Genomic DNA, 482898 nt, shown 5'->3' with positions numbered 1-482898 from the left:
AATGACCCGATGTATGATCCATATGGGTCCCAATCCTAAAAAATATACCTTATTGATGATTAGATGGTAAAAAAGACTGAGAAGAAGTGTACTAATATTAAGTAAATACTAATATTCAAGGGCATGGGAAACTGTTCAAAATATATTGTTGGGGGAAAAGCGTTGTTAAACAGTATAATTCTACAGTATTTTTTTTTTTTTGGTAAAAAGAATAAAGTGAACCTAAAATGAATACAATGTTATATGCCAGTTATATCTCAGTTAAAAAAAAGATATACATACATGCTAGAAAAAAAGACCAGGAGAAGATAAGCCAATATATAATGGTCTGATTCCAAAGTAGAGATTTTGGTGATTCTTATTTTTCTCTTTATACTGTTTGGCATTTTCGAATTTTTTTCCAATAAACCTGTATGAATCTTATTTATTTAGAGAAATTTAAACAATACAGAAAAGAATGTTACAAAGAGCAATAACTCACATACATCCTCACTGCCCAGAGTTAAAATGGTTAATATTTTGTTATACTTAATTCCTGTCTTTATTTTTAAGAAACAAAGAGGAACAGTAAAGTCCTCTTTATGTATGTCTATCATGATCATTAAAAACACTTAAATTAGAGAGAACTTGCCCTGCCTGGGATGGCCAGGGTGGGGCTGAGGGAGGGCAGGAGGGAAGCACTCAAGGCCTGTTAACTTCCTTCCACCTTCAACCAAGGGTTTGGCTCCAAATGCCTATTTCCAGGACAGAGGCGGCCTGGGTACAAGGGTGCCAGATTGGCCTGGCGCTTCCCCTGGAACATACAGTGGCAGGCAGGGCTGAAGAGGAGGGTCCCAGCCGAGCACTTCCCTCCTGAGGTCAGTTGGTGCCCAGCTAGTGTTTACAAAGAGGGTGCGGCCCCAGTCGCCCAGCTCTGAGGCCTTTGCTCTCAGGGGAGCTGGCCCACAGCAGGCCACAAGCAAAGGGTGGCAAAACCACTGTCTCCTGAGAAGCTCAGAGGCTGGGAGGATGCTGGGAAATGAGGGCCTGCAGCTAGGTGTTCAAGTGGTCAGTGGAGGTAAGGAGGTCCAGGAGGAGGAGGAAAAAAGGGAAGAGGCAGGAGCACTCACATTTACTAGACCTTCTGTGGGTATAGTTATCACCTCCATGTTATAGAAGAGGAAACTGAGGCTCAGAAGTGTTGGGTCACTTGCCCCAGGTCTCACAGCTCCTATCAGTCTGGACTGAGACTCAGATGACCCCAAGGCTCATGCTCCTGCAGCCACACCAGGCTATGGCATGGGGCTGTCAGGAGGGAGCCATTCTGAGTGACTCAGAGCCTGGAGCAAGGCTTGGGGTCATTTGGAGGTTGACTTCCAGGAGGCGGTGGGATCTGGAGATGAGGTTTCTGAGGCAGCCTGTCCTTACTCAGTATGAGTCCACAAAGGCATCAGCCACCGTCTGGCTCGGAGGCTCAGAGAGGCTGGTCAAGTCTGAACTGATTCTGGAGAAGGAGTTTCCCAGTGTCCTTTCTTCTTGACTTTACAGAGAGTGAAAGCCTCCAGGCCCATAGCCAGCCCTTCAGGAAAACATCAGAGCATCTCCCCAGAACTGGGAGGGGGATGAGAGTGGAGCCACCCAGCCCTTCCCACTCACCTGCCAAATGAACATCCCTTCACTGTCCTCTCCTGGGCCAAGGTGGGGGTCAGGCTGGTGTGTCCACACGTGTCTGTGTGTATGTGGTCACCCCCCCCCCCCCGCCAGGCATCAGTAGCAACCTCCTGGTGGACCACCATTTTCAAGCCTGCAGCATCTGGCAAACATCACAAAGGTGGAACAGGCCTGGAGGCCCAGGCCGAGTCATGGATGAGCTCTGTGAGCGATCCATTTCCCAGTGGGCCTCCTACTTCCTTGACTCAAATGCCAGGACCAGTGCCCTCTTGATGCCAGAGCCATGGGCCGAGAGAGACACGTTAACTCCTCCTTGGGAGGCTGCAGTCTTCTACCAGGTGGAGTTGGTTGAAATTTTGGCTCTGCTGAATTCTGGCTCTGTGATCTTGGCAGTTCCTTAACCTCTCTGAGGCTCAGTGCCTTTATCAAATGGGGATGCTTTTGTTGATGATGATGATGACGACACACACATACCTCCTCTTCTAGTGGCTGGAGGATTAAACCCGAGAGGACACAGAAAGTGTCTATGTGTTTCACACAGAGCCTGGCATATAGCAAACACCCAGTGGAGGCACCTGATGCTTGCATGGTCCTCTGCCTCTCCCACCCCCAGCCCTTTGTTGGCATCCGGCCTTTACTTGGAAGCGGCAGGGGAGGGACAAAACCTCCATCCCCTTCTCAGGCATTGAATATTCCCCTGCTAGGACCGTAGCAGCTACAGTGTCCAAGGACCAGCTGGAGGAAGAACTGTGACTGAGTCTGAGGTGTCAGGGAAATGGGTGCCAGTCCTCCAAGGGGGGAGATCAGCAGGTGGCCCCTGGATGCAGAACCCCAAATCCTGCTGCTTTCCAGCTTGACTGCCCCACACAGGGCCCCACCTTATCTCTTCTGCTCCGGCTCTCTGAAGACCCTCACAGACAGGTCACCAATTCCTCTAGTGCTGCCCAGGTTATTATTATTATTAACAACAGTTATGACCGCTGCTCCCAGTTACTGACCACTGGCTCTGCGCCAGGCATGGCACTAGGTGTTATTTCGTTGTCATGACAACCCAAGGGGGGTACTCTATTTCCCCCAAAATATAGAGGAGGACACTGAGGTCCAGAAGGATTAGGTGACTTGGCCACACAGGGAGGAAGTGGCCCAGCTGAGATTGTATTGAGGCTGGGAGAACATGAGGGGCAGAATGGATCTTGTTGGGCAGGAAGACATCCTGTAGACTCAGACCTGCCAGTTGCCAGGGTTCTTGGTCTGGGGTCTGTGAGGTCCTGCTGGAGGCTGCTCCATTCTGTTCATGGTCACCTTACCTGGCACCCAAGGGGCACCCTAGAGGCCTGGCTGTAGGATGGAGCTTCTGCCCACCCTCATGCTTGGGAGTTTCCTGTCTGCTATGGTCTGAATGTTTGTGTCTCCTCCAAGTTCATATGTCGAAATCCTATGCCCGCTGTGATGGTTTTAGGAGGTGGGGCCTTTGGGAGTTGCTCATGAGGATGGAGCCTCATGAATGGGATTAGCGTTCTTAGAAGAGACCCCACAGAGCTCCCTGGCCCCTTCTGGAAGACGGCTCTCACCAGAATCCGACCATGCTGGCACCCTGATCTGGGATGTCCGGCTTCCAGAAATGAAAGAAATAAACTTCTGTATTTTATTAGCCACCCAGTTTATGGTATTTTGTGATAGCGGCTCGAACAGACTAAGACATCACCGCTCTGCCCAGGGAGATCCTGACTGCCCTAGTTGGGTCCAGTAGACCCTAACTGACGGAGCTGGCCACACTCCTTGTACTTGACTCTGACTGCCTGCTGGTCTTTGCCAGTCTTGTCCTTCACTCCAGTGACTGTGTTTCTGTCTGGTCTTAACTTCCTCCCCATCGGCACTGACCTCACAGGTCTGGGGTCTCACCGTGCCTTTCCCCCAGGCCCGCCTAAGTTATAAAACCAGAGAAGATGCTGTCAAATTACAAAGGTCTCCCAGCAAGCATCTGGTTAAGAACCTGAGGTCAAATCCCGCTCTGTCACTCCAAGCAAGCCATTTCACCTCTCTAAGCCTTAATTCACTTATCTATAAAATGGGGCCAGCAATGATGCATCCTACAGAGCCCCTGTGAAGAGAAAATGAGCTAATATATGGGCTCAGCACATGGTGAGTGTCCTATAGATGGTAACTTCAAAAGGCATGGGAAGAAAGGATTGGAGTTGCTGCTGAAGCACCTCTGGACCTTCAAGGTCCTGGCTGACCAGGGTCCATTCACTGGTCATTTTCCCGGAGGTCTAATTTTCCCACGTTCCAGTTGGCTGAGTAATGAGGCTGCCCTTTCCCCAGTCTGCACGAGTGGAGTTCTCATGCTGAAAGAAGAAATTGTGTTGCCTGGAACTGGCATGTGCCCTGTTTTGGGCACCACTGATGGCAGTCTGGATGGCTCAGCGATGGGCACAAGGAACTCGAGTGTCCTTGCTGCAGGATCTACTGTATGTCTGAGCACTGCGAGGCCATTACCTGCCTGTTTCTCAGCAGAGTCAGCCTCTGATTTCTTCTGGAAGGACAAGGCTGTGATAGTCCAGGCCCTCCTCTGGGCTTTCTCTTCTGTGCTGTGGGGCAAGAGGTCTAGTAGCCACTCAAAAACTTCCTTGTGTTCAGCATAGTGTTACAGAATCTTGGGACTCCAGAGCTTGAGAAGGCTTCAACCAGAACCCTAGACAGACCGTAAGGGAGTGGGGGCAGGAGCCCAGAGGGGCCTCTTGGTAGACTGTACATTGTTAGTGCTAGAAAGGTCCTCAGTGTGGACACAGAATGACACAGAGAGCCTCAGGCAGAGCCATGGGACATTAGAGCTGGAGGTGACTCGGCATGTTTCTGCTGGAAGATAGGCTAGAGTGCGTTTAATTCAACTTTCTGATTTTATAACTGGGTCTGTGAAGAATTTTCTAGAGATGAGGTCCATGCGACTGCTTTAGGTGTTTAGGTTGGGGCAGAGAGAAAGACAAATGTTTATAGTTTATCTGTGAGGTTGTCATTTCAGGTAAGAGAAGAAAAATAGTGACTGGGCATTTATCCCACCAATATTTATAGACCTCTTCTGTGCTAGGCCCAAGAGGAGTGAAACACTGTAAGGTTAGAAGTGGCAGAAAAGTAATGTGAGCTGGTTTCAACAAAAGGACATTTATTGGCTCACAAAACTGGAAGCCCAGAGGGAGAGTGGGTGTTATGGACTGGATTGTGACCGCCTCCCAAATTCATATGTTGAAGCCTTAACCTCAATGGGACTATATTTGGAGACAGGGATAATTAAGGTTAAAAGAGGTCACAGGATGGAACCCTAATGCGATTGGACTGGTGTCTTTCTAAGAAGAGGAAGAGACACCAGACTGCTCTCTCTCTCTGCAAGTACACAGAGAGGAGGCCATGTGAGGACACAATGACAAGGTAGCTGTCTGCAAGCCAGGAAGAGAGGCCTCACCAGAAACCAACCCTGGACTTTTAGCCCTCTAGAATGATGAGAAAGTAAATTTCTATTGTTTAAGCCCACCAGTCTGTGGTGTTTTGTTATGACGACCCAAGCAGACAAGACAGTGGATCTCAGAGTTGTTTAGTCCAGGAACTCTGACTCCATTTCCCTGCAGTTCTCTCAGCTCTGCCCTCCTTGTTTGTAGCCCATGTATTAGGCTGGTAGCAGGAGCACTGCGATAGTTCCAGGCCCGGCAATGTGCAGAGGAAGAGAAAGAGAGAAGGTTGCTCCACGATGTTCCGTCATAAAAACAAGAGAGATCTTTCCCAGAAACCCCCATTAAACCTTTCCTTGTATCTCACTGGCCCTTAGGTCACAGGCCTAAAAGACTCCAAACAGAAGTGTAAGCAAAATAGAAGTTTATGTCTCTTTCATGTCATAGAAGAGTTAGCAAAAAAAGCCATCCAACACTGATAGGTGGGCTCCACCATCCTCCAAATGTGGCTTCCCTCTCTAGGTCCAGGGAGACTGTTCCAGTTTCTATTACCTCTAAGAAAGGGGGAAGGGCAGGGGAAGGGTAAGGGAGCACATGCACATTCTTTGCGAAGGCACAGCTTAGAAGTGGTACAATCGTGTCTGCTCACAGTCCGTTGGTGAGAACTTAGACTTATGGCTACATCAAGCTGCAAGGAAGGCTGGGAAATGTAGTCCTTACCAGGCCGCTATCCGCTTGGCCCCAAACTGGGAGTAATGTTACTAAAGGAGGGGAGAGTGGATATTAGGGAACCAGAGAAGTCTCTACCTCACACTGATTAGTTCAGGCCCAGGTTCCCGAACCAATTCTTGAGAAGGGTGGTGGGCCCACCCCTGGAGCTGGGCAAGGGGTCAGCTTCCCTTGAGGCATATGGGCTTGCTTAAGCCTCTGTACTCTGGGTCTGTTTGTTATGGCAACTTAGCTTGTCTGCTAAATAATACACTGTGCCTTGTATACTTCTCAGGAAGCTGGAAGGGGGATGAATGGGTCTTGGGTAATCAACTAGCAGGCTCCACTACATTACCTGCCTTTGAGGCCCTCTGACTCCAGGAGAGGGACGGATTTAAGTAGGTCACTATGGGTCAACATAACAAATGGTAAACTAGCAGCAATATATAAAACCCAATAAAAACAGAGGGAAGAATTAAGAGAAGACTTTTCTAAGAAGGGATAACGAATATCATGAGTTCATTTTGTCTGGGTCTTAAAGGATATGTGGGAATTCCCCCAAATGATTTTGGTTGGGAAAGAGCCTTTCAGACAAAGAGAACAGCAACATCACAGAGGCATGAAGGCCTACAGGGTGTGGCTAGTGGTCTGGTGTGGCTAGGGAGTGGGAGGGCAGGAGTGACCTTGGGAGCAGTTAACAAAGGGCACCTGAGAGCCAGGGGGAGGCAGCAGCCCATCTGACAAGCCCCTGGAAGCCATGCAGGGTTTTTAAGCCAGCAGAGACATGGGCAGATCTGTGTCTTTCTCTGAGGTAGAGACTGGAGGATGACTCGTTAGGAAGCTATTTCACAAATTCGGCTGAGTAATGAAGAGAGCCTGCATCAGGGCTGTGGTGGTGGGAAAGGAGACAAGGAGATAGTTTGCAGAGAGATTTTGGTGGCAGAACTGACAGAACTTGGTAACTGGGTGACTGAGGGGGGTTGAGCAAGGACAAGGCAGAGGGGGGAGTTAAATATGATCCTAAGTTTATTTGCTTGTGCTAGAAATCTGGAGAAGGAGTACAAGGAAAGCAAGTTTTGGGGGTGAGAGGAGAAAACAACTACCCACTGTCCTCAGCCTGGTCCATGACAGACTTCTCTGGGTCCCTCGAATGTATGACGTTCTCTCTTAACTCAGCGCTTCTGAACACTGTGCTTACTCCATGGAACACTGCCGCACCCTCAAATCTCTAGCTGGCTAATTCCTCATTTCCTCTAAGAGCCTTTCTTGACAACCTCCTCCAACCTAGGTGAGAAACCCACTTCGATTTTCTTATAGTACCCCAGGCTTTTTCTTTACGAGCCTCTCACTCAGGCTTGTTTAATCACGCAGTCACTTCCATAAGGGACCACGTCTGTCTTGCTTGCAGCTTCATTCTCAACACCTTGTCCAGTGCCTGGGCACTTGTGCTGGGTTTGAGGTATTCAACAGTTGTCAATGGAAATAGGAATTGGCCAATAGTTTCTATCAGGGCCCATTCAGATGTAATGCAAAGCAATGAGGCCACCATGGGGACAGGTGACGTGACCCTTTAATAGGCCTGGATCACTCTAGACCAGTGGTTTTCAACCAGGGGTGATTCTCTCAGCCAAGGACATTTGGCATGTCTGGAGGCATTTCGGGTAGTCCTGACTTGTGTAAGTGTGTGTGTGTACTACTGCGTCCAGTGGGTAGAGGCCAGGGATGTTGCTAAACACCCTACACAATGCACAAGATAGCTCCCCACAACAAAGGAGTATCCAAGCCGACATGCCAGTAGTGCCCAAGTTGAGAAACCCTGCTCTAGAGATGGGTGAGCCAACCGGATGGCCAAGTGACCATTTGGAGTACTGGCTTCTATGGCCCAACTGAGGAAGAGCAAGAGAAGCTTAGTGGCTGTCACAAGAAATATGGACTTGTGATGTGCAGCCAGGAACCACCTTGGATTTGTCTCAGTCAAAGGTCCAACACCTTGGGCAGTTTCTCCTTAACTCAACTCCCGGCTGGAAGCCCAGGAGGCCCAGCCTGGCACTCGCCTCTCTCTGACTCACTCCACTGGGTTTCTCTTGCTCTTTGGTGGAAGCGGCCACCGCACACTCTTCCCACCCCATCTGCCTCGCCGATTATTTTCAGCTTGGCTTGCAGAGGCCCAACGCTGCAATTACACCCCAACCTCAATGGCTCCTTCTGAAAATAACATTTGGGTCGAAGAAAACCTCAGTCTGGTGGGCTGGATTTTATACTAAACAGTTAAAGAGTGGGTGTGGGCATGGGGGTGGGGATGGGGACAAGGGAGTGGCAGGATGGTACAATTAAGAGAAGAATCTGGAAGAAGGGGAAGGAAAAGGAAGGGAAGAGAGGGAAGGAGTGGCGGCAAGGGCTGCTGTAGAAAAAAAAAATATCTACGGGGCAGGGGTCAGCCATCTTTTAGAAGTCTTATGCCAAGTCTTCATTTAAGTCCCTAATTGAAGGTTTTGTTTGCTGAAATAACTCACCCCTACCCCCAATCATTGAGGCCTGGGAAATTCATGTCTGCCTGGGGCCAGATGAATTAGTCTATGGGCATACCAATCTTTGTCCTAGCTAGTGACCAGATTTTCCGACCCCAAAATAGGAGCCACATGGTTTGACACAGGATTTTGTTCTCTTTCCAGGCGAGCATGGCAGCCTGGGAAATGTAGTTTCAATGCTGATAGGTGGAATTTCTAAGCAGTTCCATGGTCAGTGGAGGAGAGAAGACAGGACCTGCAAAGTAGGGATTCCCAGGGAAATCAGAGAATTATGGGTTACTTTAGTTCAGAGAAGAGAAAAAAACACTAAGAAAAGAGAAACTTTGTCCCACCTAGGGGGCGGGGGAATAAGGAGAGAAAGACCTGGAAGCGCATTTTGGATTCCAAAGGAAGCAGACAGAGAGAAGGTTGTATGAGGTGAGATTTGGGAAAATAGGCAAACGAGTCCCACACGTTAGTTAAAAGCTCAGTTCTGCAGTCAGCCAGACTTGGGTTCAAATCCGGAGTATGCTAACCACCTGGGGGATCTCGGCAGTAACTTAGCCTCTTTTTAGGCCGGCAGTATAGGTCTAGAGCGAGGCTAGTAGAGTTTGCATCCTGGCTCTGTGACCTTAAGCAAGTTACCTAACCTCTCTGTGGCTCACTTTTCTCCTCTGTAAAATGTAAACAACACTCACCTTCTAAGGTGTCCTAAGGACTTAGAATCTTAGAACAGTGCCTGGGACATTGGCAATCACTCAGCATGTGTTAGCTATTGTTATTACCTCTGGAGTTTTTCTTCAAATGTAGTAGACAAGACACATTTTAGCTAACACATACTTTTTTTATTTGACTAGTTATGAGTTTATTTTCAAGTGTATTAAAATATATGACTAGCACATCAAAGCTGTGGTTTCACTAATGTTGTTGCTTCAGGCAAGGCTATGTAGAAAAAGGAAATCGATTTAAAGTTAATTTTAAAATTAGGAAAGTTAATAAAATAAAAGTCAATTTAAAATATATAATATAGGAGGAATGTGGGTATGGAAGAAAAGCATGCAGGCAATACCTAAATGGCTCAAAAATTTGGAAAAAAATCCACGATGCCATGTTCCTTTTTGCTTATAAAACCTTCTAAGGCACATGGGTGGAGAAATGAAGGAGGAAAGATACTAATCTAGATGCTATCAAAACTTTGCCTCTTTTCCCCTCTGTAACCACTGTTCTTCCCTCATTGAGAATTCAGTAGAAGGGCCCAGGCAAGCGAGACCTGACGCCCTAGTGAGCTTTGGAACCCCGAAAGCATTGTGGACTGGGGGGCTCGGGGAAGAGAGGCCGAGCTCTGGAAACCGAAAGCCAACTCCCCAACTTCGCTCTCCTGTCGCGTTTAGGGCGATTCGGGCCTCTCTGATTTTTTTGGATCACTGGGTCAATCAGTCAGCCAATGCCTCGGGAGAAGTTTAATTAAGCTCAGATCGCCGGCGCGAGCTGCCAAAGGTCTCCCTGCCCGCCCCGCCCCCAGCACATCTGGTGAAAAGCTTCTCCCCCTCCCGGCAGGACGGGCCGCAGCCCGCGCATGCGCATCGGCAGGACGCCCAGCGCCCCACGGCCGGCTCGGCTCCCAGAACAGCGTTGCAAACTGTTGCATCAGACAGCAAGCAGCCGGCCGGGCCGCCAGGGTTTCTAGGAAGATAGGAAAGGTTTGAGATCTTCTGTGGTCGCTTGGGAGCGTTGGCGGCCACTCAAGGTGTTTACACACCAGTAACACGATCCACTGAAATCGCACGCTTGCGCCAGTCGGGGTGGGGACTGAGCCACAGGTGAAATTCGCTGAACTCCGCTGCTGCTGCTGCTGCTCCCACCCCAAGGCCCCAGGCTGGACCAACCGAACTGGGATTCGCTGTGCTTTACTAAGAGCATGGGCCTTGAAGGAATGAGCGGGGTTTGATTTCTCTTCCCAAGAACAAGAATGCCCCGGAGGAATTTCTCACTCTGTGAAAGTGCAAAACTAATTTCCCCGGATAAGCGCTGTTGCCGATTCCCAAAAGGGCTTGGAAAGATCCCAGTAGGAATGTTTAGTGGTTTCCAAATCTCTTCACCCAGCAGCTGAACACGCAGACACTGACCATCAGAAACTTGGTGGGTGGACACACGTCCTCCTTCACAGATAGGCCTTCTTTTGGTACATCTCAGTCCCCATGTTATGAAGACTTTGGACATTAGCCAGAGGATGCACAATCATGAACTCAATGCAGATACAGCACACATATACAGGTTCTCTAGACCCAAACAGCTCTGCAACTCAGGTAATGGAAAAGTCTTCCTTACTCTCCCTCAGTCTTCTGGTCTCTGAGCCACTCCTTCCTCAAGGGGAGAGAAAATAATACTGTATCTAGAAGGGGTGGGCCAGTCTTGGGGGTGGGATATTCAAGAAGAATGAGTACTGATTTAGAATCTACTTTCTAGAGAGATTTCCAAGGACGTAATCTGAATCCTACAGTTCAATCCTCTCTCTCTCTCTCTCTCTCTCTCTCTCTCTCTCTTGTTTTTTTTTGGGGGGGGGCAGTGGAGGAATGGATTAAAACCAAGCTCATTCAGTATTAATGGATTTTCCAAAAAGACAAAAACTGGCAATTTACCTTATGCATTCTGTCTTTGCTAGGGTGTTGATGGTGGAAATCTATTCCATTTGAATAATCTTGAAAGCTAAAACAGGCCTAGTGTTCTTCCTTGCCCTCATTATTATGAATCACTCAGTCCCAAGATTCAATAGAAAAATGACCCAAAAGACTCATAAGCATTATCCCACACATCCTTTTGCCAGATAGTCACTGTTGTTTGTTTAAGCCAACATTTTCCTTTGGACAGTGGGGTATTATGGCACTATGGGATTTTTCACCATAGTAGATGCTTCATAAATATGGCCTGAGCTATTTTGGTCAATAGTGATCGTATAAATGGAAGAAATGACTACTAGAAAAGGAAGGAGCGACTACTAGAAAAGGAAGGAGCATGGGCTAGTGCTGGAGCTGGAGCATTTCTGAGCCCTGCTTCTGAAGGTATATCAGGACCCAAACCTTCAACCAAATAGGTGTCACCACAGTGGCGTCTGTGGTCACAGAGTGTGATCTCAGGGAGCTGCCAGAAGCTGCCAGAATGTCAGATACGTCTAAGCAACAGTCCTCACCTGGAGAAGCAAGTCATTTACTATTATGGGGCCTCTCCAGGCATAGAAGTTGGAGCCAGGAGGTCAGAAGCCAGGTGGGAATGGGAGAAAGTAACCTTCTGAGCTCATGTTAGGTTCTCTGCTGTACTGCTAGGATCTACACATCGTGGGCCCTCAATACATGTTTGTAGAATGAATGCACTGAAAGAATGAGGGAAGCAGCAGAGAGAGGAAAGGTCAAAGAGGTCTAAGAATTTTGCAAGAAGCAGCCTGGGATGTTCAGGACTCTCTGGTGTTGGGTAAGAGGGGAATCCTTGTAGTTCAAAGACGTAGGGTGAGAGAGTCACAACTGTTAAGTGGCAGGTCTCAAGAAGTTCCTTCTGCTTTGGTTTCCCAGCTTGGAAGACCTCCAGTTAGTGATTCCAGAGCTGGCCAGTCAATCTCTTCAACCAAGCCTAGTGACATCATCAATTATTGCTTCACCTCGACAGAATTCCCGGAGCAAACTTCTGGAAAAGTAAGGGGTCTGAGGGAGGGTGTGTGACAGATCCAGAGGACAGGAAAATCCCCCAGAAGCCATCCTTTAAAGCCATAAGCAAAGTGGTGGCCCAGATGACTAGATGATGCAGACAGACACTAAAAATGTGATTCGTTTTCCACATTCTGGGGGCACTCATAAATTCTCAACACTATACCCAGCCTAAACCCAGACAAACCTCCTGTTCTAAAGGCTTATGATCTAAATTCCTTGTGGAAAGTCTGTCTTTGAAATGTTTAAGGCACCTCATTTAATCCTCATTTTCACTTCAAGTCAGGTACCTCCTCCCTGAGAAACCCACCACATTTGAAGTTTGTAGCTGGCCTTCCTACTGTTTTTGCTATTTATGTGCCAATTTAAAGGGTGGAGAGAGCCACATTAGTTTAAAAATAAAACACAAATAGCAAAATGAGCCTTGGTTAAAGTAAAAACCACAGAAGGGATTTTTTTTTTTCCCTCTCATACTTTTCAGATTTTCCTAGAACCACCTTTATTTCCTCAGAGCCCAGACATAGAAAGTGAGTGGGCCTCTCCAGATGCTCTTCCAAGGGAAAGCTGAACGCCTCATTCCTATTCTCCTCTCATTGCACCTTGAGGATTTGTTTTCCTATTTTAGACAATTGAGTCTCAGACTGGGGCTCAGAAAGCTATTGAAGCCCTTGCTACACATATGGTATTTTTGAGCACTCTTAGATTTTGGTTTGTTTCTGCATGGTTTGTATCTTGCCTCTTTTGTTCAGCTGTATCACCTTGTACATTCTGGGTGATGGGTGATGGGAACATCACTTTAAAGTCAGATACTCCTGGTAGATTCCCAGCATTGCTACTTACCAGTCTTGTGACCTTACCTGTCAAATGAGAATAATGATGCACACCTCTCAGGGCTGTAATGAGGATTAAGGAGTCAAGACACAGAGAAGACTCAGCACAAAACAAGCGCTTAATACACTGTAGCTATTATAAAAAAAAAGATCCTTTTATCTCTTCGCTCCTTCCTTAACCAATCCTCTCCTATTTTGGAGAAGGAAAGAAAGTCAGTCATCTTTTCCAGTGGATGATTTTTGTCAATTTTTGCATCACCAAAGGGTCTATCAGAAGGGGAGACAAGGCTGAGTTGACTTGTAAACACCTGGGCCTTTTAATGCGATGGGATCAGTGTTCTTGCCTCTCAAGAGGTGACCAAACCAGCAGTGCAGGGACAGGGGAAACACTGAAGGCCGATGGTTGGGTGGTAGGAGCATAGAAGATGGGGAAGAGTGATCAGGAAAAGCAGGCCCAGGGCTAAGGCGAGGGGCCAGATGGGGTGTCAGCTACCCGCTTTGGGGTTCTGAGTCTAGCTCCTGCAGGCCGAGGCCCGCCCACCCCGGGGTCTGGTAACCGTGGGACCCGAGGCGCATGCGGCAGCGCCCTCTGCCGGCCTCGCGGGGCAAGCCGCCCGCCCGGCAGTTCTGCGGGTGGGACCCGGGATCCCTCTCGCTGCCTCCGCCCCCGCTCCATCCCTTCAGAGGACCTCGCGGCCCGGTCCCCGACCGGATTTCGGGAGAAGCGTCCCTATCTGACGCCTGTGGGCTGAGCAGAGACGATGCTCGGAAACATCCAATTCATCCGGGATCGGAGGCCGCGGGAACCCACCCAAAACCCGCAGAGGCTGCGCCTCTGGGACCCGGGGCCAAAGCCTGCTGGGCTGTCGGATCGCCTTTGGCCAAGACCACGGGTTCTGCGGACAGAGAGGAGCCCTGGGTTCGCTTTCTGCCTCATCCATTTTCCAGCTAGGTGACCTTGGGCAAGGTACTTAAATTTCCATGAGCCTTAATTTCCTCATCTTTAAGATGGAGAAAATGATCCCGACTTTAGTGGGTTGACATGACGATTACGTGGGATCAGACAGCCTGGGTTGGAATTCTGGCACTGACTTCAGCTAGCTGTGTGCCTGGGGCAAGTTACTTAACCTCTCTGTGCCCCGGTTCCCTGCAAAATAGGGATAATAACGGTACTTACCTCCGAGGGTTGTTGCCTGCAAAGCGCTGAACACAGTGCCTGGCACAGAGTAAGCGCTCAATAAATGGTGGCTATTGTGGTTGTCGTTATTATTGTTCTTAAGACCGCTGAGCACACGAGCAGAACTCTAGCTGGCGGCTATTATTAGTCTTTCCTGGGTCCGGCTATTTCTTTCCGGGCATTGTTAAAATCTTTTACCAGGCGCTCGCGTCCTAATCAGTAGCCGAAGGACAGCCTGCCTTCCCGAGTTTGGAAAATCGAGGTTCCCCTGGAGGAGGGCCAAGAACGCGGCCGCGGGCTGCAAGGACCGGGACCTCCCGGGAGTGTGCCTGCGCAACGCCGCCTCCGCCCGTGCCTCCATTAGCGCGCGTCAGAGCCGCAGTGACGTCGCCAGGTCCGCGGGCGGGGGGGGGGGAGGCGCGGCCTGGACACGCGGGAGCCTGGGGTGACTGGGATGGCCGTGGTGGCCCGGCCGCGCGAGTGCCCTGCCGCCCCCGGGGGCTGCGGCCGAGGCAGCCAGAGGAGCTGCGGGAAGGCCCTGGCCGGGGTTGGCTCTCCCGCGCCTGCGGGCGCTGGGCGCGCCGGGGCTCCGCCTGCATCCCCCGCGCCCCGGGCCCGCCCAGCCCCGCGCGGGGCTGACCTCCTGGCAGCCGCTCAGCGTCTGCGTGGTCTTTCCCCTCCTGTCCTCTCTTCCCCGCACCCGCCCCAATCTCATTCCTTCTCGTCCCCAGCGACACGCTCAGTTTCTTCCTCCACCTTCCTTCTGGACCAACTCATTTGCTGTGAGTGGTTATTAACCACCCACAGGAGGCGCCTCCCACTCCAGGCTCCATCTGCAGCCCTCGGCGCGCCCATTTCTTCGCTGGCCTGGCCGGACAGTTCCACTTGGCTTGCCGTGCACGCATCTCCAACTCGCCGCGTCTGGTCCATCTCAGTGATGGCAGTACCATCATCCTAGACGCCTCGCCCCTCTAAACACCTCTCCAGGCACTCTCCATTTCTTCATTCTAATTCCAGCCAGCCTGGTTTAGGGGTCCCTCTCCCATTGGCTATTAACATATTCCCCTCAAGGATCTCCCTGCTGCGCTCCCGCCTCCTTCAAATCCATCCAACACGCACCGCCAGAGCGATTACCTGCAATCATGCCTGGCCATGCCTTTCTCTGCTTAAGGCTGCCCAGCCTGGGACCCCAAGCCCTCTCTGTCTTCATGGACACTCTCCTCTGCCATTTTCTATCTGATGCCTTTCAGAGCTAGCCCTGGGTGTTGCACCACGCTGGGACCACACGATTCAAGGTCTAACGTATCTTTACTGCTGTTGGGCCCTATCAAGGGAATTTACTCCTCACTCCCCCTCCTGCCCCAGCTGGCTTCCTCTTACTCATTCCCCAAAGCTCAAGATGTGATTCACCTCTTCAAGACTGCCTTCCCTGTTCTGCTATCTGGCTGAGCGAAGTGTCTCTGGACCCCCAAACTTTCTATCCCTGCTGCTTTAGTTGTATTTGGCATAAAGGCCTGACCTTTCAGGATGGCCTCTGAGGCCCTGCCTCGTCTGTGCACTGCCCCCCACCTTCACCCACAACTCCAGCCTCTTCCTCCCTGGCTCTGGCTGCAGTGAGGGTCTCAGTTCCCAGCCTCTGTGTTCACCTTCCCATGCCAGTGGCTTTGTACAGCCTGTTCTCTCTGTCTGTACCTTTCTGCCCTTTCTCAGCTACTCAACTTTTGGCTCTCATCCTAAGTAAGCATCATTTCCTCAGACTTCCTCCCCTGACCCTCCCTCACCCACCCCCAATTCAGTTGAATTCTCCTTTGATGGATCAAAGCATACAAAAACACCTACAGAGAATAATATTCTTAACACCTGTTTATTCTGTACCCCTTCCCTGGCACCCCCCTCCTTGCCAAAGCTTAACATTTGCCGTATTTTCTTCAAATCTTTTTTTAAGGACATAAAACTTCACAGATCCAGGTAGAGTCCTCTGAACTCATTTCTGTCCCTCCCCTAAGGTACCTGCTCTCTTGCATTTGGGGTTTATCATTCTCATTTATGATTTTGAATTTTTTTACTACATATGTTTGTGCCTATAAACACTTCATAGAATTGTTTGGCATGTTTGTAAACTTTGAAGAAATGGCATTTACTGGATATATCATTGTGTAACTTGTTTTTTTCACTCAGCATTATGACTATGAAATGTAGCCACACATGTAGTTCTAGATCATACATTTTCACTGCTGATTAGGGTCCTATTGGATGAGTTCACCACACTTTACCCATCTCCTTCTGGAGGACATTCAGCTTATTTTCAATTTTTTTTCATTAGAAACAATGCTACAATTAATATTTTTTATACCCATCCCTTTGTGTGAAAGTGAGCCACCCAGGTAGATTCTTGGGTGTGGAATCGCTGGCCTCAGGTCGTGTAAATTGGCAGCTTTACTGGGCATGGCTGAACAGTTTTTCAAAGCGGTTGTACCAGTTTACACTTCGATAGCAATATATGAGTTCCCATGCTTGGCTTCCTCAACAACACTTGGTAATGTCAGGCTTTAAAACTTTTGCCAAGCTGGTGGGTGTGAAATGGTATTCCAGTGTTTTAATTTGCAATTCCCTGTTTACAAGAGAGACTGAGCATACTTTCATGTGTTTACTGGCTATTTGCCTTTCATCTTTTTTAAATTGCCTCTTGGTTTATTTGACAGTGCTTCTATTGGATTATCTCTTATTATGTGTAGGAGTTCTTTATATATTCTGGGTACTAATTCTTTGTCAGGCTGTAGCCCATCTGGTATCTTCTACTCCACTCAAGCACAGTTTTAAATCTGTGTGATTGATTAATGGCTGACTTTCCCACTAGACTATAAGCTCCATGAGAAGAGGGACCAACCCCCGAAAGGCATGCAGTATCTAACACATACCGGGACTTAATAATAAATATTTCTGTACTGAGGTGTATTGACATTATTTGTCTTTTCACATGCTCATCACTTCACCCCTCATCCTCAGTGACCCACAAGGCTGTAAACTCCTTGAGAGCAGGAATCTGGAGCTATTTTATTCATTTTTCATGTCTCCATCTTTGTATCTATCACAACATAATACCTCTGGCACAGAATATATATCCAGTCATTTTTGCTTAATTTCCTTTGAGCTTTCTCTTTCTCTTCTTTCCTTTCTCCTTAACCCATCTTCTATCCCTAAGCCCAGTTATATTATCTATAAAATGAAGGAATATGAAAACCTTCTCAGCTGTTTGTGAGAATCACACGATACAATGTATTCGAGGAAGTAGAGCAGTGCTTAGCACACAGTTAGCGCTCAATAAGTGGTGACTTTCATTATTCCCAGAACAATCATTTTGGTGACTAAAGATACACTCTATTTAATTTTAACAGCAGAGTTCTTTCAGAGAGAGAATAAAACTGAACTTCCTGAAGATCTGGTGAGCGGTTTTTTTCCCCTCCCTTTATTGGCATTTGACCCACTATATAAGGCTCAGTCCCAACACGATCTCTGAAAAGCATCAAATATCATTCTTCTCCCTTTCTTTTATAAATTCCAGACATATCAAAGGCATATGAACCATACATAGAATTCAAACCTTTAAGTGGAAACATATAAAGGCCAATTCCACATCTTTGGCCAGAAGTCAGAGAGCAGAAAAAAGGTCTGTCAGTGATACCAGAAGTGGGATTTAGTGGTTGCAGCCAGGGACAAAAGCAGAATTCTTACATCTGTTTCCTACATCTGCCATTGATTGTGTGACCTTTGATCTATTTATAAAATGAAGATAATAATTCTTGCTTTTTCTGGAGGTTGAACTTCATTAATTACTCATTTTAAAATGCTTTGAGATCCTCAACATGAAAGGCAGTTTGGCTATATTTTTTTTTTTTTTTTTTTTTTTTTTTTTTTTTATATTTTTTTTTAAATTTATTTATTTTTATTTATTTATGGCTGTGTTGGGTCTTCGTTTCTGTGCGAGGGCTTTCTCTAGTTGTGGCAAGCGGGGGCCACTCTTCATTGCGGTGCGCGGGCCTCTCACTATCACGGCCTCTCTTGTTGTGGAGCACAGGCTCCAGACGCGCAGGCTCAGTAGTTGTGGCTCACGGGCCCAGTTGCTCCGCGGCATGTGGGATCCTCCCAGACCAGGGCTCGAACCCGTGTCCCCTGCATTGGCAGGCAGATTCTCAACCACTGCGCCACCAGGGAAGCCCAGTTTGGCTATATTTAAACAGCGCTCCCAAGAGGTAAATGGCCCAGCAACATCTGTCCAAGCAGCTCGGGAATCTGATCTCCATTTTACCAGAAAGTGAGGCCCGGGAAGGCAGATTGTTGGTCCAGAGTTGTAAGTTGCCGACAGACACGGGGAAACCCCCTTCTTCTCCAGCCCCAAGCTCGCAGGAATGAGAAATCTCAGGGCAGCCTTATTTGATCAAGATGTAATGCTACTCGGAGGCCCGTCATCTCTAGGGTTTCATCGCCACATGAGGAAAGCAGGTGGCCGCACTGGGCCCACTGCAACGTGAGCCCACCGGCGAGAACAATTAGAGCCACGGTGACCGTGGGCAGCGGCCTCTCCCCAGAAGGCTCAGAGGAACTTTGCTGAGGGATGTAACAGGAAAAGGTGGGCTGAACCCAGAAAGCAGCGTAGGCAGGGCCCCTCTGGAGGCTGACTTTCTCCTCAACTCAGAGATCTGGGAAAGGGACCTGAAAGAAAACAACGGAGAGGGCTGAGATCCTTGTCTGACAGCTCTGCGTGGTAGCATCCGAGGGTTGAAGTGGCCCCTACCGCGGCTGTTAGAACTAGCGACAACTGTGCGGTGGTTTGAGGAGAGACCCCTGGAGCCAGAAGATCAGGCTTTAAAATCCAGCTGCAAACTTACCAGCCGTGCAATTTTGTCTCTGAGCCTCAGCGCCCCAACTAGGGGTAGGGATAATAATACACCAACTTGTCAGGGTTGTTAGGAAGATTAAACAAGACAAGGCACGTGACAGTGTGCCACTTGTGGAAGGGATTCAATCACTACTCATGAGAAAGATGAAAACACTACAAACTCATTTATGACTGAGCAGAGTTCTCTCCCTTTCCTTACAGAAGTTTTCCCCTCTTTATTCTTAAGCTAGTACTTGTACATGATTTAAACAAACAAACAAACAACCAGAAAACCAAAACTACAACATTACGAAAGAGGATTCAGTGAAAAGTGAGTGTCTCATTGAAACCTCTTTTTTTTTTTTCTTTTCTTTTTCTTTTTTTTTATGGCTGCGCAGCTTGCAGGATTTTAGTTCCCTGACGAGGGATCAAACCCATGCCCCCTGCAGTGGAAGCACAGAGTCCTAGCCACTGGACCACCAGGGAATTCCCTTATTTGAACCTCATTGCCCATTTCTCCTCCCCTGGTGGCAATAAATATTATCAGGTTCTGGTGTATCTTTCCAGAGATAGTGTATGCACATATAAGGATCTGCCTGGATTTTGAACTTTGCCTTTTGTTTTTTTACTAAACAATGTATATATATATATTTTTTGGCCGCGCCAAGTGGAACTTCCCTGACCAGGGATTGAAGCCGTGTCCCCTGCATTGGAAGTGAGGAGTCTTAACCACTGGACCACCAGAGAAGTCCTAAACAATCTATCTTGAAACTAATTCACTATCAGTATATATAGGGCTACCTTATTCTTTTTAAGGCTACATAGTATTACACTTCATTTATTCAGCCAGTCCTCTACAGTTAGACATTTAGCCTGTGTTAGTTTTATTTATTTATTACCACCAATTTAGTGGCTTAACAACAGCACAAATCTATTATCTTACAGTTTTGTACATCAGAAGTCTGAAATGAGTCTTGCTGGGCTAAAATCAAAGTGTTGGCAGGATTTCCTTCCCTTTGGAGACTCTAGGTGAGAATCTGTTTCCTTGTCCATTCTAGCTTCCAGACGCATCTAGACACTTCTAGACCTGCATTCCTTGGCTGTGTCCCCTTCCTTCATCTTCAAAGCCAGCAACCATTGGTAGAGTTTTTCTCAAGTCCCATTATTCTGACTGTCCTTTTATGCTTCCCTCTTTCACTTTTAAGGACTCTTATGATTGCATTGAGCCCACCTGGATAATCCAGGATAATCTCCCTATTTTGAGGTCAGCTGTTTAGCAATCTTAATTCCATCTGCAACTTTAATTCCCCTTTGCCATGCATATTCACAGGTTCTGGGGATTATGATGTGGACATTTTGGGGGGGCATTATTCTGCTAACCCCAAGGTTATTGCCTGTCTTTTACTATTACAAACAGAACTAATGAATGTCCTTGTATAAATGTCACTTCCTACCTGTGAGATCAAGTCTGAGAAGCAGTGTCTGTGTGAAAGGGCATGCATTTAAAAATTTTTGGAAGGTATTGTCAAATTTTGCTCTAAAGGGATTGTACGAATTTGCACACCTACCACTAATGTACCAGTGCAATTAAAAAAATTAGTTGCCTTTATTATTTTAGAGCAGTCTTAGGTTTACAGAAAAATTGATCAGAAAGTACAGTTCTCATATACCTCCTTCCCATAGTTCCCCCTCTTATATACATGTTATATTACTGTGCTACTTTGTTATAATTGATGAACTGATGTTGATACATACATTATTATTAACTGAAATTCCTAGTTTACACTAGGATTCACTCTTGGCATCCTACGTTCTATGGGTTTTGACAAATGTATAATGACATGTACTCACAATTATAGTGTCATACACGATAGTTTCACAGCCCTAAAAATCCCCTCTGTTCTGCTTATTCATCCCTCTCTCTTTCCCACCCTAAACTCCTAGCAAAGACTGATATTTTTATTGTCTCCATAGTTTTGCCTTTTCCAGAATGTCATATAGTTTGAATCATATAATATGTAACCTTTTCAGATTGGCTTCTCTCACCTAGCAATGTACATTTAAGATCCCTTCATGTCTTTTTGTGGATTGATAGCTCTTTTTTTTTTTTTTAATTAATTAATTAATTTATTTATTTTTGGCTGTGTTGGGTCTTCGTTTCTGTGCGAGGGCTTTCTCCAGTTGTGGCAAGCGGGGGCCACTCTTCATCGCGGTGCGCAGGCCTCTCACTATCGCGGCCTCTCTTGTTGCGGAGCACAGGCTCCAGACGCGCAGGCTCAGTAGTTGTGGCTCACGGGCCTAGTTGCTCCGCGGCATGTGGGATCCTCCCAAACCAGGGCTCGAACCCGTGTCCCCTGCACTAGCAGGCAGACTCTCAACCACTGCGCCACCAGGGAAGCCCTCTTTTTTTTTTTAATCGCTAAATAATAGTCCATTGTATGGAGGTACCACATTTTGTATAGCCATCACCTATTGAAGGACATCTTGGTTGCTTCCAAGATTTGGCAATTCTGAATAAAGCTGCTATAAACATCCTTGTGCAGGTTTTTGTGTGGACATAAGTTTTTCAACTGTGCCAATTTTTTCACACCTTTGAATACGCAGTATTTTAGCAAACTTCTTCATCTTGGCTAACCTGATAGAGGACAGTGGTATCTAGTCATTGTTTTAATGTACATTTCTTTAATGAAGAGTGAAATTTGACATCTTTTTATATTTATATTTTAATTTTTGGCAATGGTCTGCTCATGTTTATTCTTCTAGTGGCTTGCTTTCTTTTTTTTAAGTGAGTGGTACAATCTTTTTATATAACAAGGAAATTGGAAATTTGTTTTATATTTTTATAAATATTTTGTCCAGTTTATGATGTTTTTTGATTTTTTTCCATGTTGAAATTTAAAATATTTATAAGTCAAATTTATACCTTTTGTTTTCTTTTGAGGCCTTTGCGGTTTGTGTCTTGACTTTCCCACTTTGAGACTGTAAAAAATTCTCCTGATTAATTCTCATGTTTTTATGGTTTTAATCTTTACATTTAAGTCTTGGATACATCTGGGTATACTTAGTTGAAAGGAGCAAGGTAAGGTTCCAAGTGCTGCCCTCCCCTCAGCCCACCCCCCCATTGTTAACCCATCAAGGAATGTTGTTCCAGTATCATTTTCAGAAGAATCCATCTTTTCTCTTATTGGAAATGCCACCTTGATTATATATTAAATTCTAGTGGGTAATTGTATCTTTTCTAGTCTTTTGAGCTATTTTGCTTACCAAAGTTTTCCACTATTTTTTAAATTAATTAATTAATTAATTTTATTTTTAAAATTTATTTTTGGCTGCGTTGGGTCTTTGTTGCTGTGTGCAGGCTTTCTCTAGTTGCAGTGAGTGGGGGCCACTTCGTTGCGGTGCGAGGGTTTCTCACTGCAGTGGCTTCTCTTGTTGCAGAGCACGGGCTCTAGGCATGCGGGCTTCAGTAGTTGTGGCATGCGGGCTTCAGTAGTTGTGGATCAAAGGCTCTAGGGCACAGGCTCAGTAGTTGTGGTTCGTGGGCTCTAGAGCGCAGGCTCAGTAGTTGTGGCGCACGGGCTTAGTTGCTCCGCGGCATGTGGGATATTCCCAGACCAGGGCTTGAACCCGTGTCCCCTGCATTAGCAGGTGGATTCTTAACCACTGCGCCACCAGGGAAGCCCCTTCCACTATTTTTTTAATAACCTATTTACTGGGATATAATTCACGTACTATAAAATTCACCCCTTTAATTATACCATTCAGTGTTTTTAGTATATTCACCGAGTTGTATAGCCAACACTGCTCTCTAATCTCACAACATTTTCATCCCCCCACAATGAAACCTTGTACTCATTAGCAGTCACTCTCTACTCCTTCCTGCCCCTAGCTCCTGGCAATCACTAATCTTCTTTTGGTTTCTATGGGTTTGTCTATTCTGGACATTTCATATAAATAGAATTATCTGGTATGTGGCATTTTATGATTGACTTCTTGCACTTAGCACAATGTTTTCAAGGTTCATTCATGTTGAGGCATGTATCAGTACTTCATTCCTTTTTTTTTTTTTTTGCTGTGGACCATTGTCAAAGTCTTTATTGAACTTGCTACAATATTGCTTCTGTTTCATGTTTTTGGTGTTTTGGCCACGAGGCATGCGGGATCCTAGCTCCCTGACCAGGGATCAAACCCTCACCCCCTGTATTGGAAGGCGAAGTTCCAACCACTGGACCGCCAGGGAAGTCCCCTTCATTTATTTTTTATTGGCATATAATATTCCATTGTATGGCTCTACCACATTCTATTTACCCATTCATCAATTGATGTACATTTGGATTGTTTCCACTTTTCGGCTATTATAAATAAGGCTGCTATGAACATTTGTGTACAAGTTTTTGTGTAGATATATGTTTTCAATTCTCTTGGGCATACATAGAGGAGTGGAATTGCTGGGTCACATGGTAACTCTGTGTTTAACATTGTGAAGAACTGCCAGAATGTTTTCCAGAGTGGCTGCATTATTTTCATTCTTAACAGCACTGTATGTGGGTTCCAATTTCTCCACATCCTCACCAATACTTGTTAATGTTTGTCTTTTTGATCTTAGCTATCCTTGTGATTGTGAAGTGGTATCTGATTGTGGTTTTGATTTGCATTTCCCTAATGACTAATAGTGTAGGACAACTTTTCCTGTGCCTATTAAACATTGTATATCTTGTTTAGATACATTTCTATGTAAATTCTTTGCCCATTAAAAAATTTAGTTATTTAACTTTTTTATTGAGTTGTAAGAGCTCTTTATATATTCTGTCTCTTATCAGATATATGATTTGCAAATATTTTCTCCCATTCTGTGAGTTGTATTTTCACTTTCTTAATGGTGTCCTTTGAAGCACAAAAGTTTTTAATTTTGATGAGGTCCAATTTATCTATCTTTCCCTTTTGTTGTTTTAGTGTCATATCTAAGAAACTACATTATATTTTAATGTTTGGCAAAGAGTCTATCCTCACTTCCCGCCCCCCCCCCCGCCCCCCTGGACTATTCTTGCATGCTTATTTTTTTTCATGTGAACTTTAGAATCAACTCATGTTGTTCCAAAAGCAATTCTTTCAGTATGTTTTAAAAATTGGAATCACTGTAAATATGAATGATTTGTGAGAACTGACATCTTTACAACAGTACCTCTTCCTATTCAAAAACAGGATATGTCTTTACATTTATTCAGACTATTAAGTCCTTCAGTAGCATTCTAAAGCATTCTTCTTATAGATTTAGCACATTTAAAATAGTTGTGTTTTTTGCTGTTGCTCATATGAATGGAATCTTTTCTTATATTTTCTAACTGGTTGCTGATTGCATGTAAGAAAGCTACTCACTTTTGTATATCAGTCATATAACCAGTCATCTTATTTTATTGATATTGAATGATTTTATTGATAATGACCGAGTTATGTTTTCTAGATATACAGTCATATCATCTAAAAATAATGATAATTTTGCTTTCTCCTTTCCTGTTTTTATACTTCTTACTTCTCTCTGTTTTCTAATTGTATGGGCCAGCACTTCTAGAACAGTGTTAATAACGATGGTGTTAGTGGAAATCTTTACTCTGCTCCTGACCCTACAGGAAATGCTTCTAGGTACAGACTTTGCAGAGAGGCAGCTGTCAGTGTCTCTTTCTGAGTCTTTCTTTTACTGTGTTCTCTCTGTCAGGTTTCACAGTGTTATGCTAGCTTTCATAAAAAGAATTTGGAAGTTTTCCTGCTTTCTCTTTGCTCTGGAACAATTTAAATAGCAGGTAGAATTCACCCATGAAACCGTCTGGACTTGACACTTTTTGTGGGTATAGCTCTTTGAAAACATCCTCAATTTATTCTGTGGTATTTCGTATGTTTCAGGTTTTTTGGAGTATACATTTTAAAACTCTTCTAAATTAGTTGTAATATTTTCTATTTCCTAGAAAATTATCTATTCAACTCAGGGCTTTCAACATTTTGGCTTAGGTTGACCAAGGTAAATGCTTATGATTTTATTAATTAGTTTGGTATCTGTAGTGGTTTCCCAACTCTCATTTCTTATTTTGGGTATTTGATCTTTAAAAAACTGGTGGGAGATCTTCCACTACGAGGCTGCCTGTTTATATGGCCAGTCTGAGGCTGAGGGTTCCCGAGAGTGAAATCTCCCAATGACCAGCCAACTTGGTTTTGTTTGAGATGATGTAAGACAGACACTCCTTCGTGTACATGGCTTTTGCTGTGATCAGTTGAGTGTTTGGCACGTGCCAGACCCTGTGCTAAACTCTTTATGTGTATTTTCTCATTTAATTTTCACACCATCCCACAATATAGGTAATATGGCATTATTCCCATTTTATCGACAAGGAAACAGAGACTCAGAGAGATTAAATAACTCGCCCAAGGTCCCACAGCTGGTGGCCGGTAAAGCTGGGACTCTGACCAGGTCTGTCCACCTCAGGACTCATTCTAAGTAAAGGGCCTTCTTCCGCAGCCCCTACTCCCACTCTGCACCTGCCTTTTACCTCACCTGGTGTCAGCAGCACAGGAATGGCAGCAGTTTGTGGACTTCTAACTCAGGCCTGTGTTTTCTGGACTTCTGAGGTGCCTCATAGTGTGACCCCCACTCCATCTCTTAGATAATTTTTGAGGGCTGGCTCTGGGCCAGCCACGGTGCTAGGCGCTGGGAAAACGGCTCTTATAATCTGGTGTGGAGGGATCTGTGTCACCGGTTAAGTAAGATTCTCATTTAAATGGCAGAAACAAACCAAACCAAAACAAAACAAAAAACCAACCATCAAATCATTGTGCCTTGAGGTACAATTGTAGAGAGAGCCCAGGACTAGTTTGAATCATACATGTCTGACCCTTAATAGCTGTGTGACCATGACATGCCACTTTATGCCGCTGGGCCTCCGTTTCCACATCTATAAAATGTGGATAACATCACACATTTTTCACATTCTAGGGATGCATCTTACAGTTGATGGTGTCTCTCAAGGATACTTGGCAGTGTTGGTTTTTATTTTTTTTAAATTTTCTTATTGTTACATAAAATAGTGGTGTGTCCTATTGATGATCTTAGATCTGATGACATATGATAGTAATCACATGGTTGCTGTGAGAGTGAAATGAGATCATATAAAGTGGAAAACCCCATACAAATTCAGGTAAAGCAGTGCAAGAAGCACTGGCGGCAATTCTAATCCCAAATCTGTTATCACTATCTTGCTGGATGACCGCAGGCAAATTACCCCTGTTGTGTGGTCCCCACATTTCCTTCTCTGGACTTCCTTCTCAGCAAAATGAGAGATTTATTTAATTCATTAATTCAGCCAACATGTCCTGAGCACATTTTCTGGGCCAGGCACGGTGCCCCTCGGGGAGGACTTGGCTCAGCAGAGTGAGGGAACAAGACTTTCCTTGTGCACAGTGCTCTGGTAAAGGTAGAGACGGGAAGGGTGAGCTGATCTCATGCGGTTCTAGCTTTAATTTCTGTCCTTCTGGAACTAGGAGGAGGGCCAGATAGGACAGGTGTGTTTGGGGATGCCAAGTGGTATAGGGGTTAATGTACAGCCTATGGAGCTGAACAGTCTTGGACCAGCTCTGTCACTTTCTAGCTGTGTGACCTTCGGCCAATGACTTAACCTCTCTGAGCCTCAGGAGCCTTAACTGTAAAATGAGAGTGACAAGAGTTGCTGTCTCCCAGGGTTGTTATGAGTATTGAATGAAATGCAGTATGTAGAGCGCTCAGCTCAGTGCAGACCAGTAACCAAGCAATTAATGAATGGTAACCTGCCTTCCTCCCTGCTGCTCTCCCTCTTTCCTTCCTTCTTTCTCCTTCCTGTTCTTCCTTTTCTACCTCTCCCTCCTTGCCCCCCTCCTTCTCCCCCATTTACCTGCTGTTTTTGAGAAACAAAAACTTACTGTGCAGGAATCCCCTGTCCAAACCTTCCCACTTTGTATTTGGAGGTCAGCACAGAAAAAATGACTCTGCTGCATAGATTGGCCTCTCCCATTGCTGGCCTTTGCAGTGACTTCTATCCTTGCTGGAAGTTTCTGATATCTGTCTGCCATGACTGCCCAGCAGCCAAAGGGTCTCAAGCAGGATGTTTTCCTCTGTGAGGCAGGGTGGACACAGAGCCCAAGGCCTAGGGACTTTTCAAGGGCCTGGGGAAAAGTTTGAGATCTGAAAAAAGTTATTGGCACCAAAATAGGAAACGGAAACTGTAAAATCAAGAAGTGTTTAATTAAAAATCTACAAAATGTAACATTGTGTTCACTCATTAATTGTTAAAATTTAGTGTTTCTTTATATATATATTTTAATAATTTTGTTTATTTGGGGACTCTTTTTTTCTTTTTTTAAAGAGATTGGAGTTTATTTATTTATTTTTGGCTGTGTTGGGTCTTCGTTTCTGTGCGAGGGCTTTCTCCAGTTGTGGCAAGCGGGGACCACTCTTCATCGCGGTGCGCGGGCCTCCCACCATCGCGGCCTCTCTTGTTGCGGAGCACAGGCTCCAGACGCGCAGGCTCAGTAGTTGTGGCTCACGGGCCTAGTTGCTCCGCGGCATGTGGGATCTTCCCAGACCAGGACTCGAACCCGTGTCCCCTGCGTTGGCAGGCAGATTCTCAACCACTGCGCCACCAGGGAAGCCCCGTGTTTCTTTATATTTGAAAACAATTTATAGGTTGGATTTTACTCACTTTGTAAGAGTTCCCCAATATGCACGATAGTTACTGAGAAATTATTGCCAATTGTAAATTAAGTGAGTTGTTCACCAGTTGTAAATTAAATGAGTAGGTTTAGCCAAATTCAGTAGCAAAAGTATTAAAAACCCTTTCAAAAATTTTACCGGTAAAATTGTTAATATGGAATATTTTAGGTATTTTATACAATACAAGGCCTCTCTAGGGCCTGGGAAAGTCTTTAAAATGCGTTATGCTGTACATGGGAGGCCATTAACCCTCTTTTTAGTTCTCCTATATTTTTCCCTAGGATAGCTGATTATTCTAACCTTTTGTAAGACATCTGATGTTTAGAATTTGTAATAATTTTTTGAAAATGTTCACAATGTAATAAAAAATTGCAGGATATTAATCTATAGATCAGTTAGAGCTCAAGTTAAAAAAAATTCATACATGCATTAAAAAAAAAGACTAGAAAGAAATATACTAGAACGTTAACAGACTCTCTCGGTAGAAAAACGTGCATAATTAGCTTTTCTTTTTTATAGTTTTCAGACTTTCCAAATTTTCTACAATGAAAATGCATTACAATCAGAAAAACAATTTTTGGTAGTTAAAAAAATTTTTTTTCTTACTACAAAAGTAATTTATGCTCATTATAGAAAAATCACAAAATACATACAAGCATAAGGAAGGAAAAGAAACATGCAAATTCCACCCACCCAGAGACAACCACTGGGTCCTTCCAGACCTTTTTTATGCATACATAAACATTTATATTTTTATCACAAAACGGGATCATTCTGTACATAGTACTGTTTTGAAAACTGCTTCTTTCCCTCACAGTGTATATTGAGAACATTTTTTTTTAATGTCAACAGCACATTTCTACAAGATTATTATAATGGCAGCATACCACCACATTTTAAGGAGGAACCATAATTTACTTAACCTCTAATTATTAGACATGAATGCTACTTCCCAGTTTTCTCTATTACAAATGGTACTGTAATGAAAATATTTTAAAGCACCTAAGAATCCTTCATTTTCACAAGGAAATCATAAAACACTACCTGACATTTATTTTTTGAATGATGCCAGGCTCTGAGGATCCAAAGGTGTTTAAAGGTAGTGATTCCTGCTGTGAAGGAGTTTCCAGTTTGGCAGGAGACAGTGGCAGGAGCCATGAGCTCTGCCTGAGAAAGCCAGGAAAGGCTTCTCTGGGAGGGTCACACTGAGCTGAGACTTGACTGAGTGGGAGTTCACCAGGAACACAGGGTAGGGGGAGCAGGGAGACCTTCACAGGCACAGAGAACAGGACAGGAGAAAAAGGGAAAGTAGCATTTAATCTAGAGCCTGGGATGTGCTGGCCACTTTCACGTTTTCTCATTTAACCCTCACATCAACACTGCAAAGGTACCGCTATGATTCCTACTTTCCAGCCAAAGAAACTGAGGGTACTGGGCTTGTTTACCTAGAGATAGAGCCAGGATTTAGACACAGGTCTCACTTACTCTAAAATCCAAGCTCTTTCTTTTCTTTTCTCTGATGATAGCAGAGGCAGTCCTGTGCTCCCAAGGAAGGTAATCCCTGGCCATTTTAAGGCCTGTGCTACCCCCCGATGTAAAGAAGTACTTAAGTTCCAACCCACTTTGGTCTTTTCCTAACAGAGCTTGAAAGAGAAGTGGGAGCATCCAGCCGCCATCTTGGGTGCTGTGTTTTGCCACCGCTTGACTAAGCTGTCCTCTCTCCACTATATCTTGGCACAAAGAGCAAACTTAGGCTCAGAGTGGTGTGTTCTGGGGATGGTGAGACATTCAGTGGAGCAGGAGTGTGGGAGCTGGGGCTGGGATTGGGGAGAAGTGGAGGGTAAGCCGAAGAGGTGGGCCATGCTAAGGCCCATGTTCCTGATGTTTGCTAGGGAATGGCATGGTTAAACCGTTCCTTAGGAAGAAGAGCCAGACCGCTCGAGAGAGGATGGTTTGGCCTCCAGGGAGCTGGTGTTGGAGAAAATATGACATGGACCAAAAATAACAATAGTTAACATTTTTTGATTGCCAGGCGCTGTTCTAAGCATTTCAAATATTTTAATTCTCTTAATTCTTGCTATTGTTATCCTTGTTTTCCAGGTGAGAAAACTGAAGCCCAGAGAGGTTAAGTAACTTGTCTAAGGGCACACAGTAAGTGGAAAAGCTAAGATTTAGACTGAGGCAGCCTACTCTTAACCTTTAATCTAGTTTAGCCCTTGCAAAGCTGAATGAAGCCACCTGTTAGCTCCAGGAAGACAGGGGAGGGGAGAGCGGGGGTGGGCCTTTGTAAGTCTGATCACCAGCGCAGAGCCCAATTTCTGAAACATAATGCACTGTCAATAAATATGATTTATTAATATTTATTATCATAATAGTATAATTAAAGAACACTATATTAATGTATATTATAATTGTATATAATATTATAATAATATTAATGATTAAATGTGGATGAGATTTACCTGAATTAAAACAGTGGCATGGGGGTGGAAGGGAAGAATGTTTCTGAATTAGAATTGCAGGATTTGGTGACAAGACATGGGGTGAGGAGTGGAAGGGGAGGATTCTGGGTGGATGACTTGGTTTCCAGGTTGGCGAGCAGGAGGATGGTGGTGTCATTAATGAGGCTCCGTGAGAAGGGGGTTGTGGAAGAGCGCTGTGCTTGGGCCATATTAACTCGAGGGGCCCGTGGACTTTAGCCTTGGCCCTGAAGAGCACCTCCCGTGGGAAATATATAAAGCTTGTTCTTCTGGTTTTGATAGCAAAATTAACAGGTTTACAAACTTCTCACATGCTAATTAAGAAACTAATTAAAACCCATCAGTTCTAAAAGGCATATGGTTTACTTAAGGTTGATCCAAGATTGATGTTTGCTAAAAACAATGTTTTAATAACTCATAAAATGAATTGGCTCTAATAATACTAGCATGGTGTTCTAATTTACTGGTTATGTTTCACATGTGTTTTTTTCCATTTGGAAGAAATTAAATGAGATAGCCTAGATAAAAATGCCTAATGCCTCATGATCATTTAAAATTAGTTTCCTTGTCCTTGAGCTCCACAGCAACTCTGTGCAGTAGGTAAGGTCTTTATCCCCCTTTTACTGATGAGGAAACAGGCATAATTAAGAGAAGTTAAGGGACAAACATAAGAAGCTTCTGCAAGGAAGTAGAAAAGTCAGAACTCATACGTAGCTCCCCCACTATTACTGTAAAATAAATTATCCCCAAACTTAGCAGCTTAAAATAGTAAATATTTATCTCACACAGTCGCTGACAGTCTGGAACCTGGGAGTGGCTTAGCTGGTGGTCTGGCTCAGGGTCTCTCATGAGGTTGCTGTCAAGCTGTTGGCTGGGACCTCAAGGTCTGAAAGCTTGACGGGGGCTGGAGGTTCCACTTCCAAGCTCACTCATGTGGCTTTTGGCAGGAGGCCTCAGTTCTTCTCTATAGGGATGCTCATGACATAGCTTTACCCAGATTGAGGGATCTGAGAGAGAGAGAGAGAGAGGAGAAGAAGAAGAAGAAAAGTGAGAAAAAGCAACTAAGATGGAATTCTTTATAACCTAATCTCAGAAGTGACATTCCATCAATTCTGGCATATTCTACTCCTTAGAAGTGAGTTACTAGGTCAGTCTACACTCTAGGGGAGGGGACTTCACAAGGGTGTGAAAGCCACGAGGAAGGGATCATTGGGGACCATGTTAGAAGCTGCCTACCAAGGGCACCTTTTCCACTGGATACAATATCTTGTCGTTTTCATCTTTGCAGCTACTCCCCCCACCACTCCCCCAATATGTTATGAACTTCATAAAGTTGCAATGTGACCAGTTTGGAGTGATGCATATTTTCTGTAGACAACAGCATTGAACTACTTAGCAAATCAGGAAGTGGAAAATGGTTATAAAGGGATCCAATTACTTTCACTGCCAAGCCAGTGTAAAATGTGACATGTGAAAATTGGTGAAAAATTAATTAGACAATTAAACTTATTTCTACTTAAATACATTTAGGTGTTAATTGGTGGTCTGACTTGAGGTTTATTTTAAGGTGGATTTGTTATCTTGACTCTGTCCTTTAAGAAATGATCTCTGTTTAAATGCCAGGAAGCCTCCTGGTCTTGCTGAGAAACAATGTCTAGTTCATTGTCACGGTTCTTCTCCAGATGGGACTGATCAGGGTCAGAATGGCCCAGAAGGCAAAAAGGCATTTGCTTTGGAAACCCCATCAGGAGGAAAATCTTTCCACTGCCTGAGGGGCTTTTCTGGGAAGGCCGAATGGCAGTGGGAAAGGCATTGGATTATAAGTGGAAAATACAGGGACTCCTTACATCTCTCTGCTGTGACTTTGGGCAAGACTTTGCCTGGGTTTCGTTTTCTATATCTGTAAAATGAGGTGGTGAGAATAGATAATGTCTGAAGTCGATTCACCCATAAAAGTCCATGATTGTCAAGTACAGTGTTCTCGCTACGGGAGGGATCCCCTGCAAGGATTTTCTTTAAAAAATTATTCTTAGTGTGATCTCTTCGCTAGGATTTGTTTCATAGAGTATCCATCTGTTCCTGTTAAACATAGTAGGTTGAAAGCATGTTTACATGCATGCTGTTTTAAAATCCCATCGAAGTGATAAGGACGAAGGGCAAGGGCAAAGGGGACACCAGTGGACAGGAGAGGGAGGGAAGGAGCAGATATTGCAGAGCCTGCAGGGGGAGATGCTCACGAGAAGACAAAAAGCTTGCCCTGCAGAATCCCAGAAAGGCCCAGGAATTCCACGGAATCACTGAAGGTGGAGTGAGGGGAATTAAGTGAAAGCCTGGATGACTGATTGGTGACTTTGCCTTCCCCTGACACTTCCACCCTCCTTCACCACCTCCAGGCAGGAGACCGGAAGATTCTTCTCTGGAAAGACTAAGCAATCCCAGAGGAAGGAGCTCCCCAAAGAAAAAGTCAATGTGCCTCCTGGTCACCTAACAGTGACTGCCACCATTGACAAGCCCAGTCACACTGGCAGCTGCCCGTCAGCTTTTAGTGTCTCCTTCTCAATGTGACCGCTCAGCCAAAGATCACCAGACATGTGAGGAAAGCCTCCTGACAGGAGAGAGAGACCAAAAAAGGTGGACAAAAGAAACTGAAAAGAAAAAGAGACAATGCAAGGAACAAAACAAAAGTGTAATAATTTTCCCCCGATAGACGAGAAGACACTCATCCCAATTTCTGCTCAAATGTCACTTCATCAGAGAGACTTCCGCTGGCCACTCTGTCCAAAACAGTATCTCCCATTACTCTCCACCTCCTCATTCTGCCTAATTTCAGAAAGAAAGAACAGAAATAAGTAATATGAAAAAATCTCCCCAGAACCAAAAGACACATTTCCAGTTTGGCAGGGTCCGCTAGGTGCCAAACACAATGGGCAGAAGACTCCACTAGAGCACATCTCGGTGAAATTTCAGAACCTCAGAGGTAAAGAAAAGATCCTAAAAGCTTCCCGAGAGACCCAAGAAAGTGGGCTTTTACAAAGGATCAGCAATCAGAATGGCCTCAAACGGCTCAATAAAAACATCAGAAGCTAGAAGAAAATAGAGCAACGTATCAAAATCCTGAGGGAAAGTGATTCCAGCCTATAATTCTGTATTGAATTCAATGATCAATTAAGTGTCGAGGGGAAGTAAAGACATTTCAGACATGCAGGCTTATCTTTCTTGGAATAAACCAAGAAGGAGGGTGACATAGGGTTCAGGGGGTCCATATCAGGACAGTGGCAAAGGAAGCTTCTGCGGTGATGGGAAATGGAAGCAACCAGTCCAAAGGGAAGGAGAAAAACCGAAGGTTCCAGGAGGGAGGTCTGCGAGAAAAAAGAGAAGGGGGAGGTGACCTGATTGCATGGTGTCTGGAAATGTTAAAAGGCTGGTGGAAGGTGTAAGAAAAGTCATTGTTAGATATCCAGAATACTAAGCAAATGGGAAAGAAAAAAAAAAAAGAGCTAATTACTAATTTCAGGGTAAACAAAAATTTGTCCAAGAAAAGAAGCATATCTTGGTACGCTAGTTCGAGTGAATAAATATCATAATAAAGCAAACATTAGGTGTTAACTTAAGCAAGAGTTATAACTACTTTGAGCAGAAGAGGGGAACAGGTCATGCTTTAGAAGACCTCACTCATCATGCTGGCCAAGGGATGACGGAGAAACACACAAATCGAGACATAGCCTCTATGCTTTTTCTTTAGATATATGAAGGTCAATACCAGAAAGAAATGTACAGAAGAGTGATGGTGGTTGCCTCTGGGACTAAAAGGAGCTGTTTTTTGTTAAAAGTGTATTTAGTACAATCTGACTTCTTAAACTCGGAGCAATCATGATATTGAGAAAAATAAGCATGAAGTTTAAAGACTGTATCCCATGTATAGACAGTTCAGATTTACCCCTTCATCAACAGCCAGTGTGAACAGAAGAAAATCATGGCCAGAGGTAAGACCTGGCTCATGCTTACACTGCTCCCTGAGTGTGATTTGAGGAGGCCTGGAAAGGTTGTCCTGCTTGCAAATCCCTATTGGTGATGGATGTCCCACAATTCTGTAGTGACCATGGGGAAAGAGAGTAATGGGCTGGAGTGAAAGGATTATGGGTTCAAATTTAGTTTCTGCCGCATATTAGCCAAGCAGTGTTAGGAAAATAACAAATCTCACACATTCCCTGAGCACCCATCAGGACTTCTGTTAGATATTGGGGATACACATCTCTGTCCTCGAGGAGTTTAAGGATGGAGATGAGTTAGTTTCCTCACGGATAAGATGGGAATTCATCTACTGTGTGTGTGAGCCTGGCATTGAGCCTAGCCGCTGGGCAGAAACAGCAGTGCTGGGGGCCGTGACCCGCAGAACACACAGAAGACTGCGGGATAAAGAGAGGCCGGGAACGCAGCATCATGGGGCAAAGACCCCAAATCAAAGCACTTGTGCTTGTGGGAGGGGGAGGGGGCAGAACAGTGATGCCTGTTCCATCCAACCCTGGCTGAGCTGTACCATTATATTTCCTTCTTTAGAGCTTCCTTCTTAGGACTATCTTCAGAGAGCTGGGATTTTAGGATTTTAGAGGTGAGAGCCCTACAAAATATCTAGGCCACTTATTCCTGCACTTTGGCAATTCATAAATCGTTTCACTGCAGTCCTGTGAATCCGTGGGTGGGGACCAACACTGAGCGGAGGCCTGCTTCAGGCACCCTTTTACTAACCCACTCCTTCATGTTGCAGGTGAGGAGCTCGAGCACAAGTCAGCTGTGGAGATGACAGCAGAGCCGGACCGAGAGCCGGCCTCCGGGCTTCGTCCTCGGCTGTGGTTGCGTCACATGTGTACCCTCAGGTGAGCAGTCAAGAGTGGGGTCACGGACTAGCTCTCGCCGCCGTGAAAGGAGAGAGGAAAACTTGAGGAGAATGACTTCCCATTGAGGCTAGAGCCCTCTCTCACACCTTCCCAACACCCCCAAACTGACTGCAAGATAACTCTGCACCCCCTGACTGGGTCTCCGCCTTCGACCTCCTCCTCAGCCTCTCCTCTCTAAGACCCGCTGTGGGAGTCTTCATTCTCCGACCCTTGTAGCATTGGAGGCATTTAACATTGTTGGCCATTCTCCCCCTTGAGCCCCCTGGTATTTGGCACCAGTGTCTGTTGGTTCCCCAACTGGCCCCTAAGCAGGCCTTTCTCCTTCACTCATTCCTCTTCTGCCTGCAAATGTCGGTTTTCCTTAGAGTTTATTCTTCATCCTCCAGTGATCTCACTCATTACCACTGACATACATTCCCCAGCTTTTATCCTAGTGTCGTTCTCTCCTCCAAGCTCCAGACTCATGTTGTTAATGGGTGTGTTGACATCTCCACCTGGAACTCTGGAAGGCACCCCAAGTAACATGTTGCAAACAGGAAGCTTTGTTTTTCCTTCTAAACCTGCTCCTTCCCTTTTCCCTGTCTTGCCTAATACTATCACCCTCCATTCAGCCTCCACTTTGGAGTCAAACTTGACACTTCTTGCTTCTTTCCTGCCAGTTTCACACCAGTCACAAATCCAACCCATCCTTTCTTAGAAATGTCTTTCTAATCTTAAAAGTCTTGTAAACCCACCCACCTTCACTGCCTGGCTGTGTTGTTTCTTTTTTTCGCTAGTGCAATATTTTCCTCATTGGTCTCCACTCTCTCACCTCTCTTCAGCCCAGCCTCTTTATCATCCAAAACACAAACCTGAGTGTGCTACTTTCTTTCTGATGAAACCTCTGCTAGAATAAAAATAAAAACAGCAAGGAGACTTTTTAAAATGTAATCCTCAGTGCTGATGAGGATGTTGCGAAACAGGCAATCTCATTTATTGCTAATAGAAATGCAATTTGTTGAATCATTTTAGAATGCTGTGTAAGAATACATCATAAGAGCTTAAATATATTGTCTTTGGCCCAGTGATTCCATTTCTGAGAAGCTAAGGAAATAACCCCAGCTATGAAAAAGTTTCATGCACAAAGATATTTATTACATCATTATTTATATAAAGAAAAACGGGAAATAACCTAACTATATTACAATGGAAGTACTCTATGATACTGGATGGCCTATTATACAGCCATTTAAAATGACATTTACTCATAGAGGACTACCCTGGTGGTCCAGTGGTTAAGATGCCATGCTTCCACTGCTGGGGGCGCGGGTTTGATCCCTGGTCAGGGAACTGGGATCCTGCATGCCACACAGCAGGGCCACACACACAAAGAAAGACATTTACTCATAGAAAAATAAGACAAAATAAGATACACTAAAATATTAGTAATGATTACTTCTAACTGGTGGGATTATGGATGATTTTAATCTTCTTCTTTATAATTTTCTATATTTTCCGAACTTTCTACCATAAATAACTATTATAATTACATAAGAAATTTATTTTTAAGTAATGCTTAGAATAAGTTTATGGTAACTGACAAAAAAAGCAGCATACCAAATTGTACATAAAACATAATCTTGATACAAACACGAATAAGAGCATAATGAAATACAACAAACTTTCATCCCAATTGCTTCTAAGTGACAGCACCATGTGGGATTTTTTTGTTGATTTCACCTTCCTGATTTTCCAGCTGTAGTGGAAAAAGAGTGAACGTTTGTGTGCATAGGTACACACACACACACACACACACACACACACACACACACACAATATTAAGGAACTCTTCATTGCCCACAGGATTTAATTCACATCCCTTAGCATGGCCTACCTGCTACAGGGACACCACATGACATTTTAAAAAATTGAGCTATAATTCACACCATAAAATCCTCCCTCTCCGTACCTACAACTCAGTGGTTTTTCATACATTCACAAAGTTGTGCAGCCATCACCACTAGCTAATTCCGGAATATTTCATCACCCCCTCAAAAAAACCGTGTACCAATTAGACGTTACTCCCCATTTCCCCCTTTCAAAACCCAGTTGCTGTGAATCACTAATCTACTTTCAGTTTCTATTAATTTATTCTGGGCATTTCATACAAATAGAATCATACACTATGTGGCCTTCTGTGTCTGGTTCTCTCACTTAGCATAATGTTTTGGGATTCATCCATGTTGTGGCTTATATCAGTACTTCGTTCTTTCTTACTGCCAAAGAATATCCGTTGTATGGCTATACCACATTTTGCTGTACATTTATCAATTGATGGGCATTTGAGTTGTTTTCACTTTTTGGCTGTTGTGATTCATGCTGCTTTGAACATTCATGTACAAGTTTTTGTGTGGACATATGTTTTCAGTTCTCTTTCTCATATAGGAATGGAATTGCCAGGTCATATGGTAACTCAATGTTTAACTTTTTGAGGGACTATTTTCCAAAACACCTACACCATTTTACATTCCTACCGGCAATGTATGAGGGTTTCAGTTTCTCCACATCCTCGCCAACACTTGTTAATGTCTGTCTTTTTTATTATAGCCATTCTAGTGGGTATAAAGTGGCATCTCATTGTGGTTTTTTAAAATTAATTAATTAATTAATTTGGTTGCGCTGGGTCTTAGTAGCAGCAGGCGGGCTCCTTAGTTGTGGCATGAGAACTCTTAGTTGCAGCATGCATGTGGGATCTGGTTCCCTGACCCGGGATCGAACCTAGGCCACCTGCATTGGGAGTGCGGAGTCTTAACCACTGAACCACCAGCGAAGTCCCATCATTGTGTTTTGATTTGCATTTATTTCCCTAATGACTAATGGTGTTGGGCATCTTTTCATGTGCTTATTGGCCATTAGTATATATTCTTTGGAGAAATATCTATTTAAATCTTTTGCCCATTTAAAAATTAGGTCATTTGTCTTCTCATTGTTGAGTTGTAAATATTCTTTGTATTTTCTAGACACTAGTTCCTTATCAGACATATAATTTGCAAATACTTTCTCCCATTCTGTGGGTTGTTTTTTAACTTTCTTGATGGTTTCCTTTGAAGCATAAAAGTTTAAATTTGATGAAGTCCAATTTATCTATTTTTTCTCTTGTTTTGTGCTTTTGGTGACATAGCTAATTTATTATTTAGGATTTTAGACTTCCTGGCCTAATCCAAGGTCATGAAGATTTACACCTAGGTTTTCTTCTGAGAGCTTCATCATTTTAACACTTACATTTAGGTCTTTGATCCAATTTGAATTACCCTTGGTATGTGGTGGGAGGTGGGAGTCCAACTACATCCTTTTCCATGTGGATATTCAGTTGTCCCAGCACCATTCGTTAGAAATACTATTCTTTTCTCATTGAATTATTTTAGCACGCTCACTGCAAACCAATTGACCATAAATATAAGGGTCAGGTGACATTTTTAGCTCAATTTCTAGCTTCATCAGACTTCTCAATTTGCCAAGCTTTTCCCATCCCTGATACCTTTGGAAAAACTGGTCCTTCACCTGACTTCCATTTGTCTTGGTTGCTGACCATCTTCATTCTCTTGATGTTATCTGAACCCACAGCCATCCCCTCTTCTCCTGGCAGTCAGATTCAGGGCTCTTGGAGTATTTTGCTCAGACCTCTCTCATTACTCTATCCACATTATATCAAAGTTATTTATTCATGAGTCTGCCTAGATAGATATACTTTAACATATCCAAGAGCTGCAATCACGTCTTCTTTTTCTCTGAAGCACGTAGCACAGCACCTGGCACCTAACAGGGATTTCATAAATGTTGAGTGACCATTGACTGAAATTTCTGAAAATTAGGACTGTAGTGAAGACTTCAATGCGAAGAGAAAAGGACAAATTATTGGATCAATGCCTCCCATCCTGTCTCTTTCTCCAATCCTAGAGAACAGTATTTGTTCATTTATTCAAGAAGTTTTTATTGAGTACCTATTATGTACCAGGCATTGAGCTAGAAGCTGAAGATAACATGGTGGACACAAACAGACATGACCCCTACCCTTAATGGAAAGTACAGTGTAGTGGGTGAAATCGACATCAATCGAAGAATCATATAAACGTGAAAAATATGAGCTCCTGTCATGAGACCATGTCTTGTTCTCTCTACCTACCTCCTGCTCGTGTGTTTATTGACAGTTAGGCCACCTGGCTCCCTGACTTCCTCTGTACCTCTCCTCCTGCCATTGTCCATGGTGACTGTAGGATCCACATAGACAACCATCCATCCCCCTGCCTCTCGTTTCTTGATGCCTCAATGCCACGACCCCCATCGTCTACCTCAGCCACAGAGTCACACACAGACCTGGCCACAACCACAGTCCTTCTGGAGTTTCCGTTCTAACCATCCTAGTCAGACCATCACCACACATCACCCCAGCTCAGTTATCCTGGGACTCCCGTTCCCACAATTCTCTGATCCTACTGAGATCTTCAATGCCTCGACCACTTTTTTCACTGTCCTTACCAGCCCTGACCCAGGCCCTTCCTTTCCTCCTCACCCAACCTGGACTCCATGGCCTAGTATTATGGTTGCTCCGTAACATCCTTGCTCTGCTGTTTCCACCTGCCAAAACCCCCACCCTGGTTAAACCCAACAGAGCACCTCCTTTGCACCTGTATCTGGGCACAGGAACGTGGCTGGAGAAAACACCCACAACAGCCAGGACAAGTTTCATTTTACATTTAAGTCTGCAAATAAGTGGACTGCCTCAGCACTGCCCAGCGATCCTGTGGCAGTGCCCAGTCACTCTGCCACTCTCCAAGATGCCTCCTTGTCCCTTCTCCTCTTTTCTCCAGCTTCACCGCCCTTCTCTTGCCTGGCTCTCAGCTGATGATCTCATCTTCCTATTCATGGGGAAAACAGGCCATCAGAATGCTCATTCCCCACCACAAACTTACCAACCTCCAGCATCCATACATGTTTGCTCTGTCCTCTCTCCTGTTGCAAATTACAAATCATCCCTGTGCCTGTGTAATGCCAAGCTCTCCACCTGGGCCCTGGACCACATTCTTCCTCACCTGCTCAAGGACTGACTGCAATTATCTCCTCTCTCATGAATCGCCACTGTTACCCTAGCTCCTGGAGCCTTCCTTTCAGCATACAAATATGCTGTAATACTTCCCATCTTAACACAAATAAAAAACAAACTGGAAACACCCTCCACAGAGCTCATGTGCTTCCCTGGCTATTTCTCTGCTCCTATTTCTCTGCTCCTCGTTTTGAGCAAAATTCCTCAAAGACTTGTCTGCATGCCCTCCAGCCTCATTTAGTACTTTCCCAATTTGCTGTCTCAACCCTAGCCACACTGGCCTTCTGCTGTTCTTTGGGCTTACCAAGTTCATTCCTGCCCCAGGGCCTTTGCACTTGCTCTTCCTTCTGTCTGGAGTCGTCTTTCCACACACCTTTGCATGGTTTGCTCCCTCATTTCACTGAGGTCTCTGTTTAAATGTCATCTGCTCAAAAAGGCTTTCTCTGCTACCCTTTTGGAAACCATTACCCCTACCCTTGATGCCACACCTATCCTAACCCAGCTTAATTTTCCTCATAGCACTGATCACTGCCTAGCATTCTATTACACATGTATGTGTTTATTTGATTATTGTCTCTTCTTCTGTTAGAATGGAAGCAACCCAGGGCCTTCTTTTGTTCACCATTACATTTCCGGCCTACAGAATACCATCTGACACATAGTAGGCACTCAATAAGTATGAATTAATGAATGGATGGATGGCTGTACACGATTCTATGAGATTGTGGAAGGGAAGGATTCACCCAGTAAGGAGAGGTGGACAAAGCTTCTTTGAGAAAGTGTGCTTACACTGATATTGGGACAAAAAGAAAGGGTTAATCAGGTGAGGGAGGGAGGGATAAAAGTTCTAGACAAAAGGAGTATGCAAAGGTCCTGGAGCTGGAAGGAGTGTGGTGAATTTAAGCTGAGAGAAGGCCTGCTTGGGGGCACAGGGAATGAGAGGGAGCGGGTGTGCGGCGGGCAGGAGACCAGGCCATGCAGGGCCTGGAGGGCTGTGGTACTGCTCTGGCTTCTGTCCTAAGAGCAGTGGGAGGCCTTGGATGAAAGGCACAATGTGATTAGATTTGCATTTGAAAAGATCCCCCTGATCCACTTATTATTGCTAATAATGATGATATGATGATGATGATAAACGCTTGCATCTGTATCGTAAAAGGTCTTTTTCAAAGTATTTTCACGTCCTCTACCCTAGCCTCAGCTTCTTGAATCCATCAATAAAAGCTCCCGGACTTGAGGATACAGAGTTCTCCTGTTACAGGGATCATGTTTTCTGAATCCCAAATCAGGGCACATGGTCTGACAAAGGACTCCCCCCTTCACCTTCTTTATTTTTAGAGTATCCAGAAAGCTGTACATTCCAATCACATTTAATTCCACATTTAACAAACTGCCTCAATTAAGAAAAAATATGCCCAGCCATTGAGACTGTTTCAGAAAGCTAGGAGAAAATTATTACTGTAAGTGGGCACCCCCTCCCCCCAGCCAGCCCCGTCCTCACCAAAGCATGATCACACTTTTAGAGTGACATGTGTCCTAACATTGTTGGGCCACGAGTTCAGTACATTATGACAATTTTCAGAGTCAACCAAATTTATTCTCCCTCCTCCCCTGAAAAAAAGCAAGTGCTCCTGTGAGTCCAGAGTCTTCCTCTCGTTTTAGGGATGGACAGGAAAGCAGAGGGAAGGATGAGGCCTGAACCTCTTGGGAGTCAAGGGATCGAGGGGTCATTTCCTTCTGAGCAGAAAGTCCCTTCAGCGAGGTATCCCAGGCTAATTTGCTTCTGTCTGTTGCTGTTGTGTACTTTGAATGATGAGGAACCCACCGAATTTATGACTGGGAGACAGCCCTGGGGAAGGCAGGAGTGGATAGTGAGTAGGACCGGGGGCAGATGAGGATGAACAAAGATTATCTATTTAACAGATACTAGGCATAAATGTGCCCGTACACGCACAAATACATACAAGGACACTAAAATCAAGTCCTTTTCTCAGTTTGGCCAGGAGATGGGCAAAGGGACTTAGTGTGATCTTGTAAATAGACCAGCGGGCGTTAAGGGGTCCTTCCAGAAGTCTCCTGGAGAAAAGCAAGAAGAAAGGGTGACTTTCTGGGCGATGACTGTGGAGACCAGTCAGAAAGGAGAAGGTGGAGCGAACTCTAGGGACCCGGGAATTTATGGCAATCAGCTGTCAGAACTGAGAACATCAATGAGTCACGTTCGTTCCCTTTGGTATTAGTAATTGGCATCATTTCACTGGGAAATAAAAGGCTGAGACGTGATTTTATAACTGCTTTTAAGTAGGGAGAAGGTTTTCCTTTGGAAGATGGTCATGAGCTGTTTTCCACCCTTAGGAGGAGGAAACAGCTCATCCCCAAGCTGGTTGTAGATTTCAAGAGCTTTTCAGCTTAAATATAAGAACTGCCTGACCCTGGGGCTGGCTCTCAGTGATGACTCAGGAAGATCCCAGAGTGCCCTGAGCTCTGAGTACAGAGGCTTGGAGCTGGAGATCCCTTGGGAGGTGTGTCGTCCTGCTCCCCAAAGCCTCCTCCTCCTCCAAGTGTGTGTGGGGGCAGCTGTGGGTGGGGCTACCCAGCACCTGCCCAGAGCCCTTAGCTCTCTGGAGGGGTCCTCAGATGGTGAACCCAGCCACTTTCCGGGAAGGGCAATCTCCTGTCCTCTTGGGGTGCAGTGGTTGAGTTCTCCGTCGAAATTGTGAAGACAAAAGGACCGTGTCCTCTCCGGTGCCATTTGACAGGAGGAGAAGTATGACAGAAGGGAGTCAAAGTGGGAAGAGACAACAGTCTTAACTGATTGTTGTTAACATATTTTGCAGAAGCAGGTGACCACGTAAACGCATTGCTGAGGGGAGCTCCTGAAGTTCCATTAGCTTCAGGGTAAATCTGCCTTTGGTGCCCAACACTGTACGTTCATGCTCTCACCGAATCTCCACAATATTCCTATGAGATAAATATTGTTCTTTTGCAATTTTCCAGAAGAGACCGAGACTTGGGGAAGTTAAGAACTTGTCACACAGCTAGGGTGTGGTGGGTGGCCCGGATTTGAAGCAGGTCAGCCCGACTCCAGAAGTGCCTCTCTAACCACTGCTCTCCACTGCCTCCTCTTACTCTCCAGGAGCTTCTAGTTTCCCAGAGAAGCCAAGCACATATAAGTAGTCCCCTCACTTCCTTCCAGTGAGTCACTTCATCAAAAACAGGGCGTTAACTAGGAGGAGGTAAAGAGAGACAAGTGTTCCAGACGAAAGGATCGTGCAAAGGTCCTGGGGCTGGAGGGAGTGTAGCGGATTGGACAAGCTGAGAGAAAGGCTGCATGGGGCACAGGGAATAAGAGGGAGCTGGTGTGAGGCAGGCAGGTCTCAGGTGTCAGCATTCCTCCTATGTAGAATAGCTACACCCCAACCCTGTTCTAATTTTCTCCACTGCACTTTTTTTTTCTTTTTGGCACACCATGTGGCATGCGGGATCTTAGTTCCCCGACCAGGGATTGAACCATGTGCCCCTTGCAGTGGAAGCGCAGAGTCCTAACCACTGGGCAGACAGGGAATTCCCTCCATTGCACTTTTGATCAACTGATACACTCTACGTTTATTTTCTGTCCCCCTGACTTCTTCTAGAATGTGAGCTTCATGAAAGCAGGGACCACATTTGTTTTGTTTATTTCTGTGTGCCCAGTGCCTAGGACACTGTCTGGCAGTGTAGAAGACATTCAATATATTTATTGAATTAACCAATGAAGTAATTAGTTAGTTATAGTACCAGCCTGTTTTTGGTAAATGCCTGAAGAATTTACAGCCATCAGGTGTTATAGCAGTTAGAAGACCAAAAACATTTCAAACCAGCGGATTATCAGAGAGGTTTCCAAAAGGAGGTCTGCCTATGAAGGATGGCTAAGCTAATATATATATTTAGGAGGCAATGGTAGGGGGAAGGGATAGGATGGTAACGGTCCAGCAGGCTGCTTGGCATGCCTCCCAGCCTCCGCCAGCCTCCTTGGATGTGGGCCTCTGTGCTATATTCACACATCATCTAAGTGGGTTGTGAAACACAGACACTAGCTACCAAGGGATGCTATGGTTTCTCCTTCCTTGGAGATCTTTAAAAATAGGAATAAGAGATCAACTGTCCTAAATTCTTTAGGAAGGGAAGCACTGGCATTGTTGGCTCCTACAGTGTATCAGGCAGTTTAACTTTGTCATCTGATACAAGCATGTCAAGAACCTGTGAGGCTGGCACTATTATTATTATCCCCATTTTATAGATGAGGAAACTGAGGCTCAGGGAAGGTAAGTCCAAGGTCACACACCTGGTACAAGATGCGAATCTCTGACTGCAGAGGCTGCAGTCTTCCCACTACCCTCAGGCCCTGAGGCGCTCTCTTCTAGGCTGTCTTTTCAGGGCTTACACATTCTGTATTAGAATAGCACATGGTGCTACTTACGGTTGACTTGTGATAATTGTGATGGCAAAAGAGACTCCTGTCACGTGACTGAATGCTATTGATTTTAGGCAGCATTTCTTTGAGGCAGGAGCTTGGACCAGACAACCCATTCATGCCTCCCCTTCAGTGCTGTTCTAGTTACAAAGAGTGCTGTGAGTACCAGTAACAGCTTGGTAGTCTAGGGGAATATGGATTAATCACTGAATTAAACACTGGGTTCCCCATGTGGAGGTGTAGTTACATTAGTGCAGTGATGTATTGCCACACCCTGTAGGTAGAGAGACATGGAAGTAAGTGTGTAAGAATTTTACAGGGAAGAAGAAGATGGCAGGGAAAGTGAAAGTCCGGACTTGGAAGGCACATGAACTTGACCCCTTATGCATGTCCTTTGAGAAGTGGCATGAGGCTTTGACATCAGACAGCCCTGGGTTCAAATCCTTGCTCTGCCATTTCCTAGCTGGGCAGTCTGGGGCGAGTCAGATAACATTTCTCTGATAGTCATCATTCTTTAGTTGTACGATAGAAACCAACTTGGGCTGCCATGAGCAGGGAAGGGTCACAGAATGGACAGAAAAGTCCCAGCCCCTGACCTCAGAAAGGGCCAATGGCTGACCTCTTCAGAGTGTCCAGCAGCGCTAGCCTGAGCATTACTCCATGCAGGCCGAGGATTACAGGAGAGCCCTGTGTCCCGCACCTCTGGGCAGGAGGGCAGGGTACATTGGCTGTCAGTTTCATCAGTGAGGGAGGGGAGTTCCCTGAAGCAGAATCAGGGCAGAAACTTTGGATAGTCACTACTGCTTCTGAGCCTCAGTTTATTCACCTGTAAAATGGGGATAATGATACCTGCCTTGCAAAGGTTTATTATAAGGATTCAAGTTAATATAAGTGAACTGGCTTGCACAAAAAACTTCCAGTAAACAGTAGTTATTGTTATAATATAGTCAAATCTTTATTATCCCTTTTGCAGATGGTCTTTGGTAACTTATTTATTTGTCAATTCCAGGGTGCATCTTTTTAAAAAAAGGAACATATCCCTCCATAGCTAAAATAATATCAATATCATAGTTAAAACAATTAACAATAATTCCTTTATATCATCTAATATGTCAAAATTTTTTTGCAGTACTTAAATCTAGCCTGACGACTGCCTGTCCCAGCATGGTCTCTCTGTGGGCTAATGGAAGACAAGCTTATCGTAATATTCGCCTGAGCCAAACAGAATTGGAAAGGTACATTTGTTAGAGGAAAAAAAAATGATGGACTGTATTTCAAGACTAAATAGAGTTGATCTGGGATTTCCCTCTGTTTTGGTGTATTCAGGTCACCACTCCCCCTCATTAGTACCGGCTGTATTTAACACTGCCACAGTTAATGAAAGCTTTAGTAGTTAAACACGTACACGAAATTCCCTATTACTCCAAGGTGCGTGTCTCAGTCTTCTGGTGTGATTCAACAAACATTTATTGAGTGCCTACTATATGCAAGAGATTTCTCATTATAACCATTCTTGTGGAGTTCTTGAGCCAAACCTAAGTTTTTTTTGTTTTTTTTTCTAGTAAATTTTATACATCAGAAGCCAGATTTGGCTGTCTAAAGTGGGAGAGAAGGAGAATTACTTGTCTATGAATTTTAAGATCTACTAAAAGGAGCCCTCCTGGTTCCCTTGGGGACAAACATTTCATAATATAAATGTTTAAAAATCAACCAAGATTTTTTTTAAAAAAAGGTTAGCCTGTTTGTTTCTTCTCACCCAGTGACGCGTTTTCTACCAAAGCAAAGAAAGGTCTTCTGCTAAATCTAGGAAACCACAGCCTTTGTGGTTTTGTTGAAGCAGGGAAAGACAGCAATTCCCAACCTGGAGTCTTCCCCAAAGACTGCTGTTTCCAGTTCCTTGAGCCAGAAATTGCTGCTTTCAAGACAGCAAAAGGAGAAAGAAAAGTTCTGAGCCAGGGTTAAAAAGGTACAGAATATAGTGTTTTATAAGACCAGATGTGAGCAATGATGTGGGGAAAATGGGCCCTCTTAGAAGCTGCTGGCGGGAGTGTAAATAGATACAACCTTTCTGGAGGGCAATTTGGAAGTACTATCAAAAGCCTTAAAAGTGATCGTACTCTTGGAATTGATCCCAAGGCAATAACTAGGGCTATACTCAAAGATTTATCCATAGGAACAGTCATTGCAATATTGTTTAGAATAGTGGAAAATTGGAAATAATCTAAATGTCCAATCATAGGGGACTGACTTAGGTTGGTTCAGTAACTTATAGGGCATCCGTCCATGATGGAATATTGCTCAGGCATTAGAAATAATATTGTATCCTGGGATAAACCATAATGGAAAAGAATATAAAAAAGAATGTATATACATATATGTATAACTGAGTCACTTTGCTGTACAGCAGAAATTAACATGACATTATAAATCAACTATACTTCAATAAAAAAAAGAAATAATATTGTAGAACTGGAGCTCCCAGGATCCATTGTTCAGGGAATCTGAAATTATATGCAAAATTTTGTGTGTGTGTGTGTGCACATTTGGGGTGAAAGGGAGAATTCTTATGGATTCTCAAATAGGTGCATGACCCAAGAGAGTAAAAAAAGCACCATTGTAGAAAATATTTAAAACAGAAAGATGTTGACAACATATTATTAAGTGAATGGATGAAGGATAGGTTAAAAACAAATATAATATGATCTTATTTTTTAAAAAAAAAGTTTGTGTGTGTGTAGGAAAAAGATTAAAATGTTATCCACCAAAATGATAATCATGGTTATCTCAGAATGGTAGGATTATAGGTGATTTTTTCTTTTTTTTGTTGTTGAATTTTCTAAAATTGTTACTATGAGTATACATTACTATTCTATTTTTTAAAAGCACTTTTTAAAAAACATAAGAGTATGGACCCTACAATCTAGAACTACAGTGTCTGGGTCCTGACTTACCAGCTGAAATGTCTACAGTAAGCTTCTTAACTTCTCTAGGCCTCAGTTTCTCCATCTGTAAAATGGGGATGATAATAGTTCATATTAATAATTGTAAAACACCAGGGCCTGGCCTGAGGTAAGTGCTCAGTGAAGGTTGGTTATTGTTAACAAAACAAAAGTGAGGCAGTGTGGTATGTGCATGAGCTTTGGAGATGCATAGACTTGGGTTTGAACTCAGGTTCACGGCTCTTTAGCTAGTGATCCCCTTATATGAGCCTTACTTTTCCCATCTGTAAAATAGACACAATAATATCTACCTTGAAATCAGCTAGGCTGATTTCAACACTAGAGAAATACATGTGCCTAATGTATAGTAAGGGCTCAAAAAATGATAGGAATGTTCCAACTAAAGTAGAGTGTATCCTTTGGGAATTGACAATCAATGTTTAAAGAACTAATCCTTTTGCTTTTTTTTTCACACCTTAACACAAATGACTCCTCATTTACCTCATGCTAAAAGCACTGCAATGAAGAGGCTGGCCTAGCACAGGGCTTCAAAAACTAACATTCCACCTGTCTAGTTAATATTGCCACTGTGATTACTAATAAGTGTTACCTCTGGAGTTATTATCATTTTTTAAAGGCTGGCATTATTTTTCTTTCTTTTTTTAAACTGAAGTGTAGTTGTCTTACAGTATTATATTAGTTTCAGGTGTACAACATAGTGATTTGATATTTTTATAGATTCGCATCATACAAAGTTATTACAATATTATTGACTATATTTCCTGTGCTGTACATTATGTCCCTGTTACTTATTTATTTTGGAGTTATTATTATGTACTGGTCCTGGGGTGAATCATTCTTGTTTTTCTCTGTTCCTACTCCATTATCTCCTATTTCCAGAACTGAGCTACTGACGACAAGAAAATATTGCTTATATATAAAAGAGGAGTTATTAGAGTTGACTAGAGCTTGGCCATCCTCTTCTTTCAATTTCCTTGTGTGTCCTGAACCCCACCTCCACAAATTATCTAACTAAGATATTACCTTGCTGAGGACCATCATCTCTTCTGAAATTTTATGGGATTTTGGTATTTGCTAAATATTTAATATGTGCTTGACACTGTGTGAAGTCATTGTCATATGTCGTCTTGTCTAGGCTATAGGCTGAATCTTCACTTGCCCTCATACTCCACATCCAATCCACTGGCAATTCTGTTGGCTCTTCTTTCAAGGTAAATCCATAATCCAACTACTTCTCCATACCTCCACAGCTACTACTTTTGCCAAACCACCCTTGATTCTTACCTGAATTAAAAAAAAAATAGACTTGATTTTTTAGGGCATTTTTACATTCACAGCAAAATTGAGTGGAAGATTCAGAGGTGTCCCCTATACCCTCTGCCTGCCCCTAGCCTCCCGCATTATTAACATCCCTCACCAGAGGGGTACATTTGTGACAATCAGTGAACCTACAATGATACATCATTATCACCCCAAATCCATAGTCTATATTAGAGTTCACTCTTGGTGGTGTATATTCTGTGGATTTTGACAAATGTGTAATGACATGTATGCCATTAGAATATCATACAGAATAATTTCACTGCCCTAAAAAAAATCCTCTGTGCTCCGCCTATTCATCCCTTCCTCCTCCAACTCCTGGCAATCACTGATCATTTTGTTTTCTCCATAGTTTTGCCTTTTCCAGAATGTCATGTAGTTGGATTCATATAGTATGTAGATTTTTCAAGTTGGCTTCTCTCACTTAGTAATATGCATTTAAAGTTCCTCCATGTCTTTTCATGGCTTGATAGAGCATTTCTTTTTAGTGCTAAATAATATTCCATTGTCTGAATGTATCACAGTTTATCCACTCACCTACTGAAGAGCATCTTGGTTGTTTCCAAGTTTTGGCAATTTTGGATAAAGCTGCTCTAAACATCTGTGTGCAGGTTTTTGTGTGAACGTTTTCAACTCCTTTGGGTAAATACCAAGGACCATGATTGTTGGACCATATGTTAAGAGTATGTTTAGCTTTTTAAGAAACTGCCAAACTATCTTCCAGAGTGGCTGAACCATTTTGCATTCCCACCAGCAATGAATGAGAGTTCCAGTTGCTCCACATCCTCAGCAGCATTTGCTGTTGTCAGTATTCTGGATTTTGGCCATTTTAATAGATGTGCAATGGAATCTTATTATTGTTTTAATTTGCATTTCTTTTCTTTTTTATTTATTTAATTAATTTATTTTTGGCTGTGTTGGGTCTTCGTTGCCGCACACGGGCTTTCTCTAGTTGCGATGAGCGGGGGCTACTCTTTGTTGCTGTGTGCGGGCTTCTCATTGTGGTGGCTTCTCTTGTTGTGGAGCACGGGCTCTAGGCACGCTAGCTTCAGTAGTTGTGGCACATGGGCTCAGTAGTTGTGGCTCATGGGCTCTAGAGCGCAGGCTCAGTAACTGTGGTGCACAGGCTTAGTTGCTCCACAGCATGTGGGATCTTCCCAGACCAGGGCTCGAACCCGTGTCCCCTGCATTGGCAGGTGGATTCTTTTTTTTTTTTTTTAATTATTTATTTTATTTATTTACTTTTGGCTGCATTGGGTCTTTGTTGCTGCGCATAGGCTTTTCTCTAGTTGCAGCGAGCAGGGGCTACTCTTTGTTGCGGTGCACGGGCTTCTCATTGCGGTGGCTTCTCTTGCTGCGGAGCACAGGCTCTAGGCACGTGGGCTTCAGTAGTTGTGGCACGTGGGCTCAGTAGTTGTGGCTCGCGGGCTCTAGAGTGCAGGCTCAGTAGTTGTGGCACACGGGCTTAGTTGCTCTGCGGCATGTGGGATCTTCCCGGACCAGGGCTCGAACCCATGTCCTCTGCATTGGCAGGCGGATTCTTAACCACTGTGCCACCAGGGAAGCCCCTGGCAGGTGGATTCTTAACCACTGCACCACCAGGGAAGCCCTTGCATTTCTGTAATGACATATAATATGGATATTGTTTTCATGTGGTCATTGCCCTTCATATGTATCTTTTTTGGGGAGATGTCTGTCAAAGTCTTTGGTCTGTTTTTTAATCTGGTTGTTCATCTTTTTATTGTTGAGTTTTAAGAGCTCTTTGTATATTTTGGATAACAGTCTTTATCAGATACATGTTTTGCAAATATTTTCTCCCAGTGTGTGACTTGTCTTCTCATTCTCTTCACAGTGTCTTTCACAGAGCAGAAGCTTTTAATTTTAATGAAGTCTAGCTAATCAATTATTTCTTTCATGATCATGCCTTTGGTGTTGTATCTAAAAAATCATTGCCAAAGCCAAGATTATCAAGGTTTTCTCCTTTGTTATCTTCTAGGAGTTTTATAGTTTTGCACCTTTTACATTTAGATCTATGATTCATTCTTTCAAGTGTCCTTAGCTACTTATGATCCATTTTGAGATTATCTTTGTGAAAGGTGTAAGGTCTGTGTCTAGATTTTTTTTATTTTTGCATGTGGATGTCCAGTTGTACCAGCATCATTTGTTGAAAAGACTATCTTTTCTCCATTGTGTTGCCTTTGCTCCTTTGTCAAAGAGCAGTTGACTACATTTATGTTGGTCTACTTTTTGGCTCTCGATTCTGTTCTCATATATGTACCTCATATAAATCTTGTACATATTATGTTTGATTTATACCTAATGATTTCATTTTGTGTGGTGCTAACATAAATGGTACTGTATTTATTTATTTATTTTTATTTGGCTGTGTTGGGTTTCAGTTGTGGCACGCGGGATCTTTGTTGCGGCATGTGGGATCTTTCATTGTGGCAAGTGGGCTTCTCTCTAGTTGTGGTGTGCAGGCTCCAGAGCGCGTGGGCTCAGCAGTTGTGGTGCATGGGCTTAGTTGCCCTGTGGCATGTGGGATCTTAGTTCCCTGACCAGGGATTGAACCCGTGTCCCCTGCATTGGAAGGTGAATTCTTAACCACTGGACCACCAGGGAAGTCCCAATGGTATTGTATTTTTAATTTCAAATTCTGCTTGTTCATTGCTATTATATTGGAAAGTTATTGACTTTTGTATATTAACCTTGTATCCTGCAAACTTGCTATAATCCTTTTTTAGTTCCAGGAGTTTTTTGGTTGAATCTTTCCAATTCTCTTTATAGACAATCTTGTCATATATGAACAAAAAGAGTTTTATTTCTTCCTTCCCAATCTGTGTACCTTTTATTTCCTTTTCTTGTCTTATTGCATTAGTTAGGACTTCCAAGAGGATGTTGAAAAGGAATGGTGAGAAGGGATATCCTTGCCTTGTTCCTGATCTTAGTGGGAAAGCTTCCAGTTTCGTACCGTTTATGTATAATATTAACTGTAATTTTTTGCAGATGTTCTTTACCAAATTGAGGAAATTCCCCTCTATTTCTAGTTTGCTGAGAGTTTTTATCATGAATGAGTGTTTCATTGTGTCAAATACTTTTTCCTCATCTATTGATATGGTTATGTGATTTTTTCTTCTTTGGCTTGATGTGATGGATTACATTAACTGATTTTCAAATGTTGAACCAGCCTCCCAAACTTGGGGTGAATCCCACTTGGTCATGGTGTATAATTCTTTCTATACATTGTTGGATTAGCTTTGCTAATATTTTGTTGAGGATTTTTGCACCTATGTTCATGAGAGATACTGGTCTGTAGTTTTCTTATAATGTCTTTGTCTGGTTTTGATATTAGGGTACTGGTAATGCTAGCCTCAAAGAATGAGTTAGGAAGTATTCCCTCTGCTTCTATACTTTGAAAGAGACTGTACAGAATTAGTATAATTTCTTCCTTAAATTTTTAGTAGAATTCACCAGTGAACCCATCTGGGCCTAGTGCTTTCTGTTTTGGAGGATTATTAATTATTGATTCAATTTCTCTAATTTACATAGACCTATTCAGATCGTCTATTTCTTCTTGTATGACTTTTGGCAGACTGTGTCTTTTAAATAATTGGGTCATTTCATCTAGGTTATCAAATTTGTGAGCATAGAGTTGTTCATACTATTCCTTGATTATTCTCTTAATGTCCATGGGATCTGTAGTAATGTTGTCTCTTTCATTTCTTTTTTTAAAAAATTATTTATTTATTTATTTATTTATTTTTTGCTGCATTGGGTCTTTGTTACTGCGCGCGGGCTTTCTCTAGTTGCAGCGAGCGGGGGCTACTCCTTGTTGTGGTGCACGGGCTTCTTATTGCGGTGGCTTCTCTTGTTGCGGAGCACGGGCTCTAGGCACGCGGGCTTCAGTAGTTGTGGCATGCAGGCTCAGTAGTTGCAGCTCACGGGCTCTAGAGCGCAGGCTCAGTAGTTGTGGAGCATGGGCTTAGTTGCTCTGTGGCATGTGGGATCTTCCCAGACCAGGGATCGAACCTGTGTCCCCTGCCTTGGCAGGCAGATTCTTAACCACTGCGCCACCAGGGAAGCCTTCTTTCATTTCTGACATTAGTAATTTATGTCCTCTTTCTTTTTTACTTAGCCCGGTAAAGGCTTATCAATTTTATGTATCTTTTCAAAGAACCAACTTTTGGTTTTGTTGGGTTTTTTTTCTATTGATTACCTATTTCAATTGCATTGATTTCTGCTCTAATTTTTATAGTTTCTTTTCTTCTGCTTACTTTGGATTTAATTTCTCTTCTCCTTCTAGTTTCCTAAGGTGAATGTTCAGATGACTGACTTTTAGATTTTTCTTTTTGTAATATACACATTCAACGCTATCAATTTCCTTCTAATCACTGCTTTTGCTGTATCCCACACATTTTAATAAGTTGTGTTTTCATTTTTATTGAGTAAAATATTTAAAATTTTTTCTTGAAATTTCTTCTTTGATTTATGTGTCATTTAGAAGTGTGTTGTTTAATCTCCAAGTATTTGGGGCTTTTCCAGTTATCTTTCTGTTATTGATTTCTAGTTTAATTCTGCTGTAGTCTAAAAGCAGACATTGTATGATTTCTATTCTTTTAAATTTAATGTGTGTTTTATGGCCCAGAATGTGGTCCATCTTGGTGAATGTTCCATGTGGAATTGAGAAGAATATGCATTCTGCTGTTGTTGGATGAAGCAGCCTATAGATGTAAATTGTATCTGGTTGATTGATGGTCCTATTGAATTCAACTATGTCCTTACTGATTCTCTACCTGCTGGATCTGTTTATTTCTGATAGAGAGGTGTTGGAGTCTCCAACTATAATAGTGGGTTCATCTTTTTCTCCTTGCAGTTCTGTCACTTTCTGCTTCTCATGTTTTGACACTCTATTGTTAGGAGCCTATACATTAAGGATTGATATGTCTTCCTGGAGAATTGGCCTCTTTATCATTATGTAATACTCCTCTTTATCTCTGATAACTTTCCTTGCTCTGAAGTCTTTTCTGTCTGAATTAATACAGCTACTCCTGCTTTCTTTTGATTAGTGTTAACATGATATATCTTTCTCCATCCATTTACTTTTACTCTGTGTTTGTCTTTCTATTTAAAGTAGGTTTCTTGTAGACAACCTGTAGTTGTGTCTTGTTTTTTTTTTTTTTTTAAGATTTATTTATTTATTGATTGATTACTATGTTGGGTCTTCGTTTCTGTGCTAGGGCTTCCTGTAGTTGCGGCAAGAGGGGGCTACTCTTCATCGCGGTGCGCAGGCCTCTCACTATTGTGGCCTCTTTTGTTGCGGAGCACAGGCTCCAGATGCGCAGGCTCAGTAGTTGTGGCTCACGGGCCTAGTTGCTCCGTGGCATGTGGGATCTTCCCAGACCAGGGCGCGAACCCGTGTCCCCTGCATTAGCAGGCAGATTCTCAACCACTGCGCCACCAGGGAAGCCCTGTTTTTTTGATCCACTCTGACAATCTCTGTTTTTTAATTGGTTTATTTAGACCACTGATGTTTAAATTCTAAAGTGATTATTGGTATAGTTGGATTAATAGCTACCATATTTGTTACCGTTTGCTATTCATTGCCCTTGTTCTTTATTCCTGTTTTTGTCTTCTACTCCTTTTCTTCCTTTTGTGGTTTTAACTGAGCATTTTATGTGATTCCATTTTCTCTCCTTTCTTAACATATCAGTTATAATTCCTTTTTTATTCTTTTTAGTCATTACACCAGAGTTTGCAATATATATTTACAGCTAATCCAATTCCACTTTCAAATAACACTATACGACTTCATGGGTAGTGCAAGTACCTTATAATAACAAAATAATCCTATTTCCCCCTTCCTGTCCCTTGTATCATTGCTATCATTCCTTTCACTTATAAGTAAGCATGTGCGCACACACACACACACACGCGTATTGAATACATGGTTACTATTATTATTATTATTATTTAAATTATATATTTATTTATTTATTTATTTATGGCTGCATTGGGTCTTCGTTGCTGCACGTGGGCTTTCTCTAGTTGCGGCAAGCGGGGGCTACTCTTCGTTATGGTGCGTGGGCTTCTCATTGCGGTGGCTTCTCTTGTAGTGAAGCACAGGCTCTAGGTGCACGGGCTTCAGTAGTTGTGGCATGTGGGCTTCAGTAGTTGTGGCTCATGGGCTCTAGAGCGCAGGCTCAGTAGTTGTGGCACACGGACCCAGTTGCTCAGCGGCATGTGGGATCCTCCCAGACCAGGGCTCGAACCCACATCCCCTTCATTGGCAGGCGGACTCCCAACCACTGCGCCACCAAGGAAGTCCCCATGGTTACTATTATTATTTTGAACAGTTCTCTGTTAGCTCAATTAAGAATAATAAAACTAAAAGTTTTTATTATAACTTCACTTGTTCCTTCTCCGTTGCTCTTCTTTTCTTTATGTAAATGAAAGTTTTTGACCTATATAATTTTCCTTCTCTCTGAAGAACTTTTAGCATTTCTTTCAAGGCAAGGCTACTAGCAACAAACTCACTCATTTTTTGTTTGTCTGAGAAAGTCTTTATTTCTTCTTTACTTTTTTATTTATTTATTTATTTATTTATGGCTGTGTTGGGTCTTCGTTTCTGTGCGAGGGCTTTCTCTAGTTGTGGCAAGCGGGGGCCACTCTTCATCGCGGTGCACGGGCCTCTCACTATCACAGCCTCTCTTGTTGCGGAGCACAGGCTCCAGACACACAGGCTCAGTAATTGTGGCTCATGGGCCCAGTTGCTCCACGGCATGTGGGATCTTCCCAGACCAGGGCTCGAACCCATGTCCCCTGCATTGGCAGGCAGATTCTCAACCACTGTGCCACCAGGGAAGCCCTCTACTTTTGAAGGATAATTTCACAGGGGACAGAATTTGACGTTGGTGGTTTCTTTCTCCCAGCACTTTAAATATTTCACCCTGCTCTCTACTTACTTGTATGGTTTCTTAAGAGAAGTCAGATGTATTTCTTTTTTTTAAAATTAATTAATTAATTAATTAATTTATGGCTGTGTTGGGTCTTCGTTTCTGTGTGAGGGCTTCCTCTGGTTGTGGCGAGCGGGGGCCACTCTTCATCGCGGTGCGCGGGCCTCTCATTATCGCAGCCTCTCTTGTTGCGGAGCACAGGCTCCAGATGCGCAGGCTCAGTAATTGTGGCTCACGGGCCTAGTTGCTCTGTGGCATGTGGGATCTTCCCAGACCAGGGCTCGAACCCGTGTCCCCTGCACTGGCAGGAGGATTCTCAGCCACTGCGCCACGGGGGAAGCCCTCTTCTGGCTTCTTTTAAGATTTTTTCCTTTATCTTTGATTTTCTGCATTTTGAATATATGTCTAGGTGTAGTTTTTTTTTTGGAGGCGGGGTGCATTTATCCTGCTTGGTGTCCTCTGAACTTCTTGGATCTTGGTGTCTGACATTAATTTGGGGAAATTCTCGGTCATTTATGCTTCAGATATTTCTTCTGTTTCTTTCTCTCTTTTTTTCTCCTTCTGGTATTCCCATTAAGTGTATGTTATACCTTTTGTAGTTGTCCCACAGTTCTCGGTATTCTTGGGTATTCTGTTCTGTTTTTTTTTTTTTCAGTCTTTTTTCTCTTTACTTTTCAATTTTGGAAGTTTCTATTGAGATAGCCACAGGCTCAGTGACTCTTTCCTCAGCCATGTGCAGTCTATTAATGAGCCCATCAATGGCATTCTTCATTTCCGTTACTGTGTTTTTGACCTCTGGCATTTCTTTTTGAGTCATTCTTTTTATTTATTTATTTATTTATTTATGGCTGCATTGGGTCTTTGTTGCTGTGTGTGGGCTTTCTCTAGTTGTGGCGAGATGGGGCTTCTTTTTGTTGTGCGTGGGCTTCTCATTGCGGTGGCTTCTCTTGTTGGGGAGCATGGGCTCTAGGCTTGCGGGCTTCAGTAGTTGTGGTACGTGGGCTCAGTAGTTGTGGCTCGTGGGCTCTAGAGCACAGGCTCAGTAGCTGTGGCACACGGGCTTAGTTGCTCCGTGGCACGTGGGATCTTCCCAGCCCAGGGATCGAATCCATGTCTCCTGCACTGGCAGGTGGATTCTAAACCACTGCACCACCAGGGAAGTCCATTCTTATAACTCCCATCTCTCTGTTTACATTACCCATCTGTTCTTGCATGCTGTCTACTTCATCCATTAGAACCCGTAGCATATTAATCATAGTTGTCTTGAATTCCCAGTGTGATAATTCCATCATCTCTGCCATCTCTGAGTCCAGTTTTGATGTGTGTTCTGTCTCTTCAAGACAAGTGTTTTTTTGCCTTTTGATATGCCTTATAATTTTTTCTTATCAGAAGGACATGCTATACTGGGTAAAAGGAACTGCAGTAAATAGGCCTTTAGTAATGTAGGGTAAGGTATTGGGGGAAGGAAGCATTCTGTAGTCCCATGATGAGGTTGCAGTCTTCCAGTGAGTCTACCCCTGGACTGTGTATTTCACAAGTGCTTCTCAGCCTCTCCCCCCACACCCCACCCCCAGCTCAGATGGGAGAGGATGAGGAGAGAGGGCTGGAGCTGGGTATTTCCCTTTCTCCATGTGGATTATGCTCTGGAAACTGCCCAATAGTTTAGACTCTTGTAAAATAGTTTCTCTTGAGGGCAAGCCTTGTTAAGAAGAACAGAATGCTCTGGTATATTTCAAAATGGTTCCTTTTCTTTTACCCAAGCCAGAAGCTGGCGGGGTTTTTCTCCAATATTCACCATGAGAACATGATTGAGTCCCTGGAGGTAAAACTCACAAACGTGTGGGCACCTCTCCATGACTGGGTCTCCTGGAGGTTTTAACTCTCAGACTTGGGCACGCTGAGCCTCAAGAAGTTTGTCAATTACAGTTCAGGTTTTCCTGCCCGGGCACTGCTTCCCACAGATGTTTCTGCTCGTGGTCTCTGCTCTAAGTGGTGATTCTATATATTGGCCTGGCTGTCTGTCCAAATTTGTGGGGGCAGCAGTTTGCCTTGAGACCTCACTTCTCTGATGAATCTAAACTGTTTTTTTCAGTTTTTCAGCCTTTTACTTGTTGTTAGGACAAAGTGATAACTCCCAAGCTCCTTACAGCTAGACCAGAAACTAGAAGTCTCACCTGGATTTTTGCTATAGCCTCCTAACTGGTTTCCCTCTTCTGCCCTCACTTAAACATAGCAGCTCAAATAAGACTTTAAAATGTACATCAGAATATGTTACTTTCCTGTTCAAAACCCTTCAGTGGCTCCCCATCTCCTTCAGAGTAAAAGCCAAAGTACTGTACCTACCAGCCCTAGGCATCTGCCCTGTCTTCAACACTTTGCCCTAATCTCCATCTTCTCTCCAGCTATAAGGTCTCCTCCGGCCATCCTGGCTGCCTTGTTGTTCCTTGAACTTTCCATGTGCGCTCTCACCACCAGACCTTTGCACTTGCTGTTCCCTCTGCTTGGAATAATCTTCCCCCAGACACCTGCCTAGCACAGTCCTTTGCTTCTCTCAACTCTTGGTTCAAATGTCACCATCACATCAAGTGTCACCACTGGGTTGTCACCTAATCACGCTATAGATTATAGTAACTCTTCGCCAGTCACCCCAGTGGCTTCCTTCTCTGCTTTATTTTTTCCATAGCATTTATCACTATCTGATATACCATATATTTTACCTTTTTTGGTTCTTTATTTACTTTCTTCTCCCACTAGAAAGTAAAGGCCATGAGGGCAGCAGGGGTTTGTCATCTATATTGTTCACCCTTGTATCATCAGTGCCTAAAATAATACCTGGCATATAATAAGTCCTCAATAAATATTTGTTTAATGGATTATTACTGTACTCACATAGATGAGGCAAGGGATGGGAGTAGAGTTCAAACTCAGGTCTTCATGACTCAAATCTCGTGTTCTGAACGAATATGCTACATTGCCACTGTGTTGAATATTGAATATCTGATGCGTTCTTGCAAATGGCTATTTCCTACACTCTGGCAGTTTTCTATTTCTTGGCTCTCGCTGGAGTTGATTTTTCTGAGTTAATAAGAACTCTCTATGAACTGCATCCTAATATTTCCACAAGATCATTGCATTGCAAAATAGGCTGAAATAAGACTGCCCACTGCATTACCTGCAGAGCTCTCTCTCCTTCATCTCGCTTCACTGCAGCCTGTCTGCCAGCTAAGGTCAGAACTGCACTGCTTCTGGCCAAATGCAATCTTAGGTTAAGTAGTCAATATGACGTGATCTGCAAAGTAAATAAGAAAAATCCAAACGACCAATAACAGTCCCTCAAGTTTGCATGTTTAACAGCCTTCGAAGTGCCTTCAAGCACACTATCATTTTTTTTTTGTAAATTTATTTATTTATTTATTAATGGCTGCGTTGGGTCTTCGTTGCTGCATGCCGGCTTTCTCTAGTTGCAGCGAGTCGGAGCTACTCTTTGTTGTGGTGCATGTGCATCTTATTGTGTTGGCTTCTCTTGTTGCAGAGCATGGGCTCTAGGGCATGCGGGCTTCAGTAGCTGTGGCGCATGGGCTTAGTTGCTCTGTGGCATGTGGGACCTTCCCGGACCAGGGCTCAAACCCGTGTCTCCTGGAGTGGCAGGTGGATTCTTAACCATTGTGCCACCAGGGAAGCCGCACTATCTATTTTGATGCTTATAATGACCTGCTGGATAGATCACTGCCTACCCCATTGCTTAGATGAAGAAAGAGAGGTCACAATTAGTAGCAGTGCTGGGACTAGAATATGGGTCTTCTGATCCAAAAAGCCCCAATTCTCCTGAAACTGAGCTTCCTTTCACTGATTTCAATCCTGCCTATCACGAGCTTTAGTTTACAGTTCTGCCAACTTTTCATACACAGCACGCGGAATCTTGGTAGACAAGTAAATTGTGCAAGTGGGGAGAGACTGGGGGTGTTTTGAACACATGTAGTTTTTGGTTGCCCAACATTCTGCTCCCTTCTTTTGATAAGAGCCCCAATTTCTGTTTTGGACAATTGCTTCTGCTCCAGTCTCAGTTGCGTTGTCAATCAAGGTGGCAAAGGAGAGGGCATTTTACTCAAGCCAAGCCAATCAGATTCAAGGACTTGGGCTCTTAACCAAAATGGCAGAAGGACAGCGTGACATTGTGCAAGAAGCAGCCCTAACAGGATGGTTGATTAGCTTCTATTCCAGGATGTCGTGGCTGTCATTGTTCCCAACTCTTCCAGCCTCATTCTCAGCTGTCTCTTGATTCTGTGAACTGGCCCCACCCTCCCAATACATCCCCTTGCTTAAGTTAGCCAAAGTTTGTTTCTGTTGCTTGCAACCAAAGACTCCTGCCTGGAGTAGGGAAGAATCACAGGGAGGCTAGCCTCCTTCAGCAACACTGGAGCCCTTTTCTGTCAAGATGAGCTGGGGTGAGTGAATGGTCTGTGGTGCTCTTCTTGGTCAGTGGGTCAGTGTGTGCCGGCCTGCTGCCTTCTTTCTTGGGACCTCACAACCTGGATAGATGTGGGACCTGGTAAGGCTCTTAAGAAAATGAAGGGTCAGGTTGAGGAGGATGTGTGTGGAATGGGGCTTTGGGATACCCCTCAAGGACTGGAGAAGGAGAGAACAAGGAAACTCAGGGTGTCTTTACACAGCTGCAGGAGTTGTCCAAGCAGGAAGAATGAGATCCACCTTGGGAAACACCTTTTGCTTTGCTAAGCAAGTTTTGTGAAAGCTGGGCTTCAGTGTCACTCTCAGGCCCCAATTCTCATATTTTAGATGAATGGCAAAGTTATTAGACAATTATGATGGAATGGGGAGTGGTGCTGGTAGGTGAAAGGGAGATTCATTGCTGCCACCCTCAACATACAGAGAACAGAGACTTTTCTCCCAGGTGCCTTCTCCCCACTTGCTGCTTCTCCACTGGTTCTGATACCCACCACACTCCTCCTCTGCTGTGGACAAAGTGTCTGGATATACCACTTCTATCTGATGACAGAGAGCTCTGAGTCCATGTGACTGTATGACTAACTGGATCTGACAGAACCCATCTTGTGATGGGCAACTCTGGATGCAAGATCACTTAATGTCCCATAATCAGATGCTCTGTGTCTACCAGGGCTCAGCAGAACAGTGGTTGCCGGTTTTTGAAGGGGATATACAATTCTCTGTTACAGATGGCATGGCCTTGTTCCGGAACCCCAGGGGTCTAGGTTGTGATTCTTCTTGGGGCTTGCCACAAACTCCACACAGTGTCTTGTCCCGCCATAGATGCCTTGAATACCACGGAGGCAATTGCACCACAGCCTTCACCTGCTGCAGAGCCCTTTCGTGCTCTGGGCCCCACTGAAAGCTGACAGTCTTCCTTGTCACTAAGTAAATTGGTCAGAGCAATGTCCTCAAGTGTAGAACATGTTGTCTCTAGCACCTGAAAAGGCCTGCCAGGTTGTGGGAAGCAGACTCAAAGATGGTCCCCAATGATCCCCGCCCCCGGCACTCACTCCCTTGTGTACTCTCCTCTACTGGTGTATGGAGCAGACCCTGTGGCTTGCTTCTAATGCATAGAAAATGGCAGATATGATGGGATGGCCCTTCCAAGATTAGCATCCAAAAAGGCTGTGGGTTCTGTCTCGGGAGACCCTCTGGTTCTCTCTCTGTCTCTGTCTCCGATCACCAGCTGCTGTGTTATAAGGACACTCAGGATACATGGCAAGGTCCCAAGGCCTATCTGCAATTGCAGGAATGAGCTTAGAAAAGGATCTTCTAGGGCCTGCCAAAGCCATGAGAGTGATCTTGGAAGCAGATGCTCCAGTCTTAGCTGAACCTCGAGATGACTGCAGCCCTGACCAATATCTTGATTTTCAGCCTCATGAGAGTCTCAGGGTCCCATTCTTTCCGATCAGATCCCCAGATCTTTCCAATCAGCTCTGCTAGTGTTGAGAATTCAATCTTCTTATAATTAAGTTCTGGACCTGATCCTCTGCCCTCTGGTACAGGAGCTAAGAGTCTCTTTATATGCTACCTTATATATGCTACCCTCAAGCTTTTACACTTTGCCTTATATTGGTGATTAATCATTCTGGGCCTTTCGTTGTCTTTCTTCAGTGAATCAATCCACTGCCCCTCCCCTAACCCCCAGCAACAGCCATCTCATTCTACAGTCTTTACAAATAGTTCTTACCAGAAGCTCTCAAACACTTGATAAGCTGTACCCCCAGTGCATTAATGTCCAGCTGTGTCCCATCCCAGGTCATCACCAGTGAAAATTTCAGCAGTTGCACCCTAACCACATGCCCGGTGCTCTCACTGTTGACCTACCATTAGTAATGAGGTCCTCGGTGCCAGTCAGCCAGCAAGTGATCCTGTTCCAAAGTCTCATTTTGGGGACTGCTTTCTTAGACCAACCATTGTAGGTCAGGTTTCCTGGGAAACAGACTCTGAAGCAGATATTTGCATGCGTGTAGTCTATTGAGGAGTAGTTTTGGGAACAACACCTGTGAGGGGAAGGAAAGGAAGCTGGACTGGGCAGAGAGAGAAGCTGGGCTCTGGTGCAGTCACAACGGAGGCTCAGTGGACTTTATGGGGAGATCAGAAGCTGGAATGGCCCTTTACAGTTGTCCAGTTAAGGCAAAGAGGCCAGGCGTTTGTACCCACTGTTGACCCCTCACTGGATGCAGGCTGCCCCAGAGAGAGGGCATCATCTTGGGTGGTGCAGCTTCCTTTGATTAAGGGCAATTCCTGGAAGGGACTCAGCGTGAGCAGTCGGCAGCCCGGAGAATACGTATCTCAGCCTTGAGGGGGGACCTGTGTGGCGCATCACCACATCCACTCCAGAGGGTGCTGTTTCTAGCCTCCTTTTACAGATGAGCAAAACTGAGGCACAGCCAGGAAATAACAGAGCCAGAGCCCATGCCCTTAACCTCCATGCTCTGTGCCTTTTTTGAAGGAGGAAGAGGGAGAGAATCCTTCTCCCATTCCTGGGATCACGGCCAGGTCAAGGAACAAGTTAGAAACATAAAATTTGCTTTTGATATTCCCCAATCTCCATTTTGATGCCCTTCTCTCACCTCTTAGAGTGTCTTCCCCACGCCCTGAAGTCACGAGAAGAACATTCCAGGCTTGGGAGTGGAAGAAATGGTGTTGCCTGGGTGGGTGTAGGCATGACCAGTATGGAGCAATTAATAGGCTAATTTGGTTGCAAAAAAAAAAAAAGTTTGTAAAGGCAGATAGAGAAGGATAAAGTGGGAGAGCGAGGCTAAATTCGAACTAGAGGTCTTGATAGTCAAGCTAAGGAATTTGTACACAGTGGCAAAGGAGTGGAGGGTTCTGAGCAGAGCGGGTGGGTGAGAATGATGTGTGCAAAGGGTTGTCTGAGGAAGATTTAATGTGTCCCTGGGGCCAAGGATGAACTGGCAGAAACAAAGACTAGAGGAATGGAAATCTGTTACGAGGCTGTTGCCAACAGTCCAAGAGGGCAGAGGAAGCAGAGAGAAAGAGAGAGAGAAGGGAAAAGAAAGAGTGGTGGGACAGGCATTATGAAGGCAGCATGTCAGGAATCTATGTATATATTAAAGACAATCTTAGAAGGTATCAACAACAGGACTTCAAGGATGCTAATTAAGCAAAGGGTCCTATAGCAAAGCTCCATAAAGATGAAACCTCTCAAGGGCTTTCCACGGAAAAGGCCACAGAAATTGTTTTGCCACAGTAAAAGTCTGAGTATCCACATGGCAACTAACCCTAAGAGTACAGGAGGCACATGGGCACACGCGTGTATTTGTCGATCTAGGTAAAGATTTTATTTAACAACACTGATAGGGTGCTTGCTGTGTGCTAGGTGCTGTTCTTTTTATGAATATATACTCACTGAATCATTTGTTGTCATTACAATTCTGTGTTGGTGCTATTATTATCTCCATTTACAGATGATAAAACTGAGGTACAGGGAGGTTAAGTAATTTGCCCAAACTTACCCAGTAAGTGGAGGAATCTGGATTCAAACCCAGACAATGCCTCCACATTCCGTTATGTTAACCACTGTACTCTGCTCATGACACTTTGGGATTAACCATGATAAAAATTAAAGTGGGGATAAAAAAGATAATCACCAACTTACTGATATGTCCAACGGGGCTTTAAAAATTCCCATGATTTCTCATTTTTATTTTAAAGGTGACTGCTTCCCCACTTTTATCCTGTGACCTCATCTTACCTTCTCCCTCAGATCTTTAATTCATAAATACCTTTGGGGAAGCCACGCCCATTACCATGTCTCAGGTTAGATCATGAGTCAGAACAGGCTGAACTAATCTCGTGTATCGGCAGTGACAGAAATGGTATAGCATCCTTAGCTTAATTGCAATAGTCATTTATTCTTTCATTAGGTGCTTCATTCAGTTGTACAGGAAACAACTATCCAATACTTATTCTGTACAGGCACTGGGCTGAATATTATAAACATGAAGATGAATAAGGCTTGGCCCCTACCCTTGAGGGGCTGTAGTCTTCTTCTATTGCCTCCCCAAGACCCCTAACCCAGAATTCTAAGAGCAACCAACAGTCAGGGATGCAGAAGAACATTCCATGGTTGTTGGAAACAGTTAGGGGGTGGGAGTTTGGTGGATGGGTATAAGGAAACTGGAGCAGTTATTCTATAATGGGAAATGATAGCCAGTTCAACACCTTGTCTGGATACCCTTCTTTTCAGCCTGAAAAAATGCTTATCAGCTATTTTTTCCACACTCTTGGAAGAAGATCAGGCGGCCCTATTTTACTGATATTTTTATATATCAATGGCTTGCGCAATGTGGCTAGAACTCTCTGTCCTCCAATTTCATCAACTTCATTTCTATCTTTTAAAAAATGTTTGATAGATAAAAGAATATATACAATGTATATCTAAGTACAAAGCATAATAATGAACATTTGTAAACCACCCAACTTAATAACATTTCCAATTCTGTTAGCTACTGCGAACTCCCTAATCCAACCCTCTGCCTACTCCCCAGAGATAACTTCTGGCCTGAATTTTGTGTTTATTGTTCCTTTGATTTTTAGGGTAGTCCTATCACATGCATGGATCCCTAAACAATATTGTGTTTACTTTTGCTTGATTTTTTAGCTTTTTAAAAATAGTTTTGTTCAGTATAGAATCAACTGTGACTTGCTTTGTCCACTCCACATTGTATTTCTAAGATTCATCCAAACTGCTCCATGTGGCTGTACTTCATTTTCACAGCTGTTTATTAATTCATTCAATAAACATTGATTGAGCCCCAGTAATATTGTATTAGGTGAATATATCACAATTTATTCATTTAGCTTCCTATTGATGGATGTTTGGGTTGTTTTCCTTTTTTTTTTTTAACGAATAAATGCTGCTGGAACATTCTCTTACATGGCTCCTGACACACATGTGCAAGAATTTCTCAAGAGCACTGGCTTTCCTACTGGGATTCATGATTTGTAGTGGCCTGTGAAATCAATTTAGTAGATTCAACCAGGATTTAAAAAAAATATGAAACAGAGCAGTAACTACCTTAGTGCATTTCCTGTGGAAATGGTTAAGTATTGTTTTGTGAAACTTTTGTTTCAGTTATGTTTATGTGTCCTGGGCTGTGATGTGAAGAGTTTTTCTTATCATGGGTCTTAGAAAAGTCTGGAAGCCCTTGCTCCAGGGTGGTGCTTCTTGAACTATCTGTGGGTAGATTTAGAAAAATTTCCAATCTGTCACAGATTATTTTTGTAAAATACCATAAAAATGAATTACTTGGAAAATGAGATTATTAAAAATTCAAAGACATACAAACAGAAAGCCCAGTTTTAAATGTTATATTCAACAGACATAAATTATATTTCAATAAATATAGTAGGGCAATTATTCACAATAGACAAAGGGCAGAAGCAACCCAGGTGTCCATCAATGGATGAATGATAAATAGAAGGTGGTATATAGATTCAATGGAATATTATTCAGCCTTAAAAAGGAAAGCATTTCTGACACATGCTACAATGTGGGTGAAACTTGAGGACGTTATGCTAAAGAGAAATAGGGCAGTCACAAAAGGACAAATACCGTATGATATTCCACTCGTATGAGATGCCTAGAGCAGTCAAATTCATAGAGCCAGAAAAAATGGTTGCCAGGAGTTGGGGGTGCAGGAGGAATAGGGAGTTATTGTTTAGTGGGTATGGAATTTTAGTTTGGAAAGATGAAAAAAAAAGTTCTAGATATGGATGGTGGTGATGGTTGCACAACAGTGTGAACATACTTTTAATGCCACTGAACTGTACACTTAAAAATGATTAAAATGGTCAAATTTTATGTTATGTATATTTTACCATGATAAAAAGTCTAAAAAATTAAAAATAAATATAGTATGGCAGTGTCAAGTTGCTATCAAATTTTCTTAATCCTTACTGTCAATTTTTGTACTTGTCTCAAGGTGGCTGGCTTGTATCAGATCATTCCTTCACATACTGGCACCAGTCTGTGGACTGTACTTTGAGTGGCAATGTTCCAGGGTATAAACCTAAGAACAGATAAGCTGACATACAGGCTACACACATGCTCACCTTTACAAGATAATCCCAAATTGTTTTCTAAAGAGGGAAATAATTTCCACTCCCACCAGCAGGTGTATTAAGAGTTTCCTGTGTGCCTCATCCTTGCCAATGCTTAGTATTGTCAGAATTCTTAATGTTTGCCAATCTGGTAAGTATAAAATAGTATCTCATTTTGGTCTTAATTTGCATTTCCCTGATTATTAAGAAATTCGAGCATCTTTTTATGTTTATTGACAAGTTGTGTTTTTTCTTATTGAAATTCCTGTTTAAGTCTTTTGCTCATTTTTTTTCTATTGAGTTGTTGGTATTATGATTATTGATTGGTAGGAGTTTTAGCCAACAAATATTTATTGAGTACCTGCTATGTGCCAGGCACTTTTCTATATGCTGGGAATAAGGCAGTGAACAAAATAGATCAAAATTCCTTGTCTCATTTAGGAGTTTATAGTCTACTGAGGAGGGGGGTGGAAGGCAATCAAATCATTTAGTTACATGTATAGTATGTATGGTAATGATAAATGTTATAGCTAAAAATAAGGCAGGAAAGGGCAATAGGCAGGGAGTGGTGGTGAACTTGCAATTTTTTAAACAGGGGACAGGGAAGGTTTTATGAAAAACATGACATTTGAGCAAGGTTCTGAAGGAGACCAGGAAAGGAACGTGCAGACAGCTATAGGAAAATTTTCTTATGTATTCACTTGTCAGTTATATGCATTACAGATATCTTGTCCTACTTTGTGGCTTGCCTTCTCACTTTCTTTAAGATACAGTTTGATGAAAGACGTTCTTATTTTTAATATAGTCTAATATATCAATCTTTTATTTTGCAGTTGGTACATTTTGTACCTTGTATAAGAAATCCTTCTCTCTCCTGATATGATAAATTGTTCTATATTTTCTTCTAAAAATTTTAAAGTGTTGCCTTGTACATTTTGCTTTTTTTTAAAGACTTTTAAAAAAATTATTTATTTATTTATTTATTTTGTCTGTGCTGGGTCTTAGTTGTGGCACACGGGATCTTTTTTTTTAGTTGCAGTGTGTGGACTTCTTAGCTGCGGCATGCGAACTCTTAGTTGCAGCATGCATATGGGATCTAGTTCCCTGACCAGGTGTTGAACCCAGGCCCCCTGCACTGGGAGTGTGGAGTCTTGGACCACCAGGGAAGTCCCTACATTTTGCTTTTAATTCATGCAGAATTTACTTTTGGATATAGTGTGAGGTAGGAATCCATCTTTTTTTCCCCCATGTAAATTACAAATTGTGTACCATATACTGGATAATCTCTCCTTTCTCTGGTGGTCTGCTGTGCCATCTCTGTCATAAATCTGGATTCCATATACGTGTAGTTCTGCTTTGGGGCATTCTATTCAATTCCATCGGTCAATTTATCTGTCCCTGTACGTATATCATACTATATTACTTACTAGGGCTTTGTAGTATGTTTTATATATAGTAGAGAAAGTCCTTACACCTTATTCTTTTTTTCAGGAATGTCTTGGCTTCTTTTAGGACTCTTCCCTTCCATATAAATTTTAGAATTAGTTTGTCAAATTACTTAAAAAGCCCTCTTGAGAAAAGGACTTGAGTTGAGTTGACTCTATAGATCAATTTGAAGAGAGTTGATGTTATTTTCATATTATGACTTTTTATCCATGAATGTGGCTCATCTCTCCATTTACTTGTCTTATGTAATGTCTTTCAATAAAGTTAATTTTTTTCTTTTTAAAGGTCTTCCACACCTTACATCATGTTTATTCCTAAGTACCTTAATTTTGGTTGCTATAAAAACTGACATCTTTTAAAATTAAGCTTTCTGTTTATTGGTGGAGGGTAGAAATGCAATCAATTTATATTATTCACCCACCTTGTTAAACTTTTAAAAATTAATTCTAGCAATTTCTAGTCTGTTGTGTTTTCTAAATAAGCAATTATATTATCTATAAAGATATCAGTCTTATTTCTTCCTTTCCAAAACTTATACATTTTATTTCTTTTTTATTATTACACTGGATAGGACTTCAAGTACAATGCTGGAAAGAAGAGTTGATGGGGACATTTTTGTCTTGTTCCTGATTTTAAAGCAATGCTTCAAATCTTTCACCTTGAAGAATGATGTTTGCTGTAATTATTTGATAAAAGCTCTTTATCAGGTAGGACATTTCATTATGAATTGGTGGTAAATTTTAGCAAATATTTTTTTCTACACTTGTTTTGATAACCATATGGTTTTTCTCCTTTATCCATTAATATGGTGAATTATATTAATAGCTTTTCTAATGTTAAATCACTATTGTATTCCTAGGATCAACCCAACTTGACCACAATACATTATCTTTTTTATACACTGCTGAATTCAATTTCTAGGATTTTTGCATCTAGGTGAAGAAATGAGATTGGCCTCTAATTTTCTTGACCAATTTAATTTCTTTATATTCCTCCAACAGATTTGTCACTGTAGCTAAGCACAGGTCAATTATCTCCAATTTAGAAGGCCCTTCCTACCACTGCTGGCTACTAAATAGCCTTTCCATTCTGGCTTTCTCTCCTAACATCAATGCATTGATGCCTGGGTACCAGCCACAGTAGAGACCAAACACCCCCCTGGAGGTCAGTGGCAGGCCTGAAGAAGCCAAACCCTTGGAGGTCTGGCTGATTGTCAATCCACATCCCTGCTCTCCTACTCAAAACTCACTTTGTCTAAGAAGCTCTTCTCGATTACCAGCCTCTGATCTACTTTGAGGGCAGGGACCATGTGTTTTCCGTCTTTGTATCCCCAGGGTCCAGCAGAGTGTGTGCACACAGAAGTTGCTCATAAATGTTTGGGAAACTGAGTTTACCCGCGCCCATTCTGAGCGCTTCCTGGCTCAGGTGACCCTGATTTAAATTTTTTTTTTTTTTCAAAATAGTCTTGAGCTTTTTTTGCACGCATTACAGGCATAGGCTCTGTCTCACAAGACAGACAGTGGTTATTTTGTAGATGAGAATTGTGTCTACTGAGGAATTTCTTTTGACTTTCCAACTGCAGAGTCTGCCCTTCACTGACCCAGAGTCTTGTCCATCTGTGTTTTCATCCACATCCTTCCTCACAGACTGGAAACTCTAGGTAGGCTTCGTTCTTTAAGGTTTCCAGGAGGGCATGTCCTCCGTGCTTTCATGCCATAACTTTGCCCATGACCTTTTCCTAGCCTGCCCTCTCTCCAACCCCTCTTCTCCAAATGAACTCCTTCACTGTTTTTTCCCTTGTACTCAAAGGTCAAATCCTCAGTGAAGCCCCTCCCTACTCTCCTCCTTCCCTTCCTCTCCCCTTGGAGTCATTCTTTCATCCTCTGTGCTCTTCAGATGTTGGATACACGTGCCTGTTGGAAAAAACAACAACAACAACAAAACCCACTTTCTTTTAAACCCTGAAATACTTCAGTGTATATTTCCTAAGATCAGGATATTCTCTTACAGAGCTTACAGTACAGTCGTCAAAATCAGGATATTTATCGTGGATACAAATACATCTTCGAATCCACAGTTCATTTTAAAATTTCATCCATTATCCCTTTCTTTAACTTGATTGTAACAATTGTCACATTGTTTTATAGATGTTTGTTCACATTTTTCTGTATCCTGTGTGATCACATGCACACAATCACACCCCAAGGGTCTGGGCTTGTATCTTTTATCTTTGATTCCAGTAAGGTGACTTGTAAGGAAGTTTTGTCTTGTGTGTGTTTAATTAATTACCGCAGTTATATGACTTGTCTTTGGTTCCTCTAGTCTTCCCAGTCTGGCCCTCCCCTCCTCACTCTGGCTTGTGCTTCCTCATTCTATGGGCCCACGCCCTCCTCGTCTCTCCATCTTTCTCTCTGTCTCTGTCTCTCTCTCTCAAAAACCCTTACACTAACGTCATTCTGAGCCTTCATCTATACTAAGTAGTAAATGACTCATGGTGGCTTGCAGTGTCCTTCTTCCCAGCGGTAGATACTGAGGGACAAAAAAAATAAAATGAATAGTACGCCTCTCCTGTCCTCAATGACCTGCATTTCTAGTGTCCTGTGTATTTTGGTTTCTTCCCCAAAGGCCAGCACCGTGGCTTGCCCACCGCTGATGCTTGCTGGCTCCTGGTTTGGTGAATGGATGTAAGCATGAAAAGATGGCTCCCGAGATGGAGAGCCCGGGGTCCAGCACTCTCTAGCCAGGCCACTTGGCCACATAATCGATGGCTGGACCTGATGTTCCAAACCAGGGTTATTATATTACTTCTCTTTAGCTTATTGAAAGCCAACAGGCTGTTCTGAGAAGCATGTCAGACTAAAAACTTGGAGTGCTCGTTTTATGAGGGAAAAAAAAAATCACTAAGAGACTGAGGAGAGAAATTGAAAAAGGACTGAAATTCACCTCTTGGGGGTTGTCACTATTTTAAAATGCTTGACTTTGTAACTGGTGTCATTTATCCCTTAAACTCTTGGAGCTCCGTGGGGGAGAAAATACTGCAGAATTTGTAGACAGATTACCCTGCCCTCAGTAAGCTTGTGATTTATGCCATGGGCCTTACTTAGCTCCTAGCTTGCCCCCGCCGTGTCCCATTGCTCACTGTGTCTTTCCATTCTTCGCATTGTTCTTATGTTTATTTAATTGCACTGTTGATGACAAACCTTTGTGGAGCGCCAATAATATGCACGACAATGTAAGAAACGGGGGAATTAGGTCCCAGAGGGCTTATAATACAAACTTGACTAGGTTTCTCTGTTTTTCCGTCTCTCCGTTGCTTTTTGTTTTTTCCTTGGTGTTCAGTGCGTTCACAAGAGGCACCACCCTTCACCTGCTCCCCCCACACCTCTAAGTACTAGCCTCTTCCCAAACCCACATTTGCCCCTTTGGCTTTCTGTCCTGCCTGCACCCTCTTCCTCAGTGAGGCGTTTCTGGACAAGAACTCATTCTTCACAGGTTGGGCCAAATGGTTTTATCGCAGTGGAAAGGAGGCAGAATCCCTGGAAAAGACTGAGGTCACGTCTCAGCCCAGAGGGACGCTGTTCCCTCCTGTGCCTTATCTGATGCTTTGTCCAATCTCGTTGGTGTCTCAACCCCCCTGGGGTTCTGGCTGCTTCCCTCTCCCCCCCCCCCCCCACCGAGGTGATTTTTCACAGTGAGTCCACGTGTCCCTGACTTTCAGCTTCTAGCTCTTTCTCAATTCTAGCCATTGTTTCACTTTTAAATGTACATTAAATAGCCCATCTTTCTTTGATTCTTTTCACCTTGCTGGTGTTTGTAGATGGAATGAACGTCCTTGATTTATGAGTTAGCCAAGCTGTGCGTAATTATTTCTTCATCTTTACTCATGGATTCTTCCATCCCTTAATCACTCTTGTTTTTCCCTAAACTGTCACTTTCTCTACATTTGTCTGGTAATGGGGCAGCTGCTTCCGTGTCCAGTTCCTGTTCTCAGCGTCTGAAGAGGGCAGTTAATGTGCTCAGGACCCGCCCCTGCTCCTTCGCATTATGAATCAGCTTGTTGCTGATTGTTCAGCACTTAACACTTTCATAATTTCACCCACTGTGTTTATTGAAAGTGCATCCACCATGGAATAGCATCGTTCACCTCCCTCTCCCTTTCTCTCTCTCTCACTTGTGGATGGAAGGGTTGTTCCTGATCTGTGAATGTATTTACTCACTGTTGCTTCTGAATAAGGCCCTACACCTACTTCAATTTTAGATGCTTTTCTGAATCTCCGATTGTGTTGGGAAATCTGGAATAGACATGAGGTGGAGGAGGGGACTCTGGATCTAGTTTCATGCAGGCTGGGTTGAAATCCCAGCCTTCCCTCTCCCCCTTCCTAGCTGAGTGACCTTGGGCAAGTCCCTTAACCGCTAGAAGCCCTGCTTTCCTGATCCATCAGATGGAAATACTATCACCCGCTCCCCAGTGTTACTGTAAGGATGAGACGAAATGACTCATTTGAGCACAGCACGGGGCAGGTACTCAGTTTATATGCATTTTTTTTTCTGTTCATGCACTTGGCTCCTTCTCCAGGTGATTCCCAGACTTCAGGGGTTTGTAGACTAGGAAAATCTCAAAATACATTTTGATGAGCATGAAGTTGGCAAACTTTTTCTTTGGCCAACTTTTTCTTTTGCCGAGAAAGAACGGTATAAAAAAAACCAACACAACTGACCTCCATCTCTTGTCACTAAATTTCATAAAAGAATATTTGAAAACAAAAAATAAAGAGGACATCATTTAAGAATTAAAAATGGAATACATGTAGCTTACGAAAACCTCTCTGCATTGTTCTTATTTATCTTATCTCACTAGGGATGGGTGGAAACTTGGTTCACAGATCAGCATTTGGGAACTCTTGCCCTCACTGACAACTGAGAAGGGCTTTCCAGATGCGCCTTTCCTTGCTGTGGACACCTTGCCCTGAGGTGGGGACGGGGTAGGCGGAGGGTGAGGGAGCAGCGCGTTTTTCCGTGTTAAGTTTAAAGAACTGCTGAGGTGTGATTTCTGAGTCCGGGGACCTGGGGACGATTAGAGAGCAAATGTGAGAAGCTGATGTGCACAGTATAAAGTATGTGAAGAGAGCAGAAGCAGAACGCTTCATGTCTGAGTTCCAGGTAAAATAACGGCTGTATCTGCATTTGAGTTTTTTGTTTGTTTTTTTGTAAGACACAAGCAAACAATCAAAACTTGCCACGTCCGTCTGTAGCTGAAGGGTGTTTGGGCTCATGATGATTTCACTCTGACCCTCTTCCGAATCACTTGTGGTTTTTCAGACACACACACCCACAAGTATACTTTGGGGTTGAAACATTCCATATCTGGTCTAGGTGCAGAGGTGAATTGTTTTTGGGAAGTTTGAGCTAACTCTGCTCATCTGGTTTCGCTTAGGGGAGTGTGGAAAAATCCTTGTTCCTTCCTAGGAGAAAAAAATCACACAATACACAGATACACACAAACACACGCATCATCTAGGATCTTTTAAAGTCAGGTTAACTCATACCTGGGTGGGGAACATTGGCTAGATAGGAAATCTTAGTGGACAACAATTGATCTGGTGTCTGGAAGCAGGCACAGAGCAGGCCTACACCGTGTCTGTGTCCTGTGGGAGCATAGCGCCCTGGGCTGGAAGACTGCACTGGAGCCCTTGCAGAGAAAGAATCACGAACACCTACTGTGTGCTGGGTACTCTGCAAAGCACCTCATTTATGTTGTCTTGTCTGACCCTCACATAACCCTTGGAGCTAAGCATTGTTAGAAGGCCCATTTTACAGATGAGAAAACTGAGGCTTACACAACTTTGGGCAAAAGTTGTCCAAAGTCACACCAGAGCTGGTCAGTGCTAGAGCTGAGATACACATGCAGGCCTTTCTGACTGACATTTCAACTACCAGGATGTTTAGCTCCTAAAATCTTAGGTCTGACAGACTTGAACTGATTTGAACCATCCCTTCTGGGGTGGCATTTGGAAAAGGAGACATTGCACACACATACGCACACACACACACAATTTTAAAAACTCTGAAGCACTCCTAAAACACATAGTGTTTCCCCCTTTCTTTAAAAAGGCAACCTAGGAAACTTTCTGGAGAAGAATTTAAGCCTTAGAATGTTTATGCTCTTTGACCCAGAAATTGCCCGGCTAGGAATTTATCTGGTAACTAGTATGTTCCAGGCTTCTCCAGCCCATGGGTCCAAAGGACTATGCTCAAGTGTTCCCTCCTCAGAGGGGCCCTGCCCACCCAACCTGAGGTGGCTCCCCCCCTCCCCTCACCCTTCCTTGTCTTCTTCAAAGCACTCCCTCCAGCTGAAATGACAGGATGTAACTATCAGAGAAGGTGAGTCCCATGATAGCAGGGACTTTTCTGCTTTGCCCCTGCTTTATCCCCAGTGACTAAATCAGCATCTGACTCATTGAAGGCTCTCAACAAAGATTCACGAAGGAATGAATGAGCTTACGTTACATAAATCCCTCAGATCTCAAACTCTGCTTGACTGGCAGCGGATCTAGTCTTTCACAAATGTCTCGCTCTTCCACACAGCTAAAGTTCCCCTTGAAGTTTCCGTAAGTCCTGGCCCTGGTCATCACTCACCACCTCTGTCAGTGGGTGGAGGGGGACACCCAGGCATGTCCCTTGAGACCAGAGTCCACAAACCCTGGTCTCCTGTTGTATCACTGCACCTGCTGTCCTCCCTGGCCCCAAACGCTGCCTCCTCTTAGAGGTATCACGCCGCTGCTGGGTGACTAGGGGCTCACCCATTGGTGAGGCAATTTTAGGCCTGCAGACCTCTGCCCATTTGCACAGGCACTGAGGCAGCCCCGCTTTCATCAAGTTCTGTTTGGGGGTGTCCTGTAGCAAAGTTGCCTAAGCCCCAATGTGTTCTAGTCCTTTCCCTGCACCCCAGCAAACAGACGTGTCACAAAGCACCTCCAGCCTCAGGGCTACTGGGTACGGTGGGTCCACTCTATGTGTCTAGAACCTGCGTTCTCTCCAAGCCCAGGCCCTGATTCAGCATGAGGGATCCCTGAGGAGTGGGGAGAGGCACATTTCAGAATCAGAATGAGGGCTTCCTTGGTGGCGCAGTGGTTAAGAATCCGCCTGCCAAGGCACGGGACACGGGTTCGAGCCCTGGTCTGGGAAGATCTCACATGCTGTGGAGCAGCTAAGCCCGTGCGCCACAACTACTGAGTCTGCGCTCTAGAGCCCACGAGCCACAACTACTGAAGCCTGTGCGCCTAGAGCCCGTGCTCCGCAACAAGAGAAGCCACCGCAATGAGAAGCCCGTGCACCGCAATGAAGAGTAGGCCCCGCTCACTGCAACTAGAGAAAGCCCGCTAGTGGCAACGAAGACCCAACACAGCCAAAAATAAACAAATAAAATAAATAAATTTATTTAAAAAAAAAAAAGAATCAGGATGAGCATCTCTGGGTGACAAAGGGTGGGTGAGAGAGACAGAAGAAGCCCTACCCCCTTCCCTGAGAAGGTCTCCTTGCCTACTCCCCTCTCCTCTGGGTTCTTTTTCTGCAATCTGGACTCAGTTTTGTTGTTGTTTTCTTTCAATCAACTTTATCAAGGTGTGATTTGCATACCAAAAAATGCACCCATTTTAAGTGCCTTAACAACTGTATAAACTTGTGTAACCACTACTACATAGAATATTCCCATCACCCCCAAAAGTTCCCTTGAGTCCTTTGCAGTCAATCTCCCCCATCCCAGGCACTGGTTTGTTTTCTGTTCCTGTAGTTTTACCTGTTCTAGAATTCCATACAGATGGAATCACATTGAAGGTACTCTTTCGTGTCTTCTTTCACTCAACATATTTTTAAGATATTTCTGGAAATGTTGTTATACAGAGCAATGGTTTATTTATTTTCATTGCTGAGTTGTATTCCATTGTCTGGATAGACCTCAGTTTGTTTATACATTCACCTGTTGATGGACATTTAGACTGTCCCTGTTTTTGGCTTTTACAAATAAAGCTGCTATGACTATTTAGTATTAGTGATTTGGTGGACATGTTTTTATTTCTCTTGGATAAATATCTAGGACTGGAATTTTCAGTGATATGGAAAGTGTATATTTAATTTTATAGAAACTGCCAAACTATTTTTCAAAGTGGCTACGCAGAGGAAGGTTTGGTCTAAATCCTTTCACTGGTCTTGTCTAAGTTCCAGCCTCTGCCCTCTTATAACTCAAATGAAATATCAGATAAATATACCTATGTATATATTCTCAAGGATGTTCATTGCAGTCTTGTTTAGAAATACAAAAAAAAAACACCAAAACTGGAAAACATCCAAGTGTCAAAAAATAGTAGACTGCTGATTCTTGGAGTGGGGCAAGAAAAATATTAGTACAAGATAAACCTGTAGCATCTTGTAGTGCCAGAAAGTAAGGAAGTGCTCAGAGAAACAAACAAAGACTAAACCCACAATGACGAATGTCAAAGAAATGCAGGAGCCAAATGAAAGAGCTCCCAATGGCTAAAAGTGGAACAATTTGAGGAACAAAACAAAGTAATATTGGATTATAACCCAAAGTATAAAATAAATACCCATGAGTCCATACTGATGTTGATGATTGAAAAAATAAAAAGTGAAGGAGAAGAGACATATCTCCCATGCAGAAGAATTTCAAACAATTTATGTAGATACCCTGCCCACAAGGAGGGGGATTAACTCCTCACTCCAGAGTGTGGGCTTCACATAGTGACTTTTTTCCAAAAAGTACAGTATGGAAAAGGGGGGAAAGGGAGTAACTTGACAGAGGAGAAACATGACAAACAGTACCCCACCCAGGTGATCAAGGTCAACATCACTGGTGATAAGTCATGTTGATAGTATGTACCCTTGATGGGATGTGCTGAAAATGGCAGTTACTTCTGTGGTCTTCTTCCCCAAAACATAACCCCTGTCTAATCATGAGAAAAACATCAGACAAATATCCCAATTGAGAAGCATTCTACAAAAGACCTGGCTAGTATTCCTCAAGACTGTCAAGGTCATCAGAAACAAGGAAAGTCTGAGAAACTGTCACAGTCAAGAGGAGCCGAAATAGCCATGACAACTAAATGTAATGTGGGATCCTGTATGGGATCCTGGAACAGAAAAAGGACATTAGGTAAAAAAGCAAGGAAATTTGAACAAAATATGGATTTTAGTTAATAATGATGTATCAATGTACATTCATTAATTTTAACAAATGTACCATATTAATGTAAGATGTTAATAATAGGGGAGACTGTTATTTGGTTGGGTGTGAGGTATATGTCTCTCTGTACTAAGTTCACAATTTTTCTGTAAATCTAAAACTGTTTAAAGATGAAAAGTTTATTTAATCTCCCCCCCAAATTGTGGACTGCTTAAATAAATTATAGGAGCTTCATAAAATGGAGTGTACTACATCCGTTGAAGTGGATGCAATAGATATTTGTGTGTGGCTATAGAAAGATAGTTTCAAAACATTGTTAGGGTGAGAAAAAGTCAGTAACGGAACAGTATGTATGCCACAATCTCATTTTACAAATACATTCACATGGGAAACGTGTAGGGGGCTAAGTCAACAAGCTAAGAGAGGTTATCTCTAGGTGGTAGCATTTCCAATTGTTTAATTTATCTTTCTTTTTGCTTACTTGTATTTTTCTCATTTGTCTATGATGGCTCAGTGTAAAAATATGATGTCACAGTCAGAATCCTAAAATGACCTCCAGTGACCTTTGTATAATCCCTTCCCCTGGAGTGTGGGTGGGTGTGCAAATATGTCAGCTGCCGCTCCTTTGGTAGGTTACATATATGGCAGAGGTGAGGGGGTTTTTGCAGATGTAATTCAAATTCCTAATCAGTTGACTTTGAGTTAATCAAATGGGAGATTATCCTGCGTGGGACTGACCTAAGCAGGTGAACCCTTTAAAAGAGGACATAGACCTTCCCTGAGATCAGAGAAGATCCTGCTGGTCTTGAAGAGGCAAGCTGCAAGGAAGTGAATTCTACCAACAAGCGCACAGCTTGGAGGAGGACCCTGAGCCTCAGATGAGACCCCAGCCCTGGCCACCACCTGCACTGTAGCCCCGGAGACCCTGAGCAGAGGACTCAGCTAAGCCATGCTCAACCACGGAAACGTTGAGATCATAAGTTGATGTTGTCCAAGCCACTAAATTTGTGATAATTTGTCACGCAGCAATAGAAAACTAATAGAGATGGTAAAAAAAAAAAAAAACAACAATAAACAAAGGAAAAGGCAATTTAGGACAAATAGAATGAGACAGCTTCAATTCCAAACAAACTCAAAATGCCATTCTTATCCAGCTTTTGGGCTTGTTTGCTGGGCTCTTCATACCTCCTCACTCTAAAGTCTTTCAAACAATGTAGGTAAAGTTGTTCGTATTTTATGCCAATGGATTAATCATACCAAATGCTACGGATAAGAGGACAAATACTGGGCTTCCCTGGTGGCGAAGTGGTTGAGAATCTGCCTGCCAATGCAGGGGACACGGGTTCGAGCCCTGGTCTGGGAAGATCCCACACGCCGCGGAGCAATTAGGCCCGTGAGCCACAACTACTGAGCCTGCGCGTCTGGAGCTTGTGCTTTGCAACAGGAGAGCCGCGGCAGTGAGAGGCCCGCGCACCGCGATGAAGAGTGGCCCCCACTCGCCGCAACTAGAGAAAGCCCTCGCACAGAAACGAAGACCCAACACAGCCAAAATAAATAAATAAATAAATAGAGTTCCCTTAAAAAAAAAAAAAGAGGACAAATACTTTTAAACTATATGTAGCTGTCATCCAGTAAACTCAAGCAAATCGGAAATAACTCAGCTGTAAAGGATGAAGGCAGAGACAGCTACTAGAGTGTCTGTTCCTCCCACCCACCTCCCCCCATGGAAAAAATCTCTTTTTAAAAATAACATATAATCGTTATTTTAAAAATCTAACAATAGAGACAAAATGAAAGGACATCTTTCTAGGAAAGTCAGTTTTAAGATTAAGAAATCTTTGAAAGAAGGGTGTGTGAGGAAGGACTATTTTATGTGAAAGAGGGAAAAGGCTCAAGTTCCTGCACAGGTGCTGTGCCCTGGTCCCAGGCAGCCCCCATAAAAGCTGCCATCACTGTCATCATTATTAAACACGCACACAAGCCCTTTTATGTCCCATACATCGTCTTGTTTGTTAAGTGCCTGTAGGGAAGAGGTGGGAGTTTGTGAGAAACAAAGTGAGAAGCTGGTGGTCTCAGAGGTGAAAGCTGACATCCATGGGGCTTTCCCACACCACGTTCAGGTCACACTTGCCCTGGGACCCAGGCAGGCCCTGGTTCCAGACCAGGCTGGCTGGGAGGATGCTGTCATAGGAGTCATTACACTGCTCGAGTGTCCTTTTGACTTTAGAAGGAGCAGAAAAGGAGGCTACCTTTGAGGTGTGATTTCAAAGTTAGGGATAAAACTCTGGGCTCAAAATTATTTCAATGACTACCTTTCACTGTGCTAGTGGTTCACCGTTGAAGATTCACTTGGGGGGATTTTGAAGGGTTTTCTGTTTTCAAGAAGCCCTTCATGAACACAGATATCCCTGGGAGACCTTTTTAAAGGGAAGCTAAACCTCGGAAAAGATTAGATAGAACCAATTGATAGTAAGAATGGCTGAAAAGTGGAAAGAAAGAGAAAGCGGCCAAATTCTTGGAAAAGGTGGTGGAGAGCAGCCTCTGCCTGTTTCACTGCCTTGTGTAAATAAGAGGCGTGTGTGTGTGTGTGTGTGTGTGTGTGTGTGTGTGTGTGTGTGTGTCCACTCCCCCTTCCTGCATCCATTTCAGACACTGCTGAGGATTGTGATGCACTTGCTTGCTGGCCTTGAGCATCCTTCTCAACACAGCTCCCCAAGGTGTCTCTACCAGTTGGCTGGGGCAGGCTGGTGAGACGAGGACTCGCTGACATGAACTCAGGTCCTGGGTAAGCCTTGGATGTTTGGGATAAGACTTGAAGAGGTCAAGGTGCAGGACAGTAAATGAGTTTTGGGATGCCAGGATTAGTGTAGTAATAATATTATTAACCACCTGAATGTTGTTTGTGATATAATATCATCTCATGTAATCCTCATAAAACCCAGTGAACGCTCCCAATCAACAAACAGATAAGAAAAGGCTCCGCTAGTACATATTGGTGCCAGAATTTCCATCTGAGGCTTCTATCACTGAGCTCATATTTTTTCTTTCTTTTTTTTTTTTTTAAATTTTATTTATTTATTTATTTATGGCTGCGTTGGGTCTTCGTTTCTGTGCGAGGGCTTCCTCCAGTTGCGGCGAGCGGGGGCCACTCTTCATCGCGGTGCGCGGGCCTCTCATTATTGCGGCCTCTCTTGTTGCGGAGCACAGGCTCCAGATGAGCAGGCTCAGTAATTGTGGCTCACGGGCCTAGTCTCTCCGCGGCATGTGGGATCTTCCCAGACCAGGGCTCGAACCCGTGTCCCCTGCATTGGCAGGCAGACTCTCAACCACTGCGCCACCAGGGAAGCCCTGCGCTCATATTTTTTCTACCACCCCTCCAGAGCCTGGCTCTGCTGTCACAGATCTAATGGGGGTAATAGAATAAGAGCACAGAAGTAAAGAGGGAAACCTTTCCAATCTGGCTTTCACTCTCATCATTTATCCCTGAGACAACATGGCTAAACTCACCACCAATAATCCCCATGTTCCTGAATTTCATGGGCATTAAAACATAAAAACTTAAACAATTCACCAATACATTTTTGTTTGAAAAATGCAAACCATTCCAAAGTATACAGAGTAAAAGCGAGTCTTCCTTTACTGATCCTTACTAACGCTAAACCACTTTTTAGGTTAATCATTGTTAACAGTTTGCTAGATATTCTTCCAGATATATGTCTATGTATTTATACCCATATCAATCTAAATACACAAGTATACAGGTTTATAAATGTATACCAATAAGAGTTTATTATATCTATTGTTCTACAACTTACTTTTTCACTTCAACCTGTCTTGGGGGGCTTTCTACTTAAGTGTCTATAAATTTACATTATTCTTTTACCCTGCTGCCCAGTAGTCAATAATATATGCCATTGTTTTCTTTCTACCAAATGACATTTATGTTATTAGCAGTTTTTCAGTTTTACAAACAATGCTGCAGTGAACAGTATTGTAATCACAACCTCTTGTATATGAGTGAGCATTTCCCGAGTATAGATACATAGAAGAGAAATTGCTGGGTTAAAGAGTGTACGCAGTTTATATTTTTATAGATGCTGTCAAGACAACCCCCAAAGTTGGTACCATTACATTTCTACCAACAAGATGTGAGAGTAACCCTTCCCCATCTTTGCCCACACTGAATATTATTAATCTTGAAAATCTTAACCATCTGGTGGTTGAACAGTGATATCTTATTGTTTTAATTTATATTTTCTGATTAGTAGTGAGATTGAGCAATAGGCACTTTTAAAATCTTAATCTCTCAGCAATTGTTGATACTCTCTGCTTAAAATACTCCCTTTCCCTGGCTTCTGTGACAATCCACACCACACTGCCCTGGCTTTGCCTCTACACCTCTGGTCATACTCTTTCAGTCTCCATTCCTGACTTCTCCTTCTCCACCTGGCTTTAAAAATTGATGTTCCTCAAGGTTTGGTCTTAGTCACCTCTCCCCTGTTCCCCCAAACATGCAGATCTCTTAATTGACATTCTCTCCCCAGACAATCTCATTCAGGCCATTTCTGCCTTAAACTTCATCTATACACCAATGACTCTCAGATTTGATCTCCATCCTCTCCTCTCCTGTTGCTCTAGATCTATCTACAGTATTCCACATCTCTACTTGGATGCCTCAGGTACATGTTAAACTCACCATTCCTAACATGAACTGAAGAGCTTATTCACCCAAACGAGACCTTCTTTAGGATTCCCAACTCAGTGACTATCTCACCAACTTCTAGTTGCCCAACAAGAACCGAAGGACTCATTCTTGATGGCTTCCTTGCCATGATCCCAGTATTCAGTTCATCCCAAGTCCTATTGGCTCTTTGTCCTGAATATCTCTGGAGAGTGTCCGTTTCTTTCCTTCTCCACATGCCCCATCTCCCCAGAACTTGTGCAATGGCTTCCTAAGTGGCTGAATCCATGCTTGGTCTTGGCCAGCCTATTCTCTACAATATAACCAAAGTGATTTTCAAAAAGCAAATCCAATCATGTCATTCCCCTACACAAAAATACAGCCACCAACTTGTTAAACACAAAGTTGTTTATAATTGTTGAAAGAAAGGAAGGAAAAAGAAAGAGAGAAAGGAAGCAATAACTTAAATATTCAACAATAACAGATTGGTTAAACACATTTAGTTCATCCATCTGACAGGACATGTAGATATAAAAAAAAAGTGTAGTCCTAATAAATCAACTGCAGTTCAATTTAAAAAAAAAGAAAAAAGTGTAGTTCTATCAACTATAAAGGATCAGATAATCGCTATTATTTAAAAATTTAAAGCAGTGGTGACTGATAGAAATATAACATGAGCCTCATATATACTCAAAAATTTTCTGGTAACCACATAAAAAAGTAAAAAGAAACAGGTAAGATTAATTTTAATAATATATTTTATTTAATCCAATATATCAAAGATATTATCATTTCAACATATAAAAATTATTAATGGGATCTTTTAAATTATTTTTTCACACTGTCTTTGAACTCTAGTGTGTATTTTATACTTACAGCACATCTCAATTCAGATGCTAAATTTTCATCAGAAATACTGATCTCGGAAGATTTAGGTTTCATGAAATTTACAGTTGAAAAGTAGAGTCACATACCCACATTGTTCCAAACATACTTAAACAATTTCCAGTAACTGAATTGAGGATCCGTTTTTAAATTTAAATGTACGTTAACTTAAATTAAATTAGAAATTTAGGTCCTCATTTGGAGTAACCACATTTCAAGTGCTCAGTTGCCCACATGGCTAGTAGCCACTGTATTGGGTAAAGCAGTTCTAAAGTAAAGTAAGGACTGCAAGTTCCCTAATTCATTTTTAAACATTGCAAACTTTATTATAAAAATCCTTCAAGGGATAAAAATATTATAGCCCAACCTCTCTTGGGAGTAAATGCTAAATAAAATATTAGCAAATTGAATCAAGCAATATTTAAAAATAATCATAACTAAATAGGGTTTATTTAAGGAATGCAAGAATGGTCCTTGCTTAGCTTTCCTGTTGGCATAAAAGATCCTGTTCAAAATTGGCATAAAAAATAAAATGCAAATAAACTTAATGAAAATGGGTATTTATAAAGAAACTATAAAACCTTGCTAAAGGACATGAAAGAAGGCTTGAAAAATGGAGAGGCACACTCCATGATCCTGAAAGGAAAGACTAAACATTAGCAAAGGTGTGAAGTCTTCTAAAATTAATCTGTAGTTTTAATGTAATCCCAAAGTGCCAAGAGAGAACATTTGTTGGAAGGGGGAGGGGACTAGTTAAACTAATTCTAAAGTTTATTTAGAAGAATAAACAAATGGAGAATAGCCAAGAAAATAATGAGAAAAGGATAATTTGTTCTAACTGATATAAAAAGACCTATAAAACTATAGTGATTAAAAACATTGTGGTACCAGTGCAGGAAAAGACAGATAATGGAGATAGGCCCATGAATATAGGGGAATTTCATATATAACAAAGATGGTATTTCAATGTGGTGGGGAAAGTAATTACTATTTAATAAAAGTTATTGGTATCACTGAATATCCTTAGGGGAAAAAATAAAAGTTATGTCAAACCACACCCCAAAATAAACTCCAGATAATTTAAAGATGTGGAAATTAAGAAAATTAAACAAACAAAAACCTTGAAAGTTCAAGAAGATAATACTGGAGCACATTTTAAAAGAATTTGTGGGGTGAGCAGAGCCTTTGGTAATATGGCACTAAACCACAAGTGATGGAGGAAATGATTGACAGGTTTGACTATTTTGGCAGACACCACTGGTTACCAATGAGATGTAAATAAAAATCTGCTGGGGACTACTGGGAAAGATTTTCCTTCCCGATGAGAAGACAGACCTGAGAGATGAAAAAAAAATTGTCCTTATACTCTTCCTTCCTAATTGGTGCGTGAGGATGTAGTATTTGGAGTGTAGTAGCCATCTCATTTTACAAGGGGAGACACTGTCAACACATTATAGATGGCAAATTTGAAAGATGTAAAGGGACTGATGACATCTCTGAACCATCAAACCAATTCTGGGACAACTTACCTCTGGATTTCAGGTTAATTAAATAGTTAATATTTTATAAATGGTTTAAACCGCTGTTACTTGACTTTTCTGTTCCCTAGGATGGATATAAACATATAAAAATAAAAACATCCTATGGCACAAGACGCAATGAACTGAGAAAACAATTTCAACATTGATGTCAAGGTTAATAGCCTTAATAAAGGTGACTACTTAATAAAAATCCTCTACTCACCAGAAAGAAAAAAAGAGAATACTTTAAGAAAATAAAATGGGCAAAAAGCATAAACAGATAATTTGTAAATTAAATTCAACTGACAAAGATATAAAAATACACTCAACCTCACCAATAATCAAAGACTTACAGATTGAAATCACAATAAAATATCATTTTTGGCCATCATACTGGCAAAGATTAAAAAAGAGTGATAATGGCTAATGCTGGAGATGGTGTGGAGAATCATCTTATCTCTTACTTGTTGGAGAAATGTAAATTGGTACAATTTTCTACAGAGTCATTTATTAATATGAATCAAATTTTAAAAGATGCATCCTATTTTTCTCAGCAATTTTCCTTTTAGGAATTGTTTTAAGGGAATAATCAGACTTGTGACAAAGATATATATACAGTGATATTTAGTGCAGTATGCCTTAGAATAGAAAAAGAAAAAATGGAAATAATTCAAATGTTTCCAACAACAGGTGATTAGTTAAATAAATTATGAGCATTCATTGAATGGAATGGAATTCTATGTAGCCATTAAGAAGGATGATGCATTACTATATGTGTTAACATGGAAAGATATTCATGATCTAGTGATAAGTAGGAAAAAGCAGGTTACAAAACACTATGTGTTATGATTCTGTTTATGTAAATGTATGTTTATACATATGTATATACATACATATAAATAAAAACTTGAAGGATTTCTTTTTTAATAATAGTGATTATCTTTAGGAAGTGGAATTCTGAGGGAACATTTATTTCTCTGTATTGGTTGAATATTTTATACATCAGAAGAAGCAAAATTGATTCCAGTTTAGGAAATAAAATGTTTATTAAATGTTTATATAAAATGTTTCCAGAATAATTTGCAATGATATGAAAAGAAACATATGATATATTGCTAAGTTTAAAAATAGAATACAAGTCAATGTTATAGTAGGGTTATTTTAAGAGTGGAGCTAATTTTATTGAAAATTACCTGGAAAGTTGTACACCAAAATGTTAACAGTAGTTATCTCTTGGGAGGGGTGTCGGGGGCCGGGGTGGGGGGGAGATGGGATTGAATGATTTTTATTTTATTGGTGATACTTCCCTGTTTAAAAATATTTTTAAAAGATAGTTGTTACTCTTAAAAAACAAAAGAAAGAAAGAAGGAAGCTGGGAGGGGGAGGAGGGGTGGACAAACCAAGACTAACTTGGACCAAGCCCTCTTGGAGGACAGCTAGGATCCTGAGAAGCCTTCAAGATGGGTTGATTTGATGGCTTTAAATACAACCCCTGACATGTATTTAAATTTTTTGGTGTTTTGTCTCCCAGCTGGAGACGTCTAACATCCTGGGATCTGCAGAGGGTGAGCCCAGGAAGAGGATAGTGGACACTGACACATTGTGGAGTGTCTCCGTCCAGCCCATAAGGGTCCCTTTTCTTCTGCCTCCTTAAGGGGCCCTGGTGGTATCACAGTGGACTGTGCCAGGGTGACCCTCTGGCCCAAGTGGAGCAGAGCAGCCTCGCCTAGACATTCAGAACTGGGCCTGAGAGCTGGCCTGGGCCTGGCTGGCCACTTGGGGTGGCTACACAGAGCAGAGCACAACTCTTAGTTGAGGCCTTAGAGCTCACTTCTATTTCCTGAGGCTCCTGGTACATTAAGAAATAAAGAAACAAGGTTACAAAAATGATGGTATATTTCTAATGTCTATATTAAACAAATTAATCCTTTTAACACCAAAAAATATAGTGCCACAAAAATGATCTGTTCACAAGATAATTACAGGATTTATTAAAAATATTAATTCATGGTGCACTACAGGCAGTGTGGTCCGGAGCCAAAAACGCCTGTGTCAACCTCCCGCTCCCCTCCCGCCACATGCCCCCGAGGCTGTGAACTCCATGCACGGGAGGAAACCCAAGTGCAACTGGCAGCAGGCAGACGTGGGGAGCCGCTGCTCCAGCTTCCCAACCCTTGCCAGGGCTCGAGTCCAGGTCCTTCTGAGGCCCGCTGATCTAGCCCCCTGAGACACTCATCCTTCCAACGAGGTCCCTCGTTCACTAACTCTGCCTGACGGTGGATATCTTTCTATCACGGGCAATCAAAAGAACTTCAGAACATCTTGCCCACATCCCAGATTCTTATTTTTCACTTGCGATGAATTCGCCTCCCAGGGAGAAAGGGAATTTTCAGCTTCCGTGGCCCTAGTCGGCAGTGAGTTCATGCATATTCTCCCAAGGTGGAGGAGGATTGTTTAAAAGATGCTGAGTGGCAGGGAGAAGAATGTCACCTCAACATCCCTCCACCAAGCTGGGAGAGGTTTGGCTGAGTCTCAAGGGCACAGGTTCAGACAAGGGCAGGCTTGGCTTCCTTACTGTGAGCCGGAGTCGTTTTCCTAGTGGTGAAAAATGTTGGGGAGCCTTGGGGCCCTGCTTGAAGACCTCTCCTAGAGTGGCTTGGTCCTAAAACTGGTTTCCGAAGTAGGGTGAAGAAGGTGAGGCAAGGTATATGTCCTCTAAGGGGTTGACTTGGTTCTGTGGAAAAATAGAACAGTAGAAGCTGGTTACCCTTAGCGATCTTATTTCTCCGTGGTTCCCATGGTGCCTAGCAGTGAGCCTTAAATAAAACAGACCCGCAGTAGCTGTTTGTGGTCCCCAGTGCTGCTGGCCACAGAAAACCTTTGTCCTTTGCTCTTTGCTCAGGCAGCCCCAGGAGAACGTTCCAGGACTCACCTCCTCCCCTCCCACTGCAAACTGGAATTCATTCATTTAGTCAACAAATATTTCCTGAGCACCTACTCTGTGCTAAGCTCTGTCTAGGGGCTGGGAATACAGGGGTGATGAGCCAGACAGTCGTGGCCCTCTCTTGGAACGTTTACATCTTTCCATATGACCTTTCACCACCACCCTCAAATATACGTGAGATGAAAACACTCACAAAAAGAATCATGTCTCATTTCTCTAGATCCACCAAAGACTACCAAACTTGTGGTTTGAGAGAGAGAGAGAGAGAAAGAGAGAGAGAGAGAAGCACTCACTAGAGAGAAAACTCCTAGTTTTGTGGTAGTCTCCTAGAACAAGGGGCCCATTTTTGTCAGTCCTTGTTCAAAAATCCCATGTCCCCCACTCAATGCACATACATATGTTACTCTCACAGTTTACATTCATAACATGTCCAGCTGGAGAGTGGCGAGGTCTGCCTCCCACATTACACAGAACGGATTGGCAGCTGGGACTGAAGGCGATAGAAATAAGCTATTGATCAAGGGTTATAAAAGTACTGCCACTGGTATCCTGTGATGCTTGCCAGCTGAGGGCAGCAGTAAAGTGCTACACAAATGCAATAACATTTATAACCCGAGGGCAAGTGCTTTTTACATGAAAATAAAAAACTGATCCCCTGTTTAAGTCTTTCCCCCTCCTTGGGCTGGGTTGGCCTTTGACAAGTGCATGGACAGACGCCTAAGCAGGGCCACTCTGGATGGGCTGGCCTCTTACTCTCTGGGTAGGTGACATGGGTTCTCTTTTTCCCCATGCCAGTGCCTTCTGGTGGTCTTTGGAGTAACCTGCACTTTTAAAGCTTCTCTGGCAGGCAGGAAGAAGAAGCCATGTCCCTCCATCCTGAAAGGCCCAATAACGCCTTGGCCCCATGGCCTGCCTTGGTTTGCTTTGTGGATGTTGCCTGGTCCTGTTGGGAGCTGAACTTTTCACTTGAATGGATGCTGGAAATCACTCTTTAGAGCTTCATTCTGTGACATTTGTAAAAAGGAGAAGTCCTATTTTAGGGAGAAATAAATGGAGAAGAGAGATGGCTCTGGAGGTACTGCGGAATAGTGAATGCGTCATAATGACTGGACCTGAGCAACTCAGCTTTTTCTTCCAAAACTCACCAGACCAGCGCTTCCTAACGTGTTCACAGGAACATCAGTCCTGTAAGATGCTTAATAAACAACTGGGCTATATAATCAAATAAATTGGGAAAATACTTCCTCTTGGAGATTCTTATTGGGTCTTTGCAATTTAAAGGCTCTGAGAAGTCCTGCACTAAGGAAACAGTGTAACTTTGCTTAACAGCATTTCCTGGGTTTAGTTGATTGCCACACTGTCCTCTCACTTAAAATTTCTTTGATCTTTTCTCGTTTTATTACCTAATGCCTATGAACAACACACTTTGGGAAATGCTGCCAAGGTACTTACGAAAGGATATGATATTTTGCCTGTTGTATATTGTATGCCTACCATGTGCAAGACACTTTACATGGATTATTTCTAACCACCAAAACAACTCTGCAAGTAGTATTATGCCTATTTCACAGATGAGAAAAATGAGGCTGAGAGTGCATAAATAACCTGCCAAGGCCCTTCAGCTAAATAATAACTTAACCAAGATTCTCACTTAGGCCGTTCTGACTCCAAACTCCACATTTCCTATTATACCATGTGTCTTCCTACTTGGGATAGAGACTTACTTACATCACTTTTTGCCAAAGAGTAGGTGAGTTGCTCTTCTTCAGAGACCCTTGTCTCAGAATTCATTCATTCTTTTTAAAGCCTTGCCTGATTTATCTCTTAGCCTAGCAGTACCCTATATCTCCTTCCTCCTGGCTTGTGGGAATTCCCATTAGAAAGCAGAACCTGAATCTAAGTAGCCATGGGCAGGAATCCCAGTTTTGCCATTTACTATTTATGTGACTTTAGGCAATTTACTCAACCCCTCTCTACCTCAATTTTCTTACCTATAAAATTTTAAGTATGTACAAAACATCTGGCCCAGAATGCTTAGTAAATGGCTGCTGTTATTTTTACTGTTAATGATTAACAGTAAGTCTTCAAAGAGGGAAAAAAAAAAAAACTCATCAAGAAAATTTTAGGGGTCCCTGTTTTAAATCCCCGAACTATCCTGGTATGATAAGATACAGATATTTTTGTGTTGAAGATGAAAAAACAGAAATCTGTTAAGCCAGCGGCTTTTTCAATGTACAGCTAGCAAATAGCAGAACTAGGACTTAGATTCCAAGTTCACAGAAATTTAAGACACTTCGATGTGTCAAATAGCTAAATGTACCTGAGAAGGCAGAGAAATTCAGATTTAAAAATTTGGGAGCTATTTCCAATTGAAATCCAATCAGCAATGAGGATAAAATTTCTCTGAAATTTAAGTTGGGTAAAATGAAAAATGAGAAACTTTAATTTTAAAAGTTAGATCTAAAATTAGATTGGAAGCAGGGCCCATGTGTATTACCCACTACCATATCTTGTTTGTTTGTTTACTTTTTCTTGTTATTCATAATTACTCAGGCCAAATCATTTTCCCTTAAAACAACATTTTTGTAAATTGACTTAGGTCCCCATAACAGATGAACATAAAATCTCCACATTAATGTTGTCATACTCTCAGTTGGTTTTGCGCTGTGATCTTTTTGGTTTTGCCTAGGCTGCTGAGGCGAGGATGCTCCAGGATGAAATGAGCTGTCTTTAGGCAAAGTTAGTCACAAAGCTTAGGTTCGAGCATTTCAGCGTGGAATGAGTCTGTTCCCATCAGCCCACTGATGTTTATCATAGGAAATGTAGTCTTCATCCAGATTGGAATTGGAATGAGTTTTTCTTTTCTGTTAGATGAACAGCGACAACACAATGTACTTGGAAAAACAAGTTTGTGCTTATGCTAATTGAGGAAGTAGTATTAAAGTGTTTGTGGCTCTGAGACTCATAACCCCTGTACCTTCGTGGAGTCAAAAGTCCCCAAGTGGCTATTGGAAAATGCTTCTTGTCTTTTAATTCTCGCTCTCAATAAGTTAGGAGCAAATATTGCTGTTTCTGGTCCCTACTTCTCTGTGTTATCTCCCTATCCACCAGTGAATTCTTAGCCCAAAGTTGCTAACCCACTACTACCTCTAGTTTCATTCACCCACCCAGATGCTGGGATGGTAGAAGTAGTGTTATTTTAAATTAAAATTAAAATTTAATGAATTACTCTGTCTTTCATTTACAGCACTAGTTTTCAGTAAACTCAGTCTTTTGCAATTTCTATCTCATCAGTTCTCTGCAGGCAAAGAGAGGAACATGAGCGGTATGGCGTGTCCATTTTACAGATGGGAACAACAGAGGACTGTACCCCAAAGCTGGGAACAACTTCTCTCCCATCTCATCAACATCATAGTGTGGAAGAGATTTGGCTTATTCATGCAACAAAGTGTAAAACACAAATGTTCAACCACTGTTTAGCCCTGGGGGAGTAATAAAGCTTTCATCAATAGGCATCTATAGACATAATGCTTTGAGTCCAAAGTTTTTGAGTTCTGCGAGCCTTAAAAACATTTATTATTTGTATAGTTTTCTTAGCATTGCCACCCATGGGGAAATACTATCCCATTTTAGAGATGAAGCTAAAAGGAAAGTACACTGGCTGGACATAAAAGGAGAGAATAAAGTCTAGGCCTTCTGCTTTTCCACTCCCACCACTTTGGGGTATGGTTCTCTGTGTGTCTAGCTCGGATGCACACAGATGTTGAGTTTAACACTAATGGGTATCATGTTCATCCAGAGATCATGACCTCAGTATATAAATTATTCAGCAATTAGGTTGATGTGACTATTTATAGGTCATAAATCAGTTATAAACTCAGAAATATGAGAACAGGTCCCTAAATAGGCAATTGTTACCTATCAAGGGCTTAATTTAAATATGCAAGGTTGAAGCCAAGCAAATTACATATCTGATACCCTATGTGTTGGGCTTTGGGAGAAGTGGATAGGATAGGTGCATTAATTATAACAAGGGATGAGGGGTAAGTCCTGCTATGACAAAATGGATTTCTATCTTGAGCAAGCTCCAAATAGTTGGTAATGGCTGATGCACTGTGTTGAGAAGGATTCTGAGGCCAAGTTCAGACCTCTGGAAACCCACAGGCCACAGATTTGCCATCCCTGACTTGGGTATTTCATACTCTTTATCCATCAGTGACAGATGTTTCCTCAAAATGAGCACACTGGGTCACATTTATTCACCAAAATTGTCCTGCTGAATCTTATACTCTGATGCATCTCCTACAACCAATCAAGGAAAAAGAAACCAAATTGCCTCCTTTCAAAGACCCTTAGAGAGATGATAAGCCATTTGCAAGATTGAGATAACGAAGAAGAAATAAGGACACTCTAAGGTCCAGCTGTGACAAATCAGGCTGCTGGCTGGATTTGGGGTAACTCCTTGTTGCCGTCATTCAGAGGGGCAGATTTCTCTGCCGTGTCTGGGTTCTGAGACTCAGACTGCCTCCTTTCTTTTCTTCTTTAGTAGTATATCTTTCTCTATTCAGGATCCAAGTCGATTCAAGTGCATCCTTCCATCGTATTTCAGTGTGAAGGAATGCCAGGCCAGATACATTTGAGGTCATTCCTAAACTCTAAGTTGCTCCAGTCTCCTAGCCATGGATAAAGCCCTAAATGAGTCCCCTTCCTTCAGTGGACAGGGCTTTCAAGGATCTGACCCCTGGGATTATGATTCCTGCGGCTGCTTCTTCTCTCGTTCCTCTCTATAGGCCCACATCAAACAAACAATCACTCCTAGACCTTACTCTGGTTTCTGAAAAATCAGGTCATGTCCTGTTTGGATGCCAGGCACACCCCTGTGGCTTTCTGTTCAGAACCGCACTATCTTTACAGCTCCTTGGTTCAGCACCCTGCCTGCCAACTCCAGGTACTCTGCTTTGTCTCAGGCTTAATTCTGCAGACTTTCCCATAGACCAACCCTCCCTGCTGGTCCTGGGGCTCAGTGATAGCACCCCTTAACTGTTTTGATCCAACTCCCCTTCTGTGCAAAATTTCCCTTTTTTTCTTTTTCTTTTTTTTTAATTAGTCAAGGCTCTGTTTTTTTTTCTGTTTTTTTTTTTTTAAATTTATTTATTTCATTTATTTTTGGCTGTGTTGGGTCTTCGTTTCTGTGCAAGGGCTTTCTCTAGTTGTGGCAAGGGGGGGCCACTCTTCATCACGGCGCGCGGGCCTCTCGCTATCGCGGCCTCTCTTGTTGCGGAGCACAGGCTCCAGATGCGCAGGCTCAGTAGTTGTGGCTCACGGGCCCAGTTGCTCCGTGGCATGTGGGATCTTCCCAGACCAGGGCTCGAACCCGTGTCCCCTGCATTAGCAGGCAGATTCTCAACCACTGCGCCACCAGGGAAGCCCTCCCTTTTTTTCTGAAAGAATTCTTGAGATCTCTGTAACTTCTTTCCTATTGTCCCAAGGGGCATCATCCTAAATAGATAATAATTTACATTTATTGAGAGCTTATGTGCCGGAGCTCATCCAAACCTTTACCAGCGTTATTTCATTTAATCCTAATAACAATTCTATTCTTATCCCCATTTAACAGATGAGAAGACTGAGGAACTTGAAGTTAATTGTCCAGAATCATATAGCAAGTGGTAAATGGTGATATGACTTTGGCCATCTGATCCAACTGATCATTTTGCAAAACTGCCATGTGATAATTCAAAATCACATTTGGACAGCAAAGGCAGTTGCTATCTCCTCTGGGAAATCTCCACTGTTTTCTTTCAAATTTATGATAACCTTTTTCATTACACCCCTAATGATAAAACACATGTTTATGACAGAATTCTCAGACCTTTAAAAACACCCAATGATTACATAGGTGTGTTCATTTTGTGAAAATTCCTGATGTGATTTGTACTCTTCTCTGTATGAATGTTATACTTTAATTAAACAGTTTATATAAAAGATACCCTCAGACACCTCCCTGCACCCCCATTTTAGGACTGCAACACAATTTGCCAGTGCTTTTGGGGAAGGTGAATTTTGCAGCAGCACATAGTCAGATTTCAATATTCAGGATGGACGTACATTGTGCTAGCTGGGCATGCTATGCCTGACCCCATGTGTTTTCTGTGATACAGAGGTTGTAGAAAACTTATTAGAACATTATTTCAATAAGGGGAGGAGAACCTTATGTCATTGCAACAAACTTGTGCCCTAACTGATTTAACTTGGAAGATGAAAGGTTGCACACTACAATTTAATGCTGCTTTCACTTGTTTGGAATTTGGGTTGTAACATATTTATAACAGGGTTTCACTTGTATAGATGTATTAATTAGTTCTTCAGATTTCCAGGTTTCAGTGTTCACATAAAAGAAATAACAATAAAGTACGTATTTGTGCAATGTGATGCAGTTTACCAAACACCAATAATAATATTTATCCAGCACATGTAACTTATTTAACCTCTGTGACAGCTCTATGAAGTCATATGATTATTTCTATATTTTGCACACAAGGAAACTGTGGCTTACAATAGTGCATCATCTACCCAAGGTCAACCCAGGACTGTATGATTTCAATGTTCCTAATTCCTCAAGAATAAGCCCTGCTACTTCTCATGAACAGCTTGGACATTCACAACAACCCAGTGGATTAAGTATTATTGTTTTACCCATTTTGGACAAGGAAATAGGCCCAGAGAGATAAAGTGATTAGCTAGACATTTGCAGAGCCCAGACCCAAGCTCAGGTTTTCACACTCCAAATCTGGGAATGCCTTCCACTAGATAACGTCCTTGCTCAAGGCCCACAATACAATTTATTTATGTTGATAATAGATAAACTAAAGGCACAAATAACAAGATGATAAAGTTCTTTCCACATCCCCAGTCTTGGAGGATCTCCCTGTGATACTCTTAGCAGCTCAGCAGCTTTAGGGCAGACATTTCTACAGCTCTAATTGAAACCATTTTAGTTTTTACCGACGGATCCAGCCTAGGCCCCCTGATCCACCTCCGTTACTTTTTGGAAAAGGAATTGGGATTTGCAGAGTCACACACGTGGAGGGCAGAGTCACACATATGCAAATACACACCTACATCTATCCGCGGTGTTTAGTGGTTATCAACCCTGACCACCTGAAATCCCCCATCCCCTACCTTCCCATCCCCCACCTGGTGCAATTTTACCCTCCTCCTCCCTGCCCCATACACACCTAAGGGACTTGTGGCAATGTCTGGAGATATTTTTGGTTGTCACAACCGTGGGGGGAGGGTGCTACTGGCATCTAGTGGGTAGAGACCAGGGACACTGCTAAATATCCTACAAAGCCCCCACGACAAAAACTTATCTGGCCCCAAATGTCAACAGCGCGACGTTGAAGAGCCCTGGTCTAGTCAATGCTACTAAACACGTACACCTGAAGTTGCTTAGGATTAAATTGACCTTGGTGATTATGACAAAGTAGGGAAATTGAAAAGTACTCTCGAGGGACTTCCCTGGTGGTCCGGTGGTTAAGAATCCGCCTTCTAATGCAGGGGACGTGGGTTTGATCCCTGGCTGGGGAACTAAGGTCCCACGTGCTGCGAGGCAGCTAAGTCCGCGAGCCGCAATTAGGGAGCTTGGTGCCGCAACTACAGAGCCCACACGCTCTGGAGCTGGTGTGCAGCCACTGCTGGGCCCGCGCACCACAACGAGAGAGTAAGCCCTCGCGCTGAAACAAGAAGCCTGAGTGCCACAAATAAGACCCAACGCAGCCCAAAATAAAATAAATAAAAAAGAAAGTACTCTCGAGAGGGTTGACTGCCTATCCACCAGTATTTATTTAGTTACCAGTTATATCTGACCCATTTCCAATGATGATTTCAGCTTACCACAAAAGCACACACAAGACAGTTAAAGAGATTTTTAAAAGATCAGAAACCATTGAGACAGAGGGGAGAAAGAACATACATTCAACTTCTGCTAGTCACTGGGGATTTTCTGTCATAATTCTTTAAAAATCACACTGATATGTCTCCTCTCCTTATTTAAATATTTTGTTGGTACCAGCCAGGTTTTCATTTATTCCAGCCCAATAAGAATTGGAAAAAAAACTCCAATAGTTACTTCCCTGCCTCAGTGAAGAGGCAGGACCCTCAGGTTTTCAGACAGTGTTCAAATCTTCTTTAGAGTGACCTTTTAAGAGATAATTGGGTTAGTTTTCAGCCTGGAGTAGAAAAAAGGACAGTGTGAAGGACAGGTGGCGGGTGGGGGGGAACTGGATGAGAAAGCTGTTCCAGTGGTTGTTTGGGGGGCGGGGTTCATTACGTTGTTTGAAATACTGTCAAATTCCAGAATATCAGAGACAATCATATACAAATACAGGTACAAAAACCTTAATATCTAGGGTATGGCATGTACTATGTTACTATAAAACTATAAAATAAGAAAATGCAGAAGAAACTTCTTTATTCTCTAAAATATAATGCTTCCCTATGATACTACAATATATAATGCCTCTGTTTTATTTCTCCTGTATTTACAGTATCTCTGCATTAGACTGATAGTCCTTATAGGGAGATAGCTGTTTTGTTATTTTGAATGACATTTTACATTCTCTAATAGAATCCCGATATTAATTAAATATTTTCTGTCCAACAAAAGTTATTTAGGTTCCTACCTCCTAACCTACACACACACACGCACACACACACACACACACACACACACACGGTAAACGTAAAAAATAGAAACCATAAAAATACAAGAAGAAAATTGTAGGTATTTTTCTAATCTTGGACTTTGGATGACCTCTTGAAGCATGGAACAGAAGGCAGGAATATATAGGAAAACACTGACAGATTTGACTGCTTATATAAAAATTAAAAACTGTACTCCAATATTTAATAAAATTCAAAATTTGAGATTTACACCTTTGCTCAACAGGGTTTTGATGACTACTAAATGGCTTTTGGAGGGTAACTAGGTGGTAGGAGAACACACTCTAAGTCATTGTGCACCTGCTATTATTATTACGTCGTTCATGTCTGAAAGTTGAACAATTTACTTCAAAGGAGATTCTGATGGTGAACTTTCAATTCTCAGCTTATTTCTGCGATCTTCACTAACTTATACTAACTGTTTCTTTTTTCTTTACCATTTATGCCAGTTAGCCTTTTCAAAAATCCTACAGAGTATTATATTTATTTTATGTATGAGAAACACCAGGGTTCAGAAGGCCTAAATGTTTGCCTAAGGCCACACAGCTAGTGAGTGTCCACGTCGGGCACACTACGAGCTTGAGAAAGACCCACAGAAATATATCACAACCTTGAGTCACCCCGAGACTCCTTGGACGCCATATGCCACATCTGCACTGACAAGGTATTGGGACTCCACATGTTCACCTTCTCTAGTTACATTAACTCAGAAAATAAATTTGAAGGCACAGGAAAAGATATGTTATGTGGTTCCGTGTGCCAGACACTGTGCTAAGCACTTTCTGTGAATTATTTCATCCAGTTTTCTCAACAGCCCTACAAAGTAGGTATTAATAGCTGCATTTTACAAGATAGGAAACCTAAGGCTCTGAAAGGTTAAGTAATTTGCCTAAAGTGCCTTAGTTGAGAAGGAGTGATACTTCTTGGGTGTGGGAATCCACGGCTGCTTGGTTCCACTGCTCTTCACCATCTTAGAGTGAGGAAGAGTATGTGAATGCAAACGTGGTCCAACAATGAATCACAAGCTAGAGAATTCTTTTTCATAGAGTTTGATAGTTACATGAGTATTAGACAATTATTTGGTTAAACTATTTTAATTAAGTGTAAATATCTAAAACATGAGTTTGCATGACACTGATTTCTGACTGCTATTCAAACATCTTAGTAACCAAGCACCTTCCCGTACAAGAAGTTCAGGGGCTTTCATCATCAAAAGCTGGGTTGATAAACGACAGCCCATGGGCCCAATCCTGCCTACCCCCTGGTTTTTTGAGGCCCACGAGCTAAGAATGTTTTAACATTTCTTTTAATGGGTGAAAAAAGAGGAATATTTTCTGACACATGAAAAGTACATAGAATTCAAATGTCAGGGCCCATAAATAAAGGCTTTATTAGCACACAGCCAGGCTCATTTGTTTATATATTTTCTATGGCTGCTTCTGTGTTACTACTGCATAGAGTTGAGAAGTTGTGAGAGAGACTGTATGGTCTGCAAAGTCTAGATATTTCCTATCCAGGTTTCTACAGAAAAAAGTTTGCTGACTCCTGTTCTATAGCATTTACATATTCAGGCACAATTTGAATTTCTGAATTTTTTCTATGAAATTTTGAAACATTTTAAAGTTTTTTTCTTTCTTTTTTTTTTCCCCCAGCAAGAACACTAAAGTAGTCTTGCTCTGAAAAAATTTTGACAGCCTGGGCTGATTTGAAATGACACCATTAGATTATGGTCCAGTGCCTAGTGGGTCCTGCTTGAAAGGCCTCCACCTTTACTCATCTTTTAGATACACTAGCGTTACCTCTAGATTGTAAAGCTGCATCTTACTACCTGACCAGTCCTTCTTTTATTCATACTGACTGTGTTATGGGTTTAGTTTCACAACATTATGAGTTCATCCATCCAGGCTTCTTCTTCTTTTTTTTTTTTTTCAACCAGGCTTCTTGAATCATTTATAGGGATTTTCATTTTCGATCTCAAACTCTTACACACTTTCTCTGCTGTGAATTTTTTTAAAATGTAAAGCTCAGGGTACTAAATGGCCTACACATATAAAATAAAGCCCGTACTTTTATTTATTTTTTAGCTTTAAGAAATCAAAATTTTAAAAAATTGCTTTCTCTTGAGAAATGAAACTTAATTTTGCAGGTCACAGAAGTAAGAAAATGCCTGCATGTCCAAGGATCTCAAAGCACCTCTGGTGGGACTACATAACAAGGTAAAGAACGTCTATTTATTTTTAAATACTGTTTTTTTCTTGGAGGAATTAGTATTTAATGGAAAAGATGTGACTAGTAACAAATAGAGCCCAAGGCTATTTCTGGTTCTGTCATTGACTCACTTTGACTTTGGGCAGATCATCTCACCACTGTTGCTCTTTATCTGCAAAAACTGGACTTCATGTCTATGGGAGTTGCATGGCTAATCAATGCCTGGAAAATGCGTAGTGGCAGATGCTACAAAAGTGCTGAGCCTTAAAAACAAAACCACCCCCACCCCCCATTTGTATTCAGTTGAGGTTCGGGCTTATTGTTATTTAACATTCGGAGGCCAACAGTACGTTAAGTCCAGCGTGCTGCACAGAACAGATAATATCACTGTCCAGCAGGGATTTTTTTTTTTTTAATCTAAGATTTTGGACTTTTTTTTTTTTCTTTATTGTGGTTGGGGGTTGTTTTAGAATCTACTAGTATTTCCATACAAAAACATTCAGCTCTAAGTTGAAAACTATCGATTTGAAAATCTAAATAACCCCCCTGCAGGGGAAAAAATAAATAAATAAATAAATAAAAAGCCCTCCCCGCCCCGCCAAGAAATCTCTCAAAACAAGAATTCTTCTGATGTTTTTTTCCTCCCTGCAGTTCTCCATGTTACAGTCCTTGGAGGTAGAATAGGCATAAAATACTTTCACTAATAAAATATGACAAACCGCCGGATTATACGTGGCTGATTCCCAGCGACTGCCCTGCTACACAAAGCAGAAAAGTAAATGCCATCATCCCCCTTAGAACAAAAGAACTTAGGAATAAAAAACATGGAGAGGGGGGAGAAAGCAGTAATAAATAAAGGTGAGCGAAGGATCCCGTCCCCCGCCCCTCCCCGAAGCGAGTGTGGGACTAAGTACGGCTAATAAAGTGGTTCAAGGGTAGTTATTTGGAAAGGGGGCGGGGTGGCGAGGGGAGGGAGCGGGCGAGCGGCGGCCGGGGATTGCATGTTGCATTCGACTTGAGGTTGCATCTTTCTCCTGTTGCCTGGACCACGCTCTCCCATTGCAGTGCTTCCCCATCGCTTCTCTCCGTCCCTGCCCTCGCGGCTTTATTTCCCCCCTTCCAACTGCTGTTGCACTGGAGGGAGTTGGGGCCGCTCCGGAGCCCCTGTGCAGCTCCTGCGACGGGAGGGGGAGTTGGGCTCGGGCCGCTGAGTTGGGGGGGCCGCAGCGGGCTCCGGCCTCGCCTCGGCTGCAGCTACACGGGTGTCGAGCTGCAGCGCTGCACGGGCCCATCATTGCGGCGGCCCCGGAGTTTGGCCGCCGCCGCTCCTTGTTCAGCCCCATCACCGCCGCCGCCGCTGCACTGGAGTTTGGCTGCTGCTGCCCTACTTCACTCTAGTTTAGTTTCACTCACTTTACATCCGGGTTTTTTCCCTAGGCAATGGGGACCGCAGCACACCCCGTTCCTTAGGCAAAGTGAAATAAATTCGCCGCACCGACACGTCAAGTAGTCCGCCCGCCCGAGCGCCGCCGCGGGCCCCCACCGCCCCTCCCGCCGCCGCCCCGTCGCCCCCGGGGGGGACCGTGCGCCCCGGAAACCATGGGAGGAGGCGCGGGGGCCCGGGCCGGCCGCCGTACAACTCCGCCCGGCGGCCCCCTCCCTCCCCGCCGTGCCCCTCTACCCCGGCGCCTCCTCTCCCCCCGCCCTCGTCCCCGCTTTCCCAGCCCCAGTCCCTCTCGCCCGGCTCTCGGGAGCGGCGGGGACGCGCACGGCGGCGGCGGGCCGGCGGGGCCGCGCGGCGGGCTCCCGCGCGGGCGAGTGTGTCTGGGCCTGGGCGGAGGGATCCCCGGGCTGAGGCGGCGGAGGTGCTGCGGCCCGGGGCCGGGTGGTGAATGGGCTGGTGGTGCTCGCTGCTGCTGCTGAGAGGAGGAGGAGGAGGATGAAGAGTTGGGCTTGTTTGTCTCCCACAGTTTCTCTCCTGCTGCTCTGATTTTCCCCCCACATTCCGGCCCGGGGCCTGTGTGTCTCTCCTGGAGGAGGAGGAGGATCCAGTTCCTCCCCCCACCCCCTCCTCCCCACCCCCCCTTGCCTGGGGAAGAGGAGGAAAGAAACAGCCCAGAGAGAGAGGGAGAGAGAGAGAGAGTGAGTGAGAGAGAGAGGGGGAGAAGAGGAGAGGAGGAGGAGGAGGAGGAGGGAGAAGGGAACAACCTACCATCTTAACACACTAATATCTAAAAAGTGCGAGAGGCCCAGAGCAGCAGCAGAAGCAGCAGCAGCAGCTCCAGCTTCTTCCCTCCCTCCCCATGAAGAAGAGTTCCCTCCTCCTCCTCCTCCTGCTTCTCCTGCTCAGAGTTCCTGCCTCCAGCTGCCAGGGGGGACAGCCAGCCAGCAGCAGGAGGGTGCAGTATCCCAGCTTTTCCATTCTCTCTTCTCCTCACTCTCCTCTCTTTTTTTTTCTGGAGTAGCTCTATTTCCCCTCCCTCCCCCCTTCCCCTTCCCCCTCCCCCCTCCCTCCTTCTCTCTCTCTCTCTCTCTCTCTCTGTCTCTCTCTCTCTCTCTGTCTTGTCTCTGGTGTTTGTCTCTGGGAGGTACAGGGGCTGCTTGCTTGGAGTTTGTTTTTGGGGGGGAGGGAGGGGGAGGGGAGGGGTGTGTGGGAGGGAGGAGGGAAAAGGGGGTGTTCTCGGCAGGACCCCCTCAGTCAACTTGAGATTTGAGCAATAACTTCCCCTTCGGGGCGCCCCCCTGCGTGCCCTTCCTATTCCTCCCCCCATAAAAAAAAGACAATGGAAAAACCTTGTCTCCCCCTTCCTCCCCTCTGCCCTCCACCCCTCCCCAGGATAAATTGGAAGTAAGTTTATGAGCAGCCTCGGGAGCCTGGGCGCTGAGTGCTGGGCCGGAGCGGGTGACAGAGGCGGCGCACCGGGGGTGGCGGGGAGGGGGCGTCACATTGTCCCGGCGGGGGGCCGGGGAGGGGGCCGCCGGTGGGGGCGGGGGGCGGGGGGCGCGGAGCCTCGTCCGCCCCCTTGGGCTCTCCCTCCGCCCAGGGATGGTCGCCGGGGCTCTTTCACTACCCCCTCCCCCCAGGATGATGTCGGGGGGAAGTTTTTATTATGGTTATTTATTTAATTTTTTTTTTTTTTTGAAAACCATCTTGTTTGGTGACTGAGGGATCTGGTTTAAAAAAAAAAAAAGCTGCGGCTGCTGACGCTGCCGGGCCCGAGTGTGTGTGTGTGTGTGTGTGTGTGTGTGTATGTGTGTATGTGTGTGTTGGTGCATTTGTCTTGGGTGGCCGGAGCAGCGTTGGGGAAATTCCGCTTATTCTTCTTCTTCTGCAACTTGTTATTCCGGAGAGTGTGCCAGCACCCCTCACCCCGGGGCCGGTCCTCCCGCACTCGCCCCCGCATCCCGCGGCCGCGGGGCGCCCCCGGGACCCTGCGCCGGCCGGGGCCGCCAGGCCGCTCCAAGAGGGGCCGCAGCCGCCCCTCCCCCGCCCGCGCCCCCGCCGGGGGGAGGGGCGCGCGGAGTGGGACTCTTTCCGTTTGGTCCAGCCCCGTCGTGCACGCAGTTCCCAACACTTCTCGTCATCCTCTCTTTGGTCTCTTTATTCTGCTGAGCGGTGCTGTTAGGATTTCTTTTTTTCCCCTGACCACGTTCGCGATGGTGGGTAGCAGCAAGGTGGCCCTGGCAGGGGAGGGGTTGATGTCGAGATTGGGCACCGGGGGAAGAATGTCTCCTTTCAACTTTGTGACTTGCACCCCCGGAGAAGGCCACACGCCGGTTGTGGGGTGCAGATGTGCTGAGAGTGATTTCTAAGTAGTTGAGTTGTTGAGATGAGGGTTACGGCTGCTAATGGTAGGCAGGTTTTGTTTTTATTGGTGAATCTGGTGTCATCATATTCCGGTCATATGTTGAAATATTCTTTGTTTAGGTCTTGAAGTAGAGGATCTTACTTTTCACGTACACATTGTGTTGTTTTTAAATGATGTCTCTGCAAGTATGGCTTTCTAGAATTTCAAATGTGAGTTAAGGTCCGGGCGTATGCGGGCCTCAGCACTGGCCTTGACAGTGAACTTTGTGACTGTGTTTTGGATTTCAAAGATTTGCCCCATAACTGGAGTGCGAGCTGTGCATTTTTGTTAATAGTAGGTGTTAGGAATGTAGATGCTTGAGGTGGGGACGTTAGAGAAGGAAGAACATTTATATATTAATAATTGATAGCTGAATATTAGAAACAGATTAATTTGGGCTGATGAAATTTTTTTTTTTTTTTAAGCAGTTATGCACTCTAGGAAACCTTTTCATAGGCACACTTTTTAGGGGTTCTTTAGGGCACAGAGCTTGAATATCTCCTTTTAGACAGGTTACTCACCAACATCTGTAGCTTCATTGAGGGCCTGATAAGGGGACTGAAACTGGGGCTATGACATCTAAGTGTACTTTTCAGTGTTTATGTTGTTTGTTTACATCTGATGTTCACTCACGTTTGGGCAGTGGAAATAAATAGGTCAGATTTTCTTTTGGTTTTTGAAGACTAGCCCTCTCCCCCTCGTCCCCCCCTTTTTTTTAAGTTTCACAATTTACTTGGTTTCACAGCATTGTAGGAAACTGTTACTACATTTTTACTGGAAATACTATTATTCATTTTGATTTTGGTAAGTTCTTTTCTATTCTTTTTTTCTGTCTCTGTATATGGAATCTACATTGTGGGCTCAAAACTGGCTTATTAAGGGCCGTTTAAAATGTCTGAAGAATGCATTTTAAAATCTCAGGACACATCTTTTGATGGCAAAGAGGAAATTTTTGTGTGCAGTTATGCTCATGTTTATGAAAAAAATTTCTGCACTTAAAACTTTTGTAGATATACAACTATCCTTAAATGAAGAGCATAGTAATAGTGCAGAAAATTCGCAAAACACAAACTTTTGGCTAACATGTTAAAAATATTCCAGGTGTTTTTCTTTATGTCATACTTTTGCTTGTCTTAGCATAATAGTGTTTGCAGTATGACTGGCATTGCTTGGATGGTCTTAATAGTCTTTTGCTTGAGTGCTTCTGAAGGCTTTTTAACATAGTTTTTAGCTAATTTTGCAAGCTTTATTTAAACATGTTGCACTTTGAACTCAGGCAGGTCTTTATGGAACTGGAAAAGTAATAAATTAAGACTCCTGCCTATGCCAGATTTTATTTTTAAGAGGTATAAGTGATGGATGGGGCCCTATTTCTTTTAGCTGTGAAGGGTCCATCCTTTTTCCCATTCAATCATCTGGAAAGAGCTGCGTCAGAAATACTCTTCTTCTGCTTACATGAAGAACTCTAAATGCTATCCAGCAGGAGGTGCTGCAGCAAGATAAAGGAAATCTATGAGTTTTGAGGGTCTTGCTACTTATTACAGCTCTACTTAGCATCAACTAAGCAACAGGATTAACACCTTAAAGTTCCAGAAAGATTTTGAGTAAGTCCATTGAAAAATTCCATTTGCCATTTGAAACAAATTTTTGACTGCTTTTTACCTGCTTACAATATTACACAAAGTAGATTGCTTATTGTGGATAGCTTAAGGTTGCTGCCCTGAGGTACAGAGTGCTGTTAGAATTATTTTAGTTTGAAGAGGAGTTATTCTTATATTGGTGAGTGGGGTGTTGAACACATTTTTAAAAATTATGTGCAATGGATGACTATAAACAAAAGTAGTTGGTATGACTTGGGACTTTAGGCTTTATGATCATCCCTGTAATGTTAATACAAGTGGGATATAGAGTACTTGAACTATTGGAAAGGGAGATATTGTATGGAAAAATTTTTAGACTTTTTATGTTTTTTTCCTCCAATCCATGGCCAGTGATCCTAATAGATAAATTCTTAGGTGCTCAGCGTTATAAATACATATGGTTGATGTATTTGAGTTGGCCTCCAAAAACTGAGATTCTTGAGCTAGAAGTAAAGTTCTGTCTGTGGGTATGGGTCATTGCTGATATGTCCCTTAGTAACACCTAACAATAACTGCATAAAGATGAAAGTATTTTTGTAGCATTTATAGCACATGTCCTTTGAAAGTCTGTTAGTGTTAGGTGAATTGATTTATCACTGGAAATATCATGCTACTGTGGTGGCTTGTAAAGTTTTATGTCAAAGTTTAAAAACTTGGGATTGTGTAGAAAATTTGATGAATCTGCTTTGAATTTTGTTTGTTTTTTAGGAATAATACTGTACTTTTTTCTCAATAAGATCAAATGAGATAATACATGTGAAAGTTCTTTGTAAATTGTCAGAAACCATGCAGATGTTAAGTTGTTGAGATAGGTGGCTAATTAATACATGGACAGAAGCTTCTGTCTTTAAAATACTAACTTTCTCCATATCATTTGGGAAATGAGTGCATTAAAAGTGCACCCAGAACACTTTATGAATTTTTTTTTAAATACTGCTGTGGTTACCAAAAAGCTCTTTGTTACAGTTTTGAAGCTTTGTTTAAAAAATGCTGCCTAGGCAGTTTCCCTTAATTCAAAAAAAAGATCATTTTTCCTTTTGTAGATCCTGTGAAATGTGTATCCCCTGGTTAAAGTTTTTGTTCATTTCACCATTGATGTGATAGTAGTTGATTTTAGTGATTATTTAAGTTCCCGGATTCTTCTATAGACTCTTATTAACACACAGAGTAACAGATGTCACAGTTAATATTTCGATTGTTTTGACTGATCCTGCTAACTTTCTGAAAAATTCTTACTTACTAAACCTTTCAAACTTGTTTCAAAGTGAAAAAGACATACTTGTATGCATTAGTATTAGGTACGTGTGTGTATCATTTTTGTTTTTCTAATTTAGAGGGATGTGTGAGGAAATGACTACTCAAATCTAGAGGAGTGCACTGAAATATTTTTTGTGTAAAAATAACCCAGAAGTTTAAAACTCAGAACTTTGAGTTCTGGCCTTCTTAATAGACTCTGCTCACCTATTTGGACTAAGGTAAAATGACATATAGATAATTGGGAGTCCCTATGTTTATGAGCATATCAAAAGATAGAGTACCCTAAATTTTAGAATTGACTGCTCTTTATGAAATAACCTCAATTAGAAATGAAATGTAGAAACTTGCTTCGGTGAAGGGTGAGAAAAACATTTAACTGTTTAGATAAAAATGAAACCTCTCAGGGTAATATTAACGTTTTCATTCTGCAGACAGTGAATGCTAAAGCTTTTTTTGAGGAAATACATTAAGGTTATATTAATGTGCTTTTAAATTTTGTATCCTTAGTATTTTATTGCCAAAGTCTTTTGTATTTAATTAGTATTGAAAGGGAGAAAAGGAAGGGATTAAAGTTTTAGGTCTCTAACCTTTGACAGAATTCCTTTATATCTATATTCAGAGCTGATTTCTTGAAACATGTTTGAATTTTCATATTAATTTGTCATGGGAAATATTAATGATGTATGTTGACTTCTCAGAACTTTTGTACGTGGGCTTTTTTTGTAGGCCCTAAGTATTCTTTAGGAGCTTAGCGGTGTATTTTGATCACTTTAACTTTACCAGGTGTGTATTTTTGCTGCTTTGAGGTGTTTTGTTTTGTTTTATTTTTGAAGAGGTAATATATTAACACTGCATTAAAAGTATTGTAGATAATTATTTCTTAAATAGCATATGTTTCCTTCTTTGTATATTTGTATATATATGTGGCCATACTGTTTTGTAAGCTTTCATATCATCTTATTTGTGTATTGAATTTCTGAACAGTTATCTTTTGTGAGAATGCTGAAATAGACCTTTAAGAATAACTTTTATATTGCTTGTCTATCCATTAAGTCTTAAACTGGGATGGTGGTGAACTCTTCCCTTTTAGAGATAATATGTGAGTTTCAGTCATCCTTTGGGCTTTTCTAAGGCAACTTTCTTACACTGGACACTTGTTTGGCAGTTTGAATGCCTCTACGCTTCTCTCCCTCCAATACACTGCAAACTGTACACCCCCCACCCCCTTGCTAAATAAAAAATAGTGAGCGGGTCTCGGCTGAAGGAAACTATTCTTTCCTATATTTTGGAATCATCTATGGAAATGATTTTCTGCTTTTTAAAGTAGACAAAAAAGTGAACCGGTAATTTGGAAATAGGAAAGGGATGGGGCCTAACAGGTTGATGATCTAGGCTTTATTTTGACTCTGTTTGTGGGCCTAGGGGAGAAAAATAACTTAAACACAGAAGCCAGAAAGATGGGTTTTGTTTTATTGTTTTGGCTGCATTGAGAATACAAACTGTCAGTACTTGAGGAGAAGGAGCAGCAGAAAGGAATTGATTTTTTTCTGCTGCAGATCCAAGTATTGTTAACCATGTGCATCTCTAAAGCAGCATACTTACGTATTAAACAGTAGTTGATTCTTTTACTCAATTAACAGTCAGAACCCTAAACTTTTTTTTTTTTAATTTTAAATAAGTACCCAAAACTTCAGAGTTAATGACAATAATTTCCTGATAAAAGTGGGTGATAGTAACCATGGCAACTGCTATCTCTGGCCTTATGGACAGTATGTTGTATTGATGAAGCTTCAGATCCTATAGTAGCCTGTCACTTTTATGGTGAAATGTAGTAGCTTGTGTTGCAGGTGATTTTTAGCTGGATTATGTTAAATTTGTGTGCCAGCTTATCTTTCCTTGTTAGGAATTTCTTGGACTGTATTCCACAGCATGTTTGTGAAGGTACTGTTGCCTGAAAATAACCCACCACCTGTGTCAGGCCTCCTGATGCAGATTGCACTTAGTTCTTTCCCAGCCTCCTCCTTCAGTCTTGCAGAAAATAGGGGTGTGTGTAGAAACTATATACATAAATTACAGCTCAAAGTTGTCTACTTGGGTTTGGACATGTTATTGATAGCTTAAAAAAAAATTTTTTTTTTTGGAAGACGTCAGTGGATGAGAGAAATGGAATTTTTTTCCCCTGAATGTTCTTTTCACACATGTGTGTGTGAAATGAAGGGTGAGGAGTGGAGGGGGTAAATATTGAGTAAGGACTTGACAAAAGAGGAACTTAAGTATTATTCGTTTTTTTTGTTGTTGTGTGTGTGTGTGATGGTGGTTTGTGTATAACTGTAAGAATACATTTCCTAATGGGCAGTATTAAAGTATGGGAAATGTTTTCTTATGAGAATTTCCTTCAAGAAAAATTATTTATAAAAATATAACTTGAAAGACTGTTAAGAGAAAAGCTGGTAAAACAAAACTTTTTTGGGGGGTGGGGAATAGAAAGCTTTGAAACTGATCAGACTTTTAAAAATTGTTTTAAAAATTGTATCTTTAAATATAATTTAAAAATTGTAACGCATCTTTTTGCTTTTTAAGGATTTCTTTTATATGCTTATCCTGTATAAGGTTTTTCTAATGTGAACATGTTGATCTAAATGTTAATTGATACTTTTTCCAGTATATGCTAAAGAATCTGTGCTAGGGCAGAGAACAACCAAATTTTATCTGGATTTGACTAGGCCCTGATAGTAAAATCTAGTCAGATTGTGCTAGATAGTTCAATTTCTTGAAACTTACTGTGATAGGGGGAAGTGGTTTACTTACTACAAGTCCCAAGATGCATTGCGGTTTTTGCCTAACTCCAGAATAGAGCATTGCATGCTGGGACCTGTAGTTGATTTAAACAGCACAGGGAACCCTTCTCTCCTGTCTACTCCATTTTATACACAGCTTCCCAAGCCTTTAAGAACTTTCTGCTAAGTAAAGTTTGATTGTTAATATCATGGTTATTATGCTGCTGATATTCTAAAGTGAGTCTTCAGGAACACTCTAGTGTATTAGTTTACCTTAGATGAGTTTGCTGTTTTTTTAAATCAGTTGCTGTAAGATTTACATGTAAAATAGCGTACGTATGTATATATAGTCAAAACTTGACTTCGCAATTGTAAATTTTTTTTGTCTGTGATGATATAGGTCCCTATAATTACAGCATTAACTGATTGCTAGTGTGGGCATTAGAATTAGAAGACTGTTATTGTGGGGCCGGATATGTATGCTGTTCTCTTTTCTTTGAACGGGGACAATTATTCAGTAAAGTTGGACAGAAGGGTTTTTTTGGTGCCAGTATTTAAGCTCAGAGTTTTTTATTCTTCTGTAATGATTGTCAACATCTTGAATCTCAGTATTCTTTAAATGGAAGACAGAGTCCTGAAAATAAATGTGATTTTAGTGTAAATTTAATACTCAAAGGTATAGGCTGGAAGGTAGAGAAAAAGGGAAGGTTTCTTAAATAATTTGTGTATATTTTCATTTGTAAACTTAAAATTTTTGTCCTTTTGAGGGTTCTAATACTTCCACTTTATTAACTACTGTCAGTGTTGTTGCGGGGATTAAACGTTAAAAATCTGTGAAAGTGCTTAGCACAGTTCCTGGCCCATAATAAAGGCTCAGTAAATGTTTATAGAGTTAGCAATAGTAGTAGTAGTAGTGGTTATTGTTATTTTAAAAAATATTATGCTTTACATTTTTCCCTCTCTTTTTACATTGTTACTTGATCAGAAACCCAGGATGTTCTAACAAGGCCTTGAGATTTTTGGCCTATGGTAATGATGTGGCAATCCCCTAGAATTTTTTGCTGTACTTAAAATGTCTTTGCACCTCAGTTTCTCCCTCAGTGATAGATGCCCGAAGTCAGACAACCAGCCAGTAGCAGAATTTTCACCAGGATTCAGCTCTGCCTATTCAGTACTCTTTGCCACTGTGCCATGGCCTTTGGTTGACTTTGGAAAGTTCAAAAGATAATGAAAATTTCTTTTGTTAATAATGTTTGCACTGTTAGAACATCCAAACTAGTTGATTAATGAAAATAAGATGCTGCAAGAATTCCTCGTGTCACAGTGTATGTAACCTTGGAAAAATTCTGTTGTCTTTAGAAGCATGAACCAGTCTATCACCACAGTTCACAGTGTTACAGGATTGATGTATTGGAGGCCAGTGAGCAGCCCCAGAAAGAAAATGTAGTTTCAGGTCTGTGGGTTGTACTTAAAATGTTAGGTTCAAAGAAATCATAAGTCTTTATATTATTTTTCTCTTTTAGGACACTAACTTCTTTTAGGCTCTTGAGATTGTTCAAGGATATTTTTATCTGCATGGCTTTTAGCTTTTTGAGAAGGGAAAGGGACACCTGAGAATACTGAAAAATGTAAGCATAATTTGTGGTTTGTATGCCTTAGTTTGAGTGTATGTAGAATCAGGGAAGTGTCTTTCTTATCTGCTTGGCCAGTCTATATTCTAGCAGAGTTCCTCAGATGTTATTGCTGAGGGCTGCTGTGTTTATTTAAGAAAACTCTGCCTTTAGTAGTAATTATTTAAGTACTTGTTTATACAACAACCCATTCCACTATAATAATACTAACCTTTTTTTCCTCACAAACGTGAACTGGAACTTGTTAATGTTTGTATACTAGACATGAGATAGATTCTTTAGCTGTGTCATAAATTTATGGTATCTGGTCTGATATTCTTCCACATTATGAATGGTTTTATTTATTTTATGTTAACTCGTCTTTTCAAGATGTAATATTAAAATGAAATTAATCAGTGGTTACAAAGATGTTAAATTCAAAGGGCTAAATGTAAGGGAGAAAATGGTCTCTGGTATTAATTGGCCAGTACAGGAAGTTTGGATGAATTCTGTTCTGCATTTTATAGTGTGCACACCTGTGTGATTCCTGAAATACTATAGTTAGGAATAAGGAGAGGAAACAAGGAGAGTAAAACTGAGCAGCCATGTGTAATTATCTGTAGAGTTCTTTGACACACCTAAATTACTGAGCACAGTTTTCTGTCTTTTTTTAAATGAAATGTCTGAGACCAATGTAAATGAAATGGTTGTGATGGTGTCAGAGGACCTGGCTTTAAGACCAGTCCTGTCACTAGCTGTGTATTTGAGAAATTCATCCTAGCTGGGCTTTAGTTTTCTCAGTACTGTAGTAAAATGGGAATAGTGGTAAAAGCCTGCTTCACTATGCTGCTAAAAGGTTTAGATGAGATAATACTCATGAATGTATTTATAGACTAAAGAAGTATCAATACATATAAATTGAATTTTTAATCACTAATAGATGGCTGGATTTTAAGATATTTGTCTATATTGTGTTAACAATGTTAATATTTTTAAAAATTTAAATATATGAGTTAGAATCATAATTGGTGATCTAGATCCCCCCACCCTCCCACCATGGCCAACAGACAAGTTCTTAACATGTGTTTACAGTGTAGTTCTTGACAACATGCGCTGATGCCTTTGTGTGTATATATAATATATATAAAAATATCACAAATGTACTGGTGTGTTACAGTAATGAAAAGTTTCAATTATGGGCTTTTATGTTGAAAAATATTTTTATGTGTTAATATACAAACTTACACAAATATACATATTTGTTCTTAGAGAAATGGCATGGTATAAGACTTAAAATATTTGGCAAGTTGTGAACAGTTTTTGTATTTTAAAGTTATCTGTTATATTAATAATAATAATTAACATTTGCTGAGTGTTTATTATGTTTAGTACTAAGCCTTTTTACATACAGGATCTCATTTAATTTTAATCCTCACAGCAATATTCTGAGGATTTACTGTTATTATTCTACTCCCATTTGACAGATGAGGAAATGAAGGCTTCCCTGGGATAACATAGGTAGCAAATCATACAATCTTACCTCAAGCCCAGGTTTGATTCCAGAGCCCCTCCTCTTAAGTGTCTATAATGCTGTACTAAATTGTGCAATTCCCACAGAAACCTAGCAAGTGAATTACTAAAGAGGTTTTTCAATCTACTGAAATGGCCACAACTTTGACATATCATTTTAAGAATGTTTCATCTGATTTTGGTTGGGTTAGGTTGAATGTTTTGGAAGTAGTAAGCACTGGAATGGATTGGAAATGAAGGCATTTGGGATAGTGTATGTCCTGTCCATCATTGTATGCCCATTGCCAAGCACAGCGCCTACTGTGGAGTGGGGTCTAATACCTATTTCTTAAAGGTTGGAATTTGGGCATGGGAGCATGATAGGTTATTTTATACATTTTTTAAGTAGGTGCAGATAGTTTACATTGGCTATTTCAATTAGTCCTTATTTAACTATCAACATTTTAGAGCGTTTGATGGTAAGTGTCCTTTCTTTTAATATTTAATGTTATTTTAATACTTTAAAAATATTAAAAGGCAGAGCATCGGAGTTATAAAAGTAATACTTGCAATATAGATATGTGTAAAGTAGAAGACTAAAGTTATCCCATTCTCACCTACTTAAAAATTTTCCTGTGCATTTAACTATGTATAATGTATATGAATTTTCAAAATAAGTAGAATTATACCATAATACTCTCTTGAAGTTTACTTTTTTCAGGTGGCTATTTAAAAAACTTGCTTGTTTTTGAACATAAGGCTCAGGTGGGAAATGGGGGTGAGGTTGGAAGGAGAGAGGTGGGTAAGATTTGTACATTAATATTATAAACCTAATGCCCTAGACTGATTATTGCTTATGGGGCAAAAAGCATTTTAAGTTCTTTTTACTTGCACCTAATGCCTTAGAAATGGCCATTGTTATTTAAAAAATTTTAAAGTCTCAACTGATGTAAAATGACAGCATTGGTTTCTGTGCTGCACAAGTAATTTAGAAAGTATCATTTCAGAAATAAATTCTGCTAGTTTATTCTGGTAGTTATTTATAAAGAGATCAGTTGTGGTTTCAGATAACTTTTTTTTTTAAACTGGTAGTCTCTCTTCCTGGTTGTTAGGAGGGATTCATTCAACATTTTCACAGTAAAGTAGAGTTTTAAAACCAAGAAAATGCTTGTGCTGTTTTAATTAATAGCGGCTCAAACCAGTACTGCTTAATGGGCATCCAGATATCCTGCCCAGGAATTAGTTCTTCATATGAGTAGTGTTGGTGGAACTCACCTTCATCCCTATCCCTCCTTACTCAGCCACCTTCAAATGCTATACTGGTAACCCGGCATTTTTTAAAGCAGTAAAAAAAAAGGAAAAAAAAAAGGTAAATTATTGGAAGTGCCGATAATTTATTGAGTGCCAATAATTCATTTTTATGGTGTTATATATATTAAAAAAAAGCATACTCAAGACCTTATAATCTGCATTAAATATCTTTTGATTCTGGCTTTGAGAGTTTTGAGTTGTTGATAAGGTTGTTATTCATAATTCACCTTTGTAATTTTTAAATTAAAAAATTTTATTTCATAGGTAATAAGTTTTTCATTATAGAAGTTTAAAAAAATTCTTTATAATTCTAGAATGCGCTCCTATCTAAGGTGATTTATACTTCTTTAGACCCGTATTTAGTGAAGTGCTAAAGCATGACCTTAAAATTCTAAGAATTGGATCTGGTAGGGTGTAGCAGTTAACTAGTTTTAACAAGCCATGTTAAGGTTATTTCTTGTTGGTAGCATTCATGTGTGCTTTTCATTTTGTGTGGCTCAGACCATGCCCTAGACAGTATTTTATTATTTCTCATGATAATTTTATAAGTGTACAAAGGGCTCAGTTCATGTCATGGACGGCAAAACTGAGGCAGAGAGAAGAATTTGAGTAAGTTAACAGCGTAGCCTAATTTTCCGACCTTCTTATTCTGGTTTTGGTCTTCTTAACCTGTAGTATCCAAACTTTTAAATATTATGGTCCCCAGTAAATGTATACTTAGATATAATTTACTGAACCTAGTGTTTTGTGTATGTTATAAAACATACAGGAAATTAGAAATTTTTAAAAGGATGAGATTTAAAAATATAATTTGTGTTTCTTCCCACGGTCCTCTTCTTTCCCCCGGGTGGGCACACCCACTTGGAGACTAGCAGTCGAGATAGACTATTCTTCTGCAGAAGAGGTAGCCATGGGGACACCTGGAGGACCGTTGGTACAAGGTGTGGGGCTTTTAAGTTGGAGCGATCTTTTACAGCTTTTTAATTTTAAAGAAACAGCCTTTCTTTCTGTGAAGGCTGAATGGTCGAGAGTAAAGGCCTTGAGAGAGGTTAGCTTAAAAGACAAAAATATAGACCTTATTTGTTTTCTTCAGAGTTGTCCAAAGGGAAAAGGCTGGCCTACCCTGACAGCTCCTGCTCCCACTATGGAGATGGCAGTGGCTTTTTCTGTTGTTGTCAGGCAGTTTATAGAACGCAGGATAGCTTGGTAAGCGTCTTCTCTGTGCCTGATATGACGTAACATTGTGGAGTATGCAGCATGCATGTTAAGTACAAGTGGTTGTATTTGGCTTGTTGCTGCAGCATTTTTGAGGCTGTCTTAAAAAGCGATTATCACTCGATAGAGTTGGATATGTGCAAATTATTGAAATCATCATTTCATGAAGACCAAACTTTGTAACTTGAATTATCCTGTTTAGTATTTGTTTACTCCCCCCCCCCCCCCCGCCCCCCAGAGCAGAATTCTTTTTCTGAAAGGAACAGATGCCGTTAGCTTATCAGGACCTGATACTAAAAAGCCCACAAAAATCTTTGTGCTGCTTATTTTCTTTATTTAATCTATATGCAAAGCATATTGTAATTATTGCTGTTAGAGGGTTTTAAGGTGATGGTTCCTCCCCACCCTTTTTGTGCTCAGGGGAGATAGATCAGGAATGCCAAATTGACAACTTGGTATAAAGAAATAATGACCACTGAAATAAAACAGGAGTTCAAATAAAAAGCAAACCAGATACAAATGTAGAATGAAAATATCTTTTAGTAAAATGTTAGCATGCTGTACTTGGAACAGATGCCACATTAATTCAAAAGAGAGCCCAGAAAATGTGGCAACTTTACGATGTCAATGGAGGGAGCTGCAGTAGTTCCTGTTCTCATTGTGTCAGGTTCTTAGTACCTCCAGGTCCAGTCCTGTTTTTCTGTCTATTTATTTTCTGTACATATCACATGTTAATATACAAATATTAAATCCATGCTTAATATTTTTGTTTGTTATTAGTTAAATACATTGTCATATTAATAGATATTAGTATAAAAGCCCAATAACTTGTAATCCAACAGTAATTATTCTTGTTTTAAATATGCATATCAACATTTGTAGAATCTGAGGCAAAAATGGGCTTTTCTACGCACCCTTCAAGGCACATTTATGATAATAAGGTAGTCTAAGAATTGAGACTTTCAAAGAGGCTTACTGCTTTTTGAATGTGGAATTTGGACAAGTTACAAAATTATGAGAATTTTGCATTTTTTTCTCATTTAAATTTGTAGTTATCATTGGACATTTGTTATGATTTTTAAGTAGCTTAGATTCATTCATTCCTTTTGCTGTGTTTTTTATGGTGTTTGGGAAGAAGAAGAAAGGGTGATGGAAGGGTACTATGCACTTGGGTACTTCCAGAGTGACATTCATTTTATAGAAGATTGCACAGGGACATCTCTGAATTGCCTGTAACTTGCAGTGCATGGTTAGTGTGTCTGGGTGTGGAGGGAGATGGGCTGGGGGCTCTTAACCTGATTTACAGTGTGCCACTTCCTGAGCAGTGCAGTGATCTAATCACTAGGGGCATATCTTCTGTGCCTGTAAAGAAGTCGGGTGCGCATGCTTAGAAAAGCACTACTAGTCTTCTCTCAGTCAAAGCATGAAGGCTTACAATTTACTCATTTTGTGAAAAGGTTAAAAGTTTTGTTTTTATGCCATTCAAGACAAGGGAAGTTTTTAGCATGGCAGTAGAGCACAGTGGTTAAGAGTATGGGCCAGTCTGCATAGGCTCAAATCCTGGCTTTGCTCTGTGCAATCTGCATTTGTATTAGCTCTGTGACAGTGGCCAAATCACTTCACCTGCTGTGCCTCTGCTTCAGTTTCTTCATCTGTAAAGTAAGAATACCTAATAGTACCCTTTTTCTGAGGTGGTTACGAGGAATAAATAAGTGCCTGACATGTAGTAAGCACTAAATAAATGGTAGCTATTGTTAGCTATTATTACTTAAACTTAATTCTAGATTCTTCTCTTCTCAAGGCTTGAGACAAATGTTGCATAGTGGGGAAAGAGCCTGAGCTTGGAGGTCTGACCTCTGGTTTGGAATCTTAGTGCAACCACTTAAAGTTGAGTGTGTGACCTTGGACTAATTATTTAAGCTCTTTTCAAAAAAGATGTCTCCTGTACATGCTGTATAACAAGCATTGTAATGTTCACTTGGACTTCATTTTCCTTACTGATGACATAGGGATGATAATACTAACCTCTTTGGACTGATATGAAGATAAAATGGGGAAGTCTTAGGACACTTTATAAGCAGTAGCTGCTATTATCATTGCTATTGTTACAGTCCCTCTAAAAGTTTATGGGAAAAGACTAAATATGGAACAGCTTAGGTAGAGAGGAGAGTTTTCTTCCTGAAACGTCATTAGAAAAGGTATGGATGGGAAAAGTGATTTGATGAGTTCTTGTTTGTGAAAACTGCTGAGAGAAATATTGAATACATGGGAGGGTGTCATTTATTACAGAGACTTTAGAAAGTATTTTCAGGGCACTTTATATTTATTAAAACTCTTAGCGATAAAAGATTATTTTGCACCAAGATACTGGTGTTTACAGTAGGTCACTTAGCACCAAGGCAGTTGTTGATAAGGCATTATAACTCACAAGTTCAAAATACTAATCAGCTGGTCAGTCCATTGGGTCTGTGGCTCAGGACAAATTGCTTGTGTTTGTTTAACCCTTGAGAACATATGCTTGGTGTAAGAACTAATGGAAACAAATGTAGAACCCCAGAGATATAAAAGTGGCATACAAATGCTTTCTAGCAATGATGGACACAGTTTATTTGCCTTGTGATTTTGAGCATTTTTCCTTTGTGAAATTTCCTCTCATCTGGTGCCTAGTCTTTTCTTACAGTAATTGTTATTTTCTTTCTATATTTAATCATCATATGTTACCTATATTGAGCCTAGAAACTGGGCCTGAGAGCAGGTTGATTGTGAGAAAAGCCACACTTTAAGTCACTGCCTTACAGTGATCTCAGAATTAAGATTTTTTTGGTAAAGAATTTGAGTTTTTAATATATTTTGAGGTTTTTTTTTAAATGTATTTTTGAGTTTTCAATGTATTCATTAGTATGTAGGTATCTGTAAGTGTATCTATAGGTATGTATGTATCTATCTGGTAAGTGAAACCAGTCATTGAGGGAAGGGGAATGATCATTAAGTATGAAATATAATTAATCTTATTCATTTACTGTCAATTTAGATCTGAAACTTTTTTGATCTTTGGTCTGTATAGTTTTTTTCCTGAGATTCAACAAGTGTGTTTGAATATAGTATATGTTACCACTAGTGAGCATTTGAGTTAAAAATAGAATAATAGCTTCCATTAACTTTTTGTTCTCATTTACCCAGCTGCACCATTTGATAAAGGCCTAGTAGGTAGATAGAAGTATTTAGTATATTTTATTTTATTTTTTAATAAATTTATTTATTTTTGGCTGTTGGCTTTGTTGCTGCGTGCGGGCTTTCTCTAGTTGTGGCGAGCAGGGGCTACTCTTTGTTGTGGTGCGCGGGCTTCTCATTGTGGTGGCTTCTCTTGTTGCAGAGCACGGGCTCTAGGTGCACAGGCTTCAGTAGTTGTGGTACACGGGCTTCAGTAGTTGTGGCGCACAGGCTTAGTTGCTCCACGGCATGTGGGATCTTCCTGGACCAGGGCTTGAACCCGCGTCCCCTGTGTTGGCAGGCAGATTCTTAACCACTGTGCCACCAGGGAAGTCCTACTATATTTTATTTTGTCTGTGTTCCTAAAACATTGTTTCTGCTTTCTGAGCAGAAATTCCAACAAGTTTGTTTTGATAAAGTGCTGTACTTTAGCTCAACCAATATTTTAAAAAATAAAGCAATTTTAATTTTTTCAATTAAAAAATTATACTACTACTTTACAATAGCTAGAGTAAGTAAAGCTTTGTAGTTTTAGAATTAGCATAGCATGTGTACTGTGTTTTCTTTATTTCAGCCTGTATGCAGGGCCTATAAAAGTTGCTTCTCTTGGGTGAATGGAATTGTAAACAGTTTAGAAGTGTATTTCATTTTAACAAATATAGGAGTTAGAAGTGGACCCTATAGCCTCTTTGGGATTGATTTAAAGAATTACACAATTTTGAAAATCATTTTGTCCCTGCCTGATTTGTAAAAGGTGGGCTACTTATGACAGGGCTGAACTCCTGTTACACTTGTGCAGGAACCTGTCCAGTTCATGATGCATTAGTTACTTTGTAGAGAGATGCTGCCATCGACCCTCCATTGCTTTTCCTCTCCCCTCTTCTTTACAATCTTTTATGTCTGTACCGTGCCTATGCTATTCCCTGTCTGCTGTTCATCACTCCCTCCAAAGCAACCACCATCTTACTCTATTTCTCTTCAAAACAAAACATCACTGTAATTATTAGTTTTTAAACAGAGAGAGCTGTTATCAATACCTTAAGGCATAACAGTTTGTGGACCTCTCCATTTTGGGCCTTCAGCCAGGAGTTGGATAATAGCTTAAAATCACTTCCAAAGTAACTGAGTATTTGTGAAACATTTCATGTCTGGACTAAGGGAGAGAATAGAAAAAGACCTTTTTACCTCAAAAGTTGCTGTATTTTCTGGTAGGGGGTGAGATGGGATCATAGAGGGGGAGGGGGAAACCTTGTTACTTAACTAAGATAAAGGAAATAGGAAGCATTAATTTGTTAGATTGCCCTTTGTAGTCCTATGGGCCTAATTGGAGAAAGAAAATGGAAATGTTGGTGTTGCTCATTCTGAAAGTATTTTGATTTATTAGTAGAGAGAGGGCTAGTAGAACTTTCTTTAGTTTGTAAAATACAAAATATGGTTATGATACCTTGTTATTAGGCATTGATTGCTTTCATTTCATTGTTGGTATTTGCATAATAGCAGACCTATTGTGCAAGTAGCAACACATTTCAGATTTTTTCGTAGTGATTTTGAACTGTTAACTGAATTGTTTTGGTAAGAAAAGTAAAAATTGGAAATCAGTTGTAGTTACATGTAATGGCTATGTTGGTTTTAAATTTAGTGGCTTCTAAGATCTGTATCAGGCATTTAATCCATTATTCACTTACACATAGAGAAAAACATATTTGAGACAAGAGCTTTAACTTTATAGGATTTTAAACAAACTCTTTTTATGGAAATTTAAAAACACAGAAGTAGAGTGGATAATATTAACAAACCCCACGTACCTGTTAACCGAACTTCAACAATTATCAGTATTTTGCCAAACTTTACGGTATGTGAAACATAACAAGGAAAGTAATTTTATGTTTTTAGAACACGTATTACAAGTAGATATCTTGGTATACTCAAAGGAAAAGTATGTGTGCCAGAATGTTAACTCTTCATACACTGTAAATTTAATACTGGTAATCATCTTTTATGATAATGTTGCTTTCATTTGTTTTTTGACTTATTGAAGATATCTGAGCCACCATCAACTTGATGGAGAACCATGTCTGCTGGAAAGATTTTAGTTTTCTTCCCTATCTTTAGAAACTCAAGATTATTAGTTTTGAATTTACTATTCTTATTAGTTGCATTTAATTTATGTGCACTTGCCTCTCTGCAGTGTTTGTGTGGACCACCGGTAATGATCATTTCTAGAGTATGTCAGGCAATATTTAAGTCAACTTAAAGTTGGAAATCACTAAACCCTGTTCTGTACTTTATCCTGCATATTCTATTTCTATTTTACCCAAATGTATATATTGATTGTGTATTCCCTAATACACATTATAACTTGTGAAAGTTTGTTGAGGAGGGAATTTTGACTGTCTGCTATCCCTGGACCTGGTAACAGTTTTTAGGATGTTAGAACTTAAGCTATTGTTTGTTTCTCTTTAGAGAAGTAGTAAGTTGTGCGTGTGTCTACAGTTGTGGGTCCTGTTCATTAGTAGTTACTACAAGGTGATGGTAGCCTTATTTCTAAATTTCCTTGCTTTTATTAGTTTATATTAGACCCATAGGGGTAATTATTCCACGCTGATGCATGAGAAAGTATACATAGTCATTGGTGGTTGTGCATCTAAACCCCTGTACAGTGCATTGGAAAGATATCTTTTAACATTATGATGCTGTTTGGCATACTTGGTGAAAGGAGTGTACTTATTTAACAGGACTCTTAATAAGCTCCCTCTATACCAAAGATATCTTTTAAAAAATTATACTTACGAAGACTTTGTAGTATTCCCCAGTAGAGTTCATCTAGAGCAGCAAAACCTTTCTAAAATAAAACTTATTCCTTTAACCGGTATTCATTTAAGTGGGTTTCTCTGTACTTGGTTTCCATGGAAATAGCGAATAGCTAACGTTATTTATAAGGTAGAAGTAAAATAGGGTGCCTAATGGGACCCCATGCTGCTCTGATGAAGAGACTTAGGAAAAAAATCCATGCTCATGGGATTTTTTTTTTAAACAAGGTTAATGGAAGCCCTGATTTCAGTCTTCTGTTACAGAACATATTTTTGGTTTTAAAGGCTAGCATTAATATCAAGCAAACTTCTTTTCTGGTCTGTATTGCTTTCACTTTCAAGTTTTAGGACCACTTACTTATCAGCATGATTGAGGCTTTATGCTGCAGACTCATGTTTCTCTGTGGTTTTTGTTTCAAAAGTTAAAATCCCCAGCATATTGTAGCTGTTTCAATTTCTCACTGACATTTCAAAGTACAGATAAAAAGCTAAATGTTCATCAATGATAGCAGTGATGGTAAAGAATCAATATGTTGGACTACATAGATTTTTTTTTTTTAATGTGAATGTTATGGAACCATTTAGTTTTCAGGCCTTAAGTCAGGGTTCTTCTTCATTAGTGTTGTAGAGCTAAACCTATGTAGTTAGAGAGAAAATATTCTAATTTTCTGTGGGAGATAGAAATGGGGAAAATCTTAATTTCTCTTTCTTTAAAAAGTGGATTGTTGCCAAAGCCTTTTAATTGAAATAAATGTTAGTTCTTTTAGTCTTTGAATGTGGATTTGGGATAAACCTTGGCTTTTTCCTCACTGCTACGGTAAGGCCTACTCTTAGTTTTCTAGGCTTACAGCAAAGCCTTGCGTTTCTTAAGCCCCTTCATGTGAAAGAATATCATTCCCTTTGTGTTTGTGATTGGTGTGTGTGTACGTGTGTGTGTGTGTGTGTGTCTCACTAATTTTTTTATAGCCTGAAAGGCACCTGCTCATTTTTTAGCCTGGTGGGTACAGCGGTGCTATATATATATATATATTTTTAAAATAAATTTATTTATTTATTTATTTATTTATTTATTTATTTATTTATGGTTGCGTTGGGTCTTCGTTGCTACGTGCGGGCTTTCTCTAGTTTTTTTTTTTATCATTTGGTTTTTATTCTTCAATTTGTTAATATGGTGTATCACATTGATTGATTTGCATATATCGAAGGATCCTTGCATCCCTGGGATAAATCCCACTTGATCATAGTGTATAATCCTTTTAATGTGTTGTTGGATTCTGTTTTCTAGTATTTTGTTGAGGATTTTTGCATCTATATTCATCAGTGATATTGGTCTGTAATTTTCTTTTTTTGTAGTATCTTTGTCTGGTTTTGGTATCAGGGTGACGGTGGCCTCATAGAATGAGTTTGGGAGTGTTCCTTCCTCTGCAAATTTTTGGAAGAGTTTGAGAAGGATGAGTGTTAGCTCTTCTCTAAATGTTTGATAGAATTCACCTGTGAAGCCATCTGGTCCTGGACTTTTGTTTGTTGGAAGATTTTTAATCACATTTTCAATTTCAGTGCTTGTGATTGGTCTGTTCATATTTTCTGTTTCTTCCTGGTTCAGTCTTGGAAGGTTATACCGTTCTAAGAATTTGTCCATTTCTTCCAGGTTGTCCATTTTATTGGCTTAGAGTTGCTTGTAGTAGTCTCTTAGGATGCTTTGTATTTCTGCGGTGTCTGTTGTAACTTCTCCTTTTTCATTTCTAATTTTATTGATTTGAGTCCTCTCCCTCTTTTTTTTGATGAGTCTGGCTAATGGCTTATCAATTTTGTTTATCTTCTCAAAGAACCAGCTTTTATTTTATTGATCTTTGCTATTGTTTTCTTTGTTTCTATTTCATTTATGTCTGCTCTGATCTTTATGACTTCTTTCCTTCTGCCAACTTTGGGTTTTGTTTGTTCTTCTTTCTCTAGCTCCTTTAGGTGTAAGGTTAGATTGTTTACTAGAGATTTTTCTTGTTTCTTGAGGTAGGCTTGTATAGCTATAAACTTCCCTCTTAGAACTGCTTTTGCTGCATCCCAGAGGTTTTGGATTATCGTCTTTTCATTGTCATTTGTCTCTAGGTATTTTTTGATTTCTTCTTTGATTTCTTCAGTGATCTCTTGGTTATTTAGTAACATATTGTTTAGCCTCCATGTGTTCGTGTTTTTTATGTTTTTTTCCCTGTAATTCATTCCTAATCTCATAGCGTTGTGGTCAGAAAAGATGCTTGATATGATTTCAATTTTCTTAAATTTACTGAGGCTTGATTTGTGACCCAAGATGTGATCTCTCCTGGAGAATGTTCCGTGCGCACTTGAGAAGAAAGTGTAATCTGCTGTTTTTGGATGGAATGTCCTATAAATATCAATTACATCTGTCTGGTCTATTGTGTCATTTAAAGCTTGTGTTTCCTTATTAATATTCTGTCTGGATGATCTGTCCATTGGTGTAAGTGAGGTGTTAAAGTCCCCCACTATTATTGTGTTACTGTCGACTTCCTCTTTTATAGCTGTTAGCAGTTGCCTCATGTATGGAGGTGCTCCTATGTTGGTTGCATATATATTTATAATTGTTATATCTTCTTCTTGGATTGATCCCTTGATCATTATGTAGTTTCCTTCCTTGTCTCTTGTAACATTCTTTATTTTAAAGTCTATTTTATCTGATATGAGTATAGCTACTCCAGCTTTCTTTTGATTTCCATTTGCATGGAATATCTTTTTCCATCCCCTCACTCTCAGTCTGTATGTGTCCCTAGGTCTGAAGTGGGTCTCTTGTAGACAGCATATATATGGGTCTTGTTTTTGTATCCATTCAGCAAGCCTGTGTCTTTTGGTTGGAGCATTTAATCCATTCACGTTTAAGGTAATTATTGATATGTATGTTCCTATGACCATTTTCTTAATTGTTTTGGATTTTGTTTTTGTAGGTCCTTTTCTTCTCTTGTGTTTCCCACTTAGAGAAGTTCCTTTAGCATTTGTTGTGGAGCTGGTTTGGTGGTGCTGAATTCTCTTAGCTTTTGCTTGTCTGTAAAGCTTTTGATTTCTCCATCGAATCTGAATGAGATCCTTGCCAGGTAGAGTAATCTTGGTTGTAGGTTCTTCCCTTTCATCACTTTAAATATATCATGCCAGTCCCTTCTGGCTTGTAGAGTTTCTGCCAAGAAATCAGCTGTTAACCTTATGGGAGTTCCCTTGTATGTTATTTGACGTTTTTCCCTTGCTGCTTTCAATAATTTTTCTTTGTCTTTAATTTTTGCCAATTTGATTACTATGTGTCTCGGCATGTTTCTCCTTGGGTTTATCCTGTATGGGACTTGCTGTGCTTCCTGGACTTGGGTGGCTATTTCCTTTCCCATGTTAGGGAAGTTTTCGACTATAATCTCTTCAAATATTTTCTCTGGTCCTTTCTCTCTCTCTTCTCCTTCTGGGGCCCCTATAATGCAAATGTTGTTGTGTTTAATGTTGTCCCAGAGGTCTTTTAGGCTGTCTCCATTTCTTTTCATTCTTTTTTCTTTAGTCTGTTCCGCAGCAGTGAATTCCACCATTCTGTCTTCCAGGTCACTTATCCGTTCTTCTGCCTCAGTTATTCTGCTATTGATTCCTTCTGTTGTATTTTTCATTTCAGTTATTGTATTGTTCATCTCTGTTTGTTTGTTCTTTAATTCTTCTAGGTCTTTGTTAAACATTTCTTGCATCTTCTCGATCTTTGCCTCCATTGTTTTTCCGAGGTCCTGGATCATCTTCACTATCATTATTCTGAATTCTTTTTCTGGAAGGTTGCCTATCTCTACTTCATTTAGTTGTTTTTCTGGGGTTTTATCTTGGTCCTTCATCTGGTACCTAGCCCTCTGCCTTTTCATCATGTCTGTCTTTCTGTGACTGTGGTTTTTGTTCCACAGGCTGCAGGATTGTAGTTTTTCTTGCTTCTGCTCTCTGCCCTGTGGTCAGTTGCAGTGAGCGGGGGCTACTCTTTGTTGTGGTGCGCAAGCTTCTCATTGCAGTGGCTTTTCTTTGTTGTGGAGTATGGACTCTAGGCACCCAGGCTTCAGTAGTTGTGGCACGTGGGCTCAGTAGTTGTGGCTCACGGGCTCAGTAGTTGGGCCGTGGGCTCTAGAGCACAGGCTCAGTAGTTGCGGCACATGGGCTTAGTTGCTCCGTGGCATGTGGGATCTTCCTGGACCAAGGCTCAAGCCCGTGTCCCCTGCATTGGCAGGTGGATTCTTAACCACTGCACCACCAGGGAAGTCCCAGCAGTGTTATATTGAGAAGTGAGGCAGTATGGAACACAGTAAGGTGCTATAATTTTTATTTAGTTCGTTTTGGTCATCCTTGGCAGCTTGTGATTGTTATCCGTTTGTCTGGAAGTGCTTTGTGATTGTTCCTGGCTATCAGTGCAGCAGGAGTTTTCTTCTGTGTTTTAAAGGCAAGGATTGTAGTGTACTTAAGGCTCCATCAGGGGAGGAGTTTTTGTTTTGTTGTGGGGTGTGTGTGTGTGTTTCTTTGGACAAGCTTCTGCTACAGTTGGGTTTTCTGTGCTCTGGTTTAAAAATTTTTAGTTGTTTTAATCCTGTTGAATTTTTGTGTGAGGTATTTTATCTCCAGCAGTTCACTAGTTTTTTTCTGTGCTTATTGGTGCTATTTTTTAAAATTTCCTTTATGTGGTAATTGTTCTTTTAGTTTAGCTTTTTCTCATATATTTTTAAAATTAGGTGTTTACCAATGACCTTCCTTAGTGACTTTTACTTGAATTATCTTTGTGCTTTGGAGACATAGGAATTGGGGTCTATTATCCCATCTCTGAGAGAACAAGTCCCAGTAGTTGCAGTTAGTGCAACAGAAAGGGTTTTTCACAGATGCACTGCTGGGCATTGATCCTCCTCCTTGGTGCCTATGGTTTACACCCAGAACTCCCATTAGTGTTAATAGGAGGCACTTGCTTAAATCCCTATACACCAAGATAAATCCAAACTCTTTTGTAATGCTGTATAGATACCTCAGTTGTTTTTTTTGTTGATGGTAAGAGTTTTGGTCCTGAGGTTAACTGATTATTAAGATAAGAGTTTGAGTTGTCTTGGGATATGGGGTGATTTACTAAGTCTGATCTGTAATTAAGAAGGTTATGTTATGATGATTAGACTCAGAAAACATTTATACCTTTGTGAACTGTGGAAGCTTGTGAATAAGAATTTTTGTACTTTATAACATGATGAAGCAAGATTTCTTCTTTCCATTTATTTTTCTTAATACTTATCCACTACAAAATAAATGATTTTACAAGTTTTTGTACATATTGTAAGAACTTAGTAAAAATTATTTTTTTTATTTGTAAGCCTTTCCACAATTACTCTCTAGCATTTTAAGTCAGCTAATGCTGCTCACATTTTTCAAGCATATAGAAGCTAATAATCTGCACTGTCTTAGAGCATGGACATTGCAATCACTGGTCAAGGATTAGATAATCACTGTTTACTATGCTTATCTGAATTTTTGGATTTTTGTTACTTTATTTGTGTATAGTCTAATGGAAGGATTCCTAGATTGAGAGCAGTAAATTTGGGTTTTAGACTGGGCTTTGCCTCTTACAATCTTTATAGCTTGTGGCTAGACATCTAGACTTTTTGGACCACTGTTCTTGAAATGAAGGTGTGGATCTGGCACTCTGGGGTGTCCATTCTAGCTTTAGGCTATTTGAAGACCCACTTTCCCAGGTACCAAAGGAAATAGAGGACTGTAAGGCAATGGTTCCTAATCCTGGCTATCCATCAGAATCTTCTGGGGGAACTTTAAATAAAATATAGATACCTGGGCTCCAAATCAAGCATAATGATTTCAGAATCTTTAAGGGTAGGGCATGTGAATCTATGTATTTTTTGAAGTTTTAGAGTTATCCTGATTCTAAGTTTGAGAACTACTGGTGCAAGACATTATTTCTATTCTACTTGTGTGTGTGTGTCTAGTTAGGGAAAAATGACAGGTAAGAGTGTGAGACAGTATGTGGTTAAATTCTAAGATGAATGAGAGAGATGATAAACAGTTTGAGAATTCAAAGAAGGGAGAACTGGGAGTTGGGAAGGTCTCCATTAATCAGTGAGTCTTTATCTGGACCCTAATGACTGGGTGGGATTTGGATAGGCAGAGAAAAGGTAAAAAAGGGTATTCTTGGTATAAGAAAGAGCATCCCCCAAGTGAAAGTTTGGGGAGGAGAACAATTCTGATGAATGTTTTAGTCCTTTAGTATTCTACTCTTGCAACTGCTATAGATTTCCTAAACATTTGAGGGAGTGAGCCGTGAAGATATTTGATGGGAGAGAGTGTTCCAGAAGAGCCCTGAGAAGGGAACTTGTTTGGAGTTTCAGAAGTACAAAACAGAGGCCAGTGGCTGGAGCAGATTGAGCAATGGGGAGAGGGAAGGAGATGAGGTCTGAGAGTAACAGAGGCTCAAATCACTTAGAGCCTTGTGGGCCATTGTAAAGGACTTCTGCTTTTTCTCTGAGTATCATGGGAAGCCATTGGAGGATTTTGAGCAGAGGAGTAGTAACTAGCTCTGTCTTGGATTTTAAAAAGGTCACTCTGGCTACTGAGAGGATAGACTTTGGGGGACAAAGATAGTAGTGGGGAGGCCAATTAGGAGGCTATTGCAGTAATACAGGTGAAAGATGATGGTGACTTGGACCAAGGAAGTGGTAGTATATTTGAGACAAGTGGTCAAAGTCCATGTATTTTGAAGGCAGAGGCAAGATGGTCAGTTACAGGATTGGATGTAGGGTGTGGGAAAGAGAGGAGTCAATGATGACTTTAAGGTTTTGGCCTGAAGGGATAGAGTTGCCATTTATTGAAATGGGGATGACTCTGGGGAGGAGGTTGGGGGACAGGTAGTCAAGAGTTTAGTTTTGGACTTGTTGAGCTTGAGGAGCCAATTTGACAGGTGTTGAACGGGCAGTTTGATATATGAGTTTGGAAATCAGGGGAAAGGTCTGGGCTAGGTACAAATTTGGGAGTCACCAGTACAGATCCTTTTATAGCTATGAGACTAGATGAGATTACCTAATGGGAAGAGTTCCAAGAACCGAGCCTTGGGGCAGTTCAACATTTTGAGGTCTTGAGAGATGAGAAGGAACTAGCGAAAGAAACCCAGAAGAGTGGCTAGAGAGATTAGGAAAAAAATTGAGGGTGAGTGGTGTCCTGGGAGTCAAGAGAAGAAAGGAATTCAAGAAGGAAGAATGGTCAACTGGGTGAAATAATACTGTTCGAACAGAGAAATGAGGGCTGAGACTTTACTGTTGGGTTTAGCAACAGGGAGGTCACTGGTAATCTTTACAACATTGAAGGAGGCAAAAGCCCTAATGGAGTGGGTGCAGTAGAGAATGAGAGGAGAGGAACTAGGGACAGTGACTTTGGTTAACTGTTTCAGGGAGTTTTGCTATAAATGGGAGTGTAGATATGGGACAATAGCTAGAGAAGTATATGGAGTCATGGGAGGCTTTTTTTTTAGACAAAGGAAACAAAATGATCCAGTAATGAGGGAAAAATTGATGCTTCTTGAGAGTGAGGGGAGAAGTGCTAGAGTGATGCCCATGAGAGGGTAAGGTTAAGAGGGATGGGGGCAAGAGGGATGATTATGATACTGAGGCCTAAAGGACTAAATCTCATTTAGCAGGATTCTGCTTTTTCTTCTGAGCATTTTTTGCATTTAAATTTATTTCAAACTTACTATATTCTGTTGGAATTAGGAAAGGCAGATAAAAAGCAGTAAAACTTACTGTATATAAAATTAGTGTATCAACTTGGTGTAGTAGAAGAGATTGAATCTTCTGCGTACGGTGACATTTTAAAGTGTCTTTGAATGACAATTATCTGTGCTATTCTAGTCCCTTATCAAAATTTATGATTGAGCACAGACTATAAACTTAATTGCTCAAAATTTGTAATGGGGTGGATTTTAGCCTAATTTAAAACATGATCTAGTGTTGAACTTTTTCTCTGCAAAATTTGTTTATTGTTTAATGTATAGTCTTCATACACAAAGGTTTTAGATGTTTTACAAAAAGTACTTACAAAGTAGTTATTAATCACCTTTGATTTATTGATGATATTTTAAATTTTACAACCACATCAGAAATCTGAATGATTCATTTCTTTACCAGCTCTAATTAAAGCAGCTACTTGTGAAGTTCTGGAGAGGAGGTGAACAATCTTCAGTTTGCAAAAAATCACGTGAAGTTATGTTAGCAAGATGGTATTCCTCTCTAAAAGCAAAAATAATTTCATTTACTCCAGTTTATGTGTTTTGAATGTATTTTTCAAGAACAAGTCTATATTTTAAAAATTTAAGCAAATAAGGCAAAAATTTTGAACTACCTTAGCTACTAGTGTGAAATGTGAGAAACAAATTAAGTGGACTTTGAATCAGCTTAACATGAGGAAATCAAACTTGTATTTCAGTCTTATTATTTTGCATATGGATAGTGTAAAACGTACAAATTTATATGTAAATCTTTTTTGCTGCTAACTCATTTTTATTAAATTACAGAAATAAAATCTTTTTTTTTTTAATCAGTATCCGAACGGTAGTCAATAATCAGTCTTTAGGAGGAACACTTTGGTAGTTCTGATGCACAGTGTTTAAGAATCACCAGTCTAAAAATAATTTACTCTTTTTTGGGTATCTGAACCTCTGCGAATCTTATTTAAGTTGTGGATCCTCTTCCCAGAATTCTCATACATTCAAAATTTAGCATATAGTATCATGGAGTTGGCAAACCCCTCTGAAGCCTATTCATGGGGATCCCTTAGGCATAAAGGATCTCAGGTTTTAAAACCTGCCCTAGATAGCTTACTTATGTGATTTTTCTTTAAAACTTTATATGAAGATTTTCCCAAAAATATTTGGTCAGTATTTATTGTGGTTTTATTTCTTAGGAGAGTAACTGCTACAGCTGTTTAAGAGGAAGTGAGGTCTAGTGGAAAGGCCAGTTCAGTCAAAGGAATCTCAGGGTCTGTAGACTTTTCTCCAGCTTTACTACCAGCTAACTGTGTAACCTTCCAGGAAGTCAGTTAACCTCTCAGGCTTTGATTTCCAATGTGATTTCTGCAGTCCCTGCAAGCAGTTTTATGAGTAGTTTCATGATATCATGGTAAAATTCCTTGTCAATTAGGGATTGACTCTGCTGTTTATTTTTGGAGAAAATGCCCCAGAGATAAGGTGCATCCGTTGTCCCTCTTTACTGAATATGATTTTCAGAAGAGTTTATTTGACTATACTTTCTCAAATGCCATATGAGTAAAAGTTAAAATCCCAACCCCATCCTGATCATTTTGAGTTTCAGCATATTTTATATATTCTGGGTATAAGCCATTGTTGTTATATGTATTGCAGTTATAATCTCCAGTTCTGTGGATTGCTTTTTCATTCTCGTAAGGGTTTTTTTTTTTTTTTTTTGGGTGAACAGAAGTTCTTAATTTTAATTTGATCCAATTTATCTGTCTTTTCCTTTTCATTATATTTTAAAATGACAATATTTTACTTCCTAATCAACTGTTTTTATCCAAAGTCATTCATTTAACAAATAATGCTGTGGGAGATCGATGCATAATTATCCCCAGCATGAAAGAGCTAATAAGAAATGCCTAATAGGGAAAATAAGCCTGCAACAGAGAGTTAAGAGTCCACTCAGTGAATTCATTCATTTAACAAATATTTACTGAGCATTTACTTCATGTTTTTGTTTTTTTGTTTGTTTGTTTCGGCTGCACCGTGCAGCTTGTGGGATCTTAGTTCCCCGACCAGGGATCGAACCTGTGCCCCCTGCAGTGGAAGCATGGAGTCCAAACCATTATTAGACCACCAGGGAATTCCCAAGAACCCACTTTTTAATAACCACATCATTCTACAGATTTTTGCATCATTTTTCTTTTGGTTGGGAGTCATTCTAATCTTGGTGATTAAAATTGCCATTTATATGGACTTTAGAACTTTAAAAAGTGCTGCTGCTAAAAGAAAGGCAGGATAAAACAGCAAATTGAATTTCTTTTGGAAATGAATGTTAACTGCATGAATCGGGGCCCTTTAAAATTATTTTACTGTATGTTTGGTATGACTGTACATGATTAAATAAAAATTTATAATTTGGATGACATGAAGATTTTTTGAAATATCCCTTAAGGAAATGAGAATTTACATTACACTATTGGAGTAACATAAGTCAACAAATGTACTATGTTTAAAGCATAAGGATGATTCAGGTTTGGAACATGGTATGTAGAGTTTAAATAATTTAATACTGAAATACTAAGGGAAAAGTTTTAATTTTTGCTTCCTAAATTTTTTTTTTTAACTAAAAAAGAAGTTCGGGGCAAGGAAGAGTTAAAAATAAATAAACAATATAGCCTGACATGACTTTTCTGACCTTGAAATTAACTTAATGGAGCATAGTTAATCTTAAAAAAAAAAAACACACAATTGATAAAAGCATCACTGAGCATTGGATTGAGATCCCAAAACCTTGATTTTCTTTCTGGCTCAATCACTGATTAACTATGTGGCATAGGGAAAGTCACTTTTGTGTTACGTGGTTTACAGTTTCAGGTGGTGAGACTTTAAGATTGTGAATGAAAAGTTAAATTATGACTATACATATAAAATGCTGTGACTTTTAAGCCTTATATAAAACAAATCCATTTCAAGATTAATTGAAAAAAAGGCCTTTTAAGTAGACCAAACTAAGGGCCAGTGATGTTAGCCTAATTTGTAACATAAAGCAGCAAACAGTGAAAGTTCATTTGTTGGGGATGAGGGTTGTATTTCTGTGTTACTTAGATGAGGTGAATTTCATTTCTGTGTCTTTTAGGAAAGGGAAACCGTCAACTACTTACTTTTTCTTGTCTTGAAAAAGCTGTGGAAAAGTGAAAAAACTGGAAAATTAGAGATCTAACTGCCCTTGAATTCTTTCCTTGCTGTAAAAACTACCTATCTCTTTCTTTTTTTTTTTTTCTTTTGGTTTTAAAGCTTTGGACATTTTTGTGTGTGTGTGTGTGTTTTTGTTGTTGGTGTTAAAAACAGCTTTTGATGACATGTCATAAATCTGTGTTTGTAGTCTAATTCCATTTTCCCCTTCTTCTGTTGTAGGGAGCAAGAGAGCTGAAGGAGAGCCAGTTTCCCCAAAATTGGTAAGTACTTTTTTCAGGCAACCATAGTGTGCCTGATGCTAGTTGATTAATAATTCAAATGTTCGGTGAAATTTTTTTTTTTTTTTTTTTTTGCAAAAAAGCTCTCTCCCAGAAATGAGAATGAGGCTTTGCTGTTTGTACTGAGTGAAAGTGAATTTTTGTCTAATTTCACATAGCCATATCTCAAATGCATTTGTGTTTCTAATAATACTGCTAGGCTTGCATGTTCCTGCATTCAGTAACGTCTTAAAATGTAACGGTCCCCTTTGCGAAAAATGTCCTTAATGCAGTGGTTAGGGCTAAAAATCAAAAAAATCAGGAAATTCAAACGTTAAGGTTCCCATTGTGTTTTGTATTACTTAATATGCGTTAAATTTGATGGCCTTAGTATATGTGCAAAATGGCTAGGTTAATGTAACTATGGGAACCTTGACTTGAAATTTGGGACTCTTAAGCATGTATATTATTAAATTTAATGTTGAGTTGGCTTCATGTCTGATATTGCATTTTCAGTGTGTGTTTTGTATAATTCTTGAAGAGGAAAAAAAAAGAGAGAGAAATGTAGCAGTGTGGGGCATAGAGGCAAACACATTTTTTTCCTAGTATCAACTTTAATGTCTACTTTAACAGCTTATAAATCATCACACTTAATCATTTCTTTGAATGTCTAATTCAGATTACACAGGGCAGTCCAGTGTCTAAAGACCAAACAAATATTAATCTTATTTGGAGAGCATGTATTATGATTAAAAAATTAAATTCAAACAAGATAACTGGAATAGGGTAGTCCCCTAATGCAAGGCTACTCTTTTTTTTCTGTTTTAATTCTCTCTCATAGTAATTAATTTAGTGGGTGGAGTAGATATTTGGTTAAAGCTTCTTTTCATAATTATGGTCCTTGAGGTATCGCTTAACCTTTTGGGGATTGGGCTTTGAACGTGAAAGGGAGGCATTTGAACCAGTTAATCTTACATTTTACTACCATTTTATTCTACTTGCCTTTCTCTCATGGAACCACTTAAAATAAATAATCAAGACCCTATAGCCCTTTACTCTGAGATGTGATGGAATCATAGATTCTTAAAGAAGAAGGGACGTTAAGGGCCTTCTCTTTCAGCTTTTTACCAGGTGTGGCAATTTCTTCTCTTATGTCCCTGGCAGATTGTTATTTGGTTACATACTGAATACTACATTTAAAAAAAATGTAGCTCATATTTTCTGTAATGTATTCCGAGGAACTCTAGTTCCACAGAAATTAATAAATATTATTGGGGTGGGGCGGGGGTGGGGAAAATGTTCTGTGGTCAAATAATTTGGAAAATGCTGCTTTAAACAAAGTTAAACAGGTTTCTTTACTGCAGGACTTCTCAGAACCTTTAATATGCTAATGTGCATTGTGAATCTCCAAGAGGGGGATATGATATGCAGCATTCTTGAATACTTCTATTGACAGGGAGCCCACTACCTCATAAGGTAACCCATTCCTTTTTTGTACAGCTCTAATCCTTAGCTCTTCCTTACATTGATCTGAAATCTCTTCTCCCATAACTTCCACTTCTCTTAAGTACTTATTGGTTATACTAAGACCACCACACCCTCTTATGTTATCCTTTGTGTAGTCAATATATATATATGATTCTGGCCAGGCTTGTCTGGACTATTTTTTATCATTAAATAGCATTCTGGTAAATGTGGCAACCATTTCTAAAATCTCAACCTCATTGTCACTATGCTCCTATACTACTCTTCAGACTCCTTCATTTTGAATTTCTGTGAGTTTTTAAATATACTTCATCTTTCTTGTTGTTGGGTATGGTTGGGAAGATTTTAGTACAGATGCTTGATTTCTGTAAAGAAAGGTGAGAACTAGAAGAGCGTATATGTGCCTACCAGGCCTGGGCCCAGGAAGCTGAGGTAGAACCTGTATGTTAGAGTGAACACTGGTGGTAGGGAGAGGGGCAGGACACTGCAGCAGACCTGTGTAGGAGAGGGTGCTGTGGGGAAACCCTGACTCGACCGAAAATACCGCACCCTTGTGTTGGAATGGTATGACCTGCATAGGTGTTCCTTTTCTTTAGTGAGGACCTGACCCCCTTGCCCCCAAAAAAGCCAGAGAAAAGAAAAATACGTATTTTATACTCAAAGACATCCATACATTCAGATACCATAAACCTAATTGTGTGTGTGTGTGTGTGTGTGTGTGTGTGTGTGTGTGTGTATAAATTTATTTTAGTGGTTAGGAAACATCAGTCTTACCAGCTGAGGTGACTTTTGTCAACACCTGTAATACCAGGATTTGAGCATAGTAACCTTGCCAGATTCAGAGGGTGGCCTCTAAAATCAAGCTCTTTGTGCAGCAGCGTTTTCTGTTGATCTGTGGAGTGTCACCAAAGAAATATCACCGTGAAAATAAGAAAAACGTTACATTGTTTTTTAATGTCATTTTTATTGATTCAAGTTAGTAAATGTTAGTTTTCAATAAGAGCTATTAAAATATTGTTTTTATTTTTGGCGTTTGTGATCGTTTTTAGCACTAGTTAAAAGTTAAAGATATATTTTATCTCCTAGCACATTAGATACATAGTAAGCAATAAGTATTTAGTACAAATTGAAACCTGATGTTTTAGTATTAGGCATCTGTCAAGTAAGGATACATAGATCTGTCGAGGCTTTCTACTTTTTCATATTTTAAAAAATTAATTAAACCTACTCTAAACACAATTTTGAGAGTATAGATCAAAAGTGGGGTCTTAACACCGAGTAGATATATGGTATAGAGAACACTGAGCTGTTCATTTTTAAGGAATTCAGTCTGGGGGTACAATGTATTACAGACTTACTGTTAGTTAAAGAAACTTGGTTGGGGACTTCCCTGGTGGTCCAGTGGTAAAGAATCCGCCTTCCAGTGCAGGGGACGCAGGTTGGATCCCTGGTTGGGAAACTAAATATCCCGTATGCCGCGGGGCAACTAAGCCCGTGCGCCACAACTACTGAGCTCGCGCGCCTCAGTGAGAGAGCCTGCATACCGAAAACTACAGCGCCCACGTGCTCTGGAGCCTGCGCACCACAACTAGAGAGAAGCCCACGCGCCACAGTGAAAGATCCCACATGACTCAACGAAAATCCTGCATGCTGCAACTAAGACCTGACGCAGAGAAAGAGAGAGAGAGGGAGGGAGAGAGGGAGGGAGGGAGGGAGGGAAGGAGGGAGGAAGGAAGAATTAAAAAAAAAAGAAACTTGGTTGGTGAGTTGTTTTGATTGGAAAAAGCTTTATATCAATTCAGGAACAGAGCAGTGATTTTTGGTAATAAATTCAGAGTTAGAGCATTACTACATTATTAGAATCATAATGAAAGACCTAGAGGTCACATATCTCCAAGCAGAACTGTAACCAGATAAAATAGTTAGAAGCCCCTTTCTTAGAGAATTTGAAAATAAGAAAGCCTACAGTCTTTCCAGCAATATGCTATGTTGAGAAGTTGATATAAAAGTTTGTGTATGAATAAGAGTTAAATTAAGTATGTTAAGAATAGCATAGAATTTTACAGTTTACAAAGGGCTTTTCATATAACTTCACCTAATTTAAACCTCATAGCAATTTTATGAAATAGGTGATACTGTTTCCATTTTCCTGATTTATAAGCAAACAAACCTAAAGCTGAGAGTGGTTGTACAGTGAGTAAGTGGAATCAGGTTCTTTTTTGGTTTTTTTTGAGACAGTGAATGTTCTTTCTAGACATTACATCTGCCTTTTTTTAGTGGGATTTGATTATTTTGTTTGTTAGGTTTGTGGAGTTTTTATTTATGTTTTTGGGTTTTTGTTATTTGAAGCTGGGAGGTCATTAGGTGTCCCAGTCGTTTGACATGTACAGTTTTCAATATAATGAACGTTGGTATTTTGTGTTAGGCACTTGTCTTCTCTGGTGATAGTATTTAGAGCTGATGGGTGGTGAAAGGCATTGTACCTCAATAAACTGTTTTAGGAGTCTGTTCATATTTATGTTGCAGCAGCTGATATTTATAACTTACTAGAATTGGTCAAAATATGTTAAATCATCTTTTTATAAATTTAGCAAATAATACCTTCTTTATAATGCTATAAACTGCCTCCAAATGGTCATCACATGGTGGCTGCATGAGTTGTCTAAGCCCCCCAAATATTTTTTAAAAGGATTCAACATGTGCTTGCCTTGTTTTTGTAGGCTATGAATATATATGTATACAACTTGTTCCTTTAGGCAGAAACCAGTCTCTTAAAATTGCTATTCAGAAAGAGACTTTTATGAAGAAGAAAGATATCAAATGAATCTTCTAATCCTTCATAAGTTTTTTTATAATAAGTCACTACCTTTTTTAACCCTTCAGTTTTATCTTGAAATAAAATGAGTAATTGGCATTTAGAATCCTTGCCAAATAAAATTTTGTGCCTTTGTGTGTCTCTAATAAGCAGACAACAATCTGATGAAGGATGTAAAAGCTGTCACCTCCTCAATAACTTGAGTTGCAGGCTTCTTATCCTGTGAGGCACTCTTTGACATTTAGAGCCTCCCAGTTAAACCCTGGTTTTACTTATTCTTTTCCTGAACATTTTGTTTCATCAGTATAAAATTTTCTGATGTTTTCTAGCAATTCTAAGTTAATTTTTTGTTATTTAAAAATAAGTACGTATTTTCCATGGAAAAATGTGTAAATATTGATAACTCTGAAAAGAAGAAAGTAAATAACCCTGAGTGCTACTGCTCAGAGATAACTAATAGCAAATTATGAAAGTGCCACCTGACCTAAACTCTAGACAGCTCAGAGTATTACTGTTTTTACAAATCTTTGTCAGTTTGATTGACAAAAATGTGTCTTCTTAAATTTACATTTCTATGACTCTCTTGAAGATAGATGTTTTTCATGTTGGTCATTCTTATTTCTTCTGTGAGTTGCTTTTTCATAATTAAAAAAATTAATTTGTAATTAATTTGTAAGCACTCTGTAACTGTACAAATTATGTTAACCCTTTGTTGTGTCTATTGTTAAGTTCTCCATGTTTTTAACCTGCTGTTTGTTTCCAGAGTTTATGAGTTGAGTTCAGCTTTGATATTATATGTTGCTACCAGTAAGGTAAAATATGGCCTTTCTGTTGTTGAAAATACCCTTCAAGGTGATTCTTAATTTGAGAAAAATTATAAGGAATCATTTTTGGACACATTTTTCTGATAGCCTTAAAACTGATTTAAGTACTGTTTGCAGGAAGAACTCTAATGCATACATAAGTCAGGAATTTGAGTAGGGAGATTACTTTAATATTTAAAATTACAGTGACTGTATAGTTTTAACATTTGCTTTAGTGTATAGAATAAACTTACGTGACAACAAAAGCCTTGGTCTAAATCAGTAACTTAATGATTCTGATATTTATGTAGTTCCAAAGATTTTTTAAGGTAATAAATATCTGAAAAGCCTGGGTTTGTTCATCAAAATCACACTTTCCAAATTATCTCCCCTAAACATACTACATCTATGAAAATTTTTGGTTGACAATATCATTGTACAATAATAATGTGGAGGCTTTTCTAGCCTCCACAAATATAAGTTTGAAGGTATTTTACATTTTTGAAATTTATTATTTTTTAAAAAAAGGTTAGAGTATTTTGATATTACATAACATAGTATACAAGCCCTAGGGGAGAGATTGCCAATGATGTTTTAAGCCTAGTGAGATTCAACAAATATAATGAAGATTAATATTCACCCGATTACAGCCTGAAGTTAGTGATTTCACTATAACTCTGTTAAATCAGTTTTTAAAGAAGTTTTAAGAAAACTTAGGACTTTATCCATAGATACATAATTTTTAGAAAGTATAAAGATTATGAATCTCATTGAATTGGCATAAGGAGTAGCAGTTCTAACTTCCTGATTGTTCCCTTCCTCAGTTTGTAAGAATGCTGAAAAGCTGCTCTAACTACAAGTTTTATAGGTACAAGGAAGAAAGGAGAAAGAAGTAAAGTTTAAATTTATTCAAGTAAACTTTTGCTTCAGGGAGAGTACCTAAAATCATGTCTAAGGCCACGTTCAAGAAAAAAGAAAAAAAATGAAAAGAGAAATTAGCCATTGAGTTAATTTAAATTGCAGTAGTGATGAGCAGAGCAGAATAGGAAGGTTCACATTCACAAATCTAGACTTTTGACATTGTCTCCACCTGCATTTCTACGTGCAGCCAAAGAGATGCACCGGCAGGCTTGAAAAGAAGATGGTGTTCATTGTAAAGCTGGAAAAGTCTGTTCTATTGCTAGACCCACCTCATTTGTTGTGCACGATAGAATTATTTTTTAACATCCCTGTCATAACTTTGTGGAAAGCAGAGTTACATTGCAATGTGTTTGTGTTAAGTATTAATTTGTTAAATGTAAACCTTTAAACTATACCAGAATTGCCCCTGTTTTGAGTTTCTTTATTTTTTAAATGGAGTGAGTGAGAGTCCATCCAAATTGTGAGAGTACTCTGGCCTTCTTTAACCTCCGAGAGATCCTGAACTCTCCAGTTCACTCTGTGTGATGGTTAAAAATGTATGATCATGTTGTTATGTGTCTCTTTCTAAGAACAGCATGTCCTGGATGGTTGTCCTCTCCCCCTCTAGACTCCCAACGCATCCAGGACAGAAGAGGTCTTGTTCAGCTCTGTATCCTCAGAAAGTAGTATCTAGCGTGGTGCTGAGCGCCTAGTAAGTGCTTAGCTGTTTTCATGACCAGATTAAGCACATTTTTTTTTCATTTCTTACGTATTTGAAGTGTTTTCGAGAGAAATGCTCAGAGAATAAAACCCAGCAAGTTTTGGTACCAATTCAGAAAAAACTACTCATTTTGGAAAGAAATCTGTTTGGGGAAATTTTTTGCCCTGTGTTTAGTCGACGAAATATTTCGACTAATGTAATTTATTTTATCTAACGTATATTTCCTTTATACCCAACATAATGATCCAAAACATTTTATGATCTCTACAGCTGCAGTAAGAAGAGGAGTTTGTTATTTTAAACAGAGGCTGAAGAAACTATAGAATTAGCAGACATAAGAAGAAGTGGAGAAGGTAGAGAATGGAGTTGCAGACTCTACAGGAGGCTCTTAAAGTGGAAATTCAGGTTCACCAGGTATGTTTCATTCATGGCTTCTCCCACATCATGTCATTGGTAATGGCTAAATTAGTAAACAGGCTATCTCTGATTTTTAGTAGAGCTTTTAATCGTTTTTCAGTCACTTGTCCAAGAGTCATGTTATTTGCCTTTTATTACTACTCAACAAACTCATTGGTAATATTTTCGAGAACTTTAATAAAATATTCCTGACTTCTCTTCCAGACAAAACTAAAAATATTCTTTTCCATATAGCGAAGGTGTTAAAAAAAACCTCTGTTTTTTTTCTGTTCTTTGGTTCATCTGAGGGACTTTGTTCGTGTGACTTAACTTGCATGTTTTATTTGTTTATTTTTCAAAATTTATTTTATTGAAGTATAGTTGATTTACAGTGTTGTGTTAATTTCTGCTGTACATCAAAGTGATTCAGTTATGCATATATATACACATTCTTTTTCATATTCTCTTTCATTATGGTTTATCATAGGATACTGAATATAGTTCCCTGTGTTAACTTGCATATTTTAAATAACAAAGCATATTTAAATTGACTACCATGTATACTGAAGTTTTTACTCATATGTGATTTTTGGACATACCAATTTTATAAAAATTATAATTACGAAAAAACTTAATGTTTATTGTTTAAAAATCTAATTTAAATTTTAAAATTACATTTATTGACTCAAAAGGGATATAATATTCTTCCTAAAGTTATCACTCTCAATATTCACATTAATTATTTTCCTGTATATTTAACTATTTTTTTAGCATAAAATTAATAGCTTTTATATTCATCCTTAATTATTATATAGCATTTTGTTTGTATGGTAATAAACATTTATTTATGTTTATCAGTGTTGGTTGATAGTATTTTAACATATAAAGTATGTAAGATATTTCACTCCAGTTATATTTGGAATCCTTTCCTATTAAAAAAAGTTTAAGTATTTTTTTTTTTAATTTTTATTTATTTATTTATTTATTATTTTTGGCTGTGTTGGGTCTTCGTTTCTGTGCGAGGGCTTTCTCTAGTTGCGGCAAGTGGGGGCCACCCTTCATCGCGGTGCGCGGGCCTCTCACTATCGCGGCCTCTCTTGTTGCGGAGCACAGGCTCCAGACGCGCAGGCTCAGTAGTTGTGGCTCACGGGCCTAGTTGCTCCGCGGCATGTGGGATTTTCCCAGACCAGGGCTCGAACCCGTGTCCCCTGCATTGGCAGGCAGATTCTTAACCACTGCGCCACCAGGGAAGCCCAGTTTAAGTATTAATAGTAGGGACTTCCCGGGTGGTCCAGTGGCTAAGACTCCACGTTTCCACTGCAGGGGGCACGGGTTTGATCCCTGGTCAGGGAACTAAGATCCCGCATGCTGCGCGGTGTGGCCAAAAAAAAAAAAAAAAAAAAGTTTTAACAGTAAATCCAAGTGACATGCCTTGCTTGTAAATCTGATGCTGTTATTCTGATTGGATACATGGTAACCTACATGATCACTGATCATGACAAGTTCAGGGATGCTAGAAATGACATCAAAGTAAGCACTGGCTATTAGGCTGAGGCCAAAGTCAGATTGTACATTTGACTAAATATTGGGGCAGAAGCCACCCCTTCATCATTTCCACTTAGGGAAACTAGGGCTGAAAATGAGCTTACTGTATAGAAGGTGTGTCCTGAAACTACCTGGTATTGCTGTGGTAGAAGTATACTTTTGTTCTTTATGGACCGAGATGATTTAAAAAGTAGTGACGTACACGTGGTTGATATTGAATAAATGTTTACATAATAATGGCCTGTGATGGGCATCTCATCTTTTTTGGGAAATTGCCTTTTTGATTATTCTTATGCAGATTTTTTTAACTTTTGGAGTATTTTTACTCTACATGGAACAGAGAATAGTATAAAGCAGAGGTTAGCAGACTTTTTGCAAAGGGCCAGAGGGTAAAGTATTTTATACTATGGGCATCATTTATGGCCTCTGTCACAACAACTCTGCTCTGCTGCTGTACACACAGAGCAGCCATAGACAGTGTATAAATGGATGGGTGTGACTGTGTCCCAGTAAAACTTTATTTACAAAGGCAGGGTGCCTGTGGGCTGTAGTTTGCCAGCCCTTGGCTTAAACTATATTCTCATGAAAAATTGCTGCGTTCTTACAATAGAAAGTAACTTCACTTTGATAACACACAACGTCACCTTGAAGTCACTAGGGATTTGGATGGTCTAGTTAAGTTGCCCAGCTTGTTCTGTCCTGCCTCTAATGGTCTGAAATGCAGCTTGCTTGATTATAGGTAGAAAAGTTGGCTTATTTATTTCCTCCAGAGGTAGAGACTTACTTTGGTTATCAGTTTTTAAATTTCAGTGTCGTGGAGGAAAACCTTTTTCAGCTTTAAAAAGGCAACTTTAGTATAGTACTCCACTCTCTGGTGACAAAAGCAGAAAGGAAAATGAAGGACTTTTTTCATTGAAGAATGTGGCTAGCCTTTAGGCTGCATTAGTAAAAATGTATATGTATAAAACCTTATGTTTCTATTTCATTGAGTTCTTCAAATGTGTGTTATTACTATTTTGTAGATTAAGACCAGGATATAGAAGAGTTACCACTGTCATATATGAAGTAGAGTATAGTAACATATACCTTGCGTATTTGGAGGTCATATGGTTGGCAATCTCAGCTATCCAGAATGTATACCTTAGCACCTGAAGTAAGGTTTTTGACAAGCTAGAATAAATGTTAGAAGTCACACAAGATTATACATTTTACTCAAGGGGGATTTCTTAGGCTATTCACTCATCTTAGAATTACTTCACTGAGTGTATCACAAAGCAGCTCAGAAGTAGCAAATTGGAATTCGGGTTCAGGGGCTCTTAGAGGGAGGCATAGTAATAGTAGCAAGATTTGCTAGCTGACTGCTTGGCATTAAGGAGTAGACTGAAAAACTCAAATGCAGGCACAAGAACTCTTTAGAACACAGCAGTTTGGGGCCTTTATTGTAAGGACCTTTTTGTATTGTTTGCAGAATAGTACATTGAGGTAATCGTGCCTCTAAGTGTCATTAAATGCTGCTTTTTTTCTATTTAATAAGGCAGATAAGTATATAATATATTTTAGAAAGGTTGTATTTTACGACTAAAAACTATTATTTATTTATTTATGACTGTGCTGGGTCTTCGTTGTGGCGTGTGGGTTCTTCATCGCGGCATGCGGGCTTCTCTAGTTGTGGCGTGTGGGCTCCAGAGTGCGCGGGTTCAGTAGTGCGGTGTGCAGGCTTAGTTGCCCTGCAGCTTGTGGGATCTTAGTTCCCTGACCAAGGATCAAACCCATGTTCCCTGCATTGGAAGGCGGATTCTTAACCACTGGACTACCAGCGAAATCCCTACGACTAAAAACTTTAAAAATGTCTTGTCACCCAAAGAGAGGGACAGATTTTTCAGTTATATGAAAAATTCACTTGGAGAACAGCTTATTCCTAGATACTTTTAGGACTCAGCCTTCTGATATTTCCTTTATGCTTCAAATTCTTCTGTCCCTGGTTATTGTTACCTTTGGGCAGCGATGCTTTTGGAAGTTGGGTTAGGTCAGTTGACATACATTTTTCTTTGTTTTTCATTTTTTGGACTTGTGTTTTCCCTAGTAAAGGCCTTTCTTATTCAGTACTCTGGTAGTACTCTCCTTCCCACAGGAACCCAGGTAGGTAGAATTTTGCATTACTGTTCCTTCACTTCCTTACTCTCAAATACTGAGTATCACTGCTCCACTGAGTACATCCCCCCTCCCCCCACACAGAGGACAGTGGCAGAGTCACATCTGACACTAGGCTCCTTCTGTGAACCAAACCAGCAGACTCGCCAAATCTGTTTGCTGTATACAAACAGGCCTGTTTTTGTATGGGAGCACCTTGTTTCCAGGACTTACTTGGGACTCTAGACAATGACAACCTTTTAAAGGGATGTTTGGCTTTTGGAGCATTCAGCTTATTTAAATTGTCTTTTACAAGCTCCCCTCCCCCAGCCCATCTCCAGATTTGTTTAAAGGCAGGAAGCTCTTCATTTCAAATATAAAGCGATAGTTTGAATTTTTTTTTTTATTATTAAGAGGAGTGTTTCATTAACTTTTTATATAGATCACAGAAGCTTTTGGTCTGTTCTGATTGTGGTATTGCTCATTTTTTTGTGTGGACTTAAAACTCTAGATTTTGGGGGCTAAGGCTGATTAGCCGTAGTGAGTTTATATGTAAGACTGATGGCTCTTTTTCTCTTTTTATTATCAGAAACTGGTTGCTCAAATGAAACAGGATCCACAGGTAAAATACTACTTTTATTCACTTAATTTTTAAATTAAAATAATTTAAAATAAAGTGACCATAAAATATTAAAATACAGACAATACTTAGGTTTTAGAAACTATCTCATCTGTAACAGCAATTTTTTTTAGTACATTGGTCTTCATGTTATAAGAATTAAGAAAACTCCAGTCATTCTATTATAATATAGCTATTATTTCATCTTTGTTACTGTTATTTTGCTTTTATTTTATGTTAATTGCTTTGAATATTTTGGGAAAAAAATTGAGAGTTAATACTCTTTCATATAGCTTAAATTTCATTTCCACAAGCCCACTTACTCAAAATCAGAGTTTGCAGGGCTTTCTGTAATCTCAGAATTATTGAATATGGCCCAGAAACATTTTTATTTTCTCCTTGTTTATAGTATAGAACATTTAAATACTTAATCTCACTATGTTCAGAATAGAATTTTAGAATAATTTTTTAAAAGCATTTTTAAAAATTTCATTTTTGAAAGAACCCTTAGAGAGGGTTTTAAAGAACCTTATATAGTAATTCATCAGGTGTTACCTTTTCTTTAAAGTCTCATAGGGGTTTTTGGCTCAGCCATTTTATTTTCTATCCCTGAAGAGAAATCTTCCTAAAAATTTATCTTGTCTTTAATTAGTATATTTATAGTTCAGGCAGTGTCTCTTTTGCAGCAGTTAGACAGTGGGTCATAAGTATGGAGAGTATTTATCAGACATTCTCAGGATTTCTCCCTTGCATTTATTTACTCATAATCTGTTCACAGAACACCTAGACCCATTGATGGTGGGGTGTCTGTGTGTGTATATGTATATTTGTATATGTACACACACATTTTTTTTTTTAGCTTGTTAAACATACCATACATGCCTCATTGTAAAATTAAGTAAAATAGCTTCTTGGATTAAAGAATGGTACTGAGGCAGATTGATTTTTGGAAGTGGGAAATAATATTCATTTCTACAAATTTAGCCCCCAGTGGCTTAACTATTGTGTTTTTAACACAAACCATTGATTCTGAGAGCTGGCAGTGATATCCACTTAACTCCTGTTTGACAGTCCAACTTCTTTGAGAAACTTCTCCATTTTAATTTTTTTAATATATATTATAATTTAAATTAGGTTTAGGCAACCAAGAGTCAGTAGACCTTAGATGAATAGATTCTTTTATATTTAATATGGTAACTTATGTTATCAGCAACTGAAATATTGTTAGAAAACTTCAGCATTTCTGATATAGCTGGCAGTCATGTAACAGAGCAGTCTTAATGTGAAGAATCTGAGGGGGCAGTAAGTTGCTGGACAGTCTTGTGGGTGATCTCATTAGAGAGGTCTTATATCACATGCTGTCACAAAAAAGACCACATGGAGTAAACGTGAAGGGGAGGTTGTATGCCCCCACCCTGTCAGAAGACCAGGCAGGATGAATTGAAAGAATTGCATGTGAAAGGACGAAGGAAAAGTAGTCTCTCATTGGGGTGCTATTCAATCTGCTAGTGATCCTGTTACATTAAGCTTTTGAAAACTTTTAATTTTGGATTTTTCTCTCATCTGAGTAAAAGACAGGCATGCTCAGTGTATCTCATTTAAAATAGTATTCTTTTCTGATTCCTAACATTTTAGAACTGAGAAGTTGCCCTGGCAGTCAGTATGTTAATTTGAATGATGTAGTGTTTAAGGCAGTTGCAGCACTGACAGCTTTTCAAATCTAGGCTAAAATAACAAATGTACTCTACTAAATAAGAGAGAGGGCAAGCAGAGAAAAACCTTTTTTTTACTGATAATGCCGTTCAGCATGCAGTGTGTTCATACTTACAACTGATTAGTGGAGCTTTAGGTTTTCTGTCAACTGTTACTTCTTATGAAGAATAACTATTTTAGTAGAAAGGAGTAGTATTACAGTACAAAATGCTGAAATATAAAACTTCTTGCAATTGCAAAGGAGCTTACCCCTTTTCTAGTGTTAGCAACCTACATTTAGGATCTATGCACTAGGTGGTGGTAATATGACTACAATTTAATGCATGACAAATATGATTGGCTAAATGCTTAAGATTGCTTCATCGTTTGTAATACAGTTTGCATAAAGTCATCTTGCTACTCTTCTGTTAACAAATGAAATATCTTCCTCACAGATATTTTTTCTTTCCAATCAGAATGCTGATTTAAAGAAACAGCTTCATGAACTTCAAGCCAAAATCACAGCTTTGAGTGAGAAACAGGTAGGGGAAAAAGGAGGGGGGGGCATATTTTTAACATTGTGTTCTAAAGATATGTCTGCTCGAGGCTTCTAGGAGAACTGCTATTTTTCCTCATGTGTGAAAATAAGTGTGGGCAGCCAGACTCAGTTTTAATTTTGTTTGAGATCTGTTTATCTATTTTTATTTTTGGTTGAAATCAGTCTCTAGAGTATCCCATGGGTATATGTTACTGGCAAATATCTAAAAGCAGGGTGGCAGGCTGCTGTTAACTGTGTTAATTAAACTCTATAGTTTACCCATAGAGGATAGGGGCAGAGAAAGTTAGTGGGAGTATGTGATCCAGAATCTTATAGTTGCTGGATGTGCCTTGTTACCTGTTTTAAAGGCTTGAGATGACATTTAACTTAACGTGGAGTGGTTGTAAGTAGATTGCTCTAAGTGTAGATCTCCCATTCTGATGATTGTCATTCCTTTATGTTAATCTTTGTTAGATATTGACCTACTATTATGTGAAAAAACTTTGGTGGAGCCTTGTTAGATATATTCTATATAGGACAAAAAAAGAACATTTTGCTTTTTTTCCCAGGGACATCTGGAAAGTGTTCTTTGGAATTTCTTGTATAATGACCTCCACTTCGCCAATTCAGGCAGCTCCTGCCACCAGGTGGAGTGTGACAATTGATAGAGCTATAAGTAAACGTCTGTGGAAATCTGACAAAACATTTGTTTTCTTGTTCCTTCCCTGCCACTCTCCCTTTGGTTAAAAGGGGTGGTTTTGGAGTAGATGAATGTGTGAACCAAAATGATGAGGTGATTTGCAATTGATAGTTCATGCTAGTGATATCTTATTGAAGATTTTTAGCTATATAGTTCTCAGTTATTGATTTTTGTGTGTTTTTTTTTAAACTTTTATTTAGTGAAATAATAGCAATGAGAGTAATTTATTCCTGGAGATTCCTGATTGTGTTTATATTATGTATTGTATTGTGTTTTCATTTAACTAAGGGGAGAAATAAATTTTGAGAACTATGGTGAATAGATAATGAATCATTAATGTTTCAGAATAGAATCTTTTTCCAAGCTTAGTGAACAATTGCTTTTTTCTCCCCTCTCCTATTCTAATGCTTCTGCATTCCCCCATCTTGTCTTCTTCAGAAATAAGAGGTATTTTAGATTATGGAATTGCCAAACTAAAATTGGGAGGAGGTAACATGGTAGAGAACAATTTATAAGGAAAAATATAAACAGAGTTTGTTAGACGTATTTGGCTCTGAAAGTGATTCATTTCTCTAAAGTCAAAATGATGTGTGTTAGTGAAAATGTTCTAGCTTTAAAATTCTGTTAGCACTGAGCCTCCTTAAAATTTCAGGGTTAGTTTGACAAGATGCCAATGAATGAGTCACTTTTGCTGAAAAATTCACGTGTTCTAGCAGGGAAGGAAGGTGAGAACTGATTAGTGGAGTAGGGGATAGGGGATGTTGTCACAAAGTTAAGACAACCTAAGGCTACATTTGGGGAAAATGGGGCAATTGTAAAAAATGTACATTTATTTGAAATTTTTATGAGAACTGATGTAAAGATTTGGTTTATTTCTGTAACTTCTTATTCTTTTATTTTTTTTTCTGCTAGGGACCTCACTTAATAGAACATTGCAACCATTTATGTTTAGTAAGACGTTTCATCAAGTGGCAAACTCTGTCATCTGAACTAAGTTTGGATTTTAGAACCTAGAATTTTAAACAATGGGTGTAGCATCAGGAGAATGTTAGGTATACAAAGTAAAGAAAGCTAGTGTCAGAAACTAAAATGCAGTCTTGCAGTTTTTAAAGTATTTGCTTAACTGTTGAAACAACCTTTTTGATAGAAAAGAATACGTATCATTTTTAGGTAGGATAGTACTTGACGGAAGCACAGCTATAAAATTCAAAAGCTGGTCCTTCCTCAGACCTGTTTCCAACATGAAACACTGATACTTTGTTTAAAATAGTTTTATTTTAGAACAAACTCCTAATGCTGTATGCCCAGCTTTTTGTTTTTCCTTCTCAAAAGATCTGCTTAGCCTCTGGCAAAACTTACTGATTTTCCTTCTACTTTAATAACTGAAATCTGAATTACCTTACTCGCATGACTAATAATTTAATATTAAGTTTTTGGTTGTGAGAAAAAATTTAAATACAGAAAAGTTCAAAGAATGTCATATTCAAGAATTAACAGCTATTAACCCTTTGTCATATTTGTTTCCGTTCTTTTTCTATATGCATTTTTCTATAATCATTTTTCCAAATCCACTTGAAAACTTAATTATGGAAATAATAAAAGCATATGTTCTCTTATTATGCTTTATTAAAAAATAAAACATTGCAGATAGTAACTAATTCTAACAGTAGGCACTTATTAGTTCTTATTTGTTATTGCTACTTCAGTCTTTGATACTTATTCTGTTTCTTCCTCAAGACTAATTACAAAATGGTGCACTCCATTTCGGAAAATATAGTCTTTATTAAGCATCCTTGATGGCTAAAACTCAGTGAATTTCAATGAATTCTTGTTAGATAGTTCCAGTGCTTTCAACCTGTAATTTGAGATTTCTGAACAGAAGCTCCCCGTGGCGGTTTTTGAAGTCATCTTCTTGACCCACAGGGCTTTAATTTGTGGTTGACAGGTTGTTTTCTAAATGTTAAAAAAAATATATATATTTATTTATTTGGCTGCATCGGGTCCTAGTTGCGGCATGCAGGATCTTTAGTTGCGGCTAGTGGGATCTAGTTCCCTGACCAGGGCTCGAACCCGGGCCCCCTGCATTGGGAGCATGGAGTCTTAGCTACTGGACCACCAGGGAAGTCCTTGTGGTTGACAGTTTTAACCCAGACTTGATTAAGCTAAATAAATTATATGTTATATAGCCATTAAAAATCATGGTTTCAAAAATGTTTTAATGACATAGGAATGCACTTATGGTAAAATAAATGAAAAAGCACATGCAACTTCATATGCATTACAATCCCATTTTTGTGTGTTGTGTGTATATATGTGTGTAGGCGTATAAGTGTATAAAAACAGCGTCAGTATAAAATGTTGCGAAGTGATGATTTACAGGTAGTTTATTTTTTCTTTATATTCTTATGTATATTTGCTACATTCTCCACAATAAATACGTTTCCTTTTTATAATCAGAAATAGACAAGAAACAATTATTTAAAAAAAAATTTAACACCAAAGTCTTGTCTTTTCCAGGGAGGATTAGCATTTAAAAATCTAATGACATTCTCCTTATGGTTTATGAACCACTCTAATCAGAGAATCCAGCTATTTTAAACACTAGTAGTACTGAAGTGTGGAAGCAACTATTAATTTCTTTAATAGCATGTGTTCTCATTCTGCACCCCTCCCCTCTCATTTTTGACATGTATGTGTGGTCTTTTGCTTGTCACGATGGATATTCTAATATTGGAGCCAATGCAGTTAGTTGCTTTAGTGCTCTGCTTTCATTCTAATTCATTCATTGTAGAAGCAATCTTAACATCCCAGTTTGTTGCTTATTCCTACTGAGATTCAGGCTTAAGCCATAGTAGTTTCATCTTTGATTTCCCCCTTCTTGAGGGGTTTGCCACCCCACCTCCCTTCACCTGGTGCTCTCCTGGCCAGGCATCAGGTAGGTTGCAGCTTAAAAGTTACTTCCTCAGAGGACCTATCCCTGAAACCCCTTCCTCCTGTCAAAACCAGCAGTTTCTATTATAATCTCTCATTGAACCCTTCATCTTTCCTTCATAGCTGTGCCATTTAGGATTAGGTTCAGCTGTGGATGTCTGAAAACCCAAAATGAAAATGACTTAAACAAGGTAGAATTTTATCTGTCTCATGTGAAAGCTCTGTAGGTGTAATAAGGCTGGTGACAGTGGTTCCACAGTGCCAGGGAACCCAGGCTCCTCCTATTCTATTGCTCTGCCATTCTCAGCATGAAGCTTCCACATCATAGTCCAAAATAGCTGCTCCATCTGGTAAGAAGGGGGAAAGCAAGTCCTTTATTTTTAAGGATGTTTACTGGAAGTTGCATGCCTCACTTCCAATTAGATCCCATTGGTCAGAACTTGGTCGCATGGCCCCAAGTAGGAGCAGGGAAGGCTGGGAAGTATAGTTCATTCCAGGTGGCCATGGGCCGATAAAATTCAGTGACTCTAGTACTGAGCAAGAAGGGGGAAATAAATACTGGGGATAATTAGCAATTTCTACCACAATATTTTATCACAATTTGTAATTACATATATATGATTATTATTTTTTAATATCTGTCTTCCTCACTAGACTGTTAGTTTCAAGAAGTCAGGGAACATACTTATTTACTTCTTTATTCCAAGTATAGTATTTAGCATAAAATAATATTTAGCACAGAAAATCATTTGTACTTCTTAAAAGAATTATTTTATCTACCTGATCTTTTTCTCTACTTGTAGATATTTTTTAAACAGTGCATCTTGCTTTTTATACTTTTTAAACTTAAATATTATGAACATTATCATACATTTTTGTGTGTTCTTTAAGAACGTAATTCTTTTTTTTTCTTCAATTTTATTTAATTTAAGTAATTAATTTATTTTTGCTGCACTGGGTCTTAGTTGCGGCATGCGGGATCTTCATTGCGGCATGTGGGATCTTTTAGTTGCGGCATGCGGGCTCTTAATTGTGGCATGCGAACTGTTAGTTGTGGCATGCATGCGGGATCTAGTTCCCCGACCAGAGATCGCACCCGGGTCCCCTGCATTGGGAGCGTGGAGTCTTAACCCCCTGGACCACCAGGGAAGTCCCAAGAACATAATTTTTAATAGCTTTAAATATTTAATAGTCTGGCTAGATCATAACTTATTTCACTATTCAGTCTATTGTTTGATGATAGAATGTTTTCAGTTTTCTGTTGTTTATAAATGTTGCTATGATAAATTCACCCTAAATATGTGAATCTGTTCTCTCTAATTGCCCCAGGATACATTCTCAGGTGTGAGATTATTGGGTGTATTGGTCAGCTATTGCCATAACAGTTCTGCATAACAAACCAGTGTTTTATTGAGTTACAACACTAAGGGTTTATTTTCACACTGGGTCTAGATCCTCCTCATCTAGGCTGGGCTTGGCCAGGCACATCTACTTCAGTTTGTGGGTTGGTTGGCCTGCCTCAGGCTGTAGGTTGGGTTAGATCTCCTCTAAATGTGTTTTTCTGAGGCCTATCATGAAGGGGCAGCAGCTACCTGGGGCATAGTCATATCATGGTTTATCACCAGAGTGTAAGAAATAAGCCAAACTACCAGAACATGTTTTAAGCCTCTGCTGGCATCAAGTCTCATTAGCCAAAACAAACCATGTGGCCAAGCCTTGCAAAATTACATGACAAAGGGTGTGAATGTATAATTTTATGACAGAGAGAATATGAAGAGTTGAAAGCAATAATCCATCTACCATTCTTGGTCAAAGTGTATAAAAAAACTTTTACAATATTTAAAAAAAAAACTTTTATTACTTATTTCTAAATAGTCTCCAGAAAAGGCTGTATCAGATTAACAGCATATATGAGAGTAACAAGTCTTCCCCAAGAGATACCTTGGCGGCGGGGGGACTGGCGGGGAAGCACTTTGCTAATTTGGAAGATGGATTAATATGTATCTGATGCTTACCTGAAGGTATATTTTTCATGCCATTTGTCCATGGTACAAATATTCCATAGTATTCCATAGAATTACCTTTTGATTTTGGGTTTTGTTTTTCTGTCACCCTTTCCTCTATTTTTCTTAATCCTTTTGAGAGAGGTAGACCCCGTCATAGTCTTTGGTCTTTGCTCCTGGTTTGCTTTTCTGAGTCTGTGTTTAAAAATCATAGCCTCTATTCCTTACAGATTGCTCAACCTAATACAAGATGAAATACTTTTCTGGGTTTAATAAATAGTTGCCGTTCATGGAAACATTCTCATTTAACATTTGAACATATTTTAGTAAAATGGCTTCTGAAGCCTTTGGGAGAGAAGTTTCTGTTCCTGCCATAACTAATTATGTTTCTGATACATAGAACAACATAATTTAAGCTAAGTAGGTGACTTGAACAGTGGACTGGCTGTGGGGCGGGGGGGCGGGGGGACACTGAGTGTTTGATTCTGTTCCTTACTCTGTCACAGACCTGTTGATAGATTTTGAGTTATTAAGTAATTTAATACGTCCGTTTCCTTAGTTATGAAATGTTTGAATAATGCCTTTTAAGAGTTAATGAACATGTATCGAGTGCACTGAATATTTTTGGAGGTAAGTTCTATTTAAATGGAAATTGTTAGCTTTGGTCATGGTGGTTAACTTCATCTCATATGTAATACCTTCGTCTTATAAGTAAAGTACTACTTTTTGAAGGAGCTTAGAACATTTCACATTTAACTCAGTCATGAGTACATCATTGTAATACATAAACTGGGACATGGACTATTTGTGACTTAGCCACGATTAGATAGTTAATTGTATCAGATTCACGACTAGAATCCAGATCACTGTACTATTTGTTCAGTTTTATTTAGTAAATTATATTCTTAAATTACTCTGTGGACCTTTATCACGTATTTTTTGAAATAGGACATTAGGCACAATAATTACATTGCCTTTAAGCTCCATTGCCTTGGAGTCATGTAAGTAAATTAGTTCTTGTAGTTTCATATTGGTAACCTGATACATGACTGTCTCCAGCCTCTGATACCAGTAACCATAGAAAGTTACCCTCTCTCATTCGTAACCAAACTAGTGTGATTGACATGTCACATTAGAATTTAGAATTGTTATTTTCTTAGAGTTCCTTGAATTATAATGGGAATCTGACCTCATCTTTATCTAAAGTTTAGGAGTTCCTAGGATTTAATCTAGTTCATCCCTCCTGCACACTATTTATGTGAAACCATTGGTCCAAATGTTTGTTGAGTTTACTGACTCTTGTGTGCATAGGTTCCTTCTCCCTTGCATCAAATACAGGAAATGTATTATTTCAAATTCCTTCTGGTGAAATCCTGTTGTCTTATATTAAACCAAGATGAGACGAATGAAGGGCTCAGAAATACAAGGCAGGAACATAAAGGTTCTGAAGATTGAAAGGTTGTGTGCCTTTGATGTGACTGTGGTTCCCAGTGCTGCATTATCTCCTGGGTCTTTTTAACCTTTATTCTCAGAGTGCAGTTGTCTCTATGGCCGGTAGTTGTAATCTGCTGGTCAAAGATTTGATTATCTCTTTAAGATAGAAAAGCTTGATTAAGGAACTCATATTTTAATAATATTGTGCCATGTTATTGTAGGACATTTTACCTGAATATGGTGGAGGAAATCAAGTTAAGTGGGTGACTTGTACCAAGTGCAGCAATCTGCTAGCTGAGTAGGTTAGAGTAATCTTCTTCTCAGGTCATCCTAATCATTTATTTTTGGTGCTGGTAAGTGCAGTGACTTAAAAAATTCGGTTTGAAAGTTTCAATTCTCATCATCAGGTGTTGCATGTCTTGACACTGGGCTACTAGTATCTACTGTATTTATTTCCTCTTTACTCATCTGTTACTTAACAGAGAGCAATTGCTTCAAGCTATGAAAATCTAGTCAAAGCCCAAGTTTGTAGCCCTGTGTTTAGGGGCTCTTCACTTTGACTCTTTGGAAAACGTTAATCTAATTCTTGGGTGGTAGGTGGTGTACACAACAAATGCTTAACAGGGCCTTAGCCAGTATAATTCCGACTCTACCTTTCCACTGTGTCAGTAAATTAATTTGTGCTTTTAAATAATCAGTTCCTTCTAATTTATTCCCTTCTCCCTGGGATCTGTGTTCTTTTCAAATTTCTTTATCATTCTAAGATTCTGACTCACCTGTTTATTCCATATCCATTTGTTGAAAGTTTTCTGTGGTGAAAGGCATGGTCCTAGGCCCATGGGAGATGCTGGGAATGAAAACCTTACAGTGTTACTTCCCTGTGACTGGTCATCACCTGAAAGATGTGCAAGCTCATTAACCCTGACACCTTTGGCAACTCATTCTTGATCGCTTCTCTTGCATCCTTTCCTGCCATACATACCCCATAAGTTCCCTGATGTCACCTTTATTCACTGGACTCTCTAAAGACTTCATGCGCTTGCGCATGCTGTTCTCTACAGCTGAAATTCACTTTCCTCTTTGCCTGGTAAATTCCTGCTTATCCTTTAAAGACCCAGTTTAAGCAAAGATCCTCTAAAGCTTCCCTTGACTTTTGTCCACACTCCAGGCAGAGTTAGAGATCCGTTTTCTGTGTACTCATGCTGTTTATGCCTACCTCTCTTATTTGTACTTATTGTGTTGTATTGTAATTATATGTTTGTAAGCTCCCTCTAGGACAGGGAGTGTGTCTTGATCATGTTTGTATCCCCAAAGCCTAGCATGGTAGATATGTAGGCAAGCATTTTTGAATGTATTAATTCATTATGCTTTCAAGAAGCTAGTAGTCTAGTAAGGTGGCCCAGTATGTTGAAAGTCCATACTAAGACATTTTACCATTAAAAGGAGATTTCCATTCAAATAGTTAAATTCCCCCTTTTTTTGGGAAAAAATATTCTCAATATTGTTTCCTACTTAATGCTTTAAGAACATTCAATAACGTTATTACCTCTGTTCCAGTTCGGAGCAGCTTTATCATAGTTCCAGGAAAGGAAAACTTTTATGAAGTGAAGTAGCATAAACTAGTAAATGAGCCTGGGTCCAGCAATCTGGAAACGTAATATATCTAGAAACAGTGTCCTCTGCATCGTTGCTACATCACTTACCTCTTTCTGCAGTACCTCTTTAGGTTTCTTTTCCTGATCTTATAAAACATGCTTACATCCCTGCTATTGTTTTAAACAACAAAAAAATTCCTTCCTTTGTTAATTTCTTTATGCCATTGTCCTATCTCTCTCTACCCTCCATCCCTTCATTATTAAACTTATTAAATTATTAAATATTATTCAACTCAGGCTCTATTTGATATTACATTTGTGTTTTTTTTTTTTTTTTTTAGTCCTGTATCAGCCCCACTGCAATCAGTTTCCATCTTCATTCTACTCTGTTGAGCTCACGGAAACTTCCAGTAACATAATTGCCAAGTCTAAAGGAAGTTTTTCACACTTCATCTCACTTGCACTAACTGTAGCATTTCATATTAATGACCACTTTCTTCTTCAGAAAACCAAGAATCTTCCTTTCCTGGTTCTCCTTTTACCTCTTTGAATGCACCTACTCAGTTTCCTTCTCAGGCAGTTGTTCCTCAGCCTACCCTTTAAAAACTAATATTCTGTAGGTATTTTATCCTTGTCTTCCTTTTCATCTTGCTCTATTTTTCCCCTGTAGGTGATATCCTGCCTTAAACCACCACTGAGTGCCACTGACCTCCAAATCTTTATTCCTCTTCTCCTCTCTTACCTGAGGTCCAGACAGATGTGCATTTTCAGCTTCTGCCTACTGGATGTCCCAAAGCTCTGTATTCTCCAAACAGAATCCTATATCCATCCCTCTTCAAATTCTACTTCTCCTTCTTTCCCTTTGTGGTTAGTGATACCCCATTCATCCAGTGGCCAGGCAGAAACATGGAAATGATCATGGACTTCTTTCTCACTCTCCCTTGGTCTCTCATCCATAATTACAAAGTCCTGTTTATTCAGGCTCCTCAGCATTACCCATACCCTCCTACTCCCTTTCCATGGCATTGCCTTGCATCCAGTTACTATCTCTTACGATTCAACCTTTCCGCTATTTTCAGGATGATCTAAAGTAAAACCCTTGTATGTTACTTTCCTGCTTGAGATCCTTCAGTCTGTAGCTCACCTTCCCTTGTACTGTAGAGAAAAGTCCAGACTCCTTATGATGGCTCAGAAAACCCCTCATTATCTTGTTCATGCCTGCCTCTTCACTGAACTCATACATACCTTTTCCTCCAGACTTCCACATACTTAATTTTCTTGGTTATGCTCCATTGTTTCTTTGACCTGGGATGTTCTTTCCCATATTCTTTGCTTAGAGCAAACCTGGAGTTACCTTCTACCCTTTGACCCAGTAAGCTAATTTTTAGGGCATTATAGTTCAGAAATAGCCACACAAAATTTGAAACAACTACAAATAAATCAGGGTGCAATTAGCAAGTAATACATAAGAGCTGTATATGCATATTATGAGGTGCTTAACTGAATAGAAAGGTGAATGGAAGGTGAAAAAAGCAAATTATAAAACAGATGTACAATATGATTCATTATTTAAAATACAAAATATTTAAAAACCATGTTTGTATATATGCATTCATGGTCATTTATACTTGGAAATGCATGGGAAAACTCTAGACTATCTAGAATTATTTACGTGGAGCTGTTAACAGTGATTACCTCTAAGAAGTGGGATTCAAAAGAGGTGACTGAGGAAGCTGGCACTTGTAACTTTGTATATTCTTTTTAAATTTGTTTTTAAAATATTGAAGTATAGCATAAATACAAAAAACTACACATATATGTATATATTTATATATATGTACATACGGCTCAAATATATTTTTACAAACTGAAACACCCAGGTAACCAGCACCCGTATCAGTATCAGAACATTACCATCACCACAGAAACTGTTACGTGCTTTCTTCAACTCACTACTGCCCTCCACCAGAGAAACCACTATTGTGACTTCTAACAGCCTAGGTTAATTTTGCCTATATGAAATCAAGTAGGGTGTACTATTTAATGTCTGGCTTATTTTGTTGAACATAATGTTTATGAGGTTATATCTGTTTCTTTGGAACTGTTTTTTAAAAACTTTAAAAAATAATTATAGAGTCACAGGAAGTTGTCTTTTGAAATTTTAAATCACTAAAGAATAAAAGTTTGTCATCTCCTGGATATACCCACCCTAAAGTCTCTTGGCATTGTTAAATGTGTCCTCTTGTGAATTGATAGTTCGTTGCTCTGTTGCTTTTATCACATTTCACTAATTATTTGTTTGTATGCTTATCTCCCTTCCAGATTGTGAGTCCCTCAGTACTGTGTTCCTTTCATCCTTAAAATCCTGTGTATACCTAGTGCTTCACACACAGTGATACTTAAACAACACTTGTCAAAGAAAAGCAGTACATTCTAGTCTGTGTGTTCTAGTCTGTGTGTATTTACTCGTCTTGCCTGTTGAATTTCTCTGAACTGATTTCCTCATCTGTAATATGGGCATTATAATTGCATCAGTTCCTATACTTTTAGCTGCACGTAACTGAGCATCCAACTAAAAGTGGCTAAAATAATAAGTGGATTTACTGATTCACCTAATAAGAAGTTGCTAGAGTTTTCCAGTTCAGCATCTCAGCAACACCATCATAACACATGTTCTGGTCATCTTTCTGCTCTCTCACCCTTAGTGAGTCAGCAAACATTGCTTGTTGTCACAGGATTGCTGCTGCAGCTCCAGGCTTTACATCCTCCCGGTTCTTCTTATATGTCTCTTCTTAAGAGCAAGGAAAAACTTAATTAGAAGTCCTTCAACAGACTTTGCATCTCATCGACTACAGTTTTGTCACATGCCAATGTCTAAAGTAGTGACTGGCAGGAATAGTGGGTCCAAGACTGATTTATATCCTGGAGCTGAGGATTCGCCTCTCAAACATTTGGACACTAGATACACAAACGAAATTAGTTTTTGTTAGCAAGGAAACAGAAGAGATGGAGAATAATGGATTTGAAAAGGCAATCAACAAAGTCCCTCTCCATCTATAACAGTTTTCTCTACTAATGTAAGTTAAATATAATGTGTATTTGAAAGATGTGTGAGGCCTTAGTGCTTGTTACTGGCTTTGTGGATTGTTTTAGAAAGGTTTCCCTTTGCCACCCTACCTAGCAACCTGCTTTAGGGCAAGGAATGCAAAAGTAATTTTGCTGTTCGCTAAAGTAGTATATTATTGTAAGGTTAAATCTATTACAGAAAATAATGTAATTTATTTCAAATGTGAACTATAAATTATTTTAAAGTTTTTTGATATTTAAAACTTAAAAAATTGTAAACTATCATTGTCATCAGGTTATTAATATTAATAGTCCATGCCTTTGAAGCATAGCAGCCTGATATCCCTTGGTTAACAATACCTTCACCCACCTGCATTATTCAGGAAAGCCAGTTTATCAAACCCAATGGTATTCATGGATTTCAGGTTTTTAAAAGGTTGAACACTGTAAATGACAGGCCAAGTCACAGTTTCCTTCATTTCCTTTTTTTTAAACAGAACCAGACAGAAAAAAGAAGTTTACTCTTGAGCTATTGTCTTCATATAGTAGCTGGTTAGATGAGAGGCTGCCCTGCAAAATTATCTTTACAGAAGACAAGTTCCCCAAAGTTGATTTACTCTAATTTCAGGAAACAAATGTTTGTGTGAATCAGCAGGGATTGGGTAAACTCTCTCATGCTAGCTCTGTCTGAAAATGACAGAGTGATTATTAGTTTCTGTCAGTTAAGCACCAAATATTCCTTTGCTCTGAAAAATGAGGCCCTAGAAATCAACTGTTGTATTTAATTTGTCACCTTTTCTCCCACTCCCACTTCCATCACCTTTTAAAAAAACCTCTCTTGCTTTTGCCAAAAATAAATTATATCATTTTGACCAAGAAGAACACTAAAGGTAGAGATCAGTTCTGAAGTTACCTCTCCTATGAGCAGTGAATGATTATTGCTGATCTCGTTTTATCTAGGGCTTCTGTCATCTAATATAGTGATTGGAGAAGAAATTAACACCGCCTTTCCTATGGAGTCAAGAGGCACAGATAAACTCACCCTGAAATGTTGTATTTCCTGAAGGAAAAGAATTGAGTAAAATTGGGGAGTGTATTAATCGACAGAAATTGAAATTTGTTTTTCTGAGTGTGCCTCATTTATTACAGATTGTAGAAGTTGGTCGTGAATTTAAGACAGATTTATGAAGATTTTGAGTTAATCCATCACTTTCTTTTAATTAAGAATGAGGTAGCAGTCTTTTTTTTTTTTAACATATTTTTCAGAAGTTCACCTCTTCCATTGAATGTTTATTTGATTTTTTTCATCTGGAGTGAAATTTCGAGACTATTACTCACACCCAAAACCCCCAACTGAAGTCAAGGTAGACAAAAGTAACAGAAGTCATTTATAAACATCTGTCATATAAACTTCTGAAGGCACACACTTTTTACTCTGATTTCTGTTTATCCCAGATGTGAGTTCATCAGATGCGACAGTGTTTGCAAGTTGTCAGAGGTACTGCCCCTGAGCCTCATCTGCTGTTAATAGCTGATAAGGTTATCTACAACTTTTAAAATTTCCAGTATCCCCTCTTCATGACTTGCTTTCCTCTTTTTACTTGATTAATTGTCTCCCTTAGGTAAAAAGCGTTTTATAGCCATGACAGAGAAATTGATCAGTTCTTCAAAGATGGAAAGACCAGTATGATTCTGTAGAGCAGGGATCAGCAAACTATGGGCCAAATCTGGCCTGTACCTGGGCCAAATCTGGCCTGCTGCCTGATTACGTGAATGTTGTCAGAATACAACCACAAATCTTTCATTTGCATATTGTCTCTGGCTGCTTTTAGGCTACAATGGCAATATTGAGTAGCTGCAACAAAGACCTGGCCATTTATAGAAAAAGTTTGCCAACTTGAGAGAAATTTAACCAGAGAGGCACTTGACTCAGAGATAGTAGGCGCAGTATAACAGTATAGAGAGGAGTGAGTGCCACACTGGAAAAAGTATACATACTGAATAATGAAAAGGCCCTCTTACATACATACATGCCAGCCCCACAGTTTTCAGTTCATTTTTAAGCACCTCATTTTTTTTTTTTTTTTTTTTTTTTAATTTTTATTTATTTATTTATTTATTTATGGCTGCGTTGGGTCTTCGTTTCTGTGCGAGGGCTTTCTCCAGTTGTGGCAAGTGGGGGCCACTCTTCATCGCGGTGCGCGGGCCTCTCATTATCGCGGCCTCTCTTGTTGCGGAGCACAGGCTCCAGACGCGCAGGCTCAGTAATTGTGGCTCACGGGCCCAGCCGCTCCGCAGCATGTGGGATCTTCCCAGACCAGGGCTCGAACCCGTGTCCCCTGCATTGGCAGGCAGATTCTCAACCACTGTGCCACCAGGGAAGCCCCAAGCACCTCATTTTTTTAAAAGCCACTTTTATTTTAGATTATTTTTTCTCCCTCCCTCCTGCTCCCTCTCCCTGTCTCTTATAATTTTTGAGGCATAATTAATATAAAATAAACTGTGCACATTTTTTAAAGAGTACAATTTTTGATGGGGTGAAACCATCACCATAATCAAGATAATGAACCACGTCCATTACCTCTAAAGGTTTCCTGTGTCCCTTAGCAATCCCTCTCTTCCTCCTCTACTTTCCCAGCTCTGTCCCCAGGCAAACATTGATCTGCTTTTTACCACTGTAAATTAAGTTTATACATTTTATTTTATTTCAATTTTTTTTAACATGCATCATTTTATTTTATTTTTATTTTTTGGCCACACTGTGCAGCATGTGGAATCTTAGTTCCCCAACCAGGGATCGAATCCGTGCCCCCTGCAGATGAAGTGCAGAGTCTTAACCATTGGATCTCCAGGGAAGTCCCAAATGATACATTTTAGAATTTTAATAAATGTATTTATACAGTATATACTCTTGGGGATTTTTTTTTCCAGTTTTTAGCTATTAGAAATAAAGCTACTGTGAGCATTCATATACAGGTCTTTGTGTAGAGATAGCTTTCATGTCTCTTAGGTAAATACTTAGGTGTGGCTCCAGTGGTATGGTATGTATATTTTTAACATTTTAAAGAAACTGCCAAAATGTTTGCAAAGTGGTTGTACCATTTTACATTCCCATCAGCAGTGTATGAGAATTGTAGTTGCTCTGCATCCTTGGCCTTTTATTCTTAAATATGAACATAACAGCCAAGAATCCCAGCCATTTAAGAGAAGCCACTAACATGAAAGTCAAAACAGATCCAGAGAATTGGAAGGTACAATTCAAAATAACTATAACTTTAGATCCTCTGATCAGTAAGAGAAGGTATTGCATCTCTGAAACAAGAACAGGATGCTAGGAATAAAGGAACAATTAGAGAAGGAAATGAATTTTTTTTAAAATTGAAGTATAGTTGATCTACAATGTTGTGTTAGTTTCAGGTTTACCAAAAAGAATTCTTGATAATAAAAAATGAAAGGTTTAGAAGATGAAATTGGAGCTGTCTTTCAATAAATAGATGAAGAGACAAAGGGATGGATGGTGGAAGAGAGATTTTCAAGGATCAATCCAAAAGGTCTAATGTCTGACTAATTGAAATTCTAAGGCAAGAGAACAGAAAATGGAGAAGAGAAAATCATCCAATAATGAATACAAGGAAATTTCTCAGAACTGGAGAGCATATATTCCAGATTAATAAGGTTTACTGAGTGCCTAAAACTATGAGTTAAAAAAGACCCATACCCCCCATACCAAGGCACATCACTGTGAAACTTCTGAAAGACAGTGTGAATAAAAGATCCTAAATGCTTTCTCAAAGGGGAAAAAAACTAACAACAAACAGTTGTGAACAAGGATTGGGAATCGGATGTCATCAGACTTCTCAGCAGCAATACAGGAAGCTAGAATTCAGTGTAATGATGCTTTTGAAAAGTTGTAATTTCCCATGTAGAATTCTATACCCATCCCAACTCTTGATGATCAAGTCTGAGGGTAGAATAGAGACATTGTGGACATGCAAGATTACAAACCTACCTCCCATGCACCCTTTTGAGGAAGCTGATGAAGGATGTTCTCCATCAAAACAAGAAAATAAACCCATAAAGGTGAAGACATGTATCCAGAAAACAGGGAATCCAAAACAAAAGAGAGATGAAGAAAATCTCCTATTTGAGGAAGGAAAAACCCAGATGACTGTTTACAACAGGTTTAGAGAACAAAACAGTTTAGGTTGAACAGGAGGATGGAGGACTCTAGGAAAGATGTAGCCAAGAAAAAAAGGGACTGATAGATTATATGATGTGTTTTGAGCCATTATTTAGGGATGTTTTATAGCTTCTTTAGAGAGTATGGGGAAGAATGAATGATAGGAGTATAGAAAACCAAGCAAATGACAAAGCAAGGCATTTTTAGTTTCAGGAATAAAATGTCCAAAAAATAAGTATAACTGTAGTATTAATCGTCTCACCAATTAATGTTACTTACATGATTCTAATAATAATAAACCTTAAATATGGATTTAACTAAAAATTGTGATATGACTGCAGTGGGAGTAGGGAGTGGGAAGAGGGAACGTAGTAGTAGAACTAAATTTCAGTTATCTGTAGTAGGAATTCAGTAGGTAATGATTAAAGTGAAAAATCAAGAAATCACAATGAATATATATTTTTTTTAAGATTTTTTTTTTTTGGACGTGGACCATTTTTAAAGTCTTTATTGAATTTGTTACAGTATTGCTTCTGTTTTATGTTTTGGTTTTTTGGCCGCAAGGCATGTGGGATCTTAGCTCCCTAACCAGGGATCGAACCCGCACCCCCTACATTGGAAGGTGAAGTCTCAACCATGGGGCTGCCAGGGAAGTCCCCACAATGAATATATATTTTAAAATAAGACAGAAGAAGGAATCTCTAAGAGAGGTGAAAGTGGTTTCCTGAAAGGAATAGGACTAGAGAGTTGGAGAGGGTTGGTACAAGGGACTGCTGTTTTTATTATGTCTTGTAGTATTATTTTTTAAACCTGTATTACTTCAATTAAAAAACTAAATAGAAAAATGAAAGACTGGACTTATTAGGTAAGATGTTTATTAGCCTTTGTGGGATTACCCTGGACTCCTGAGGTAGGTCATCTACTGACTAAGGCTTTGGCCTCCCACCCATTCCAGACAGTGCTAGGGACTCTGCTTGGGCCTATTTAATTCTTCCTTTTTATTTTTATTAGTATAAGCCACAAGGTGACTCCAAAATTTGGTTAAGGCATTCCTTAGGAGTCTACAGGAGAGACAAACTGGCCTTTTTAGTTGGTTGCTCTTCTCTTCTGGGTGGAGACTAGATTTAGGCTCTAATAATAATAAAACATATAAAAGCATAGTACTACTCATAAATTTAGCCCCATAGGATATAATGTCCCTTTTGCCCTTAAAGTGATACCTTATGGTGCTATACTCAAAGCCCCCAAACTGTAAACTCCATGAGGGCCAGGCATTTTTACTTGTTTTCTTCATCGATTTACTGGCTCTCGGTATTTAATGTGCTGGATGAAATTCTACCTTGAATGTAATGAAAAGCTTTAATGATCAGTTCATTTGACAGATATTTACTGAGCACCTCCTATATGCCAGGCACCCTTTTAGATGCTGAGAGTACAGTTGACCCTTGATCAACATGAACTTCATGTGTCCACTTACACGTGGATTGTTTTCAATAGTAAATACTTCAGTGCTGCATGATCTGTGGTTGGTTGAATCTGGATGCAGAACCATGGATGCAGAGGAACCACATACACAGAGGTGACTTTTAGGTGGGTCAGTGCACCAACCCCTGCGTTGTTCAAGGGTCAACTGTACATCAGTCCTGTAAGTCGCAGCTTTTCTTTTAGTCCTGTGTTAGAAGTTTGACACGCTTTCAACTGCCCTTCACAGTCTTAATCAGATTTCATTTTACTAACGTTAAAGCACACTTAAGCCTAGTTATAAAAAGGAAACACCCATAATGTTTCCTCTGTTGGGGATATCTATTCAGTTTTTTCTAAGTGAGTGATAGGAAGTTGTGAGGTTATGCTGCTTGACATCTTAGAATATTGACAGTTTATCCTTCCTCCTTCCCCCACCTCTGTGGTAGGGCAGTGGTAGAGTGCAGAGAGGTGTTCGGGCTATGGGTCTCTTGTTTCTGTTTTCTGCAAGTTTAAGTGAGATCCTTCACATTTAACAAGACTTTCTCATAGGTGAGATGTTATAGTACTAGAGTTCTCCTCCAAGTTGGAAAATTATCTGACAGAAAACCCTTTGCAAAGTAGAAAAAGAGTTATGTTTTGAGTTCACATCAAAAACAGATTAGACTTTTTCCAGATAGTGCTTTGTACCTGTCAGTTAGGTTAGCAGGTCAGTCACCCGGTGACAAACTTGAAAATGTGCTGTGCAAGCCTGGTGTTTTAGAGGAAAAATTCCCCTAAGAATCATATTTTTATACTTTTCTGCTCCGAGTTGGCTTTCACCTGAAAATCTGTTGCATTTAAGCCAGGGTTAGTGGGTAGTGCCTTCTCATGAGACCCGATCTTGGTTTGGATGGGGCAGGCCTCCTTTAAGTGAACTAGGGCAAGCTCTAGAACAGCCCTACTACTGCCTGTTTGCACTAGTGAGACTCCTTGCTGCTGCTGGATTTAGGGTTTTAGTTGATTTCAGCTTGAGCCATATTATGGATGACATTTTTTTTTTTTTTAATTTATTTATTTATTTATTTATGGCTGTGTTGGGTCTTCGTTTCTGTGCGAGGGCTTTCTCTAGTTGCGGCAAGCGGGGGCCACTCTTCATCGCGGTGCGCGGGCCTCTCACTGTCGCGGCCTCTCTTGTTGCGGAGCACAGGCTCCAGACGCGCAGGCTCAGTAGTTGTGGCTCACGGGCCCAGTAGCTCCGCGGCATGTGGGATCTTCCCAGACCAGGGCTTGAACCCGTGTCCCCTGCATTAGCAGGCAGATTCTCAACCACTGCGCCACCAGGGAAGCCCCTATGGATGACATTTTTAAAGAGACACCAAGTTCTCTCTTTTCTCTGTTCAGAAAGTACAACACGGAGAACAAAAAGTGTAAGCTTTCTTATGTATTATACTATATTATATGTAATACTATATATAATTCAAGAAATTTCATTCTCTTCTGCAGTTTCTAAACCAGCATGGGTTCAGTGGGAGAATTAAGCCCTAATGCTCTTGGTATTCATTACATGTATTGAATTAACATTCCTATGAGTCTAGAATGGTACTATAGTTTCGTACTATTCTTGTGGTAATTGAGAAAATAGTCACAAAAATAAGTTTGTGTCCTGTGGTTCAAATGAGGAATCCTGGTTGAGAATGGCTGTTCTAAAATGATAAGAAACCCTCTCCCGACACCCAAAGATTACAGCTGTGTGAGTATGCAGTGATACGGCAACTGCTTATGTCGTTTTAAGATGGGGAACAAAAAAGTCTCAAGCATTAATAGCCTGGTGGCCATGATCTAGTGAAAAGAACTACTCTGCTGTTTCCTTTAATCAAGTCCAGTATGAACTTGGGGGAGATAAAACCCAGTTATGGTTTTCATGTAAATCAAAACAGATTAATAACAATAACATTTTTATTTTTTTGTGCTAACTTTTTGGTCTTTTCCAGCACTTTATCTTGATTTTTTTTTTTTTTTACTATGTTTAAAGCAAATAAAATCAGCTATCTTGATGAGATGTGGCACTTGATTAGTCTTTAAAATAGGTAAGTGAAAAGCCTGTCAGCTCAGCAAAAGGCAAAACTATTCTGTTTGTAAATAATGTAACTGTTTTATGGAACTGAGCCCTGGGGAGGAGGACAGCACATGGTTTGTTTACTAACACAAAGCACAAGGACTCTGTAGCTAATCTTAACATTTCCCTGTCTAAAGGTCTTTTAAACAGGAGCATCTATGAAATTTACATTGTGTTTTTGCAGCTAAATCCTGATTCCTTGATTAGGAGAGCCATTATTGGTGAAGTAAACACACAGGTTAAGAAACATTTTGTGGACAGTGAAGTGACCTGTTCATCTTGAACAGTTCAGATTCCTAGAAATTGACAGATTAACAAGTTTCTCCGCTCTCCTTTTAAAAAACATGTTAACAAGGACCTGTTTTTTTTTTAAAAGTCCAGGTCCTTGTTTTAAAATCTTGACTGTAATACTAGCTGAGACCCAGGTTTACAGATCCTTAAAGTGAAATTTTACCTTTTGCCATTCTCATCACCTTCATATTTAACATAGAAATAATTGGTGTTAATTTGTCATAGATGCTGGCCCATAGAGCCCAATCCAGTGAAAACGCAAAGTCTCTTTTGCTCTCAAAGTCTTCTGCCAGGTGACCCATGGAATAAAGTTGGAGTTACCAGCTTTGTTGGGAAAGGTTTAAATAAAAACAATATTGCTGCCACATTAAAAAAATTTTAAATAGTTCTCTTTTTTCTTACACGATAAAATTCAAAATCTGAGGTCCTGTTACCTGGGAGTAGGAAGTGGGAATGCTGTAACCTTATTTTTTAAAAAGTTTCCATGGAAAACTTGTATATTTGAAAAGGTATCACATTAGCTATAAAGAAACAAGAATATTTAAAATTTCAAGACTTTCAGTAAAAGGTACATTGCAGAGCCTCCTGGTGGCAGCAGTTCTTTGTTACCAGAGTGTCCTCATTTGAGACACCTGCCGAATGGGAGCTGATTCTGAATTAGCAAAGCAGACCTACTCTACTTGACTGTATCCTTTTCAGGCTTTTACTACAAAGGCTTTAAGTAAAATAATGTGCTGAGCATTTTTTTAATTGAAGTATAGTTGATTTAAAATGTTGTGTTAATTACTTCTGTACAGCAAAGTGATTCAGTTACACATATATATTAATGCATTCTTTTTTTTTAACATTCTTTTCCATTATGGTTTATCATAGGATATTGAATATAGTTCTGTGTGCTATATTGTTGTTTATCCATTCTATACATAAAAGTTTACGTCTGCTAACCCCAACCTCCCACTCTATCACTCCCCCAACCCCCTCCTCCTTGGTAATCACCAGTCCGTTCTGTATGTCTGTGATTCTTTTTCTTTTCTTCTTCTTCTTTTTTAAACATATTCATTTATTTATTTGGCTGCACTGGGTCTTAGTTGCGGCACACTGGATCTTTGTTGCTGGTGCGGGGTCTTCATTGCGGCATGCGGGATCTTTAGTTGTAGCATTCGAACTCTTAGTTGCGGCATGTGGGATCTAGTTCCCCGACCAGGGATTGAACCCAGGCCGCCTGCATTGGGAGTGCGGAGTCTTAGCCACTGGACCACCAGGGAAGTCCCCTGTTGCTTTTTCATAGATAGTTTCATTTGTGTCATATTTTAGATTCAACATATAAATGATACCATATGGTATTTGTCTTTCTCTTTCTGACTTACTTCATTTGGTATAATAATCTCTAGTTACATCCATATTGCTGCCAATGGCATTATTTCATTCTTTTTTATGGCTGAGTAGTATTCCATTGTATATAAGTACCACATCTTCTTTATCCATTCATTTGTCGATGGACGTTTAGGTTGTTTCCATGTCTTGACTATTATGAATAGTGCTGCTATGAACATAGAGGTGCATGTATCTTTTTGAATTATAGTTTTGTCCGGATATGTGCCCGGGAGTGGGATTGCTGGATCATATGGTAATTCTATTTTTAGTTTTCTGAGGAACCTCCATACTGTTTTCCACAGTGGCTTGTGCTGAGCATTTTTAAAATTCAGATTTTAGGTTCATCTATTTTATTTTAAACGGATTCCCTAAATAGTTAACTTATAAATGCCTTACATATGAATTAGGGACTATATAACATTTTTATTCCTGAATCCTCTGGGGACAAATCTATATGGTGTTGGTTTGTCAGAGTTAATGATTTGTTTGAATATTCCTAGAGAAGAAACTATCATATTAATAATCTGACTTTTCAGCTTTTTCTTGTAGAGAAAAAATATTTAAGAAAGACAATGAATTGGTTGGAATTCTTCTTTGACTTTTCTCTATAGTTAGAAGTGTGCAATTTTTACCAAGGTATTTTAGCCTTCAGAAACATTTTGGTGAGAAATCTTGAGAAAAGCATCATATCTTTTATTTGCTTCAAAATATTAATGTTCAGCTTATATGAACACTTACGTGAAACACTGGTTAAGGTTAGGAAATGCTGAGCTATGGGGTTCCTTTTACCAGTCGTAGCATGTAGTTATAATTTCATGTATGATGAACAAAAACTAATTGATGTCAAAGGTATTAAAAAAGTCTTGAAATAAAACCTCCTCTTAAGAATGATTTCGTTCATAATTAACCTTTAGGCCTGGAAACTTTGAAAGTTGAAAGTGTAGTGCATTCATTATTTTTCTTCCTAGCTCTTGAAAATATAGTTGTGCTTTTCTTGCTTATTTTCCCAATTATATCACTCAAAAGAGGACCAGAAGTTAGTACTTTTACTTTTAGGTATTTGTTTCACTAATAATCCTTTGACATTGATGTTTTGTAGATCAGATACATTCTTACAGAAAGTTTCTTATTCTTTATGGTATCCATAAGGGATGTGATCTGGTGTTCTATGAAACCAAGGATTTATCAGGACATTACAAAAAATTCCAAAATACACATTACATTTGATTGTGAATTCTGGATTGAAAATGTAATCTTAATAGTTCAGTTCTGCTCTTAGAATACTAATGCTTTGGGGGAAGGGATGGTCTGGCACATTAGTTGAAGCACTTAGGTTTTCATCTTGTTTAGGGCTAGCTTCACCTCCCAGCACATTAACACACACACACACACACACACACACACACACACACACACCCTTGAAGATGGAGCTGTTAGTTTTCCCTTTCTGTGATCCCTTTACTTATCCATCCATCGTGGTAAACTACTTAGGTAGCTTGATCAAAGATGTCTAGGAAGGTGGAAAAGTATCGTCAACTGAAGGTAAAAGGGAAAATACTTAAAAGAATTAGTATTAAAGGGAAAATACTTAAAGATTTACTAGGTGATTAACTGGTTTGATAAAGATTTCATAGACCCCACCAGGGCAAATGATGAGAAAACTAATAGAAGCAGAATGTTATTAGCAGTAGCAGCTAGGAGCAATTTAGTGTCACGAATACCTTATTCCTTCTATCCCTGCCTTCTGTTTTAGTTAAAATATCAATGCCTCCTATGTAGTGCTTAGTTTTTGATTCTGTAAGGTAAACAAACATGTTTTTTCCCTCCTCCTTGGAGTTCAGAAAACTGATATGCAGTGAGATGGAGTGACTTGTCCAAGGTTATTTGGCTGGTGTATTAATAAGGATTCTTCATTTCAAGTGATAGAAACAACTCAAAGTTGTTGAAGCAAAAAAGAGAATTTATTGGCTTATACAACTAGTAAATTGAGAGATGTGGCTGGTTTCAGGCATGACTATGTTTAGGGACTTGAACTACGTTTTAGAACACTTTCTCCTTCTTTCAGCTTCATTTGCAGACAGGCTGTCCCGTACTGGCAGTGGTTGTCTCTGGCAGCTCTTAGTTTACAACCTGCCATTTTATCAACCCCAATGAAAAGAGAAAGTTTTTTGTTCTTCTGGAAGTATCAGCACAAAACATGATTTTCAGGTGCATTCTTGAACCAGTCATCCTTCACCGTGGCCAGGGAACTGGAGTCTTCTCATTGACCAGGCCTAGGTCACATGCCACCCCAGAAGCAAGATTGAAATCATCCTTGAAAAAATTACGTACATTGAGAGTGGGGGAAGAGCAGTTCTCCAAAAAGGTACTGGGAAGACAAAAAAAATAAGGTCCCCAGTAAGTTATTGAACTGATGTTATTTTCAATTTTCTACTACTAAAAATGGCAAGAGAAGTACAATCAGAAAAATAAATATAATTGTCTAAAGATAGGACGTGAAATCTTGAAATTTGTAGATTGTTTAATATCAAAACCCATTTTCCTTCTTCCTGGCAAGTTGAGTATTATCATCTCATAACATCATAGAGTCTATAGACACTATCAAATAATCTGATCTCATTTTGACTGTTATCAGAGGAACAAGCTTTGAAGGCTACTTAGTTTTGGAATTTTACTAATAGTTTGAAATACATATGGGGGAAAGGAGGCTTAACAGAAAAGCTGTTGTTGGATTGTTTAAATTTTCCAACATTGTAAGAAGCTCCTGACTTCTGGACAGAAGGACTTTCCTCCCAGTTAACCCTGTCTTTTCCTGCCTGTCTTCCCAACCCCCCATCACCCATTCTTTTTGTTTGTTGGCTTAAGTTGATTCCTTTCTCCAATCACTCCCCCCATGGGAGCAGAGGCATAATAATCACTCTCTTCCTTTAAGGAAAGTACCACAGAATGGAATTACATGTTGACATGTTTAAGAATTGTTGAGGAGAACTCCTTTACCTTGTGTGGGCAAGAAGCTTTGTGACTCTGAAGACCACAATCAGAGTATCCTGTCCCAGATTTCCTTGGGCAACTTCAGCTTGGGTAGCTCGGAGGACTTAGAAGCAGCCTAGATGCTGGAGATGCAGGGGCTTCTGGAAACTCTTTTTGCCCAAGAAGGTTATGAGAATGGAGGTGGGAGGTAATGTTAAATGCTCAGGTTTTCATTCCTGCTGTCACCAGAATAAAAATGACCTAACTGTATTTTGGGGCCCCAGGCAGCACTGAAATGACATGCCACCTGCTGACCTAATCCATTTCATTTCTGGTACTAGGATAGCCAAAGCAATTTGTTCAATTTGCAGTTGACTATTTACTCTTTAAAGCAACACTGATTAGATCTAGTATAAGAAATCACATACTCTATTTATCCGGAATTAAAACTTTAAAGGTGGAAAGTTATCCTTTTTGGAAGAAGTCATTTAAATATGGTGTATTTTACCTCAGAGACTAACTATGCTTTTAGAAAGCTACTTTTTGCTGTTGTTCCCCAGGAAGGAGTACAATCTGCTGATGAAATTTGAGATAACAGAAGTGTTTCTCAGTAGCAGCTGAATGGAGCAGAGAACTAGGAGACTGCTATATTTATCTTTAGGTAAATTTTGCAGTTTACTAGGGAAAAAAATCTGTATAGCATGCAAGCAGATTAACTCATGTTAATCCAGCAGCTGCTTCTCTGGTAAATAGGAGAGAGGGTATGCAGCTGTAGTCCTGCACACACACTCAGGTGCTGGATATACTTTGTCTCAAAAACTATGCCAGGAGCCATCTATGCTGATGAGTTCCTGGTTTTTTTCCATTTTAATTTTTTAAAAAATTGTAATTCCCAATTTTTCCTCTCACCCATCAACATGAAGTGATTAAAACTTTTCCATTAAATGATAGTTTCAGGAGCTTGGACTCTGGTCTTGAACATTGTGTTTAATAGTTACGTGTAGTACTGCAGTTGATGAATTAGAGTTATAGACGCACCTACTTCATTCCGCTCCCAGAGATCCTTATTTCAGTAAGTAACATGCTGGCAGAATTAAGGTGTCTGCTTCCAGTTCTGCCCTCTTTTATTTCTTGTTGCTTTCTGTGATTCGGCAGCTATGGAATTTGCTTCCCTGCATGGGCCTCTCAGAAGCCAGCTCTCCTGCTCTCCCCAACACGCTCACAGTCAGCAGAACAGGGAAATCACACTGATCAGCACACCACTCAGTTGATCAAAGGAAGCCAGCCACTTTTCTTCAACAAGACCCAGCAGTATTAGGCACTACGCCTTCTCCTGCCGTGAGCAAGGCCACTGGAACGCTGCTGGCAACATTAGTCTGTGTGTAAAAAGCTGCTTATGTATCCTTTGCCTTAGCTTTGGCTTTGGCTTAGGCCTCGGCAAGGGGGGAGAAAAAGGAAAATGCCTGGACAGCCAGGATCTTTCCTTTGTAAAACTTGGTGTGAAGCATTTCCCTCCGTTGGCAATCCCTAGCGGCAGTCCCTAACTCTGCTGGGGAAAGACTTGGTAATTTTCCTTTAATTGTAAAAGAGCAGAGCCCCACAGCAAATTGAACATGTGGTGACTACAGAGAATATATGACAGTACGGTCTTACATTGGTTGAATTAATAACAGGTCTGACAAATCTACAAAATTAAAATAAGCCACATTTTTTTTTAGTACTTAGTCTCTTGATTCTGTTGCTTTTTACTGTTTTCTGGGTAGTCTTAACGTTATTTTGTAGGGAACCTATGGGTCTCAGTGCTAATTAGTTGAATATAGTCGGCAGTTTTCTACTCGTGGCTCTAATGGGTGTATAATTCCCTTTCTTGTAAGCAGCTGGCATTTCAGTACAGTTTATAACATGGAACATGGAAGGGACCCCCTGAGTAGGACAGTGGCTGCTCTTTGTCACTTGCAGCTGCGTTTGCAAGGGAGCATGCTGGCAACCAGCAAGGAGAATGCTGTGACAGGTGGGAAAAGCAAAACCAGAAAATATGCTTCCCCTTTCTCTTATCCTCTTTCTATTCCCTTCTCTCCCCCCGCCCTCTTCTACCTGACCTTCCGTTTTTCTTCTCTTCCCCTTTTAGAAGCCATCTGTTTCCCTCTACCAGTTCTATTTGGCTTGCAGATGCCACTATATAGGAACACGCTGTATTGGAGCTAACGTATGCTTGACCTGTACTAAACGTATGTATTTGGGCTGGGCTCAGCCTGGTGCACTGAAGGGAATGCTGAGGGCCTGGCATATAAAATTTCATAAATTTTATACACCAATTCTACTAAACAGAAAAGGACAACGTATCTTACTACCTGGATCCGAGAAATGATAGAAGACTTTTCAAAGCCTGGCCCTGCAAGTTCTGCATTACTTTCTGTTAGAGATGGGAACAACATTAGTCTGTGTATTAAAAAGCTGCTTATATTCCTTGTCTTAACCTGGGCCTAGGCAAGGCCGGGGGGCCGGGGAGGGGGGGTGGGTTGGGGGGCAGAAGGAAGAAGATACACCAACAGCCATTATCTCTTCTTTCTAAAACTTGGTGTGAAGCACTTTCATCCCTGTTGTCAGTAACACAAGTTATCATTCTGCAGAGCTAGTTTAGCTGTTCCCTGAACAGGCACCCAGTTAATGGTCTCCCTTCAATTACCTTCTCCTTAGGCATTGCTGGTGGGAATGTGAAATGGTGCAGCCGCTTTAGAAAACAGTCTGGCTGTTCCTCAAAGTGTTAAACATAGAGTTACCATGCGACTCAATAGTTTTACTCCTAGGTATGTACCCAAGAGAAATGAAAACATACGTCCAAACAAAACTTGTACACAAAATGTTCATGGCAGCATTATTGATGATAGCCAAAAAGTGGAAACAACCCATCAACTGACAGATGGTTAAATAAAATGTGGTATACCCATACAATAGAATATTACTTGGCAATAAAAGGAATGAAGTACTGATGTATGCTGCCACATGTGAATCTTGAAAACACGCTAAGTGAAAGAATCGAATCACAAAAGACCATATACTTTATGATTCCATTTATATTAAATGTCTAGAATATGCAAATTTACATAGACAGAAAGTAGATTAATGGCTGCCCAAGGCAGAGGTGTGTGTGTGTTTGTGTGTGTGTGTGTGTTTGTGTGTGTGTGTGATGGGGGAATGGGGAGTGACTGCTAATGTGTTTGGAATTTCTTTTGGGGGTGATGAAATGTTCTAAAATTGATAGTGGTGATGGTTGTATAACTCTGTGAATATGCTAAAAGCCATTGAATTTGTACATTTACATGGGTGAATTGTATGGTATGTGAATTATGTCTCAATAAAGCTATTTTAAAAATTATCACTACATATTTCATTTGGTCTGAGGGCACTGAATTGAATTGTCTTTCCTAAAGTTGTAGAGGCTAGGAGAACCCATATTCCCAACAAGAATACCAATCTAATAAAGGTAATAACTTATTTGCACAGTGTGTCCTTGTTTGTCCTTAGTTTTCACATGCTTCATCTAATTTGATCCCCACTGAACCCTAGTGTGCAGATGAAAGTGACACACATAGAGAAAAAGTGACTTCTCTAAGATTATACAACCAGTAAATGATAGAGCAAGTATTTAATCTCAGGCTTTCTGTTTCCTAGTCAGTGCACTCTGGTCAGAACAATGTCAGAATTGCAAAGAAGGTAATGGTGTGACCCTTGATGTTTTCCAGATTCTTAATTATGCTTAACCCTTTCACCTCTTGAATATGACTAAAAAAGTCACTCACTTTTCTCTGTCTTGCTTTCCTTATCTGGAAAATAGAGATAAGAATGTCTCCCATCTCAAAAGTCACTTAACTTCCTGTCTTGGTTTCTTTATCTAAAGGAGGGAGCTAGGAATGTATCCTGTCTCATGGGCATATAATAAAAACTAACTAATAAAAAACAATTATGAAACATCTTGCCAAGCTATGAAAATTCTTTATAACAAACTATCAAAGAGTCTTGTTTTTTCCTTTCCTTTATATTGTACAAACTCACAACCTCAGTGGGATGTAGTAATAACCACTTATATCACTTTTTCTCTAAGGAGCTCAAAGCATTTTACAGACACTATCAAAATAATCCTCTCTACAGCCCCGTGAGTTACATAGGGAGCTGGTATCAGAGGAACCTAGAGTACAGAGAGTGAAGTAACTTGCCTGAAGCCTTTATTTCGGTCTGGGTCTATACTATATTTACTGCTCATTTATTTGCCTCTGGTGATATTTATTTGGTCAATTACATTTACTCTCTATGAGGTTGTCACTTGTTAAACATGAAAACAATGCCTGAATAGCCTTCCTGAATCATTTTGGATCACCTTAAACTTTATTGAGGGTAAAGCTGTTTATTTTGACCTGACAGTGTCATTCTTTTTGTTTGTTTGTTTTTTAGTTTATTTATTTATAAATAAATTTATTTTTTATTTTATTTATTTATTTTAAAATAAATTTATTTATTTATTTATCTTTAAATAAAGAAATAAATTTATTTATTTCTTTATTTATTTGGCTGTGTTAGGTCTTAGTTGCGGCACGCGGGACCTTTGTTGCCGCATGTGGGATCTTTCATTGCAGTGCGCGGGCTTCTCTCGTGTGGCACACGGGCTCAGTAGTTGCGGCACACAGGCTGCCTAGTTGTGGCACGTAGACTGTCTAGTTGTGGCGCGTGGGCTGTCTAGTTGTGGCGCGTGGACTGTCTAGTTGTGGCGTGCAGGCTTAGTTGCCCCGTGGCATGTGGGATCTTAGTTCCCTGACCGGGGATCGAACCCGCATCCCCTGCATTGGAAGTCAGGTTCTTAACCACTGGACCATGATCTAGCCTAGAAAACAGTGCACAACTCCTGAATATATACTTTTGATTTGATCATTCACTGTGGGGTTCAGTGCCAACTCTTTGCCCTGCTGTGTAGACAGGTGAAATCCTGGATGAGTCTTTGGAAACTACTCTCATTTGTCCAGACACTCTTAACAGAGTGAAGGCAGACTTCCTTCCAAGTTGTTGAGTTTTACAGTATGTTTACATGTAGCAAGCTCATTTACCGTCTGGGTTACAACCTAGATCTTCACCACCGCCATTATCATTTTTTTTTTTTTTAAATTTTATTTATTTATTTATTTATTTATTTATTTATTTATTTATTTATTTATTTATTTATTTATTTATTTATTTATGGCTGTGTTGGGTCTTCGTTTCTGTGTGAGGGCTTCCTCTAGCTGCGGCAAGCGGGGGCCACTCTTCATCGCGGTGCGCGGGCCTCTCACTGTCGCGGCCTCTCTTGTTGCGGAGCACAGGCTCCAGACGCGCAGGCTCGGTAGTTGTGGCTCACGGGCCTAGTTGCTCCGCGGCATGTGGGATCCTCCCAGACCAGGGCTCGAACCCGTGTCCCCTGCATTAGCAGGCAGACTCTCAACCACTGCGCCACCAGGGAAGCCCCCGCCATTATCATTTAATATTATTTTGGTCTTATGGCTTAATGCCATTACCAACCCTTCTGACAGAGAATATATATGTGAGGAATGTGTAAGATGATTAGAAAGGCCTGTATGAGATTGCCTTAGGGTAGCTTCTAATAACCCATCAGATAGCAGAGTGAAGCCTGACCCATCTATTGGAAAATACTAAACTCTGGCTTTTCTCTTTCCGTGTGTTAAGAGAAGCTGTAGTTTCTTGCTGAGGCTGTCCTGGCAAGTTGTTTTGGTTGTTTGGTTTTTTTTGGAGGAGTTTCTTTTTTGTCATATTTATCTCTCATCTTACTTGATGGAGGTGCACTTTTTCCCCCAGGAGTGGATTTTCCTTCATATTAGCCTTGTTGGTGTGCTGCCCCAGGGGAGACAGCCCCAGTGCTGTTGCCACGGTCCTGTGTACAGTTAATTAAACCTCCTGCTGTGGACTGGGTTTCTGCTGCCTCTGTTCACTGATGTGTGTGAATTGAGTGAAGCACATGTACACAAGCTCAGGCGCACTCATGGAAACAAACCCTGAAAATAGCAAAATATGAAGTTGAGGTAAAGCCTTCAGCTTTTAAATAAGCTTGGTAATCTGGCTAGCTGAATGCCAGAACTTAACAAAGTTGAGAATTGCATTTCTGAAGATAAGACAGGCCCTTTTTGTGTTTTTATCTTTTCTTCCCAAAATGTATTGAGTTTTAATATGGTGCTTTATCTCTCTGAGCAAGAAAGCAGAGCCAGTGGTGCACTCATGGGCCACTGGGTCTAACCCAAAGTGGAGTTTCTCCTCATTTCCCTGGTGACCACATGCCAAGTAGGTAAACCTTGTCCAGAGTCTTCTCCCTAAGACATGAGGCTGCCATATCGTCATTGCAGCATAAAGGGAACTCACAGAAGGCGAGAGTAGGGCTTTCGAAAAATCTAGTAACCTACATACTTTAGAGAACAGATAGTGATTTCCTTTGAAGTTAGGCCCCTGCCCTTTTTCATTAACTAAATGTGCAGAGAGAGAATCTTGATTTCCAACCTCTCTTCTTTGAAATACTTTGTAGTGCTTTGGATCCTTCTTGTGATTCTATTAGGACCTAAAATGCTTATGTAAGAAAAAAATAAATTTTTTCTAATTCTCATCTTGCTTACTTGGGTAAAATATAGCAAGTAATCAGGCTGGGGTAGCAATGGAGTCTGGAAAGCATATCAGTTGCTGAATCAGGCAGCCTCTCTGTTCTTTTTTCCACCCATCCCAGCTCCACTCAGCAAATTTCAACTGTGTATTTTTATATGAAATCCATCAACCAGGAAGTGTTTTTTCAGCCCTCCTCTGTGTTAATATCTAGTATGTGTGCTAATGCTTATGATCTTTAGTAGGGAGAAAGGAGTAAACACATACATAGCAGAACAGGACACTGCATAATAGAGTTAGTATGTGGTATAGATAATGAGAAGTGAGAGGTTAGGAGACCCAGATAGGACCTGGATCCAGAAAGGCAGAAAGAATGGAGGCATTCTAAGAGGAAGCATGTGAGCAGAGGCAGGGATATAGTAAGGAACGTGATATGTAAGAACAAACATAAGAACTTTACTGTATGCTAAAATATTTTCATAAAATGTGTTGGGAAACAGTGAAAATTAAGATTAAGTGGTTATGATAGGGCCTGGTATCAGAAGGCTTTAATTGACCATACTGTCCTTTGCCTAGAACTAGACTTGCTCAGAGAACTTTGGTCAGTACCTGTCTTTTGAATGGAATGCTTTAGCGTTTGAAGGGTGGAATGAGTTTGTATTTGGAGGAAGTAAGGTTTCATTGGCCTGTTTGCTTTGTTTGTTTGTTTGTTTTGCTGAAACGACATATTCACGGAACTACATCAATTCTCCATCTTGTAGAAGGAAGTTAAAAGAGCAAGGTTTTTCCCCTTAGAAGGAATTTTGTTTCCTAATTGTGAAATCTTGGCCTGTTTGCTTATAAATGAGAATGTTTGTGAGTGAAAGAATGGGTTTAAAGTTTAAAAGAGTTTGGATAGCTGTTGCAGAAGCAAAATTGATTTATAACATTGCTTCCTGATCTGGGGTTGCCTGAAGGAATAAGAGAAATCTTACCTATGGTAAGTTGCACAGGGTGTCACATAGAAATATTGTTTGTTTGAAAGATAAAATATGAGATCCAAATGGGGGAGGTGAGGGGGAGGAGGGTAGAAGTTCAGGGGGCCCTGGCAGTGTAAAGATTGGGAATTTCTGTTGTAAATTATAATTTTAGATTTGAGGAGGAACGGATGACCCTAAAATTTCCACTTGTATCTTTTACCTTAATAAGAATTTTCAATATTTGTTTTTCTACTTGTTTAAGGTACATTTTCATTTAATAGTATGTTCTCAATAAAGCCAAAAGGAGCCTATACCTGTAATGTAGGTAGGCTTTTGAATAGTAGTGTATTTTACAGTTCGTTTTCCTGTATCTTGTGTTGTGTTGATAGTTGCTCTTATTAATCTCATTTAAACAGTAGTGCTTAGGTTGAAACTTGATTCTAGTCGATTTTATTATGATGAGTTTACCATCTTCTCAAATCTAGTAGTCCTCTAAAGCATTGTTACTATATCATGAAGGTAAAAACAAATTTACAGCTGTTAACCACAAACCTAACCTTTCCTCAGTTTGCTTGATTTACTACAAATTAAATTATATTATGCCTGATATAAATCATTAAGATATAATTTAAAGCAGTTGCTGTGATCTATCTTTTACTGTTTTCCGCTCTCACATCCAAATATGGAACTTTAAGTTTGAAAGGCAGTGAAATGATTAGAAAACTGCCCTTCTGGAGTCCTAAGCGAGCATTCATTTCCATGTTGGTATATGACAGTGGGATCCTTTCAGCTCTGAGCCGGAGATGCACACATTGCATTCAGGATGGAATGTTTGCTCCTTGACTTGTCTGCTTGATTTAAATATTCATACTTCACCAGAAGGAAAAAGCTGCTGACCTCTAAAAGTGGGTCTTTTTTTTTTTAACGGCCCTTTTGGCACTTTGCATCGTGTTAATACCGCCTTAGAGCTGGGGAATAGTTTGGCAGAGCTCATCTTTATCACTTCAGGGGCCAAGGCTTCACTAGGCCAGTGTGAGGAGAGAGCATTGCAGATATTAATAGCCAGAAGACCATGATATGGGCTTTATTTGCCTTTCTATTTGCTTTTCTAGATGTAGAATGTAGTATGTTAGCCAGAAAGGATTAATTTGGGAAAAACCTTTATATGTAAATGAATGATAAAGGTGACGATGTAAGTAAACAGCAGTAGCCTGTGTCTTCAGGTGCATGATATTTCGGAATAAATCCCATAATTGCATAAACTTGTTTTATTTCTCTGTTTGAATATGATAACTTCTGAAAGAAGTGTTTCGAGAGAATGGGATCATTGTTAGGTTGTGAATCTTATTCCTACGTTATTTATTTAAGCTTAATGATTATATAAAGTGTACTTTGTATTGATTAAGTTTCTAACATCTAAGGGACCCAAAAGGCATTTTAAACATGAATGTCTTTTTTTTATCCTCACAAAATTAAAAACTTAAATATCTCTTATGAAAAGGAGGGGTAGGACAGTAAGATGAGAAAGGGAGTGTTAGAATAATATAAGGTACTAGAGGGAGAGAGATCTTCTGGAGATCCTGATTACCATGTCTTAGTCATAGGACGTAAGTGAGATTGAGAGAGTTCAAATTACTTGTCCAGGAGAAATGTTACACATTTCACCAGTCTCTTCCTTCAGTTCCCCAGGATTTACAAAAAAGTCTGGTTTCAGTCCAGTCTTATAATGTGTCCGTGGCCTGTCCTTGTACCTGGTCTTAGACCAACTTGAGTGGTGATGGATTCTTCCAGAATTGCACTGATCACACAAGCTAATATGGCTTCTTCTAGGATCTTCTTGATCATTGTCAAATTCTAGCTCCTACTTTAAAACGCCCAAAGGATGTGTCCAGTGTTCTAAAAGTTTGGTTCAAGAATCCCTAAAATTTTGAAATACGCTCTCTTGAGGAATATGGTCGGTCATGTGGCTCTCCCACAGACCCAAGATGTGTTTGCTTTTATTAAAATGATAAGCACTATATATTTATTTGCCTGATGCCCTGGAAAATAGCAAGAATATTATTGAACTGCTAATTCTGAGGAGTTACTTATTTACCTTTCTTTAGACTGTGTGTTCCAAAAGATTGTTCTGTAAATCTAAAACCATATTAAATATAGTAGGGGAAATTGCCATTTTTAATAGTTAAACAGACGTACAGGATTTAAAAAATAAATTAGATGAATCCTGTTCTCAGGGATCTTCTGGGGTATATCATTACTATAATGCACGCAATCTTTCTGTAACAGAAATGCCTACTACTGAAGTGTTTTAAGGATGAAGTGTCGTGTTGTCTACTTTCAGATGGTTCATGGGGAAAAAAGGGTATATGATGATTTGGAGAAGGGTGGGAGGATATATGGATATTGGTTTATTGAAGGGGTCATTGTATTATTCTTTGAACTTTTCTGTATGTTTGAAATTTTACAAAATAAAAAGTCATAAAAATAAAAACAAGAAATGCTTCCTAATTTATTTTAAATCTGGGTCTTCATGTATTAGGTATGCTTACAAAGCAACAAATTGGGCAGAACCTGTACCTTCAGAATCCTGACATGCATACTTTACTACGTAGATCATACCACCCCTGAAAGAAGCAGGTAATCTTGGCCTGCCTATAATTGAAACCAAGGAGAAGAAACTTCTAACTTTCAGATTAACCCCTTGGTTAATGTACCCAAGATAAATTTGACCCAGATGACTAAAAAATAATCAATTTTTAAAGTGTTTAGTAGTGTGCAGCAAAAAAAGTCATTGCTCAAAAGAAATAACCACACACAAATAAGTAGTCAACATAGTACTTTCTCTCTACGTCCCAAATGTTTCTAAGATCTCATTTGTTAACGACTTGTCTTTTCCATCCTTCTAACTTTTTTCTTTTTTAGTGACTTGTACTGTGTTTGAAAAGCATTTGTGTGTGTTATGAAAATTCAGTTTTTAAAAATATGACCAGTTTTGCTTCTGTGTTTCACAGTGTGTTTTGGGGGTCAGTGGGGAAGGAGATGATGGAGAAAGGAAGGAGAATAGGAGGTTGGATTTTTGTATGTGTTTTAATGACGGGAGAGAGAAATGAATGTGTGTATCTAGTGCTCACTGTATTATCTTCACCATGAAAAATCAGCAAGGATGACCTATTTATTATATACAGGCATGTTTAAATCTGGTACACTGACAAAGGATGGAACCAACCTGGGAAGTCCTTACTCTTGCTAGATCAAGAACCTTAATCTTGTGTGGTGTGTGAGTGGGTGTGAGTGTGTAGTACCCTCCTCTGAGCTCTGTCAGTGTAGTCCTAAGGGTGAATAGATTTACATTTTTTTTTAACATCTTTAATGGAGTATAATTGCTTTACAATGGTGTGTTAGTTTCTGCTGTATAACAAAGTGAATCAGCTATATGTATACATATATCCTCATATCCCCTCCCTCTTGCGTCTCCCTCCCACCCTCCCTGTCCCACCCCTTTAGGTGGTCGCAAAGCACCGAGCAGATCTCCCTGTGCTATGCAGCTGCTTCCCACTAGCTATCTATTTTACATTTGGTAGTATATATATGTCAGTGCTACTCTCTCACTTCATCCCAGCTTACCCTTCCCCCTCCCTGTATCCTCAAGTCCATTCTCTACATCTGCGTCTTTATTCCTGTCCTGACCCTAGGTTGATCAGAACCATTTTTTTTTTTTAGATTCCATATATATGTGTTAGCATATGGTATTTGTTTTTCTCTTTCTGACTTACTTCACTCTGTGTGACAGACTCTAGGTCCATCCACCTCACTACAAATAATTTAATTTTGTTTCTTTTTATGGCTGAGTAATATTCCACTGTATATATGTGCCACATCTTCTTTATCCATTCATCTGTCAATGGACACTTAGGTTGCTTCCATGTTAGATTTACATTTAACCAGAGAGGAAAGGGGGAGCTCTTCCTGGGTTTTTACTATTTAAATAATCAATTCATGAAAGAGAATCAGAGCTATAAGAAAAAATTGCAGTGGTATTTAAACTTGAACATCTATAGACTTCTCCACTCCTCACCATAGTATGCAATTTTGTATAAGATGCTTCAGGATTGAATTGTGAGCAAGTGTTTACCAGCAGGACCTCTTAATGTAGTCCTTTAGCACGTACTCTTATTTTTCATACACTAGATCATATTAGTTGCTAAACGCTAATATACTGCAATGAGTAATCCAGCTGTTTTACTCTGAAAATCACCTTAGATTATACAAGCGCTATAGTGCCACAAGCCCTCTCCCTCCCCATGTTTTTAAAATTGCTATCCACAAATTATATCTCCTACTTGTAATTGTATTGCTAAATTATTTTGGAATGAAAGATTCCCTAAAAAACTTTATTATAGTTTGTGTAACATAGTGTTTTTCTTTGTTTATAACTACAAGTAGTATCATCACTGAGTAGTGTAGATATTTTCTTCCACTACCAGCCAACCCTGCCTCCATCCTACCACCATTCACCACTGAGGTTGGACCACTAGGTTTAATGAAATTCTGTTTCCTATGTGACTTATATTCTACCCACTAAAATACAAGAGTAGAGTGAAAAGTCACTTGGGATTACTGCCAGAGGTTGTTCAGAAGAAACCAAATCTAGTAACCCTGTTATATCTGGCATAGTTCATACTCAGAGCCAGCACAAAATGACTTGGAAGGTTAAATTCTCCTACTGGAACATTTTCAGTTACATGTGCTTTAGGCTTATAAAAGGTCTAATCTGTTTTCCCAAAAAATGCTGTTCATATCAAATAATAGTAAACTTATTTGAGGGTTTTTTCATAGATGTGTTGCTTGGAAGTATTGGGAAGATGCAGAAAAGGAAACAGATTGATAAGCATTCAGTGTTTTTCATTCATGCAGATATTTTTAATCATAAGAAGAATTTTAAATTATTTTCTCTGACTTTAGTCAAGGACTCGAGAAAGCTGCAGATTGTGCAGTTTTGACTGAGGTCCTGATAGTGTTCTGTAATTTTAGTTTGCTCTTTATAATATTGACCTTTTGTCTTTACTACTGAGAAGGGTGGAGTGAAATGCAGAATTGAATTCAGTCGTTATAATCTACAACTGAGCCTATACCTATCTTGATTTTTAAGGTATTATTGACTGATACGAAGTGTATGACTATTAGAGTACAGGTCTCTAGGTTTAAGTTAGAGCTCCCTGTGCTGACCATCACATGCTTCCTGAGAATTAATACTATAGTAAAAATTATGGTGAACTGCTTCCTTTCAAGATGGGCCCTGTACTTACATGTGTATTCTGAGACTTCCCCACACATTCACTTTGCCTGGGACAAAGCCTTCTTCTGGACTTTCATGGCCACACATATATTGATTAGCTAAACCTTTATTTGTACGTATAAGCAGACAAGAAAAAAAAATTACTAGTTATATGAAGAGAATCAACAGCTTGAAAGTGGAGAATGAAGCTGAGCAGTCAATCCAAATCCCTCACCCCACCTCTACTAATGCAGCTAATGTGAGAAAACAGGAGATAACTTTTAAAATTTTTCATTAATATTCTCACTGAGGTTTGAGAGGATATTATTTCATCAGTAAAACAAAAACAGGCTATCCTTATTACCCTCAGTTATGTGGCTCGTAAAGTCTCATGGCCTGTCCTCATTTCCTCCTCTCCTCCAGCCACATGGGGCTCCTTGCTATTCTTGAACCTTTTGGGCTGTTCCCACCTTCAGGCTTTATAGTGGCCATTCTCTGTGCCTGGGAAGCTCTTAAACAGACACACAGCTTTACCTCCTTCAAGAGACTAGAGTGTGATCTGGCAAATGGTAGGTGTTCAGTAAATAGTTTTTGAAAGATTGAAATAAATAGGAGTATTCAAAAGTAAATGTAATAGAGGGAGTGGATAACACAGTGGGCTCTGCAAGAAGATGAATCAGTAAATCAAAAGAAAATTAAATTTTCCTGTAACATAGCGAAGAGTCAAAGAGATGGGAAATATGAGAGAGAAAAATAAACATGGATACTAGATCTAAGTGATTTAATATCTATATAGTAGGAGTTTCAAAAGAAAAACTGATCAAAGAACTTACAGAAGAAAAAAATTTCTGAGCTGAAAAAAGGCCTCAGATAGGTAAAGCTTAGCATCAGGTGAGATTATTTTGGGAAAAAAAGGACTCATCCTATTGCTAAAAATGTTAAGTACTTAAGGAGAAAAATCCCGCTAACTTCTCAATAGTTAATAACGACAACCAAAAAAGTTACTTATAAAGGAATAAGAATCAGACGAACATTACATTTTTCATCAACATGAAGATACAGGATTGTGACGCTAGAACTTTATATTTAGGATATGAGTCATTTAGGTGTGAGGGTAAAAGACATTTTTGGACTCACAAAGTATACTTTTCACATAGCCTTTCTGAAAAACTTTTTGTCTGAAAAACTTTGGTTGGATGTGCTTCAATCAAATTAGTCAGAATTAAAGAATCAGTAAACAAAACTAGAAGTTGATTCTTTGAAGTTATCAACAAAATTAACAAACCATTAGCTATACTGACCAAGGGGTAAAAAGAGAGTAGATTATTCTGGATGTTCTAGATAGTACAATAATATAGGAAAAAGACATGAAAAATACTGTTGGAACAATAGATGTATATTGTCATTATTTGTGGATGATGTGATTGTCTACCTAGAGAAACCAGGAATATCAATGAACATTACTACAGCTAATAACAAACAATCAGGTGGCCACATACAGGATAAAATCAAAACCAAGAACTTTCCTTTATATCAGGAGTATTCTGTGAGGAAATAATAATGGAAAAAATTATCTAGTTACAAAAGCAAGATATCTTTTAGAAGACAGAAATAAACTTAACAAGAAATGTATAATACCTGTACCTTTACCTTTACTTATGGATATAAAAGGATTTGAATAAATGAAGATCTATATCTTCTTTCTGGATGGAGTCAGCATTTTAAAGAAGTTAATTCTCCTGAAATCTAAACATTTAATAGTATTCCATTCAAAATTCCAGTGGATATTTTGAGGAATTTGACAGATTGATTCTAAAGTTCACGTAAATGTAACCAAGGAAACTTTGGAAAAGAGTAATGGGGGATGCTACAATTCTGGCCCAGACCTGTTATCCAGCTGCTACTGAACAACTTCACTTAAATGTCCCACAGGTTCCTCCAACTCAGGATGTCCCAAACTGAACTCATTATCCTCTCTCCAACTTGTTTCCCCTGATGTTCCCTATTGCTTTAAATATTACCACTGTCTACTATAATATTAAAGCCAGAAACCTGAACGGCATCCTTGATTGTTCCCTTTTACTCATCTCCAAAATTCAGTCATTAGGTCCTGCCAGTCTTCCTCTTAAATAGCTCTTAAGTCTATCTTCTTTCCATAATCGCTGCTTTAGTCCACGCCATTATCATCTTTTGCCTGGCTTATTAAAAGAGGCTCTTTGTGGATCGCCTTGCTTCCAGTCTTCCTCCCTTCCAATTACTGTAACTAGAGTGAGTCTTCAAAAACACAGATCTGAATCCTTGCTTAAAACCCCTCAATGTCTTCTCTTTGCTCTTAGGACCAAGTCCAGAATCCCCAAATGACTTAAAAACCTGTATGATCCTCACCTACCTTTCCCACCCTCTCTCCATTCTACTCTTTCTCTCATTCCAAACACCAGCCATTTGGGGGTTTCTCTCACTGACTAAATGGACCCTGATCCTTCTGTGCCTTTGAACTTAACCATTCTTCCTTCTGAAGTACTGTTCTTCCCACCTTTGCAAACTCATATCCATCCTCAGGTCTCAGTGTAAAAACCAATTCCTCCTGGAAGCCTTCCCTGACCGCTACATCAGGTTAGGTCCAACTGTTGGATGTTTACCTAGTGCATCCTATTCCCTTTAATCTAGCACTCATTTTATTTTATTGTAACTCTTTCTTTATCTTTTCTTGGATCTAGGTTTTAAACTCCATGAGAGTTAGGACATCATCTTTTTATTCAAGGGGATATTCTCTGTGCCTTGCACAATGTAATGTGTTCAATAAATGTGTGTAGTGAAATAATTAAATGCCAGAATCAAAAACATACTAGAAAGTTATAATAGGTGAAATAGTATTATGCTGGCAGGAACAAACAGATCAGCAGAACAAAACAAACTCAAAAACAAAACTTTAATATAAGTTGGGATTTAATGTATTATAGAAGTAGGGAAAGATGGATTATTTAATAAAAGATATTGGAACAATTGGCTATCCACTTAAGGAAAAATATCAAGTGAGATTCATACACTAGTTAGGACTGTTTTGGTTGCATATTGCAAACTCAACTCAAACTAGCTTAAGCCAAAAAGAATTTATTGGAAGGATTTAAAGGTATCATTGAAAGGAGGGAATAGCTGAACAACTAAACTTCAGGAATTCAAGAAGCAGCAAACCTCTTAGTCCTCATGGACTCGATAGCTAAGATATTCTTTCTCTTACATCTTATGTTCTCAGCTTTATTTTCTCCTATGGTAGACTTAACTGTGTGGCAGGGAATGTAGCCTCCAGCAGTTTCCAGGCTCAAAACTTTGTCACCTTGTGAAGAAAAGTACTCTCTAGTCTTATCTCCATGTTGAACATCCCTGAGGAAGTACTTTGCTTTGTGCGGCTTGGGTCACATGCTTGCCCACAATCCCCATCTAAGGCTTAGAGCAATTTCTATATCCAGGGAGACAGGGTAATGTGAGCTCCTACACTGAGTGTGTGTTGGTTTCTGTGGGGGCATGTGTGTGTGTGTAATTGTGTGCATTGGAAGGAGGGTGATGGTAAGAAGAAAGCCTCCTCAAAAAAAGGAAGTAGGGAGCACAGCCACAGCCACTCAGGGACTTGTGATGAGCTGACAGTCACTCTAGTTTTTGTCTGCTCTTACCTCTATTTCACATCATACTCCAAAATTACATTTAAAATGGATTAGAGAGCTTCTCCGGTGGCGCAGTGGTTAAGAATCCACCTGCTAATGCAGGGAACATGGGTTCGAGCCCTGGTCTGGGAAGATCCCACCTGCCGCGGAGCAACTAAGCCCGCACGGCACAACTACTGAGCCTGTGCTCTAGAGCCCGTGAGCCACAACTGCTGAGCCTGCGTGCCACAACTGCTGAAGCCCACAGGCCTAGAGCCCGTGCTCCACAACAAGAGAAGCCACCGCAATAAGAAGCCCGCACACCGCAACAAAGAGTAGCCTCCACTCACCGCAACTAGAGAAAAGCCCACGTGCAGCAATGAAGACCCAACGCGGCCAAAAAAATAAAAATAAATAAAATAAAATAAGAAAAATAAAGTGGATTAGAGATAAAATATAAAAATATAAAAATACTAGAAGAAAACAGTTTTGTTGTTTTTAAAAAAAATATTGGAGTGTGGAAGACTTCCTTAGCATGATAAGAAGACCAGAAACCATACAGGGAAAGACTAAATAACATAATGGGAAAAAAGAAGAAAAACCTTCTTTAAGGCAAAGGCAGTAAAAACAAAATTGCAAGAACAGCAATAAAAAACTCAAGAAAAATATTTTCAACACATGTCTTACAAGGGGTTATTATTAGTCTTACATTTAAAGAGTTCTTATGAATCGTTAAGAAAAGGATGAGCATCCCAAGGGAAAATTAGGCAAAGGACATTAATAGGCAGCTCACAAAAGAAGGAAACATGTTAGTATACATAGAGAGAAGGAAACCTCAGTGGACAAATATATGAAAGTTGATCAACCTTATTAGTAGTTAGAGAAATGAGATTTAAAATCACAGTGAGATACCACTTTGCTTCTGCCAGATTGGCAAAAATTAAAATATCCAACAGCAAAAACTATTGCCAAAGATAGAGCAGCAAGAAACCGTGTACATTGCTGGATGAAATGTAAACTGATTCAACCACTTTGGAGAACAGTTTTGTGTTTTCTACCAAATTTGAAGACGTGTATATGTTGTGACCCACCAGTTGTACTCCTAGGTATGTATTCTAGAGCAGCACTGTCTGATAGCAATAGAGCAGAAGCCACATACGTAATTTAAAGTTTTCTAGTAGCCCCATTACAAAAAAGTAAACAGATGATTAATTGTAATTATATCATAATGATTAATTTAATTGTATATTTTATTAAATTAAATTTTATTAACTATAAACTTTATTTAGATATAAATATATTTAAAATATTATCATTTCAACATATAATCAGTATTAAAAATTACCAATGAGGTGTTTCCTTTGAAATCTGGTGTTTATATTTTGCATTTACAACATAACTTAAAGTAGCCACATTTCAAGTGCTCAATAGCCCTATGTGGCTAGTGGATGCTGTATTGGACAGTGCAGCTCTAGAGACACTCTTATACTAGAATATCCATAGCAACCTTTTAAATAATAACAGAAAATTGAACCAATCTAGATGTCCTTTGACAGGATAGATAAATTATGGTAAATTTCCACAGTGGAATACTATCTATACTTTTTTAAAAAATGAATGAACTACAGGCATATGTATCAACATGGAGAATTTCACAATATTGGGCAAAAAAGAAATACAAGTCACAGAAAAAATATCAAAACTGATAAAACATTGTGGGTGGACAGTTACATAAGTGGTAAAGTTATAAAGGAAAAATAATAATTAAAAAAATTTCAGGGCTTCCCTGGTGGCACAGTGGTTAAGAATCCGCCTGCCAATGCAGGGGACATGGGTTCAAGCCCTGGTCCGGGAAGATCCCACATGCCGCAGAGCAACTAAGCCTCTGTGCCACAACTACTGAAGCCTGTGTGCCTAGAGCCCATGCTCCACAACAACAGAAGCCACCACAGTGAGAAGCCCGCACACTGCAATGAAGAGTAGCTCCCGCTCGCCGCCAACTAGAGAAAACCCACACGCAGCAACAAAGACCCAACACAGCCATAAATAAATAAATAAATAAATTTATTAAAAAAAAAAAAATTTCAGAATAGTAACTACCTCTTGGGCAGAAGGAGAGGGATGCAGTTGGAGAGGGGCTCACAGGGATGCAAAAATATTGATAATAGCCTGTTTATTAGAGATATGTATGTATGTATATACACATACATACACATTCATACATACATATGCACACACACATACACTCATACTCTTGTATAAATTGTTCGCTGTATTAAAATCACTAGCGGCCAGTAAATATGAAGTGTTACTCATTTTCACTAATCAAAGAATTACAAATTAGAACAATAATGAAATATTTTTTGCTTATCAAACTGGTAAAAATATTTTAAAGGTGTCAAGTCCATGTACTTGTAAGGAATAGACAAACAGGCAGTTCACGTACTATTGATGAGAATACACAGCCTCGCTGGAGAGCAGTTTTGGAATAGGAATCCAAGTTTTAAATTGGACTACCCTTTAACATAGCAACCTAACTTCTAAGAATTTATTCTCAGGAAAGATTCAGGTAAATGAATAAAGATATATTTACAAGGATGTTCATTAAAGCTTTTTTTTTTTATAACAGTGGAGAATTGCAAACAACATTCACTGTAGTGGATTGGTTAAATGAAGTATGATGTATTCATAAGTGCAGTTGTTAAGAAAAAGAAGTAGGTGATACATGTATTGACATGAAACACGTCCATGACATATTGTTAAATAAAGTAAGGGCAGAACAGTGTATGATATACAATCCCAATATTGTTATATAAAATTAGAAAAACATCAGAAAGAATAAATCGAACAAATAACAGTGCTTATATCTGAGGCAGACGGATGATTACTTGATATTTTAGTATTTTGAAACATTTTAAATGAAATTGTATTATGTTTATAAACAGGAAAATGTAAGGATATTCCCCCTCTTTTTCTTAGGAGATGGGCATCATTTCATGTAGCAGGATCCTAAGGACACTGGATGTTGCTCTAGAACTTATCTAAGTCAAACTCTAGTGTCTTTCCTTTTGAGAAATTTATAGATTAGGACAGTTTTCTTTTTAAAGCAGCACTTAAGATTTTGGCTTTGACTGTGATCTAAGCTATCAGCTTATAGAGCTATGGTTTTCATTTTGGTTAGGAAAAGGAGGCGGGGGGGTGGGGCAGAGACATGCATTGGGGGAAGTTGGGTAATTGTGTGACACAATCCAACCCAGAACCTTGGACTTATAATAGTGCTGCTAACTTTAATTAAGCATTTATGTCTCACCCCATTTCCACAGTCTCTGGGTAAGTGCCACTCCTGAAAACTTAAGAATAATTCCAGCTTTTGAGTATAGTGTTAATAAAGTCTCTGAAAGAAATAAGATTATTTCATCCTTTGCCAGGCACTGTTAGGCATTACAGACAAAACCAGAGGAAGAGTCCCGGCCAAACCCTTTTGATTGGACCTGCCTCAGAGTGCCTGTTAATCTAAAGAGAAATGAATCTACTAACTAAACAATTTAAAATATATACTGCCTTGTTATGCATGTTTATTACAAACTTTATAGGAAATGAATTTGTGCAGTCTGCATAAACAATTAGGTTGAATCCTGCCAGATGTCCACCTCATTGTGTCCTGTGGACTGTCTTTGGGTTCCTGTTTCTAGGCTTTAGCTCCATTACCTTCCCTTCCTCCTCTCTCTCAGCAGATGGTTTCAGGGACCACAAGGGCTCCATCCCACTCTAATAGTCTACGATTCTTTGCTGTTGTTTTGTTTTGTTTTGTTTTTTTTGGCCAAGGAAGTGACATAATCAATCTGAGTTATGCTTTCTTGAAATTAATCTGACGGCATTGTATCAAAAGGGAGAAATAGGGTGTAGACGTAGAGTTAGAATCATATTATTGCAGTTTAAGGATAAGGAAACTATTTCTGACACAGGTAAGGGGCAAGAAGTACGAGGAAGAGAGGTTTGGAATGAATAGGACTGCAGAGGTGAACAAGAATCAACAGGATTAGGAATTGGTTGAAACTGGGCCATAAGGCAGAGGAAGAAAGAATGAGAGATGATTCTGAGACTTTGAGCTGGGGAGGCTAAAAATGTATGGCACGAGGGCACTTCTTTACTAAGTACGCCCTTGTACAAGAATTTCTCGTAGAACTCCACTCACTAATATAGTCTCTAGCTCCTTCTGGTTCTGCATTATTTGCTATTTAAAACATTTATTTACTTGTGAGCAAATATGGATAGATGCTACTGTTCTGAAATCAGCATTTTTTTCTAGTCCCAGCCCACTCCAAAATAGTGAAAATTGGTTGCATAAACACACACACACACACTCACAAAATGTGGTTTAGAAGAAATGATGTTAAAGTTCTGAAAATTGCAAGTTTAAAAATGTAAGTGAAAATAGTTGAATGAAAGCATAAAATATTATTTGAACACAAATTTTATTATGTTTATGATGGAGGTTGTTTCTTTGAAAGATATAAGAAGTATGTATTTTAGGGTTAAAAGATCTTTTTTTAAATTAATTTTTATTAGAGTATAGTTGGTTTACAATATTGTGGGGTTAAAAGATCTTTTTGAGTTTTGTGTTCAAGGTTGTTATATAAAGTTAAATTTTAGTAACATTCAGAGAGTGGTAGACTAATGAAAAGTAGCTTACTTATACATTTCGGGCTGAAAAAAAATACTTTCCCATTGTCTGTTTTCAGATCATTTTTCAGATTTTAGTCCCCCACTGATTCAAAGAGGAATCTGATGATCATAATGTTAGACAAATGTTAAAAACCTGGGCAAATAATATGATTAGAATAAAAGATTGTTCAGTGTTCTCTTATAGTGAAAGCAGCATTCTTGATTGGAGCAGGAGAGCGTATAGAAAGAAAAAATAATTTTTGTTTGTTTGATACTCACTTAAGGAAATCAGAGAATAGAAACCAAAACTGTAGCTTGGTCATATTCTCTGGATAGTTCTTTTCAGAGGCTGGGATTCTAAACCTACAGTAACTTTTAATGTATTAGCAAGATGTTCTCCAGATAGAGTCAGCAGTTTGCTCTATTGTTTCATGTTGATTCTTTGTCCAAAGGCTGTTATGAGTAACAACCTACTGTATCAGTCCTATATGTCAGGGCTTTCTTCTTGCAGTAGGTAGTATTACAATCCAGTTTTGAGAATAAATTTCAGTGAGAAGGATAATTATCAAATCAAGTTATAAAACACCATTCAAAGGATAAGTCTTTTAAAACACTTTTATAAATAGAGTATTTTAACCGTCTCCCCCTCTCAACTTAGAAGTTCACATTTTTATTTTCTTCTATGCCTTTGTTATTTTTACTGTGTAACTGCAGGATAGGTAAGGTGGAGTAAAGTTGAACTACTTTTAACTAAAAGCATTCCAGTGACGATTTATTGTTTTTATTTCAGGTGTACTATTGGAAATGACGTGGAATTTATTACTAGGTTTTTAGGTTATATTTAAGGAAATATAGTTTAACAATGAAGACAGTGAAGAATTTTTTGAACCTTAAGCTCAAAGAGAACCTTGAGTAGGAAAAAGTGTTTTCAGAACAGTTACTTAGTTGGGGCTCTAGAATAGAGAATATATTGTTTTGGGAATCTATTATATGAGGAAAACTTCAACCTAAGTAGTTCATGAAACTTTGTGAAACTCAGTAAGTATCAAGTAGAATTAATTAGTGAAAAGTATCTCAGGACATTAAGTGCAAAAAATTTGCCAAAGATTATGGGACAAGAAGTTATCATTGACTTCCTGAATTAATTCTTTGATAGCCCCAAAGTTTAGTTCGTCATGGCAGATATGTTTTGTTTTGGAAAGGGGAAGTTCAGATTAATAAATCATGATCACATCAATGTTGGACTTATGCTCAACTTGGAGATCCAATAGGATTCATCCTTTGTTCACATGTCCTTCAGGGATGTGTTAATACACACTTAAAGCAAGTGAAAAATTAAAAATGGCTTTAAAAGGCAAGCTTTTAAAGTGTAAAGAAGTATTTTTAACATATAGACTTTAACGTGAGCATTGCAACTGAATCAGGAAGCCTTGAAGTATGAGGAGGGGAAAACATTTTTTCCTCAAAATATAGTAACTGCTATAATTACTATTTTAATTATGAAAATAATATATTTTATTGTAAAACCTTCAATTAATTCAGCAAAGCAAAATTTGCTTGTAAGCTTAGTACTCAACTGTTAATATTTTGATGAGCAGTATTTTTTTATTTTTATAGTAAAGGATGGCAACTGTATGTGCATGTACTTGAAAACTGAAATAATGTTGTATCCTGACACCAAACAAATGCTGGGAAGTTGAAGTTTTCAGGTTAATTAAGAATACAAGTGTAGTTTTTTGGGTAAGACAACTTTTTCAAATCCTTTTTTGTTGTATTCCCCCAAAGCCCACCCTTCAAAAAAATTTGTCCCCAGAGATTCCCAACTCAAGCATTTAGAGAATTAACTACCAGTCTATTAATTCCAACTGTAGTAAATGTTACCCTGCTTGTGTTATTAGGCTGAAGTGAATTCCTTGTTGGCAAAGAAAGAAAATGGTAGTTTAAGCTGCTTTCCCTTGGCATAATATAGGGTCCATCATGGATAGGGGGTGACATTTCTGTGACAGCCAAGTAGGAATTCTTAATGTACTGACCATAAACAAGAAAGTAACATAATGGCTACTTTGCCTATTAAGTATCTTCCCAAAGTGAATTATATGCTGAAAACAGGATAAAGAGGAGATAGGAATAATTGTTTAGAAGGTGTCCCCTGAATACTGATTTCTGAGAAGAAACTTTTCCATATGGGAACAAAAGGTGTCTCTCAGTAGCTTTGGCTTAGTCCTCATGTGATGGAAGGTGAATTGGAAATGTCTTTAGAACTTGGGTATAAAGATCTTAAGCAGCACATTTAGTTGATTGGTTTGCTTTGTTCTTGAAAGAGTTGTATGCATTAAAGACTTCATCAAATTGCATTGTATTTTGTGTGTTTTCTGTGCAGGCGTCTGCATTCAGGTGTAGGTAGTACTGTTTTCGAAGTCCAGAAAGGGCAGGGTGCTCAGTTGCCTTTATAAAGGCAATTTCTTGGTTGACTGCGATTGAGTGCAGAATTATAATACCGAGGGCCTAATTTAAAACAGAAAATGCAGGAGTACAAACCTGTTAAACCCCTTATACATGTATAGATAAGGTAAACAATGGCAGATTAGCATGGAATATTGTTTGATGTGAATAATCTTAAAAACAAATTTCCTTGGCCTGTGCGTGTTGTACCTGTTAACATAGAGAAAACTTGTAGAAATCTGTGCTTCATCTTTGAAATATAATAAAATCAGGGAGAAAAAGCAGAGCGATGTGAGACAGCTGCTGCTTGGATTGGCGGCCTATTTATAATCTAGGAGTCTCCTAGCTAGATTGCTCTGCTGTGTGCTGTGCTCTCACACATCAGATAGGAATGATGATTTGCGTGCGTATGTGCGTGTGTTCCTTCTCTCAGACTTTTAATTTTTTGGAAAAGGATTCCTTTTCCTGCATGGAAATGGAGCATGCTAGCAAAAGCAGATTTTCTGAGTTCTAAACACTCAACAGTCTCTCCCCAGGACCTCTGGGCATTTTTAAGTGCTGGGGGAAAGACCTTTGGTGGGCCAGGCATTTAAAGATGTAAGGCCTTCTTGGCATTCTTCGTGAGGCTGCCTCTGCTGAGTGACTGAGTCATGTGGGACAGAATGTCGCATTTCAGTACCTTTTGGCTATCTGTGCACGTTAGACAATAACGATTGCCAAGCCAACGTGTCTCAGGTTTTTTAATTACGGATTTAAATGCCCACAGGAGCTCTGCTCATATGTTAATTCCACTGTTTGACTTTAAAGGATTTTTTTTTTTTTTGCATTTTCTAATTCAGATTATAAAAGGCAGTGAGCCATTCAGTATGGAGACAGTTTACCACATAAACTTGTTTGAGTGGCAAGCAGGGTATAGTAGAGGTAGCTAAAGCTTTTCCACATTTTTATTCTGAGAAGAGGGAAAAAAACCCTCCCCAATACCCTTCCTTAGGTTTATTTTAAGGGTCCAAAAAAAAGATATATTAATAAAAATAACCTTGACACCTGTTTTTGCAAAGGATTGTAAAGCATTGGAATGGCATCCTCGAGTCCATGTCTTGTCAGCTTTCACGCACCTTGGGCATGCTATCTACGTCATAGACTGTCTGCAACTAAATTTTCCACTGAGGACAGTTTTCCTTGAGGCAAACTTTACTACAAAAACACTTCTTGTGCCAGTGAGCTTGGGTGTTTTCAGAACATTCTAATGGAATTTTAATTTTAAAACTCAATCAAACCATAATTATAGAGATATATCTAACCCCCAAAGGACCATTTAAAAGCCTGACAATTTATGAGCCAAAAACAACAGAGTTTTGGATATTCTGGTATTTTGATTTATCCTTAGCCTAGGTCTCTCACATAATCATAAATAATCAGAAAGCTGACTTCCTTTGTTGCCCCATCGGAGAAATAGAGAAAATAGGATACATTTAAATAAGGTACAAGGCATGATCTGGGATTTTCTTTTGCTTAAAGGACATTGGCAAACTTTATTTGAATAAGGTCTGCAGAAAATATCAGTAGTATTGTATCAATGTTGATTTTCTGATTTTTTTCCGTAACATTTTATTATGAAAAAATTCAAACATACAATAAAAGTTGAAAGAATATTATAATGAACACCAAAATATGCCCATTACCTATACTTGCTTCATCACATCTGTTCGTGCATCCATCTTATTTACCTATCTATCTGTTTGTTTATTAGCAAAATAGGAAAGGCATGTAATGCCTGCAACTTACTCTCAAATGGTTCAGGGGAAAAAATGTGTATGTGTGTGTCTGAGAGAGAAAGAGAGAGAAAAGAATAAAACAGATGTGTCAGAATTAACATTTGGGGAATCTGGATGAAAGTTATAGGGGAACTCTCTGTGCCATCTTTTATTTTTTTAACATCTTTATTGGAGTATAATTGCTTTACAATGGTATGCTAGTTTCTGCTTTATAACAAAGTGAATCAGCTATACATATACATATATCCCCATATCTCCTTCTTCTTGCGTCTCCATCCCACCCTCCCTATCTCACCCCTCTAGATGGTCACAAAGCACTGAGCTGATCTCCCTGTGCTATGTGGCTGCTTCCCGCTAGTTATCTGTTTTACATTTGGTAGTGTATATATGTCCATGCCACTCTCTCACTTCGTCCCAGCTTACCCTTCTCCCTCCCCGTGTCCTCAAGTCCATTCTCTACATCTGCATCTTAATTCCTGTCCTGACCCTAGGTTGATCAGAACCATTTTTTTTTTTTTTAGATTCCATATATGTGTTAACATATGATATTTGTTCTTCTCTTTCTGATTTACTTCACTCTGTATGATAGACTCTAGGTCCATCCACCTCACTACAAATAACTCAGTTTCGTTTCTTTTTATGGCTGAGTAATATTCCATTGTATATATGTGCCACATCTTCTTCATCCATTCGTCTGTCGATCGACACTTAGGTTGCTTCCATGTCCTGGCTATTGTAAATAGTGCTGCAATGAACATTGTGGTACATGACTCTTTTTGAATTATGATTTTCTCAGGGTATATGCACAGTAGTGGGATTGCTGGGTCTTATGGTAGTTCTATTTTTAGTTTTTTAAGGAACCTCCATACTGTTCTCCATAGTGGCTGTATCAATTTATATTCCCACCAACAGTGCAAGAGGGTTCCCTTTTCTCCACACCCTCTCCAGCACTTATTGTTTGTAGATCTTTTGATGATGGCCATTCTGACTGGTGTGAGGTGATACCTCATTGTAGTTTTCATTTGCATTTCTCTAATGATTAGTGATGTTGAGCATCCTTTCATGTGTTTGTTGGCAATCTGTATATCTTCTTTGGAGAAATGTCTATATAGGTCTTCTGCCCATTTTTGGACTGGGTTGTTTGTGTTTTTGATATTGAGCTGCATGAGCTGCTTATAAATTTTAGAGATTAATCCTTTGTCAGTTGCTTCATTTGCAAATATTTTCTCCCATTCTGAGGGTTGTCTTTTTGTCTTGTTTATGGTTTCCTTTGCTGTGTAAAAGCTTTTAAGTTTCATTAGGTGCCATTTGTTTATTTTTGTTTTTATTTCCATTTCTCTAGGAGGTGGGTCAAAAAGGATCTTGCTGTGATTTATGTCATAGAGTGTTCTGTCTATGTTTTCCTCTAAGAGTTTGCTAGTGTCTGGCCTTACATTTAGGTCTTTAATCCATTTTGAGTTTATTTTTGTGTATGGTGTTAGGGAGTGTTCTAATTTCATTCTTTTACATGTAGCTGTCCAGTTTTCCCAGCACCACTTATTGAAGAGGCTGTCCTTTTTCCATTGTATATTCTTGCCTCCTTTATCAAAAGTAAGGTGACCATACGTGCGTGGGTTTATCTCTGGGCTTTCTATCCTGTTCCATTGATTTATATTTCTGTTTTTGTGCCAGTACCATACTGTCTTGATTACTGTAGCTTTGTAGTATAGTCTGAAGTCCAGGAGCCTGATTCCTCCAGCTCCGTTTTTCTTTCTCAAGATTGCTTTGACTATTCGGGGTCTTTTGTGTTTCCATACAAATTGTGAAATTTTTTGTTGTAGTTCTGTGAAAAATGCCATTGGTAGTTTGACAGGGATTGCATTGAATCTGTAGATTGCTTTGGGTAGTATAGTCATTTTCACAATGTTGATCTTCCAATCCAAGAACATGGTATATCTCTCCATCTGTTTGTATCATCTTTAATTTCTTTCATCATTGTCTTATAGTTTTCTGCATAGACGTCTTTTGTCTCCTTAGGTAGGTTTATTCCTAGGTATTTTATTCTTTTTGTTGCAATGATAAATGGGAGTGTTTCCTTAATTTCTCTTTCAGATTTTGCATCATTAGTGTATAGGAATGCCAGAGATTTCTGTGCATTAATTTTGTATCCTGCTACTTTACCAAATTCATTGATTAGCTCTAGTAGTTTTCTGGTAGCATCTTTAGGATTCTCTTTGTATAGTATCATGTCATCTGCAAACAGTGACATCTCTGTGCCATCTTAAAACTTATTTGTAAGTCAGAAATTATGTCAAAATGGAAAATTTAAAAGAAATTGAAATTGTAAGAAAAATATAATTAATCAAATCAATGTTTTCAGGATATCAGAGAATCACTCCTTAGATAAAATGATTTTTTTTTAGCCCAGAACTACAAATGATTAGGGTTTTATTTTTGTCTTACTAGGAGAATGGCATCTCTGCTTACTTAATCTGTTATCATGAAGGGTCTAGACTTAATGCTTAAGCAGGAAGGAAGGGGATAGCTACTTCATCAGCAAGAATTTGACTTTTATCTAAAAACCAACTGAAATGTTTACCTGCCTGTTGGTCATGTCCAAGTGAAGGGGACACAAGTTTGGGCGAAGAAGAAACTTAGTGGTGTTAAGACATGAGAGGACTCCTCCCTTTTAAAAATCTATGGCATAATATTGTACTCTATTGGGAGATGGAGAAAAGATTTTAAAAATAAAACTTTAGGACTTCCCTGGTGGCGCAGTGGTTAAGAACCCTCCTGCCAATGCAGGGGATACGGGTTCGAGCCCTGGTCTGGGAAGATCCCACACGCCCTGGAGCAGCTAAGCCCGTGCGCCGCAACTACTGAGTCTGCGCTCTAGAGCCTGCGAGCCACAACTACTGAGCCCGCGTGCCACAACTACTGAAGCCTGTGTGCCTAGAGCCTGTGCTCCGCAACAAGAGAAGCCACGGCAATGAGAAGCCCTCTCACCACAGCTAGAGAAAGCCCATGTGCAACAATGAAGGCCCAATGCAGCCAAATATAAAATATAAAATAAATAAATAAATTTATTAAAATAAAAAAATAAAAAATAAATAAAACTTTATACATGTGTCTGAGAGAAAACCCACCTCAGTGTTATCTCTTTCAGAGAAAACTCCTTGTGGGTAGGTAGTGTATACTTATTTTCATAAAGTATGTAGAACACCACTACATAGCTGATGAATAGTATCTAATAATGACAAGATTAAGAATCAAGAATGGAACAGCATTGCATAATGCTCATCTTGAAGAGCTTTCTGTAAGGAATTATTTATTGGAAGGGATGTTCAGTGATAAGGGATGATGGCTTCATAGACTAATCTAGAGATAGGGAGTCATTATGGTAGAGAAAAGGGAGATAAGAGAATCATCAGAACAGCAGGTTCAGTCTTAGAGAAATCCTTAAGTCTTATACAAGTAAATTATATATGAAAAAACAGAAGAGAATCTGAACTAGATGGTTACAGCAAAGTGAAACTTAGTATTAAATGAAAAGCAATGACAAGTGTTTTTTAATGAAAGAAAAGTGATACTGCTTATTAACAAATGGAAAGCAAAGGAAGGCACTATTATGGAAGAAAGAGGACTACTAACAAGAAAAAGAAAGGAAGAAGAAAGCGAAGGAGAGAAGGAGGGAAAGAGGGAGGAAAGGAAGAAAAGTTTTGATAGTCTAGACAAGTCAGTGGGAGAATTGGGAAAATCAGAGAAAATAATAATTTGATGGAAGGTAGATTTATGCCTAGGTCAAGGCATAAATGAGAAGTAGGAGAAAGAAGGCAGATCAGCATCTCAGTTTGCCCAAATATATAAAATCATAAAGTTGGGAGACATTCCCCAGGTACCACCTTGTCCTCTCCTTGCTTTCTAATTCAGTTGCACCTAAACCAGCGTTTCCCAAACTGTGTTCCTTGGAACATTAAAACTCCAACATATTAACAGGTTTTCATGAAAAAAGCATTCTGTTATTAGAAAATTTTAAGAAATGCTTCATACTCTCTGCCTTTTAGAGATTCTTAACATATGTTAGCAATTAAAGACTCTGAAATTCTACAGTAAAGAAATTAACTGTATTTAACTTGGGTTTTGGCAAACTTATTAACCTCTTTCCAGGAACACACCTCATATCTCAGGGGATACCACTATTCCTCATTATGCCATTTGGGATTGCTGACCTAACCCTTTCTAGGGAGAGAGAGCAGTCTTCCTTCTTAATTTCCTCACCTGTTTCTGGGAATGGATTTTGGCACTTCCCAAATGTTTGTCTAGTTTCTGACATGTTGCTTAAATCCCTTCTGCTTAGGTCTTCATACTCTGCAAAGCAGCTTTGTGTAGGATAGACTGTTCAAAGTGGGAGGGACCTGAGTAGTTGTCCATCCCTCACTCTGCCAGCTCCTGTCTTGTCTTACAGAAGGCTGGGAAGCCAATACTTGGACTTACACTAGGTCCTTTCCTAAGTCACTTGTTCCTTTTCCAGACTAAATAGTACAAATTCCTTTAACTTTTCTCTGTTTATTTTCTAATCTTTTTTCTTGTTATTTTTGTTATTTCTCCAGCTTTTCCACATATCATTCAAGCTGTGAGACCTCAGCTTAGATATACAGTAATAAAAACTAATAGAACGTGGTTTTATTTTATAATAGAAAAATTACAGAATCATATATGCATATGATGAACTTCTAGTTCTTTTATGTCATTCTCATTTGTTTCATTACAGCGTTTGTGTCTCTTTAAAGAAGATATTGTTGACATACAATTATCTCTGTTTCACTAGAACACCTCACACGCATACACACATCCATTTCCACTTAGTGTGTTGCTTGCATTTTCTATTCTTGTGGTGTTTTTTCTCCTTCCAAAGTAAATTATTCTGTCCCTCGTCAGGAATTCCTGGAATGTGAGCTCAAAGAAGATAATTTTGACTTTTGACTGTTTTCTGTGACACGTTCTGTGATGCTCAGCCCAGCATGATACCGTTCACAGATTCATGATACTAACAGAGGTGGTGATGTATACTTGTTAATAGTTAAAAATTTGGTGAAAGTATTTTTTAAAAAATCTATCTAATGGTCCCTTCCATGTATTTGAAATGCTTAGATTTGGGATAATCTTTTTCAGTTATAACTATCATGTATTTATTAGCACATCAGCATTCAAAACACGATACTTTAGAACGTGGAGTCTGTTACACATGGTGCAGTTCCCAAGAGATAACTTAAGATGTAGGGAGCTAGGAGTCATGTTCGTGTTTGAGAAATTTCATAACTTGTGGAGGTGAATAGGACCAAAGAGGATAGTGTTTTATATTCTAGATCATCAGATAGTGTTAGACACAAGAGGACCAGAAAAAGTGAAAGTGGGAGTCAGCTGTGCCAAGGGACTGCTTTGAAAGGCACAGCAATAGTACAGGTGCCTAGAGAGGACTCTCACCTCCTGCACACGGACGAGGTGCTCCCTGCCGCCGCTGCGTGAAGGCCAGTCAAGCAGTGTCAGAGCCGGTGCTCCCGCTCCTTGTGGCAGTTCTAATGAAAAATTGGTTTGCTGCAGGATATCAGCAGCCACTTCAGGGAATTCTAGTGTCGTCCCCAAACACGTCACAGGATCTTACTCTACAGATGCAATGTGTGTGAATGAAATGCCGTGTCTGAGAATGTCAACAGGGAACAAAAGAAGACATTGGGAAATGGCACCACTGATGCCAGAAAATAGGGACCAGATCCAAGTAAAGGTAATCATATTTCCAGTCAGAGTATTTTTGAATGGCAGAATTGCCTGTTTACTGGTAGTAAATAACCAGGATGAATAAAATGGAGTAGGAGAAGACTTGCTTTCACTGGAGTAGCTTTGCTCCTCAGAGTTGGCCTAAGATCCCATCATTTGGGTCAAGCAGTCTCTTCAAAATGATAGCCCAAAAAGGAGAGTTAAAACGTAGACAATAGTGATATGCCCTTAAAGGAAGAGGATTTGAGATGCTATGACATGATGGTTAAGATTATTAGGAACCCTGAAAGTCAAGCACACTGGTTTTCCTGCTTTATATGGTTATGTGGTCCTTTGCTATCAGGAAATGTAACTCATATTTCAGTGTTGTGCTGGCATTTCTAGAGCAGAGCTGCTATTTAGCTCTCAAGCTAAAGTACGAAAAACAAAAACAAAGGAGCCCGTCAAATCCAGACCCATGAGACTCAATTTCATTGCTAAGATTGGAATGTAGTCTGACTGCCTAAGTTAATACAAAAGTAAAGCGTTTAGGTCTTGAAAAAATTTGTTTCAAGTGGGTAGAGTGCAGTTTATAGCATCAATAAGGACATGATACTCCATAATACCAACTCCAGAACTTAAGAGTATGGCAGAGTGTCTTTAAATTCCTCTGATGCCTATTTTCAGCAGACTTTGCCTGGAATCGGTCATATCCAAGTGCTGTGTGGGCCTGGTTCATTCCTACTTAGTTTCTAAAGGGCCATCTTAGTTTTTGGCATGGCATGTATATTTATCAATAAAAGTTAGCTTCTAGGTTAATCTAGGTCTCAAGTGAAAACAGTTAAGATTGATTTGATGTTATGCTTAATTTTGATATGACTTTATTTGAAACTCAGATCCTACACTCATCAAAAAGTGCCTTTATTGCCAAGTTTAAAAGCTGACAGTCTTTTCTCCCATCTCCTAGAAAATATTAAAAAGCAGGTCTTCCTTTGCCTCTTCAGAGAAGGTAAAGCAAAAACGAGTAACTGAGAAATTAGCATCCACAAAAGTTCAAAAATGGAGTATGTGAGTTTCAAAGGCTCCAAATTTGAAAATATTTGTAAACGAATCAACGGACAAAGGATTAATCTCCAAAATATATAAACAGCTTATGCAGCTCAATATTAAAGAAACAAACAACCCAATCCAAAAATGGGCAGAAGACCTAAATAGACATTTCTCCAAAGAAGACATACAGATGGCCAAGAAGCACATGAAAAGCTGCTCAACATCACTAATTATTAGAGAAATGCAAATCAAAACTGCAATGAGGTACCACCTCACACCAGTTAGAATGGGCATCATCAGAAAATCTACAAACAACAAATGCTGGAGAGGGTGTGGAGAAAAGGGAACCCTCTTGCACTGTTGGTGGGAATGTAAATTGATACAACCACTATGGAGAACAGTATGGAGGTTCCTTAAAAAGCTAAAAATAGAATTACCATATGATCCAGCAATTCCACTACTGGGCATATACCCAGAGAAAACCATAATTCAAAAAGACACATGCACCCCAATGTCCATTGCAGCAGTATTTACAATAGCCAGGTCATGGAAGCAACCTAAATGCCCATTGACAGATGAATGGATAAAGAAGATGTGGTACAGATATACAATGGAATATTACTCAGCCATAAAAAGGAACGAAATTGGGTCATTCGTTGAGACGTGGATGGATCTAGAGACTGTCATACAGAGTGAAGTAAGTCAGAAAGAGAAAAACAAATATTGTATATTAACGCATGTATGTGAAACCTAGAAAAATGGTACAGATGAACCGGTTTTCAGGGCAGAAGTTGAGACACAGATGTAGAGAACAAACGTATGGACACCAAGGGGGGAAAGCCGCGGGGGTGGGGTGAGGATGGTGGTGTGATGAATTGGGCGATTGGGATTGACACGTATACACTCGTGTATAAAATTGATGACTAATAAGAACCTACTGTATAAAAAAGTAAAATAAAATTCAAAAATTCAAAAAAAAAAAAGACTCCAAATTTAAAAACAAACAAACAAAAAAACCAAAGTAGACTAAGCTTCCAGATTGGGAAAGTCTTATTTTATTCTCCCTTTCTTTTTCTTGCCTTATTTCTGACCAAATGAGTTTGTCTTTAAACACAATTCTAGCTGCTTACATGATTTGTGTGTTCTGCTGCTTACAGCGATGATACATTGATTTTGCCGTAAAAAGTCTTGCACTGGGTTGCATTACTTTGAGATGTTATTTTAGAGATTGGTGATGTACATCTGTGAGCGTGTGTCATGGTATGCAGTAAGCAGTGCCATTAAGCAAGTTATTGCCATCTGCTCCTACCTGCAGTCATTCTCAGTACAGTATCATCATTTTTTCTACAAGCATCAATTGCTGTCTCAGTTTCTGTTTTTGTTTTTTTTTTAATGTGGTGAAATTAATCTTTTCCCTATCAGTCCATATACTTACAATTAGCAGTTTTCAGGGACAAAACCACTTGCATTTTGATCTGTGTATCTTTGTTAATTTTGTAGAAATTAGAAATAAAATATTATAGTGAGTAAGGATAATGATCTCTTTCCCAGTTTGGTTTTGGGTTTTTTTAAAAGTGCAAATCCTGAAGTGTTACTTAAAAATCTGGAGCTCTTCTTCATTGTCAAGAGTTTCAGCTTACCAAACAAGCTTCATGGAGCACTGCCACTGCAGATAGAGTGTCTGCAGTCCGCACCCATGGGGCAGGAAGAGAGTACATCCGAGTACTGTCTGCAAGCAGTGGTCTGTTAGCTTTCAGTATACTCTGACATCTCCTACATCTTTACTCATTCTTAGTGCTAATAAAAATCTCATTTTTCTCTGTACTAGAGCTATAAGATAGCAAATGTGTCATTTAAAAATTAACAGGTATACATCTTTTGGATTTAAAAGTCTAGTTAATTTTTTCTCTATAGAGATGTATACTTTCTTTGTATACATGTTTACTTAAATTTATTTTTGCTGCTTTTTGTAAGCATCATGATATTTCACCTCTAAAGACTTCAGCGTTTACCTCTAACATAACCATAGTATAAGTATCACACTCAGGGAATTTAAGATTGATACAGTACTTTTCTCTAATAAAGTACTTCTCAGACTATCTGTGGTAAAGGATCTGTTTTTAAACTTCCAATCCATCACCAGCATTTTTGTAATATACAGTAAAATGGATTACTAGAAAAATGAAATTTAAAAACACAGCATATATACAAAGCACAAGCCCAGTTGTTTTATTATTAAACAGACATAAAATTATTATCATATTTCTCTAAACATTTCTAAATGTTCATTCTCAACTTTTATACTTATCTTACCACTTATCAGTAATAGTTTACAGATCAGCCTGGGCCCATGGACTATACTTTTGAGTAGCACTAATCTCAAAATCACGTTTCCCTAGTAGGTGACCACTGTGTTCTTTCGTATTTTTAATCCAGGATCCAATCAAGGATCACACATTGCATTTGGTTGCCATTTCTCTTTGATCTTTAATCCACAGCAGATTCATGGCCTTTTGGTGGGGGGAGGGGGAAAGGGGTAGAGGTTCATTAGTTGAAATTTTTGAAGAGTCCAAGCCAGTTGCAGTACTGAATGTCCTGCAGTTTTGACTTATCTGATTTGGTTCCTCATGAGTAAATCCACATTAAACATTTTTGGTTTAAGAATACTACTTAGAGTACTTCGTGCCTTCATCACAGGAGGGCACAACATGACCATTTGCCCTGTTATCAGTGACGTTAAGTTCGATTATTGGTTGAGGTAGTTTCTGTTTAGTTAGTTTTTTAAGTGCTGTAGGTCTGCATTCTAGATGATAGAATCATATAATTATTCTATTCAGTTTAACAAACATCTATGAGGGCTACCAATTTCCAGGCAATGGACCACGAAAATGCATAGGACCTAGTCTCCTTGCTCTCAAGACACTGGCAGCATAGCAGAGGAGACAAATGTATAACCTATAACTTGAGGTATAAAGTAGATTATGGTACATGCCATTATAGAGTTATAAACAGGGTGTTCTGCAAACATAGAGAAGAGAGATATTAATCCTGAGTAGGGGATTAGGGAAAGGTTTGTGTAAAAAACAGTTTGTTCTAGGTCTTCAGGAATGAGTGAGGTTTAGACAGGTAGGAGAGGTGTTGGGTGGAAGGGAGGAACTGATTTAAACAAAGGTACAGAGGCAAGAAGAAGCATTTCAAGTTCTGGAAATAGCAGGTAATTCAGAGTGGCTAAAGGAATGAATATAGTGGGAGATGAGGTACAATTGTTAATAGGCTTTAATGCCTCACCTAGGAGTTTAGGCTTTATTCCATAGTTACTAGGGAGAAGACACGGGAAATTTTAAGCAGAGAAATGACATGGTGAGATCCCTTTTTGAGAAGTATTCTATTAGCAAAGGGATCTATCTGCTCTAGATGGGAGAGATACCAGTTGGGAAGATGTTACAAATTGTCCTAGTAAGAGACCTGAATCACAGCAGTGGGATAGAAGTACAAGACAGTGCAAGGACTAATTAGACCTAAGAGTGAGGGAATGAACATGCATAGGATTCCCAGCTTGAGCTATTAGGGTGTTATTAAGGTAGGAAACTGCAAGGGGGGAAGACAGTGATGCATTTGGTCTTGGCCAAATTTTCAGTGTTGATGAGGCATTAAGGTAGAAATGTGTATCATACAATTAGAAATGTGGGTGTGTGGGGTTCAAGAGAGGCCAGGACTAGAGATATAGATTTATTGACCTCTACTGTGTTCCAGGCACTGTTAGGTAAGTACCTTATACTGTTACCTCATTTAATATTCACAGCAGCCTTGTGAGATGGATACTGTTATCCCCATTTAAGAGGTGAGTAAACAGACTGAAGTTAATTAACTTGCCTGAGGCCATACAGCTAGTCATAAGGGCCAAAATTCTATCCAGGGTATGTGGACTTCCATTGTTCCATGAAGGAGATAATTGCAGCATTGAAATTGAATGTAGGTACCCAGGGAATGAGTGTAGAGAGGGAGAAGAAGAGGGCCTAGCATAGGAACTTAAAAAACATATGAACATAAGAGGATCTAAACTTAAAGGAACTTTCGGGGCTATGGGAAAGAGAAACAAGAAAATAATGACAAGTAATAGTGACAGGTGAGCAGATCCCAGGAGGAGCATGGTCAACAGTGCACTAGCACGAAGAAGTCAAGGAAGACAAAGGTTTGAATAGCTTTTGAGGGAAACTGATAGATGATCACCTAAGGATGACCATAAGGTGAAGGTAAAGATGGCATGAACTTCAGGCAGAGCCTGTGGCCTGGTTAAAGGATTCTTTCCAATAGTAATGAGCAGCTCAGGAATAAGGATTGTTAAGGTCAAAAGGAAGAGGGGGTCTAGTGCAAGGCAGAGCATAGTGGAAGTAGTTTAGTCTGGGTTCCAAGATGCATAGGAAGTACTGAAGCCATGACTGACTCATAGTCTGCAAGTCTAGACAGAGTGAAGGAAAGGACCTGTGGTGTGCAGCTTGCTTCTAATTTTTATGCACAAAGTTTTAAAATTAATGTTATACTAAAGAAGCTTTTGGTCTTTTTGTTTTGGTGTGTTACGTATGTGGTTTTTTAAAATTAATTAATTAATTAATTAATTTATGGCTGTGTTGGGTCTTTGTTTCTGTGCGAGGGCTTTCTCTAGTTGCGGCAAGTGGGGGCCACTCTTCATCGCGGTGCGCGGGCCTCTCACTATCACGGCCTCTCTTGTTGCGGAGCACAGGCTCCAGATGCACAGGCTCAGCAATTGTGGCTCATGGGCCTAGTCGCCCCGCGGCATGTGGGATCTTCCCAGACCAGGGCTCGAACCTGTGTCCCCTGCATTGGCAGGCAGATTCTCAACGGCTGCGTCACCAGGGAAGCCCACGGATATGGTTTTTAAATTAAAAGAAGGCAAAAATTCATAGTAATTCCTTTATTTTGGAAGTCAATCAGTAAATAAAAACTGCTCTACAACTCTGCTGTGCCAAACTCATGGGCATCCATATTTTTTGCTTTGGGGAAACTTTATTAGCTAAAGACATTGCCTGAAATAACATCTCTATTCAGCAGAAGTCGGAGAAGAGAAAGGATCTCAGTCAAAACTCTTTCATGAATTTAGAAATGAAAAGCAATGCTTAGTACCAAGTGGGAGATGTCATGAAATCCTACACTTCAAGAGCCAGAAGATATCTTAGGTATTGCAGTCTTCTTATTTCAACAGTTGATTCATTGAACACTTCTTAAACACCCTACTACTGGCAAGCTAATAAGTGACGCTACCAGTTGAAACAGTTTATTCTTGCCTTCAAGGAGCTCACAGTCTAGTGGGAAGATCAAAGAGCCCAGTAACTCCATTAAGACATTTACTGAAGGTGCTCAAATATTTGTTGAACAAATGAAAAAACCCATATTTTAATTGATGTCCTCAGGGCACATAGTTTTAAAATAAAGTGACTGATTATATAATCTAATACAACTATCAAATGCTTTCCTAAAAAAATTAATATTTCAAAATAACAACAACAACAACAAAGAGTTTAGTGAGAAAGGGGAATGGTAACTATGATTTAGTGGATACCCATTTTCTTTCGGGCACTCTACTCATCACACATTTCATTTTCACCTGTCGGGAAAGGAGAGGAGAGAGAATAGCAGCCTTGGGAAGAGAGAGAGTATGTTTGTTTTTTATATAGAGGAGACCTGAGCGTGCTTGTTGATACTTGGAGGGGAAGAAGCCAGTGAAGAGGGAGATACTGTTCACTGTCTGGTTACTTCTGTTGCTCCAGTGCACCTTAGCCACTCAGTCTTAAAAATCAACTAATCATTATTACCCCCAGTCCACTGGGTTGGAAGGGGGGGTTTTTAGGGGAGGGGGAACAGTAAACTTAAAAAAATAAAGGAGAAAGAGAGGTACACACATACATTTTGACTTCTTGTTCTTCTCTGACTTCTGTGGGCCAGGGCTTTACACAGTGGCTTAGGAAACCTGCTGTTTCTTCCAGAGCCAAGAGTGCTTTTAGTTTTGCTTTATGATTGTTGTTGACTTGCAGTATTATGAATTACCAAAAGATGAGACACCAAAAAACATACTCCAAATTTAATTTCATTTTGAGTTATCCACACCACTATTCCCATCAGTGTTGTAAAGCAGAAAGGAATTTAGGCATTAGAATCAGAAAACAAAGATTTGGGTCCTGGTTCTGCCATGTAATTGTGTAATTTTGGACAGATCACTAAATCTCCTTGAGCTTCACTTTATTCTTCTTTAAAAGAAGTATATTCACAGGATTGTTGTGAGGTGCAAATAACATAATGTAATTAAAAGAGAAGTCTTTGTAAACCATAATGTCAGTTATAGTTACAGAATGCTGACATTTTAAAACTAGTCATATATTTGGACTGGTGCTATACCTGGTCTCAGGTGACTTAATCATTGAATTATTAAATCTCCATTATTAATTTTCCTTACAGATGCTCAAGAGACTGCTTTGTGGGTATAAATCAGAGAGCTTTAGTTTTTATCTTTAAAAGATTATCCTTATTCTTACAAGTAACTCTCAAACTAGGCATATTTTTCACCATTTTTAAAGTTATTTATTGTTAAGTGACTAAGGTAATGTTCCTCAGGCATCCCTAAATTTTTTGATTCTAGGCTAGAAACAGGAATAATCTATTATCAGAAGCTTAACAAATTAGTATATTTATTTAATGAAAACACTGAAGTCTGGAATGACTCATTGTAAAGTTGAACTCCCTTCCCCAGAATATAAAGTAACTGATGGTCCATCTCTACTTTCAAGGTAACACTGAGCACCTTGGGTAATTGTATAGCCCAGAAAAATACAAGGTTATGGAAGGGTTACACTAAATGAAATGCCCTTATCCTTAGGGATCATACATTCTGGGTCAAAAGACAAAAGTGCGTAAAACATTTAACAAGCAGAATCCGTACTGTATGGTGGAGAAGAACATGGGCTCTGGAACCAGACTGCCTGAGTTAGAATCTTGCTGTGGCTTTGCCACTTACTACCTTTGGAACCTTGGAAAGTTACTTAACTTTTTTCTGTGCTTCAGTTTCTCCATCTGTAAAATGGGATACTAATAGTACCTATATCATAGGATTGCTTTGAAGACTAAATTACATAATATGCTTAGAATTGCCTGCCATATAGTAAGTACTATATGTGTTTTCAGCTGCTATTATTATATGTTTAGATGTTAAATTATGTATGATTCAGTCACTTGTTATAATAGGGTTTCACAGATCATTCTAGGCAGGTAGAGTCAAGGAAAGTTTTATAGAGGAGGTGGTACTTATCGGAACCTTCAAGGGTAGATGGACAGAGGCAGAGGAGAGAAAGAAAGGTAAATTAGGCCCAGGGAATATCATCAACAAAAGCTTAAAAATGGGACCAAATTTGTTAAGTTCACTGAGCAGGAAAGAGACCGATCTTATCAAAGGATCTGGATAAGATGGAGGGTGAATATTGTTCAGATCAATGGTGGGATGAGAGTGGATAGGGTAGACAAGACTATTAGGCTGAAAATAGCATTTTGCAGTTTGCATTCACATTTATTATATGTTCACATTTATTTATGTCACTTAAATCTAACAAAACTATTATTCAGATATATTTCTGTGACATAAACATACATTTTATTATTTTTATTATTTTCATTTTCATTTTATAAATAAGTATATTTGAACTCAGAGAGGTGTAACTTGTCCAGCAGCATCAGGTTTTCACACCAAACCCAGCCCCATTCCTCTATATCTTGCTGTTTCTCTTCCTTTGCTAGATGTACGGGTAGATTTGATAGTCAACTCAGCCAGTCAGGTAGGCTCTTTTCCCATCTTCTACCTTTGACCCCTGGAGTGGTTTTCAGGCCATTGGCACTTCTCTAGTGAAGCAAATTGGGTCAAGATGAAATGTATGCCACCCGTTTCCTGACTCTTTCAGGAAATGAAGAGAGGAGTTTTGATTAAATTTAGCCATTCTTTTCAGACCTGAGGCCATGTATGGTTCATAGCGCCCCGGATATGCTTTATAGTTTGGAACTCTGCTCTGTACTTTCTTTAATAAGGACACACACACACACACACACACACACACAGAGGAAAATTTTGATACCCTTAAAGATTCTACAAAACTTGCTAAATTTAATTGAATTATCAACTGGACATTATTATATATTATTAGTCTAATGTTTGACATGGTGGAGTGTAGGAGTGTGTGTGTATAAACAAATACACGGTGTAGGAGAAGATGCGGAAATGTTAAAGTTAACATTCCCACTTAGAAAATGGAATAGTTTGCAGGTTACTTATCTGAATGTCACTCTGTGTTATTTCCCACCTACCGGTGAGTAGAAAAACAATGAACACATTTTACTTAAAGTTCCTTGGGAGTATGGTAATCCCAAGAAGTGCGAAGAGAAGTAGAAGCAAATATGCTATTAGGAATGTAAATAACTTTAGTAACGCTGATTGTTGTGATAGATACTGTACCTTATGGGAGAGTCTAACATTATCCTAAGACTTGCAAATGATAAAAGTAAATCATATTTAATGGAAATTAAAATATGGATATTTGTATTGTTGGGCTGTATGAAGGGTGCACATCTTTTTCTCAACAATTTTTGGTTTAAATTATGTCAGTGAATCAAAATCATAATGGATTTAATATTCACGCTGGCAGTTTATTTTTAATGTGAATAAAATTAACAGTGAAACTATGATAAAAGGTAGTTGTAAGTATCTTCTGTAAAGTGCCACTGATTCTTGGATTCAGAGCTGAGCCTGAGCTCCTTCAAAGGCTAGGACTCTTCTTCCTCTCTTAGAACCTCCTCATCTCTTGGCATGTTTCTGGGCATATAGTAAGCTGGCGTTGATAGATGGGTTATTCCCATCATGGTTAGAGGGAAGAAGGATCACTTTTTTGATTAGTCACTCTGGATGTAAGTGTTTTTGTAACAGACTTGTCTGTAGAACTACATTGCGAGATAGCTTTAAAGATGAAAACTTTGTGACATGCCTGGTATATGCTAGGCATCTAATAAATAAATAATAGTTGTTATCGTTGTTATTTACAATTTTTTATTGACCAAATGTTTTGATTTCGACTTCGCTTTTCTTCTGATCTTTGAAAATACATATTGTTGGTAAGTGTTGGTTTATATTTCGTGCCTTTGAAGGAGAGAATAGAAATATTATTCCCTTCTAAGTAAAGATTGCTGATCTTAAAATATTTTTGTGCCTTTTTTATTGTAGGCAGCTTTACCACATTCTTACACTAGGCATTCAAGATAGTTCACTTATTAATACAAGTGTATATTTTAAGACAAGATATTTGACCAATTGAATAATAGATTGTAGTAACCTGGAGTAAACCAGATTCAGCTGAAATCTCACTGATCCCACTAGATGGCGTTAATTCATTAAGTGATATCTTCATCCTCTAACTTAAGCAGACAGCCTCCTATGTAGTTGAACTGATTTGAGTATCTTTCCAGGGTGAGTGGCAGTGTACTCTTGGACTCTTTGCTGTTTATACAGAGTGATTTGTGGAGGCTATTTGGAAATACTAGGAAGATCAGAAGGCTGAGGGCAGATTTATTCAAACTAAAAAACTCTAATAAACTACAGTATTTTGTTAGGTGCTAATTAATTCTAGCTTTGACTTAGCCTTTGCCCTAATTGTATATCCAACTGAAAGATTCAGAACTTACTCTTTCCCCATAGTTTATCGCCCTATTATCATAATCTTGTTTGGGCTTCTGGAAACATTGGAAAACAATTGAAAATGGGAAGCAGATACTTCTTAAAGCATATAGCTTATAACAAATTTAATTTTAAATAATTTGGTTCTTATTTGTAAGGACTAGATCAACAATGATTCATTTGTGGGCTATTCTGGTTCTTCAGTCATAAATGTAAAATAAAACAAACATCCCAATTCTTTAATTCTCTCTTATGTGAATTTGAATTACTTATTATCTACAAAGACCATTTTATATTACAGATTAGTCAATTTCAAAGTTTAAAAATTGTGCTTTTCCACAGTCGTTTGTAGGCCCCAAATAAATAATTAAGCTTTTTTTCTATATATGTTTTGTTTTCTTCTGTTTTTAAGAGTTCTGACGTGAAATTTTTTTAAAGAAGTGATGATGAATACATTTCACATGCAAAAAAGTCGTTCCACATTTCATTAGAAGTGATTTTTTTCCTTTATAATCAGATTCATATAGCTAGAATAAAATTGTTTCACAATTGATGGGATGATCCGTCTTGAGCCACAGAGGCTTAATTGTGCTACAAATATTATACTTTTATTCATCGCTCATGGGGAGTAAGTGATTGGTGCTGATGGTTCCCTTAATGTTTATGTAACTATTCCAACGTAAGGTAGTTCACATTTCTTAGTAAAAAGATTGCCGATAGTTTTATCCACTGGTTATAATAAAAAAATTGAGAACAATCAAGGGCTTTCGCCAATAGAGTCAGAATAATGTGGTTTTAAAAAATTTTTATTGAAGTATAGTTGATTTACAATGCTGTGTTAATTTCTGCTGTACAGCAGAGTGATTCAGTTATACATATATATATTCTTTTCCATTATGGCTTATCACAAGATATTGAATATAGTTCCCTGTGCTCTACAGTAGGACCTTGTTGGTTATCCATCCTATATGTAATAGTCTGCATCTGCTAATCCCAAACTCCCAATCCTTCCCTCCCCCACCCTCCCTCCCTGTTGGCAACCACAAGTCTGTTCTCTATATCTGAGTCTCCTTCTATTTCATAGATATGTTCATTTGTGTCATATTTAAGATTCCACATATAAGTAATATCATATGGTATTTGTCTTTCTCTTTCTGACTTACTTCACTTAGTGTGATAATCTTGAGGCCCATCCATGTTGCTGCAGATGACATTATTTCATTCTTTTTTATGGCTGAGTAATATTCCATTGTTTATATACAGCACATCTTCCTTTTTTAATTTTTATTTTATATTGGAGTATAGTTGATTTACAGTGTTGTGTTAGTTTCAGGTGTACATCAAAGTGATTTAGTTATACATATGCATATATCCATTCTTTTTCAGATTCTTTTCCCATATAGGTTATTACAGAGTATTGAGTATAGTTCCCTGTGCTGTATAGTAGGTCCTTGTTGCTTATCTGTTTTATATATAGTAGTGTTTATATGTTAATCCCAACCTCCTAATTTATCGCCCCCCCACCATTCCCCTTTGGTAACCATAAGTTTGCTTTCTGAGTCTGTTTCTGTTTTATAAATAAGTTCACTTTTTAGAGTCCACATATAAGTGATATCACATGATATTTATCTTTCTCTGTCTGACTTACTTCACTTAGTATGATAATCTCTAGGTCCATTCATGTTGCTGCAAATGGCATTATTTCATTCTTTTTTATGGCTGAGTAATATTCCATGGTATCTGTACCAGATCTTCTTTATCCATTCATCTGTTGATGGACATTTAGGTTGCTTCCGTATCCTGGCTATTTTAAATAGTGCTGCAGTGAACATTGGGGTGCATGTATCTTTTCAAAGTATGGTTTTCTCCAGATATATGCCCAGGAGTGGGATTGCTGGATCATACAGTAGCTCTATTTTTAGTTTTTTTAAGGCACCTCCATACTGTTCTCCATAGTGGCTGTACCAATAATACGTTCCGACCAACAGTGTAGGAGGGTTCCCTTTTCTCCACACCCTTTCCAGCATTTATTGTTTGTAGACTTTTTGATGATGGCCATTCTGACTGGTGTGAGGTGATACCTCATTGTAGTTTCGATTTGCATTTCTCTAATAATTAGTGATGTTGAGCATCTTTTCATGTGCTTTTTGGCCATCTGTATGTCTTCTTTGGAGAAATGTCTATTTAGATCTTCTGCCTATTTTTTGATTGAGTTGTTTGTTTTTTTGATATTGAGCTACATGAGCTGTTTGTATATTTTGGAGATTAATCCCTTGTTGGTTGCATCGTTTGGAAATATTTTCTCCAATTCTGTGGGTTGTCTTTCCGTTTTGTTTATGGTTTCCTTTGCTGTGCAAAAGTTTTTAAGTTTGATTAGGTCCCATTTGTTTTTTTGTTTTGTTTTGTTTTTATTTTCATTACTCTAGGTGGTGGATACAAAAAGATACTGCTGCAATTTATGTCAAAGAATGTTCTGCATATGTTTTCCTCTAAGAATTTTATAGTATCTGGTCTTACATTTAGGTCTTTAATCCATTTTGAGTTTGTTTTTGTGTATGGTGTTAGAGAATGTTCTAATTTCATTCTTTTACATGTAATAGCTGTCCAGTTTTCCCAGCACCATTTATTGAAGAGACTTTATTTTCTCCATTGTGTATTCCTGCCTCCTTTGTTGTAGATTAATTGACAGTAGGTACCTGGGTTTACTTCTGGGCTTTCTCTCCTATTCCATTGACCTATATGTCTGTTTTTGTGCCAGTACCATACTGTTTTGATTAATGTAGTTTTATAGTATAGTCTGAAGCCAGGGAACCTGATTCCTCCAGCTCTGTTTTTCTTTATCAAGATTGCTTTGGCTATTTGGGGTCTTTTGTGTTTCCATACAGATTTTAAGATTTTTTTGTTCTAGATCTATAAAAAATGCCATTGGTAGTTTGATAAGGACTGCATTGAATCTGTAGATTACCGTGGGTTATATATACCACATCTTCTTTATCCATTTGTCTGTCAGTGGACAAAATAACATGTTTTATAAATCAGAACAGGAAGATCTGAGTACGTGGTGCCCATTAATCAAATTAGTATCTCAAATGAGGGTTTTACTTTTTCTTATGATCTTAGGAAGCTTTAACCAAAAAATAGCAACTGCCGAAGGTAATTTAGTATATGCAAGGCATAACTACATTGTGACTGATTTTTTTTTTTTGGTGACTTCTGAAAATTAAAAGTTCATTTCTTTCTAATCACACCTTATGCACATGTTTGTATTTACAGGTGTCATACAGGCATGTATTAAAATTTAACTGCATAATCTCATTTTCTGTACCCAGAGAAGTTTCTGATGACAGAGAAATACTGTTGTAGAGGGGAAGAGTAAATAGTGTCGCATGACAGTTGGAGCTTATCTACATGCTGTGTTTTTTCTTTGGGAGTAGACGTAAGAAGAGGAATAAAATTTGAGTGTATGCCGGTATATGAGTATAGTGAATGAGAGGGAAAGATCATCTTTTCAGGGGGCATTAAGTCTATTTTGCAAACAGATCTTTGGGTGATAAGTCCTTTGTCTTGAGGAGACAGTTTAGTGGTATGCTATCCAGTGCTGGCAGGATATAGCACTCATCCACAGTAAAACTTAATTACTATAACAAAATAAATACTCCTATGCTGTGCAAACCAATATGAAGGAAAATGAGTTTCTGTTGGATAAGAGGTCAAATGAGCACAGTTCTTTAAAACTGTTACGTTGAAGAAAAGGATACAGGATGTTCTGTTAGCCACTGATCAAATATTTTAGTTCATGAAGTATCCTCACTTACATGTTTTAAGTAGCTTTTAATACAATCTTAGAACAAGGACTTCCTTCTCTTCTCTGCCCCCACCCCCATGTCTCTTCTTTCTTCTTTTTTTTTCATTGAAGTATAATTGACATACAGCAGTATTTCAGGTGTATGACGTAATGATTTGATATTTGCGTAGTTTTTTAATTGAAGTGTAATGGGCATATAACATATTGGTTTTTTATTTCTTATGTATTGAAAGTGAAATCCTTTTCCTTTGGTCAAAAGTATGAATTTGTTTGCTGTATACAAGCCATCTCAGATTGATTCACTGTGTTGTACAGCAGCACCATCCATAATGTCAGACCATTTCTGAGAACACTGACTGTTGTTAGGAGCTCTTTTTCATTGAGTTATTTGGTTTTTATGAAGATGAATATCTGATTAAATTTCTTACTAGTATGCATAATTTGGTGATTTTTAAAATTTAAGGAAAATAAAGTTTTAAAATTTTTAAGTAAAATGGGACTAGAAAAAGAGAGGAGAGGACTTTAAGCATTGGTATATCTTTTTAATTTTCTACTTCGTGACTCCATTAAAAAAAACCCCAACTCTGTAATTTTGAAGTAGAGATTCTGAAATTACCACTTTTCTAAAAATATCACTTACAGCTGAAACTTAATATATCTAAGCATTTTAGTTCTGGGGATGATACATATTTCCATAAAGATGTGTTTCCAAATGGAAATAGCACTGAGGCTTCTGAAATAGGGAACCTTTCCAAAATAGGCTTGTGGTTGCCTGGGTGAAGAATATTAGGTTGCAACAGTTAAAAAGGAAATCCTGGTATAGGAAGCAATTGATGAAGGGCAAGTATCCACAGAGTCTAAGGCACTTGTATGGGCCTGTGTGCAAGGCCTTGACAGTACCTTTCAAATTAAATATCATGTTCTCCATAGTGTCCTGAGCCAAGCGTATATTTCCATCTTTGTTTCTGTTATACATAATATATCATTCTTATTTTTAATCTTCTGTAAGTACTAGTCATCATCCTAGTGAGAATTACAGCCTTTTCTCACTGCCCTTTGTGAAAATGTCATCATAATAATGGGCAGCGGGCAGCGTTATGGTGTTTTAAAAATCAAGTTCATCAGCGTTTTTAGACTATCAGTTTATTATTTAGTGTCATTATCAGTGCTAGGAATACTGAGTGTTTTATAACTCTAATTTTATTTTTAAGTTTTTTTCTCTTTTTTCTTTGAGTGGGGTGGGGGATATATAGGTATTATCCTAATTTTGTCACAGAGGCTACTAATATTAAAGAGAGGCTGAGTGATGACCAGAGTCATATAGATGGGGTGGAAGGAAAACCAACATCCTGGTTGGTAAAGTTGTTTTAGCCTTCAACCCAAGCTCTTCCCTTGTACAGTACAGTAGGTACAGTGTTTTCAGGGCTATTTTTGTTTAAATGGAACTCTTCATACACAGATTTTCTTTCAAAACAAGAAACATCTGAGTTTTTAAAAGGTTCTACCAAGAAACTTGTTCTAGTCCTGTTTCTACAACCTTCTTTTATCTCAGAATCTCTCAAAATAATTTTAAATGGGTTTATGCCTTTTGGGGGAGAAGAAAAAGGCACGAAACAAACTTACCTGGTATTGCAAGTCCCAAAGAGTTGGAACTATAGTATTCAAGCTTTAGTAAAATTTTTGCAGCAGATACATATTTATTAAACTAATGCACTTTATTTTTTAAAAAATTAATTAATTAATTATTTAGGCTGTGCTGGGTCTTCCTTGCGGTGCGCTGGCTCTCTAGTCGCTGTGCGCGGGCTCTCTAGTTGCGGCACGCGGGCTTAGTTATGGTATGTGGGATCTTAGTTCCCCAACCAGGGACGGAAACTGGGCCCCCTGCATTGGGAGCGTGGAGTTTTAACCACTGGACCACGAGGGAAGTCCATAAACTAATGCATTTTATTTGAATTCACTTTATATGGCCTGTGTTTTCAGTAAAAATGTACCATCAGTGTATTTATTGTTGAAAACATTAAGTGTTTTTTTGTTTGTTTGTTTGGGGGACTTCCATTATTACAAGCATGTGATTTTGGCTTTGGGGCAGAAAGGACCTGAATAAGGATGTGAACTAGCTCTTGGAGGCTGTTCGGGGTGAAGGTGGGGCTGTAAACTCCCTGAAATGTGTGCAGTATGTGTTTGTGTACATTCTTGCACTTACAGCATTTTGGGAAGCCAGGTCCATAGTTCTTCATTATGATGTTAAAGGCGTTAAAGATGTAGCCCCATTGGTAAGATCATGATCTAAATCAGATCACTTACTAGGATTGAATATGAAGCATTTCATATTTCCCCTCAAATGAAGAGGGCCACATATGAATACCTTTTTTTCAGAATAGTGCTTTTAAAAGCTAGAAGTGTTTGCTGGGGAATCATAATTTATAAATGGAAAGGGATTTAGTAGATTACTCTTGTATTCTATTGGAAAGTTAATAAATTTCACAAGTTATAGTAAGTACAAGTTACAAATTAGTTCCTTTCTGAAACATTAGCCATTCCACATTTATTTTGAGGACTAAGTACCCTACTTATGAAAGCCAAATATAGAAACAGATCTTAAGGATGAAGCAAAGGAAAAAGTTGCTCAAAGGAGCTCAACTTACCATTAAAGCCCAGCCAGTGTGCCAGATTGTAATGATTTAAATCACTAATGAAATTCATGTTGTTTTAGAGGAATTTTTTTAAACATTAAGTGAGGTAGTAATTTTCCAGTAGTCAAATTTAATGAAAACATTTACTCATGTAAATTGGAGCTTTATTTTTATATATTAGTTTTGCCATTTTATTTGTTTTTACTAAAAATAGCCACTCTTTTTCTTATATTTCCTCATGAAATCTTTCAGAACCACTTCTAGAAATGGCATCATTTTGCCATAAGTATTTTGTTTTCTCCTCCATCTAGTTTTTATGAAGTAGTGCTAACTCTGCCTTAATTTGATTTGGCATCCCTGCAATTGAACATTTGTAAGTATCTTGTATTATGGCCCATCTGGGTTGTCATAGAAACCAAAGACCTCCATCCTCTTCCCTCTAGTTAAAAATGGAATGCAAACAGGGCTTCAAAGTGACGTTTTTCTAGTACGAGTGACAGCCCCGTGAAGTGCAGAACAGAAAGGTTTCTTATTGGTTTTATTCTCCCATGGCCTATCTTACCAGTTAACTCTGATGCATGCAGTTTTTCTCTTGAAAATCTGGCAAGACGCTAATGGAATTTTTAAAATGTAAGCATCAGGGGGAAAAAAAAGGATGCAGCTAATCCCCTTCCTGCTCTTTTCTTGTACAAAAATGCAGTGTTAGCTAGCAATGTTTTTGTTTTCTTCCCTGTGTTATTAGCTGTTCTGTTGAAGCTGTGGGACACGTGGTGGAAGCACTGATTAGCTACTACAACTGTGGCTTTCATTATTAGTCTCATTTATTTTTCAGGTCAGGTGAACGTGGTTTTATCTCATTAGAACCTATGGGCCCATTGGTTAAGTACATGGCAGTAATTCATTGGAAAAGAAGTTTGTTGATATGGAAGTTCTAATGGCCATATCATTAGCCATTCTAAAACATTGTAGAGCCCTGATTCTAAAACGTAATTCTAAAACACTGCCCCATTTTCACCACCCTGGTAGTCACAGAATGCTTGTCTTGACTTTGATGGTTTTTCAACTTCCACGTTCCCTTCAGCTTCCCTACCAGAACTATACATGACTTCTATGATGTTTCTGCTTTTAAAGCAGCTAATAAGTTCCAGTGTGCTATTTCAGTTGTATTAGCAAAATGTCTAGGTTTGATGGTTAAGATTTATTGAACTATTGATGTGGCATTACTCAAAGTTTAGAGTGTTAAATTCTTGTTTTAACATAGGTTTTGCATTTAGAAAATAACACACATAGTGACCTCTATGAAACAAACAATGAAAATCTGACCTGTAAGTTTATATATCCTAATAGAAATGTTCCAGAAGGGTTGGATTAAAAAATCATTAGACAATTGTAGTTGGTGAGTTTTTGGTCAGTTTTAAGTCTACTGTTTTCAAAAGGAAAACATTAAAGTCTTTAACATCTATAATTTGACTGTTAGCTAGTTCTGGTAATTGTGTACTTTCTTTTAATAATCTATAAGAAATGTTATAGTTCTTTGACATACACATCTTCTGTTTCCTGAAATAGCTATATAAACTTCTTAAAGAATTTAACTTTTTAATATTATACCTCAAAATCTAATACATACTCTGTAGATATATTCAATAAATAATGTCTTCAAACCTTATACAACCTATTATGGCCCTGACATCCTTTTAAATCTAAGATGAAAGAATGATTAGCAAAGTGCATGCAAAACAGCAAGCAAATTGATAGTTGTGGATGATTCAAAGGATGTTCTGAGAACCTTTTCTAATGCTGCTTTAAATTTGTGTGCTAATCACACAGATGGAAACCCATCTCTGGATAAGTTGTCAATCTTTAAAACAAAGAAGACCAGAATGGTTTGTATTTGTAGTTCATACTCTTGTCCTCTGGGATTCAGTAATCTTTTTAGCCTGTCCACAGTAGTACATGTATATTTCTGGGTAGCAGGCTGATTGCTGCTGATGGTACTAAAATGTTTTGATAGGAGCAAAACTGTTGCCGTCTTCCTCATGAGCTCAGTGTTCAGAGATGACCTGTTTGCACATGGGCCTGTGGTGTATCATTTTTTGGTACAAGAGCAGTAGAGTAAGGTCTGACTCTAGTTGATTGAAGTGGTAGTTTTAGATTCCGACAAGAGGACCGATTGCTGGTGAGGGAGGTTGAAATTGCAGAATGAGTTTGCTGCATGAGGCAGGTCTGCCCAGCAGCAGGTTGATTTGCACTGTGAGACAAGCAGCACGCATAAACAGATGGCCCAACAATGAGTCAGAGCCACAGGTCCGGAGCAGGTACATTGGCTTTTGCCTGATTCTTGACATGGTTATAGAGAATGGAATTTTAACATCTACCACTCTTAAAACTGAAAAATAAGTACTTAGTGAAAGAAATTCTACTCATTAGGAAGTGAAAAATATGCATCATTAGGCAGAAGAGAAATCTGTCACTGGATCTGGACATTGAAACCCAACATTTTCAGGAGCTGGTTCCTATAGGCACGGGCTGGCTTTATCTTTTGGCATTTGGTCATTCAGCATTATTATACTGAATGCTTCAGCATGTAATATGCAGCAAGAAAATCTTAAAATTATGTCTTTGATACTGGGTTTTAAAGAATTATGAACTATTTAGTTGCAAGACAAAGCTGATATTTGGGTTAAGAAGAGAATTTTTTAAAAAGGATACCATGGTGGTAAGTGTCATACAAACATAAAGTAACGTGAGTTTGTAATGGTATCAAGCAAAAGAAAAATACTAGTGGAAAAATCCTTCAGTTTCATATGTAAAGCATTAAAAAAAAAAAAGGAGTGTAGTGGAATTCCCACATCCAGTCATCCATCTTCAAAATGTAAATGCAAACAATCATTTCTCTGCCAGATACTTTCAGAAGTACTAAGTATCTCATTAATTTTCAAAAACAAGGTTTTGCTGTAGTTTATATCTCTAGAAAAGTGTTTTAAATGTAACATTTGATGAAGAAAATCCTGTACCACTGAATTCTTGTACTTAAATTTTCTGATGGTCAGATTACACTTACCATAGACCAACACTCTCAGTGCATACATTTGCCAAAGAAAGCGAGTTAGTAGTGAGTAACATTGTCAAGGTACCTGTCGACCTTCCTTAGGTCACTGTGGTTAGGGATGTATCCAAAAACACAAACTACAATGGTGGAAACCTTATTCTGAGATGCTGTGAGGGCTGTGGATGCCATTGGTTAGAGCAGAGGTATAAATTTGGCTGCTTTTTGTTTCCCCAATAATTGGGAACCTATTCAAGATGAATTGTGCCAGCACCTATTTCCCAAACTGGCTTTCGTTTTATCTGCTCAAGCATGTACCACCTGGTCTTTGCTCAGGGTAGGAGCACTAATCTACGGATGGAAAGAAGCGTTCAGGGCACTGCATTAAGAACTGCAGGAGAATGCGTTATTAATGGGATAGGTCTCTTTTTCTCTCTCTCTCTCAAGGGAAAAGGGAAATCAGTTATACGTGCACTGTCAAGGAGGATAAGGATGGACTTAGTGCTAGTTCTTAACCAATTTTTTTAATGAGTTACTGAGAGATACCTAAGGAGAAATACTTGAGTAAATTACCTTCACAACATGCAGCTTGCAGACACCAAAGTGATCTAATTGTAATACAGATCACCCAGTGATTGTGTCACCCTGTAAGCTTTAGTATATTGAGTACATTTCTTATAGGATGCCACATTATCAAAGGTTAGAAAAATAGTAATAAGTTTGGGGTTTTAATATTGTAAAGATTATCAGAAGATTTTGAATCACTTTTGGTTTGAATAAGCTCCCATCATCTGTTTGCTGGTTTCAAGACTTTACGGTTTTGGTTTGTTTTTGTCTACACATGTATAATTGAGCTGAATATGTGTGCCAATAAGTAGAGGAGCTGCAGAGCTGCATTCAGCTTCTGCTTAAGTCTGCAGTATTAAAGTGTTCCTTTTGTTACATGTGCTGGTCTTGCAGACTCTGTAGAGCCTTATCAAATGCAGCCAGTTGGTGCTGCTGGTATGAAGGCACAGGGGAGCTCTCATGTGGAAGGTTAATGGAGTGTAATTATAAAGAAAAATGAACTGCTCAACTACTCTATCTCACTCTACCTGTACCAAGAGTGACAAGTGCTCTGATCTTTTATAAACCCTGGAGCAGAGGTTTAACCATCTAAAATTATGACAGTATAACTGTCACACAAACAAACACCCTGTGAAGTATAGGTATGCACCCCTGTGCAGGAATGATTCCTTCCTATTACAAGAAGTCTCAGGAAAGGAGCACCTTCAACCATCAAGAAAAGCTGCTTGTTAAACATTGTGCTTTTGTGTCACTTCTTCTTTTCCACTCAATTTGTTCCATTTTCTTTTCCTAAAGATGCTTTCCCCCTTCTGATTAGTGGCAAGGCTGACAGCCTGCATACGAGTAGGTCCATTCTACTGTATCCATCAGACGACAGATACCCTTGCTTTCTCCAAGCAGATCTGTCGTGCTTGCCCTTACAGCCACCCTTAAATAAACTGGGTTCTTTTAAAGGGGATGGAAACAACCGTCTCTTCTCATTCTCAGCATCTAAGCAGAGTAGGCTGTAGAAAGCCCAAATACCGTCTGATGGGTTTTTTCTCCCGGGATGTCCATATTGCACAGATTGTTCTTACACACATTTCGGTGGGCTCGAGATGGAGTTAGATCCTTAGTTCCTTTGGATGAAAATATCACAGGAAATATTTAGAAAGGAAAATGACAGCTCGGAGGTACAAGGACAGAGAAGGACCAAGGAGACATTCAAAGGGTGTGATGAGTGGACAAATCTGTGTACTAGTATGTCATGTTGCCAGTGAGTATTGCGAATTCATCCTGCTACTGGAACATCTGAAGGGTAAGTGGAGCTGGATTATGGAGCCGGGTTGATTGAGTGCTTTTGCCAGCTCAGCACAGAGTTGAAATAAGGTGTTGCAGAATGATGCCACAACAACAAAACCCCTGACATCTTTTTCTTACAAAGTCTAAAATATAACCGTTCCTGGTGAGCCTGTGCAGCCTACTGAGATAAGTAAATTCAGCATCACATACATTAGGCCTGTGGAGACTAAGCAGAAGTGATGGCCGTGTCACTCGCACGGCAGTCTTGTTGACTGAGCCCTGGTCTTGCGTGGTGGTGAGAGAGGGGCAGCCAGGATTCCTAGCAGCGGCTCTGAAAGCAGGGAGGCTGATTTTAAAACCTCGCTGTGTGGTTTATAATGTTATTTCCCCAGCCCCTTTGCATATGGGTTTTGCTCATCTGTGCTCTATTTTAAAAGCAAAATAGCTGTATAGTTTTTATGGCAGTAGGATAAATCTGTTAGTGAATAAAATTTTAAATCCAGCTCTATATTAGTGGCTGGTATGTAAAGTTTGCTGTGATTTACTCCCTTAAATACTGGAACCCACTATTTTACCAGTCTAAATGTTGCCAGCATCCATTACATTTATTAAATTGAAGTCATTGTTCCAGAATTGAAGTTTTTGGCTTAAGGTAGAAGGTTAGCAACAGAATCTTAAAATTGTCCATCATACTCCATAGATGAGGAAGTGTATCATTCTTGTTGTGTTGGCTCCAGCGTGTGTATCCCTCCTCAGCTGTCAGAGAGAATATCTTTGATGATAGAAATACAGTCTCTCTGGCATTTTGGAGCAAGTTTTCCAGCACTGCCCAATCCCTTTAAGAACATTCTCAGCCCTTCTGGTGCTCAGAGCCTATAGGAAATTTGTCTTAGGATGGTCACTCTTGGTATAATTTGCTCCAGACCCATCTCTCGAGCCATCCATGCTTCATCTCTGGCTGTCCCAATTCCTACCTTGACCGCATCCTCAGGCTTCTCTCCTGCTTGGCCCCTTCAGTTTGTTGCACAGGTTATTCTTCTTCCTTGGCTTTTGACAGCCTGTCTTTGTTTCCCGACAGTTAACTATATCTAGAGACGGATGTCCAACAAAGGACATCTCTCCCCCTGGCCAAGCTCCCCACACCAGTATACTCTACATTTAGTCAGTCCACTTGGATATCATCCAACCTCCTATTGGCCCCAGAAGTATTGGCTCAGACAAATGAGCTCCAGCTCTTTGTTCAGTGAACAGAGCTTCATTCAGACTAGTTTTCCAGCTTTTCGCACTGGGAGCTTTGGTGAGGAGTGCCGGGTGCGAGCCCTCTGCACATAGCAGGAACCCTATGAGCAAGTGAAACTAGACTAAGCACAAAAGAAAAACAGACTAGTTTTCCAGAGGAGAGGGATTCCATATTCTAGTGCCCTTTTTACTGTTAGGTAACTGCATAACTTTTGGTTAGTCGTCAGTCACCTCCGTTTCCCTGTCTGAATCAAAGACAGTTGCCTTAATTCACCCCATGTAGTCGTGAGAATCTTATTTGATAAGAGGGTGTGAAAATTTACAACTATAAAGTGCTATATAAACGTATGATTGTTTAAACTAAAAAAATCACACTATAAGGAAATGTTTGTGAAAATGGTATCATCATTTTTCATTTAGGGTTCACTCAGAAAGTAAGATTCTTGAAAAATTATTAATGAATACATATGTTTATAACATAAGTTCCTTTTCCTTAATCATGTAAACTAAGTGATTTTGAAAAATCCCCAGTACTCAGAAACAAGAACCAGTTAAGTGTAGGAGTTGTTTCCAGTGTTCTGGTTGGATTCCAAGTCTGATGATTATGTTTTGCTTACTATAATTCCCTGGACAGCTTCAACAAGGTAGTTTTCATTTTTCTGACCTCTACAGTGTGGCTGTTTAAACAGCTGCTTTCTTCAGCCCTAGGGACAGCTACGGTTCGGTGGTAGAGAAACTGATTCCAGCTCATTCTTGCATCGGTGTTACATGATGGGAGGAGGTTAAATTGTCTGTAAGGTACTTTAAGCTATTTGGATAAAATTGGCACAATTATGGAACATGTTACTAAATTTTTTATTCTTTTATATTTTGTATATTGTTGTCTCTCATATCTTAAGATATTTTATCTTACCATATTTTTCTTAATACCCATTTATCACTTGCTTTTACGTCTGTGCTTCTTCCCACTAAAGTCACAACCCAGCTGTTTAACAATGCTAAGATTTTGCTTAACAGGAAAGCCATCTGAATTTTCTGGTTATCTGAAATTCTTTTTTGACTCACCTTTTATTGTTGAAAAAATTCCTAAGTGATGACTGATTCCTCTCCTAGGAGCTACAGTTCAGTGAATGTAGTTACTGCCTAGAGGTTGAAAACTGGTAACCCACGGGCTTAATCTAAGTAACAAAGATATTTTAACAATGTTAAAAGCAATTCTTACATTAGTGCCTTTAGACAGGTCATTCCCTCCCCAGTTGACTTTAGTTCCCATCATTCTCTATTGTCTCATAGCTGGCCTGCTTCATTCACATGCATTACCTGCTTGACCACTGTTCATGTGAAGTTTTTTTGTTTTTTTTGTTTTTTTAATTAATTAATTTATTTATGGCTGTGTTGGGTCTTCGTTTCTGTGCGAGGGCTTCCTCTAGTTGTGGCAAGCGGGGGCCACTCTTCATCGCGGTGTGCGGGCCTCTCACTGTCGCGGCCTCTCTTGTTGCGGAGCACAGGCTCCAGACACGCAGGCTCAGTAACTGTGGCTCACGGGCCTAGCTGCACTGCGGCATGCGGGATCTTCCCAGACCAGGGCTCGAACCCGTGTCCCCTGCATTGGCAGGCAGATTCTCAACTACTGCGCCACCAGGGAAGCCCCATGTGAAGTTTTAATCCCTGAATGAAACTATTCTTTAATGATTTAGCTTCTTTGTAGTGTGTCAATATCATCATTGTGAGCGTTAGTAGTTTTCTGTGTACTGTGCTTATAGAGGTGGAAAGTAAAGATCAAGAGATTGTATTCTTGTTATTTAGAGATTCACAGAATTTTAACAGAAGAGAATATTGAAGACTGAGTGGAGAAACTGAGACCAAGATCAGGTAAATAACTTACTCAAGGTCACAAAGCTAGTGTAGTGACAGATATGTGACCAGAACCCAGATTTCTTGACCGTTTGTATTATTTTTTGCTGCACTATACTGCCTCTCTACATATTTTTCCTAAAAGCAGAATGGTGTGGAGGAGGGGGTATTTTTTTTTAAAGGTTTTTTACTAGGTGCTTTTGTGGCTTGCCATATTATACAGTATATAGAGAGAGCTTCAAGTCCTTACCAGCAAGTAAAATAATGGGGGGAGGGGAGAGATAAGAAATTAGATACCAGGAACTAGAACTTCTAAGTCTGACTCTGCCCATAACTTGAGACCTAGGTCAAGTCACTTAGGTGCTCAGATCCTTAGTGTCTTACCTGGCAGGTAATATCTATTTGATATTATTGCTGCTGTTTTTATTGTAATCATTGTAGAACTCACCAGCTGCCGCATTAGACTGTATCTAAAAATCGAGACTACTGTGGTATATTCAGACAATGGAATATTATACAGGGGTAAAAAGAATGAGCTATCAAGCCATGAAAAGACATGGAAGAACAAATATGTATTTCTAAGTGAAAGAAGCCAATTTGAAAAGGCCACTGTATGATGCCAACATATGTCATTCTGGAAAAGGCAGAATTATAGAGACAGTTAAATGATCAGTGGATGCCAGAGGTTGGGCAAGGGAGAGATGAATACACAGAGCACAGAGGATTTTTAGGCAATGAAACTATTCCATGTGATACTGCAGTGGTGGATACATGTCATTGTACATTTGTCAAAATCCATAGAATGTACAACATTAAGAGTGAACCCTAAACACTCCTACACTGTTAGTAGAAATGTAAATTGGTGCAACCACTATTGAGAACAGTATGGAGGTTCCATAAGAAACTAAAAATAGAGCTACGATATGATCCAGGAATCCCAGTCCTGGGCATATATCCAGAGAAAACTCTAATTTGAAAAGATAATGCACCACAGTGTTCATAGCAGCACTATTTACAATAACCAAAAAGTTGTGGAAGTAGCCTAAATGTCCATTGACAGATGAATGGATAAAAAAGATGTGGTGTATAAATATATATATATATATATATATATACATACACACACACACACACACACACATGTGTATATATATATATATATATATATATATATAATGGAATATTACTCAGCCATAAAAAAGAATGAAATGATATGATTTGCAGCAACGTGGATGGACCTAGAGATTATCATGCTAAGTGAACTAAGTCAGACGAAGACAAATATCATATGGTATCACTTATATGTGGAATCTAAAAAAAAAAATACAAATGAATTTATTTACAAAACAGAAGCAGGCTCGCAGGCATAGAAAACAAACTTATGGTTGTCAAAGGGGAAAGGGGGTGATTAATTAGGGGCTTGGGATTAGCAGATTCAAATACTATATATAAAATAGATGACAACAAGGTCCTACTGTAGAGCACAGGGAACTATACTCAATATCTTGTAATAACCTATAATGGAAAAGGATATGAAAAAGAATATGTATATATATGTATATCCGAATCACTTTGCTGTACACCAGAGACTAACACAACATTGTAAATAAACTATCCTTCAGTTTTTAAAAGAAGAGTGAACTCTAGTGTAAACTATGGATTTGGGGTGATAATGATGTGCCAATGTAGGTTCATCAGTTTTAGCAAATGTTCCGTTCTGATGGACTGCTGATAGGGAGACTGTGGGTGGGGGAGCAGGGGCTATGTGGGAATTCTCTGTACTTTCCACTCAGTTTTTTTTTTTTTAGCTGTTTTAATAGGTGTGCAGTGATTATATCATCATTGTCTTTTTAAAATAAATTGATTGATTGATTGATTTTTGTTTGCATTGGGTCTTTGTTGCTGGGCGTGGACTTTCTCTAGTTGCGGCAAGCAGGGGCTACTCTTTGCTGCAGTTCACGGGCTTCTCATTGCAGTGGCTTCTCTTGTTGTGGAGCACGGGCTCTGGGCGTGCGGGCTTCAGTAGTTGTGGCGTGTGGGCTCAGTAGTTGTGGCTCGTGGGCTCAGTAGTTGTGGCTCATGGGCTCAGTAGTTGTGGCTCACGGGCTCAGTCATTGTGGCTTGTGGGCTCTAGAGCGCAGGCTCAGTAGCTGTGGCGCACGGGCTTAGTTGCTCTGTGGCATGTGGGATCTTCCCGGACCAGGGCTCGAACCTGTGTCCCCTGCATTGGCAGGAGAATTCTTAACCACTGCGCCACCAGGGAAGTCCCTTTCCACTTAGTTTTACTGTGAACTTAAAATTGCTTTAAAAAATTAAGTCTATCACAGATACAGAGAACAAACTAGTGGTTACCAGTGGGAGGAGGGAAGGAGGAGGGGCAATATAGGAGTGGGAATTAAGAGGTACAAACTCTTAGGTATAAAATAAGCTACAAGAATATATTGTACAACACGGGGAATATAGCAAATATTTTATAATAACTTTAAATGGAATATAACCTCTACAAATTGTGAATCACTATATTGTACACTTATATATATTGTATATCAACTATACTTCAGTGAAAAAAAAAAAAAATGAAAAGCAGGCTACAATAAAAAAAATTGTCTATTTAAAAAAAAAAAAAAAGGGGACGTATCTTATGTTCAGTACAATGTCCTCTTCTCTTTTGGCCCTGCACCTCAGTAATTTTGTTGGATGTGGAAACTGGAGAACAGTATAGTAAAGAGTGAGCTGCACCTTCAGTACTAAAAAATATGCTAAAAGAAGATAAAAATAACAAATCATTTTTACTGTGGCCATTCCATCTTTTCTGAAAGTTAGAGTATGTGCTTGCGTGTGTAGGTGTGTATGTGTAAAGACTTGAAATATTTGTGTAGAGATTTGTGAATTGGATTTAGTAATTTTCATAACCTATGAAAAATGTTTTTCTTCACACCTCAGATTTAATAAAGATTTAAAATTTTTAACAAAATGCTTTGTTCATGCTTTTTTCCTATATTGCTGAATCTCTCTCTCTTTAATAAAATTTCTAGTACTGACAGTTTAAAACAAAAAAATCAAACCTGCTCTGAAATTCTGAAAGATGAGTTCAGGTTTCTTCTGTTTCTGATGCAGAAAACTCAGACTAAATACAAAGTAGTGCAAATCATCCTCTGTCACGTGTCTTGGAAGGTCCAATCCCTTGAAGTTGACTATCCCTCATCTTGGCAGCCTACGTAGGTGATGGAATTGCTTCCTCTGTTGTTTTATGTGGGGTATTGTCAGAAAGTAAATATGTAACACTGTTCATTTTTTTTCTTTAAGTGATTTTAACAAGTACTTGGTGATAAACTACTGAAATGCTGAATACTTTTTGTGAAATTAAGAGATACTCATTCAGTAGCTTTGGAACCTTTTAATCTACGTGTTTATCCTATTATGGCAGATGATAAAAAACATGTTTTTAAGCATCAAGAGTATTGTTCAGGTTGTACTTTTGTTAAAATACTTATTCAGAATATCATTGTTTAGTGATTTATAAGGCCTACTTTTGTTTAAACGTAAGGTAAACATTACATTTTATCAAAAAATATTTTCTACCTGATATATCCTGCCTGACACAGTATATTGTTCTAATACTCTTGTCTGTGTTTTTTCTCTCTTTTAAGCAAAAACTGCAGAATTGAGGATTGTTAAAATATATCCTTGCCTTTGGAAATGATTGATCCGTGACTTAGTACGTGTATTCTGCGTAGAATTTGGTTAGATAATCTACTATATTTACCTCTCCCAGAATCTGATTATGTCTTGTGTTTCTGTGAAAAGAGGGCTTTCTACATTATCTCCAGTTGTACCCAGGGCTTGGAGTAAGCAAAACAATCTGTTGTATCTGAGCAGTATTTTGTAAAATAATACAGGTTTTTGGTTTTCTTCTTCCTTTTCCCTCCCCCCATTTTAGGATCATTACTGTGCTTAAAGTGTATTTTCATATCCAACTTCTCAGGGACAGCTACTGTGCAGCCATTTCCAATCATATTTCTTTTGTGAGGAAAACCATAGCAGCTTCAGGGCAGAGCAGTGAGAGAATTTCTATAGTGTATGGGACAGCTCTGACATTAACAAGGCAATGCTGCTTTTTAAGTTGTGGGGTAGAGCCATAGAATGATGAATGACAAGCTGGTGGTATGTGCAGGTTTGTAACAGATAGTTACAGAGGGCCATGCATTTTACTGAACTGGAGTTTAATTTACAAATTAATAGCCTTTGTGTCGTGTCTCACTGTGGTACAAACACAGTGATTCAGACACTTTTTTATATTAGCAAACAGCTAAATTGCGCAGATTATAAATGGTTCTTATGTTTTTTTCTGCTGTTCTCATTACTGTATCTAGGGTCTTTGCTGGGTCAGGTTACATTTAAATTGGACATCTATTTTATGCATTCAGAATATGGCCCTGAACCACTAATGAAGGTATAAGAAATCTGGGCGGTACCTCGATTTCTACACAGGAAAATATTCCCTAATGACCTTGATTTCTGAGATAAAAAGGCAACAGGTAGCATTCTTTCTTAATTGTACTTTTTTTGGTGATTCTTGTTTAAAAAAAAAACGAGGTTTGAGCAAACATAAAATGTTTGACTAGGTGTTAAAAATAAAATGATTGAAAGATAATTGACATTGAAAAGTCACATTTAATTAGCTGCTGCTCTTAACGGAAAATTCACACTAGAGAAATTGTGTTTTTCATGGGTTATCATCTGCGATTTTCACATTGCCCTCAACAATTTCCTAAGCACTCCCCTCCCCACCATTAATTCATTTGATCTTCAACATCTTTCTGAAGCAAGCAGGAAGGTATAGCTTAGTACTTCAAAGAAACATAGAGAACTTAAATGCAAGCAAACTGGATTCTGATTTTGGCTTCGTTCGTCTTTTATTATAGAGAAATATATTACAATTCCCATCATGCAGTGCTCTTTTCTAGTCTGTCTCTATGTTGGTACTATTTTGTCCTAGCATCTGGGTATGTTACATATTGAAGCACTGTAGTTCTCCAGGGACCCATCTCTCTTGAGTAAACAGCTACACTTTTTCTTGTTTGATGCAAATTAAGGACAGTCCCCAGGTTCTTAGAAGGGTTCCTAGATTTAGACAAAGTTTGACTATAGCAGTCTTAGCAGTCCTTTATAGTCATGCATAAGGAGTTGGGGGAAGGTGGGGTTGAGTTTACCTATTAGAGCGTGAATGAGCTAAATAAGAAAAAAGTAAACTGCATTTCAATCAGGCTGTCAAATAAAGGGTCTAATCCCCAATGGAAATGGGATATAAATCCCATTGATATGAATAAGAGGTCTAATCTCCTGTGGAGATGGGATGTAAAACCTATTGATATACATATCAGCGTGTGTGTGTGTGTGTGTGTGTGTGTGTGTGTGTGTGTGTGTGTGTATTTTGAAGGAAGAGTAAACCCCAAAGAATATTTTTTTAACTAAAGAAGCCAAAGTCTAATCAGTATCATGACTTATGCATTCTCCACCATCTGTTAGGCATCCATGTAGAGAATTTTGAACTTTACTGAAAAAAGAACCCTGATAATTCCAACTGCTGCTGTTCCTTAATTCATCTAAATTGTACTGTTCAAATTCCATGACACCTTGTGAAGAACTATAAAATATCTATGTTCCCAACTCTCTATGACCAAACAAATCCTCTTTAGTAGACAACATACACAGTTCACTGTATAAGATGAGGTTGTAGATACTGCTCTGTCAAACAGGTAGTGTTTTTCAAGAATATATTCCTTTTAAAAAAGGCTTGTAAGGTTAGAAGCTATTTGTCTAATTCTAACCCTGAAACTGAATATCGGAGAGTTTGGGGGAAAACCTTCTAGTGCCTTACAAAATGAATGAAACAATTATTTTTATCTAAGTATGCATGTATATGTGTGTGTGTGTGTGTGTATACACACACACACACACACACACATTTTTTTTTTTGGCCGTGCCACGCAGCTTGCGGGATCTTAGTTGCCCGACCCAGGGATTGAACCCGGGCCCTGGCAATGAAAGCCCTGAGTCCTAGCCACTGGACTGCCAGGAAATTCCCCTAAGTATGTTTTTATAGATGCTGCCACCAATATTTTCCCTCCTACTCCCCTGTCAGAATTCTATCCTGTGTGTCTCCCCTAAACATTCCCTCTAATAACTTCAGTACATACCCTCTCATTGAATTTCAGTAATATAGTACATCAAGAAGGAGCTTATTTTGAGTTTATTGCTTCTTGTTTCTGTGTCTTTGTTCATAAAATGGTGGAATCTTCACTTAATTTTCTGTTTCCTTTAAACTGCACATACCTTTTACTCTGGATTGTAATTTTGTCATTAATGTTATGCCAGTAACATACCCTATTCTTTAGAGGATAATTATGAGGCAGCATTCTGAAGACTCACGTAATCTCTTTCCTGCATCTTCAGTGTTGTTGAATATTGGTGTTACTTATAAATACAGTTGGTTGACTTTCAGTTGGACAGTAGAAAGGTTTTTTTTCTCCTCTCTTTGGGTAAATTCTGATTTTATTAACAAATGTAAATTTCTCCATGTTAGTTTTTATGCACACAAAAAATTTAGTATCCCCGGTTTCATTTGGGCAATTGGTGAGTCTGAAGACCTGGAAAGATTTTTCATTGCATTTTAGGTATGAAGATGGGTAAGGTTTGTTCTTGACTTTCTGGATTTGTGACAAGTTACAAGTCTACCAGTTTCTGGTATGAGGGGGAAGGTTATATTTTCTGATTGTGTGGTTGATCATAGAGGAAACAAGGATGAAATTTTAAGGCAATACTGTGTAGGAAGATGTCTGGGTGGATGTGGCCCTCTCATAATTGATTCAAGAACAGATAATGCTGAGTGGAACACAAGCAAGCAGAGTGACTGTGTGGAAAAACAGAGCCTTGAAGCACCAGCGTCCAGTTGTGGAGGATAGTGCTTGTGCCTGCATTTGCTTTTGAGAGAAGCTTTCTAAAATTTGTGTGAGGATTGGATGGAAATAAATTGGTGGCTCAATTGGAGGGGTAGGGGCTGTTCTTCCACCACTCCATCTCCCTTCTGTATTGACCAAGGCCATGGCACTTGGAATGATTGACTTCCATAGCAGAAAAATGAACCCTATTTTCTGTTGAATCGGACTGATAAATTTCTGTGTTTTTCTTTGGAATCTGTCTTGCTGTCGTGTGAACACGTTGATAGTATCGCTGAATGTCACAATATTGATCACAGTGACTACCTGTCTCAGAAACTGTGACTTCAAGTGTCAGAGGCTCTGTGAACCCTTCTGCCTGAACAAGCCCTGATGAAACCTAGCGATGCGAATGTCTAGGGAATTGGAGGCTTGGAATCACATTCTGGGTTTATGGAGCAGTTCTTGACAGATGAATTGAGGGGGGCGGTACTTGCCATTCTGGATGCCTGGCACATTGGCCTGTTGTTTATAGAAAATATATTAAGGAGAGAAGGTAATAAATTGTTAACTTTTCTCTCCTGCCTTCATTCTTTCCAACTTTTCCTTTTTCATTTCTTTTGTTCCCCACCCCCCCCTTTTAATTTTAATTTTTTAACACTTTATTGGAGTGTAATTGCTTTACCCCCCCCTTTTTTAGCTCTCATTAACTTGTTAGTGAGTGATGAATGGCCAGTTTGTGAGACTTAGCCTTTTCTGAAAGCTTCAGGATAAGGTTCCAAGATAATTAGCTATGTTTAAAGGTCTCCTTTATATGTGAACAACATTGAAAATATCCAGTTGTTTAGGCCAGTATAACTTTCATCAGTGACCAGCAGAAGTCATGATTTCTTTGTTTAAGACAAAGAAATGGTAGAAGAATATAGTTTCACTTCCTGTGGAGATGAGAGGCTTCTTAAGAACTTTGCTTGATACTACAAGCTAAAATTTATGAGATATTATAGCTGTATTCTCTCACCGCCACCCAGAACTGGTACTGACCCAGATCGGGGTCCTGCTGGAGTTAATGTGACTGTTGTATTTGCCAGAGCTGCAAGACTGAATTAGAAAAAGACTGGATTGTGGAACCTAGAAAAGCCAGCTACTGCTCAGGGCAACTCTCCTTTATTAGTCGGTCCTTAAAAGAGTGTGCAGGGTCTCTGTACACCTAAGGAGTGCCTCCACTGCAGAGCTCACCTAACTTTAGATCATTGGTTTTCAAAATGCAGTGAATAGTTTATTTGACAGAAGGCATCAGTGCTTCCCCTGACCCTTGATTTTTAAAAAAAATTTCATAGACATGCACAACTATATTCTGGGTATTCTTCTAGTCTTCTGGTGAACACAGCAAGGACTGCCAGGGCAATGCATTTCTGAGCGGTTCTCTGAAATATGCCAGCGCCTTCTTTCAAAGAAAGCATTACCCACCTCATATGATCTGACCCGTGTCCAATCTGCACAGCTCTCTCTCTCTTTCTTCTTTTTTTCCTCTTCTCAAGGACTAATGAAAGTTTGCGAGTATTTTGATCCCATCTCCCCTCCTCGCTTTGTTTCAGGCCCTGGGGGAGGAACATCGTGAATGCATCGTGACTCACTGACTCCCACGTTCCTGATTCGGGTTCTGATTGGTGGTCACCTTGCTCTAGCCATATGGCTTCAGAGTACTCTAGCCTGCGTCCCTTTCTTGTTCCTTCCCCTACTGTTCCCTTCTGTTGTACAAAACACTGGGAGTGGGTTCCAAGCTTTGTCTCCTGCTTCTAGTTCAACCCAGTTAGGCAGTAAGTAGGAGAGCACACTGTATTTCCTAAAAACGGCTATAGAGGAGAAAAACACCCTTTCCTTTTGTGTCTGGTATAGTAATTATTTAGTTTCCTGTGCTGTTTTTGTTCAAAGTTTATTTTTTGGCAGGTGTCACATTTGTGTTTGTATTATTTCCTCCTGGTTTCTCTCCTCCCCCTGATTTGAGCTGGGGGGTTTTGTTTTTGTTTTGGTAAAGGGACTAAGAATGATGCTGTACTTTAGCTAGTTTGTTAATATGTTTGATTAATGGTGATTAATATGTTGGGGAGGGGGACTGAAAGCAACTCTAAATAATTACTTAATTGTTAAATGTCTTATTGTTCTGGCAGTCACCAAGCAATAAAGTCTACATGTGATACTCAGAATTATCCATGCCACCACTACTGTTACTTCCCCTTCTCTTAAACTACATCTATTCAATTACTCTGAGTTTTACACTTGAGAAATAGGATTTTGAAGACTTGAAAGTTATTTTTATAAGAACTTTTTTATTAATTTGCATTTTTAGTATTCTGCAGATGGTTTCTGGAAAGACTTTGGACTTTACATCTTTTCTTTTTAATATTTAACTGCTCAAAGAGGTGGTGCTAGCAGAGTGCAAAGTATAGCAGACCCCCCCCCCCCCGCCAAATTGGCCTTTATGTGATATTTTCATTGCCTAAAAAGAATCAGTAATAAAAATAATAAAATTTTTCTTAAGAATGTATTTTGTATTGACTTAAAGTTTTTAAAAATCCATTTTGTAAATGTTCTAATGTTCAAATATGTCAAGGAAGTAACCTGCAGGTTTGGATTCTTTAGAGAGTGTGTGTAGTGAAGTTGGTTAGAATCATAGGCAGGAATGTGAAATCAACCTGGCCCTTATGGTTTCACTTAACCCCTTATTTAAAGATCTTCATTTACTTCTTCTCTATTTAAATCTATATTAGAAGACAGTAATCTATTTTTGTCAGAAATAACAAACCTCAGCTGGTGAACTCACTTGAAAGTGTAGGCGAGGAGTGCTGCTTATACTTTCTTCCAGCCATTAGGGCAGGAGAGTCAGAACCCAGGTCTGACCCTGAATGGTTATTATATTTTCTCTGAGCCATTTGCTGGTCTTTGCTTCCATCACTTCACACATCATGTGAAGAGAAAGAGGACATTTACTTAGCCGCCATAGTTCTAGATGCAGAGTTTAGTTGTGAACAAAATAAATCCGTACCCACATGGAGCTTACCTTTCGTTGAAATGTATTATTATAGTAATGAAGGTTTCCAAATGCACCATTTTCTTGGATTTCAACAAGGACAGAAAATTCAAAAAACCTTAATTAAAAATTTTCATCCTGTATAGCTAAAACACTACTCTGCCTAAGCAAATGTATGTGTTTTCATAGATCCTGTTCCAGCAAAGCAGTGCTCGTGAGTTACATGTTTCAGTTATTTACAGTGTCTGTTGTGTATATTGCATAGTGCTGGGATCAAGGTTTCTTTGTTTAAAAGTCTTTTTAATGTTTGAAACTGCCATTAGATACATGATGTTTGTTTGATTAACAAAAATTACTGTAGTATAACTGGTATGTATGTTATCAGATGCAAAAAAAATAAACAAATGACCAACAGTGTGTGCCACTCATAGTTCCAAGTACTTTACGTGAGGCAGTTTGGTACTCGTAAGAATCCTAAGGATATTATTAATCACCACATCTTTACAGTAAGAACAGGAAATTGAGGCACAGATAGGTTAAGTGGCTTGACCAACATCATATAGCTGGTAAGTAGCAAAACTGAAATTTGAATTGAGGCAGTATGTTTCCAAAGTTGTGTCTTCACTGCTACGTTACACTGCCCTTCCAGCCCAGCACACTAAATAATAATAGTCAAGGAGTCTCAGCTCTGCTATGTGACCTCCATTAGCTTTTCTTCTCATCTGTGCCTCCGTTTCCCTTTATAGATTGATATAAAGCATTACTTATGCCATGGGTTTTTTCCCTCAGTTGTCTAATCTGTAAATTTTAGATGTAACAAGATCTAGAATAAGCTAGTTACAGAAAAGATGTCAGAGGCATATAATTGCTGCCTATTTCTATACAGCTGAGATAGAACAATATTCTCATAGATTTTATTCTTTTTTGTCCTCCTTTGTAGAAAAGAGTAGTTGAACAGCTTCGGAAGAACCTGATAGTAAAGCAAGAACAACCAGACAAGTTCCAAATACAGCCATTGCCACAATCTGAAAACAAACTACAAACAGCACAGCAACAACCACTACAGCAGCTACAGCAGCAACAGCAGTACCACCACCACGCCCAGTCGGCTGCATCCTCTCCCAGCCTGACTGCTTCACAGGTACAAGTGTGGATGGAGCACCTCGGGCTTCGTGCTGTAGGCTGATTTGCTATGGGTCATGGAGAACTAGGTCCTGTTTCAGACTATGTTAACAACCTCAACCAGCACTAAACAAAGGTTATTTTGGTTACTTTTTTATACTGTACTGGGATAATAATCACTTGAAATTCATTGCCTGAAGGAAATGACATTACCAAGGAGTAAAAGTTAAACTGATTTCCCATCTGTCCAAAGAAGGAGAAAAGGTAATCAGTGACAACGAAAAATCACTTCTCTGTATTAGAACAGAATTAAAGTCTTCTTTTGAACTTCTGGAAGTATTTATTTGCACTTGTTCTAAAAGTCTGTGTGACTTGACCCTCAGGAATTGTTTTTCTGGAATTCTTAGCAGTTAGGTGTGGAGATATTCCAGGATCAGTACCCATGGAACCAGGTAGAAAGAGGCATTTAGAAGGTGGTATATTTCATAGAAATGAAATATTCATTTCCAAGTCCAATTCATCTCATGTGAGAATATGTATCTGTTCTCATATACTAGAGGAAATCTGAAATGGAAGCTACAGGTCAAAAATAGCACTAAGGAGTGGGAAGCCTAATAGTATGCTAATTGGTGTATCTGTGCAAATGATTTTACTGAAAAGGGCATTTACACTACCATATAATGTAAGGATATTGAGGCAATCAAGACACACAAAAAGGACATATTTGGGAATGTTTCTATTAAGAAAAGTATTCAAGCTTGATCTCCACATACTTATATGTAGTGTGGGCATACCTTTTAAAATGGGACACTTGAGCAGTGGTTCTTGATCTTTGGAGGTCCCAGACTCCTTTAAGACTCTGTTGAAAGCCATGGATTCCCTCCCTGGAAAAATACACACTCACACCTAATACAGTCATTTTTTGCACATGGTTTCAAAGACTTTGGGATCTTCTGAAACCTAAGCATGGACACCTCTTACCCACCAACACCATCTTCACTGTATCTATATGTAGAGAAAAAGATTGTAGTTTACTTGGTTAGTCACCACTTATGGACATTGTGCTGGTTCATATACAATACTTTGCAAATGAAAAATACATTACTTGCAAAAATACTGAAGATTACTAAAGATAGTTAACAGTTAATAGAGGTTACCATATACTGGCATTCTCCTAAGCACTTTACATGTATAACATACACAGTCTTCACCCCATCCCTACTAAGGACAGTATTATTATTATCTCTGTTTTTTAGAAAAGAAAACTAAGGCACAGAAAGATTAAGTAATTACCTAAAATCATATATGTATTATATGGTGGAGCCAAGATTTGAACCCAGATGTTCTGGCTAAAAATTCTGCCCATTCGCTGCTGTAGACTGCCATACCAAAAAAAGAAATGCCAACGTTATATAAAATGCCAAAGAAGGAAAATGAAGAATCCCTGTTGTAAATCAGGTAGCTAGAGTGGCCTACATCATTTTTACCCTAATCTCCAAGGCTATTTGGAAATTAGGCATTCAAACTGACTTTAAAACGCCCCTGACCAGCATTTATATTTCTTCTAAAAGATTGCCTATCAGTTTACTTTTTTTGGAGTTTTAAACAGAGTTAGATTGGTTGTTCTCTTCTCAAAGTACAATTTGATCAGAAAGTGTTTACATGGAAGGAGTGTGGTAGAATTCATTGTTTCCTGGTACTAGGAATTTTCTCTCCTAACCCATGGAAACTTTTCTGTTCAAGTACCATTCCATATCACACAAATCAGAGAAAATACTTATATAATACTTACAATAGCTATTTCCTTCCCTGGTAATCTGAGTTCTGTGCAGCTTTGGGATGGTAATAGTAAGGGGCCTAGGGCTATCCCCAAAACAGTGTTATGTGGCATCCCTCCATCTGGTAGCCCACCTGATATATTTAATTGATTTAGCTAAGCTTGTTTTATATTATTTTGTTTCGTTTAATGTTAAAAGCCATAAGATCTCTAGGTTATTGGGTTTTGTTTTTATAGTAAACTGTCAATCATTATTTATCACGTGCTCCTTATATGAGAGCTTCTGGTATACAAAGAGGTAGTAATGGTCCCTGCCTAGAATCTGGTAAACTATGATAATTATTTTCATTCATTATGTAAATATTTATTGAGTCTCTACTATATGCAAGCCCTCTGCTAGGCAATGTCTTGTAAATAAGACAGAATTTCTGTCTTCAAGAACTTAACAAATTTAGAGGAGAGGAAGATGTAAACAGCTAACAAAGAAGAATAAAATGAAAGCACCTGGGAAAATACCAGAGGACAGTAATATTGACTAGAGGGATCAGAGAGTGCTTCATAAAGGAGGTGGCTTTTGATCAGGGCCTTGACAGATAAGTGAGATTTCAGTGACAGAGCAGAGGGGGAAGAACATCAAGGTGTAGAGAACAATGTGAACAGAAGTATGGACTCAAAAAAGTAAATGCGTGTCTTGGAAATAGCAAGTAGGCTGATGTGGCTGGAGCGTGGATTCCAGGAAATGGTGGAGAGGGATATAAAACCAGAAGGTAGGAAGAGGCTAGCTTGTGGAAGCCCTCCAATATGTGGCAGAACTTTTGGGGTTTTTGGCAGTCATAGGGAGTCATTAAAGATTCATGAGGTCAAGGACAAATGGGAAGTTTAATATACGGCATGTACTAAATTTCTAAGTCCAGAAAGGATTAACTATTAATTTAGCAATCTGCATGGGCAGGGAGGAGGTGCTAGGATGAGAAAGTGTTTTATTCTAAGTCAGGTGATTAGCGCGTAGCAAGTCATGGGGGAGTGGGAGGATCCGTTTCTTTACTTAGCTAACTCCAGCTTATGTTTGTATGTATATTTTGAAATTTTTCCAAACTACAGAAAAAAATGAAAGAATAGTTGAACACAGGCATACCCTTCAACTTAAATTCACAACTCTGTCATTTTAAATGAGTACAAATGTAAAGAAGCATGCAGTTAATAAAACCAAACAGAAAATAAACCCTTATAGACAGAAGGGGGAGGGGTTCTATTGATAGTTGTCCGAGTGTACAACAGTTACCTTCCATTCAAAATTAAACACATAGGGATTTCCCTGGTGGCGCAGTGGTAAAGAATCCACCTGCCAATTCAGGGAACACGGGTTCGAGCACTGGTCCAGGAAGATCCCGCATGACGCGGAGCAACTAAGCCTGTGTGCCACAGCTACTGAGCCTGTGCTCTAGAGCCCTCGAGCCACAACTACTGAAGCCCATGCGCCTAGAGCCCGTGCTCCACAACAAGAGAAGCCACCGCAGTGAGAAGCCCGCACACTGCAACAAAGAGTAGCCCCCGCTCGCTGCAACTAGAGAAAGCCTGAATGCAGCAACGAAGACCCAACTCAGCCAAAAATAAATAAATAAATAAAATAAATTAAACAAAAAATTAAACAAATAGTCTAAAATAGATGTGGAAGTTAATTAGAGCCCATAGTAATAATCCCTCTAAGTTCTGATTTGTACGTTGGAGTTTATCTTTTTTAAATCAATACCTCATGCTTTGCAGGTAAAAAAAAAAACAATAACTTAGCAAAAAAATAAAAGGATTTTGCTGTTAGTGCTTCTTGCCATGCATTTTCTGCATTAACTTATAGTTCATGCAGTTTGGGTTTTGTTCATAAAGAACCCCTTCATGAAACTGGGGAAACTGCTATCATCTTTTGAAGGTGATCATACTTGGATAGCATCAACCAGCCAAGGACTAATCACAGCTTCCATAAAAATAATTTTTTTTTGTTTCTGGGCACCTTTCCTCACTGTCTTCTCTTCCTCCTGCCAGAACAATTCAGAGGTTTTCATTAGGTTTGGATATCAAAATTCTAGATTCTCTCTGTCATCTAAACTCAGAACTCCAGGGGTTTGATTTATGTTCCCTAGTACTTACAGTAGAATAAGCACCAGACCAGGAGTGAAGATCTAAGCAGTACCTGTGTCAATACCTGGTGTCAGTAAATGGTTAGCAAATAAATGTATTCTTCAAAAGCTTTTCATCAGTGCATATAGTACTAGGTCTTGTGCCTCTATATACAAAGAGAGTTATGTAGATGCTAGAATACATGGAGTGAATTTAGCTACACCCAAATATTTATAAAGTAGAATAAAAATGCTAACCTAACGTGAACAGACTTGTTAGAATTCAGTGCTTTTTAGTGTTGCAGGTAATGCTAAGTATATAAAGCAGGTGAGTTTGAGGTTTTACTCACTTTTTAAGAAAAATTATTCAAAAGATTGATAATGACTTACCTGAATCAAGGATGTTTTAAACAAAAGTATATTGACCCTCTTTTAAAGTAGTACCAACATGCATGACTGTTTTTAAAATCCATGTCAGTGAGTTCTGCTGATTAGAGCTTTTCTTCCATAACCTGTGTTGGCACCAGGATTAAATGCTATCTGGTGTGACTTGCTCACCACTTCAAAAGGTCTTTGTATTTAAATGTTTTAAATTGATGGAGAGAGCTAATATCACACTGGGTTAAAAACACATATTACAAATAGCAGGTAATATAAAGTCAGTCCCACTGCTACACTACTGTAACATTTCTGATGATAAATAGCACTTAGCTTTTATTTGGTTTTCATCACTGATAGGCAGGATGACCTGCTACCTCCCCAAATAAATAATTATCAGTGTTCCCCCCTTTTACTCCCATTTCACACTTGAGAGGACAGTGGCAAGGAGAATGAGCCATTCTGTATTGTTGACTTAAGAGAAGAGGAACATATCTGGGTGATTTTAGTTGCAGGCATCAATAAGGATTGCTCATTAGGCTGTGATGGGATAGACAAGGCCAGATTATTACACTGTTCTGGTTAAAAGAAAAAAAGCTGTTAAAATATTAGATAATACATGCATGTATGTGTTTAAGGCAGAAAAGTTACTTAGAACCAAACAATACACAAGGACTTGCATAGACACTGAAATAGAAATTCACAAAGGAATTTTTCAGATCTGTTTCAGGGAGAGTGGGGTCCTTTTCCCTGGTCGAGGGCAGTGCTGTCCAGTAGAACTTTCTGTAGTGTTGGAAAGCTCCACTGTCCAGTTTGGTAGCCACTAGCCATGTGTGGCTGTAAACATGTGAAATGTGGCTAGTGTGACTGAGGAACTGATGTTTTAATTTTTATTTTGTTTTTATTAAATTTGAATACCTGCATGAGGCTATTAGCTGCCAAACTGAACAGTGCAAGTGTAGAGTGAGAAGAAAAAGGTGAAATAATATCAAAATCAGAACCAACAAGTTAGACCAGGTATATTTTCACGTTTCTGAAACATCTCTATCTTGAGTGACTAGTAGCATTCGATAGGATGTGTATGCCGTGAAATGAGGTTGTTTATATTTTCTTGTTTTTTAGCTGGCTCCTTTAATTACTCTAATAGAAAGTCTAGAAAAATACAGCTTCAAAGCTGCAGTAGCGCTTGTGGAGCATCAGTCAAGTCCTCTCACCTCAGTTCAGACTCTGATCTCTAAGACTTTCTGAGACTCAGGTGTTTGTTTCCACCTTGTCGCCTTTTTCTGGATCTTTCCTCACTTCTGCAGCAGTCCTCCAGAGCAAAGATTGTAGGTAGTGATTCATATCCCTTTGGTATCAAGAGCTGGTATTTACTATACTAGTTGGTTAATAGGTTTCATTATCTAGAGTTTGGGATTTACTGCCTTTGAGGCAACAATTGTACTAATTCTTATGTGAGTTGCCCTTCCTCTTCTCCAGGGTGACACTCAAAAGAATTAAAAGACACTGTCGTTTTATCCCAGCCTTTGTGTCGCAGGAGGCAGATATCCAGAATTATATGATAGCTTTCTTCATATTGATGAGGTTGTAGCAATTAATGATAGAGATGGTGTGTACCTCATTGATTTGCAACTTCTACAAAATTTAAATTAATTGAGAGCAAGCAAAGAATTAGAAAAATCAGAAGAAATAGGTGTACTCATATTCTGTATCTGTAAACTCACCCCCTTCCTTGTTGAGAACCCTGTGCCCATATTAGTCTGCAGTTATTACTATGAACTTAAAGCTAAATTTGAGAACTCTAGCAAACTAGAGATTGCCTTTTCGTGTAGTAAGAACTGTGCTTTATGTACACAAAAGAAATGTTGTTATACCAAGAAACTTGACTGATTATGAGAATTATTGCTTTGTTTTCTTCTGGAGGCTAGCGTTTTGTTTAGTGGGATGACACTTCAGCGTCCTAATGTCTGTTCTCCATGTCTCCTAGAAGACTGTAACTACAGCTTCTATGATTACCACAAAGACACTACCTCTCGTCTTGAAAGCAGCAACTGCGACCATGCCTGCCTCTGTTGTGGGCCAGAGACCTACCATTGCTATGGTGACCGCCATCAACAGTCAGAAGGCTGTGCTCAGCACTGATGTGCAGAACACACCAGTCAACCTCCAGACGTCTAGTAAGGTCACTGGGCCTGGGGCAGAGGCTGTCCAAATTGTGGCAAAAAACACAGTCACTCTGGTAAGCCAGCAGCTGCTACTCATGTGTGCCCACATGCGAGGGTTCAGGATATGCATTTGTAGAGTATATCCACTTTATGCTCCTGCTGGATTTGTCAGTCTCCATCACTCTTCTACCATACCAAATTCCCCTTCGGGGCTGACAAGGGAATATGGCATTCTTGCTATCTATTTAAATAACTATAGAGGTGTTCTTACACCAAGGATCAAAACTCTTTGAGGTATTATCTGAGGCCAAAGTATGACTTGACTTAAGGGGGGAAAATGTCCTTCACAGAGGCATTTACACTGTTTCATGTATCTCTCCCTCTATCCTAACCACACTCCTTCCTGTGAAACTAGAGTGCTTAAACTCTCTGGTGCTATGTTACCAATTTGGGGAAAATGCTGTGAATTTTTTTAGTTCACTCTCCCTTGAAATTGCACTCAGGAAGTACTGGAGTTAGTTGGGCACTTTAAAATTTTTCAAGAAACTCACAAATAACAGTGTCCATGTCCAAGGTCCATCAGAAAAAAGATCCCTAGAAGGAAGAAGTACTTGAACAAAAATTGTTCTTGAGATTTCTAGGGTAAAACTGTCTAAAAACTGTTTTCAGAATATACCCAAATTGTAGTTTAAATGTCCGTCCTTAAAATGGAAGCTAAGAGCTCTTGGTGGCTTTTGAATAATGACCAGTGGTGAGTGAAACTAGAGGGCATTAAAGTGAAGCTTTACTACTTACCCAGGAATCTTTAGGGAAGTAACCAAATCACTCAGCCGGACACTGAGAGTTAGAACATTCTCTATAGGAATAAAGCCATTCACTGTTATGTAAAGCTCTTATATTAGGAAAAAGCCCATTTTTCCAGGCAGCAAGTTTGATTTTACTTTGGATCCAGTGTTGACTTTTAAAATACATAAGTGCAAGAGTTCTTGAATGTCAAAGGAGATTGTGTGATTGCTGAGCTTGCTGTGTTCTACATTAGATGTGTAAGGAAACAGAAATGTGGTTGGTTTACTTTATGGGGTAAAGCATGCAAGTAGAGTAAAAAAGTTTCTTAAGGCAGTGTTAATTCAGATGATTAATTCTACAATGAAAGCTTATAGAAAATATTGTCTGATTGAGAGAATAGTGATGCTGAAAATGCTTTAAGAATACCATCTTTGATATTGAATAATTATTTTCCTCTCTGATTTATTTTTCTCATTTTTTAGCAGGTTCAGGCAACACCTCCTCAGCCCATCAAAGTACCACAGTTTATCCCCCCTCCTAGACTCACTCCACGTCCAAACTTTCTTCCACAGGTGAGTAAATCAGTTGACAAGCCCAGTGATGGGTTAGGTGGGACAAAAATCCTTGTGGGCCCTTTCTAAGCAGCCTGTAATGCACTTGTCAATTCAGCTGTATTCAGATCCCACTTAGCTAAGGATTCTAGCTGCTGATCTCTATACCATGAAGAAGCTTTTTTGTTTGTTTTTTTTTTTTGGCTGCACTGCACAGCATGTGGGTCTTAGTTCCCTGACTAGGGATCGAACCCTTGCCTGCTGCAGTGGAAACTCCGAGTCTTAACCACTGGACCACCAGGGAAGTCCCACAGAAGAAGCTTTTTTTTTTTTTTTTTAATTGGAGTATAGTTGCTTTACAGTATTGTGTTAGTTTCTGCTGTACAGCAAAGTGAATCAGCTATATACATATATCCCCTCCTTTTTGAATTTCCTTCCCATTTAGGTCACCACAGAGCATTGAGTAGAGTACCCTATGCTATACAGTAGGTTCTCATTAGCTATCTGTTTTATATATAGTAGTGTGTATATGTCAATCTCAATCTCCCAGTTCATCCCACCCCCCCACCCTTTCTCCCCTTGGTTCTCTACATCTGTGTGAGAAGAAGCTTATTTTATCATCAGGGTTTCCTAACAATGATGAAAGGCTGTAGCAGAGGGATGTAAGGAAAGGGAACTTTTCCTAAATTTAAAATAATTAAGATAGCGCCATTTTAAACCTTATAACGTTGACTTACTGGAAGAATTTAGCCAGAACTGCCTGCCAGTGGGGAAGGAACACAGTTACCACTTCTCCCCACAACCTCCCACCCCACCCGCTGTATGCCAGGGAGAGTAGGGAAGGAGACAATAGTGACACTAACTGGTAGCAAGCGTTCGGTTCTACTCTGGAAAGTGATGACATAGAGCATCATTCTTAAACACAGAGTCTTGATGGTAAAGATTCAGACTAGGAAGCTACACAGGGAACTTTCTACCTAGACCCAAGCAACTCTACCCATATTCTCATGAGAATATTCTTCCAGCAATTGGCTGAACTCACCAATCTTATGGCAGAATGTCATGATTGTCCCAGTCTGGACCTTGAGAGGAGTTGACTTGCCTGGTAGAAAAGTTGGGTGTTCCTGTCTGAAGCCTCAGCTTTCAGGCAAAGAGAGAAGGGAAAGGATGTGTGTGGTCAGTGGCCATAAGTGATTTCTGAATTGTCTCTGGGGAGGGGATGGGTAATGCTGACATAAGATTATTTCACTCATCTATCAGATAAATTCTTAATGAATACCTTAGGTATCAAAAGAGCACTAAGAACTATGGATATGAAGTTTTCAAGATAGTTCTCAGCCTCATAGAGCTTCAGACACATGTACAGGCAATTACTGTGTCCATTATGGGAAGTACAGGGTAGTCTGAGAATACATGGGAAGGACAGCCAACTCATTCTTAGAATATTACAGAAAGTTTCCTTGGAGAGTTGACATTCCATCTTAGACCTAAAATCCTAGTGAAGTTAGCTTGAGAAAGTTTTAGGGGAAGAAGAAAAATGTCCCAGGCGGAGAGAAGAGCCTATATGCAAGCCTGCAATGCAGAGAGACATGTAAGCTTAAGGAACCAAAGGAAATTTGGTGTGGCTGAGCACAGTGGGCCATGTGGCTGACTCAGGCTAGAGTAAGGTGAGGCTGGAGAAGCCCATAGGCCAAAGCCTTTGGAACCTTGTAGGCTATATAGGAATTAGGGCGTTACCTAGGAACAGTGGGGATCCATTAAATTACTTTCAAACAGGTACTTGACATGATCAGATTTTTGTTTTAGAAAATTCCCTCTTACCACTGTGTGGAGAACAGAATGGAGATTGTCAAGAATGTGGCAGGAAAAACAGGACATTGTCAGCAATAACAATAGCTAATATTTAGAGAATCTTGCTATGTGCCACTTACGGCACTAGGCACTGTACATGGGTTATCTATTTTAATCCTCACAACAACTCTGTGAAAGTAGGTATTCAGGTAAGAATCTAAGAATAAGAATCTAAGGCTTAGTCTATGTTTTTCAAACGGTGGGGCATGACCCATTAGTAGGCTGTGAAATCAGTTTAGTGGATTGTAACCAGAGTTTTTAAGTAAAATGAACAAAACAATAGGAAATGTTAGAGTATGTAGCACATAAGTATTCATGACGGTTTTATGTTTTCATGAAACATAAGTTTCATGAAGTTTTTATGTTATAGAGGTATAGATAAATATCTATGTACGCGTATTGGTTACAGCGTGAAACGTATTTCCTATTGTGTATCCGCAGCACACACTATAGGGTTGTCTTAGATGCAGCTAGGTATTCAGACTCACAAGACTATCAAAGGCCACACTTGGCACCAGTCTACTTGGAATGATATAGGACAGAAACCAGAGCTTGCCAGCAAGACAGCATCAGACATTTTTCTTCAGTAGGAGTCCCTATAGCAGTCCATATACTAGTCTCTACGGCTGTCCAGGGACTGCTCAGGTACAGGGAAATGAGATCTTTATCAGGTCAGCGGGAGGGCCACCCTAGCACAGAAACCTTGAGCCTTACAGGAGCCTAATATATCTTATAACAATTCCATAGGCATGGCTTTCAAGGTCCCTGCAGTGGACAGGCACAGTTACAAGAGTCACCCCATTTCAGGAAGCCCAAAGCAGGGTGTCTCATCGTCCTTTTTTTTTTTTTAAACAACTTAAAAACATTTATTTTTAATAACGTATTTCCATCTCTGCTTTTTGCAAGTAATGGAAATGTTAGATTTGATTTAGCAGCAAGAGGTCATTTGTACCATAAGCAGTGTTGCCTGCTAACATAGTTGACATTTTTCCCTTATCAGGTTTCCAGGGGTATACAGCTAGAGAGTTAACTGAAGGTGAAATTCTTGTGCATAAGGAAAAAGGATTTTGCCCACAGGTCACAGCTTAGAAAGTTTGAAAAATACTCTTAGAGAGATTAGGTGTGTTATCTTAGGTTACACAGCTAGCTAGTAAGTGGTAGAACCAGAATTTGAACCCAGGCAAGGCTGATCCCATGTTTTTAATCACAGTTTTCTGCCACTGTTTCAGTAAAACGAACACAGCTAGAATAGTGGTAGTGAGGATAGAAAGTAGACATATCTGAGAAGGATTTAGGAAGTAGAGGTAGAGTAGGAAGCATTAGGAATGATTCTGAAGTTTTTTTAGTAAGAAAGGGGCATTGACCCACCACCAGAGCCTCCCATCAAGCCTCTTAGATAGCCTCAACCACCAGAGGGCAGACAGCAGAAGCAAGAAAAACTACAATCCTGCAGCCTGTGGAAGAAAAACCACATTCACAGAAGGACAGACAAGATGAAAAGGCAGAGGGCTATATACCAGATGAAGGAACAAGATAAAACCCCAGAAAAACAACTAAATGAAGTGGAGATAGGCAACCGTCCAGAAAAAGAATTCAGAATAATGATAGTGAAGATGATCCAGGACCTTGGAATAAGAATGGAGGCAAAGATTGAGAAGATGCAAGAAATGTTTAACAAAGACCTAGAAGAATTAAAGAACAAACACCTAGAAGAATTAAAGAACAAACAAACAGAGATGAACAATACAATAACTGAAATGAAAACTACACTAGAAGGAATCAATAGCAGAATAACTGAGGCAGAAGAACGGATAAGTGACCTGGAAGACAGAATGGTGGAATTCACTGCTGCAGAACAGACTAAAGAAAAAAGAATGAAAAGAAATGAAGACAGCCTAAGAGACCTCTGGGACAACATTAAATGCAACAACATTCGCATTATAGGGGTCCCAGAAGGAGAAGAGAGAGAGAAAGGACCAGAGAAAATATTTGAAGAGATTATAGTCGAAAACTTCCCTAACATGGGAAAGGAAATAGCCACCCAAGTCCAGGAAGCGCAGCGAGTCCCATACAGGATAAACCCAAGGAGAAACACACTGAGACACATAGAAATCAAATTGGTAAAAATTAAAGACAAAGAAAAATTATTGAAAGCAGCAAGGGAAAAACGACAAATAACATACAAGGGAACTCCCATAAGGTTAACAGCTGATTTCTCAGCAGAAACTCTACAAGCCAGAAGGGAGTGGCACGAAATATTTAAAGTGATGAAAGGGAAGAACCTACAACCAAGATTACTCTACCCAGCAAGAATCTCATTTAGATTTGATGGAGAAATCAAAAGCTTTACAGACAAGCAAAAGCTAAGAGAATTCAGCACCACCAAACCAGCTCTACAACAAATGCTAAAGGAACTTCTCTAAGTGGGAAACACAAGAGAAGAAAAGGACCTACAAAAACAAACCCAAAACAATTAAGAAAATGGTCATAGGAACATACATATCGATAATTACCTTAAACGTGAATGGATTAAATGCCCCAACCAAAAGACATAGACTGGCTGAATGGATACAAAAACAAGACCCATATATATGCTGTCTACAAGAGATCCACTTCAGACCTAGGGACACATACAGACTGAGAGTGAGGGGATGGAAAAAGATATTCCATGCAAATGGAAATCAAAAGAAAGCTGGAGTAGCTATACTCATATCAGATAAAATAGACTTTAAAATAAAGAATGTTACAAGACACAAGGAAGGACACTACATAATGATCAAGGGATCAATCCAAGAAGAAGATATAACAATTATAAATATATATGCACTCAACGTAGGAGCACCTCAATAAATAAGGCAACTGCTAACAGCTATAAAAGAGGAAATCGACAATAACACAATAATAGTGGGGGACTTTAACACTTCACTTACACCAATGGACAGATCATCCAAAATGAAAATAAATAAGGAAACAGAAGCTTTAAATGACACAATAGACCAGATAGATTTAATTGATATTTATAGGACATTCCATCCAAAAACAGCAGATTACACTTTCTCCTCAAGTGCACACGGAACATTCTCCAGGATAGATCATATCTTGGGTCACAAATCAAGCCTCAATAAATTTAAGAAAATTGAAATCATATCAAGCATCTTTTCTGACCACAACGCTATGAGATTAGAAATGAATTACAGGGAAAAAAACGTGAAAAGCACAAACACATGGAGGCTAAACAATACATTACTAAATAACCAAGAGATCACTGAAGAAATCAAAGAGGAAATCAGAAAATACCTAGAGACAAATGACAATGAAAACACGACGACCCAAAACCTATGGGATGCAGCAAAAGCAGTTCTAAGAGGGAAGTTTATAGCTATACAAGCCTACCTCAAGAAATAAGAAAAATCTCAAGTAAACAATCTAACCTTACACCTAAAGGAGCTAGAGAAAGAAGAACAAACAAAACCCAAAGTTAGCAGAAGGAAAGAAATCATAAAGATCAGAGTGGAAATAAATGAAATAGAAACAAAGAAAACAATAGCAAAGATCAATAAAAGTAAAAACTGGTTCTTCGAGAAGATAAACAAAATTGATAAGCCATTAGCCAGACTTATCAAGAAAAAGAGGGAGAGGACTCAAATCAATAAAATTAGAAATGAAAAAGGAGAAGTTACAACAGACACTGCAGAAATACAAAGTATCCTAAGAGACTACTACGAGCAACTCTATGCCAATAAAATGGACAACCTGGAAGAAATGGACAAATTCTTAGAAAGGTATAACCTTCCAAGACTGAACCAGGAAGAAACAGAAAATATGAACAGACCAATCACAAGCACTGAAATTGAAAATGTGATTAAAAATCTTCCAACAAACAAAAGTCCAGGACCAGATGGCTTCACAGGTGAATTCTATCAAACATTTAGAGAAGAGCTAACACCCATCCTTCTCAAACTCTTCCAAAAAATTACAGAGGAAGGAACACTCCCAAACTCATTCTATGAGGCCACCATCACCCTGATACCAAAACCAGACAAAAATACTACCAAAAAAGAAAATTACAGACCAATATCACTGATGAATATAGATGCAAAAATGCTCAACAAAATACTAGCAAACAGAATCCAACAACACATTAAAAGGATCATACACCACGATCAAGTGGGATTTATCCCAGGGATGCAAGGATTCTTCAATATACGCAAATCAATCAATGTGATACACCATATTAACAAATTGAAGAATAAAAACCATATGATCATCTCAATAGATGCAGAAAAAGCTTTTGACAAAATTCAACACCCATAAAAAAAAAAAAGGCATTTACTGAGGTAATGATTATAGGAAGAAGAAAAGATTGGAAGAAGTTGATGAGTTTTGGACATGCTAATTTTGAACTTCTTGTGAAATTTCCAAGTAGAGATGTATAACAGGGAGTTGAATAAATGACTCTGAAGTTAAGGAACTGTCTGGTCCTGAGATACAAGTGTGGAAGTCTTTAGTATATAGATAGTAATTGAAGCTGTAGGATGCAGTGAGAGTTCCCAGGAGGAGTGAGGACATTGGGAAGAAAAGGGGTACCAGGACAAAACCCTGAGAAATATTTATATTTTGGATTGGGCAGAGGTAGAGGAAGCCACAAAGGAGACTTAGAGAGGGAGCGGCCAAGAACAGGGAATTAGAGGGCCAGAGATGGGAGTGAACTGAACTGTGGATATGAAGAAATTTGGAACGTGAATTAAGGGCATTGGCAGCATTATTACCATACTGGGCACAGGTTCTGGGTGGGACCAGTCTCTGGATTAGGCATTTGACCTCAGCCTGAAGAGGCGGCATGGTATAGGAGAGGGAGCTACAGTTTGGAATCAGAAAAACTACATTCTAGGATAACATTTGGAACCTCTTAAGAGCTGATGCATCTTTGTAATATTATATATGCTGAGATTTATAGAATTGATAATACTAAAATGGATATTAATATTTGTACTGAATACCATTTCACTCACACATGTAGTGTAGAGGATCTGGCAATGTCTAAGATTTATAGGACTTGAGAAGTTTAAGTAATACAATAATTGTTCTTTCTTTCTCCATAGGTTCGACCCAAGCCTGTGGCCCAGAATAACATTCCTATTGCCCCAGCACCTCCTCCCATGCTTGCAGCTCCTCAACTTATCCAGAGGCCTGTCATGCTGACCAAGTTCACTCCCACGACCCTCCCTACCTCCCAGAATTCCATCCACCCCGTCCGTGTCGTCAATGGGCAGACTGCAACCATAGCCAAAACGTTCCCCATGGCCCAGCTCACCAGCATTGTGATAGCTACTCCAGGCACCAGACTCGCTGGACCTCAAACTGTACAGCTTAGCAAGCCAAGCCTTGAAAAACAGGTACAGGCAGAGTATGCACCTGCTTTGGGCAGTAGCTTTGCCATTGAGGCTGGTCAGTCTGTAAGGGGTCTTTATCTTCTCAGCGGCTCTTTATGTTAGCACCATTGTCTGTTACTTATCATGTGATAATTTATCCACAATGCAAAAGGGCTGTTCTTACTGAAGAAAGTTGGGTTGCTTTACCCACCATCCCCTTACAGATGAATTTTGATTCCTGTGTGAATGAGCTCCCCCTGCTGGTTCTGAAGCAGAAATTCACAGATGGGTTCTGCTGCCCTCAGTCAGGAAGCACAGATAAGATAGTAAACAGAAAATGCTATTATATTCATTTCGGCCCAGTAAGAATCCAGATGAGGATATCACTATGAACGTTAGGAAGAATAAACAAAACAAGGAAAAGGATTTCATTTCAAAGATTTTCCCTGGTTATTACAGACAATGAGGAGCCAATGAAAAAATTAAGATTTCTAAAATTCATTCTTTTAACTCTAGAGAATACAGACATTTTAGCTCAAATATTGAAGCCTTTCATTTATATTTCTAAAATCAGATTTTCTCCTAAAAACACTAGTCTATAGAAATACAGGTAACCTCCAAAAATACTTAAGGATTCTATGACAGAAAGATTTCTAAAACCAAGAAAAAGGATTTATAGGCAGTCACCATATTCTATTTAAAGAAAGACCAGTGACAAGAAAGAAGAATTTTGGAAAGAAAAGCTCTTTCAAGAAAGTTGATTTAAAAAGTCATTGCCCTATTTCTTATTGCTCAGGCTTGAGTTCTCATTCATCTGAAAATAGTCTCTGGTGATCCTGAATCTTCTGCTTCTGGATGGCTGACCATGATTCAGAGAGGCTGGCCAGATGGTGGGGAATGAGAAGGCTTCCTGCTGCCTTGGCCGCCTTGAAGAGAGGAGCCTTATGCATGGAATACCAGCTTTCTGCCCAGGCAGCTCATAAATGCAGCCGATCTGGCACTAAGAACCTGGGTACCAAAATCTTGTATCAAGAAATACCAGCAAGAACACATCTCTATTCCTGGGGAGGCTACTCAAACCCCAAAAAATGCTTTGAGGAACATTTAGAGATAAATTACTTACATGTATTTTAGATCAGGAGTTTTCAAATTTATTATCAGCAGAACTTCAATATTAAAATAATGAAAGTAAGATGCCCAAGCTTAGGAGTTTGGGTGGGGGCATGTTCGTAGACTAGCTGCCATCATGTCCCATGCTGGCTCTCAGAGGACCTCTGAGGAGCATTAGAGTTGTAAAGAATGTGGTTTCGAAACATCATTTTATTTATTTATTTATTTGTTTATTTTTATTTATTTATTTATTTAGTTTTGGCTGCATTGGGTCTTCGTTGCAGCTCGTGGGCTTTCTCTAGTTGTGGCGAGCAGAAGCTACTCTTCGCTGTGGTGTGCAGGCTTCTCATTGTGGTGGCTTCTCTTGTTGTGGAGCACGGGCTCTAGGTGCGCAAGCTTCAGTAGTTGTGGCTCGCGGGCTCAGTAGCTGTGGCTTGCGGGCTCTAGAGCGCAGGCTCAGTAGTTGTGGTGCACGGGCTTAGTTGCTCCGCGGCATGTGGGATCTTCGTGGACCAGAGCTCGAACCCGTGTCCCATGCATTGGCAGGCAGATTCTTAACCACTGTGCCACCAGGGAAGTCCCTCGAAACATTATTTTAAATTATTAAATATTATTTCTCTTTGACCTCTTTTTTGATACAGATATTTTTAGGAGACAAGAATCTTCAGTTTCATTTCATTTTTACATTTCTTATTTTTTCTGATTACAAGGATGATACCTATTCACTGTAAAGGAAAGCTCAAACGTTACAGAAATATATATTGTAGAAATGTATCCCCTCATAATCATTGAAGGGAGTAAATTTCTCCCATAACTTTACCCTCCAAAGTTGCTATTAGCAGTTTAGATTATATTCCTGCACATATTTTCTTTTTAAAGAAAAAGCACGAAATCAAACTGTATATTACTTTGTAACTTGCTTTTTTTTCTTATTAGATCTTGAATATCTTTTCCTATCCCAGCCTTACATATTGATAGAGCTTTTCATTTTAATTATAATATCATAAAAAGGTACCCATGAATTCTTAAAAATTAAAAAGAAATTATTTTCTAGCAGTGAATTCCATGGTCTTTCTTCTTGTTGATCTAATAGAGGAATGTAGTCATTGCTGTTTTAGTTTAGCAGGCCACCTGGCACAGCAGTCTTACAGGTTATCAAGCTCAGTCAGCAAGGATTCTCTTTAGACTCCATTCTCAGAATTCTCTTACTTCAGATCTTTCTACTATCCTTCTTTTTTTTTTCCATGTTTCATTTCCAGTATCTCATTTATAACTGTTAAGAGATCCCATAGATGAGCATTCTGTAGCCATGGAAGTACCACTTACAGCCTACTCATAGAGTTATCAGAACCTGTGTCCAACATTCTCTCTGTGGCCAGGCTAGATGGGTTCCTTTTTGCTTTCTACTCTTTTGTTTAGGGTGATAACAGTCACTTAATAAAAATATGTTGATTCTGTGCCAGCTGCCATGCGGCGTGTGCTAACCCCAGGGTTGGGAGGTCAAAGCCTGTACCCTCACAGAGCTTGGTCTGGGGCAGGCACTGTGGCTCTGCCTCCAGGGGAGGAAGCATGGCAGGTCGTGTAGTTTCACGTAGGCACAGGAAAGGGAGAGGCAGCGTTAGCTGTAACAACAGTGGTCTCACTTCTCCTTCCCCCCATCAGGCATCCCCAGCTTCCTTATCTACCCTAGATAAGAGAACCTGTCTTATCCCTTATCAGAAGCCACATTACACTGTGGCTGTGAGAAACTGAGTGGTAGAGTTTAAAGAGCTTTGAGGCTAGAAACATACTTAGGCAGAAAGGCAGATAAAGCCAGACAGACTTATATCATGGCCCCCACACTGCCTCCTGTTATGTCTTTGTCCTCTCCAGCACTCTGTGAAATGGGGCTAAACACCTGTGGATGGCGGAATGACGTAAAGCGCTTAAAGTCCGTTAGACTGTCTGATGCATTTAGTTCTCAGGGATTATGTTCATTTCTTATCCACGTCGCCCCACCCCATTCCCTGCAACAAAGACATCTATGTATGTCCCTAAGGCTAGGCTACTGAAAAAAATCCTAAGTTCTATGGGAAAATTTGTCAGATTGCCACCCATTCCCCTACTTCCATCTATATTTTGTATAGGAACCTACACAGTGTCCTTTAAAAAAAAAGAGTACTTCCAAGTTGAGAGTATTATCCAATGTATTAGCCTCAAATCCCGGTCTTCCCTTTAAGGAAACTTGAGGTGGTAACTCTTTGCCCTCAATCCAAATTTTTTTAACCTTGATTGATGAAACTATTTGTACATTTGAAAAATTTTCAAGCACCTAACTTTCATTATTCATGCAGCCCAGCCTTAAAAGATGAATTTGTAATTCAGGGATATAAATGGCTAATTTAGTTCTACCCAGAGTTTTTGGGTTTTATCTTTGTAAAACCAAAAAAGAACAGGATTTGCAAATTCGTACAGGTGCAAAGTAGGAAATATATCAATAAACGAGTAAAACAGACTGGGAGTAAACAAGTAGATTTTTTTTCACTTTCAGTGGGAACATGAGTACAAGAGATATCCCACTCTTAATTTCTTTGAAATAGTAAGACAAGTATGACAAAATCGACAATTTGGCCTTGGTGTCAAGAAGATAATAGAAAGTAGAAGAGACTGTGGTAAAGTGCAAAGTAATATACTCCATCTCAAGGAGGCAGCAACTTTTTGACAATAGCCAGTTTTTATCATATGAAAACTTTTTCAAGAAAAGCCAGACATCCAGATATTTTGAGAGATTTCAAGATATACTTTTGAGATTAAAAACAAATAAAAATAAAATAAATAAAAAAATTTAAAAAAATATATATATATCAGTAACTGTTTAAACACCATGTAGGCAAAAAATAACACCTGCCGGACAGCTTCCCCTCTGGATAGTGGTTTATAATCTCTGATAGAGACCATACTTTTAGCTTAATCTTTTTTGTTTGTTTGTTTCCCAACCTAATTGTTTTTTAAATTGAGGTGAAATTCTCATCACATCAAATTAACCATGTTAAAGTGAACAACTCAGTGGCATTTAGTTCTTTCACAGTGTTGTGCAACTACCACCTCTGTCTAGTTCCAAAACATTTTTATTACCCCAAAATGAAACTCAGTACTCATTAAGTAGTTACTCCTCATTTGCTCCTCCTCTGCCTCTAGCAATCACCAATCTGCTTTCTGTCTCTATAAATTTACCTATTCTGGGTATTTCATATAGATGGACTCATACAGTATGTGACCTTTTGTATCTGGTTTCTTTACTTAGCGTAATGTTTTAAGATTTATCCATATTGTAACATGTATTAGTACTTCATTCCTTTTTAATAGTCAAATAGTATTCCATTTGTATGTATATACCACAATTTGTTTATCCATTCATCCATTGATAGATTTGGATTATTTTCACCTTTTGGCTATTGGGAATAGTGTTGCTGTGAATAATAATGCACTAGTATTTGTTTGAGCACTTATTTCCCATTCTTTGGGGTATATACCTACAAGTGGAATTGCTGGATCATATGGTAATTCTATGTTTAACTTTTTGAGGAACTGCCAAACTGTTTTCCACAGCAACTGAATCAGTTTACATTCCCACCAGCAAGGTATGAGTGTTCCATTTTCTCCACCTCCTTACCAACACTTATTATTTTCCTTTTTTAAAAAATTATAGCCATCCTAGTGGGTGTGAAATGATATCACATTGTGATTTTGATTTGCATTTCCCTAATAATTAACGTTGTTGAGCATCTTTTCACGTGCTCGTTGGCCATATGTAAATTTTCTTTGGAGAAATCTCTGAATTCTTTGCCAGTTTTTTTTTTTTTTTAAAGATTTTTTTTTAAATTAATTAATTTATTTATTTATGGCTGTGTTGGATCTTCGTTGCTGCGTGCGGGCTTTCTCTAGTTGCAGCGAGCAGGGGCTACTCTTCATTGAGGTGTGTGGGCTTCTCATTGCGGTGGCTTCTCTGTTGAGGAGCACGGGCTCTAGATGTGCAGGCTTCAGTAGCTGTGGCACGTGGGCTCGGTAGCTGTGGCTTGCAGGCTCTAGAGCGCAGGCTTAGTAGTTGTGGCACACGGGCTTAGTTGCTCCACGGCATGTGGGATCTTCCCGGACCAGGGCTTGAACCCGTGTCCCCTGCATTGGCAGGCAGATTCTTACCCACTGTGCCACCAGGGAAGCCCATCTTTGCCAGTTTTTAAACTGGGTTGTTCATGTTTTTGTTGTTGAGTTGTAAGAGTTCTTTATATAATCTGGATGCTGGATCCTTATCAGATATGTAACTTGAAAACATTTTCTCTCAATATATAGGTTGTCTTTTCACTTTCTAATGTCCTTTCATGCACAAAAGTTATTAAATTTTTTCTTTTGTTGCTTGTGCTTTTGGTGTCATAGCTAAGAATCCATTGTCACATCTAAGGTCATGAAGATTTATCCCTAATTTTTCTTCTAAGAGTTGTATGGTTTTAGCTCTTATATTTAGGTCAGTAATCCATTTTGACTTAATTTCTGTATATAGGGTGAAACAAGGGTCCAACTTTATTCTTTTGCAGGTGGATATCCAGTTCTCCCAGCACTATTTGTTGAAGAAACTATTCTGTCCCCATTTGAATGATCATTGCATCATTATTGAAAATCATAGGCCATGGATGTATGGGTTTATTTCTGGACTCTCAATCCTATTCTGTTGGTCTATATGTCTGTCCTTATGCCAGTACCAACCACACTGTCTTAATTGCTGTAGTTTCATAGTAAGTTTTGAAATTGGGAAGTATGAATCCTCCAACTTTTTTCTTTTTCAACATTGTTTTGGCTATTCAGGGACCCTTGCAGCTCTACATGAACTTGAGAATTGGCTTTTCCAGTCTTTCTGCAAAAAAAGGGTGGGTAAGGGGCTGTTGGAATTTTGATAGGGATTGTATTAAATCTGTAGATTGCTTTGCATAGTACTGCCATCTGAACAATATTCTGTCTTCCAGTCCTTGACCGTGATGTCTTTCCATTTACTTAGGCTTTCTTTATTTCTTCAGCAGTGTTTTATACTTTTCAGTGTACAAGTCTTTCACCTCCTTGGTTAAATTTACTCCTAGGTTTTCTTTTTGTTTTTTTAAATAAATTTATTTATTTTTTATATGTTTATTTTTGGCTGCGTTGAGTCTTCGTTGCCGCGTGCAGGCTTTCTCTAGTTGTGGCGAGCGGGGGCTACTCTTCGTTGCGGTGCACGGACTTCTCATTGCAGTGGCTTCTCTCATTGCGGAGCACGGGCTCTAGGCATACGGGCTTCAGTAGTTGTGGCACATGGGCTCAGTAGTTGTGGCTTACAGGCTCTAGATCACAGGCTCAGTAGTTGTGGCGCACGGGCTTAGTTGCTCCGTGGCATGTGGGATCTTCCCGGACCAGGGCTCGAACCCGTGTCTCCTGCATTGGCAGGTGGATTCTTAACCACTGCACCACCAGGGAAGTCCCTATTCCTAGGTATTTCATTCTTTTGGATGATATTGTAAATTGAGTTGTTTTCTTAACTTCCTCTTAGGATTGTTCGTTGCTATTATGAATTACCATGTATTAGAAATACAGCTGGTTTTTGTGTTGATCTTGTACCTTACAATTTTCCTGAATTCATTTATTAGCTATAGTAGTTGTTTTGTGGATTCTTTGGGATTTTATGTAGATATAAGATCATGTCCTCTGCAAAAAGAGATAGTTTTATGTATTCCTTTTCAATTTGGATGCCTTATATTTCTTTTTCTTGCCTAATTGCTCTGGCTAGAATTTCCACTACAATGTTGAATAGCAGTGATGAAAGTGGGCATACGTCTCTTGTTCCTGATCTCAGAGGGAAAGCTTTCACTATTTCACCATTGAGTATGATGCTAGCTGTAGTTTCACATAAATGCCCTTTATAAAGTTGAGGAAGTTCCCTTCTGTTCCTAGTTTTCTGAGTGTTCGTATCATGAATGGGTGTTGGATTTTCACAAATGCTTTTTCTGCATTAACTGAGATGATCATATCGTTTTTCTTTGCCTTCATTTATTAACATGGTGTATTACATTGATTTTTTAAAAAATATCTTCCATTCCTAGGATAAGTTCCACATTGTCATTGTGTATCATCCTTTTAATATGCTGTTGGATTCGGTTTGCTAGTATTTTATTGAGGATTTTTGCATCTGTATTCATGACAGATATTGGTCTTTAATTTTCTATTATTGTGGTGTCTTTGTCTGGCTTTGGTATCAGGATAATGCTGGCCTCATAGAATGAGTTAGAAAGTGTTTTCTGCTCTTCTATTTTTTGGAAAAGTTTGAGAAGGATTGGTGTTAATTCTTTAACTGTTTGGTAGAATTCACCAGAGAAGCTGTCTGGTCCTGGACTTTTCTTTTCTGAGAGGATTTTTTTTTTTTTTTTTTAAAGTTTTTTTCTTTTTTTAATTATTATTTATTTATTTATTTATTTATTTTTGGCTGTGTTGGGTCTTCGTTTCTGTGCGAGGGCTTCCCCCAGCTGTGGAAAGTGGGGGCCACTCTTCATCACGGTGCGCGGGCCTCACTATCGTGGCCTTTCGTTGCGGAGCACAAGCTCCAGACGCGCAGGCTCAGTAGTTGTGGCTCACGGGCCTAGCCGCTCCGCGGCATGTGGGATCCTCCCAGACCAGGGCTCGAACCCGTGTCCCCTGCACTAGCAGGCAGACTCCCAACCACTGCGCCACCAGGGAAGCCCCTGAGAGGATTTTGATTACTGTTTCAGTCTCTTTAGTTGTTATAGGTCTGTTGACATTTTCTATTTCTTCTTGAGTCAGTTTGGTAATTTGTATGTTTATAAGAATTTATCCATTTCATCTATGTTATCTGATTTTTTGGTGTACAATTTTTTAAATCTTTTTAATTGAAGTATAGTTGATTTACAGTATTTAATTGCTGCTGTACAGCAAAGTGCTTCAGTTATACATATATATACATTCCTTTTTATATTCTTTTCCATTATGGTTTATCATAGGATATTGAATATAGTTCTCTGTGCTATACAGTAGGACCTTTTTGTTTATCCATTCTATATATAAAAGCTTACATCTGCTAACCCCAGCCTCTCACTCCATCCCTTCCCCAATCCCGTCCCCCTTGGCAACCTGTTGGTGTACAGTTGTTCAGTGTATTCTCTTATAATCCTTTTTATTTCTATAAGATTGGTAGTAATGTCCCCACTTTTATTTCTGATTTTCGTTATTTGTGTCTTCTCGCTCTTTTCCTTATTCTGTCTAATTAAAGGTTTGTCAATTTTGTTGATCTTTTCAAAGAATCAACTTTTGGTTTCATTAATTCTGTTGTTTTTCTATTCTCCAATTCATTTATCTCCACTCTAATTTTTATTATTTCCTGCCTTCTGCTAGCTCTGTGTTTAGTTCTTTTCTAGTTCCTTAAGCTATAAATTTAGGTTATTGATTTGAATGCTTTCTTATTTTTTATGTACAGATTACAGCTTTAAATTTCCCTCTGACCAGTGCTTTCACTGCATCTCATCAGTTTTGGTATGTGTATTTTCATTTTCATTCTTCAGGGAGATAGAAAATTTCCCTAGTGATTTCTTCTTTGTTCCACTGGTTGTTTAAAAGTATGTTTTTTAGGGACTTCCCTGGTGGTCCAGTGGCTAAGACACCATGCTCCCAGTGCAGGGGGCCTGGGTTCGATCCTTGGCCAGGGAACTAGATCCCACATGCTGCAACTAAAGGTTCACATGCTGCAGCTAAAGGTCCCGAATGCTGCAACTAAAGAAAAAAGGATCCCGCATGCCACAACAAAGATCCTGCATGCCACAACTAAGACCCGGCGCAGCCAAATAAAAGTATGTTGTGTAATTTCTACATACTTAAAATTTTTCTGGTATTCCTTTATATTGACTTCTAGCTTCTTTCTGTTGTCATCAGAAAAAATACTTCATTATGACTTCAGTCTTTTAAAATTTATTAGGATTTGTTTTGTGGCCTAAAATATGGTCTATCCTGAAGAATGCTTCATGTGTACTTGAGAAGAATGTGTATTCTCTTGTTGAGTAGGCTGTTCTTTATGTCTCTTAGGTCTAGTTGGTTTATAGTGTTGTTTAAGTCCTCTGTTTCCTTATTGATCTTCTTTCTATGTGTCCTTTCCGTTATTTAAAGTGAGGTATTAAAGTCTTTAATTATTATTATAGAACTGTTTATTTCTCCCCTCAATTCTGTCAGTATATGCATCATATATTTTGAGACTCTGTTGTTTGGTGCATATATATTTGAAATTGTCATATCTTTTTGATAAATTGATGCTTTTATCAGTATATAATGACCTTGTTTGTCTCCTGTAACAGTTTTTGACTTACAGTGAATTTTGTCTGATATTAGCATAGCCATCTCTATACTCTTTTGGTTACTATTTGTGTGCAGTATCTTTTTCCATCCTTTGATGGATACCTTTTTGTGTCTTTGGCTCTAAAATGTACCTCTTGTAGATAGCATATTATTGGATCTTGTGTTTTTGTTTTTGCTTTTTTTAAAACATTTATTTATTTATTTTTCGCTGTGTTGGATCTTCGTTGCTGTGTGTGGGCTTTTCTCTTGTTGTGGCTGGGGGAGCTACTCTTCATTGCGGTGCACAGGCTTCTCATTGCGGTGGCTTCTCTTGTTGCAGAGCATGGGCTCTAGGCGCACAGGCTTCAGTAGTTGTAGCTCGCAGGCTCTAGAGCGCAGGCTCAGTAGTTGTGGCGCACAGGCTTAGTTGCTCTGCGGCATGTGGGATCTTCCCGGGCCAAGGCTCAAACCTGTGTCCCGTGCATTGGCAGGCAGATTCTTAACCAATGCGCCACCAGGGAAGTACCGGATCTTGTTTCCTTAATCCATTCTGCCACTCTCTGTTGTTTAATTGGTGAGTTTAATCCAGTTACATTTAAAGTGATTTCTGATAGGCAAGGATTTATGCCATTTTGCTCTTTGTTTTCTACATGTCTTATGTCTTTTTTGGACCCCAGTTCCTCCAATACTGCCATCTTTTGTGTGTGTGTGTGTGTGTTTTTTTTTACACTAGTGTATGTGCTTTTTTGATGCTCTCCTCATTTCCTTTTCTGTATATTTTAGTTATTTTCTTAATGGTTACCATGGGGACTATAGGTAACATTCATAAATTTTTAACAATGTAATTTGATTTGATCCCACCTTAGCTTCAGTAGTATACAAAATCTATGCTCCTATACAGCTCTGGCCTGCCCCCCCTTTTTGTTGTTACGGTCTCACATTACATCTTTATATATTGTGTGGCCACTAATACATATTTATAATTTTTTCATGCATTTCTCTTTTAAATCATATAGGAAGCAAAAAGAAAAGTTACAAATCAAAGATACAGTAATACTGGATTTTATATTACCCTATGTAGTTACCTTTATTGGAGGTTTTTTTTTCTTGTTTGGCTTCAAGTTACTGTCTAGGGTCTTTTTATTTTATCCTGAAGAACTCTAAAGGGAGTTCTTTTAGGACAGGTCGACTTGCAGTGAACTCCCTTTACTTTTTGCAGGAAATGGAGTTCTTGGTTAATAGTCTTTTTTCTGTCAGAACTTTAATTGTGTATTTATTTATTTTGGCTGTGCCGCACAGCATGCAGGATCTTAGTTCCCTGACCAGGGATGGAACCTGTGCCCCCTGCAGTGGAAGTGTGGAGTCTTAACCACTGGACCAGCAGGGAAGCCCCCTCAGCACTTTAAATGTATCATCCCACTGCCTTCTGGTCTCTGGTTCTGATGAGAAATTGACTGTTAATCTTATTGAGGACCCTTACATGTGATGCATCATTTTGCTTTTGCTGCTTTCAAGATTCTCTCTTTGGCTTTTGACAGTGTGATTATAATGTGTTTCAGTATGAGTCTCTTTGAGTTTATCCTACTTGGAGGTCACTGAGCTTCTTGGATGTATACAGGCATACCTTGGAGATATTGTGGATTCAGTTCCACACCACCACAATAAAGCAGATAAAGGTAGTCACATGAATTTTCTGGTTTCTCAGTGCATATCAAAGTTATGTTTACACTATACTGTAGTCTACTGAGTGTGCAATAGCATTATGTCAAAAAAACAATGTATATACCTTAATTTAAAAATACTTTATTGCTAAAAAATGCTGACCATCATCTGAGCCTTTATCACATTATAATCTTTTTGCAGTGAGATCACTGATCACAGATCACCATAACAAGTATGATGATAATGAAAACGTTTGAAATATTGTGAGAATTACCAAAACTTGACACAGAGACAGGGTTGCCGCATACCTTCAATTTGTAAAAAATGCAGTATCTGCAAAGTGCAGTAAAGTGAAGTGTGACAAATAAAATGAGGTATGCCTGTAGATTCCTGTATTTCATCAAATTTGGGAAGTTTACAGCTGTTATTTCTTCAAATATTATTTCTGCTTCTTTCTGTCTCTCCTTTCCCCCGGAAGTCTATAATGCATATGTTGGTATGCTTGACAATGTCTCACAGGTTTCTTAGGCTCTGTACTTTTTCTACATTCTGTTTTCTGTCTGCTCCTTAGACTGGAAATTTCAGTTATCCTTTCTTCAGGTTCACTGATTCTTTCTTTTGCCTGAACCCCTTTAGTGAATTTATCATTTCAGCTATTATATTTTTCAGCTCCTGATTTCTATTTGGTTCTTTTAAATAATTTCTATCTCTTTATTAACATTTTCTTTTTGGTGAGACATTGTTCTTCTGGATTTTTTTTAGTTCTTTGTCCCTGGTTTCCTTTAGCTCTTTGAGCATATTTAAGGCAGTTGACTGCTACCCCAGTTCTCCTCCTACCCCAGGGTTTACTGCTGTTGATTGTTGAGAGCTGCAGTTGTTTGTTTAGTGCCTTTTCCAAACTATTTTTGCAAATACTATTTCTTGTCATGTGTGGTTATTGAAATTTCTGTTCTATTAGATTTACTTAAACAACTGGAGCCAAAAAGAAGAAAAAGGTAATAATAAGTAAATTAAAACAAAAACAGAAAACCCTTTCTTGGTCTTTGCAGATTGGCTTTGAGCAGGGGGCATTCCTTCAATGCTAATAAGCCAGGCCACCTGTAACTGTGTCTTAGACTTCACCTCTTTCTTGGACGGAGCTCAAAGATCAGCCAGAGGTACAAGCTTAGGGTTCTCTCAGTTCTTTTCCGAGTATGCATCTAGCCCTGGGAATGCTCAGTGCACTTGGCGTTCCCCAGTACACGTCATAGCCCTTTAACGCCCTTACTCCTCCAAGGATCTTCCTCCTCAGCCTCCTTCTTCCTAGACCTTTGGGTCTGTCTGCTGCATACTCCACCTACCATCCTTTGCACCAGGTAACTACAGGTAACGTATGTCTTTAGATGTTTTCATCAGATGGCACCTGGAAAGCCACTCCAGCCTTAGGTGGGCAAACAAGGGTCAGCCTGCACCAGTCCTTAGGGGATTACCGGACAGGTCAGAATACACAGCCACAAGTTGAAAACAAGGTTCAGCAAACCACAGCAGGAACACAGATTACCATCTCCACAGCCTCTGTTGAACTAAGGGATGGATTTGTTGGTAGGTAAGGAAAAATGCTTTCTTAATAAAATTTAGCAGCCTCTTTCTTCAGTAAGTGCCCCCCCTGGTTATTCTTAGTTTTTTATTAGATTCCAGAGTTTTAAAAAGTTGATTCTGTCAGTTTCTGCCAGCTTAATGTTTGCTTTAGTGAAAGGACTGATTCTAAAACTCCCTGTCCTGCCATTTCTGTGCTGTCAAACCCTAATGTTTTTTGTCTTAAGCAGCTTAAAACAACAAAAATTTATTATCCCACACAGTTTTTGAGGTCAGGAATCAGGTTGTATCTTAGCTCAGTGGTCCTGGCTCAAGGTCCCTCACAAATTTGCATTCAAACTAGTTGGTCAGGACTGCAGTCATCTCAAGGCTCAACTGGGGCTGGATAATTCACTTCCAAACTCAAGTCACATGGTTGTCAGCAGTCCTCACTTCTCCCTGGCTGTTGGCAGGAGGTTCAGTTACTCACCTCGTGGGCCCCTCCATAGTGCTGTTCACAGCACGGCAGCTGGCTTCCCCTGGAGCGGAAGGTCCATGAGAGAAAGACACCTCCCCATTGTTTTGATTGCTTTATCTTTTTTTTTTTTTATGCTTTATTTTTAATACACTTTTTGTTTTTTTGGTTTTTTAAAATTTATTTTATTTTTGGCTGTGTTGGGTCTTCGTTGCTGCTTGCAGGCTTTCTCTAGTTGTGGCGAGCGGGGGCTACTCTTCGTTGCGGTGCACGGGCTTCTCATTGCGGTGGCTTCTCTTGTTGTGGAGCACGGGCTCTAGGAACGCGGGCTTCAGAAGTTGTGGCATGCGGACTCTGTAGTTGTGGCTCGCGGGCTCTAGAGCACAGGTTCAGTAGTTGTGGTGCACAGGCTTAGTTGCTCCGCGGCATGTGGGATCTTCCCGGACCAGGGCTCGAACCTGTGTCCCCTGCATTGGCAGGCGGATTCTTAACCAGTGCGCCACCAGCGATTGCTTTATCTTTATTTTCTTGGATGCTTTTGGTATTCTTTATCCAACCTTGAGATAATTGTACTCTTCTTGCGAGAGAGAAAATTTGAGCCCTGGATAATTCCTTAGTGAAGAGGAATTGGTTTGATCTTCCCTGGAGGCATTACCACTACCTGCTTATTCAGCCCTAGAGATGGAAGTAAGAGACCCCCAGGGACATCACACAGCCTTGGAATGGAGCAGCAAACCCTTATAGTTGACCTTCTCTTCTCCCTCCCCCGTCAGACTCCTGTTCTTCCAATTCACGGAGCTATGAAATAAGCTTCCTGGATACCCATGACCTTAAAAATGTCACTATAAACTACTTTCCCATTGTGTTCCTTTGTAGGTGTGTTTGGTGGTTTGTTTTATGGGGGAAATGTGTCCTTTTTGGTTAATAAAAAAAGCGTGTGTGAGAGAGAGAGGAAAGCAAGTAATTCTTCTGGTAGGTCATACACCCCACTCAGAAGATCAACGTCTCTTTATAGCATACCTGCTCTACGGTGAGGCCCTGTGCTGGGCACAAAGGGGTGCAAAAGTGTGTAGAACAATCCTGCTCTCAAGTAGCTTATATAGTCTAGAGGTGGAAATATGATAGGACCCTGATGAGAAAAAAAAATACAAGGTAGCATTTATGCCCCAGAACAGTGGTTGCCACAGTATTGATAAGACAGATACTTAACACTTTCCTAAAGTAATAATATGAGAAGCAGAAGGAAAATATGGACATGGCCAAGAAATAAAGTGAAACATCTTTGTGATTATGTTAGTTTTTCAGATCTAGTAAAATATTTCACAACATAATGATTTCTGAGAACTTTTGATATCCTGTTTGTAGAACCAGTCTTTCATTTGGCTCCTACTCCTCAATAATGAGACAGTTTCACTCTCATTTATTTAATTACTTGTTGCCATACAAAAAGACCATTTGCATCTGCATTGTGTTTTTTTTTTAATAGATCTTTATTGGAGTATAATTGCTTCACAATACCGTGTTAGTTTCTGTTGTACAACAAAGTGAGTCAGCCATATGCATACACATGTCCCCATATCCCCTCCCTCTTGAGCCTCCCTCCCACCCTCCCTATCCCACCCCTCCAGGTCATCACAAAGCACCGAGCTGATCTCCCTGTGCTATGCTGCTGCTTCCCACCAGCCAACTATTTTACATTCGGTAGTGTGTATATGTGGATGCTACTCTCACTTCGCCCCAGCTTCGCCTTCCCACCCCATGTCATCAAGTCCATTCTCTATGTCTTCCTCTTTATTTCTGCCTTGCAACTAGGTTCATCAGTACCTTTTTTTTTTTTTTTTTTTAGATTCCATATATATGTGTTAAATACAGTATTTGTTTTTCTCTTTCTGACTTACTTCACTCTGTATGACAGACTCTAGGTCCATCCACCTCACTACAGATAACTCAATTTCGTTTCTTTTTATGGCTGAGTAATATTCCATTGTGTATATGTGCCACATCTTCTTTATCTGTTCATCTGTCGATGGACATTTAGGTTGCTTCCATGTCCTGGCTATTGTAAATAGTGCTGCAGTGAACATTGTGGTGCATGTTTCTTTTTGAATTATGGTTTTCTCAGGGTATATGCCCAGTAGTGGGATTGCTGGGTCATATGGTAGTTCTATTTTTAGTTTTTTAAGGAACCTCCATACTGTTTTCTATAGTGGTTGTATCAATTTACATTCCCACCAACAGTGTAGGAGCGTTCCCTTTTCACCACACCCTTTCCAGCATTTATTGTTTCTAGCTTTTTTGATAATGGCCATTCTGACAGCATGAGGTGATACCTCATTGTAGTTTTGATGTGCATTTCTCTAATAATTAGTGACGTTGAGCATCTTTTCATGTGCCTCTTTGCCATCTGTATGTCTTCCTTGGTGAAATGTCTGTTTAGGTCTTCTGCCTGTTTTTTAACTGGGCTGTTTGTTTTTTTGATATTGAGCTCCATGAGCTGTTTGTATATTTTGGAGATTAATCCTTTGTCTGTTGTTCCATTTGAAAATATTTTCTCCAATTTTGAGGGTTGTCTTTTTGTCTTGTTTGTGGTTTCCTTTGCTGTGCAAAAGCTTTTAAGTCCCATTTGTTTATTTTTGTTTTTATTTCTGTTACTCTAGGAGGTGGGTCAAAAAAGATCTTGCTGTGGTTTATGTCAAGGAGTGTTCTTCCTATGTTTTCCTCTAAAAGTTTTATAGTGTCTGGTCTTACATTTAAGTCTTTAATCCATTTGGAGTTTATTTTTGTGTATGGTGTTAGGGAGTGTTCTAATTTCATTCTTTTACATGTAGCTGTCCAGTTTTCCCAGCACCACTTATTGAAGAGTCTGTCTTTTCTCCATTGTATGTTCTTGCCTCCTTTGTCGTAAATTAGATGCCCATATGTGCATGGGTTTATCTCTGGGCATTCTGTCCTGTACCATTGATCTCTATTTCTGTTTTTGTGCCAGTACCATACTGTCTTGACTACTGTAGCTTTGTGGTATAGTTTGAAGTCGGGGCACCTGATTCCTCCAACTCCGTTTTTCTTTCTCAAGATTGCTTTGGCTATTCGGGGTCTTTTGTGTTTCCATATGAATTGTAAGATTTTTTGTCTTATTTCTGTGAAGAGTGCCTTTGGTAGTTTGATAGGGATTGCATTGAATCTGTAGATTGCTTTGGGTAGTATAGTCATTTTCACAATATCGATTCTTCCAATCCAAGAACATGGTGTATTTCTCCACCTGTTTATGTCATCTTTGATTTCTTTCATCAGTGTTTTATAGTTTTGTGAATACAAGTCTTTCGCCTCCTTAGGCAGGTTTATTCCTAGGTATTTTATTCTTTTTGTTGCAGTGGTAAATGGGAGTGTTTCCTTAATTTCTCTTACAGATTTTTCATTGTTGGTGTATAGGAATGCCAGAGATTTCTGTGCATTAATTTTGTATCCTGCAACCTTACCAAATTCATTGATTAGTTCTAGTAGTTTTCTGGTGGCATCTTTAGGATTCTCTATGTATAGTATCATGTCATCTGCAGACAGTGACAGTTTTATTTCTTCTTTTCCAATTTGTATTCCTTTTATTTCTTTTTCTTCTCTGATTGCTGTGGCTAGGACTTACAAAACTATGTTGAATAAGAGTGATGAGAGTGATCAGACATCCTTGTCTTGTTCCTGATCTTAGTGGAAATGCTTTCACTTTTTCACCATTGAGTATGATGCTTGCTATGGGTTTGTCATATATGACCTTTATTATGTTGAGGTAGCTTCCCTCTATGCCCATTTTCTGGAGAGTTTGTATCATAAATGGGTGTTGAATTTTGTCAAAAGCTTTTTCTGCATCTGTTGAGATGATCATATGGTTTTTATTCCTAATTTGTTAATGTGGTGTATCACATTGATTGATTTGCGTATATTGAAGAATCCTTGCATCCCTGGGATAAATCCCACTTGATCATGGTGTATGATCCTTCTAATGTGCTGTTGGATTCTGTTCGCTAATATTGTGTTCAGGATTTTTGCATCTATGTTCATCAGTGATATTGGTCTGTAATTTTCTTTTTATGTGATATCTTTTTCTGGTTTTGGTATCAGGGTGATGGTGGCTTCGTAGAATGAATTTGGGAGTGTTCCTCCGTCTGCAGTTTTTTGGAAGAGTTTGAGAAGGATGAGTGTTAGCTCTTCTCTAAATGTTTCATAGAATTCACCTGTGAAGCCATCTGGGCCTGGATTTTGTTTGTTGGAAGGTTTTTAATTATGGTTTCAATTTCATTACTTGTGATTGATTTGTTTATATTTTCTAATTCTTCCTGGTTCAGTCTTGGAAAATTGTACCTTTCCAAGAATTTGTCCATTTCTTCATGGTTATCCATTTTATTGGCATATAGTTGTTTGTAGTAGTCTCTTATAATCCTTTTCTGCATGGTTTTTAATTTTGAAAATGTAAATTAGGTATATGTTTATAGTTTTATATCCACTGTTCTAATATCATTTCAGTATTTACAGAGGGTTTCATAAAATGAATTAGCCATTGGGTCAAGATAAGAATAGTAATGCAAACCAAGTCTACTAGTTTGCTAGCTGCCATTTGTGTCTGAAGATGGTAATGCTACTGGTGTTTCTTTTGTTTGAATGGGTGCATCTGGAAGATGAGGTTGGCCGTAATCAGGATGGCAGCCTTTTACAAGATGGCCTTTCCTTGGCAACTGCATCTCTCCTCTAATGGATGATATAGGCAGGTTTTAAATATCCCAAGTAAGGATAGTTCTGCAGCCTCTCTTAGATTGTGATTGGAATTGTTCTGAAATAGAAAAGTGTGTATGTAAGATTTTTTTGGACATCATTCAGATCCTAAGCATGCTATGAACTAGAGCTTGACCCATATGTAACAAGAATGGTCTTACTTCTGGGAAACTACCCCTGCATCCTAAAGTACATTGAAATAGACTATTGTATTTATAGATTCATAGCTATTCTAGTTATGCAATTTAATCATTTCAACCGGGGCCTTCCATTTTACTTTTTCCCCCTTCTAAAATGAAGTCCATATTATCTCCTTTATTAATATGTTTCCAATTTGAGTATGTTCTTTTCTTTCTTGTTGGCAACAAACTATGTTTGCTTTTATTCTTTTAATAAAAGAGTGAATTCTGAAGTTTCATTTAATTTTCTTCTTCTAGACAATTAAATCCCACACAGAAACAGATGAGAAACAAACGGAGAGCCGCACTGTCACTCCACCTACTGCACCCAAACCAAAACGGGAGGAGAACCCTCAGGTAGGCCCAGCCCTCCAAGGCATGGCTCAGTCTATGTGATGTGACTTATTCACATGCATCATGAGGGACACTTGCTCTCTGAATCACTTGATATCCTTGTCTTGTGCTTTCTCACTATTCAGTAATGTTATTGCCAAATCAGGTTGGCCTGGGACAGATTAAGAGTGTGGTCTTGAGTGTTCATGAGCTGGCAAACAGGCCTTTCATACATATATCACACATTTGAATTGTATGATTCATGACCATTTCCCCAGGTATCCCACTGCATTCCTAATGATCATTATGTTTTGTTTGTCTCAGCCAACATTTATAAGATGTCCAGTTCACTCAGTTAAGGTCTATCTATGTTATCGATTACAGTTGTTACACGTGCATTTTTGTTATTACTATTGTATTGCATTAGATCCCAAAATCCCAGATGAATCAGTAACTCAAAAGTAGTTCATTGAAGCATAAAAGTAGGGATGAAAATACTAGCATCTGTACTACAACTTAGGATAGAATTATAAACTTAAATAGCAAACAAAACTGTGGCACAAATATAGAATGTGAATTTGTATGTCCTTAGGCAAGAGATTTTTTAGTTTGATACTTTTGTACAAGCAGCTATAAAAGAAAAATGTGGACAGGTAATATGATGATGAATATATGATAGTTGGATTTTATTAGACCAGCAATCCATTTCCTTCTATCCTTAGTGCATTCTTTGTAATGAAACCATGTCAAATAGTGGCATAAAGCCATCAAAGCTTCATGTCATATTTTTGAAGCAGTGATTTATTAAGCCAGTTCAGGTTTTTCTAAAGCAAGTACAAATTATAATACTTTCTGATATGAAATGAATTAATTTTTAATTTGTCTTTAAAGAAGAGACCAAAACTTGAACCTAAAAGAAGTACTAGTCATGCATATTGCTGAGAAACTTATAAAATAATCTGCAAAATTAATGACAAGTATTAGGCTTGGAGAGGGAAAAACAGAGCAGGCTATTAGCAAAATTTCCTTATCAAAAGAAACTAAAAGAGGACTTCCCTGGTGGCGCAATGGTTAAGAATCCGCCTGCCAATGCAGGGGACACGGGTTCAAGCCCTGGTCCGGGAAGATCTGACATGCTGTGGAGCAACTAAGCCTGTGTGCCACAGCTACTGAGCCTGTGCTCTAGAGCCCGTGAGCCACAACTGCTGAGCCCACGTGCCACAACTACTGAAGCCCATGCACCTAGAGCCTGTGCTCCTCAACAAGAGAAGCCACTGCAATGAGAAGCCCGAGTACCGCAGTGAAGAGTAGCCCCCGCTCGCCGCAACTAGAGAAAGCCCGCGTGCAGCAACAAAGACCCAATGCAGCCAAAAATAAATAAATAAATAAATAAATTTATTTTAAAAAACCAAGAAACTAAAGGATATCTTATGTCAGTGGCACAGTGTGGGCAAGCAAGTAGCATCATGTGGAATAACACGTATTTCTAATTGGACAGAATCACTGCCATAAAGGGAATAAATTAGTTATTGGCATATGTGTGATACATAGATAAGGCAAAAGTTCTTGACAGCTTTTTATTCTATTTATCACTGAAAATCTGTTCTACAGAAGAGATTTTTTTTCCATTTAATAATTCTTTTATGAGCTTGATCTAGACTGGCAAAGATGAGTTGGGTGTGAGTGGCCAAGAAGGATGCTGTTACTTGATTAAAAGAAGGTGCATCTGAATGTCAGTTCACACACTGCTTTATTAACAGAGAACAGTTGGTAGATAGCCTTCCAATCTTAAGTTTTGAAGGAATAGTGAAAATTAGGAATGTAGTTAATTGGCAACCACAAAATGTATGCAATGTAGAAAATAGGCAGCACGTCCAAGATTGCTTTTCGTTACTGAAGTACTCTGGCTGTTGGGAGGATAGGTGCCCACCCTAGATTCTGAAATAAGAAATAAAATTAAAACATTTCTTCAGGACTCTGCGGATACCAGTAAAGGACATTTCTGTGTTCTCAAGTGGCTTGTTCAAGGTTATCTTTATAAAACACTCAGTACCTTGAATAGCTTGAACCTATCACTTCAGGCCAAGCTATCATGATATTTAAAGTTGAGGGTAAAATGTCAGGATTTTCAAAGACCAAACTGTGGTATAAATAATTCTGCAGGATTATGTCTCCTAACAACTAATGATGTTCCGTATTCATCACTGAGAGAAATGGATGATACATTATTTGGCATATTTAGCAGCTGCATGCAGTGGTACAGCAGAAAATAAAGGCATACTTTCCAGACCACATGCAACCAAAGAGCAAAATAGTAATCAATCTGTTGCTCTCTCCATTTTTAAGCATCTAACGTTCCAGCCTTGGAGTACAGTGTTCTGATCAGTCTAGCTTCTGATGGAGCCCTGAGAGTGGTGGTCAGAGAGAAAGCACTCTATAATTTGTAGGTCCATGGTTGATTGAAAAATCATAGTATTAAGCAGAACCACCTGCTGTCATTCCTAAAACTCATTTAGCTTTGAGTTGTTGTCCAATCAGTGGTAGTAAAAATATAAGAACCCCTGACCTGGTATGACAAATGAAGTACTTAGAATTCGGAGCTTGTTGTATGGGAGGCTGTTTGTAACCCTCTGTGTGTTTCTTCAGTGTGAAGTCCTCTTCCCTCCTTGAGACTTTTTCTGGAAAAAACTTAGGTCATTCAAGATACTGATTTCTGCCATTGAGAAAGTGGAAGATACAGGCCCCAGTCCTTCTCTTTTGATCCCTGTAAGATCAGAAAGCTTCCAGAGCGGCTCCATAGCTGCTAAGAGTGGAGGGTGCCCACTCCGTGTTCACCTGAACCCGGCTTCCTTTTAGCCACCGGCCATTGGGCTGGCTTTCCCTAGGAGTCTTAACTAGGAACATGCAGCTGACTTTGTGAGAACCCACACTGAAGTATATTCTTCTTTTGTTTCTCTGGCACAGAAACTTGCCTTCATGGTGTCTCTAGGGTTGGTAACACATGACCATCTAGAAGGTAAGAGAAGATATTCATGGCGCTACCTTGCTTCTGGCCCAGAGCTTTGTTCTTGAAAATGGTGTTTGATTTATTGTTAGAACTGAAAATTGGAACACAAACAGAGTATGATTCAACCAGTATGGACTCTTTTTTTGGAGTAAACTTACCTTCCTTCTATCTAATGTTCAGCCCCTCTCCTTCCTATCATTATTTATCCACACTACTGTCCTGGGGAAACTCCCTAGTTGCCTGGATTAAGGTGACTTCTGTTCACTTAGAGAAACTTTTTTTTTTCCTGGCAGCATGAAGTAGCAAATGCCCCTCTGACAAGTCTTTCTCTGTATTTTTCAGTCACTGTAGATTATTGGAATCTTAAGAATAGTTGCAAAGCTATACCTGTTCTAGTGATTTAATTCAAGAATGGTGAACTATGATTACTCAATCTAGGTCTGTGGATAAAGTTCATCCACACCTATATTACAGTGATCTAAAAATAAATCAGGACACTTTTACAAGTGTTGTCTACTGTTACGCTCTCAATCACAGAGAGCCACACTGTAGGACAGCACGGCCTTGCTTTCCAAGAGCTGAGAGTGGAGGGTCCTACATATTTGCTCCCAGCAGCGTGCTTCCCTTTGCTGAGGCTGCAGTGAAACCAAGAGACTTACTCTCATTTCTAACTTGTCATGGGAAAACCAATAAGTAAACAGTGAAGTTAAGTTTGGGGGATTCCCCATACCTTTCTTCTAATCCAGACCTTTTGTTTTCCCAAGAAATCCAAAGCAAGCGGCAAGAACGAAAAAGAAGAACAACAGCAAATCCAGTGTACAGTGGCGCCGTCTTTGAGCCAGAGGTATTCCTGGCCAGCACTTGGCCATTCCCTCACCTTTTCAGTTTTATTTATGACTTGTTCAGCACCTCCCATCTGAAAACCTGCTTAAGAGCAGTACCCTGATTGTACTTGGCCAGCTTTGTAAAATGATGGATTTTTCTCTGGCTGATAACATTGTTTCATTTTTATTATTCACTATTTTCCCCTTAGTTTTTTTCTGAAGTTTAAGTAGATACAAACCTACCTTAAAAATTTAACTCATCCTGTCATCTGAACACAACTTTCTTCTGAAGCAGAGACAGACCTCTCTGGAATATTCTTTCAGAGCTAAATACATATGATAAATCCAGTTATCACTGAGACCTTTGGGTGACTAGCACTGACTAGTTGGCATGTTGATGGGCATGCTGTGCTTGGTCTTTGGCTTGTACTGGTATTAGTAGTAACCATGCTATTCAACCAGTCACCTTTCTTTCTTCAATCCCGAAAGCGTAAGAAGAGTGCAGTCACGTACCTGAACAGTACAATGCATCCTGGGACCCGGAAGAGAGGTGAGTACCTTTTTTGTATCTCTCCCTTGCTGTTGCTTTTGCTTTCTGTGTTGTGTTTCTTTCCCCTCCCTCCTCCCATTGTCCTAGAGCCTAACTCCTGTATCCCTTGAATATAGTTTTGTTGTTGTTCTCTGAGAATGGGGGGAAAAGAGAGTGAGATTTCTTATTAGAGTTCTGTATACTGAATCAAAAGCTCCCCTTCCTGGGATTCTGGCAAAGCTGGCTGAGGGGAATGGCTTATTGCAGGGTTTCTGCCCCAGGCCCCTCAGGCTGTTGATGAATAGCACAATGAAAAGAACACCCTGTAAAAGGGAGCATTTTAGCATCATTGAGCACAACAGAGCACTGGTGTTGCCAAGGTGTTCTTAGTAGTGTCTGAGTTGTCCTGATGCCAGTGAGGACAGAGCACGACTCTTAAGCTTCTGTGAGCTGCAGACTTTCCAGGAAGGAGAGAGGTAGCCACACTGAGAATCTTGAATCTATGAGAAGAGAGCATCTGCAACTAAAGAGGAAAACATCACTGTCAAAACAGGCTTCCCAAAGCAGAAATTCCTAAAGAGCTCCATCCCCCAATTTCAGACCTTCCAGGGTGGGCATTCCACCTCACTCTCAGGGCAGCAGCTGCCTTCACCATGCAGGTCTAAATAGGTCTTAATAGCTCAGAGTTTGAGCTTATAAACAAGGCTCTGAAATGGTTCTTTGATGTCAGTAATACATCCCAAGGTCCTTTTCTCCACATGATAATGTGTCCTTGAATTACAGTTCCAGGCTAGAAAGGTTGCAGAGTGAGTGGAGTAGCATGCTAATTTTTGTGTATGCACAGCAATCTCAGAGCCATTGGAAGTTTAGGAGGTCATCCCGACCCTTCGTCTGCCTTAGGCAGGGCTACCACTGTACCCTTACCACCTCTTCCCCTCAGAGAGATAGCACACCCACGCTAGTGTTTCATCAGCCCCTCCTTCAAGAAGCCAAAACATATTTAGATGGGGATCCCTAAGTCATTGTTTCATATTGATTCCTGGGCCACAGTAACCAGTGTCATGGGTTATTTTTTGTTGTTTTATTTTGTTTTGGGTTGTTTTAGTGACCTCTGACACAGTTCTCAGAAAGGAGCCCCCAGCCAGAAGCCACAGTTAATTGGCCTGCTAGTGGGCAGTATCTGCTGAGAGGATAGGGGTTAAATGAGCCAGAAAGACCTTGGCATCTCTTGCCAAGGTCAGAGGATGAAAGCCTGCATTCACAATGCCTAGGACGTGCCTTCTGTGGGTAAACAGAGAGCATTTATCTTCCAGTTTCCCTTCTAGCAGCACTAAATACCCTAGAAAAGACAAACCAGTATGATCTGTCTTTGTACAGCACACAGTGCAGGTTTAACACAGATAGGTAATGTTTGTGTAATATCTGACAGAATCATGACTCTTGTGCATAATTCTAATATAAATTATAACTGTTGGCAAAGTCATGATCCCACATACCATCCACCAGTGCTCATAGGCAGTTGTATACCTCTCTGGCTCTTTTTTGCCTATGGTGTGCTGGGCATACACTTTTGATCACTTACAGCTTTGAAGCTATGACCTTTGGCCCTTAGAAGACAAGGACCCTGACTTAGATATATCGTAAGGCAAAAGTGGTTGACCTGGACTTCCCACACCCATTAGGGCCCATTTGTAGATTCTCTGTGGCCATGAGGTTTGATTCAAAATGCTTCTGCTCAAATCCTCTCTCTCTGGTAGCTGTTGCTGATGACAGGGCTTTTCCTGAGACTTTGGAACACCCCAGTTCTAAGACATGTAGTTCACTGGAATGTTTGTGATGGAAAGCAGGGAGACGATTTTTGATCAACTGGGAAGGGTATCTGAGTCCAGACTTACTTAAATTCACTGTGAAGCCCAGAAGGTCTTTTTAGCTCTTAGGTTCCAGCTACTCCCAGAACATATGTCTTCCTAGCTCTGCCAGAAGGGGTAAGAATAGTTAACTTGAATTTTGCCTCCTCCCTTTGCCTTTCTCTACCCTCACAAGCAATGAAGTAGCCAAAATGTGGGCAGGAGAGAAGAGGAAAAGCAGAGATCCTCAGCAAATCTGTTTGTGGGAACTCAGAATCATTAATATTATTATAAGAATAACGATTGCAGAAAAACCTTAGGAAACAATATGTAAAAGATATGGAAAAAGAAAATAAATTCTTATCCCTGGCCTTGGCTCCCATTGAGCTTTGATATCTTGTTCTCCCGTTAGAAATCTCAAATTGTAATAGTTGAGGAATGTCTCTGTAATCTGCCCAAGGCGAAGACCTTTAACATAACCCAGTATCTCCTGTCATTCTCTGAGGCTCTCTTATCCTCCCTTCGACACTCATGCATTTGTTTCGAATGACATTTAAATCTTTGCTTCTTTTCCTCTCTTTGGGACTGTTGTATTAACCTTCTCTCTGCTACCTCACTTCCTTTTCCATGCTAGCCAATGAGGAACACTGGCCAAAGGTATGTAAGATCATTTTTCCCCCTTTCTTTCCCTCCCCCTTTTTTCCCTTTTGTTCCCTTCTCTCGGTCTGTAGGTCGTCCTCCAAAATACAATGCAGTGCTGGGGTTTGGAGCCCTAACCCCAACATCCCCCCCATCCAGTCATCCTGACTCCCCTGAAAATGAAAAGACAGAGACCACATTCACTTTCCCTGCACCTGTTCAGCCTGTGTCCCTGCCCAGCCCCACCTCCACAGACGTAAGTAACTTGGGAAAAGCTCACTCTCTTTCTCAGAGCTTAAATCGGGGAAACCGTTATCATATGTTGTCTCCTTACCAGTTGCATCTCCTTGACTAACCCTGGAACAGCAGTAATCCCTACAGGACACTGTGTGCCACATAAGGCAGCTTTCTGCTCTGGGGTCCCAGGTCCTGCCATGTCCTTGAGAATCATATTAAATACCACATTAGGAGGCTCAGTCAGGGTTTTCAGAGTCTGGATTTTATCTGCGGTGAAGGAGTTCTCAGGAAGGGGGATGGGGTGGGGAAGTCAGCTCGTATAATTGAGAGGTGTGCAGGTGTCTGTCGTCAGTTTTGGGGGGTGGGGATAATGAACAAAGGTGTACATTCCCCTAGCAGTACGTGTTTCCTGCTTCAAGTAAAATTCAAGACAACTTTTCCGAAAAGCAACTTTATTCATCAGAATTGGTCAGAATCAGGCTCCTGAAAAAAGCGTCAGATGCTTAGTAGCCCTTCCCCCGGAGGCTGCAGGAGTGCAAACTAGTGCCCTCTGTTTTTAAGTGAGTGCTTACAAAGCGGTGAATTCACTCAACAAATACTGAGCACTGCTCTGCTGAGCATGCACTGTTCTTGAGACTGGGGACAGAACAGGGAACAGAACCAGCTCCCTGCCCTCAGGGAGCTTGTATTGCACGGCCAGAGGCAGGTGATAAGCAAATGAACATTTAAATGTCAGGTCATGATAAGTGCTATGAAAAAAAACTTGACACAGAGTCAGGGGCTTAAGGAGTTACGGCAGGAGGTTGCTGTTTTATGAAGAGTGGTAAGAGACAGCCTCTCTGGTGGGAATGGAGTATGTTGGAGTATCTGGGCCGGGGAAGAGCATTCCACGCAGAGGGAACAGCAGTGCAGAAGCCCTGCTCGTTGGAGGAAGTGTATATGGTGTAGAGAAGAAGGGCTTAGTGGGCAGGCAGGAGCAGTGGGAGAGGAGACCTCAGAGGGCAGGGCCCGTCTTGCAGGGCCTTGTAGCTTTTACTCTGAGTGAGATGGGAGATGCTTGAGGGTTTTAAGTAGAGGAGTGACGTTACTTTTCACTTTTTATTTTGAAAATTTCCAAACCTACAGAAAAGTTGGAACAACAACACAAGGAAGGAATATATACCCTCCTCCTAGATTCACCGATTGTTACAATTTCGCCACATATGCTACTTCCCACCACCACACACTTGTTTTGCTGATCTAGTTAAGAAGTTGAAGACATCATGAATCTTCACCCAAAATACTTCGGTGTATATCTCCTAAAAACAAAGATACTCTCTGACGTAGCCACAATGCAGTTATCAAATTGAGAAAATTTAATATGACAAAACATTATTTTTATAGTATACAGCCCATCTTCAGATTTCTTCAATTATCTCAATAAATGCCTTAGTGGCACTTTGTTTTTTTCTACTCCAGGATCCAATCCAAGATCACTCTTGACATTAATTTTTATGGTGTTTTGTCTTTAGTCTCCTTACTCTGGAACAGTCTCTCAGCCTGTCTTTGTCCTTCATGACACTGACATTTTTTAAAAGATAGGCCAGTTGCTGTATAGAGTGTCCCTCCATTTGGATGATCTGCCTGTTTCCTCAAGAATAGATTCAGGGTATGCATTTTTATAGGAGCACTAAATACCTGATGATGCACTGATTCTCAGTGCATCACAAGAGGCACATGTTGTCCATCTGTCCCATTGTTGGTGATATTAGCTTTCATCTCTTAAGATAGACTCCATCAAATATCTCTACTCGTAAAGATGCCTGTTTCCTTAGGTGAAGATAGTGTCGAGTCTATAAAAATATCCAGTTCCCCAGCAAACTTACTCAGTGGTTTTAGTGTCCTTTGAAGGTTCTTGGCTGCATTTATTTATTTATTTTTTAACATCTTTATCGGAGTATAATTGCTTTACAATGGTGTGTTAGTTTCTGCTGTATAACAAAGTGAATCAGCTGTACTTATATCCCCATATCCCCTCCCTCTTGCATCTCCCTCCCACCCTCCCTATCCCACGCCTCTAGGTGGTCACAAAGCACCGAGCTGATCTCCCTGTGAGATGCAGCTGCTTCCCACTAGCTATCTGTTTTACATTTGGTAGTGTATATATGTCCATGACACTCTCTCACTTCGTCCCAGCTTACCCTTCCCCAACCCCATGTCCTCAAGTCCATTCTCTACATCAGCATCTTTATTCCTGTCCTGCCCCTAGGTTCTTCAGAACCTTTTTTTTTTTTTTTTAGATTCCATATATATGTGTTAGCACATGGTATTTGTTTTTCTCTTTCTGACTTACTTCACTCTGTATGACAGACTCTAGGTCCATCCACCTCACTACAAATAACTCAATTTCATTTCTTTTTGTGGCTGAGTAATATTCCATTGTATATATGTGCCACATCTTCTTTATCCATTCGTGTGTCGATCGACACTTAGGTTGCTTCCATGTCCTGGCTATTGTAGATAGTGCTGCAGTGAACATTTTGGTACATGACTCTTTATGAATTACGGTTTTCTCAGGGTATATGCCCAGTAGTGGGATTGCTGGGTCGTATGGTAGTTCTCTTTTTAGTTTTTTAAGGAACCTCCATACTGTTCTCCATAGTGGCTGTATCAATTTATGTTCCCACCAACAGTGCAAGAGGGTTCCCTTTTCTCCACACCTTCTCCAGCATTTATTGTTTGTAGACTTTTTGATGATGGCCATTCTGACCAGTGTGAGATGATACCTCGTTGTAGTTTTCATTTGCATTTCTCTAATGATTAGTGATGTTGAGCATCCTTTCATGTGTTTGTTGGCAATCTGTATATCTTCTTTGGAGAAATGTCTATTTGGTCTTCTGCCCATTTTTGGATTGGGTTGTTTGTTTTTTTGAAAATGAGCTGCATGAGCTGCTTGTATATTGTGGAGATTAATCCTTTATCAGTTGCTTCATTTGCAAATATTTTCTCCCATTCTGAGGGTTGTCTTTTCATCTTGTTTATGGTTTCCTTTGCTGTGCAAAAGCTTTTAAGTTTCCTTAGGTCCCATTTGTTTTTTTTTTTGTTTTTATTTTCCTTTCTCTAGGATGTGGGTCAAAAAGGATCTTGCTGTGATTTATGTCATAGAGTGTTCTGCCTATGTTTTCCTCTAAGAGTTTGCTAGTGTCTGGCCTTACATTTAGGTCTTTAATGCATTTTGAGTTTATTTTTGTGTATGGTGTTAGGGAGTGTTCTAATTTCATTCTTTTACATGTAGCTGTCCAGTTTTCCCAGCACCACTTATTGAAGAGGCTGTCTTTTCTCCATTGTATATTCTTGCCTCCTTTATCAAAGAGAAGGTGACCATATGTGTGTGGGTTTATCTCTGGGCTTTCTATCCTGTTCCATTGACCTACATTTCTGTTTTGGTGCCAGTACCATACTGTCTTGATTATTGTAGCTTTGTAATATAGTCTGAAGTCTGGGAGCCTGATTCCTCCAGCTCCGTTTTTCTTTCTCAAGATTGCTTTGGCTATTTGGGGTCTTTTGTGTTTCCATACAAATTGTGAAATTTTTGTTCTGATTCTGTGAAAAATGCCATTGGTAGTTTGATAGGGATTGCATTGAATCTGTAGATTGCTTTGGGTAGTAGAGTCATTTCCACAATGTTGATTCTTCCAGTCCAAGAACATGGTATATCTCTCCATCTGTTTGTATCATCTTTAAGTTCTTTCATCAGTGTCTCATAGTTTTCTGCATACAGGTCCTTTGTCTCCTTAGGTAGGTTTATTCTTAGGTATTTTATTCTTTTTGTTGCAGTGGTAAATCGGAGTCTTTCCTTAATTTCTCTTTCAGATTTTTCATCATTAGTGTATAGGAATGCAAGAGATTTCTGTGCATTAATTTTGTATCCTGCTCCTTTACCAAATTCATTGATTAGCTCTAGTAGTTTTCTGGTAGCATCTTTAGGATTCTCTGTGCGTGTCATTTGCAAACAGTGACAGTTTTACTTCTTCTTTTCCAATTTGTATTCCTTTTATTTCTTTTTCTTCTCTGATTGCTGTGGCTAAAACTTCCAAAACTATGTTGAATAATAGTGGTGAGAGTGGGCAACCTTGTCTTGTTCCTGAGCTTAATGGAAACGGTTTCAAATGAGTTTGGGAGTGTTCCTCCCTCTGCTATATTTTGGAAGAGTTTGCAAAGGATAGGTGTTAGCTCTTCTCTAAATGTTTGGTAGAATTCGCCTGTGAAGCCATCTGGTCCCGGGCTTTTGTCTGTTGGAAGATTTTTAATCCCAGTTTCAATTTCTGTGCTGGTGATTGGTCTGTTTATATTTTCTATTTCTTCCTGGTTCAGTCTCAGAAGGTTGTACTTTTGTAAGAATTTGTCCATTTCTTCCAGGTTGTCCCATCTTATTGGCATAGAGTTGCTTGTAGTAATCTTTCATGATCCTTTGTATTTCTGCAGTGTCAGTTGTGCCTTCTCCTTTTTCATTTCTAATTCTGTTGATTTGAGTCTTCTCCCTTTTTTTCTTGAGTCTGGCTAATGGTTTATCAATTTTGTTCATCTTCTCAAAGAACCAGCTTTTACTTTTATTGATCTTTGCTCTTGTTTTCTTCATTTCTTTTTCATTTATTTCTGATCTGATCTTTATGATTTCTTTCCTTCTGCTAACTTTGGGGGTTTTTTGTTCTTCTTTCTCTAATTGCTTTACACATAAGGTTAGGTTGTTTATTTGAGATGTTTCTTGAGGTAGGATTGTATTGCTATAAGCTTCCCTCTTAGAACTGCTTTTGCTGCATCACATAGGTTTTGGGTCATCGTGTTTTCATTGTCATTTGTTTCCAGGTATTTTTTGATTTCCTCTTTGATTTCTTCAGTGATCTCTTGGTTATTTAGTAGTGTATTGTTTAGTCTCCATGTGTTTGTGTTTTTTACAGTTTTTTCCCTGTAATTGATATCTAGTCTCATAGCATTGTGGTTGGAAAAGATACTTGATACAATTTCAATTTTCTTAAATTTACCAAGGCTTGATTTGTGCCCCAAGGTATGATCTATCCTGTGCATTTATTATTTTTAAGGCATTTGCAAAATTGGCTTGGATTTTTGAGTGATCACTGTGTCTGACAACAGAGAAGAGACTGTGGGGAGGATAGGATGGGAGCAGGGAGACCAGTTAGGAGGCTGTTGCAGTCATCCTGGCAAGAGCTGACGATGGCTTGGCCCAATTGAATGGCAGAAGTAGAGATGGAGAAAACTGATCGGGTCTGCATATATTTTGAAGAGCCAGCAGGATTAGATAAGGGGATGTGAGAAAAAGAGAATAGCCAAAGGTTTTGGCCTAAACAACTGAAAGGATGAAGCTGCCATTTACTGGAAGATGAGCAGGTTTGAGGAGGGAAACCAAGAGTTTCATTTTGTACACATCCCACTTCTTTTGTGAATTACAGAGCTTGTCTTTCGGGTCGTCTTCAGGTAAAAATCCCTTGAACTTGAAGCTTCTTAGTACTTAATAATTAGGTCTACCCCTCTCTAAAGAGCAAAAGAATACCGTATGCACATCCTGAGTTACAGTTCCAGAAGCAACCAAGGAAGTGTCATCTTTGGAGGACCAGGGTCATAGAAGAGTTCTCGGGCAGGTTTCCTTCCTTGGACAATAGCTAGTGGCTACAGACCCAGCCTTGGTCTCAAGATTCAGCTTTGGTTTTTGGCATTAGTGATTGACACAGGTTTTCTACCTGTCCTGTTAATGAGCACCAGGAGTCCCTGTCAGAAACTTTGTTTGCACCAAAGATTATCTCCGTTTTCCTCAGTTGAAGCATTGCCAAGGTATTGCCAGCTCATGGCTTCTTGGTAGGGATCCTTTGCAAGGTGACGCACAGGTGCTGGGGAACAGATGATTGTGGGTCTGCAAGTGAGTATCTTGCCTAAAGAATGTTGTTTTTCTTTTTTGTGACTTTTGGCTGAGGAGGTTTATGATTTTCTTTGAGAGACTGAACCCAAAGGATCCACTCAGATCAAATCACAAACTAAACGCTTTTGCCAGGTTTCATCTTAAAAGGGAAACTTTGTTCTTTTCAGGAATCTAAAGGTAAAAGAAGGCTTTTCTAAAACCATTAAATATGTTGAGAACTTTCTCAGTTAAACCTAGTGGAATGGATTTTCTTTAAAGATAATTGACTTCTACTTTTACAGTGTCCCAACAGTGGCAGTGATTAAAATCAACGCACAGGGCTCTGTGTTTGCTGCTGGGTAGCATAAGCCCCAGCAATGTTAATTAAACAATCACAGTTGAGAGGCAGGCATTTCCTGGGGATCAATAACCATCTAGAAGGAGCTGGTAATATAAGACCCAGCCGGTCACTAATCTTTAGGATGTATCTTGTTGCCACTATCATCATTTTTATGAGAAGGGAAGATAATGTTGACACAGTTATAAAATTTGTTTAGCAGATGATGAAGTTGCAATTGGTATAGCCAGGGTGTTTCCAAAAAACATACATCCTCAGCTCCTAGCAAAGGATCGTGGGTCAGCCATCATTCAACTTACTATTTGGTTTATGGTAGTAATTTGGTCAGTCACCAAAGCCTAACCCTTTGGACCTGGTGCAGCAACTCTGTGGGACTTCCTCTGCTCTCTTTAAGCAAAGAACCAATTCTGCGTGGATGAAATACATATCTTGGCATTTTATATTCATTTCTATGGGCAGTAGTTCTCAATCTGTGGTCTGGGTATGATACTGAGACTCTTTCAGGGGGTCAAAATATAAAACATATTTTTATGTATTTTAAAATATAATATCAATCAAAATATAAAATCAAAAATATTTTCATGATAATACCAAAATATTCTTTGCCATTTTCATTCTCATTCTCTCAAAAGTAGGACAGTGGAGTTTTCCAGGTACTACATGATAAGTGGTGATAGCACCCTGAGGGCTAACTGAATGTGCACTTGTGTGTTCTTGGATTTTAACATTCTTCAATACATGATTTTTGTAACTTCCTGTGATTCTGTTATTTATTTCAAAATAAAAAAGTTTAAAAACTTCTAGTACAATAAATAGCAATAGATACAACTCACATAAGCAAAAGCACTTTGAGGTCGTTAGTAATTTTAAGAGTTACTAAGTGGTCCTGACACTGAAAAGATTATGAACTGCTGCTACAGGATATGTAAATAGGATAGAAGTTTTCTTTCCTTTAGGAACTGGAAAAAAATTATTTAACCTTTATTTTATGTACTTTCCACCTTCCACTTCCTGATGTTCTCCTTACTCTGGAGCAAAGGAAAGTGAGCAGAACTCTTTACCCAACAAATAAGATAGGTATTTGGAATAAGATGTCCAGTTTGTCTCATTTACTTCATCAGTGATAATTTTACCTGTGGTTTGTGTAAAAGAGTTTCTGAAGCCATAAAATTATTATAAACTTATTAAAGATGCAGACTTACAACATGGGGCGAAGGTTCAAGAAAGACTAGGTCTCTAGAGGAGAGCCACCCTCAGCCTGATTTTAAGAGGAAAGTCACAGTTAATCTAGGGATGAAACCTTACATCTTTTGGTGCCTTGAAGTTACACTGTTAGGCTGCATTCTTATGTAGTATTTTTACACGTGTATTAAGTATTTTTTTTTGGACTGCCCAGAGGTAACATTGTCTTACTAAAAAAGATTAACATCCATCCACACTTTGACGTAGCTTACAACTTTTTGCAGCCAGTTTTCTAGGCCACCAGATACCCTAGATATGTACATACTGCCAGATAGTTCCTTTCCTTTCCTTTGGCTAGAAATAGTAGGTCTGGGAAGATATGTTCCTTTCAGCAATCGTGGTTGAAGGGTTATATCATAGAAAGGAAGAACTGGGAATCGCTTTCTGTATCATTGCTTCTTGTGCAAAATTTCTGTATTAGGCCTTCTGTCAGAATAGCCTAGAATTCTAAAACAACACATTGGAAGTGAAAAGGCGGGGGTCTACTCCAGGCTGGGGTGCTGCCTTGTTAGTTAACCTCTGGCCTGACCCTTCAGTCTTCCCTTCCCTGGTGTCCTTATCAGCAGCGTTAATCCTGTTTAGAGAACAGGCCAGGGATTGACTTACTGAAAAACACCTCTTTAATACCTCATTTTTTTTTTAATGTGTTCTCTCCAAATTTTAAATAGATCTGCTTTTTTCTGATGGTGCCTTTTGTTGGGAGGGCTCCCACAGACTTACCTGAGTACCAGAACCATCACTGATGGAGGCGGGGGAGACTAGCAGAGTGCACTTAGGCTGCTCTTCTTTATCTATCTGGTGAAGCATTTCACAGGGAGGAATAAAGCCTCCCGGAATTGAACGGTCCATTGAACAGCAAATGCCAAATACTGGTTTTAAGAGAACACTGTCAGCTGTTTGGCTTTTTTAATTCTTCATGTTAGAAAACTCATAGGAGTTTACTTTGCTCCTGACTTAATACTTTCCCATTTGAACTTTGACTATAGTTTTTCTCCCAGAGCAAGCAAAGAGTTGAGCGAAAACCTCCATTTCTTGTCTGTCTTCTTTCCCAATGATGATGGGAAATGATGATGAATGGATTTCAGTGTCTTTTAACTTTATGATTTGTGAGTTGGACTGTACCAAAACTTAAATGCTGAGTTATCACCTGTAAAGCTAATTTGGGCCTAGTTGACCCCACAGTTACAGTTTCTTGTAAACTCTACTTTAAGGTTAAGAATACTGGCCCCACCTGGGGAACCTCAATGCTATAGAGCAGGCTTGCACCATTGGTAATTCCTGCTTTTCTTGAACACTCTTGCAATGAGTTGGAGGGGCACAGCTGAGTGTCCTAAAACATTTATATGTATCCAGAATGTGCACATTAACATTCCAATTTTACCTTTTTGTCCTTTCTCTTACCTTTCCTCTCAATTTCATAGGGTGATATCCATGAGGATTTTTGCAGTGTTTGCAGAAAAAGTGGCCAGTTGCTGATGTGTGACACGTGTTCCCGTGTATATCATCTGGACTGCTTGGACCCTCCTCTGAAAACGATTCCCAAGGGCATGTGGATCTGTCCCAGATGTCAGGACCAGGTACTGTGGGTGGGTCAGAAAGGACGAGGGACGGAGGAGGAGGAGAAGGACCTCCTTTCCCCTCTAAGCTGAGGGAATGGCTGAGTCTCTTTCCTCTCCAGTAGTTCTCCGAGCCACATCTGCCCTGTTCACAGCACAGCACTCACCCCCACAGCATGCCTCCTCTCAGAGGTTCTCTGTTCATGAGGCAGTGACTCATGTACAGGTGGAGAGACCCTAACTGCTTCCCTCTATTTGAAATGACTTATCTTTTCATTACCTTTACCCTTAAAAGTCCATAAGACTGTCTGCCTCATTCTCTAAAAATGGTCCAAACTCAGCATATGGTTGAAACTCTGGAAATAAAATCCTTAAAGGAAAGTGCCCAGTTGATCATTTAACTTAAATAAGAACAGTTTTACTCTTAACCTGTGTCATCATCAGGATCAGAGAACTAACTATAAAAGTACTGTCTTAATATTTCATGGATTTGAAAGAAGAAAAGAGAAAGCCTCTTCCCTCCCTTTTCTGTTTAGTTTCTGATTTTTTATTTAAACTATTCATGTATCTTTATGTCTTTATGTTTTTATTATAAGCTGTCTTGAGACCTTTTTGGAAGTAGGCAAAAGTATAAATATTAAATCAATAAGCCCAGTAGCTCAGCAAGCTTTGGGGTCCTGCTCAGTTCTTTGGAATCCTGATTTGAGGGAATTCTGGTTTTCCCCTTTAAATCTTGGTGTCCTCATCCTTACTGTCTCCATGATGTAGTAGAGACAGTTCTCTCTGTTCTCTTCCTGATGCTGCTTTGTGACCCTCTGATAATTTTCTACTCGGGGTCTAGATTATACTTCAGTACTTGGAACTGATATTTAATTTCCTTGGTCAGGCTGTCTTTGAGGCACATACAAGCTAAAATTGCGACAGGCAGCCCATGTCAGGTCAAGGACGAAGCTGCCAGTGGCTGCTGCCATTATGCAGACTTGCAGCTTGTGTGCTGATGTTTCTGACCGTTGGGAGTAGTTGGGGATCGTGTAGCAGGCATGAAAAGATGGGAATGCCTAGCCAACTCCCAGCCTCTTTCTAAGCCAGGGCTCAGGTGGCTTGGCTCTTCCTGCCATTGACCCTCATTCTTTCAGGCTGATAACTGGGACTTTGTAGTCCAGAAACTATAGACCAGGGTTTTGCAACACTGCCACCATAAATCCTTCCTGGATTTTGTCTGCCAGTAGCTACAGACACTGTTGCTTGTTACTACACAGTGGATGTGTGTTTATATATCTTTCTCAAGGGTAAAATTCTAAAAATCTTTTCAGATGCTGAAGAAGGAAGAAGCAATTCCATGGCCTGGAACTTTAGCAATTGTTCATTCCTATATTGCCTATAAAGCAGGTAAAGAATTATCCATACTGCCTTTTGTATAAGCCTCCCTTTGTTTTAAAAAAAAAAAAAAAAGTACTAGGAGACAGTATTTGTTTTGTTTTCAAAAGGAACTGTAAAGTTAAAAATGAAAAGCTTTTATTGAACGAAATAAAAGGTTTGTTGTAGCACTTTCTTCGGGGGGGGGGGGGGTGGAAATGAGAAGTGATATTTATGTAAAGCCAGGCCCAAGCCACCGACAGTTTTCTTAGCGTCCCTTTACATATAAAAGGGAAAGTCTAAATGGGCAGGTTCTGTGCACTGGCTGTGGGGCTTGGGGAGCTTTGAGGAAGATATCTTCTTTGGCAAGCCTTCTGAACATAGTGGCCTTTTCAAAGAATTCATTGTCAAAAACAAGTTCCTTTTTCTTTTTTCCCAGCAAAAGAAGAAGAAAAACAGAAATTACTTAAATGGAGTTCAGATTTAAAACAAGAACGAGAACAACTAGAGCAGAAGGTGAAGCAGCTCAGCAATTCTATAAGTGTAAGTAAACCTCATGCTTTCGGTGATAGGTACAGAGGTACAGAACTTTCTGTGTACATAACAGTACGTGTGGCTCTCAAGCGCTGATTCATTCCTTCAGCTTATTAACACTGTTAACTTGGGTGGTTGCAGTTTGCTTCCAGTTAAGAGTTTGGCCCTCAGGTACAGGTGGCCATTTGGTATATGGTGCCTTAGCCAAGCTCTGGAACATCCTCTTGGCTTTGACCTGAGAGAAGATTTTCAGTCTCCAGGCTGGAGAGATCGAGTAGCAACTACAGCAGCACAGCCAGCGCCCCCGCGTGCTCCTGAGTGTGTTTGGGAGGAGTGTGGAGCCGCCTGACACAGACCAGGCCCCCGCGTCTAATTCTTCCCAGTCGCCCTAGCTAGTGGGTCCATGTGCATGGCTCTTTCCTCCCGCCCCCTCTTCCATGCCCTGCTGATTGCCTCTCCAGGTTTATCTGACCAGCCTGAGGAAGAGCGCTTTCTAGAGACGAGTACTGGAAGTAAATACTACCCAGCCTGGCTGACCAGGTGGGAAAGAGGTTTGTGTTTGCAGCAGGGATTCAGAGGCTCCTCCTGACAGGAGCAGGCTTTCTTTTCCATTGAGTAGGTCCCCTTCTTGGAGTGAGGTGGCCTCAGCCCTCATGGACGCCAGGTGGTGCCCTGGACTTGGTGGCAGTCAAGCTGTCTCTCCTCATCATACTGCCCATGGCTGGCAGGTTTCACATCGCTTTTCCTGCCTAGAACAGAAGCCAGCAGGTGTGGGAGGCCAAGTACAAAAGGGCAAAAGACTACAAGTCCCTGACCAAGCAGAAGGCCTTCTGTTGGCTACAGTCTTTGATTCTCCTAAATATCACTAAATATCCCACCCCAGGCCCTGCCTCTAAAATCTTGCTGACCCAGTGATCCTCAGCAGGCCCTCAAACTGAATCCAGATACCACTGGCTTGTGTCTGCTCTGTAACGCTCAGCCCAGTCCTGAGCATATCAGCGCCATCAGCAAGGTAGACGCATACCCAGACCTGCCCAAACCAGCTTCAGCCCAGCTGTGGGAGCTTTTCCTTAAAGCCTTTTATTTTGTAGTATTATAGTGGTAGTTCATGTTTGGTTTTAAGTCCTAGTGTCAAGTAGTGGGCTTTTAAACCACTCACTTGCCCTCTCTCTCTTGCCTCTTGGGCCTCCTCCTTCCCTTGGGTAGCAGCAGCCACTCCAGTGTGGAGCAGAACAAGGTCTAGGGGCCGCACACTAGTCAACAGGGATTCTTTTATCTGGAGAGGGCTGCCAGGCCTTTCAGAAGAGCCGGAGGCTCAGTGCCACTGCCCTTCTCATTGGCTGCAGAAATGCATGGAAATGAAGAACACCATCCTGGCCCGGCAGAAGGAGATGCACAGCTCCCTGGAGAAGGTAAAACAGCTGATCCGCCTCATCCACGGCATCGACCTCTCCAAACCCGTAGACTCTGAGGCCACTCTGGGGGCCGTCTCCAACGGCCCGGACTGCACTCCCCCTGCCAACGCCAGCACCTCCACGCCGGCGCCCTCCCCGCCCTCCTCCTCCTCCTCCCAGAGCTGCACAGTGAACTGTAGCCAGGGGGAAGAGACTAAATAACAGAGCCCTGCTAGGAGAAGCCACGGGATCCCAGTGGCAAGGAGAGCAAAACACTGAAGACTCTAGACAAGCAAAGCCGGATTTCTTCTGGAAAGTACAGAATTCTTTTGGTTCTTTGGTTCCAGAGAGAGAGAAGATGCTTGTGCCGGGTGGCACCAGAGTTTGCCAATTGATCCTTCTTATTCTGTGTGTACATGCAAAGACTGGACCACGCCACATGAAACCGTGCCAGCTGGAGGCTCTGGGCCAGCACCACGCCAAGTGGATAATACACTTGCTCTCCCTGTTACACGCCAGTGTGTGCCTGCGGCAGCCCCCACCGCCACCGTGGGCTCGCTTTTGTTTTGTTGGGTGGGGAGCGGGGACGGGCCGAGGCGGGGGGGGAAGCAGGTTCCAGACCCTTATTTGCTGAGCTGTTTGTTTAGGTAGAGAAGACAAGTCCAAAGAGTGCGTGGGCTTTCCTGTTTCTAAACTTTCACTACTATAAAACCAAAAAGAGGAAATCGAGATTTAACCAACCCCAGTGCCCAGAGGAAGGGATGGGGAGGGGATGGGAGGGAGCCGGGGTGGGGAAAAGTATATCAAATAAGCAGTATTTCATATTGTCTGGGGCGGGCACAGTGCACGGAGAGATGGACACCAGGAACAGCCACCGGGGTCTTCTCCGGAGCACTCCGCTCCCCCACCCCTCCCCAAGCTCCTTCCCTGCTTTGGCAAATCGGCACCGTCCCCGTGGATGATCCGGTTACCTTTCCTCTCCAAGAACAAGCAGACCCAGGCCTCAGGTGGCCCTTGCCCGGGGCAGGGAAGAAGGGCGTGTGTGTCGAGGAAGGAAAAAAGGTGGATCAGTGATTTTACTTGAAAACAAGCTCCATCCCTTTTCTATATTTATAAGCAGAGAAGATCCTGAGCGAAGCAGCACGCGACCCAGGTGTGTGTGAATTGAATGGAGACGTTGCTTTTCTCTTTTTTTTTAAATTTTTGTTTCTGTTCTTTCTTCTTTAAAAAAAAGTTTTATTTTGTTGTTTATTTTACTTTTTTGGTAACAAAAACTAAAATAAGGAATAGAGAAGCTGTTTTTCAGGCTGACAGTCCAATTAAGGGTAGTCGAGACCTTGCATGGTAGAATAGGAATCATAGTGTCAGTGAGGTCCCGTGAGTCTGTGTGAGTCCTTGTGTCATCGTTCGGGGCACTGTTTTTTTATGCAAGGGCAAAAATCTTTGTATCTGGGGGAAAAAAACAACAACAACTTTTTTTTTAATTAAAAAGGAAAATAAAAGAGATTGAGGTCTTCCTAGTGTTACTTAAATTAAGATCAAGGTAAGAAACATTGTAAAAAAAAAATTACAAAAGTGCTATTTGTTTCCTAAAAACAGTGATTTCTATTAAAAAGGTGTCAGAACTGGAGAAAATGCTGTGTAGTTATAATTTTTTAGCACAGAACCTGCTGAACATGATGACATTTTGCTGTGTTTGTGTCTCAAGACTGGTGGGCTAGTCTCCATGATTTCTGTCCTCCGGACGGCCGCAGCCCTGACGAGCAGGGGCAGAGCTCTCCCACCATTCTCCCCGCCTCAGAAAAGACTGTCCTCTCTTCTTGGTGCAGGGATCTGGGCTCCTGTTTCTGAAGCCCACATGGAGTGTGGATGGTGTCAGGGCCCCCCCTGTTGTCTCCTCGGGTTTTGCTAGAGCAGAAGGCTGGTGCCGAAATAAGATCCCTTCCTTTGGTGCTGCTCTCGGTCTTTCAGCCACCAGCATTGTGAGTGCCTGGGGGACAGCTTCGAAGGAAATGGCCACTGAAGCTCATTGGTGCCCACGCACCCCGGCTTTGGTGGATGGGTGCAGGGGGCAGGCTGCATCAGCCCTTGGTGCTTAGAAAGAACAAGGGAGTGAGATGTCTTGAGGGGACATGGTGTCTCTGAGACAGAGAGCCCAGGGTGGCCTTTGTGTCTTCATGTCTTCGAAGAGAGACTGCTTTCTCTGCCAGCTGCTTTCTCTGCCTGCTGGCTCCAGTCACCGGAGATGGGAGTTTACTCCACTTTGCCCACCCACAAGCTTCCTGGGTGACCTTTGGCTAGAACGCGGTGCTTGCCTTGGCTTGGCCTGTCTTCTTCTTGGGAAAAGCGGGGTTCTGAAAGGCTCAGACCATTTCTATCATCTTGCCTTGTGGGAAATAAATTTTGTCAAGTGTGCGCTCCCGCTGGAGACCTTTTGCCCATTGCGCACATCTGGCCACAGGAGGGAGGCGGGGGCTCTGCACCCCACCCACCCACCCCACCCCCCGGCACTCCCAGAGCATCTCTCCCAAGCCCGCCCCCTAAGGGCCAGAGCCTAGGAGGGTCGGAAAAGGGGCCAGTAGTTTCTCCCTCACCTAGTGAGGCCCAGAGAGACAGAGATGGATCCTGAAAGCAATTGCAACAGAGAAATACTCCTTAGGTAAAACGTATATCATCTCTACCAACCATTTCCGTTCATCTTCCTGGGATGTTAGAAGACGGGATTAAGAGGGGCTGTACAGGCCTCAGAGTCAGGACCTGGCTGCAAGTTTGCCTGAGGGGAAAAGAAAGGAGCTCCCTTTCCTCATGCAAAAACCCAGGTGCTATGTCTAGTCAGGGAGCTTTGGGAGATGCCTGGACTAGTTGGAGGAATAGTTGGCAGAGGTTCAGAGCCCAGAGGCGGGCTGTACGCCCTGTCTTGGAGCCCTCCCATTTGACTTGTCTGGGCCCAGAGGCTGGAGGTTGCCACATAATACCTATCCTCTTGAAAGCAGTGGGAAACTGTGATCACTAGAGGCCTTTGCTCAGAAAGGAGCTGCCTGGGGGTTCTTGGGGGTGGGAGGCAGGGCTAGGAATTGACCAGGGTTTTGCCAGCTGCTGTGAACAGTCACACTCTAACCTTGCCTAGGGTTGGGGTATGGATTCTTCCTCAAGTTCAGACATAAGCTGTTGTGCAAGTCAGCTAGTATGGAGTTAACAATGCAACCCTGCCCCCGAACCTGCATTCTGGACTCAAATTCCCAAGCACCCCTTACTGCAAAGAAAGGGCCCTAGTCACCCAGTCTCCTCCTCCTTCACTGTCCTGCCAAGAGAAGACCCTCTCCGTTCCGCCAGACCTGTGGGGTCCCTGTGACCACCTGAGTCACACGTTCATCACTGCCCCACCGGAGCTGCCTCTCCCTCCCTCTCCCTCTTTCCCTTGTGCTGCTTTTCCCCGTGCCCCAGTGTAGCTGCTGACAGACACACCTGAGAGCAGCTGGCCTGCAGTCACTTCAGAGGCCAGGGAGCGGCTGGTCTGGCTCTGGGAAGGAGCTGCCCCCCGGGCCCTGGATCAGGACGCCCCTTGTCAGTCCCGTGGCTCAGGTGACGTGCCCTGGAAACAGTGAGGTCATGTTGCTGTCATCGTCCCTGCTCACGTTCTTGCCAGTGTGGCCTGCAGGTCCTTTTTCTTTCACGGAGCCTGCTGGGTCTTGTCTCACCGCTGCTGAGCTCCTCCAGAGTTCTGCTTTCTTCCTTCCTTATTGGGCCCTTTTGGCGCAAGCCTGCTGGTCGTGCCTGGCAGGGAGACCAAGCTCGGGGCAGCCCCTCGTGGGCCTTACCTGTGTGGGGCCTGTAACACGGCCGTGGCAGCCTCCAGCTGGCGCCATGTGAGTGCCCGTTTTCCCGACAGGCCCGCCTCTGTCCCCGCTGCTGCTTGGCTCAGGCTCGACAGGTGGTGTGAATGGGCGCAGTTGCTCGCCCCACACCTCTCCTGTGAGGGTGACCGCGTATCCAGCTCTGCTCAGTCTCCGCGTGTGCAGCTGCCTCTCCAGCCGTCTCTGACACTTACTCTCTTGGGGCCAGCGGAGCCTCCTTGTGCTCTCATGCCAACCCATGACTCACACAGCACGCTCAGAAGTGGCTTCCTCCCTTCCCTCCCTTTTAGGGGTTGGTCTTTCTTATTTATCCAAAGGGCTTAATTTAGGAGGCTTTTACCCCAAGGGGCAAAAGGCTCTTTGGTAGTAGGATGGATGGTGGCCAAGCTACATTTTCCAGGCCCTGGGTTCTCCAGATTCCATGGCTTCTGTTGGATGGAGGCAACCTTGCTCTGTCTAAAAGACTGGGGACCTCACCCCCACCCCTCAGCTGGGCACCCTTGGCAGGAAACAGGAGACCCGTTCTCACCCTGACTTCAAGCCGTCTTCAGTATCAGCTCCTTTCCAGGAAGTGAGGGGGTGGCCTCTGAAAAGATTCCTCTTGGCCTTCCCACCGGAGTAAAGGGGAAGGAAGCTGACCCCGGTGGAGCTCTTGAAAATAGCCCTTGTAAAGGAAGAGCAGGGCTCACAAATTCACTTCACTCCCCGCTCCCAAAGGCTCTTCTTCCCTGAGGACTCCACCGTCCCCTCGGCAGTCTCTGGCCCCTGCTCCTCTCTCCGGTGTCATTGGGTCCTCAGCCCAGGGTAAGCTGCAGTCAGGCAGGACAGGACGGGCAGCCGGAGGTCAGCAAGCTCTGAGCAGAAAAGAGCCAGCCAGCTCCCAACCTGTCTCTTGTCCATGCCCTTTGTGATTTCAGTCTTGGTAGAACTTGTATTTGGAGTTTTGTGCTTCAAAGTTTTTGTTTTTGTTTGTTTGATTTTTGTTTTGAGGGGGTGGGGGGGATACAGAGCAGCTGATCAATTTGTATTTATTTATTTTAACATTTTACTAAATAAAGCCAAATAAAGTCTCTGAGACTCATGGTGTTGGGTTTGGGGCAGGGGAGGGTAGACAGGACACACTCCAGTCCCGGCCTCCGTGCCAGATTCAGCACCTCCCCAGGCTCACTTCCTCATGCCCCAAACCAAGAGGAACATGAAAAGGAACTGTTAAAACTTTACTTGTGAAAAAGGGATGTCACAGGTGAGGATGCAGGAACCAGCCCCAAACCAGCTGGGGCAGAGGAGCACTAGACCCCAGCCATAGGATAGCAGCGAAGGGAGGCCCCGTCCCAGCCCTTCCCACAGAGACCATAAATAATTTAAATAGCAGGGAGGGCGGGGCGGCAGCAAGGTTGCTCCAGTGTCTGCAAGGAGTGTGCCGGGGGCAGGTGTGAGGTCAGGTGGGGCCTCGGGGCTGCTGCAGGGCAGTGAGGTATTTGAGGGCAGCAGCCCCATAGTGGCGGGACAGATCCTGGTGGAACTCGTCCTTGAGGGCCTGGAGGCAGTCACGATAGGTGGGGCTGGAGCGGAAGCGGGAGATGTCCAGGCTTGGGGCGTGCGGCAGGTGGATGATGAAGGCCTCGGGCAACACCAGCAGCTCGTATTCCTGGGGGAGTGGGGCACGCGGACAGTCGTTGCCTGGGCTGGGGGGAGATGGCAGCTCTGGGGAATGGGGAGCAGATTTATTCGATAGCTGCTAAGAGCCAAAGTCAGGGCCAAAGGTAGACGGCTTTAGTTCTGCAGAGGGGTGGAATGCCTAGTAGTGCTGCCTAATGGTGCAGTGTGCCCCACTGCGGTATAGTGAGCTCCCTGAGCCTGGAGGTATTCAAATCAAGGCTGGAGACAACGAGGTGCCCCTTACCTGTGCATCCAGCTCCACGATGTGGGCCACCTTGTTCCAGCCGAAGCCCACAAAGCGGGGGTCGTAGCGGGGGCAGTCACGTGGCACCACCACATAGGGCTCATAGTCGGCTGCCCACTGCACGGGGTATGGGGCCTGAGCCTCTCGCCAGCGGGCATAGTCTGTGGGCGCGTGACCCCGGGGCCACTCATGGTACCTGTGGGGCAGGATAGGGCGGGGAGCCAGGCTGAGGCTAGGAGCTCGTGGCTGGAGGGGGTCAGTGTGGGGAACCCCGGGGCAGGGCAGTGACCTCTCCTACCTGAAGGTGTGGAGAGACCCAGCGTCCAGCAAGGCCAGCAGTTCGGCCTTGGAACTGGGGAAGCTGAAGCGGTAGTGCAGCGTCTCAAATGCGGGCACCACCAGAGCTGCCTTCCGCCCGCTGCCCAGCTCCAGCTGCTTGATGGAGGCCCTGAGGATGGAGCACCCACGAACAGGAGAGAACTAGGAGGGCTCTGCCAACAGCGCTGGGCCCAGTGGTTCTCTTACTTTTATTAGATGAGGACCCGACTTCAGGGGCCGGCTCACCCTGAGCCCACTAGACACACGTGGAGCTGCTGTGGGATCAGCTCCCAGCCCGTCACTCTCCTAGGCAGCCCAGAGAAACGACATGGCCCCCACCCAAATGCAGCCCCCGTTTTACAGAGGACACTGCCGCCCTGAAGGGAGCAGGGACACACTCGCCAGGGTCCTGCGGCTGCTCCCCCGCCCCGTCCACATCCACTCACATGCCGTTCCTCTCCCTCCTCTGGCCCACCTGAGGTAGTCGTAGAGGGAGTAGGCAGGCAGGAAGTCAATGTCACTGAGGAAGACGTAAGGCGTGAGGGCCTGGGCCAAGGCCACGTTGCGAAGCTGGTTGATGGGGTAGAGGGGACCTTCACGGTACACCACGTGGTAGGCCACATCCTGCCGGGCGGAGAGCACCACCGAGGTCTCCACGAAACGCAGAAACTGCTGGGCCTCTGCGTCTGTCAGGTACAAGGCCAGGCTCATGGGGCCCGGCCAGTGCCTGCACAGGGCTTCCAGCATCTGCAGCCTGGGGTGAGGGGAGTGGTCAGCCCAGGGAGGGCTGGGATACCTCCCGCGTTAGCTGCCACAGACACCCCCTCAAGTGACTTGCTGAGCACCTTCCAGGCGCTTTTTGACATGCTCTTATTTAATCTTCACAACTACCCCACAAGGTGGGTACTTTCTCATTTGACAGATGAGAAAACTGAGGGCCAGAGATATTAAGCCTTGCCCATGGTCCCACAGCTACGGAGGGGCAGTTCCAGACATCTGAATGATTCCCAAAGCCCAAGCTCCTTCCACCATCTCCGGTGTCTCCAACTCCTGGAACTCCTCAAGCATCAGGCAGTAAGAGCTCTTCCTTCCACCAGGTGGAACCCTCCTCTCGAAACCCCCAGTCCCAGACCACACTGTGCTCCCTGGGGCTGCCCTCGGCACCCTCACCGGTCCATGGAGAGCTGGGCCACCAGGGTGACATCGTGGGGCTGGGCGGGCGGTGGCTTGTGGGGCAGGAAGGTGATGTGCACACGGTGCACAGTGAGCTGCTGCCGCCGGAACTCAAAGCATGCGTCCTCCTCGTCCAGTTGCGCCAGGGCCCGCTGCAACTGAGGGGATGGGGGAGAGGAGGACAAGCTGGGTGGGGCAGGCGGACAAGCCCCAGACAAGGCCGGGTCCCACCAGAGCAGAGGGGTAGAGCCTCCCCGAGGGAAGGAAAGGCGGCTCCCTCTCACCTGCTCGGCCCCAGGAGGGGGCGGGCGGGGGCACCCAAAGAGCTCTCTCCGCAGCAGGTTCCCATCGTACTCCAGGAAGGTCAGGTAGAGGTTGCGGAAGGATTCCACATGCTTGTTCTTCACGCGAAGCTTCTTTGGTGAGTTCCAGTGGATCACCTGGGACCAGGGAGGGCATCGGCGGGGGGGATGGGAGCAGGGAGCAGGAGTCCCCATCCTGGGCCCATCACCACCACTCGGTCCCCCTGCCCCGTTCACCTTGAGGTCAGACGCCTCTGAGTAGCAGCGCTCAGCCAGCGTGTGGTCTGACAGTTGCACGTTCCAGACGCAGGGCAGGGGCCGCACCAGCCACGGGTGCTCCTTGATTATGGCATTGAAGATGTCCTGGGCGGAGACAGCCATCACATCTCGGCCCAGAGCCTGCCCCACCCCCCTCAAAAGCTCCCCCAGACCTGGTCAGCCAGTGAGGTGGCAGGCAGGGTGAGAAGCTCCCGCGTGGCTGTCAGCTTCCACATCTGCTCCCAGCCAGCCTGCCGGAGCCGGTCCAGCCGCAGCAGGATCACGCCTGCTCATGGGGAGAGGTTGTCATGCCCACCTGGGATGACCAACTTCTGGAGCCAGGGCTCAAGAAAGTGTCTTTTGAATGCTTATCTTGTGACGTGTTGGTATTTTCTCACTGTTCAGACGTGAGCATGTACTAGCTCTATCGACAACTAATCCTCTTGGGGGTGAAGGGGAGGCAAAGCACAGCTTACAGACTCTGCACCTCCACAACCATCTTCTCAAATTTGGTGATCCCAGGGCTGGTAAAGTCACCCCCATTTAATGGATGAGAAAACTGAGGCTCAGAGGAACCAAGTGATTTGGCCATAGTCATTCAGCATGTACAGACAAGGTTGGAACTGTGATTTCTGGCTCTTCTCCCAGTGTTCTTTCTACAGAACTGTTCTTCCTGGGGGGCCTTCCAAGCATTCTGTGCCCTAACCAGCCCCTGGGGCCCAAGGACCAGTGGCCGCCCCTCCTGCCTCTCCCCCCCCCCACCCCACCCCCACTGTCCCCACCTGTGTTAAATCCCCGGCCCAAGGCAGGCCAGGGCCTGTGATTCCTCCAGAGGTTGCCGAGGTACCAGTCGCTCTGGTTCTCCACGAGACCAATCACTTGTTTGTCTGGGAGGGGAAGGCATGAGGGAGCTGCCTGAGGCTGCCACTGGACCTCGGCTCAGGGCTAGGCCACAGGGAGGCCTGCATGGGCCAGGGAAAGGGGCTGACTAGGGGGGGGGTCCCAGGCCTCTCACCAGAAAAATGAGCAAAGAGTGCCCAGAGCTCTGCAATGTTGGAGGCAAAGGTGACATCTGTGTCCAGGACAATGACACGGGCCAGGTCAGGGGGCAGGGCGCTGGGCAGCACTAGCTTCATTAGCCCATAGAGGCCAGAGTAGTGCTTGTTGGGTATCCAGGAGACCTGGGGCTGTGGGTGGAAGGACAGGGCATGAGCCTGCAAGAGAAGGGCCTACGAGTGCCAGAACATACTCAGGTGACAGAGGGGGAAGAAGGGATGGGCCCCAGGAGGGTGAGGGATTTGAGCTTCAGTAGATGTGATGGGACTGGAGGTCCCAGGCAGCTCTAACCTGTTCTCCCCGTGATCCCCACAACCCTGGGAGGAAGGAGGGGGCTGGGTATGGCTGGGGAGGGGTGCAGAAGGGCCAGGGCTCTTGCCTTGAGCTCATCAGCGTTGTAGAAGCTGATCCGGACAGCAGGCACCATCCATGTGTGAAAGAGCGTCTCCAGGATGTTCCTGGCCACGGCGTCAGTCACCAAGTGGAGATGCAGTGGATTTTTCCTTCAGGAAGGACAAGGGAGGAAAGCTGAAGGCCCCAGAAGGAACTACACGGGAGAAGCCCTACCCTTCGAGGGGCTCAGAAGTGGCAGCACCAACTTCTGCCAAGAGCTTTTCTGTACCCAGCTCCGGATATTCTTAGAACCACCTTCATGGGAGGAGAGGGACACTCCTGGCTGTACCTGTAGAAAAGCATGGACTTCACCAGGGTGATGACGTCTCTGCTGGAGTTATGACCCGCACACACGATAGCCACCTGCAAGAGCTGGGAGGGGACACCAGGTCGGCAGCAGCCTCCTCCTCCCCTCGACGGTAAGCACCCATGGTGGGGCTCACCTGGCCCAGGGCAGTGTAGCCCCACCCGGCATCAGCGCTAGGCAGGAGTGTCGAGGGGGACTCCGCAGAGTGGGAGTACACCCCCTCATTTCACAAATGGGGAAGCCAGGCCAGGAGAAGGGGAGGTGCGAACTCCAGGCGCCCCCAGCTGGCCGGTCAGTGCCAGAGCCCACACCAGGTGTTGGGATTCCCACAGGTGTCCAGGTCCCTGGGCTGGGGGCGCGGCGCCCCTGAGATTCCCGCCGCCAGGGGCCGTGCGCACCTACCTACCTCGCACTTGGGCGGCCGCGGCCGCGGCGGGGTGCAATCCGAGCCGTTGCGGCCCCCGGGGTCTGCCGGCGGGTCTCCGTCGAAAGCAGCAGTCCCCCGCGGCCGCGGCCGCTCGTCTGGAGGCACACGTGGCGTTAGCGACCTGGGTAAGGATCCCGGGCCAGCCCCGCCCCCACTCGCCTCCCGCTCGGTGCGCTCACAGTCCAGGTCCCCACGGAACAGGAGGAAACCGATCAGAAGCAGCAGCAGCAGCAGCGCTGCGGCCCCCAGCGTCCGGGGGCGCCCTCGGGGCAGCATGGCTGTGGGCAGCAGGTGCTCACGGCGGGGCGCGACCCCGGGCTGTGGGCTCCATCGCGGGCCCTGTGGACCAGGGAGGGAGAGAGGAGAGTCAGCCTTGGGCGGTGGGGCCCGACGGCCACCCGATCTTCTCTCCCGCGCTGAGTCGCCACCTCACCTGCTCCAGCGGCTTGGGGATCCCGACCTTACTCTCTCAGAAGACGGCTGGGGTGCAGGGAAAGGGGAGATGAAGGAGCAGGCCAGCCCGGTCGGAGCGGGAGCCAGCCCCGCCCCCAACCTGGGTTCAGGTTTCATCTCCGCTTGGCTGAATCCGAAGGGGCGGGGAGACCCCTCCCCGGGGTGGGGGGGAGAGGGAGGCCCCGCCCCGCCCCTGCCCGGGCTTACGAGGACCCCTACAGCGGGGGAGGAAACCCGGGAACCCTCAAGATGGCTGGAGGGCTTGGGGGCAGCCACCCAGGAAGGACCTGTCCCAACTACCTGCTCTGAGCCCATCCCCCTCTTCCCTAACCCCATCTCCTCCCCCGAACCTTCCCTTGCGGGAGGGGCCGTATCCCCAGACCCAGGATCAAAGGAGTAGCCCGAGTTAAGAGGGAGGGGGCGGGCTGGAAGGCCGGGCCTCACGGGTCCGGACACCTGCTCAGGGGGCGGGAGGCGGGGCCGGCCGAGACTCGCCCAGGAGAGCAGTGGAGCATTTGGAGTCCCCGCTTTCCTCCCCGTCTGCTCCACCCCCACGCAGTCCAGGTGTCCTGGCAGCATAAAGCGGCCTTGTGAAGGTCGCCTCCTGCCCGGGAGTTGACGAGGGGCCTCACTGACTCAGGCGGCCTGGGCTTCCTGGGCAGGGCCGGGGATCCCCAACCCTTCACTAGACCGTCGTGAATGTGCCTGGCGCCTGGCCTGGATCTCTTCCTTTCCCCCCGACCTTCCGCCCTGGAGGGGTTAGGGGACGCTCTGGGCTGCGAACAAACAACCACGGTTGACTGAGCGTGTACGCTTCTGTGCCAGGACCTATGCTGAGGTTCCACAGCCTCACTGCAATTAACCCTCACATCAGTCCTGTGACACAGGCATGATTCTCCCCGCAGAGCTGAAGTGACCTGTTAGAGCGCCCTCTGGCCTCTCCTGCGGCTCTACCCTGCAGACAGAGTTTCAGTGCTGCTCCTCCATAAGGGTTTCCTGCCCTAGAATCCTGCCTGGATTCTGTCAGATTCTCACAAGGTAGGCCTCTCCTTCCACATCCCTTGGTTTATATTGTTTTCCTAGCACTCCTTACAAGTTGACCTTATTGACTTGTTTATAGCCTATGTCTCCCCTAGAAGGTAGCTGCTCCCTGGACTGGGACCCCAGCAGCCAACCAGGGCCTGTAAATTTGTGCTGAACATGGATGGGGACTCACTGGACCTCACTGTGACCTGGAAAGGGGTTCAGGCTGTGTCCTTCAGCCCAGCTTCTGGCTATAAAAAGTGAGGGTCTGAGAGGCCCCAGCCCCAAAAGAAGTTGTGGCAGAGCAGCCCAGCCTGAGACCCCTCCCCCCACGTCTCCTGCTCTGAGGCCAGGATGCCTTTCTCTGGGAAATGGGGAGTCTGCAAGGAAGGTCTGGCTTTGGGCCTTTGGAGGCCAGGGGCAGTGGTTACCATGGAGACTGATGTGGCTCCTCATACATCTGGGAACTGAGAGGACATGAGGGGATGTAGGGTCCATCCATGCGTCTGGAGCTTTGAGCCTCCAGTCCCCTAATCCTCATCTCTAGCCTGGAGATGGGGTGGGTGTGGGTGAATCCCTCCCCAAGCCCCTCAACAGAGACTGGGGGGTTTAAATGTAAGAGAGCAGATAGGGTACAGGGGAGAATCTGACCAGGGAGTTTGTGGAGGGAGCTGGGTCTGCAGAGTGATGGTAGTCATTCACAGTGCTGGCCCCACCCCTTGCTCAGCCTTACCACTCAGGGGACATTGAGTTGCTGAGATGCTTGCTGGGCCTCTGAGAAATTCTTCTGGGGTGTGGAGGGGGAAAGGGAGTAGGCATGGGCATATGAAAGGGTGCTGGTCTTCTAGGCCTGAGACCCAGCTCTGCCCAGGACTTTGCTGTGTGACATTAGACTAGTCAGGCCCCCTCTCTGAGCCTCAGTGTCCACATCTGAGCTAGACCTGTTGGACTGGTCTAGCTCTCTTCCCCTGTGGTTCAGGGCAGAGTGAAGGAGGCAGGATCAGGTCCAACCTGCCCAAAGGCCCTTCAAAGCCCAGCCAGGTGACCAAATCCAGGCAGGGGCCCAGTAGGGCGGGGTTGCCCTGGGAACCTCCTGCACACACGACCACTCTTTGTCTCTGAGACCTAATCAGGCACAGGATCTGAAGAGGAAATTCAGGCAGCCCAGCTGCTGCCAGCCTGGCTGAGCTCATGATCCCTTCCTTCCCAGTCCTGAGGGAGGGAAGAGAAACAGGCTCCAGCCCCAGTGGCCCTTATATCCTGTCCAAGGGTGTGAAGGTGGGGGGGGGGGGGCTGCCCCTCTGTCTTCCATGCCTCTCTCCTCCCCAGAAGCACAGGACCACCAGCCCTGGGAGTGCCAAAGAAACCGCACAGTCCCCTTCCTCATTCTCTCCGCAGCCGCAGATGGAGGGTCTAGAGGAGTACCACTGATGAGGTTTGGGGAACAAGTTCATTAAGATGATGAGATGTAGGGAGGAAGGGAGAAAGTGCCCCACACTAAATGCCCTGAGCGCTGGTCTTAATCCCAGTTGCTAACTTGACTCATGACCAAGTGGCCTCAACAGTCGCTGCTCTTGCTGAGCCATGGACAGTAGGAGACAGGGCCCTATCACAGGAGACTCTCACCGTGGTCTGTTTGGCCAGTGCCATGCTGTGTGACCTGAGACAAGTCCTTTCCCCTCCTTGGGCTTCTTATTCCCCATCTGTGGAAAGTAGCTCACACCAACCTAGCCAGGTTGCTAGGAGTCAAGTGTGAGTGAACCTGGCACCCAGGAAGTGGTGAAAAATGGTGTAGATGATGTCCATGGCCACCTCTTCTGTTCTCCAGGACCTTTGCCTCTCCTTAGGCGCTAAGTCTTCATTCCTTGGCATGGGTACGGAGGGCAGTTACGATTCGATTCCCCACCTGATATAGAAGAAAACTAAGCTGGGGAAGAGGCTTGGAGGAGGGAGTGCAAGGATGACCTGTGGTTTCTTGGTGGGTGTGTTAAAATGCCTAGATTCTGTGGTCAGACTAGACCAGGATTCCAGTCTTGACTGGGCGTTCTTAAGCGGATCCTTTTCTCTTGTGGAGATAGTATCTGGTGGAGCGGATTAGGTAAAACAATGTAGTACAGTACTATTCTCAGAGTACCATAAACCTGCGGTCCCTGTCCCCAGCGGCGCAGCCCCGCGGCCTCAGCCATGCCCCGCCCCTTTGCCCACAGCCAATCGGCGGCTGCCTCTCCAGAGCATCCGTTCCCTCTACCTCTGGCCGCTCCTTTCCCGCCGCTGCCCCTTTCGGGGAGGCTGTCCCGTTTTAGAAGAGATTCCTTGGAGAAGCCCCCATTTCTTGGGGAGCAACTGAGAGTCGGAAGGTGCACTCGAGGGCCGACAAGCGCTTTGAGGTTGATCCCGAGTTCAACGACCAAGTCTGCCCTCTAACCATTTTACAGATGGCGAAACCTGAGGCCCAAGGAAGGGAAAGTCCTGATTAAGGTCACCCTAAGCCGAGAGCGGAAGCCCGGGCCAGGGTTTTCTCTGTGAAGATGGGACTGCGGGTGCGCACTTTTGGAGGGGGGCACAGTCCATGTGGGTGCTGGGGCCGAAGCCGAGGCACTAACGGTGCTGGCTAGGGGATCGTGAGTGCGTGGGCGGCTGGACTCCTCGCTGCCTCAGTTTCCCCAGCACTACCTCTGGTGGGGGTCGGGAGACAAGGCAACTTGCCAAACGCGCGCCTGCACACAGTCCGACTGTCCTTAGGCTGTCCCTGCACCTCCCCAAGTCTGACGGAGGCTCCTTTCTGCGCGCTACCTCTCAGCTCTTGAAAATCCAGTCCTCCCGTTCGAGCCTCTCGGCGTTCTATTGGAAAGACTTTAGGCTTTTGGTCTCCACTCTAGAATGAACTGTTCAGACTGACGCGGGAGCGTTCCTGGAGCTATAACTGCGCAGGCGCAAGGGCAGCCAACCCGGAAGGCGGAAGAGCCGGTTCGGACAGTTGGGGTTGGGGGCGCAGAGTGTGTTAACCAATGACCTGAAGGACTGGGAGGGCGAGATTAGGCCCGGAGTTGCTTAACGCTACTCTGGTGGGGGGTGATTTACGAAATGGGGTGAAGAGTGGTTCAATGGCCCTCCAAGTCACCGTTCTTCTGGCCCGCGGAAGTTAAGCAACGCAGAGGCGGGCCTGAGACCGGAAGCAGGAAGGAGTGCGCAGGAAGCAGGGCGCCGTAGCCAGTCGCGCTGCAGGTCCGTGGGTCTGTTGGTCCCGAGGGCAGGATGGAAAAGCTGCGGCTCCTGGGCCTCCTCTACCAGGAGTACGTGACTCGTCACCCGGCCGCCACGGCCCAGCTGGAGACGGCAGTGCGGGGCCTCAGTTACCTGCTGGCAGGTGCTACCCTGATCTTTGACCCATCCCTTCGGGACTCTGACGTCTGACCCCACTGGCCACCTTCCCTGCGGAGTCAGGGTAGTGATCGCTCTGTTTGAGAAGTTCCTTCCAGGTTCCCGGGCGTAGGGCGTAGCGCGGAAATGTACAGGGACCCGAAGCCGCTAGGTGAGGCAAACTCTCACCGACGCCTCCTTCTGTGCTTTCTCCCCAGGTCGTTTCGCCGATTCGCACGAGCTGTCAGAGCTGGGTGAGCCGGGCTTTGGGGCGAGTGGGGGACGGTAGGGTGGGGGAGGGCTCCCCAGAGAGGTGACCACCCCGTTTCAGATTTCCCGTTAGCTCATCCTGTTCTGTGACTGAATCAGACAAAGGTACAGCGTCCACTATCCTAGGTCCTCCATGTATGTCCCCATAGTAGAGAGACGTGTCTGGGGACCTTGACGGGTCAGGAGGCTGAGCGAAGCACCTTTTCTGCTTTTGCCCACTTACTTAATCCTCTCTACAGTCATGTGAGGTGGGTACTGCTGTGGTCCTCATTGTCCAGTTAAGGGAACAGACGTTTAAATGAGGTTAAGGAACAGCCACTGAAGGTCCCAGATCCAGGATTCAAACCCAGATCTCCCAGATTCCAGACTCCCCAGACTGTAACTGCCTCAGTGGTGTTCACCCAGTGAGTACAGGAGGTACAGGTCCTGAAAGGATGAGCTAGGTTTTGAAAGGTAGAGATGGAACAAACTTTCAGGGACAGGCTGCAGAGAGAGAGCAAAGGCCAGGAGGTGAGACTGCACATCTGTGTCTATTTGGAGCGTGATGGGCAGTTCTGGGCAGCTGGATGACCAGTGCTATCCAGCAGGGCAGTAGCTAGTTTGTCATAGAGTTCAAACCATCCTTTCTTGTTCCAGCCACCCACCTGAGAGATCATTTTGGGGAGTGTGGAGTTCTGAGGAAGTGGGTGGGGAGACATGTTGGTTTCCGCATAGGGTGAGGGTGGCTGAGCACAGCAGGTGACAGGTGATCCCTACCGCGCTGGGGAGAAGGTGAGGGGGTGGAGGCTACAGAGCCAGCCTCTCACGGCCACACTCTACCTCTCAGTGTACTCTGCCTCTAACCTGCTCGTGCTGCTCAATGATGGGATCCTACGGAAGGAGCTTCGAAGAAAGTTACCTGTGGTAAGAATTGTGCCAGGAACTGAGGATGGGAAGCATGGGGGCTCGGGAGCAAAATAGTAACCACCAGCCCCTGTGTGTAGCACGTGTTATGATCTCATAGAGTTACGAGACGAGGCTGCATCCATCTGAGCCTCAAGCCGTCGCATTAGGTGAAGTGTCCAGGTGTTAAGGTGCCCTTATCAGGTGAAGAGACTGGGTTTCAGAGAGTAGAATAGCCTTTCCCAGCGGGAGAACTCAGGCTTACACACTTAGTCTTGGAAGGAGGAAAATCCACATCTTCTGTCAGAGGCGTCCCCTAGGGGGAGGGGCTGAAACTAGGGGGAGCCCCCTGACCTCTTGGCCTGGGGTTCTTGCAGTCCCTGTCCCAGCAAAAGCTGCTGACATGGCTGAGCGTGCTGGAGTGCGTGGAGGTGTTCATGGAGATGGGGGCTGCCAAGGTGTGGGGCGAAGTGGGACGTTGGCTCGTCGTTGCCCTCATCCAGCTGGCCAAGTATGTTGGGAATGTGGGGGGCCAGCCCTGGGTGGGGGTACCTGAGCTGTACAGATAGTGTTCAGCAGAGCAACCCTGACCCCCTGCTGGCTAGCCACCTCCCCCCGCCAGCCTCGCCGTACTCCCAACCCAGGGCTGTACTGCGGATGTTCCTGCTGATCTGGTTCAAGGCTGGCCTCCAGACCTCACCCCCCATCGTTCCACTGGACAGGGAGACCCAGGCACAGTCCCAGGGTAAGCTGCTTGCCTGCTCTGGAGTGAAACGGGGCATGGGACTGATCTGTAGATTCAGAGCTGACCAACATGAATATGGCATTTTCATTTGTGGAGCACATCTATCCCCGTCAACTCATTTTGTTTTCATCACCCTGTATTTTAGAGAAGAAAAAGAATGATGAGGTCAGAGGCAGGATTAGATCTTAAACTCAGGACTTTTGACGTCAGAGTCCTCATTCTTTTTTGTGGGCTGCAAGAAGAGGGCACAGAGCATCAGTGGGAGGCAGGGGTGTTGCCAGTCTTGTCTCTGGGCCTGGTTCTGTATCAAGAGCACAGCCTCATGAGGCAGGGTACCCAGCAGATCCGTCCCTTCAAGGCTTTGGGCCCATCAGCTGTTGGCCTCTGGGCCTTACTCCCCTGACTTTGGGTGGGAGCAGTTCTTTGTTTTTCTTCCCTTCTCTTCATGGTCATGTTGAAAGCAAAGCACTGAGAAGATACAGCCCCTGGGTTTTTTTGTTTTTTGTGTGGCCGTGCAGCGCAGCACGCGGAATCTTCGTTCCCTGACCAGGGATTGGACTCACGCCCCTGGCAGTGGAAGTGCAGGGTCTTAACCACTGGACTGCCAGGGAAGTCCCAATATGGCCACTTTGGTGCTGTGGTGCCCATAGACCAAGGGTCTTCCCTGCCTTGTTCCAGAGCCTGGGAAGCCTTGGTTCTTGGCTGGCTCATCTGCCACAGGTGATTACTGGCCTTTCCTCAGGCTGGGGAGGGCTGCAGAATGCTCCCCACTGTGGACAGGTCCTAGCCCCAGCGTCTGCTGTGGTGTCCTTGACTTAGCTGCTGCTCTAGTACAAGCGTATCCGTTCTTCCCTTAGCCCACAAGCGTTCACTGCACGCACATTCTTTGCAGGCTCTGCTGAAAACATGTCCCTCTGACAGTAAGACGTTTTTTCTGTTCCTTCTAGATGGTGACAGCAGCCCTGGCAGCCAGGAGCAGTCATATGTGGGGAAGCGGTCAAACCGAGTGGTGCGAACTCTCCAGAACAGTAAGTGTAGGATGTAGCCGGATGACGCACCTCGGTGCTGAGGTCAGCATGGGCCTGAGGGCCTGGCTTTCATCACTGCCCACCCTCCGCCTGCCCCGCCCCGGCTTGGACCTGGCTGCTCATCTGCTGCCCTTGTGTTCTAGCTCCGTCCCTGCACTCAAGGCACTGGGGAGCCCCCCAGCAGCGGGAGGGACGGCAGCAGCAGCAGCACGAGGAGCTGAGCGTCACCCCCACCCCGCTGGGGCTGCAGGAGACCATCGCAGAGTCCTTGTATATTGCCCGGCCCCTGCTGCACTGTATCTTTGGCCTGGGGTGGGGTCGGGATAGACGGGAGTGGGCAGAGCGGGCCACGTGCTGGAGACATCCTTGACGCCTTGGCCGTCAGTGCTCAGCCTGGGCCTGTGGGGTCAGCGGTCGTGGACACCCTGGCTCCTGTCTGGTGTCGTGGATGTGACCAGGTGAGCCTGGGCCTGCCTGGGGGCTCCATTCCCTCTGCCAGGCTTTGTGCTGCAGGCCTGGCCTCACCTGGGCAGGCAGGGGTCCCTGTTCCTCCTGTTGCTGGTCCTAACCTTGTCCCCTCCCCCCAGCCTGAGCCTCCTGAGTGAGAGGAAGGGCCTGACCCGGAGGGAGCGGCTGGAGCTGCGGCGCCGGACCATCTTGCTGCTCTACTACCTGCTGCGCTCCCCGTTCTACGACCGCTTCTCCGAGTAAGGATCTGGCCCCTAGAATGGCAGGGCCCACCCTCGGCGAAGCAGAGGGGAGGGAAATGGGTCACGGTGCCCCACCCCTGTTCACGCCTTGCGTTCCCCCCTCCTTCCCTGATCTGGGTTCACTGAGCACCTGCTATGTGCTGTTCTGGGTGCGGTCACTCCCTGATTTCTCGGGGCCGTCCGCCCTGTGTGCAGCTTAAGCTGTTGTTGGTAGGCAGCTCGCTGAGGGCAGGGCCACTGGGATCATGGGCGTGAACTTTCTATCAGTACATCCTCGGCTCACTTGCCCATTGTCCTGTAAAGTAGTTGGAATTATCCCCACTTCTCACAGGAGACGCTTGAGGTTCAAAGAGGTTGGGAAACTGAAATGGAGCCACTAGCCAGTGGCAGAGCCAGATTCCACGTCTGTGTTCTCTCCTGGCCTGTCCCTGCCTTGCCCAGCCCTCACTCCATCCCCTGTGAGGGTCCAGAGCTCCCAGCCACAACCAGACAGAGAGAGGCCTGCTGGGGCCGAGTCAGGGGTGGCTCGGGGCCAAGTCTCCCAAAGACCTCTCCTGAGGTCAGACCGAGATTTGACAAGGGGTCCCTGTACAGCGACTGGGGCTGTGAGACAGACTGGAGGCTCCCGGGACCCCCTCTGTCCAGGTCATAACAAGTACGCTGCTTAAAGTCTGGAGTGTTCAGTTGCAATTGTACTTAACGTTCTGTCCGTACAGCCTCTGTTTATTTTCTGAGTAGAAAGTAAGCTTAGGTCATGTTTAATAAGCACCTGAGTGAAAATAACTGCCTGGCACTTCTTATTTTCAGATAAGTTTAAAAGCTCATAAGGTACTAAAGCCAAATCCTATTCCATACTCTGGAGGAAACATTCTGGAGACTTATTTGGATCATATGACCTCCCCCCTACAGATTGCTTGCACTCTACAGAGGAAACATTATAGCCCCAGTATCTCATTAAACTGAGGAGTTGGGAGACGGTAATTGCAGAGGTGGCTTCCCAGGCTGCAGACGTCCAGTTTGGCTCGGTCTCCTGCTGACCTTACCAGTCCAGCACCCTTAGGGCAGTGGCCCGGACTGAGAAGGGTCCAGAAAACCGTCAGAGGAATTTCTTGTTTCCCCAGAGGACAGGGAGCAGGGTGCTGAGGGGCCTCTGGGGTGTAGGCTGGGAAGAGAGCATCTTCCTCCCCCCCCCCCTTTTTTTTTTAATTATTTATTTATTTATTTATTTTTGGCTGTGTTGGGTCCTCGTTTCTGTGCGAGGGCTTTCTCTAGTTGCGGCAAGCGGGGGGCACTCTTCATCGCCGTGCCGCGGCATGTGGGATCTTCCCAGACCAGGGCTCGAACCCATGTCCCCTGCATTAGCAGGCAGACTCTCAACCACTGCGCCACCAGGGAAGCCCCCCTTTTTTTGTTGTCACACAATATAGTGTCTAGAGCCCGGTTGCTTTCCAGTTGTGGGCTGAAGTGTGAGCTTTCCAGGCGTGTGGCTGGGGGACGGCAGGACCAGAGGTCTCGTCCTTCTGTCCTAGAGGATGTCCTTGATCCACAGAGTGACTTTCTGTCCTCGGAGATGCACTGCCTTTAGTCAGGTAGTCAGTGGAGGCTTCTTAGCACCTGCATTTGCAGGGACCCATACCGCCTACTCAACCTGCTCCTTTCTTGCAGGGCCAAGATCCTCTTTTTGCTCCAGCTACTGGCAGACCATGTCCCAGGCATTGGCCTGATCACAAGTAAGCATGGGGCGGAGGTGTGATGACTATTGAGTGTGTCGGATCTCATGTGTGGCCCATCACCCTGTTTTCTCGTTGTCTCCTTGTAGTATGATTCTTGGCACAGTTGGGAGAGGGAGCCTGCGAGGTCAGGTTGGGTGGGTGACAGCTTCTCCAGTGATATAAGACTGGCTTCTGTGGGTGGAGACTGTATGGCGGGAATGAAGCCTGCTGGCTGTTTGGAGATCCCACCTCAGCAGAGAGGCACTGGGCTGGGGCCGTCAGCATGTACAACGGGACAGCCGTGTGGTTGCTCTGAGCCTGAAACTCCTTGTCTGTAAATGAGGACAGAGATCGCTGCCAATGCTGGGGGAAGAGGTGGGAGAGTTGGGGGCTCCTGCCATGTGGATGGGAGCAGCTGTATTTGGGCAGCAGTGGCTCAGAAGGGCCCCGGGTAGAGCAGAGCCAGGTTGGAGTCTGGCCCTCAGCCCTGAATTTGTTCCTCTCTCTGTCATTGCAGGGCCACTCATGGATTACTTGCCTACCTGGCAGAAAATTTATTTCTACAGTTGGGGCTGACAGACATTCCACAATTGGGGTGTGGGGAAGGGCAGGGGGTGCCTCAACCCTTCAGTCCCCTGGTCCCCTCTGCCCTAATAAAACTGACTCTGGCAGTGTCCAAGCCTGTGACCTCTCCGTGCCCACCGCCCAGGGCGCCTGGCGCTCCCACCCTGGCCAGGCTCTGCACACAGCCCTGGTCACCACTAGAGCTCCCTTAATACCCTTTTGACTTTGCATCCGCCAGTGATGGAGACACAAGCCTGCACCTTGTCACTGAGCTGAGAAGCCACCGCTAGGACTGGGACCTGGGCTCCTCCCGCCACAGAAAGCTGGCGTTTCACCTCACCGAGCATGGGAACCTGCCTGCCGCTGCAGCTGCGGGAGTGAACGCTGCTTCTCTCTCACCGGTCCCTACTGACGACAAACAAGGCTGAACCTAGACAGTGGATGACATCTGCCCCTGTGTCTTCTGCCCGGAGCCTCTGTCTGCCCCTCCCCCTGCCGGGGCCTGTTGCCTGCCAGCCGCTCCGTGGTGGAGCCCGGTGATGGTGGGCCCGGCTCAGTGCAGAGCGGCACCTCAAGTCCTGAACCCCTGGTTGAGAGCAAAAGGCTGTTCTGCTGTGGGAAAGGAGCGTCAGACACCAGCCAGCACTGGGGCTGATGCTGGGGCGGTGGTAAGGTTGGCAGGGATGCGAGCCCGAGAGGCTCTGGGGAAAGCTGGGTGCAGGTTCACACGGTATGAGCTGGGGTCTCCCCCATGTTTTCCCCGGTGCCCGGCCCTGCATGGAGCCATGCGCGCTGCTGGGGGTGGGAGAGGGGTTTGGATGGTGCCGCTGCTCTTTCTGCCTGGTCTTCCCCCTTCCTCAGCCTTTGCTGCCTTTGTGCTGTGAGCAGACCACACGCTCCTGCTGGAGTTTCTAGCCAGACGGGCAGCCACTTAGGTTCTAAGAGGGCTCCATCTGCACTGTGTTGGCTCTGCCTCAGCTCCTCCCAGACACCCCGGGAGGGGCTGGCCCTTCCCTGACTGCTTTCCCCAAGTGCCTCTTGAGAAGCCCCACTCAGGTCCTGGGCCCGGGGATGAAGGTACTGAGCCTTCAGGTGGTCATCGCTCGAGACCCATGACCTTGGGTTGCCTAGCAAGCGTTGCTGGGCATTTGCCGTGTAGTGGGCTCTGTGCCTTGTGATGTGCGTTCAGAAATGAGTCAGGCCCAGTTCCTTGCCCTCACTCTTGACAATAGAGGAGACAGATGTGTGGACACACCAGCTCCCTGGGTTGTTGCAGTAGGTGGAAGTGTGCAGGGAAAGTGGTCAGATTGGAGCCGCGCAAGTGGGGCTGCCTGCCCGCTGGGACCAGCCGGAGGGTACGCTGGTCAGGGAACCCTCCATTTAAACAGGCTTTTAAACTGGTAAAACTTCATCTGTTGGTCACTGGGCAGACTGGGAGCAGAGGCTGCGTGTGCAAAAACAGCACGCGTAGTGTCGCAGTAGGGGGAAGCCCCTGCTGGAGCGGAGGGGAGTCAGCAGGAGCTGAGGGGATGAGGTTGGAGGGGGACGTCAGTGCCAAATCCACTGGGCCGTCGAATACCAGGCAAGAAACTCGGACCTGCCTCTAGGAGGCGGCGGGGAGGGGACCTGTTTCAAAGCTCATCTCAGCACCGGTGGTGCAGGGTGGCCCGTGAGTAGGGGTGGAAAATGGAGCAGGACGCTGTGGCTGGAGACCTGCAACAGTGGATGGGGCTGAATGAAGACAATGGCAGGAGGGAGAGAGGGGTTTTGGTGTAACCCAGCCAGGCCTTGGGGACTGGTTGTGGATAGAGGGGAAGAGGGTGGCGTCTCGGAGGCAAGGAAATGAGGGGTTTGGGGTTAGGCAGAGACAGGGGAACTTGTGGTTCCTGACTGGGGTCGGGGGTGGGGGGCGCCTTGGTGGGGACAGGATGCTGAGCAGGCTTGTGGGAGCCAGTTGCGTCCAGGACACAGAAAGGGAGGTGGTCAGTGAGAAGTCAGTGTGCGGCTTAGATTCTAAAGTGAGCCAGGTCCACACCGTGTGAACCAGGGGCCAGGGAGGAACCAGAGGGCCGCACGGCCTTGCTGCAGGCCTGTGAAGAGTCTCGGTCTCCAGCCTGCTGTCACGCTGCATTTATTCATTCAACAAGTGTTTACTGAGCACCCACCGGGTGTCAAGTACTGGGCATCCTGTAGCCCCTGCCCTCGGGAAGCTTATGCTCGAGGGGACCAGGTCCCAAGCTTTGCCACCTAACCTGAAATCCCCGTCAGCCTCAGGGGTGGTGGCAGGGCCTGTGGCGTCCCGGGGCCAGGCTGTTCTAAGCTGCGGGGAGCGGCGTGGGGAAGGCCCTCAGAGCAGGCTCTGCTTAGTGGCCTGCTCTGGGCCCTTTAGCTGGCAGGACCTTCCTGGGATTACTGAGGTACGGGAGGGAGAGATGGGGCAGTGGTGGGAGCGGGAGGAGGGGACGAGGCTGAGTGGGAGTGGTGGGGACTCTGGGTGGTGAGGGTTCGGTGACTGTGACTTCTGCTCAGGGCCTCCTGTGTGCCAGTCCCTAGGCACACACGTGTGTACCTTGCCTCACAGGTGAGGAAACCGAGGCCCACAGAGATGAAGTGATGTGTCCGCCTAGCAAGAGGCGAGGTCAGGGTCTGAACTGAGACCTGTGCCCGTAACCAGTGATGGCAGGAACACGGTGTGGTGTGGCCCCTGCTGGTCCATAGCGTCAGTAAAATCAAACAACCACCTCAGCATGGAGGTTTCCAGCCTAGCCCCGGCGCTGGTGCTGACGCGGAGCCCCGGAATGGGCGCCCTTTGTGAGGTGGCCCTGGGAGTTGGCAGCAGGTTCCGTCCTTCTGCCGGGGGAGGGGCGGGCAGAAGCCTGGAGCAGGGACCCAAGTGGAAGATGGTTCTCGCCATGCGGGGGGCTCTGTCCCCCAGGGCCGCGCTGAGCCTCCTCCTCCTCCTCAACCTCATCATGGCGGCTGCGCTCCTCCGCCCCCAGCCGCTAAGGTAACTCCTGGGGACACGGGGTCAGGGCTCAACAGGGCCAGGGGCCTGGAAGGTGGGGACTCTGCAGTGCAGCCCCTCCCTGGCCTGAGGGCCCCCCCCAGTCCCCACCCTGGCCCGTCTCCCCCTCCCTGGCCTGAGGGCCCCCCCAGTCCCCACCCTGGCCCGTCTCCCCCTCCCTGGCCTGAGGGCCCCCCCAGTCCCCACCCTGGCCCGTCTCCCCCTCCCTGGCCTGAGGGCCCCCCCAGTCCCCACCCTGGCCCGTCTCCCCCTCCCTGGCCTGAGGGCCCCCCCAGTCCCCACCCTGGCCCGTCTCCCCCTCTGCTGGGAGGCAGTGGATTGCCTTTGGGGCCAGGGCTGAGCACCCCACATCTCCCACAGGCCTCAGCGATCTGTTCCTGAGGAATTTTCAGCCCCCCTGGAACTCTCGGAGCCACTTTCTGGCCTGGTGGACGGTAGTATCTCCTCCTTCCCCTACCCCTTCCCCTCCTCTGCCCCCAGCCCTACCTGGTGGGGGAGAGATGCCCTAGGAGAGGGCACCCAGGTCCAGCCTGAGGGCCTTCTCCCAAATGGCATCTGCCTGGGGACGTCTTCAGCGGACGCAAAACAGATTCTCCCTCCCACTCATACCCTCTTCTCTCTCCTTAGACTACGGGGTGCGCCCCAAGCACCCATGGCCACGAGGGCCTCGACCCCTTCTCTCCCGGGCCCAGCAGCGCAAGCGGGACGGGCCAGACATGGCTGAGTATTACTACGATGCACGGCTGTGACGGGAACCCCTTATAAAGCTATTCTTTGCAGCAATGGCTTGGGCTTTCCTGGGATGGAAACGAGCTGGGCAAGGGAGGGGGTCCAAGTAGACAGGCAGATGAGACCCACTGTGGTCCCGACAGGAAATGGCACTTTAATAGTTGTGGCCAGCATAACAGGACCGAGATGGGGCTACCGCTGAAGCAGCCAAGGGGCCTGGCTGGCCCGGGCCGGGGCGGAAGCCTCCTTTTCCTGCTGAGGCGGGGCCCCGCTGCGGCGCTCTCCCTCCCTGTGAGGCTGCACCCCTGCCAGGGGCTGGCATGCCGGTGAGGCTGGTGGTAGGAGCCATCCAGAGGCCACACAAGTGACAGGGCTGGGGACAGGGACTGCACTCCCACCTGCTGCTGTTCTCCTTGCTGCAAAGTACTCGGGAGGTGGCTGGGTTCAGCCTGAGCTCAGGGCCCTTCGGTTGGGCTTGGGAGCTGGGGGTGGGGGTGGGGTGGGCACCCGCAGGTGGCAAGAGCTTTGTCGAGGTGGGAGCCAATGGCCGGAGGCCCAAGATAGGACAGAACCCTCCGCTCCGAGGATGGGCACCCTTCCTGGCCAGAGGCTTAATACCACCCCCCAGCCCCACTCCCTCCCAATCCCTGGGCAGCCCACTCCGTCCTCCATAAATGAATCTGATCCCATATATTACGATAAACTGCATTTGCCTCTCCCCATAACCCCCACCCTCCCCCACCCTCGGCCAACAGCCCCCCACTTCCCCATCCTCTGGTAGTGGCAGGTGCCCCTCCTCAAGCAGTGCCATGTCCTGTCAGCAGCCAGCCGTCCTGGCGCCGGCCCCAGGGCCCAGGGGATGCAGAGGGCGAGGCAGCGCTGCTACTCCAGGTAGATATCTTCTGTGGGGCAGGTGTACTCCACGAACTGCTTGTAGAACTGCTGGAACGCTCTCCTAGGAGGCAGGCAGACACACCAGAATGACTGGGGAGGAACAGGATCTCAACCCAGGGTTTTCACACAGGAGCCTCGGGGTACCCGGATGGGGCTGCGCCTCCCCCAGCCAGAGCTGCTCGGCTCTGTTCTCTGCACACAGTGTTTCCTGAGTGAGATTTCAGGTGAAGAAAGGGCCCAGCAACTAAGAAGTTTGGACCTCAAGACCACCCAGCCCTCTCTCCAGGCCACTGTGGTCCAAGGACGCTGCGCAGAGCGCCGGGGAGGACTGAGGAATGCTGCCGAGCATGAGGAACGTGCTCGGGGCCTGAGACCGGGGCTGGCCACAGGGCTGAGTGCTTGGCAGGACACACACACGTACCCCACGGATTCTGCCAGGGCTTTGGTGGATTCTTCAGACACAAAGACATGGCAGGCAAACCGGTGGTCGGCAGGGTGCTTGGTGATGAACCCAAAATACCTGTGGGAGGACAGCAGTCTGTCTGGGCAGGACGGGGGCTCAGAACCCTCAGGCACACGCATGGACCCAGGCCCTGAACCACCACCCACGCCTTGACCTCTTCACCATCGTGTTCTTACTTGTTGTTCTTTGGATGGTATCCGCAGAAAGAGATGTTTTTTAACTGGAAAAAGTGGCTACACTTATTCCCCTGCAGGAGGGAGGAGAGAAGAGGGTGGTCATCAGCCTGCAGGGGCACAGGTTGGAGGTCTGGTGGGAGAGCGGGGCCAGGCCGGGGCAGTCACCTTGGCCTCCTGGGAGTCATCAGCCTTGACGCCTATCTTCACGCCCCGCATGCTGATCTCTAGGACGCAGCTGGAGGGCGGGTTAAAGTGCACGGTGAGCCGGCGGGTGGTGGCAATCTGTGGGTGAGGGATGGGAACATCAGGTGCTGGGTGGCCCTCTCCCCAGGAGAGGATGGGGACCGGGCCAGGGGTGGGCACCCTCCCCAGCGGAGCAGGTACCTTTTGCATAGCGGCACAAAGGACGTCATTGCCCTTGTGATAGGGAACCTGGACTGAGCCCAGGAACTTCACCCGGAACTGGTCCACCCAGTCGCTGTTTTTGGTCAGGGCTGGAAAGCAAGTGTGGAGTGAGGAGTGGCAGACCCAGCACAGGATGCACCACCCAGGGCTGCCCCGATTTGGCTGGGCCTCACTTTTCTCGATTGTGAAATGGACCTGAAGTCACCGCTGACCAGCCCCCGCCCTGGGTGGTTGAGATCTGGAGCACAGGTTTGCCCGGCAGCAAATGGGGGCAGGGCAGACGGGGGGGGGGGTGCCCAGTGGCACCAGGTGGGGGGAAGGAACACTACCTGCCATATGTTCAGGCTCCTTGGTGACCTCGATGGCGTAGTAGGCAGGAAAGATGCCCCGGGCACCCGTGCGCATGTTGTAGGCCTCATACCAGTAGTCCTCAGCCTGCAACTCCACCAGCAGAGGGTCATCCACTTCCAGCTCAAGTTCGTCTTCATGTCGAGGCACAAACCTGTCTCCAACAAGGGCCTGTGAGGAATTCACCACCCAGGCCCCTCCAGCCGGCCATCTACTCCCCACCCTGCTCTGGGGTCGGGGGTTGCGTCGGCATCGCTGGTTCAGTAAACATTTGCACGGCGTCCCATGTGCCTGTCACTCCTGGGGTTGGGGGGGAGGCCAAGGTCAATCAGACATGCATCTGCCATGGAGGAACTCGCAGCCAAGCGAGCAAGTGACCAGGGCCACTGATAAACTGTGAGAGGTCACAGGACGTGAGTATTTCCACATGGAGGAGGGTGAGAGGTAGTGGGTTTTGTGTGTGGTCAGGTGTCTCTGTTGGGCACCCTCCTGGGCCCCTGCCCCGGCCAGATTAGGTGCTCAGTCCTGGGCTCTGGGCAGCACAACACATTGCTCCGAAATCATCCATTCCGTCCCTGAACTCTTGAGTTCTAGAGGGTGGACACTGTCCACCTGGGGCTGAGTGGTGGGGCTGGGTTTAGGCCCGGGGGGGACAGCAGAGGCAGGGAGGGTTTGGCCCCGGCTGCTGCCTGGCCAGCCCAGCCCTGGGGCTCTCACCTGAATATGGCCCGGTGGGTCTGCTCCTGCTCCTCCCCATTGATGACGCAGGAGAAGAGCCCGAAGGACTCTGCACCTGTAGATGAGGGGGACGGGCTAGGAGAGGGTGGTCCCAGCTCTGGTTGAGGCTTGCGGGGCAGGTAGAGTGCTCAGTCCTAGTGCCTTGAACCAGATGGACCTGAGGCCACCTCCCGGGGACACCCTCACCCCCATCCCCACACAGCTCCCTGCTGCCGACTTACTGGAGGAGCGAGAGCGGCCACTCATGAAGACGTTCAGGAACTTCTTGGAGAAGTGGACATCGGGTTCATCGGGCGTGGAGTCCTCAGAGAGGCAGGCAGGGGGCCGAGGCCGGGGGGCCTCCTCGTACTCCTCCCCAATGGCCGACTCGTAGGGGGAGGAGGCAGAGGCGCAGTTGTCGTAGACGGTGGCCGAGTCGCTCTCGTCGCTGTAGTCGCCGAAGCATGGCCGCAGGCTCACCAGCTCCAGCTGTGCGTGCTCATCCACCACCAGCGTATACTTGACCGAGTCGTAGGACAGGGCGCTGGTGTCCGAGCTCAACGAGGCCCGTGGAGGCGGCGGCGGCTCGCCCAGGCTCCCCCGCCATCCTCCACCTGGCGGCTCGGCCCGCTCCGGGGACGACAAGCAGTCGAAGCCCTCGTCCTCCTCGCTGATGGAGGGGTGTGGCCGCCCTGCAGTTGCCGGGTAAGTGGCAGGGTCTGGGTCGGAGCTGACCGACATCCGGCTCTCAGCTGGCGGCAGGAAGGCGGAGTTGGGCTCTGCAGGGTCTGGGGGCCTCTGCACTGGTGTCAGGTAGATCTCCTCGGTGGCCTCCAGCCGCACGTCTGCCTGGTAGTGGATGCGGTCTCGATGCGAATGGCCCCGGCCAGCCGGTGGGGCAGCAGGGGGGCCACCGGGAGGTGCCATCTGGGTGGCAGCGCTTCGGCGGCAAGGGCTGTCGGTGGAGGTGCCTCGATCCTTGGTGGGGGCGGGGCTGCCTGGGGGCGGCAGCTCATCGCTCAGGCAGATGTGCTCATGTGGAGGTGTCTGCTCCCCTGGAGAGCAGGCAGGGCAGTGCTGAAGGCAGGTGCCTCGCCCCTGACTCCGAGGCTACCTGCTCCCTCCACTCAGCATGTGGACACAGACACCAAGATAGAGCCTCAGGGGCAGCAGGCCTACGGCAGGCTCTGGGGCCAGTCCTCTCACTCCAGCCACAGCCGACAGCGGCTGGGCCTGCTCAGGCCTGTGGGACAGGCAGTTCACCTCTACCCAGCAGGCTGGAGACTGCTGGTTTGCTCTCTGCAGTGGGGACTGAGGGCACATGGAGGTCCAGGGAAGGGAAAGGGTCGCGACTTACCTGTCTTCAGTGGTGAGGATGATCTCGACACCCGATCCTGCCAACTGTGCTTCTTGCCCAGGGAATTATTATTCAGTGTGTCCTGTGCAGGGAACAAAAGGCCCTTGTGACAGCAGCGCTCAACAGTGCCCGGCACAGGGAGGCCCTGGCCCTGCCCCCATCAGGCCATCCCTAGGCCATTTGCTGCTCCCCCCACCCCCTAACACTTGCCAAGGGCCTCACCCCCAACCCTCTGGAGCAGGCGGAAGGGGTGGCAAGTCACAGCCCTCCCAGCCAGGGCTATTGGTGCGAGACAGACCACCCCTTGGCTCAGGGAAGCTGGCCAACCCTCATGAAGATGCTCTCATCAGCCTCAACAAAGGTGGTGATGGCCAACGTGAATGGTGGTGAGTGGGGGAGGGGGGGGAGAAGCAAGGGCCATCCAGGGACAGAGCCAGACCCCCAGCCTCAGACATGGAGGGTTTACAGGGAAGATGCCCACTTCCAGCCCAACTCCCCTGGAGCTCAGGAAGCTATGGCCTAGGGAAGGGGCAGGGACATTCTAGGAGAGCCAGGAGGAAGGCTCTCCCCAGCAGCTCCCCTGGCTTGGGGGACTGGGATGAATCATACAAACGACGAATCCAGAACATGGTTTCCCCACCCCCCCCCAAGAGCACGTGACAGAGGAGTGACAGGTGTAGTTGTCAGAGGCCTCCTTCCTGGATATCAGGGCCACCCACCCCACATTCTCAGCCCCCTGGGACCCCTCTCCACGATGCCTACATACAAGGCTCCCTGCACACAACTTAGCTCCCTCCCCTGAGGACGCCCTCACAGGCTCTCGCATGCATGAGTCTGGCTGCCAAAACCCACCCGAGAGGATCCTGGGAAAGGGACCAATCCTTTCCCTGCAGCCCCTGCACCCTCCACCAGCAGCCCCAGCTCCCTGAGCCGCTCCTCTGTACCTCTCCAGACTGGGCCTGGAAGACAATGGGCCGCGGCCGGCTCTCCCCCACCCTATTCAACCCTCCTTGGCATCCAGCCACCCAGTCCAGGGGCCCTAGGCCCCCAACTCAGCCAAGCAGCTCCACCTCCCATTTCTCTTCCCTGCCTTCTGGGAATCCCCAGCTGCCCACATTTCAAACTGGCTGCTGGTCCCCATCCCTAGCGCTTCAAAATTTCCCATGACTTTCCCCTGACCCGACCACTTCACATGCCTTTTTCTTCAGGCCCCGCTTCTGCCCCACCTTCACCGGGAACCCCATACCCTTGCAACCCCTCGAAGCCCTGTTCTCTTACTTCCCTACTTCTCTCTTCACCCGCATCCTTCCACTACCCCTCTCAGCCCTTTCATTCCTTCAGCCTCTCCTCTCAAGGCTCCAAACCCAGCCAGCCCCGCTCGGCCCCTCTCACTTAGGACAGACTCCACTTGCCCTCAGCGACCACCTCCCCAGGGACCTCCCCCTTGGGAAGCTACGGAAGGTGTCAGCAGGCCCGAGACTTCTCCCTCCTCCGGACTGGCAAGTGACTCTCCCGCAGCCCCTCCTGCCCCCCGGCCCGTCCGGGCCTGGACCCTGAGACACCCGGCGCCCCGAAGACCTCCCGGGGCCCTGCCCCAGGGCACCGCCCCCTAAGCCCCGCCCCCAAGCCGCTGGCTCCTCACCTGAGACCGCGGCACCTGCGGGAAGAGGTTGAGCGTGGTGGGCCGCTTGGGCCGGTACGTGTCCCCGCCGCCCGGGCCCTGGCCCTGACCCTGGCCGCGGGGCGCCGTCTCCTGGCGGGGCTCCGCCTCAGGCGGGTCCGCTCCCGGCCGCCGCGCCGCACGCTCCTCCTCGTCCTCCTCTTCGTCGTCCTCAGCGCCGGGAGTGTCCCCCGCCGCGTCGATCAAGTCCATCTGCAGCATCTCGGCCTGCAGCCGGCTCCCCCCGCCGCCGCCGCCGCCGCCGCCACCGCCGCTGCCCCCAGACAGCAGCCCGGCGTGTGGGGGCTGCTCGGCGCGGACAGAGGGGCGTCAGGAGGCGGGGAAGGGGCGGGGCCAAGGCCGCCGCGCACCGCCCCCCGCGCGGGCGAGTCCATTCCGCGGCCGCAAAGAGGGGGACAGAAGGAGCGGAGCAGGAGCCCCGCGCGAGGGCTGTGCCCTCCCGCGCCTTCGAGGATGCGTGAGGCCGCCTCCTCCCCACGTCAGGCGGCGCCTTTTGCACTCCACACTTCTCCCCTCCCCAAGGTCCCCCCTTCCCGACTCTTTGCACCCTCCCGTTCCCTTGGCAACGGCCAGTGACCTCACCCGGGTAGTAAGCCGAGCCCAGAGTGAGGTCACCGCTGTTGCCATGGGGACGCAGGGTCGCCGAGGAGTTCGGGCCCCACAAGGGATGGGGACGGGGTTTTGAAGGGGGCAGGGAGGAAAACTGAGCAAACAGTCTCAGCCAGGAGGGCCTCAGTGAGGACAGGAGGACCTGAGCGCGACTGGAAGAGGGATGCTGAGGGGGAGGAGCAAGTGGCAGGCACCTGGACGAGGCAGTGGCATCCCCACCTTCCTCGGTCCTCAGGCTGAGGCCCCTCCAACCTGAGGTTTTCTCTCAGGCCAGCCTAACTTTAAGAGCCCCGTTCAGAGCCCCCCGTTCTAGTTCCAGCTCTGCCATTAACTCCCTGGCACCTTGGACAGATCCTCTGACTCTCCAATTCCCCCACCAGTTAACTGTCTCCCCGCTTCCCAGAGAGGTGAGGACTCACTGGCAAGAGTACCTGATGGCCCCCTGGAGCTTGTCTAAGGCCCCACAGGGTACGCCCCGAGCTAGTACTGCCTCAGGGTCCTGCTCGTTGCAAGGACCACCCTCTCCAAGGCTCTGCTTGTGCAAGTGGGAGTCCGGAACAGGGGTATGACCTTCGAAAAGCTATGTTAGTCCAGAGTCTGTGGCCTCTGCCTCCAGCCCTTCCTGGCCTGGCCAGAGGGTGGCAGGTTGGAGTACAGGGTACTGGAGGGTTAGCCCCACCCCTTGGTTTCCTCTTGCCTGGCAGAACTTACAGAATCTCTGGGGGCAAAAGGAGGTCAACATAGAGGCACCCCATCCCAGCTCACACAGCAGCTCTCCTTTGCTAACCATTCTCCCAACATCATGTCTACTTCGGCTACCCACCCTCCCAGGGGCTGAGAGAAGCTCTGGGCTCTGCAACCTAGCTACGCACTTGCCTTCTGTCTCCTGGCTAGCGGCCCCTTCTTCCTGGGGTGGGGCGGGGGGAGGTGGGAGGGAGGCCCAAGAGGGAGGGGATATAGGTACACATATAGCCGATTCACTTCATTGCACAGCAGAAACTAACACAACATTGTAAAGCAATTATACTCCAATTAAAAAAAGAAAAAAGACATAGGGGGATCCTTATCTGACTCAGTCTCTCCAGATGCTGGGGACCTCCTGGCAGGATTCAGAACTTTGGGAGCCGAGAGAGCCATCTGTCCTATGACAAAGCCATGGCGCCCAAAGCAGCAGCAATGCTGGATTAACCTTCTAGAGGGACCTTTAGGACGGTGGGCCAGAGAGGGTCTTCGAGGCTGTGTGGTGTGTTTGGCGCAATGGTAGCCAAGGGAGTGTCCTGGCTCTTTTTTCCTGCCCCAAAGCACTGTAGATTCCACCAGACTCCACCCTGCTCTGCCTCAGGCCCTCTGCCAAGGCAGCTTTGGAAAGGATTTAGGGTAGTCCTGAGGCTTCCCTTAATTCTGGCCCTAACTGCTGCTGTCCTAGGCCTCAAGACTTCCCGCTCTCTCCCTTCTTGTGGGCAGTTGAAGGAGCTATCTCCTGCCTTAGCCCCTGGAAAAATAAATAAATAAATAATAAATTAAGAATCTGAGCACTCAAGATGTGCCAAGCATTGTACTGGATGTTTCCTGCATGTTATTTCATTTAATGAGGGTGCCACACAGACCCTGAAAGCCCCTCTAGATATGGGGACACCTTCAGTCCCGTCCCTACCCATCCTGCCACCCCACTCAGGGGCTCCCGAGAGCCCACCCTTACCCGTAAGGACAGGGTGTCTTTGCACTGCAGGCTGATGCCACACTCATCGGTGATCTCGGAGAGGTCTTCATCCTCAAACTCCTCTAGGCTGATGTCATGGGTGAGCCTGGTGGGGACAAGAAGCCAAAGTTACCACTCAGGGGATTGCTGCCAGCGGGTCGAGGCCCCCTGATGCCTCCCTAGTACCTCTTCCAAGGGGCAGCCCCTCGAAGGCAGATCACAACCCCCAGAGGATGGGACCTGGGATCCACCTGTGCCAGTGCAAGGGGTACTGAACAGGCAGGGAAAGAGTTTTGGGCTCATGTCAAAAGGCAGGCCTCCTAGGGTGGCCGTGGCAGGGGAGGCTCCAGGTTACCCCAGCTTTCCCAGCTGGGAGTTGTCCACCCTGCTGCCAATCAGGAGGCCATGCCTAGGAGGCCCAGCTGGTCAGAGCCTTGGCTCTGCCAGAGAAACGGCTCTCAGGGTCAAGGCAGGTGCCAAGGCCAGTTCACCCATGGAAGAGGCAGAGAGTTGAGAAGAGACTCCAAGGGATGCCTGGAGGGGGGCTCCCTGTGCACGGCAGTGACAAAACCCAAGGTGCTGGCAGAGGCCCCACCCCAGCCTCCGAGGAGTGCTCCACGTCCCCAGCCTCCGAGAAGTGCTCCACGTCCCCAGCCCAGGAAGTCCCACGCCTCGTAAGCCCTGGGAGCAAGTGCAGGGGAGTCTGGTGTCAGTCTAGTTTCAGCCTCTTCTAGGAGAGACCATGCCCCTGTTCTGTGTTCTTGGTCTCATCAATTTGAACACAAAATCCTCTTGCCTGGCACGTGGGCCCCGAACAGGAGGCTGCCCAGCTGGGGGCAGGGACAGCTGGAGGTGTCCTGAACGCAGGAGGCAGATCAAAGCACTTCAGCGAGGGAACTCTACCTGGCTGTGTTAGAACCCTCTCCGCCCAGGCCAACCCCGGGCCCCAACCCCAGACTGCAGGGCTGTGCCAGCCCCTGAGGCGCCTGCCTGCTGGTCCCCTCACCTGCTCAGCCCCAGCCCCGGGGACCCTGCCCGGTTTGGTGTGGGTGGGACATTGGGAAAATTCTGCTAATGAAGTTGGGGAGAATTCTGAGTCTTTTCTTCAACCAGAGAGAGACGTCCAAGAGACGGAGGCGTAGAGAATGGAGACCCACTAGTCCAAGGTCACCCAGGAGAGGTGGTGGGCTCAGCCCCAGGGGGATCCTAGGAGGCCACACCCTCTGCCTCTCACCTCAACCAGACCAAATGGACACCCGGAGCTCAATGGAGCTGCCCCAGTACTTCCCCTCCCCCACACCGGTCCCCACACCCCTACCAGCGCTCCCATTGATCCTCCAACCAGCTGTCATTGTCTGGGCTGGAATCCATCTTCAGCACCAGCTGCATGGAGAGCCCAGCCCGGCTGGGGGGCTGCGGGGCCCCAGGGCCGCCCTCTCATGCCCAGAAGGGTGGAGGTGCCAGGGCTTGGGGCAGGGCTGGGGCCTCGGGCCTCCACCGCCTGGGCCTGCCTTTCTGAGTCCAGCCCGCTGCAGAAGGCTGGGGAGCTCATTAAAAATAGATGGGCTGGAAGAAGAGGCAGCGGCTGCCGACCCGGCCCCGGTCCCAGCTCTTCCCAGACAGCCCTCAGCTGCAGGCAGCTTCCTCCCCTGGCCCTTCGCGCTGCCGCTGCCGTCAGCCTCCCCCCGCCCCCCTCCCCCGCGGGATCAGATTACTGCAATCGATGCCACGGCTCCACCTGCCCTTCCAATGCCCCTGTCGGGGGCTGGGGTGGCCCCCCTCCCTGGCCCAGGCTTGTAAGCAGATGGCAGAAATCTGGGATGTTTCCCCCCAAAAGCCAGCCCCTGACCTTCTTTAAAGGGCCAGCACCACAATTAGGGCTCCTGGTAGGGAGATGGAGGGGCTTCCAAAATCCTCCACAAATGGACGCCCCATACCTCATCAGGGAGGTTTCTGTGGGCCCAGATCGGCCTTCACACAGTGCTGCCTGGGGTGGGTCTGGGCTGCCTCTATTGCCCACCTGGGTGCCCCCTCCCCAGGGCTCCATCCTTCAGTACCCATCCAGGAAGTGCCTATGGGCACCGGAGGCGCCACAGCCAGGGCTAAGGCCAGATCATATGTGGATACCTCTCGCAGCAGGGCAGGAAGGGCAGCTTGGGAGCTAATGAGCCTCCTGGCACTGCGGGGTGGGGGTGGCGTAAGCGGAAGCTGGAAGGTCCCTGGAGAAACAGCAGGGGAGGAGGGGGGGAGGGAGCTGGATGGACATTGTGCTCTTTAAGGCCTCTCCTGACCTGGAGCCCGAGGGTGGTAGGTTCCCAGGGCTGGGGGAGGGTGGGGAGGACAGCCCAGCCCAGAAGCCAGAGCAGCCCTGCTCAGTCTGGCACAGGGCGGCATCTCTGGCCCTGGGATGAGAACCCAGTGGCGGGCACTAAGCAAATGGTTAATATACACACTGGCTGCCTGGCCAGTCACAGAGAAGTCACTCCTGGGACTCAGTCAGCACCAGGCAGCTGCAGGACCACTGGGTGTCTAACCCAGAGGTGCCCTCAGATGCCCCCTGCTCTGCCGGTGACCTCTGCACACATCTGCATCTCCTCGTCCTCACTGCCCAGCCTGGTCTAGCTCCTGCCTCTGCAGTCCCAGACCTCCGCACTGGCCTGCCTGCCTCAGTTTCCCCATGCCAGCACCGTCCCACCCCACCCGCCATATCAGGCGGAGCTGTCCGAAATGCCACCCTTTCGCCCCCCACTCAAAACCCTCCAAGATTCCCTGCTAGTGGCCGACTCCTTGGCTTGGCATTCAAGATCTGCAGCTCCGTGCGTGACTGCCTGCCTCTTGCACCCGCCTCGCCAGTGTCTAACCCATCGCTTGGATGGAGCACGTGGCAGGCTCTCAACCTGTGCTTGCTGGTAGAAGGCTCAGTTAAGCCTGCTCCTCCAGGAAGCCCTCCTGGCCCACTGTGTCAGTGCCTTACAGCCCTCCGGGCAGCACTCACTGGTCCCCTGTCATTCCCCTTGCTTGTGATTGGCGTCACCCTCTGCGTGGAGGCGAGGCAGTGTTGGGGAGCAGACAGGACGAGGCCTGCATCAGACGCCCTCCCTCCCCTCCCAGGAGGCTCCAAAGGTAGATGGAGCTCACACCCTGCCCCCACCCTGCACCCAGCTGGTGGTGAATAAAGGTCCCCTCCCTCCCAGTGAGGTCTGGAGGGCAGAGCTGGTGAGGTCATCTTGCATACACCAGGCACCCAGTGCGTGTCTGCTAGATGTCCATCAAGGACAACCTCAGCCCCCACCGGCTCCTCTCAAACCGAAGTGTTCAGGGCAGACCTGCAGGGTCTGGCTTGGACCTGGGCTGGGGCTTCTCAGCTCATCTCTACACACCTGATCTGAGCATCACCCGATATTCCCACTTCCTGGGACAGCAGGTCTGGGGGCAGGCAGGGACAGCTGTATCAGCCTCTACAGATGAGGAATGAGGTTAACTGAGGGCAGTGGTGGAAAGAGCACTGGGCTGGGGCTCAAAAGCCTGCACTTGGGACTTCCCTGGTGGTCCAGCAGTTAGGACTCTGAGTTTCCACTGCAGAGGGCATGGGTTCGATCCCTGGTTGGGGAACTAAGATCCCACATGCAAGCGTGGCACAGCCAAGAAAAAAAAAAAAAAAAAGCCTGCACTTGATCCCTGGCTCTGGTGGGGTGGGTTAAGGGAGCTCCTTAATCTTATTTTTTTCTCATAAGCCAGGCAAGATGGTAGAATGGCTGCCATATCAGGCTCAGAGGCAGGAGGCCTGAGATCAAATCCTGATTCCTTCGCTTATGAGAAGCAGCCGCCCCGTCTCCTGAGCGGCTGCTGTGCCCTGGCCACCAACCTTCTTTATGCTCTGCATCTCCCTTCATCCTCACTCCAGCCTTGGAAGAGGGTTTTTATTCTGTCCATTTTACAGATGAGGAGCACTAAGGCTCAGACTTAAGATGCCATAGGTCTGCAGTTTCCCCATATATAAAATGAGCCCTCCCCATATCTGGGTGCTGGTAAATTTAACTGAGTGGAGTGTTTGTGAATGGCAAGGTGCTGTGAGGAGGTCACAACCAAGGATCAAGGGGCTTTACTGATTACGGAGTCCCCTTTGCAAGTCATACTCCCCCCACCTCCCAACCCCCAGCCCCAGCCCCAGCCCTAGCCCTGCCCTTTCCTCCTGCTTTTCCAGACACCAGGTGTTCTGGGTCTCTCAGCCGAAGCCCTGGGATACCCTTCATGGAGGGAAAGCTAAACAGACCCTTGGTCCCTCCAAGCTCAAGGAGGGCAAATATGGGGAGGAAGGAAAAGATGGAAGGGAAGAGGGAGGAGGGGAAGGAAGGAAGGGAGGAAGGAAGGAAGGGAGGAAGGAAGGGAGGAAGGGAGGGAGGGAGGAAGGAGGGAGGGAAGGAAGGAAGGAAGGAGGGAAGGAAGGAAGGAAGGAACGAACGAAGGAAGGAAGGAACGTAGGAAGGAAGGAAGGAAGGAGGGAGGGAGGGAGGGAGGAAGGAAGGAAGGAAGGAAGGAGGGAGGTTCCCTCCTGAACCCACTGATCCACCTTCCCCATGGAGACCTGAGCCCTAAGCACCACAAGGCCACCTCTAGATCTGGAGACCCCAGCCCTTTGGAGGCAGCCGTTGCTGATCAATCAGACCTGCTTGCCCATTCCGGTGAGATGGTTCCTGAGGTCTCTCCATATTAGCATTTGGTGACTTGATGTCATGGGTTTGGTCTCTGGAGACCTCCCTTGACCTTTGGCGTCTATCTTTATATTCCAGGCCCCCGCTTCCGCGTTCACCTCGTCGCCTCCCACTCCGGTTCCCCAGTCCCTTCCTCTGGCCGAGCTGGCTCACTGCATTCTGAACATGTCATCCTCAGGCTCCCCTTCCCTGAGCCGAGCTCCCCTAAATGAACAGATAAGCCTCTGGTGTTTCGATGTTCATGTCATGGCCTTTTCCCTTGCCATGTGCTGTCACATCTCCCTGTTCACCTCGTTCCACCTACAGCAGCTCTTTCTAATCTGCTGTTTCAACCCAGTAGTAGGTGGAGTTAGAAGTGCATGCGAAGTGAGGGTTAAGTGGTAAAGTGCTGAGGCTTTAGCTGAGCAAGGCCAATCACAGCCAGGCATCTGGTTGCTCAGAGGCCATTTTTGTCTTCCTGTTCCTGGCTCTCCTGGAGTGAGGTAAGGATGCCAGCTGAGTGACCTTGGGTCCTGGCCATGGTGTCCCACGGGCCCCTCTCATGACAGGGGGCATCTGTGGTCCAAGGGTCCAGCCTGTCTCTCTGCTGCCTTCTGAGTGCTGAGCAGAGCTGCCCAGTGGGCTCTCAGACACGTGCTCAGGCTGCCCCTACTCTAAGCAGCTTCCCCACTTCCCTCAGGCTCCCCTACAGGCCATTCTCCGAGGGGCCACCAAAACCAACATTTGAAATGCAAATCTGGTCTTGTCACCCCTCCCCAGCTCAGAATCCTAACAGCTTCCCCCCAGCCCTTAGGGAAAGGGGCCAAAATTCTCACCTGTGGCCCCTCCCTTCCCCTCTGGCCTAGATCATTGCCCCCCGCCCCCCACCGCCAACTCTCTAGGCTCCCTTAACAAAGCCTCCTCTCACCTCCCTGATCAGGCCGAAGAGCCCTGCTATGGGCTGGGTCCCTCTTGCCAGTGTCCTGGGTCACTGTAATTTTACATTTGGGCTCTGCAACCAGTGGTGGGCTCCCCTTAGAGGCAGTCCATCCCTGAGGGCGGGATCGTGTCTCTCTTGACCAACAGTGGGTGGTGCCTGATACGACAGGTACTTAATGAACGTTGTTGAATGAATGAACCACTGGTGTCCCCAGGTCTTTCTAGATTTCCCCCTTGGAAATCTTTATGTCAGTTCCCCTTTCAACTCAACTTCCTGTGTCCCCGCCCCCTACCTGCATCAGAGTCTGGGGTGGGATGTGGAGGCCTCGGGGAAGGTGGCACTGGCTGGAATGGGGGCGAGCCAGGCCCAGCGTCGTCCTCAGAGCCCTCTCTCCATCCCACCCCCAGCTCTGGGTGGACCTTGGGGTCAGGCCGGGTTTGTTCCTCTGGTCTGGAATTCCCTTCTCAACTGTGTCCACACTGAGGTCATCTTCACTGAAAACTGAAACCAACCCAAGAAACAAGTCTCAGGAGAAAACCCTTACTTGGGGTTATCATGTGTCTCAACCGTGGTGTTGATATGGAGCAAGAACCCTGGGATCTGGTGACTCGACTTTCAGGAAACTATCCTGAGAAAATAATCCCACCCAGGGAAAGACCTTTATACACAAGGATGTGTGTCCTGGTAACGGCAAACAGCAGAGGGAGTATAACTCTCCTTTGGGATGAACGTTATAAAGTCTGTGTACTGGGACTTCCCTGGTGGTCCAGTGGTTAAGAATCCGCCTTCCAATGCAGGGGACGTGGGTTCCATCCCTGGTTGGGGAACTAAGATCCCACATACCGCGGGGCAACTAAGCCTGTGCGCCGCACCTACTGAGCCCGCGCGTCACAACTAAGACCCGACGCAGCCAAATAAATAAATTAAATAAATAAATAAAGTCTGTGTATTAATGTAGAAAATGGCAACTAATACAATGAGCAGAAGACAGGACGTGTCACCTTATGGCTCCACATGATGATTTACACGCAGGAAGAAACACTGACAAAACACGGCTGTGAGACGTGGTGGGATCTGGGGGGTCTTCTCTCCTAGTCCTCGCTGGGTCACACCTCCCACCAGCCGCCTCCCGGGCCTGGCTCTGGCCCCTCACAGAGCTGGGTTTCCTGAGGGCATGAGACCCAAGGCCCTGTACCCTGTAGGCACTAAATAAATGCCTATTAGAGGCAGTGCTGGTTGACCCAGGCCCTGTGTGTTCCAAGAGAGCATCTGGCACCGGATGAGGCAAGGCCCACGGTCGACGCTCCTAGAGATTCCCTGAACGAATCCAAGAGCAGGGTCAGGGGTCAAAGACGGCACCCAGGATGGGCAAGAGCCTCTGGAGTGGGGACGGGGCCAGGGAACCAATCTGTGGGATCCACTGGGGCCCCAGGAATCCAGAAACCAAATTTAAGGCTCTGACTTCCAAGAAGGGGGGTTGAAATCCTGCCCTGGCCACAGCCGGCTGTGTGAGGCGAGTCCACGTTCTGTCCCTGCACTGGAGGATCATCGCAGCTGGCCGGGGCACTGCCCAGGGCCTGGGGCTGGGGCGCAGCGGCCCCGGCAGCCGCAGCTCTTCATCCCCCGCGCCCCAAAACGTGGCTGGCCCCCGGCCTCACCCTTCGCTCTGTCTCTCTGGGTGTGACGCTCTCCCTGAGGCTTCAGGCCATCGCGCACTAAGTGGAGACTCCCAGGGTCTTTAGCCCCAGCCCCATCCTCTCCTTTGAGCTCCAGACCCCAAACCAGCTGCCTGCTTGAACCCTCCAATTGGCTCCCCCAGTGATCACCAAGCTCAGATTCAGCAGGCCTCCGAGTGACTTCACCACCCTGCCTGCCAAACCTCTCATCTCCTGCAAGGCACCCCCTCCCTCGGGACCTAGCATCATCCTGGACTCCTGTCTCTCCTCCCGCCTCACACCAGGTCCCTCAAAAGTGGGTTAATCTACCCTCTGAATCTCCCTTACATCCTCCCCTGTTCCTCCTCCTCACCCACAGGATGGCCAGTCTCCCAGCAGTCTCCCAGCCTCCCTGTCCACTCTCTACCTGGCAGCTGAGATACCATCTTTAGTTTAATTAATTTATTTTTGGCTGCACTGGTTCCTTGTTGCTGCGCGTGGGCTTTCTCTAGTTGCGGTGAGCGGGGGCTACTCTTCGTTGCGGTGCATGGGCTTCTCATTGAGGTGGCTTCTCTTTGTCGCGGAGCATGGGCTCTAGGCACGTGGGCTTCAGTAGTTGTGGCGCACGGGCTCAGTAGTTGTGGCCCGCGGGCTCTAGAGCGCAGGCTCAGTAGTTGTGGCGCACAGGCTTAGTTGCTCCGTGGCATGTGGGATCTTCCCGGACCAGGGCTCAAACCCGTGTCCCCTGCTTTGGCAGGGGGATTCTTGACCACTGCACCACCAGAGAAGTCCTTGAGATACCATCTGATGCCGTCATTCCCTGGACCTCTGCCGGCTGCCCCTGCTTACAGGTGGACAGGCCAGGGTCCCAACACGACCTTCGCGTTCCTGCATGCCCTCTCTCCGCACTTGTGCCAGACCGGGCGTCACACACCCTGCTGGCTCGCTCCTGCCTTGAGCCCTCCGCCTGGGCCGCTCCTTCCCTCTTCACCTTTCCTCCTCTTGGGTGACGCTCACTCGCCCACCAGGCCTGGGCTGAGCTGACCCTTCCCTGACCCAGGGCTCCTCCAGGCCCCTGACCCGAGTCACAGCACACCTACTGCCTGTCTGGTAAGGCCTTGTCTGTCTGTCTGACTACACTGACCACACGTCTGCACGACGGGCCAGGCCCCTGTCAGTGGCTCTGGAGTGTCTCAGTGAGCCTGGCAAAGTGCAAGCGCTGTAGGTTTTTTTGGGGGCTGTGCTGCACGGCTTATGGGATTTTAGTTCCCTGACCAGGGATTGAACCCAGGCCCTCGGCAGTGAGAGCATGGAGTCCTAACCACTGGACGGCCAGGGAATTCCCACAAGTACTTGTTGAATGAACGAAGGAACAGCTGAGTGCATAGCACCTTGTGAAGAGATGCGTAGGGAGGGCCCTTGTCTCTCACCCCCCAGGCAGTGTGGAGGCAAGAACACCACCGCCACGCAAGGAGTCCTGAGGCCCCGGTGCTGCCCCAGCTCTGCTGCAACTTGCTGTGTGTTCTCGGGAAGCCACTCACCCTCTCTGTCTCCTTCTAAGTAAAAGGGGAGGAGGATGGGCTGGACGAGCTGACCTCTAAGGTCCTTCTCATCCGCGCTCCCCTTCCACACACCCAGGGCAGCCGCTCACTTTACTCCCCACGAGCCTCCCATGTGGGCTGTCCCACTGTCCCCCTCCTACGTCCCACTGTCCCCCTCCTACGTCCCACCACCCAGCTCAAGGCATCCGTTGCTAAGTTTCTAAATTCTCTCACAGAATTTCCTTAAAATGAACATGTATCACTTTCATGTTCAATTTTCTTTTATTATTTTGTAAGTTACAGAAGTAACCTATGCATGTGGTAAAAATAAGAAGTCAAAGAAGTCTGTGAAGTAAGTGAAAATCCCTCCCCCGACACCAGAGCCAAAGGTAACTACTAGTAACTGGTTGGAGCCTTTCTATAATCAGGAAAAAAAAAAAAAGGACATGTTTATTTAAACCAACTATCAACGAACAAACGCTCGCCACCCTCCCAAATCCACACCATGCGTTCCCCTCCACAAATTCTCCTCCGTTGTTTTTACTCCAGGCCCTCTCTTTCCAGGGTGGCTCTGAACTCAGACTGCGTTCAAACCCCAGCTCTGCCACTTACCTAACCTCTTCAGGCCTCAGTTTCTTCATCTGCAAAGTGGGGATAACAATAACACTCTGTTTACGTGGTTCTGGGCAGGACTAGATGCTCTTGCACAGAAAGTGCTTAGATTGGCAGCTGGGCAAAGTGAGGGCCTCCCAAAGCGGCGGCGGCATTTGCAGCGTTATTCTCTGACAGTGTGCACTGTTCTCCTCTGAACTCTCCAATTTTATCTTGAATTAAATAAGAAACCACTAAGGCATTATTGGGCACCTACTCTGTGCTGGGCATTGGGCCAACCAAAGTTTAGGTATTGACTCCTTTTGCCTTCTGGAAGCTGACAGTGGTGCTGGGGGCACACGCGCGCGCACACACACACATGCACAATAACACCAATAAGAACAGCCCTACGTGAATGCAGCTCTTCACAGCCCTTGAAACACTCAGCATGTGTTGTCTCATCCAAGTCTTAGGACCGCCCTGAGCAGGGGCCAAAGTCGGCGTCGTGGAGGAGAAACAGAGACTCAGGCCGTTCAGCACCCACTCCTGGCACGCGGCTAAGAGGACCGAGCCAGGATTGAAACCCAGGCCAGAGCCACAGGAGAGCGGTCCCCGCCAGGGGTTACACCAGCGGGTCTGAGAACTGTGAGAGGCGGGACGGGGAGCCGGCGGGGCGGGCCCTGAGGGGCCGGAGACACTGCCCTTATTATTCCCACACGCGGCCAGGCCGAGGTGTCCTGGAGGGCGGGCCCACGCCCCAGCCTTGGCGTACTGCCACTCTCGCCCACCGGGCCCAGGGCTGGACACACTCACTGGCTGGCCCGCCTTGTCAGCTCCTCTCCCTAAGGCATCCATGGTAACCTGCCTGCCAGGGGTGGGGCGGAACGGAAAGCACTGTCACCTGGGGATGGGGTAGCCGGTACGGGAGGCCAAGCTGTCCTCTGGGCCAGAGGCAGGGCCTGGAGGTAGAGTGGAAAGAACATGCAGACCCCGGTTCCACTGCAGCCTCAGGCTCTGACTCCCTTGGGGTCCTCGGGCAAGCCCCCCTGCCTTCCTGAGCCTCAGTCTCCTCATCTACAAAATGGGCAGGCCCATACCCATGCCCAGGGTGGCTGTGAGGGTGACCTGAGCCAGCACAGGGAACACACTTTGAGCCGTAATGAGCTATCTAAATGCCCGCTGGTGTGGAGGGCTGACACTTGTTGAGCGCCGACTTGATGCACATTAAGGAATCAATATTAATTAGCTCACCTAACAGATGGGATTCAGAAAAGACAAGAAGCTGCCCAGGTCACACAGCTAGAAAGTGGTGGAGCTAGGATTTGAAGCCAGGCCTGTCTAAGCTCGATGCTCTCCCACTACAGAGGGGTCTCCTGGAAGGGAGGCAGCGTTTGCGTCGAGGCGGTGTGTTTCATGTCAGTGGGGTCAGTCTAAGACCTCAGCCCCGTTACTCTGAGGCACTAACCCCAAAGCCCCCGGCCCTGGAGCCTTCAGGCTTGGTCTCCTCCATCTGGTCCCCTCCCTCTGGTCTCTTCCAGCTCAGCTCAGGGCCTTGGGGGAGGTTTCTAGTCCTGATGATGCCATTAGAGATTCCCAGGGGTCCCCGCCCACCTGAGGGCCGGGGAGCCAGCAACCCCTTGGTCTGAAGAGGGGCTGGCGCCAGAGCCCAGCTGGGGCCTGGCTGGGGTGGGGGCCGCAGGAGAAGGGAAGGCGCCAGCTCATCAGCTGGGGAAACAATGGGGAATGTCTAGGCCTCTTTCTCGGAGGCTCTGGAGCAGTGACACCCTCCTCTTCCTCATCTCCAACCGGCCGGCTTAGGAGGGAGGGACGTTCACCCCTTCTCCCGCAACACCCTCTGCCACTTCTCTGAACTCCACCTCCCAAGTGCCTAACACCAGATGGGGGCAGGGAGAGAGGTGAAGGAGGAGCTCAGATCAGGGTCTTGGGTAGCTACCCCAGCAGGAACCATCCCACCAATACCCCTGGCTACTCCTGGGCGCTCCAAACTAGACTCCCTCTCTCCCACAGCCGGGCCTAGGATCTCGGGGTTGGGGCCGGGCCTTCTGCACCTGCACACACCTGACCAGGTCAGGGCTTGCCCCAGTCCACGGAGGGTCCTGGCCACGCCAGGCCTGGGAGTTGGGCCCCTCTGGCCAGGCAGGACTCGGGGAGCGGCCTACCACTCCCTCCTTCTTGCACCAAGGCTGTCGGTCGCCCCAAGAAACTGGGACCCGCGGGGCACCCCGGCCTGCTCCCATCTCTATTCAGAAGCCTTCTGACTGGGCACAGGCAAAGCCCCAGACGGCCTGCCTCCTCCGGGATCTCAACGCACACGCCAGGCCTCGCCGCAGCCCAACGTCGGGGAGAAGGAGGCCTCCGCGCCCACTCCTCCAATTCCAGCTCACGATCTCCTCGCCTAGGACACGGAATGGCGGAGGCAGCCGCACCACGGATATGCAGCGGCCATCAGTCTGCACCTGAGGCTGAGGGGGGGCTCTGGGGGCTCTGTCTCGGGAAGAGACTCCATCCCCACGCCGCCCTCTCGTTCCGGGGTCTGGTGTGTGTGAGCTGGGGGCGCGGGGGTGGGGGAGCCCGGGCAGGTCAATCCTGGCCGAAGGGCGGGGCGCGGCGGCCGGAGTTTCTCACCTGAAATTGGGCGGCGACGCGATGTGTAGCCCCAGGAACGGGGAGGCGGCAGGCGGGGACGCGGCCCCCCCGCCCAGGCCGCCGCTCTCTCGCTCCGCCATTCTCCCGCACAGCCCTGGCCATCCGGGCGGAGCGCGGCGCGGAGGCGGCGGCGGCGGCGGCGGCGGCGGCGGCGGCGGCGGCGGCGGCGGCGGCGGCGGCGGCGGCGGCGGAAGGGAAGGAGGCGGGGGCGCGGCGAGAGGCCGCCGCCGCGGGTATCAGGCTGGGGAGGGAGCGGCGGGCGCACCTGCGCAGGGAAGGGCGCAGTTCCAGACCGCGCAGCGCTCTCGGGACTGGCGCGAGCGCCACCGCGCGCGCCCCCGGGTTCCGTGCCGGGGTCTCGTGCGCCCCGCCCCCTGCCCTGCGAGCTCCGCCCTCCCGCGCGCGCTCTCCAAGGTGCTGAAGTCGCCGCCCCGCGGTCGCCGGGTTTGGCCCCGCCCCGCCCTAAATCCCACACCGACTCCTCAGCTCAGTTCCTCCTCCCTCAAAGCCCTCCGTGCCCATGCGGGCTCTGCTCCTCGGGGTGGGCCTAGCGCCTGGGTATCGAATAACTAATGGTGGGTCCCTGGTCCCTAGGACCCTAGTTGACCCCCTCGCTGCAGGCAAAGAGGGCAGTCAGGAAATGAGGGTCATGGAGGAAGGCAGAAAAAGGCGAGTGGGTGTTGGGAGTTGGCTCCTAGAGCAGACAGATTTGGAGTCAGGTGGTGTGAAGTCACAGCCTGGCTCTCCAAGTAAATAGGCGGTGTGGCCTTGCATTAGTGACAAGAGTCCTAAGGTTTGATTTTTCTCATCTGTGAAATGGGGACAATAATGGTCCATCTCACGGTTGTGAGGATGAAATGTAATACAAATGTGTTGTCACTGGAGGCTGGGAACGCCCCACCTCCAGCTGGGAATCAGGGCTAACCCCACCCTGTCCCCTTACCTTGAGGGGACCCTCTGTCCCAAAAACTCTCCCCAGAGGGTCCCCTCACTAAAGATTGACTCAAGCCCCCCTTCAGCCCCAAGCACCTCTAATGGTGAACTGAACCCTTCTTTTTGGCTTCTGACTCTCAGCTTCTCCTCCCTGTGTCAGGACTTTCTTGCTTCCTCCCTCTCCTCATTTAGCAGCTCAGCTGCATTTCCTGCCGAGCACCTCCTCTGTGCACCCAGATGCCCCACAGCCAGTTTCTCACATTCTCAGACTTGGGGCCTGTCCTCCTGCCCCACAGTTGACTTCTTGGGATTCTGCCGGTGGTTTTCCTGCTCCCCCCAGCACCTCTGCCCCTGCTAGGTTTGGGCCATGGTTCCTCCTGGTCTTCTCTCCCCTAAGAGGACTAAGCCTGTGCGCTCTTTCATGGAGCATGGACTTCTGGGTACTCAGGCTGCTGGCCATGGCTAGGCCCCCAGCTTTGGTGGGTCATAGAGCCTCTGGCCAATCCTCACTGGCTTGTCTGGCCAGCTGAGAGAACCACAGAGGTCCTGTCCTTCTGAAGAAGGGGCAGAGCAAACTGCTTCACAGCTGTGGAATCCTATTTGCAAATCTAGACTGCCCACTGGTTGTGCAACCCAGTGGCACGACCCTTCGATTAGCACCCGGAAAGGAGTTGCAGGCACCTGCCCCACAGTAAGCAACCCCCGAGCTCCAGCCCTGAGAACATTTCAATACTTAGAGCCGAAGGCCTTGGCTGCCTCTCTTCTCCCTGCCCCTGGGCCCAGAGGGGACACTTTACCTTTCCTGTCTCGGCTCAGGCTCCTTTCACTACACCCAAACGGTAACCACCTGCTGCTATTTCCTCCCGGGAAAGCAATTTTGCCATAGTGGCTAATAATTGTTCCTTAGAGTGTGTGCCTCTCTACTAGGGAGCCTCCTCAGGTCAGGAGCGTGTGCGTGCGCGTGCGCGTGCGTGTGTGTGTGTAGGAAAACTCCATCTTCCAGAATCTTTTGCTCAAGAACAAAGGTATCTTAGCTTCCGTGGCCAAACCAAAGCCACATTAGAGAGAAGCCAGAAGGGAGAGAGGGAAGGCCAGGCCCAGGTGTCAATGGGAAGGGGGCCATCAGGAGCTTCAAAGCAGAGCTGAGAATGAGACGCGTCCCAGGGTCAAGTTCCTACTTTTCCCCTTTCTCACTCTGTGCAAGGCAGCTTGTGATTTTCTTGGCCTGGCCCGAACCCCATCCCACAAGAATTTGGGGTGTGGGCTAACAAAGCTCTCATGTCCAGTGGTCCAAGACTAGACACCCTCACAGGAAAGCCCATGCACACCGTAGAGAGGGGCCGCTCTGGCCAGATGGCACGCGACAAAGTCAGCATCCAGGCTCTGGGCTCGTCTGTGGGCAGATCTGACTACGTGGCCAGAGCCAGAGGGCTTGCATCCCGTCTGCACCAAGCAGCTGAAGCTTACGTGGCTGAGTTGAGGTAAAGAATGGATTGAGGGCCTGGAGAGGGCCCTGCCATTGACTGATCCCCAGCCTGGGGGGTTTAAGTGGGCCGAGAGGCTGGGTCACTGCAGAACAGCACTCAGGAACCTCATCCTGGCCCTGGCAGGCTCTGTACCATTATGGCCGACTGACCTCCAACTCTGACCAAGCTCTGGAGTCTAGACCACTAGTTGCTCCAGTCGCTCAAGTAGGAGCCTCCCTGATCCTCCATCTCCCATCCACTCCTCCCTGCCACCTCCAAGGCGGGCGAGAGGCTCCTGGTTCAGCAGAACTAAGACGGTCTGGCCTAAGGCTTCATGTGGGCTAAGCCCCACTGCCTCCCAGTCCCCAGACCTCCCACAAAACTGACAACAGCACAACTCTGCTCAGACAGGATCAGACATTTATGAAACACATGAATATTCACAAACTGGGAGAAACACACCTTCCCAGCAATAGAAAATCTCTGTATAAAGTGCATTTGGCCTGCGACCATCTCCTCCCCATGCTGGCCCTTGGATCAGGATTTGGGGCAATGCTCTGCAGGAGCCCCCAGGGACACCTGGGCCAGGAGAGGGGAGGCACGAAGCGATTGTGGAGCTCCAGGCCACTGGATACACCCTCTCCTCACCCTGCCCCTCCCAGCTCCGGAGTGGACGCATGCCAGGGATGGTGGAGACGTAGGGGAAGGTGGTCCTCCCAACTTGTACCTTAGGGAAGAGAACCATCCTTAAGTGGGCAGGAAAAGGGAATCATCCTGACATTTGAAGGTGCTGCTAAATAAATACTGACTCTGGCCCTAAGCCCTCTGGCTTTCTCAGTTTCTCAGACTAGCCCTTCCAGGCTTGCTCTACTCTCCTTCTGGCAATAGCCCCCAATTCTCTTTCCTTTTGGCTGGGGCTAAGGGAACAGTGAAGCCCCCAACCCAATGCTGCAGAAAAAGCCATCACCGGTGCCCTGTTCTCCCCACATGATTATGGGACATTTCTAGTGAGGGTGACAGACATAACAACAGTTGGACTCTAAAGGCAGCTCTCTGGCTGAGAAAGGCTGAGGATGTCTCAGGAAGAAGCCTGTCGATGTGCTGGACAGATGTAGGAGGCAGGGGCCTGACCCAGGGTTCTGGTCCCAGGACAGAGGACAGTGAAGGGCAGGGCTGGGGCCAAGGGAATGAACAGCTCTGAGGCTGGGGAAGGTCACAGGGGAGGTAGAGAGGAGAAGGCCCAGAGGCCAGCTGAATGTTACGTGTGAGAACAACAATCCCAGGAGGAACTGGCCTCTCAGCTACACACACACACACACACACACACACACACACGCTGTGGCTCAAGTGCAGGCCATGGGTGGAAGGAAGACTTGCTCCAGCTGACCGCACAGCCCTCCTTTTCATGGTGTCTTTCTCAGCACAGCCCCGACAGTGGGAGGCTGAGGTGGGAGGTACAGGCTGCCCCTTGAATGCAAGGCCTTGGCTTCTCTGGGTCACACCTCCCACCTGCTGCTTCCAGAAGGCTTGGTGCGCTGGGTGGGATCGCGGCTTGGGTCTTTCCCAACTGTCCCCGGCAGTCCACCTGCCTGGGTCTTTGATGTCCAGCTACTGGGAGAGCTGACGTGGCAGCTTGGTTGCTGACCAGCCCCGGGCAGGCTGAGGAAGCCTTCAGAGCGCAGACTAGAATGACTTCCCTGGCTGGTGCCAGCTGAGCTTGGTGGCACCACCGAGATGCCATGGAGTGTGGCGAGAGGAGCCAGGGGGCTTTCTACCACCAGGAACCTGGCCTCCTCCCGGTGGAGGCACTTGAGTCTCCAGTCAGCTTTGGGGCCGGCTCTCAGCTTCTGGGGAACAGTAGTGAGAGCCGGCCTTCTACTTGTAACCTCAGGTTTTGAGCCCCGAAGAGGGAGATGTTCTTCTCAGCTAACGTCTATGACACTGTGCATGCAGCGCTCCAGTCAGGCACCTGGCTGTACTTCTGCACGATGATGCAAAGCTTCCAGATCTGTCTACAGCCTCGTGCTCAGTCCCAGCTCCCCAAGGAAGAGTCCGGAGAACCCAGTGGCAGGGAATTTTAAAATAAGAAGCCAGGCCAGGTGACTATGCCTGGACACACCCGTCCCCTCCAGCCCGCCCAGGAACTCAGCAGAACCCTAGCTGCCTCTAGAATCCCACACTCTGGACAAGAGCCAGAAATGCTTCGCCCCTGCTCGGCAGTCTGACGTGAGGAAGGAGGGAGGGAGGGAGGGAGGGTTGGGGGGCAGATGCCAGGATCCCAGCTAAGGTCCCACCACTCTTCTATTCAGACAAGGCAGCTGGCTCACAGGGACAGGTCTGGGGTGAAAGTCACTGCCATGACCTCTAGCCTGGTGTCCAGAGGCTGAGGTAAGCTGCTACAGGTACTCCTCCAGCCCAGGCAGCGTTTGGAACCACAAGAGTGTAAACAGACACATGCATACGCAAATAGGCGGGCCACTCCTTCCTCGGCACACGCACGCACGCACACACGCACACGCTTGCTCCATCTCGGGAGGTGATCAGCTGTTCTGCAGGTTGCACTCTGCTGCCACGGTGGCTGCTCGGGCACCCAGGCTTTGCTCACAGAGTCACGGCACTGCAGCTGAAAGAGAAAAACAAGGGCAAAAGGGAGCGTTCAGGAGGCTCTCAGTTGCCCAGGGACACGGCTCCTCCAGCTGCTTCTCTGGGGAACTGGGAAGAGCCCAGAGTAAACTGAACGGGCCACGGTACCTGGGACAAGGTTGTTGCTGGGATGCCAGCGGGTGCCTGAACACTGGCCCTCTGGGGTGCTGACGTGGACAAGCTGTCCCCCGCGGACCCTCTGGGCCTCCTCTGCCCCTTGCCTGAGAGCAGCAGAGGAGGGGGAGAAGGCCACGGACACTCACCTGAGGCCTTGGGTAACACTTGCTCAGATATGACAAGGGCAGTTTCTGAATCAAGGCACAGCGGCTGCTGCCAGAGATGGAGAATCAGAAAAAAATGGCTGGAAGAGAAGCCAGCCGGGACCAGTCATCTTGAAGATGAAGGCAATGACTGAGTTCACAATCAGCCGGTGAGCAAATTTCCACATGAGCAAATTTGCTCATCAGCCGGTGAGCAAATTTCTTCTGACACATGCAACCCTTTTCAGACAAATGTTAAATCTGAAGATTTTATCTGGATGATGATAATTTATCTAGAAGCTGGGAAAAATCAAGAGCAAACGTAGGAGTGGGTACCTGTAGGGGTCAGTACTGAGTGCCTCTTTAAAATATTTTCAACAATTTTCCCTTTAAGCTTGTACTATAATAACCTAGCCATATTTTTTCACTATGAATAAATATATTTGTTAAATATAAAGTGTACATATGTTTATTGAAACATGCTGATTGTGACATATATTTTATACATAGATCTCTCTCTGGCCCCTATTGTTAAGCCAAAGACATGACTATTCTTCTGAAACTGAAAATTTCAGGCTTGAAGAGTATACACAACAGGTCCTCCTACCTACTACCTCCATTTCTCGTGTTTTCTCCACCTTCAGGAATGGGGGAAGATAAAGAGTGCTTTAAGATTCCTTAGAACAAGGGCTCTTACTCTGGGGGTTCCTGGATCCTTAAGGGGTCCAAGGATAGGCTTAAGGGGCAGTCCACGAAGACCAGGAAGAGAAATGTGTACATTTCTCTGTGTGTGCAAATAGGTGCAGTTTTCTGAGAAGAGGCTCCATCCTTCATCAAACTCTTCAAAGCATGGGTAACCCAAAGAGGGTTTAAGAACTGATGCCTAAGCTTAGAAGATAAGGGGGTGAGGTGCAGTCAGGTGGCTATAATAATAACAATTCATTCAGACCTATGCTGACTTGGGTGTGGTCTAGCTATGGGGCAGACTCATGAAGGGAAGTGGCAGTGTCCTGGCCTCAGATAAGCTCCAGTGACCCACGACCCTCTATGATGGGTTCAAAAATCCAAACAGAAAACCAAGGTTTGGAAGAACCAGCTTACCCTTGTCTACAAAGCTAGTCAGAGGCCTTTTCAACTAGTTACTCAAGTTGCTCCATCAGCAGATAATTAGATGGTCCCTGTGCTGTTGTTCTCAAGCTAGGGCGTAAGTCTGCAGAAAAAGGGGGCTGGGGAAATCACATGAGGCCTTGCAGGAAAATGATGACAGCAGCACTAAAGGAAAGGGAAGAACAGCTAGGGGAGAGGCACTAGGGAAAAATCAACTCATAAAACATGCACTAAAAAAAAAAAAAAAAATCAATCTCACAATTGTCCAACTCTTTCAACCTGTCATTAATACAAGAAGCAGAAGTGGCTGGAACATAGAATCAGTTAACGAGCGCCTCCCTCAGTGTGCCGATGTCAGTTAGGACGGCCCCCCTGGGTACCTGTGCCCTCACACCCTTTCCCACCCACTGGATGCTAACAAGAAACCCAAATCTGCAAGTCCACCCTTCCGCAGCTCCCAGCCCAGGAGGGGCGTGTGGATACCGTGCACGCGTGAGCGTGTGTCAGCAGAGGAGACGCGACAGCTCAAGGTCGGGAAGAAACTTTGTTTGGAGCCTGTAACCAGGTCTCAGAGGTCACCCCTCCCCACCACACAGGGTGAGTCACAGTGCCCAAGAGCTCGAGAGGGGCAGAGGGTTTGCTGCCAGCTCCCAGTTAGGAGCAGGGAAAGCCAGAGGTGCAGCTGGGCCTGGATGGGGTACAAAGCTGGGCTCTTAGCTCAGTCTCATTCTTCATGCCAACTACACGCTTGCCCTTCCTGCACCACAGAAATCACACGGCAAAGGGGAGGGGACGTCCATTAGTCAACAGCTCCTTAGTAAGTGCCAGGGAAAGCGTGAGGGGATACCAGGTCCCAACTAACTTCCTGTCTCAGGAACTGAGAGACAGAGAGGGGAGAAGAACCTGTGTGAAGGCTCCCGGGCAGTGAGCAGCAGGGTTTCTGACCACCACGCGGCCTCCGCTTCCACTGGGCAGCATTTTACAGATTGCCCAGTGCCTTTCACACACATTATTTCACGTAAGGAAGGATATACATGGAACAAATGTCAAAAAGACAATGAAGAGATTCCAGAAATCAGGTTTTCCTCAGCGAAGCCCCAGGGCTAACCGAGCTTGGGTGAACTCTGGCGTAGGAGGGGAAGAGGTGATCCTTGCCATGAACCTTTTATATTCAATGGGCTTCTCTCAACAGATCACCATGTACCAGCAGAAGGACAAATGGATCACGTGAACTGTTAAAATAATTAGACCAATAAGAAAAATCTGTACACAATTCGAGCCTGATGGAATCCTGAGCAGTCAGCAGCTTTGGGGATTATGGGGAAGCAGCTGAAATGAGAGCTATTTGGCGCTGGCTTATTTTTCAGTTTAGTGAACATTGTGCAATAACCAAATACAGAACAGATACTGATGTGGGTTTGAGGTAAACATGGAACCGATGGATATCAGGGTATGTTTTCCCACAAGATCAGTTTACATCATTGTCTGGCCCAGGCCTGAGGCATTAGAAATAACAGAATCACAAAACTATAGAGGCTGGAGCTAAACAAGGCCTCAAAATGTCCATGATGGAGCCTTCAGGCTGGTAAAGAATGATTATTCACACCTTACAGCTAAAGCATCTCAGAAAGGTTATGAAACCTGCCCTAAGTCACACAACTAAAACTGACAGAGAGGAGAGGGGGAAGGGTCAATACGACTGTATCAACACAGGCCCTGTGGCCACTGCTCTGTGGTCCATCTAGCCCAGCGTGCTGGCCCTGACCGAAGTAACAATAACACGGTCGAAGACACCCTGAGAAGCATACGCAAGGTGGTAATGTGATTTCGCCTGCGTGGTGCGTTTTACTTATTCAAAGGCTTTTCACCTATGGTTTTTCATTTTCTTTCCCCAGGGTGTGTGCTCGATGGGAAGGGCAGGTGACAAGACGCTATTATCACTGTTTTACTGATGAGGATGCTCCACATCTTTAGGCCCAGGCGCTGCCACCAGTACACAGCGAAGCACACGTTTCACTCAGAAACTCTTTTCCCTCAGGGTTTCCAAAGAACATGAGTATCTGTCCTGTCCTCTGACCTCCTGGTCCTCACTTCCAATCAATTAGCCATGATTAAGGGCTAAGCCTTGAGAATCAGTCCTTAAGATCCCAATAGGCTGATGGCTATCTCCTGGACTACAAGGCAAGAGACCAGTGCTGACCTCTGCACCCTTGTAATGTCCACTTGGAATCACCACCACAGACTCTCAGCTGGCTCTCTCCCCCCACCATTTCTTCTTAGGTCCCAGCCCCATGCCTGGTTAATCTTCCAAAAATGCCAGTTTGATCATTCACTCTCCTGTTCCAAAATGCTCCTTAGTTCCCAGAGAGTACACCAAGGACTCCATCTGCCTGACATTTAAGACCCTCCATGATCAGACCCAACTGTAACCTTATGTTCTTCTAAAAAAATAATAATAACACTATCCATAATAATAATAATAGCTACCATTTTATTTATGAACTTATAAGGCAGGCACTGGGCTAAGTGCCCTGTATATTACGTAGAGAGTTATCGACCAGTATCTACACTTCCTAGCTAACAGAATCTGGATTTTGTTCAGCGGGTCATGGACGTGGCCCGGACAGTGTGTCAGGAATGGTCTAAGTCAGTGATTCTCAAAGTACAGTCCCAGAACAGCAGCATCATCAAACTGCTACGAACTTGTTAGAAACGCAAATTCTCAGGTCCCACCCCAGACCCACCGGATCCGAACCTCTGGGGGTGGGGCCCAGCCATCTGCGGCTTAACAAATCCTCTAGGGAATTCCATTGCCCACTCAGGCTGGAAATCAAGGGTCTAACCAATCGTGACAATCCAGATCCCTATTTCCCAGCTTTGGGGAGGCTTTGTGACTCAGTTCTGGCTCACGAGGCCAATGTGAAAAGCTGGGGAAGGGGTATCCTGGGAAAGCTTTTATTTTCTTGATGAAAAAGGAAGAGAGGCATCCCCTGACAACCCTCATAACATAAAACTGCAACCTCCACTGTGCCCAAACTTTCTACCTTCTCACTCGACTTTATTTTTTCTTCATACCACTCAGGGCTTCTTGACACATGATGTATCTATTTGTTCACTGTCTGTCTCCTCCCACAAAGATGCACCCAAGAGGGAAGGGACTTTGTCGGTCTTGTTCACAACTACATCCAGTGCCTACAACGGTGTCTGGCAAATTGTGATCACTTGACATATGTTTATTGTATGAATGCGTGCAGCTGTCTCTGAGTTTCCTTCTCTTTCTTGCCTTGAACAAGGAGTTGATGGCTGAGGCTGTGGCAGCCACCTTGAGGCCAGGAAACAAGAGAATCTCAGAAAAACTGGCTCTGACACTGTTGAGCACCCAGCTCTGGGCCTTTTGTTCAGTAAGAAAACCAAATCCCTCTTTGTTTTAGACACAGTAGTCAGGTTTTCTGCAACTAGCAGCCCCACACATCCCTGACACATATATTTCATCATTTAATCCTTGCAACAAGAACCTAATTTTTGGTGAGGAAACTGAGTCTCAGAGCGGTTAAGTAATTTGTACAAGATCATGTAATCATTCAGCTGTTTTTCTTGTCGGAAATGCTCTCCTTGCTGTCTAAATCCAGTTCATCTTTTGGGTCCCCTAGGGTAACCTTCTGTGTTGTACTCCCTGACCACTCTGGCCCACCGATACCTGTCTTGTGATAGGCTGGTAGAGTCTGTATCATTTGTCCAGGAATTACAGGTTATTTGTCTTGTTTTTCTAAGCAGACTATTAAACCCTTGCGGAGGGGCATCGTACCACGTTTTCTCTGTCTTATGCTCCCCTTCCTCACACACTTCCTGGCAACAGTTTCAAGATGAATTGGATGCCGTTACCTCTGGGGAACCATGACCCAGACATTTAACCTCTCTGTTCTTTAATCTTCTCACCTGAAAGTCAGAGTGTCACCCTGGAAAGTTCCAGGTTTGTAAGACAGAATGAACTTTGCTTAGTACCACAGAGTTAAGAGGCAACTAAGAGAAGAGTACCTAAGGTTGCCGGTACTCCCAGAACAAGATAACAAATCTGTCCATCTGCAACGTCTGAGACAAAGAGCCTAGTAAAGAAAAGGGCACAAGCAACAAACACTCGCCGTATCGCCGGCATTCAAGTCTAGACATGCAAACCAGATGGCCTCACCTGGCTTGAAGTAGAAGGGTTCAGAAAAAAGAATTGGCTCCGTGGAGAAAATCACCCTCCAACCTAATGATGCAGACATGGCACATAAGGAACAGCCCGAGATGATGACTGAAAAGGGACAGTAATTTATATCTCCCCCAGAAAGGCATAAAAGGCCCTTCTTGCTCTGGGGAAGGAAGAGCCAGGTTTTTGTTTTTGTTTTTTGAGACATTCAGGGGGCTTTCAAGGAAGATGAGCGCTGCCAGGGAAGTGCAGAGCTGAAGCCACAAGAAAGGCACGAATGGAGGAGTGGCTGTAAGAGGCACAGGTGATAGGGAGCCTGGGTCTTCTGGTCCGCAGGTGGGGCTGGGCTAAGTGAGCCTCCAAACGTCCCTAAGCCTGAATTCTGAAGGTAAGTGCTGCCCTCTGCTGGCCAGCCTACAGGACACAGCCTGTCGGGGCGATGGCAGAGGGGCCTGGAGCACCCCCAGACCCTGCCCTGGGACTCTTTCTCCCACAGCTTCACATCGGGTCTCTGCTTTCTTTTTCTGGATTTGGCTCACTTTGATAGGTAGCAAGAGTCAAATTTTTTTTCCTCTTAGCTGGCAAAGAAAGAACAAGGCTTTATCTTTAAATTCTCTTTTTAGTATTAGAAGGTATAGAAGTCAGGATGGTAGAATTTGAGCTGAAACCCTAGAAAAGCACCCAGTCCCTAGCAGGTTTAAATCTCGTTTGTGGGTTTTAGCCTTCAGCTGGCAGGGCAGCTCTCCACACTCACCCCACCTCTCTCCCACGCCCGTCCCTGAGGCTGACTCTCAGCTGCTGTCACTCACTCTCAGACATCCTTGCTCGGCAGCTCCGAGGGGGGCAACCCTGCCACCCTGGCCCGTTTGCTGAGCTCTTCACCAGGTGGCTCCTCCGCTGCTCCCAGCTTGCGTTTGGGGGATGCTGGGCCACTGGGTAGTGGTCTTGGGCCTGTAGGGAGGCAGGTCAAAGTGTCACACAGACGCGTGTGGAGCCAAGAGGACGCTCAGCTGGGCAGCAGCAGCTCTCCGGGGGCAGGGGCCTGCCCATCAATGCAGCCAGCACGCTGCTTCTCAGACCTGCCCCGTGGCTGTCCTTTCAGCAGTGACTCTGCCTGGAAACATCCAAGGAGAGCATAAGCAGGCCTGCTGGCAGTACAGCCAGCTTTTGGGCCCCAAATCGCACGGGCTCCAGGCCAGAGACTGATCTGGCCTGTCTGCCATCCTTGCGCTGAAGGTGAGGCATTCCCTCTGTAACTGGCCTCCTGAAGCCGGAATGAGCAGTGCCCTCACCTGGGGAGCCAACCTGGCTGGGCAAACGAGAAACCAGAAAAAGCCCTGACGTTCTTGCCGGTCTGAGCTTGCTGATCTTCGTCCCGGGGCCGAAGGGCAGAGGTTAAGAATGCAGCAAGGCCATCTACTCCTCTCCCGCCACCTGCCTGGACAACTACAGTCGCCTCCTTTCCGGCCACCCTATACTCGGGGGCGCTTGCCCACACTGTGCCCTCCACACAGCAGGCAGAGTGAGCTTTTTAAAACATAAACCAGGTCACGCCTCTGCCCTGCTGACCCCCGTCAGTGCCTCCTCCCTGCACTGACAACAGAACCCCGATCCTCCTCGTGGATGCTGAGTCTACACGCTGCTACTCCTGGTGTGTCCGTCCTCCTCTCGTTCCAGCTCCTCACTCAGAACACACCAGCCCCACTGGCCGCCCTCCTCTCCTTCCTGGAATGGGTAAGCTTGTTTCCATCTCTGGGTCTTTTCTTGCTATTCCCTTTGCCTGGAATGCTCTTCCCCCTGTTCTTAGAAGGCTGGCTCTGCTCACTACGTGGGGCCCTGGTACTACATCTAAAGTAACCCCCTTCCCCAGCCCTCTTTTATCAGGTCACTCGACTTTATTTTCCCCCAAAGCACTTGCTATCTGACATGATCTTGCACAGCTCCTTTACCATCTGTCTCCCCAGGTGGAATACAAGTTCTATCGGGGCATAACTTGGTTCTGGCCTCCATCCTCAGCCCTCAGTAACTGAAGTGGTAGTAGCTCTGCGGTGCCCTCGGGGTGGGCACAGGCCACGGGAGGCCAGCTGTACTTACCTGCACTGCTCATGCTCCCAGCCTGGCTCGAGCTGGGCTCTGCCACTGGATTGCTGAGGTCTTCCATACAGGAAGGGACAGACGCCAGCAGACCTGGGAAAGAGGTAGGGGAGTAATCAGAATGCAATCTCACAGGACCGTACAGGGCCCCAGGGCAGGTAGGTACAAGGCAGGGGGTGCTGGGCCATGACATCAAGGTTCCATCGCTTCCCACTGGCCGCAACTAATTCAGAGAGGCCTGATCCAGCCCAGCCTGTGTGGTCTGTGCCCGGGAAGTCAAGTCAACAGCCTGGAAGACAGCGCTCGGCAGCCTCCCTTTGCAAACATCTGGGAATCTCTGTCTACGCCCCCTGAGCCTGTAGGTGTTGTCCTTCCCTTCGGGGAACTAGGGGGTGGCAGTGGGAGTAGGGGCTCCTTACAGAGTCCCCGGTAGCGGGAGAGCTGCTGGTAAATCTGCTTCATCCGCTCAATGTTGAGCCGGCTGGTCTCGGCATGGTTGACGATGGGCCGTGGGTAGTCCACACCAATGATGCACTTGGCTGCCTTCTGAATTGACTCTGGGGCATTCCAGGGCTCATAGATGTATCGAGAGGGGAACCCTTTCAATTTGGGCAGGTATCGCCTGAAACATACACACCAGATGACCCATCAGCACGCTGGGAGGCTCCTTCAAAGGCCAAGCATATCTCACCCTAGGGGGAAGCCACGGTGGTCAGAAACCAGAGAGCCGGTCTGCATCCTCACCTGATGTAGTCTCCACTGGGGTCCGTGCGGCGGCCAAAGCCCACCGGGCAGTAGCAGTGGAAGAACTGTTGGAAGAAAGCACTGCAGGACAGCCACATCCAGCTGCCTGCGTTCACACTGAAGTCTGCGTCCAGGAGCAGCTCATCAAATACCTAGATGCAGGGAGGGTGGGACAATCAGCCTCCTTGGGGACCTACGGCCATGGTTCCCCCCAAGTCACCACACACCCTGTGGAGAAGGGAGCCAAAGCCTTCTGCTGAGGGCAAGCCAAGAAGGATCTGGAGGGAATCTCCTGGACCCAGGGCTCCCAGCCCATCCCCCAGCCCAAAAGGGGGCTGCCCTGGGCTGCCCGCTGAGAGACCACTCACCCGGACCCCGCTCTCCCAGCTGACCCAGAGGTCCCCGCGCGTGAGGAAGCAGGCCACGGCGTGCCGGGCCAGATGGTGGATCCAGCCCTCCTGCCTCAGTTGGGTCATGATGGCGTCAATCCAAGGGAAGCCCGTCTTGCCCTCGGCCCACTTGGCCAGGGCCTCGGGGTTGCGATCCCAGGGGATCTGGATGCAGATGGGGTTCCCCTCCATGCGGTCAAACCTGGGGTTGTTGGTGGCCGCCGTGTAAAAGAACTCTCGCCACAGGAGTTGCCCAAACAGGGAGAGCGGGGGGGTGCTGCTCCGCTTCACCTGGTGGGGTGGGACAGCACGTGGATGCAAACGCTTGCCCAGCTACCAGCGCCGTGCCCCTCAGGACTGCCCCACAAAGGAATCTGGAGCTGCCATGAACTTGGTGGCTCCAAAGCCCCTAGATGCGTGGAGGGACCCTGCCCTAGGAGAAGCGGCAGGGCGTGCTGCAGACTGAACCCTGGGCCCTGGCTGTGCCCACTACCGCTCTGAGCCCTGAGGGCAGCTGCGGAGCAGCAGGCAGTGGAAAGGGATAGCGCTGCCGGCCTCTGCGCTGGGAACCAAACTCCCAAACACTGGTCATGATCCTCGTCCTCGAGGGTCCCTGTTGGGCTCCACTTTCTAAAACGTCAAAGTAAGTTTTCTCATCAGCACACGTGAAAAATGCTCAGTCTAAATTTTGGTTAAATAAGTTATGCCCAACAGCCTGGACCTGGGGCCATGAAAGAATTAAGACATCAGACTGCCAAGCAAATAATAATCTTCCTAAAATCACAAGATTACCCACCAGGCTGGCAAAGTTACCCCATGCCACAAAATGTGGATATTGGCAATGAGGAAACAACGTGAAACAATGCAGACGCAAGGATGAATCTGATGAATCTGAATAGCTGGATGTGTTGTCCTCTCTCCTCCTGGCGGTGGGTGCATTACTACAGGGCTATCCACCTACTGTCCGTATCCAGCCCTGCATTCAGCCCTCCGGGTCATTTCCTCATCACTGATGGGCAACTGCCGCTCCTAGGCTCCCCTTTAAATGCTCTGGACACAGCCCCATAGAGGGCTGCTGGGCTCTTCACCTTAGAACTGGCACCAGCCTCAGCCTCCCTGCCTCCCACCCTGACTGCTCGGCCCCCAGCCACCTGTTGCCAGCAGAACGGCCACCTCTGGGGTCACACCCTGAGGTCGGCTTTTCTGCCTGCTCTGCTCCACTTGAGAACCCGGATTTTGTTTAGAGCAGCAGTTTGGGCTGTGCTTGGCTCTGCCACCTCTTGGATGTGGCTTCTTCCTCACCTTCTCTGGACAGTACGCACACTTGAGCCAGAGGGAAGGCCTCTCTTCAGGGTAACTGACCGGCCCAGAAGGCCCTGGTGTCCTCTTGGCTGCAACCGGGGGCGGGCTCCGCCGCCCTCACTGCCCCTTACCTTTTTGTACAGGTCCCACAGGCGGTAGTAGAAGAGGCGGCAGGAGAGGCAGCCGAAGCGCAGGTAGGGGCTCAGGCCCGTGGGGCTGGCCAGCAGGGAGTTGGCATTCATGCGGGGTCTCTCATAGTTGGCAACCCAGGCCTGCAGCAGAAAGAGAAGGCAAAGAAAGGACAGACCTGGATGCTTCAGAGGAGAAAACCTGAGGCACCAGCTAGTTAAGGAATCTGCCTACGGTCGCAGACCAGAAAGCCAAAGAGCCAGGATGAGACCCTGTGCACGTCCTGCTACTTCACGCTGGCAGAATTTTTGATGGAACCACCACCAATCAAACAATGAGGCCCAAGTTCTTGTCCTGACTGTTTAATTTGTGCTATGAGCATAAGTTATTTAGTCCCTCAGCTACTTGTTTATAAAATGAGAACAAAATTTCCCACCTCCTGGGGATGAACTAAAATGATGGAAATGAAAGTTTCTGAAAGCACTGAAGGGTCTGTGATTCTACAGAAGAAAGGAAAAAGGGCGTTTACATTACAGAGGAAGATCTCCCTCCCTCAGTCCCTGCTCTGTCCCAGGGGCCCTGAGGCTGCTGCTACACGGTGGCTACCCAGGCACTTCTCCCCACTGTTCAACAGCGCCGAGAAACCCATTCCTGGAAACCCACAGAGTCATTCATTGCTGGGGCCACTTGTCATACAGTATCATTGGCCTTGTTTTTATCATCAGTTACTGCCGGCAGAGTGCTTTATCTCCACAACTCACTGACACCTGTGTTCTCTCATTTGCTCTTAACAATCCTCTGGGGCAGCATTTGTCATTACCTCCTTTTGCAAACGAGGAAAGGAAGCTCAAGGTGTTATGTGACTCTTCTGAGGTTACAGAGGTGGTAAGAGACAGAGCTGGAGGGACTGACTCCAGATTCCAGTCTTTTTCCACTACCTCTAATAACCATTTTCTCTTTCTCGACTCCTAATGCCCTCTTTCTCTTCGTGATGACTATTTCACAAACTTCACGCCCTCTTTATTCTTTTTTTTGGCCGCACTGCTTGGCATGTGGAACTTCCCCAACCAGGGATTGAACCCACAGCCCCTGCAGTGGGAGTGCGGAGTCTTAACCACTGGATCACCAGGGAAGTCCTTTACACCCTCTTTAGACCTCCTATTGCATACTTGCCCACCACCCTTCAGCAGATGACCTTCCTTCCTTATGATAAGGAAATGGAAGCCATCAGGTAGGAAACACCTCAACTTTTAGCCACCATATCTACAAACTCACCTGCATCCCCATCTACCCCCTGCCCCTCCTGTGACCCTGCCCAAGGCTAAGGCCTCCACCTGGCTCTGGAGCCCTCCCCTCTTCCTTCTCTTGCACATTCCATCTCTCCCTCTCTTCCATGTTCACTCCAAGAACATTGGGAAAATGATCTTGTTTCGTTGCAAACAAAACAAAACAAAAAGAACTTCTAGTCACCCTGCGGACTTCTCCCCTTGGGTCCTCTTTCCTCCCTTCACAGCCAGCCTCTCTCCATTTCCTCACGCCCACCTCCACTTCTGCCTTCACCACTCCCACCAGAGTCTCTGAGATGTCCATGCCACTGAATCCTGTAGGCGTTTCCTGTCCTTGTATTTTTGGACTTCCCAGCAGCACTTCACCCTGCTGACTGCTCCCTGTCTCCATACCCACCATTCTGTTGGCTCCTGGTTGCCATCAGCTGGTTGGCTGTTCTTGGTGTTTCACCAGCTCCACCACCCCTCCCAACTCCTTAAGTATTGGCATCCCAGGGCTCTGTCCTAGGTCCCTTCTACGCAACTGTGTTCCTGCGTGAGTTCATCCAGTCCCGAGGCTCCCGAGACAATTCCTTTGCAGACGATCACCATGTCTGTAGCTCTGGCCCAGACTGCTCACCTAGACTCCCAAGTCACTCCATGCAACTCCCTGCCAGAGATCTCTACTTGATTGCCTTTCAGGCACCTCCAGGGTAGCAGGCTCTTTTCTTTAAACCACCCTTCCATTGGCATTCCCTATCTCAAAAACTGCACTGTCACTCACCTCGTTGCCCAAGCCAAAAGCCTGGCCGTCACCTTTGACTCCTTGCTCACCAGGTCCTGTCACTCCTACTGTCCAAGTGTTTCTCTAATCTGTCCTTTTCTTTCCATTCCCTATTGCCACCAACCTGGTTTAGGCTAAGATTGTATCTATACTGCACAACTGTGACAGCCTCCTAAGTGACCTCTCTGCATCAATTCTTGTCCCCCCTAATCCACCCTCCACACTGGGAGCAGAGTGATTCTTTAAAATGCCTGTCCCTGAGGACAATACATGCGCTGGGCTTCCTGCTGTTCTTAGGCTAGAGTCCCAAATCCTAAACATGGCTTACAAGCACCCCACAGTGGCCCCATCTTTCTAGCTTCCTTCCTCACCACTCTTCTTTAAGCACCATGCTCTTGCTAGCCTTTACACATGCAGCTCCCTTGGCTGGAGTGCTGCCTTCCTTTCCACTCCCCCTTCCTTGGTTAATTTTGACTCTTCCTTCAAGTCTCAACCTAAAGGCCACCTCCTCGGCAGGTGATCCCTCAGGTGTTGGTTAAGTACCTCTAACAGACGCGAGGTATATTTACCTGCTCATATCCTTGGCCCACCTCTCTTGGAAAATCTTTTTATTTTAAGTGAAACACAGATACAGAAACCACACAGATGTGGGGCTTAACAAATTATTCTAAGGCAAACACCTGTGCAACCACCGCCGAAGTTCAAGAATCAGTACTTTGCCGGCCACCCCAGAAGCCCATCTATGTGCTCATCCCAGTCACGGCCCCTACCCTGCCCCGTAAGTGACCACTTGCCCAACTTTTATAATAATCACTTTCCTGGGACTTCCCTGGTGGCGCAGTGGTTAAGAATCCGTCTGCCAATGCAGGGGACATGGAGCCCTGGTCCGGGAAGATCCCCCATGCCGTGGAGCAACTAAGCCCATGCATCACAACTACTGAGCCTGTGCTCTAGAGCTCACGAGCCACGACTACTGAGCCCATGTGCTGCAACTACTGAGGCCCGTGCGCCTAGAGCCCGTGCTCCGCAACAAGAGAAGCCACCGCAATAAGAAGCCCGCACACCGCAACAAAGAGTAGCCCCCGCTCGTTGCAACGAGAAAGCCCGCGCGAGCAACAAAGACCCAATGCAGCCAAAAATACATAACTAAAATAAATAAATTTAAAAAAAAACGTTTACATTTTCCTGTTTTTGCAAAGCACATTTGGAAGGGAGGGCTTTATCTTTTCAGTTATTCCTCGCATTTTTAAGTGTTTTTTTCTTTTTTTTCATCCAAATGTGCATCCCTAGGCACTATAGTTTAGTCTTGGCCATGTAAAAGACTTTGAAGTGTTTTTTTTTATTATTAATTTTTATTGGAGTATGGTTGCTTTACAATGTGTGTTAGTTTCTGCTGTACAGAAAAGTGAATCAGCTATATGTATACATATGTCCCCTCTTTTTTGGATTTCCTTCCCATTTAGGTCACCAAAGAGCACTGAGTAGAGTTCCTTGTACTATACAGTAGGTTCTCATTATATTTTGATGTGTTAATTAAGTTTCTTTTACTCTATGCATTTCCTGCCATTTCCTTCTTTTCCTTTTATATTTTCTGTCAAAGAATCCAAGCCGTTTGACTTGTTCTAATTCCCACAGTCCAGATTTCCCTGTGTACTTATGGTGCAGTTCAACACATCCCTCTGTCCTGTGTGCTGCCTGAAAATTGGTGGCTGGTACCAGAGACTGGCTTCGACTCAGCTTTGATCTCTTTGGCAAGACTACAGGGGGAACATGCCTGACTGTCACTCTCCTTGGTGTTAGTGGTCATTAATGCATTATGTGTCCTCACTAGGGGCTGCAAGATTCCATCATCCCTTTTTCATTTAATAATTGGGACACCTTTATGGAGAGATGCTCGTCCTCAGCTACTACTGGGTAACCCTGTGGTAAAGATCATATTGTTCGCCTCCCCCTTTTTGGTAGCAGCACCTAATTTTCTTGCGGTGACCCAACTCTTCCCTAATCTCAGTTCAAGGTGGTAAAGTAAAGCTAAGCCACCTCTGACTCTGGGAGTGGGCTCATTCCCAGATGCAAGTCTGGCCAGAGAAAGCGCCCCCTTCCCTGGCCATAGTGACAGAGTCAGGGACAGTCACATGGCCCAAGCCAGACCAATGAAAACACTCCTTGGGACTTTTTCTGAAGCTTTTGGAAAAGAGGCAGACAACTTCCTCTGGTGGTGCTAAGCAGATTGAAAATAAGCTGCTGGTGACCAGCCTTGCCACTGCTCAAGGAAAGCCTGCCCGAGAATGAAATAATACAGAGGAAAGCAGAGCTGAGATGGTGAATGCATTCCAAGTAGCACTAGTTGGACATCTAGATCCAGCTGTGCCTGAAGGCTACATCTTGGACTCTGGGTTATATGAGTTAAAAAAATCCCTTTTTCAAAGGCCAACTTGCAAACAAGAACTGATTAATATAATCTTCTTGCTCTTTCATTCCCATAACCCTCTGAACTACTCCTTTCCTAACCCTAAGCATACTGTAACTCCTTGTTTCGTGTCTATCATCTCCTATAGACTATGTTTCTGGAGACAGACACTATGCCTGTCTTTTTAGGCAGTCTTTCCAGCAGCTAGACCATTCTGACATAAGAAAATGCTCGCTTCAGATTTGGAGAATTGAAGAAGTTAAAATAAACCTCCTGAAATGGTTAAACTCCTGCCCATCAGGTACCTTTTGTTCTCCCTGATGTGTAAAATACAGTATTCCCTCGGGCTACCATTGAGTCTGAAGGGCCCTGACATAAGGCCCCACTACAAAAGAGGCCCTCCAGGGGTGTTTGGAAAAGAAGTCCCTGACTTGGTGATTTAAAAGGCATTCCTCTACGAAATGCTTTTAAGGGGATAATAATCCCCAGGCTATAGGTTAGCTCTTTACACTTTTAAGTCTCATTGTACTCCTGTCACCCCATTTCTGGGGTGGCCTTTGAAAAAGGGATTTTTTAAACTCATATAACCAAGAGTCCAAGATGTCCAGGATTTCAAAGGCAAGTTGGCCTTTGAAAAAGGGACTTTTTTTAACTCATATAACCAAGAGTCCAAGATGTAGCCTTCAGGCACAGCTGGATCTAGGTGTCCAACTAGTGCTACTTGGAATGCATTCACCATCTCAGCTCTGCTTTCCTCTGTATTATTTCATTCTCGGGCAGGCTTTCCTTGAGCAGTGGCAAGGCTGGTCACCAGCAGCTTATTTTCAATCTGCTTAGCACCACCAGAGGAAGCTGTCTGCCTCTTTTGCAAAATCATCTGTGCCTTTCTGCCTCCTTGGCCCAGCCTTTGTCTCCAGACTGACCGTAAGAATCTCTGGGTAAAGCTGATGTGGACAAAGACAGCTGTTTCCCCCACGCCCTTGGACATCAGTTCTTATCCTTATTTAAATTGCTGGGGCTTGCTTTCGGCCCTGTCTGATGGTAACACCCAAATAGGGACATCAAGGCTGCTGGGCCTTGGGGAGGCTAGGCCCATGGTGTGCCTTCACTGCTGGCGAGGTACCTCCAGGGCTGGGAAGCATTCTTCCCAAGTCCGCTATCTTAGCCTCCTTCTTGCATTGTTATCACCTGGCTGCTGGGCCAAATGCCCAGCCATCTGAGCAGGAATAGAACAAGTTGTGATTTTAGGGACCCAGTCTATAAACCATCTGCAGGGGGGCAGGAAATAGGAGCTGACTGTTCATGAGAACCTCCTCTGCTTCTCTAGTCCCAGGGAGGTGGGGGCATGTGACATTGTGAGGCGTGCCTCTGGGGCCTTGGCCTCTTTCCTTCCTCTTACCAATTCCCACTTCACTGGGAGGTGGATCATTTGTTCTCTGTGACAAGCAAATGGAAATCAAACCCTTGGAGGAGACCCAGCAAAAGGTGGGGGACACATAAACACAAAATAATTAATCTTATGGACTTTACTGACCAGATACCCTCTTAGTAAGGGGACACACAGATGAAAGAAAAGCAATCTAGCCTAAGTTTTAGAATCACATAGAACAAGATCTCACTCTACTACTTACTAACTGTGTGACCTCAGGCAAGTTACTTAACCACGCTAAGCCTTAATTTCCTAATCTGTAAAATGGACAGCTTAATACTGTCCTTGTAGGGCTGTTGGAAAGATGAAAGGATATAGTGCAAGCAGGTGCTAAACCCAGAAATGCTCAGTCCAGTGACCAGCCCATGGTAAGCACTCACTAAATGGTAGCTGCTATTATTATTGTTGTTATTGCCATAAGGAAGACTTTTCATTTTTCAACCAGCTTGAGCTAAGAGGCACTAAGGGACATGAACCTCACTCCATCTTCCCTGCGGCATGGGTGTCAGCATCTGAAGTTCTGTGTCTCAGAAATGGGGCCATACCTTCCGTTCCAGGTGCTTATCCAGGCGGGCCAGAGCTTCCGTCTCTCCTCCTTGCCAAACAGCTGGGCCGAGTCCTTCAGTGGGGAATCCTACACGGGGAGGAGCAGGTCACAGGACTGGAGGTCAGGCCATTTCAGTGACGGCTCAGCAAGTCCTCCCAGGCTGGTGCGCTCTTTGAGCTCTGTGGGAACTGAACCACTGTGTTTTTGGTGCTAGTGGGGCTGAGATAATCCTTGATGGGTCCGTGTTTTCTAAGTCACATTGGTTCTCTTTCCAGTGTGACCTTTCCTCTCCTTTCTCTTGCCTCCCCCAAGCCTCATTCTGGACAGGTGAGAACAATCCTGTAGAGCTGGCGCTGTCAGGTTAGCTGACTACAGCTTTGGTTTATAGGTGAGAAAGGCTAACTTTGTTTAGATCAAAAAAATGGATGGTGGGGAGGAAGGGGAACGGGAAGGGGAGAGAGAGTGTAGTCAGTAACCTGAGAGGCCGACATACCCCCTTTCATCAGAAACAACACTAGTTATGTTGGTATTGAGAAGCCCACTGATGCCAGCACCAGGCTGTGCCTATATCTGAGAGGGAAAAGTACAAAAATAGAGGCATGAACTAGAAACAGAAGATTACATATATAAATACGAACAGAAAAAAGACTGCAGAAGGACTACTGCAAAATTAATGCTGGTTTTCTCTGGGTGGTGGGTAATAGTGATAGTTATTTCCATTTTCACTTCTCCGTATTTTCTAAAGTGTCTACGATAACTGCATTACTTTGACAAAAAAGAAAAAAACGGTAAATTCTTTTACAAAAAAGGAGGTGCTGGCATGAGAGGCTCGGGGCAGGAAGTACGCACCCAGCTCCTCCAGGGAGGGCACGCCATAGGTCTCATCGTGGTTCTCCTGGATCTCGGCCCTGCAGCCCTCCATCTGCTGGCTGGTCACAGAGCCCACAGGCTTCTTGGGCAGCTCCATGCGGCTGATGATGGCCTGAAAGCGCTTGTAGGTAAGGGGTGGCTTCTGCCCGTTCAGCTCAATAATCCTGGGAATCCCAAAGCACACCAGACGTCAATCACAAGACCCTTCATCTCAGGTCTCTGCCCGCCCAGAAAAGAGCCCAGACTTCGAAGGCTTGGAGGGTGGCTTTCCTCATCCGCTCATGGGTCCCACTCCTAAGTGGAAAGGAGGGGACAAGGGGGGCTACATCTCCGTTTTATCGAGAGGGAAAATGAAGCCTAGATTGCTGGAGCAGGTGCCTGGAGCAAGTCAGGGCCAAAGCTGGGGCTAAATTCCAGGTTCCCTGGTGCCGATGTGGAGCCGCCTAAAGACAGAGACTGACCGTATCTGTCTAATCACAGAAAAGTCCCCACTGGCCTTCTTGGTCCTTGGTTTGCCTGTCCAAGCCACAGGGAGTCCCGTGGACCTCCCTCTCTATCCCAGTGTAAGCCTCGAGGAAGTTCTTCGATAAGAGCTGCAAACATGTTCCTTGGTTGGAAAATCATTCCCTTGTTGGGCCCCAATTACTAGAACAGAGAGGTGGAGAACAGCCTGTCCTCCCTAAATCAGAGGCTGGGGCTGGGGTCAATAGTAACAACTAATACTTCAAGGGTTTTCTTTTTCTTCTTTTGCAATTTACAAAAGTATTTTTCATGAGCAAGGGAAACACAGCTGCACTGAGATAAGAAGAAAAGATATAGGAGAGTTTCGAGGAGAACTGAGGCTGTTTATATAAGGATGAACTGGGATGGGCTGCAGCTAGACTCCCGGGGCTCTTGTTGGCCAAGAAGCAGCTTACGCAAGATGGGGCTTGCTGGGAGAGTTTATTTCTCAGTTCCTCTCTCCTCCCCTCCGTTAGTGGAGATAGAAGGTTGGCTGCTGCCCCTGCAGTACCTCCCCCCTCCTCCGGCACGTGGCAGGAGGAGGAGCTCCACACCCAGCGCTTCCCTGAGCTGAGCCCAGCTCACATGCAGAGCTGTGTGACCCCAGCCTCCCGGCAGCCACCACTGGTTGTGGGGAGAGGGACAGGGAGCAGGGCTTGGCAGCAGTGGCAGCAGCAGCAGGAGGGTGACAGCTCTCGCAGGGAGGGGGAGGAGAGGGTTTCCTCCTAGCCCCTCTGAAAGCACAGAGGCCCTGCAGGGATCTCTAGAGCCTCCGGAGCAACATCTAAATGTATGGCCGGGAAACCCAGAGAGCCAGGGGAGCCCAGGGAACGCATCTCAGGAACAGAAGCTGTGTCTATGAGGACAGAGATCTGCTGGGAGGGGCGACAGACAGGGCCCACTGAGGTCAGAGGGCAGTCTCTGAGCAGCAGGACGGAAGCGGGAGTGTGCGGGGTGGATGGGACTGGAGCGTGTTAGGAGCAGATCTATGAAGATCCTGAGTGGGGAGCCTCGCTGCTTCTGTCCCTTGGGCCTAATAAGCCTCTTTGCACCCAAATTGGGTAGGCTCTTTGAGCTGTTCTACAGGGCCCAACTCTGACCTATTCTCTTCCAGCTTCTAGAAAATGCCACACCTCATGTGCCAGGGGGCCCTATTGCTGAACCTCCCTGAGTTCCACTCAGCAGGGGCCCAAATCACCAACTCCCGCAATTGGCCACCCGGCCCCTGGGACCCATCTCTTACTTGTCCAGGTCATAGAGAGTATGAGAGTTCTCAGTCACCACCTCCACACCAGCCTCCTTGGCCATCTTCATGATGGCTGCGTCCCGTTCTTTCCCAAAGGGTTCAGAGTCATATTCAAAGGTCAAGCGGGTCACCCCCCATTCCTGTGGGGAGAGAATCTGTAATGCTCAACACTGTTTGGGGAGAAAGAAGCTGGGCACTCAGCTCTCTCCTGGGAGGGTACAGAGCAACTCTAGAGACCTGACAGAATGGGCTGCAGAACAAACTAGGGACAATGATTTGAACTGGAAAACCAGCAACCTGAGATCCACAAGGTCTGAGGAGGGCAGGCCTTTGAGGTGAGGCCAACAGCCTACAACAGTGGAGCCCGAGGCTAGTGGTCTCTGTGGAATCAGGAGAGAGGTGGGCAGCTCTGTGCACTTGCTGTGTCCTTGTGGTAGGAGAATGCAGCAGGAGGATATAAATACATGCTCCCAGGGGAGCCTCCAATCCCAGAAAGGCACTGACTCACTGGTAGAGATGGCGGGGGACAGGATCGCCATATTCCGCCTGCTTGGCAAGCTTTTCCCAGAGCTCCTCAGGGCCCTGAAAACTTCTGGCCTAGTTTTCTTGGCAGACTTGTGCTGTGTGAAGTGTGTTGATGGTTTCCACAGCAACACTCCTGAGGCCAGTAGCAAACACAGCTAATAGGTTCCAGCTCTCAGAGAGTTGGGAAAGGAGGAGCAGCCCTTAGCCCAGAGGTCAGAGAAATCAGACGAGAGGGGCCATATATTTAAAAAGAAGGGAATTCTTTTCCAAGTCTTTAGTCATGTCTGGTAGAAATTTCTAGATTTCCTAGCAAAGCTGGGAGAAAGTGGCCCAGTGAAAAGTTGTACAGATAACCCACAGAAAGCCCTAGAGCATGTAACTAGCAAGAAGGAAACCACATTCCAACCAAAGTCTCTGGTCATGGTCCCTTAAAACTCTGAACCCCTGGGGCAAATGTCCTGGCCGTGCACAGGCCAGCCTGGTCCTGACTCAGCCCTGATGCATGTGAGTCCTGAGCAGGGTTGCTTATCCCTCGTTCAAGGATAGCAGCACTAAACATTTATTGAGCACTTACTATGAGCCAAGTACCATGCTTAGCAGTTCATACAGATTACATTGTTAAAGACTCGTAACCCTGTGAATAATAATAAAAATATTATTAGATGACACCTTCTCCAAGAAGCCTCCTAGGCCTTCTCTCTCAGTATGATTCTCCTGAACCTTGCCCGTTTTCCATCACAGCAGTTACCATATGGCAATGAAGCTTCCCATTACTTGCCTGCTTCCTCCATTACAGTGTGAATGCTCACAGCAGAAATCATGCTTATTCTTCATTACCCTAGGACCTAGTATGGGGCCTAGTACACAGTAGAAGCTTAATAACATACAGTGAATGAATGATCTATCTGTATCTCTGGGCTATTAGCGGGTTGGCCTCTGAGGTGCTGGGAGAGGGGGGACAATGCAGAGGGAGAAGAGAGGCAAATGTGTTTAATGGTGCGGTGGTTAAGAACACAGCCCTGGAGTTGGAGCCTGGGCACAAATCCTAGACCACCACCCTTAGCTTCCCCCTTAGCTACTGTTTCCGCATCTGCAGAATAGGGACAGCAGCGCCCACCTCTGAGGGCTGCTGTGAGGAGTGCGTGAATTAATGTACATGAAGCACTTACCTAGAACAGTGTTTGACTCATAGTCAGCCCTCAATGAATGCTGGCTATTATCAGCACCGTGGCATTTGTGCGGGGACGTAAAGTGAATGATGAAGTGTTTACTAAGCTACTGGCCTTGACATTAAGTCTTTGCTCTTGCCTTTTCCCCCAGGAAGAGTAGGGAAGGAAGTTGGGGTGGAGAGAGGCAGAAAAACAACTGTGCGCCGCTGAGGATGAGGGGAGAACATCCTAGAGCCCTCTGTCCATGAGCACTTTCGTCTCTGTTTGGGCCTTAAAAACTGTGTTTTATAAAGGGGTTGGGGGGAAAAGTGGGCTGGGTACCTGATATAGCAAACAGAGGCCTATATGGTACCTAAATGAAGATTTTATCAATCATTCACAGAGGAAGTAGGGATGTTTCCTCAGAGAGGCTGACTTTTTTTCCAATAAGCAAAGCAAAGCAAGATGGGAAACGCCCATTGCTCAACAGGAAACCTCACCCTCAAACTCCTGGCATAGGAAGAGCCCTAATAAATCTTGCTGGCTTGAGCCAAGAAAACATCTAAGGAAGCCAGTGGCATCCGGGGTGGAATAACTTGCCACATCCCATGTCTGGACTGAGATGGGAACTTTCCAACAAGACACTGGATTCACAGAATTTTTCCTTAATGCAGTTTCCATTCTGTTGGCAGCTGACTGGCTGCATTTGCTCCCAACTTCCCTGGCAGCAGTGGTCAGACCGTCCCCGACCATTTCCATTTCCTCAGTCAGAATATTGTCTCGTTCAGTCTGCGGGGAAACCCTAGGAGCAGACTCTCACTGTCTTCTCTTGGACTTTGCACACTTACCTTGAACAGCCTTGGGAACACGTCAGCTGGCTGTCCCCGGACTACAAACAGGCGGGAGTTCAGTTTCCTTAAACTTGTGTCCAAATCTTCCAGAGACTGAAGTAGGAACCTGCAGAACCCACACAGCCCTTGTTGGTGGTAACATAACAAAGAGTTACTCTTTCCTAACAAAGCAGGGAGAAGCTGGTACATTGTTTATGCCAAACAACTAGCATGGTTCTACTGGGTTCTGGCTGAGGTGAGATACGGCACAGGATCAGTGCCACCTCCGTTGAAATCCTGCCTTTGTCATTACTAGCTGTGTGACTTTAGGCAGTTACTTAACCTCTTTAGCTTTTTCCCCCCCTAATCTGTGATATGGAGTTGGTGTTAGTACCTATCTCACAGAATGGTTAAGAAAGCCAAATAATGCACGAAGAACAGTTAGTACAGAGCCTGGCATATAGGAAATCTGCGATAAGTGTGATCTGCCCCTACTCTTGTTGTTCCTCTGTGATTACAGGCAAGTCACTTATGCCCTCCTGGCCTCAGGCCCTGGGTGTAAATATCTTCCCACCACTAGGTGGTTGTGAGAATCAAAAGGGAGAACAGATGGGAAAGCCATCTGAAAAACAAGTGCAGTACTGTGGTATGGAGGCCTGAGGTCCTATTAGCAGCGGAACAAGACTGCAAGAGCCCTGGAAAGTCTCACCTACCCTGGTCCAACAGACTCCCTTGTCTTTCCGCACTCATGCTTTGGGCTGCACGGATGTCTACCGCCACGGTCCCATGGTCCCACAGCCTGGGCTGAGTCCCCAGTTGCCAGGGTTTCATTTGGCAGGTAGCTCATTCTCCAGGCCTCTCCAGGGCTCTGGCCACCAGGTTTTTGTCCCAAGAGGGAGGAGGCACTTCTCTGTAAGATATCCTCCCATGCTTTCGGGGGTGGGAGTTGAGGTGTGGGAGACTCCAGAAACTCAAGAGACCTAGCCTGCGAGCTGGATGACCAGGGGAAAGGGAAAGGAAATTAACACTGCCTGAGAGCCTTCAGTGTTTTATTTATTTACTTCATAGGACCACAGAAATTTATTACCTGTTCAGTTAGGCATAATCACCTTTCTGAGAAATTCCACCAATACATTTTATGATATGTGCTTTATCTTTAAAGTAACATTTTAAACAGATTAACTCTTCATGTGGTTCAAAATTCAAGTTACAAAAGGGTACACAGTAAAAAGTCTCCTGCTTCCCCAAGGAATTTAAGCCATCCCCCTCTCCAGAGACAACTAACGTTATCAATGTTATTATATGCCTGTTATGCCTTTTAAGTGCGTTTTCTTTTGAATTCTCTCAAAACATTTTCAAGGAAAATACTATCCTCGTTTTATAGATGAGGAAAATGAGATACAGAGAGGAGAATTAATTTGCCAAAGATTACAGTTATTGAGTGACAAAGCTGGGATAGCAAACTATCCCAGACTCTCGGTCAGACTCAAACCATGTTTTCTTCTCTGTGCCGCATTTCTTAAGCCTTTTAGTGGCACATCAAACACTGCTCCAGGGGCTGAGATTCCTGTAGGATCTCATGTGTTTGTGGCAAACACAAACCTGACTCCAGGTAATCCACTGACATTCTGTTCTTCTCAGGAACGAAACCCTGGCAGGTGAGCCTCGTTCATGGACACCTCCTGCTATCTATGCTGGGGCCTCCCACCCAGGCCTGTCAACGATGGGAGTCACCGGATTTTATTTTGAGCACAACGAAACCCGGTGGCTCCTCTGCAGCACATCCTGTTCCCTTGACTATGGGAGGCTTACAGAAGCAGCGACTGTTCCCAGGCTGCCAAGTGGAACCAGTCCCTGCTGCCACCTCTGACGTCAACAACATGACACTGCCAGGCGGAGAATGCCACAGACCCACATTCCAGCACGAGCTGAGTCCTGGGCTCAGCCCGAAGCATCAGGCTAGCTCACGAGCAGGCAGAGACTCTCCAAGGGGCTGCGATGGGAGACTGACAGGCTGAATGCTGCTTTATGCAAAGCCAAAGCTCCACCTCTGCGAATTCCTGTTTTTGAAACACTGTCACCCTCAGAAAAGGAAAGCTGAGACAGAGTGATGCACTTGCACTTGCTTTGGCCTCCTCCCAGGCCTCACCCTCTTCTCAGGAGGAAAAGACAAGAGACCAGTGTAAATTGCCTCTGTGCCACTTGAAACCTGGGCCCTGCCAGGCAGAATGCCTAGGGATCACTGGTGACTTAGATTCTGCAACCCCAGGACAGAGGGTCCTGCGGCTCCCGGGAATGTCCCTGCCATGCACTTTGGGGGCCTCAGCCTTCACAGTCCACCAGGCTGCCCAGGACTTTGATTTGAAGCTACAAATAGGACTGGCATGCACATTAAAGCTAGGTTCCAGCTGCCTTCTGCAGACTTTATTTCTAGATCTCATTTATTAAAAGGAGAGATTCCTTGCAGCATCTCTGTAGTACAGGTAACCTCGTGAGAACCCTTTTCTTCTTTGACAAGAGAAGTCTATAGCCGAGGCAGTGAGCGGAAGGCACGACTCTGAACTCAGCAACCAAAGGATAATAATAGTAACAGCAACAACCAACATTTAATGAGCATTTACAATGAACCAGGTACTATTCTACTTGTTTTACATACATCACCTCATTTAATTCTCGTTTTACAGATGAGGAAAACTGAGGTACAGAGAGATTAAGTAATTTGCGTAACATCATTCACTTAACAGGCGGCCAGAATTCAAACCTGGACAGTGTGGCTTGGCGTCTTTATTCTTAATCACCAGGCTCCACTGCCTCTCAACCAGGACTTACCCCCTGAGCACTGAGGCTGTGCTGCCAGGGACTCAGCCATCAGAGAGCACCACAGCTCTACTCGTAGGCCAACACCTTTGCTACCAAATCCTTGCTCCTCCGGGGATCGACAGCTGTGAATCACCCAGAAGCTTGTTGAAATGAAGGATCTCAGGCTCCATCCCAGACCTCCAGAAACAGAATCTGCATTTTAGCAAGATCCCCTGGTGACTCCTCTGCACATCAAAGGTTCAGAAGCACTGTCCCAGAAAACTGAACTTTACTTCTAGCTTCTATTTACAAGTTGCCTTTCTTTGCTTCTAGTTTGTTTTCACTGAACTTCCTCTCTTTGAGAGCCTGGTTTCTGCCTCCACTTTGACCCTCTAGAAATGCTGTCACTTCCAACTGCCCCCCTCCCCAGTCAAGCCCTGCAGGGCTCCTCCAGGAAGGGAGGTCTCACGATGGCCCCCAGGAGCCCCAGCCTCCAGGCAGACAGAGAAAGAGTAGCCACTGCTAGGGCACCACCTGTGAGGACGGCCAAGAAGGGGCAGGGAGCAGCAGAGCAGTGCTACTCCTGGGCAAAAGCTCACTGGGGCCGGCGGGCGCATTCTTTCACCAGAGAGAACCCTGGGCCTTTGTGCTCCCATAGAGCCCTCCTCTCCACATGGCCCTCCTCCTCTCCACATGGCCCTCCTCTCTTTACTCCAGTGAGGGGGGACTCTAAAGAAAACTGGCCTGGGCATTGGAGGTGGCAGTGTTTGGGCAGGCAGCTCACCCTTGGCAGCTCCAAGCTGAGCTCACATGGCTGAAATTCAGAGCACACCGTCCTGAGAGTTCAAACTCACCCTTTGGATTAGACAACATGCGCAGCTTAGTTGCATTATGTAAGTGCTCTGGAGCCAGAAGCAGACAGAACTGGAAGAAATCAAATTGGGATTTCAAAAAATACTAAAAGGACTCAGTAATTCAGGGACTCCATGGAACTAGCCCTTTAAAATAAAAGACACGCAGATCTTTTAGGGAAGGACTTCTCTAGAGAAGAAAGATTCTGTGTTGAGAAATATTTTGTTTGTTATTAATAGGAAGAGGGAAAATGATAGTGAACTCTCTTTTTGGGTCTAGATCGCCCTTGACCAAGTTTCTCTGCTTCAAGCCAAGGTTAACTGTAATGATGATATCATTGGCCAGCCCAGACTGGCTACATAGGCTATTAATATAAATTAATTTCTCCTAAGTAATTAAGAGCGCTTTAAGCCCCATGGAAAAGGATAACCCAAACCCACAACCCATAGCAGGGATTGATCTCTAAGTATCACTTGGCTAAAAATATGTTTATTCTTTCCTAATTTCAAAGAGAAAGATGAATGTGAAAGTTTTCATCCCTTTTAGGCAAATGGAAACATTTCCTCAGCAGCAGAACAATAAAGTGACTCTTGCGTACCAGTGTGAACAACTCAGAGAAACTCAAATTTCCCTGACAGTAGACCATAGTTCTCAATCCCCTTCTTGCTGACCAAGTTCCAGGGAAGAACCACCCAACTTGGGCAGTCCACCAGTGTTTAGCTCCCGGCACTGGGAAGAGAGACACACTTGTTCTCACCAGGCATCCAGGGAGTTCCCAGGTCACCTCATTCACTAATTCTGAGTGATTTTGGCTGATATTTTATTTCTACCAACTCCTTCTGTCCCCAAGTTCCTGAATACAGGTGTAGCACAGAGCCAAGGAGAAAATGACATAAATAAAGGGTAAGGTGAATTGTTGCCAACACCCATCTGGGTTGCACTAGGGAGAGAAAGGTAATGAAAAACTGCAAGGGCCATTTTTAAATCTAGAAGTGGCTCACATCCCCTCTTTTCTTTTTTGGTTCTCACTGCAGTACTTCCTTCTAGACGCAGTAAATTTGGGGAAGGTGGGGCTGGGGAAAACGGCAAAGGGTTTAGCTAACTAGTGCTTGGCAAAAAAAAGTCCTGAGGCTCAAATGCTACAATTAGCCTATAAACTTCCCACTACCACCAAGGCAAGGAGTATGCTAGCCCGTCTCCTATGCTAATAAATGTACCTGTTCTTGGTTGCCTTTCTCTGTCCACTTTTACTCTTAGGAAGGGCCATTCATGGTTATTTTAATCTGATTTATCTGCTGAAAAACGCTGTGTGGGAGTCAGTGTAGGAAGTGCAGGAGGATAACAGAGATACAGATTTTGGTTCCCCCCACCTCTTGCAGGTGGCCCAGGGCCCACTCTTCTGAGGGAGGCTTCTCAGAGTCAGCAACTGAAATATTTACAGAGCTAGGATGTTACGCTGCAGCACAATTCTCCCAGGTCACTTCCAGGTCCAGAAACAGCCACTGGAAGATTACACATATTGTAGTTACACAGAGGTACAGCTGGCTCCATCACTCCCCCTAACACCCAACCGAGTGCATAAAACAGTCTGCAGTTCTGCCCTCGCTCTGAACCTCGGAGCAAAGAATATGGCGGGGGTGGTACGAATGTGTCTGTGCCCAGACCCAGGAGCAGTTATCGTATTTGATCTGTTTTGTGAGATTTCACTTCTTTCTTCTGATGCCAAAACAAATCAGACGTCTTGCCAATGCACTGCAATACATATCCCAAGTTGTCGGGCTCAGGTCTGGGGTCCTCTAGTCCAGTGCTTCTCTGGCTTTGCTGCACATCACACCTTTAAAGACCCTAATGCCCAGACCATAATCCAGAACAATGAAATCAGAATTGGGAGAGAAGGGGGCCCAGACATCTTTTAAAGATCCTTAAATGATTCGCATGTGCAGCAAGGTTAAGAACCACTGCTCTAGTCTGTCCCCCTATTTTATTTACTTCATGGCATTAGTTCTACTAAATTAAGGTTGTTTACTTGTCTTGCGCCATGCAAATGTAGGCTCCAGGAGCTCTGGACACCACATCTGCTTGTTCACTGCTATTTCCCTAGCAGCACCTAGAGCAGTGTGCCTGGCAGATATTAGGCACTCATTAAATAATTGCTCAATTAACATCTGCATTCCTACACGGCCTCTGACTTCAGGATCTGACACAGGCATCTGAACTGCCACATTCCTTTTCTCTCTCACTCACTCAAAAGCACAATCACAAAAGGATGACCCACAAAACACCTAGTTTCTAGCAAATCTGAGTTTAATCGGCAACAGAATTTTTGTTGTTGATCTGTAATTTCCACTACCACAAAGGAGTAGGCAGTCCTATGCAATGTCCTCCAAAACCCCAAAAAAGGAGAAACTCCGTGACAACGCAGCAAGCAAGCAGTCTGGATTCTATTTACTCTGCTCTGACTGGCACACTGCCACTGGGAGAGGGGCAAAGTCTCAGGCTTAGTCCATGCTAGGGATGGCCGGTCATTTAAGGATGTTTGTCAAACCCAACCTCCTATCTATAGAAACTGAAGCAGAGGCAGAGCAATAGAGCAGCTGAAAATTGTGTGGGCAGGCTCTCCACAGGACTATCTTTAGTTGTTCCCTCAATACAAATGGGTCAGGAGGAGGGCATTTAATAGATCCACTGCTAGGGGCATTCACTCTCCTAGCAGGGCACACACCTTGGTGAGGAAAGAATGGTGGAGAGCCAGCATATCCTGGGAATAACCCTGCCTCTCGAGCAACAAGGTCACAAGCAAACATGCTCCAGAACAATGCAAACAAACCAAAGGACTACTGAGGGGCATGTTAAAGAGAGATGGGAACACAATGTCTCAGAACTCCTTGGTTTTAAACACTCGTTAAAGAGAAAACCCATCAACTACCTATCTGTTAATCTTCTCCCATGATCCTGTCCACTCCATCTCCTGGGAATCATCAAAGAGGGACCCTTGATATCACAGCTTTCCTGGTCCCTAATCTTAGTACATCAGTTGATAAAAGTTTAATCTATAATTTTAAAAACAATCTCATGAGGAGGAAGGAAGGGACACTTTGGTTCCTTTTTTTTTTTTTTTCCTCTAGCAAGCCTATAGCTGCTGAGGGAATTCTCCAAAATGGATTAAGTACTGCTCTCTGCTCTCCAGCTCCGGACACAAAGTGCCTCTAACTGAACATGCCCTTGAGGTCTTTATCTATAATGAAGGGGAGACGGCACTTGCCCTATCTAATGCTAAGCCAGAGTCTCTGGACGCCTCCAGAAACAGAATGATCTTGGTGGAGGGAAGGCAGGATGGTTGAAAAAATGGATTCAAACAAACCGGAGGCTTACAGATGACCTTCAGGAGCACAGCAACGCGCTCTTTACTTGAAGAATGCAGGCATCTGCTGTGCTATCAATTCAGAAACCCGTCCCTGCCCTCACACCACAGTAGCTCCTGTCCTCCCCCTCCCCCCCGCCCCCAGTACACCCCTAAGAGCCCTAGACAAGGAGTCCCTGTTCTGCCACTCACTGGCTGCAACTCCTTGAGCAGGTCAACTTTGTGTCTCTAGGGCTCAAGAGTCTCATCTGTACAATGGGGATCATGATCTGTCCCACAGGAATGTCGTGAGGACCAAAGAGGATAACACACAGTGCGAGCGCGCGGTGTCAGAAGCTGAGCCCTGGTCCACCCAGGCTATTACTACGGGGACTAATTGCTTTCCTCTTCCCGGCTTCTCCCCTCTGGAGACTCGGCTCCGTCCCCCTGCCCCACCTCCTTCAGGCCGGGGTCTTTCGGCAGAGGGGACTGGGGCCAGAGCCTCCCCTTCCGAGGATGGGTGCCCCAGAGGCCAGGCTGCGTCCCCCGGGCCCGCGAACCCACCCCGGGCCCCCTCACCTCCATCGGTTGATCCCGACTGAGGAGGAGGCCGCGAACCAAGGGTCGAGGATGTAAACGCAACGCATACAGTGCGACCCGCGCACGGCCGCCTGCAGCGCCGGGTTATCATGGAGCCGCAGCCCCTTGCGGAACCAGTGCACTGAGGAGGCGCCTTCCGCGCGGGCCGCCGGCGCCGGGGCCGCCGCTGCCGCAGCAGCCACAACCGCCGCCATCACCGCCCTGACTGCTCTGGCCACCGCTGCTCCGCCCCCATAGACACTGAGGGCCACGCCCCCAGCCCGCCCAGTGACCTATGATGCTTCCGCTCCTCTCTGGGTCCCCGCCCCCGGGACCTGGAGCCCATCTGCTATTGGCTGGGCGCCTCCCGCCCGGCGATTGGCTCTGAGGCGCCCAGTCTGGCCCCGCCCCCTCACGTTCCCACCATGTGTGGGCTCGCTGGGGAGGAGCCGGAGGGCTGGGCGGGTGACGCAGGCTGGCGATCCCCAGGGAGGTCTGGGCTTGGACCGAGTCCGGAGGGACTGTGGATCTCGGGCTTGCCGCTGGAAGCTGTGTGGGCTGGCGGGGTTGCTGTGACTCCAGAAAGTGAATTACACGACGAACAACTGGCCGTCCTACATCATCATCGTCATCAATATCATCATCATCTACCTCTATACATCATCACAACATTCTACTACAGCCGCCATTTATTGAGTGCATTATATATGCCAAGCAACATGATAATACCCTTACATTGACTGTGCCATTTACTACTCAGTTCAGCCCAGTTGCATTCATTCAACGAACCCTAGTGAAAGAGCTGTTATTATTCTCATTTTACGGACAAAGAAAACTGAGGCTGCCGCAGAGTGAGTGACTTGCTCAGTATCATAACGCTAATAAAAGGATTCTACCCCAATTATTGTGAATCCGAAGCTTCTGCTTTTACCCACAAAGCTATACTTGCGTCTGCGCTGAGCAACGTGGCATTTACAAGCGGTAGAGTTCAAAGAGTGGGGAGAAGTGCCCTGATGTGCAGCAGTAGAAGGTTTGGGAGTAGGGGCTGGAAATGTAGAGGACGTGGGTTGAGATAGTAATTACGCCATCAGATGAGTTTTGCTTTTACTTCTATGTTGAGTAGACTCAGTGGTACCTCTGTATGCAAAGCACTGAACTGGAGTCTGTGTGGGATTCAGCGATGTGGAGGACACTCCCCATTCCTCCCAGGGGAGCCAGGTGGAGCCCTCTTCTCCTTCTGGAGTCTAGCACAGGGCTTGCTGATTGACAGAATGAGTGAATGACAGGAGAAGCATTTAAATACCCACAGTGAAGTGTTGATGGTGGACTAAGCTAGCCTAGTCAGATTGGAGCTCTGGGGGTTATCAGATGAAGAGTCTGTCTCAGTTTGTCCCTAGGTTGTGCCCATGCTCAGAACCCTTCCTGAACTTGGGAATGAGCAGTGAGGAATTTAGCAATATAGCCAGCAATTTAGTGGTATTGATTGGCACAACTCTTAAACCACAGTGTTGTTGCAATCCTAGGGTCTCTCATTGCCAGGGCTTTGTACAAACTGTTTCCTCAACCCTGGCTCCCATGCCACATCCCACCCCCTTTCTGACTCCACTTTGTCCTGTGTCACTGCTCAGTGTAGATGTCACTTGCCATCTGGTCCCAGCCTACATAAGTGGCCCATCTCGTTCTGTGCTTCTTCTTATCACTGGCCTTAGTACATAGTACGGGAATTTCTTACTTGTCTGTCTGCCTCATTAGACTATAAATTACTGGAGGGCAAGGAATGTGGCTCATTTACAGCTGTATTTCCAGGGTCTAGCTCAGTGCTTGGCACTTTATGCTCGAGGATTATTTAGTAAAAGTTGGACAGGGACTAGAATCTCAGGTTGCCAGGAACCTTAATGGTCTATCCCAGTCCCGACCCTGTCGTTGTTTTTGAATCCCCTCTCCAAATGCTTGCTGAACGAAGAGATGCCACCTCTCATTACTTTTCTTTTTTAAAAAACATTTATTTATTTAAATTGAGGTGTAGTTGATCATTTCTTTTGAGACTTGGTGTTCCTCTCTCCTACCCACCCCCCCCCGTTGTTTTTTTTAAAAATAGATTTATTTATTTATTTGTTTGTTTTTTTGGCTGCGTTGGGTCTTTGTTGCTGTGCGAGGGCTTTCTCTAGTTGCGGCGAGCGGGGGCTCCTCATTGTTGCGGTGCGCGGGCTTCTCATTGCGGTGGTTTCTCCTTGTTGCGGAGCACAGGCTCTAGGCACGCGGGCTGCAGTAGTTGTGACATGTGGGCTCAGTAGTTGTGGCTCGTGGGCTCTAGAGCACAGGCTCAGTAGTTGTGGCGCACGGGCTTTGTTGCTCCGCGGCATGTGGGATCTTCGCGGACCAGGGCTCGAACCCGTGTCCCCTGCATTGGCAGGTGGAGTCTTAACCACTGCGCCACCATGGAAGTCCCCTACCCCCTTTTTTCTCCACAAGGTTGATGCTCTCCTAGGAATGGAGCAGAGAGTGGAAGGAGATCATTCTCCCCTATAGCCTCAAAGATGGGTATTCTTCTCTTTTTCTCCTCTGAACTTCCACGATGCTTTCTCTATAGACCGTGAGCTACATGAGGGCAGGGACTGTGTATGTCTTGCTCATCAGTGTATTCCCAGCACCTAGTTTAGCACCTGACATGTAGTAGGCGCTCAATAAATATTTGCTGAGTGATTGTCATTTATCTCTTTCTATTTTTTTTTGGTTGACATGTCTTGCAAGTTTATTTTAAACTATAGGTTCCTCTTTGCTCTCTCTTTTTTCCTCTTGGCAATTTATTTGTTGAGGAAATAGGGTCATTTTCCCTGCAGAGAGCCCCACATTCTGGATTGTTCTCATTCATTGCATCTCTGAGAATCATTTAACAAACCAATCTCTAATCCTATACTTCCTGTTAATTGGGAGTTAGCTCCAGAGCTTCATAAGAATTCAGTATTTTTTTTTTTTGGACAGGGATACCTTACAAATGAACTTTCATTGGGGAGCAGGCACAAGATATCAACTTGTTCCTTGTTTTGTGATTTTAAGATTGATCACTGTGTTCCAATACCATATCTCTTTCTATCTTATTAGGCTATTATGAGAGGCAGTGTGGTATAATGGTTAAGCCCAAGGTCTTGCACATTTGGAGTGGCTGTGTTCAAATTCTGGTTCTGCTTTTACTCTCTGTGACCTTGGGTAAATTAGTTGACCTCTCCGTTTCCCACTTTCTTAACCTATACAATAGAGGTCATAATAGTAGTTAGGATATAGTAAGCATTTAATAATAGTCAGCTACTATTATTCTGACCCGCAGGATCTGTGTCTGCTTTTGTCTTCCTTGCAACACCCATGCCCTGGGTCTTTACACATAATGAGTGCTCCATAAGTTGCTGAGTGAATAGAAGATTTTAATGAGCTTTTTAAAATCCTCAAAATTATACCAATAATGAAAAGCAAAGAGAAGTCATCACCATCAATTTCCAAACAAATCAAGTATTTTTTATCTTCATGTAGCCTTCCAGACTTTGTCCATAAACATCTAAGTTCTGCAGCTTTAATCAAAGCAGAGGTGCAGTGTTGTATGCATCTTTAAACAAAATATCAAGCATGTTTCATATTGCTATGTCATTGTCTTTGTTATTTTAATGACTATATAATTCTTCAAGTTGATACAGATGAATTAGTTCATTGAATGATTGCATATTGCTTGGGTATAATAACAGGGTAACATTCAACAATCAGGAAGTAATCTGGCACTGCATAGAATACTGTAGTGCAAAGTCCACTTTTGGACTTTACAGTTCAAAAGGGACACAGAGAAATTGGAGAGAGACCAAAGAAATCTGTAAATCGCTAAGTAGGTGAAATGTACTCATGAATTATTATACCTTTGAGAAAAATGAGAACTGAGCTATACATCACATATCCCCTCACATATCTGGATATTTACTTATGACAAAGATGTCTTTGTAAAGAAGTGGAGTAAAAGTGGGTTTTCCTATAATGGAAATGAGTCAGCCAGGTATCCCAGTGTAAAAAAATGAAAATTGACCCCTATGTCAGAGCATACACACAAATCAATTCCAAGTAGATCACATGTTTAATGTGAAAGGTAAAAGAGTAAAGCTTTGAGAAGATTACATAGGAGAATACCCTCATGACCTTGGGGTAAGACAAGGAATTCTTAAATAAGACATGGAAAGCACTAACCATAAAGGAAAAGATTGATAAATTGAACTACATTAAAATTAGGAGGTTCTGTGTATCAAAAAATATTATTTAGAGAGTGAAAAGGCAAATTACAGAATGAAAGAAGATATTTGTAACACTTATAATTCTTAAAGAGCTCAGATCCAGAATATTTAAAGAAAACTTACAAATGAAAAAGAGAAAGAAGATAGGCAACCCAGTGTGAAACTTGGCCACAGATTGGAACAGGCACGTTCCACCTCCTCCCCCACAAAGGATATGCAGGTGGCCAATGAACAAAGGAAAAAGTGCTCACCTTTATTAGTTCATTGGAGAAATACAAATAACAACCACAGTGAGATGCCACTATAGACCCACTAGAATGGGTAAAGTTAAAAGTGTTGGGCTTCCCTGGTGGCACAGTGGTTGAGAATCTGCCTGCCAATGCAGGGGACACGGGTTCGAGCCCTGGTCTGGGAAGATCCCACATGCCGCGGAGCGACTAGGCCCGTGAGGCACAACTGCTGAGCCTGCGCGTCTGGAGCCTGTGCTCCGCAACAAGAGAGGCCGCGATGGTGGGAGGCCCGCGCACCGTGATGAAGAGTGGCCCCCACTTGCCGCAACTAGAGAAAGCCGTCGCTCAGAAACGAAGACCCAATACAGCCATAAATAAATAAATTAAAAAAAAAAGAAAAACTGTTGACAAAACCACGTGTTGGGGAAAACGTGAGCCATCAAAACACTCATACTCTGTTGTTGGACGTGTAAATTGATACAACCACTTTAGAAAACTGTCTGTGTTATATACTGAATTTGAAAAACGAAATACCCTACAGATCGTGAACGATATACCCTATGACCCAGCAATTTCATTCCTACTACATACCTAACAGAAATCTGTGCCCACGTATGCCAAAAGACATGTACAGAAACATTCCTAGTAGTATTATTAATAATGGTCCTAAACCGAAACAACTCAAATATCCAGAAGCAGTAAAAATGGATGAATTGTGGTGTATTCAAAGAAAGGAATACTCTACAACAATAAAAATGAACAAACTATAGTTATATTCAACAACCTGGATGATCTCACACATTTAATTTTTTTTTAACATCTTTTTTGGAGTATAATCGCGTTGCAATGGTGTGTTAGTTTCTGCTTTATAACAAAGTGCATCAGCTATACATATACATATATCTCCATAACTCTTCCTTCTTGCGTCTCCCTCCTTCTCACCCTCCCTATCCCACCCCTTTGGTTGGTCACCAAGCACCAAGCTGATCTCCTTGTGCTATGCGGCTGCTTCCCACTAGCTATTGGTTTTACATTTGGTAGTGTATATATGTCCATGCCACTCTCTCACTTTATCCCAGCTTACCCTTCCCCCTCCCTGTGTCCTCAAGTCCATTCTCTAGTAGGTCTGCATCTTTATTCCCATCCTGCCCCTAGGTTCTTCATGATCATTTTTTTTTTTTTTTAGATTTCATATATATGTGTTAGCATATGGTATTTGTTTTCCTTTTTCTGACTTACTTCACTCTGTATGACAGACTCTAGGTCCATCCACCTCACTACAAATAACTCAATTTCGTTTCTTTTTATGGCTGAGTAATATTCCATTGTATATATGTGCCACATCCTCTTTATCATTCATCTGTCGATGGACATTTAGGTTGGTTCCATGACCTGGCTATTGTAAATAGTGCTGCAATGAACATTGTGGTACATGACTCTTTTTGAATTATGGTTTTCTCAGGGTATTGCTGGGATTGCTCAGTAGTGGGATTGCCGGGTCATACGGTAGTTCTAGTTTTAGTTTTTTAAGGAACCTCCATACTGTTCTCCATAGTGGTTGTATCAGTTTACATTCCCACCAACAGTCACACATTTAATGTTGAACAGAAGAAGCCAGACACAAAAGAAAACATTTATATATGTATATGTCCGCTATGTAAAGTTCATAGCCAAGCAAAACTAATGTATGGTGTTAATAGCTAAAGAAGTAGAAACAACCCATGTGTCCATCATCTGATGAATGGATAAATAAAACATGATATATCCATACAATGGCATATTATTTGGCAATTTAAAAAAGGTAGTACTGATGTATGCTTTAACGTTGATGAACGTTGAAAACATTATGCTAAGTGACAAAGTACCACATATTGTAGGATTCCATTTATATGAAATGTCCAGAATAGGCAAATCTATCGAGACAGAAAATGGTTTTCTAGGTTTGGGAGGACTGGGGGGCAGAAATAGGGAGTTACAGCTAATTTCTTTTTTTTTCTTTTGGACACAATGCAAGACCAGGGATCAAACCTGTGCCCCCTGCAGTGGAAGCACAGAGTCTTAACCAGTGGACCTCCATGGAAGTTAATGGATTTGGAGTTTCTTTTTGGAGTAATGACAGTGTCCTAAAATTGATTGTGATAATGATTGCACATCTGTAAACATACTAAAAACCTTTGAGTTGTAAATTTTTCATGGATGAATCATGTGGTATATGAATTATATCTCAACAGAGCTATTATTTAAAAATATAAAGCATTGTAAATAAAAAATAAAATAAGTCTCAGCACCAGAATAAGACTTATATATATATATATATTTTTTTTAATTAATTTATTTATTTTTGGCTGCATTGCGTCTTTGTTGTGGTGCGCGGGCTTCTCATTGCAGTGGTTTCTCTTGTTGTGGAGCATAGGCTCTAGGTGCGCAGGCTTCAGTAGTTGTGGCGCAGGGGCTTAGTTGCTCTATGGCATGTGGGAGCTTCCCGGACCAGGGCTCGAACCCGTGTCCCCTGCATTGGCAGGTGGATACTTAACACTGCACCACCAGAGAAGCCCCCCCTTTTTTTTGATATTTATTTATTTGGCAGCACGCAGGATCTAGTTCCCTGACCAGGGATTGAACCCAGGCCCCCTGTTTTGGGAGCGCAGTGTCTTAATCACTGAACCACCAAGGAAGTCCCTAGAATAGGACTTTTAAAAGAAAGGTATTCCACGAAGAAATTTCAAAGTCAAAAAGCATTGTTTATAACAAATTTGCATATATGGTACTAGTTTTTTCATTGGTGTTATAGGGTCCTTTATTTACCTGGAAATGTGCATTAGATTAGCATGTGCAATGTTTTAAATAGATGAATCCATATTTAATATGTGTCCATATTAAAAAGATCTTAAGTTCATAAATTAAAAACAACAACGAAAACCAACCTATGGCATTAGACATCAGATGTCAGAATAGCAGTGACCACTGACTAGGAGGGACTGGATAGCGATGGGGGTACCTGGGGGAGTTTCTCGGGTGCGCGTAATGTTCTGTTTCTTGACCTGGGCAATGCTTACACAGATGTATTCATTTTGTGGTAATCCATTGAGTTACGTGTTTTTATGATTCATCTCTTTGTTTGTATGTATGTTACACTTCAATTTAGAACTTTAGGAAAATAGGGTGCTGGCTCCAATTGGGTCTGGTGTAGTGAGCCCAGAATCCCACCCATTTGTCCCTGTCCTCTCTGGCTGTGTTTGCCCTAGAGTGTTTGCTCCTAAGTGCGCCCCGTGCAACGGCCATGGTTTTGTGGAGTTGAGACAGCCTGCGGCCCCCCAGCTCCTGTAAAGAATGGTGGTTCTGGGACTTCCCCGGCGGTCCAGTGGTTAAGACTCCACGCTTCACGCTTCCATGCAGGGGGTGGTGCAGCCAATAAAAAAATAAATAAATAGAGAATTGGCTTAAAAAAATCTATATTTATTTAAAAAATATATATATAAAGAATGGTTGTTCTCTGAAGGTTGCCCTAGGAGCCTTCCCAGACTGTTCTGCTGGTCAGAGATGTCGAGGAAGCCTGTCTGGTGGGACCTGAGCTCTTACAGACACACTGGAGTTTTCACCTGAGGCAGGAAGTAACCAGTATCATCTTTTTTAAAATTATGTTTTATTTTTTTTAGCAGTAATTTTATTTTATTATTTTAAAAAATAGATCTTTATTGGAGTATAATTGCTTCACAATACTGTGTTAGTTTCTGTTGTACAACAAAGCGTATCAGCCATATGCATATACCTGTCCCCATATCCCCTCCCTCTTGAGCCTCCCTCCCACCCTCCCCAGCCCACCCCTCTAGGTCATCGCAAAGCACTGAGCCCATCTCCCTATGCCATGCTGCTGCTTCCCACTAGCTATCTAGTTTACGTTCAATAGTGTATATATGTTGATGGTACTCTCACTTCACCCCAGCTTCCCCCTCCTCCCCACACCGTGTCCTCAAGTCCATTCTCTATGTCTACGTCTTTATTCCTGCCCTGCCACTAGGTTCATCAGTACCATTTTTTTTTTTTTTTAGATTCCATATATATGTGTTAGCATACGGTATTTGTTTTTCTCTTTCTGACTTACTTCAATCCTATGGGGGCTCGAACCATTTGTCAACCAAGGGAGGAAGTGACATTGTGTGGGCTGGGCCTCACCTCCCGCTGGACCACCCCTGAGACTCTGGTAACCTTGAGCAAAGCGCCAAAGAAATGAGCGAGTGCTTTTCTAATCTTTGCCAAAGAGCAGACAGGATGTTCCTTTCCAGATGAGGTGTGGCCATCAGACCCCAGGCCCAGTGGCTGGTTGGGGATGGGCCGGTGGCTGTGCTCAGATCCGCTGGGACTGAGACCTCTGTCACTTCCCATCGCAGGAAAGCTGCCCTCAGAGGCGAGGTCCCAGCCAGACTCTACAGTGATAAAGAGCAAATGCAAGAAAGCAAAACCAGGGGGAAGGACTCCAACAGAGAGAACAGGGGTGTGTAACCTTGCTTAATTTCAAAACTGAAATTTCATAGGTTCTTGCTAAAGAAAACAGCAACTGCTCTTTAAGCTCAAAGGAGGGAAGTATGGTGTGTGTTTGCAGGTCTGGGTGTGGCAGGGAGCCTGTGTGTGGCAGGGAGCCGGCTGGTAAGAGAGTAGCCACGCAACATACGCCTTTTAGCCACCAGAAGAAGGACCTTGTTAATGAGCCTCTCTCTGCTAATGCAGCTCCAGGGCCCTGGGAGGGATGACATCTTTGTGGTGATGGATTGCTGAGGCACTTGCCTTGACCCACCCTCAATTACGAGCTTCTGTTGGAGGAGTAGAGACCTCTACCACTGCAAATCCGCCTCCCACCCCTGCCCCGCCACAAAGAGTGGGCTTTTGGCCACTAACGTGGAATCATAGTCTTCTCTGAAGTATTAGCACTCTCTTCACTCTCCCCTCCATTCTGGTAAATATATTTTTTAATTTTAGAAGAATAAAATGCTAGAAATGAAACCTTCCTTCTCAAGGACTTGGGGGTTGGCTCCCTTCTGTGGACGGAGCATCCAGTGACTGCTTGTCTAGTGTGTGGCAGTGTCTGCTTTCCAAAGGAGGTGAGGAAGGAGCTGCAAAGAGCTGCCATCCCTGTGCGCTGGACCACTTGGCCCACAAGTCAAGCTGGGAAACTGTGTTGATGACCTTGGTCAAGATTCTTCTGGTGCCAAGTAACCAAAACCTTCTTCAAGCTAGCTTAAACAAAAAGCAGACATATATCAGGAGGACTCAGAAGCATCTTGTGGGACCAGAGGGCATAACCCAGATCCTGAGTCACCAGAGTTGAAATTAGGCATCAAAAAGCCACTGGGAAAAAAAAAAAAAGCCACTGGACACAAGGATAGCCATCCTCTCTCTGTTTCCCTCTCTCTCTGGGAACTCATGATCTCCTGTTTGCTTCTCTTTGGATTTTTCTCTGTTTTTTTTTTTCTCTGCAGACCAGTTTTCTCTGCCTGCTCTAACTTCTGGCTACTTCTAGGAGAGGACTGACCAGTGAGTGTCTCTCGAATCCTGATTCAGGAATGGTGATGAGCTTAGGACGTTGGTCCAGGCAATAGTGGACAGGGGGTTAGGAGCCTGTGGTTCAAACGTGGAGCCAGGGTGCACCCCCTTGAGAGAGGGGGATCTTGGAAATGGAGGTTTGTGTGCTGAGCAGACATTAATGATGATTTGGGAACATTGCACTTGCTTATAAGGGTTTTAATCATTCATTGGGCAAACTAGACCACGTGTCTATTGGGCCAGGCTCCAAGAAGACCTGGGTACACAGGGCTGAGTTAGACATGATTCTTGTTCTTTGTGAAACTTATGATATAGTGAAGGAAATGAGCATATTAACATTTTTTGTTATTATATGTTTCATGAGAAGTATGTACAATAATAGAATTTTGTGCACACTCAAATCATAAGATTACAGATCATAATATTAATAATAACGAACATTTGTTGAGCTTTGCAGCCACTGTTCACTTAACCCTTCACATAACCCTGTGAGGCAGGGACTCATTCTCATCCCTGTTTTAGTAGTTATTTCCATTTGCAGATGAGGAAACTGAAGCTTGGAGAAGCTCAGTGCTCTGTTAAGTGACCCGAGTAGGAAGTGTGAAGAAGGGATTCAAACATGAGTCTGTCTGAGTCCAAAGCCTAAAGTTTTTTCACCCTATCAAGAAAGATTTTAGAATATGCCAAGGCCTTATGTCAATTATATCTCAATAAAAAGTAATAAATATGAGAATAAAACTAATTTAAACTTAAGTTGTTAAAAAAAGTCAACTATGAAATAATATGTATAGGATGGATGATCCTATCCCATTTATTTTATTTTATTTTTTTTTGGAAAAAGGTTACATGTGTCTCAAAATTTATAAAAACAAAGATGTATTTGTTTGGGGTGAGGCCTGGAAATCTGCATTTTGAATGCTTCATAGGCAGCTAAGATGCTGGTGGTCCTGCACGGACCACAGATTGGAAGGCGCTGCTTTAAGCCATGGTTGGGGCACTCTGGGTCCCCAAGGCTCTGAGGCCCCTGTCAAGCCAGGGGAAAACAAACGAATCACACCAAGCTGGGGCTAGGCCTGCCAGCGTCCTGTTTCCCAGTGCCTCGTCCAATCCCACCACAACCCCGGCTCAGGAGAAGGCATACTGGGACTTGGTAACACTGGCTGGAGGAGGGGAAGGGAGAGTTAGGGTAACCTGACACTGAGCAGCCTCTCACTCTGGCTTGGGGCATGGGCTGGGGAAATACCAGTAACAACGAGAGCTCACAATAATGCACTGAGCTTGTTCTATGCCAGTTCCTCTACTAAGCGCCATTCAAAATGCAGATTTCCAGGCCTCACCCCAGAATCCCCTGAGTCAGACTCTGCAGGGAATCTGCATTTTGAATACCTAGGAACACTCACATTTGAGACTCCCCACTAGAGAGGCTGGAATCACATTCCTAGCCCCACTAAACTGTTGGCAGGTGTGGGAAGGGCTGTATCACTGTCTCTCGTAAATATATTTATTCTTATTTATTCTCAGAAAAGCCAGTGGAGTTGGTATTATCTCTTCTTTACAGAGGTGGAGGTTGGGGTCACCCAGTGGCAGAGCCAGGGTTTGAACCTAACCCAGGGAAACGAACCACGGTCCTAAGACTGGTCTTTACACCAGGGGTAGCTGGATGTGTCAGTGTGGTTTTCAAAAAGGTCTGCAGGCCTGTGCGTAAGGGAGGAGAAGGGGAAGCCTGGTCAGAAGGCAGAACATCGCAGAAGTCCAGGCTGCAGGGGCTGACCCTGGTACCCTGGCAGCTGGGGTTCCAGGCCTTGGTCCATTTGTGAGAGTAGGAAGATGTTACATGCATACGAGTGATTATTATAATCTGTCTTCATCAAATGCCAGAGAGATCCCAGCCCAGCCAGAACCTGGTCTGACTATTTTCTGGCAGGGAGATCTCATGGGATGGGCCCTGGTTCCTCAGCGCCTTTAATGGGATTTGGAGTCAGATAGACCAAGATTCAAATCCCATTTCTGATACCTGCTGTGTGATCTGGGGCAGGTTACTCCACTTTTCGGGGCTGGAGTCTCCTTCTCAATAAAACATAGAATAATCTTCTCTCCCTCTTAGGGCTGTTGGAAGGATCATGTTTGTGGAGTTGTCTAATGCACTCTGCACAGTGCCTTGTACCTGGAAGGCTCTCAGTGAACGGTGGTTGGAACAACTGATAGCATCATTGTTGGCTTTCTCAACTTCAGTGTTTTGCACTGGATAATTATTTGTTGTGGGAGGCTGTCTTGAACACTGTAGGATGTTTAGCAGCATTCCTAGCTCCTGCCCACTAGATACTATAACAACGTCCCCCCACCAACAGTTGTGACAGCTAAATGTCTCCAGATATCGCCAGATGTCCCCGGAGGGACAAAATCACCCCCAGCGGACAACCGCCAAGCTAGAGGGTGAAGGTCTGAGAGGCAGAGGGAGCAGTCATAAAGGCTGACCCAGGAACCTGGCCCAGATGGGGGCCCGGATGTGGGGGGCGGGGGGAGGAAGTGGAGGAAAAGGGCGTGAGCTCATGGTGAAGAAGCAGAGCTAGGGGGTGGGGATCCCAGAAGAGCAGAGAACGGGATGCCCTGAGCAGAAGCGGGTAAAACCCTTGGAGATGGTAGGGCCTACGGCTGCACCTGGGCTTTGGTTTCTTTGTTTCATGGAATTTTGTTTTCCCAATTGTAAAAGTGGTATAAGTTCATTCTAGACAATTTGGAGAGTCCACTTTCCAGAAAATAAAAATCTCAAGTAATCCCCGCATTCCACAGTGGAGTTGGATGTGCTCCTTTGTTCTTTTCTTTTTTTAAATGTATTTATTTTATTTATTATTTGTTTTTGGCTGTGTTGGGTCTTTGTTGCTGCACACAGGCTTTCTCTAGTTGCGGTGAGCGGGGGATACTCTTCGTTGCGGTGTGCGGGCTTCTCATTACGGTGGCTTCTCTTGTTGCGGAGCACGGGCTCTAGGCTGTGGGCTTCAGTAGTTGTGGCACGCGGGCTCAGTAGCTGTGGCTCACGGGCTCTAGAGTGCAGGCTCAGTAGTTGTGGCGCACGGGCTTAGTTGCTCCGCGGCATGTGGGATCTTCGTGGACCAGGGCTCGAACCCATGTCCCCTGCAATGGCTAGGCGGATTCTTAACCACTGCACCACCAGGGAAGTCCCGCTCCTTTGTTCTTTTCATTCGACAAACATTTATTGAGAGCCGACTGTGTGCAGGCCCTGTCCAGGTGCGGGGACACCATGGAGTGTCTGTGTGGGTCGGTGGGGACTGTTGTCTTCCTCCACCGGCCCCGCCTTAAAGGATCTGTGTGGTGTCCCAGCCCTGCTCCTTGACCTGGATCTTTCTGGAATCAGCCCATGTGTCTCCATCTTTGAGGTCCTGCTTGAGCTGCCTCAGCCCACCTGTCAGCCAGCCTCCTGTCACCACCTCTTCCTTGCTTTCTGTGCGCCAGCCACTCTAGTGTTTGTTTTTCCTGTTTCATTTTCTTTTCTTTTTAAAAAATTGTGGTTAAAATATACATGACATAAAATTTACTATTTAATCCCTTTTTAAGTGTACAATTCAGAGCCATTAAGTACATTCACAATGTTGTGTGACCATCACCTCTCCCCATTTCCACAACTTTTTATCATCCCAAACAGAAACTGTATGCATTAAACAACAACTCCACATACCCTCTTATTAGTCCCCAGTTACCTTTATTCTATTTTCTGTCACCATAAATTTGCCTATCTCAGGAATATAGAATCTAGGAATATAGAATTAACATTGTGCCCCATAGGGTTAAAAAAACCCATCTTGAAACCATGCCCCATAGGGTTAACAGAAACTGGTGACTAATAGAAATTCTTGAGCTAGCCTTACAGCTTACTAAAAACCCCCTCAGCTTCTAGCCTGCCTTCACTGAGCAATCTCGCCTTAATTATTCTGTTGTAAATTACATACCCTCCAAGCTTCACTTAGCCTAAACAATTAAAATGTTTGCCTGAGTTTTTTTCCAGGAACGTGGAGTCAGCTGTGTCTTGCTTGAGCTTGGCTGGTTGGGATGACCGACTCTAAAACTGGGCCTGTGCAGGTGTTGGATGAATGTCCTTCTGACATCAGAGGGCCCAAAACTGCACCCTCAGTTAATGCTAAGTGCCTCCATTTTTGAACATCCCATGAAGAAGCATGTAACTCAGATATACCTGCACAGAACACAGATTACCTCACCTTTTCCCTACCTCCAATCACCTTTCCCCACACCTAAGACCAACCTGCTTTTTAACCCCATAAATGTCCCATGCCCCTTGCCTTTGGGGAGGTGGATCTGAGATTTGTTCTCCTGTCTCCTTGCCTGGCTGCCTTGTGAATAAACCCTTTCTTTGCTGCAAACCTTGGCATCTCAGCATTTGGCTGAGTGTTGGGCAAACAACCTGGTTCAGTAACAAAATCATATAAGAGGAATCATACAATATTTGTCCTTTTTTGTCTGGTTAATTTCACTTAGCATAATGTTTTCAAGGTTTATCCATGTCGTGCCATGTATCAGTACCTCATTCCTTTCTATGGCTGAATAGTAGTCCATTGTATGTTTATTGCACTTTTGTTTATCCATTCATCTGTCCATGGACACTTGGGGTGTTTCAACCTCTTGGATACTGAGAATAATAATAATGCTATGAACATCGGAGTACTCTTCCTCTTAAACAGCTTTACTGAGATATAATTTACCTACCCAAAAGATGCACCCGTTTTAAGTGTGCAATTCAATGCTTTTTATTATAGTCACAGAATTGTACAACTACGACCACAATCTAATTTTAGAACATTTTCCTGACTCCAAAAAGAAACACCCCCATACCCATTACCAACTACCCCCAATTCTCTCACCCTCACCCTCAGCCCTAGGCAGCCACTAATCTATTTTCTGTCTCTAGAGAATTGTCTATTCTGGACATTTCATATCAGTGCAATCATACATGATGTGGTCTCTTTTACCTGCTTCTTTCATTTAGCTTCATGTTTTTGAGCTTCCTCCATCACCGCCTGTTTTGTAAATACAATTTTATTAGAAAACAGCCCCATTCATTTTTTTTTTAACATATGGTCGATGGCTGCTTTGAGCTACAAAGGCAGAGTTGCTGTAGAAACTATGGCCTGAAAAGCCAAAAACAGTTGCTATCCAGCTTTTTACAGAAAAAAGTTTGTCAACTCTTGATTTAGGCTCTTTAAGTTGGGTTTTCTAGCATCTAGACTTATAAAGACGCCCAAAGAAAAAGAACAAAATGAGGAGAAATTGATGCCAAGAACCCCAGGTCAAGGAAAGCAAAGAAACACAGTGCAGGGAAAACCCTCATTGCCTGGGAGCAGGAGACAGACCTGCTCAGCAGGAGAAACGACTTTAACACTGGCCACTAGGGCCCCGAACAATGTACTGAAAACTACAGGCGAGAGGTGTGTACAGAAACTGCATTGCCTTCCCTGTGGAAGAACAGTGAACGCGCTGTCTGGGGCAGGGGTTCTGCCTGTCACTGCCCATCTGCAGGCTAAAGGCTTCATGCTCTCTCACCTTTCTCCCCCAGTGCCCTCACCTCTTTGCATGCTGGAATGCATTTTAAAAATATTTATTAGACTCATTGAATTGTACGCTTTGAACGAGTAAATTCGTTGGTGTGTGAATTATAGCTCAATAAAGACGTTTAAAAAATATTTATTAAGAGCCTTCTCTGCAATAGCCTCTTTACCAGTACTGAGGATTCAGTCGTGAGCAAGAGAGTCCCCATTCCTGCTGTCAAGGACTTTACAGTCCAGTGGGGGAGACAGTGCTATGGAGGAAATGCCCAGGGGTGGGATCTTATTGCCATAGCTAATGTCTACGAAGCACTTACCGTGTGCCAGGGACCTGCTCAACTCGTTTGATCCCCATGACAATTTGTGAGATACATCATTTTCTTATCACTATTTTGCAGGTGAGGAAACCAAGGCACAGAAAGGTTAAGGAACCCATGCAAGGTTGCACAGCTAGTCGGTAGCAGAGCTGGAATTTAAATCCAGGCAGTCTGGCTCTAGGGTCCAAGTTGGGTGAATAAAGGAGGGCTTCTCTGAGGAATTGGTGTTGTCCAGGTGTTCACAGTTGCCCCCTTCTTACCATCTGCTCTGTCTTGACCAAACTTTAGTCAGGCTTCTCCCTTTCCTACAGGCCCCTGGACTCTGCTTGCCCCAAGCCTGAGCAAGCACCAAAAAAGTAGAATGTGCCTCCCCTTATCAGCTTCTCCTGGGAACTGGCTGACTAAAGCCAGATGTTTTTCGTATCAGATCCCATTTGTCACTTCCCATTGCTTGTCTATCTCCCCTCCATAGATTCTACTTGCCTCCTCCTTTTTCCTAAGAGAAAAACCTTTCTCTTCTTGATTTTGAGATGCTCAAAGATTTCTGAGACTGGTGTGTTCTCTCTATTGCAGTAGCCTTTCTTTCTAATGAATGTGTCTCCCTATCTATGTCCAGATTTGTTTTTATTGGACAATGTTTGCACTGAGATCTGAGGGGCTAGCAGGTGCAACTATGTGGAGAAGGGAGAAACAGTGCTGTGGGTAGAGAAAACATCATGTACAAAGGTCCTGAGGTGGGTGGGAGCATTAAGCACTAGAAGAATTAAAGATTAGATGCTAAATGAAATAAACCCCAGGTCAAGCACCCAGGTTCCCTCTATCCTTCCGCTCATCTGTCCTCAGGTGTTGGCTGCTTCCCTCAAGGTGGCAAAATGGCTACAGCAGCTCCACCCACCTACAGAATGCTTCCTTTGTAAGAGAGAGGAAAGTCTTTAGGGAAGCACCCCGTCAGACCTCTCCTCAGGTCTCATTGGCCAGGATTGCACACATGGCCTTGCCCAGGCCAATCTGATATGATTTAGACCGATCACAATTCACCCCTGGGGTTTGGATGGAGCTGGCCTCAGGGAAGCAAGAGTTCACCTGACACTTGAACAAAATGGGGGCTCTTTGGTCCAGAAGAGGGGGTTATTGGTGAACAACCAGCAGTGGCTGCCATTTGCACCTTCTATTAACATGATTAAAAGCCCTGAGGAATTTTTGGAGGAGGTTGATGGGATAACATTCACTCTTTTCACCCTCTCAAAATAAACTGTGAAGCCATATGCAAATATTCCTTACAATAATAGAAAGCTTTGTTATTATCGCTGTTATGTTAACTATTCTTAGTATTTGCAGTAGCAAAATCCATCACAGAAGCCCTCCAGGTCCTCTCCTGCATCCCTGCGCATTTCAAGGACAGTGTGAAGAGGGGCAGTAAAACTTTTCACACACTCTAAGGGCCTGTAAATGTTGTTTCTACTCATTGCTGCTGGAAAATGGTGGAAACAGCCAGAGTGACCCCCTTCAGGAAGCTTCTCTTCTGGGGAGGTGGCAAAAGAAGGGTGCTTTAGCTGGCAAAGTCAAGAGTGACAATCTCATCAGCTCTGGTTCACAGAGTTGCTGCCACCTTTGCTCCCTGGTTCTGTGTCCTACTCAACCTCTCACAGATGTGACGAGGCTGCCAAAGAAGTTATATTCTAAGAAAAAGGGCGTGAAATGATGGCCTGAGGCTGAATCTGGTCCTTGTGTGTACCACACAGCCCACACAGTATTTTATAAATCTGAGTCACTGTTTAAAAGAAATCAGGTGACCTCAGGTGACCTTTTTTTCTCTTGCAAAAGTAGAAGTTCTAGCAATATAGGCCCAAGTGGCAAAAGATGAAAAGAACTCAGTCGTGTCTCCCCTGTTTGAAACTGTCCATTTCCCCACAGCTCCCATCCAGCTCACCTTCCTCATTTGTGTTACTGGTGGTCCCCATTGCTGTCTTTATATCAGGAGCTCACTCCCGTGATAAATAAGTGTTCACCTTCCCTGTGATTGCAGCGGGAGGGAGGGAGCAGAGAAGGCAGATGAAGGAGGCAGGGATGGATGCAGCAACAGAGCCCCGGTGTCTCCAGCTCCTGCCAGGGCAGCTCTTTCCCACCCAGCGGGCTGGAAGGCTGCTCTGGGCAGGTCTCAGAGCTGAATCCACAGGGCCCGTGTGGCAGAGGTGACAAAGTCCTATCGTTTTTTCTGCCGTGAGCTTCCATCTAATAATCACAGCTGCTGTTTATGTAGCAGACAGCGTGCTAAGCGTGCAACACGCGTTATCTCATCCAGTCACTGCACTGCCCTCTGGAGTAGCAACTATCATCAATCCTCTCTCTACATATCAGGCAACCGAGGCTCAGAGACATCAAGTCATTTGCCTATGGCCACACAGCTAGGAAGTGGCCAGGAAACTGAGCCTGCAGAGATGTTATCTGACTCACGCAAAGACACCCAGTCAGCACATGGCAGAGCTGGGATTCCAACTTAGGTCCAATTGCCTAGAAGTTGAAAACTGGTGGCCAGAGGGGCAAACTAGTTTTGGAAATTAGGAAGTTGGGGCCTTTTGCTGGGTTCACTGGCCCCCAGTTTGCTATAGGCTCCACTAATCCCTGTTGACTCACACCCTGGCCTCTCCCCTTGCCTGTTACTTGCCTGGCCTCTGGAGAAGGTGACAACCTTCATGTTCTTTTTATGCCCCCTCACCTTCCCACAGAGTCCGACTCAAGTGAATATGAGCTCTTGGTCCCAGGACAGAGCTGGAGGTCTGTGTTTGTCTCTGTTGACCCCATCCCACCAGGTTTCATGGGAGTTGAGAGCTGAGATCGATGAGATATGGTTTGGGTTCGGGTTCAGCTCCATGACCATGATGCTGTTCCAGAGCCCAGGTTTTGTTGGATAGATTGGGTTGGCTTCAGGATCCACTGGTTCACTGGGGTGGTGGTTGAATTGATTTTACTGTTTTAAGTCATTTCTTTCCATCTGAGACTCAGTGCAAAGTGATCCTGCTTTAAATCAGGGTTATTAAAGGGGGTTTAGGATTATCTGAGATGAAGATGTAAAGAGACTAGCTCAGGCCCTGCATATAGCGGGCACTCACTAAGGACCAGGGGAATGAAAAATGAGGTAATGCAAGGACCCTGTGCATAGTGACCTGGGGAGGAAGCAGAGAGAGTCTCGCTAGCTGGATGGAAAATCATATAAGCCTTCTGGGGCTACAGAGCAGCCTGGAAGCCAGACTGCAGGATTGGTAGAAATGCAGCCACCCCCAACGAGCCCCACCCTCACACCACAGGCTCCTTCCACCTGGCTGGGGCTCACCTGAGACTATTTCCTCCTCCCAAGCCAGCCTGTACCTGGACAGAAAGCTGATGGGGAGTGGGAGTTGTAGAAATGAACAAAGATCACCCAACTGAGAACAAACAGGCTATTTATTCGGGGCTTGCTCTAGCGGGGGAGTCAGCCACCATCACTTGTAACGTGGCAAAGATTTGAAGGCAGGCCGAGGGATGGGAAAGCTTTATAGTGAGAAAAGGGAAGGTTTCAGGAGGCTGTTAAACTGATGGGGAAGCTGGAGGTGGGCTGATTACAAGGGGGCAGGGCGCCTTATGTGACTGGTTGGTCCTTAGTTGGAAGTAGGGGGTGCGGGCCAAAGTAGGGAAACAGGCAGTCGTTCCCCAGGTCCTGACTGTCCTGGGCTCACGTCTGTGGAGATATTGGTTTGGGTTCCAGAGCCGATTGCTGCTGAAGCTATGGGTCGGAGTTCTATTGTCATATATGATTTGGCCAATGTCCGTTTGTATATTCAGTCTCACTGTGCAGAGAGGGCACCTAGCTCTGTGATTTGGGTCACGTTGCTTATTTTTCTGTGTCTTGGTTCCCTCATCTGTGAAAGGGGGATGTTAATAGTACCCGTTGCAGATGTTAATACGGGTCAAGTGCTTAGAATAGCACCTGGCATGTGGTGAGTATCTAACAATTGCTAGCAATAATAATAATCAGGGTGATTATTATTATTTCTAAAAATGATGATGATGATGATGCTTAGAGAAAGGGCACTGGCCTGGGAGGAGGGGTCTGGGTTCCATCGCGCTGCAGCCTCGGGAAAGTCTGTCATGCATTCTGAGCCTCAGGCTTGTCTGTGGAATCTGGGGCCGGACTCTGATTTCCCAACTCATTCCCAGCTCTCATGTTATAGATTCCCCACCTGTGCTCACCAGGTGCCGGACATCCTGCTGTCGTCCCCACGCTAGTAACCACCCCTCCCTGCCCCACACCACCCATAGCCTTCCTTCACCTGAGCTCCCAGCACATCTGGACCAGGTGCTTCAGTGCAGCAGGCTCTGCTGTCCCATTTCAGCTGGTTTCAGGTCCTAAATTTAGCCCTTTCACAGGAGCCAAGGTTTCGGGGGAGGCGGGGGGTGGGGTGGGCTGGGTGAGGGCTGCATCTGGTGAGGCCGCTGTGGGAAGCAAATCAGACAGGGGGGCCAGCAGGGCTGAGTACCACACTCTGTTTTGTCATTGGTGTCCGGACTAGTCATTTGACCCTTTGGGGCCTCAGTTTTCTCATCTAGTAACTAAATTTCATGTATGTTGACTCCTTAAATCAACATATTATCTCTTAATTAGAACAACTTTCTTTTCTTGCATATGAGGAAAAGGATCAGAGAGGTTAACTGATTTATCTAATTCATTCTCCTCACAGCAGCTAGAGGGAACTTTCTAAGCTATAAACCAGTCATGGCACTCCCAGTGGCTTCCCCAGGCACTGAGAATAAATCTAACCTCCTTGCTGTGGTCAGTAAGGTGCTCCCCGGCTGGAACTTGGTCTCTGACCTCCTCTCCACCCCATGGTGAGTGGAACCAAAAGGAGCCAGTGTTTCCAAGTCATGTCAGAAAGTTGCCAAGTCTGTCTCTTCCGCCTTTCCTATTCCTGGGATTTTTTTTTTTTTAATACAAATTTATTTATTTTTATTTTTGGCTGCATTGGGTCCTTGTTGCTGTGCGCAGGCTTTCTTTAGCTGCGGCGAGTGGGGGCTCGTCTTCGTTGTGGTGCGTGGGCTTCTCATTGTGGTGGCTTCTCTTGTTGCAGAGCACGGGCTCTAGGCACGCGGGGTTCAGTAGTTGTGGCACGTGGACTCAGTAGTTGTGGTTTGCGGGCTCTAGAGCGCAGGCTCAGTAGTTGTGGTGCACAGGCTTAGTTGCTCCGTGGCATGTGGGATCTTCCTGGACCAGGGATCGAACCCGTGTCCCCTGCATTGGCAGGCAGATTCTTAACCACTGTGCCACCAGGAAAGTCCTTATTCCTGGGATTTTTGTCCCCTGGGAATAGCTGGTTCCCTAACTCTGCTCCTACCCGCCTGGACTTCTCTCTGGTTCTGGACCACACCCAACTCTTCCTTCCTCAGGGCCTTTGCATGGGCTGTAACCTTTGCCTGGGATGCCCTTTCTTTAGCTCTTCCTATGGCTGGCTGCTTCCCATCATTTGGGTCTGAGGTTAAATGTGCTCAGAGAGAGGCCTTCTCTGATTCTTTTGTCTAGAGAAGGTTCCCCTCTGAGAGTCTCCATTTTGGCTTTTTTGTTTTCTTCATTGTCCTCAACATGCTGTATTTATTTGTTTACTTGTTTTTAGTGTCTTGTCCACTGTTTGTCTCCCTAGTGCCTGGTGCATAGTTAATACTCCAAGAGATTGTTGTTTGTTGATGTTGATAAGAACAATAGCTCACTGTATTTCCAGAATGATGCTGAGCATTAATTCACAATCATTTTGTGTGGCAGGATGGACAAGGATTATCCCCATATCTCAGATAGGAAAAGTGAGGCCTGGAAAGGTTAGGGGACTTGCCTGAGGCCCCCTAGCTTCTAAGAAGTGGAACCCAGGTCTCTTGACTCCTGGTCAAGTGCTCTTCAAAAACAGAAGTGAAGAGCAATGCATTCTGAAGCAGAGGTGTGCTGCAGTGTTGGCCCAGCTCACTGTTCCTAAATTCTCCATCTTCACCCACCAATTTTTTTTGCTGGGCAGGCTGACTTCCATATCCCTGCCTTTTGTACCAGGCATTTTTTTTGTTTGTTGTTTGAGGCAAGTTAAAATATATTTTCTGAGTTTTTTTTTTTTTTTTTTTTTTAGTTGTATCCACCCTATTTCAGGTTATCTTTGTTGACGTGTATGACATTTATATGTTTTTTTTAACCCTTCCTGGCTTTTTTTTTTTAGAGGAAACTTTCAAGAGAAACTCCTTCTTGATAGGTACATTTTTTCTTTAGCAACATGTTATCACTGGAATCAAAGGGAGAAAGTGATCTCTTTTTCCATTGGTTGTATTTGTATGTCACAAACAAAAGACAATTTGTTCAAAATAAAAGGGACAAGAGAGAAGGGGAACAGTGGGTTTGCAGGGGAAGGAGCACCTCTTCTGCTGCTTGCAGAGGAAACATTACTGGGGGCGGTCTTGGCTCCTTTAAATACCATAGAGATGAGCTGGGGGCGGCGGTGCTGACTGTGGGAGAGGCTGGGATGCTGGAAGGCTGGCTCTGGCTGTTCCCTGGGCTTCATCTGCATCAGAACTGGGGTCTTCTGCCGCGTGTGGATTCAAACCCATCCACATACACTGCACATCTTTGTGCTTTTCTGTGTGTGGGTCTTGCACAGTAGGCTGTTCAGTTGTGTCGTGAGAGTTAAGGCTGCCTGAATTTTTTTCAAACTATTTAGGTTTTTCTTGAATCTTGTTCAAGAAAGTGCAACTAACATTAAGAAGGTTATCTCAATTTTCTGATCATACAAGGGGTGCAGGAACGATTATGTCCCTTCTCTGTTTAAGGGACCTGGTGACGGTTTTAAAATCGTTTAGAATCAAGTCCAGATTGACCACTGCATTCAAGGCTGTTCATGCCATGGCCCACCCTCCTTTCCTATCCACCCTCCTCCCCCCCAAAAAAACCTCTCACCACTCCCCATGTGCTCTTTCCTCCGCTTAACCTTGTTTCCTGGGCCAGTCTACCCTTGCTCCTGGAGCCCCCTACTTGCCCAGTAATATTCAGTTCAAACATCTTGGCCCTTGTGAAGACTTGGTCTCTCCATCTTCTGAGACCTCAGGGCAATACGGCATCTGTTATGGGGACCTTGATGTGTGTTTATATTTGAGACCCTTAAAGCAGATTTGGGTCTTCATACCAGTATGTTCTACCACAGTGCCTGGCACGTAGTAGATGCTCAAAAAATGCTGGGTACAGTTAAGGGCATTGTGGTTAAGTACCTGTGCTCTGAAGGCAGAGACCTCCGTCTGAATCCTACTGCTGCCCCTTCCTTCCTGTGCTCCTCCTTGAGCCTCAGTGTCCTCATCTGTAAAATGGGGGATCAGCGATGGTGCCCACCTCAAGGCGCGTGGGAGGGTTGTGGATATGAATGATGGAATAGAGGACTCAGCAGTGTCTTGCCTCCAGCAAGTGCCCAGTAAATGGCAACAAGCACAAATACGAAACCTGAGGTCCGGAAGGAGTCTTGGTATTTGGATCAACCGCTTGCCTGGAGGGAGAACAGATTCTTAGAAGGGCTGTCCTGCTAGAACCCAGGCTTGGTGATGGCAGGGATGAGCCTTCTTTCATAAATCCCAGCCAGACCCTGCCTGTCCCTTCTCGCTGCACACACACAGGATGTCTTACTGATTTTTAAGTAAATCACACACAATTCAGGGCATCAGGCCCCACCAACTTCATTAGAAACCACCTGGGATTGTGTGGGGACTGGAAGAGAGTAGTCGTGAGAAGACCCACTCTCCCCAGCCTTTCGTTACAGGGGCTGAAAACATCAGGAGTTACCCCAAGGAGTTTTGTTCCACTTGGTGGAACAAAACACCCAACAGAAGGGACAGGAGTTGTGAAAGCCACCCTCAGGCCCGGAGGGTGTGGCGAGGGGAAGGGAAGATTCTTTCGGCCCCAAACTCGGGGAAGTTTGTAATTGTTAGCTTAACACCTTCATCAAGAGCAGGTTACAACACCTGCCCTGCAGGGACCTGGATCTTGGAGGGCCCAGCACAGCTTAGGTGGAAGGCTCTGACCCTGGAGCTGACCCTGGCTCCATCAGCATGCCCTGGAGAGGCAGAGATGGGAGAAGCCAAAGCGGCTCCCTGCCTCCACTTCTGGGGGGCTGTTACCTGAGCCAGGTAGTTGTTTGTGCCAGGTGGCAGCTGCCCCTCAGGGGCAGGGGAGTGAGGTGGGCAAAACTGGTGTTAGCGACTGCGGGAGGGTGTTAATGACTGCCACATTCAAACAGTGGAAACGTGGGGTGCAGACAGCGGGGGGGAAAGGGCGCAGGGAAAAGGTGCTCTCCCGTGATGCAGCCCACTCCCAGGCCACTTCCCAGCAGCCCCTGCAGGTGCCTGGGCCAGGCTCGGGTACCGCTGATCCTTCACCCCCTTGCACGGGGGCTGCTGGTCTCAATGCAGAGAAGAGAGAATGTTTGTTCATTTTCTCCCTCGGCCCAGCCTACACTCTCCTCCAAAAGAAGGCTGGTTTGGGGTGGGCCAAAGCTATGCTGCCTGCCCCAGGGCACAGAGGTGTGAGGTTTCCCAAATCCTAAGCCTGTGGTGGGGTCACACCCCCATCTCCCCTGAGTCCAAGTGAAGACGTAATGGCTTTGCCAATACTGTCCCTTAAAGGTTGTGGCCTGTCCCCAACCCCAAAGGTCATGTGGAGGTAGGAGGCCCTGGCAGGGGGACAGGAAGGGGTGCTGTCCCTCTCCTACTCCCAGAGAGCTGGTGCTCTTCCAGAGAACCTAACTGCCTCTTCCCATGGGGGACCCTCCTCCCTAGGGAAGGACAAAAACCCAGAAATAGGAAAGAGGGTCGAGACAGGTTTGGCAACTTTCTGACATCACTTGGAAACACTGGTTCCATTTCAACCACCAGGTTCCCATCAGGTCTGTAAGGCCACTGTCTCTGGGTCCAGAGAGACACCTTCACTGCATTCATGGGCGTTCTCCCTGGGCTGGGCGGGGCCATCACAGGGTCTCCGGAGAAGCTCACACCTCCACGTTACTCTTCTCCTCCTCCTTGGGGCGGGGCTCCTCCTGAATCTTTTTCATCTCCCAGCCCCTGACCCAGGTATAGGCGGAGGAGCCTCCCAGCACCATCATGTTGCTCATCCACCAGAGGAAGCTCTTCGTCTCCTCGTAGTAGAGGACGGCCAGCACCGTCTGGGCGCAGGCTTTGGCTGTGCCGGACACGTTGTGGGTCAGGGGACTGGTGAACTTGATCTGCAGTCCTGTTACATAGCCGATGGCGAAGCCAAACAGGCCGCCCAGCGTCATCATGCCCCAGAAGTGGGCGCTGCCCAGCTGGGGGAAGTTGTAGAGGGCCGGGAGCTCCCCCAGCAGCAGGAGCAGGGGCAGAAAGAGGACGCAGGCATTGACGTTGTTGTAGAAGGTCAGACGCCAGATGCTGCCGTCCACCGCCGGGAGCACCTTCTTCGTGTAGATGGCGTTGAGTGAGACGCAGAGGCTGGCGAGCACGCCAAAAAGGGTGCCCGTCCAAGACAGGGTACCCTCTGCGCCCTCCTGGTCCACACCAAGCCAGAAGCCACCTATAGTAGGGAGAGGAGGAGAAGGGCGAGGGGGATGAGGATGGGCAGGAGGAAGGACAGAGAATTTTGCCACCAAAGTTCACAGACTGTGTAACGCTGTCCTCATCATCCCATCCTCCCTGCTCTTCCTGCAAGAAACGTGTGCAAAGTCTCCCCTACATGCTAAGCACAACGCAGGGCTGGGGAAGTAGCCCAGGACATGAACCCTTCCTTACGGAGCTCATATTCTGGCAGAGGAGAGAGACATTAAAACGATTCATTTCCCAATGACTTCTTTAATTACAATTGTAATGAGGCCCATAAAACAGTACAGGGTGCTGTGAGAACCCATAACCGGGTGACTGTGCTGGCCTGGGGCACCTGGAAAGCAACATTTGAAATGAGCTCTGAAGGATGAGCACAGATACAGCACTTAGTGGTTAAGATGACCTTGGGAAAGCGACTTAAGGTCTCGGAGCCACGGCTTCCCGGTCTGTAAAATGGGAGCCTACAATGGTTAGAAGCACTTGTGGCCTGAGGTCTTTGGGGATAGTCACTCTTTCTGAGACTCTCACGTTGTGACATCTCCTGCTCACAGAGCCTCCATGGCACCCCACTGCCCCCCAAGTCTGCAAGGAGTCTCAGCCTGGCACGCTGGGCTTCCCATGCCCTTGCCACGACCTGTGTCTCTGTGTCACGATCACCCCGAGTCCTCTCTCATCTCCCTGCTTCTCACACCAGAGCTCAGTGTCCTTGACCATTTACTGCACCAGAAGCACCCTCCTCCTTCCTGGGAGATTGCACTCATTCTTCAGGGTCAAAGCCAGTCTCTCCAGGGGTGAAGTCTTTCCTGATACCCCCAGCACCCGACCTCTTCCTGGCCTCCTCCTGCTGTGCTTTCCTTCAAGACCCTTGCCTGCCCTGGGCTGCTAGGCACCTGCCCATGGGGACAGTACAGTCTCTTTAGCTAGACCCCACCTTCCCAGAAGGCAGGGGCTGAATCTTACACATGTTGTATCTCCCGTGACGTGGTTTTGGTGTCAGAGAGATTTGGGCTCTGATCAGGCTCTGCTATTTAGAGGCTAGGTGGCCTGGGGACAGTTTACTTAACTTCTCTGAGCTCCCATTTCCTTCAGCTATAGAGAGCTGGGTCACATTCTTGACCCTCCCACTCCAATCAATCTACTCTCCGCCTTGCAAACAGAATGATCTTCCTACAGTACAGATCTGCTCAGGTCCTGTCCTGCCTTAAGGCCCCTCTGTGCCTCCCCACTGCCCTCAGGAAATAGTCCAGACTCACTTAACTTGGGCAGCCTCAGGGGTGCATCTTGCTCTGGCCCAGCCATGCAGAAATGCGCACGTGTTTTCTACTGACTAGAACATTCTCTCCTCACTCCTTCCTTATACCCATCTAGTACTTTCTCCGGAATGCCTGCTTAGATTCCTCCCTCCCCACTCCCCACCAGGGTTTCCACAGCACCTTTTGTGTCCCAATCCCAGGAGGCCTAGAGAGTCACCTGAGACCCGTCTTCCCCCACTTCCCCCACGAGGAGGAAGGAAGGGGAAACACTGTGGAGAGGAAGCCAGGTGCTGGGCCAGCAGAGAGCACCAGCCTCCAGGGCGCCTGCCCCATCAGGCTGGCCAGCGAATGCACTTTCCCAGAAGCTATCTCACCATCTGCTACTTTGATTACTTTTCGGGACTTGGGCCTAGTTTCCCTAATGACTTCACTGGTCGGCATGCAAATTTGCCAACCAGGAGGTCCCTCCCACTCCACCCCTTATAGGGTCAGCAGGGCTGAAGTGGAGATCCCTGGGGCATTTGGCTAAGTGAGGCCTGGGAACCCATACCAGCTCCCTTGGGGAGGAAGTGGGAGCAGCGAGCCCGATCTGCCAGGGGTCTTAGCAGCTCCCCCGCACTCCAACCTCTGCCCTGCTCCCTCTCCCACCTTGGACCTAGACTGGGCAGCCCTAGGTCCCGAAGTGGCTCAGTGAGGGGAACATTTTCTAGGACAGGTGGCCTGCGATGGGCCTCTCCCCGGCAGCCAGTGCATCTCAGCCTGAGACTCTGAGACACCAACTGAGAATATGTAGGTCAACCAAGATGGAATTTGCAGCACCAGGAGGAACCTGAACAGGTTCAAAGAAAGATCCCATTCCTGGATGACTGAGCCCCAGGAGGGCTCTGAGGGGGTGGGAAGCTGGGGGTGCTCTTACCTAATGGGCTGCAATAAAACATTTTGTGATGATGGAAATGCTCTGTCATCTGTGCTGTCCAATACAGTAGCCACTGGCTACACGTGGCGACTAAGCACTTGAAATGTGGCTACAGAATCAGGTAACAACACCTGCAACTGAATAACCGAATTTTAAAAATTTCACTGAATTTGAATTGGAATAGACACATGTGGTCAGTGGCTGCTGAACCGGATAGTGCAGTTCTAACCTCTAGGGGACAAGAACAGAGCAGAGTGGTTAGAAACACAGGCCTGGGGGTCCGGCCAATCTGAGTTTGCATCCCAGCATGGCTACTTCCTAGCTGTGGGGCCCTGGGTAAGTGACTTAACCTCTCTGTCAGTTTCCTTGTTTGTGTAGAGTTGATCACGGTGATGCCACCACCCAGGCGATCTCTGGGGAACACAGGAGATGCTGTATGCGAATGATTAGCACAATGTCCCCATCGATCATTTTTATTTTCTGAGGGTCAAGTCTGGGAAGACGGCTAAGTTATCTCAAAGCATATCTCTTGACACTGACTCAGGCATTATTGTAAGCCTGCAAGGTCAGACGGTGATGGTATATTTATTACAAGATGCCATGTCCTCTAGAAAGAGCACTGGATGGGGAGTCAGGTCACTTGAAGTCTTGAGAAGCAAGAGAGTATAGTGGTCAAGTGTAAGGAGCCAGATTACTTGAGATCAGATCCCACCTCTGCCACTTAGCTGAGTGATCTTTGACAAATTGCTTAACTTCTCTGTGCCTTGGTTTTCCCTCTGTGAAATGTAGATTAGAATCCCATCTTGTTTGAAGGGCCCTAATTGGGCCCCTAACTTGCTAGGTGACCTCCAGAAAGTTACTTGCTTTCTCTGGACCCCAGGCTCTTCCTCATATGACTGTCATGACAAGGGAGCTGGGACAGATAAAGTCAAAGGTGTTTGACAGGGTTGTTCTTTAGGGTTTTGGCCCCCATCTTCCCCCACCCCCCACAGCCATTCCCCGTGGCCCTGGCTGGCCACTCACCAATGATGATGCTGCAGGCGAGCAGGGCATAGAAGGAGGTGGTTTGCTTGAGCAGCAGGTAGGAGAGTAGCACATTGAAGACGGTGGTGAGTGAGCGGCCCACGTTGTAGAAGGCCACACCCACATACTTGAGGCAGAGGTTATTGAAGGTGATCATGCCAATGAAGACCACCGACAGGGGCAGGATGCTTCGGGCCACCCTGAGGTCCAGGCGCAGGGTAGGGAAGTCCATGGTACCAGGGCAGCAGGTGGCCAGTGAGCTGAGGCCCTTGCACAGCAGCGCGGTCACCAGGCACTGGTAGAAGGTGACGAAGATGGGGGTGTCCAGCCGTAGGGAGGGGCTATCCAGCAGGTACTTGTTAAGGAACACCATGGAGATGGACGTGACCCAGTAGAGAGAGACTACCAGAGCGATCTGCAGTGCCCGCAGCACAAAGGGCTTCTCGTGGCTGGCCTCTGCCTCTCCGGAGGGGTCGGAAGTCCCCATCAGTGCCATGTGCAGGATCTTTGACCGCTTCAGAGAGGCCCTGTTCATGGTAGCAGAGGAGCTGGGTCACCCAACAGCCAGACTGATTTCCTGGAGTACGGAGCTGTGGGCTCACTTCTGCTTTCTGCAAGCTTAAGTCCTCAACTGTCACATGGCAGGTGGCCTGGAGGCCTCCCACCCTTCTCCTGGATGGAGAGGTTCTGCTCTGGGGTGAGTCCCACAACCTGCTGCCACCCTGAGGGGGTTCATGAGACAGACACAAGGAAGAGGTGAGGGACGGGCTAAGGTTGGACAGAGATGACAGGTCAGGGGAGAAGGGGCTGGGACCTAGCAAGGAGGATTCGCAGGACGGGGGGTGGCGGGGGAAAGATATGGAAGGAAAAGGGGGAGAAATGCAGGGCGGAGGTGCTAGAAAAGGGCGGGGGACAGCGTGGGGAAGAGATGCAGAGAGAGACAGGCATGGGTTGCTACGGGAGAGAAAGGTTTGCAGGGTGAGAGGGGGAGGCATGCAAGGAGCTGAAAGGAGAGCGTGCGGGGGGTTTGGAAAGAGGGTGCAGGCGAGGTCAGAGGCACTCAGGGCCCAGGAGCTTTGGACCGGAAGGAAGCTGGGCCAGTACAAGCTCCAGGCGGGCGGTCTTCCCAGGTGCCGGCCCTACCTCCGCCCCGCAGCCTCCGGACTTCCGAGGCCGCTCCCGCCGGCGAGGCGGGCCCAGGACTCATTTCCTGACACGCCCCCAACCGCCTCCTTAAAGAGCCCGCAAGCCTAGCGTCTCCCTTAAAGCCACAGCCTCAGAGAAATGGCCTTTGGAGTCAGGCTCGCGTCGGGTCCCTGGCAGCCCTTGTGCGCTCCCTGCCCGCAGATGGTGGTGCTGGTGTTAGATCTCGGTAGCCGCGGGAGGTGCCTGTGGGTGCTAGAGCCTCGGCCCCCTTCCTCCCCCCAGTCCCCCCTCCTCCGCCCCTGCTCCATATCCTCTAGAGGCTTAACGCCTCTCGACTCGGCTCATCTGCAGGTCCACGTTTCCCCTCATCCCCGGGCAGGACTGCGTCCCCAGAGCCTTGGGACCACCCCGCGTTCCCCGGCGTCTAGAGAACCCCCGCCCCGTAACCTGCCCCGCGTCCCTCTACCTAGTCCCGCTCACACTTCCAAAACCTTGTTGCAGTCTCCTCCTTCCCTCTACTTTCACCGCCCCCATCCCTCTCCCGAGCCGGAGACCCCCAGCAGCGCCCCCCACCCCACCCCCGATTCGAGACCCTCCCGGCGGCCGGATCCGAGCCTCAAGTCAGCACCCCCTCCCCAAACACCCTCTCCAGGCCGGACTCAGCCGCAAGCTCCGACCCCGGGGCTGGCGTTCCCTGGCCGCGAAGGCGACCCCGCGCTCACCCCCGTCCTCTGCACCTGCCGCCGGCCCGCGCCACATTGAGTCGCACCTGCAGCGCCGCGCCCAGGGCCGCGCCCGCGGGAGATTACTTCCTGCTCTCCCAGCTACGGGCGTGGGCGCCGCGCCAGCCTCGCCGGCCTGCTCCCCACGTGGACCCGGGGTGGCGGCGGGGCGACCCGGGCCGTAGCCTGACCTTGGCCCCGGGTTATCCCACCGATCGTGGGAGCAGGCCCCCTTCTCTTTCCAAGGCCACCCCAGACCCGGGTATACCGCCCAGATCCCCCGCTCCAGTTACCGCGGCTTGCACGTCCCAGTACCCGGCTGCATTCGTGGTCCGCTGCCGCGCACCCGGTCTGTGCTTCCAGAAGTGTGTTCGGGGAACAGCCGGGATTCTTCCTGCCAGCAGTTAGTGGAGGGTCCCCCTCCCCCTCCCAGGGACGGGCCCTGGGAAATGGTCACCAGCCTGGGCCGTCACTCACCAGACAGCCGGGAGGACCGACTTCTTCCTGGTACCCGCTCTAGCACCAACGTTGGGTAGCTCACTTCTCCGGAGTTATCGTCATTAAAACTAGGGGTCTGGACTATACCAGTGGGTCTCAACCTCCTTGCTCAAAACCCTAGCTGATATGGTTGAAAGTAGAGACTACTATTTGTTTGTAGGATGTCAAATACCATTTAATTAGTACCATTTGATTTATGGGTGAGATGTCTGAGATTTGCTTCGAAATACTCAGAATACTCACCCCACCCCCCCAAATATCCCCAACGGTTGATAGATAAAACAAGATAGGCAATTGTTAAAGTTAGGCATGGGAACATGGAGGGTATAGGAGCCTCTTTACTTCTGTGTACATTTGAAAATTTCCATAATAAGAAGGTAAAATTTATGGAGTACATTTAAAGTCTCACTTGCTAACTGCATAAACCCTCGCCCCAGTTTAACACAGCCCTTGGTGGGCTATGGGAACTGGAAGGGTTACAGGGAAATGAGCACCATCCAACAGCCCCAGGGCAGGTACAGCCTCCGGAGGGTGAGCTCTGCCCCAGGTCTGTCCTCTTCCAACCGCTCTGGCTCTTGCTCTGTAATACCTGCACTGCCCCTTCCTCTAGAAATGGGACTTCCTGCTTCCTAGTTATGGGCTGGTCTCCAGGTGGAGGATGCCATCTGATCACCTTGTCACCTTTGAATCAAATTACCCTTTGGGGGAAGGAAAGACTTAAGGGGACCGAGCTGGTCCTCTGACCCCTACTTGGAGAGTCTCATTCCAGGGTCAAACTTTAAAGGTTGTGGGTTTCAGTTTATTAAGAGCAGCCCCTAGGTGCTCTTCTCTCTTAGGCCTGATATTTCACTGTGACAAATACTTTAATGGCAAACAGGGCAAACTTGTCTCTGAGAGGCCCTGGTTTCCTGGAAGGGCCCTTCTCCTTGGCACGTTAACAGGAATTAATTTATCTGATGAATGTGCTGTCACCCGGATCCCCTAGGGCAGAGATATATACTGTATAAAGGCCAGATGCACTTCACCAAGAGAGACCCAGGGACAGTCCACACTGGATGTTTGGGGCACAGTCTGGGCTCTCCATGCGCCAGGAGACCAAGGTGTATCCCTGTGTCCAATCCCTCCCCTTATGTTGTACCTGAAATTCCATCATTAGCTTCACTCCCTTGGATTAAGGTTGTAATAGGTCACTACAGTAAATCTCATAGATCCCAATCCTTTTGACTCTTTATGAGGGAAAGGGGAAGTGGGGATGTTTCTTAGGGGTCTAAGGCCTCAGGAATTGTGCACTTTGCACAACCTGCTTTTGAATTTTTCTTAAGGAATGTTAATTGTTTAAACCATTCATAAAGGGTGATGTTTTAGGTCTTGTCAAGAGTAATTACCCAGGGTGTGAACTTGGTATGTGGCAGAACATAAGGTCACTAGTGTGGCAGTTGGGCCCTTTTTGGGTGTGGTCCTATTTTCTTGCCGCGGCTGGGAGCCACTGATGACGTCAGAAGAAGACGATGTCTACCCGACAGGGTGAACAGAACTAACCTCCCAGGTGTGCGGGACAGTGGATCGGTAGCAGAAGGGCCTGAGAGCTCCTGGGAACACACAGGCATTGACTGTCTCACCCATGAGTTCAGCAAGGGCTCCTGAGCCTACGCCATGCAGTGGACATCACTGTTTTCTACCAAAATTCATTCTCCCATTTGTCCAAGATAATTGGATGGTTGCCCAGCCAGAGAGCACAGTTCTAGCCTCCCTTGTGGGTAGGTGAACCACATGACTCTGTGGCTGGGGAATGGAGGTGATGTGTTGCACTTTCCAGGTCTAGGCCTTAAACGTTAGGTGGGCGCTTTTCCATGTTCTCTCCTCCTCTTCCTATAACCCGCAACCCAAATGTGCCTATAACACAGCTGTTACTATGGAGACGAGGTCAATTTTTAGGGGCTGTGGGAGCAAGATGATGGAAAGAGCCAGGGTCTCTGACTGTGTGGAGTAGAGCCACCTGCCAACCTGCCCTGCCTACCTTGAGACTGTTCTATGAGAGGGGAATCAACTTGCGTGCTTTACACACCTCTGCAGTTATGAAGTGGTCTCTTTGTTACAGCAGTTAGGCCTTTACCCACAATACCCATCGTAGTCTATATTCCCTTCTCCTCGAACATATATGTATTCTCTAGGCAAAATTAAGAAGGCATGACGTTGTCAGTCTGATCCCTCTCTCTCTTGCTTTTTCTCTCTCTCAGTTCATTATCTATCTATCTATCCATCCATTCATTCATCCTGTTCCTATCCAGGACCTGGCACAATTCCTGCCATGAAAGCTGCTCAGTACCTCATTGTGGAATGAATGACAGTCACACCACAACTAGGGGTACCTGAAAATCAAGGCTGATTTAAGACCTTTATTGGCCCTATACCCTGAAAAGCTTATAAGTCTCCGCATTCACCCTATATGTGATTCAAAATAAAAATTAATACTAAACTGTAAAATAAATGTAAGGAGAGAAAAAAATGTTCTGTTTTTCTCATGGTGATTGGAATATTCTCTGGAAAATAATATATTCTTTCCAGGAAAAAAAATTATGCCTTTCCTTTGCTGGTACTTGTGGCAGACAGTAAGAATTGCCTACCCCAGGAGTTGGCAAACATTTTCTGTAAAGGACCAGAGAATAAATATTTTAGACTCTGTGGGCCATATGGTCTTTGTCACAACTACTCAACTCTGCTGTTGTAGTGTTGTAACAAATGGGCACTGCTGTGTTTCAAAAACTTTATAGGGACTTCCTTGGTGGTGCAGTGGTTAAGAATCCGCCTGCCAGTGCAGGGGACACGGGTTCAAGCCCTGGTCCAGGAAGATCCCAAATTCCACAGAGCAGCTAAGCCCGCACGCCACAACTACTGAGCCCATGTGCCACAACTACTGAAGCCCGCGCCTAGAGCCCGTGCTCCACAACAAGAGAAGACACCACAATGAGAAGCCTGCGCACCACAACGAGGAGTAGCCCCCACTCGCCGCAACTGGAGAAAGACCGCGTGCCACAACGAAGACACAATGCAGCCAAAAATAAATAAATAAATAAACTTTATAAAGATAGGCCATGGGCTGGATTTGGTTTGCTGGTGTAGTTTGCTGACCCCTGGTTCACCCTCTATTAACTTAACCTTCGTTCTTACTAACACTACCCATATATTGTTTGTATGTCAATGTGTCCACCTAAAAATACTTATTCCCCAGACCTCCTTACAGCTAGATGTGGCCATGTAACATACTTTTGGCTAATGAGTTACAAGCTTAGAATTTCTGGGGAGGCCTTTGCTTTCTTGATATAGGTACAGACTTTGTTGCTTCTTCTTCTTATATGTTCTGTCTATAATGCAGACTTGAGGTCTGGAAGGGCAGCAGCCATCTTGTAACCATGAGACAAAAGATAGGAGGAAAGCAAAGGATGGCAGAGCAGAAACAGGGAGAGGGCCTGCCTGAGTCCCTTAGAGCTTGGATGAGCTGCCATCCAGCTCTGGGCTGCCTACTCCTTATTGCAGGAGATGAATAAGACCCTGTCAGTGTACCATTACAGCACGGTCCACTATACTGTGTAATTAATTGTTGCTGGAACTCACGTCTAAGGTTCCAGGAAGGCCCGGGATTGCGTGGTACTGGGTCTGAGGCAGCAAGGGAGGGGATACAATTACCTGGGATTGAATGCAAGCTGCAGAGCTGGAGGCCGAGTGGAGCATTCCAAAGGCAGGGCTCATTTGCCAGACAGGGATCAGGAGTGGCGGAGCCCGCGTCAGCATGGGCAAATTCCAAAGCATGAGATGCGTGGCCAGGGACTGTTCACAAAGAAGTCCCAACATGGGGGAGGGGGTTCTGCATGAAAGAGCGGGAAAGCTGCAGAGGATTAGCAAAGAGCTGGCTCTCTTTAACAATCACATCTACAGGGACATCACTTCTATGCCCAGTTCTGGCTTCTGGGAAGCACCTAGCTTGGGATGGTGCGGGCCTTTTTGGTTTTTCTGAGATCTAGGATAGCCAAAAGCATTATTCCCCAAAGCTCCTGTAACATGCACCTGGATAATCTCCAAGTGGGAGTGATGTTTCCCCAGCTTAGCAGCTAACCCTTGGGGAGTGAGAGAGCCAGTCCCTCCTGGTGCAGGGTGTTTTACTAACACTTAACACTTATTGGAGGTGGCTCCATGCCGGGGTTTTCCATATACAATACGCAGTCCTCGCAACAACACTCTGAGGGTTAGTCTCTTGTTCTAATCTCTAATTTACAGATGAGGAAAGTGAGACCCCAGACATGTTGGGTCACTAGCCCAAGGCCACCCAGTGAGGAGCTGAGAGCCAGATTTGAATCCAGACCAGTTTGTCCGCTGAGCTGAAGTTTGTCCTGTTCCATGAGTTCAGCTCCTCCCGAGCCCGGTTTCCTGATTGGTCTCCTAGGACACTGGTCCTACGGAGTGACCCTGGCATTGCTGCCCTCTGTCCCGCTGTTTGTTGGAGGGCAGATATGTGCCTCGGGCTGCACTGTCCCAATCCCCAGGGAACTCTCCACGTTGTCGCTCGAGAGCCCTCTGGTTGATCCACTATCTGATCTTTTTCTCTAACTTTTTCACCTATTAGTTTCATCTCCCACATGAACTGTAAACTCCTGGTGGCAGAGAGGGTGTAGCTAACAGTTACATGGTAGCTAATCATTATCAGGCACTGCTCTGTGCCATGCCCTGGCCTCAATACCGCATGGTCTAATTCCTCTAAACTCATAATAACTCTTTGAGGTGCTATCTTATTATCCCATTTTATGGAAGAGGAAAGCGAGGTCCAGAGAGATAAAGTAAGTCGCCTAAGGTCATAGGGGTTTGTAAGTGGCTGAGCTGGGATTTGAACCTAAGTCGACTGACTTACTCACTTAACTATTAACTTTATTCTGCCTCTCTTTGTGTGTACAGCACTTCGCAGTTTACAAAGCATTTTCAAACGCATTTGAAAAAAGTTTTCAGAACACCAGGGCTTAACAGTATGTTAGAGATGGTCTATTCTAAACCCCTCACATTAAAGAAAAGGAAACAGGTCCAGAGAGGGGCAGTTTATGAAAAGGTGAGACAGGACTTGAACTCCACCCTCCTAGCTGCTGACAGCCCTGCACACGCCAAGCTCCTTCCCTGGACCGGAGCTCCGTGAGTACAGGGGCTATGCCATTGGCATGTTTAGCTCTTCAGCACCTAACACAGAGCCTCACACACAGTAGGTGCTCAGGGAGTGTGTGTTAAATGAATGTGAGTCTAAGATGATCAACATTGCTAATTATCGGGGAAATGCAAATCAAAACCATGATGATATGTCACCTCACACCTGTCCAAATGACTATCACCAAAAAGAACACAAATAACAAGCATTGGTGAGGATGTGGAGAAAAGGGAACCACTGTACACTTTGGTGGGAATGGAAATTGGTGCAGCCACTGTGGAAAACAGTACAAAGATTTCTCAAAAAAACTAAAACTAGAACTACCGTATGAGCCAGGAATTCCATTCCTGAGTATACATCTGAAAAAAACAAAAACACTAATTTGAAAAGATGCATGCACCCCCAATGTTCATAATAGCTCTATTTACAATAGCCAAGACATGGAAGCAACCTAAGTGTCCATCAACAGATGAATGGATAAAGAAGAGGATGTATATATATACAACGGAATACTACTCCGCCATAAAAAAGAATGAAATTTTGCCATTTGCAGCAACATGAATGGACTCGGAGGGCATTATGTTAAGTGAAATAAGTCAGACAGAGAAAGACAAATACTGTATGATATCACTTATATATGGACTCTAAAAATACAACAAACTAATGAATATAACAAAAAAGAAGCAGACTCACAGATATAGAGAACGAACTAGTGGGGGGAGGGTAATATAGAGGTGGAAGAATGGGAGGTACAAACTATTGCATGTAAGATAGGTTACAAGTGCTTCCCTGGTGGTGCAGTGGTTAAGAATCCGCCTGCCAATGCAGGGGACACGGGTTCGAGCCCTGGTCCGGGAAGATCCCACATGCCATGTAGCAGCTAAGCCCGCACGCCAGAACTACTGAGCCCACGTGCCACAACTACTGAAGCCCGTGCCTAGAGCCCGTGCTCCACAACAAGAGAAGCCACCGCAATGAGAAGCCTGTGTACTGCAACGAAGAGTAACCCCTGCTCTCCGCAACCAGAGAAAAGCCCGTGTGCAGCAAGGAAAACCCAACGCAGCCAAAAATAAAGTAAAATAAATAAATTTATATATATATAAAAAGATAGGCTACAAGGATGTATTGTACATGGGAAGTATAGCCAATATTTTGTAATAACTGTAAATGGAGTGTAACCTTTAAAAATGTTATAAAAAAATTTAAAAAAATAAATGAACACAAAAAGCAACTATACTCCAATAAAAATTAATTAAAAAAAAATAGGTAGAGAAAAAAAAAATAAATGAACATGAGTCTGGTGTGTGTGTTATTATTAGACACACCATTTCATCCCAGTTATCCCTCAAGGCATGTAGCATGATGCTTGGCATGTAGTAAGTGTACTGGGTTGAATAGCGTTCAACCCTCAAACTCATCCCCAGAACCTCAGAATGTGAACTTATTTGGAAATAGGGTTTTTGCAGATGTATTTTGTTAAGTTAAAATGAGTTCATACTGGATTAAGTTGGACTCTAAATCCTATGACTGGTGTCCTTATAAGGAGGGCGATTTGGAGACAGAGGTGACACACAGGGAAGAAGCCATGTGAAGACGGAGGTAGAGGTTGGAGCGGTTGGAGTGTTGCAGCTACCAGTCAAGAAACTCCAAGAGTTGCTGGAAAGCACCAGAAGCTAGGAGAGAAGCATGGAACAGATTCTCCTTCAGAGCTTCCAGAAGGAACCAACCTTTGACACCCTGATGTTGGACTTCTGGCTTCCTGAACTGTGAGAGAATAAATCTGCATTGTTTTGAGCCACTGAGTTTGTGATAATTTGTTATGACGGTTCTAGGAAATTAATATGGTAGGTTTGTGAAAAACAAAACCAAAAACTCTTGCTTGACTGATAAATCTCATGATAGCAACAGCTTTTTCTCAGTCTTGGCTGGGGGTGATGGGAGAGAGGGTGCCAGCAGCTAATTGAATGCTTAACCTCCTCAGCGGATGGTACTGATCCTCCTGGAGAGACATCAAGGCATAGTGGAAAGCTCCCTAGACTTCTAGTTTTTGGCCTGGTGACTACAATCTTTAGACTTTGGATAATTCTCTCCACCTCTCTGGACCTCAGTTTTCCCATCAGTAAAATGGGAGGAGAGTCAGGCTTGCTGGTCTTTAAAAGACTCTGATCCTTGTCCCAGATGGTACATGGAGGGGCAGGGGAGAGTTTGTTGAAGCAAAATGGAACGTATTGGCTGATGTCACTGAAAAGTCCACGGGGAGTGGCTGGCTTTAGGGGGAGTGGCTGGCTTGAGGTGCAGCTTGACCCAGCAGCTCAAACAACGTCATTAAACAGATCCTGTCTGGGCTCTTCTCCAAGTGTTGGCTTTGCTCTCAGGCTCCATGTGATGGCAAAAGTCTTCAAGCAGTCCAGACTTTATACGATTTAGGTTTTTTTTTTTTAAAAATAGACTATTTTTTAGAGCAGTTTTAGGTTCCCAGCAAAATTGAATTGAGCAGAAAGTACAGAGATTTCCTATAAACCCCCTGCCCCACACATGCACAGCTCCCCCATTATCAACCTCCCCCACCAGAGTGGTACCTTTGTTAGAATCCATGAACCTACACTGATGCATCATTAGCACCCAAAGTCTGTAGTTTACATTAGGGTTCACTCTTCATGCTCTACATTCTGTGAGTTTGGACAAATATACAATGACATATCTACCATTATAGTATCATAGACAGTCATGTCACTGCCCTAAAACATCGCTCAAGTTTCTGTCTGGTGGGGGGAAAAAGTCAGTTTCACAAAAGCCTTGAGGTTTGGGCTTCCCTGGTGGCGTAGTGGTTGAGAATCTGCCTGCCAATGCAGGGGACAGAGGTTCGAGCCCTGGTCTGGGAAGATCCCATATGCCGCGGAGCAACTAGGCCCGTGAGCCACAACTACTGAGCCTGTGCGTCTGGAGCCTGTGCTCCGCAACAAGAGAGGCGGCGATAATGAGAGGCCCGCGCACCGCGATGAAAGAGTGGCCCCCACTTGCCGCAACTAGAGAAAGCCTTCGCACAGAAACGAAGACCCAACACAGCCATAAATAATAAATAAATAAATTAAAAAAAAAAAAAAAGTAGAGGAATTTAAACAAAAACTCCTAAAAAAAAAACAAAGCCTTGAGGTTTATTCTAATTGGTCCAGCCCAGGTCACATGACCACCCTTGACCAATCATTGTAGCCAGGTGGATAAATCCAGCCTCCCGGCTTAAGCCCTGCATAGCAAGCACCACCCTTGGACCCAGGCAAGGTGGTCTGAGAGTAGGTAAGCTCTGGCTCTGGAAATAAAATTTAGGAGGTGTTGCCTGAAGAAGGGGTATGGATGCTGAACTGGCAAACTACCGAGGTCCGCTGTGAGGGGCCTGTTTTGGATGGGGGAGAAGGTATCTGGAAGGTCGCATGGACCTCTTCCCTCCTCCTTTGCTCCTGTGGTTCCACCTTGTTCAGTGCTCTCCCACGTTCGCCCCTAAACCTGACTAACTTCTTGTTCTCAGGACTCAGCGCTTCCTTACGGAGACCCTCCAATTAGATTAGGTCTCCCTGATGTGCACTCCTGCTGCTTCCCTTTGTTGACGAGGTGTGAAGAGAGTACACGTAGGAGGCATCTACTCCTTTTTGGGTAAGAACGTCTTCTTCTCCTTTTGGGAGAGCCCCCTCCTTGGCTCTTGCAGTCCTTGGGGGCCATTAATCCACTGCTTGCTTTCCTCCAGCCAAAGTGTTACCGAAAGTGGTGGTCTGGCTGCTTGATGCTCTAAAGCTAGTAAAGAGGCAAGGTTGGTGGAATGAAAAGTTCGCTTTATTTCCGAGGCCGGCAACCTGGCGGGGAGGGCAGACTCCAGTCCAAAGGCCGACTCCCCCCGCCATGACAGAGGGCAAGAGCTTTTATAGACGGAGGGAGGGGGCTATATGCAGAAACAGTACAGTCAGCTCTGACAGTCATCTAGAAATTGGTCATGCAGTGGTCTGATCAGTGTCGTCTTGATTGTTTTAAGTACAGTTAGTCTATAGTTCCAGGGTCGGTTTGTTCTCATTTCTTTGAGGCCAGTTCTTGGAATTGTGGCAGCTTATGTCATGGCTACAGTCTGGTCATCATGTAGTTAACTTTTTCCACCTGGTGGGGGTCTCAGTATCTGTAAGACAGCTCACAGGATGTGGCTCAGAATATTATCTATAGCCCATGAAGAGAAATTAAGGTCCTTGATTTTGCTTAATGACTAAACAATTATTACTTCGTCTCATTTGACTGTTTTTCTTTGTTTCTACATTTTCTCACTTCTCTGATTAAACTTATTCTTTGGCTAAAGTTTTTCCACAGACAAAAGTCAGGCTGAGGACATGGGGGGCAAGGACCATAGGGTCCTGCTCTGTTTCAAAAGGGGTGGGTATGACCCAGGCCAGACTAATGAGCCCATTGCTTACTTTATCCCTTCTCTGAAATGGACAGAAATAACAATAAGACCTAAAATTGGTTACAGCTGATTCATGGTGGCAGCAATGCCCAGAAAACCCATTTACCACTTCCTGCCACTGAGACCCTCAGAGCTGCCCTGCTTGCTGTCCTTCCCAGCTTTTTTCTTCAGCTTTTTCCTGGGTTCTGCAAGCAATGCTGAACTCTTCCAATGACCTCCTTTTTGCATAGGGTGGCTGGAGCCTGTATCTATTGCTTACAAGCAGAGAACCCTAGATGCTACTGTGGGCATTTCCTTCTGTCCAAGAGGAGGGGTCAGGGCAGGAACCGGCTAGCTCCAGGGAATGAATCTAGCCATCATAACCCCACTTCTCCCGAAGTGCTGGGGTTCCAAGAACAGGGTGGGAGAAAGGAAAGGGCAGGGCAGCAGGAAGTGTAGACCAGGATGTGTCAATACTGGTGTGTTTGCAGAACACACTACTTAGTGTGATAAATGTGTGGCATATAATTGGGAGAGCTAAGTACAGAGAAAGTATCAATAGAATTCCTGCACATAATGCTCGGTTTCTTTAAAGTTAGGTTTATTGAGGTATACATTACATACAGAAAAATTTATATTTTAAGTGTACAGTTCGGTGAATTTTGACAAATGTGTACACTTCGGTAACCACCACAGTAATCAAGATAGAGAATAGTTCTATCACCCCCAAAAGTTTCTTCTGGTCACTCGTGAACTGATTTCTGTCCCTATAGTTTTGGTTTTTCCAGAATGTCATATGAATGGAATCATAGTATATAGCCTTTTGTGTCTGACATCTTTCACTTAGCATATGCTTTTAAGATTCCCCCATGTTGCATGTACCTTAATTTGTTTATCTAGTCACCAGTTGATGGTTATTTCCAGTTTTGGGGGGGTATGAATAAAGCTGCTATAAACTTTTGTGTACAGGTCTTTGTTGGAGGTCTGTCTTCATTTCTCTTGGGGAGATACCTAGGAGTGTGACAGTTTGGTCTTATGGCAAGTATATTTAACTTTTTAAGAGACTGACAATCTGTTTTCTAAAATGGTTGTACCCACCAGAAATGTATGAGAGTTCCAGTTGTTTTGCATTCTTCTCAGTACTTGGTATTACCAGCTTAAAATTGTTATCCATTCTAGTAAATGTGTAGCGATCACTTATTGTGGTTTTAATTTGCATTCCTCTAGTGGCTAATGATGTTGTCTTTTTATGTACCTATGTGCTATTCATATTTCTTTTTTGGTGTCTGTTCTCAAGTTTTGCCCATTTCTGAATAGGTTTGTTTGCTTTTCATTATTGAGTTGTGAGAGTTCTTTGTACATCTAGATAAAATCCTTTATCAGATATATGCATAAAAATTTTTTTTCCCAGTCTTTAGCTTGTCTTTACATTCTCTTAACAGTATCTGTGGAAGTGCAGATGTTTTAAAATTTGATAGTCCAATTTATTAATTTTTTCTTTTATGATTTGTGCTTTTGTATCCGATTTAAAAAATCTTTGCCAACTAAAGATCACACATATTTTCTCCTATGTTTTCTTCTAAGAATTTTATGGTTTAAGGTTTTCCATTGAAATCCATGATCCATTTTGAGTTAATTTTGTATGTGGTAAGAGGTGTGAGTCGAGATTCTTCTTATTTTTTTACATAGGTATGTTAAAATGTTCCAGCATCGTTTGTTGAAAATATGTTCTTTCTACTTTGAATTACCTCAGCACCTTTGTTGAAAATTAATTGACTGCATATATGTGGGACTTATTTCTGAACTCTATTCTATTCCATTGACATATGTATATCTCCATCCTTTCACCATAAATACAAATAATAATATAAATAATTATAATAAATAAATAATATAACCTTATTTTTTAGCTTTACATTAAGTTCTGAAGTCAGGTACTGTGAGCCCACCAACTTTGTCTTCTTTTTAGACAATACTTTGACTAGCCTAGGTTCTTTGCTGTTCCATATAAATTTTAGAACTGAGTTGCCAATTTCTACAAAAAAACCCTTGCTGGGGCTCTGTTGAGATTGTATGCAATATATAGATCAATTTGGGGAGAAATGATGTCTTACTTTTAAGTCTTTTGATCCATGAACATCACACATCTCTTTATCTGAGTCTTTGTCTCATCAATATTTTGTAGTTTTTAGCATACAAACCTTGCACGTATTTTGTTAAATTTATTCCTGATTACTTCAGATTTTCTGTTACTGTTGTAAATGGTTCTTTAAAAAAAACTCAATTTCTGCTTTACTTCTGTATATAGAATACAATTGATTTTTGTATATTGATCTCATATTCTGCAACCTTGCTTGACTCACTTATAAACTCTAATAACTTTTTAAAACAGCTTTATTGAGTTATAAATCACACATCATACCATTTACCCACTTAAAGTATACAATTCAAGGGTTTTTAATATTTTCACAGAAGTGTGCAAGCATCACCACAATCATTTTAGAACATTTTCATCACCCCAGTTAGAACCTTCATATCCTTTAACAGTCACTTCTCATTTTCCCCAGGCCCCTTAGTCCTAGGCAAATAGTAATCTACTTTCTGTCAGTACAGATTTGCCTATACTGGACATTTCATATAAATGAATTCATACAATATGTTGTCTTTTGTGATTGGCTTCTTTTACTGAACATAATGTTTTCAAAGTTCATTCATGTTTTAGCATGCATCAGTATGTGATTCCTTTTTATGGCTGTGTATTAGTCAGAGGAGAAAAGAAAAAATATATATATAAAAGGAGATTTATTACAAGGAATTAACTCATTAATTCCTTGTAATAAATTATTATTATGATTATGGAGGCTGAGAAGTCCCATGATTTGCCATCTGCAAGCTGTAGGCCCAGGAAAGCCGGTGGTGTAATTCGGTCCGAGTCAGAAGGCCTGAGAATCAGAGGAGCTGATGGTGTAAATCCCAGTCTGAGGGCAGGAGAAGATGAGATGTCTCAGCTCAAGCAGTGAGGCAGAAAATAAAAAGGAGGGGGACAAATTCCTTCTTTCTTTACCTCTTGTTCTACTCAGGCCCTCGATGGATTGGATGATCCTCACGCACATTGGGGAGGGCAATCTCTTTTACTGAGTCTGGCAGTTCAAATGCTAATCTCATCTGGAAATACCTTCACAGACACACCTGGAAATAATGTTTAATCTGGGCACCTTGTGGCCAGTCAAGTTGACATAAAATGAACCATCACAGGCTGAATAATATTCCAGTGTATGAGTATATCACATTTTATTTATCTGTTCATCAGTTAATGGACTTAGTGTTTCCACTTTTTGGGTATTATAAACAATGCTGCTGTGAACGTTTGTGTTTTTTGTGTGGACGTATGTTTCAGTTTCTGCAGTTGTTGAGTGGGGTGTTCTATGTAAATTGGTTATATCTAGTTGGTATATAGTGTTAAATCCTGTATTTCCTGATTAATTATCTGTCTATCCATTGTTGCTATATTCATTATTGATAATGGGATGTTGAAGTCTCCAACTATTATTGTAGAACTGATGTTATGGACTGATGTTTGTGTTCCCCCAGCCCCCAAATTCATACTTTGAAACTCTAACCCCCCAATGTGGCTGTATTTGGAAACAGGGCCTCTAAGGAAGTAATTAAGGTTAAATGAGGTAATAAGGATAGGGCCCTGATATGATAGGGTTAGTGTCCTTATAAGAAGAGACACTAGAGACCTCTCTTTCTCTTTTCATGCACACAAAGAAGAGATCATGTGAGCATACAGCAAGATGGCAGCTGCCAACAAGCCAAGAGAAGAGGCTTTGGAATGAAACCTACTTTGCTGGCACCTTGATCTTGTACTTCCCAGCCTCTAGAACTGTGAGAAATAAATTTCAGTGGTTGAAACCATCCAGTCTGGGGTATTTTGTAATAGCAGTGTGAGCAGACCAATACAATTATTTCTGCCTTTAATTCTGTTAGTTTTGCCACATGTATTTTGGGGCTTTGTTGTTAGACATGTATATGTTTATAATTATGCCTTCATGATGGATTGACTCTTTTATCAGTATATGTCCTTCTTTGTCTCTTGTAAATTTTTGTCTTAAAGTCTATTTTGTATGATATTAATATAACTGTCCCAGTTGTATTTTAGTTATATTTGTATGGAATATCTTTTTCTATCCTTTTACTTTCAATCTGCTTGTGTCTTTGGATCTAAAGTGAGTCTCTTGTAGTCAGCATATAGTGCATGATGTTCTTTTTTTAAATCCATTTTTCCAATCGCTTTTTAATTGGAAAGCTTAATCTATTTGCATTTAAAGTAATTACTGTAAGAAAAGACATCTGTCATTTTGCTATCTGTTTTCTATATGTCATACATCTTTTTTGTTCCTCAGTTCCTCTATTGCCTTCTTTTGTGATTAGCTGATTTTTTTTTCTAGTGTGTTATTTTGGTTCCCTTCTTTATGTCTTTTTCTGTACATATTTTCATTTTTTCCTTAGTGTTTGCCCTGGGGATTACAATTAGAGTTTTATTAAATCTACAGTAAATCTAAGCACCTAAACAAAATATGAATTTAGTTTCAACCGTATACAAGAACTCTGAACCTCTGTAGATCCATCCCCTTCCCTTTATGTTGTTATTGTCACTAATTACATCTTTATACATTAAGTGCCCATGAACATAAATTTATACTTATTGTTTTATACATTTGTCTTTTGAACCTTATAGGAAAAGAGAGATTACAAATGAAAAATGCAATAATACTGGCTTTTATATTTACTTATGTAGCTACCTTTACTGTTGTTTTAAAATTTGTTTGTATGGCATTGAGTCTGGCATCCTTTCATTTCAGCTTAAATAACTCTCTTTAGCACTTGTTGTAGGGTAGGGCTACTACTGACAAACTCCCTCAGTTTTTATCTGGGAATGTTGTAATTTTTTCTTCATTTTTGAGGGACAGTTTTGCTGGATGTAAAATTCTTGGTTGACAAGTTTTTCTTTCAGCACTTCAAATGTTATCCCACTGCCTTCTGGCCACCATGGTTTACAAAGAGAAATCAGTCGTTAATTTTATTGGGGATCCTTTGTATGTAATGTGTTGCTTCTGTTTTGCTGCTTTCAAGAGTCTATCTTTTTTTTTAAACTTTGGGTTTATTTATTTATTTATGGCTGTGCTGGGTCTTCGTTTCTGCGCGAGGGCTTTCTCTAGTTGCGGCAAGTGGGGGCCACTCTTCATCGCGGTGCGCAGGCCTCTCGTTATCGCGGCCTCTCTTGTTGCGGAGCACAGGCTCCAGATGCGCAGGCTCAGTAGTTGTGGCTCACGGGCCTAGTTGCTCCGCAGCATGTGGGATCTTCCCAGACCAGGGCTCGAACCCGTGTCCCCTGCATTGGCAGGCAGATTCTCAACCACTGCGTCACCAGGGAAGCCCAAGAGTCTATCTTTGTCTTTGCTTTTTGACAACTTGACTGTAGTGTGTCTTGATGTGGATGTCTTTGATTTTCTTGCTTGAAGTTCCCTGAAATTCTAGGATTTGTAGATTCATATTTTTCATCAAATTTGGAAAGTTTTCATCCATTATTTCGTTTTTTTTTATACATCTCTATTGGAGTATAATTGCTTTACAATGTTGTGATACTTTCTGCTGTACAGCAAAGTGAATCAGCTATATGTATACATATATCCCCATATCCCCTCCCTCTTGAGCCTCCCTCCCACCCTCCCTATCCCACCTCTCTAGGTTGTCATAAAGCACCGAGCTGATCTCCCTGTGCTATGCAGGAGCTTCCCACTAGCCATCCATTTTACATTTGGTAGTGTATATATGTCAATGCTACTCTCCCACTTCGTCCCAGCTTCCCCTTCCCCTCTGTGTCTTCAAGTCCATTCTCTATGTCTGCGTCTTTATTCCTGCCCTGCCACTAGGTTCATCAGTACTGTTTTTTTAGATTCCATATATATGCATTAGCATATGGTATTTGTTTTTCTCTTTCTGACTTACTTCACTCTCTATGACAGACTCTAGGTCCATCCACCTCACTACAAATAACTCAGTTTCGTTCCTTTTTATGTCTGAGTAATTTTCCATTGTATATATGTGCCACATCTTCTTTATCCATTCATCTGTCGATGGACATTTAGGTTGCTTCCATCATCCATTATTTCTTCAAATATTATTTCTGCTCATTTTTCTCTCTCTTTTTCTTTTGGGAGTCTCACTGTGCCTATGTTGGTGTGCTCGATGGGGCTATACAGACTACGTTCATTGTTTTCATTGCTTTCTCTTTCTTCTCCTCAGACTGGATAATTTTAATTGACCTGTCTTCAAGCTCATTGATTATTTCTTCTGCCTTCTTAGATTTACTTTTGAATCTCTCTAGCAAGTTTTTCATTTCAGTTATTGTATGTGTCAGCTCCCAAATTTCTATTTGGTTCCTTTTTGTAATTTCTATCTTTTTATTGGTATTATCCTTTTTGTAATTTCTGTCTTTTTATTTGTATTATCTATTGTCTTTTTATTGGTATTATCTATTTTGTGTATTATCTATTTTATTGGTATTATCTATTTTGTATTTCTGTCTTTTTGTTGGTATTATCCATTATCTACATTATTCTGGTTTCCTTTTGTTCTTTGCCTATGGTTTCCTTTATCTGTCTGAGCATGTTTAAGGCAACTGATTTAAAGACTTTTTCTAGTAAGTCCAATGGCTGGATTTTCTCAGTAACAGTTTCTATTAATTTCTTTTTTCCTGTGAATGAGCCTTAGTTTCTTGTTTCTTTGCATGCCTCATGTTTTTTTTTGGTTGAATACTGGACATTTTGAATAGTATAATGTGGCATCTCTGGAACTCACATTCTCCCTCTCCCTGGAGTTTGTTGTTGCTCCTTGTTGTGGTTGTGGTATTTCATTGTTATTTTAACTTGCAATTCCCTAATGACATATGGTGCTGAGTCATATGATTATTTCATATGATTATTTGCCATCTGCATATCTTCTTTGGTGGAGTTTCTATTAAGATATTTTGCCCATTTTTAAGTTGTTTTGTTTGTTTTCTTATTGTTGACTTTTATGAGTTCTTTGTATATTTTGGATACAAGTCCTTTATCAGATATGTGTTTTGCCAATATTTCCTCCCAGTCTGTGGCTTACCTTTTTATCCTCTTAATTTCTATGGCAGAGTAGAAGTTTTTAATTTTAATGAAGTCCAAATTATCAATTTTTCTTTCATGGATTGTGCTTTTGGTATTTTCATTTTGGTGAGCGGTGATTCCTGTCAATTTGATTGTTGAGAAAACAAGTTTGAAGTGACCTGCCCAGGGTCAGTCAGTGCAAACTCCACCTCTGTTTCTGCATCCAGGGCATTCTTCGTCTGCCACACAGGAGGTGGCAGGAGTGGCGTGTGTGTGTGTCCACATGCATGTGCATGTGTGCATGCATGTAAATATATATCTGAAACAACTAGAAAGTAGACAAGAAGCAAGCAGATTGTTAGATAAAAAGCAATTTGGTTGAACAATGAGATAAAACTGCTTACCTCCTAAATAAAAAAATTTTAAAGCTGACACTACAAAATGTTTGCCAGAATGGGGAGCAACTGGAATTTTCATACACTTTCAGGGACAAGTAAAATGGTATAGTCACTTTGGAAAATAGTTTGGCAATTTCTTTAAATTTATTTATTTATTTTTATGTTTTATTTTTGGCTGTGTTTGGTCTTCGTTTCTGTGTGAGGGCTTTCTCTAGTTGCGGCAAGCGGGGGCCACTCTTCATTGCGGTGCGCGGGCCTCTCACTATCGCAGCCTCTCTTGTTGTGGAGCACAGCCTCCAGATGCGCAGGTTCAGTAGTTGTGGCTCACGGGCCTAGTTGCTCCACGGCATGTGGGATCTTCCCAGACCAGGGCTTGAACCCGTGAACCCTGCATTGGCAGGCAGATTCTCAACCACTGTACCACCAGGGAAGCCCCTGGCAATTTCTTATAATAGTTAAATATACATATCTCACATGACCCAGAGGTCTCACTGTTAAGTATCTACCGAAAGAAATGAAAAATTATATTCAGACTAAGACCTATGCAAAAATCTGGAGACAATCCAAATTTATTTACAATAGCAAAAAATTGGAGACAAACCAAATGTTTGTTAAGAGATGAATGGATAAATGCAGTGTGGTATTTTCATACAATGGAATACTACTGAAAATGAAATAACTGCTTGGGTTAAGCAAAAAAATGGATGACTCTCAAAAACATTTTACTGAGTGAAAGAAGATAGACACAAAAGGGTATGTACTGTACAAGTTCATTTATATGAAATTCTAGAACAGACAAACATAAACTGATTATAGAGAGCAGATCATTGGTTGACTGGGGGTGGATGGCTTGATTACAGAGAGGCACAAAAGAACTTTCTGGGGTGATGGAAATGTTCAGTCTCTTATCAATGTCAATATCAATCAATATCTTGATTGTATGGTTGTTATACAGGTATACATACTTGTCAGAACTTAAACTCTACACTTAAAAATCTGTGCATTTTATTGTATGCAATTATACTTCAATAATGCTGACACAAAAAAAGTTTGTTGAAATGGTATTTCTGGCCCCTGTTTTTCCAAGTACTATTAATTTTTATGTACCATGGGAGTGTCCTTGAAACGTTGAAAAGTATATTTTAGCTTTTATTGTTATCTCTTTATTCTCCATCCTCACCTCCAGTCTTTTGGGCTTTTAACTTCTAAATAATTTTTCAGCAATTATGCATTTGTCTGACAAAGTTATAACACATTTTAAAGTTTTTCTTCCAGGTTCCAAGTGAATCAATTGAAAGGAATTTGGCTGGAAATGAATGTTTACAGCCATTAGTTCATGTCTTGATAAGGTTGATACACCCTGGGGTGATTTTGCAATTTTCATACGCATTTTGAAAGCAATTTTGTCTGCTTTCTAGGTTGTTTCATTTTAAAAATTCATTTTCAGTCATCCATGTCCACTTACCCATTGAGCTATGTTTTCACAAACTCCACAGAATATTTCTACTCTCTTAGAGAGGAAGACAAAATTGACAGTTCACAGAAACATTGCCAAACAACAGAGTAGGCATAATGGACTGAAAATAGATCAGGACGTTAAATTAAAAAACAAAAATCTAAAGTCTGAGAGAGGACTATAAAAATGCAAATCTATTGTGACACAAATGCATAAAAAATGATTTACTTACAAAGTTCCCAAATTCTGTCACTAGCTTGTTATGTGACCTTGGGCAAGTTTAACCTCTTTTGGTCTTATTTCCTGGCCTGAAAAGTGGGGGCTAATAGTAGAACCTACCTCATGGATTATCATGAGGATTAAATGAGAAAATTCATGTGAAAGTATAGAGGCCAGTGTCAGGTGTATAATAGGCATTTAATAAATATTTGCAGTTATTATTATTGTTACCTCCATGGTGTATAAGTATGTTGGAAGAAAAAAAAGGTGAGTGGACATATTGTTAACCTTTTTGATCATTTCTCCTGGGCTCATACCGAAGGTGTGACTGCCTGGCTGGTGGCTTAGGAGGTGATTTTGTTGCTGGGCTGGTGTAAGGAAAAGGAGGTATAGTTGCAAGGCTGAGGGTGCTCAGAGGCTTAATGCTAAGAGAACTTTAGATCTTACGTCCCCAAGTTCTGAATTCATCCATTTAGCCATTCAACAAATGTACTGATTCCTCAGTGTCCCACGAACATAGGTCAAGGATCTTGCTCACAGGCTAGAGGGGAGATGACACCAGGGTGGATATAGAGCCTAAATGGCCTCTAAGCTCACGTCTACCCCTCCGGTGGAAGAGGAGGCTCAGAGGCTGAAAGTGGCTTGAAAAACACTTGGGCAAAGCCAGGCTGGGACCTGCCACTGGTCTCCAGCCTGAGCAGTTCTCCCTGGCACCTGTGATCATAGTAGCCCAGGATAGAAAATGCTTGGGGTGACCCTAACAGGGGAACAGTCGCTTTCCCCTGGGAAGTAGTGACATTTAAGTCTGGCAGTGACAGATGGGGAGCATTTGGACACATCTGGAGGAAGGGATCTCCAAGTGGCAAGATGCAGAGGCAGGAGAACAAGAGACGTATCTGAGAAACATCTAATATTCTTCCTTTATCATGGGACTCTCCCTCCCATCCCAGAAGGGCTTCCTGGAGGAGGAGGAATTTCAGGGCTGACACCGGGATCTATCTGGGTTCAATGAAACCACACCTAGCAGTTCTTAACTGTTACCGGGGCAGCATGAATTTCTCCTCCCCTGCTACCTCTACTCTCCCCACGCACAGTTATTGGAACCTGGTGCTTCTCAGGACTCAAGTAACAGAAGAGAGTCCTTAGAGAGGTAACACGACGTGGGAAGGACACGGACACTGTAGCAGAATTGAATATGAAAGTTATGCAAGTAGGTGAATTTCCCCTAGGAAAAAATTCTGAATGATTTTTAGACATTTTGCCCTGAAGCCAGGCCACCCTGGGGCCTTTCCTTTACCCTCCTGATCCAAAGTCCCCACTTCCCCGTTCCTCTCCCCCATCCAATTTGAGTCAGAGCTGGAACCGATTGGCTCTCCAGGAGGGAGGCTGGACACAAGGGGAAGAGGTCTTGGGTAGGGGGAGGGAGGGGAAAAGTAAGAGATTAGAAGGCTGAGGAGCTGAGAAAGGAGGGAAGAGAGAGCTGAGGAAGAGTCCAGGGCAGTTCATTTCTTGGTGGCACGGTTGGCCCTGTGTGGACACTTGGAACGCAGGGAATAAGCCACAGGCGGGGACCATGTTACCGTCCTGGCGCCTGCCCCGAACACCCATCCTTCCCCTGTCCAATCAGCATCCAGTTGCTGGAGGTAGCGAGGAAAGTCTGGGTGCCCCTGGCCCTCAGGAGCCTCCTTATCTGGTGGGAGACAAGAATGTGAAGAGATGATTAAAATAGCAGGAGAGGGGCGAGAATGGGCGGGGCATGCCCTCCAGCTTTTAGCCTATGGCTAGCCGTGCTGGGGCTAGGCCATCACATTCTCTCCTGAAAACTCTGCCCCTTCCTTCTCCTCTTGTCCTGTGGGGTCCCTCCTCTGTGTGCCTGGGAGCCCAGCAACAGTAGCCTCAGTGCCCCCCGGGGAGAGGCACCCACAGCAGCAGGAGAGGAGAGAGAGGAGGAACCAAGGGGGGAGGGACCAAGGGGGAGGGGCGGGGCAGGGGTCCAGAAAATCAAGCCCTGGATGTGTGGCCATTGCCTTCGGGTCTGGCGACTGTATGACTCCACCGTCTTCTGAGGGGTAAGGGGAGTGTGGTTTTGAATCCACAAGACATACTCACCAGGCAGATTTGCAGATTCGCTGGCAGTGCAGGGAGGGGCGGGCCCAGTGGGAGGAGCTGGCCTGAATGGACCACCTGGAGGGCCCCAGGTGCTTGTCCCTGCACCTCAAGTCTTAGAGGTGGCCCAGAGGCAGAAGGTGAGTTGACAGACACTTGATCAAAGCCAGGGCTAGGAACCCCTGCCCTCCTCAGCTGAGCAATTCCTTCCTCATCCCCACTGGTGAATTTGTGAATTAGTGGGAAGAGTCTTCCTGACTGGGTCACTAGTAATATTGGACCATAAATTCTCCCAGAGGTGGGATTTCCCAGATTCTAATGCTGACCCTCAGACATCCCAAACTCCCAGTGAATATTTGCCTGTCCTTTACTCTGTGCTAGGTGCTGTCACCTGGGGGACTGCGTTTCATTCTCACAGTGGTCCTGGGAAGTAGGTGGTATTATTATTCCCATTCTACAGAGGAAGAAACAGGCCCAGAGAGGGGAAGTGTCTTGGACAGGGGCTTGCTTAAGGTCAGGAGGAGGTGACTCTGGACAGGAGTTCCAGCAGACAGGGTCAGAGCCGGCCCTGCTGCCCCTCCTCTCCTCCTTCCTAGGGTCTGGCCCTCCCTCTCATGGGGCCAGGCTCTGGCCCAGCTGAGGGAGCCTTTCAGAAGCAATTCCAGGAAGGGGAAGGCCAAAGAGACAATTCACAGGAGCGGTACTGAGAGATGGGTCTTGGTGATGTGAAAAGGCTGATGGTCTTACAAATGCTTGAAACGGAGAGCCAGTTTTCTTTCTCCCCGGCTCCCCCCAACATGGATCTAAAACCCCTTCAGGCTACTTTTGGGGGAAGGGGTAGCTGACCACTTGAACCAAAGGCTGATGGGGAGAGGGGGCAGGAGGAAACAGGAGGATTGCTCCCAGGGGAGGTCCTTCTCTGGCTAGTAAGAGAAGTTGACTTGGAGGAGGAGTGAGACCCACCCAGCTGTGCAGGGGGCCTCTGCTGATGCTGCATCCAAAAAAGCCCTGGCGTGGCTATGAGTTGGGTGGCTGGAATTTCTGAAGTCTGTATCTGCGGTTGTTGGGCGTGGTTGTACATTTCCACCCTTCTGGGGTTAAGGACATAGCGAAGGGAGATGAGGTCACGGTTTATGAGACTATCAACTATGTGGCTTTGGAAAGATGCAACGTAAAATGCTGATAAATGTTTATACACGAAATTGGCAATAATGCAAAGCCCCTCAGTTTAAAAAAATTGTCAGAATTGCCCAGTTTCCTAGAGTTGGAGGAGCTAAGTGAGTTGTTAACTGGGAATTGTAAACCTGCCACATGGTAACGTCGCTTTGGTTGTGAAATAGAAATACCTGCCTTCTGTGTGTGTGCGTGGATGTTTGCATGCATACGAATTTCTAATTTCTGCTGGGGATCCTGGAGACATTGTGTCACTTTCTCAACAGTCACAGTTATTATAACTTTAAATCTTTTATCTGTACCCTGTAACAGTGTCATCCAAGTGTTCTTTAAATGGTGGTGCTGAAAAACGCACCTGAAAATCAATAACGCTGGAAAGGAAGTGAGATGTGATAAAATGTTATGAAGAAGACCAAACCACCAGCAGGAAATGCTGTGCTGTTAATTTAGCCGGGACCGTGCTGTGAAATATTAGAGGTAATGCCGGGAAAACAAAAAGTGGCATTAAAGGAAAAATATGCCACAATGGGGGTAGATTTATGCAACACATCCTTTCCACTTTGCATTCATTTCTATGGCAAAATTAGTCTAGAATTATGCACATTTTGAATTATGCAAGGTCTTCAGGAACACATGCTTTGCATAAAATGCGACTGCCCTGTGCTTAACAATGAGTGGGTGGGGGAATGGGTCAGTTATTCTAGGGTTTTCTTAGGCCAGGCAACTTTCTCTTTGTGTCCTGGCTTGTGGCTCGGTGACTTCATCTGTAAAGTGGGACAGTCAGACTGGCTTATCTTGCTCTCTCTATTAGACTTTGTAGAGACAGGCACCATCATTTTCTGCCCTGAAGCTGTCTTCTCCGGGACAGAATCCACAGCATACACTAAACTCATCTTTCTTCATTGTGAGGCTGGCCTTTCAAATACTAGGTGTCGTAGAGGATCACTTATCTGAATCCACGTGGGATGATCCCTGGAGACAAGATCCCTTTACCTCCATCCCCATGGTCCCACAGAGATGTGCCTTGCGACAGGTGGTTGGAGATTGAAAAGGCCAACGGAAGAGAAAGCCAGGTGTGATGGGGGCCTGGCACCGCCAGAGGGCAGCACCAGCACACAGCTGAGGCAGCCTCTCCCGGGGCCCGGCCAGGAGGGAACGCTTCTCTCCAGTCACTGCAGTCTGCCTGGCGCTGCGCACCGTTCTGGGTGCGAGTGATAACAGTGGGGGATCAGGACTCCCCAGGACTCTGCTCTTAGGAGGTTTACATTCTCTTGGAGGAGACAAGATAAACATGTAAGCACATTCATAAACGAGGCTGTTTCAAGTAGCAGTAAGTAGCAGTAACGTGATGCAAATGAAGTAGTGACGGGGCGGGCACCAGCAGAGGAGGCCTGTCTGGGGAGGTGACAGAATGAGTCCTGAATGGGGAGGAAAAGCAGAGGTCCGAAGATCTGGGTGCATATGGATATAGGAAAGGGTCTGTCTAGGGGCCTCCAGAGGGCCTGGGGAAGCTTCCTCACAGGTGAGAACACTGAGGAACCAAGAAGCCAAGGCACACACCTAGGGTCACAGTACGTTAGGGACAGTGTCTGACAAAACCTCAGGAGAACTTACCTTCCATATCCTAACTTTCCCTCAACCCTTCCTCTCCAGCCAGGGCTGTGATCGTGAGAACCCCCCCACCCTCCGTCCCCCGTCCCCATTCCTGAGCGTAATCCTTGTAAGGAGACAGGGCAGGGGTCATCGGCTGTGTGCTCAATCAAGTCCCCTCCCTCTCTGGGCTCAGCTCTCTCTGTTATAATATGCGGGGTGGGTCCCCATAGCCTCTGAGCTCCCCATTCTAAGTGTGAGCTTGCAGGGACTCCTGATTTCTAGTTCCTGAGCACCCTCTTGTGGGCAGCTTTGGAATCTCATGCTCAGCTGGAAAGGATCGTGGGAAAATGGTTAGCTTCAGCTTCAGAGAGGCTGGTGGATTCTAAGGTATCACTACGCGTGTGCTTTGTTTGCGTGTGCGTGCACACCTGCATTCCTGTTCATGCGTGTGTTGGCCTGTGTGTATGTATCGGCATGTCTGCGTGTGCTGGCTTGTGGGTGCAACTGCGTGTGCCTGTGTCTCTGTGTGTGTGTCTGCTTGTGGTTGTTTGTGGGTATATGTACGCACGTGTGCATCTGTGTGTGTCTGTGCTTGCCTCTGTGTGCCTTTCTGTGTGTCTGTCTGTATGTGCATGCACATGTCCATGTGGATGTGTGTTTTGGCAACTGGGACATACAGGCTGATAGGACAAGCCCCGTCTTCCTCACAAAGGCCTGACAACTCTCCCTGCAGCCAACTTCCTCTCCCCTTGTTCTGTCTGTACCCCTCCTCCCCGAGTTCCTCTACTCTGGGATCTCAGTCTCCTCCCTCACTTCTCACCTGCACTATTTCAACAAACTTCTTTGACTATTTTTTCTCTTTTGTGTCATTTGAGCCTCGTTTGAATGTCACAGATCATAGCTCAAGAAATGATTCTCCTTTATGTACCCAGGTCATTAGGTTTACACCCCTGTAACGGGGTTGATCACCCACTGCCCTGTTGTGGGGTAGCAGAGAGCTGGGGACATGTACACAGTGATGCTCTGGACGGCTGAGCAGAACCAGGCACGTGGTAGCTAAGACACAATGGCATGTCCACGAAATGCTCCAAGCTCCTCATGCACATGTGCCATCTTATTTGATTTACATGATGACCTTTCAAGCTTAGGCAAGGGGAGACTTATTATCCCCATTTTACAGATGAGGACATTGAGGCCCAGACAGGGAGATAATTAAAAGAGTCCTGCAGGAACTATTGAAGCAATGTGCAAACTCTCTGTTCCAGTTTTCATAACATCCTAGGAGGTAGTTATTATCAATAACCTTCCTTAACAGACAAGGAAATTGAGGCTTTAAAAACTTGAGGTGAGTGCCTGATGCTGCACAGCCAATCAATAGCAGAGGCAGGATTTGAACTCTGCCCTGAGGTTCAAGCTCCACCACTCAAGCACCATGGCAGGTGCGAGGGCTCCCTGGCGGTCACGGGCTCAAGCTCTTTGGGCTGCACCCGGTCCCCTCACCACGCATCTAGGGCTCATTTCCTAGGAACGTTTTCCTTAGAACCCGAGGGGGAGGGCAGCCCACATTTTGGGTCCTCTATTCCTCTCCCAGAGGTGGGGGGTGGGTGAGTCATGTTACCTGCGCCACTTTCAGAAGCTGCTGGATGGGGGCTGAGCATTAATTATGCAACAACCTTGCTGCAGTGTGCCTAATTGCCTGATAACCATAATTGAATCTTATGGATGACACCAACATTATTGCAGGGAGCAGTTTAAGGCAGTTAATGGGAAGCTGCACACATTGTGATATTTGCTTCCTGTCTCCCAACTGGCCTGCTTGTGAGACCTTTCCTGGGGACTGGGGGAGGCCGAGGGGTGGAAGGGCAGTCTGGGGATGAGAAATAGCACAAATATCGTACCCCCTGATTCCCGGAGGGCACCGTCTTCTTTGCCAAGAAAAGTCTGCATGGCAGGTGGCATTATTTTATAAATGAGAAATGTGGCATCGGGAGGTTGAGAGACTCTCCTAATTTCATTTTTTAAAAATTATTTCATTTATTTTTGGCTGTGTTGGGTCTTCGTTGCTGCACGCGGACTTTCTCTAGTTGCGGCGAGCGGGGGCTACTCTTCGTTGCAGTGCGCTGGCTTCTCATTGTGGTGGCTTCTCTTGTTACAGAGCACGGGCTCTAGGCACGCAGGCTTCAGTAGTTGTGGCACGCAGGCTCAGTAGTTGTGGCTCCTGGGCTCTAGAGCACAGGCTCAGTAGTTGTGGCACACAGGCTTAGTTGCTCCGTGGCATGTGGGATCTTCCTGGACCAGGGCTTGAACCCTGTGTCCCCTGCATTTGCAGGCGGATTCTTAACCACTGCGCCACCAGGGAAGCCCCCTAATTTTATTCTTGATCATTGCTATCTATCTTTACCAGCATCACCTGGGACCTTCTAGCGAGGCAGAGTCTCAGGTCCCACCCTGTGCCTACTGACTCAGAACCTGTATTTTAATAAGGTCCTCAGGTGATTCACTTGCAATGTTGTAGTTTGAGAAGCACTGGGCCCTGGTTTAGATGATTCCCCCCCTCCCCCCTTATTGTGGAAACATTTTGATTTTCTTTTGGGAAACAACCCCTCCCCCCATTCCCCCAGCCTATGAAGTTCGGGTGGGACCCTCGGCTACCCCTCCTACTTTCACCCCCTCAGGCCACAGTGGTTGCTTCAGGGAAGGGCAGTGACCCCAAGCCAGGTGGGTGAGTTATTTCCAACCTGTTTGAGGCACTATTGAGAAAGATGTGTTTGATCAAATTATTTATTGAGAATCTTCCTTCTCTTCCTGTCCTTGCCATAGCTTGCTGTGGGTGAATATTCTTCCTCACCCTGGCAATGGTGGCCTTGACCATCTGACTTGTTCTGGTTAGAATGTGGGTAGAAGTTACACTGTGCCTTAAAGAGCAATCTCATGTTTCCACTTGCCCCTCTTGAGCTTCTGACCCCCACCATGAGAAGGACGTGCCCCAGATGGCCATGGCCTTCATCTGGAGTTCACGGTGGAGAATGTGGAGCAAACCGAACCCAACCTGGAGACTTGAGTCCACCCTAACGCAGCGGAAATTAGCCAACCCCCCAGCTAACCTATAGATCCATGAGTATGAAGAATGATTGCTGCTGTAAGCAACTGAGATTTTGGGGGTTGCTTGTTACACAGTATCGTTGCAGCAGACACCTGATGTTAAAAATAGAGATGTTTTCTTTCCATAGGAGTTGCTAAGCTGAATTTGGACTAGGATAGCAGAACCTGTCTAAGGGTGAAACTAACAGGAAAACAGAGCTAGCTAGAGTGAGAATCCTAATCATGGTTAAGGCTTTGTTTCCATGGATCTGGTCTTACTTGAGTTAGTCAGGACTCTTTACTCCACTGGTTTAAACCAGAAAGGGAATTAGTGGCTCCTATAAGCCGAAAGTCCAGAGATGATTCATGTTTCAGGTGAGGCTTGATCCAGCAACCCACTGATGGATCAGCATCTTTGTCTCTCTATTCTGCTTCCTGTTTTGCTCTTTTCATCTGGAGGCTGGTTCCCCTTGTTATATAGCAAGATGGCTTCCTCATTCAGGTCTAACAGGAGAGAGAGTTTCTTCTGGAAGTGTCCAAGCTTCTTTCCCAGGAGTTGGAGGCAAATGTGTTCTCAAGTCTCATTTTCCTCAGGGGTCACACAGCCATCCCTAAACCAATCTTAGAGGCTGGGGAGGTGGAATATGCTGATTAATCTAACGCATCTGGGATGGGAGTATGTCAGCTTTATTGAACAACATGGATACTCAAGGGAAATCTGGGACTTTGGGACTAGGGTGAGGGGTGGAGAATGCTGGCTGGGAAGACGCATTAGTTTCCTAAAGTAAACCTAAACACTTGGAGTAAAGAGTCCTGACTAACTCGAATTACAAATACCATTAGGCTTGGGGGCTTAAAACAACAGAAATTTATTTTTTCAGTGTTGGGGTCTGGAAGTCTGAAATCAAGGTGTTGGCAAGGTTGGTTTCTTCGGGGGCTTCTGAAGGAGGATCTGTTTCATGCTTCTCTCCTAGCTTCTGGTGGTGGCCAGAAACACTTGTGTTCCTTGGCTTGCAGCTGCATCCCTCCAGTCTCTGCCTCTGTCATCACCCCGTGTCCTCCCTGTGTATTTGTGTGTGTCTTCATGTGGCCTTCTTACAAAGACACCACCTGTCTCTGGATTTGGGGCCCACTCTAATTCAGTATGACTTCATGTTAACAAATTTCATCTGGAAATAACCTATTTCCAAACAAAGTCACATTCTGAAGTTCCAGATGGACATGAATTTTGGGGGAACGCTGTTCCACCCAGTACAAGACAACCAGCAAATGCTCACCAGATTATAATTCTTTTATACAAAAATAGTACTGTAATATCCTTTTGGTTTAAACTTTTTTCACTTTGAAATAATTTTAGCCTTACAGAAAAGTTGCAAAAATAGTACAGAGTACCCTTAATGTCCTTCATTTAGCTTTCCCTAATGTTAATGTCTTGCATAACCATAATGCAATTGTCAAAAGTAAGAAATTAACGTTGGTACTATACTATTAACTAACCTACACTCTTTATTCAGATTTCACTGGTTTTTCCATTAATAACCTTTTTCTGTTCCTGGATCCAAACAAGAATTCACACCGCACTTAGGTGTCAGGTCCCCTTAGTTGTCTCTGGTCTGGGATGGAGCCTCAGTCCTTCTGTGTCTCTCCTGACCTTAACACTTTTTAAAAAAAAAATTTTTTTAATGTTGTGTATTTTATTTATTATTATTATTATTTTTGACTGCGTTGGGTCTTTGTTGCTGAGCGCGGGCTTTCTCTAGTTGTGGTGAGCGGGGGCTACTCTGAGTTGCAGTACACCAGCTTTTCATTGCGGTGGCTTCTCTTGTTGCAGAGCACGGGTTCTAGGAGTGCAGGCTTCAGTAGTTGCAGCACGGGGGCTCCATAGTTGTGGCACATGGGTTTAGTTGCTCTGTGGCATGTGGGATCTTCCCAGACCCAGGCTCGAACCTGCGTCCCCTGCATTGGCAGGCGGATTCTTAACCACTGCACCACCAGGGAAGTCCCGACCTTAACACTTTGAAGAGTACTGGTCAGTTATTTTCTAGAATATTCCTCTGTTTGGTTTTGCCTGCTGTTTTTTTCATGATTCGATTTGAGATTGTGCATTGTAGGCATGAATACCCCTGAAGTAATGTATTTTTCCCAGAGGGTACACATTATCCACATGTCACGTTATAGGTGACGTTAACCTTGATCACTTGGTTTTGGTGGCAGCTGCTGGGTGTCTCTCCTATAAACTGACTATCTTTTCCTTTGTAATTAATAAGTATCTTGGGGGTAGGAGAGATACTTTGAGACTATCCTGTTTATTAGCTGGAATTCTTCTGTTATGAAAAAAACCCTATTCTTCCTCCCCTATCCATGCTGTTTTTACACCCTCCACCCCGACTTAGTACTAACTCTCAGATACCTACATTTGTTCAGTAGTCCATGGATGATATATCATGATTATTACCTAATCATTTCTCAATTGCTACTCATGATGTACTCAATTTCCCCCAATTACAAACAACACTGCAATGAATGTACTTGTATTTATGGTGACCCCCTTCTGGGAGTATTTTTGAAGGCTATCATCCTAAAATAGAAAGTCTGAGGTCAGGAGTATGAGCATTTATAGTTTTTAACAAATATTGCCAAATTGCCCCTCAATGAGATTGTATCAGGTAACAATACCATCCATAGTGTGTGAACATCATTCATTCATTCATTCATTCAAATGGCTTGCCATTGGTTGGGCTGTGCAGAGGGCACATGATGGGGACATGATATCCCTCTGCAGCCCTCTGGGGCCTTTACAGTCTTAGCTCTCTCCTCCTGGTCTCTTTATTTTCTTTACTGTCTCATCTTCTTTATGAATAAATTCCATGAGTACAATGTTTTAGAATGGTGTTTTTTTTTTTTTTTTGAGATACAGTTCATATAAAATTCACTCTTTTAAAGTGTACAATTTAGTTGGTTTTTAGTATGTTTATAAGGTGTGCAACCATCACCCTTATTTAGTTCCAGAACATTTTCACTGCCTCCCCCAAGAAACCCCATCCCCACTAGCAATCATTCCCCATGACCCCCTGCCTCTAACGCATGGCAAACACTAATTTATTTTCTGCCTCTATGATTTTGCCCGTTCTGGACATTTCACATAAATGGAATTATACAGTATGTGGCTTTTGGTGACTGACTTCTTCATTTGGCATAATGTCTTCAAGGTTCATCCATGTTGTAGTGTGAATCAGTATTTCATCCCTTTTAATGACTGAATAATATTCCATTATGTGACTATATCACATCTTGTTTATCCATTCATCCGTTGATGGACATTTGGCTGTTTACACCTTTTGGTATTAGAAATAAAGCTGCTATGAACATTCTTAAATGAGTTTTTGTGAGGACATGTGTTTTAATTTCTCTTGAGTGTATACCTAGGAGTAAAATTGCTGGGGCATATGGTAAGTTTATGTTTAACTTTTTGAGGAACTGCCCAACTGTTTTCCAAAGTGGCTGCACCATTTTAGATTTCCACCGGCAATGTATGAGGGTTTCAATTTCTCCACATCCTTGTCGACACATGTTATTGTTTGTCTTTTTAATGATAACCACCCTAGTGGCTGTGAAGTGGTATTTCATTGTGGTTTTGATTTGCCTTTCACTGATGACTAATGATGTTGAGCATCTTTTCATACACTTTCTGGTCATTTGAATATCTTCTTTGGAGAAATGTCTATTTGAGCCCTTTACCCATTTTTAAATTGAGTTATCTTTTCATTGCTGAGTTGTAAAGTTATTTACATATTCTGGAAACTAGACCTTTGTCAGATATATGATTTGCAATTATTTTCTCCCATCCTGACGGTTGTCTTCTCACTTTCTTAATAATGCCCTTTGAAGCACAAACGTTTTAAATTTGATGAAGCTCAATTTATTTATGTTTTTCTTTTGTTGCTTGTGTTTTTGGTGTCATGTCTAACGAAACCATTGCCTAATCCAAGGTCATGAAGGTTTACAACTGTGCGTAGATTGGTATATGTTTTAATAAAACTTTTTTGACCACTACTCGTGGGAAGAAAACATTATGAATTGTGACCCAGCATTCCCATACGTGCATACATTCCCATATATGTGTATATGTTTCGTGTTTCATAAAAAGTTTTATGAGACAGTATTCTTCCTATTGTTTATTCCATTCTAGTTCATTAAAAATAATGCTTGTCAAGACCCACTAAATTGATCCTGTGACCCATTTACTGGCTGGGACCTGCAGTTTGAAAAACCACTGCTTAAGAGTTGAAAAAGTGTTTTTGTGTACCTGACCTCATGTTCTCCTCAAGGCGAGTGTGTGAAGCAGCCAAGTTGTGTCTCTTTTAAAGATGAGAGACTGAGGCTTAGAGAGGTTGTGACTTCCAGTCACGTAGGTGATCCATGCAGAGCTAACCTGTGCCTGTGCATTTCCGTCTTTGCACACAATCTCCCGGCGATGGTTTCCACACATTTGTGTGCTTAAGAATTCCCTGGCGTGGCTTGTTAAAAATGAAGATTTCCAACCTGAAACCACAGAGATTCTGACTGTATTTTAAGAAGCATCTCCTGGATCAGAAGACAGTGAGAGTAGCTGTGAGTTTGCGGAAGGGGCCCTGAACTAGGAATCAGGAGGCCCGGCTCGTCACTTGCTGGCTGTGGGATGGGCCCATGGGTGTTCCCTGTGACTGACTGAGCACCTACTGCTCTGGCCTGGGGAGAGGGTAGGGGACAAGAATGCAGCCAGTCCTGGAGCTCAGGAACTCACACTTCAGTGAGCACATTTCTGAGGTGACGGGACCAGATTTTTAGAAGTTTCAGACTGTGGCAAGTGGGCTGGAGCCAAGAATAAGTGGTGTTTTGTTTGCCTCCACAGTGTTTGTTCATTCTCTTAAACGCTGAGCCGATCTAAACAAGTAGGGAGATCTCGTGTAATAATTTGATTTCTAGCATTTCTTGAAAAGTCAGAAGACCTGGTGACTTGGGCTTGTGTTGCTGCATACCCGAGGTGGGCTGGGCTTGAGTTGGGCCTGCCCCTGCTGGGTTGACCTCAGTCCCCACCACTCCCTATTGTCTTCTAGCCCACCAACTCATGGATAGACTGCCTCGCCCCAGTGGGCGTGTGAGAGTTTTCCTCTGACTCCATGGTGCCCAAAGGCCCTCACTGCGCTGGCTCCGAGACAGTAGATTTCCCCAGCTGGAGCTGACCCACATTTGGACACCCCTCAGCTTTCCCTCTGTCCTCTTCTCCGTGCTGTCTCTTTGTTCCCTTTCCCTTGTCTATGTGCTTTTCTCGGACAGATGACTCTGGTGATGTGGAGAACCCACAGGCTCTGGAGTTAGACAGCCCTGGGTTTCAATGCTAACCCCCTCATTTCTTTACTCATGGACCTTGGGGAAGTTACATTACTTACTCCTCTGTTAAGTAACCTTAGTTTTCACCTCTGTAAAAGGGGGACACACCTCACCTACTGCTGCGGTTTCCTTCCACGCAGAGGGGGCACCCATCAGAGTAACATTCTTGGCTTCGCCACCCAAGCCCAGTCTTCCCCAGGGAGGGGGAGGGGCATGTAAATGGCAAACCTGGGACTCAGTGTGTAGCCCAGCGCCTTACTCCCTTTCTCTGGGGGGTCTGCCCACCTGCAGAGAGCATGCATCCTCTCCATGCTCTACTGTGCCCCAAGTTTTACAGGGGCCAGCCCTGTCTCAGCCAGGAGAGGCTGGGCGGTTGGGTGTCCAGCAGTCAAGGAATGAGTGGTTTTATCTAATCCTAGCATTCAGAATTATGAAACCACAGACCTAAGGCATATTGTCCCAAATCAGCTTTACCAGTATTAAAGAGGCCATTTGAAATTCCTCTGCCTGTGTCAGTTTCTCTGGTGGTTCTGAACAGGGGCTGGGAAGAGGGATTCTCTTTACTGGGTTCCCTGCAGACCCCCTCAAATAGTAGTTCCTTTAGTTATTATTGTGAGGGGCAGTGCCTGTCACATAGTAGGTGCTCAATAAATGGCGATTGTTATTTTTAAAAATATTACTCCTCACGTTACACATTCAGAAGTAGGAAAGCGGGGCCAGTGCCTGAGGGTGGCTTCAAAGCAACAGGAAGAAATTGAGAGATAAGGAGGGGACAGCAGCCTTGATAATTGCCTTCCTGGTCCTTCTAAGTGTATGCAAATCATGTGCAAATCCCATGCGTATTGATTAGCAGCCCTCCTCAGGAAGTCTGACTGGACGTGGCCCTGGGGAAAATCTGGGTGGAAGTCACTGAATTCCAGGGAGTTTGTGGTCAGAACTAGGGGAGCATTTGCCTGGGAAAGGGGTGTGGAGGGAGGGCAGGGGGAAGGGTGGTGGTAGGCAGAAATGGCAGGGGTGAATAGGGTGGGGCTGGGGGTGGAGAGGAGGCCAGTCAGGATGGAGACAGGCTCCTACAGGAGGAGGGAGACCTGAGTGGAAGCACCAGGTGCCACCAGTGCCAAGGCTGACTTGTAGCTCCGCACCCTGCAGTTGCACCCCTGGACCTGCATCACCCCCACTCCCACCCACCCCCACCCCCCATCAGCCAGGCAGTGGGGCTACTCCTGGGCCCCAGGTCCACTCCTTCGCCATTTCTGAAGACAGTGTGGGGCACCGGAACAGACCTGGGCTTTGGCGTCAGACGGACCTCGGTTCACCCCCAACTGTGTGACTCTGGGCCAGTTATTGACCCCTGGTTTCCGCCTCTGTGAAATGGGTTAATAATAGTCTCGCCCTCATAGAGCTCTTGTGAGGTTCGGTTTGGTGAGGGCCTGGGTGGAAAAGGTGACTGCCAGCTGCTGTTCTACCTGCTCCACAGTGCCCACAGCCAGCTTAGAAATCCATGCTCTTTACACACTCTTTCATTTAATCCCAGTGGCGTCCCTGGGGTCGACGCCAGTTTTATTTCCCTTTTACGGCTGAGGATGCCAGAGTACAGTGAGGTCAAGAGCCAGGACCCAGCCAGCTTAGCAGTCGGGCCCATGCTGTTTCTCGTGATGCTCTATTGCCTCCTCTCAGAGACAGGCAACCTCTTCATTTTATAAATGACATGAAGCCCAGAGAGGCTGAGCGGCTTGGCTAAGGTTACACAGCCAGTTAGAGGCAGAGCTGGAGCTAGACCCTAGTGTCCAGATTGTGGTCGTGCTGTCTTTCCTGACTGCTGGGTGGGCTCTGGTTCCCCTTCTCTGAGCATGAGAGGCCTTTGGCCTGGGGCACATCTCATGGCCTTGATTGCCCAGGATGGGTGCCGGGTGCCTCTAGGGCCACAGTCTTGTCTCTCCAGGGTGGCTTGATGGTCCTACCAGCCCGGCTGGGAGTCTGATGGAGTGCTGCCCGCTGGGGGCCTTTGGGAATTCCTGCTTCCTGCTCACCTCCCCTTCCCACCCCCACCCCCCCACCTTGGTCTCTCTGTCCCTGCTCGTCAGCTGTCCCTTCCCTTTTCCCAGCTCCAAGACTGTCAGTGTTTGGGGGAGATTATGCAGTGTTGACATTGGAATATGAATTAGGCAAGAGCGATAGCCAAATATTGGAATTAGAGAAAGCAGGAGCCCAGGCTGGAATCCAAGAGTGGCTGGAACATCTGTGTCTTGGCTGTTCCAGATGCCTGACCCCCCCGCCCACCCGAAAACAACTGGTCCCAGAGCCACAGACAAGTTCGGCTGCAGCCAAGGTCTGGTCCTCCATTGCCGGCCGAGGGCACAGCTAGGAGTCCCACAGACCTCAGCCTCATCCTTCCTCTCTGTTCTGAGGCCCAGGAGGAAGCGGAGGCTTCTGCTGTGATCTGAGGGAGTGAGGGAAGACTCCGCCCAAGGATCTATCTTTTGTTTGAAGGTCTGAAATCCCACCTTTAGTGCTCTGTTTCTATTGGTCAGATCTGTATTTGTCAAAATGTGTCTCACGGAACTCAGGTTCTGCAAGCTATTAATCAGTTTCCTGTAAAAGAGGCCATATGTTAGGGAAATGTTATGTTGAACAGAGTTACTACAGGACTTCTCAGAGCCTTTGATAATTTAAGAGGCACTGTGATTCTTTGAAAGGGGGATAGAGTTTGTAGTATTTCCCAAACTTGTTTGTCCGGTCACCCTTTCCTCATGCAGAACTTTTTGGACCAGTGGTAACAGATCCGACTCTAGTCTAGCAGCTGCTGGGACCGCTGTCCAGGGGCTGGCGTGAGGCTGGTGGAATCAGAATCAGAACCAGTTTCCTGCATCTGTAACATGGAATAGCTGCACCTGCCCTGGGTGTTTGTTTAATTTCTTTTCTAAGTCAAATGAGAGGACATTGTGTGTAGAAGTGCGCTGCCAACCGCATGCTGGTGCACATTTCAGGGAGGATGGTGATCAACACCGTTTCTTCCTCTAACGGATCTGATAAATGCAGCCGCATGGGCAGTTTGGCGATGATGATCCCTCGGGAGCTTTCCCCTTTCCTCTCCAGGAGGAGGCCATGTTAACCACAGCGTTTCTCAGTGTGAGTCCTGTGTCTTTGTTACCTGGCAAGTTCAAGGCCAGCTTACCGAGTGGCAGGACAGGAAGACACTGGATCTCAGGGGTTGACTCCTGAGTCCAGGACTCTGTCTGAGCCATCACCGTGCCTGTCCCCTGGCACGGGGCAGGGCACCAGAGAGGCAGGTGACTGAGGCATTTCCTGGACCAGCTCTTGGGAGCACCATGCCCACCACCAGTTCCCCCTCCCGCCCCCCCCCTCCATTGCTCCAGCCCTGCCCACGCTCCCTGCAGGCCAGCCATGCCTGAGTCTGTTGCCCGGAACACTCCCCCCTCAGGAGGCCTGGGTCTCTGTGTGGGACCCTTGCTGTCCAGGCATCTTTCTCCCTGTCTTCTTCCTGCAGGGGCTGCTAGGGCAGCATCCCCACCTCTGCCCATCCCCCTCAGTTGAGGATTGTCTGAATCAGGAGTTAAAAGAGGCCAGGTCCTAGAAGGATTGAGGCATCTCCTCCAATAGACCCAGAGAAAACTCAGTCATAAAACCAGGGGCCACCTCATTTCTCCTATCTGGCCTCCGTTTCCCCATCTGTAAGTTGAGGAAGCCCATCTAGCCCTGACAGAATGTCAGTCTGTGGATTCATCAGCATGTCAACTCCTGCGCTTCCTACTTGTGAAATGCTTCCAGGAATTCCCTGCCCTCCGTCTGCCCTCAGGTGGGTCCCCATCCTATCTCCCTGTGGGAGGGATTCCAGCAGCCTCTCAAGGTGTCTTCCTGCCCCGCGGGCTTCTCCCAAGTCCACCCACTACGCAGGAGCCAGAGATACCTGTCTAAGTTCTGCTCTTTTCATGTGCCTCTCCTGCTTCCGAACTTGGGATGGCTCCCCACTGCCCCTGGGGAAGGTTTGTGGCCCCAACGCATCTCTGCCACCTCTGCACGGAGACCGCTTGGAATTCTCGAACACACTTGGACTTCCATGCTTCCCAGCCTTTGCTCTTGCCGTCCGTTTAAAATGCCTTTCCTCCTCCTTCTGATGAAATTTGGTGCAACCTGCAAGACCTCACTTCTTCCCACCCACCTGTCTTTTCTTCTAACCCTCCCTCTAGTGTGGTTGTTTGCATTGTATGGATTGGCCAAAAAGCTCATTCGTTTTTTTCCATAACATGGCTCTAGTAGCACTTAGTTATCTTTAACGTCATTCGAAACAGTTTTGTTAGATTGTATTGTGACAGCTGTCATATCAATGTGCATTTAAAAAAACACCTTATCAAAACTGGTGAGTTTTTGTGTAGCCATTTCAATATTGAAGATGGAAGAAAAAAAGCAACATTTTCGGCATATTATGCTTTATTATTTCAAGAAAGGTAAAAGCTCAACTGAAATGCAAAAAAGGATTTGTGCAGTGTACGGAGAAAGTGCTGTGACTGATCAAATGTGTCAAAAGTGGTTTGCAAAGTTTTATGCTGGAGATTTCTTGCTGGACGCTGCTCCACGGTTGGGTAGACCAGTTGAAGTTGATAGCGATCAAATTGAGACATTAATTGAGAACAATCAACGTTGTACCACGCAGGAGATAGCTGACATACTCAAAATATCCAAATCAAGTGTTGAAAATCATTTGCACCAGCTTAGTTATGTGAATCGCTTTGATGTTTGGGTTCCACATAAGTGAAAAACCTTCCTGACCATATTTCCGCATGCGATTCTCTACTGAAACTTAACGAAAATGTTCCGTTTTTAAAACAAATTGTGACGGGTGATGAAAAGTGGATACTGTACAATAATGTGGAATGGAAGAGATCGTGGGGCAAGTGAAATAAACCACCACCAACCACACCAAAGGCCAGTCTTCATCCAAAGGAGGTCATGTTGTGTATATGGTGGGATTGGAAGGGAGTCCTCTATTGTTAGCTCCTTCCGGAAAACCAAACGATAATTCCAACAGGTACTGCTCCCAGTTAGACCACTTGAAAGCAGCACTTGACGAAAAGCATCCGGAATTAATCAACAGAAAACACATAATCTCCCATCAGGATACCACAAGATGGCATGTTTCTTTGAAGACCAGGCAAAAACTGTTACAGCTTGGCTGGGAAGTTCTGATTCATCTGCTGTATTCACCAGATATTGCACCTTCAGGTTTCCATTTATATCAGTCTTTACAAAATTCTCTTAATGGAAAAAAATTCAATTCCCTGGAAGACTGTAAAAGGCACCTGGAACAGTTCTTTTCTCAAAAAGATAAAAAGTTTTGGGAAGATGGAATTATGAAGTTGCCTGAAAAATGGCAGAAGGTAGTGGAACGAAACAGTGAATACATTGTTCAATAAAGTTCTTGGTGAAAATGAAAAATGTGTCTTGTATTTTTACTTAAAAACCGAAGGAACTTTTTGGCCAACCCAATACTATAGCTAGCAATGTATACACTTTTCACCTCCATAAATCTCACTAGAGTACCAACCATCCTACATATTCCCAAAATATTTGGTGTTTTCTTTAAGTTAAAAAACTAATACACACTCTTGTAACACAGCCAAATGGTTCAGAAGGAAAAGTGAAAGTCCCCCCCCTTTCTGATCTTATTGGTCAATCCCACTACTCCGGGGTAATCACTACTAACAGTTTCTCATGTTCTTGCACACATATTCATGTGTGTATTCAACATATATGGATGCACCCAAATCTAGTTAACTAGACTTCATTGTGGGACTTCACTACTCTATACTGCGACAAATAATGCTGCAACGACCAGCTTCAGATACAAATATTTCTGTAGGCAGAGTCTTAGAAATGGGATTGCTGCATCACAGAGTATGTGCCTTTATAATTTTAATGGATACTGCCAAACTATCTTCAGAAAAGGTTGAACCATTTACATCTCCCACCAACAGTCTTGCACCGATGTTTAAAATGTCTGGTTCCCTCATTTAAGAACAAGGCCTGGGTCTTTTTTATCACAGTGTCCCTGGCACATAGTAGTCTCAACAAATGCTTCTTGAGTGAATCGAGGGGTTGACAAGCCCTGGCCCTCTTCCCAAAGAAAAGTGGAAACCTTTCTGTCCCTAAGAAATCTGTGAAATCGACTGTGGGACCAGGAGGACTTGATTCATTCCACTCAGCTCTCTGAAATGCAAGGAATCCTGAGGAGTCCTGGGTACTTCTTTGTAAGTGGCAAGTGTGTGGTTTTTGTCTTCCAAGCTGGCCTCACGATCTAGGTTGCCATGGCAATTCTTGAGCAGGGCAGCCTTTTCCCTTCCCTCCATCTTGGGAACCTTGGTTGCCATAACAACCATTGGTCCACTTCTCTTCCCCTAACCCTTCCATAGGGCCACCAGCTTCCCTGTGTGGGCCCCACCATTCTCAGGAGTGGCCCTGATGTCACTTTGACCCCACATATCTTGATACCCTCTTGAGAGGAGATCTGAGTGGGGCCACTCCTGGGGAGGGATGGAGCAGAAAGCAGCATGGCCGTTGCGAAGGGGAGAGGGCCCAGGTGAGGGAAGAGTGAGGGCCTTGCTCCTTTCAAGCCCAGTAGGGTCACTGTTGCCTGGTGACCAGAGGATGAGGCTCAGGGGTGGCTTGGGGGAATCAATGAGCCACAGGCTGTGTGGCCGAGCATGCTTCTTCGTCACTCCCAGTTTAGGTGGCAGAGCAGATGGAACGGATGCCACTGACCCAGCCCTCCGGGGGTCCTCAGCCTTGGGGGAAGCAGGAGGCCTGGACCATGGAGGCCACTCAAGGGCCCTGCCAAGAGCGCCTTGGAGTTCCTTACAGTCCTCTTTAGAATGCCTGGAATAGAGTCCCAAGGAGGTAGAACGCTGTGCATTTATTAATATGATGGGATACTCTGTGGCCAAATTAAAGAAGGACATTTGAGGATTCTGTTGACACTTGGAAAAGTACTGCTAAGAGAAAAAAGCAAGACCCAAATTACTGTGTGGATACGGACTGCAACTATATAATACCAGTACGGACGTCCCAGAGCCTAGATTTGGAGGAATGTAATAGAAATGCAAATATAGTTTCCCTATACCTGCTTCTCCTCCAGCATTTCCCCATCTCTGTGGGCAGTCTTGCCACTGGCTCTGTTGCCCAAATAGGAAACCTGGGATTCAAACTAGTCTCCTCCCACTCCCCTCATGCTCCGTTCCTATTAGTCACAGGTCCTGTTGATTCTACCTTTGAGTAGTTTTCATGTTTATTCCCCCTCACTTGGCGACTGCCTTCGCTCTAGTTCACTTCCTTGCCATTTCTCACGTGGAAACCATTGTCGTAACCTCCAGTGGGTCTCTCTCCTCCCAGGTGTGTCCGCCCCCTACTGCTTCAGCACACCTGCCATGTTGCTCCCCAAGTGGCCCATCTGGTCATGTGGCTCCTCTCCTTCATGCCCCCTGTTTGCTCCAGTATCAAGGACAAACTTCTTGGCACACTTAAGGCCCTTCATGACCCACTTCCTTGGCCCCCGTCCAGCCTCTCCTCCCTTGAGCTTGCTTCCAGCCACGAGAAGCTGTAAACAGTTCGCTTTCATCCCTCTTGCCTGTGAACACACCATCCCCTCTGCCAGGAATACCTTTCCCTGACTCAGCTGCCTGGTCAACTCCTATCCACCTTTGAGATTGAGCTCAAGACAGACCAAGATGATAGAAGAAAGATGTCTCCACTCCAATCACCCCCTGGAAACTGCACAGAAACCACCAGGAGAATTGGAACAGAAGCCTGAATTTTGTCTTTGATGGAGTTAGGAGACATCTATACTCCTCGATCTCAATACATGGAGGGGGAAAGCTGCTAGAGGAGGGATAAATGACTTAGCAGAGGGGAGGAATATCAAACCTCCATACCCATGGGTGGGAAAGGTACTGAGGAGAAGCAAGCTGATTTCCTCTATAGTAACCCAAAGAGGGGCAGGGATTGAAGGCACCAGTGCCACAGGAAGTGGGATGGAGATAGGGGCTCACCACAGGGAGGTAGTTTGAAAACCTAGGTAAGGAGCAGGTAGACCTCTGAGTCCTCAGTTTCATTCTGTGTAGCCAGGTGACTGTCCCTCTCACTCCCATGAGAGATCAGAGACTCTGGTCTTGGGGAGGCCAGATGTATATAAGGAGAGGGGTAAGGAGTCCTACTAAATTCAGGGGGGCTGAGTCTGCAGATAAATTGAGAGACTCCCAGCACCCTTCTTCCACTGAACTCAAAAGCACCAGAATCAGACCTATATTGGCATTCCAGCCTTAACCCCACAGAGAGATAGAAGAATATTTCTCTGGAGGAACTAAACAATCCCAAAGAAATGACCAATAGATGCTTACATTTAAGGGTCTGTAACAGGTAAGCTGGCAGGAGGAACGATTGTCCTAGAATGTAGCTCATCAAATCAACTTGTTAAGCCCAGACACTCAAAGCCTCTGACTGGCCTTTTGGTGTCTACTCTTTTTTTTAAAAATTTTATTGCAGTACAGTTGATTTACAATGTTGTGTTAATTTCTGCTGTACAGCAAAGTGATTCAGTTACATTCAATACATATATATATTCTTTTTCATATTCTTTTCCATTATGGTTTATCACAGGATATTGAATATATTTCCCTGTGCTATACAGTAGGTCCTTGTGGTTTATCCATCCTATATATTATAGTTTGCCTCTGCTAATCCCAAACTCCCAATCCATCCCTTCCTCACCCCCTCCCTCTTGGAAACCACAAGTCTGTTCTCTATATCTGTGAGTCTCTTTTTGTTTTGTAGATATGTTGATTGTGTTGTATTTTAGATTCCACATATGAGTGATATCATATGGTATTTGTCTTTTTTTTTCTGACTTTGTTCACATAGTATGATAGTCTGTAGGTCCAACCATGTTGCTGCAAATGGCATTATTTCTTTCTTTTTAATGGCTGAGTAATATTCCATTTTATATACATACATATATATATATACACTCACACATATGTATACACACACGCCCCCCCCCCCACATCTTCTTTATCCATTCATTGGTCGATGGACATTTAGGTTGTTTCCATGTCTTGGCTATTGTAAATAGTGCTTCTATGAACATAGGAGTACATGTATCTTTTTGAATTATAGTTTTGTCTGGGTATATGCCCAAGAGTGGGATTGCTGGATCATATGGTAACCCTAGTTTTAGTTTTTTGAGGAACCTCTATATTGTTTTCCATAGTGGCTGCACCAACTTACATTCCCTTGGTGTCTACTCTTACATGTGAACACACAGCCAAAAATCACTGACGTCCGAGGGACATTTTCCCTCATTTTTCCCTGAGGAAAATATGATCCAAGAGGAAATGGAGATATTTAGTGAGCAGGACATAAGGTCAGAGAAACCATAATTGATATACTTAGATAAAAGGACATGTTGCACCCATGGAAAAATAATGGGGTGGGATAAAAAGGGAATCATCAGAACAAGATAGAAAAATTTTTAAAAAATCAAGAGTTTGAAGATGAAGTCAAGGAACTTTCTCTGGAAATATACAGAGAGAGAGACAAAGAGATGGGTTAAAGAAGAAACAGGAGAGAAAGCATAAAAAATTAGGGGATCAGTCCAGGGGGTATGACATTCAGCTAATGGAGTTCTAGAAACAAGAGAAAGGAGGAAATGAAATTGTCAAAGAAATAATACAAGAAAATTTCCTAGAATTAAAGGACACAGGTTTCAAGATGGTAAGGTCCACTGAGTATCCACCTCAATGAATGAAAAAATACCCACATCCAAGCTCATCAGTATATTTCAGATGTAGAGATAAAGGGCAGTTCTTCAAAGTTTGTGGAGAGGGTTGGGATTAGGATGAGGTGAATGAGGCACTTGCCTTGTGTGCAAAATTTAAGGGGGGGGCACCAAAAAACCCAGTGATCAAGATAAAAAATTGGTGCACTATTTTAAAAATTAAAAATAATGCAAAATAATCTATGAGGAACAAAACAGCAAAATTTAAAATAAAGACAAGAATGACAGGGCTGGGGTTAGGTGAGGCAAGCGAGGTTCCTGTTTTTATTTGAGATTGATATTTTATTCAGCATGATTTTTTCACATTACCTTTGATTTAAAAAATATGCATTAAATATTATATATCTTGATCACTGAATTTTTTGGCACTCCCTTAAATTTTGCACTAGAGGTGAGTCCTTCACTCACCTCACCCTGGTCCCAGCCGTGCACGCAAAGGATGGGAAATAACAATGGCATCAATATTCTCAACAGCACCATTGGAAGTTTGAAGACAATGGAACCAGTGTGTTTAAAAATTCTAACTGAAAACGTTTTTCCATCTAACATTCCATACCAACCCAGGCTATTAATTAAACGTGATGGTGAAATGAAGACTTTTCTAGACATACAATATCTTAAAATAACTTGCCCTCCCATGTAACTTTTCTCGTGAAACTACTGAAGGATGTGCTCAACTAAAACCAGGTAGCCAAGAAAGAAGATGTGGGATCCAGGAATAGGAACCCCACCCCAGGAGAGAAAAGGGAAGGGAATTGCTTAGGTAATGGCTAAGGGAATATCAGGAAAACAGCTGTGCCTTGGCCCAGGGAGCATCTAGACCTGATCAGCAGGGTACCTGAAGACTCTAAGGGGTAAGGGAGTTTGTCCCCAGGAAAATAAATGATACTGACAAATTATCTGACAGGTTTGGTCATATGGAAAATTACATAGAGGGCATGGAAAAATTTAGTCAATAGTTTTTAAAAAAAGAAGCATAAGTTGATGAAAAATGAGGTAATTATTAACAGGAAAATCAAAAAAGAAAGGAAATAGAATCATAGTCTATTATACAGCCTGGGAATAAAATCTATTTACGTGATCATAATAGTGAAGGTGTAGAATCAGGATTTTAAAAAATTGAGCTATAAGTATTTTGAGAGGATGGGGGAGGAGAAGAGAGAATAGAAGAAAAACTTCTAGCCCACTAAGATGTTGACCAATGTTCAAGATGATGACTCAAGAAATTGAAGAATACACGTGTTATTTAGAAAGTGGGGGATAAATAACAGAGGAAACGGCTTCAGGAGAACAAGGTGAGAAAGATGGGGTAGGGAATAGAGAAGAAGAGTCTGCTACTTTTTTAAAAATTTATTTTATTTTAATTTATTCATTTTTGGCTGCGTTGGGTCTTTGCTGCTGCGCGTGGGCTTTCTTTATTTGAGGCGAGTGGGGGCTACTCTTCCTTGCGGTGCACAGGCTTCTCATTGCAGTGGCTTCTCTTGTTGCGGAGCACAGGCTCTAGGCGCATGGGCTCAGTAGTTGTGGCTCGTGGGCTCTGGAGCGCAGGCTCAGTAGTTGTAGCACACGGGCTTAGTCGCTCCGCGGCATGTGGGATCTTCCTGGACCAGGGCTCGAACCCGTGTCCCCTGCATTGGCAGGCGGATTCTTAACCACTGCGTCACCAGGGAAGCCCCAAGACTGCTATTTTCAGTTGTAAGCCTTTTAGCAGTATTTGGCTTTTCAAAAGATTTACAGGTAATACTTTGTTTAAACAAACAAACAAACAAAAAATTAAGAAATTGATTTGGTTCATGTTCTTCCTCTGTGAAGACTTTCCTGACCACCCAGGCATCCCGAGCCCTGCCCTCTGGGAGCCACTTGAGCACTTGTCCTCAGCAAGGGTTCAGGAAGTGTTCTTGGAGAATAAGTAAATGAATTCCTTTAAAAAAATTGGTTAAGTTCAGATGAATTAAAAAAAAAAAACTTTTGAAGAGGTTAAGCTGGGAAAGCCACACTAACATTAAAGGAGATTTGTCTTTCATTGGCTGTCACAGGTGCTAAGGACACATTTTTTTTTTTCCATTTTTGGGGGTGGGATGGGGTTGGTTGAGGTCACAGGGTGGATAGAAGCAGGTTGGGAGTTAGAGACAGACATGCTTGGGTCCCAGCACTATCTCCACCTTACAGTAGCTGTGAGTTCAAGGCAAGTTATCTCACCTCCCTGAACCTCAGTTTCCTCATGTGGACAGTGGGGAGAATAATAGAGTTAAACTACTTTGTCAGGTTGTTGTTAAGGATTAGGAGAATATAGGTGAAGTGCCGAGCACACAGTAGAGGCTGGTTAAATGGTAGATGGTTTTATGAAGCTGCAGGGTATTCAGTGACAGCAGCTCTTCCTTTGACCCCACTTCCTGAATTCCTGTCCTTACAGAACCTCCGAGAAGCTCTGGCCTCTGTGTCAGACGCCCCCGGACACAGACACTGGGCTGAGCGTGGGCAGACCATATATTAGCAGAGTGGTTCAGAGCATCTACACATTTTCAGAGACATCTGAGTCATTCCATTTTAGGAGCTGTGCTGAGATGGTTTCAGTGGCTTTGCCTGGTTTCTAAACAAAAATTATTTAGGTGGGAACAGATTCAACTTGAGGTTTCCATGATTTTCACATGACCTTTAAATACCCCAGATTTGCAGTTTCCTTCTTTCTCTAATGAAAGTCTGGATCATCTTGGAAAAAAAGAAACTTAATTCAATGCTGTGGCCCTGCCTCTGTCCTAGCTTCCCTCTCTCCATTTCACTGGCTCCACCTACCCGCTTCCCCACCGTGGGCCTCCATCCATCCACGCTCTGCTCCGTGGGAACTGCTCACTTGGAAATCACCAGGCGCCTCCCACCGGCCACAGCCGGAGACCTTGTACAAGTTCCTTCTACTGGCTGCATTTAACCCCTTTCTTGAAATGTTCTCCTACCTTGGCTTTTGGACATGAGTCTCCTTATTCGTTTATTATTATTATTTTTTAAACTTGTTTGTCTTCAGTCTTGATTCTGTGATCATCCCCTTAGGCCCAGTCCTTTCTTTTCTTTCACTTTATTTCCTTGATTCTTGGAGACTTTAACAATCACCTCTATCTGGATTATTCCCTTAGCTCTCTCCCCATTCAATTTCAGTCTGTCCCTGGAGTTCTACTCTTGAGTCTCCAGTGGACTCCTGGACATTTCCCCTGAGATGTCTTGAAGTTACCTCACCCCTTAGATAGACCCTGCCATCTGTCCCAAACCCCCATCTTCTAACTTCCCTGTCTTGGTCAAAGGCTGTTGAAACCCTAGAGTTATTCTTTGCTCCTCTCTCCTTCATTCCTCTCCTCCCTGCCCCTACTTCCCCTCTTCAGCTTTACTTCTTCAGCCAGCCCTCTCATCTCATCAGGGTGGCCTCTGTGCTGTCCCCAAACATGTGGTCACTCCTCTGTTATGCCTGTAACGTCTGCAAGGGCATACTGTCATAGTCGCATTTTTCTAAAAGAGAGTCTTAGTGTTAGCCAATTACATATTCTCGCGGAGTCCAAGAATGGTGCAAAGCATCCTTTGTCCCAATGAGTCAGCCACCAGTCTCCTCAAACTGAGCCACAGGCAGTGTGTGGCCTTATCACTGTGCAGAAGACCTGTCCCTCGGGGGCGGGGGCGGGTGGCCTCTTCTTGGCGTCAACTTGACTAGAGATGTGTGTGGAGGGGAAAGTGGTTCTGCAAGGTTCAGAGCTCAGCTCTCTCTTGAGTCCCAGCTCCACCCTGCAGGGGGACTGTTAGAGCCTTAAGAATTTAAATTCTCCAAATTCTTAGAGCATGTCTAAGAGAAATCAGTTATTCTGTCACTTCTCTGATGCATTACTATGCTAACAAAGTCTCTGTCTTTTTGCTTAATCTTGCCAAGGAGACTCTCTCCTCAAGGGTGGGGAGGGGATGAACTTTCCATCCCGCCATGGAACTCATATTCATCCCCACTTGTATCTTTGTTTATGCCGGTCATCTATCCAAGATATTTACTTCTCTCCCATCTAGGGAGTCACAATCTGCCTATTCTCCAAGATAGAGAGGAGTCTTAACCATTTTTGTGCCATGGACCTGTTTGCCAGGCTGATGAAAACTGTAGACCCCATCTCAAAAATATGATTTTAGATATGTTAAAAAATACACAGTATTATAAAGGAAATTGGTTGTGATGTGGCTATTAAAATATCAAAAAAAAAACCCCAAATTGTGATTTGGTAATGCTATGCTTCTTTATTAACATATTAAATAACTACTATCATTTCAAAGTAGTGATGAACATAAATGATATTTTGAGATCTCTGCAATAGTAAATATGATTAGAAAAGTACCTGTTACACCTGCTTCTGTGGTTTGTAGCCTACAGTTATAATGGAAGGAGATGCTAAGTTTCAGTTAGAGGTTAGTGAACACGGAGATGTAATTTTTCCTCATCCAAGTTCACAGGTCCCCCTGAATTCAGTCCATGGATTCTAGGAATTGTTACCGTGGGCCTCAGTTGAGAACCTTAACTCCTACTTCCCTCATGAAGCCCTCCTTGACTACCACACTTCTGAGTTTTCCCTCATGTTGTTCCCTAAACAACAGTCTGCAGTATCCCAGAGGAGGCAGCTGTTAACGCTTCAATTTGGTAAGATGTTAGGGGAAGGAAATGTTTCAAGAGGAAGGTAGCACTTGAGCTTGGCCTTGTAGAGAGAGTAGGATATAAACAATTTCCACATGGTTTAAGTAGATCTTGCTGATATTTTTCCTTTGTCTGTCTTGCCACAAGTAAATGTGAAACTCCAAGCAGGATCATGTCTTATATGTTTTTTTGTATTCCCCAGAACCTATGATAGGACTGATCATGGACACTCAATATATGATGGTTGATTAATTAATAATGTTTTTTAAGAATGAAATTTCTGTATCAGTTATTGCTGTGTAACAAAGCATCCCCAAACCTAGTGGCTTTAAACAACAGTCTTTCTCATTGGTCTATGGGTCATTCTGCTGATCTGGGCCAGGACTAGCTATTCTGAGCTGGGCTCTGTGGTCACTGGCAAATTGGCCAGAGGCTGGCTGGTCTAGAATAGCCTTGGCTGGATGGCTGGGGCTCTCTTCTGCATGCTTTTTCAAGTTGTGCTTGCGTCAAGTTTGCTGCTCTTCCATGGGCCAAAGAAAGTCATAAGACCAAGCCCAGAGTCAGGGCAGAGGACAAAGGCAAGGATACAGGCAGGCATAAAAAGTTTTGCCTATAGTCTTCACAATTAAACAATCAGCCTCAAATCCTTTGTGGAATGGGACAGATGTAAATCAATAGGTAAATGTATAAATAAAATAGTTAAAGTGTAGAGTGGTAATTTATAAATCCAGCTAGCAATGTGGCCTCTCCTGTGGCTATATCCTAAGTGTCTGAAGAATGTTATCCACAGAGACTGGCTGGGCCATCCTTTTATTATTATTTTTTTCACCAGGATGCAAAACCATTGAATTGTCCTTTCATGTTTGATGTTCCATCAGTTAAGCATCCCACACAATTTTTCATAGAGATGTTTTATTTCTCCCTGAGGACATCTGCAACAATCCAGAACACACCTTCCTTGGTACTTGACTCTACGTTGCTATAAATAGCAGACATTCTGTCAGCAGCTCAGGGTCACAGCACAGGTTTCCTGAATCAATATCACTTGCCCCTCTGCCTTGAGTTGTGTCTGTTAGAGGAAGCGGTGGGGTAGGCAAAGTGAAGTGGAAAATACAGGTCAGAAAGCGTGTTCTCTGAATAACTGAGGGAAAAGCATATGTGTATGTGTGTGTGCGGGGGGAGGGCAGATTTATCCATACAATTGCTTTTAATCGTCCAGGCTTTAATGTAGGTGATAGCTGAACTTGAAAAAATATAATGGCAGAGTAGAATGTGCCATGGCGGGGGGTGGGGGGGAGGGGCGGGGGGGTGTCACACAGACCTGAGTGGGAATCATAGCTCATTATTAATGGGCTGTGTGACTTCAGGCAAGTGGCTTAAATCTCTGAGCTCCATTTTTCCTTATCTGTAAAAGGAAGCATCCATATAGTGACCTCTGTTTGTGATGAGGATTAAATGAACTGCCATGCTTAGCGGGTAAGTGCTCAATAAATGTTTGCTGTTATTTCTTACAGACTTGAACAAAATCTGAATGCAGTTACTAATAGTAGGAAGATGGTTCTCTGTTAGTTTGGGACAGAATACCTCAGGGACCTGCCTTCTAATCCTAGCCTTGCCACTAACTCAGAGACCGTTTAAGCCTCAGTTTCCTTATCTGTTGAACAGAACAATTAATATTCACAGCCTTGTTTTGACAATCAAATGGCATATTGCACAGGGATTTTTTTGTAAAAAGAATGTAAAATCCCCTTGAATACATGTGAAGGAATACTGCAGAGATTGGCCCCTCCCACATGAGATTATTCAGAGAGCCTACTCTGCACCCAGCACTCTGCCCCTGTTGTTAGTGGTGGTGCTGAGGAGAAATCAAAATTACAAGCATGTTTCCTTCCAGATGTTGTTGCTACCGTCTCAAGGTGCTCTTTTAACTGGGACATCAGGCTTTCTTGAAATAGACAAGAATTCTAGAAACATGACATTGGGCCTGATTCATCGCTTAAACTTGCCACTGACTCATTCTCTCCTTGATCGTTTCTTCCACAGTAACTTTAATTACATCATTTACTTATTGTTTTTTTCCTTGATTTAGTCTCTTCCTATGATTCTTGTTTATCGTCTCAGTGATTGGGCCTTCTTACCTCTGAGACTTGTGTAAACCTTCTGGACTCTAGAAATAGGAACTGAACTTTTCATGTACCTCTATTAATGAGTACCCTCCCACCTGCAGGCTTGTGTACTTGAAATACATCAGCAGAAAGAATACTTTTGACTTTGCTGATGTTTCACAGAGCTTATCTTATTGAATGCTCTCAGCTACCCTACAAGATAGATATAATCCTGTTAAAAAAAAATGCAGGGACACAGGCTCCAAGAGGGAGGCATAACTTGCCCAAGGTCAGTGTGGTAGACTGCAAAAGTGGCCCCAAATCTTCATCATTCCCTACATTCACACCTTTTCCCACATCATCTGCAATGTCCTCCTTCTCTGACTCTGGACTCAGCAATGTAACTTGCTCTGACTGAAGGGATAATGGCAAATGTGATGTAGGCAAAAGCCTGAAAAGTCCTTGTGCAATCAGTTGGGTTTGCCTTCTCTCTTGTACCTCTGCCATCGCCATGAGAACATGCCTGGTTTAGCCTAATGGAGGATGAGAGACGTAGATCAGAGTGTGTCCCTGCAGTTGTCCCGGCCGAGCCCAGCCTAAATCACTCAACGGCCAGCCAAACCCTACGCATGTTAGTGAGTCCAGCCATGATCAGCAGAACCGCCTAGCCAACCGTCCCAGATGTGTGAGCAATAAATGCAGATTACTGTATACCATTGAGGTTTTCTTGTTATCTGTTCCACAGCATTATTGTGGCAATAGATGACTGATAGAATGAGTATACAGGAAAGAGCATGTCTTTGGAATTGGGGAGGCCTAGGTTTGAATTCCAGCTGTGATGTTTGGAGTGTGTTCCCTTTTGAGACTAAATTTCCTTCTCCTTAAGATGAGGTAGAAATACTTCCCTCATAGGGTTGCTAGAAAGATTAAACACAAAGTAAAAGAAATAAAACCTTGGGGACACAGTATGGATCTAGATGATGTCTAAGAGAGTGGCTTCTCACAGCAAACCTTCAAGACAAACAACTATGGGACTATGGGGCCCAGAGCAAGGACTGTCCAAATGTGAAGCCAATACCTTTCACATCAGCTCAAAGGTAAAAATGAAGGCCAGAAGGGCTTGGTTCTATCCTTACAATGAAATGCAGCTTCCCTGAATCCTCCATTGTAGTATATTGAGCAAGATGGGTTAAAAAAGAAAATGCTGCTTAAATTGAGAGGGCTGAAAAAAAAAAAGCCAAGTCCAAGATTTACCTCTGAGCCTGTGGTTTAGCCAAGTAGATGGCAGTGACTTGGGGAAGGGCTGTTGCTTTTGCCCTGGGTATGGGTTTGGTTCAGATAAGGAACTCAAAGCACTGCTGGGTACAGTGGCTGGCCAGGTAACATTTGCTCTGACACTCTGTCGTTTGCCCTCCTGCTTGTACATGTGTTTTTAATGACAGATCATTCAGGAAATGTGAATATTTTCTGGGAGGTTTTGCTTTGTCCCTTGGTCTTCTTTTCTCGGTCCTTTCCCTTCCTTTGAAGCCATTGTTTTCTTGACATGACAAATGTACTCAGGTAAGCTTATGGCTAATTATCTCAAGGGGGAAGGAAAAATAAAACAAACCCAAGGCTAAAATACAGGGCAATTAACTCAGTAAACTCTAAGAAGATATGAGATGCTTTTTGAAAATTAAAAAAAAATTCATATACATTTAAGGAACTGTTTTCTTCCCTCCTGGAATTAACTTGGGAGGTTTTCTACAAAATCCAGCTCCTTTCCTCCCTATTGCCCCACTCCTGCCCCAGATAGCTCACTCCTCTTTATCTTTTCTGATGGTGGCAATGGGTGACAACCATTACATGCACCAGGCTCTGCTTCTAATGCACTGTGTGACCCTGAACAAATCACATGGCATTTCTGAGCTTCAGTATCTCATCAGTAAAATGACATTTCGGTAAGATTTCTTTACAATTAAAACCATTTAATTTATTGTTTTTTAAAAAACAATAATTTATCATTTTTTAAACAATAATTTGTCATTTCTTTCAGATTCGTGGTTTGATTTGGCTCAGTGGGGACATTTTTTCTTGGGCTATCTCATGTGGTGGCATCAGAGGGTGGCTGGGAATGGAGTCATCTGAAGGTCAACAGGACTGGATGTCCGAGATGGCCCACTCTCATGGCTGACCGCCAGCAGGAGACTCAGTTGGGACTAACAGTTGGAGTACCTAGACATGGCTTCTCCGTGTGGCTTGGGCTTCTCACAGTGTGGTGCTGGGGTTCTCAGAGCAGGACCCAAGAAGGGGTGTTCCAAGACACCCAGGTGGAAGCTGCAAGGCTTCTTATGACTTACTCTCGGAGGTACCAGGACATCACATTCGCTACATAATCAGGTTTCTTTTGATGCTAAAATTTTATGATTTCTTGAACTGGATCTTCTGTCTTCTGCTAATGAATCAGATACAAGTTTATGAAGCTGACCGGAGAGCCAGATGGGCCTGGGCACAGAGGCGGCTGGGTCTCATGCTAAAGTCGCAAGCATATGATGGATGTATCATCCTAATTCTCTGGGAAGGGAGCTCAGGGCAGATTGTTGTCTACCGGTGCCTGCTGAGTTCTTTCTGTGCCCACCCCTGGGCTTGGAATCTCTGCACTTCACTCCAGCCTGCCATTCTCCCCCCAGTACAATGTTAATGTTAAGCATGTGTTAGGCGTGTGAGGGTGAGAAAGAGAAGATAGAGTTCTAGATGAGAAGACCAGCGATGAGAAGAGAAAAAGGTTGCCATGCACGACAGTGCGTGTTGAATGTCAGATGGGTGTCACAGTTAGAAAGTGCGAAAGACATTCAGGGGAAGGAGAGATGAGGGAGGGCAGCCTTCCTGGAGGAGGTGGCCTTGGAGCTGAATCTTGAAAGGTGAGTGGCAATGACCCAGGGCAGAAGTGGGGAGGGTATTTCAGGAAGAGGAACCCATGTGAATAAAGCAGGAAGAGGGTGAGGCAGGGAACAGCAACCATCTGAAGTGTGGCGAGAGAGATGGGAGGTCATAGGAGATGGAGCAGGAGATGCAGGCAGCGCCCAGGGTCATGCATGGCCTTGGAGGCCAAGTAACAATAGCCTCATTTTCCTGGACAAGGACACAGAAGCTCGTGAAGATAAAGGGACTTGATTAAGGTCACACAGCTTGTAAGTGACTGAGTCGGGATTTGAACCCAGGCCGATGTGACTTCTCAGCCCTGCCCCCTTTCCACTGTAGCCAGCTGGGATCTAACTTCAGTGGCAGCCACTGGGTTTCCCAGCGCCCTCCCTCGTGTCTCTGAAGCTCCTGGAAGACTAAGGATGTTGCTTTTCTGCACAATTTATTGTAATGACTTCAATTAAGCCATCTTGTGCTGGATCAGTGAGCAGCTCCAGGGAATCGATGGGCAGGGCTGGCTACCAGGGAAGCAGAGTCTCCTCCCCTTGTCCCTGCCAATCCCAGATCTGAGCTCCTGTCCCCAGTCCTGGGGAGGACTCAAGAGAGGAAAATGGGGGTCAGGGGGAGGCAGCAGGTCACAAAGAGACGAGGAAGCAGGTGTCTATTACCTTCCAGACGCAGAGGGCTCATGGCTGGCCCCTGGGGGCTCATCCGGCCTGACACTGCCCACTGCTGCCCTTGCTCTGCTGTCTTCCTCTGGTTAATTTGGATTTGCAGCTGCAGCTCCAGGACAATAGGCCATCCCCACTTGGCTGCCTTCAGTGCAGGGCCAGTACCTAATGAACCTTGACCCCAAGGGAGAGGGGCCAGTGACCCTGTACTAACTTGCTGCCTGACCTTGGGCAAGTTGCCTCCACTGTCTGAGGCTTCTTCTGGAAAAACAAGAGGGTGGATATTGAGATCCACTAGGCTTTTATTCTCTGTCTCCTCCAATTTAGAGGCTCAGGTCTCCCCTTCTTTGCCCTGCCCTGTGCCTCGGGAGGCTGACCCCTGTGCAATGAATCAATGGACACCCTTGCCAGTTGGCTCCAGTTTGGAGGGTGGGAGGAGAGGCTGGAGTATTTCTTCCCTACCGCCTCTCTGCTTGGTGGTAGGGGTTGTGGAAGCGCTTCTCTGCTTGGCCACAGCTCATGCCAACAGCATTTTCCCTCTGCTCCAGCCCTCACTGGGCTCCAGGAATGCTCCTTCCTCCCCCTGACCCTTGAGGCCTGGGGGCGGCCTCCAGCTGTTTGTAACCTCAGGGATTTCAGCACCCCGTCTCAGTTTCTTTAATCCTGCCCATCTCTCTGGAAATAGTCCCTCCTCATTAAAGTCTCTTCAGTTGAACTATTTGAGTGAAGTTCTGTTTCCTGCTGGGACACATGCATCCTCTGAAGTCCCCTTCTAGCTCCATGATTTTAAGAGTTTGTGAGGGGGAAGATGCAAAGAACTAGCCGACTCTCAGGACCCTGCAGGTTGGGTTATCCTGTGACAGAGAGAGTCCAGGCCGAGGGATCCCAGCTCCTCAGCAGCTTTTCCTTCTCTTCCCCTTATCCTCAACTCCCTCAGCCATAGCTCAGATCCCCATCGTGTGTTTTTTCTCTTAATGCAACTTTATTGAGGTGTAACCTATGCAGAGGCAACTGCATCCATTGAAAGCACAGTGAGATGAGTGCCCATCGGTCCTGCCCAGGTCTGTTCTAACAACTTTCTAGTTGGTCTCCAGCCTTCATTCTCATCCCTGCAAATTCACAATCCTCAGGTTGGGTCATGTCACTCTCCTGCTCAAAAACCTTGACTGGCACTCCTGTGCCTTGAGGTCAAAGCCAAACTCCTTAGAGCAACAGAGGAGGCTTTCATGAGCTGAACTTGAATGCTCCAGGCTCAGCTGCTACCACTTCCATGGATGCTCCAGCTGTAATGAGCTACTTGAGTCACACCGTCTCCAAGCTCTCTGCCTTTGCACAAGCTGTTCCCAGACCCAAAGGACCCTGCATCCTCACATCGTTAACCCTCAGCATCCCTCCATTCCTTACAAATTCCTAAAGCATCAAGCTGAAGCATGATCCCCTCTAGGTCTTCCCTATGGTGCCCAGACTGAGCAGAGCCTCTCCTCTGTGCTTCCCCAGTACATTGTGGGTATTTTTGTTATTACACTTATCCTGAAACAGAAAGTTACTGCACTTGTCCTGAACCATAAGTGATGTCTGTCTCTCTTATTAGAGTGTGAGCAGCTTGAAGTTAGAATCTGTCTTTCACCTCTGCACCCCTAGCCACTAACACTCTACGTGGTACATCATTCATCATTCATTCATCCATTCAACAAATATTTATTGAGTACCTACTATATGCCACACACTCTTCCAACATGAGGATTCAGGACTGTACAAGACAGGTGTGCTAGTTATTCAGCTGCTGTCTCCCAGCTCCAAATCTATCTTTTTACTACTATGCCTTGTGATGCTGGGCAGGGATGCTATAAACTATGGGGGTCCTGCAAATTACATTTCTTCTTTGTTCTGGGACTTCCTGTTTCTGCCAGCAGAGGCACTAGAGTGAGACTGGAAGGCAGGAGGAGGGAGTGGGGACCTGTTCCTTCCTTTGTGCTTGCTGGATCCCGCTGGTGTTGCCCGATCAATGGCTCTTCTTCTTACTAGCTACAGCTGGTTGTGGCCTCCAGCTCCTTTTGACACCCCCAGAACAGCCTCCCCTGCCTCCTCAGAGGTGAGCAACAGACGACTCCTGGGAGGGCTGGGTCGCAGTGCTGTGGGCTCCTCCCCCAAGTTCTTAGATTCTCACAACCCCACTGCTTTCTGTGGTTGTCACCTCTATCTTTTTTCAGTGCTCCCTTAACAATTTTTCTCTCCTAATATGTTTTATTTTATTTATTTATTTTTAATTTTTAAAAAAATTATTTATTTTTTTATACAGCAAGTTCTTATTCGTTATTATTTTATACATATTAGTGTATATATGTCAATCCCAATCTCCCAATTCATCCCACCACCATCACCCACCCCGCTTTCCCCCCTTGGTGTCCATACGTTTGTTCTCTACGTCTGTGTCTCTATTTCTGCCCTGCAAACCAGTTCATCTGCACCATTTTTCTAGATTCCCCATATATGCGTTAATATATGATATTTGTTTTTCTCTTTCTGACTTAATTCACTCTGTATGACAGTCTCTAGGTCCATCCACATCTCTACAAATGACCTAATTTTGTTCCTTTTTATGGCTGAGTGATGTTCCATTGTCTATATGTACCACATCTCCTTTATCCATTTGTCTGTTAATGGGCATTTAGGTTGCTTCCATGACCTGGCTATTGTAAATAGTGCTGCAATGAATATTGGGGTGCATGTGTCTTTTTGAATTATGGTTTTCTCTGGGTATTTGCCCAGTAGTGGGATTGCTGGATCATATGATAGCTCTATTTTTAGTTTTTTAAGGAACTTCCACACTGTCCTCCATAGTGGCTGTATCAATTTACATTCCCACCAACAGTGCAAGAGGGTTCCCTTTTCTCCACACTCTCTCCAGCATTTGTTGTTTGTAGATATTCTGATGATGCCCATTCTAACTGGTGTGAGGTGATACCTCATTGTAGTTTTGATTTGCATTTCTCTAATTAGTGATGTTGAGCAGCTTTCCATGTGCCTCTTGGCCATCTGTATGTCTTCTTTGGAGAAATGTCTATTTAGGTCTTCTGCCCATTATTGCATTGGGTTGTTTGTTTTTTTTAATATTGAGCTGCATAAGCTGTTTATATATTTTGAATATTAATCCTTTGTTGATTCGTTTGCAAATATTTTCTCCCATTCTGAGGGTTGTCTTTTTGTCTTGATTATAGTTTCCTTTACTGTGCAAAAGCTTTTAAGTTTCATTAGGCCCCATTTGTTTATTTTTGTTTTCATTTTCATTACTCTAGTTGGTCAAAAAGGATCTTGCTGTGATTTATGCCAAAGAGTATTCTTCCTATGTTTTCCTCTAAGAGTTTTATAGTGTCCTGTCTTACATGTAGGTCTTTAATCCATTTTGAGTTTACTTTTGTGTATGGTGTTAGGGAGTGTTCTAATCTCATTCTTTTACATGTAGCTGTCCAGTTTTCCCAGCACCACTTATTGAAGAGACTGTCTTTTCTCCATTGTATATCCTTGCCTCCTTTGTCATAGATTAGTTGACCATAGGTGTGTGGGTTTATCTCTGGGCTTTCTATCCTGTTCCACTGATCTATGTTTCTATTTTTGTACCAGTACCATATTGTCTTGATTACTGTAGCTTCGTAGTATAGTCTGAAGTCAGGGAGTCTGATTCCTCCAGCTCCGTTTTTCTTTCTCAAGATTGCTTTGGCTATTCGGGGTCTTTTGTGTTTCCATAAAAATTGTGAAATTTTTTGTTCTGATTCTGTGAAAAATGCCAGTGGTAGTTTGATAGGGATTGCATTGAATATGTAGATTGCTTTGGGTAGTATAGTCATTTTCACAATGTTGATTCTTCCAATCCAAGAACATGGTATATCTCTCCATCTATTTGTATCATCTTTAATTTCTTTCATCAGTGTCTTACAATTTTCTGCATACAGGTCTTTTGTCTCCTTAGGTAGGTTTATTCCTAGATATTTTATTCTTTCTGTTGCAGTGGTAAATGGGAGTGCTTTCTTAATTTCACTTTCAGATTTTGCATCATTAGTGTATAGGAATGCAAGAGATTTCTGTGCAGTAATTTTGTATCCTGCAACTTTACCAAATTCATTGATTAGCTCTAGTAGTTTTCTGGTGGCATCTTTAGGATTACCTATGTATAGTATCATGTCATCTGCAAACAATGACAGTTTTACTTCTTCTTTTCCAATTTGTATTCCTTTTATTTCTTTTTCTTCTCTGATTGCCATGGCAGGGACTTCCAAATCTATGTTGAATAACAGTGGCGAGAGTGGACATCGTTGTCTTGTTCCTGACTGTAGAGGAAATGCTTTCAGTTTTGCACCACTGAGAATGATGTTTGCTGTGGGTTTGTCATATATGGCCTTTATTATATTGAGGTAGGTTCCCTCTATGCCCACTTTCTGGAGAGTTTTTTTTGTCATAAATGGGTGTTGAATTTTGTCAAAAGCTTTTTCTGCATCTATTGAGATGATTATATAGTTTTTATTCTTCAATTTGTTAATATGGTATATCACATTGATTGATTTGTGTATACTGAAGAATCCTTGCATCCCTGGGATAAATCTCACTCGATCATGGTGTATGATCCTTTTAATGTGCTGTTGGATTCTGTTTGCTAGTATTTTGCTCAGGATTTTTACATCTATATTCATCAGTGATATTGGCCTGTAGTTTTCTTTTTTTGTGACATCTTTTTCTGGTTTTGGTATCAGGGTGATGGTGGCCTCGTAGAATGAGTTTGGGAGTGTTCCTCGCTCTGCAACTTTTTGGAAGAGTTTGAGAAGGGTGGGTGTTAGCGTTTCTCTAAAAGTTTGATAGAATTCACCTGTGAAGCCATCTGGTCCTGGACTTTTGTTTGTTGGAAGATTTTTAATCACAGTTTCAATTTCATTACTTATGATGGTCTGTTCATATTTTCTATTTCTTCCTGGTTCAGTCTTGGAAGGTTATATCTTTCTAAGAATTTGTCCATTTCTTCCAAGTTGTCGATTTTATTGGCATAGAGTTGCTTGTAGTAGTCTCTTATGATGCTTTGTATTTCTGTGGCATCCATTGTAACCTCTCCTTTTTCATTTCTAATATTATTGATTTGAGTCCTCTCCCTCTTTTTCTTGATGAGTCTGGCTAAAGGTTTATCAATTTTGTTTACCTTCTCAAAGAAGCAGCTTTTAGTTGTATTGATCTTTGCTATTGTTTTCTTTGTTTCTATTTCATTTATTTCTGCTCTGATCTTTATGATTTCTTTCCTTCTACTAACTTTGGGTTTTCTTTGTTCTTCTTTCTCTACTTCCTTTAGGTGTAAGGTTAGATTGTTTATTTGAGATTTTTCTTGTTTCTTGAGGTAGTCTCGTATTGCTATAAACTTCCCTCTTAGAACTGCTTTTGCTGCATCCCATAGGTTTTGGATCATCGTGTTTTCATTGTCATTTGTCTCTAGGTATTTTTTGATTTCCTCTTTTATTTCTTCAGTGATCTCTTGGTTATTTAGTAATGTATTGTTTAGCCTCCACGTGTTTGTGTTTTTTACGTTTTTTTCCCTGTAGTTGATTTCTAATCTCATAGCATTGTGGTCGGAAAAGATGCTTGATATGATTTCAATTTTCTTAAATTTACTGATGCTTGAATTGTGACCCAAGATGTGATCTATCCTGGAGAATGTTCCATGCGCACTTGAGAAGAAAGGGTAATCTACTGTTTTCGGATGGAATGTCCTATAAATATCAGTTAAATCTATCTGGTCTATTGTGTCATTTAAAGCTTGTGTTTCCTTATTAATTTTCTGTTTGGATGATCTGTCCATTGGTGTAAGTGAGGTGTTAAAGTCCCCCACTATTATTGTGTTACTGTCAATTTCCTCTTTTATAGCTGTTAGCATTTGCCTTATGTATTGAGGTGCTCCTATGTTGGGTGCATATATATTTATAATTGTTATATCTTCTTCTTGGATTGATCCCTTGATCATTTTGTAGTGTCCTTCCTTGTCTCTTGCAACATTCTTCATTTTAAAGTCTATTTTATCTGATATGAGTATTGCTACTCCAGCTTTCTTTTGATTTCCATTTGCATGGAATATCTTTTTCCATCCCCTCACTTTCAGTCTGTATGTGTCCCTAGGTTTGAAGTGGGTCTCTTGTAGACAGCATATATACAGGTCTTGTTTTTGCATCCATTCAGCGAGCCTGTGTCTTTTGGTTGGAGCATTTAATCCATTCACAATTAAGGTAATTATCAATATGTATGTTCCTATTACCATTTTCTTAATTGTTTTGGGTTTATTTTTGTAGATCCTTTTCTTCTTTTGTGTTTCCCACTTAGAGAATTTCCTTTAGCATTTGTTGTAGAGCTGGTTTGGTGGCACTGAATTATCTTAGCTTTTACTTGTCTGTAAAGCTTTTGATTTCTCCGTTGAATCTGAATGAGATGTTGCCGGGTAGAGTAATCTTGGTTGTAGGTTCTTCCCTTTCATCACTTTAAGTATATTGTGCCACCAGAAAACTACTAGAGCTAATCAATGAATTTGGTAAAGTAGCAGGATACAAAATTACTGCACAGAAATCTCTTGCATTCCTATACACTAATGATGCAAAATCTGAAAGTGAAATTAAGAAAGCACTCCCATTTACCACTGCAACAGAAAGAATAAAATATCTAGGAATAAACCTACCTAAGGAGACAAAAGACCTGTATGCAGAAAATTGTAAGACACTGATGAAAGAAATTAAAGATGATACAAATAGATGGAGAGATATACCATGTTCTTGGATTGGAAGAATCAACATTGTGAAAATGACTATACTACCCAAAGCAATCTACATATTCAATGCAATCCCTATCAAACTACCACTGGCATTTTTCACAGAATCAGAACAAAAAATTTCACAATTTTTATGGAAACACAAAAGACCCCGAATAGCCAAAGCAATCTTGAGAAAGAAAAACGGAGCTGGAGGAATCAGACTCCCTGACTTCAGACTATACTATGAAGCTACAGTAATCAAGACAATATGGTACTGGTACAAAAATAGAAACATAGATCAGTGGAACAGGATAGAAAGCCCAGAGATAAACCCACACACCTATGGTCAACTAATCTATGACAAAGGAGGCAAGGATATACAATGGAGAAAAGACAGTCTCTTCAATAAGTGGTGCTGGGAAAACTGGACAGCTACATGTAAAAGAATGAGATTAGAACACTCCCTAACACCATACACAAAAATAAACTCAAAATGGATTAAAGACCTAAGTGTAAGGCCAGACACTAGCAAACTCTTAGAGGAAAACATAGGCAGAACACTCTATGACATAAATCACAGCAAGATCCTTTTTGACCCACCTCCTAGAGAAATGGAAATAAAAACACGAATAAGCAAATGGGACCTAATGAAACTTAAAAGCTTTTGCACAGCAAAGGAAACCATAAACAAGACGAAAATGCAACCCTCAGAATGGGAGAAAATATTTGCAAATGAAGCAACTGACAAAGGATTAATCTCCAAAATTTACAAGCAGCTCATGCAGCTCAATATCAAAAAAACAAACAACCCAATCCAAAAATGGGCAGAAAACCTAAACAGACATGTCTCCAAAGAAGATATACAGATTGCCAACAAACACATGAAAGAATGCTGAACATCATTAATCATTAGAGAAATGCAAATCAAAACCAGAATGAGATATCATCTCACACCGGTCAGAATGGCCATCATTAAAAATCTACAAACAATAAATGCTGGAGAGGGTGTGGAGAAAAGGGAACCCTCTTGCACTGTTGGTGTGAATGTAAATTGATACAGCCACTATGGAGAACAGTATGGAGGTTCCTTAAAAAACTAAAAATAGAGCTACCATACGACCCAGCAATCCCACTACTGGGCATATACCCTGAGAAAACCATAATTCAAAAAGAGTCGTGTACCAAAATGTTCATTGCAGCTCTATTTACAATAGCCAGGACATGGAAGCAACCTAAGTGTCCATCAACAGATGAATGGATAAAGGAGATGTGGCACATATATACTATGGAATATTACTCAGCCATAAAAAGAAACAAAATTGAGTTATTTGTAGTGAGGTTTTTAGTGAGGACCTAGAGTCTGTCATACAGAGTGAAGTAAGTCAGAAAGAGAAAAACAAATACCGTATGCTAACACATATATATGGAATCTAAAAAAATAAAAATAAAAGACAAAAAAAAAAAAGAAAAAATATTGTGCCACTCCCTTCTGGCTTGTAGATTTTCTGCTGAGAAATCAGCTGTTAACCTTATGGGAGTTCCCTTGTATGTTATTTGTCATTTTTCCCTTGTTGCTTTTAATAATTTTTCTTTGTCTTTAATATTTGTCAATTTGATTACTATGTGTCTCGGTGTATTTCTCCTTGAGTTTATCCTGCCTGGGACTCTCTGTGCTTCCTGGACTTGGGTGGCTATTTCCTTTCCCATGTTAGGGAAATATTCAACTATAATCTCTTAAAATATTTTCTTGGGTCCGTTCTCTCTCTCTCTTCTCCTTCTGGGACACCTATAAGGCGAATGTTGGTGTGTTTAATGTTGTCCCAGAGGTCTCTTAGGCTGTCTTCATTTATTTTCATTGTGTTTTCTTTATTCTGTTCTGTGGCAGTGATTTCCACCATTCTGTCTTCCAGTTCACTTATCCATTCTTCTGACTCATTTATTCTGCTAATGATTCCTTCTAGTGTATTTTTCATTTCAGTTATTGTATTGTTCATCTCTGTTTGTTTGTTCTTTAATTCTTCAAGGTCTTTGTTAAACATTTCTTACATCTTCTCGATCTTTGCTTCCATTCTTTTTCCGAGGTTCTGGATCATCTTCACTATCATTATTCTGAATTCTTTTTCTGGAAGGTTGCCTATCTCCACTTCATTTAGTTGTTTTTCTGGGGTTTTATCTTGTTTCTTCATCTGGTACATAGTCCTCTGCCTTTTCATTTTGTCTATCTTTCTGTGAATGTGGTTTTTGTTTCACAGGCTGCAGGATTGTAGTCCTTCTTGCTTCTGCTCACCTTAGGTTTTCAGACAAATCCACCAAGAAATGTCTACAGCATAAGTTCCAGTTTAGACAGATACCTGAGGGGTTCACACACTGCCATGGTGATTATCTTTGCCAGCCGTCCCATATCCTTCCTGGTGACCACAGCCACCGCCGCTGAGCAACTGACTTCTAATACATTTTAAACAAACTCCTTTTATTAAATTATCATTGTTGAAATATCTAGTGCAGTTTTTGTTTTCCTAACTGGACTCTGACTGATGCAATGGGGAAGGTTCCTGGTCCTGTGGACCTTGAATTCAATTTGGGGAAGATAGACAACAAACCAATAAAGAAGCCAGCAGTAAAAAGTGTTCTGATAAAAAATAAGACAGGGTAATGGATAGAGCCTGAGTTACTTTTGTTTTTGGCTTGCAGGATCTTAGTTCCCTGACCAGGGATCAAAGCTGTTCCCCCTAGTGGAAGCGCAGAGTCCTAACCATTAGACCACTGGGCCACCACCTGAATTACTTTAGACTGGGTAGTGAGGGAAGGTGTCTCCAAGAAGGTGACATTTAAGCAGGGAAAGAAATGGTAAGTTTCTGCACATGCAAAGAGCTGGGGAAGAATGTTCCAGGGAGAAGGACCAGCCAGGGCAAAGGCCTGATGGAGAGAGTGGGCTTTTTGTATTCAAGAGGAAATACTGAAGTGGAGTGAGGGAGAGGTGCTGCAGAGGTTGAGGTCAGAGAGGAAAGCAGGGGCTGGATCACATGGGCCTCCTTAGCCATGGGATAAATGTTAGTTTACATTTTTATTATTAAAAAAAAAAAAACCCAATGTGCTGGAAAGCCTTTGGAGGGTTTTAAAGCATGAGAAGTGCCAAGATCTGACTTAGATGTCAAAACGACCTCTAACTGCTGGGGCCTGTGGTGAGGGCAGTCTGTAGGGTGCCAGGGCAGAAGCTCCATTCTCCTCAGAGCAGAAGGTAGTCACCTTTCAAGGATGAGGAAACTGATGCCCAGAGACTAACAAGACTTGTCTTAGGTCACCCGGCTTTGGACTTCGGGTTCCCAGATGAGTGCCTTCGTGGCTACCCATTCTCTAAGTGAGGTGGAACTGACCGCGCTCTAGGCAAAGCTTCTCCGCCTAGTCTGAGAAGAGGATGAAACCCCTCGGGCAGCCAAACACATGCTTTTGAAAATGTTCCTACTTCATGAAATGTCTGGTGGTGCCCGACTCATGATTTATCCTGGTTGCGCCATCTTGGTCAGTCACAGTAAGAGGAGGGGCCTCACAGATCGAGTGAAGGACGCTGATGGAGTTTGATCAACAGGCAGTCGGGACATTCTTGGTAAAGAGGAGGGATCTCTTTATAAGTAGAGGTGGGAGTGAGAGACAAATATTTCTATATGCTTCAGGCAAAAGATTTTTTTTTTTAAGTCAAAAATCTTTATTGAAAGAATCCTTCCTCCTGTGAATAATATAATCTGGCATTTTGCGGGATGGGAGGAAATGGGTGCACTACTGAGGCGATTTCAGCTGTTTGCATTTTTCTCCACAGCTTGGAACAAAGAGGAGGGTGGAAGACTGGGGATGAAGTTGAGAGGTCCTTCCACGCTTGCAACCCTGAGAGGCAGGCGCTCCAGAGGCCACAGAGCCTTGGACTCCCTTCTAAACTAGCACTGTATTCTGATTGGCTGTCCCTGCCTGCCTCAGTTTATTCCTCTTACTGATTGGTTAGGTCCTTCCACCCACGTCAGGTGTCAGTTCCAACCAGGCCAGCCCTTCCACCTGCTGCAGTGTCACCTGGGATTGGCTGGGTTCCTAAAGGCCGGCAGGCTTGCCTCTTACCACCACCAGATTCTTCCTCATTAAACAAATGAATCACAATCCTAATTAATTTGAGCAACAGAATTTATGTAACTACTCCCAGCAGGATGTCTGCGCACAGTTGGTAGCGAGATTAATTCCTCTCTCTGGGAAATTCCAGCCACGCTGGTCAATAAATGTTAATGACTGAAATCTCCCATCTGTCTCTGCTCAGGGCAGGTAACCCCTGCTAACCAGCCAGCCAGTTGGCTTGATGCAGTACCCCAGATACGGAGAGGACAAGGACAAGACTCTCCCAGCCTAGATGGGCCCTGAGCCGTGCAGAGCACACAGTAGGTGTTCAATTAAGGACACGGACGTTCTGAATCACTTAAAGCCCACAGGAGGTGTTCAATTTCTCTTTATGGAATGAATAAAAGAGACCGTGTGCTGCTCAGATACTCATAAAACGCTCTCAAGTTCCTGAATTGCAACCAAGCACCTCCGGCTTTTTCCGTCCTCTGCTCCCACGGCTTCCCATGACCATACCCAATTCAGTCTTCTTACTATTTTGAACTTTCTGGACTCAGAGACTTGGCTCTTGATGTTCCCTGCCCTTGAACTGTCCCGGCCCTCTCTCTCCCAAACAGGTCCCATGCCGGCTGTTTGGGAGGGAAGGGTAGCGAAGCGGAAAGTATTCTGGAATTAGTTCTAATTCTGGCTCTGCCACTTACTCATTGTACTTCACCTCTCTGTTCTTAACCTTTCCCTCGTATATGAACCACACGAGGTTCTTAGGAAGATTAAATAAGAAAACATGGTGAAAATGTGTCGCACAGTGCTCGACTCATTTAATTAGTGACAGGCAATGTTTTAGGCACTGGGGATACAGCAGTGCTCAAGACAATGAGATTCCTGCTCCCAAAGAATTTAATTTCTAAGAGACAATAAGCAATTAAGCAAAACAGGAGATTGTTTTAGTTAGGGATCAGTGCTCAGAGAAAATAAAATTGAAAAAACTGTTATGGGAACTGACTGGAGTGAGGAACTCTTTGAGGAGATGCCGTTTGCATTGAGACCCAAATGCAGGAAGGAACAAACCACAGAATCTTCTCTAGAAGATTCTGCACATACTGCACACACAGTTTTAGAATATGCTTTTTTCTGCCTGTCATAAGAAAAAAGTCTTCAAATGTATTTTTTTTTTTAAATTTTATTTATTTATTTATGGCTGTGTTGGGTCTTCGTTTCTGTGCAAGGGCTTTCTCCAGTTGCGGCAAGCAGGCACCACTCTTCATCGTGGTGCGCGGGCCTCTCACTATTGCAGCCTCTCCTATTGCGGAGCACAGGCACCAGACGCGCAGGCTCAGTAATTGTGGCTCATGGGCCCATTTGCTCCGCGGCATGTGGGATCTTCCCGGACCAGGGCTCGAACCCGTGTCCCCTGCACTGGCAGGCAGATTCCCAACCACTGCGCCACCAGGGAAGCCCTCAAATGTATTTTTTTAACAGCTGCATGATAGTCGACTAGATTTGGGACCAACCCAAATGTAACTATTTTAGGACTTTTATTATTATAAATAACAAAAAGTTCTTTCTGACCTGTAAATCTCTGTTACATAATGTCCTAATAGAGTAGGGGAAATGCACCTCAATTGAAAGCTGTGTCTGGAGTGCAGGGAAACCATCTTCTTGGCTGGGGGGAGCAGGGCCGTTTGTGTTCTCAAACACCCTGTCTGTGAGTGTGTAGCAAGCTTCGTGATCACGTGATCACTCTCTCCTGAGAAACGGATACTGTCATGCTTTCTCCAACTTTACCTTCATTCTCAGCCTCTCCCTATCATTTTGGTCCCAGAAAGGATACAATGGGGGAAAGAAGGAGAAAGAAAGGAGAATGCAATTTAATGTTATGTTTTGAAACAACAAATACTTAAACAGTACTTTAGACACATGAATACCATTTAACAATATTTTTTAAAAAATTCCATTTTATTTATTTTTTGCTGCGTTGGGTCTTCATTGCTGCGCGCTTTCTCTAGTTGCGGCGAGCAGGGGCTACTCTTCGTTGCGGTGCGCGTGCTTCTCATTGCAGTGGCTTCTCTTGTTAAGGAGCATGGGCTCTAGGCACGTGGGCTTCAGTAGTTGTGGCATGTGGGCTCAGTAGTTGTGGCTCGTGGGCTCTAGAGCGCAGGCTCAGTAGTTGTGGCGCACGGGCTTAGTTGCTCCGGCGGCATGTGGGATCGTCCCAGACCAGGTCTCGAACCCGTGTCCCCTGCATTGGCAGTCAGATTCTTAACCACTGTGCCACCAGGGAGGTACCTTAACAATGTTTTTATGAACTACAAAGGTGGCAGGAAGGTGAGGCCAACAGGATCATGGCCTGGCCTCAGTATGCCAGAGTCTAAGGTGCCTATGTTTTGCTTCTGTAGGGGCCCTGCCATGGAGGTGGGCATAGGAAGCAGGAGGCAGGGATACTAATCACTGGGGATGTTGGATTAGAGTGGGGGTACCCCTCTAGTAGGCCTAGAGAACAAGCCTAGTACCAATGGGGTGTCTGAGAGAGCATCTGAGGACCTGGGTAGGGAGCAAAATTCACCCCCGCTGCGTTGGGCAGGGTGGGTCTGCCTCTTAAGGCGGATGCTCAGGTCTCCTCCTCTGAACCACCGGCATGCCAACATTGCCTCCAGGTTCCAGTTTGGCCTCAGAAAATAAAAGGAAAAACAAATCCAACCAGAGAGAAAGACACAGGAAAAGAGACAGTAAGGAGAACAGAGTGAGAGCAAGAAATATGAGACAGAGGGGAAAAAACAGTTGTGGGAAAGGTGGATGGTTTGAGAAGTAGGAATCTTTCTGGTAGAAGCTTAAGCAGCAAGACATAATTTGGGTCTGGACAAACTTATTACACCTCCTCGGCTGACAGCCTCTAACTCACCAAGGCCAATGTCAAGTACTCAGATACCCCATGGGTCAGAGAAATGGCTTTGCCAACTGTACTCATAACAGACCATTCCTCTAAACTGATTCGGTATCTTCTTGCTGAAAAGCAATTTCTCAGACTTTCTGGAAGCTGATTACTTCTCAGTGGAGCAGACAATGGAGAGGATGTGCCAGGGAATAGCCCTTCCTGAGCTTGCCTTCAGGTCCCCTGAATTTCTGGGGAGGGAGTTAAAAGTGGAACTTGGTGTGGCCCTGGCTGGAGTCAGCAGGTGGGGGGAGGGAAGGGCTGGGCAGAAGGAAAGAAAGAGCGAGGAGGAGGGCTGGGATGAGGGGAAAATGTTCCCCTTTCCTTACCCACACTCACCTCTTGCTGCCAACAATTATTCTGTCTTCCCTCCAGGTGGCAGGAAATGGTGTTGTGGTATCCACCGGAAAAGCCCAAGGGTCATTGTCAGCTTCTGCAGGTGGTGTTGGTTGAGAAAACAGAAAATGAAGGGGGTTCACTTATACTGTGGGAACAGATCCTTGTTCAACTTGGCGAGAAAAGACCAAACTCTTCAAAAAGACCTTTTATAGGAAACTCCAGGAAAGGAACAAAACGACCCATAAATGGGGTGAGAGGAGATTCTTTAAGCTCCACAGTGCTCCCTTCCCCACCCCTAAAGTAGGAGTAGACACTGGCCTAAAATGCTTCTTCTATCTTTTGAGTCCACATTCAGAGAGGCCCTTTTGGCAAGCTATCCCCCTCCTCAAGTTCTCCCTCAGGCTAGAGAACATCCCTCCTTCATTCCTTTTGAGCATCCTCTTGGCTCTGGATCCTGGAAGTGCTTCTGCACCTCTGACCCATTGCCTTCCCCGTGTTCACAATTAATTGGCCTGTGGTTAAGCTGGGTTCTCCCCTCCTTGTCTTCCAAAATATCAAAAAAAAATAAGAAGTTTGAGAGATCTTGAGGAATCAGCCCCCTCCTTATGAAAAAGCAACTGAGGCCCAAGACAAGGGAGAGACCAACTGAGGTTCACGCAGTAAGGGAACTGGCAAGGGAATTTTGGCAGAATCCAACCAATGCAGCCTTCCCAGTACTATTACTATTGCTAAACTCCAACATTTAGTTGGTGCTAAACCTTTTCCCCTTCCCCTTCCAAATCCCTTAACCTGTGTGTGGGTCTAGGCTGACTCAACCATCCCCTCCCCACGCCCACCTGCCCATGGTGTGCAGGCGCTAGCAGGGAAAGCAGCAGGTGAGGGCAGCAGGGCCACCACTGGGGTCAAATAGCCAAGGAACCGTTGGCCTGTCCGCCAACCTCTGTTTCTTGCGAGGCGATGCTGCTCATTGGCCCAGCAGAAGTGATTGACAGGTCAGTAGCCCAGTGAATGATGAATCTTGGAAGTGCTGTGGCAGTTACCAGCCAGTTCTCTCATCGCGAGACCCTGGGGTAACGGTTTTGGCAATTTTTCATGTTTGAAAACGAGCGTCGTCCTAGTAAAGGGTGAAAGGAAATTTTCTCCTTCAAAGAAGACACAAGTTTGGGGTCTAAAAGTACAAAATGAATCCTCCAAAAAAAAAAAAAAATGGGACTGCCATGCTGAATGGGTCACTTAATAAATGAGGGCTTGATTTCTTAAGCAGTTGGGAAAGTGAGTGGGCTGGAGGGAGGAAAGGTGGCCGGGCATGGGGACAGAAGACTTAGGTAGCCCTTAGGAGGCCAGAGTTTAAGGTGTTTATTGCAGCTTCTGTAGCCTGTGTGAAATGCTGAGGTTTTTCCTGGGGCCTGGATAGGTTCTGAGACCTGGATAAAATGATGCAGCCCCTGCAGGGGACTCTAAAAGTCCAGGAGCTAGGGGAGCAGGCTGGCAGGCAGATGGGGCAGTGATTGGGGTGTTCTTGCCCGTGGAAATGGTCACTCTGCAAAGGCCTCTAAGTAAGAGCTGGCTTGGATGGCAAAAGGGGAGGCCTGGACCCTGAGATGCTTCCGTAGAGGATATCGGAATGGCTGGAGCACAGAGATGGAGTGGCCCATCTTGTAAGGGTACAGCCGCGGAAGATGTGGCATCTGGAAGAATGGTGGATCACCACACAACTTTTTAGAAGAGGGGGTCAGAGATAAGAGAGATGAGATAGGGAATTAAGAGCTGGAAAGTATGACAAAAGAAAGAGAGAGTACTGTAGGGACTTAGAGCTGGAGTCCCAGGAAAGCTGAGCAAGTACATGCCTGGCACATAGTTGTCACTCAGTAAGTGCTAGCTCTTGTTATTAGCCCTCTTGGGGGTGGGGGAGGGGTTGCCAGAGTAGTTAAAATGTAGTTAAAATGGAACCAGAACTGAGTGGAGAAGTAAAAGGGAGAACCCGGAAAACAGGCCAAGCCCTCTCTGTCCCCACCGTGATTATGAGAACTGCAGAAGCCACCCCTCTTGGGGGATGAGAAGGGAGGACTGAGTTAAAGAGTAAGGGTGTTAGATGTGCTAGAGCTGGGATCCCAAAGGATGAGAAGTAGGAATGAGGAGAGATTATTGTCCTTCTCAAATGTGTCCTAAAATGGGGCCCTGTTAGAAGTGAGGTGAGGGAGGGAGGTACAGGTGAGAACGGGAATGGGATGTGGTGTGGGCAGGTGCTGGGTGAGCTGTGTCATCTTATGCAGAACAGCCGTCATGATTGCTGGGGTGGGGAGAGGCCCACCCTGTTGTCTCTCCTGGGAAAAGGGAATGGTGGTAAGATTCAAGGCTCCACTGGAAATTCCCATCAGTCATTGTCACAAGTGTCAACTTTCTCGGGGACCACTGGTCTTTGAAGGCTGAGAGAGAAAGACTCCCCCAACAGACCTGGAGACAAGGAAATCACTTTCTCTTTGACAGGGAGAGTGTATATCACTGGAGGCTCCTGAATACTCTGGGGAGTACATAGTACAGCTCATAAAGGTTCTGAACAGAGAAGAGGAAGCTCCGCAAGTCATACTCCATTTCCCTTGGCCTTTCTTATCCTCACTAGTTTCTATGTTCCCCTTTATCAAGTCATTGAATCAGAGGTATCTGTTGGCTGGGTGCAGAGTGAGCAGTGCTGAGGTAGCTAAGAGAAGGTGATGTTGAAGGAAGAATGAAGAATCCTTTTGAGTCCCTAGATTATCCTTAATATGCATCTGTTGAGGGATGGGGAACCCATAGGCCCACAATTGAAGTGCAAAGCCTCCCCCCGCTAAGGGACCCTGGCCTATAGTGCCTGGGGGGAAAAGGGTAGGAAGGAGATAAGGTGGGCCAGAGCGAAACAAGAGGAGATAGAGAAGAAGACAAAGACGAGGATGAGAAGGACTGAGGCAAGATGGAGGCCAGTGACGAAAGGTTCTGAGGCCACACTGAGAGAGCTAAGAGAGCTAACCCTGAAATGAGCTAGTTAACTCAGTTGCCAAGTCTTCAAAGTCTTTTCTGCTTTTGTTTCCACTGAATATGGTTCTATTAATTTACAAAGAAAATATCTAGAGTTCTCAGTCTTCCTAGATTCCAGAAAGCAATCCATTTACTAACTTAGACCCATTTTACATAAACCCTTCAGAATCTTACTGATGGTCGCAGGCGATCCCTGATGATCTTATCATAGGGTTCAGATCTGGGTGGGACAAATGAGACAGGCAAGGGGTACTTTTGAGAGCCAAATCTAGGCAATCAGCTTCTGGAAGCTGCTCTGATTTTTCACGTCCATGGATCAAGGGCTAAATAAGTAGTTGAGTAGGAGTGGAATGAGTGGCTTTGGAGCAACTGTGGGATATAGCAAGGCAGTGGCATTGCAGTTGGGGCACTAAGGCAAGTGATAATAGTATCACGAGAGGGACTGTTGGCCCTGGGATGGAGAATGTGATGGAGCACTATGGTGGGGGGTTAGCATTTGACTGGCTGTCAACAAAGGCTAGTTTCTGATGAACTTGGATGGTTTGTCCACTGTTAGTGACTAGAAATGCTTCTGATAAACTGAGCAGGACTCAGGCAAGAGGCTTGGAGGGAAGTAGGGCCTTGGCAAGTAGAATACAGCTACTGAACAGGGCCCTGAAGCCAATTGTTGCTAGTAGGGAAGGTGTTCTGCCCTCCCCCAGAGGGAAACCACATAAGCCAGAGAGTTTCATGATTAGTCAGAGATGGAGGAAAAAAGCAGAGGTGAGAGAGGCAAACAAATGTGCTAGAGAATTAGAAGAGAGAGAGAATCCCATTAAACTGATTCTTCTTCAGGTCATTGAAGGAGGTCTCTTTCTGTTCTTCCTCCTGAGATGGTCCTAATAAAACACCAAGGATGCTTAGAATGGGTTGAGGGTTTTCTGTGGATTCAGAAAATGGCCTTCACCCTCCACAGAACTCACCTCAGCTAAATCCTCTCAATGTGCGGGAAGTATGTGTACAATGGAAACTGGGTTTTCTTGTGCAGTGGCCTTGTCTTGGGGACTCAAGCTGTGGGAAATGTCCAAGAGGAAGGGAGATGGTTGGCCGGCCAGGAGCTAATTATCCCTTGATCTTGCATATTATACCCAAGGGCTTCCCTCCTGCCAGCAGGAGGTAGCGATGGGGTCTAATGGTCATAAAGAGCTGGAGGAGCTGAGCCGGGGAAGTCAGGTAGGCAGAGAGAACTTATTCTGAAGGGAGAAACAGCCTATGGGAAGAGGGCATGTAGGCACACGAAGGAATCACGTGCTTTCCTCTGGCCCTCCTGGGCCATGTCCTGCAGCTGGCCTGTCCATGAGACTTGACTTCCCAGCCTTCTCAGCCTGTCATCTCTCATGTACCTTACAGTCAAATGAGGAGCAGGAATGAGGGAGAGGAGTAAAGAACAGGAGAGACAAGGATGTGGAGAGACTGAGCCTAGAGGATATCCTACTCAGAGATGGAAAGGCAGGTATGCTGAGACAGTAACAGATGCTCTGCCTCTCTTTGCTGCTCTCCATCATAGTGACTATACTCATCCTCGAGGGATATCTACCTCCTTAATCCAGAATTTAGAGCCCTCTTCTTCAACCACTATACTTCCTGAGCTCAATTTGAATTGGGTGCCTCTATTTGCTAAATAACAGTTCCTCGGCTTATGAGGAGTTGAAGTGATTCAGAGACAGTGGTTTGTACTGGTTGCCAAACAATGAAGAGCATTTTTGAGAGACAAGCCACAGTCGCTGCCCCCTTTCCATTTCATGTGGGCAAATACAGGAAAAGATAGGACGGGGGATACAATGTAGAGTAGGAGGCAGGAGGGAGTTGGGAGTTTTTATCCCCTAAATCTGCTGAAAGAGTCTGGTTGGGAAAGGAGAGGAGAGATGTGTTGAGAGAGGTGGATAGGACTGGATAGAAGAGGTGATGAGAATCAAATGGGAACACCAGGAGGGTGAGGTCAGAGGGATGCCACAGGGTTACTCCTCGGGGAGTCATATTATGGCATCATTAAGTCTGTCCTTTGGCCATAAGAAATAGAGATGGGTCCCCCTGAATTCTTTTTTCTACTTGTGGCATAATTGGCACTTGATGCTTTTAAGATTCAGGAGTAATGTTTTGGGTGAATTGTTTTTTCTGTTTGAGAATGAGAGGATACCATCTAATGTAAGATTCAAAGGAAATGAAAACTCCTCATCCTTGGAAGGCATTTTCTTACTATTGTCCTTCTCTGGTCGCAGTTCTCCTTTCCTCCTCCAAAGCCCCTCTGATGAGAAGCGTAGGACAGAGGAGAGAGGGCGCAGGCCTTTACTGCCAAGTTGACTGCAGCACTATTGCTGCCACAGGAGTGAGCAGAGCCCTTTCACCATAGCAGCCTATGACAAGACTGAAATTTTTAAAAGGAACTTCTACAGGGAAATAAAAAGTAAAAAAGAAAACAAATAAGAAAATGTGAAATATTGGGGCCAAGAGATCTTTTGACTGGTTTGTAACCTGCTGTGATCCTAAGCTTTGCTATTAGCTCTTTGACTCTATTGGATTCCAAACCTGTTCTCAGCTTGGTCTTGTGGAAAATAGATTCTTCCCAGAGCCCGGAGTTGTCTCCTCCACTGCAGTGTCTCCTTTGCTCTTCTTGGGTGGGGCGGGCCTATCCCAGTCTGCTCATAAAGCTCATCTTTATAGGTTTTAGTTCCTATCTCCTTCATCCTCTGGATGGCCCCCCTGTTTTTTGGAATCCTACAGTTTAGCCTAGACTTCTCTTTGTTGACTAGTTGGAGTACAAATCCCTGTTATCCTCTAGTTCTAACCTGTGTAGGGGCTTTTCTGGAGGTGGCGGGGGGCAGTTAGGCTGTACCTGTGATAGGCAGAGCAGAGTTGTCAGGTCATTGGCAAAAGAAAGAAAATGCTGTCCAAAGCTCACATTTTTGTCTTTGTTCCCTTTTTGGAGACTCCTAAGAACCACATTCCCTGTCCCCAGATTCCCATCCTCCCAATGGTTACAGAATCCGGTCTTCACACTTTTACAAAATTAATACAGAAATACAAGTGCTGTCAAAGCAATTCTTCTTAAAAGAAAAGAAGGGTCATTTCTTCACAGAGAAGACAGGTTTGGAGCCTAATAATAGAAACTAAACCTCCAAGAAAATATGAACATACTCAATATCTAATCTAAAAGTATACATTATTTATGTTAATATTTTACACAAATAAAAGACTGAATTTGTGCAACTGCTAAAATGGTGAGCAGTTGGGCCAGAGGGAAGGGTGTGGGCAGGGGTGGAGGCTGCCTTCGGTAAACTCTGGAGTCTAGCGGTCTGTTCAGGAGTCTCCTTGGACCTTGGTGGGCTTGTGGGTGTGTGGCTGGGCCTCAGGGTTTCCTTGCTGGGCAACAGGTGAGGGATGTGGGTAGCTGAGCCCAAGTTCTGCGTGACTGACTCCAGGGTAACTAAGATACTCTGTGTCTGAGGTGACTGATGAGTGCCAGTCAGCCTGAGGGGAGGCTTCAGTGAAAGGCTGAGGACTGGGTCTCCACTGGTCTCAGCAAATGTGCTGCGACGGAAACTTCCTGAGCAGGGAGAGAAGAAAGCTGGAGAATGGCATACCTCTTGAGCGTAACCTGGTTGGCGGCCAGGGGGAATTCTGGACCCCACAGGAAGGCCACTGGTCACATTGTTACAGCACTGCGGGGTGGAAGCTTCTAGGCCAAGACAGTTTCTTGTCAAGGCACTGAGGCATGTCGGAAGGAGAGTTGTGATGGTGGTTTGGGAGCATTGGCTAAAGGATTATATCGTGGTCCTAGATATAAGTTACCTTCTTAGGGAGGATGAGAAAGAAAGAGGGCTCGCATCTCTGACTGTTCCTTTGGAATGAGAAAGTGGACACTTTCCTCTTCTCATCCTCTCATTTTCTCTAGTTCTCCAGAGTTTCCACCTCTTCCCTCCCGTCCTCCCCGATTATTGGGTGAGATGAGGTCAAGTGGCCAGAAAGGAGAGATTGTGAGGAAAGAGACAGCAACCACTGAGAGTATAACAACGTCGATAGACTAGCTAACACTTGATAAGGCCGGGGGGAAGGTAAGGTCATGGCGGCCCCCAGCAGGCTGGAGTCTAAGGTGCCTAGGGCTGCTGTAATGGACCTGGTAGACCTCCAGAGTTTGTTAGGAAAGTATTGGAAGGACCCACCAGCGTTGGCTGGGGGCTCTGAGTGACATGACTGGTCTTCCTGTGGGTAAGCAGGGATGCATCCAGCTAAATAGAACCATGCAATGGTAGGAAGTACTAGGGACTGTCTCTTTGCTGCACCTCCTGTGGGGCCGTGTGGTGCGTGGGCAACTGAGGTTAAGGGATTGGGAAAGCTCTTCTGAATCCCACTGCTATCTTCACTTCCTGGGCTCTCCCAGCTCTCCCGAGGGGGGAAAAATGTCAGATGGGAGAGAGGGAGAGGGGTACGGGCAGAAAACAGACAACAGGAGAGAGACAGAAACATGGAAAGAAGTTAATCAGAAAAAGCGGGATAGACAGTCTAGGAAAAGGTGATGACCAAGCTCTTGTGATCCATCAAAAATAGTTCAGCTAATTCGCAGAGCACATTGTGTTTTTAGAGCACCGTAAGCCTCAGGAAAAACTGTTTATTTACGCTGTGCATTTCAGATCAATCCTCTCTGCTTGGAGAAGGTGTTCGCTTTCACAGAAGGAGGCCTGAACCTGGTCAGGATTCACTACTCCTGGTTCTCAGTCTGCTTGGGGAATGTGGAAGGGGTGGTGGAACGTAAGGAGCTCTAACCCTTGCCAGCTGCCTTTCTTCTTGGGGTCTAACATAGCAAGGACAAAGCCTGCACTTTTGGTGGGCAGCCCAGAAGACAGGGCTGTGAAAGGCAGAGGGCTTGAGTGTGAGGAGGACGGGGGTTAGGAGTCAAATGAAGAGAAGAAAGGGAACAGTCAGACCCCGTCTGAGCCAGCCCTGACCGAACTCCAGCAGTGTAGGGGGAGATGTCTGGGGCTGGAGAGGGGAAGAGAAGGAAGGGGAGGCGAGAGGAGGAGGAATAGAGTTAGGGTTCCCCCTCTCCACTGAAAACTCATTCTTTCTGGGGTTTCTCTACTGTGCCTTGATCCTGATGGAAATGTCTGGATGCAATGTCTGGGGAAATGGTTGACCTGATTACAAGGGAGTTGCCTCTGAACAGTGCCCAGGTATAGTGTGTTCCCTTTATCTCAGTTCTGAGAGAAGGTAGGCACAGCCATCACTCCTTTTCTAGATCCTTCCTAATCTCTTTGCCATCCCATCCCATCTCTAGTCCTCTCTTCAGATTAGTGACGTTAGAACAACTGTGGGGTTTAGCAAAACAAATGCAGAAGGCAGCAAAAGGCAGAGGTGGCTTTTTTTTGTCTGGTTAGAAGAGCTTTGGAGTGTGGATCCAATTCTCCTTGAATTTGTATCTAATAACTATATTGGTGAAAAATAATAAATATGTCAGTGGGCAATTGGGAGGAAGAATGGTTAATGCTTTCCTTTGGTAGGCCAGAATCTAAGGTGAGCATCTAGGACATGATAGTCCCTTCCATTAGTTAAGTTAAGTAAGATCATGGATGAGGACTTTACAGCAGGTCGGGTTATTCCTCCAGAGATGGTACATGGAGAGTTTCTGATGAATGGGAAGAGCCTCTTCTGAAAGGCGCAGATTCAGAAGCAGGGTCTCCAGATGAAGCGTAACATGGTTGGGGTGGCTCTTCCTGCTGCCTCAAGGCCGCTCTTGTGGCTGCGTGGTGGCCGGCGTCCTCTCTCCCTTGCCCATGCCTTTAATAGCTTTCCCTGGTTTGTTTCCATCCTGAGGGGGAAAAAGGATCATATGAGATGAAGGAGAGACCCAGAAAGAGAAAACCAGATAGTAACTGAAAGGCAGAGACCCAGAAAAGACTACACCTACCTGTCTGTCAAGTCCTCCTATGTCAGCCACCCCTCAAAAGGATTCTGATGATTCAGAGCTACATTTACCAGGTTTTCAGGGCCTCTTAAAGGTGCAAAGGGAAAAACAAAAACAACTGGAAGTATGCGAAGCCACTTTTGCTAAACTTTCCAAGCTTGCAAGAGGCACCATCTTGGTGAAAATCCATTACTCATCTTGTTAATTACACATGGGACTCAGGTTTGTGTGTGAGAAAAGGGATAGAAAATGGAGAGAATTTTAGAGTCAGAGCCAGGTAGAAGACAGCTTATTCCCTTGTTTCCTGGAGCTCCCTGAGGGCAGAGAAGAAGCTCTTCTTATCTCTGTATCCTGAGTGTCTAGCGTATTGTAAGAGTTCAATAAATAGGTATTTACAGAATTGAACTAAATAGTTTGTTGAATTTCCATGTGGGTAAATACACAAAATTAGCTCTAGTGGAGCAAGGGACCATAAAGGTGGAGGATAGAGCAGGAGATGGTCTGAATTTGGAAATCCAAAGGAGAGAAGCAGAATATATCCCAAATAACCACTATTGGAACTGGGGATAGAATGGATACGGAAAAGGGAGAGGGTAAAAGGAGGCGGAAGAGAGAAGAAAAGTGAAGGGTGGTAGAGATGAGGTAGCCTAGCTCAAGGGCTGTGTCACCTTTGAACCTGTGCATACTTCTTCCTCCAAGTCCTTAAGTCTTGAGTCTTTCCTTTAGGTTGTAGTTCTGGAAAGTAGGATCCCTGACCCCTCACTAGAGACCACAGCATAGTCAGAAACTATCATTCCTTAGGACTCGGAAGGCAGAGGGAGAGGATGACACCCCAGGTGGTGTGAGATTTGGGGGTCAAAGCTCTAAAGCCAGGGGGTATGTAATGGTGGACTTTAAAATAGAGGTGCAATAGAGAAGAGTTATTACCTCAGTGAAAGATAACTAGCACTCATGGGCAATAGATGAGATTTGCCATCTGTAAAATCTGTTCAGATCGATCTCTTTGCTAAGAGCTGATCTGTTACGTGTTGTAAATGTCGCTAAGAGACCACTCAAGTTAATCAGAAACTCAACAGTCTCAATATTACTCCACAGCAATCTGTCATCTGGGAGATGCAGCATGTTGCTGTGAGGTAATATAGTCATGACTGCAGGAAAAGGGGAATTGATCAAGAGACCCCTCTAATCTGACCCACGGAGAAGAGGACTCATGGAGGGGCTAGGAGTCTAGAATTAAGTTCCCAGTTCTTGGAAATGATGTGTTGGAAGGAACCTCAAAGGTCTTCTCTCCTAGTGGTTCCCAGACATGGATTCACAAAAAAGCAAAACTTCCCCTCTAAAATTTGGGGGACTAACAGTATTTTAGGTCATAATATTAAATATCTAAACGTGATCTACAGTCACCATCATTTTACAAAAGAAAGGGTCTTTTACTCCAAAAAGCAGGAAGGATATAATCTCAGAACAAACAGTGTTCTCATGATTCGTTTTGGGGAGCAGACCGGCCGACACCGGTACTGAGGAATCTTGATCCAATCTACTTTTCTGCTGTGTTGCCTTTGCTCTGACAGCAGGAGAGGCTAACTTGAATGGCTGATACCTGGAGACAAACTCCTAGAGGCTGGGCAGATGACAGAGGTGCCAGCAGCAGCCACTGTTGCTCTAATCACGCTGGACTAGGTAGTCCCGATTTCCTGAGTATGCCGGCGAGTTTTATGCCTCAGTGTTGTTTTTTATGCTGTCTCATCATCAGAGGATGCAATGCCTTCCTCTCTTTCACATTTTTCAGGGGGCAAAATCCTACTCGTCGTTCAAAACCTAGCTCAAGTGCCATGTCCACTGAAGTCTTTCCTGAGGACCTTCCCCACTGCCACATCAGGAAGGAATTTTTGATTACAGTAGTCCTGCTTTGTCTGCGAGGGATACGTTCCAGGACCCTCAGTGGATGCCTGAAACTGGACAGTACCAAACCCTATGTATACTGTGTTTTTTTCCTATACTAACTAGGCGGGTAGCGTATACAGTGCGGATGCCTTGGACAAAGAGATGATTCACGTCCAGGGCGGGAGGGAGTGGATGGCATGGGATTTCATCATGCTGCTCAGAACAACTTACAATTTAAAACTTATGAAATGTTTATTTCTGGAATTTTCCATGTCATATTTTCGAACTGTGGTTGACCACAAGTAACTGAACCTCAGAAAGTGAAACCGTGGATAAGGGGGCACTACTGTACTTTACTTCTCTATATTTCAGAGAATACTGTGTATTCTAATTTTTCATTCATATGCTTTATTAGTGGCATAAACAGTGTGCTAAGGTGATGACTTCCCTACCAGAATGGGGGGTTTGGGGGGCAAGGACTGTTTATTTTTGTATCCTCAGGGCCTGATATATAGGAAGTAACAAAGTCCAACTCATCAGGAGCTGATGGCAGGGAGTTTTGTTAGTTGCTTTAAAATTGATGGCCGGCCTGGCATCAGGTCTCTTGGCAGTGGGCAGTAGGCGTTGATGCAGGCTGGCAGCTGTTTTACGCCTTGGGGTTTTGACAGCCTTCCTTGGGGGTGGTCTTGGAGACCTATCTGTAGAGACTGGGGTTCATAGATAAGACTCGAGTTTAAGAAATAGTGGACAGAATGAAAGGCAAGATACCAGCTTGCTTTTGAGGACCAAGTAGTAAAACAACAGCTTCAGCTACTGAAACCATTGTTGGAGGAAATGGCCTGCTCATCAGGAAGAGTGCCGGAGGCCCAGATGCTAGGACCAGTTTCCTGGGTCAGAGCGGGACCACCAGCAATTTGACTTGGTCCAATTCCTCTGGATGGTTCTTAATAGTTTCGTTACAAATCTGGCCCCTTGGCCTCTGAGTTGCAGATGGGGGACTGGTGTGCTTCCTGGAAGGGAGCAGGTCGTAACAGATAGCCATTCAACCTGTTCGGAAAAGTCTTGTAATGGAGAGCTCCCAACTTCACAGGGTAGTTTATTTTACTGCAGGATAGTTGTGATTATTTTTAAAAGTTATTTTTATTGAACTGAAATCTGCCATCCTTATAACTGGGCCCCACTGGTTCTAGTTCAGCCTTCAGTACCCTGTAAAAGCCCCAAATCTCTCATCCATGTACGTATGTGAAGAAAGCAAACAAATGTCCCCACTAATTATTGTAAACCTTATTGGCTCCTTCAATCATTCTCTCCCCTCCCCCACCTCCCCAATCATTCTTCATAGAATATATTTTCAAGTCCTTTCACAATTCTGCTTACCCTTCTCTGGACTTGCTCTAGCTCATTAATATCCCTCTTAAATATATTAACAGTGGTACATAGCTGGGCACAGTGTGTGTAGTGAAATCATTACCTGGATATTCAACTCGTGCAGCCTGAGGAGATTGTAGACAATAAAACCCCTGATCTCTGTGGGGTTTTTTTTTCCATTTTTCTGGAAATTTGAATGGCTATTAAGCCAGGTTCTCCATTTTACACTCAGTGCAGTTGATTTCTTTTAAGTGTAGGATTTACCAACTAGCCGTAGTAAATTTCATCTTTTTAGATTAATGTCCTATCTGTTGAGATAGTTCTGAGTCTTAATTCAGTCAGGCAATATCAGCTGTACCTCTCTGTTTTGTGACATTAGCATATATCGAGGGACGCTATGTTTATATCTTTGTTGCCTTAATTTAAAAAAATGTTGAGGGCTTCCCTGGTGGCGCAGTGGTTGAGAGTCTGCCTGCCAATGCAGGGGACACGGGTTCGAGCCCTGGTCTGGGAGGATCCCACATGCTGCGGAGCAACTAGGCCCGTGAGCCACAACGACTGAGCCTGCGCGTCTGGAGCCTGTGCTCCGCAACAAGAGAGGCTGCGATAGTGAGAGGCCTGCGCACCGTGATGAAGAGGGGCCCCCACTTGCCACAACTAGAGAAAGCCCTTGCACGGAAACGAAGGCCCAACATAGCCATAAATAAATAAATAAATCAATAAATAAATAAATAAAAATTAAAAAAAAAAATTGTTGAGCGGGATGGAGCCAAGCAGAGCACGACTGTGGTTAATCACAGAGTGACAGTTCACCTGGTTGCCCTGTCATCCTGTACACATATCTCTGCCTGGTTGGTGCAGATATTATGAGACACTTTGTCAAACACTTTCCTGGTCAACGTATAAAATAAAATGTGTCTATTGTTTCCGCCTGTTCTTAATCTTCTTCCCCCTATCAAAACAGGAAATTTGATTGCTATAACATGACTTATTATCGGTGAACTTATGATGAGATAGTTTTATCTTGACAGTTATCCTAGATTAGGGGAGGATGGCACCAAGCTATATATAAATATACATATATATGTATTTGATGCTAATATCCTTTGAGCAAGACAGTACTTTCTCTTTTCTGATTCTGTGTTTAGCAAGCAATATTCTATTCTGGTCTCTTCATTGTACTACCTTTCCAAGAAGGACATGTCCTATGTAGAGAACTTGGGCTGGTACATTGCTTATTGCAAAGGAATTAAGTAGCAGTTGAGCTTTAAAATCTGTTTCTTAGGAACTTGGCAAGTGTGAATCTGTTCATTGGAGCCTGACTTAGGAAATGATAAAATCAAGTTTGCAATATGTATTTTGCAAATCCTAGGGTGCAATGATTCCACCCAAGGGTGACTGCCCAGGGAAGTTCAGCCTAAAGCAGCCAATCAGAATTTAGATGAGAGAAATATCACTTGTAGGTTGTATGGTAGGGATCAGGAAGAGCTACCTGGAGGGTTGAGAAAAGAGAAGTCTGCTGTCCATTGGTGTACTTTATTATTTATTCCTTTTCCCTCCTAGATTCCTAGGAAGGGATATAAAGGGAAGTCCCCCCATCCCCCCAAATCCTGGCATAGTTAATTCGTTAGCTTGCTCTACCATAAGTAGATGGTATATGAAAACATTGAGGCATTTAATCGAGATTATGACAGGTTTATAAAGTCCAGCAAGAGTGTTTTCTATTCATCATGCCTCTAACTAGTTGCTTATGTCAGGTGGTAAGAGGTTACATCCATGAGTTTACTTTTGAACTTCAACCACAGTCATTCTTGCAGCTCCCTGCTACTGAATGGTTTCAAGGTCACAGAGGGCCAAGGCATTGTGACTCAACACTCACAAGTCTGTGCAAGTCAGGACCAGTGGCTTTTCTTCCATTTCATGCTTGGGAAGGAAAGGGAATAAGATCTCTTGTTCCTTTCTTGGCTTTTGCCACTTTCCTAGGATCTTGCTAGGCAGCAGGGTCCGGTCCCTATTTGCTTGAGGGGACAGTAGCCTTTGCCCCCTTCCTAGACTTGGGAAATCTCCTTCCTCACTTCCCTGCTTCTCACAGGCACCCTCCTCCTCTACCTCCAGCATGTGACTGGATGGCTTTGGGCTTTCCCCAACACCCATGAGTTCATTTTGCTTCAGCTTTCCGCCATGACAGTGTCTCTGAAGTGAGAATTTAAAAGCCTAAGGTTACCACGTTGAAATTTGAGGGAGAGGGAGAAATACAAAAAGCCACAACACAGATTAATATCTAAAAGAAATACGGGTGCAAGAATGTTCAAAATGCCACGGTTGTCCTCACGTCCTTCTGCTTGTCTTCTCTGCTCTTCTGGTCCTTGATGTGTACTCCCTCAGTTCTACTCTCCCAGTTCTTGATTTAGCGCTGTGTTGTCTTTCTGGCTAACAAATCCAACATGGCTACAATGGGGAAAATGTCGCGAATCAGCATTCCACCTCCCTTGCTTGCTGTTGGTCGAATGATTACCTCACTTCTACCATGGTGAGATGCTACTTTTATTTTTTAATTTAAAAATTTTTTTGTCCATCCAGATGGTTAATCTAAGTTCATTTATGAAGGAGAGGAGTTTCACCAATTCTTTTGTTGTTGCATCTTTCCCTCGTTTGAGATGCTACTTTTAGATTCAGAGAACCTCATGACACTCTAGCCCGACATGTGTACATAATCCAGTACAAGCTTTTTATGTAAGCTGCTTTGCCAGTGTTAGTGTGCAAAGTTGGGTTGTTTCTTTAGCTCTTTAGGGTCCCCTGTGTTGTGATGACTGGTGTGGCTTCTGCAGAAGCCCAGGGGCAGAGGATCAGGAGAGGTAGGATAAAGGGGATGGCTGAAGGGTGACGGTCTCTACACTATGTCAGAAGTATATCCAAAACCCATTTTGCAAATCCGACCCCAGTCCATTTCTATTATTCAGAAAATTCAGTAATGACTACCTCGATCTAATCCCAGTGAACTTCAAGGATTGCTCCTTAGGGATTACCATTTGTCTGCAGAGCTGTTCACGTCAGTATTCTAACAGGATTTACCTTGTGCACTTGTATCGAGGGATAACAGGGGAACATTCAGGGTGATGGATCCCCTTCTCTCTGTACTCTCAACTTTCACACTGTTTCTCTGGGGACACTAAATGCTACCGGGAAGCTGATAATCCCTTTCTTGCAAGCCTTACTTGCAAGACTTGAAGCCTCTTAGAAGTTGAATAGAGCACAAGTTCAATAACTGGTAGGTTGTGCCACAGCCTGTGTTTAAAGATCTGCTGATCTGTACGTAAAACAGAAGGACTCCAGCTATTATTGTCTTGTAGCTTTAACTTTCTTTTTCAGTTGGGATATGTTCTGCTTTGCTCTGCTTTGAATCAGAAGCTGTACTGCCAAGAGACAAAATTTAAATTTCCCATTCTCTGGGTGTCGCCCATAATTCCACTAGACTGTCAGTTCTTTGAGGGTAGGGCAGTGTCTTATTCATCACTGTGATCCCAGTACCCGGCCCAGGACCAGCACTGATGGTGCTGAGAGTTGGATGGTCATTAAACATGGGTTCACACCTCCTCCTCCTCAGCTGGGTTGACACTTCCCTCTTCTGGTTTTCTTTCTGCCTCACGAGTCCTTCTCAGTGGCCTCTACAGGGCTAGTTTAAAAAAAAAACACTTTACCCCTCTAATCTCAGCCAGACTCATGATTTAAGATTATATGCCAGTGATTCCCCAAATTAGATCTTTAGCTGCAGACCCTCCCATGAGGTCTGGATTGAACTTTTAACCCCTTGGGTGTCTAAAAGGCATGTTATGCATACACATCATGTCTTAAAACAGAACTCTTGATTTTCTTTCCCAATTCAACCCTCAAATTGTTCCAAGTGCAGTCTCCCCCCATGTTGCTAATGGAATCTACATATGTTCAGAGCCCCCAAACTGGGTTCACACTTGATTTGTCTGCACTTTTTACATCTCTGCATCGAATACATCATCAAGTCCTATTAAGGCTACCTCTGAAACACATCCTTGGCTTGTCTACTTCTTTGTTAGCTCGATTGTTACCACTCTCAGCAAGGGCACCGTCACCGCTAGCCTGCATGATTGATGGGTCTGGAGAGTCTCCTGACTGCTTTTGCTCTAGCTTCCCTGGGTCTACTCTTTATACAATAGCTGAGTGATCTTTTAAAAATGTAAATCCAATTCTGCTTTGCTTAAAACCCTTCTCTGGCCGTGCCTTGGGCGTGAAATAAAATCCAAACTGAACACGGCCTAAAAGATGTGGTGTTCACTCGTCCCAGCCTATCTCTTTGGCTTCACCATCCTACCTGCATGCTCTGCTCCAGCCAACTCTAGCCCTCAAATACTCCAAGCATATTGTTCCCTCAGGATCTTTGCCTAGCTGTTTCTTCTGTCTGGAACGTTCTTTCCTCTGATCTTTGGCCTGGACCTTTCTCAGTGTTAAGGTCTTAGTTCACATGTTGCCTCTTCAGAGAGGCTCTCCCCATGTCCTCTACCCAGTACCGCCTCTGCTGCAGTGCTTTGTGCCGCGGTCCCCCATGTTGTCTTCACAGCACACATCACTATCTGAAATTATCTTATGTATTTTCTTGATCGCTGGCCATTTCCCCACTGACCTGTAGGCTCTGTGAAAGCAGGAGCATTGTCTTTCATATATTCCATTGTATCCCAGCGTCTGGCATATTGTAAGTGCTCAGACAATAGCTGGATGAATGCACTGAATATCTGGGCGTGTTGAGTGAGTGAATGTTGAATGCAATGGCGATGCGTGTGCAAACAATGCCTTTGTAGCGGTCCTGTTGTCCGCTCCCTTCACAACTCATGGTTACACAATATCCGTATTTTCTCAGTAACAAAGTCTTAAGGTGACCACCGTTGCCACTTCTCAGGTGGAATTAACTCACACTCATTAACTGTAAAGGCTAGCTAAGAATTGACCCACACTCATCCGCTGAACACGCAAAGTCGTTAATAGCCTCGCTGGAGTTTTACTTTTTGCTCTGATGCTTTTAACGGTATTTTCATGTTAACCATATCATAGCAGTCTAAGGATGCAGAAAAGTCAGAAATTAAGCATCGTTTAGAGTCTGTTTTGGGGTCTGGTTTGATAGGAGGTGAAGAATATAGGGAAAAAAGTTAAAAATCAATATCATCAGTGTTGCTGTAAAGATCATAGGGCTTGAAATGTCTTGGTAGCACAAATGAATGATACTGACAGGTGCTGCATGTTTACTGGGCAACGTATCCCACTCGTGGCTCTCCGGGGTGGCTCCTGATTTCACACATTAGAGGAATAATCTCTACTGGAGATTAATTTCTACTGGAATAATCTCCTGTCTGTCTTACTTTGGATCAAAACTTCTTTGAGAACCTATAATTTCACCTCAGCGACGGCGACTTCTTCACTTACACACGTCACTTTACCCATGTGTGTTCGTACGTGTATCCTCACCTTCACAGGAAGCCCTCTACATTCAGACATGCCTGCATGTACACAGATGGGAAAGAACTTAAATCTCCATGGAAAACTTTGCTTAAATTTTATTTTGCATGTTCCGTAGGAG

At 43.7% G+C, this 482898-nt stretch overlaps 7 protein-coding genes and 1 long non-coding RNA gene across 46 annotated transcripts; 4 read left to right on the top strand and 4 right to left on the bottom strand.

Moving 5' to 3' along the window:
* Positions 1–11869: 11869 nt before the first annotated feature.
* LOC309636959 lies at positions 11870–71307 on the top strand. The gene is made up of 3 exons (XR_014250330.1): positions 11870–11988; positions 34860–34968; positions 68345–71307. It is a non-coding gene; the product is annotated as an uncharacterized lncRNA (long non-coding RNA).
* A 26611-nt stretch (positions 71308–97918) lies between these two features.
* PHF21A (PHD finger protein 21A) lies at positions 97919–293183 on the top strand. 17 transcript variants are annotated; one of them, XM_082410763.1, is made up of 20 exons: positions 100577–101591; positions 102525–102583; positions 103160–103383; positions 130268–130308; positions 137300–137443; positions 141690–141722; positions 143888–143953; positions 235269–235469; positions 241704–241955; positions 243150–243239; positions 250172–250465; positions 268772–268870; positions 271811–271862; positions 272618–272697; positions 273167–273227; positions 275785–275948; positions 284841–284996; positions 286289–286364; positions 286771–286874; positions 288212–293183. In XM_082410763.1, the coding sequence occupies exons 5-20, from the start codon at positions 137390–137392 to the stop codon at positions 288479–288481; spliced, it is 2052 nt and encodes a 683-aa protein (XP_082266889.1). In that variant the 5' UTR covers positions 100577–101591; positions 102525–102583; positions 103160–103383; positions 130268–130308; positions 137300–137389; the 3' UTR covers positions 288482–293183. The 17 variants fall into 17 exon arrangements, with proteins under 17 accessions (XP_082266886.1, XP_082266883.1, XP_082266882.1 ...); XM_082410752.1 differs by lacking the exon at positions 100577–101591 and adding an exon at positions 131670–131781 and having other exon boundaries at positions 101634–102583; XM_082410761.1 differs by lacking the exons at positions 100577–101591; positions 102525–102583; positions 103160–103383 and adding exons at positions 99765–100330; positions 131670–131781.
* A 134-nt stretch (positions 293184–293317) lies between these two features.
* On the bottom strand, positions 293318–298535 carry LARGE2 (LARGE xylosyl- and glucuronyltransferase 2; the record flags this gene model as incomplete). 5 transcript variants are annotated; one of them, XM_082410739.1, is made up of 13 exons in its annotated part: positions 293318–293817; positions 294017–294212; positions 294315–294464; positions 294810–295088; positions 295505–295665; positions 295792–296172; positions 296241–296353; positions 296850–296954; positions 297083–297254; positions 297503–297626; positions 297806–297888; positions 298230–298345; positions 298430–298535. In XM_082410739.1, 13 exons carry the CDS (start codon positions 298524–298526, stop codon positions 293323–293325), a joined length of 2472 nt encoding a protein of 823 aa, XP_082266865.1. In that variant the 3' UTR covers positions 293318–293322. The 5 variants fall into 5 exon arrangements, with proteins under 5 accessions (XP_082266865.1, XP_082266866.1, XP_082266868.1 ...); XM_082410740.1 differs by having other exon boundaries at positions 295792–295947; positions 296047–296172; positions 298230–298526; XM_082410742.1 differs by having other exon boundaries at positions 293430–293761; positions 295792–295947; positions 296047–296172; positions 298230–298526.
* Positions 297798–309433, top strand: PEX16 (peroxisomal biogenesis factor 16). Of its 11 annotated transcripts, none has more exons than XM_082410832.1 (12): positions 297798–297935; positions 299609–299741; positions 303305–303340; positions 304183–304259; positions 304616–304749; positions 304844–304983; positions 305931–306011; positions 306155–306307; positions 306397–306469; positions 306599–306718; positions 308387–308451; positions 308951–309112. In XM_082410832.1, exons 5-12 carry the CDS (start codon positions 304676–304678, stop codon positions 309007–309009), a joined length of 765 nt encoding a protein of 254 aa, XP_082266958.1. In that variant the 5' UTR covers positions 297798–297935; positions 299609–299741; positions 303305–303340; positions 304183–304259; positions 304616–304675; the 3' UTR covers positions 309010–309112. The 11 variants fall into 11 exon arrangements, with proteins under 11 accessions (XP_082266958.1, XP_082266960.1, XP_082266959.1 ...); XM_082410833.1 differs by lacking the exon at positions 297798–297935 and adding an exon at positions 298429–298541; XM_082410834.1 differs by lacking the exon at positions 304183–304259.
* A 2299-nt stretch (positions 309434–311732) lies between these two features.
* On the top strand, positions 311733–312772 carry FREY1 (Frey regulator of sperm-oocyte fusion 1). Its single transcript, XM_082410847.1, has 3 exons — positions 311733–312004; positions 312383–312456; positions 312650–312772. The coding sequence occupies exons 1-3, from the start codon at positions 311745–311747 to the stop codon at positions 312769–312771; spliced, it is 456 nt and encodes a 151-aa protein (XP_082266973.1). The 5' UTR covers positions 311733–311744; the 3' UTR covers position 312772.
* Positions 312773–312880: 108 nt separating this feature from the next.
* Positions 312881–333335, bottom strand: MAPK8IP1 (mitogen-activated protein kinase 8 interacting protein 1). Of its 4 annotated transcripts, none has more exons than XM_082410746.1 (12): positions 333165–333333; positions 321101–321206; positions 318754–319077; positions 317112–317193; positions 315997–316809; positions 315755–315830; positions 315019–315191; positions 314669–314778; positions 314450–314566; positions 314285–314355; positions 314067–314165; positions 312881–313706 (listed from the first exon to the last, which is right to left on the bottom strand). In XM_082410746.1, exons 1-12 carry the CDS (start codon positions 333263–333265, stop codon positions 313634–313636), a joined length of 2145 nt encoding a protein of 714 aa, XP_082266872.1. In that variant the 5' UTR covers positions 333266–333333; the 3' UTR covers positions 312881–313633. The 4 variants fall into 4 exon arrangements, with proteins under 4 accessions (XP_082266872.1, XP_082266871.1, XP_082266873.1 ...); XM_082410745.1 differs by lacking the exon at positions 333165–333333 and adding an exon at positions 323038–323166; XM_082410747.1 differs by lacking the exon at positions 333165–333333 and adding an exon at positions 322419–322743.
* Positions 333336–335987: 2652 nt separating this feature from the next.
* CRY2 (cryptochrome circadian regulator 2) lies at positions 335988–367797 on the bottom strand. Of its 2 annotated transcripts, XM_082409571.1 has the most exons (13): positions 367564–367698; positions 365015–365146; positions 360012–360120; positions 357488–357630; positions 355723–355907; positions 354872–354960; positions 348444–348584; positions 346990–347301; positions 346622–346773; positions 346297–346499; positions 345878–345970; positions 344593–344734; positions 335988–338207 (listed from the first exon to the last, which is right to left on the bottom strand). In XM_082409571.1, exons 4-12 carry the CDS (start codon positions 357556–357558, stop codon positions 344595–344597), a joined length of 1386 nt encoding a protein of 461 aa, XP_082265697.1. In that variant the 5' UTR covers positions 357559–357630; positions 360012–360120; positions 365015–365146; positions 367564–367698; the 3' UTR covers positions 335988–338207; positions 344593–344594. The 2 variants fall into 2 exon arrangements, with proteins under 2 accessions (XP_082265697.1, XP_082265696.1); XM_082409570.1 differs by lacking the exon at positions 365015–365146 and having other exon boundaries at positions 367564–367797.
* A 22001-nt stretch (positions 367798–389798) lies between these two features.
* On the bottom strand, positions 389799–398585 carry SLC35C1 (solute carrier family 35 member C1). 5 transcript variants are annotated; one of them, XM_082478173.1, is made up of 3 exons: positions 398452–398585; positions 396291–396817; positions 389799–393072 (listed from the first exon to the last, which is right to left on the bottom strand). In XM_082478173.1, the coding sequence occupies exons 1-3, from the start codon at positions 398481–398483 to the stop codon at positions 392513–392515; spliced, it is 1119 nt and encodes a 372-aa protein (XP_082334299.1). In that variant the 5' UTR covers positions 398484–398585; the 3' UTR covers positions 389799–392512. The 5 variants fall into 5 exon arrangements, with proteins under 5 accessions (XP_082334299.1, XP_082334301.1, XP_082334302.1 ...); XM_082478175.1 differs by having other exon boundaries at positions 396291–397012; positions 398452–398529; XM_082478176.1 differs by lacking the exon at positions 398452–398585 and adding an exon at positions 398159–398234.
* Between the last annotated feature and the right edge of the window lie 84313 nt (positions 398586–482898).

The sequence above is a fragment of the Balaenoptera physalus genome (genome assembly GCF_965194825.1).
Source record: "Balaenoptera physalus genome assembly, chromosome: 10".
Taxonomy (NCBI): domain Eukaryota; kingdom Metazoa; phylum Chordata; class Mammalia; order Artiodactyla; family Balaenopteridae; genus Balaenoptera; species Balaenoptera physalus.
The sequence above is the reverse complement of the archived record's forward strand: the minus strand, read 5'-3'. Positions and strand labels throughout refer to the sequence as shown.

Bases quoted from the DNA above. Each gene is read 5' to 3' on its own strand.
- CRY2 (XM_082409570.1), bottom strand. From the start codon at position 367,778: ATGGCGGCGGTTGTGGCTGCTGCGGCAGCGGCGGCCCCGGCGCCGGCG. The intron at 357,631-360,011 runs GTAAGTGTGCAA...CTCTCCCCACAG, and splicing joins TGTTCCCAAGGCTGTTCAAG to GAATGGGGGGTGACCCGCTT. The intron at 348,585-354,871 runs GTATGGCCCCAT...TTTCTGCTGCAG, and splicing joins ATAAGCACCTGGAACGGAAG to GCCTGGGTTGCCAACTATGA.
- PEX16 (XM_082410825.1), top strand. From the start codon at position 302,982: ATGGAAAAGCTGCGGCTCCTGGGCCTCCTCTACCAGGAGTACGTGACT. The intron at 304,260-304,615 runs GTAAGAATTGTG...GGGTTCTTGCAG, and splicing joins TTCGAAGAAAGTTACCTGTG to TCCCTGTCCCAGCAAAAGCT. The intron at 304,750-304,843 runs GTATGTTGGGAA...CCTGCTGGCTAG, and splicing joins GCCCTCATCCAGCTGGCCAA to CCACCTCCCCCCGCCAGCCT.
- FREY1 (XM_082410847.1), top strand. From the start codon at position 311,745: ATGGAGGTTTCCAGCCTAGCCCCGGCGCTGGTGCTGACGCGGAGCCCC. The intron at 312,005-312,382 runs GTAACTCCTGGG...CATCTCCCACAG, and splicing joins CTCCGCCCCCAGCCGCTAAG to GCCTCAGCGATCTGTTCCTG. The intron at 312,457-312,649 runs GTAGTATCTCCT...CTCTCTCCTTAG, and splicing joins ACTTTCTGGCCTGGTGGACG to ACTACGGGGTGCGCCCCAAG.
- SLC35C1 (XM_082478173.1), bottom strand. From the start codon at position 398,483: ATGCAGCCGGGTACTGGGACGTGCAAGCCGCG. The intron at 396,818-398,451 runs GTAACTGGAGCG...TACCATGAACAG, and splicing joins ACTGGGACGTGCAAGCCGCG to GGCCTCTCTGAAGCGGTCAA. The intron at 393,073-396,290 runs GTGAGTGGCCAG...TCCCTACTATAG, and splicing joins CGCCTGCAGCATCATCATTG to GTGGCTTCTGGCTTGGTGTG.
- PHF21A (XM_082410760.1), top strand. From the start codon at position 137,390: ATGGAGTTGCAGACTCTACAGGAGGCTCTTAAAGTGGAAATTCAGGTT. The intron at 243,240-250,171 runs GTGAGTAAATCA...CTTTCTCCATAG, and splicing joins GTCCAAACTTTCTTCCACAG to GTTCGACCCAAGCCTGTGGC. The intron at 273,228-275,784 runs GTGAGTACCTTT...CTCGGTCTGTAG, and splicing joins TCCTGGGACCCGGAAGAGAG to GTCGTCCTCCAAAATACAAT.
- MAPK8IP1 (XM_082410744.1), bottom strand. From the start codon at position 333,265: ATGGCGGAGCGAGAGAGCGGCGGCCTGGGCGGGGGGGCCGCGTCCCCG. The intron at 319,078-321,100 runs GTAAGGGTGGGC...CGCGCCGAGCAG, and splicing joins AAGACACCCTGTCCTTACGG to CCCCCACACGCCGGGCTGCT. The intron at 316,810-317,111 runs GTAAGTCGCGAC...CCTGCTCTCCAG, and splicing joins ATCCTCACCACTGAAGACAG to GGGAGCAGACACCTCCACAT.